Here is a 555,784-nt window from a genome sequence, read left to right on the forward strand (position 1 = left end):
CTACTTGCGAAGAGTCTTAGTTTTTCATAATCTCCTGCTCTCTCGCCCATCTGCTGATGATTGACAGTTCTCTCCTAGACAGAAAGGGAGAAAACTAGGTAGAAGACTGTCAATCATCAGCAGGTAGGCAGGGAGAGCAGGAATTCATGAATAACCATGACTCTTCTCAGGTGGCCGTGACTCTTTTCCAGGCCCAGTCTGCAATGATTGTGATGTTGGCTCTCGGCAACCACTTACTTTTAACTTTTAAACGACAGACTGCCGAAATCAACTCACCTGTCTCTACTTTATATTGCCGTTAGTATGGGCAGCATAAAGTTGATGACAGGTTCCCTTTAAGCAACTTCCCTGCAATCCCCACCCAATCAGTCATTTAAAAGATATATAAATAAAACATTTACTAGCGCTGGACAAGAGGCGACAAATCCTCTCTTAGTGCCCCACACAATAGTTATCTCCCCTCAGTGTCCCTTTCGCAGTGGAATTCCCCCTTTAGTGCCCTCTTCACAGTACTGATGCTCCCCAACGCCCCCACTCAGTAGAATGTCCTCTTGATGTCTCCACACAGTACTTATGCCCCCTAAGTGCCCCCACACAGTAGTTATGCCCCCTAAGTGCCCCCACACAGTAGTTATGCCCCCTTTGTGCGCCCCCAGCAGTAGTGATGTCCCTTAGTGTTCCCTTTACATCAGTGAAGCTCTTGTACTGTAAGTTAAAAAAGTAATACCGAGCACATCATGCTCTTCCCAGCAACAGACAAATATCTGGTGTTCAGTGGTGAGACTTTTTTTTGTATGAGCTCTTAAGACTACATTCACACGTAAAAAAAAGGCCATAAAAAAACAGACACACTCAGTTTTTCATGGCACTTTTTCAACAATTTTTTGCGTCCCTTTCTTGGTCGTCTGGACATTTTGCATTCATTTTTAACGGCCACTATTTGAGTATTATTTAGATGATTTTTTTATTTGCTTTTTATTTAATTATCAACCCCTGTAGTATACAAAATGTCCCCCATAGTGGCCCCAGTTAGTAATAATGTTCCCCAGGGTGGCCCCCATCAGTAATAATTAATCATCCACTTGCACGCGTAGAGAAAAGTCGCTCTTCATTTGGTGCTAAAGGACCTACACTCTCAGTGGGATGATGTCACCATGCGCTCCTAAGCAATAATGCTGGGAGAGCATGGTGATGTCATCACGTTGGTAGCACAGGTCCTTCAGCACCAAGAGAGACTGCCTTATGTGTGCAAGCGGATAAGGCAATTTATTTTTATTTGAAACCCTAAAAGGCCATTTTACAGTAGTGTATCCATTTTAAATGGCCATTACATGGATGCACTCCTGTCTAAATGGCCATTAAAAATAGTCCCATTGATTTACATGGAGTCCATCTGGCAGTGAAAATGGCCACAAATAGGACATGTCCCATTTTTCACAAACACTATTCACTTACCTTAAAAAAAATGGCCACATGAATAGCGCCATTGAGTTAAATTAATTCTAAATACAGCGGTGTGCCATTTTTCACTGTTGTGTGAATGTAGCCTTATCCTGCAGCCTTTCCCGATTACACAAACTACATATAGCGCCAAAGAATAATCTTGTGACCCGAACTTCATCACTGCAGCTAGGGCACTGTGCACACCGAGGTCTCTCTTAATCTCAGTCCTGTCACTCTCAAGTAAACAAACTGCATGGCCCACACCATAACATCTTCCTTTTTTCATGCATTTTATATTAAAGGGGTTGTCTCATCTGAGACAATGGGGGCAATTTGCTAGAATATGCCACTATTGTCTGGTAGGTGCGGATCCCACCGCTGGGACCTGCACCTATCTCCTAAACGGAGCCCCGAAAGTGGTGGAGGGTGCACTGTGCACGCGCAGCACTGGCTTGGCTATTTCCTTCAGGCCCATAGAAATGAATGGAAACAGTGGCTGGTCATGCACAGTGCGCTTGGTGGTGGCCGGACCACCACTTTGGCTCGTTCCGTATTCGATATAGGTGTGGGTCCCATCGATTGGACCCGCACCTATCAGACAATGGGGGCATATCCTAGTGATATGCCCCCATTGTCTCAGCTAATACAACCTCTTTAAGTGCTTGCAACTCATATATACTGTACACACCATCCAAAGATTAAGAAAAGTATATCACTTGAGAGAGACCAATTTCTTGAAATACATTTCAGGTGTAATTCTGAAGAATCAGTCAGAAGAGGGAACAAATAAATTTGACCAGAATCGAATCTGCTCCCATTGGCCTGATAATCTGTGTATGATCTACTCCTTGGCATCAGCTGGAGGTGTGTGACGATGCCACCTGCCACACTGAATACCCTGCACTGGAGGCTGGACAAGACAGTACACATATCAAACTGGGCCAGTTCCAGCCACTGTTCCTATCGCCTTTCCAGAAGTCCATTGAGTCAGGGGACAGGCTATGTGCAGAACAAAGGGCACAGTTCAGGTACGACTGAACTCGGTGGTTCAGGCAATGCGGATATGCGTCAGGTTGGCACAGCACTTAAAAAAACTTCCATCACATTAAGAAAACTAAATTGGTTGCTGCTGTGCCTTCTGAGACTTATTGTAGGGGTAGCACTACCAGAGAGGGGGTGACGTTTGCTTTGATTGCAATGATCTGAAAGTATGGCTATCCAGTAATCATTTTCATTGATGCTAACCACATGCTTGCCAGCATGTAGGCAACCAAGCATGCAGTTTGTCATGCTCAACAGCATGCCTGAGGACCCAGTTCTTCATGCCTGAGGACCCCACTGCAATGGTTGGTCATGGCCAAGGTCATCGTCGTCATCATCAGCATATTTATCATAACGAGCGCCAACCTCCTTCCCTAGCTATGCCTAGAAAAACAAGTCTCCCTGCACCACAAACTTCTCCTCCTCCACTTCCTCTTTTATGCGACTTAGTCCATCCAGGTTCCTATCAGATACAGGGTCTCCAGAAAGCTGTGGAGGTTGTTGTTCTTCCGCTAGTCCTTGTTGCATCAGCGTGAGCATTAGTACAAACATAAATATCAGGGTTGTAACAGAAGCCCTCAGTTTGTCTGTTGGAATATTGTGGATTTTGGGGTACTTTTAAATGTATAAAATGAAAATGTGGTTTTACTGTCTAGAGATGATTCGATTTATCTCCTAGTGTGGGGGGAGACATTGTACGTCCTGTATGTGGGTCTTTATACACAGTGTGGTTTTCCTGTCTGGAGATAATTAGGTTATCTACAGTGTCTAACCTGATTATCTCCCAGGCAGAGGGGAGACATTGTGTGGGACTGCCCCGGATTGTGTGAATATCTCCATTGGTCTGTGTGGTTGTCACGCAGTTCTCAATCAGGTCCACAGGGGAGGGCCCCTTCAATGGAGACTTGTATATAAGGCCAAGGGTGGCACCAATAAATGTTGTTCTTCTTACCCTCAACTCGCAGCCTCTTCTCGTGTGGTAGGGAACAGCTATATCACTACTAGCTCTTGTAAGAGCTGCACAGCTAATGGAAATCGCAACTCAGCTTGGAAGTCTCTGGAGCAGCTCTACAGCGCCACGCTGACCAGGGGAGAAGGACGTTGCCAACAGTTGATACCGTTACAAGAGTGATGCCATGTTAATGCTTGTCCCTACTCTGGTGGTGTATGTGACATATGGCCCTGATGAGCTGCCACTGCCTGCGCTCAAAATAACATATGCTCTGCTGTGGTGGTCTCATGCATCATGTAAATCATTAATCTCTTTACGCTGCTCATAGCAACGCTTCAGCATATGTAAGGTGGAATTCAAACGGTACAAAGGCAGACCATTTTGTGACTTCCCCTTCAGAAGGGCCTTTTTAGCCACATAAGAATGGCTGGACAGTCCCCTGGACATGACCAACGCCATCTTTCAAAACTTCATGCACCACTAAATTTATGATGTGTGCCATTGCAGGGAACATGTGTTATTTTCCCCAAATGAAGTGCAGCCACAATGTTCCTGCCATTGTCACCAACCACGTTGTCCAGCTGTAGATAGAGGAGAGAAATCCAGCAGGAAACTTGCTGCTTCATGCAGATTACCAATTGATCTATGTAGCCTCTCTCGCCCAAGCTCATCAGCTTTAAGACAACATGGCAATGCTTCAGTTTGCACATATAAAAGATGGTAGAAAAAGTGTAAGCAACAATCTGCTCTGTTTTTGTTAGGGACAGGAGGATGTCCATTGAGGAGGACGTGGATAAACCCCTGATGTAGGGTACCAGATAATCAGCAATTGCAAGCTGCAGCATGGTGGCCAAGACCGTACAGCGGTTTAGGAAGACAGGTTCCACTCTCACACTTGCTCACACTCTCTCATTCTGGTCACTGGAAGTTCAACATGGCACCTCATGGCAAAGAAATCTCTGAGGATCTGAAAACAAAGAATTTTTGCTCTACATAAAGATGGCCTAGGCTATAAAAAGATTGCCAACACCCTGAAACTGAGCTGCAGCACGTTGGCGAAGATCATACAGTGGTTTAACAAGACAGGTTCCACTCAGAACAGGCCTCGCCATGGTCAACCAAAGAAGTTGAGTGCACATGCTCAGCTCCATATCCAGAGGTTGTCTTTTCAAAATAGACGCATGTCGTCATGGAGGAGGGTAAGAGGATTCAAGTGGCAATCTGTGAAGCTCTAGTGAACTCCATGCCCAAGAGGGTTTAGGCACTGCAGGAAAATAATGGTGGCCACACAAAATATTGACACTTTGGGAACAATTTGGCCATTCTCACTTAGGGGTGTAATCACTTTTGTTGCCAGTGGTTTAGACATTAGTGGCTGTGTGTTGAGTTATTTTGAGGGCACACCAAATTTACACTGTTATACAAGCTGTACACTGACTACTTTACATTGTATCAAAGTGTCAGATATTCAGGATTGTCCCAAGAAAAGAAAGAATAAAATATTAACAAAACTGTGAGGGGTGGACTGACTTTTGTGAGATACTGTAGGTACCCAGCAGCAGATCTTGACGATTTGCTTGCCCAAATGCATTCAGCATTGCAGAACATTCCTCAGACAATCATTAGTAACCTCATTGGTAGGATGAATAAAGAGAGATGTTTTGCATATTTTTTTTCCGTCTTTTATCATTTGCTAAATTTTCCTCAGCATAGTTCTTCAATATGAGATCAGCAGAGGTCCGGTCCCTGAACCCCCACCAATCAGCTGTCTGAGGAAGCCTCGGTGCTCACCGGAGCTCCAGTTAATACAAAGCCTCCTCACAGCTTACCGGGCACAGCGCCGTCTGTTGAATAGTAGCTGTGCTTGGCATTGCAGCTCAGACCCTTTCACTCGAATGGGACTAATCTGTGCCTAGGCCATATGACCGATGAACGTCACATTGCATGGCCAGGAAGAGGCCTAAGACCGTGCAGAGCACTGTGTCCTCTCCATACATCTGACCTCCGATCTGATATTAATGACCTCTCCTGAGGATGGACTATATATATCATATATATACTGTATATCACCTATAATGCTGTCACATTTCCATCCATATTAAATTAGAATTTTAGCTGAATCTGTGAATATAACGCTGAAAAAACGGACAGAAGACAGAGCCTAAAAATGTAACATAAAATTGTATCATCCAGTGAAGGAGTAGAATCCGTGAGTCTTCTCTGCTTTAGGGTCCATTCACACATTGGTAAGTGTTTAGCGGATCTGCAAATTGCGGATACGCAAAACACGGACACAGGCAATGTGCGCTCCGCAATTTGCGACCGCACATCGCCGGCACTATTATAGAAAATGCCTTTTCTTGTCTGCAATTGCGGACAAGAATAGGACATGTTCTATTTTTTCGGAAACAGAATTGCGAATCCGGAAGTGCGGATCAAGAAATGCAAATAGCACATAGTGTGCTGTCCGCATCCGTTCCGTCCCCATTGAAAATAAATGGGTCCGCACCCATTCCGCAATATTGTGGAACGGATGCGGACCCAACTTAAGGATGTGTGAATGGACCCTTACTTAGTGGTCACTACTCACCTGGGCGGTTATCTGTAGGAATGTCCTCTGTACTCTGCTCATCACCCTTCACATATGTCTCTGTAGGATTAATATTGTTCAGATCTTCACCTGGATTCACAAGCTGTGAAAGAAATATTGTAGAAGTCATCAGACGGTTGGAGAAGTCGTGTGGATGATTTATATGACCTGAAATGATCAGTAATTAGAATGATGACCAAAAACGCCCGGACAGCAGCAGTTATCTGACCCAAATATCTGCAGGTCTCCTGTATAAATCCAATCTGATTGCTTTGTTATTCCAACCAGTTTGCAATGCAGGGAGAGTAGCCCTTATATTCCATCCCTAACATTACATTGTGTGTATATAACATCACATTGTTTGCGCACCTGTTACCCTTGCTGACCGCCCCAGGGCTGTGAAGCCGGTAAGCCAAAGTGTTTTCGGGCCACGGCTTATTTACCTCCTCGGAATGGACATAATCATCTGCTCTGCTGCAGCCAATGACTGGATTCAGGGGTAACATGTCCACAAGAAACACATCACCACTAAAGCCAGTCATTAGCTGCAGTAAAGTAGATGACCATGCCTGTGCCGGCGAAGGAGCAAACAACATTTACTGGAAGATGGACACACAGGAGCTGGCACACATAACCGGAGCTAAGGGTATCAGGTACGTATGACTCTTTCCATAGTAGAGGCTGCGGGCACATGTGACAAGTTATTTATTCCTGAACAAACCCTTTACTGCTGTCTTCCTGTTCTGTCCACTAATTTTGGGAGGACTGCATGCATGAAGATACTGTACCTAGTATAAGGGACAGGAGAGAACACAGGAGAGATGAGAACTGATTATCTATCACCACTAGAACACTCTGCGATCACTGATTATAGTATAAGGACACAGTGGCTTAACTTGAGTTCTAAGGGCCCCAAGGCAAACTGTTGTGCCACTCTTGTGCAACCACATAAGATCTGCAGCAGTTCACAGAGGAGGCCATCTTAAATGTCTATACAGGCAGAAAATAGTGAGAAGAACCAGACAACATGTAACGTGTATGGTCAGCTGTAATCCTGCCATCTCCATCTTTCTCATTATACAAGGATAAAACATATAATACTGGTGGATAAAACAAGACTGAACGCAAGATCTTCACAGTCTTCTACAGATCATAGGGAACATTTCATGAGACCTTATCTCCATCTACCTGATCATCCTGTGGGACATTGTGATGTTCTTCTGAACCATCCTGTGGAAGAAGAGGACTGGGACATCTCTCCGGTGTGCTTCTCTCTTCCTTAACTGTAGGAAACACATCTAGTGACTGAATTCATCCCTTACATACAGATAATGAGAGGACGTGTGTATTTGGTCATGTCTATTACCTGGTGATGTGAGGGGCAGGTGATCCTCCAACATGACGTCCTTGTACAGATCTTTGTGTTCTTCTAAATACTCCCTCTCCTCCATGGAGAAATAGATGGCGACATCCTGACACCTTATAGGAACCTGACAACACAATGATACAGTCATCACCCAGTTCCTTTCATATTGTTCCTGTATAATGTCCCAGCATTCCCAGCATTGTCACCTCTCCAGTCAGCAGCTCAATCATCTTGTTGGTGAGTTCTAGGATTTTCTCTTTATTGATTTCCTTATGTATCAGGGGGTGAGGCTCCATGATTGGGCTCAGGGTTCTTCCCCATCCTTCAGACACAGGGGCCTGACAGCGCTCACTAGAGGTCTTCTTCACTACTGTGTAGTCCTGGTTATGGAGAGACACAGTAATAAATATCACTCCATACATCTCCAGAGTCCCTCACCTCTCCAGTCATGTCCATCTGTTAGTAACATAGATAAGATGATGTAATGTGACATCAGAATCTCTCACCTCTACAGTAAGCCGGAAGAGGATCTCTAGGGCGAGATTTATTATACTCTCCGCCATCTTGTCCCTGTCCATATTTCAAGGGTCAATCAGGAGAAGGATCTTATATAGAAGATATCCACTGAGTGGATCCTATATTGTAGGAACCTGAATGGAGAAAAGATGAGAAGATGTAAAATGAAAATACCATGTACAATACCATTACTGGAGATAATAAGAGGAGACATCGGAGGAGACAATAAAGTGTAGATGTGTTCTCTCTTTTTATAGTCATTGAAACATGTGTGAGGACAAGCAGTTTTATGGTATGTAACACCTTCACATGAACCTATAGCCAATAGAAGACGTCATCAGTGATGCCAGGATGAACAGCACGTGACTACTATAGACCATACTAGGCCTTAATGGTCAGGTGATAAACATGCCGCCATCGGAGCTCCAACTAATACTGTCGCTGTAGTGATGTAAACAGACTGAAGGAGACCACAGGAGCGTCAGTGCTGGAGCAGTGGAGGATTCTACAAGTCCTATGTTATCAGGGTAATTGTAAAATGCTGCGGAACATGTTGGCGACACATAAAGTACAATTTAGACTTACCAGTAAATTGTTTTCCAGGAGTGTGACATGACAGCACACATCTAGGATGTCCATATATACCTCTAAAGGGACAGGAAGAACAGAGAGGTTAAAAACCCCTCCCAGTGTTTTTAAATCATCACACCGCTCAAGCAACATATATACATATATCTACACAAATTCCCAAGTAATAAACCATATATATTTAGGTAAGGATAAGTAGGGTGCTGTCATGTCGGATTCCTGGAAAACTATTTACTGGTAAGTCTAAATTCTACTTTGCAGGAAGTCCTCCATGACAGCACACATGGAGCAATACCAGATAAACTAGGGTGGAACCACAGCCTGTAGGACTTTACGTCCAAAGGCTAGGTCTCCATTAGCAGATAGGTCTAGTCTGTAGAAAGTTTGAAAACTAGACCAGGTAGCTGCCCTGCACATTTGTTCCAGTGAGGCATTAGCTCTTTCTGCCCAAGAAGCCACCACTGCTTAAGTAGAATGGGCTGTGACTTTGAATAGGCAGTCTTTATTCTGGGAAGTATAAGCTTGCTGGATTGTTGATTTAATCCATCTTGCAATAGTGGATTTTGAAGCTTGTTTTCCCTTATTCTTCCCTGTGAATTGTACAAATAAAGCTGAATCTTTCCTGAAGGGGCAAGGGACTTCTAAATATTGTATTACTAAACGACGAACATCTAGAAAACGTTGTTACCGTATTTTACATTCTTCGGATCTGTACAAAAACGACTTTTAGATAAAGGCTGGGTCTAATTTTAAGATTACTCTTTTGATAGAGAGCATTTTTATTTTACAGTTTTCTAAAGCTTCAAAAGGAGGATTGCATAGGTGCTCCAATACTAGTGAAAAGTCCAAAGGAGGGACTGACTTTCTTACCAGATGCCGGATTCTGGAGATGGCACGAGAAAAAGTTTATCCATTTGTGCTCTGCTAGAGGGAAGTAAAGAAACCAACTCAAAGCCGAAATCTGTACTTTTATAGTACTGGGCCTGAGACCCATGTCAAAACCTTTCTGCAGAAATTCCAGAATGTCCTGAATAGAAGGGGAAACAAACCAGGAACAGAATTTCTTTCAAATCTTACCGTAGATGGCAGAAGTAACCATCTTGTGAATTTGTAGCATGGTTGTTATAACTCTTTCTGACAGGGCCCTGGCTCTTAGTATCTGCTCTTCAGAATCCAAGCTGCTAGCTTCAACCTGTGCACTTGTGGATGCCAAAGAGGCCCCTGAGACAATAGGTCGTCGTCTGGGGGAAGGAAAAAGGATTTCTCCAATGCCAAGTTCTTTAGAATTGGGAGCCAGCTTTGTTTCGGTCAATATGGAGCTATTAGGACCAGAGTTACTGACCTCAGCTTTTTAAGGATTGGCCCAATTAGAGGAAAAGGCGGGAAGGCATAGGCCAGATCTAGATCCCAACTCTGAGACAAAGCATCTATTGCCACTGGTCTGTCCCACGGATTTAGTGAGAAGAAAAAAGGAAAATGAGTATTTTTTTCTTGTTGCAAAGAGGTCCAATTGAGGAGTCCCCCATTTCTTGCAAAGTAGATGAAATACTTCTTTTTTGAGACACCACTCCCCTGGACGTCTAGAATGTCTACTTAAGAAATCTGTGGTCACATTTTTCTCTCCTTTCAGGTGGATTGCTGAGACTGACAGTACATTTTTCTCTGCCCAGCTGAATATCCGGTCTGATAAATATTGAAGGGGGGTGGAAATCTTGACCCCCCTTGATGTTTCAGGAATGATACTGTTGCAATGTTGTCTGAGAGAACCAGTACATGTAGGCCCTTTAGAAGATTCTACGCTTTTAGAAAAGTTTCCAAGACTGCTCTTAACTCTGAAGTTTGAGGACCTGTGAAAGAGATTGTGACCCCAGAGAACCCTGAAAGTATAAGTCCTGCACCTGGGCTCCCCAGCCCGACTTGCTGGCATCCGTTGTTACTAGAATCTGGAGGTTCTAAAGTCCATGGAATTCCCAATGATAAGATCTCTGGATCTATCCACCATGAAAGACTCCGTCTTACTGACTTTGGAATGCGGATCTTCGAGATCTAAATTCTTTGGATCAGGTTTAAACAAGTCAGAACTGTTTTCTGCAAAGGTCGTGAATGAAATGGAGTCCAGGGGACTGTGGTGATGCAAGGCATCATTAACCTCAGGATTTTCATGGCTGTTCTTATAGACCTTGGAATAAGGAAATCTCCTGAGGCATCTTTGCCTGTTTCTCTACCGATAGGAATGAACATTGTTTTTCCGAGTCCAATAGGGTGCCTAAGAAAATCTTCCTTGTTTCTGGAATAAGGTTTGATTTTTCTAGGTTTATGATCCATCCAAAGTGGGAGAGACTTGTCAAGGTGAATTCCAGCTGTCTCATTAGAATGGTGGCAGATGGAGCTGTCAATGGGAAGTCGTCCAGATAAGGTATAATTATTGTACCCTCTTCTTTCCTCAACCAGAACACGACTTCTGCTACTATTTTTGAAAAGATTCTTGGTGCTGATAGGCCGAAGAGTAGACACTGGAACTGGAAATTTTGAATGGATGAATCCTTCAGAACCGCAAATCTCAAATATTTTTGATGCTCTGGAAATATTGGGACATGATAATAAGCATCTTTTAAGTCCACTGTGCACATTACCGCTCCTTGACAAAATCAACTGAATCGCAGACTTTATTGAATCCATTTTGAATCTTCGATATTTCACCCACTATTTCAGTATTTCTAGGTTTAGAATGGATCGATATGTCCCATTTGGCTTTTTTACAAAAAAACTCTCGAAGAATGTCCCAGACAGATTTGTTCTGGAGGTACTGGCTCGATGGCTTGTAGACTCAATAGTTTTTCCAAATCTGACATTATTTCCTTGGGGGAGGTTATAAAAATTCTATTCTGTATCCTTCCTCTATTATTTTTAAAATCCAAGTTTCGTGAGTAATTTCTTTCCACTGTGGAAGGAAGGTTTTTAGTCTTCCTCCTACCGGAAGAACGTCATTGATTTTGTTGTGTAGTATTGGGATTAAGGAGGAACTCTATACCCTTACCTCCCTTTGGGTAACTCCACCTTTCTGATTTACCCTTGCCTTTGTAGGACTGAGACGTATATCGGGGTCCTGGGTTCTGAAAGGACTGGGACTTTTTATTTTTGTTCTCTGGAAACCCTTTCTTTTTGCCTGTAGCCTTTTCCAGAATAGAACTGGAACAGGGCCAAAAACATAAGTACCTGAAAATGGGATAGTACAAAGCTTATTTTTTGACGGAATGTCCCCAGACCAACTTTTAAGCCACAACGCTCGTCTGGAGGCATTTGAAAGGGAACTGCCTCTGGCAGCGAATCTAATAGATTCTGCCGAAGTATCAGAGACAAACACAGTTGCCATTTTTAAGAGTGGAATGGACTACAGAATTTCTTCCCTGGAGGTTTTCATCTTTTGATGGTTCTCTAGTTGGGAGAGCCATAAAAATAACGATTGAGACGGTGAAGTAGCGGCAATATTTGTATTGATCAATGTAAAATATACCTCCCAGGATTTTTTTAAAAGACAATCTATTTTTCTATCCATAGCATCCTTAAGTTGCGAGGAATTCTCTAAGGGCAAGGAGGTTTTTTATTTTAATTACTTTTGCAATGAGTATATCAATTTTCGGGGTATCCACCCACAATTTTGTATCTTCTGCATTAAAGGCTAGACGATTCTTAAACTCACGAGATATGTAAAGTCTCTTTTCCGCTTCCTCCCATTCCTCCAATATGAATAATTTTAGATTTTCATTTACCGGAAAGAGTGTTTTCTTTATTGCTTTTAGTCCACCAAACATCTCGTCCTGTATAGAACGAGGTTGGGCGACTTCCTCTAAGTCCATTGTCTGACTGACAGCAGAAATGAGAACATCTAAATCCTCGGATGAAAAAAAATATATTTTTTTCCCTCTTCCGCATTACAAGAAGCCATTTTAATCTTCCTCAATATCATCCATTTCTCCCTCTGATCTAATGTTACTAGTGGATTCATCCTCTGAATCTGAGCCCATATCAGCTCTAGGTCTTCTAGCATGAGACTGCGGAACAGCTTTTGGCATTAATTTGACCACTTAGGAGTGTACTTCCTCCTTTATAATCTTCATAATTTCAGCTGATAAAGATGGCTGTTCTTCTTTTATCAATTTAACAATGCAGGAGCTGCAAAGTTGTTTAAAGTAAGACTCTGCCAGCTTCTTAGCACAAGTAGCGCATCTTTTGACTTTCTTTTTAGGTTCAGAAGGATTTTTATGCACCACATCTTTATCATCCTGAAATTACAAAACAAACTGCTAGCTAGGCAGAAATCCAAAAGTATTATTACAGGTCCTATACAGCACACCTGACTTACATGACCCTGGGCAGGAGTTTCTGAACCCGGCACAGACTGATCAGACACTGGACCTTTCATGGTGGAGTACACAAACATTTGATTTCCCACCATACCTTAATAGTCCTGCCCCCTTCTGCCGACAGTCTGCTCCTCCCTCTTCTGGGACTCCATCCTACAGGAGAATCCCGATATGGATAATGCGAGTCCATTCCTAATCGGGACTTCTGCATTGATAGGCCATCCACACCGCACCAGGCATTCCAGCGTGCCCTCTCGCCGGACATTTCACCAAAGGACGTCACTTGGCTTGCAGAGGTGCGCCAAAGCCGCCTGAAGTGATGCTCCTGGGACTGCGCCCAATATGGCTGCACCCTGCAAGTGGAACGCAGACGGAGAAGGAGGATGCAGTACGAAGCAGAGAGCCTCTCCAAAGAGGGAGCAGACACCGCAACCAGACCCCGCAGCCTCAATGGGTACTGGTAAGGCCAGAGGACCCTGCTAAAAGGGTGCTAGCCGAGCCCTCCAGTTCAGGGATGGAAGTAGAGGCATAATTCCTCCCCATCTCCCCCCCGGTCCTATGCCAAAGCATAAACTTTTCCCATAACAGGGATCCTCTATGTTGGCTGCTGTAAGGGACACGAAGAACACTGGAGTTGAAGGGGAGGGAGGGGCTTTACACCTCTCTGTGCTTCCTGTCCCTTAAGAGATACATAAGGACATCCTCCATGTGTGCTGTCATGGAGGTCCTGGAAATCTGTAATTAGTCTTACCAGTAAATGTTTTTCAAGGAGTCCAACATGACAGCACATGGGAAGTTATCCTTATAGGCCTCTGTAGGGACAGGAAGCAAGAGAGTTTAAAAGGCTCCTCCCCACCTCCCTATCCAGTGTCGTATAAATCACTACACTGGAATTTTCCCCTAAGTTATATACTTAGTGTTTCTAATTTCACAATATTAACAGCACATTGTTATTACAAACCAGATTCCAAAAAAGTTGGGAAACTATACAAATAGTGAATAAAAACTGAATGCAATGATGTGGAGGTGCCAACTTCTAATATTTTATTCAGAATAGAACATAAATCACGGAACAAAAGTTTAAACTGAGAAAATGTACCATTTTAAGGGAAAAATATGTTGAATCTGAATTTTATGGTGTCAACAAATCCCAAAAAAGTTGGGACAAGGCCATTTTCACCACTGTGTGGTATCACCCCTTGGCACACTCAACAGATGTCTGGGGACCGAGGAGAACAGTTTCTCAAGTTTAGAAATAGGAATGCTCTCCCATTCTTGTCTAATACAGGCCTCTAACTGTTCAATCGTCTTGGGCCTTCTTTGTTGCACCTTCCCCTTTATGATGCGCCAAATGTTCTCTATAGGTGAAAGATCTGGACTGCAGACTGGCCATTTCAGTACCCGGATCCTTCTCCTACGCAGCCATGATGTTGTGATTGATGCAGAATGTGGTCTGGCATTATCTTGTTGAAAAATGCAGGGTCTTCCCTGAAAGAGATGACGTCTGGATGGGAGCATATGTTGTTCTAGAACCTGAATATATTTTTCTGCATTGATGGTGCCTTTCCAGACATGCAAGCTGCCCATGCCACACGCACTCATGCAACCCCATACCATCAGAGATGCAGGCTTCTGAACTGAGCGTTGATAACAACTTGGGTTGTCCTTGTCCTCTTTGGTCCGGATGACATGGCGTCCCAGATTTCCAAAAAGAACTTCGAATCGTGACTCGTCTGACCACAGAACAGTCTTCCATTTTGCCACACTCCATTTTAAATGATCCCTGGCCCAGTGAAAACGCCTGAGCTTGTGGATCTTGCTTAGAAATGGCTTCTTCTTTGCACTGTAGAGTTTCAGCTGGCAACGGCGGATGGCACGGTGGATTGTGTTCACTGACAATGGTTTCTGGAAGTATTCCTGAGCCCATTCTGTGATTTCCTTTACAGTAGCATTCCTGTTTGTGGTGCAGTGTCGTTTAAGGGCCCGGAGATCACGGGCATCCAGTATGGTTTTACGGCCTTGACCCTTACGCACAGAGATTGTTCCAGATTCTCTGAATCTTCGGATGATGTTATGCACAGTTGATGATGATAGATGCAAAGTCTTTGCAATTTTTCGCTGGGTAACACCTTTCTGATATTGCTCCACTATCTTTCTGCGCAACATTGTGGGAATTGGTGATCCTCTACCCATCTTGGCTTCTGAGAGACACTGCCACTCTGAGAAGCTCTTTTTATACCCAATCATGTTGCCAATTGACCTAATTAGTGTTAATTGGTCTTCCAGCTCTTCGTTATGCTCAAATTTACTTTTTCCAGCCTCTTATTGCTACTTGTCCCAACTTTTTTGGGATTTGTTGACACCGTGAAAATTAGAATCAACGTATTTTTCCTTTAAAATGATACATTTACTCGGATTAAACGTTTGATCTGTCATCTACGTTCTATTACAAATAAAATATTGACATTTGCCATCTCCACATCATTGGATTCAGTTTTTATTCACAATTTGTTTAGTGTCCCAACTTTTTTGGAATCCGGTTTGTATATAAGTATATGTGAAATTTTATTTTATTTTTTAATATAATTTCTTTTTTTTTGTTGGGGGGGGGGGGGGGGGGGGAGCGCGATATATTGGTGTTGTCATGTTGGACTCCTGGAAAAACAATTACCGGTAAAACTAATTACCGATTTCCAGGACATCCCCCATGATAGCACATGGGAGAAATACCCAATCACTTTAACTTATTTAGAGAGGGACCACTGCTTGAAGGACCTTCCATCCAAACACTAAATTCTGATTAGTGAGGAGGTCCAAATGATAATGTTTGCAAAAAGTATTATAATTTGTCCATGTAGCTGCTCTACATATTTGGTCTATCGTGGCATTAGCTTTCTCTCCCCACAATGTTGCCATAGCCCTGGTTGAATGGGCTTTAACCCCTTAAGGACACAGCCTTATTTCACCTTAAGGACCATGCCATTTTTTGCAAATCTGACCAGTGTCACTTTAAGTGGCGATAACTTTAAAACACTTTGACTTATCCAGGCCATTCTGAGATTGTTTTTTCGTCACATATTGTACTTCATGACAATTGTAAAATGAAGTAAAAAAAAATCATTTTTATTTATAAAAAAAAATACCAAATTTACAAAAAATTTGTAAAAAATTGCTAAATTTCCAAGTTTCAATTTCTCTACTTCTATAATACATAGTAAGTAATACCTACAAAAATAGTTATTACTTTACATTCCCCATATGTCTACTTCATGTTTGGATCAATTTGGGAATGATATTTTATTTTTGGGGGATGTTACAAAGGCTTAGAAGTTTAGAAGCAAATCTTGAAATTTTTCAGAAATTTTCAAAAACCCACTTTTTAGGGACCAGTTCAGGTCTGAAGTCACTTTGTGAGGCTTACATAATAGAAACCACCCCATTCTAGAAACTACACCCCTCAAGGTATTCAAAACAGATTTTATAAACGTTGTTAACCCTTTAGGTGTTCCACAAGAGTTAATGGCAAATGGTGATAAAATTTCTGAATTTTGATTTTTTGGCAAATTTTCTATTTTAATCCATTTTTTCCAGTAACAAAGCAAGGGTTAACAGCCAAACAAAATGCTATATTTATTGCCCCGATTCTGTAGTTTACATAAACACCCCATATGTGGCCGTAAACTACTGTATGGGCACACAGTAGGGCGTAGAGGGAAAGGTGCGCCGTATGGTTTTTGGAAGGCAGATTTTGCTGGACTGTTTTTTTTGACACCATGTCCCATTTGAAGCCCCCCTGATGCACCCCTAGAGTAGAAACTCCATAAAAGTGACCCCATCTAAGAAACTACGCCCCTCAAGGTATTCAAAACTGATTTTACAAACTTCGTTAACCCTTTAGGTGTTGCACAAGATTTAATGGAAAATAGAGATACAATTTCAAAATTTCACTTTTTTGGCAGATTTTCCATTTTAATATTTTTTTTCCAGTTACAAAGCAAGGGTTAACAGCCAAACAAAACTCATTATTTACAGCCCTGATTCTGTAGAAACACCCCATATGTGGTCGTAAACTGCTGTACGGGCACACGGCAGGGCGCAGAAGGAAAGGAATGCCATACGGTTTTTGGAAGGCAGATTTTGCTGGACTGTTTTTTTTTACACAATGTCCTATTTGAAGCCCCCCTGATGCACCCCTAGAGTAGAAACTCCAAAAATGTGACCCCATTTTAGAAACTACTGGATAGGGTGGCAGTTTTGTTTGTACTAGTTTAGGGTACATATTGTGAGGCAAGGTAACAAGAAATAGCTTTTTTGGCACCGTTTTTTTTTTTTTTTACAACATTCATCTGACAGGTTGGTATTTTTATAGAGCAGGTTGTCACGGACGCGGCGATACCTAATATGTATAAAAAAAAATTATTTATGTAAGTTTTACACAATGATTTCATTTTTGAAACAAAAAAAAATCATGTTTTAGTGTCTCCATAGTCTGAGAGCCATAGATTTTCAGTTTTTGGGTGATTATCTTAGGTAGGGTCTCATTTTTTGTGGGATGAGATGACGGTTTGATTGGCACAATTTTGGGGTGCATATGATTTTTTGACCACGGGGATCAGAAACTGCAAAAAGCGCAGCAAACCGCAGGTCTGAATTGACCTGCGGTTTGCTGCGATCGCTGACACAGGGGGGTCATGGGACCCCCCCCCCCCCGCGCATTTAGCTGAGGTGCCGCCCGCCGGTGATCGGAACAACACATGACGTACCGATACGTCATGTATCCTTAAGGACTCGGGAAACATGCTGTACCGGTACGTCATGTGTCCTTAAGGGGTTAATGGAGATTGGACATTCCTTTTTTTGTACAGAGGATGCCTTTCAAATTGTATGTTTTACTAAACAAACCTTGGCAAGATGGATCACTTTCTGGCTTTTATTTTTACCTCCATGCTGAATGAATAAATTTGAATCCAGTCTCCAAGATTTTGTTGACTGGAGATAGTTAACCATCGTTCTCCACACATCCAAGCAATGGAAACGCTCCTCTTTGGCATTTGTAGGAGAATTACAAACGGAAGGAAGAATTATTTCTTGCTCTTTATGGAAGGAGGGGACTACTTTTGGTAAAGAAGCTGGGTCTAATTTTAAGATTACTCCATCATCAAAGAATTTTTAGATAGGGTTCTTTCATAGAGATAGCTTAAATCTCCCCTATCCTACAGCAAGAGGTAATGGATACCAGGAAGGCAGCTTTCATGGTGAAATATTTTGAGATATCATCTAATGGTTCAAACGGAGGTTCACAAAGGGAGTTTAGGACTAAGGTTAAATTCCATGTTTGGATCATTTGTCTTATTGTGGGTCTTAATCTGGAAACAGCTTTGAAAAACCTCTTAACCCATCTATGTTCAACTAATGGGAAATCTAGGAAAGCCGAAATAGCCGATACTTGGACTTTTAAGGCACTCAGTCTCAAACCTAAATCAAAACCTATCTGAAGAAAGTCTAGGATGTGTGAAATGGTAGGCGAGGAACCGTCTGGGTGTTCCGTGGACAACCAGGAACCAAATTTTTTCCAGATTTTCCTGTGTATGGAGAAAGTAACTGGCTTGCGACTATTTTGTAACGTTGCAATCACTTTTTCCAAAAGACCTTGCCTTTTCAGCATTTCCCTTTCAGGATCCAGGCCGCCAAATTCAAGGTTTTCAGATCTGGGTGTTTTAGAGGGCCTTGAACCAGAAGATCCTGTCTCCTTGGGAGCATTAATGGCTCTTCTAGGCACATTGCTCTGAGGAGTGAGAACAAACTCCTTTTGGGTCAGGCCAAAGTAATCAATAGCACCTTTGTCGTGCTCTTGCCGATCTTCCTCAATACTGCAGGAACAAGAGGAATTGGTGGGAAGGCATAGGCGAAATCCATGTTCCAGGTTTGTGACATTGCGTCCACTGCTAGAGGATTGTCCCCTAGATTTAGAGAGTAAAAACAGATTGTTTGTGTGCTCACTCTGGTCGCAAATAGGTCTATCTGAGGCTGACCCCATTTGTGACATAACTCCTGGAATACTACTTTGTTTAGCATCCACTCTCCAGGATCGACTTTTTTCCTGCTCAGAAAATCTGCTGTCGTGCTTTCTCTGCCCCTTAGATGTAAGGCTGAGATTGATAACACGTTTGATTGGGCCCAGTGAAAAATCTGATTTGACACCCTCTGCAGCAAGGTGTTTCTGGTTGCCCCCTGGTGTTTGAGGCGATGTTGTCTGAAAAGATCCTTAGATGCTTCCCTTTTACGATATTTTCGGCCTGTTTCAGAGTCTTCAGAACCGCTGTTAGCTCTTTTAAGTTTGAAGATCCCAGGCTCTCTAGAGGTGACCATTCTCCTTGAAAATATAGATCCGCCACCTAGGCTCCCCAGCCTAACTTGCTGGCATCTGTGGTTACCGTCACCATTGGATCCAGCTTCCAGGGAATTCTTTTCTGTAGGTTGTTTGGAGTTAACCACCCGTTTAGGGAGTTCTTTACCCGTGTGGTAAGGAAAAATCCTTTTGTCTAGAGATTCTTGAATCTTGTCCCACCGAGATAGTATCAGTTTCTGTAATGGTCTTGAATGAAAATGGGCCCGGGGAATCATGGGTATGCAAGATGTCATGATGCCCAGAATCCTCACTGCCTCTCTGATCATGAAACTTTTCTTATTTTTGCAGTGTGAATTTTATTACCATGGTATTTGGTTTGGTTATAGGTAGAAAAAACATTTCTTTCACTGAATCTAGAAGTGTACCCAAGAAAATCTTCCTGGTTTCCAATCGCAGATCTGATTTGATGAAGTTGATAATCCATCCCAATTTTGTCAGCACCTCCAGTGTGAATTGAAGATGATCTTTTAATATCTTCTGAGATTGGGCTGTTAATAAAAAAATCATCCTGGTATGGGATTATAATTATTTTGTAGTGTCTTAGGTGACCCATCACTTCTACCATCAATTTGGTAAAAATCCTCGGAGCTGATGAGATTCCGAATGGCAGACATTGAAATTGGAAATGGCAGAAAAAAAAACTGATTGGCACTCAAAATATATGGAATCACCAGCGTAAATACAAATGAATGATTTATTCCGATATAAAATCCTCACAAATATTCTAGAGACACAATAAAATAATGATAAAAATCCCTAAAAAATTGTTAAAATATAAAGATAGAAAAATAGAAAAAAAGGGAAACCAATATGGTGTAGTAGTTGGTGGTCACCACTAGATGTAGCTACCATAGATAAATGTTCCTTGGTAAGTTTGAATAAACATCTTTAATGATTTATACTCCCCAATAATTTCAGATTTTGTAGACTATTAGAGGTGTTGGAGCGTTATTCGTGTTAGTAGTTCTCACATAATACTGTAGCAGTCTTTACCTGAAGAGACACTTGCACACCGTTGGTCAGGCTACACAGGTATTAGGGGTTAACAGGTTTGTATACAGAGTAATTAGCCGACTATGTCGGTAGTTACTTTACCCCCTCCTGTCTTAGGACTGGATCGAGTCGTTGCCTGCTTGAGTCGGTGCTGGCTTCTCCATAGCTGCTTCCCCGCTATGCGGACCAGCCGCGGCGTATGTTTCCTCTGCGTTGCACGTGACCAGGAAATGGTACTGGCTCCTCACGTGATTTCAGGGCGGAGGACGCTCTGGCTTCTGCTGGGTCCTAAAGTGGGTCAAAAACGAGTCCACAGGCTTCTTAGTATTGGATATATCCTTGATGATTCGAGAACGTCCTTGTCATTTGATACAGTAGCTGCACATTAATATTGCCCAAATGCATTTCGGAGAAACCCTCTCCTTCCTTAGTGGTAACATTATGATGGCAGTTACGTTTTTTATATACTTATGCTCCAGATTGGGTACGCCCTTAATCAGATTGGACTCAAGACATGATATGGAGTCTGCTTGGAAAGGGTTCCCTTTCACATACCCTAATCAAAGGTATCGATACATCTTTTTCCTTTTACAAAATTGTTCATTCAGCTAAAGAATAGTATTATAATAACATTCACTTGATGTTTCTTTCCATTTTTTGCTAAAAAATGCATCTGCGTTTTTGGTGCGGTTTTTTGACCATATACAGTATGCGTTTTTTTTACAAAATTTATGGATTATTTGGTCCAGCCGCTATTTCACTGTGCCCCCGCTCCGTCCCCATTGACTATAATGGGGACGGGGGCGGAACTCTGGCACAGCACGGCAGTTCGCAGTGAGAGGACTAAAAAGTCGGACATGCAGTACTTTTAGTCCGCCAGCCTTTTGCCGTGCACTGCCGTGCTGCGCCGGAGCTCCGCCCCTTCCCCATTATAGTCAATGGGGACGGAGCGGCGGTCCGGTGAAATAGCAGCAGGACATATCAGACAGGGTGAACAGCCTGTCAGATCCGTCCTGCCGCTAGTGTGAAAGTACCCTTACCTAGGGTTATCACGATACCAACATTTTGACTCGATTTTGATACCATAAAAAAAGTATTGCGATACTCGATACCACGTGAAAAAAAATAAAACACCCAAAAAGCCGTGTACATTCCACATTTTATGGAACGTCTGGACTATAATAAAACAGTCCTAACCGAATTTTTGTCGGGACAAGGTGACAAAAAAATGGCAAATTTATTTATTTTTTTTCTGTTACGGCGTTCACCGCATAGGAGATATTTTAAAATATTTTAATAGTTCGCACTTTTTTGGGCGTGGCGATATGTAATTTTTTTTATTGTTTATATATTTTATATGTAAAATTGGGTAAGGGGGTGATTTATACTTAATATTTAGGTGTTTTTTTTTAACCTTTTTTTTTTTTTTACTTTTTATTTAATAACTATTTCCCCCCTTAGGGGCTAGAACCTGGGATCTTTCATCCCTTGTCCTATTCACCCTGATAGAGCTCTATGAGAGTGAATAGGACATCACACTCTCCCTGCTGCTCTGTGCTTTGTGCACACAGCAGCAGGGAGCATACTATGGCAGCCAGGACTTCAATAGCATCCTGGCTGCCATGGTAACCGATCGGAGGGGGGGGTTGGGGGCGCACTGCACCACCAATGATAATACGCCACCAATGATTCCGCTTTATAATACTGGGGTTTGAGTGGGGGGGGGGGGGGTTCGGTGCACTGTGCAGCCAATGAATATAGTTTATGCTTAATACAAACTCAGGCTGCGGGTGCCGGCCATATCCCATACCCGGCACCCAGCCTCTATGACTGCGCGCTGCGATCCGCCACTATTAACCCCTCAGATGCTGCACCTGAGGGGTTAATAGCGGCGGATTGCAGCGTGCAGTCATAGAGGCTGGGTGCCGGGTATGGGATATGGCCGGCACCCACAGCCTGCGTTTGTATTCAGGCATAAACGATATTCATTGGTGGCGCAGTGGCCACAGCCCCTCCCCTCCTCCTCGCTTATATCAGCCCATTGGTGGCAGCGGCGGTACAGGGGGGAGGGACTGCCTCCTCCCCTGTGCTGCTGAGGAGAACATGGCATGGGCTGAGAGCAGCGCGTGCCATGTCAGTAATGTAAAAAGCGGCAGAGCAGCGGAGGGTCTAGGCGCAAATGGCGACAAGACTACAAAGTCTTGTCGCCATTTAGCAATTTTAAGTCGCATTGGCGACCATTTTGGTCGCCAACTGGATGTCACGGCTGAGGATAGGGAAAACCCTCAGCCGTGCGGTATCAGCAGATGGAGTAGCTGCAAGGCCAGGACAGAGAATTAGGGAGCTGGTCACCTCCTACACATCCCTAACTCTGACCCTGTCTCCTATCCGTATGAGCCAACCCTGAAGGTAGGAGGGCTCATACTCCGGAACCTGATATTCCTGCTCGCCCTCAGGGTGGCCCTGGACTAGGAGCAGGGTAAGACGACCCATTCCTCCTAGACACGGAGGAACAGGAGTCTCACTGGCCATAGAAAGGGGGAACATAAACAGACATATGGCAATGACAGGTAAGTGAGACTAGTTCCACACTTTTAACCTCTCTGTCCTAGAGATGCAGGCACTTAGGACACTCGAGAAGGATGATACTATTGTCATTAAGCCATCCGACAAGGGCGGCAATCTGGTCGTTCTTGACTGCAAAATGTATAAAAACATGTGTCTGGACCTCTTGAAGGACAGAGGGTGTTATGAGATTTTATCCACTAACCCAACTAAGGTATACCTGGGGGAACTAGAGAACATCCTGAGCAAGGGTGTATTGAACAAGGTCATTAGTGCAGTTGAGTATGATTTTCTACTGCCGTTGAAACCATTGATAGCCACATTTTATGGCCTTCCGAAAGTTCATAAGGGAACATCTCCCCTTAAAGGTCGCCCGATAGTCTCAGGTGTCAACTGCTTAACCCAGAATTGTGGCATCTACCTGGATCGGATTCTGGGGGAGTTCGTCGTGTCCCTCCCTGCTTACACGAGGGACACGATGGACTTCCTCAATAAAATTAACACCTTGAATCTTGATCCAGACTGCTTACTAGGCAGCATTGATGTCGAGGCGCTGTATAGTTCTATACCACACGATCAGGGTCTCAGGGCTGTTGACCATTATCTCAGAACCAGGGGTATTCATTGCTTCCCGCACAACACTTTCATCTTGGAGCTATTGAGGTTCACCCTTAATCATAATTTTTTTCTTTTTGATGCACGGTTCTACCACCAGCTCAGGGGGACGGCAATGGGTAGCCCTTGTGCCCCATCCTATGCCAATCTCTTCCTGGGCTGGTGGGAGGACACTCACGTGTTTCCGGACCACGTCGTCTGGCGGGCGGATAACATCCAATTTTGGACCCGATATATAGACGACGTGTTCGTTGTCTGGAAGGGTGACCCTCATAGCTTCAAACGGTTTGTTTCTGATCTCAAGCAGAACCATGTGGGCCTCTCATTCACCTATGAGATGGATCCCGAGTCCATTGCCTTCCTTGATGTGATGGTAACCAAGGTAGGGGACTCCTTGTCTACCAATATTTATCGGAAGAGCACTGCCACAAACTCCCTCCTTCATTGGAGCAGTTACCACCCTGTCCCTCTAAAACGGGGCATACCCAGAGGACAATACCTCAGGGTTAAGAGGACCTGCTCCAATAACACATCTTTTTTCAATGAGGCTGGTAGTCTGCAGCAGAGACTCCTAGCAAGGGGGTACCCCAAAAGAGTACTTCGGGAGGCATTTCAATGTGCGGCAACCAAACCTCGAACCGAACTCTTGGTTCCAAGATGTAGAACCACTGATGGTCCCCAACCAGCACGTATCATTGCAAATTATGACACTGCTAATCGTGCAATCAGGGAAGTCCTTAGTAAGTATTGGCCCATACTACATATGGACTCTGACCTATCGGACATTGTGAGCAAATATCCCTCGGTCTCCTATAGACGAGGCAGGAGCCTTAAGGATCGCCTCGTCCGCAGCCACTTTTCACCACCCACAAAAGGTGGCTGCTGGCTTGACCGGAAACCCATTGGAGTCTTTAAATGCGGGAGATGCAAGGCCTGTCAATACATCTCGACTGCTAAGACAATCAATTGCTCAGTCACAGGTCATTCCTATCAGGTTCGCGATTTTATTAACTGCGTGTCTAAGGGCTTGGTGTATCTCTGCCAGTGCCCTTGTCCAATGGACTATGTGGGTAAAACCATACGTGAGTTCAGGAGAAGAATCCTCGAACACATCAACGATATAATTAAGAAGGAACCAACACCCGTGGCCATCCACGTTAATGATTGTCATGGGGGCGATCCTTCGGTTCTCCGCTTCACCGTCCTTGAATTAGTGTCCCCCTCTCCACGAGGAGGAGACCTGGATAGGCAAATTTTACAGAAGGAGAGCGAATGGATACATAGGTTCCGCTCACAATCTCCACGGGGTCTCAACGAGCGTCTTACATTTTCATGCTTTCTATGAATCCCCCCCCCCCCTCGACATTTTAATTAATCATTCATCACTACCATATTTCACATATCCCCATATCACTAAACCTATCCTGTTTTGCTGTAGTTCTGGCCTCGTACAGGGATTATCCCTGTCATGTCCCGTTCGCAATTGTAGCCATTCGTAAAAATATTAGGCATTCCCTGTCACTTAGCCTGGGTACGGGAAGTACCCGAATGTGATATTTATTATGGTGTGGCCTAGATGTATGCACACCAAAAATGGCACCTTGTCATCAGTGAGGTGACCAGTTATACATATGAGTTTCACAATTACTCTATATATTCCACTATGTGCATTGTTACTTCCCCCTCCCCCGCCCCCACCTCGCCAGTCCCACCGTTTTTCGGCACCACCCTTCAACATGCTGATCGCCGTTGCTATTTATTTATTTATTTTTCATAAGGAGCTCTACCCCACAGTGGGTTGAGATTCAACTTCATTTTATTCAATATATCTCGTAACACTTTAATCCCATTAGCTTTGGGTTAATATAGCTGATGATAAGTATAGGGCTAATATAGCTGATGATACCATTTTAATATGTGGGCTATGCGCTCCATATGCCAGTCATCATGTCTGGTTTTTACCTGGTGGCGTTGTTTCCGACATGCGTTCCACGTTGACACGCATTCCTGACGCTGGCCAGATAGTTTCCGGGGGGCTGCGCTTCACACACCGGATATCCGCCCGGCAGCAGCCTATCATGATTCACTCTGGTGTGCGTTCCACTGTGGAACGCACACATCACGGCGGCCTAGTATGACTCACTCTGGGGTGCGTTCCACTGTGGAACGCATGCATCACGGCGGTCATGCAGCAGCGGCTCTTGATTGAGTCCTTACACCTGGGGCTTGCTACTGCCCCCTTCCATATGGTGGCGGGCTCGGCATATATAAAAGGGCGGGGGCTCCCATTATCATGGCTCCATGTGAGTACTCACTCTATTGTTCGTCTTATGACAACCTGCTTACAGGCTCATCATTTCAGCCTTACTATATACATTTTTAGGTACTTTACGGCCGGTAGCTCTGTATCATAGGAGCTTCACCATTTGATAACATTTTCACACCGGGATTGAATATCAGGTATTGCAATCTATCTCTACTTTTATTCCTTGGATTTGAGGGGTGTACAGTATTGTGATCATTTTGTTTTTTTCAGTTACACCTATCATGGGTATTACCTTTGATGCCCATTACTGCGCATTTTCACAATTCATCAGTTTGTGACACTGGCGCCCTCTGATACTTCAGGTACTCATTGAATTACTTATTCGAGTGCCACATATGCATTGACAAGGCTTTTTTCTCTATCTGTTTATATTCTTATCCATGTGTTTTTCCCGTAGAGATTTGAATTTTGCACGAGTTCATCCTACCTCACTTTCCAGTGACCGTATGTACCTCGCCATTTGGCTTCGATCTATCGATTTATTTATTCACTTATATCAGTCTTGGGTCTGGTGTTTTCTACGTAATTTTCTATACGCATATATAAATTACACATTACTATTGGACAGGGCCTGTGTTATCTATTTTGGGCTCCTTTACCTACCTCGTATTACCCCCTGATGATCCCACTTTGTGGGTGAAACGCGTCGGGGTTGGATTTGCATCTTTTTGTGTATCATCAAACCATCATATTAGTGTCTCTTTGTGCGTATGTTTGTCTGCGTATTTTAACCACTAGGTGTACCCTGTACCTCCTGGCAAATTGTCACGAGGGCTTGATACAGTGGACACCTCTTTTTTCTCTACTTTTTCTATACATTTTTTGTGCTAGTCAACCGTGGAGGGGCCACTTGGACATCATTATCTCCTCACCTGTCACCTTATTAGGGTTAGACAGGAGCTTTAGGTTATGCACGAGGACAGGGAGTCCCCACCATCAGGAGACGTCCCTGGGCTGAGGACCAGAGCAGGGTAGTAGTGGTAGGGATATCTTCCCCATCACTTACCCGGTATGTCCTATCAGGCTGTGGTCCACTCGACTGACTATACAGAGGTTTATATTTGTATTTTTTCTCATTAAACTTAGTCATCTATTATTTTAGTAGGGTATAATTGCTGGACTTGTCGTAGTTCCACACTTACCTGCCACAGACACACAACCTGGAACCCACGTGCAAGTGCTGCTATCCACAACCAACACAAAGGACACAGCACACAACAGACATCACACGGGAACCCAGTAAACCATATGCTGCAATAACAGATAAACCATAAACTAACACCAGACATAACGTTTATGAAAACCAGGGTGGCCCTCACTGGCAGATGGTAAATAAGCAGGAGGATGTCTCCAGCAAGCATGGCTGAAGCACCCTCTCTGACTACTGCCTTCCACTGAGGCTTTATAGGGCCAAGTAGTCAGACACACCCAGTGCACACACACACTAGGAAGGAAGTTAACCCTTCCAACACCAGGGAAGGGAAAAAAAGGGGAAGTGCACACAACACGTATAACACCCCGTGCACACCGATAAAAGGCACACCTATAAAGAGAGGTTGCCAGGTGCAACCGCATGCCTACTGCAGCAAGCTGCCTAGCACCGCTCAGGCTGCTCTGCTGCCACATACACAATGTTGCCAGCGGCAACCACAGGTGAGGCAACATACTATAGCCCTCACCTGTGATTGACAACAACACCTAGACCGCAGGCAACTGCATGCGGTTACAGGAGTCACGACCATGACCAAGGGTCGTGACACTGGAGCCCTGAGAAGCCAGAGCGTCCTCCGCCCTGAGATCACGTGAGGAGCCAGTACTATTTCCTGGTCACGTGCAATGCCGAGGAAACATACGCCGCGGCTGGTCCGCATAACGGGGAAGGAGCTATAGAGAAGCCAGCCCCGACTCAATCAGGCAACGACTCGATCCGGTCCTAAGACAGGAGGGGGTAAAGTAACTACCGACATAGTCGGCTAATTACTCTGTATACTAACCTGTTAACCCCTAATACCTGTGTAGCCTGACCAAGTGTCTCTTCAGACTGCTACAGTATTATGTGAGAACTACTAACACGAATAACGCTCCAACACCTCTAATAGTTTACAAAATCTGAAATTATTGGGGAGTATCGATCATTGAGGACGTTTATTCAAACTTACCAAGGAACATTTATCTATGGTACCATACTACTACACCATATTGGTTTCCCTTTTTTTCTATTTTTCTATCTTTATATTCTAACAATTTTTTAGGGATTTTTATCATTATTTTATTGTGTCTCTAGAATATTTGTGAGGATTTTATATTGGAATAAATCATTCATTTGTATTTACGCTGGTGATTCCATATATTTTGAGTGCCAATCAGTTTTTTCTGCCAATTATTAATCTTTAGACAACGAGGGTGCGTCTACTGAAGTGAGCACCATTACTCTGCCTAGTTATAGTAGAGCCACTGGATTATAGTTATTTGAAATTGGAAATGATGTATGTGGCTGTTCACTTTTATTGCAAATTTCAGATATTTTTGATGATGATGAGGATGAATAGGGATATGATAATATGCATCCTTCAGGTCTATTGTGCACATGAATGCTGCTGGGGTAATGGCTGACCGAATAGATTCCATCTTGAACTTCCGATAGGAGATCCACCTGTTCAGGAATTTGAGGTTTATAATTGTCCTGAACGATCAATTTGTTTTTTGTTACCAGGAATAGTTTGGAATAATGACCTTTGAAATGTTGATGCAAAGGTACTGGAACAAAGGCCTTCATCTTGCACAGAGACTGAATATCCTCTAGAAGTTGATTGGTGAGGATTGGTTATCTGAAAACACTGTGGGGGAGGAGACTTGATTTCTAGTTTGTAACCCTCCTGAATAGTTCGGATTACCCAGGGATTTTTTGTAATGGAAATCCATTCCTGGCTGAAAAAAAACAAGTCTTCCTCCCACAGGGATGGCATCACTGTTTACCGGGATTTTGTGTTCTTAGGGTTGAGAAGGAACCCTCTTCCTCTGCCTCCTTTCGGGTAGCTCCATCTACCAGATTTTTCCTTCTCTTTACTCGATGAGTACTGGAACTGTCTGTTCTCCAAAAGGGCTGACTTATCCTGGGCTTCTCTTCTGGAAATCCTTTTTTCTTGTCAGCCGCTTTCCTAAAATGGTGTCCAATACCAGTCCGAATACGTAAGAACCGGAAAACGGTATTGCCCACAACTTATTTTTAGAAGCTATGTCGTCCGTCCAGGTCTTCAGCCACAAGGCCCTTCTAGCCGTATTTGATAGTGTTCCACTTTGTGCTGCAAAACGGATAGATTCCGCAGAAGCGTCACCCATGAAAGCTGTGGCCATTTTTAGCAAAGACAGAGAATCTAGAATTACTTCTCTAGGTGTCTTGAGCTTTAAATGGTTCTCCAGTTGATTGAGCCATAATCCCATAGCTCTGGCTACAGATGTGGCGGCAATATTAGTATTGATTGTTGCCGATGAACATTCCCGACTCTTTTTAGAAGTCCATCAGAATTGTGGTCCATGGGATCTTTCAATTGGGACGAGTCTTCAAATGGGATGGTCGTCTTTTTTGCAACTTTTGCTACCTGGACATCTATTTTGGAACTTCCCATAACTTAGTGTCCTCAGGATTAAAGAGAAGGCGACTTCTGAATTCTCGAGCATAGGAGGGCAACAAAACGGGGAGAGGCCCTCATAGGGTGATATGTATAGTTAGGGAGCAGTTAGTTACGATAATTAGGCTCACTTTGTGTGGTTGTGCAAACATAGGCACAACCCTAGTATGCGTGGGTTTTTGTTATATATCGGAGGTCAGTGTTACCAGTGTCGTCTGGTCCTCACTTGGGGGGTTGCCAACCCCTGGGAGGAAAGTGACGGATTTGAAGCGGATGGGACCCACTTGGAAGTCGACACCCTCAATGGAGACACTTTGTCGGCGCAACTGAACGACCAGGCAGATATGGATAAAAAATGTCTATTAATTTTCAAGATGACAACTTGTTTTGGAGCGAACAGGGCTCCTTTTTCAAGTCTGAGGTGCCGATGACCAGCTGTTGCGGACGCTGGACTGCATCCTACGCTGCTAGGCTCGGGCCACGCAGCGCAGAAAGCAGTCCAGCGTTCGCAAAACAGCTGGCCATCGGCACCTCAGACTGGAAAAAGGAGCCCTTTTCGCTCCGAAACGCGCTGTCATCTTCAAAATAAATAGAAGTTGTTTATCCATATCTGCCTGGTCATTCAGTTGCGCCGACAAAGTGTCTCCATTGAGGGTGTTGACTTCTGAATTCTCGAGGAATGGAAAGTTTATTTTCTGCATCTTCCCATTCCTCCAGTATCATCTCTCTCAGATTGGAATTAACCAGAAACAGTTTCCTTTTCTTTGCCCTTAATCCTCCAAATATCTCGTCCTGAGTTGTTTTTGGTTGTTGAACCTCCTCCACCTCCATAGTTTTCTTTACCGCCGATAGTAACGAATCCAGATCTAAAGAAAAGAGGTATTTTTTCTGATCTTCGGAAAAACCTGAGGGAAAGATCGACTCTTCTTCTTCTAACTCCCCGTCAGAATAATAAGTATTTTTGCCCTGATTGTCTTTTAAACTCTTTTGCTTCCTGTCCCTACAGAGGCCTATAAGGACAACCTCCCATGTGCTGTCATAGAGGACGTCCTGGAAATAAAGATTATTGTTATCTAGACAGACATTGGGTTGGCAGATTTGGTTTTTGGCAGCTCCTCACAACCACACAAATATTGTAGTTTAATAGATTTATTTTTAACAAGCGGCATGACTAAATACAGTGGTCCTTAAAGGGCGTCTCCGGCATGTACTCAGGATAGGTCTCCAATAAAAGATCAATATAGAGGTCTAACTCCCAACACCCCTGAACAATCAGCAGGTGGCACTTATACAGATAATGTATATGTGGTTACACTAAATTTTTAATTACATGCTAATATAAAAGCATTCAGATCCAGGTGCTGGTTTAAAAAATGTAGAATGTTTCCAATAAAGTTTGTATAATCGCTGTGCTTCCTTTTTGGGTTTCCCTAATGTATTTTTGGGACATATCATTCCCTGTTTCAGCTGCACAGCTAGATTCATTTCACTAAGAAGCAGGGAACATATCACTTCTGTGAAATCTGTCATCACTGTATTGCTGTGATGTCCATTTCCTTACTTCACACTATGTTTGTTTTCAGCTCCGGAGCTTACAGAAAAGATAAGGAGGAGTAAATCACACTTACAGAAAGGCAGAGGCATTGCTAGGTTAAAACATTCTGGGCCTGGGCTCCAGGTGTTTTGTCTCAGGCCCTAAATGTACTGCCTGCCAGATATTTACAACTGCATTGCTGTCCTCAGGACGGCAATACAATTGAATCTAATGCATTGGAAGAGCTGAAGGACCTGTGATGACATCACAGTCCATGTGATCAGTGCTGAAGGCAGTGGTTGAGGACCTGCGATGATGTCACCATCATGTGAACAGTGCAGGAGAGGATGGCGTGCTGCAGTGAAGAGAAGTCCTGGGGAAGAAGCAATGGCGAGGTCTGCTACATGAGGAGAGGTAAGTGAAGGGAAGGATTCGGTGTGAGACCCAGAGGAATGCTGGGGGTTGTGGTTATTTAACTGGGACTTTTTGTTAGCACTGAAGGGAGGGATGTTATTTACATAGGACTGCATGTTAAGGGGGTGATGATGTTTACATGGGATTGCATGTTGGAGGAGGTTGGGGAGAGCGGGTGATGTTATTTATATGTGACTGTATATAGAGTTATAATTTATGAGGACACTAAAGGGAGGAATATAACTACTGGGGCACTGAAGGGAGAGCATTATAACACTGGGGAGCAGTATAAATACTGGAGACACTTCAGGGAGAGCATTATAACAAAAAAGGGACAATAGGGACATCCACGGCGCCCCCCCTACGACAGGGACATCCACGGCGCCCCCCTACGACAGGGACATCCACGGCGCCCCCCTACGACAGGGACATCCACGGCGCCCCCCACGACAGGGACATCCACGGCGCCCCCCACGACAGGGACATCCACGGCGCCCCCCACAACAGGGACATCCACGGCGTCCCCCACAACAGGGACATCCACGGCGTCCCCCACAACAGGGACATCCACGGCGTCCCCCACAACAGGGACATCCACGGCGTCCCCCACAACAGGGACATCATGTCCTGCGCGTTTCCTTCCTGGCTCCTGTTCTCGGGAACCTGTTGATTACCGACTGTGGAGCTCCGGATTTCTCCGGCTGTGAAGCCTGAGGCTAGTTTTACAGTAGCATTTCCTGTCTCCGGCTGTTCTCCTGTCAGAGATGTCCAGATCTGACGCTGCCAGAAGCTGCCAGACACCCACCAGCCCCATTCACTATAATGGGGAGCGGCAGAGACCAGGAAACAACCCGGAAAACATGCAGAGTAGCTGCCGGACGAAAACCGCTGATCCCAATGGGATTTGTCCGGCCACTTCTCTGCTCATTTGTCAGGGTGCGGCTGGATCCCACCGGAATGCTTCAAAATCCTGAACCTTGCCGACTCTTTAACACAGGTCTTAAACAGGCCTTAAAGGGGTTGCATCACTTTAGTAAATGTAGAGAAGGTTAATACAAGACACTTACTAATGTATTGTGATTGTCTATATTGCCTTCTTTGCTTTCTGGATTCATCTTTCTATTACATTATACACTGCTTGTTTCCATGGTTACGACCACCCTGCAATCCACCAGCGGCGGCCGTGCTTGCACACTATAGGAAAAAGCACAGCCCTTTCTGGTGGCCAGGACCATGGAAGCGCACATAGGCTGGTACTTTTTTCTATAGTGTGCGAGCACGGCCACCGCTGATGGATTCCAGGGTGGTCATAACCATGGAAACGAGCAGTGTATAATGTGATGGAAAAATGAATCCAGCCAGCAAAGGAGGCAATATGGATAATAACAATACATTAGTAATGCCTTGTATTAACTTTCTCGCCAAGACAAATGCCACTTGCTGAAGTGAGACAACCCCTTTAAGGGTGTGGAGCTGGAAAGTGTTCCACTTACCTGGGCGGGGCGTGTCCTCCTCTTCCTCTGACAATCCTTCACCATGGACGGTCGGGTGTTTTTATTTCTACTACCAAGTGCAGGAGTCAGGCTCCAGGCTGTGCTGCAGGAGGAAGTAAAAGACCTGTGATGATGTCATGACCATGTGATCATGTGTGGGAGGAGTCATACTCCAGTATGTGCTGCAGGAGGAAGTAAAGGACCTGTGATGATGTCATGGCCATGTGACGAAATGTGGGAGGAGTCAGGCTCAAGGCTGTGCAGCAGGAGGAAGTAAAGGACCTGTGATGATGTCATGACCATGTGACCATGTGTGGACGGAGTCATGGAAATTACATGACCAGGTTTATCTGCTCTGTGTATGCAGGGCAGGACTCTTGTGCAGTTTGTAATTCCAGTCTGTATGTAGCAGTGCTGTATTATATGGCTGAGCTGTATCGGTGTAATGTTTATGTAGTTGAGCTGTATGTGTGTAATGACTGTATAGCTGAGCTGTATGTATCTGCAAGCAAGCCATTTATGTGTAATATGCCTTTCTAGGGTTGCCACCTTTTTCTTCAAGCCAAACCCGAACAGAAAGGAGGGAGGGCCCCTTCTAGGCCTCACCCATGTCCTGCCTCCAGCCACGCCCATGTCCCACCTCCAGCCACACCCATGTCCCCCCTCCACCCCTGGTCGCTGTGGCAGCCACGCTCACGCCCCTGATCCCGTCACTACAGAAATACAGCGCCCCATACCTCTTACATCCAGTGACGTCTCTTTGATGTAGATGTTCTCTTTCCTCATCTTCTCCTTTCAGACCACACCACCATTTTGTCGCCATTTCTCGTCTCTGCAGTTTGACAAAAAAAAAAATCTTAGTTTACTACTTTTCCATCATCCTCCCATCTTCTGGACAAATCATCCTACCACCCCCAATACTGTGCCGCTGTGCTCCCCAATACTATACTGCAGAAACAGATAAACCCCCTGATAATACTAGTACAATGCAGAGCCCCCCATATAAAATACCCCTTCTTTGTGGCCTCAGTAGAAGCCCCCAAAAAATGTCCCAGTAAGAAGTGCCCCCCATAGATGCCCCCCATTTGTCAGTAAGAAGTGCCTCTTTTCTCCCCCCAATATGTGCCAGTATAAGGTGCCTCTTTCCACCCCTTCCCCTATATGTGCCAGTATCAAGTGCCTCATTCCCCCCCCCAATATGTGCCAGTATAAAGTGCCTCTTTCCCTCCCTTCCCCCCAATATGTGCCAGTATCAAGTGCCTCATTCCCCCCCCAATATGTGCCAGTATAAGGTGCCTCTCCCCCCTTTCCCCCATATGTGCCAGTTTCAAGTGCCTCATTTCCCCTCCTCCCCAATATGTGCCAGTATAAGGTGCCTCTTTCCACCCCTTTCCCTATATGTGCCAGTATCAAGTGCCTCATTTCTCTCCCCCCCAATATGTGCCAGTATAAGGTGCCTCTCCCCCCCTTCCCCCATATGTGCCAGTTTCAAGTGCCTCATTTCCCCTCCTCCCCAATATGTGCCAGTATAAGGTGCCTCTTTCCACCCCTTCCCCCATATGTGCCAATTTCAGGTGCCTCTCTTCTCTAAAAAAAAAAACAAAAAAACTTTTACTTACCTCCAACGATGCGATGCAGGCCTCTTCCCGGCCTGTGTACCGTGCTGTACGACTCAGACGGCGTGATGACGTCATCGCGCCGCCTGCACCGGCCTCTGATAGGCTGCAAGCCTTGTGCCTGCAGCCTATCAGAAGAACAGGGGAGGGAGAAGCCTCTCCCTCCCCTGCCGCAGCACAGCCATCTGTATCGCTGTCCTGAGGACGGCGATACAGATGACTATGGAGATGAGAGCTTCTACAATGGCCCTGCCGCCGCCATCATTCACAGCTGATCCTGTGCCCGGGTCTGAGAAAGGCTTGTACCCAGTCACAGGATTGCAAACCCGAACTGTCCGGGTCATTCCCGTACGGGTGGCAACCCTATGCCTTTTCCTAGAGTTGTATGGGTGTGTGCAGCAGAGCTGTGTATGTGTAATGTTCAGTTACTACAGCTGAGTCTTTGTCATGTCCATGTAGCAGAGCTGTGTATGTGTAATGTTCAGTTACTACAGCGGAGTCTTTGTCGTGTCCATGTAGCAGAGCTGTGTATGTGTAATGTTCAGTTACTACAGCAGAGTTTTTGTCATGTCCATGTAGCAGAGCTGTGTATGTGTAATGTTGTTACTACAGCTGAGTCTTTGGGGGACACTGTATATTTCACTTAAAGGGGTTCTGCATTTTTTTTTTACTGATGATCTGTCCTCTGAATAGATCATCAGCATCTGATCGGTGGGTGCCCCACAATCAGGACCCCCACCGATCAGCTGTTTGAGAGGGCAGCGGTTGGGGGCATCTACTGGGGGCCCTATATATTGGCATTATATACTGGCATACATTATGGGGGCATCTGCTGGGGGACATTATATAGGGGCTGTGACAGACCGCTTGGCACCCCGACTGGGTGCCTCCGCCAATGGATGCTTCCTAGTGCTCACCGAGTACTTCCGAGCACTCCGCCGGATACCATCAGCACTGTAGTCCCCACTTTCAGCATTACAGCTTGGCTGGGGTCTCGCTGTCCTCCACCCACCCTGGGCCCAAGATCAGGATCCAGCTTCCAGTGGGTAGAAGCGTGCTGTAATCCCAGGGGAGTATAATACCGATAGTAATCCCCAGAGTAAATATAGCTGTTCCCCCCACACATGAGACGAGGCTCTATGTTGAGGGTAAAACAGGAACTGACCTAATTGAAGAGCATCTCAGTATATATACAGTCCAAGAAGTCTAACAACATAAATCAATCAAACATGAACAGCATGCAAACAGACCCCCCCCCCCCCCAGTGTCTTAATGAATGAATAGGGAGAGAGGAGACACATGTGATGGGATTATCTCCTGAGTGTATCATAGGGTGATCTACTCATCTACACCGGAGTCGGCTACTCCTAGAGTCAGCTATCTTAATCCCATCACTAACACAATCAGTGGGAGTCTCAGTGCAGAGTTAACCCTTTTTGTGTTGCTGAATTCACACCCTGCATGTTTAGTGGGCAATAGGAAATATGTGGCTTATAAACTCCACACATAAAGCAGGGTTCATAGTTCCTTGTAACCCCAAAAGGTCTGAGGGGGTCTCCATAGTCCTGGGTCCATAGTCCGCAGGAAGGCTTCTCCAGCATATCCCCGGAAGAAGCCAGGTTTACTGGCGAAACGGCGTTGGGTCAGGAGTCGGCCGAGAGATCTTTGCACCATTCAGGGTATGTTTATATTTTGTCCTTTTCATTTCAACCTCAGTCTCCACAATCGCCTCCTTTGCACTTTGTTTGGGGCGTTGCTGCTATGAGGTTCTGAGGTATGCTCTTTCAGCTAGTATTCTTTTCCCTGTTATTCTGTGCACTGATCTCCCGGCCTCTCCTTGGGTCCTGCTCCTCATCTGTGTGTCCCGCCTTGTGCTGCCTCTTTTATTATACATGTATGTATTGTTTATATGTATTTACAATAAAGTCTTTTGGATTTTCATATATACGAAAGTCAGTTTTATTTTTTGGTGATTATTATGACTCCTTGGGGGTCCGTTTTTTCAATTTATTCGATATTTATTCTGTCCGGTTAATATTGGTTGACCATGGTTATCTTATGCGACTTTTTAAAAGAACATGCGACTTTTTCGTAAAGATGTGCGACTTTTGTAAAGCTGCTTACTGACGGATAAACTGCTACCGTCAAACCACATTTATTACAGTCTTAAAGGGCCGATCGTAAATCTGACTTGGCTAAAATTGACTTTAGCCATATGTGAAAGTGGAGTGTGCGGTCAGAGTCATGATAAGTCTGGCCCCGTGTGTTTAATCATCTTCTGCCTCCGATAAGGGACAATTATTGGAAGCTTTGGAAAATGAAATAGCAGAACACATATACTGGCACGGTGTGATAATAAAGGGCTTCTGCCATAAAACAGATGGGTATGAAGCTGGGTGACATGGGCGATGTGCTGTCAGCTGGACATAACTGTATTAGTGACATCTCCCTGCGTGGCGCCGTTATTGAGAAATAAGTACTTTTATAATATGCAAACGAGCCTCTAGGTGCGGGGGGGGGGGCGTTGCTCCTGCACCTGGAGGCTCCGTTCTCTCCCCTCTTGACACGCCCTGCTAAAGATGATTGACAGGGCCAGGCATCGTTGGTCTCCTCCAGCCCTGTAAATCCCGCGCTTGTGCTGTCCTGTTTAGTATTCGGCAGTGAGTGAAGGACGCTTGCCTGCTGCCGGCAGTCTTCACTTCCGGGGAGCACGGTGACGTATTCGGCGCAGGTGCAGTGAGGAAGCCGGCAGCAGAAGAGCGTCCTTCACTCACTGCGCCTATGCCCAATACTAAACGGGACGCCGCAGGTATGGGATTTACAGGGCTGGAGGAGACCAACGATGCCTGGCCCTGTCAATCATCTTTAGCAGGGTATGTCAACAGGTGAGAGAACGGAGCCTCCAGGTGCAGGAGCAACATTGCCGGCTCTGCTACATGGACATGACAAAGACTCCGCTGTAGTAACTGAACATTACACATACACAGCTCTGCTACATGGACATGACAAAGACTCCGCTGTAGTAACTGAACATTACACATACACAGCTCTGCTACATGGACATGACAAAGACTCAGCTGTAGTAACTGAACATTACACATACACAGCTCTGCTGCACACACTGATAGAACTCTTTAGAGGCATATTACACATAAACAGCTTGGTTGTATGCACATACAGCTCAACTACACAGACATTACACGGATACAGCTCATCTATACAAACATTACAGGCTTACAGCTCTGCTACATACAGACTGGGATTCCACACAGCACAGCAGAGTCTCAAACACAGAGCAGATAAACCTGGTCATGTGATCTCCATGACTCCTCCCACACCTGATCACATGGTCATGACATCACCACAGGTCCTGTACCTTCTCCTGCAGCACAGCCTGACTCCGCCCACACCTGATCACATGGTGATGACATCATCACAGGTCCTGTACTTTCTCCTGCAGCATAACCTGACTCTTCCCACACACGGTCACATGGTTATGACATCATCACAGGTCCTGTACCTTCTGCAGCGCAGCCTGACTCCGCCCACACATGATCATGACATCATCACAGGTCCTGTACCTTCTGCAGCACAGCCTGACTCCTCCCACACCCGATCACATGGTCATGACATCATCACAGGTCCTGTACCTTTTTCCTGCAGTACAGCCTGACTCCGCCCACACCTGATCACATGGTCATGATATCATCACAGGTCCTGTACCTTATGCAGCACAGCCTGACTCCTCCCACACCTGATCACATGGTTATGACGTCATCACAGGTCCTGTACCTTCTCCTGCAGCACAGCCTGGAGCCCGACTACTGCATGGTGGTAGAAATGACAGCCCAGGAGGCTCCATAGTGAAGGGTTGTCAGAGGAGGACACGCCTGCCCCCAGGTAAGTGGAACACTCATCACATCCACACATATTGAGACTAGAGATGAGTGAATTTCATATTTTTTAATTCATTTGCGCTTTGTTTACTGGTAAAAGGTGAAGTGCGTTATGGATTCTGTTACCACGGAGATAACACAATTCTATGACGGAATGACTTTTTGCAGTTATACAGCCCATAGACTTCTATTATGACGGAATGAATACTGGAAAACCTCTAAAGGCATTCCGTCATAGAATTGCGTTATCTCCATGGTAACAGAATCCATAATGCACTTCACCTTTTACCAGTAAACAAAGAGTGAACGAATTTGATAACCTTAAATTCGCTCATCTCTAGTCAGACATCCCAACCTGCAAAAACTCATTTCAGGGAGGTTTTCTTTCACAAACTTTTTATTACATTTTCCAAACATATGCAGTATCTGCACACTTTGCTCTATGGTGTGGAGGACTGGGCTCATTACCCTGCCCCAAATTATCATATTTATGTACAGTCGTGGCCAAAAGTTTTGAGAATTACATAAATATTGGAAATTGGAAAAGTTGCTGCTTAAGTTTTTATAATAGTAATTTGCATATACTCCAGAATGTTATGAAGAGTGATCATATGAATTGCATAGTCCTTCTTTGCCATGAAAATTAACTTAATCCCAAAAAAAACCTTTCCACTGCATTTCATTGCTGTCATTAAAGGACCTGCTGAGATCATTTCAGTAATCGTCTTGTTAACTCAGGTGAGAATGTTGACGAGCACAAGGCTGGAGATCATTATGTCAGGCTGATTGGGTTAAAATGGCAGACTTGACATGTTAAAAGGAGGGTGATGCTTGAAATCATTGTTCTTCCATTGTTAACCATGGTGACCTGCAAAGAAACGCGTGCAGCCATCATTGTGTTGCATAAAAATGGCTTCACAGGCAAGGATATTGTGGCTACTAAGATCGCACCTCAATCAACAATTTATAGGATCATAAAGAACTTCAAGGAAAGAGGTTCAATTCTTGTTAAGAAGGCTTCAGGGCGTCCAAGAAAGTCTAGCAAGCGCCAGGATTGTCTCCTAAAGAGGATTCAGCTGCGGGATCGGAGTGCCACCAGTGCAGAGCTTGCTCAGGAATGGCAGCAGGCAGGTGTGAGCGCATCTGCACGCACAGTGAGGGGAAGACTTTTGGAAGATGGCCTGGTGTCAAGAAGGGCAGCAAAGAAGCCACTTCTCTCCAAAAAAAACATCAGGGACAGATTGATCTTCTGCAGAAAGTAGGGTGAATGGACTGCTGAGGACTGGGGCAAAGTCATATTCTCCGATGAAGTCTCTTTCCGATTGTTTGGGGCATCTGGAAAAGGCTTGTCCAGAGAAGAAAAGGTGAGCGCTACCATCAGTCCTGTGTCATGCCAACAATAAAGCATCCTGAGACCATTCATGTGTGGGGTTGCTTCTCATCCAAGGGAGTGGGCTCACTCACAATTTTGCCCAAAAACACAGCCATGAATAAAGAATGGTACCAAAACACCCTCCAACAGCAACTTCTTCCAACAATCCAACAACAGTTTGGTGAAGAACAATGCATTTTCCAGCACGATGGAGCACCGTGCCATAAGGCAAAAGTGATAACTAAGTGGCTCGGGGACCAAAACGTTGACATTTTAGGTCCATGGCCTGGAAACTCCCCAGATCTTAATCCCATTGAGAACTTGTGGTCAATCCTCAAGAGGCGGGTGGACAAACAAAAACCCACTAATTCTGACAAACTCCAAGAAGTGATTATGAAAGAATGGGTTGCTATCAGTCAGGAATTGGCCCAGAAGTTGATTGAGAGCATGCCCAGTCGAATTGCAGAGGTCCTGAAAAAGAAGGGCCAACACTGCAAAAACTGACTCTTTGCATAAATGTCATGTAATTGTCGATAAAAGCCTTTGAAACGTATGAAGTGCGTGTAATTATATTTCACTACATCACAGAAACAACTGAAACAAAGATCTAAAAGCAGTTTAGCAGCAAACTTTGTGAAAACTAATATTTGTGTCATTCTCAAAACTTTTGGCCACGACTGTATATGATTAAAGGGATTCTGTCACCACCTAGAAGCCCTGTGAGCTAAACATCTGCTCATGTCCAGGGTAGCATTCTGATTTCTAAGGTGGCCTTATAAAAGCTATTTGTGGCTTTATTCTGCGGATAAACAGGTTTTAATAACCTGTCAATCATTGAATTAAGGTGCCCAAGCAGGGGAGGTCTGTGGATGCATGGTGCCCGGCCGCACGCATCGCCGTTCGTGCCCAGCGCCGCCTTCTACTCCTCAGTGCCGCCTCTCCCTCCTCCCGCTTTGAGATCCCACACAGGCTCAGCCTGATGCGTCGTTGCGGACTGCTGGCATCGGCTTCTTCTTGCACTGTGCGCACGCGCCGAGAAGGGGACACTGCTACAGGTTGCCGGAAAGGTTTACTGCGAGTAAACTAGAGATGGGAAGTTCGGATCTTTCACATGAATCGGTTCATTCGCTGAGCTGACAAGAAACAAGTGAACTGAAGCTTAGGTTGCGCAATGCGCATGCGCGGATGCTTCCATTCACTTGTTGACTCGCTGAGTCGGCTCTTGGACTAAGTCAGGAAGTTTATTCTTTAAAACCCTGTGTGTAATTATCTACCCCACTGTAGAAAAAAAACAAGCATCCAGGGGGGGTGAATTTAACACTGGGGTAAATAATATAATTAAAATGGAGGGTTAAATGTGTAAATGTATTTAAAAAAAATACATCTCTCTCAATAGTTCTATAGCTACTGAATGAGACAGAAGAAGGGATGCCTTTAACATATATATCTCCTTGAGGAGCCAATTTGACCCTAAAGGGTTAATTCAACCTGTAATTTAAACTCTGTCCTGTCACTTCTCTTATCTCTCTGCTCTGCTATATTGTTTCACATGTGGGTGTCAGGGAGCCGCTATCTAATAGCGGGAGACTTGAGATCCCTGTCTAGCTAAAGGGGTTGTCCGGGTTCAGAGCTGAACCCGGACATATCTGCATTTTCACCCAGGCAGCCCTCCTGATGTTAGCATCGGAGCAGTTCATCCTCCAATGCCCTCCCTTGCCCTGTGCAGGATCGCGCAGGGCACGGGCTCTTTTATTTACAATAACACACTGCCAGGTGGAGGCTTCCACCCAGCAGTGTGTTTGATAATGTCACCGGCTCTGATGGGCGGGCTTACAGGCTAGGGCAATGCTAAAGCCCGCCCATCAGTGCTGGTGACGTCACCGGGCTTGCTGCTGGGTGGAAGCCTTAACCTGGCAGCCCTATGGAGAGCCCAGTTAGTCACCGGAACTCCACAAAATGCCTTTGCCCTGTGCAATTTAGCAGAGAGCAGAGGGGCTGCCTGGGTGAAAATTAAGATATGTCCGGGTTCGGCTCTGAACCCGGACTACTAATTTAAGACTCCACAGCCAGAAGGATCCGTAGCTCTGTCTGCTGGTAATCAACAGGTTCCCGAGAACATAAATGAGGTTAACACCCAAGCTTCTATAGAAGACATATCCAGGAGATCTCAGAGACGTGGACTGGAGCAAGGGGCGTTATATAGAAGACATATCCAGGAGATCTCAGAGACGTGGACTGGAGCAAGGGGCGTTATATAGAAGACATATCCAGGAGATCTCAGAGACGTGGACTGGAGCAGGGGGCGTTATAAAGAAGACATATCCAGGAGATCTCAGAGACGTGGACTGGAACTGGGGACGTTATATAGAAGACATATCCAGGAGATCTGAGAGACGTCGAATGGAAAAAGGGGGTTTATTCAGAAGACATATCCAGGAGATGTCAGAGACGTGGACTGGAGCGGGACATTACATAGAAAACATATCCAGGAGATCTCGGAGACGTGGACTGGAACAGGGGGCGCTATATGGAAGACATATCCAGGAGATCTCAGAGAAGTGGACTGGAACAGGGGGCGTTATATAGAAGACATATCCAGGAGATCTCAGAGACATGGACTGGAGCAGGGGGTGTTATATAGAAGACATATCCAGGAGATCTCAGAGACATGGACTGGAGCAGGGGGTGTTATATAGAAAACATATCCAGGAGATCTCAGAGACGCGGACTGGAGGAGGGGGCGTTATATAGAAGACATATCCAGGAGATCTCAGAGACGTGGACTGGAGCAGGAAGCGTTATATAGAAGACATATCCAGGAGATCTCAGAGACGTGGACTGGAGCAGTGGGCGTTATATAGAAGATATATCCAGGAGATCTCAGAGACGTGGACTGGAGCAGGGGGCGTTATATAGAAGACATATCCAGGAGATCTCAGAGACAGGGACTAGAGCAGGGGATTGGAACAACCAAAACATAAAAAGACACAAAATGGGCAGAAAAGTGTGATTTAAAGACTGAAATGAATTCGGGCACTGATCTCACACTGGTGACATACAGAGTGTGGTGCCCGCACCATATGCTGGGGAGTTCAGTCCAAACAGGTTCTGGGCACAAGAACTGGCAGCAAAGTGGACAGACGGACACTGATTTCAATATGTAACTGGTGTTTTTAAAGGGTTAAATGAATTTGGGCCGGGCTGAACTAAAATGTATATGATGTGGGACATCCCCCTCTGTGTGTTGGCAGTGTGAGATCAGTGGCCGAATTCATTTAACACCGTGGATATCACTGTTATGGGGGCGCTGTGGATGTCACTGTTATGGGGGCGCTGTGGATGTCACTGTTATGGGGGCGCTGTGGATGTCACTGTTATGGGGGCGCTGTGGATGTCACTGTTATGGGGGCGCTGCGGATGTCACTGTTATGGGGGCGCTGCGGATGTCACTGTTATGGGGGCGCTGCGGATGTCACTGTTATGGGGGCGCTGCGGATGTCACTGTTATGGGGGCGCTGCGGATGTCACTGTTATGGGGGCGCTGCGGATGTCACTGTTATGGGGGCGCTGCGGATGTCACTGTTATGGGGGCGCTGTGGAAGACACTGGGGGGTGCTGCGGATGACACTGTTATGGAGGAGCTGTGGGTGTTTTAACATAGTACATAGCATAGTACATAAGGCCGAAAAAAGACATTTGTCCATCCAGTTCGGCCTGTTATCCTGCAAGTTGATCCAGAGGAAGGCAAAAAAAATAACTATGAGGTAGAATCCAATTTTCCCCACTTTAGGGGAATAAAAAATTCCTTCCCGTCTCCAATTAGGCAATCAGAATAACTCCCTGGATCAACGACCCCTCTCTAGTAGCTATAGCCTGTAATATTATTATACTCCAGAAATACATCCAGGCCCCTCTTGAACTCCTTTATTGTACTCACCATCACCACCTCCTCAGGCAGAGAGTTCCATAGTCTCACTGCTCTTACCAGGGCCAGTGCAAGGATTTTTGCCGCCCTAGGCAAGTTAAAAATTGCCGCCCCCCCCCCCCTTATCAGATGATCTGCCCATATCATGACATCACATATGTTCCACCCCTTTCTAAGCTTTTAAATTAAAAGAACTGCTGTTTCCCTTAGGGTTAATCCAGCTTCTTGTAGCTGTCTCTTTTTGCGGAACGGAATTGCGGACCCATACATTTCTATGGGATCCGCAATTCTGATCCTGAAGAAAATAGAACATGTCCTATTCTTGTCCGCAATAGCGGACAAGAATAGGCATATTCTCTGAGTGCCCGCAAAATGCGGAACGCACATTGCTGCTGTCCGTGTTTTGTGGATCCGCAAAACACACACGGATGTGTGAATGGACCCTAAATGTGAGGTACATTAGTCTCCAATGTAGTATTAATAACTAAACAATTACATAATAAACATATTGCATTGTCTACTTACCACCAGGACAATAAGATGATCTGGTCTCTGGCTGCAGTCTGGCTCTTGGTCTGGCTCTGGGGACTCCCTTGTCACTCTCTTCTCCCCCCCCCCCCCTCCCTCCCTTGTCACTCTCAAGCCAGCCCCCCCCACCCTTGCCACTCTCATTGCAGCCCCCCCTTCCTTGTCACTCTCATTGCAGCCACCCCCCTTCCTTGTCACTCTCATTGCAGCAACCCCCCCTTCCTTGTCACTCTCATTGCAGCCCCCCCCCCCCTTCCTTGTCACTCTCATTGCAGCCCCCCCCCCCCCCCCCCTCTAGTGTAGTGTGGCCGAGCTCTGTTTGGTCTGCGGTACAGGAGCATTTGTTTCCTGTACCCGGCCGGACTGAAAGGAAGTGCACACTAAGTGAGCACTTCCTGTCAGTCCGGCCGGGTACAGGAAACAAAAGCTCCTGTACCGCAGACCGAACAAAGCTCGGCCACGGACAGCACAGAGCAGACACAGAATGACAGCAGGCTGCGCAGCACTGAGCCGGCGACCGGAGATTCTTTAGAGCGGCAAGCGCTCAGCCGCTCAGGAGGCGCAGCATGAGGGGCGGCGCCGGCCGAACTTATATAACCAACTTATTTTTTTATTTTTTATTTCCAGGACGTCCCCCATGACAGCACATGGGAAGATGTCCAATCCAATCTCTGTAGGGACAGGAAGCAAACAGGTTAAAAGCCCCCCCCTTCCCTCCGATCTCCAGTGTCTTCCTGTCCCTACAGGGATGGGCAAGTGAAGCAGGATTTCTCTTAGGAGTCGGGGTGCTTACCTAGGCACCGGGGGCCAGGTCGGGTCGGGGGTCCTGCACTCCCCTCTCAGGCCAGGTCGGGCGGCGTCCCGTACGGCCCCGCTAGCTCCCCCCTCGGGGGTTCTCTAGCTTGTCCCGGCCTGCCTTGAACGGCGGCAGGCGGGACGCTGATGCCGCTTCTCCTCCGGGAGCTCTGGGCTCAGCAGCGCGCTCCTGACGGCGGCGTCGCACATCTCGTGACGCGGCTAGGACGTCACTTCCGGGTCAGCCGGAAACAAGATAGCGGCGCTCAGCACAAGCGCTGGAGACCCGGAAGCCCGGTCTTGCGCTCAGGGGTTGACTCCCTCCCCCTGGGGGGTTGAGCCCCCCTTATAAGATCGGAGCAGCGCGGCAGCAGAGGTGGAGGTAAGCCCCAGTGGGGAAGTTTTGAGCTGTGTGTTTGCTTAGCTACTATGGAGCCCCAAGCGTCAGCCAAATCCGAGATTGGGTCTGACCCCTCTGCTGCAGCCCATGTAAGTGTCCTTAGTCCAGTATACCTTGGTGTACTCTCCCCAGTCATTGAGCGCGTTTTTCTCGCATTTTTTCCTAGGATAAAAAAAGTTCAGGGCAGTCGGCTCTCCAAGATCCCAAAAGGAGACCGAGAAAGTGTGCGACTTGCGGGGAGAAGATGCATATATCTTACAAGAAGCAGTTATGTGCCAAGTGCATTGCCAGGTTAATGAAGGAAGAGCAGCCGTCCTTTCTCACAGAACTTAGGAATATCGTTCGTGAAGAAGTACAGGCTACGGTTTCTTCTCTAAACCCTCCGCCACCTCCTTCTCAACCTGACTCCCCTCCCCCAAAAAGGAGGAGGACTCAGGAGGACTCTGATTCTGATAATCAGGAAGTCTCGGACGGAGAGATTGAGGAAGACACCATCTCTGCTGCTGGTTCTTCTGACCACCCTAAAAGATTTTTGTTTTCTACTGAAGACCTAGACGCCCTCCTCCATGCGGTTAGAGATACCATGCAAGTAGAGGAAGCTAGCCCCCCCATATCCGTTCAGGGCGAGATGTTTGGGGGGTTAGGGGCAAAAAAGACTCGCCTTTTCCCAGTAAATTCCCATCTGAAGGAGATAATTCTGGAGGAATGGAGGGAGGCCGAAAAGAAATTAGTTATGCCTAGGGAATTCAAAAATCGGCTGATTTTTAATCCTGAGGACACTAAACTATGGGATGAAGTTCCCAAGATAGACATTCAGGTGGCTAAGGTCACAAAAAAGACCTCCATCCCCTTTGAGGATTCCTCAAATTTAAAGGACCCTATGGATAGGAAGACGGAGGGTCTACTTAAGAAGGCCTGGGAGTGTTCGTCTGCTCTTATTAATGTCAATATTACTGCCACCTCGGTAGCCAGGTCTATGGGGTTATGGCTAAATCAGCTAGAGAACCACCTTAGACTAAAAACCCCAAGGGAGGACATCTTAGAATCCATTCCCCTTCTTAGGATGGCTACGGCCTATCTGGCAGACGCTTCGGCCGAATCCATCAGAATTTCAGCTAGAAACAGCACCCTGGCGAATACCGCTAGAAGGGCCCTTTGGCTAAGAAGTTGGTCAGGGGATGTAGCTTCAAAGAATAAGCTCTGTTCGATCCCTTTCTCAGGTTCACATGTGTTTGGCCCAGTCCTAGATACAATCCTTGAGAGTGCCGCGGACAAGAAGAAAGGCTTTCCGGAGGAGAGACCTAAGAAGACTCAGTCCTTTCGGAAAGATTCAGGCCAGGGACAGACACAGAATTTTTCAGGTAGAGGGAAAGGCAAGTCGGGCAGGTGGAGCTACCCCAAAGGTGGAAAGGGGAGGGGGTTCCTTCTCAAACCTAACACCTCCTCTTATCAGAGTAAATGACGCCAGACCAGTGGGGGGGAGACTTCGATTCTTCAGTCATCAATGGTCTCTAATAACTCAGAACCCCTGGGTACTTCAGACTGTACGAGAGGGGTACAAAATAGAGTTCTGTCATCCTCCCCCTCAGAGATTCTGTGTTACCACTCCCCAGTCTCTGTCACTAAAGAACCAGATGGTTCAGGACTTGGAGAAACTTTGCGCAATGGAAGCAATAGTTCCTGTTCCAAGACCCCAACAGGGCAGAGGCCACTACTCCAAACTGTTCTGGGTAAAAAAACAGACGGTTCACTAAGAACTATCATAAACCTGAAGTTCCTGAACAGATGGATTCAATATTTCAGGTTCAAGATGGAGTCAATACGTTCTACGGTTCCACTGATTCCAGCAGGGGCATTGATGTGCACCATCGATCTCAAAGATGCCTACTATCATGTCCCCATACATCCAAGCCATCATCAGTTCCTCAGGTTCGCGGTGACGTTAGACGGCATAGTTCATCACTTCCAGTTCCAATGTCTTCCGTTCGGGATTTTCTAGTGCTCCACGCATCTTTACGAAACCAATAGTAGAGATAATGGCTTTCCTGAGACAACAGGGTATAACAATAGTCCCGTACTTAGACGACTTCCTCCTGACAGCATCCTCAGAGGTCCTTCTGCGGAACCATCTGCAGACGACGTTACGGGTTCTACAAGATTTAGGTTGGATAATCAACCTAGAGAAATCAGATCTCTGCATGAGCGAAAGGAAGATCTTTCTAGGCACCCTTCTGGACTCCCAGAGACAGATGTCCTTTCTTCCAGAATCAAAACGCGACGCATTTATAGTAGAAGTATCCTCCTTCCAAAGAAGAAACCTCTGCTCCATCAGAGAGGCTATGCGGATGCTAGGCTTGATGACATCCTGTATACAGATGGTCCAGTGGTCCCAGATCCACTCGAGGCCACTACAGGGTCTAGTTCTCACCAAGTGGGACAGGGACCAAAGGTCTCTAGACAAGAAAATCAGGATTCCAATGTCCATAAAAGAGTCCTTGAACTGGTGGATAACTCCCGCCAACCTGCAGAGAGGGGTTCACTGGTTGAGAAGACCTTGTTTGACGGTGGTAACCAATGCCAGCATGTCCGGTTGGGGTTCACACATAGAAGATCATTTCCTTCAGGGTTCATGGTCCCTGGCAGAGAGTCAGCGTTCCTCAAACGTAAGGGAATTAATGGCGGTACTAAAGTCTCTCCAAGCAGCAGAACTTCTCTTAAGAGGGAATCACGTTCAAGTTCTATCAGACAATATAACTACAGTCTGCTATATAAGGCATCAAGGGGGAACTCAGAACCCAGGTCTTCAGGAGGTCGCAGAAAAGATCTTTCTCTGGGCACAGGGAAATATCCTATCTATCTCAGCCCTCCACATCAGAGGGAAGGACAACTTTACAGCAGACTACCTGAGCAGAAGAAGATTCCATCCGGGAGAATGGATGCTGAACAGGCAAGTCTTTCATCAGATCTGCAGGAAATGGGGGTACCCCCAGGTGGACCTTCTGGCCTCCAAAGAAAACACCCAGGCGTCTCAGTTCTTTTCCCTAGATCCCAGCGGAGATCCTCGGGGGATAGATGCCATGTCAAAACCATGGGACATGGATTTAGCATATGCCTTCCCACCAATCCCGCTTATCCCGGCCACCTTGAGGAAGATCAGCGAGAGCTCGGGGAAGTTCATTTTCATAGGTCCAGCCTGGCCGAAGAGGAGCTGGTATCCCCTGTTAGACAGGCTAAGGGTAGAAGAACCAATATCACTCCCTCTGAGACCAGACCTTCTCACTCAGGGGTCCCTTCTCCATCCGAATCTGGAGAAATTGAATCTGAAAGCCTGGATCCTGAAAGGAGAATGCTGAGCAGGCAGGGCTTGTCACATGCTGTAATCTCCACATTACAAAAAAGTAGGAAACCAGTGACAAATGCTATTTATAGGAAGATCTGGAGCAGATTTAATTCCTGGCTGGCTGATACACATCCGTCCAGATCAACTCCTTCCATCGCGCAGATTCTTGACTTCCTACAGAGGGGCTTTGACCTAGGGCTACGCCCTAGCACGATCAAGGTGCAGATATCAGCCTTGTCATCCTTCCTGGACTACCCGCTGGCAGAGCATCGTTGGATAAAAAGGTTCGTAAAGGCTATATCCAGACTAAAACCCACTCTGAGACAGTCTGTTCCTCCTTGGGACTTATCTATAGTTCTAGATACCCTCTGTAAGGTGCCTTTTGAACCCTTGGACACCATTCCGTTAAAATTACTCTCCTGGAAGACGGCCTTCTTGGTTGCCATCACTTCAGCACGCAGAATTGGTGAACTTCAGGCCTTATCCATAAAGGAACCTTTCTTAAGAGTCTGCCCGGATCGAATAATTCTTCAGCTAGACCCGGGGTTCCTCCCTAAGGTCGTCTCTACTTTCCATAGGGAACAAGAAATATTCTTGCCTTCTTTTTACGCCTCTCCTAGTGATCCGGAAGAGGAGAAATTCCATTGCCTGGACGTCCGTCGGGCAGTCCTTGAATACCTTCGCCGAACAGAACCTGATAGGAAGGACTCAAACCTCTTTGTACAATTTGGTAAAGCAGGAAGAGGGAAGAAAGTGACTAAGAGGACTCTGACGCAGTGGATCAAGTCAACAATTGTGGAAGCATATCGTCTTCAAGATAGTCCCTGTCCTATCTCTATCAGGGCACATTCTACTAGGGCAGTCGCAGCTTCCTGGGCGGAGAAGGCGAACGCCTCTATAGATCAGATTTGTCAGGCAGCCACCTGGACAAGTTATAACACCTTTTGTAAACATTACAGGTTGAACCTGCCGTCCAATCGTCAGCTTTCCTTTGGGCGTAAGGTTCTACAGGCTGTGGTCCCTCCCTGATGGCTAAGTTGGTAACTCTCCCATGTGCTGTCATGGGGGACGTCCTGGAAATCGGTAGTTAGTCTTACCGGTAACGTTCTTTCCAGGAGTCCAACATGACAGCACTCCTAATTCCCTCCCTAATATGTGATTCAGTGTGATGTTAACATTGCTTATCATATTAGTAATAAAATTGTGTTGCATCCATCCGGTGTAGTATTTAGAAGACACTGGAGATCGGAGGGAAGGGGGGGGGGGCTTTTAACCTGTTTGCTTCCTGTCCCTACAGAGATTGGATTGGGCATCCTCCCATGTGCTGTCATGTTGGACTCCTGGAAAGAACGTTACCGGTAAGACTAACTACCGATTTTTTACACTGCAACGGGCGCCCCCTGCTAAATGGCGCCCTAGGCGACTGCTTAAGTCGCCTTACTGGTGGCGCCGGCCCTGGCTCTTACCGTAAAGAATCCTTTTCTATGTTTGTGTACGAACCTTCTTTCCTCCAGACGCAGAGGATGTCCCCTCGTCACAGTCACAGTCCTGGGGATAAATAGATGATGGGATAGATCTCTGTACTGCCCCCTGATATATTTATACATAGTAATTAGATCTCCCCTCAGTCGTCTTTTTTCTAAAGTGAATAACCCTAATGTTGATAATCTTTCAGGGTACTGTAGTTGCTCCATTCCAGTTATTACTTTAGTTGCCCTCCTCTGGACCCTCTCCAGCTCTGCTATGTCTGCCTTGTTTACAGGAGCCCAGAACTGTACACAGTACTCCATGTGTGGTCTGATTAGTGGCTTGTAAAGTGGCCAGACTATGTACTCTTTACGAGCATCTATGCCCCTTTTGATGCAACCCATTATCTTATTGGCCTTGGCAGCAGCTGCCTGACACTGGTTTTTGCAGCTTAGTTTGCTGTTTATTAAAATTCCTAGATCCTTTTCCATGTCAGTGTTACCGAGTGTTTTACCATTTAGTATGTACTGGTGACTTGCATTATTCCTTCCCATGTGCATAACTTTACATTTGTCAGTGTTAAACCTCATCTGCCACTTATCTGCCCAAGCCTCCAGTCTATGCAGATCCCTCTGTAGTAGTATACTGTCCTCATCAGTGTAAATTACTTTACACAGTTTAGTGTCATCTGCAAAAATTGATATTTTACTATGCAAGCCTTCTACAAGATCATTAATAAATATATTGGAGAATAGGGCCCAATACTGACCCCTGAGGTACCCCAGGGGCGCTGTGAATGACAGTTTTCTTTTTTTTTTGGGGGGGGGGGGCGGTGTGAAGCTGGTAATTCTGCTCGTAGATGATAAATATGATATAACGGGCACCAAAAAGATATTAATAAATAGAGAATTACTAATAACGGAGAAGAAGTGCGCAGGTCTCCAGTGTGAGGCGCTGAGGAGACAGAAATCATAGAACGGCGAAAGGAAATTCACAAGTAAAGTGACTGAAATAAACAATAGTAAAATCGCCAACCGATATGACAGACATCTGTAGGGGATGTGTTCTCCCCGATGCGCGTTTCAGCTGCTGCCTTCATCTTGGGGTTGGCGCTGCTGTGTGTGAGAAGCCTTTTATATCCGTGTATAATATACAGTGCCTTGTATAAGTATTCATCCCCTTGACTTTTTTCCTATTTTGTTACATTACAGTTGAATGTTTAGTTAATCTGACTTTTATGTGATGGATCAGAACACAATAGTCTAAGTTGGTGAAGTGAAAGGAGAAAAATATATAAAGAAAACTATTGTTTAGAAATAGAAAACAGAAAATTGTCATGTGCGTATGTATTCACCCCCTTGGTTAGGAAGCCCATAAAAAGCTCTGGTGCAACCAATTGCCTTCAGAAGTCACATATGTAGTGACATGATGTCACCTGTGTGCAATCTAAGTGTCACATGATCTGTCATTACATATACACACAAGAGGCTGCAGCACCTAAGCAAGAGGGAACGCCGACTTCTGCTGTTTCAGTGTCCAGAATGGTATGAAGGATACCTTTATTCCTCTCAATAGGTTGGTGCCGCAATTGCTCTCGATGGATTAATACCGCAGTTACACCAGATGAATTTCGAAACTGTACGTTTTGTTCCTCGGTGGTTGCAATAGTATAAAAATGAGGGACCAATCGCTCCTTATCCGGAGCTGTGCTGATATCAGAACCTGGGCCGGACCGTGTCAGGATGTTTTTGTAGTATTCTAGTCATTCACAATGCACACCCTGCGTTTTTTTCAGTTGTTCTATATACCAACAAATTAAACATACAAATCATGTAGATTATAAAATCCAATATATAGAAAATACTAAACATAATTGATAAAAAAGTCATAAAACTGAGAATAAAAAAAAACATAGAATAAAATGCAGACAGACATGCAGAGTGAACTAACACCCCGGAATGAAGATCACATTAGCCCTTTTACACTACATTTGTCTATTTTATTCTATAATTTTTTTTTATTCCCAGTTTTAGGACTTGTTGATCAACTTACTGTATATTTTGTATTTTCTATATATTGGATTTTATGACATATCATGAAACTGCCTTGACCTCACACATGTTTCGATCCATATAAAAAGAGAGAACACAACATCTACACTTTATTATCTCCTCCGATGTCTCCACTTATCTCCAGTTATTGTATTTTACATGGGATTTTGTAGGATTTTGCATCGTCTCATCTTCTCTCCATTCAGGTTCCTACAATATAGGATCTGCTCAGTGGATATCTTCTATATAAGATCCTTCTCCTGATTGACCCGACAAGGATGGACAGGGACAAGATGGTGGAGAGGATAATAAATCTCACCCTAGAGATCCTCTTCCGGCTTACTGGAGAGGTGAGAGATTCTGATGATGTCACATTACATCATCTTATCTATGTTACTAACAGATGGACATGACTGGAGAGGTGAGTGACTCTGGAGATGTATGGAGTGATATTTATTACTGTGTCTCTCCATAACCAGGACTACACAGTAGTGAAGAAGACCTCTAGTGAGCGCTGTCAGACCTCTGTGTCTGACGAATGGGGAAGAACCCTGAGCCCAATTATGGAGCCTCCACCTCACCCCCTGATACATGAGGTAATCAATAGAGAGAAGATCCTAGAACTCACCAACAAGATGATTGAGCTGCTGACTGGAGAGGTGACACTGCTGGGAATGCTGGGACATTATACAGGAACGCTATGAAGGGATCTGGGTGATGACTGTATCATTGTGTTGTCAGGTTCCTATAAGGTGTCAGGATGTCACCGTCTATTTCTCCATGGAGGAGTGGGAGTATTTAGAAGGACACAAAGATCTGTACAAGGACGTCATGATGGAGGATCACCAGACCCTCACATCACCAGGTAATAGACATGACTAAATACACACGTCCTCTCATTATCTGTATGTAAGGGATGAATTCAGTCACTGGATGTGTTTCCTACAGTTGGAAATTGGCCACAACAACACAAAACTTCTTGAAGCAACTTCTTCTCCAGAAGATTCTTTCATTTAAGCCTCATTCACACATCAATGTTTTGTCAGTGATTTCCATCAGTGATTGTGAGCCAGAACCAGGATTTGAGCCTCCACAGACATAAGGTATAGGGGAAAATCTGTACCTGTTCTGTGTTTAGAGTCTCACCTGGTTTCGGCTTAAAATCTCTGATAGAAATCTGAAGAGCAGCAAGACATCATTGAAGTCAATGTAAAATGTAGGCAGATTATGGCACGAGAGGTAAATGGAAGTAAATTACAGTAAAAGGCAGCGCTCTGTTATAAGTCCTGGACACCGTCCTTTATACCTCAGAGAACAAAGGAGTAATTAATATTTTAATTCCAGTTTTCCGCAGTGTGTCGCTGTACGTAGACTTCAGTGTTTTACACACAGATTCCATCATTATCATACGTAACCATAGATCTACACAAGTTACACCGATAACAACTTCTAATTGGATAAAAGATCCTTATCACGATCTCTTGTTTCATAAATAATTAGTTCCTGGGGCCCCATGGTCCATAAAGCCAAGATAGGCTCTTTCATTTATCACCGGTCCAACACCAAGGATCGATCCTGATCATAAACATGCAAATGGTTAGTTTTAATAGACATATACAGTACAGACCAAAAGTTTGGACACACCTTCTCATTCAAAGAGTTTTCTTTATTTTCATGACTATGAAAATTGTAGATTCACACTGAAGGCATCAAAACTATGAATTAACACATGTGGAATTATATACATAACAAACAAGTGTGAAACAACTGAAAATATGTCATATTCTAGGTTCCTCAAAGTAGCCACCTTTTGCTTGGATTACTGCTTTGCACACTCTTGGCATTCTCTTGATGAGCTTCAAGAGGTAGTCCCCTGAAATGGTTTTCACTTCACAGGTGTGCCCTGTCAGGTTTAATAAGTGGGATTTCTTGCCTTATAAATGGGGTTGGGACCATCAGTTGCGTTGAGGAGAAGTCAGGTGGATACACAGCTGATAGTCCTACTGAATAGACTGTTAGAATTTGTATTATGGCAAGAAAAAAGCAGCTAAGTAAAGAAAAACGTGGCCATCATTACTTTAAGAAATGAAGGTCAGTCAGTCAGCCGAAAAATTGGGAAAACTTTGAAAGTAAGGGCTATTTGACCATGAAGGAGAGTGATGGGGTGCTGCGCCAGATGACCTGGCCTTCACAGTCACTGGACCTGAACCCAATCGAGATGGTTTGGGGTGAGCTGGACCGCAGAGTGAAGACATAAGGGCCAACAAGTGCTAAGCATCTCTGGGAACTCCTTCAAGACTGTTGGAAGACCATTTCAGGGGACTACCTCTTGAAGCTCATCAAGAGAATGCCAAGAGTGTGCAAAGCAGTAATCCAAGCAAAAGGTGGCTACTTTGAAGAACCTAGAATATGACATATTTTCAGTTGTTTCACACTTGTTTGTTATGTATATAATTCCACATGTGTTAATTCATAGTTTTGATGCCTTCATAGTCATGAAAATAAAGAAAACTCTTTGAATGAGAAGGTGTGTCCAAACCTTTGGTCTGTACTGTACATTTATCTTGGCCAAGGCTTTCACTTCTAGTGCAAATATTATCTACTTTCTAAAGGTCACCATTCCATCATAACATCTTTAATCGATTACTTAAAAGCCTATATTATCTCAACTAAAGTAGTTAGTACTAAAAGTACTCAGTATTCACTTCAAAATGGTGATTAACTCTTTAGCTAAGCTCCTATTTCAGGTGTAAACACAAGGGGGTCCTTTACTATTCTGAAATAAACCTAAATTAGACGTATTTCAGGTGCAGATGTCGGTGCAATGGGGGGCGGCAGGTCTACAATTGTCGTTGTGCAGTGGGCAGGGAAGGGAACGGGCCGGCAGGCCTGTCTCATTTACCATTTTCTACAAATGTTTCAGGTGTAGAAAAGGGTCTAAATTTAAGATAACTTGGAAGCTGTCTTGCATATAGAACTGGTGCTGGAAGCCCTGAAGTTATGGAGAGGCCTGCGCCTCTTAATAACTTTGGCGGAACCACCGCCATCTTAGGGCTTTAAGACCTGTGCCTAAAACACAGGTCTTAATAAATGTGCCCCAAGATGTATACCTAAGACAACATGGCTGACCATCCGATCTAATCCTGATTCTGCAACACCTACAGTTAAGGAAGAGAAAACAACACCCGAGAGATGTCCCAGTCCTCTTCTTCCACAGGATAATTCAGAAGAACATCACTATGTCCCACAGGATGATCAGGTAGATGGATATAAGGACATCATGATGGAGGATCACCGGCTCCTCACATCACCAGGTAATAGACATGACTAAATACACACGTCCTCTCATTATCTCTATGTAAGGAATGAATTCAGTCACTGGATGTGTTTCCTACAGTTAAGGAAGAGATAACAACACCGGAGAGATGTCCCAGTCCTCTTCTTCTACAGGATGGGTCAGAAGAATGTTACAATGTCCCACAGGATGATCAGGTAGATGGAGATAAAGTGTCATGAAATGTCCCCTAAGATCTGTAGAAGGCTGTGAAAATCTTGTGTTCAGTCCTGTTTTATCCACCAGTATTATATGATTTATCCTTGTATAATGAGAAAGATGGAGATGGCAGGATTACAGCTGACCATAGACATTACATGTTGTCTGGATCTTCTCACTATTTTCTGCCTGTATAGACTTTTAAGATGGCCTCCTCTGTCAACTGCTGCAGATCTTTTGTGGTTGCACAAGAGTGGCACAACAGTTTTTTCTGAGAGGTCTTAGGCCCGGGACCATGCAATACTACAAATGGTCAATCAAAGTTGTGTTTGGATTGTCAGCTTGAACATGAACATCAGGAGATAAATGCATCATTATCTTCAAATGTTTTGTAGTCTAGGGTGCAGTCTCCTGGTGTCTCCTTACTGTCAGAATGGCAGTACCAAGATCATACCACGGATTCTATTCTAGCACATGTAGATGAAAGTCATCCTTCTTACTTGCATAGAGTATAATATTATATTCAGGGGCGTAGCTAAAGGCTCATGTGCCCTGGTGCAAGAGTTCAGCTTGGACCCCCCTTCCCTCAGTGCTTTGTGGCCAGGGGCAGGGAAGCACATAGCCTTCGTGCTGCCTGAGGCGAAAATTGAAACTGCATCCCGTGCCCCAAGCCAAATTCTTGACCTTACCCCCTCCATCCAGAGATGTAACTTGACTTGCATGAACTTTGTATAGTACGGGTGTCTTCTTATGTGCCACAAGGGTCTTTGGGCCCCCTCAGGCTCCTAGGCCCAGTAGCGACTGCACCCCTTACAGCAGAGGTGGGGAACCTTTTTGCTGCCGAGGGCCATTTGGATATTTGTAACATCGTTGGTGGGCCGTACAAAATTCTTAACTTAAAAATTTGACGGCTATATTTGGTCAAAGATATAAGTCACTTAAGGGTAAGTTACAGAAATTGAGCTTCAATTAAAAAAATCTAGAGCGCTGTATATTTGCAGCACAAATTGGTGCCTATGCTATATATTACAAATAGTACAGGCGCCATTTTGACCACATATAGCAGTCTAATTTTTAAGTTGAGAATGTTATATATATTTAGTTATTTGGCATTATTGGCAGCCAAGCTTAACCCAGAGGGGTCCAGAGAGGGGTTCTCCCAGCTTTCACTCTCCCTGCCACTGTCCCTGCAATCTTCTTCGCAAATGTCCCTACCTACAGTCGTGGCCAAAAGTTTTAAGAATGACACAAATATTCGTTTTCACAAAGTCTGCTGCTAAACTGATTTTAGATCTTTGTTTCAGTTGTTTCTGTGATGTAGTGAAATATAATTAAACGCACTTCATACGTTTCAAAGGCTTTTATCGACAATTACATTACATTTATGCAAAGAGTCAGTTTTTGCAGTGTTGGCCCTTCTTTTTCAGGACCTCTGCAATTCGACTGGGCATGCTCTCAATCAACTTCTGGGTCAATTCCTGACTGATAACAACCCATTCTTTCATAATCACTTCTTGGAGTTTGTCAGAATTAGTGGGTTTTTGTTTGTCCACCCGCCTCTTGAGGATTGACCACAAGTTCTCAATGGGATTAAGATCTGGGGAGTTTCCAGGCCATGGACCCAAAATGTCAACGTTTTGGTCCCCGAGCCACTTAGTTATCACTTTTGCCTTATGGCACGGTGCTCCATCGTGCTGGAAAATGCATTGTTCGTCACCAAACAGTTGTTGGATTGTTGGAAGAAGTTGCTGTTGGAGGGTGTTTTGGTACCATTCTTTATTCATGGCTGTGTTTTTGGGCAAAGTTGTGAGTGAGCCCACTCCCTTGGATGAGAAGCAATCCCACTCATGAATGGTCTCAGGATGCTTTACTGTTGGCATGACACAGGACTGATGGTAGCGCTCACCTTTTCTTCTCCGGACAAGCCTTTTTCCAGATGCCCCAAACAATCGGAAAGAGGCTTCATCGGAGAATATGACTTTGCCCCAGTCCTCAGCAGTCCATTCACCAAACTTTCTGCAGAAGATCAATCTGTCCCTGATGTTTTTTTTGGAGAGAAGTGGCTTCTTTTCTGCCCTTCTTGCACCAGGCCATCTTCCAAATGTCTTCGCCTCACTGTGCGTGCAGATGCGCTCACACCTGCCTGCTGCCATTCCTGAGCAAGCCTTGCACTGGTGGCACTCCGATCCCGCAGCTGAATCCTCTTTAGGTGATGATCCCGGCGCTTGCTGGACTTTCTTGGACGCCCTGAAGCCTTCTTAACAAGAATTGAACCTCTTTCCTTGAAGTTCTTGATGATCCTATAAATTGTTGATTGAGGTGCAATCTTAGAAGCCACAATATCCTTGCCTGTGAAGCCATTTTTATGCAATGCAATGATGGCTGCACGCCTTTCTTTGCAGGTCACCATGGTTAACAATGGAAGAACAATGATTTCAAGCATCACCCTCCTTTTAACATGTCAAGCCTGCCATTTTAACCCAATCACCCTGACATAATGATCTCCAGCCTTGTGCTCGTCAACATTCTCACCTGAGTTAACAAGACGATTACTGAAATGATCTCAGCAGGTCCTTTAATGACAGCAATGAAATGCAGTGGAAAGTTTTTTTGGGGATTAAGTTAATTTTCATGGCAAAGAAGGACTATGCAATTCATCTGATCACTCTTCATAACATTCTGGAGTATATGCAAATTGCTATTATAAAAACTTAAGCAGCAACTTTTTCAATTTCCAATTTTTATGTAATTTTCAAAACTTTTGGCCACGACTGTATATCCCTTCCCAGCCTCAGATCAGACCCCAATCAGACCTCAGATCAGACATTTAAAATAAAAAAATAAACTTGCCTCTCCAGCTCCGGACAGCGCTGCCACTTGGCAGATTCACTTACCCTCCCGGTCTTCTTCCCGGCACGATGTTCTGTGACCTGACAGCGCACAGAGTCAGGTCATAGTGCGCATCTACGTGCTCTATGTCCTGACAATGTATGTGTTAGGGCACAGCGTGGAGCCGGAAGAAGACCAGGGAAGGTGAGTACAGCTAGCAATGCGCTATTCTCGCCTTCTTGTGCCTCCCGCCTGCTAATGACTGCTTCCATAATGGGAGTAGTCATTAGGATTTTCACAGTATGTACTGGTAGGGGGCCACATGAAATGGTCCCGCAGGCCAGAGGTTCCCCACCCCTGCCTTACAGATACGCCCCTGATAATATTGGAAGTTGATTACTGGAAAAGCTATATAGGATTATTTTCATCAGCACATATAATTCTAACTCGCCAACAATTTTCGAGCTGCTCAGATGCATCCATATATTTTGAACCTTTGATTATGGATACCTGGTCATGTGATCTCTAGTCTGACCTCCAGTCTGAGTCTCTCTCCTGTGTGGCTGACATCCTGTGAACTACAAGATTACAGCATCATTTATCAGATCCCTCTTGAGAGCTCCCTCCCCACCAGCTACTCCTTCTTGTCTTCTGTATGTCCCTAAACATATCATGCTGCTGAAGATATCATCTCTACATTATCCATTACACACGAAGAGCAAAGGTTTAGAGTCTAAACCTTGTAGAAGTGGAGAGACATTTAATTGTACCACTTTCTTTAACCCCTTCTACCCCGGGCCAGTTTTCGCTCTTCTGCCCAGGCCATTTTTTGCAAATCTGACATTTGTCACTTTATGTGGTAATAGCTTTAGAACACTTTTACTAATCCAAGCCATTCTGAGATTTTCTCGTGACACATTGTACTTCATGATAGTCATAAATTTGAGTCCAATATATTTTACCTTTTTATTTGTGAAAAAAATCCCAAATTTACCAAACATTTTGAAAAATTCGCTAATTTTTAAATTTCAATGTCTCTACTTTTTATAATAGATAGAGATACCTCATATAATAGTTATTACTTTACATTTCCCATATGTCTACTTTATGTTTGGATCATTTAGAAAATTACATTTTATTTTAGAAGGCTTAGAAGTTTAGAAGCAAATCTTGAAATTTTTCAGAAAATTTCCAAAACCCACTTTTTAAGGACCAGTTCAGGTCTGAAGTCACTTTGTGAGGCTTACATAAGAGAAACCACCCAAAAATTAGCCCATTTTAGAAACTAAGCCCCTCAAGGTATTCAAAACAGATTTTTACAAACTTTGTTAACCCTTTAGGTGTTCCTCAAGAATTAATGAAAAATGTAGACGAGATTTCAGAATTTTACTTTTTGGGAAGATTTTACATTTTAATCAATTTTTTCCAGTAACAAAGCAAGGGTTAACAGCCAAACAAAACTCAATATTTATTACCCTGACTCTGCGGTTTACAGAAACACCCCATATGTGGTCGTAAACTGCTGTACAGGCACACGGCATTGTGCAGAAGGAAAGGAACGCCATATGGTTTTTGGAAGGCAGATTTAGCTGAACTGGTTTTTAGATGCCATGTCCCATTTAAAGCCGGTAGAAACTCCCAAAAAGTGACCCCATTTTGGAAACTAGGGGTTAAGGTGCCAGTTTTATTGGTACTATTTTGGGGTACATATGATTGCTCTATATTAAGTTTTTTTGTGAGGCAAGGTAACCAAAAAATTTATGTTTTGGCACAGTTTTTATTTTTTACAACATTCATCTGTTAGATTATGTGCTATTTTTATGGAGCAGGTTCTTACGGATGCAATGATATCAAATATGTCTACTTTCTGTTTGTTTTAGTTTTACATAATAAATTATTTTTGAAAAAAAGAAATTATGTTTTTGTGTCTCCATTTTCTGAACGCCCTATTTTTTTTAAAATTTTCTGCCGATCGTCTTGTGCAGGGGCTCGTTTTTATCAGGAAGAGTTGACGTTTTTATTGGTACCATTTTTGGGTACATATGATTTTTTTGATCATTTTATTATTATACTTTATGGGGCAAGGTAACCCAAAAATTTGTTGTTTTGGTGCAGTTTTTATTAATTTATTTTTACAGCGTTCATCTGAGGGGTTAGGTCATGTGACATTTTTATAGAGCAGGTCGTTACAGACGTGGCATTACCCAATATGTCTACTTTTTCTTATTTAAGTTTTACACAATAATAGCATTTTTTAAACCAAAATAATGATGTTTTAGTGTCTCCATAGTCTGAGAGCCATCGCTTTTTTATTTTTTGACCGATTCAGGGCTCCAGATGGCGACCAAAATGGTCGCCAATGCGACTTAGAATTTACAAATGGCGACAAGACTTTTTAGTCTTGTCACCATTTGCGACTAGACCCGCGCCGCAGCTCTGCAGTTGAATACAGTGGCGGGGCACAGGAGCTGATAGTTCTCTGCCCCGCCGCCGATGTTCTTCTCAGCAGCGCAGTGGAGAAGGAGTCTCTCCCTCCCCCTGTGCTGCCGCCGCCAATAAGAAGAGAGACGGGAGGAGGAGGAGAGGGGCTGTGGCCACTGCGCCACCAATGAAGATAACTGACCTGTTAATACAAATACAGGAGGCGGGTGCCGGAATCAAATAGCCAGCACCTGAGGGGTAAACTGCCGCTGATCGCAGCTCCCTGTCATAGAGGTCAGGTGCCGCTATTTGATTCCTGCACCCGCCTCCTGTATTTGTATTAACAGGTCAGTTATCTTCATTGGTGGCACAGTGCGCCCCCCCCCCTCCCCAGTATAATAGACATTGGTGGCACAGTGCGCCCCCCCAGTATAATAGACATTGGTGGCGCAGTGCGCCCCACCCCAACACCCCAGTATAATAAGCATTGGTGGCGCAGTGCGCCCCCCCAACACCCCAGTATAATAAACATTGGTGGCACAGTGCGCCCTCCCCCCCCCCCCCCCCCAACACCCCAGTATAATAGACATTGGTGGCGCAGTGCCAATGAGGGTTAAAAAATAAAAATGAAATTAACTCGCCTCCTCCAATTGATCGCGCAGCTGCCGGTCTCCTGTTCTTTCTTCAGGACCTGTGGTGACGTCACTGAGCTCATCACATGGTCTATTACCATGGTGATGGATCATGTAATGAGCACAGTTATGTCACCACAGGTCCTTTGACAGATCCTGAAGAAAGAACAGGAGACCGGCTGCTACGCGATCAATTGGAGGAGGTGAGTTAATTTTTATTTTTTCAACCCTCATTGGCACTGCCCACTGCGCCAGCAATGTTTTTTATACGGGGGAAGGGGGGGGGGGCATACTGCGCCACTAATGTTTATTATATTGACCTTCTAAGCATTTTGTATTAAAGAATGCTATTATTTTCCCTTATAACCATGTTATAAGGGAAAATAATACAGTGAATAGACTTTCATCCTAGCAACCATGCGTGAAAATCGCACCGCATCCGCACTTGCTTGCGGATGCTTGCGATTTTCACGCAGCCCCATTAACTTCTATGGGGCCTGTGTTGCGTGAAAAAACGCACAACATAGAGCATGCTGCGATTTTCACGAAACGCATAAGTGATGCGTGAAAATCACCGCTCATGTGCACAGCCCCATAGAAGTGAATGGGTCCGGGTGCAATGCGTTCACCTCAAGCATTGCACACGCGCAGAAATCTCGCCCATGTGAAAGGGGCCTAAGGGTGAATAGGACAAGGGTTCCAGCCCCTAAGGGGGCTAATAGTAAGTAAAAAAAAAAAGGCTACTTTCACACCTGCGGCAGTGTGATCCGGCAAGCAGTTCCGTAGTCGGAACTGCCTGCCGGATCCGCCGATCTGGATGTGACTGAAAGCATTTGTGAGACGCATCCGGATGCGGATCCATCTCACAAATGCATTGCAAGAACAAATATCCGTCTTGTATCTTTTTACACATTTTTACCGGTCTGCGCATGCGCAGACTGGAAGGACGGATCCTGCATTCCGGTATTCTGAATGCCTGATTTGGCACAAATACATTCCTATGGGGAAAAATGCCGGATCCGGCATTCAGGCAAATCTTCTGTTTTTTTTTGCCGGAGATAAAACCGTAGCATGCTACGGTTTTATCTTTTGCCTGATCAGTCAAAACGACTGAACTGAAGACATCCTGATGCAAACTGAACGGATTACTCTCTATTCAGAATGTATGGGGATATGCCTGATCAGTTCTTTTCTGGTATAGAGCCCCTGTGACGGAACTCTATGCCGGAAATGAAAAATGCTAGTGTGAAAGTACCCTAAATATATTAAGTTTAAATCCCCCCTTTCCCAATTTTACATATAAAATATATAAACAATAAATAAATAAACAGAATTACATAGCGCTGCATCCGAAAAGTCCAAACTATTAAATTATTAAAAAATATCTCCTATGCGGTGATCATTTTGCATTTTTTAGTCACCTTGATCTGATCGGCATAGCGTTGTCACGATACCAAAATTTTTATTCGATTTGGCGACTAAAAATTAAATTTGGCTCCTAAGTTTTTCAGTACAGGAGCCAATGGCTACTAGGTATTTTTTTTTTGTCTGGAGCACTGCGATTGCCTTAGGTAGGGTCTCATTTTTTGCGGGATGAGGTGACTGTTTGAATGGTACTATTTTGGGGGGGGGGGCATACGCCTTTTTTTTATCGCTTAGTGTTGCCATTTTTGTGATGTAAGGTGACAAAAAAGCCTTTTTTTTTTTACACTTTTTTTTTTTTAACGGTGTTCAGCTGACTAGTTAGGTTATGTGAGATTTATATAGAGCTGGGTGTTACGGACGCGGCGATACCTAATATGTATATATTTTTTATTTAACTTTAGCACAATAATAGCATTTTTGAACCAAAAAAAACTTTTACTGTCTCCAGCTATAGTTTTTTTTTTTTTTTTTTGAGCGATTTTCTTATGTAGAGGGCTAATTTTTTGCGGGATGAGGTGACTGTTTTATTGATACCATTTTGTGGGACATACGCCTTTTTGATCGCATGGTGTTGCACGGCGGATGGAATTGTGGACTGGGTGGCTCAGCGTTTAGGAGGAGGAGGAGATTCAGGGGAGGAGGGGCACCCCATGCATAGCTGTGTTTGTGGTGGTAGGAGTAGTGGTACCTGTAGCTGCACTGGTGGTGGTATGGGCAGCGGTAGCAGCAGTGGAACTCAAGGCAAGTATAAAGCAGGTAATCTGGAGGGGGCTAGGAAGCCCATGATGACATATCACAGTTTTCATGGTGGGGAGGTTGAGGACTATTACAATGATTGTGTGTTGGACAGGATCTGGGAGCTAGATCAGGGAGCTGAGAATAAGGTAACATCAGAGGAAGATGATGGTGGCAGTGGCAGCAATACAGAGTGAAGGCAACATACACAAAACCTGCCAGGGCCAGATCTGCTTCTAGTATTGTCAGTTTGGGAACTGGTGATGCTGATGATACTGTGGTCGCAGGCTGAAAACGTGCCAGACCTAAAACAAGCTTAGCTGCAGCTAGCTCTGTGTGGAGTGTGCAAGTATCTCATGTCTGGCAGTTCTTCTCCACGGTGCTGGAAAACAAAAGCAATGCCCTGTGCAAGATCTGCCAGATTACAATAAGACATGGGAGTGACAGAGGTGTCTGCCAGCTACCACAACAAGAGATTCCTCCTGCTCCCGGTCTCCTTTGTGGCAGCCAGGCGGCATCCACGTGTAGTACTGTGTCCAAGTCATCATCAGTTACTGCTCCTCCTGCTCAGACTATGCCTCCTCCTATTCTGTCCCACCATCAGCCATCAATAATGGAATGTGTGGCCAAGAAACAACCCTGCTTGCACAAGTTGCTGGTAGTGCAGTCTCTGTGGTACCACTTTGTGGATTATGTTGCCTTTAGGGGGCTAATGGCATGTGCTCAGCCTCACTAGAATTTATCTAGCTGCCATTTTTTTCAAAAAAAAACATCCCTGCTTTGTACTCTCAAGTGGCGGTGAATGTAGGCCACTCCTTGCAATTCTAGCTGTGCAGCAAGGTGCACACAATGGACACTTGGAGCAACGGTTACAGACTGGAACAGTTCATGCCTTTCACAGCCCATTAGATCAATGTTTTTTGCAGCGAGGCAGCACTGTAGAAAGAAGGCCAGGTCCTATTGACACCTCCATGTTTGTTCCGACACCAGGCACTTATCGGCCTCCTCCATGGATATCCTCCTGTCTCAAACAGAAGCAGGGCAGAACATCACTCCCTCTCCCCCTTCTTCCTATCATGTGAAGCGGTGCCATGCCGTTTTAGAGCTGATCTCCCTGGGTGATAGTAGCCACATAGCCAAATACTTTCTAAAGTGCATCAAGCAGCAAACAACCGCGCTGGCTGTCTCCTCACCTAACTCCAACTGGGCAAGGTGGTCAGAGACAATTGCAGGAACATTGTGGCTGCTTTGTGTTTGGGAGATGTAACACATGCTCCCTGAATGATGCATGCGATAAGTCTAGTCGTGCAGCGTTTGTTAAAAAAAAGTACAGTTGTTTTTTTTAAGGTACTAATAATAGTAATAATAATCATATAATATAATCGTAATCAGTTCTCTCCTCTTCTGTCCTTATACTATAAACAGTGATAGCAGGGTGTTCTAGTGGTGATAGATAATCAGTTCTCACCTCCCCTGTGTTCTCCGCTGTCCCTTATACTAGGTACAGTATCTTCATGCCTGCAGTCATCCCAAAACTGGTAGACAGAACAGGAAGACAGCATTAAAGGGTTTGTTCAGGAATAAGTAACTTTTTACATGTGTCCGCAGCCTCTACTATCGAAAGAGTCATACGTACCTGCTACCCTTAGCTCTGGTTATGTGTGCCAGCTTCTGTGTTTCCATCTTCCAGTAAATGTTGTTTGCTCCCTCGCTGGCACAGGCATGGACATCTGCTTTACTGCAGCCAATAACTGGCTTCAGTGGTGATGTGTATCTTGTGGACATGTTACCCCTGAATCCAGTCATTGGCTGCAGCAGAGCAGATGATTATGTCCATTCCGAGGAGGTAAACAAGCCATGGACCGAAAGAACTTTGGCTTACTGGCTTCACAGCCCTGGGGCGTCCAGCAAGGGCAACACGTGCACAAACAATGTAATGTTATATACACACAATGTAATGTTATATACTCACAATGTAATGTTAGGGATGGAATATAAGGGCTACTCTCCCTGCATTGCAAACTGGTTGGAATAATGAAGCAATCAGATTGGATTTATACAGGAGACCTGCAGATATTTGGGTCAGATAACTCCTGCTGTCCGGTCATTTTTGGTCATCTTTTTAGGTCATATAAAACCTTCCACACGACTTCTCCAACCGTCTGATGACTTCTACAATATTTATTTCACAGCTTGTGAATCCGGGTGAAGATCTGAACAATATTAATCCTACAGAGACATATGTGAGGGGCGATGAGCAGAGTACAGAGGACATTCCTACAGATAACCGCCCAGGTGAGTAGTGACCACTAAGTAAAGCAGAGAGGTCTCTAAGATTCTGCTGATTAAAATTTTTTTTTTATTTATTGTGCAATATGGGAAAAATGATTAGTGTTGATCGAGCATGCTCGGCCGAACACCTTTTCGGCTCGAGCATCTCGATGCTCGGCACATGGCGGTACTCAGCCAAGTACCGTATGTGCTCGAGTCAGCGACTTCCGTGTCCCAGCGCAGTGTCCAAATGTCCTTACCCCAGGACTTTAAACGCATGCGCAAATACCCAGTCACCCACCTATAGGCCATAGCACTAAATGCGCAGCTTTCCAAATTACTGGCCCTGGAAATGCCATTTAGGCTTGTGGACACTGAGGCCTTCCGCAGCCTGGTATCGGCGGCCGTCCCGCGTTACGCAGTCCCCAGCCGCCACTATTTTTCAAGGTGTGCCATGCCCGCCTTACACCAACATGTGTCCCGTAACATCACACGTGCCCTGACCAACGCAGTTACTGGGAAGGACCACTTAACCACGGACATGTGGACAAGTGCATTCGGTCAGGGACGCTACATTCAGAGGCGGCTCTAGACTTTGTGAGGCCTTAGGCGAAACTTGAACATGAGGCCCCCATGAACACAAGATATGCAAGCGATAATAAATTTCAACTACAAACAAAACACTTGGTATAGTATCCTTAGTCTGTCTATTAAATGTGCAATACATTTGTCAGCATTGTTTTAAGGGAAAATAAATACTCTTTTGGGCTTATATTCACTGGTTGGGCACCACTGTCTGTCTGTGGGCGGCAGCCAGACACGGACTGAGGTGAGGGCCCTGGCTGCTTCTTCTTCTCCCCTGCGTGGCTGCACAGCGCTCTGGGGCGGAGCTGGAAATGTTCAGAAGACTTGCCTGTGCGCTCCGAGCCCCAGCAGCCACTGCTCTCTTAAAGAGGCAGAGAGGGGCTCAGAGCAGCCGCGGGTCCCGCTGCGGCTCTTCCATTAGTCCGTTTAGGCCACCCCCGGCCGTGGAAGCCAATAATTGTACTTACGGCGGTGTCGGGTGGGAGCCAGAGCGAGGCCCAGTGGTGTTCCTAGGGCTGGTGTCACCCGGTGAGGTAGAAAATTGTGTCACCCCCCCCCCCCCTTCCCTTCCAAGCCTCCCCCTGAAGCAATAATTTTTTAGCCATATAACAAAAAATATGTTGAAAGAAATCAAAGTTAAAGCAGTGCCGGATGCAGTAAATTCCGGCAGGCTGTTCTCAACTGGAACAGCCTGCCAGAATCACTAACGCATATGTGAAGGCAGCCTAATACAGCGCCACATGCCTCTTACATCCAGTGACGTCTCCTTTGATATAGATGTTCTCTTTCTTCATCTTCTCCATTCAGACCAGACCGCCATGATGATTTCTTTCAGCCATCTCTCATCTCTGCAGAGTTTGACAGACAGACATCTTAATTTCCTACTTTTCCTCCCACCTTCTCAACATCCCAACATGCACCCCCAATACTGAGACGCTGTTCCCCCCAAAACTATACTGTAGAAACAGATAAACCCCCTGAAAATACTAGTTACACACAGATAGCGCCCCCTTCAATAATTATTGGAACACAATTCTCAAAAAATTAACGGCACCCAGCAAATAGCGCCCCTGACACTAATAGTGTAACCATTATGTCCCCCAAAAATAACTGTGCTAAGCTGATACTGTGCCAGGGTGCCCCACAGTAATAGTGCTCCCCAAAATCCCAGCAATAGTAATAATTCTGTGCCAGAGTGCACTTAGTACTAATAGTGCTCCTACAGTGCCCCCAACAGTAATTGTGTCTCAGAAGTAATAATGCAGTTGAGCTAAGGTGCCCATAGTGCCCCTATAATTTGTGCCAGCATAAAATTCTCCTATATAGTGCCCTCAGAAGATGCCCCCATAGTGCTCCTCCGCGTCCTATATTGTGCTCCCAGAAAATGCCCCCCAAGTACTCCTCCCTCGTCCCCATAGTGCCCTTCATAATGTGCCAGTATAAAATGCCCCTATAGACTGCCCCACAGAGATGCCCCCATAATGCTTTTCTCCCCCCTTCCCCATAGTGTCACCAAAATGGGTGCCTCCCCCCCCAATCATGTGCCAGTAACAAGTGCCTCTCCCCCCCAATCATGTGCCAGTAACAAGTGCCTCTCCCCCTTCCAAAATCATGTGCCAGTAACAAGTGCCTCTCCCCCCCCCCAATCATGTGCCAGTAACAAGTGCCTCTCCCCCTTCCAAATCTTGCGCTAGTAACAAGTGCCTCTCCCCCCCCCCCCCCTCCCCCAAATCATGTGCCAGTAACAAGTGCCTCTCCCCCACCTCTCTATACTTACCTCCTTATGGCAGTGATGCGATGCAGGCCTCTTCCGACATGTGTCCCACACTGTAAGGCTCAGGCAGCGCGATGACGTCATCGCGCTGCCTGAACTGGCCTCTGATAGGCTGCAGGCCTTGTGCCAGCAGCCTATCAGAGGAACAGGGAAAGAAGACGCCTCTCCCTCCTCTGCCCCGCCACAACACAGTCATCTGTATTGCTGTTCTGAGGCCCTCACCTACAATCTTTTACAGGGTCAGCTCACCTCCTGATGACGACAGCAAAGTCTTGCCTGTTGGTATTCTGGCACACATGGCTGACTTCATATTAGGCTACCTTTCCTGCGACCCGCGCATTATACGCATTTTAAACAACACGGATTACTGGTTGTTCACCCTTCTCGACCCCCACTACAAAGAGAACTTCTCATCTCCAATTCGTCTGGTGGAGAGGACAAGCAAAACGGTGCAATACTAGAAGGTCCTGGTGGAAAAATTGCTCCAAAGTTGATAGGGCAGACATCCAAATGGATTGTCGACGTCACGGGGATGTGCGATCAGCCAGAAGTTATCTAGAGTCAACAAAGCGGCAGCAGGCCCTTATCCATAATGTTTTCAATCGTCAGCTCACCTGCAGGCCCTCGCATATCTGTGACATACAGTGTACTTTTTGCGTAGACACTGCGAACAGTGACTTTACCTGTGCTAACTCTCCTGTATAACGTTTCCTCATCCTTACCTGTGACATTCCCTGTAATTTTTTATTACTCATTCCAATGACAAGGCCTAGAAAGAGTCTTGAATTGGGTTTTTTTTGTCGCTACTTCCAAGAGTCGGGTGTGGGTAATTGGCGCGCCCCCGGCTGCCTTGCTTGGATGTGGTAGCCGTAGCCGTTTCTCAGGCTCCCTCTCCGGAAACAAACCCTGATTCCCCGTTACCCGTGGTCACCACGGTAGGCGCACAAAATTACATCGAAAGTTAATAGGGCAGACATCCAAATGGATTGTCGACGTCTTGGGGACGTGCGATCAGCCAGAAGTTATCTAGAGTCAACAAAACGGCAGCAGACACTTGCCCACAATCTTTTACAGGGTCAGCTCACCAGCAGGCCCTCACCTACAAGTCCAGTCTCAATATCCAAGAGTCTGGTCAACACAATCCTCACCGCCGGGGGTCACGTAACTAGTTAGCACGAAGGAGTCTCGCTCGTTATTGGAATTAACCAGACAAATCTCTCCACCAACTCAGAACGGCCATGAACCACTACCCACAGAATCAAGAAAGAGCTATTGATCTGTCAATCCTTTCCGTGTCCGGGCCGGGTGAGGTTTCTCGTGTTGAGTCAAATTAAGCCACAGGCTCCACTCCTGGTGGTGCCCTTCCATAAATTAATTTAAGTTTCAGCTTTGCAACCATACTCCCCCCGGAACCCAAATATATGTTTTAGAGGGTCAGCTCACCAGCAGGCCCTTACCTACAATCTTTTAGAGGGTCAGCTCACCTGCAGGCCCTCACCCAATTATACCTAATAGGTAATTTGCGCTCATGCTGCCTTGCTTGGAAGTGGTAGCCATAGCCGTTTCTCAGGCTCCCTCTCCGGAATCGAACCCTGATTCCTCGTTACCCATGGTCACCATGGTAGGCACAGAAAATAACATTGAAAGTTGATAGGGCAGACATCCGACTGGATCGTCGGCGTCACGGGGACGTGCGATCAGCCCCAGGTTATCTAGAGTCACCAAAGCGGCAGCAGGCCCTCGCCCATAATGTTTTAGATGGTCAGATCAGCAGGCCCTTGCTCCAAATGTTTTTGAGGGTCGCCAGCAGGCCATCAATCATAATTTTTCAAGGGTGTGTGTGATGCCCTCCTTTATGTGTAACAAAGGGTGTATTGGAGTGCCGGTTCCTTGTAATTTTTGGCAGCCCTTTCACTTAGTGGATAGGCTTTATGAGTGTAGGAGTCCCACTACATGAACAATTGTACCACAATGTGAATGAGGCCCTCCTTTATGTGATATACAGGTTGTATCGGAGTGCCTCTTGCTTGTAATTTTTGGCAGCACTTGCACTTTATATACAAGTAAATATACAGGAAAGAATGTTTCCTAACAATTTTTCCTCTAAAATCGATTTTATCTTCGGTTTTGTTATTATTGTCAGTCTGTAAAAGTGGCGTACTAATCAGACAACATCGTTCCCAGCAGCGACCATCGTTCCCAGACATCCTCCCAATGCTGTTCCCGAACCATTTTAGTGGGGTTTCCATCTATTTCTGACCTTTTCCTATGAACCAGGCACCCTCCCCTCTTCAGAGCAGGGGTGCCTGGTTTAATGCTCGGGTTCTCCCATTGACTTCAATTATACTCGGGTGCTCGATCAACACTAATAATGATATTACAATTATTATTATTATTGATGAGTATATATGAAAGTATAAAGGAACAAAAATAAATATCACATACGGAGAGACTTGTACACAATAACAATTACTAATAATTACTAATAATAATAAAGTTACTCCCAAGACCATTTGGTTACTAAACCACAAATTCCTATCCCTCTACAGTACAGTCTAGTTACTATACAGAGGTCTTCTCATGTCTCTCCAGTCCCGGTCTTTGCTCTGGCCCCTCCAGGTTTCCTCTTCTGTAGCACTTTTCTTTTCTTCTTCTCTCTTCTGCTTTTTCGCTTCTTCCTTCCTTCCTTCCTTCCTTCCTTCCTTGCTTGCTTAACAGCCAGTCCTAGCATTGTCTAAAATATGGCTTGGACACATCCTTTTGGTTGTTACTTATGGTTTTCTAGCAATTTTCAGGTAACTCTTGAAGACTGATAGAAGCAGCTGGAATGTTGGGATTTTCCAGCATTTTCCTGCCCCACTAGCCATGTACCACCTACTGGACAATTGTCAGCCATTCTTTAGATAATTGACAACTACAGTAGCTTTGGTATGCTACTGGTCCGTTGTCCAGACACACTGGCTTTGAGAGGACAAATATAGGCTCTAATTACCAGGAAGTTGCTGAGAACAGGATACCAATACAATACATGGCTTACATTATTTTCCTAAAAATCAGTATTAGGCTACATGCACACGACCGTATGTGTTTTGCGGTCCGCAAAAAAAACGAATGACGTTACGTATGGCATCCGTTTTTTTTTTGCGGATCCGTTTTTTTTGCGGATCCATTGTAATAATGCCTATCCTTGTCCGCAAACTAGGAAAAAAAATAGGACATGCACAATTTTTTTTGCGGAGCAACGGAACAGACATACTAATGCGGACAGCACACGGTGTGCTGTCCGCGTTTTTTGCAGAACGGACACGGAAACAAAATACGGTCGTGTGCATGAGGCCTAAATCTGTATTTCTTACACGTGCATAAATAAATTCACCTACACGCCTTGACATGCTATCAATGGGGTTATTAACCCCTTAGTGACCACCCATATGCCTTTTTATGGCGGTCACTAAGAGGTCTTTTTTACGGCGCCCCAGTCTAAGCGCTGCACGGATGAGAGCCGTGGCCCTGTTCTAACACCCCGGAGTGGCAAGAGTGCTGATCCAGGCTGTTTAACCGCCTCCGGACCGCCTAACGCAGGATCGCGTTCCGGAGGCGGCAGCCCTGCGCACAGTCACGCATATATGCGTCATCTCGAGAGACGCGAGATTTCCTGTGAACGCGCGCACACGATCGTTCGCTGGCAGGCTGGAGATGCGATTTTTTTTAACCCCTAACAGGTATATTAGACGCTGTTTTGATAACAGCGTCTAATATACCTGCTACCTGGTCCCTTTTGCTTGGGTGGGGGTTGCAGGGAAGTTGCTCAAGGTGGGAGCCAGCGTTTTCTAGTTATGCCCCTCAGTCTACTATTAGATTGTGGTCTGTGTCTTATACTTTCTGTGGATTTTTTATATGGAAAAGTTGTAAAACTTCTATACAATTTTAATATTATTCATCAATAAAAAAATGTGTTTTATTCTTGGCAGATGACTGTACCAGGAATTTAGAGAAACATCTGGTATCTTCAGATTTTGAAGTAGATGATTATGGTATCACACGAGATACATTTGAAGAGCATGCCAATATGCAAAATCCACCGTCATCCAATCACAGCAACAACGCATTTGATTCTTTTAAACAGGTCCGATCTTCTTATTCATCACAGACTGTAACACAGAATAAAAGTCACAGAGGAGGTGCTAAACATAAAACAGCTCACGTAAAAGAGGAACCATTTTCATGTTCAGAATGTGGAAAATGTTTTAACCATATATCAGCTCTTGTTATACATCAGAGAATTCACACAGGAGAGAAGCCATTTTCATGCTCAGAATGTGGAAAATGTTTTAACCAGAAATCAGATCTTGTTATACATCAGAGAATTCACACAGGGGAGAAGCCATTTTCATGTTCAGAATGTGGAAAATGTTTTAACCTAAAATCATATCTTGGTATACATCAGAGAATTCACACAGGAGAAAAGCCATTTTCATGTTTAGAATGTGGGAAATGTTTTAACCGTAAATCACAGGTTGTTATACATCAGAGAATTCACACAGGAGAGAAGCCATTTTCATGTTTAGAATGTGGGAAATGTTTTAACTGTAAATCACAGCTTGTTAGGCATCAGAGAATTCACACAGGAGAGACGCCTTTTTCATGTTTAGAATGTGGGAAATGTTTTAACCGTAAATCACAGCTTGTTAGGCATCAGAGAATTCACACAGGAGAGACGCCATTTTCATGTTTAGAATGTGGGAAATGTTTTAACCGTAAATCACAGCTTGTTAGGCATCAGAGAATTCACACAGGAGAGACGCCATTTTCATGTTCAGAATGTGGAAAATGTTTTAACCAGAAATCAGATCTTGTTATACATCAGAGAATTCACACAGGGGAGAAGCCATTTTCATGTTCAGAATGTGGAAAATGTTTTAAACATAAATCATATCTTGTTATACATCAGAGAATTCACACAGGAGAAAAGCCATTTTTATGTTTAGAATGTGGGAAATGTTTTAACCGTAAATCACAGCTTGTTATACATCAGAGAATTCACACAGGAGAGAAACCATTTTCATGTTCAGAATGTGGGAAATGTTTTAACCATAATTCAGCTTTTGTTAAACATCAAAAAACCCACATATAAAAGAAGTCATCTTCATGGTTAGCCCGTTAGTGACATCCCTTATGTGTTTTTATGGTGGTCACTAACTGGCTTCATTCCTTCAGATACTCCTTTTTACAGGGAGATAAAACAGCACCTTGCTTTCAGTTACCAGAGGAAGCTGAGGGCTTGGAACGATGATTGGGACCGCTGTGAAAGCTCCCCAAACAAATATGGTCTCTTGTATTGATTGAATATTCGTAATCAAAGGACAGATCCAGTTAAAAGTGAAACTAAGTTTTTTTATATATATATATATATATATATATATATATATATATATATAAATATAATCTCCCCTCTAAACACAAATGTTTGGTGAGGGGGGGGGGGGGGGGAGCTGTATTCCACCCTGCCTGTGATCGTTATGGGGATCCTCCATTCCTGTAAAACTGCAAATACAGGGGCCTATATGTGAAAGTCCAAAAAATAGAGCTGGATTCCCACGAGAGCTGGTGTCCAGACATGTGGAAAAAGATGCTTCATTCACACTTGTAAATGGCCAGTTATTTGCAGTCAAGTGGAATGACAGATAGGATGTAACATAGTAACATAGTTTACAAGGCTGAAAAAAGACATCTGTCCATCCTGTTCAGCCTGTTATCCTGCAAGTTGATCCAGAGGAAAGCAAAAAACCCTGTGAGGTAGAAGCCAATTTTCCCCACTTTAGTGAGGAAAAATTGTTCCCGACTCCAATCAGGCAATCAGAATAACTCCCTGGATCAACGACCCATCTCTAGTAACTATAGCCTGTAATATTATTACACTCCAGAAATATGAACTCTCCATCACCACCTCTTCAGGCAGAGAGTTCCATAGTCTCACTGCTCTTACCTCTTCTATGTTTGTGTACAAACCTTCTTTCCTCCAGACGCAGAGGATGTCCCCTCGTCACAGTCACATTCCTGGGAATAAATAGATGATGAGAGAGATCTCTGTACTGACCCCTGACATATTTTTACATAGTAATTAGATCTCCCCTGAGTAGCCTTTTTTTCTAAAGTGAATAACCCTAATTTTGATAATCTTTCAGGGTCCTGTAGTTTCCCCATTCCAGTTATTACTTATCCTCCTCTGAACCCTCTCCAGCTCTGCTATGGCTGCCTTGTTGACAGGAGCCCAGAACTGTACACAGTACTCCATGAGTGGTCTGACTAGTGACTTGTAAAGTGGCAGGACTATGCTCTTATCATGGGCATCTATGCCCCTTTTGATGCAATACATTATCTAATTGCCCCTGGCAGCAGCTGCTTGATACTGGTTTCTACAGCTTAGCTTGCTGTTCACTAAAATTCCTAGGTCCTTTTCCATGTCAGTGTTACCCAGTTTTTTACCATTTAGTATGTACTGGTGACTTGCATTATTCCTTCCCATGTACATAACCTTACATTTGTCAGTGTTAAACCTCATCTGCCACTTATTTTTGAAATTCATATCATTTATTTTATTTTTTATTCGTTTTATTGAATCATTGAGATCGGGTACATTGCATTGTATCCGTATGTAATATTGTAATACATAACAAAAAAACTATAAAAAGTTACAGCACTGTTTCAATGCATTATATCGATGACCATAAAGTTGTTACAAACATGTCATAATGAATTCTTGCTTGTCGTTTTACTCAGTACATTACTTATTCCTAGCAAGCTCTGTGTGTAGAGCATCCATTAACCGCTGAACAGAATATGATATGATAGAAGAGCACCATATACCCCACACTTTTTGGAACTTAGGTGCACATTTTCTGTTTTTATATACTATGTTCTCATATGGTATAATAGTATTTACTAATAATCTCCATTGTGATAAAGAGGGTGGTCTATCTCCCATCCATCTGATGGCTATTGCTTTTTGTGCTAAAAATAATGCTTCTCTTAAGAATACTCCAGTATGATAAGAGAATAGTTCCTCATCAACAATACTAAAAAGGCATACTTTCTGGTGAAGTGGGAGCGTACAGTTTAATGAGCTTGAAGCAAGGCTATCATATCTTTCCAGAATTTCTGTATATAGGAGCATGCCCAAATGAGATGCCAGAAATCAGCGTTGTCCATCGCACATCTATGGCATCTAGAATGAGTCAGCCTGCCCATCTTATATAATCTGGCTGGAGATAGATAGCTCTGATGTATCATGCATAATTGTAAAAATTTGTTGTTTATAGCAGGGGATACTAGTGTTGGAGATTCTAAGATATCTTCAATGTCATCTTCTGACATATCCTGGATCAGAGTCTGCCATCTGGTTATTGCTAAGATCGGGGTTCCTTTCAACCTGGTACTCAAAAGATTAGTATAAAGTGAGGAAATAAAACCTCTTGGGCCCTGTGAGCGAATAACTCCTATCATAGGAAAATTTGAAATAAGAACCGGGGTATTGCGAAAGTGGGTTTGTATAGCATGGAGGAGTTGTAGGAATTTATAAAACGCCGTTCTAGGCAAATCATGTCTGCGGTTCATAGAATCAAAATCATTTAAAATGCTATTACTATATAGATCCCCTAAGTTGATGACCCCATGATTCTTCCAAAATACACTATCTGGCAAAGACAGTAGGGAGGGAAACATAGGGTTATCCCACAAGGGGGTCTCTACAATATTATTTTGCACCTCATGCATATGCTTACATGCTGACCAGATCTGTATAGCTACTCTTTGGATAGGTAGTAATTTCCAGGGGAATAATTTCGGTTGTTCCAGGACCGGCCATAAGGTGCTAAGGTTTAGGTATGAAGCAAGATGTCTCTCTTGTCTGATTAGATGATTGTCAGACGAGATCTATGAGTGTATGTTCCTCAATTGTCCTGCCAGGTAATATAAATACACATCCGGTAAAGACCCCCCCCCCCCCCCCCCCTGCATTTCTAGGCCGATTTAAGGTAGTGACAGATAATTTCGGTCTGTTAGTACCCCATATAAATGGTGACATTAAGGAAGTAAGTTTCTGAAAAAAATTCTTAGGTACCACATAGGGTGCATGTTGTAATACATATAAGCACTTGGGCAAAACAATCAGTTTTATCAAATTGATTCGTCCTGATACCGAGAGTGGTAACCCACTCCATGCTTTATATTTATCCTTGCAGTATTCTAGTAAGGGTTGGGTATTTAGTGCTTAGAAAGATTCAGCATCTTTGGTAATATATATACCCAAGTACTTATAACTAGAGACAATAGGTAATTCTCCATGAGGGAATCCTACATCTGGTGAATACAGGGGGCAAAGTGTTGATTTGGACCAATTGATCCGAAGGCCAGAATAGTGTCCAAATGTCTCAATCAAAGATATGGCTCTGGGAAGTGTGGTCTCTACTTTAGACATAAATAACACCATGTCATCAGCATATAAGCCAATTCTATCTTCTAGTTCTCCTATGTTTATACCCTTAAACTGCTCATCTATCCTAATGCGTATAGCTAAGGACTCTATGGCAAGTGCAAAGAGCAATGGGGACAGTGGACATCCCTGAAGAGTTCCTCTTCCTAAGTCAAAACTTTCAGACACCAGCCCGTTCACCAGTATATTAGCCCTAGGTTGCTTGTACAATATGGAAATCCATTTAATAAATTTGGGACCAAATCCAAAATGTTGGAGTGTCATCAATAGGTACGGCCACTCTACAGAATCAAACGCTTTTGCGGTATCGAGGGATGCCAATGCCCATCTTTCCTCCCTCCTAATCCCTATCTGAGTCACCACCTGTACCCTCCTGATGTTTTTCGTGGTGGATCTGCCAGGCAAGAATCCAGACTGATCGGGGTGGATCAACATACTGACAACTCTTCCTAATCTTACTGCCAGAATTTTTGCTAGAATCATATAGTCAATATTTAACAAGGATATTGGCCTATACGATCCACAGTCAGCTGGATCCTTCCCCGGCTTAAGCAGTACTACAATTGTGGCATCGTACAGGGATAAATGCAAGGACCCCTTATTAAAAGCATCTTCATACATATGGAGTAATAATGGGTTTATATGCTCAGCATATTTAATATATACTTCCAGAGGCAATCTGTTGGGTCCAGGGGATTTCCCTTTGGCTAACTGTGCTATTGCCTCTGTTAGTGCTAAGTTTGATATAGGGGCGTCTAGAAGATCCACTGCTTCTTGTGTCAGTTTGGGGAAGTCTATCTCATCAAGATAATCAATTATTCCATCCTATAATCTATTTTAGTTTCATATAGGTCTTTATAAAATTCCTGAAACCTTCTAGTTATAGTTTCTGGCTCCAACAACACTTGATTAACTGAGTCTTTAATACGCAGGACTGTGGGAGACATCTGATTTTGCCTTACTATATAAGCTAGTAGTTTGCTTGATTGGTTTCCTAATTCAAAGTGAGATTGTTTTGTGAAAAACATCTTACATTGGGCTTTCTCTTTAAGAAGTGTAAGATATTGTCTACCTTTTAACAGCCAATCTTCTCTATTCTGATCATTAGGGTTTGCTATATGAATTCTCTCTAACCTAGAACATTCCATCGCCGATTCCTCTTCTTGTCTAGCTGCAGATCTTTTAATAAAAGAGATGGAGGATCTCAGGCATCCCCTTAGATACGCTTTCATGGTCTCCCAAATTAATGAATATTCTTCATTATCAATATGGTTTGTCATGAATTCCGATAACTGATCAGGAATACGATCCATAGGCTCAAATAATGATAACCAAAAGGGATGAATTCTCATAGAATGTCTGTTCCTACTCCTATCTGCCTGTAAATCCAATTTAAGGGTGAATGGTCTGAGATTCCCCTCGGTCCGAATTCAATACCGTAAGTTACCGAACACATAATTGGGTTCCCAAATGCGTAATCTATACGAGATAGAGTATTATGGCTAGTTGAATGACATGAATACTGTCTAACGTTGGGGTGCTTTAGACGCCATAAATCTACCCATCCCACTTCCTCCATTAATGTCGCTAGTTGCGTCATGGGAGTTATGCGCCTGTCTAGATCTTCGTTAGGCAGAAATCTATCCACATCGGCATCCATCATCATGTTAAAATCCCCCAGACATAGTGTTTTAGCCTGAGGGTAAGATGCAGCGAAACTAATTGCCTTATGAATAATTTGGAGGGATGAGGGTGGTGGTATATATACTCCTAGGATCACATACAGGATGCAGTTTATGTATGCAGCCACGAACACAAATCTCCCAGAGGGGTCCACCTGATATGTTTCTACTTCCCACCTGAGCGATTTGTGTATCAGTAATGACACTCCCCTAGACATATTAGTATAACATGAATGCTGTGCCCATTGGACCCACGGTTTCTGCATCTTTCTCATGGTGTCTGCAGTCAGATGTGTTTCCTGTAAACACAATATGTGGGGATTATATCGTCTGACTGCAGAAAAAAACATGGTACGTTTCTTATTACTCCCACAGCCTCTTATGTTCCAAGACATTATGCGTTATGTTATCAAGACTATTATAATGACTCTCAGCTTTATGCCCAGCAGTTCCCACCAATCTATTAGTTCTGAGTATTGTTTTCGATGTTTCGTTGTAGTTCTGATCTCATGAATACAGTGCATAACATAGAACAGTTGAACCATAAAACATAACAAGTCGTAGTTATTACACAACTTTACGGAGTCGGTAGTGAGACTTCCAATATTACCGCACTGTCTGCGGTGTGAACACATAATGATACATTATGCACTTATAGATACGGGGTGTGCGATTGGTAAATTCACCAGTTGCACTTAGTAGGTTTAACATATATAGGATGAAAAAGGATAACGGGAATAAGGGGAAACAGGGCCCTAGTCCTAACATCCAGAACCTTAATTCTAACATATCAATTCACATAGGTGTACTATTCGCTTTCCTCATCTCATCAGTATAGAATATGAAATTAAAAGGGCTCTCCTATGTCATATCTGAGACAATTACACTATCCCCGTACCAATATCTCTAAATCTTCTGGTTTATATCAACTATACTTATTCCCAAGTTACTTATTAGAACACTACTTAGTACATTATGGGAAATATACGTATTGTAAAGGGAGGGAATAGTTAAAAGGGAAAAAAAATAAGTGAAGTAGACACAGTCGAACAACTGAGAGATGACAACAAATAAGACATATCACACCATTATGATTACTCAGTCAAGGTGAGCAGCGATCTAGGTCTGCGTGTCTTATGGCTGGTTGTTCCTTTACTTTAATCACTTGGATGTCATCAAGGGTTAGCTTCTCTCTGAGGTCTTGCTTACCTTTTCTTGCTGTCCAGCCAGTTGATGGCATCTTCCGGAGTGTTAAAGAAGCTTCTGGTTCCTCCATGTACCACCCTCAGTCTAGCCAGATATGCCATGGAATTCATTTCTCTCCTAATCTTCTTTTCACCATAGTGAAGGTGGCCCTGCATTTCTGTAATTCGGCTGAGAAGTTGGCGTTGTCATATCGCAGCTCTTGTTTGTTGCGCGCCAATTGTAACACATGATCCCTGTCAGTGGAATTCAGCAATCTCACCAGTAATGGCCTAGGAGGTCCCCCTGGTGGGAGAGGCTTAGCTGGAACAGGATGTGCACGTTCAATAATAAAGGCTGATGAGAACGTCACCTCTGTGAATGTGTTTCTGAGCCAGGTAGTGATGAACGCGCAAGGGTTGTTACCTTCAGATCTCTCTGGTAACCCGATAATGTGCAAGTTATTTCTTCTTCTACAATTCTCATAATCATCACACTTCTGTTGCCAAAATGTGACTTTCTTTTCCAGCTCTTGAATCTTTTCTGGAAGAGGTGTTACGCAGTCTTCCACTGCCGAAATTCTGGTTTCGGTTTCTTTGATGCGTTTCCGCATGTTCTGCATGTCATGACGCAGTAAGCCAATGTCGACCTTCACCTCCTCCAGCTTGCCCACCATAGAAGAGCAGCATATGGCAATTGCCTGCAATAGTTGGTCTGTGACCTGTTTTAGCGATGGCTCAGTCTCTGATGTCCCCTCTTCGCTATGATCAGGATCACTCTCAGCGGTCGGGGTTGGAGAGTCGGCGCCATCTTGGTTTTCAGTGCGAGCAAATTCTCGTAGTTTTTCTGCCGCAGTTAGGGACATATTCCTTCCTCTGGGTCTTCCCGATCTTCTGCTCGTCCTGGATGAAATGTTTGCAATCGGTAAGTCTCAGGATTTTTGAGAAGTTAGGGCCCGGGTCCGGAGCTCAGCTAGATGCGTCCGCTCATAACAGCTTCCGGCCATGCCCCCCCCCCCCCCAATTCATATCATTTTAAGGGTCAACAAAGTGAGTTTTATAAAGACTGTTGACTTGGGTAATAAAGCACAACTGCAAAGAACTTCTGGGTCAACAGTTTATAGAACATCCTGCCTCATCATCCTGTCATATTCTATAGAAACATCCTGTTATATGTTCTATGCAAAGTATCGACTATATAACCAAAGTTGAGGCGAGCATACAACACTTGGACCACAATAGTCAGGTAAAATGGATAAAATTTTATTAAATCACAATCAAACTAAACCTGTGTATAGTATAAAATCCACAATAGAAATAACTCCATAAAAAGTCCAAAATAAAATCAATTCAATCAAACAATTCAATATTAAATCGATTGCAATGCTTGAAGCCAAATTCACACAGATAGAAGTAGTCCCTTATACTCACAAGGCACTGGAGTATATAGCTACAGTCATGTGAAAAAATTAGGACACCCTTTGAAAGCATGTGGTTTTTTGTAACATTTTTAATAAATGGTTATTTCATCTCCGTTTCAACAATACAGAGAGATTAAAGTAATCCAACTAAACAAAGAAAACTGAAGAAAAGTCTTTTCAAGATCTTCTGTAAATGTCATTCTACAAAAATGCCTATTCTAACTGAGGAAAAAGATAGGACACCCTCACATGTATTCCCTCTTAAATTGGCTCAGATCTCACACAGGTATATCACACCAGGTGCACATAATTAGTAGATCGTTACTCTGCATGTTGAATGAGGCTTGCCCTATTTAAACCTCAGACATTTAGTTTGGTGTGCTCCTGACTGTTGAAGTGAGAGTGAGCACCATGGTGAGAGCAAAAGAGCTGTCAGAGGACTTCAGAAAAAAGATTGTAGCAGCCTATGAGTCTGGGAAGGGATTTAAAAAGATCTCAAAAGATTTTGAAATCAGCCATTCCACTGTCCGGAAGATAGTCTACAAGTGGAGGGCTTTCAAAACAACTGCCAACATGCCCAGGACTGGTCGCCCCAGCAAGTTCACCCCAAGAGCAGACCGCAAGATGCTAAAAGAGGTATCCAAAAACCCTAAAGTGTCATCTCGAGAACTACAGCAGGCTCTGGCTACTGTTGATGTAGAAGTACATGCCTCTACAATCAGAAAGAGACTGTACAAGTTTAACTTGCATGGGAGGTGTGCAAGGAGGAAACCTTTGCTTTCCAAGAGAAACATCGAGGCCAGACTGACATTTGCCAGCGATAAAGTTGACAAAGACCAGGACTTCTGGAATAATGTTCTTTGGACAGATGAGTCCAAAATTGAATTATTTGGACACAACAGCAGAGGACATGTTTGGCGTAAACCAAACACAGCATTCCAAGAAAAGAACCTCATACCAACTGTGAAGCATGGAGGTGGAAGTGTCATGGTTTGGGGCTGCTTTGCTGCAGCAGGACCTGGTCAGCTCACCATCATAGAATCCACGATGAATTCTACTGTGTATCAGAAGGTGCTTGAAGAACATGTGAGACCATCAGTTAGAAAATTAAAGCTGAAGCGGAACTGGACCATGCAACATGACAATGACCCAAAACATACTAGTAAATCAACCAAAGATTGGCTGAAAAAGAAGAAATGGAGAGTCCTGGAATGGCCAAGTCAAAGTCCAGATTTGAATCCCATTGAGATGCTGTGGGGTGACTTGAAAAGGGCTGTACGTGCAAGAAACCCCTCAAACATCTCACAGCTGAAAAAGTTCTGCATTGAGGAGTGGGGTAAAATTTCCTCAGACCGATGTCGAAGACTGGTAGATGGCTACAAGAACCGTCTCACTGCAGTTATTTCAGCCAAAGGAGGTAACACTCGCTATTAGGGGCAAGGGTGTCCTATCTTTTTCCTCAGTTAGAATAGGCATTTTTGTAGAATGACATTTACAGAAGATCTTGAAAAGACTTTTCTTCAGTTTTCTTTGTTTAGTCGGATTACTTTAATCTCTCTGTATTGTTGAAACGGAGATGAAATAACCATTTATTAAAAATGTTACAAAAAACCACATGCTTTCAAAGGGTGTCCTAATTTTTTCACAAGACTGTATATGGCTGCACCGTACTGCAGAGTTCTACAGCTGGTGGATTCGCATGTGAATTATACGGATGAACACACACAGATTAAAGATAAGGCTCCGGACTCCTGCTCAATGTTCAAGTGCTGTATAATTAGTGGATACCAATGTGGGCAATATGGATGCACCAAACTAGACTCCTGTTGTATATGGTGTCTCACACCGCAGTGTCATTACCCATAGTCTCGTATATAGTACGGTAAGTTTTACACTGATTAAAGTCTCTTGCCCATAACATGTAAAATTCCACAAATTGAGTCTTCTTACCTTCCGGTTGATTTATATCTGGTATGTTCGTCTTTGTGGACGTAGGAGATGGACGAACGGCACTGCCGGCGTCTCGCTACTTGCTCCTGCAGCTCACTTACCCGAAATCTCGCGGGACTTGGAGCGTGGTTTGCATCCAGTCAGCGGAGGGCAATGAACTTTCCCAGTTGTTCAATGAGTCCTAATTATCCGAATATTCTTCTATTTCGATATTTTAGCATGGCCATGCATAAAGGTGCGGAGGTGCTTCTCTTACAGGTATGCGATCCAGTCCAGACGCATTTTGGGAACTCTCCTTCCCTTCATTATTTAATATTAGAGGGTGGGTGTCCCTCTACCTGAGGCACCTATTCCAGAAATCTGCCTGGAGTGAGCCACCGTTTTGAGTTTAATTTAAAGTATCGACTAACCTGTCTAGTTATAGAAATTATTATTATACAGCTTATTTCTTCATTGCTTACATAAGGAACCTTATATAAAGCCTGGACTTCTAGTATAATCAGACAGCTGCTTAGCATAGCTTGAGAACATGGTTTGTGTGTGATTTGGTTGTCTCACTGTCGGCAGGAAATCAAGATTGCCTACCTTTTGATTCAGATGACTTTGTTCCTTAATTGATAGAAATTTTAAATAAAACTAAGCATATGGGAATATATTTCTGATGAAGATTTTGTATATATATACAGTGTATTTAAAAAGTCTACATACCCCTGTTAAAATGTCAGGTTTCTGTGCTGTAACAAAATGAGACAAAGATAAATCATTTCAGAACTTTTTCCACCTTTAATGTGACCTATAAACTGTACCACTCAATTGAAAAACAAACTGAAATCTTTTAGGTGGAGGGAAGAAAACAAAACAAAAAAATAATAATGTGGTTGCATAAGTGTGCACACCCTCTTATAACTGGGGATGTAGCTGTGTTCAGAATTAAGCAATCACATTCAAAATCATGTTAAATAGGAGTCAGCATACACCTGCCATCATTTAACGTGCCTCTGATTAACCCCAAATAAAGTTCAGCTGCTTTAGTTGGTCTTTCCTGTAATTCCCCCTGAGCTTTTTCCCTTGATTAGGTCCGTAATTGGAGCATCTATGGTGGCAAAATCTGGAATGAACCTCTGGTAATACCCTACCATGCCCAGAAACGTCCTCATCTGTTTTTTTGTGCAAGGTTGAGGCCACTCCTTAATTGCCTGTACCTTTTTGAGCCTGAGGCTTGATGAGGCCTTTACCAATAATGTACCCTAGGTATCGTGCCTCTTCAAGGCCCAGGGCACATTTCTTGGGATTGGCCGTCAGACCAGCCTGCTGAATTGAGTTTACCACCGCTTGGACCTTGGGAAGATGACTTTCCCAATCCGAGCTGAATATCACCACGTCGTCAAGGTACGCCGACGCGAAGTGCTGGTGTGGCCTGAGGACTTCATCCATCAACCTCTGAAAGGTGGCAGGGGCCCCATGAAGCCCAAATGGCATTCTCACATACTGGAACAGGCCCTGTGGAGTAGAAAACGCTGTCTTTTCCCTAGCTGTTGAAGTAAGTGGAATCTGCCAATAACCTCTGGTTAGAACCAGGATGGTAATGTACCTGGCTGGACCTAACCTTTCTATCAACTCATCCACCCGTGGCATGGGATAAGCATCAAACTTTGAGATCTTGTTTAATTTGCGAAAGTCATTGCAAAACCGCAAGGACCAATCCGGTTTTGGTACAAACACCACAGGGCTACTCCAATCACTATGGGATGGTTCAATAACACCTAGCTCCAACATTCTCTGGATCTCACCGGCTACTGTCTGTCTGTGGGCTTCAGGAATGCAATATGGCTTCAAGCGAACCCAAGCTTGTGGATCTGTAATAATATCATGCTTAATTACATGAGTGCAACCTGGTCACTCTGAAAACACATCAGCATTCCTAAGGAGGAATTCCTTTACCTATTGGGCTTGTGCCCTTGACAGAGTCTCTTAGACCTTCACCTCAGTAATTCCCCCCTGAAGTGTAGGGCTGAGAGGCTCTGCCGCCATAGAAACTAACAGTTGCTTCCAGGCCTTTATTAAATTGACATGATAAATTTGAAATTTTTTTCAGTTTGTCGGGTTGGTGGACTTTATAATTCACATCTCTTATTTTCTCTACAACCTCATAGGGCCCTTGCCATTTTGCTAGGAATTTACTTTCCGCGGTGGGAACCAGAACCAGGACCCGGTCCCCCGGCTGTAAAACCCTGAGTCTGGCTCCCCAATTGTATATGCGACTTTGGGCCTCTTGAGCCTGTCTCATATACTCTTGTACTATGGGCATTACACCTGTGATGCGGTCCTGCATCTGTAGAACATGTTCCACTACGGAGCGGTGGGGAGAGGGCTCCTCTTCCCACGACTTCTTTGCAATATCCAAAAACCCCCTGGGGTGTCGCCCATACAAAAGCTCAAATAGGAAAACCCAGTAGACGACTGAGGCACCTCACGAACAGCAAACATCAAGTAGGGGAGCAGGCAATCCCAATCTCTCCCGTCTGCCTCAACAACCCTTTTTAACATTCTCTTGAGGGTTTTGTTGAAGCGCTCCACCAACCCATCAGTTTGAGGGTGATAGACAGATGTCCTTAACTGTTTTATACCCAGCAGCTTACACAAACCTTTCATTACGTTGGACATAAAAGGTGTTCCTTGGTCCGTCAGGATCTCTTTGGGAATGCCTGTTCTAGCAAACATATGAAACAATTCCCGGGCAATTGTTTTAGCTGACGTGTTCCGCAGAGGAACCGCCTCGGGATACCTAGTTGCATAGTCTAAAACCACAAGAATGTATTGATGTCCCTTTGCAGATATCACCAGGGGCCCCACCAAATCCATTGCAATCCGGTGAAAAGGTACCTCAATGATGGGTAACGGTACCAAGGGTACCCGGTAATGAGGTGCAGGGGACGTCAACTGACATTCTGGGCAAGACGCACAGAATCATTTGATTTCTGCAAACATACCAGGCCAAAAAAAACTCTGGAGTACCCTCAGCTGCCAGGTGTCATCCCATGGGGTTTATATGAGCCAGGTCAAGTTCCACTTTCCTATGCGATTTGGGAACAACTAGTTGCTCTATGACTTCACCTCTTATATTATCAACACGATAGAGAAGATCATGGTTGACAGCAAAGTGAGGGTACACCTTCTCCAAGCCCGTACTGTGGGCAACCCCATTAACCACAGTAACATTTTCCCAAGCATGAGCTAACTTGGGTCCCTCAGTTGGGATGTGCCAAAGTTATCTTGAGAACAGTTTATTTCTGGCATAGGTAACTCTTCCACAGACTCTTGAGGTCTCTCGGATTCCCCCACTAGCACAGAGAAGGGGAACTTGTCAGGCTCAACTGGGGCCAGTCCACCGGCTGGTACTTCAGAACCGGAATCCTCAAAGTCAGGCAGGCTAGCCGGAGTTTCATCCCCACACTTAGGGAAATTCGAGGTGGAAACTCGACCATCCACAGGTCTCAGAACAAAGCAAAGTCCCGCCCTAGTATGACACTATGCATCAGGGATTTAGATACTTCAACCTCATGGGACGTCACACCAAACTGAGTCTCAATGGGGACCACCGCTGTATCATAACTTTTTGCATCACTATGTATGCACACAACACCCATGCACTGTTTTTTCAGCTGGTCTGGAGCTACCTAATGAGGCTCCCAGAATCCAGCAAGGCCTGGACACTCCTTCCACCCACTTTGACCTGTGCCATGTGAGCCAGCGCAGAGGTCAGACACGCTGGATGAGGGAAGAAGGAAAGACGCTGATCGGCTCCACACTCCATAGGTTCTGGGACATCAGGACATTTAGCAGCCACATGCCCCTGGGCTTTGCACCTCCAGCACTGGACACCGGAGCCTGGTAGGGTCTCTTTCAGCAGCCTAGTATCCATGTTGGTCTTCACCCACGTTTTCAAACCAGCATCAGCATTTAAGGTTGCGGCGCCTCTCCCTGCCACTGCGGGCAGACACCGCTTTACAGGCAAGTTCTTGGGGTCAGACCCTCCTGCCAAAAAACCCTCTGCCGCGAGGTAGCGTTCAACCATCTCAACTAACTCATTGGCGGACTTTGGATCAGCGTGACTGACCCATTTTCTTAACTCATATGGCAGCGCTGTCAGGAAGCGATCCATTGTGACCCTTTCGACAATCTGGGGTGCCGTGAGTATCTCAGTGTCACGGATGGTGTTGCAGAAAGCTGGAGCTTAAAAATAAACATCCATCTGGCCTGATCCCAAACTAAGGAGCATATGGGTGCGCCCTATAAAACCCCTAGAGCTCTCCCTGACTGCTATGCCCATGCAAAGGTCTTAATGGTAGACGATTGCATGCCCTCGTACCTTATACTATGTGACACCTGAAAGCCCTATAATAGTGAGGGGACACGACCACCGGCTCCCTGCACTTAATACGGACGGAGTCAGGGTCACCAACAATCAAGCCAGCAAGGAACCACAGACTTATCTGAGGAATCAGGAGAAGCAGCCTCCAGCAGTGAACACAATCTAGGAAGAAGTATAAACCGCAAAGTGAGGCACTATGAGAGGGAATATAAATGGAGACAATAAGTGCAAATATGTGACAGCTGGGAGAAGGAAAGGAGATGAGAAAGTGAAACCAAAACAAAGAACATCATACAACAGGTAGAGAAGAACGTCTGCCAGATCTTCTCACAGAGCTGGCGGTGACAGTACCCCTCCCTCTACGGGTGGACTTCGGACACTCAGAGCCCACCTTCTCAGGATGAGACCTATGGAAAGCCCTGATGAGACGAGTGGCCTTAATGTCCGCCAGTGGGACCCACATCCTCTCCTCAGGACCATAACTCTCCCAATGAACGAGGTACTGGAGAGAACCACGGATAATGCGAGAATCCACAATCCTAGAGACCTGAAATTCAAGATTACCATCAACAACAATCGGAGGAGGAGGCAAAGAGGAGGGTACAGTGGGTTGGACATAAGGTTTTAATAGGGACCTGTGAAAAACATTATGGATCTTCCAAGTCTGAGGAAGATCAAGACGGAAGGCAATGGGATTGATGACGGACAAGATCTTGTAAGGCCCAATAAACCTAGGACCCAACTTCCAGGAGGGAACCTTCAGTTTGATATTCTTTGTAGACAACCACACCAGATCACCCACATTCAGGTCCGGACCAGGCACACGTCTCTTATCCGCCACACGCTTATATCTCTCACTTATCCTCTTCAGATTACCCAGAATCTTTTGCCAAATAAATGACAAAGACGAGGAAAATCTCTCCTCATCAGGTAAACCAGAAGACCCCTCTCCAGAGAATGTCCCAAACTGCGGATGAAACCCATATGCACCAAAAAATGGTGACTTATCAGAGGACTCCTGGCGACGGTTATTTAAAGCAAACTCAGCAAGGGACAAAAAAGAACACCAATCCTCCTGATTCTCCACCACAAAACAGCGCAGATATGTCTCCAGATTCTGATTGACGCGTTCGGTCTGACCATTCGACTGCGGGTGAAAAGCAGAAGAGAACGACAACCGAACCCCCAAGCAAGAACAGAAGGCCTTCCAGAATCTGGAAACAAATTGCGTGCCCCTATCAGAAACGATGTCTGAAGGAATGCCATGCAATTTACCAATGCGATCAACAAACGCTTGCGCCAGCGTCTTAGCATTGGGTAACCCAGGAAAGGGAATGAAATGCGCCATTTTGCTAAAACGGTCCACTACTACCAGAATCACAGTTTTCCCCGAGGAACGAGGCAGGTCCGTAATGAAGTCCATGGACAGATGCGTCCAAGGACGGGAAGGAATGGGTAACGGGAGGAGAGAACCCGATGGCCGTGAATGAGGGACCTTGGTACGAGCGCAGGTCTCGCACGCTGCCACAAAACCCTCAACCGTCTTACGAAGAGCCGACCACCAGAATCTCCGAGCAATGAGATCCACTGTGGCTCTGCTCCACGGGTGCCCAGCAAGGACAGTATCGTCGTGCTCCTTAAAAACCTTGTGTCATAAAGCGAGAGGCACAAACAACCTCCCAGGGGGACAAAGATCAGGAGCCTCTGCCTGGGCTGCCTGAACCTCTGTCTTCAAATCAGGATAAAGAGCAGAGACGACCACCCCTTCAGCCAAAATGGGACCCAGGTCTTCAAAGTTCCCCCCTCCTGGAAAACAACGTGACAGGGCATCTGCCTTCACATTTTTAACCCCAGGGCGGAACGTAACAACAAAATTAAACCTAGAAAAGAACAAAGACCATCTGGCCTGTCTCGGGTTCAGACGCTTGGCCGATTCCAAGTAGGCCAGATTCTTATGGTCTGTTAACACGGTAATAGGGTGTCTGGCTCCCTCTAACCAATGGCGCCATTCCTCAAAAGCTAATTTGATGGCCAACAACTCCCTATCTCCCACATCGTAATTTCTCTCTGCAGAGGAGAGTTTTCTTGAGAAAAAGGCACACGGTCGCCATTTGGCAGCAGAGGGACCCTGAGATAAGACCACACCCACCTCAGAAGCGTCCAATAGTAGCAAATGGAAAGTTTTTAGAGGGTTTTTTTCTTTTTGTTTTTCTTTTATTACCCTCAGAAAACTCCAAGTATCTCCTAGAGGGGCAAACATTAGCCAAATGATTTATACCCCCACAACAGAAACAAACCCTCCTCTAAGAGCTGAATCCTCTACTATCAGAGGCAAGCAAACCCAGCTGCATGGCCTCCTCAGAGGGGATTGAGAGAGACTGAGACCTCTGCGCACTGAATGAGACAGCCCCACTGTCCTTGGACTGAATATGACAGAAAGGAGTAGTCTCCTCTCTGTCTCTAAGACGCCTGTCAATACGAACAGCTAGAGACATGGCAGATTCTAACGAGGCTGGTCTCTCATGAAAAGAAAATGCATCTTTCAATCTTTCCGAAAGACCATGGCAAAATTGACTTCGGAGTGCAGCATCATTCCAACCAGTATCAGCTGCCCATCTCCGAAATTCTGAACAATATATCTCTGCGGACTGTTTACCCTGGCATAAAAGATGCAGTTTAGATTCAGCCAGAGCAATACGATCCGGGTCATCATATATCTGTCTTAGGGCTACAAAAAAATCAGTGCCCCGACCGGCAGCGAAAAGGACCAAGACTGAGCGTTATCCCTGAGCAGCGAGATGATGATCCCCACCCTCTGCTCCTCATCACCAGAGGAATGGGGAAGTAGGCGAAAATGGAGTTTGCAAGCCTCTCAAAAGCGAACAAAATTCTCACTAACCCCGGAGAACGTATCCGGAAGCAAGATCTTAGCCTCTGAACAAACTCCATGAACGCAAGCAGAACCGGTCACCTGAAACTGAGACACAGTTTTACGGAGATCTGCTACCTCCAGTGAAAGACCATTATCGGGGGGTAATAATTCATTTAAGAATTATTAATTATGGTCATAAAAATAATTAACCATAAAAAAAAAAAAAATTATAAAATTTGTCATAAATTCTTAAAATCATGACCTGGTGAATTGTAGACAACCTAATTGATACAATTCACATCTGAGTCCGACTATTTCCTCAGATAAATAAGTTATTTTTGACGTGAGATGACGTCAATGATAAAATATAGTTCTGCATTATACAATGATACACAGGTATTATAAAAATATGCAGATTTATTGGTTACAAGGTTATATACATATATAAGTAAATAAACACAATGATACATGCAAATGAATATATATAGCGTTAATATAAAGCATTACAAGCTTAACAATATATGTGAGTGGAAATAACTTGTCACATTATAACCAAGCTATTACAAGGTTAGGATATCAAAGTATGAACATAAGTTATATACATTACTTCTGTTCAGAGAAAACCTCATGATATCAAGATGGGCATGTCTAATCCTAGACATCAATATAGAATGCTAAATACATTCTGCCCCCCCTAACCAACTACACATCACATGGCTTCAGGCATGGGCAAATCCATTCAAGGATATAACTTAGAAGAGATAACTGTATCCTTCCGCCCCATCCTGGACTATTTTCACACATATAACTTTGGTAAGACTATTAAGACAAATAACAGGGATCTAGGATCTTAAATGGGAAGGATTTGAAACAAATCTTCCTTGTGGGAATCCATCACTTAGCTTGGCGAAGAATGTTCTATCAATATCAATATATATATAAGCAATCATTTAATGCTTTGCTAGATTATGAGTCTAGATTCTTCTGCAGGTAGAATGAAGCCTCACAATATCCTAAGACTACATCTCAATATGGAGAAGATCAATTTATTTAATTATTTATTTATTCGTCAATCTAGATGGTATAATTTCACCCACACTATCAAATTAGTCTTAATAAAATGAAATATCATTTTCTGTGTCTCTTACCAAGTCCTAGCAGGAATCTCACTTCTGCTCCTAGGAAAGCTGGGTGGTCCATCATAGCGCATCTCATTATGGCTTCCATCTTGATAGACCTCAACTTCTCCTCTACTAGCTAGCTCTCTTTTCTCTTGAACGCCCTCCTCATGCTACTCCGCACACGAATAATTATTTCCCCCCTTATCTAAGAATCATCCCCTTTAGATTATGGATTCCCAATCAGGTAGGGTGGGTGTATTCGCATGCTAATAACCTCATGACGTTATCTCAAACTCCTAATATGGTGTAGTGCAAATAATGAAATAATATAATGTTGTCCATCTGCCTCCAGATGGCACTGCGGTACTGTAGGTGAACATCACAACTTTTAAGCATTAAAATTAAATATCTAATAATACGTTCTCAGGAACTTTGTTGACCTTTCCTTACCATAAATCATTGAGGAAGGTCTTTTCCTCATACTTTTAATTACCTATATCCTGGACTTGTTGGAGTTGACTGTCTTCTCCTATCTTTTTGAAATATAGGTTGACTTGATGAAAATTTTATGTAGCGGCTTTGATGCTTGGCATCGGAACTTGTACATTTCATTTATGTACTCCCATGAATAACTATTGTTTTGAAATCCAATTAACTTAAACTTACTGAGTTGTTTCTGTACCTTCTAAATGGTAAATACATAGTATGACATATATATAAATCGATTCATTGTTACACATAGATAACACATTATATGAATTATTGATTAACATATGTTGTAAACTAAATATACCATGCAGAGATATATATATATATATAATTATGAATATATAAATTGAAGCTCATACAGCAGGTGTGCTCCAAGGACATGAGTCCTTATCAAGTGACAATGTTCCCTCTAGACAGATATGTCTTAGGGAGTTGGCATACTCCTTACCAGATGGTCTCATATCTTTAGTAATAAGTTTTTAAATACAATGTCCATTTATGTTCCCAATTATAATTTTTTTATATAGACTGAACTTGCCATGAACTCATCTTGGCTTTTTCAGCCACATAATATAACTTTGGTTCAAGTTGATCTTATTCTTAAAGGCAATGAGATGAGCATTCATTTTGATTATGATGTCATTAGATAATATTGTATACGTATGAAAATGCCCAACACCATGCGTGCGGTCAATCAAGGCTGAAACCGGATCCATGCTTAAGACGGTTATGGCGGTTTATAATGTCATGGATGGTGTTGCAGAAAGCTGGAACTTGATCCGACTGGCTTGATCCCAAACTAAGGAGCATATGGGTGAGCCCTATAAAACCCCTAGAGCTCTCCCTGACTGCTATGCCCATGCAAAGGTCTTAATGGTAGACGATTGCATGCCCTCGTACTTTATACTATGTGACACCTGAAAACCCTATAATAGTGAGGGGACACGACCACCGGCTCCCTTCACTTAATACGGACGGAGTCAGGGTCACCTACAATCAAGCCAGCAAGGAACCACAAATAAAGGAAACAGACTTATCTGAGGAATCAGGAGAAGCAGCCTCCAACAGTGAACACAATCCAGGAAGAAGTATAAACCGCAAAGTGAGGCAGTATGGGAGGGAAAATCAGTGCAAATAGGTGACAGCTGGGAGAAGGAAAGGAGAAACCAAAACACAACAAAGAACATCATACAACAGGTAGAGAAGAACGTCTGCCAGATCTTCTCACAGAGCTGGCGGTGACACTCAGGTTGCAACCACTTTCGTACCAGATAAATTAAGTGTATCTGTGACCTGGGAGACTTATTAGGTTGGTAATTCCAGCGGTGCACTCGTTGGGCCCGCACAGCATCAGTGACACCCAAATGGCGGTGAATTTTTAGCTTTAGCTTCTTGTAGTCCTGGGCATCCTCGGCAGACAAAACAAAATACACTTTCTGAGAGTCACCCGTTAGAAACGGAGCAACCAACCCCGCCCACTGAGTCTTAGGCCACGCCTCCCAATCTGCTGTACATTTAAACGTATTCAGAAACGCTTCCACGTCATCGTGTGCGGTCATTTTCTGAAGAAAATGGCTTGCTTTGATCAACCCACTATTGCTAGGTCGATCCTGATGCGTATTCACCAGCTGCTGCAGAACCTCTGTAAGAGTTTCTCTGTCTTTCCGAGCAGCTTCAGCTTGCATTTGCCTGTCTCTTTCCGTGGCCTCAGCTAATGCCGTCACCTGAGTACTCAATAGACGTACAATTTCCAGCTGCGCCTCCTGCTTGGCAGCCAAAGCCTTTTCATATCTGGCATTAGTCATATGAGTGACCAATAAATCTATCACCAGCAAAGATTTTTAGGAGTGCTGGTTTTCTTTCCTTCTCCTGTGTTTACATGTCACACTCTGCTCAGACAAGCTGGCAGCTTAGCTCCACTGATGGGGGCTGAGTCGGTCAACAACTATAAAGAAACTCCCCAGACATCATGGAAACGGGAGTTCATAAGAAATTATGAACTGCCCGTATATCTCATAAATACACTGTTGACGTATTTAAGACCCTGGGACCGAGACGGACGTTCTCCCGGTCTTCGTTTGCCTGTGGGGCATAGGGAAGGGGAGATATGGAGAACTCCTTCCGGTGAGGAGCTAGGATCCATAATGGGTTTTTGGATCTCTGGCTGCCAAGCCAAAAGGAGGGAGAGTGGGATCCTCCTGGGGGGGGGTGACCGCCTAAAGTTTAAGAGGTGATTGTCTTTCTCTTAAGGGAGGTCACGGGGTGTCATGTCTGGAGAGACCTAGAAACTCGCTGTCCTCACTGCCTCACATGTGACATCATCCAAGAATTCTACAAGATTACAACTTTAATGGACCACATATGTATCTGGTAACTGACTTATCTGTTAACTCTCACTGTACCATCACCTGTATTTGCATAGCTGACCATTGTATATAATCTGTGTATATAGTGTTATGTCTAGTGCGCCGTTAAAGGGATTATCTCACTTCAGAAATGACATTTATCATGTAGAGAAGGTTAATACAAGGCATTTACTAATATATTGTTATTGTCCATATTGCTTCCTTTGGTAGCTAGACTTATTCTTCCATCACATTACAGGGAGTGCAGAATTATTATGCAAGTTGTATTTTTGAGGATTAATTTTATTATTGAACAACAACCATGTTCTCAATGAACCCAAAAAACTCATTAATATCAAAGCTGAATATTTTTGGAAGTAGTTTTTAGTTTGTTTTTAGTTTTAGCTATTTTAGGGGGATATCTGTGTGTGCAGGTGACTATTACTGTGCATAATTATTAGGTAACTTAACAAAAAACAAATATATACCCATTTCAATTATTTATTTTTACCAGTGAAACCAATATAACATCTCAACATTCACAAATATACATTTCAGACATTCAAAAACAAAACAAAAACAAATCAGTGACCAATATAGCCACCTTTCTTTGCAAGGACACTCAAAAGCCTGCCATCCATGGATTCTGTCAGTGTTTTGATCTGTTCACCATCAACATTGCGTGCAGCAGCAACCACAGCCTCCCAGACACTGTTCAGAGAGGTGTACTGTTTTCCCTCCTTGTAAATCTCACATTTGATGATGGACCACAGGTTCTCAATGGGGTTCAGATCAGGTGAACAAGGAGGCCATGTCATTAGATTTTCTTCTTTTATACCCTTTCTTGCCAGCCACGCTGTGGAGTACTTGGACGCGTGTGATGGAGCATTGTCCTGCATGAAAATCATGTTTTTCTTGAAGGATGCAGACTTCTTCCTGTACCACTGCTTGAAGAAGGTGTCTTCCAGAAACTGGCAGTAGGACTGGGAGTTGAGCTTGACTCCATCCTCAACCCGAAAAGGCCCCACAAGCTCATCTTTGATGATACCAGCCCAAACCAGTACTCCACCTCCACCTTGCTGGCGTCTGAGTCGGACTGGAGCTCTCTGCCCTTTACCAATCCAGCCACGGGCCCATCCATCTGGCCCATCAAGACTCACTCTCATTTCATCAGTCCATAAAACCTTAGAAAAATCAGTCTTGAGATATTTCTTGGCCCAGTCTTGACGTTTCAGCTTGTGTGTCTTGTTCAGTGGTGGTCGTCTTTCAGCCTTTCTTACCTTGGCCATGTCTCTGAGTATTGCACACCTTGTGGTTTTGGGCACTCCAGTGATGTTGCAGCTCTGAAATATGGCCAAACTGGTGGCAAGTAGCATCTTGGCAGCTGCACGCTTGACTTTTCTCAGTTCATGGGCAGTTTTTTTGCGCCTTGGTTTTTCCACACGCTTCTTGCGACCCTGTTGACTATTTTGAATGAAACGCTTGATTGTTCGATGATCACGCTTCAGAAGCTTTGCAATTTTAAGAGTGCTGCATCCCTCTGCAAGATATCTCACTATTTTTGACTTTTCTGAGCCTCTCAAGTCCTTCTTTTGACCCATTTTGCCAAAGGAAAGGAAGTTGCCTAATAATTATGCACACCTGATATAGGGTGTTGATGTCATTAGACCACACCCCTTCTCATTACAGAGATGCACATCACCTAATATGCTTAATTGGTAGTAGGCTTTCGAGCCTATACAGCTTGGAGTAAGACAACATGCATAAAGAGGATGATGTGGTCAAAATACTCATTTGCCTAATAATTCTGCACGTAGTGTATACATGGTTACGACCACCCTTCAATCCAGTTTGCACACTATAGGAAAAAGTGCTGGCCAATGTGCGTTCCTATGGTCCTGGCCACCAGAGAAGCCAGTGTTTTTTTCTTTAGTGTGCAATCACGGCCACCGATGCTGGATTGCAGGGTGGTCATAACCATGGAAACGAGACATGTATAATGTGATGGAAGAATGAGTCTAGCTACCAAAGGAAGCAATATGGACAATAACAATATATTAGTAAATTCTTTGTATTAATTTTCTCTACATGATGAATGTCATTTGCTGAAGTGAGACAACACCTTTAAGGCAATTAAATATATAATTTATTCTTGCGCTGTTCTGTTGTCTCGATCCACGAATCCACACGTCCGTGTCTCAGTATTACGTTACATGCTACCTGGGTTGGTTTCTGACCCGATATAACCCTGTTAATGGACCAGGCTTATATCTAATGAGGAACTGGTGGCAATCTACTGGGCTAGCAGGGCTCTGTCTCACTGGGGCAGTGAAAGTGCTCTCTTAGCCTGTCAGGGTTGTGAGTGAGTGTTGTGCCATGCTGGAGGTAGCATGGGCCACCCTCTCTCACTCCCTGTGCCCTTGTGGACAGGGGCTGTCTGTGTAAAACCGTTCCAAGCTGACCTTCCGTACTGTCAGGGAGGGTGTAATAAGTCTTGATAACCAGTGCTGAAACCGTACCACGTGATCCCGACATACAGTGACGTCAGGCGGGGCTGCGAGGTGCGGTACTACATTTTTTATTTTTTTTTGTAAGGGATTGCTCTTTCACAAACATAAACATCGAAAATAAGCACCTGCCCGTCTGGGCTCTACCTAATACACGTGTTGTCTGTACCTCACATATAGAGCGCCGTTCACACACTGGATTAGATCCGGTTTCCTCAGCCATATACAGTCCAGCAGCCTCCAGGCTGTGACCACACCAGCACCCTTGGGGAAAGATGGTCCAGAAGTCCTCCTGACTCTGACCGTGCGATCCTCTTTCCATAGGCGTCGCTGGGCCCCCCAAACTTCAGGCTTTACAAAGCCTCGTGGCTCCTCAGCCCTTCTAGCTGAGACCAGACAGAGCCTCTCAGGCTTCCTCAGCCTTTCTCCCTCCAAGTCATACACAGAGGGTTGTTTTATCCCTCCTTGATTACATTAGCAGGCCTCACCTGCGATCACTTGTGGGAAAAGACAATACATGTAGTGAAAGGTGGTGGACTGGCAGATCCCTCTACCAAACCTATCCCCCAGTCCACATGAAATTCAGCCCAGAACAACATCTAGACAAAACTATTTCAGCAAACTACACTCTGCTGAAACCACTGCAGCTTTTAGGATTTCAGTTATCTCACCCAGCTGAGGTATCTGGGTGCAGTGGCGTACCACGCCGTTGCTATGGGGCCCGCAGCGCAGGGGGGCCCGGAGCGCACAGAAGGCCCTGCCCCCTCCATTTATTTTAGCCAGCAGTAGACTAGTACAGTACTAGTACAAACACACACTGTGGGCAGCGCAGGCCAGCGGCACTTGACTTTGATCGGCGGCCGTCCATCCCCCCGCCCCCGTGTCTTGTATTATCCTGCTCATGCTGCCTCACTGCTTGAACTTGATTCTCCCGCCCAGCCAGCCTGCAGGTGTGTTCTAGTTTTCACACTGGCCAATCAGCGCAAGTCAGCAGCACAAAGAGGCAGCTGCTGATTTGCCAGTTTTTGCGGGCAGCAGGGGCGGGTGCCGGTCATACTTACACAGTCACATTCATTCTCTGTCTGACCTGAGCGACTGGAGTGAAGTAGGCTGCACACTGCATCGATCCCAGCCCCAGACTGAAGGACTGCCTGCCCGCTCCTGACCGGGCTCCTACAGGCCTGGTGCAGCAGTCTTCCTCACTTTGTGTGTGAGTGACTGTTAGTGTAATAATTAGTCAGTCACACACTGTGCTGCAATGTGTAGGGAGCTGTACACTGTGGTCTCTGGGTGGTATATATATCTATAGTACCTATCATTGGCCTAGTACTGTTAGTACAAGCCACAAAGGCTATTAGTAATGGGACAATGAGAGGCAGAGAATAAAACCCCCTTAAATTACCACATTTCCCCCATAGACATATGCTTTAAGTTCTAAGGGGGGTTCAGTCTCTGACCCTCAGTGCACTATTAAGCTAATAGTCTTTGTGGATTGTGCGATATAATATGACAATGAGAGCTTTTACATATATACACATTGAAGAAATAAGACCACAGTATCGCAGGGGTAAGTCAAAAATATTAAAAGCTTTATTCAATAAGGTACATCCATCACATGAAGCTACGTTTCGACAGCAAAAAAATACCTTTGACCGCTTTACAAAGGTGTTTTTTATGCTGAAGCGTTGCATCATGTGATGGATGGACCTTTTTGAATAAAGCTTTTAATATTTTTGACTTACCCCTGCGATACTGTGGTCTTATTTTCTTGGATGCTTAACCAAGCTGTTGTTCTGGTGGCCACGTGCACAACGGGAGCAGAAACTGACTGCTGACACTCAATATTTTATAATTACAGTAGGTGGGGGAGGGGGGAGCCCACTTTCTTTTTTGCTATGGGGCCCCTTGATTTCTATGTACGCCCCTGTCTGGGTGGGATATACATGCCTCCCAGCACTTATACTGTACACAATCACCAATATATATATATATATATATATATATATATAAAATTTTTAATAAAGTTAAGCAATTTAATTCAGTACAATGAAATACAATATAATTTTTAAATTAAAGTTATTTTTGCTTGGTCACATGACCCTCCATCAGCGGCCATCTTATGAACAGATTTCCTGTGTGGACAGCAAAGAAGGGGACACGACTTATGAAATATAGCAAACGTCACATAAAATCAACAAAGGCTATATTAGTATACTTACATGCATATTGGTCAACAATAACCAGAAAGTGGCCAACCCCTTTAAGTTTCTGCTGATGGAGCTGGTACTCCTCCTGCCCCCCTTCCCCCCAGCAGTCATGGCAGTGGAGCGTGATCTCAGAGGGTTCCCCGGGTCAGAACTTTGTGAGGATAGGCAATGGGGCACATAGGCAGAGACCAACCGAATACATAGGATGTCTCGATTGTAGTTACGTTTATCATTTCTCAGCAGGTGTAAAAAGGCCCCATTTTGGCTTGGTAGTGAGGGTCTAACATGGTGGAGAGCCAGTAGTCATCCCTCTTCTGAATGGTGATAATGTCGGTCTGTCGGGGTCATCTGCCTGGTCTTCCACATTACTCTCCAGCTCCTCATGTTCCTCTCTTGTCACTAGAGGAGATAAACCACCTATTTCTGTATACAATTCCTGTGCGTTAATATCCTCCTCCACCAGTTCAGCCCCCACAGGGCCAGATTTATGAGCATCTGCTTCAGGATGTCAAGGAGTGGAACGGCATCATTCATCCCATAGTCCTGGCGACTGTCAAATAAAGTGGTCTTCTCAAAGGGCCTGAGCAAACGGCAAGTGGCATGAGCTGCCACTGGGTAACGTCGAAGTTACACAGGGGAGTACTCCTGTCTGCTTGAATCATCAAGAAATCATTGACACCCTTTCTCTGCTCGTATAGTTAGTCCAACATGTGGAGGGTGGAGTTCCCACATGTGGAAACGTTGCATATGAGGCGATGTTAGGAAACACTATTCTGCCTTTGCAACTCAAGGAGGGCATGTTTTGTACTGTAAAAGTGTCACGGCTAAGGATGGGGGAAACCCTCAGCCGTGCGATGCCAGAAGATGTTTGGTTGCTGCTCGACCAGGACCACAGGATCAGGGAGCAGGTCACCTCCTATCGCGTCCCTAATACTGACCCTGACTCCTACCTGTATGAGCCGACCCTGATGGTAGGAGGGCTCATACTCTGGAACCTTGGGGTCCCTACTAGCCCTCAGGGTGGCCCTGAACTAGGAGCAGGGTAAGACGACCTGTTCCTCCTAGGCACGGACGAACAGGAGTCTCACTGGCCAAGCTGCAACGAGATGGGGAACATAAACAGACATATGGATATGACAGGCGAACCAAGCAGTTCCACACTAACCTGCCACAGCCTTGCTGACTGGAACCCGTGCTCAAATACGCTGTCCACACAAACACTAGGGAGACAGCACACACATCAAAATACACAGGTAACCAGGACATCCATAGCTGCAAAAAATATCAAGAGCATAAAAACATCAACTTAACATCAGACATTCTTTTTATGAGGGTGGCCCTTACTGGAAAGATGGTATATGAACCAGGAGGATGACTCCAGCAAACCGCATGGCTGAAGTACCCCTCAGCAACTGCCTTCCAGCAGGAAGCTAAATAGCCCTAGCGGCCACACCCACACACACACTAGTAAAGGGGTTAACCCTTCCATCACCAAACAAGGTAAGTGTCACTTAAAGGGGAAGTGAACACACCACAAACTCCCTCATACCAAACATAGAAAGTGCACACTAAAACCACACGTTGCCAGAGGCAACCGCATGCCGTGACAGCGAGCGCCTAGCAACCGCTCAGGCCGCTCCACTGCCAACAACCTTATGTTACCTTATGTTGCCAATGGCAACCGCACGTGATGCTAGATACAGAGCTCACACCTGTGGTTGACAACATAAAACCAACCGCTGACAACTGCATGCGAACCAAGGAGTCACAACCACAACCATGGTCGTGACAAAAAGTGGCTGAAGTGCATGCAGTTTCTTGGCCATTTTCAAGACGTCTTGCAGTTAGGTGGAAGATTTTAGGAGCCATGCTACAACCAGATTAAAGATATGCGCCATGCAGGGCGCATGGGTCAGCCCACCTTGATGCAGGACCAATAGAATGTTCTTCCTGTTATCAGTGACCATGGTTCCAATCTTCATTTGGCAAGGATTTGATTTCTTGGTTGAAGATGCCGAGCAGTTTCTCCCTGATGTGACTCAGTTCGTCAGGCTGGCCAGGTGCAGAACAGCCTGACACCGCCATGCTCTGCATAGGTGGTATGCTGAAGGACCACTCCTAACTGTGCCTACAGTGGAGGCTAAAGACAAAGTGGAGGATGAGGAGGACATTGGTGCTGGAATCACAGGGCTTGTTGTGCATTTTCATAAGTGTACAATGTGTCTGATGATACTATATTCAATATGGATGATCATTGCCTTTAACAGCATGTGATCAGCATGAACCTGAGAAAAACCAAGATGGGTTCATGGCAAGTTCAATGTGTTAAAAGTAAATATATAGAGAGCATTATACTTCGTATTATTGTTTAGAGACATGGATTTATCTACACTGGTTTCTCTAAACTTGTCTGTCTGAGGAACAATGGGTGTTTCATGGCTAAACCATGATCTGATAAGAGACGTCCATAAAACACATCTGGTGTGGAATAGATATCTATTCATATATTCACATATAGATATATATATATATTCCTGTGTGCATCAATTTAGCGTTCAAACTTGTTAATGATTCATATATACTATGCAATATTGATGTATTATAACCAAATATTATTAATGTATCTTTATGTGTGTGTATCTCACTGAGAGGATATATCCTAGGGGATATAGAGAATGTTTAAGTTGGATTTTCTTAAATAGGGTCTATTTTAGAGGAGCTGATGTTATTTCAAACATCATTACTCAATAGCTGAGACAGTTAAGATACACAAACCAGGAGAAAACTTTCTCAAGACTATTATACTCTTATCTGCCCCATAAATTCAGGGATTAGGGAAACTTCTGATACCGCCAGTCAGTCTGAGCAAAGTGTCAGAAAGAATCCCTCCTAATTGATTTAAGGTGGAAGAGATCAAAGTTTAAGTGGTAATAAAGCAATATATATATGTGTTAATTCTTAAAATATTTAAAATTGTTATATGATACAACAGTGCCATCAAGTGGTAGATGGGCAGAAGTTTCTAAGGAATGTCAATTAAATGACATCATCCCCATGTTTAACATACGTCACACCCACCTTATCTAATTGGAAATCCCTAATCCAAGAGGGGAGGGGCATAGATAAGGATTGGAATATCTGATCCAGTTTTGGGAGATCAGGACACTTCACAAAGACTTCACAAAAACTTCACAAAGGGGATCACTTCACAAAGATTCATTCATCAGCATCATTTCACACGTCAGGAACGTACCACAGGACGGGACATATCTAAATCTTGGAAAGCTGGGTCCATTCTAAAAGCTCTTTATCCCATAACCAGGGGTAATGTATAATCTATTTCATTTGCAGTAATTATAAATCGCTCCAATTGGCATATAGTTGAGACCCCATTATTAGTGGGTCAATAGTGTTAAAACAATAATTTTATGGGAAATTTTAATGAACGTGCACATCATTAGAATTCCTGTAATATTGCTATCAGAGTGGGATCTCTGATCGGATTTTATTATCCGTAGTTAGGCCAACGAGCATATTTATAAAGTGTCTCTTACTGCCATATTCTTTGATTGAACATAAGGGATTTTCCACAGATTCATTTCTATTGTTTTGTTGTTATTGTTACATTATAATATTTTGATATCCAGTACACTAATCGGTAATAATTTGATAAAAGAAAAGAGTAGTATTGTATTGTACTTGGGGTAGTAAATTAAGTGAACCTGGCGTAAACGGTGGAGCATCATCTTGTGGTCAATTTTGATATTATCCTTGTATTCATTTGTATGCCATTTTTACAGCATGTATTTATTTGTAATAAATTATATTTTATATAATTAATTGCACCCTGTTTCATTATCTGCACAAATTAACTTTAGATCTCATCAATAAAAGAACTGGCGTTTATATGTCCGCCAATTACATTTTTAATTTTTAATTTTTCATATTTCATAAAAATATGAAATCATAATTTTTATGATTTCATATCTTATATGAAATAAATACCTGACAGGCTGCATTGCGATCACCTGGCCAAGTTATTGGTGTATCTAGGCTGGAACCACATTTACCCAGTAGGCTGTAAAGGATGTATATTGTCCTTGACCATAGTTACAGCATCACACATCGGCCCTGCCATGAACTGTGACAGACACCGACAGGCTCAAGGACTGGCCCACCTTTTGCTGTATCTACGTATGCAAGACTGATATAGCTTTTTTTAGAGAAATAGTGATGGCATGGGATTCTTCACCTTGGCTTGGCACAAGCCGTCAGTTCTTTGAAATGTGCAGAGTCAACCACATGGAAAGGGAGGGACCGTAGCCAGGAGCATGTTCAGCTTTTGTGCTGTTTGATGAGTGCACGCATACTGTTGTCTTTTTGCAATCTCCTCGTGATCAATTGCTGGCAAAACGCGTGACAAGGAGCATCAGGACCAGTAGACGATGGGAAGGATACACTGTTCCCTTCTGCTGAGGTGGTGGAGCCCTGACTGCTGGAGAAGGTGTACAGGCTGCTGGGAGATGCGTCAGGCTGTACCACTACATTAGCACCATGGTTTTCCCAGGCCACTTTATGGTGACACTCCATGTGTCGACGCAGGGCCATGGTGACAACATTGGCACCATGGCCATGCTTCACCTTCTGCCCACAGATTCTACAAATGGCCACGCTGACGTCCTTTGGTGACTTGTTGAAAAATTCCCACACCGGCGAGTTTGGCATTTTACTCCAACCACTGGATGCTGACTGACTGCCTGCTGCTGCCTCTATGAAGACTTGCACCGCTAGTTGTTTCCAGAGAGGTAGGCTCCTGAGTAGCAGATGGTCTACCCTGAGCACGTTTGTCTCCAGATCTCAAACTGCTGGCTCAAGGCCAAGCTTGCAGCCTGCTGGCTCAGCCGCATGCTGCCACTCTGCCGCTGTCTCAAGGACACGCTGGCATTCTCACTCCCTGATGATGAAGCCCCCTCTTCACCTGGCTCCCATGTGGCTACATCATCCACTACTTTCTGCTCATCACTTATGTCCCCCTCACCAGTCTCATGGCCGCATCCTTGACCGCTCTCAACATCTGCTCCTACTCATCTGTCATCGTCACTACTTGCATGCCTACAGAAGGAAACAGCGGACAGCTCCTCCAAATCTGGACTGGGCAGTAGCTGCTGACTGTCCTCAGTAATATCTTCGTTGCTAAAAAGCGGAGCAGAGTCGGTGGCATACATCGCTTGCCTGGCAGAAAAAGAAAGAGTCAGGTTCAGGACAGGTGAGGGCACAGAGCTTGTTCCTGGGCCATGCCACCTAAGTGTGGTGTCAGAAGAACTCACTCCCTTCTGTCTGTGGGTATCTGAGGTGATTTGAGACGATGTTGAAGACTGAGTTAACCATTTTTAGGACAGCGGGAATGATCGTCAAAACGCAACTGCTGGATGACTATGCAGCTCTCACCTGTTGCTGCGGTTGCTGCTACCACCTCCCATCCTTCTTCTGCTGTTAGTTCTGCCGGCTCCAGCAACATTTTTGCCACTGCCCTTCCTTTGGAGGTCCCTGGCACCTCTTTTTTGGACATTCCTAAAAAACGGGAGGTGTGTTCCACAGACAAAACAGCATTACTAGATACTCATAATGTCCGTTACGGGTACTGAAGGCCATTTTCCACTCATCGCCTTCACGGATACGGATTAAATTGTAGGCTCCATGCATATCCAATTTAGAGAATATCCTGGAACCCCAGAATTTACCAAAAAGTTCAGAAATCAAAGGCAAAGTGTGATTTCGTTTAATCCATGATAATCAATGCAAGGACAAAGAAATCCATCTTTCTTTTTTACAAAAAAAAAAGCCAGCCGCAGCCAGATATATGGACTTGCGAATTAACCTTCTTTCCATATTCTCCTTGATGTAATCAGCCATCGCTTGAGATTCGGGTGAGAGGAGATACACCCTACCACGAGGAGGAGTAGATCCCCGCAACATATTAAAGGGGAAATCGTATGGATTATGAGGAGGAAAAGTCTCTGTTCCTTTTTTATTGAAGACATACGCAAACCGATTGGATACGGTAGGTAGTCCTTCTAAATTTTCAGGTGGTTGGGAGTGAACTTTTGGCTGTACAGAGGTCTAATCTGTACATACAGGGAAATCTCCTCAGAATGTAGAACTATAACTTGAAGATCCAGAGGCTCAGTGTCATATAACACAGATTCGGATAGGGCTTTTCAGTTGACCAACTTCACAACCAAGGGATTCTTGAGTAGTCGAACTGGGATTCGATACTGATCCACCACAGACTGGTGCAGAAAGTTTCCTGCTGAACCAAAGTCAATGGAGGCTGTCACAGAGAACTTAGCATTACCAAATGACAGTAAAACAGAGGTTTTCAGAGATGAACTATCTTCAATTAGCCACCTCCACACATAGATATTTTACAAAATTAGTAATTTATTGAAGATGATATCATAACAAATATCTGTAACAGCAGACTGTGGTACATAGGGCAAATATCTAAGCAAAATTTTTATTAAAGAATGATATCATACATATACTGTATATTGGTGGAGTTAAAAAATTTCTTCCAGGATAACAATAACTCCGCTAGTAGATTGATAGTCTGGGATACTGCCAAGGCATATTTAAGAGGATTGCTGTTTAAAAAGGTGAATTATTGGAAGAAAATTACTAAAGAAAAAGGGAATTCACTGGAAAAAAAGTTAGAAGAAGCAAGGTTAGTATGCATAACGAACCCTACTGAAAATAACAAGAAGAAATGGGTGGAGGAACATGAAAAGCGAAAAATATATCAGCTAGAGAGAAGTAGGAAAGAATTGTTCTTCCAAGGGTTTCGGTTAGCCTCAGAGGGAGAAAAGGTTGGGAAAATTTTAGCAGGTATAGTAAAAAATCAGAGAGGGAAATCATGGATAGGGGCGATTAGAGATGATACGGATGGAATAGTCAGTTCACCTGAAGAAATTAAAAAAGTTTTTGTGGATTACTTTCAGGAACTTTATAAGTCTAGGGTACAATATACAAAAAAAAATCTGGACCAATATTTAGATCAGATTGTCCTGAGAGAGATATCTAAGGCCCAAAAGGAATATCTGGAAAAAGAAATATCTATTTTTGAAATAGAGGAGGTCTTGGGTATGGTGAAACCTGTAAAAACACCAGGGTGTGACGGACTCCCCTTCGAAATATATAAGACCTTTGCGCAGGTGTTAATACCAGAACTAAGAGCGACACTGTGTGAGGCCCAAAAAATAGGTGATTTACCAGACTCAATGAAAGAAGCAATTATTACGTTGATTCCAAAAAAGGGTAAAGAACAACTAGACCCCAGTTCATATAGACCAATGTCTCTGTTAAACACGGATGTTAAAATTTTGGCAAAGGTTTTGGCAGGTAGGCTTTCTAAGGTGGTTAAAGGTATAATCCATGAAGATCAGACAGGCTTTATGTAATGACCGACGTCACGCACAGGGAGGAAAACAGGGAAAGCCCTGCCCAAGGGAGAGGGAAAGGTGGTGACCCCTAACTCACCTTGCGGCTGGCACCTGACTGCCCTGACGTCCCTAGACGGGTTCCTCACCCGTGCGGCGATCACGTGCCTAAACCCTGGCTTTCCCTAATATGAGCCCTGGATAGTGAACAGGCCGGTGGGAGCGCTAGTCCACACCACTATCACTAAGAGGGAAACACCAGGGAGAGGACAGACAAAACATACAAACACATACACCCAGCTGGGCGACCACAATAGACCAAAAAGGTCCAACAGGGATCCGGAGGGTAGCGTTCTGGACCAACTACCAGCGAACGCAGCAACACAGCTCCAGAAAGTCAGAATAGATGTCCAGGCAGGAAGCTCTATCTCTGGCAACCAGAGAAGTGTGAGAGAGGAATATAAGGAGGTCTGGGAGTGCTGGACAAGGAACAGCTGAGGAGAAGGAGCTACGGATCCCTGAGTGAGCCAAAAGGGTTTGCTAAGCAAACCCAGAAAGCTACCATAAGGAAAACAGCCCTATCTTAAATAGAACGTGCAGCCAACCGCTGCGACTTCCTGACCCCGGGTATAACGGAGTCAGGCGTGGTCCTCGACACCCTCGTGACACTTTATACCCGGAAGAACGATATACTCAAATATAAGAAGGTTGTACCTCAATATTGAAGCTAATAAAACAGAAATTGGTGAGAAAGCTATACTCTCACTGGATGCCCAAAAGGCATTTGATTGTATCAAGTGGGAGTATCTATGGGCAGTTTTGAAAATGGTTGGTATAGGGGAGGGATTTATAAGATGGATTCAACTTATATATTCCAACCCGAGGTCTAGGGTGATGGTGGATGGGAGCTTGTCCCTGCCTCTTGCCCTCTACAGGGGCACTAGGCAGGGATGCCCTCTCTCACCATTACTATTCGCTATTGCAATAGAACCCTTGGCATGTATAATAAGAAATGATAGGGAGTTTAAAGGTTTTCAATATGCGGAAGGAGATGAAAAATTATTAATGTATGCTGATGATATTTTATTATTTATGCACAACACTGGGGATGAGTTTAATAGAGTAATAGATATAATAGATAAGTTATTTTTTTTCTGGTTTAAATACTAATTGGGGGAAATCCCATATGATGTTAATAGGGAAGGGGCAATTACAGAAGGACTCAAGGGTGCATGTGCTTGAGAAACACGAGAGTTTTAAATATTTAGGTATACAAATCTCCGGAAAAATAGAAGAATATGAAAAGTTAAATATACTCCCCTTAATAAAAGAACTTAGAACTAAAATACACATCTGGAAAAGATTACCGTTGTCAATTCAGGGTTGGGTAAATCTAATAAAAATTATTTTTATGTTTTACAAAATGCCCCAATGAGGTTGCCGAAGAAATTTTTAGGTTATTAGACAGTCTAATAGGGGATTTTATTTGGAAAGGTGCCATTCCTAGGTTAAAGAGAGAAGTGCTTCAGCTCCCAGTAAGAGAGGGTGGATTAGCTGTTCCCAATTGGTCTTTTTATTATTTAATAACACAATATAGTCAGATAAAGGGAAGTTTGAATGGCTTAGTGGGAAGGGAGGAATTAACTAAAATGGGGTGGAGAGGGGAAATTAATCACTTAGAGGTTTTGGAGTCAGGAACATTAGGGAAAAATACCACAGGAAATAGAATATTGAATTCAATGGAGTGTATATGGGTGGAAGTTAAAAAGATATTAGAGATTAAAGGTTATTTGCAGTATACACCTATTTGGAAAAATATTAATTTAAAGGAATTGCAAACGATTAGGTCTTATATAGACTGGGATAAAATATCTAGGTAAAGTATTTGAGGAAGATAAACTGAAGGATTTTCACACCTTGGTTAGGGAGTTTGGGATCCCCCAAAAGGATATCTATAAATATTTTCAGCTCAAAAATGTTATGAAGGCATCAGTGCATTTAGATAAATATAGAAAGGAACAATCAGATAGAATAGACAAATTTATTACTGGAGGAGAAAAAAGAGGAATAACGGCAAAAAGATACAGGATTTTGATGGAAGGAAAAAAAAAACGGATTACAATACTTGCCAGAGGAAAATTGGAAAAAGAGCTTCTGTCTTTTACGGAAGAAAAATGGAAAGATGCTCTTAGAAGTTATACTACGGTGTCGGAAAGGGGCTCACATAAGATCTCTCAGTTTTTTATAGTGCACAGGCTACATCGATCTCCTTTGGTGTTAAAGAGAATGGGTGTGAGAACTTCTGATAAGTGCCCAAAATGTAGGGGAGAGAAGGCGGATCTCATACATTGTTTTTGGAGATGCCCCAAACTTTTTAGGTATTGGAAAGGAAGTGCAGAGATTGTATTAGTATTTCTGGGTGTTCAAGTTTTTGAAGACCCAGTGGTTTGTATATTAGGGGCTACAGAACATCTTAAGCTAAATAAAGAGATACGATTGGTTTTAGGTAAAGTACTATTTCAAGCTAGACTTCTTATACTTAGGAAATGGGTAAATTGGGATTCCCCTACAGTGGGACAGTGGCAAGAAGCAGTTGCTAATTTGATTAAAGTGGAACGGGTGTCTGAGAGATATAGTGAGAGAACAGAAAAAATTTATAAAATATGAAAAAAATTGTTAAACTAGGGCCGGATGTTTGTGTGTGTTTTTTTCTCTCTCTCTCCAAAGGGTGGGGGTGGTTAGTTGGGGTAAAAAGTTATTATATTATTGATTGGTGTAATATGGATCTTCTGATTTTTCTGATTTTGTACATGTTCTTATACACTCACCTAAAGAATTATTAGGAACACCTGTTCTATTTCTCATTAATGCAATTATCTAGTCAACCAATCACATGGCAGTTGCTTCAATGCATTTAGGGGTGTGGTCCTGGTCAAGACAATCTCCTGAACTCCAAACTGAATGTCAGAATGGGAAAGAAAGGTGATTTAAGCAATTTTGAGCGTGGCATGGTTGTTGGTGCCAGACGGACCAGTCTGAGTATTTCACAATCTGCTCAGTTACTGGGATTTTCACGCACAACCATTTCTAGGGTTTACAAAGAATGGTGTGAAAAGGGAAAAACATCCAGTATGCGGCAGTCCTGTGGGCAAAAATGCCTTGTGGATGCTAGAGGTCAGAGGAGAATGGGCCGACTGATTCAAGCTGATAGAAGAGCAACGTTGACTGAAATAACCATTCGTTACAACCGAGGTATGGAGCAAAGCATTTGTGAAGCCACAACACGCACAACCTTGAGGCGGATGGGCTACAACAGCAGAAGACCCCACCGGGTACCACTCATCTCCACTACAAATAGGAAAAAGAGGCTACAATTTGCACGAGCTCACCAAAATTGGACTGTTGAAGACTGGAAAAATGTTGCCTGGTCTGATGAGTCTCGATTTCTGTTGAGACATTCAAATGGTAGAGTCTGAATTTGGCGTAAACAGAATGAGAACATGTACCCATCCTCTGATGGCTACTTCCAGCAGGATAATGCACCATGTCACAAAGCTCGAATCATTTCAAATTGGTTTCTTGAACATGACAATGAGTTCACTGTACTAAAATGGCCCCCACAGTCACCAGATCTCAACCCAATAGAGCATCTTTGGGATGTGGTGGAACGGGAGCTTCGTGCCCTGGATGTGCATCCCTCAAATCTCCATCAACTGCAAGATGCTATCCTATCAATATGGGCCAACATTTCTAAAGAATGCTATCAGCACCTTGTTGAATCAATGCCACGTAGAATTAAGGCAGTTCTGAAGGCAAAAGGGGGTCCAACACCGTATTAGTATGGTGTTCCTAATAATTCTTTAGGTGAGTGTATAATTGAAATAAAAAAGATTTAAACAGAAAAAAAAAAAAAGAAACCCCCAAGGGAGGGCCCTCATGCCTGGCGGAGGATAACACTGTCTGACCAAATAAGGAATAGCCATCTATCCTAGAATCCAGTCTATAGTGTGAGATAAAAGTGAAGTGAGAACTCCAGGAAGCTGATTTACAGATGACATCAAATGGAATCGAGCTTCTTTCTGCAAAAGAAGTAGCCACCGCTCGAGTAGAGTGGGCCTTTACAAACTCAGGTGGCTCATAAATCTGAGACACATTAGACTCCCGAATTGCCTTATCTCGACTGATGGAGGGCTTAGAGGCTTTACTACCCTTGTGGGTACCGGAAAAAAGGATAAGGAGATTTTCATCTTTCCTAAATACCTTGGACCGCTCCAGGTAAATCCTGAGAGATTTCGAGACATCGAGGGTATGGAGTCCTCTATCTTCTGAGGAGGGGAGTGGAGCCAAAACTGGAACAGAAATTACCTGGTTGATGTTGCTGAATGAAGGCACCTTTGGAATGAAGGTAGGCAAGAACTTGAGCAGCACCCGGTCTTGCAGGAACGGCTCAAAAGCAGAAAAAGCTTAAAAGCTTAAAAGTGATAGCCAATAAAAAAGTAATTTTCCAGGTAAGAAATTTGAACTCCACCTCCTTTAAAGGCGGGGGATTATAACCCCCCTGAGCACGACCGCAAAATCCCATACCGGGATAGGTCTGATTATTGTAGGCTTTAACCTTGAAGCTCCCTTCAGGAACCTCTTCCTAGTAGGCCGAATGACCACTGGTGAGGGATTTAAATAGCAACCTTGGCACCGAAAAATAGGCTCTGCCCCAAAAGGGGGCGGAGCTATTGCTAAAATCTAATCATCAATAAAAATGCCTATAAAGAGAGAAAAATAGAAGTACTAGGGTAAGGGGGAGCCACTAATAGCTTAACTCGCCAAAACGGGTGAAAAAAAAATACATTATAAAGGAGGGAAACACTTCCTCCTAAGAAACAGGAAGTGACGTCACAGCCGGAAACGTCACTCTCAAAATGGCGACACCCACAGAAAACATGTCCAGGAGCGTCTAGATAGAGGACAGCGGCGGGCGACAAGCGGGCCGAAAACAGACATCCTCACCGCCCCGAGACACAGCACGGGTGCGGAAGAGATTACCCTGCGGATAGCCGCAGGAATAAGTAACAGCCACCAGAGATAACCAAGTTAACCCCAAAGGTGTAAGTGTCGCGTTCAATAGAACAGGGATCCTGTAACGGGGTTCCGATGGTGCACTCGGTCTCCCATTAGCCGCAGACCTGCTGCTTAGCTTCAGGAGCGAGGATCTGTGTTTGACCTTGTTCCCAGGGCGGCTTTGCTAGCTGGGAGGCCCCCTGCTCCTAAGTCTGCCTTGAGCGCCGAGCTGATCACTTGGTGCTCGACTGGTTGGTCTGTCGGTCATGTGACGCTGGCCACGTCACATGACCCTCACTCCCCACTATAAATACAGGCAGCCTGCTGGCCACAGGTTGCCTGTTAATTTAGGTTCCACCTGTGATGTTGTCTTTCCTGGCGTACTTACCTCCTGCTGAATTCCTGACGATCCTCTGCCTGCTCCTTGTGTACTTTGCTGCTCTCCTGGTATTCTGACCCCGGCCTCCTCCTGACGATCCTCTGCTGACTCCTTTGGTACTTCATGACTCTCCTGGTATTTATGACCCCGGCTTCTCCTGACAATTCTCTGCTTGCTCCATTTGTACTTTGTAGCTTTCCTGGTATTGACTCGGTCCGTTCACGTTCTGTTGTTTGTCTGTCTGTCATCCCTGCACTTATTCCAAGCTAGGGATTGCCGTCCAGTTGTCCCCTGTCATTATGACTCGCGAGGCAAGTAGGCAGGGCCAGGGGTAAGGGTGGAGCGCAGTGGTCACTTCCTTCCCCCTGTGTGTGTGTGTGTGTGTACGTGACCGTTACAGATTAACAGGCCCAATAACCACTGTATAATGAATCCTCTGGTGACCCTGACTGACCATGTCTCTAATCTGACGCAGATGGTACAGGAGTTAGGGGAAAAACTCAGTTCTTTTGAGTTAAGGCAAGGTTCTTCCACTCCTCAGGCCTCCAGTTTGCATTTTGAGCCCCAGATTAAGCTCCCAGAACCCTTTTCTGGAGACCGGAAGAAGTTTCTCTCTTTTAAGGAGAATTGCAAACTTTACTTCTGTTTGCGCCCCGTGTCCTCTGGCCCCGAGAGTCAACGCGTGGGCATTATCATTTCCCGACTACAGGGTAATCCCCAGGACTGGGCGTTCTCTTTACCTGCTGGCGCCAGTTGTTTATCTTCTGTGGAGGGGTTCTTTCAGGCCCTGGGTACCCTCTATGATGAACCAGACAGGGCTCTAGTAGCCGAGACGGCTCTAAAGGCACTGGTTCAGGGCAATCTACCTGCGGAGGATTATTGCACCCAATTCAGAAGGGGGTGTGTCCCCTCAGGATGGAACGAACCAGCCCTGAAGAGTCAGTTCAGGTCAGGTCAGTCTGATAATTTAAAGGATCTTCTGGTCAGTTATCAACTTCCAGAGACCTTAGAGGAGATGATGACCCTTGTTGTCCGACTTGACCGACGGGTTAGAGAGAGACGACAGGAACTACAGTTCTCTTCCCAGATTGTGGTCCAGCCAGAGGCCTATCCCAGAGACAATGCTGAGGTCTCCACCGAGGAACCCATGCAGGTTGGCATGACCCGAGGGAATCTTCGCCGCAGACGTGGAGAATGATTTTACTGTGGAGATCCTGACCATTGGATCAACCAGTGTCCTAACAAGGTCCTCTCTGTCAAGTCTCCTAAGGCAAGGCAACCTAAAGACCAGGTACTCCCTGCTTTTTCTAAATGTAAGCTTTTGGTACCCATTACGATTTCTCTGGGAGTAGATAAATGGCCGGGTAAGGCCTTTATTGATTCTGGCTCAGCGGCCAGCTTTATTGACTCTGAGTATGCTGAAAGATTGGGTATTCCAATGTTTGCTTTACCAACTCCTATCCATGTCATGGCTATTGATGCTACTCCTCTTATTGGTGGCACGGTGAGCTCATGTACCTCTGAGATTTCTCTTACCGTGGGTGTGTGCCACTCAGAGAGATGTTCCCTTTTAGTCCGGGAGAACCTACCGGCTGAGGTGGTACTAGGGTTGCCTTGGCTCCGACTACATAACCCCACTATAGATTGGTCCAATGGGGAGTTGGTGAGATGGGGGCCTAAGTGTGACTCGTGCTTGTCCGTGGTACAGGCTGGGGTCTCAGTAAAGTCTAATACTTTACCCACTGTTGTTAGGGAGTATTCTGATGTGTTCTCATCACCAACCCCAGAGGTTCTACCTCCCCATATACCTTATGATTGTACTATAGAGCTAGTAGAGGGGGCCAAGTTTCCTAAGGGGCGAATTTATAATCTTTCTAAGCCCGAACGCAAGGCCATGGAAGATTATATTAAGGAGAGCCTTGGTAAAGGGCATATTAGACCTTCTGTCTCTCCTATGGGGGCGGGGCTTTTCTTCGTTAAGAAAAAAGATGGTGGTCTTAGGCCATGTATCGATTACCGGAGATTAAATAAAATCACTGTCCAGAATAGATACTCCCTCCCATTGATTTCGGATTTATTTAACCAGGTTCTGGGGGCAACCTGGTTTTCCAAAATTGACCTGAAAGGGGCATACAATCTAATCCGAATCAAGGAGGGAGACGAATGGAAGACGGCGTTCAATACTCCGGTAGGACACTTTGAATATCAGGTGATGCCTTTTGGACTCAGCAATGCCCCAGCTGTGTTCCAAAATTTCATGAATGACATTCTTAGGGAGTTCTTAGGTAAATTTGTTATTGTCTATCTTGATGATATTTTGATATTCTCTCCTGACTTCGAATCCCATGTGTCTCATGTTAAACAAGTATTAGAGGTGTTAAGGGAGAATCAGCTATCCGCTAAGCAAGAGAAATGTATCTTTGGTGTACAGGAGATTCTGTTTCTAGGGCATATTCTGACTCCTCACGCCTTCAAGATGGATCCTGGTAAGGTACTAGCAATTAAGGAATGGGTAAGACCTTCATCCTTAAAGGCCTTACAATGGTTCTTAGGTTTCGCCAATTACTATCGTAAATTTATTATGAATTTTTCCGTAATTGCTAAACCGTAGACCGACCTTACTAAGAAAGGGGTATGGACCTGAAGAGAGATCTTGGGTACCTGCCAGGGAGGTTCATGCTCCTAGACTTGTTCGAAAATTTCATTTAGAACACCCTGAAAGGCCATCGCCTGAAGTCTTGGGTCCGGTGGCCCCGCATAAAAGGGGGGGTACTGTAACGGGGTTCCGAAGGTGCACTCGGTCTCCCATTAGCCGCAGACCTGCTGCTTAGCTTCAGGAGCGAGGATCTGTGTTTGACCTCGTTCCCCTTTGCTAGCTGGGAGGCCCCCTGCTCCTAAGTCTGCCTTGAGCGCCGAGCTGATCACTCGGTGCTCGACTGGTTGGTCTGTCGGTCATGTGACGCTGGCCACGTCACATGACCCTCACTCCCCACTATAAATACAGGCAGCCTGCTGGCCACAGGTTGCCTGTTAATTTAGGTTCCACCTGTGATGTTGTCTTTCCTGGCGTACTTACCTCCTGCTAAATTCCTGACGATCCTCTGCCTGCTCCTTGTGTACTTTGCTGCTCTCCTGATATTCTGCCCCCGGCCTCCTCCTGACGATCCTCTGCTGACTCCTTTGGTACTTCACGTCTCTCCTGGTATTTATGACCCCGGCTTCTCCTGACAATTCTCTGCTTGCTCCATTTGTACTTTGTAGCTTTCCTGGTATTGACTCGGTCCGTTCACATTCTGTTGTTTGTCTGTCTGTCATCCCTGCACTTATTCCAAGCTAGGGATTGCCGTCCAGTTGTCCCCTGTCATTAGGACTCGCGAGGCAAGTAGGCAGGGCCAGGGGTAAGGGTGGAGCGCAGTGGTCACTTCCCTCCCCCCTGTGTGTGTGTGTACGCGACCGTTACAGATCTCCAGAGCGGGATCTCCACCAGTCCAAACCTGTCCGGAGGACAAAAAAAACCACAAGGGGACTGGGGGTGATCCCCCTTTTTATTGAAGGTGGGAGGGTCTAGGTCAGTGATGGCTAACCTTGGCACTCCAGCTGTGGTGAAACTACGACTCCCAGCATGCTCCATTTATTTCTATAGAGTTCTGAGAGCAGCCAAGCAAGGGGGGCATCTTGGGAGTTGTAGTTTTACCACAGCTAGAGTGCCAAGGTTAGCCATCACTGGTCTAGGTAATTATTTAATTATTAAGTGTCAATAAAATTTTCACCTGTCCTACCAGTCCACGGGGGGCGAAATACCCCATCTGTAACACTGGTTAGGACGTACCACAGTACTGTGATCACATGGCCGCTATGTTGCGGTCATGTGATCATCACATGGGAGGTCAGGTGTCTGTGACATCGCTATGATGCTGCGATGCCTGACACATGACCTGATGATGCAGTGCCAATATGCAAGCCCATTGGTCATCAGGGGCGGAGTTGACCATCAGGAAGGTCCTTTCCATCCGGCAGACTAATACCACACACCGGACGCTATTTTAACTTAATGAGGGACCTATTTAAGAGGAGGCTCATGGTCAATGCGGCATCCCTGGAAGAAGCCTTCACAGGCGAAACGGCGTTGGGCAGGGTTTGACCGAGGGCCGACATACAGCATCTAGTAATACACTTTTATTCTCTTTTGTCAGTTTACTTTTGGCTGCCAGCTTGTGGATCCTTGTACTTAGTTTCTTTGAAACAGGTTTACTTAAACTCGGTTTTCTTGCCTCTTGCTGGCAGGCTTGTTTATTACTATTATTATTTTCACTTTATTTTCAGCCAGAATCTTTGCTGCGGCCGCCCCCTCGGCCCTCCCCTGGGTCCATCAGTCCTTTACTGTCTGTTCTTATCTGCTGCTTACTCTAATATTTAATTATGCTGCTCTATATGTATGATATCATTCTTTAATAAACATTTTGCTTAGATATTTGCCCTGTGTACCACAGTCTGCTGTTGCAGATATTTTTTATGATATCATCCTTAATAAATTACTAATTTTGTAAAATATCTATGTGTGGAGGTGTCTAATCTCTGTTTGGTTTAGTGACTATGTATTTTGTCCTCTTGACATTATTACACATGTATATAATTGCCCGGCTTTTCTAATAGGTGTGTTGTTGTATCTTCAATTAGGGTCACCTTTATTAATGACCCAATGCACTGGAGTCCCGACTTCCTAGGACAGTTGTGGACATGATGGACGGAACCACAGTATAGGCAAAGACCAGCAGAGAGACAGCGTCGTCTTTCCTCATCTGACAGACTAATGTGATTCACCTGCATGGGTTTAGGAACAGCAGACACAGAAGACGGAGCCACACAGGGAACCTGTCACCGGGATTTTGTGTATAGAGCCGAGGACATGGGTTGCTAGATGGCCGCTAGCACATCCGCAATACCCAGTCCCCATAGCTCTGTGTGCTTTTATTGTGTAAAAAAACAGATTTGATACATATGCAAATTAACCTGAGATGAGTCATGTATGTGAGATGAGTCAGGGACAGGATTCATCTCAGGTTAATTTGCATATGTATCAAATCGGTTTTTTTACACAATAAAAGCACACCGAGCTATGGGGATTGGGTATTACGGATGTGCTAGCGGCCATCTAGCAACCCATGTCCTCAGCTCTATACCCAAAATCCCAGTGACAGGTTCCCTTTAAGTGTTCTGTCAGAAGACTCTCTGAGGGATTCATGGGATCTTTCAGACAGATGTTGATTCTAGTAGCCAGACTCACTAAGGCTTCCAAAGCAGATGGAATCTCTTTTCCCTCCAAGTTCATCTTTGATTTTGCCATTAAAGCCTCTCCAGAAGGAGCAATGAGAGCATTTTCATTCCAGGACTGATTAGAGGAATTCAATAGCATATTGTCCAACAGAGCGCGCACCTTGACAGATGCACGGGAGAGCTGAGGAAGCAGATAAGAGATGATCTGGTTCAATCACTTTGCAATATTGTTAGTGATGGGACTAGCTCTCTCCCAGATAGGATTTGCCCATGCCAAGGACTTTCCTTCTAGATGGGAAATAATAAATACCACTTTAGCACGTTGAGAAGGAAATTGGTAACATAAAATTTCAAATAGGATGGTGCACAGTTTCAGGAATCCTCTGCATGGCTTTGGATCTCCATTGTAGTGAGGAGACGGAGACAAATGTGGACCAGCAGTAGGATAAGCAGTAATAGTCACAGGAGTAGTGGCAGATAAAACCATAGGAGTCTGTGGAGGTTGAATAGTCGCAGAAGAAGTACTTGAGGAGCGAGATGAATTTGAGAGGCTGAACAGGCAACTCGGAGCAGAGATGGAAGATCTCATGAGCTGAAAAGATGACGTCAAGAAGAACGTCTATGAGTTGGAGAAGTCTAAGCGTGCTCTCAAGCAGCAGGTGGAAAATGAGAAACCTGAAGAGGAGAGTCCTCTGAAGCATGTCAAGAGGTCTAAGCCAAAGCCTGTTAGGAGGCGGTCTGGAGATGATGGCGCTGTAGTACCGCCGGAGGCAGAGAAGATGGAAGGTCTTTCTGCTGAACCCATTTATGGGGCTGATGTGGATGCAGAGGCCAAGAGTCTCATGACAGTGTGTAACCAGGACCAGGTCGCAAAAGACGTCCCCTCCGCCTACAAGGTCTTCCAAGTAGCCAGCAGCCTGCTGGGGAAGAAATATGAGGAGATGGACGACCAGTATGCACATCCTGTCTACTACTGTGGGCTGGCTCTCCTGAATTCCTCCCAAAAGGAGAACAGTGTCCTGGGTGAGCCTCTGGAGAAAGAGGAGAAGGACTTAAAAGGGCAAGTATATGATGCCGGGTCCAAGGAAACAAAGGCTGAAGAAGTTAAGGCCGAGGTGTTGGGGGACGTGAAGTCCTCAGGTGCTGCAGAGACCGAAGGAGTGGCTACTGATGTGGAAAAAGCTACTAAAGAAGCAGAGGTCTCTGAAACTGCTGCCAAAGTGGGGGAAACCACATCTGGGAAGATGGAAGATGTGCACCGGAGGCACTTTAAAAAAGCATGTGGAGACAAGCCTGCTCTGCTTAAGGAGAAAGGGTCAAGACACAACCATGAACTGGAACCGTTCAGTCAAGAGTTGCAGCAGACTTCTGGTTCCGGCGCCCACATGTAAGGCTGCAGGAAAGAACAGCTCCCGCCATCCCCGACTAAAACGATCAGCATAAAGCCATAGCTACCTGCATTTGGAGCGCCAAGATAAGGGCTTCCGCATATAAGTGGCCGCGGGGCTTTGCATGGACCGGTACGTGCTCAATATGGGCAAGAAAATACGGGGAAAGGGCGCGAACGACCCGCAAGCGGAGGGCCCAGGGGCAGCGGACATGATGCCGAGCGGTTTGCCAAGCTTCACGGAGGTTAGCAACGGCTCCGACAACGGCCAGTCCTCACCCTTGCATGATCTAAAGGACTTAGATTATAAGACTTTAGCTGTGGAGGTGGCAGCACACTTAGCCACAGACCTTCAAACCGACGGCCATTAAAGCCTCTATGCAGCAAATACAGGAGGACTTGAAACAGCAGAGCGCGCGAATTGAGGAGACGGAATCCTGAGTACATGCGCTTGAAATCAATACAGACGCGAACCAGTCGCAAACTAGATGGCTAATTACAGAGAACAAGAAGCTATGGGAACGCATAGAAGACCTTGAAAACAGGTCCCGACATAACAGTTTAAGGATTGTAGGGATCCCAAAGGACTTGCTTCATGTTTGTGAGTCGGTGCTTCCCGAGCTATTAGGCATACCAGAGAGATGTATTGTGGAGAGGGCACACAGAGTGGGCCCAGACACCAGAGCAACAACCCTGGACAAACACAGGGACAAAAGGATGGATAATAGACCCAGACAGGTCATTGTTAAATACCTGAACTTTCAAGACAAAGTGACCATTTTACGACACTTCAAAAGAAAATCTGGGAGCCTTGAATGGAAAGGAGCTAGACTCCTTATATTTGGAGATTACTCCGCAGAAGTGGCTAAACGCAGGAGAGCTTTTTCTAAAATATGCACGGAACTATACCAACGTAGCACCAGATTTGCATTAATGTACCCAGCGATCCTGCGGATCTATAAGACTGATGGAAGCACAGAAACATTTGAATCACCAGAGGAGGCGGTGAAAGTATTACAGCTGCAAATAGACAAGTTGGATCCCTCCTGGAACAGACCGGCAGGAAAGAAAAAAGAAACACGGGATCGGCCAGACAGGTCCCCGCAGACGAAACGCCTCAGAGATCATCTGGAGATGTCCGCGTCACACAAGCCAGTTGAGAATCGAGACTGGACGGAGGACTGAATGGACTAAAAAGTGCCCTTAGCACACGTAAGAGACTTCCAAGGTGTGATGGTAGTGTGGCTGAACAGGTAGACACTAAGCCCAGGGGTCACACATGTTCATAGAAATACTAGTTGTGTTTGGGACATTCCGTTATTGTCCGTTATAAGGGGGGTCCCTGGAAAAGGCTTAATATTGGGGTTTATATTGGTCGGGGTGGGGGATTTCTTGCATTGCTGTATGTTGGTTTTTATCTGCACGGGATTAAATAAAGCCTCAAGTATTTTCAGTGAAGCTGGACCGTCTTTCTCTTCATTCAGAGAACAATTGTGTATTCCTTCCTTGAAAGACAAATCAGGACACTTACAGACATCCCCGGAATTAGTACTAGAAGTATTTAGAACATACTACCAAAGCCTGTATTCTAAGGATGGCTCACCACAATCATTGACAGACACCCTCTTAGATAAAGTATCCCTTCCGCGAGTAACGGAGGAACAACTAGCTGACTTAAATAAGTTAATCTCGCAGGAGGCGGTCTCAAGGACAATATGGTCATTAAGGTCTAGGAAGGCACCGGGGCCCGACGGCTACACAGGTGAATTTTACAAGGTGCTGGGAAACTATGTTTTTCAATTATTGATGAAACAGTATAACCGTATACTGAAGGGGGAACAAGCGCAATTAACCGATAATACTGCATACATACATTTAATACCAAAGCAAGGGAAAGATCCAACACTGCCGGCCTCCTACCGGCCCATTTCTCTCATAAATGTGGATCAAAAAATTCTATCAAAGATTATGGCAGATAGACTAGCCAATATTTTAACAAGCTTGATAGGTCCATCCCAGGTTGGGTTTGTCAAGGGCAGATCAGCTGTATTTAATCTAAGAAAGGTGCTGACGATATTAGATCACTCTTATCGCAAAACAACTGACCTGACGAACCCATAACCATAGATGCCGGAAAGGCTTTCGACAACGTAAGATGGGACTGGTTGGCAGCAGTGTTGGAAAAAATGGGAGTCACGGGAGTATTTCGAGTATTCCTGTTAGCATTGTATACAGATCCTAGAGCGCGGATAGCATTGCCAGGATTTTTGTCTCGCCCCTTCCAGTTATTGAAAAGCACACGGCAGGGGTGCCATTTGTCACCGTTATTGTTTAACATTGCAATGGAACCCCTGGCGAGATACCTGGAGTCAAAAGAGATCTTTGAAGGAATCACAATAGGGTCCAAAATGGTCTTTACGTCCCTTTTTGCAGACGATATCATTATATACCTAGCTAATCCCTCAAGAGACTTAACAAAAAATTTTGAACTGTTACATGAGTTTGGATTGCATTCGGGTTTTAAAGTAAATATTGCTAAATGTGAGTTATTTCTAAGAGGACATGTGGGGAAGAAGTCAGACACTCTACAAAAGTCCCCAGTCAAAGTAGCTAAGGAATATATTACATATCTGGGAATAAAAATAGGCAGTTCCTTATACGCTCTCAATTACGCACCATTGATCCGTAAAATTCAACAGGAATTAAATAGATGGAGAAATCTACCACTGTCACTATTAGGGAAATGCCACTTAATAAAGATGATAAGCTTCCCAAAATTGCTGTATCCGATGCAAACAATACCAATTCTTGTAAATTTTTCTTTATTTTAGGAAAATTTAATAGCATATCATAAATTGCTATATTGATATAAATCAAAAAGTTTCCAACATTTTCATTAGGTTTACATAATAGAAGTGTGATTGATCCAAACCATACAATAATACCGAAAAATAAGTCAAGGATACATTCACTTTAAGTCATTGACCATAGCTTGTGGGGAAGATTATAATGATTTGAATATAGAAAAGAAAAATCACTAACATCCACAAATAAAACGGATTGTGATTTAGGGGGGGGGGAGGAGGGGAAAAAGGGAAAGGAAGGAGGGGAGAAAGGAAGAATAAGGGATAACAAATAGGACAGTACCAGTCATCTATGATAACAGTGTGATTAGGTATCATATATTGGAGAATTCTCAATTTTTTATTACATGTCTAAAATCATAAACTTGGATTAGTGAGCAAGTGTAAATATTTTCCTGGAGTCAGATAACTTTCCCACGCTCCCCATATGTCCTTATACTTCGAAAGGTTCTGTGCAAGTGTCCATTTAAGTTTCTCGAAGTCTTGGATCTTTTGGGCTTCAGCTAGCCATTCCTCAATTGACGGCGGGTCTTGTTGAGGCCATTTTTTGGGAACCAATATCTTAGCAGCATTGAGGAGTTGCAAACAAAGTTCTGACCTAATAGTTATCTGACTTACATCAAACAAATAAAACATAACTAGTTTTTCAGAAACCTTAACCTTGGTTTGAAATACCTCATTGATGATACAGTTAAAATTTTTCCAGAATGGTATGATCTTAGGGCATGTGAACCATATATGAGTGTAGTCTCCTACTCCTACTTTACATCTCCAACATAATTTTGATATTTCTGGGTTGATCCTGTGCATTAGTGTGGGAATTTTATACCAACGTGTTATTAACTTATAGTGCATCTCTTGGTATGTGAAGGATTGTGAGAAAGTGAGTGCTTTTTTCAACAGATAGTCTGTTTGTGCATTGTTGAAAACCTTATTACGTTCCTTGTTCCATTTATCAAGGTGGGACGGGGGTTCATCCGCACTATTTAAAATTTTATAGCATTTGGAAATTAAGTGACCTCCAACAGTGTCCTTTTGTAATAGTTGAATCAATGGATCAGTTTCTATTGGGTCAATATGATCCTTAAACCATTTTGTCAGCTGGTTAGACAACAAAATGTGTTGACTGGCTGTGATCACCTCTTTTCCAAAGCTACTATTAAATTCCTCTCTAGGAACCAAGGAGCCGTCTCTAAAAAAAAATGTAACCTGCATTTTTCCAAAATTCTTATTTTTTTAAAGTATTTTGGTGAGTACGTGCCATATATTTGGTATAAAACTAGATAAAGGGGCCTTAGTGTCTTTCTTAGATGAAGTTTTAAGAGATCTAATTATATTATGCCACTTCTTGAGTGTAGCTTTAGTGATCTGGTTATCAACCAAAGCAAGGTTCTTTGCATATTGGGGGGTTCTCCAAAGAAGGGCAAGTAAAGATATCTTCTGAGAGTCCTGCTCCAATTCTACCCATCTCTTCGAAGCCGGGTTAGAGACCAAATCCAATATCCTAGTTAGGATTGACGCTTTATGATAAAGCTCAAAATCCGGTAATCCAATACCTCCATTAGTTTTGAGTCTAGTTAACGTTGAAAATTTGATTCTATTTTGTTTATTCTGCCAAACAAATTTGGTTAACACTAGCTTGAGTTTCCTAAAAAAGGTAGGTGGTATTTCCACTGGGAGTGTTTGAAAATAATATAAAAATCTAGGTAGGATTTCCATCTTAATTAGATTGACTCTGCCAAACCAGGAAATCCAATGTGTGCTCCAATCTTTCAGTATGGTCTCAGTATTACTTAATAAGGGGAAGAAATTTTTGTGGTATGTGTCTGACAGTTCACTATATACTTTAATACCCAAGTATGTAATAAAGGTTGACGTACTTTTTAGGGGGCTCATTGTAATAATTTTATTCCATGTTTTGGCATCTACATTAATATTAAACAGTTCAGATTTGTTTAGGTTGATTTTAAAGTCAGAGACTTCATTAAAGGAATTAAACTTTTTGAGTAGCTCTGGAATCGAGTGAAGTGGGTCTGAGATAGCAAAAAGCGTATCATCAGCAAAAGCCGCTATTTTATGTTCTCTGGAGTGGGCAGGAAAACCTCTAATAAAGGGGTTGGCTCTAATCTTAGCTAAAAAAGGCTCCAGACAAAGGATAAACAATAACGGGGATAGAGGACACCCCTGCCTGGTCCCATTTCTTATTGTAAAAGGAGAAGAGAGTACTCCATTTGCCTTGACACAAGCCGAGGGAGAGACATATAGGGACATCATTTTGTCAATCAGGGTTTGTGGAAGTTTCACCGTATGAAGTACTGCCTGGAGATAGCTCCAATTAAGGTGGTCGAATGCCTTTTCGGCATCAGTAGAAACCAGAACTAATGGCACTTTCTTGGTCTTGGCTTGCTGTATCAAATGAAACACTCTGATTGTGTTGTCCTTGGCCTCTCTACCCGGAACAAAACCCACCTGGTCTGGATCTACTAACAGGTTCATCAGTTTTTTCAGTCTCTCTGCTATCAATTTGGCGTAGATCTTAATGTCCACATTAAGCAAGGAGATAGGTCTGTAATTCAAGCAGAGTGAGTTATCTTTTCCCTCTTTCGGGATGACTGTGATGTGAGCCAACGTCGATTCCGCTCTAAAAGTAGAGGCCAAGGAGACACCATTAAGATATTGCTCTAAATGTGGAGCTAATACATCTTAAATTTTTTTATAGTAGCCGGCTGAAAAGCCATCTGGCCCAGGGCTTTTCCCTACTTTTAATGAATTAATTACCTGTTTTATCTCGTCTAGAGTAAAGGGGTCCTCTAATTTTTCCAATTGGGATTTGGATAGTTCAGGGAATTTCACCTCTTCAAGATATTTGCTAATAGCATTTTTCAGGTTATCAGTGTCTTTGTCAGCTTCGCGTAAATTATATAGCTTGCTATAGTAATTTTTAAAACAATCTACAATCTTTTTGGATTCATAAAATATTTTATCAGAGGAAGGGTCAGGTTTAATTTTGGGAATGATCATGGCCGCTCTGGTCTTACGAACCAGTGTCGCCAGGGCTTTGCCCCATTTATTTGCATGCATATAGTGTTTATATTTAGCTATGAATAAAAATTTCTGCGTTTGGGTATTTAATATTTCCTTCAGTCGGTTTCTTAGTAGTGTGAGTTCGATTTCACCCTCTTTATTTATTATTCTTTTATGTAGTGTTTCTAAATATCTGATTTTGCCCAATATGTCATCAATTTCTTTTTGCTTGGCTCTTTTCTCTCTCTCGCACCGATTTGTATTAAGGCACTTCTTAAAACCGCCTTGTGGGTTTCCCAAATAAGGGCATCACATTTCCTACCCCCCAGGTTTTCTCCAAAGAAATTGTTGAGATGCTTAGTTAGGGAATCTATATGTTCTTTTTTAGATAATAATCTCTCATTTAGTCTCCACATCCCTGGAGTTTTGTGGTTGGGTCCGAATGTAAAGGTTACCCTTAAGGGTGCATGGTCAGAAAGCAAAATTGGATCATATTCAATTTTCCTAATATGACTCAAATCATTCTGGTTGACAAATACATAGTCTATTCTTGTGTAGGTTTGATGGACTTTGGAGAAATATGAATAGTCTTTGACCGAGGGATTCATAGCCCTCCAAGCTTCCACTAACTGTGTTTGGTGAAGGAGTTTTTTAATTGCTTTTAATTTACGAGAAGTAACATGGGATTTACCTTGAGAAGTGTCTAAGCTTGGTTCCAAAGGAAGATTGAAGTCTCCCCCTATAACCAAAGAACCTTCTGCAAACCCATCTAGCTTTCTAAATAGCTGTTTAAAAACCGGGGCTTGGTTAGCATTGGGGGCATAGATGCTAGCAAAGGTAAACATTTTCTCATTTATTTTGCCTTTAATGAATATGAACCTTCCTTCTGAGTCTACTATAGAATCTGATTTGGTGAAATGCACATTCTTATTAAATACTATCGAAACGCGTTTTCTCTTTTGGGCAGGGGAGCACGCATTAATCCACTGCGTGTAGAAGTAATGTTTAGTAATAGGGGTAAATGATTTCTTAAAATGTGTCTCCTGTAATAATAAGACATCTACTTTATTTTTATGAAAAAGTTTTAGGACTTGAGTTCTCTTTGCAGGTATGTTTAAGCCATTGGCATTAAATGAGACACAGGATATTTCTGTCATATCACTATTTTCATTTGTGTTATATTTAGTTGTTTAGTTGACTGGTACAAATACATAGAACTAAAGAACAACATTGTCAGTACACCTCAACGTTGAGTATAGTACTGAGAAACTGGAAACCAAACAGTGTCTGAGCCACTAGGGAACCGCACCGTAAACCTAATGGGTCAGAGTTTAGTACACTAGAAAAACCATCTGGTGGGGGGGATAGAAATAAGTTGAGGGTCACCAAGTGATATTTTAGGTGTAAATAAGTGAAGATTTTTAGTGTCTTTTCACCAGTTATTATTGAGCCGTTTCGGTGTTTCTGAGTTTAAAGAGGGTAACATATAAACTCAGGGAACCAACTCAACCGTTATATAAGTATATAAAGTTTCAGATAAGAGAACAAAGAAAATATTAACATCATAAACACAGTGTTCAAATTATAGCACTATGAAAGGATATATGGCCAGCATCAACCTGGTGTGAACCCCCTTGCGTTTTCCCTAGGAGCTTTAGGGAGAGGTATCTCAAATCCGTCTATCCTTCTTTGTTTGGGCGTGTATTGCCTTTCCCATCTATCAGTTGCTGGGAGGTTTGGGAATGGATCCGTTGAGGTATCTTGAGTCCAGTCCGGAATTTCAAAGCGGCCAATGTTGAGCTTGGGGATTACTGTTGCGAGTTCATCAGGTGTTCTAACTGTAAAAGGCCTGTTGTTGTGTGTTATCAACATCCCAAAGGGATACAGCCACCTGTATTTAATCCGATTATCTCTCATAGCTCTGGTGAAAGTCGACAGTTGCCTGCGTTTATCAAGGGTGTATTTAGAGACATCTTGGAAAATGGTGATTTCCTCACCCTCATAGTTGATGCTTTTGGCCATTCGAGCTTTCCTGAGAATGTCCTCTTTAAGGCGAAAACTTAAGATATAGCATAGTACCTCTCTTGGGGAGTCCTTGGGGGCATTCCGTGGCCGAAACACTCTATGTGCTCTTTCAATCCCAAGATCTTCTTCTCCTTCTTTACCTAACAACTCAAGAAAAATCTGTTGAAGAACACCATGTATATCTTTGTCTTCGACCTGTTCAGAAAGGCCTCTGACACGCAAATTATTTCGTCTTGACCTGTTTTCCAGGTCATCTATATGTAATTTGAGATCATAGAGGTTTTTTTGTTGTTTTTGCGCAGTGTTTTCTAGCTGGGAAGCATGTTGTACAATTTTTTCATTTGTATCTTCAAGAGTGGAAACTCTAGTATATATTTGCTTTATATCAGCTTTTATTTCTGTCAGGTCTGATTTAAGGGTATTTGTAAATTCTTTAAACAAGTCCCTCATGTGATCTGTGGTTGGCAGTGTTTTAATATATTTCCTTAGATCTTCCTGGTCACTCTGATCCTGATCTGGGACTTCATCTTCAGAGTCTGACCCTGATCCTGGCTCTTGAGAGGCAAAAAATGTGCTTTTATTTTTCATTTTGCTGCTACTGTGTTCAGCACCAGCAGGTGTGGCGTGCATATTTTTGAGTGAGTCTGAGGACTTTCTTGGTGTTTTTGAAAGCCTATCTTCCGTTATATGGCTTCTGGATTTTCCCATAATCCCTTTTAATATTCAGTAGTAAAGATCTCCTCTAATTATAAGTAAATAAATAGATAGGTGAAATAGTCCAGCTGTGATTCCAGAAGGAGCTGATTTATGGCCAGCTGAAATTTATTTTTATCTCATTATCTGAAGGGGTTGCTGATATAGTTGGGTCGGAGCCTGAGCATAGCAGTAAAAATGATTCACATCTTATATAAAGGTGATTCAGAGTGTTGTGCCTTTTCATAGGTAAATGCATTGATATCCAATTCATTATTGTCAAAATGGATGTTCATTTCCTTTAAGAGCCATGCTCGACTATAGTTGCAATTTTGTATGTCTTGAGTAGGCCAAATTAAGGTCACACAAAGGTTTATACTCTTCAGTGTTATCCTTCCCATGAATGTACCAGTCTGAGAAGATGCCTCCTTGTTTACTTACTTAAATTTATGACGGGCGATAAAGATAAGCTCTGTGCAGCTGGTGATAATTACTTATACAATTAGGCATTTATTAATGAAGCAAAATATATAATATGTATGTATTCATTTAATGAGCCTTAGTCCTTAGCATAAGACAAGCAATAGGATATATATATATTTGTTTATATTATATTGTTATATGTTACAAAGACAACATGTATCCAGTATATTGTATATATTTCTCATTAGAAGAGTGTCTGTGAAGATGTGTGTTTTGTAACCGTTAATCACATCTTTGGTATGACAGACGAGGTACTGATATCTCTGTGAGAAAACAAGCCATTTACGATCCATAAATTAAGTGTGAGAAACATTCAAAAGAGACGCCTAGAGGTCTGTCTCTAATTGCTACAAGTGTCAGAATTAATCCCTATAGCTTTGAATTAAACCTTCTAAGGTCAAAATGTATATTCAGACTTAAATAAGTTAACCCTTTATACTATGATGCAGATAGCTTATATAGCAGTGCCACCTATGTGTCAGTAGGTGACATTACAACAGTAGCAAAAATGCATTCTGGGTAGGGTTATGATGTCACATTTTTTATCAATGGTCACGCCCATCCGACAATGATTGGAAAGTTCCCAAACTAGGAAGGTGTGTCTAACTGATAAGTTTGGGATCATAAGCCATACACAGGAGCTAGAGAGAGGAGAAAGTGAGGAGAGAAAGGAGAGAGAGAGGAGAGGAGAAGTTGAGGTCTATCAAGATGAAAGCCATGGTGAGATGTGCTATGATGGACCACCCAGCTTTCCTAGGAGCAGAAGTGAGATTCCTACTAGGACTTGGTAAGAGACACAGAAAATGATATTTCATTTTATTAAGACTAATTTGATAATGTGGGTGAAATTATACCATCTAGATTGGCGAATAAATAAATAATTAAATTAATTGATCATCTCCATATTGAGATGTAGTCTTAGGATATTGTGAGGCTTGATTCTACCTGCAGAAGAATCTAGACTCATAATCTAGCAAAGCATTAAATAATTGCTTATATACATATATATATTGATAGAACATTCTTCGCCAAGCTAAGTGATGGATTCCCACCGGAAGGACTTATTTCAAGTCCTTTCCATTTAAGATATGGTCTAGCAAAATCCTAGATCCCTGTTATTTGTCTTAATAGTCTTACCAAAGTTATATATGTGAAAATAGTCCAGGATGGGGCGAAAGGATACAGTTATCTCCTCTAAGTTATATCCTTGGATGGAAGTGCCCATGCCTGAAGTCATGTGATGTGTAGTTGGTTAGGGGGGGGGCAGAATGTATTTAGCATTATATAATGATGTCTAGGAGTAGACATGCCCATCCTGATATCATGAGGTTTTCTCTGAACAGAAGTAATGTGTATAACTTATGTTCATACTTTGATATCCTAACCTATTAATAGCTTGTGCATAATGTGACAAGTTATTTTTAATCACATGTATTGTTAAGCTTGTAATGCTTTATATTAACGCTATATATATTAATTTGCATGTATCATTGTGTTTATTTACTTATATATGTTTATAACCTTGTAACCAATAAATTTGCATATTTTTATAATACCTGTGTATTATTGTATAATGCAGAACTACATTTTATCATTAACGTCATCTCACGTCAAAAAGAACTTATTTATCTGAGGAAATAGTCGGACTCAGATGTGAATTGTATCAATTAGGTTGTCTACAATTCACCAGGTCATGATTTTAAGAATTTATGACCATAAGTAATAATTCTTAATTGAATTATGACCCACCGACAAGAGGTGCTTTGGACTAATGTCCGAGCTGCTATTAATGCCGCAAGCTTGCAGAGAGAAATCGCAGGGAGGAGTGCTAATTTAGTGGCGTTTCAGCCAGAAGTGTCACTGCTGGTAATTGAGCGCGGTCCCTTTAAATAATCACCAGCTTTTTTTCAAGGTAAATATAGTCCCGGTCTTAAACTATCAGCCTCCGGATGTATTTATATCTGATACCGTCCAATTTAAATTGTCCGGACTTGTATATATTCTGGCGTACTAATGTATATAGACCGCGATATGCAGGGTGAAGCAGTTAGTACTTATCTGGTAACTCGAAGGTCGTCCGATCCTTAGTGGTTTCCCAGAGACATAAACTGTTGCTCCACAGTTGTTGCTCGGCCTTGGCTGACTTAGCTTCCTTCTCAGTCCGGTTACGCCAGCACCGGAAGTGCCGCGGCCTGGCTGCACTCCAGTCCACGGCTTCTCTGCTGCTCCTAGGCCACGATTTTTGAACTCTGTTTGTGTTGATAAAAATTATATCACTATTTCCCCTATGTGCTCCGGTTTAGGTATAAGTGATTTTCGCTGGGAAGGGATGTGTATTTTCGAAGATATGACGGTTTTATATCTGAAAGCCTGCAGAGCTCCACGCCATACGTCTGCACCTCTCAGCAGCGTTTGTCTGGTCTTTGTGGATAACCCAGATATGTAGGATGTTACTTCTCAGGAGTTGGCTGTCTGGGGATGTCACAGCCTCCTTCTCTATCCGGCTATATCAGCACCGGAAGTGCCGCTTCCCGGCTGTACTCAGGTCCGCGGCTTCTCTGCTGCTTCTAGGCCGCGATTTTTGAGGTCTGCCAAAGTTAATAAAAATTATATTGCTGGCCTCCTTGTATGTTCCGGTTTAGGAATATAAGGTTTTCGCTGGATAAAGATGTATATTTCCAGAGATATGGCGGTTTTAGATCAGTAAGCCTGCAGAGCTCCACACCACACGTCTGCACCGCTTAGCAGCAGGCTCCGCCCCCCAAACGATACCAATTCTTATACGTCACAAAGACATAATGGCACTTAATAAAGCTTTTACAGACTTTATCTGGTCCGGGAAAAGGGCTCGTATTGGGATGAAAACGTTATGGCGAACACTGAGAGCGGGAGGTGTACAATTTCCAGACATAAGAAGGTACAATCTGGCAGGGATTTTCCTCTATTGTAGAGGCTGGTTAAACCAGACCTCACACTACTCGAATGTGGTACTAGAAAAGGAGTTAGCTAAAGGCTATGACTTGGGAGGACTTTTACACTCTAAACTAGCGCTACTACACTCAGATTTAAAAAATTCTATGGTAATTAGAGACACAGTGGTAACATGGAAAGAAATAAGAAAGATGTATGGCCTTTCCTTTTTAGCGTCCAAACATATGACATTATTTGGACACCCGGAGTTTGAATTGGGCAGAACCAATAAATTGTTCCGGAGCTGGATGCCCAAGGGAATAATTAATCTACAACAGATCGTGCATGACAAAGATTCAAGATATTTGACCTTTAGAGAGATGCAAGAAAAGTATAATCTTTCTGGGGGACAAGCTCTTCCCTATTTGCAGGTCATGCTCTTTTGCAAGAACAGACTGAAAGACTTGAAAAATGAATATGTCTCGAACCAATTTGATAATTTACTGAAAAACAAGAAGCGTAAAATATCCTTGTCTGAGGTGTATAAGGAGATTAGGGACAGGGAGGATAAGAAAATGGAGTCCAAGTTGTTTCAGCAATGGGAATCACTTCTAGGTAAATCTGAGTGGAAGGATAAGATTATGGGTGGATGGATGAGAGTAAGAAAAGCTGTGACGTGTGAAAAATGGAGGGAATCCCAGTTTAAATTGCTCCACAGGGCCATATATACGCCTTTAATCTACCCCAAAATGCTGCTCATCCTAATAGATTAGTGATGTGTCCTAAGTGTAAAGAACCAAAAGATAACCTGGATCATTGTGTTTGGAAGTGTCTAATGACACAGACGTATTGAAAGGAGATACTTACATGGATTAAGCAAACGTGGAATATTGAACTGGCTTGTGAGCCACAAGTGGTCCTTTTTTATGTGTATGAGGACCAAATGAGAGTTCCAAAGCTGGTGGATGGGACACTCTTAGTAGCGCTGAGATGCTTGCTTAGTAAGTGGTTAGAGCCTCAAACCCCGTCTATGACAGAGTTTGTGGGACAGATGAAACATTTCTTGTTAATGGAACAATTGGAAGCAGAATCACACAAGAATAGCACGTCGACACATTTCTTAAAAACATTTATTAGTAAAATCCTGTCAGGAGAGGATATTCAAAGGATCATGAAGAACTTTAGACATACAGAATGGTATCTAACAGGGGATCTAGGAGGAACATTGAGGAACTTGAGAGTGCACTAAATGGGAAAAATTAAAAATTAAAAGAAAGAGAAGGAGTAAAGGTGAAAGGAGGCACATCCAGAGAGGGTTGAGGGTGGGGGGAAGTTTGGGGAGTAAATTAGTGAAAGCATGTTACATATCTATAAAAATGTGTGCTCATCTCGAGAAATAAGCTGTAAATGGGTACTACTGGAACTGTATTTTGATGATGTTCGTTTGCAATTGCAATTGTATCAAAATAATGTTTGTGTAATCATTTATATTACATGCTTTGAAAACGCTAATAAAATGTTATAAAAAAAAAAAAAAGTTTCAACAGTCCAAGAAAGGACATGAGGAGCATGTTACAGAAGCCCGAGAATCAAAAAAGAGAGCTTGCTGATCATATAAAAACATCTTCTGAGAGAAGTTCCAGAGGCCGAAGGCCAAATGTGGAGAGAAAAAGAAAGAAAAGAGAGAGGCCACGGGTGCGAAGGCGTAACATCCTCGCTCGTGAAAGGGAGTACCTGCTCATGAGATGGGGAAGAAAGTCCCATAGATATGATCTACTCCATAATAAACTCGTGTTCGTGACAAACCAAGCACTGTTGTCCTGGGTCTGGCAGAATAAAGGGAAGACTGTAGGTCAGGTAGAAGCCCTCTTACAAGCATCTGGGTTTGGTGCTAGTGTTCACCCCTACGGGCTTGAACAAAGGGGGGGGGGATATGTGAGGCAGTGACAGGCCTCACGGCTGCTAGGGAAAAGCTATGGCAGGAGTTTCCATTTCTTCGCTGTCAATCAGCAGGTCAGAGGCCGCACCAGGTGGAACAATCAGTCTGGGATAAGAGCCCAGTCTGTTAGGCCCTTTTCACACGGGGGTTGCGGGAAAATGTGCGGGTGCGTTACGGGAACACCCGCGATTTTTCCGCACGAGTGCAAAACATTGTAATGCGTTTTGCACTCGTGTGAGAAAAATCGCGCGTGTTTGGTACCCAAACCCGAACTTCTTCACAGAAGTTCGGGCTTGGGATCGGTGTTCTGTAGATAGTATTATTTTCCCTTATAACATGGTTATAAGGGAAAATAATAGCATTCTGAATACAGAATGCATAGTAAAACATCGCTGGAGGGGTTAAAAAAAAATAATAATAATTTAACTCACCTTAGTCCACTTGATCGCGGCCCGGTATCTCCTTCTGGCTTCATCTGATCTCTGTGCAGCAACAGGACCTTTGGTGACGTCACTCCGGTCATCACATGATCCATCACCATGGTAAAAGATCATGTGATGGATCATGTGATGACCGGAATGACGTCACCAAAGGTCCTGTTGCTGCACAGAGATCAGATGAAGCCAGAAGGAGATGCCGGGCCGCGATCAAGTGGACTAAGGTGAGTTAAATTATATATATATTTTTTAACCCCTCCAGCGATGTTTTACTATGCATTCTGTATTCAGAATGCTATTATTTTCCCTTATAACCATGTTATAAGGGAAAATAATAATGATCGGGTCTCCATCCCGGTCGTCTCCTAGCAACCGTGCGTGAAAATCGCACCGCGCGGATGCTTGCGATTTTCACGCAAGCCCATTCATTTCTATGGGGCCTGTGTTACGTGAAAAACGCACAAAGAGGAGCATGCTGCGATTTTCACGCAACACACAAGTTATGCGTGAAAATCACCGCTCATATGAACAGCCCCATAGAAATGAATGGGTCGGTATTCAGTGCGGGTGCAATGCGTTCACCTCCCGCATCGCATCCGCGCGGAATACTCGCTCATGTGAAAGGGGCCTTAGGAGGAGGAAGAGTCTGTGTGCAGCAGAGGCCTGGGAAGGCTCTGTACAGGTGGGCTCAGCCGAGCTGGCTGAGGGGCCACGGGGCTAGGTGTTAGCCTGAACTTTGGGGGACTCCGCGAGGTCTTGGAATCGACGGCCACTAGGCCAGAGTCAGGAGGACTTCTGGGCCACAATCCCCCAAAAGGTACTGGACTTTGTTACAGCCTGGAAGTGCTGGATTGTTAGGCTGGGAAAAGCCGCATGTTCTTCCCGTGTGTGAACGGGGCTTTCAGTGAGGTAGGGAGTCCTCATGTTTAGTTAGAGCCCAGCCGGGCAGGTGTTTTATTTGTATTGTTTGTTTTGGTTTTGCTGAGGTGCCAAATAAAAGCAATGTTTGGCCCCTAACCCTGTGGTCGATGAAGATCTTTGTGAGAATGACCCCCGAATACACACAGTATCTCACAAAAGTCAGTCCACCCCTCACATTTTCGTAAATATTTTTTCATGGGACAACCCTGAAGATCTGACACTTTGATACAATGTCAAGTAGTCAGTGTACAGCTTGTATAACGGTGTAAATTTGGTGTGCCCTCAAAATAACTCAACACACAGCCACTAATGTCTAAACCGCTGGCAACAAACGTGAGTACACCCCTAAAGTGAGAATGGCCAAATTGTGCCCAATAGAAAAAAACATTTCCCGAACTCAGGTTCGTTTCCAAGGTACCACTTGGAACCGAACCCGAGTTCGGGAAATGTTTTTTTACAGTACAAATTAATTTATAAAGTTATTGCGTGAAGTCTCGCAAGAAGTAATAACTTTAACTCATCGGAGCCAATACATTCTAAGGCCCCTTTCACACGGGCGAGTTTTCCGCGCGGGTGAGTTAAACCCATTCATTTCTATGGGGCTGTTCACATGAGCGGTGATTTTCACGCATCACTTGTGCGTTGCGTGAAAATCGCAGCATGCTCTATATTGTGCGTTTTTCACGCAACGCAGGCCCCATAGAAGTGAATAGGGCTGCGGGAAAATCGCAAGCATCCGCAAGCAAGTGCGGATGCGGTGTGATTTTTACGCACGGTTGCTAGGAGACGATCGGAATCGCCACAGCTCTCTGCTCTTTTTTGTGTTAAAAAAACATTTTGATCAATATGCAAATGACCTGATATGAGTCCTGTGTCCGGAGATGAGTCAAGCGGAAAGGAGCCCAGTACCGCCCCGCGTCCTCCGAATCTCCTCCTTGCTGGCTGACGTCACAGAGCTGGAGCGCCGAAATCTCGCGATGCGCGAGCTAGCGCATGCGCAGTGTCAGCATCATGTTCATTCCCTGTGCTGGCATGCGCTAGCTCACGCATCGCGAGATTTCGGCGCTCCAGCTCTGTGACGTCAGCCAGCAAGGAGGAGATTCGGAGGACGCGGGGCGGTGCTGGGCTCCTTTCCGCTTGACTCATCTCCGGACACAGGACTCATATCAGGTCATTTGCATATTGATCAAAAAGGTTTTTTAACACAATAAAAGAGCAGAGAGCTGTGGGGAATGGGTATTGCAGATGTGCTAGCGGCCATCTAGCAGCCCATGTCCCCAGCTCTATGCACAAAATCCTGGTGACAGGTTCCCTTTAAGGACCAGGCCATTTTTTGCAAATCTGACCAGTGTCACTTTAAGCGCTGATAACTTTAAAACGCTTTGACTTATCCAGGCCATTCTGAGATTGTTTTTTCATCACATATTGTACTTCATGACACTGGTAAAATGAAGTAAAAAAAAATATTTTTTTTGCACAAAAAAATACCAAATTTACCAAAGATTTTGAAAAATTTGCAAATTTCAAAGTTTTAGTTTCTCTACTTCTGTAATACATAGTAATACCCCCAAAAATTGTGATGACTTTACATTACCCATATGTCTACTTCATGTTTGAATTATTTTGGGAATGATATTTTATTTTTGGGGGATGTTACAAGGCTTAGAAGTTTAGAAGCAAATCTTGAAATTTTTCAGAAATTTACAAAAACCCAATTTTTAGGGACCAGTTCAGGTCTGAAGTCACTTTGCGAGGCTTACATAATAGAAACCACCCAAAAATTACCCCATCTAAGAAACTACACCCCTTAAGGTATTCAAAACTGATTTTACATACGTTGTTAACCCTTTAGGTGTTGCACAAGAGTTATTGGCAAATGGGGATGAAATTTGAGAATTTCATTTTTTTGTCTAATTTTCCATTTTAACCCATTTTTTCCACTAACAAAGCAAGGGTTAACAGCCAAAAAAGACTGTATCTTTATTGTTCTGACTCTGCCGTTTACAGAAACACCCAATATGTGGCCGTAAACTACTGTACGGCCACACAGCAGGGCGTTACATTTTTGTGAGGCAAGGTTACCAAATATTGAAATTCAGAAATTTCATCTCCATTTGCCATTAACTGTTGAGGAACACCTAAAGGGTTAATAAAGTTTGTATAATAAGTTTTGAATACCTTGAGGGGTGTAGTTTCTTAGATGGGGTCACTTTTAGGGAGTTTTTACTCTAGGGGGGCTTCAAAAGGGACATGGTGTCAATAAAAAAGGTCATCAAAATCGGCCTTCCAGAAACCATGTCGGTCCTTTCCTTTTGCGGCCTCCCTTTTACTGATACAGCAGTTTACGACCACAAATGTGGCATTTCTGTAAATTGTAGTATCAGGGTAATAAATATTAACTTTTGTTTGGTTGTAAACCCTTGTTTTGTTACCGGAAAAAACAAATTGAAATGGAAAAGTGACAAAAATAGCGTTTTTTTTTTGACCGGGCTAATCTGGGGGGTTAGGTCATGGGATATTTTTATAGAGGAGATTCTTACGGATGCGGCGATACCTAATAAGTCTACTTTTTTTTACATTTATTTAGGTTTTAGACTATATTATCCTTTTTGATGCAAAAGATTTTTTTTGTATCTCTAAAGTCTAAGAGTCATTTATTTATTTTTTATCCAATTATGTGGGGGCTCATTTTTGCGGGATGAGACGACGGTTTTATTGGCACTATTTTGGGGGCTATATGACTTTTTGATCGCTTGCTATTAAACTTTTTATTATGTAAAGTGACAAAAAAAAATCTTTTTTTGCACCATTTTTTTTTTCTGGACCGTGTTAATCTGGGGGGTTAGGTCATGGGGTAGTTTTATAGAGGAGATTATTACAGACGCGGCGATACCTAATATGTCTACTTTTAATAAATTATTTCAGTTTTTTTGGGTGTCTCAAGTCTGAGAACCAGTTTTTTTATCCGATGTCAGTGCAAAATTGGGATATAAATTCAGTACTCCATGGAAGTGTGATACTCCCTGAAGCAACCAATAATGCAGAGGCCCGGATGATCGGGGCACGTGTCGCACTGAGTAGTCGTGTCCTTCCGTATCCCCCTCCTGCGACACACACTGCATTTTTTTTTGGGTTCGTCCCTTCTTTCCAGTATGGGGGACCACACCTGGAAAGTGTTGGCCAGGGACGATCCGAGCGCCTACAGTTCCCGAGGTACTCCGGCCTGCTCTTTCCCGGTCCGAAAAGATCAGGACCTTGAGGACTGCCTCATAGAACTGAAGGAATGTCCCTGTGCTGCCAGTACAAAGGAGTTGTACATGGCAACCTGTACCAAGTAGACCGCAGCTTTTTTGTACCATGCCCGGGTTTTGCGCATGGCGTTATATGGCTTGAGGACTTGATCAGAGAGATCAACTCCTCCCATATACCGATTGTAGTCGACGATACAATCGGGCTTGAGGACCGTTGCCGCGGTACCTCGCACAGGGACAGGGGTGATGCCGTTACCATGAATTGTGGACAGTATAAGGACATCCCTCTTGTCCTTATACCTGACCAGCAACAGGTTTCCAGTGGTAAGGGCACGGGTCTCACCCCTGGGGATAGGTACCTGGAGGGGGAGGGCAGGGAGGCCGCGTTGATTTTTCCGCACGGTCCCACAAGCGGACGTGAATCTGGCGGCAAGGGACTGGAACAAGGGGATACTGGTATAAAAGTTATCCACGTACAGGTGGTTACCCTTATCCAGCAGTGGGTGCATAAGGTCCCACACAAGTTTCCTGGTAACACCCAGAGTGGGGGGACATTCTGGGGGTTGAATCTGGAAATCTCGCCCCTCGTATATACGAAATTTGTAAGTGTACCCTGAGGTACTCTCACAAATTTTGTATAGCTTCACGCCATACCTCGCCCGCTTGGAGGGCACATACTGGCGGAAAATGAGTCTCCCCTTGAACGCAATGAGAGACTCATCAACTGCGACCTCCCTTCCAGGTACATAGGCCTCCATGAATTTGGCCCCAAAGTGATCGATGACCGGCCGTATCTTATACAGATGGTCATGGGCAGGATCACCTCAGGGGGGACATGCTGCATTATCGGAATAATGCAGACATTTCCGGATGGCCTCAAACCGGGAGCGTGTCATGGCCGTACTGTAAAGTGGGGTCTGGTATAGGACGTCCCCACTCCAGTAATGCCTGACACTGGGTTTCTTGACCAGGCCCATATGCAGCACGAGGCCCCAAAATGTCCTCATTTCGGCTGCACCGACCGGCGTCCAGCCACCGGGCCTGGCCAAAAAGGAGCCCGGGTGTTGAGCAACGAACTGTTGGGCGTACAGGTTCGTCTGCTCCACCATCAGATTTACCAGTGGGTCACTGAAAAAATGACAAAAAAAGTCATATTCAGTGTAGCCCACTGTGAAAATCTGGATTCCTGATTGACCTACAAAATCAGGAATCACGGGCTCGTATTGCTCTGGGCTACACCAGACTAGTTCACCGGCATGGGGCTCCGGTGGATTTAACTGGTGGGCCGGGAAACCAGTACGAGCCCCAGAGCTGCTCGTACCAGGCTGGGCCACAGGGTTCCTAACATGGCGGTCCCCTTGCTCCGCCTGGCGGCGTCTCCGCCGCCTTGGGGGCTCATCATCATAGCTAGATGATGAGGAGGACGCGGATGACAACAGAAATGTGGGGTCATCCTCGTCCTCAGTGGGACTCTCGGAGTCGGAGGCAAGCTGGGCGTATGCCTCCTCGGCCGAGAACGTCCGACGGGCCATAGGGGAGTGTGTGTCTGCGTGTGTATGTGCGTGTAACTCTTTATTTTGTGTGCGTGTGTGTGGGGGCACGGGTGTTCACAAACTCACCCTAAAACTAACAAAAAAAATAAAAAATAACAAAAAAAAAGGGCAAAAAATGTGAAAAAATAAATTCTAAACCGCTGATCAACCATCCGAAGTTGATCAGCGGTGGGGTGTGCGATTCGCACAAAAAAATAAATTAAAAAAATAAATAAATAAGTTCCTGCACCCCAAAAAAGTAAGGGGGAGGGCAGGGGGGGCAAGCGGCAGCACCCCTGGGGGGTCTAGGGTCACACAACTGTGCTGTGTAGGGTGATGCAATCAAAGTTGAACAAACTAACTTTCCCTTTTTTTTCCCTGCCTAACCCAAACTTTCCCTATGTACCTGCTGGATAGATGGGGGGTGCTGGGGCACAGATCGGGTCCTAGGGGGCACAGATGGGGTGATGCTGGCACCGATGGACGACACGTGCAGGCAGCTCCTCTCTCCTCCGGAACACAAAAGGAGGAGGAGGAGAGGAGCGCCTGCATCTTTTGAATCTGCCGTCGGCCTGCCCACAGACCAATCAGAGGCGATCCTGAGAGGTGATGTCACCATCACCACTTTAGGATCGCTGGATGGTGATTGGTGGGGTGAAATTACACCACCATCACCATCCTGTTCCAGGTTATCGGGTCTTCAGAGATCGGAACCATACATGACGTACCGGTACGTCATGTGTCCTTAAGAGGTTAAAGGAGCGATCAGAGAGAAAGGAAGAGAACCAGGAAAGAGCAGTGTCCTTTAAACCAATTATATGGACCACGGTGGGAAGGAGTTTGTCGTCTACCGTATGAAACGTTGCAGAGAGATAAAGAAAAATCAGTAGAGAATAGTCGCCATTCCTGTTTGCTGTCAGGAGATCATTAGACATATTAGTAAAGGCAGTTTCTATAGAGTGGAGAGAGGGAAAGGCAGAAGAGAGTAAAAGAGATGTTCCAGAGGTTTAGAAATGAAGGGGAGGTTAGAAACAGGTTGGTAGTGAGCGGCACAGGCCGGGTCAAGATGTTTTTTTTAGTAGTGGGGTTATAACAAAATGTTTGAAAGACGATGGGAAGCGAGAGAGAGAGAGGTTATATATTGTAGTAAGGCGGGAAATGACAGCCGGGGAGAGGGACTGGAGAAGGTGTGAGGGGATAGGATCACTGCTACATGTGGGGGTCGAGAAGCAGAGAGAAGCCTAAAGACTTCTTCATCTGTTATAGCGTCAGCAGAGGAGGTCGAGCACATGGAAGTGTGAGAAGGAGGAGGATCGAAACTGGTTGGGGGCTGGGAAATTATTTCCTGCCGGATGTAACCGATCTTGTCTCTGAAGTAGGTGGCCAGATCATCAGTGCAGGTCATATCTTCTCTTCATGATGCAGCCGCTGTCTTCTAGAACACCACAAGCTCTCACCCCTGTGTCTCACACAGAGCAGAACCCAACAAATCCATCCCCAGCCCCGACACAAACCAAACAGAAAAGCTGAGGCTTCCAGAGTCCAGAACGAAGCCGGAAGAAATCCCACCCAAAGAAGACTTCATGGCCTACAGAGGAGCAGCTTCATGTCTGCTCTCACCTCCTCACAGCAGGACTTCTTCACTTCTATTACGTCGTCTCTGTCCCACAACCCCAAATAATTATTTCATACCTTTACCTCCCTCTGCCCCCCCCCCCCGTACCCCGTCTGACACCCCTCATCTCAGCTGAGGACTATGCCTCTTATCTCTAAACCACCGGCAGCGTTAGATGAAGCTCGGAGCCGCCGTCCTCTCAGCCTCTCTACGTTACTACTCGCTGCTCTTCCCACATAACCTGCTTTACCGCTGTCACTGAGGACAACCTTCCCGCCCTTCTCCCCATCCCCCATCACACTAATCACCGCTTTACCTCCCCGAGCCTGTCCTGCCTCCGATCACAATCTGTCCGACATTTCCGCCGTTCTCCAGCGTCGCCGGATGCGTTTTTTCTAATCTCCAAAGACTAAAATCTCATCTTTGAAATTCAGCCAATGATACAAGACTGAAACAAGGGAACTTATCTCCTGTCCACTGATTGTGGGGGTCCATCCGCTGGGGGCCCCTGCCAGTCATGAGAACGGGGCCCATGTTCCCCTATTGGAGCAGCAGACAAGCTCAGATCAACTACAAAGAAAATCCCCAGCGATAAGACACAGAGCGGCCATTTATGTGCTAACACTAGAAATAACAGAAGAGAAGTTTATTCCTCCTTTTCCCCCACAGCGGAAATCCTACATCTGCCTCGACATAAGATATCGCTGACATCATTTCTAATAACTGATATGGAGAAAAGGGACAGAGTTACCCCTAAACATCTACTGAGCACACACAGAGCCCCGATACCAGCAGATTACATCGCCGGCTCTGCTACATGGACATGACAAAGACTCCGCTGTAGTAACTGAACATTACACATACACAGCTCTGCTACATGGACATGACAAAAACTCTGCTGTAGTAACTGAACATCACACATACACAGCTCTGCTACATGGACATGACAAAGACTCCGCTGTAGTAACTGAACATTACACATACACAGCTCTGCTACATGGACATGACAAAGACTCTGCTGTAGTAACTGAACATTACACATACACAGCTCTGCTACATGGACATGACAAAGACTCCGCTGTAGTAACTGAACATTACACATACACAGCTCTGCTACATGGACATGACAAAGACTCAGCTGTAGTAACTGAACATTACACATACACAGCTCTGCTGCACACACAGATAGAATTCTTCAGAGGCATATTACACATAAACAGCTTGGTTGTATGCACATACAGCTCAACTACACAGACATTACACGGATACAGCTCATTATACAAACATTACAGGCTTACAGCTCTGCTACATACAGACTGGAATTCCACACAGCACAGCAGAGTCTCACACACAGAGCAGATAATCCTGGTCACGTGATCTCCATGACTCCTCCCACACCTGATCACATGGTCATGACATCATCACAGGTCCTGTACCTTCTCCTGGAGCACAGCATGACTCCTCCCACACACAGTCACATGGTCATGACATCATCACAGGTCCTGTACCTTCTCCTGCAGCATAACCTGACTCCGCCCACACCTGATCACATGGTCATGACATCATCACAGGTCCTGTACCTTCTCCTGCAGCACAGCCTGACTCCGCCCACACCTGATCACATGGTCATGACATCATCACAGGTCCTGTACCTTCTCCTGCAGCACAGCCTGACTCCGCCCACACCTGATCACATGGTCATGACATCATCACAGGTCCTGTACCTTCTCCTGCAGCACTGACTCCTCCCACACCCGATCACATGGTCATGACATCATCACAGGTCCTGTACCACTACCTTCTCCTGCAGCTCAGCCTGGAGCCCGACTCCTGCATGGTGGTAGAAATTACAGCCCAGGAGGCTCCATAGTGAAGGGTTGTCAGAGGAGGACACGCCTGCCCCCAGGTAAGTGGAACACTCATCACATCCACACATATAAGGCTCCACAGCCACAAAGATACACAGCTCCACCCGCCCTTAAGGCCAAGTTCACACTGCAGTTATTTGGTCAGTTATTTCCTTCAGTTATTGAGCCCAGACCAGTAGTGAAGCTACTCAGAGATAAGGTGTAATGGGAAGATTTGCACTCGTTCTGTGTTTTTCTCCCACACCAGGTTTGGCTCACAATAACTGATCAAATAACTGACGCGTGAACTCAGCCTAATCTACAAATTCCAGAGAACATGAAGCAGGAAGTAAAGACGCAGCTTCTGGGGCAGGACACCAGCTTAAAGCGGTTCTGCAGTTTGTTTAAACTGATGATCTATCCTCAGTGACGTCACTAGTAGTATCAACTGGCCTGGGCGCGGCTAAGCTCTGTTCACTTGAATGGAGCTTAACCCCGCCCAGGCCAGTTGATACTAGTCGTGACGTCACTGGGCCAGCGGTAAACAGTGCGAATGGCCACGGCGCTCCTGGAGCGCCGCTGCCTTCTGAAACAGCTGATCAGCGGGGGCCCGGGTGTCGGACCCCCGCCGATCAGATGCTGATGATCTATCCAGAGGATAGATCATCAGTTTAAACAAAATGCAGTACCCCTTTAAAGATAATAACATAAAATACAAATCACAAGAGGTTGGTTCTAGTATACAATGCATTTCAAGGGCGGCCTTCCTCAGGTGCAACAAAAGCCAGGAGCAGGGGACATTATATAGAAGACATATCCAGGAGATCTCAGAGACATGGACTTGAGCGTTATATAGAAGACATATCCAGGAGATCTCAGAGATGTGGACTGGAGCGTTATATAGAAGACATATCCAGGAGATCTCAGAGACGTGGACTGGAGCAGTGGGTGTTATATAGAAGACATATCCAGGAGATCTCAGAGACGTGGACTGGAGCAGGGGGCGTTATATAGAAGACATATCCAGGAGATCTCAGAGACGTGGACTGGAGCAGGGGGCGTTATATATAAAAGATATATCCAGGAGATCTCAGAGACGTGGACTGGAGCAGGGGACACTATATAGAAGACATATCCAGGAGATGTCAAAGATGTGGACTGGAGCAGGGGGACGCTATATAGAAGATATATCCAGGAGATCTCAGAGACGTGGACTGGCACAGGGGGCATTATATAGAAGATATATCCAGGAGATCTCAGAGACGTGGACTAGAGGAGGGGGCGTTATATAGAAGACATATCCAGGAGATCTCAGAGACGTGGACTAGAGGAGGGGGCGTTATATAGAAGACATATCCAGGAGATCTCAGAGACGTGGACTAGAGGAGGGGGCGTTATATAGAAGACATATCCAAGAGATCTCAGAGACGTGGACTGGAGCATGGGGCGTTATATAGAAGACATATCCAGGAGATCTCAGAGACATGGACTGGAGCAGGGGGCGTTATATAGAAGACATATCCAGGAGATCTCAGCGACGTGGACTGGACCAGGGGGCGTTATATAGAAGACATATCCAGGAGATCTCAGCGACGTGGACTGGACCAGGGGGCGTTATATAGAAGACATATCCAGGAGATCTCAGAGACATGGACTGGAGCAGGGGGTGTTATATAGAAGACATATCCAGGAGATCTCAGAGACGTGGACTGGAGGAGGGGGCGTTATATAGAAGACATATCCAGGAGATCTCAGAGACGTGGACTGGAGCAGGGGGCGTTATATAGAAGACATATCCAGAAGATCTCAGAGATGTGGACTGGAGCAGGGGGTGTTATATAGAAGACATATCCAGGAGATCTCAGAGATGTGGACTGGAGCAGGGGGCGTTATATAGAAGACATATCCAGGAGATCCCAGAGACGTGGACTGGAGCAGGGGGCATTATATAGAAGACATATCCAGGAGATCTCAGAGACGTGGACTAGAACAGGGGGCGTTATATAGAAGATATATCCAGGAGATCTCAGAGACGTGGACTGCAGCAGGGGACGTTATATAGAAGACATATCCAGGAGATCTCAGAGACGTGGACTGCAGCAGGGGACGTTATATAGAAGACATATCCAGGAGATCTCAGAGATGTGGACTGGAACAAGGGGCATTATATAGAAGACATATCCAGGAGATCTCAGAGACGTGGACTGGAGCAGGGGATTGGAACAACCAAAACAGAAAAATTCATACTTTTCAAAAAATCACTAAAAACATGACTGTTTAAAAATGAGTGGCACTACAAGAAGAGGATCACACCCCCAAGGATATATAAATACAGGACAAGAGGCTGAAGTTGGTTTCTTATTCAAAAGTTGCAGTGAGCGTCCTGAGGGGAAATCGGATGAAAACGGCATTAAAATATAAAAGACGAGCACAAAATGGGCAGAAAAGTGTGATTTAAAGACTGAAATGAATTCGGGCACTGATCTCACACTGGTGACATACAGAGGGTGGTGCCCGCACCATATGCTGGGGAGTTCAGCCCAAACAGGTTCTGGGCACAAGAACTGGCAGCAAAGTGGACAGACGGACACTGTCAATGATTTCAGTAAGTAGCTGGTATGGGGGGATGCTGTGGATGTCACTGTTATGGGGGGGGGGATGCTGTGGATGTCACTGTTATGGGGGGGGATGCTGTGGATGTCACTGTTATGGGGGGGGATGCTGTGGATGTCACTGTTATGGGGGGGGGATGCTGTGGATGTCACTGTTATGGGGGGGACGCTGTGGATGTCACTGTTATGGGGGGGACGCTGTGGATGTCACTGTTATGGGGGGGACGCTGTGGATGTCACTGTTATGGGGGGGACGCTGTGGATGTCACTGTTATGGGGGGGACGCTGTGGATGTCACTGTTATGGGGGGGACGCTGTGGATGTCACTGTTATGGGGGGGAAGCTGTGGATGTCACTGTTATGGGGGGGCGGTGTGAAGCCGGTAATTCTGCTTGTAGATGATAAATATGATATGATATAACGGGCACCAAAACGATATTAATAGAGAATTACTAATAATGGAGAAGAAGTGCGCAGGTTTCCAGTGTGAGGCGCTGACGAGACAGAAATTTAATGATTTTCCTAAATTATGACGTAAAGTCATGATTTTATGAAAGACACGGAGGGCGAGTATTGCTTAACCCTTTCTTTACTGAACCACATAGCAGCAAAGAAATTCAATAACATAATCATCCAATAGGCGAATAGCCCCTCCTCCTAGTCACAGTATAAAGGGAACTCCTCTCAAGTCCTTCTTCCTCTTTCTTTGTCCTCACAACATCGCCATCAGAAACAAACTGGAACCAACGAACTCCAACGAAGAGCCAAACTCGTCTTGAGCAACCGAAATGCAGAAACTGACGTCAAACAACATCTGCATAAGTATGGTCAAACTTTCATCCGAATCCTGATGGAATCAACCTTAAAAAGAAACAAAACAGGTAATAGTAACAAACGCAATATGAGCGTATATCCTTTCCATGTCAGACTTGGAACAGACATAGCCATAAACAATAAATAAATTTACAAACAAATAATTAAATAATCATGAAATATCATATAACACAATAAAGGCTCGTCATAATACTTGGGAGGGACAAGGATACATGGGCGGGGCAATACTCGCCTCCGTGTCTTTCATAAAATCATGACTTTACGTCATAATTTAGGAAAATCATTCAATTTTATTTCAAGACATGGAGGCTCCTATTGCTGGTTTAAAGTCGATTTACAATAGAAGCGAAAACATGAGGGTCCGGCCTGAAGTAGAATTCCCTAAAAGTGGAGACTCGCGACCAGTCCGCCAACTTCATGACATCCTCCAGGCGCGCACCAGACATAGCCAAGGAAGTGGCAGAAGCGCCACGAAAGGAATGTGCAGTAAAAATGGAAGTGTCTATACCAGAGAGAGACAGAATCCATTTCACCCAACGCGACAGAGTTACTGCAGCAACCGGAGCATGGGGCCTACGGAAATAGATAAACAACTGTGAGGCCAAAGGAGACCGCAACCACCGAGTTCTGGACTCGTACTCTTTCAGACATGCGACCGGACAGAGCGCCACAGATGAAGGAAAAGTGGCATAAGACACTGAAGTGCCAATCCACCACTCCAACTAGTCTTTCGTCTCCGGATCCAAGCAGATTAGATCCGCATAAGATGCACCGGCATGCAGGTGTGCGATTTTGAGACGCTGAAGGGCCCGATAGTGTAGGGGTGCCGGGAAGATAGCTTGAATGGAAGATGACAAAAGACCTATCACTCTGGCCAGATGTCGTAGGGAAATCTGCGATCGGGTCAGAGTGCGACGCAATTCCTTGCGGATCGACCGCACCTTCGCTGGAGGGAGACTGAGAGTCAAGGACAAAGAGTCCACCATGGACCCAAGAAACTCCATGGTCTGAGAAGGAACCAGAAAGGACTTCTCGCGGTTGACTATGAAGCCCAGGGCGGAAATAAGCTGAACCGACATCTGAAGGTGGGACTGGAGGGAAGCACGGTCCTCTGCCATAATCAGAATATCGTCCAGATAAATTATGAGCCTCACCCCCCGATAGCAGAGCCATGCCACCACTGGACGCATAAGTTTGGTAAAGCACCAGGGGGCAGATGAGAGTACGAAAGGAAGACACGTGAAGCGCCAAACGGTCCCCTGCCAGTGAAATCGGAGCAGATCCCTGGAGGGAGGCGCTATCGGAACCGTCAAGTATGCATCCTTGAGGTCCAACTTGGCCATCCAATCCCCCGGCAGAAGCATGTCCCTTAGCAGGTGGATGCCCTCCATCTTGAAGTGCCGATACCTGATGAAGGCATTGAGAGCCTTGAGGTTGATGACAGGACGGAATTGGCCTCCTTTTTTCTCCACCAGGAAAATGCTGCTGATCACCCCGTCGTGATCGTGAGGGGCTGGCTCTACAGCCCCATTGAGATATAAAGCCCGTAATTCTGCGTCTACGAGGCGTTGTGACTCCTGGGACCGGACTGCGGGAAGAAGCGGGGGCGTGACCAAAGGGGGTGCCACCAGCTCTATGTGAAAACCCTGAATCGTGGATAACACCCAGGGGTCGCTGGTAATGGACGCCCAAACATGAATAAAATGTTGGAGTCTGCCCCCTACATAACTTTCCGAAAAAGGGAGATGAGGTGGGAGACTTACCGAAGGGGCGTCTGAGGTTTGGATTTGCTCTGTATGGTCTCCCCCGTCTGGCAGCACCACGGGATGGGAAAAAGGACGGTTGGTGTCTTTGGTCCTGAGCCGGTGGGCGGTAGGATGAGAAGGTGCCTCGACCCGCACCTCGGGTCTGAAAAGATGAGCGGACGGACAGACGGCCCCTAGCACTGCCAGCCCTGGTGGAAACCCTACCGCTGAAAACCCTGCGCATAGAAGTCTGTGCTTTATCCAGGGGGTTAAGGTCCCTACAAACTTCCCCAGCTCTTTGATGAAGGGATCCCCGAAGAGGAAACCTTGGGCCCCTCTCCCTGACTCCGACAGGGCCATATTGGTCAGCTTCGGCTGGATTTTCATTAAAATGGCCTTGCGAGGCTAGGGATGTGTTTGCATTTCCTGCCATGCAAATGGCTCTCTGGGCCTAACCACGGAGTTCTTCCGGGTCGACCTGCTGACCTTCCGCTTTGGCAGATTCTGCCATATCGAAATTTTTTGCAAGGGGCCCCATAATGTCCAGTAGCTTGTCTTGGCAAGCTCTAAGAGCCGAGTCTAGGCCTCTCCGTGGACTAAACCCCGATTTGGACAGAAATTGGACCATCTTTGGGTCCACAACCGGCGTTTCGCAAACCTTATTAGGTATAGCCGGACGCGGGCACTCGGCCCGGAGTTTGTTCCGCGCCTCCTTACTAAGGGGCTTACGGACCATGGATTCTATGTAGCTGGTCACATGAGGGGCCGGTAGCCATTCAGCGGACCTAGGGTGATGAAGGGAGTCATAACGGGTCACCCGAAGGGTCCATAAGGGAAACGGTCTAACCATGGTTCGTCGCTGATTCTATCTCAGCCGGTCGCAGCGACCCAGGTGTAAAGGACACAGACGGTCCCTGGGTAAGTGACATGTCAATGTCAATTTCCTAGGAATCGTGATGAGATTCCATCAATGCCTCCTCCTCTGACTCTCTTGCAGAGTCAGAATCGGACTCGGGTTGGGACCGGGCCGACTTCCAAAGCCGTGCTCTTTCTGCCTGGCGCGGACAGGCTCGTTTGTGCGGCCTAAGCGCGCCGTCATTGGATGGGGCTAAGCCATCATTCACATCACTTCTGGAGGCAATTGGGGCTGGTATGGGAATTGTGTTAGAGGCCAAACTAGATGAAGGGTTGGCAATTAGGACCTGGGAAATAGAGTGTGTCAACACAGAAGACATGGATCCCATGGCAGAAATAATGGCATTAGAGATCGACTTCTGCAGGGCCAGGGTCTACGTCTCAGAAGATATGGGAGCTATCCCCACTGACAATGGCACGATCCCCAGATTTGGTGATGGGGAGGGGTTGTCCCCTTGACAAGGCGTACCCTGGGCCGAAAGCGGTGTCTTCTGGGACATGATGAATGTTCAGAAGCCTCACTGTTAACAATGTAATAGCTTTGTATGCGCAATCAGCTATGCCCCTGTGACAGATGCACTGAAAGCCTAAGGAGGGGGGTACAAAACATTGTCTAAGCTAATATATCTAAACTAACTACTAAACTAAGCAGGGTTAGTTACCCTGCGTCACCTGTGGAGAGAAACGCCGGCAGTGTTAACTGAACAGAGGCTGCCCACCGAATGAAAGAAGCGGTGCGGCTCTCCAAGATGGCGCCCGAAATCCTGCGAGATTGTTCCCGCCGGCACGCGTAATCTGAATCTGCAGGCAAGATGGCGCCCGAGATCCCGCGATTAACCGCGAGATCTTGGGCGCGACGGAGAAGCGGTGAACAGAGGAGGTAAGAAAGCCAAATCGAATACCGGGTAAAGGAAAAAAGGTTGCAAGCGAACGGGGTGGGAGGGAACAACCGCAATGAGTGCCTACAAGGGGAAGAAACAAAAACCGATCCCCACACAAAACAAATATATATATATATATATATATATATATATATATATATATATATATATATATATATATATATATGTATATGTATCCCCAGCAATGAAACAATGCAATAAAACCGATGGGGAATAAAAGCAAATAAGTATAGCACAATGATAACCCACAAACGATAAGATTAACCCCACCAGCACCTGCAGGCAGGTGAGTGAGGTACTTAACTGAGTGGCAGCAGCAAAGAAAGAGGAAGAAGGACTTGAGAAAGTTCCCTTTATACTGTGGCTAGGAGGAGGGGCTATTCGCCCATTGGATGATTATGTTATTGAATTTCTTTGCTGCTGTGTGGTTCAGTAAAGAAAGGGTTAAGCAATAGGAGCCTCCGTGTCTTGAAATAAAGTCATAGAACGGCGAAAGGAAATTCACAAGTAAAGTGACTGAAATAAACAATAGTAAAATCACCAACCGATATGACAGACATCTGTAGGGGATGTGTCCTCGACGCGCGTTTCAGCTGCTGCCTTCATCTTGGGGTTGGTGCTGCTGTGTGTGGGAAGCCTTTTATTTCAGTGTATAATATACAGTCGTGGCCAAAAGTTTTGAGAATTACATAAATATTGGAAATTGGAAAAATTGCTGCTTAAGTTTTTATAATAGCAATTTGCATATACTCCAGAATGTTATGAAGAGTGATCAGATGAATTGCATAGTCCTTCTTTGCCATGAAAATTAACTTAATACCAAAAAAAACTTTCCACTGCATTTCATTGCTGTCATTAAAGGACCTGCTGAGATCATTTCCGTAGTCGTCTTGTTAACTCAGGTGAGAATGTTGACGAGCACAAGGCTGGAGATCATTATGTCAGGCTGATTGGGTTAAAATGGCAGACTTGACATGTTAAAAGGAGGGTGATGCTTGAAATCATTGTTCTTCCATTGTTAACTATGGTGACCTGCAAAGAAACGCGTGCAGCCATCATTGCGTTGCATAAAAATGGCTTCACAGGCAAGGATATTGTGGCTACTAAGATTGCACCTCAATCAACAATTTATAGGATCATCAAGAACTTCAAGGAAAGAGGTTCAATTCTTGTTAAGAAGGCTTCAGGGCATCCAAGAAAGTCCAGCAAGCGCCAGGATTGTCTCCTAAAGAGGATTCAGCTGCAGGATCGGAGTGCCACCAGTGCAGAGCTTTCTCAGGAATGGCAGCAGGCAGGTGTGAGCGCATCTGCACGCACAGTGAGGCGAAGACTTTTGGAAGATGGCCTGGTGTCAAGAAGGGCAGCAAAGAAACCACTTCTCTAAAAAAAAAAAAAACATCAGGGACAGATTGATCTTCTGCAGAAAGTTTGGTAATTGGACTGCTGAGGACTGGGGAAAAGTCATATTCTCCGATGAAGCCTCTTTCCGATTGTTTGGGGCATCTGGAAAAAGGCTTGTCCGGAGAAGAAAAGGTGAGCGCTACCATCAGTCCTGTGTCATGCCAACAGTAAAGCATCCTGAGACCATTCATGTGTGGGGTTGCTTCTCATCCAAGGGAGTGGGCTCACTCACAATTTTGCCCAAAAACACAGCCATGAATAAAGAATGGTACAAAAACACCCTCCAACAGCAACTTCTTCCAACAATCCAACAACAGTTTGGTGAAGAACAATGCATTTTCCAGCACGATGGAGCACCGTGCCATAAGGCAAAAGTGATAACTAAGTGGCTCGGGGACCAAAACGTTGACATTTAGAGTCCATGGCCTGAAAACTCCCCAGATCTTAATCCCATTGAGAACTTGTGGTCAATCCTCACGAGGGGGGTGGACAAACAAAATCCAACTAATTCTGACAAACTCCAAGAAGTGATTATGAAAGAATGGGTTGCTATCAGTCAGGAATTGGCCCAGAAGTTGATTGAGAGCATGCCCAGTCGAATTGCAGAGGTCCTGAAAAAGAAGGGCCGACACTGCAAATACTGACTCTTTGCATAAATGTCATGTAATTGTCGATAAAAGCCTTTGAAACGTATGAAGTGCGTGTAATTATATTTCACTACATCACAGAAACAACAAACAAAGATCTAAAAGCAGTTTAGCAGCAAACTTTGTGAAAACTAATATTTGTGTCTAATTCTCAAAACTTTTGGCCACGACTGTACAGTGCCTTGTATAAGTATAAACCCCTTGACTTTTTTTGTATTTTGTTACATTACAGCCTTAAGTTCAATGTTTTGTTAATCTGACTTTTATGTGATGGATCAGAACACAATAGTCTAAGTTGGTGAAGTGAAATGAGAAAAATATATAAATAAAACTATTGTTTAGAAATAGAAAACAGAAAATTGTCATGTGCGTATGTATTCACCCCCTTTGTTAGGAAGCCCATAAAAAGCTCTGGTGCAACCAATTACCTTCAGAAGTCACATAATTAGTGACATGATGTCCCCTGTGTGCAGTCTAAGTGTCACATGATCTGTCATTACATATACACACCAGAGGCTGCAACACCTAAGCAAGAGGCATCACTAACCAAACACTGCCATGAAGACCAAGGAACTCTCCAAACAAGTAAGTGACAATGTTGTTGAGAAGTACAAGTCAGGGTTAGGTTTTAAAAAAATATCCAAATCTTTGATGATCCCCCCCCCATCAAATCTATCATAACAAAATGGAAAGAACATGGCACAACAGCAAACCTGCCAAGAGACGGCCGCCCACCAAAACTACTGAGCGGGCAAGGAGGGCATTTATGAGAGAGGCAGCCCAGAGACCTAAGGTAACCCTGGAGGAGCTGCAGAGTTCCACAGCACAGACTGGAGTATCTGTACATAGGACGACATAAGCTGTACGCTCCATAGAGTTGGGCTTTATGGCAGAGTGGCCAGAAGAAAGCCATTACTTTCAGCTAAAAACAAAAAGGCACGTTGTGAGTTTGCGAACAGGCATATGGGAGACTCCCAAAATGTATGGAAGAAGGTGCTCTGGTCTGATGAGTCCATCAAAGAAAACGCTATGTCTGGCGCAAACCCAACACATCACATCACCCAAAGAACACCATCCCCACAGTGAGACCTGGTGGTGGCAGCATCATGTTGGGGGGGCTGGGAAACTGGTCAGAGTGGAGGGAAAGATGGATGGTGCTAAATACAGGGAGATTCTTGAGAAAAACCTGTCCCACTATGTGCGTGATCTGAGGCTAGGACGGAGGTTCACCTTCCAGCAGGACAATGACCCCAAACACACTGCTAAAGCAACACTTGAGTGGTTTAAGGGGAAACATGTAAATGTGTTGGAATGGCCTAGTCACAGCCCAGATCTCAATCCAACAGAAAATCTGTGGTCAGACTTAGATTGCTGTTCACAAGCGCAAACATCCAACCTGAAGGAGCTGGAGCAGTCTTGCAAGGAGAAATGGGCACAAATCCCAGTGGTAAGATGTGGCAAGCTCATAGAGACTTATCCAAAGTGACTTGGAGCTGTGATTGCCGCAAAAGGTGGCTCTACAAAGTACTGACTTTAGGGGGTGAATAGTTATGTACAGGGTGGGCCATTTATATGGATACACCTTAATAAAATGGGAATGGTTGGTGATATTAACTTCCTGTTTGTGGCACATTAGTATATGTGAGGGGGGAAACTTTTCAAGATGGGTGGTGACCATGGTGGCCATTTTGAAGTCGGCCATTTTAAATCCAACTTTTGTTTTTTCAATAGGAAGAGGGTCATGTGACACATCAAACTTATTGGGAATTTCACAAGAAAAACAAGCCTGTGCTAGCATTTCTTCTGTGGTGTTGCTATCAGTGTGTGAAGAGTGGGAGAAGAGGGTTGCATTGACAATCCAACACAATGGGCAGCACATTGAACACATTTTATAAGTGGTCAGAAACTTGTAAATAACTCATGAAAGAATAAAGTTACGTTAAAACTAAGCACACCATTGTTTTTCTTGTGAAATTCCCAATAAGTTTGATGTCACATGACCCTCTTCCTATTGAAAAAACAAAAGTTGGATTCAAAATGACTGACTTCAAAATGGCCGCCATGGTCACCACCCATCTTGAAAAGTTTCCCCCCTCACATATGCTAATGTGCCACAAACAGGAAGTTAATATCACCAACCATTCCCATTTTATTAAGGTGTATCCATATAAATGGCCCACCCTGTACATTGACTTTTTCTGTTATTTTGTGCTATTTGTTGTTTGCTTCACAATAATAAAAAATAAAACATCTTCAAAGCTGTGGGCATGTTCTGTAAATTAAATGATGCAAATCCTCAAACAATCCATGTTAATTCCAGGTTGTGAGGAACCAAAATACGAAAAACGTTAAGGGGGTGAATACTTTTGCAAGGCACTGTAATACTCGCCACTTATTTATGTGGCTCATGCGCGTACACTCAGGAAGGAAACCCTGTCCCCGGCGACAAGAGGACATGCAGGAAGCAAGGAGGCAAGTGGGACAGGAAGCGGTGGTCTCGTGCTACCACGCCAGCACAAGGGAGAAGGGGCCAAGCAGAGTGCAGCGCATGCGCACATGAGGAGGAGTATTGATGCTCCATATTGGAGAAGGGCAGAATGACCCGGGGAAACAGAGAGAGATTCTGGAATTCCTTGGATTTCTTCATTCAATCCCTCCGGTGTCAGAGTCCGCATCCTGACCCTTCAGAAGTCTTCTCCACCGATCAGCCGTGCAGACCCATCTCTACACCATGTAGGTATCAAACCGCCATCTTTATTATGTGTGATGGTGAAATGACGGACAAACTGCGGTTAGATTTTACTGCATTAACCCCTTCAGAAAAAATTGGAAAAATTCACAGTTTTCAAAATGTTAATTTCTCTGCTTTTCCGGCAGATAGTGATACCTCGTAAACTATTTATTACTTTACATCCCCCATATGTCTACTTTATGTTCCTCATTCTGTAAATGTCATTTTATTTTTTTAGAACAGGCTTAGAAGTTTAGAAACAATTCTTATGCAAATTTCCCAAACTGCTTTTTAAAGGGGTTCTCCGGGCTTTTAATATTGATGACCTATCTTTAAGATAGGTCATCAGTATCGGATTGGCAGGGTTTCGACATCCAGCACCCCCACAGGTCAGCTGTATGAGGAGAAGGCGCGCGCCGTCTCCTGTCCTGCTCGCCGCTGCCATGTCTATGGCAAGCAGGAAGAGAGATGGGAGATGGCAGGCGCGCAAAGCTTGTACCTTCTCTTCATACAGCTGATCGAGTGGGGAAGCCAGGTGTCAGACGTCCACCCCCCCCTCTTGATCTGATATTGATGACCTCCGCTCACCTATGATCTCGATGCACTGCTGAATCCTATAGTTCTCTCGTGTGCCGGCACAGTTACTTGCGCGTGTGTAGTAGGGATATGGGAACGCTAACTTCTGCTGTTTCAATGTCCGGAATGGTATGAAGTAGGGGTGGGCGATATAGGCGATATGCGATATAAATTTGTGCCACGATATGGATTTTGTGCATATCGCCTACATCGCCGGACTGCGATATGATCGCGCTCTCGGTGCGCACCATGTTCTCCTGAGCCGGCACAGTGGAGAAGGAGGGTGTCCCTCCCCACTGTGCGCGGCTGCCGCTGGCCACCAGTGAGAACAAAGTAGGAGGAAGAGGGGAGGGACTGTAGCCACTGCGCCACCAATGAATGTGCCGGCCATATCCCGGCCCCAATGACTGCACGCTACGATCCGCTGCAATTAACCCCTCAGTTGAGAGGTTAATCGCGCGGATCACAGCGTCCTGTCAGAGGTCGGGTGCCGGGAATGTTCTTCAGTCTCTGCATTGGTGGCAGTGGGCAGTTCCGATCGGAGTCCTAGCAGTGTAATGCTGGGTCTCCGATCGGTTACCGTGGCATTGAGGAGTCACGCTACTGAAGTCCTGGCTGCCATGGTATGTTAGTGAGCAGCATTATACTCACGTGCGCCGTGGCCGCCGGTCGCTCCTTCTTCTGTCTGTGCGGCGCATTGCTAATGCTTATAGCATTAGCAATGCGCCGCACAGACCTATGAGAAGGAGCGTCCGGCGGCCACGGCGCACGTGAGTATAATGCTGCTGACTAACATACCATGGCAGCCAGGACTTCAGTAGCGTGACTCCTGGCTGCCATGGTAACCGATCAGAGCCCCAGCATTACATTGCAACTGCCCACTGCCACCAATGATGGGGGGGGGGAGGGGGACTCTGTGGCCACTGCCACTAATGATTAATACTGGGGAGGGAGGGGTGGGTTTGAGTTACCAGAGGGGGCTGATAAGAGGGAGAGGCTGATCAGAGGCTGGGGGGCGGATCAGGGGCTGGGGGGCGGATCAGGGGCTGGGGGGCACATGAGAGGCTGGGGGGCACATGAGAGGCTGGCGGGCGGATCAGGGGCTGGGGGGCAGGTCAGAGGCTGGGGGGCACATGAGAGACTGGCTGCCATGGTCAGCTCCCTGCTGTTGTGTGCACAAAGCACAGGGTAGCAGGGAGAGTGTAAAGTCCTATTCACCCTAATAGAGCTCTATTAGGATAATTATGACAAGGGTTCTAGCCCTTAAGGAGGCTAATAGTTATTAAATAAAAAGTAAAAAAAAAAAAAAAAAGTTTAAACACCCCCCTCCCCAAATATAGTGTAAGGGATCGCCTCTTATTTGGGGGTCATTCTCACAGATACGACTTTAGGACACCAGGTTTCAGGTCCAAACCGTGCATTTATTGTGCACACTACAACCAATACAGGTTATCATGAAGTCGCAGCTTCACCTAACACATGTGACATCCACATAAAATAATAAACACTTGCCCGGCTAGGCTCTAACTAACACAGAGTTTCCTGACTCACCTAAGTCCTTGTTCACACCCTGTGAACACAAGCGGCTTTCTCAGCCAATGTCCCACAGCCTCCTGGCTGTACAGAGCACAGTACGCCCACTGCCTCCAGTCCAGTGTCTCAGCACACATGGGGAATAGTGGTCTCTCAGCCCTCCTGGCTTGGACCACACAGAGCCTCCAGGCCTCTGTCCACAGGCAACACACTCCCCCCTTTCTGACACTCTGGGAGGTGCCTTATGCCAGGTTAATTACCTCCAGCTTCTCTTACATGTGGTGGAACAGGGGTGTGGACCGCACTATCCACCCCTTCCTTGCCTCTAACCTGAGTGAGACCTGTCACTGTCTCACAATAGAAAACAATATATTGCGATATATATCGCATATCGCACATGCTTAAAATTATATTGCAATATAGATTTTAGGCCATATCGCCCACCTCTAGTATGAAGGATAAGTTTATTCCTCTCAATAGGTTGGTGCCGCAATTGCACTCTATGGATTAATACCGCAGTTACAGCAGACACATTTTGAAACTGTACGTTTTGTTCCTCAGTGGTTGCAATAGTATAAAAATGAGAGTCCAATCGCTCCTTATCCGGAGCTGTGCTGATATCAGAACCTGGGCCGGACCGTGTCAGGCTGTTTTTGGAGTATTCTAGTCATTCACAATGCACACCCTGCAGTTTCTTCAGTTGTTCTATATACTAACAAATGAAACCTACAAATAATCTAGATTATAAAATCCAATATATAGAAAATACTAAACATCCAAGTTGATCAACAAGTCATAAAACTGGGAATAAAAAAATATCTAGAATAAAATAGACACATGTAGTGTAAAAGGGTTAATGTGGGGGCGTGGCCTAACCGTCGATGTAGAGAGACGCATGACGCTGAGCTCCTGGACAGTATCCTGTATGTGATCGCTCACCCGTTTCCTACCTGACTTCAGAGGGGACCGATCTTGACCTGAAGCCTCCCTGAACGCTGTGGTTTACTCCGGTCTCGGTATGACTCGCCGTGCAAAACACTAAGTTCTCTGATGTGGCGGCGAAGCTGGGGAAGTATGCCCGTACCCCAGCAGCCGCAGTGACTGATTCGGAGCCTGATGCTCAGATGTCCGGTGAGGCTGGAGGAGAGGAGCCCCTGGAATAGGCCTCATATGCATCGGTAACAAAGCTGAAGGTGGGTCCTGAGTTGCCGCCAGAAGCGGCGCCCATTTCTGAACCCACTATTGTGGACGTGTATAAGATGGTGGCACAGTGCAGCACAGCCCTCACGTCTCTGAATACCAATATGGGAGGCCTTAAGGAGGAAGTTTTTCTGATAAGGCAAGATATGCGGCAGTTTAAAGAAAGAGTGGGGGAGTTGGAGGGTCGCGTTAGCGACATGGAGGATCAGCTACCGCCTGTTAAAAGGGACTTACAACGTGTTATACATAACGTATCCCTACTCATATCCAAATCTGACGACTTGGAAAACCGTCTAAGACGGAATAATGTGCGATTTATTGGAATACCGGAGCGCACTGAGGGCTCAGACCCGGTCTCATTTATGGAAAAGTGGCTGGTGGACACTATTGGGAAAGAAAAGTTATCCCCACTCTTTGCAATAGAACGAGCACATCGGGTGCCATTTCGTCCGCCGCCTCCGGGGGCGCCTCCAAGACCTCTCCTGATCAAGGTCCTACATTACAGGGACCGGGACGTCATACTCAAAGCAGCCAGGGATAACCCTGATATTCAAATTGGTCGATAGCCGAATTCTAATGTTCCCGGACTTTTCTGCTGAAATACAGAAGAGGAGAGCGAAATTTTTAGAAGTAAAGAAAAGATTGAGATCACTGCAGTGGCCTTACTCCATGTTGTATCCGGCAAAGCTTCGGGTGGTGGCGAATGGATCCACGCACATGTTTGAAGATCCGACTGAGGCAAGTCAATGGCTGGACACTCATGAAAATGATCGGCGTGGCAACAATACCTGAGGAGACGGTGACATATATAATGGTACTGTTCTTGTTTTTCTAGTGTCTCCTAATTGACATACAGAAATGCCAGAAATAGTATTGTGGGATTATTTAAAGTTTTTCTAAGAAGGGAGGTTCTATATGCTGGCTTTTCACTGGTTCGGTTTCACACTGTATGGGTTAATATATAGTTGGGTGGGAGGTTGGGTGAGCCAACACATTGGCGCATCCAGGGTGTAGCGCATGTACAATCTAAGCACTTGCTTTTTCACCTGTGCCTTTATTGTTAACCCATGACGGTTAGGTTCACTTTAAATGTCTATGATGTACCCCTGTTTATTGGGTTCATGACTAACAGAATGTTTAGGGTAGTTTGGGGACAGTTGGGAGGGGGGAGGGTTAAGGCAGGCTCTATTTTCAGTATAACTACTAGGGGCAGGTTCATTTGGGGTTGTCGGCACCAAACTCTGCATTTGCTTATGAAGTACCATGATGTCTTCCGTTAATATGTCTTTGGCGTCTAAACGATCAGCTATTTTCCATGCTATGAAAGATATACAGCCAGCTATTGTATGCTTATCTGAGACCCACTTGACTGCTGATAAGACACACTTAGCACATAAAGCATGGGTGGGGTGTGAATTTCACTCTACATACTCCACACATGCCAGAGGTGTTAGCATTTTAGTGCATAAAGCTATTCCGTTTCATGCTCAGGAGTCATATATTGATGATGACGGAAGATTTATATGCATAGACTGTTGTATCTTTCAGTTTAGGATTATCTTAGTGGCGGTGTATGTTCCCCCTCCATATTCAGCTGAAATTATGAAGATGATAATTACCTTTACATCTAAATTTCCGCTAGTCCCTATATTAATTGTAGGTGACTTCAATACCTATCTTAATGGTCTTTTGGATAAATTCCACAATGGGTCGGGAACATATACTGCCGCTCCTACCTCTCTGGCGAGGTTGATAGGGGAGATAGATCTGTGTGACATATGGAGGACCAAATACCCTGATCGGCGTCAATATTCATGTTACTCAGCATCGCATAGCTCCTTGTCCAGAATAGATTTAGCAATAGGATCCTTATCATTGGTAGCCCTAACAAAAGAAATCTTATATTTGCCCCGTAGCCTATCTGATCATTCCCCACTATTGATTACACTGGAGGTGGGGAGACACATATGTGCTCCTAGACCCATCTGGCGATTAAACCCATTTTGGTTATCAATAGTGGATACAGGAACTGATATATCTAAAGCTATTACAGATTTTTTATCTATTAATATAGGCTCGACATCAGGGGCTGTGGTGTGGGATACCCTGAAGGCGTATGTGAGAGGGCTGTACATTAAGCGCATTAGTGTTAGGAAATCTAAGAGTCGCCTCCTGGACAGGGAGCTGTCAGATAGGGTTAGGTAACTAGAAACAAGGTATATAGCACAACCTACGTTGCCTAATGAAACAAAGTGGAAGGAAGCCCAGAAGCTGTTGAGGGAACATATACAGATTAGAGCAGATGATAAACGTCTATTCATGGCCCAGAGATATTTTGCTGAAGGGGAAAGTGTGGGACACCTGCTAGCTACAGTGACTAAAGCACAAAATGGTCCCTCCTGCATAGCCTCACTCAGAGGAATAGATGGACAACTAATAACAGGAGACGAGAATATCCTGGGAGAATTTTACGCTCACTTTAGGGAGGTATATAGGTCCAGACTGGTCACCACTACTTCTGATAGAACTGGTTATCTTGAGGGGGATGAATATCCCTGCCTTATCTATGGATAATAGCTCACTTCTTGAAGAAGACATAACTCTGGAAGAACTGGAGATGGCGCTGAATTCCATGCCCAATGAAAAAGCACCTGGTGGGGATGGTCTTCCTGGTGAATTCTATAAAAAGCATGGGGAAATATTACTTCCACATCTATTAACGGTCTTTAAAGATGCATACCGCGAAGGTAAATTGCCCTGTTCTATGAGAGAAGCTATAGTTGTAGTGATACCTAAGCCGGGCAAAGACCCTTCACTTGTGGACTCATATAGGCCCATCTCACTCCTAACTGTAGATGTAAAAATTCTGGCCAAAGTCTTGGCTAATCGTTTGTGTAGGGTCATTCAGTCTATTATTCATGATGATCAGTCTGGGTTCATGCCTGGAAAATCCACGGCGTTGAATCTTAGACGCTTGTTTTTAAACCTGCAATTGGAGGGGAATTAAGGTCAGGATAGTGATGCTGCGGTGATCTCACTCGATGCTGCCAAAGCTTTTGACAGCGTTGAGTGGGAGTATCTGTGGGCGGTCATGACTAGGATGGGCTTTGGAACAGGTTTTCTAAAATTAGTTAAGCTTCTATACTGTGAGCCCAGAGCTAGAATTAGAGTGAATGGTCAACTATCACCCACAGTCGCATTGGAAAGGGGGACGAGACAGGGCTGCCCATTGTCTCCATTGCTATTTGCAATAGCGATTGAACCATTGGCATGCCTTTTACGTTCTACTCCGCTGATGAGAGGGCTAGGGAGGGGCTCTAGTGAGGAACGCGTATCTCTATACGCAGATGATATGCTAATTTATGTAGGTAATCTAGTAGACTCTATAGATTCTATAATCTCTATAATATCGCAGTTTGGTGACCAGTCTGGACTTCGCATAAACTGGGACAAATCTGTAATTCTCCCGGTATCTTCTCAAATGCATACCACTCATGCTACTTTCTCTGAACTCAAGGTGGTGCAATCTTTTAAATATCTTGGAGTAACTGTATCAATGAATCCTGCAGATTATATTCCTAATAATTTACTACCCCTGTTAGGGAAGTTTAGAAGCAAGGTTGCTGTCTGGCACAAATTGCCTCTTTCTATGATCGGAAGAGGCAATTTGCTTAAAATGATATTCATGCCTCAGTTGCTTTATATTTTACACAATTCCCCCATATGGATCCCAGTGCACTACTTCCATAAAATACAACAGTTGTTCCGTTTTTTTATTTGGAAAAGTAATAGAGGAAGAATAAGATCCGAAATCCTACAAAGGAATAAAGAAGCTGGTGGTCTGGCTTTGCCTAATCCTATGCTTTATTTCCTATCGGCCCAACTCCAACACTTTAAAGGGTGGGGGGTATTAGATGACATGGGAGGGAAGAGTGGTCGGTTGATAAGGTGGGCTGCAAATAGGTCTCCCCCGCTGACAGCTATTGAAGGAGAAATAAAAGGAGAAATGGGAAATATTCCGACCTTGCTACTTATGAGGAAGGTATGGAATAAGGCAAAGAGTATTTTAGGGATAACAGGGTTAATGAACATCTCGCCTCTATGGCATAATCCTGCACTTCAGGAATTGGATAACTTGAATGGATTCTCCCAGTGGAATAATAAAGGGGTGTGGAATTTGAGCCATATCTATTCTAATGGTATCTTAAAACAATACCAACAATTGTGCTCTGAATTTGGGCTGCCCTCTTCACAGTTCTATCGATATCTGCAACTTAGGCATGCTTTAGAAGCTCAATCTAAGATAGCCCCGATGGCATTTGTGTCAAACCAGACATTAAATATAGTGATTGCGGCTGGATCAGTGAAGGGAGCAATCTCCATGGTGTATCAGGCCCTATTAGAGGACTTTCTTAGGGGATATCCATTAACAAGTAGGCGTCAGTGGGAGAGAGATCTAGGTGAACTCACGGATGAGCAGTGGATGGAGGTAGTGGAACTTACTCCTACTTTATCCCTTAGTGAGGCAGCACGTCTATCTCATCTGTATTTAATACATAGGGTGTACAAGACCCCAGTGTTTTTGCATAAAATAGGCTACAGAGATAGTCCGGTCTGTCCGAAATGTGGAAGTGCTGAGGCTGACCTATTACACATGCTGTGGTCATGCTCATCACTGACATCTTATTGGAAAGCAATACTACATCTGGTGAACAAGGTATACAGTCCTAATCTTAAATTAGATCCCAAATTGTGCGTACTAGGCTTGTTACCAGATAATAATCTACAATCTGTTATAACTACTGGGATAGGAAGAATGCTATATCAAGCTAGGAAAACACTGGCAGCAAAGTGGATCCAGCCCATACCTCCTGATGTATCAGAGTATATTGCTAGATTAAATATTGTGATCCGCTTAGAAAGAGGAGTATATCAAAAAAGGATGTGTCTGCCCAAATTTGAAGCTATCTGGGGCAGCTGGATTGTTAATTCTGAGTGCTGTAGTTCCTGGTTGGCGCTTACAAGGACTTTTTCTATGACGAGGTGAATGCAGTGAGGATGGAGGATAAATAAGATATTGGACAGTAGCAGGTGTGTGGTGCATATACAGAAGCCTGTTGGTGAATGGTTTACCTGGAATTGGAATATGGCTGTATGGGAAGATGGATGCTGGATTGTGACGTTTTATGGAATATCGGTGGTTGGAATTTGTTGATGGTGGATGGTTTATTGAGGAGTATTGTGGTGCCGACACCCCGGGAGTGCTGATAAAGGAGGGTTGTTATAAATGCGTCCTGCCTTGTAGGGGTTGTGGGATTATTTGTTTATGGAGGGTATTTGTAATCACACTGGAGATGTTTTTGATTCCTGAGTTTTTATGTAGATCCATGCCATGTCCTTTGTAGATATGGGTAGTATAATGTATATATCATATATTATATATGACAGATAATGTATATGTCTGCGGTCTACAAAAAATGTCATGTTAATGTGATAAAATATGACTGAAAATTGTTAATAAAGAAACATCTGACAAAAAAAAAAAAGGCTTAATGTGATCTTCATTCCGGGGTGTTAGTTCGCTCTGCATGTCTATCTTAATTTTATTCAATATTTTTTATTCCCAGTTTTATGACTTGTTGATCAACTTATGTTTTGTATTTTATATATATATTGGATTTTATGACATATCATGAAACTGCCTTGTCCTCACACATGTTTCGATCCATATAAAAAGAGAGAACACAACATCTACACTTTATTATCTCCTACGATGTCTTCTCTTATCTCCAGTTATTGTATTTTACATGAGATTTTGTAGGATTTTACATCGTCTCATCTTCTTTCCATTCAGGTCCCTACAATATAGGATCCGCTCAGTGGAGATCTTCTATATAAGATCCTTCTCCTGATTGGCCCGACAAGGATGGACAGGGACAAGATGGCGGAGAGTATAATAAATCTCACCCTAGAGATCCTCTTCCTGCTTACTGGAGAGGTGAGAGATTCTGATGATGTCAGATTACATCAACTTCTCTATGTTACTAACAGATGGACATGACTGGAGAGGTGAGGGACTCTGGAGATGTATGGCGTGATATTTATGACTGTGTCTCTCCATAACCAGGACTACACAGTAGTGAAGAAGACCTCTAGTGAGCGCTGTCAGGCCCCTGTGTCTAAAGGATGGGGAAGAACCCTGAGCCCAATCATGGGGCCTCCACCTCACCCCCTGATACATGAGGAAATCAATAGAGAGAAGATCCTAGAACTCACCAACAAGATGATTGAGCTGCTGACTGGAGAGGTGACACTGCTGGGACATTATACAGGAACACTATAAAGGGATCTGGGTGATGACTGTATCATTGTGTTGTCAGGTTCCTATAAGGTGTCAGGATGTCACCGTCTATTTCTCCATGGAGGAGTGGGAGTATTTAGAAGGACACAAAGATCTGTACAAGGACATCATGATCGAGGATCACCGGCCTCTCACATCACCAGGTAATAGACATGACTAAATACACACGTCCTCTCATTATCTGTATGTAAGGAATGGATTCAGTCACTGGATGTGTTTCCTACAGATAAGGAAGAGATAACAACACCAGAGAGATGTCCCAGTGCTCTCCTTCTACAGGATGGGTCAGAAGAACATCACAATGTCACACAGGATGATCAGGTAGATGGAGATAACGTCTCATGAAATGTCCACTATGGTCTGTAGAAGGCTGTGAAGATCTTGTCTTCAGTCTTGTTTTATCCATCAGTATTCTATAATTTATCCTTGTATATTGAGTAAGATGGAGTGGCAGAATTACAGCTGACCATCGACATTACATGTTGTCTGGATCGTCTCACTATTTTCTGCCTGTATAGACATTTAAGATGGCCTCCTCTGTCAACTGCTGCAGATCTTTTGTGGTCGCACAAGAGTGGCACAACAGTTTTCTGAGAGGTCTTAGGCCGGGACCATGCAATACTACAAATGGTCAACTAAAGTTGTGCTCAGATTGTCAGCTTGAACATGAACATCAGGAGATAAATGCATCATTATTTTCAAAGGTTTTGTTGTCTAGGGTGCAGTCTCCTGGTGTCTCCTTACTGTCAGAATGGCAATACCAAGATCATACCACGGATTCTACTCTAGCACAAGTAGATGCAAGTCCTCCTTCTTACTTGCATATAGTATAATATAATATTCAGGGGCGTAGCTAAAGGCTCATGTGCCCTGGTGCAAGAGTTCAGCTTGGACCCCCCTTTCCTCAGTGCTTTGTGGCCAGGGGTAGGGAAGCACATAGCCTTCGTGCTGCCGGAGACAAAAATTGAAACTGCATCCCCTGCCCCAAGCCAAATTCTTGACCTTACTCCTTCCCTCCAGCCAGAGATGTAACTTGACCTGTATGAACTTTGTATAGTACCGGTGTCTTCTTATGTGGCACAAGGGTCTTTGGGCCCCCTCAGGCTCCTAGGCCCAGTAGTGACTGCACCCCTTCAGTAGGGTTGTGGAACCTTTTTGCTGCCGAGGGCCATTTGGATATTTGTTATATAGTTCGGGGGCCATACAAAATTCTCAACTTGAAAATTTGACGGCTATATTTGGTCAAACATATAAGTGACTTGGGGTACTTTCACATTTGCGTTGTGAGGATCCGGCAGGCAGTTCCGCCGCCGGAACTGCGCGCCAGATCCGGAAATCCGTCTCACAAATGCATTGCAATACCGGATCCGTCTCTCCGGTTGTCATCCGGAAAAACGGATCCAGTATATATATTTTTTTCACATTTTTGAAGGTCTGCGCAGACCGCAAAACCGGATCCGTTTTTTTTCCAGGAACACTTAATGACGGATCCAGCATTAATGCATTTCAATAGAAAATAATGTCGGTAAGTGTTCTGGAATTTTTGCCGGAGAAAATACTGCAGGATGCTGCGGTATTTTCTCCGTCCAAAAACCATACAGTGACTGAACTGAAGACATCCTGATTCATATTGAACGGATTTCTCTCCATTCAGAATGCATTAGAATAAAACTGAAGCGTTTTTTTCCGGTATTGAGACCTAAGGACGGAACTCAATACCGGAAAACTTTAACGGGGTAGGTTACAGAAATTGAGCTTAATAAAAAAGAGTATTTTTGCAGCACAAAATGGCGCCTGCATTTTAAATAAATAAATAAATAAATAAATTTGCCTCTCCAGCTCTGGACGGCGCAGCCACTTGGCAGATTCTCTTGCCCTCCCTGGTCTACTTCCCGCCACGCTGTACTGTGACCTGACAGCGCACAGCGTCAGGTCATAATGCGCATCTAAATGCTCTACGTCCTGACACTGTACGTGTCAGGACACAGCGTGGGGCCAGAAGACCAGGGAAGGTGAGTACAGCTAGCAATGTGCTGTTCTCACCTTCCTGTGCCTCACCTTCACAATATGTTCCGGCAGGGGGCCATGGACCACATTAAATGGTCCCGCGGGCTGCATACGTCCCGTGGGCCAGAGGTTCCCCACCCGTGCCTTACAGCTACTCCCCTAAAAATATTGAAAGTTGATCATTGGAACAGCTATATAGGATTATTTTCATCAGCACATAAAATTCTAACTCGCCAACAATTTTGTAGCTGCTCAGATGCATCCATACATTTTGAACCTTTGATTATGGATACCTGGTCATGTGATCTCTAGTCTGACCTCCAGCCTGAGGCTTGCTGTCTCTCTCCTGTGTGGCTGACATCCTGTGAACTACAAGATTACAGCATAATTTATCAGATCCCTCTGGAGAGCTCCCTCCCCACCAGCTACTCCTCCTTGTCTCCTGTATGTCCCTACACATATCATGGTGCTGAAGATATCATCTCTACATTATCCATTACACTAGAGTCTAAACCTTTACTCTTCTAGTGTAATGGATAATGTAGAGATGAGATCTTCAGCAGCATGATATGTTTAGGGACATACAGAAAGCAAGAAGAGTAACTGTGAAAGATGAGACAGAGGGGATATGATAGAAACTTTTAAATACATAAAGGGAATCAACAAGGTAAAAGAGGAGAGAATATTTAAAAGAAGAAAAACTGCTACAAGAGGACATAGTTTTAAATTAGAGGGGCAAAGGTTTAAAAGTAATATCAAGAAGTATGACTTTACTGAGAGAGTAGTGGATGCATGGAATAGCCTTCCTGCAGAAGTGGTAGCTGCAAATACAGTGAAGGAGTTTAAGCATGCATGGGATAGGCATACGGCCATCCTTCATATAAGATAGGGCCAAGGGCTATTCATAGTATTCAGTATATTGGGCAGACTAGATGGGCCAAATGGTTCTTATCTGCCGACATATTCTATGTTTCTATGGTGGGGAGGAAAGGGCTTCTACCACCAGAAATACTGTTATGTAGCTGACTGACATTAGCGATGCGCTAATGTCAGCACTACATAACAGTATGTTTCTAACATTAGTCCCTGCAGCCGATTTTGTAAAAAAAGGACTTTTATTATATGCTAATGAGCCTCTAGGTGCTATGTGGGCGTAAAATCAGCACCTAGAGGCTCCGTCTACTCACCCTTTATCCCGCCCAGCTCCTCTTGATTGATGGCATGGTCCACCGCATCGTTGACGAAATCCCGCGCCTGCGCCGTTCACTTCTGTTTCCGGCGCAGGCGCAGTGAGTGAATGATGCGCTCCTGGTGCCGGATTCCTCACTGCGCCTGCGCCGACTACGTCACAGTGAGGAAGCTGGCATCAGGAGAGCGGCTTTCACTCACTGCGCCATCAATCAAGAGGAGCTAGGCGGGCAGAACAGGGGACCTGGGCGGGATAAAGGGTGAGTGGACGAAGCCTCTAGGTGCTGATTTTACGCCCACATAGCACCTAGAGGCTCATTAGCATATAATAAAAGTGCTTTTTTTACAAAAACGGCTCCAGGGACTAATGTTAGAAACATACTGTTATGTAGTGCTGACTTTAGCGCATCGCTAATGTCAGTCAGCTACATAACAGTATTTCTGGTGGTAGAAACCCTTTAAGCTGTTCTTTAAGCAGGTGCGTCTCCTGCAAGCAGCAAATGGACGATCCGTGGGACCTAATGCAATCAAGTACTGCACGTCTCGTAGTCGCATCCTTGATACCTCTTACATTCCAACTAAGAAAATTTATCGCGATAGCTATAGCAGATGTATGTCACCAAGAGACAATTGAGACCCTGAACATAGCGACTAAGGATGCCCACATGATGGACCCCACCTGGACCCCGCCTGGACACTGCAAACCCTGACAGCTCATAATTACAGTCTAGCAACCAATTCCCCCCCCCTGCCCCCCAACGTACCAGGAACATTAACAATGTGCGTACCAACTTCTCCGGCGGGCTCCCGCTTGGACACAATAGCCCGTACCACGGGAGCAGCAAGCACCTGCCCCCTTGATGTCTCCAAACAGTAGTTATGCCCCCTTAGTGGCCCCACGCAGTAGTTATGCCCCCTTAGTTCCCCCACATAGTAGTTATGCCCCCTTAGTGGCAGCACACAGTAGTTATGCTCCCTTAGTGGCCCCACACAGTAGTTATGCCCCTTTGTGTCCCCTTCTACAGTAGTGCTGTCCCTTAGTGCCCCTTACAGTAGTGAAGCTCCTTATACTTTGAATAAAATTAATAAAGTACTACCAAGCACATCATGCTCCTCCCAGCAGCAGACGTGATGACGTCATCTCTCCTGCTGAGCTGAGGAGAGCGCACAGGCCGGGGGATTATCTCAGGTCTGTGAGCTCTCCCTCTCAGCCCAGCAGGTACAATGACATCACTGTATCACACCTGCTGCTGGGGAGAGTGCAGGCCGGGGAATGAGACCTGGGCTATAATGGATGACAGATACAGCAGCTGGACTCGGAGGGAGGAGAGTAGAATGGACAGTAGGAAGCACAGTCCTGTCACTCTCAAGTAAACAAACTGGATGGCACGCTCCATAAAATCTTCCTTTTTTTTGTGGATTAATATTAAGTGCCTGCGATTCATATATAAACACCATCCAATGATAATGAAAATTCTATCATTACAGATGAACTATTTCTTGGAATTAATTTCAGGTGTAATTCTGATAAATCAATCAGAAGAGTCAATTAGGGAATGTTAAATAATATGTGATCCAGTATTACTTGGTATTTAATGTAAAAGATTTATTATACTGCCCACTGACACCATTTATACTGATACAAAAGGGCGATGGAAGGTCCCACCAGATACCAACGGCCATCTGACCCATGATTGCTCATAAAATCTGTCAGATAATCTGTTAGTGTAAATGCACCTTTAGATATAAACAGCAGATCTTGATGATTTGCTTGCCCAAATGCATTCAGCATGGCAGAACATTCCTCCGACAATCATTAACCTCTTAGTGACCAGCCTGTTTGGGCCTTACTGACCAAGCGTTTTTCGTCCTTTTTCCATCGTTGCGTTTCATGAGCTATAACTTTTTTATTTTTCTTTCTATGGAGTTGTTTGAGGGCTTGATTTTTGCGGGACGACGTGTATTTTTTATTGGTATTACTTTGGAGTAAATGTCGCTTTTTGATCGCTTGCGATTACGGTTTTTCGGTGGCAACTAAGAGTAAATTTGCAATTCTGTCTTTTTTTTATTTTTACGGCGTTCACCATAGGGGATAATTTGTGATATTTATGTAGTCCGGGTCGTTACGGACGTGGCAATTCCAAACATATGGTGGAGATTGTTTTTGTTGCAATTTTTTTTTATTGAAAAGCGTATTTTCACGCACAAGGGGACTTTAACAAAACAGCTTTTTGATTGATTTTAAAATGCAATGCATTATCCCTATAATGCATTGCATTTTAATGTCATTGCTATTATGACATTGACCAGCAGGCTGCGCCAAATAGGCGCAGCCTACTGGAAATTACTCAAGGCTGGTCTGGCGCCTACACAAGACCCCAGCAAGCCTTCACACACATCGGCACCCTGCGATTGCATTTACGGGGTGCCGATGGTAGACAGAGGGAGTCCGCTACCTCTGTCAGCACTTTACATGCGGCAGGCGACATTGCCCGCAGCATGTAAAGTGTTAAATAGCCTGGATCGTCACTCCTGCCAGTCCGGGCTGTTAGAGCACGGCCACGGCTCTCATGTGAGAGCCGAGCCGCCGCTCCCTGCTGCTGCACGGGGGACATGTGCAGCGCTTTTTTACGACGGCCCAGCCTAAGGCCCCTTAGTGACCACCGTAAAAAGACGTATGGGTGGTCATTAACCCCTTAAGGACTTAGGACATACCAATACGGCATGTTTGCCGAGTCCTTAAGGACCCATGACGTACCGGTATGTCATAACTTTAAAACTACATTGCGGCGCGGCGGGGGTTAATCGGAACAGGATGTCCGCTGAAATCATTCAGTGGGCATCCTGTCACAACGCCGGAGGGTGGTCATGTGACCCCCCCGCATCGGCGATCGCAGCAAACGGCAGGTCAATTCAGACCTGCGGTTTGCTGCGTTTCCGGTCCATTCGGGTCTCCGGTGACCCGATGAACCGAAAAAGGACGGTGATCGGTGGTGTGATTACACACCACCAATCACAGTCTGAGCATTTGGGAGCGGCGGTGCTGTCCTTGGTGCTGATTGGTGCGGGGAGAGAGGCGGGAGATTCAAACTACCGGTGCTCCTCTCTCCCCTCCTCTTCCTGCTGCTGTACCTGCACCGTCCAGCACCGTTCTGCACCAGTTCCTGCGATCCCCCCGTCGGCACCCATCACCTTCCTGCACCCATCACCCTCCAGGTAGGTTAGGGTCAGTGAGGGAGAGGCACGATTAGGCAGGGATAGAAGGTAGAGTTAGTTAGGGGGGAAAAAAAACAAAATTGATCTGATTTATTGTTGGTTGGGGTCCACAGCACTTTGCTGTGAGACCCTAGACCCACCCAGGAGTACTGCCACTTGCCCCCCTCCCCACCAGCGTCCGGCCACTGTTAGCGTCAGGCACTGTTAGCGCATCGCCCGCCCCACCGCTGATCAGCGTTGTACCGCTGATCAGCAAGTTTGAACTTTTTTTTTTTTATAACACTTGTCCATTATTTTTTTTTACTAAAAAGTACGTGAACACCCGTGCCCCCACACACACGCACATATGTAACGGAACGCCTAGCACCCCGACCGGGTACCTCCGTTGATAGATGCTCCTAGTGCTTCCAGAGGACTCCAAGCACTCCACTTGACACCGTCAGCACTGCAGACCCCACGAACCGCCGAAGCTTGGTGGAGGTCTCGCCGTCACCTACCTACCCTGGACCTACGCCAAGGCTCCAGGCTCCAGTGGGTGAACCTCTCCTAAATGCAGAGACAGGAACCAGGAACAAGCTCTTACAAGAGCTTATACTCAGGGGAGTATTATGATATAGCAATCCCCAAGAGTGTAGTTATCCCATACCCCAAACATGAGCCAAAACTTCATAAAGGGGCAAAGCAGGAACTCTCTTTATTTGAACACACAAGCATTGATTTATATACATCCTCCAACAAGGTTACCACCCACAGGGTTTTGTAAAGACAGCCAATCACATGCATTTACAGTATTCAAACCTTCCCAGCAATTGTGCACAAAATCCTCTTCCCTCTGTCTGTAACGCAATCAACAAAATACAGTGAGCATTGTCTGAGACGCAATTAACTAACACACTCGCATTGTCTGAGACGCAATCAACAAAATACAATTACCAAACGTAATGGGCTAACTTAATCACTCACAGACAGAAAACACACATTTTTCCCCAAAACCCAGAAAACACCCCAAAACCCCACATACCCCCATAATGTTTACATCCATGGATAGCTCTGATCTGGGTGAACAACATATCCAAAAATCACCCAGATCCGAGCAGGGGTTCCCGAATTCCATGGAAGTCACATTTGCCCGGCCGCAAGCATGGCTTTCCTGCCCAAAACAGTTTCACATATTTAAGCTGTGCGGCCGGTCTGTCTTCTCCTTCAAAGTTAGTATGGGCCATAACCCTGGGGCAGGAGGCTGGCAAACAGCCCCCTCCAAAACACCATGGCGAGGTTGGTTTCGCCACACATCTCCCCCACCCAGGGAAGACTAACCAGATACCTGACCTCACGCCGGTCAGTACCTGAGTTAGTCTTGCAGTCCACCCACAACCCAATACTGGACCTGTTGAATTTTGGGGCCTGACTCTGTTCTGTATGTCCCCAGCTGTTGAGTGGGCATCTGCTACTCCTTGCTTCCTTGTGGTTCTCTAGCTTGGAGCTGTAGGTACTTGGTGGGCAGAGGCCGACTGCATTTTGCCCAGATGCCAGCTCTTCCGCTGGGGTAGCCAGTGGGGAGTCAGCCTCTGGACAAGAGGATAGGGGAGGGCAGAGGCCGACTGCGCTCTGCCCAGATGCCAGCTCTTCCGCTGGGGTAGCCTGTGGGAAGTCCGGCTCTGGACAAGAGGATAGGGGAGGGCAGAGGGCGATTGCGCTTTGCCCAGATGCCAGCTCTTCCGCTGGGGTAGCCTGTGGGAAGTCCGGCTCAGGAGAAGAGGATAGGGGAGGGCAGAGGCCGACTGCGCTCTTCCCAGATGCCAGCTCTTCCGCTGGGGTAGCCTGTGGGAAGTCCGGCTCTGGAGAAGAGGATAGGGGAGGGCAGAGGCCGACTGCGCTCTGCCCAGATGCCAGCTCTTCCGCTGGGATGGGGTCAGGGAATCCTGCCCCCAGGACCTTGTTGTAGATCAGCTGTGGAGAGGAGGGATCTTTTACCTCCTCCTACTGGCATTCCTGCAGGGTTGGTGGGGGATCCGTACCGGCCGTCCAGCATCCCGGTAGGCCTGATGCAGAGACTGCGGTCCCATCTGCACCATCGGAGTTAGGGGTGCTGTCCCCCTGTGGTTGGGGAGAGAGACCGGTTGTCTCCTCTCCCTTCAAAGTACAAAGCCGCTGGGGAGTGAAACCGACTGTCTCTACTACCCGTGATGCTGGTTGTTGCAGGGGTGAGGGACCGACCATCTCCTCCCCCTGGACTCCCAGTGGCAGTTGGGGATCTGGGCCGCCTCCCCAGCCACCCTGTTGGGCCGGTGGAGTGACTACGGTCCCATCTCCACCTGCCGACTGGGGTTCCTCCCAGTACCAGTCTATGAAGTCCCCTACCTCCACAGTTGGTGAGGAAGTAGGGGATACCTCAGCTGTGACTTGCCAGTGGTAGGGCTGCAGGTCTGGGCCTGGTATCCAATTGTCTTGTATCTTGCGCTGGGGTTGAATGGAGCGAAACAACTGTTGATAATCTTGCTCCAGCTCCCACTCCCTTTGGACCAGAAAGGTCAGATCTGCCCTCATCCCACTAGTTGTAGGCCAATTGTGCAAGTCCCCCCTGTAGTCAGTAATGTCCCAAAATCTAGATTCTTCTGTGCTCCCAAAGTCAATGTCTTCAAAATACTCCCACAATAACCAAGGGCAATTATATTCCTCACCTTCGGGCTTGGCGTACTCCTCCATCCATGGAGACTGTCGTACTGTGTCCCACCATAGTGCTTGGTAAGCGTCGTCCAGCCAGGTTTCCTGCCATACCAGTGTTTTAAGCTCTGACACCCACTCCGTCAAGGGTTGCTCTCACAGTAGAGGTAGTCGCAGCGCCAATCGCATTCGTAATCTCTGCTCCTCACTGGGAAGACTCTCACCCCTCCGACGCTGCACGTCCTACAGGGCCTGGTGCCATACGCCTTTCCGCTCAGCATCCCTGTAATCCGGGTGATCTTCTTCATGGAATGCTGTGCAGGAACCAACGGCATCCATATTGCTGAAGCCAGGGGCGCTGTACGGATACTAGCGTTGCCCTCAATATACTCCACGAACGGTGTCTCCGAGCTGCTTCTCCTCACACTAGGACGCCATCCCACTGCTTGCCACCAATGTAACGGAACGCCTACCACCCCGACCGGGTACCTCCGTTGATAGATGCTCCTAGTGCTTCCAGAGGACTCCAAGCACTCCACTTGACACCGTCAGCACTGCAGACACCACGAACCGCCGAAGCTTGGTGGAGGTCTCGCCGTCACCTACCCACCCTGGACCTACGACAAGGCTCCAGTGGGTGAACCTCTACTAAATGCAGAGACAGGAACCAGGAACAAGCTCTTACAAGAGCTTATACTCAGGGGAGTATTGTGATATGGCAATCCCCAAGAGTGTAGTTATCCCATTCCCCAAACATGAGCCAAAACTTCATGAAGGTATAAAAACAGGAACTCTCTTTATTTGAACACACAAGCATTGATTTATACACATCCTCCAACAAGGTTACCACCCACAGGGTTTTGTAAAAACAGCCAATCACATGCATTTACAGTATTCAAACCTTCCCAGCAATTGTACACAAAATCCCCTTCCCTCTGTCTGTAACGCAATCAACAAAATACAATGAGCATTGTCTGAGACGCAATTAACTAACACACTCGCATTGTCTGAGACGCAATCAACAAAATACAATTACCAAACGTAATGGGCTAACTTAATCACTCACAGACAGAAAACACACATTTTTCCCCAAAACACAGAAAACACCCCAAAACCACACATACCCCCATAATGTATACATCCATGGATAGCTCTGATCTGGGTGAACAACATATCAAAAAATCACCCAGATCCGAGCAGGGGTTCCCGAATTCCATGGAAGTCACATTTGGCCGGCCGCAAGCATGGCTTTCCTGCCCAAAACAGTTCCACAGATTTAAGCTGTGCGGCCGGTCTGTCTTCTCCTTCAAAGTTAGTATGGGCCATAATCCTGGGGCAGGAGGCTGGCAAACAGCCCCCTCCAAAACACTGTGGCGAGGTTGGTTTCGCCACAACATACAATAAAGTTTTACACGCACACACATACACACGCACACACACATACCCATGGCCCGCCGGACGTTCTCGGCCGAGGAGGCATACGCCCAGCTTGCCTCCGACTCCGAGAGCCCCAGTGAGGATGACCTTACGTTCCTCTTGTCATCCGCATCCTCCTCATTATCATCTGATGACGATGAGCCCCCAAGGCGGCGGAGACGCCGCCAGGCGGAGCCAGGGGCCCCACATGCTAGGGACCCTGTGGCCCACACCAGTACGAGCCATCCTGGGGCTCGTACTGGTTTCCCGGCCCACCAAATAAGCCCACCGGAGCCCCCTACCGGTAAACTTAGCTGGTGTCCCCCAGTGGATTTTGAGCCCGAGATTCCGGATTTTGTTGGCAATCCAGGAATCCAGATTTGCACAGTGGGCTTCACTGAAATGGACTTTTTTTGTTTTTTTTTCAGTGACCCATTTGTGAATCTGATAGTGGAGCAGATGAACCTGTACGCCCAACAGTTCGTTGCTCAGCACCCGGGCTCCTTTTTGGCTAGACCCGGTGGCTGGACGCCGGTCAGTGCAGCCGAGATGAGGACGTTTTGGGGCCTCGTACTGCACATGGGTCTAGTGCAAAAACCCAGTGTCAGGCAATACTGGAGTAGGGACGTCCTCTACCAGACCCCACTCTACAGTATGGCAATGACACGCCCCCGGTTTGAGGCCATCCAGAAATGCCTGCATTATGCAGATAATGCAGCATGTCCCCCCCCGAGGTGATCCTGCCTATGACCGTCTGTATAAGATACGGCCAGTCATCGATCACTTCGGGGCCAAATTTGCGCAGGCCTACGTATCTGGAAGGGAGGTCGCGGTTGAGGAGTCTCTCTTTGCGTTCAAGGGGAGACTCAGTTCCCGCCAATACATTCCCACTAAGCGGGCGAGGTATGGCGTGAAAATGTACAAAATTTGTGAGAGTACCTCAGGGTACACTTACAAATTTCATGTGTACGAGGGGCGAGATTCCCGTATTGAACCCCCAGAATGTCCCCCCACTCTGGGTGTTAGCGGGAAACTCGTGTGGGACCTTATGCACCCACTGCTAGATAAGGGTTACCACTTGTACGTGGATAACTTTTATACTAGCATTCCCTTGTTCAGGTCCCTTGCCGCCAGATCCACGTCCGCTTGTGGGACCGTGCGGAAAAATCAGTGCGGCCTCCCTGCCCACCCCCTCCTGGTACCTATCCCCAGGGGTGAGACCCGTGCCCTTACCTGTTGCTGGTCAGGTATAAGGACATGAGAGATGTCCTTATACTGTCCACAATCCACGGTAACAGCATCACCCCTGTCCCTGTGCGAGGTACCGCGGCAACGGTCCTCAAGCCCGATTGTATCATCGACTACAATCGGTATATGCGAGGAGTTGATCTCTCTGATCAAGTGTCATGCCCTGCTCAGACGATGTGCGGAGGTCTGTCAGATTAGCAGCACGTGTCTAATCATTTGTTTTGTTTTCGAGTCGTGCTAGATCCGCCTCCCTTCAGGTGCTCTGGGTGGGGTCATTGGCTTAAATTACTTTCACTCCCAGGGGGCCGTGCGGGTTATAGCTCAGTCAGTCTGTGGAAGTAAGGAGTGAAGGATTGGCTTTTTCGGCTCAGATAAGATAAGTTGGTTTCTTATTTCTTTGGTTTGCTGTCTTGGCTTTTGTGTGTCGTCTGTCCCCTCCTGGTTCTGAGGGAGCAGGCTGTCCCTTTTTCCCCTTTCCCCATCTCAGGGTTTCTAGGGTATTCTCAGCCCAGGCACAAGGACACATTATTCCTACCTTCAAGGTCTGAATGTGGGCAAAGCAGAATAGGGAGAGCAGTTAGGGATTAGCTAGGAGGTGACCTTATCCCCAGCTTCTCGCCTAGAAAACTTGTTTTGTGATTTATGTATCTTATATCCTGTCCGCCGTGACATCAAGTCCTCAAGCCATATAATGCCATGCCCAAAACCCGGGCATGGTACAAAAAAGTTGCGGTCTACTTGGTATGGGTTGCCTCTTGTACAACGCTTTTGTACTATCCCGAAGCGCTGGCAGCACAGGGACATTCCTCCAATTCTATGAGGCAGTCCTCAAGGACCTGATTTTTTCAGACCGGGAAAGAGCAGTACCTCGGGAATTGGAGGCGCCCGGATCGTCCCTGGCCAACATTTTCCAGGTGTGGTCCCCTATACTGGAAAGAAGGGACAAACCCCAAAAAGATGCAGAGTGTGTCACAGGAGGGGGATACGGAAGGACACCACCACTCAATGTGACACTTGCCCCGATCATCCGGGCCTCTGCGTTATCGATTGCTTCAGGGAGTATCACACTTCCATGGAGTACTACATTTTTATAATCCCCAACAGTCCCCTAGAGAACATAAAAAACTATGGCTCTCAGACTTTGGAGACACGGAAACAATTTTTTTCCCCAAAAAATAAAGTTTTAGTGCAGGCATCCTAAACTGCGGCCCTCCAGATGTTGTAAAACTATAACTCCCAGCATGCCCTGACAACCTACAGCTACAACATCTGGAGGGCCGCAGTTTGAGGATGCCTGCTTAGTGTCTCCAAAGTCTGAGAGCCATACATATTGGGCATCGCCGCGTCCGTAAAAATCTTCTCTATAAATATAACATTTAACCCAACCCCCACCCCCCCCCCCCCCCCCCCCCCGGATGAACAAAAAAAGCAATTTTTTTGTCACCTAACATCACAAAAAGTGTAATAGCGAGCGATCAAAATGTCATATGCACCCCTAATTAGTGCCAATAAAACCGCCATCTCATCCCGCAAAAAATGAGCCCCTACATTAGATAGTCGCCCAACAAAAAAAAAAAAACTGTAGCTCCCAGGCTATAGATATACTAAAATATTTTTTTTTTGTTCCTAAAATGATAATATAGTGTAAAATCTAAATAAATTTTAAAATGTAGACATATTAGGTATCGCCGCGTCCGTAAGAATCTGCCCTATAAAAATAACATTTGACCAAACCCCTCGGATGAACAGCGAGCCAAAACACTAATTTTTTGGCAAAATTTCCATTTGAATCCTTATTTTCCGGTAATAATGCAAGGGTTAACAGCCAAGCAAAACTAAATATTTATTGCCCTGATTCTGTAGTTTGCAGAAACACCCCATATGTGGTCGTAAATGGCTATATAGCCACACGGCAGGGCATAGAACGAAGGGAACGCCATATGGTTTCTGGAAGGCAGATTTTGATGGACTGGTTTATTTACACCATGTTCCATTAGAAGCCCCCCTGATGTAGCCTAGACTAGAAACTCCAATAAAGTGACCCCATCTAAGAAAGTACACCCCTCAAGGTATTCAAAAGTTACTTTACAAACTTTGTTTACTCTTTAGGTGTTCCACAAAACTAAATAGCGAATGTAGAAACGATTTTAGAATTACAATTTTTTGTTACCTTGCCTCAAAAAAGTGTAATATAGAGCAACCAAAAATCATATTTACCCTAAAATAGTCCCAAAACAACAACCACCTTATCCCGTAGTTTCCTAGATGGGGTCACTTTTATGGAGTTTCTACTCTAGGGGTGCATTAACTCTTGTGGAACACCTAAAGGGTTAACAAAGTTTGTAAACCCAGTTTTGAATACCTTGAGGGGTGTACTTTCTTAGATGGAGTCACTTTTTTTGAATTTCTATTCTAGGGGTGCAACGGGGGGCTTGAAATGGGACATGGTATAAATAAAACCAGTCCTGCAAAATCTGCCTTGCAAAAACCATATGGCGTTACCCTCCTTCTATGTCCTCCCGTTTGGCCAAACAGTAGTTAAGGACCACATATGGGGTGTTTCTGCAAACTACAGAATCAGGGCAACCCATATTGAGTTTTGTTTGGCAGTTATCCCTTGCTTTGTTCCTGGAAAATTTTATACTATATTCGAAAATTTTCCAAACAAATCGAAATTCTTAAATTTTATGTCCATTTTTCCATGAAGTCTTGTGGAAGACCTAAGGCCCCTTTCACAAGGGAGAGTATTCCGCGCGGATGCGATGCTTGAGTTGAACGCATTGCACCCGCACTGAATACCGACCCATTCATTTTATATGGGGCTGTTCACATGAGCGGTGATTTTCTAGCATCACATGTGCGTTGCGTTAAAATCGCAGCATGCTCTATATTCTGCATTTTTCACGCAACGCAGGCCCCATAGAAGTGAATGGGGCTGCGTGAAATCGCAAGCATCCGCAAGCAAGTGTGGATGCGGTGCAATTTCACGCACGGTTGCTATGAGACGATCGGGATGGAGACCCGATCATTATTATTTTCCCTTATAACATGGTTATAAGGGGAAAATAATAGCATTCTGAATACAGAATGCATAGTAAAATAGCGCTGGAGGGGTTAAAAATAATAATAATAATAATTTAACTCACCTTAATCCACTTGCTCGCGCAGCCCGGCATCTCCTTCTGTCTCCTTTGCTGAACAGGACCTGTGGTGACGTCACTCCGGTCATCACATGATCCATCACATGATCTTTTACCATGGTGATGGATCATGTGATGGATCATGTGATGACCGGAGTGACGTCACCACAGGTCCTGTTCAGCAAAGGAGACAGAAGGAGATGCCGGGCTGCGCGAGCAAGTGGACTAAGGTGAGTTAAATTATATATTAATTTTTTTTAACCCCTCCAGCACCATTTTACTATGCATTCTGTATTCAGAATGCTATTATTTTCCCTTATAACCATGTTATAAGGGAAAATAATACAATCTACAGAACACCGATCCCAAGCCCGAACTTCTGTGAAAAAGTTCAGGTTTGGGTACCAAACATGCGTGATTTTTCTCACGCGAGTGCAAAACGCATTACAATGTTTTGCACTCGCGCGGAAAAATCGCGGGTGTTCCCGTAACGCACCCGCACATTTTCCCCGCAACGCCCGTCTGAAAGAGGCCTAAAGGGTTAACAAAGTTTGTAAAAATCAGTTTTGAATACGTTGAGGGGTCTAGTTTCTAAAATGGGGTCATTTTTGGGTGGCTTCTATTACGTAAGCCTCACAAAGTGACTTCAGACCTGGACTGGTCAATAAAAAGTGGGATTTGGAAAATTTCAGAAAAATTTAAAAATTTGCTTCTAAACTATGTAACATCCCCAAAAAATAAAATGGCATTCCCAAAATGATACAAACATGAAGTAGACATATGGGGAATGTAAAGTCATCACAATTTTTGGGGGTATTACTATGTATTACAGAAGTAGAGAAACTGAAACTTTGAAATTTGCTAATTTTTCATAATTTTTGGTAAATTTGGTATTTTTTTATGCAAAAAAATTAACTTATTTGACCCAATTTTAGCAGTGTCATGAAATACAATATGTGACGAAAAAACTATCTCAGAACGGCCTGGGTAAGTCAAAGCGTTTTAAAGTTATCAGCACTTAAAGTGACACTGGTCAGATTTGCAAAAAATGGCCAAGTCCTTAAGGTGAAATAGGGCTGAGTCCTTAAGGGGTTAAGGGGTTAATTACCCTATTGATAGCATGTCAAGTAGTGTTGGTGAATTTATTTATGCACATGTGAGAAATACAGATTAATACAGATTTTTAAGAATTTTGAGTAAAATAATGTAAGCCATATATTGTATTGGTATTCGGTTTTCAGCAACTTCCTGGTAAGCCTATACTTGTCCTCTCAAAGCCAGTGTGAGGGAGTACTGTCTATCTGGACAACGGTCCATTAGCATATCAAAGGTACTGTAGTTGACAATTGTCCAGTAGGTGGTACATGGCTAGTGGGGCAGGAAAATGCTGGAAAATCCCAACATTCCAGCTGCTTCTATCAGTCTTCAAGAGTTCACTGAAAATTGCTAGAAAACCATGAGGAACAACCAAAAAGATGTGTCCAAGCCATATTCTAGACAATGCTAGGACTGGCTGTTAATGCGGAAGGAAGGAAGGAAGGAAGGAAGGAAGGAAGAAAGAAGCAGAAGAGAGAAGGAGAAGAGAAAAGTGCTACAGAAGAGGAAACCTGGAGGGGCCAGAGCAAAGATAGGGACTGGAGAGACATGAGAAGACCTCTGTATAGTAACTACACTGTACTGTAGAGGGATAGGAATTTGTGGTTTAGTTACTAAATGGTATTGGGAGTAACTTTATTAATAGTAGTAATTATTTGTAATTGTTATTGTGTACAAGTCTCTCTGTATGTGATATTTATGTTTGTTCCGTTATACTTTCATATATACTCATCAATAATAATAATAATTGCAATATCATTATTCCCATATTGCACAATACAGGGAGTGCAGAATTATTAGGCAAGTTGTATTTTTGAGGATTAATTTTATTATTGAACAACAACCATGTTCTCAATGAACCCAAAAAACTCATTAATATCAAAGCTGAATATTTTTGGAAGTAGTTTTTAGTTTGTTTTTAGTTTTAGCTATTTTAGGGGGATATCTGTGTGTGCAGGTGACTATTACTGTGCATAATTATTAGACAACTTAACAAAAAACAAATATATACCCATTTCAATTATTTATTTTTACCAGTGAAACCAATATAACATCTCAACATTCACAAATATACATTTCTGACATTCAAAAACAAAACAAAAACAAATCAGTGACCAATATAGCCACCTTTCTTTGCAAGGACACTCAAAAGCCTGCCATCCATGGATTCTGTCAGTGTTTTGATCTGTTCACCATCAACATTGCGTGCAGCAGCAACCACAGCCTCCCAGACACTGTTCAGAGAGGTGTACTGTTTTCCCTCCTTGTAAATCTCACATTTGATGATGGACCACAGGTTCTCAATGGGGTTCAGATCAGGTGAACAAGGAGGCCATGTCATTAGATTTTCTTCTTTTATACCCTTTCTTGCCAGCCACGCTGTGGAGTACTTGGACGCGTGTGATGGAGCATTGTCCTGCATGAAAATCATGTTTTTCTTGAAGGATGCAGACTTCTTCCTGTACCACTGCTTGAAGAAGGTGTCTTCCAGAAACTGGCAGTAGGACTGGGAGTTGAGCTTGACTCCATCCTCAACCCGAAAAGGCCCCACAAGCTCATCTTTGATGATACCAGCCCAAACCAGTACTCCACCTCCACCTTGCTGGCGTCTGAGTCGGACTGGAGCTCTCTGCCCTTTACCAATCCAGCCACGGGCCCATCCATCTGGCCCATCAAGACTCACTCTCATTTCATCAGTCCATAAAACCTTAGAAAAATCAGTCTTGAGATATTTCTTGGCCCAGTCTTGACGTTTCAGCTTGTGTGTCTTGTTCAGTGGTGGTCGTCTTTCAGCCTTTCTTACCTTGGCCATGTCTCTGAGTATTGCACACCTTGTGCTTTTGGGCACTCCAGTGATGTTGCAGCTCTGAAATATGGCCAAACTGGTGGCAAGTGGCATCTTGGCAGCTGCACGCTTGACTTTTCTCAGTTCATGGGCAGTTATTTTGCTCCTTGGTTTTTCCACACGCTTCTTGCGACCCTGTTGACTATTTTGAATGAAACGCTTGATTGTTCGATGATCACGCTTCAGAAGCTTTGCAATTTTAAGAGTGCTGCATCCCTCTGCAAGATATCTCACTATTTTTGACTTTTCTGAGCCTGTCAAGTCCTTCTTTTGACCCATTTTGCCAAAGGAAAGGAAGTTGCCTAATAATTATGCACACCTGATATAGGGTGTTGATGTCATTAGACCACACCCCTTCTCATTACAGAGATGCACATCACCTAATATGCTTAATTGGTAGTAGGCTTTCGAGCCTATACAGCTTGGAGTAAGACAACATGCATAAAGAGGATGATGTGGTCAAAATACTCATTTGCCTAATAATTCTGCACTCCATGTATATCTATTTTTTCTTATTTGTATAAGCAGAATCTTAGAGACCTCTCTGCTTTACTTAGTGGTCACTACTCACCTGGGCGGTTATCTGTAGGAATGTCCTCTGTACTCTGCTCATCACCCCTCACATATGTAGGATTAATATTGTTCAGATCTTCCCCCGGATTCAGAAGCTGTGAAAGAAATATTGTAGAAGTCATCAGACGGTTGGAGAAGTCCCCTGATTTTATAATAAAAAATAGAAAAAAAAGAAAAAAGAAAAAACACACATATTAGGTATCGCCGCGTCCGTAACAACCGGCTCTATAAATATATCACATGAGCCAACCAGTCCAGTGAACACCATAAAAAAATTAAAATAAAAACTGTGTCAAAAAAAGCCATTTTTGTCACCTTACATCACAAAAAGTTCAACACCAAGCGATCAAAAATGTGTATGCCGCCCAAAATAGTACATATCTAACCATCACCTCATCCCGCAAAAAATGAGACCCTACATAAGAAAATAGAAAAAAAAAAAAACTATAGCTCTCATAACATGGAGACACTGAAACATCATTTTTTTTTGTTTCAAATATGCTATTATTGTTTTAAAGGGAAATATACACTTACCTAAAGAATTATTAGGAACACCATACTAATACGGTGTTGGACCCCTTTTTGCCTTCAGAACTGCCTTAATTCTACGTGGCATTGATTCTACAAGGTGCTGATAGCATTCTTTAGAAATGTTGGCCCATATTGATAGAATAGCATCTTGCAGTTGATGGAGATTTGAGGGATGCACATCCAGGGCACGAAGCTCCCGTTCCACCACATCCCAAAGATGCTCTATTGGGTTGAGATCTGGTGACTGTGGGGGCCATTTTAGTACAGTGAACTCATTGTCATGTTCAAGAAACCAATTTGAAATGACTCGAGCTTTGTGACATGGTGCATTATCCTGCTGGAAGTAGCCATCAAAGGATGGGTACATGGTGGTCAGGAAGGGATGGACATGGTCAGAAACAATGCTCAGGTAGCCCGTGGCATTTAAACGATGCCCAATTGGCACTAAGGGGCCTAAAGTGTGCCCAGAAAAAATCCCCCACACCATTACACCACCACCACCAGCCTGCACAGTGGTAACAAGGCATGATGGATACATGTTCTCATTCTGTTTACGCCAAATTCGGACTCTACCATTTGAATGTCTCAACAGAAATCGAGACTCATCAGACCAGGCAACATTTTTCCAGTTTTTAACAGTCCAATTTTGGTGAGCTCGTGCAAATTGTAGCCTCTTTTTCCTATTTGTAGTGGAGATGAGTGGTACCCGGTGGGGTCTTCTGCTGTTGTAGCCCATCCGCCTCAAGGTTGTGCGCTTCGTGGCTTCACAAATGCTTTGCTGCATACCTCGGTTGTAACGAGTGGTTATTTCAGTCAATGTTGCTCTTCTATCAGCTTGAATCAGTCGGCCCATTCTCCTCTGACCTCTAGCATCCACAAGGCATTTTCGCCCACAGGACTGCCGCATACTGGATGTTTTTCCCTTTTCACACCATTCTTTGTAAACCCTAGAAATGGTTGTGCGTGAAAATCCCAGTAACTGAGCAGATTGTGAAATACTCAGACCGGCCCGTCTGGCACCAACAACCATGCCACGCTCAAAATTGCTTAAATCACCTTTCTTTCCCATTCTGACATTCAGTTTGGAGTTCAGGAGATTGTCTTGACCAGGACCACACCCCTAAATGCATTGAAGCAACTGCCATGTGATTAGTTGACTAGATAATTGCATTAATGAGAAAGAGAACAGGTGTTCCTAATAATTCTTTAGGTGAGTGTATATAAAGAAAGTATACATATTAGGTATTCCCGCGTCCGTAACAACCAGCTCTATAAAAATATCACATGACCTAAGCCCTCAGGTGTACAGCGTAAAAAATTAAAAACTGTATAAAAAAAAGCCATTTTCTCACCTTACATCACATAAATTGCAACACCAAGCGATCAAAAAGGCGTATTCCCTCCAAAATAAAACCAATCAAACCGTCACCTCATTCTGCAAAAAAATAAGACCCTACCTAAGACAAACGGTCAAAAAAGAAAAAAGCTATGGCTTTCAGACTATAGAGACTAAAAAATCATTTGTTTTGTTTCAAAAATGCTATTATTGTGTAAAACTTAAATAAATAAGAAAAAGTATTCATATTAGTTATTGCCACGTCTGTAACGATCTGTTCTATAAAAATATCACATGACCTAACACCCAGGTGAGCGCTGTAAAAATAAATAAATAAAAACTGCCATAATTACCAATTTTTTGGTCACCTTGTCCCATAAAGTGTAATAATGAATGATCAAAAAATCATATGTACCCAAAAATGGTACCAATAAAAACGTCAACTCTTCATGCAAAAAATGAGCCCCTGCACAAGACGATTGGCAGAAAAAGAAAAAAAAATAAGTCGTTCGGAAAATGGAGACACAAAAAAAAAAAAAGAATTTCAAAAATGCTTTATTATGTAAAACTGAAACAAACAAACAAAGCAAGTAGACATATTTGATATCATTGCGTTTGTAAGAACCTGCTCTATAAAAATAGCACATGATCTAACCTGTCAGATGAATGTTAAGAAAAATAAGAACGGTGCCAAAATAGCCATTTTTTGGTTATTTTGCCTCACAAAAAACATAATATAAAGCAATTAAAATTAATATGTACCCCAAAATAGTACCAATAAAACTGGCACCTCATTCCCTAGTTTCCAAAATGTGGTCACTTTTTGTAAGTTTCTATTGTAAGGGCTGCATCTGGGGGGCTTAAAATGGGACATGGCATTTAAAAACCAGTCCAGCAAAATCTGCCTTCCAAAAACCATATGGCGTTCCTTTCCTTCTGCGCCCTGCCGTGCGCCCTTACATCAGTTTACGACCATATGTGGGGTGTTTCTGTAAACCGCAGAATCAGGGTAATAAATATTAAGTTTTGTTTGGCTGTTAACCCTCGATGCGTTAAAGGCAAAATTGGATTAAAATGGAAAATCTGCCAAAAAAGTGAATTTTTGAAACTTCATCTCCATTTTCCTTTAATTCTTGTGGAACACCTAAAAGGTTAACAAAGTTTGTAAAATCAGTTTTAAGTAGCTTAAGGGGTGTATTTTCTACAATGGGGTAATTTATGGGTGGTTTCCTCTATGTAAGCCCCACAAAGTGACTTCAGAACTGAACTAGTCCTTAAAAAGTGGGTTTTGGAAATTTTCTGAAAAATTTCAAGATTTGCTTCTAAACTTCTAAGCCTTCTAACATTCCCCAAAAAAGTAAAATGGCATTCACAAAATGATCTAAACATGAAGTAGACATATGGGGAATGTAAAGTAATTTTGGAGTTATAAGGCTACTTTCACACTTGCGTTCGGGGTTCCGCTTGTGAGTTCCGTTTGAAGGCTCTCACAAGCGGCCCCGAACGCATCCGTACAGCCCCAATGCATTCTGAGTGGATGAGGATCCCCTCAGAATGCCTCAGTCTGGCTGCGCTTGGCCTCCGTTCTGCTCAGCAGGCGGACACCCGAACGCAGCTTGCAGCGTTCGGGTGTCCGCCTGGCCGTGCAGAGCCAAACGGATCCGTCCAGAGTTACAATGTAAGTCAATGGGGACGGATCAGTTTGAAGTTGACACAATATGGTGCAATTTCAAATGGATCCGTCCCCCATTGACTTTCAATGCAAAGTCTGGACGGATCCGTCTGACTAACTTTCACACTTAGATTTTTTTTTTAAATATAATGCAGACGGATCCGTTCTGAACGTATACCATCGTTTGCATTATAGGAGCGGATCCGTCTGTGCAGACACCAGACGGATCCGCTCCGAACGCAAGTGTGAAAGTAGCCTTACTCTCTATTATAAAAGTAGAGAAATTGAAATTTAGACATTTGAAAATGTTTCCACATTTTTGGTAAATTTGGTATTTAAATAAAAATGAAATTTTTTGACTCACTTTTACCACTGTCATGAAGTACAATATAAGACGAGAAAACAATCTCAGAATGGCTTGGATAAGTAAAAGCATTTTCAGGTTATCACCACATAAAGTAATGCCAGATTTGCAAAAAATGGCCTGATCAGGAATGTGAAAGCTAGCCCTGGGTTGAAAGGATTAAAAGTCTATACAGGCAGAAAATAGTGAGAAGATCCAGAAAACTTGTAACGTCTATGGTCAGCTGTAATCCTGCCATCTCCATCTTTCTCCTTATACAAGGATAAATCATATAATACTGGTGGATAAAACAAGACTGAACACAAGATCTTCACAGCCTTCTACAGATCATAGGGGACATTTAATGAGACCCTATCTCCATCTACCTGATCATCCTGTGGGACATTGTGACATTCTTCTGACCCATCCTGTAAAAGAAGAGGACAGGGACATCTCTCCGGTGTTCTTCCCTCTTCCTTATCTGTAGGAAACACATCAAGTGACTGAATTCATTCCTTACATACAGATAATGAGAGGATATGTGTATTTAGTCATGTCTATTACCTGGTGATGTAAGAGACTGGTGATCCTCCAACATGATGCCCTTATATCCATCTACCTGACCATCCTGTGGGACATAGTAATGTTCTCCTGAACTATCCTGTGGAAGAAGAGGACTGGGACATCTCTTGGGTGTTGTTCTCTCTTCCTTTACTGTAGGTGTTGCAGAATCAGTATTAGATTGGATGGTCAGCCATGTTGTCTTAGGTATACATCTTGGGGCACATTTATTAAGACCTGTGTTTTAAGACCTGCCCTAAGCTGGCGGTGGTTCCGCCGAAGTTATGAAGAGGCGCAGACCTCTCCATAACTTCAGGGCTTCCAGCACCAGTTCTACTGTATATGTAAGACAGCTTCCAAGTTATCTTACATTTAGACCCTTTTCTACACCTGAAACATTTGTAGAGAATGGTAAATGAGACAGGCCTGCCGGCCTGTTCTCTTCCCCGTCCACTCCACGTCGACAATTGTAGACCTGCTGCCCCCCATTACACCGACATCTGTGCCTGAAATACGTCTAATTTAGGCTTATTTCAGAATAGTAAAGGACCCTCTTGTGTTTACACCTCAAAAAGGAGGTTAGCTAAAGAGTTAATTACCATTTTGAAGTGAATACTGAGTACTTTTAGTACTGACTACTTTTGCTAAGAAAATAGAGGCCTTTAAGTAATCGATTAAAGATGTTATGATGGAATGGTGACCTTTAGAAGGTAGATAATATTTGCACTAGAAGTAGAAGCCTTGGCCAAGATAAATGTATTTGTCTATTAAAACTAACCATTTGCATGTTTACGATCAGGATCGATCCTTGGTGTTGGACCGGTGATAAATGGAAGAGCCGATCTTGGCTTTATGGACCATGGGGCTCTTTGGAAAGAAAAATGGAGATTGGTACTTGAATTGGAGAGGATTAATGGAAGGCCCCAGGAACAAATTATTTATGCAACAAGAGATCGTGATAAGGAACTTTTATCCAATTAGCAGTTGTTGTCGGTGTAACTTGTGTAGATCTATGGTTACGTATGAGAATGAGGGAATCTGTGTGTAAAACGCTGAAGTCTACGTACAGCGACACACTGCGGAAAACTTCAATTAAAATATTAATTATTACTTTGTTCTCTGAGGTATAAAGGACTTATAACAGAGCGCTGCCTTTTATCACGGCTGTAATTCACTTCCCTTTACCTCTTATGCCATAATCTGCCTACATTTTACATTGATTTCAAGGATGTCTTGCTGCTCTTCAGATTTCCATCAGTGATTTTAAGCCAAAACCAGGCGAGACTCTAAACACTGAACAGGTACAGATTTTCCCCTATACCTGTGGAGGCTCAAATCCTGGTTTTGGCTCACAATCACTGATGGAAATCACTGACAAAACACTGATGTGTGAATGAGGCTTAAAAAAAAGAACTTCTGAAGAAGTTGCTTCAAGAAGTTTTGTGTTGTTGTGGCCAATTTCCAACAGTAGGAAACACATCCAGTGACTGAATCCATCCTTTACATACAGATAATGAGAGGACGTGTGTATTTAGTCATGTCTATTACCTGGTGATGTGAGGGGCTGGTGATCCTCCATCATGATGTCCTTGTACAGATCTTTGTGTCCTTCTAAATACTCCCACTCCTCCATGGAGAAATAGACGGTGACATCCTGAAACCTTATAGGAACCTGACAACACAATGATACAGTCATCACCCAGATCCCTTCATAGCGTTCTTGTATAATGTCCCAGCATTGTCACCTCTCCAGTCAGCAGCTCAATCATCTTGTTGGTGAGTTCTAGGATCTTCTCTCTATTGATTTCCTTATGTATCAGGGGGTGAGGCTCCATGATTGGGCTCAGGGTTCTTCCCAATCCTTCAGACACAGGGGCCTGACAGCGCTCACTAGAGGTCTTCTTCACTACTGTGTAGTCCTGGTTATGGAGAGACACAGTAATAACTATCACTTCATACATCTCCAGAGTCCCTCACCTCTCCAGTCATGTCCAGCTGTTAGTAACATAGATAAGATGATGTAATGTGACATCATCAGAATCTCTCACCTCTCCAGTAAGCAGGAAGAGGATCTCTAGGGTGAGATTTATTATACTCTCCGCCATCTTGTCCCTGTCCATCCTTGTCGGGTCAATCAGGAGAAGGATCTTATACAGAAGATCTCCACTGAGCGGATCCTATATTGTAGGAACCTGAATGGAAAGAAAATGACACACTATAAAATCCTACAAAATCTCATGTAAAATACAATAACTGGAGATAAGAGGAGACATGGGGGAGATAATAAAGTGTAGATGTTGTGTTCTCTCTTTTTATATGGATCGAAACATGTGTGAGGTCAAGGCAGTTTCATGATATGTCATAAAATCCAATATATATAAAATACAAAACATAAGTTGATCAACAAGTCATAAAACTGGGAATAAAAAAAAAAAATAGAATAAAATGAAGTCAGACATGCAGAGCGAACTAACACCCCGGAATGAAGATCATATTAGCCCTTTTACACTACATGTGTCTATTTTATTCTATATTTTTTTTATTCCCAGTTTTATGACTTGTTGATCAACTTGGATGTTTAGTATTTTCTATATATTGGATTTTATAATCTACATCATTTGTATGTTTAATTTGTTGGTATATAGAACAACAGAAAAAAACGCAGGGTGTGCATTGTGAATGACTAGAATACTACAAAAACATCCTGACACGGTCCGGCCCAGGTTCTGATATCAGCACAGCTCCGGATAAGGAGCGATTGGTCCCTTATTTTTATACTATTGCAACCACTGAGGAACAAAACATACAGTTTCGAAATGCGTCTGGTGTAACTGCGGTATTAATCCATCGAGAGCAACTGCGGCACCAACCTATTGAGAGGAATAAACATCCTTCATACCATTCTGGACACTGAAACAGCAGAAGTCGGCGTTCCCATATCCCTACTACACACGCGCAAGTAAGTGTGTCGGCACACGAAAGAAATATAGGATCCAGCAGTGCATCGAGATCATAGGTGAGCGGAGGTCATCAATATCAAATCTGGAGGGGGGGTTGACACCCCCAGTCGATCAGCTGTATGAAGAGAAGGCACACGCTGTGCTCTCCTGCCGTCTCCCTTCCTGCTTGCCATAGACATGATAGGAAGACGGCGCGCACCCTCTCCTCATACAGCTGAGCTGTGGGGGTGCCGGTTGTCGAATCCCCACCAATCCGATACTGATGACCTATCTTGAGGATAGGTCATCAATATTAAAAGCCCGGAGAACCCCTTTAAAAAGTAGGTTTGAAACTTCTAAGCCTGATCTAAAAAAAATAAAATGACATTTACAGAATGAGGAACATAAAGTAGACATATGGGGGATGTAAAGTAATAACTAGTTTACGAGGTATCACTATCTGCCGGGAAAGCAGAGAAATTAACATTTTGAAAACTGTGAATTTTTCAAAAAAAATTCTGAAGGGGTTAATGCAGGGAAATCTAACCGCAGTTTGTCCGTCAATTCACCATCACACATAATAAATATGGCGGTTTAATACCTACATGGTGTAGAGATTGTTAAGGAAATATCCCTTCACCTATAATTGTTGGAATCCAAATTAAATGTGATTCGAGTGCTCGGAAACTGACACATACATTGGATGCATTTGGATCAGATTTCCCTTTAATTCAAAGACAAGTTCACAATAATATAGGCTTGAAACTTAAAAAAATCATCACATGACAAACTTGACATTTGCGGTTACAAGATATAAATCATAAGACCATACCAGACCATATAAGCACATACGTATGTTTCCATTCCTCTCTCCTCTTCCCCCGCACTTCCTGAGACACAGACAGATAGCTCTGCTAGAGAGGAACCTGTGGGGAGGGAGAAGGGGTGTGTGGGTGCGATCAACACACATAAACTGACTTTTTTACCTTGTTTTTAGCTTTATTATTATCTGTCTATTTAACCCTGTAAGCTCCATTTAGGACCTGACCTAAATCTCCCATATACACAAGATGGAGGACATGTTCATACAAAATGGATTCTCATCCCTCACAAGATGGGTCTGCATAGCTGATCGGTGGAGAAGACTTCTGGAGGTTCAGGACGTGGACTCTGACACCGGAGGGACTGAATGAAGAAATCCAAGGAATTCCAGAATCTCTCAGTTTCTCCGGGTCATTCTGCCCTTCTCCAATATGGAGCATTAATACTCCTCATCATGTGCACATGCGCTGCACTCTGCTTGGCTCCTCCTTCCCTGTGCTGGCGTGGTGAGCACGAGACCATGCTTCCTGTCCCACTTGCCTGCTTGCTTCCTGGGTGTCCTCTTAGTGCCGGGGTTTCCCTCCTGTACCCGCATGCGCCACATAAATAAGTGGTGAGTATTATATTATACACTGATATAAAAGGCTTTTCACACACAGCAGCGCCAACCCCAAGTTGAATGCAGCAGCTGAAACGCGTGTCGGTGAGAACACATCCCCTACAGATGTCTGTCATATCGGTTGGGGAATTTACTATTATTTATTTCAGTCACTTTACTTGTGAATTTCCCTTAGCTGTTCTATGATTTCTGTCTCGTCAGTTCCCTAACACTGGAGACCTGGGCACTTCTTCTCCATTATTATTATTTCTCTATTTATTAATATTTTTTTGGAGCCCGTTATTAGTGTTGAGCGAGCATGCTCGCTGAATATCTGTTCGGCTCGAGCATCGCTATGCTCGGCACATGGCCGTACTCGGCCGAGTACCACATGTGCTTGAACGTCATGCTCGAGTCTCCTTCCCGCACGTTTCGCGACTGCTAAGCAGCCAATAAACGTGCAGGTAAGTACTGCCATCACTGTAATGCCAGTAGCCATCTTGGCTACTGGCATTACAGTGATTGGCTGGCTGAAACGCGTCATCGGGTGCCATATAGCACCCAATGATGTGGGTTTGGCTCTTTGTGAGTCAGGGAGAGCTGCGCTTAGGAAGAGACAGATAGTTTCAGGAGTGTGATTGCAATATATTCGATAGAAAAACGTTTCAAAGACCCAAAAGTCCTTTTAAGGACTATTGTGTGTGGCAACAGGCTGGTTTAGGCAGCTATTATTTTTTCTCGATACTTTACAATACTTTTTCGATAGAGGGTGTCTGCAGTGACTTGTGACATCTGTGCTGTAATACCTTCTGTGTGTCAGGGCCAGATATTGGGAAAAATATTACTGACAACAAATATATATTTTCAACAATTTATTCACACTTTGCCTATAAACGGTGTCTGCAGTGAATTTTCACATCTGCACTGCAAGCGCGTGTGTGTCAGGGCCAGATATTGGGAAAATATTACTGACAACAAATATATATTTTCCATAATTTATCCACACCTTGCCTATAAACGGTGTCTGCAGTGAATTTTCACATCTGTGCTGCAAGTACGTGTGTGTGTGTGTGTCAGGGCCAGATATTGGGAAAAATATTACTGACAACAAATATATACACTGCCTGTCCAAAAAAAAGGCGCCACCTGGATTTAACTAAGCAAATAGCTATGAGCCTCCTATTGTATAATTACTGCATGGACGATTATCTTTCAGCTGGCAACAAGTTATTTAACCCCAACTGGTGCAATGAGTTGCTTCTCATTTCTTAAACAACCATGTCAAAAGACATATCTCGTGGTCGTGGAAATTTTTTTAGTCTGTTTAAGAAGGGTCAAATCATTGACATGAATCAAGCAGAGAAAACATCTAAGGAGATTGCAGAAACTACTAAAATTGGGTTATGAACTGTCCAACGCATTATTAAAAACTGGAAGGATAGTGGGGACCCATCGTATTCGAGGAAGAAATGTGGCGGAAAAAAAATCCTGAATGATCGTGATCGCCATCATTTAAACGTTTGGTGAAATCAAATCAAAGAAAAACAACAGTAGAACTCAGGGCTATGTTTAACAGTGAAATTAAGAGCATTTTCACATGCACAATGCGAAGGGAACTCAAGGGATTGGGACTGAACAGCTGTGTAGCCGTAAGAAAACCACTAATCAGTAAGGCAAACCAGAAAAAAAGGCTGCAACTTGCTAGGGAGCATAAAGATTGGACTCTGGAGCAATAGAAGAAGGTCATGTGGTCTGACGAGTCCAGATTTACTCTGCTCCAGAGTGATGGGCGCATCAGGGTAAGAAGAGAGGCAGATGAAGTGATGCACCCATCATGCCTAGTGCCTACTGTACAAGCCTATGGGGGCAGTGCTATGATCTGGGGTTGCTGCAGCTCATCAGGTCTAGGTTCAGCAACAGTATGTGCTCCAAAAATGAGGTCAGCTGACTACCTGAACATACTGAATGACCAGGTTATTCCATCAATGGATTTTTTCTTCCCTGATGGCACGGGCATATTCCAAGATGACAATGCCAGGATTCATTGGGCTCAAATTGTGAAAGAGCGGTTCAGGGAGAATGAGACATCATTTTCACACATGGATTGGCCACCACAGAGTCCATACCTTAACCCCATTGGGATGTGCTGCAGAAGGCTTTGCGTAGCAGTCAGACTCTACCATCATCAATGCAAGATCTTGGTGAAAAATAATGCAACACTGGATGGAAATAAATCTTGTGACATTGCAGAAGCTTATCGAAACAATGCCACAGCGAATGCATGCCATAATCAAAGCTAAAGGCGGTCCAACTAAATATTAGAGTGTGTGACCTTTTTTTTTGGGACAGTTAGTGAATTTTCCATAATTTATCTACACTTTGCCTATAAACGGTGTCTGCAGTGAATTGTCACATCTGCGCTGCTGGCACATGTGTGTGTGTCAGGCCTAGATATTGGGAAAAATATTACTGACAACAAATATATATTTTCCATAATTTATCCACACTTTGTCTATAAACGGTCCCTTATAACATATAACATTTAATATGAAGAAGGCGAGCATTAAGGGACGGGGAAGTGGCCATGATACTGATGGTGCACGCAGAGGCCGTGGCCCTGGGAGCGGTGAAACTGTGCCTGCTGCTAGAGCACAAGAAAAACAATCATCCAAGATACCTAGCTTCATGTCCCAGTTTGCAGAGCGGCGCAGGACATCACTCTTGAACTCAGCCCAGTGCGAGCAGGTGGTCGGTTGGATTGCAGCAGATAGTGCTTCCAGTCGGTTAAGCACCACCCTGTCTTCCACCAAGTCCAGTCTCAGTAGCCAGGAGTCTGGTCCACACAATCCTCACCCTGATCCTCCTTCCTCCCATCATTTACAGTCTGGCCAAACAAGCACGCTTGAAGAGGGACCTGAAATCTTGTGCCCCGATTTCCAACCTCAAGAGCATCCGGAGTCGAAAGAACATGATGCTGGGGAACGGCAATTAGTGTGTAATGAGGTGGATGATGACGAGACAGTTGCCAATGACTCAACCGCAATTAATGTCTCAAGAGGTTGAGGAAGAGGATGACATACAGTTGTCAGTCACGGAGGTTGTGGTTAGATCAAGAAATCAAAAGGATGATCAGAGTGAGGAAGTGGAAGAGGAGGTGCTGGACGACGAGGTCACTGACCCAACCTGGGAAGGTGGCAACAAGCCAAGCGAGGAGAGCAGTACAGAGGGGGAGGGATCTGCAGCACTGCAACAGGCTGAAAGAGGCAGTGGGGTGGAAAAAGGTAGAAGGCAGGCACCACCGAACAGGCCCGCAACTGTTCAACAGAGCACCCCCTTGCGTAAATCTCCCTTGCCAAGGGGGAGGTGTTCGGCAGTAGGGCGCTTTTTTGAGGAAAGTGCGGACGACAACATTTTTTTAGTTTGCAACCTGTGGTGTGACCCTGTCTGCGGGTCACACCACTGCCTCCTCTTCCCCTGTGTTACGTGCTCGCCAATCCTCTGTCCAAGACGCAGGCCCGGATTCCTCCCGCCCGGCACCTGGACCTTTGCAAGCACCATCAGCGACCACATCCACTTCCCTGTCCCAGTGCAGAATCCAAATGTCATTACCCCAGGCATTTGAACGCAAGCTGGGTGAATGTTGTCGAGGGCGGGAGCGACTCGTACCCTGGGATGGCACAGGTGCTACCGACGCCAAGGATTGCGGGCCCTACTTCCATCAGGGTTTCCGCAAGCACCTACATTAGTGGCTCCAACCCCCACTTCTCCTCCTCCGCCACTTTCACCTCCGAATTATCCGCGTGCAGCACCAGTCAGTCATCAGTCGGTACCTGGAAGCAGTGTAGCACTGCAGTGGGGAAGCGGCAACAGGCTGTGCTGAAGCTGATCTGCCTAGGTGACAAACAGCACACTGCCGCAGAGCTGTGGCAGGGGATTAGAGACCAGACTGAGCTGTGGCTCTTGCCACTAAACCTAGAGCCAGGCTTGGTTGTGTCTGATAATGGCCGTAACTTGGTGGTGGCTTTGGAGCTAGGCAACCATAGACACATCCCACGCCTTGCCCACGTATTCAACCTTGTGGTTCAGCGGTTTCTAAAAACCTACCCCAATTTGCCTGAGCTACTGTTGAAGGTGCGCCGCGTGTGTGCACATTTCCGCAAGTCACTGACAGCTTCAGCTGGTCTGTCAACGCTGCAGCAGCGCTTAAAATTGCCAGCCCATAGACTGTTGTGCAACATGAGCACACGCTGGAACTCCACGTTCCACATGTTGGCCAGGCATTGTGAGCAGCAGAGGGCAGTTGTGGAATACCAGCTGCAACATGGTCGTCGCCTTTCCAGTCAGCTTCCGATATTCACAAGCGAGGAGTGGGCATGGATGTCTGACCTCTGTGAGGTTTTACACAACTTTGAGGAATCAACACAGATGGTGAGCGGCGATAACGCTATTATCAGCGTCACCATCCCACTTCTGTGTCTTCTCAAATGCTCGCTGCTCACAACTAAGGATGACGCTTTGCATGTGGAAGAGGTGGAAATGGGGGAAGACATTACACAGGGTGATAGCCAGACCACCCTCAGTTCATCTTCTGAGTGCGAATTGAACGATGAAGATGAGGAGAAGGAGGAGCAGGAGACTGTTGCCTCAGCTACAGCGGGTATTACCCATGGAAGTTTAATTCCATCTGTTCTGCGTGGGTGGGCAGAAGAGGAGGAAGAGGATGAGGAGATTGGGAGTGATTATCCTGATAACGACAGCGAAGTCTCGCCTGTTGGTACTCTGGCACACATGGCTGACTTCATGTTAGGCTGCCTTTCCCGAGACCCGCGCGTTATACGCATTTTAAACAACACGGATTACTGGTTGTTCAACCTTCTCGACCCCCGCTACAAAGAGAACTTCTCATCTCTCATTCCTCTGGTGGAGAGGACGAGCAAAATGGTGCAATACCAGAAGATCCTTGTTGGAAAATTGCTCCAAAAATTTTCCATCTGACAACGCTGGCGGCAGAGTCCGTACTTCCTTGGCCAACTGAGGAGGGGAGACAAGGGGAACACACAGCGGTTCCAACAGAGGCAGGGCAACACTCTCCAAAGCCGCAATGATCCCTCAGTGCCTTACAACTACTGGGTGTCCAAGCTGGACACGTGGCATGAACTTGCGCTCTACACTTTGGAGGTGCTGACCTGCCCTGCTGCCAGCGTTTTGTCTGAGCGTGTATTTAGTGCTGCTAGTGGCATTATAACAGATAAGCGTATCCGCCTGTCAACTGAAAATGCTGACAGGTTGACTCATATAAAAATAAACAAGGCCTGGATTGACCATGACTTCTCGACTCCATCAGAGGAATGCTGATGAACATAAAGGCACTTTACATGTGTTGTTTTTAATGTAGTTAATAGACTGTATTCCTATGCACCCCTTCCAGCACAAACAAGAGTATATGGCTGAATCTTCCTTTTCTCATCCCACTCCTCCTTTTCTGTCATATCAACATGCATTGCTTATTTGTCACATACAGTCCTGATCAAAAGTTTAAGACCACTTGAAAAATGGCAAAAAATCATATTTAGCATGGCTGGATCTTAACAAGGTTCCAAGTGGAGCTTCAACATGCAACAAGAAGAAATGGGAGTGAGACAAAACATTTTTTGGGCATTCAATTTAATGAAAACAACGAATAAACTGAAACAGGCTGTTTTTCAGCTGATCAAAAATTTAGGACCACATGCCTTTAAAAGGCCAAATCTGTGCAAAGATGTGGATTCATTGTCAATTTCTGTCAGGTAGTCACACGTTGTGATGGCAAAGGCAAAAAAACTCTCCCTTTTTGAACGTGGTCGGGTTGTTGAACAGCATAAGCAGGGTCTCTCACAGCGCGCCATCGCTGCTGAGGTGGGACGCAGTAAGACAGTCATTTGGAATTTCTTAAATGATCCTGAGGGTTATGGAACAAAAAAGTCAAGTGGAAGACCCACAAAAATTTCACCAGGACTAAGCCGGAGGATCCATTTGGCTGTCCGTCAAGACACTGGACGATCCTCGACCCAAATTAAGGCCCTTACTGGTGCTGACTGCAGCCCCATAACCATCAGACGGCATCTGAGACTGATGGGCTTCAAAAACAAAAAACATCTTCAAAGACCTCATCTCCTTGAACGCCACAGAACTGCTCATTTGGACTTTGCAAGAGAGCACCAAACATGGGACATTCAAAGGTGGAAGAAAGTTTTATTCTCTGATGAGAAAAAATTTAACCTTGATGGTCCTGATGGTTTCCAACGTTACTGGCATGACAAGCAGATCCCACCTGAGATGTTTTCTACGTGCCACAGTGGAGGGGGTGCCATAATGGTCTGGGGTGATTTTTCCTTCAGTGGAACAATGAAGCTTCATGTAGTGCAGGGGCGTCAAACGGCTGCTGGCTATGTCCAGATGTTGCAGAGAGCATTCCTCATGACTGAGGGCCCTCGTCTGTGTGGTTGCGACTGGGTTTTTCAACAGGACAACGCTACAGTACACAATGCCCGCAGGACAAGGGACTTCTTCCAGGAGAATAACATCACTCTTTTGTCCCATCCTGCGTGTTCCCCTGATCTAAATCCAATTGAGAACCTTTGGGGATGGATGGCAAGGAAAGTTTACAAAAATGGACAACAGTTCCAGACCGTACATGGCCTTCGTGCGGCCGTCTTCACCACTTGGAGAAATGTTCCCACTCACCTTATGGAAACGCTTGCATCAAGCATGCCGAAACAAATTTTTGAAGTGATCAACAATAACGGCGGAGCTAATCATTACAGTTCATGTTTGGAAGTTGGATTTCTGTTTTGGGGGGTTTAGTTTTTTTTGGAGGTGTGGTCCTAAACTTTTGATCAGCTGAAAAACAGCCTGTCTCAGTTTATTCATTGTTTTCATTAAATTGAATGCTCGAAAAATGTTTTGTCTCACTCCCATTTCTTCTTGTTGCATGTTCAAGCTCTACTTGGAACCTTGTTAGGATCCAGCCATGCTAAATATGATTTTTTGCCATTTTTCAAGTGGTCTTAAACTTTTGATCAGGACTGTATAATGCCCTCGCATATATGGCCTTCAAATATAATTTTTTAGAGGGTCAGCTCACCAGCAGGCCCTCACATATAATTTTTTATAGGGTCTGCTCACCAGCAGGCCCTCACATCTAATTTTTTACAGGGACCGCTCACCAGCAGGCCCTCACATCAAATTTTTTACAGGGTCCGCTCACCAGCAGGCCCTCACATATAATTTTTTACAGGGTCTGCTAACCAGCAGGCCCTCACATCTAATTTTTTACAGGGTCCGCTCACCAGCAGGCCCTCACATCAAATTTGTTTCAGGGTCCGCTCACCTGCAGGCCCGCAACTCAAATCTTTTACAGGGTCAGCTCACCTGCAGGCCCGCAACTCAAATCTTTTACAGGATCAGCTCACCTGCAGGCCGGCAACTCAATGTGAATGAGGCCCTCCTTTATGTGATATACAGGTTGTATCGGAGTGCCTCTTCCTTGTAATTTTTGGCAGCACTTGCACTTTATATACAGGTAAATATACAGGAAAGAATGTTTTCAATAAATTTCTTCTATAAAATCGATTTTTTTACTTTGGATTTGTGCGTAAAACCTTAATTATATTGTGGGCCTGATGATGACTTTAAGGCCTTTTAAGCATCAGCAGCGGCATGGTGATAAAAATGAGTGGCAAGGTGACATACTGTGGAGATGGCAGCATGAGGAGGCCACATAGTGGCACAATGACTGAGTCTGGATAAAAGACTAAGACAACAGATTGTTTAGAAAGATGCAGATGGAAACAAATCTGTTGAGCTGTATGACGGTCCCCTGCAGATTAATGCAGACCAGGGGCTTAGCTATAGGGGAAGCTACATCTTTGGGGCCCTGACCCAGAAGGGTCCCATTCAGGAGGAGGAGGACTAAAGGATTTGGTCAGGGCCCCCTCAACAGTATTACACAATAAAATTATATACAGTGACAGCATAGACAGTGTATAAAACGGATGGAACAGCTTCCGGCCCTGGTCTGAGAGAGCGATGTTTACTAGCCACAGGAATGGGGTGGCATGAAAGGAAGGGGTCGCTAAAAAATTACTGTGGGATGGAGCCCCATTCAAAAATTTGCTGTGGGGTCCAGTCATTTCTAGCTACGCCACTGATGCAGACCACAAAAGCAAGTTGGTTTTATCGATTCCAAAACCTTAATTAAATTGTGGGCCTGGTGATCAGTTTAAGGCCTTTTAAGCAGCAGCAGCAGCAGCATGGTGATAAAAATGAGTGGCAAGGTGACATGGTGTGGAGATGGCAGCATGAGGAGGCCACATAGTGGCACAATGACAGAGTCTGGATAAAAGACAGAGGCCACAGATTGTTGAGAAAGATGCAGGTGGAAACAAATCTGTAGAGCTGTATGACGGTCACCTGCAGATTAGTGCAGCCATCAAAATCAAGTTGAGTTTGTCGGTTCCACCTCAGCTCACCAGCAGGCCCACACCTAATATCTTTTACAGGGTCAGCTAACATGCAGGCCCGCGCATAGAATTTTTTAGAGGGTCAGCTCAGCTGCAGGCCCTCGCATATAATGTTTTACAGGGTCAGCTCACCCGCAGGCACTCGCATATAATGTTTTACAGGGTCAGCTAACCTGCAGGCCCGCAACTCAAATCTTTTACAGGGTCAGCACACCTGCAGGCCCCTAACTTATGCTGCCTTGCAATGAAGTAGTAGCCGTTTATCAGGCTCCCTCTCCGAAATCGAACAATGATTCCCTGTTACCGGTGGTCACCATGTTAGGCGCATAAAAGAACATCGAAGGTTGATAGGGAAGATATCCAAATGGATCGTGGACGTCATGGGGGCGTGCGATCAGGCAGAAGTTATCTAGAGTCAACAAAGCGTCAGCAGGGCCTGTATAACGCTTCCTCATCCAAAATACCGCAGTGACATTCTCTGTAATTTTGTATTACTCATTCCAATAACAGGGCATCTTAAGAGTCCTGTATTGTTATTTATCGTCACTACCGCCACGAGTCAGGAGTGTGGGATATGCGCGACACCTGCTTGCCTTCCTTGGATGTGTTAGCCGTTTCTCAGGCTCCCTCTCCAGAATCAAACACTGATTCCCCGTTACCCGTAGTTTGCAATGGTTTTGAGCTGACAATTACATCAAAAGTAAATAGGCCAGACATCCGAATGGATCGTCGCCATCACGGGGACGTGCCATCGGCCCCAGGTTAACTAGAGTCACCAAAGCGGCAGCAGAACACCGCCCATAATGTTTTAGATGGTCAGATCAGCAGGCCCTTGCTCCTAATATTTTTGAGGGTCACGAGCAGGCCATCAATCATAATTTTTAAAGGGTGTGTATGATGCCCTCCTTTATGTGTAACTAAGGGTGTATCGGAGTGCCTCTTCCTTGTAATTTTTGGCAGCACTTGCACTTTATATACAAGTAAATATTCAGGAAAGAATGTTTTCGATCAATTTTTCCTCTAAAATCGATTTTTTCCCCCCTTGGTTTTGTGCGTATTATTGTCATTATGTAAAAATGCAGTACTATTTGGACAACTTAGTTCCCAGCAGTGACCAGCGAGTCCAAGATGCATCCATACATCCTCCCCATGCTGTTACAGCACCATTTCGGTGGTGTTACCAACAATTTCTTACATTTTCTTATGAAAAAGGCAACCTCCCCTCTTCAAAGCAGGGGATACCTGGTTTAATGCTCAGGTTCTCCCATTGACTTCCATACAGGGTGGATAAAAATCAATGATTTAAAAAAAATATATATATAAAATGCTTTTTGAGGAAAATATATTACCATCCAAAGGTTATTCCATCATGAAATAAAGATTTGTTTTTTAATGTAGAATAAGGCTGTACGTAGACTGTATGAAGGCTTATCAATAAATTGCAGTCTAAATCTGCGTGGACTCCCATATTGTTGAATGGATTAGGCAGTGGCTGAGGGACAGACAACATAGGGTTGTAGTCAAGGGAGTATATTCAGACCAAGGTCTTGTTACCAGTGGGGTACCTCAGGGATCTGTTCTGGGACCCATATTGTTTAATATCTTTATCAGCGAAATTGCAGAAGGCCTCGATGGTAAGGTGTGTCTTTTTGCTGATGACACAAAGATTTGTAACAGGGTTGATGTTCCTGGAGGGATACACCAAATGGAAAAGGACTGACATCCCCAAAACATTGACATCCACAGCGCCCCCAAAACAGTGACATCCACAGCGCCCACAAAACAGTGACATTCACAGCGCCCACAAAACAGTGACATCCACAGCGCCCACAAAACAGTGACATCCACAGCGACCCCAAAACAGCGACATCCACAGCGACCCCAAAACAGCGACATCCACAGCGACCCCAAAACAGCGACATCCACAGCGACCCCAAAACAGCGACATCCACAGCGCCCCCAAAACAGTGTCATCCACAGTGTCCCCAAAACAGTGACATCCACAGTGTCCCCAAAACAGTGACATCCACAGTGTCCCCAAAACAGTGTCATCCACAGTGTCCCCAAAACAGTGACATTCACAGTGCCCCCAAAACAGTGACATCCACAGTGCCACCATAACAGTTACATCCACAGTGCCCCCGTAACAGTGACATCCACAGTGCCCCCATAACAGTGACATCTACAGTGCCCCCATAACAATGTCATCCAGAGCGCCCCCATAAGAGTGACATCCACAGCGTCCCCATAACAGTGACAGCCGTGGCGCCACTATAACAATGTCATCCACAGTGTTAAGTGAATTCAGCCACTAATCTCACACTGCCCACATATAAAAAGTGATACCCCACATAATATATATTTCAGTTCAGCCCAAATTCATTTAACCCTTTAAAAGCACCAATTACTTATTGAAATCAGTGACATTGTCCGTCTGTCCACTTTGCGCCCAGAACCTGTTTGGGCTGAACTCCCCTGCATATGGTGCGGGCACCATCCTCTGTATGTCACCAGTGCCCGAATTCATTTCATTCTGCCCATTTTGTGCCCGTCTTTTGTATTTTATTGCCGCTTTCATCCGATTTCCCCTTGGGACGCTCACTGCAACTTTTGAATAAGAAACCAACTTCAGCCTCGTGTCCTGTATTTATATATCCTTGGGGGGTGTGATCCTCTTCTTGTAGTGCCACTCATTTTTATCCAGTCATGTTTTTAGTGATTTTTAGAAAAGTATGAATTCTTATGTTTTGGGCGTTCCAGTCCCCTCCTCCAGTCCACGTCTCTGAGATCTCCTGGATACAGGGCTGGGACAAGGCCATTTGGTGCCCAGGGCGAAGATGGCAAACTGCGCCCCCCCCCCCCCCCCCCGTTTTTAAGAAAGAATCAATGTTGTTTCAAAACAAGAATATACTTAAAGCAATAGAACAAAGGACTGTGGGACTTTGAAAGTCACAGACACTATAAAGTTCCCCCCCATCATCATGTGCCAGTATAAAGTCCCCCCCATCATCATGTGCCAGTTTTGTAATAAGCCCCCCCAATGTGCCAGTAACACTATTGTAAAAAAAAACAAAAAAAAAACACTTATACTTACCTAAGTGTCAGCGATGCGATGCAGCCTCTTCCTGTGTCCCACGCTGTAATGTAAGGCTCAGGCGGCACGATGACGTCATTGCGCCGGCCTCTGATAGGCTGCCGGCCTAGTGCCTGCAGCCAGGGGCGTACATAAAAATCACTGGGCCCCATAGCAGGAATCTAAATTGGGCCCCCATTCCCCTTTTATAGCCCCTCCTTTTGTTCCATGAACTATTCTTGCTGCTGCGTTTTATAATTTATGCCATCAGGGCCGGAATGGGATTACAAAACAGCCCTGGCACACAAAAGAGGTATAATAGATGCAGATGTATATTATATACAGCAGTGTACAGTTATGTGAGGTACGCGGTATAATAGATGCAGTGTGTACAGGTATATAGTATATTCCCTAGTGTTCTGATATGTGAGGTACAGGGTATAATAGATGCAGTGTGTACAGGTATATAGTATATACAGCAGTGTACTGATATGTGAGGTACGGGGTATAATATATGCAGTGTATACAGTATATACAGTAGTGTAATATGTGAGGTACGAGGTATAATAGATGCAGTGTGTACAGGTATATAGTAAATACAGCAGTGTATTGACACCTCGTACCTCACATATCAGTACACTGCTGTATATACTATATATCTGTACACACTGCATCTATTATACCTCGTACCTCACATATATAGTATATACAGAAGTGTACTGATATCTGTACACACAGCATCTATTATACCTCATACCTCACATATCAGTGCACTGCGGTATATACTATATATCTGTACATATTGCATGTATAATACTGTGTAATATATGCAGTGTGTGTGCATGTATGTGTGTATATATATATATATATATATATATATATATACAGAGCAGTGTATTGATGTGACACATAGAAGGTATAATACTGTAGATGCAGTGTTTATAGAAATATGTGGTCAGTTATGCATTATAGTCACTGTGAGGTACATGAGGTAGTGGTAACTGTCTGAAGTAGTATACATGAGTGAGCAATGAGTAAAAACAGGGCATGGAGGGGGGGGGGGTAAATGATGAAAAGTGGAGGACCTCCTCTTACCTCTCCATTCCAGTCTGTATGGATCAATACAGAGCTGCTTGTGAACTTTTAATACTTGCTGTTAGGGGTTGAAGGACCTGTGATGATGTCATCACAGGTCCTGGCAGATGTACCTTTGAAACCTAGGAACTACACCATTTTTGGTGCAGTTCCTTTGCTAGATTCTGCAGGACCTGTGATGTTGAAGATGATGTCATCACAGGTCCTGGCAGATGCACTGTTCTAACCTGGGAACTACACTTTACACTGTGCAGTTCCCTTACAGGACCTGTGATGACATCATCAAAGGTCCTTTAGCTTTAGAAAGGTAAACAGGAGTAATTAGGGGGCGGGGCCTCTCCTCCACTTCAGTGCCTGCCTGCAGCCTATCAGAGGAAAGGGAAGGGACACGCCTCTCCCTCCCCTGCACCTCCGCTGGCACAGACAGTTTACAATGGAGATGAGCGCAATGGAAGCGCTCATCTCCCTGTGCCCGGCGGCGGCTGCTCACTTGGGGGGGGGGTCATTTTAGTTGGGGGGGCACATGGGGGGGCACAGCATGATGTAGGGGGGGCCGTGGCTGGCACTTCACCTGCGCCCCCCTCCTGTCCGCAAATGGTAGCGCCCAGGGCACCCGCTCCTTCGGCCCCTGCCTTGTACCGGCCCTGCCTGGATATGTCTTCTATATAACCTCCCCTGTTCCAGTCCATGTCTCTGAGATCTCCTGGATATGTCTTCTATATAATGCCCCCTGTTCCAGTCCACGTCTCTGAGATCTCCTGGATATGTCTTCTATATAAAGCACCCTGTTCCAGTCCACGTCTCTGAGATCTCCTGGATATGTCTTCTATATAACGCCCGCTCCTCCAGTCCACGTCTCTGAGATCTCCTGGATATGTTTTCTATATAACGCCCCCTGCTCCAGTCCACGTCTCTGAGATCTCCTGGATATGTTTTCTATATAATGCCCCCTGTTCTAGTCCACGTCTCTGAGATCTCTGGGATATGTCTTCTATATAAAGCACCCTGTTCCAGTCCACGTCTCTGAGATCTTCTGGATATGTCTTCTATATAATGCCCCCTGCTCCAGTCCACGTCTCTGAGATCTCCTGGATATGTTTTCTATATGTCAGTCCAGGGACAGCACTGCTGCAGCCGGACACTTCCTCTGCCAGTCAGGGGAATGTCAGCTCCAGTAAGCAGGGGACCAGGAGAGCAGGGCAGGCCAGACAGGTGATGGTAGTGGGAGACTCCATTATTAGGGGAACAGATAGGGAAATCTGTCACAAAGACCGTGATCGCCGAACAGTGTGCTGTCTTCCTGGTGCTAGAGTTCGACACATAGCGGATCGGGTTGACAGATTACTGGGAGGGGCTTGAGAAGATCCAGCGGTCATGGTCCATATCGGAACCAATGACAAAGTTAGAGGTAGGTGGAGAGTCCTTAAAAATGATTTCAGGGATTTAGGTCAAAAACTTAGGGCAAGGACCTCAAAGGTAGTATTTTCCGAAATACTGCCTGTACCACGGGTCACACAAGAAAGGCAGTGGGAGATTAGGGAGATTAACAAGTGGCTCAAGAATTGGTGTAGGAAGGAGGGGTTTGGGTTCCTGGAGAACTGGGCCGACTTCTCTATCAGCTAAAGGCTCTATCGTAGGGACGGGCTGCACCTCAATGGGGAAGGGGCAGCTGTGTTGGGGAAGAAGATGGCTAGAAGATTGGAGAAGTGTTTAAACTAGGGACTGGGGGAGGGTAATTACACTATAGGAGGGGAAGATAGTGCAGATAGAGACCGGGGGCAAGGTAGTGGGACTGGGGGAGGAATGGAAGGAGGGAGTAGAATAGTTCAGAAGGAAAGGTGTAGGGTAAAAAATATACATAAACCTCTCAAATGTATGTATACTAATGCCAGAAGCCTGACTAATAAAACTGGTGAACTGGAATTAGTGATGTGTGAGGAGGACTATTGTAGTGTACGGGAACTGTAATACCCGTCACTACCAAAGTGTCACTTGGTGTGCTTTCGTCCCTCCTTAGTTATGGAGAAGTTAGTATATGTCAGTTTTATAAAATGTCATGTAATGCAATGCTATGTATTTCCCTGTTACTGTGAAACTTGCATGTACAGGCCTGCAGGGGTGTCATTCCAGCTTCTAGTCGCTAGAGGGAGCTAGAGAGCCCTAGTTTATATAAGGCCAGACAGGGAAGCAAAAGGCAGTCTAGTGGAGAGCTCAGAAGTTTCTAGAGCCTCAGGAAGCTGAGAGGGACAGAGGCAAAGATCAGGAAAGCAAGAGGTACTAAGAATAACAGAGGAGGTACTTTTATAAAGCTACAACCAAGGATATAAAGCCAGAGCTAGGTTATTGGGCCTTGGTGAAGAATTGCTATATTCCAGGATCAGACAGAAATAGAGTGCAAGCTCCTGTACTGCAAGTCCTGTGTTCAACACTCTGTAATCACCTTGCTAAAATTGTAATTGCCTGCATCAACCGTATTGCAAGATCGACTGTATGCAAAGGAACTGTGATTCCATTAATGTCCCTGTATTGATGATGACTACTAAAGTTGGAGTTTGGTTTTAATACCACGTGTTCCTCAATTTATTCCTGCTATCCGCAAACGGCGTGCCACCGTCTAATTGGCACTGGCGTCACGAACAGTTATATACCATCACCTGCCCTTGCAGAGAGTCAGCCGTACCAGGTTAGTGTATATTGCACTACATCACCCAGAAACACCTATTACACACAACTTGAGTACGCTGCACCTCTCTTTTGGCGTCACGAACAGGATACGCACGCTTTCCAGTGCAAGAAGCGTGAACTTTGTGCCTTATACAGTTGCCCTGTGACCAAAGTGACAATTTGCCTGTTTATTGCAAGTGGACTTTGTGGACTGAAAATCATACCCAAAGTGTACCCAAAACTTCTAAAAAGCGCTGTGCAGTATTGCGCTATCCAGAGGAAGAAAATCGCCGCATTGGAGTGTGGTTTTGTGGACTTTTAACAATCCTGCTTGCTGTCAGTGAATAGACAGCGTTTATACCCAAAGATGGCTGCTGGGCTTGCTGAATTTACTGCTGCGTCACCTTCATCCCGAAAAGGCGGGAAAAATTGGCGCCATTCTGAGGAAAAAGCGGGAAGAAGGTCAAGGTCAGGCGCCACGGCTTATCTGGATATTTGCATGTCTGCCAGCATGGACACCGCCTTCCATATACTGGAATACCTGGGGGGCGGCCTCCCAGTGCAGTGGGAGGAGCTGGCTACTCTAATTGACGCGACCCTATCGCTCTCCTCAGAAGGATCGAGCATGTTGGATAGTGAGCAGAGTGTTACTGCAGCGTCCGCACCTGAAATTGCAAAGATGACTGATATCGGTGTAGAGCCAGAAGAGGCTCCACCGGCCTACTCTCCGGGACCGGAGCAACCCGCCTGCCGCCCAAGGGAGAAAGAACCCGAGCCCTGCTATGGCTCGTGGAGGGACTTTTTCCAACCATCTTTCAAATGGTCCTCCCTGATGGCGGAGATCCGAGAGGCCGCTATAAAGCGGAATACAAAGACCAAAATCATCTATGAGGAACTAACTAAGACAATACATGAGAAGCATACGCACACCCAACCCCGCCTGGAAAGGAGAAAGGGAGTGGTGCTGTCATTTGACAAATCCCGTGGCTACGGGTTTATCCAGGACTATCTAACTGGCAGAGACCTCTATGTGAATCGAAGGTCTGTCAAAAGAGACTACCTCCCTTCGTACCAGCACAGCCTCCGCGAGGGAGAGGAAGTGGAGTACACCCCTGCCGAGAGCCTGCGAGGCCCTTATGCGACTGCTGTGACCCGTCCCAAGCGAGCACCTGAGGACTGGGAGGCAGAAGAAGGAGAAGACTACTCTGGCTGCGAGCGGGAACCTGAACGCTCTCCAGAGCCGGCCCATCACGCCTTCCAGGAGCGGAGCTCCTTCATTGGGCCTAATGTCTTCTGGCAGCCAACCGTGTTGGAGAAATGGGTGAGCCCCTATCCTTCCCCCGAGCTGCCTCGTCGGGAGAGGACCATATCAGAGCTGGAACAGTTAAAAGGACTTAGTGCTACCTTTAAGAACATCCGGATGGGTCGGAGACCAGACGCATCGCCTGAACCTGCAGAGGCCGAGTCCGCGCCATCGGTGACTGTACCTGCGCCGGCGGCGCCAGCAGAGGACAGCGACTCCGACACAGAGAGCATCGGTGAGCAGATCGTCCGGCTGGAGGAGAAGTTGCAGGAGTTACGCAAGATACACACCGCCAGGATCCGGACACCGCCAAGGAAGGATGAGGTAAGGGTGCCTGTCACCACCCGTAGACCACCTTCTGTTGCCACCGCTCCGTCAGTGCCCCAGACCGGACCCGCGATTGCCGTAAACTGCTGCACCCAGAGCACCGGACCGCTTGCTGCGGCGGTGCCAAGCACGTTACACCCTGCAGTGATCATGTCAGGACCGGCAAGGTCCACCAGAGGGTTCACCCCTAGGCCTATGGGGCCAATACCTATTAGGGGTCCCTTTACCCTACAGCTGCCCCCTGACACTGTTATGTGGGCACACCCTCCTGTAGAAGAATACTACAGACGATACTTGCCAGCGGAGCCGAGTGGTTATGATATGCCACTGTAAATCAGCCTGCTAGGCCTTTGATTTATTGCACCAAAGAAATATGGTGTTTATCCTTCCAGGACAGGAGTCCTACGTTTCTGGTCCTTTGTTGCGGCTGCCAGTTTGTCCACGGCTCAGTGGTAGGTGTTGACCACTGAAATCACAAAGTCAGCAAGGCCACGTTTGTTTCCAGGATCTCCTGCCTGCTTTTGTACCCCACACCAAGTTGTGCCTGTTCCTTTAGTTGCACCTTTTACCCTTCACCCCCTTTTCAGGTTGATCAGGGGTATTACAGCACTTGTCTTTGCTGTCCTTTTATTGTGCAACTTCATACTAAGGAACCGTGCCCGGAGACAGACTCAAAAGGACCTGAGCCTCTGAGATTCTTACTCTTTTAGAAGTATTGTGCCCAGAGATGGACTCCACCGCATGAGAGCCTCTGTGATTTAATAAGAAATAACCTGGGTACGGACTCATGTTTGTTCTTTGAGCCTCCAAGAACTTTTATACTGTTTTATCCATTTTGCTGTTCTATCATGGACTTATTCATTGTCATGGACTATCCTGGTTATAATGTTACGCTGTGCCAGGTCAGCGCCCCGTTCCATTCACTATCCTGAGAGAAGAGAACGACGCCCCTTGTCACTACCCTTCACCTTTGCCAATTGGACCTGATGTAAATGTAAATGCAGATGAATTACATGTATGTATGCCTGCATGTCTCTATTTTCTATTTCAGGTAGAGATTCCAGTTGGGCGACCCATGATGGAGTACGAGGTCGTACTCAGCTTAAAGCAGTGGGGTATGTAGTGTACGGGAACTGTAATACCCGTCACTACCAAAGTGTCACTTGGTGTGCTGTCGTCCCTCCTTAGTTATGGAGAAGTTAGTATATGTCAGTTTTATAAAATGTCATGTAATGCAATGCTATGTATTTCCCTGTTACTGTGAAACTTGCATGTACAGGCCTGCAGGGGTGTCATTCCAGCTTCTAGTCGCTAGAGGGAGCTAGAGAGCCCTAGTTTATATAAGGCCAGACAGGGAAGCAAAAGGCAGTCTAGTGGAGAGCTCAGAAGTTTCTAGAGCCTCAGGAAGCTGAGAGGGACAGAGGCAAAGATCAAGAAAGCAAGAGGTACTAAGAATAACAGAGGAGGTACTTTTATAAAGCTACAACCAAGGATATAAAGCCAGAGCTAGGTTATTGGGCCTTGGTGAAGAATTGCTATATTCCAGGATCAGACAGAAATAGAGTGCAAGCTCCTGTACTGCAAGTCCTGTGTTCAACACTCTGTAATCACCTTGCTAAAATTGTAATTGCCTGCATCAACCGTATTGCAAGATCGACTGTATGCAAAGGAACTGTGATTCCATTAATGTCCCTGTATTGATGATGACTACTAAAGTTGGAGTTTGGTTTTAATACCACGTGTTCCTCAATTTATTCCTGCTATCCGCAAACGGCGTGCCACCGTCTAATTGGCACTGGCGTCACGAACAGTTATATACCATCACCTGCCCTTGCAGAGAGTCAGTCGTACCAGGTTAGTGTATATTGCACTACATCACCCAGAAACACCTATTACACACAACTTGAGTACGCTGCACTATGACATAGTGGGAATAACTGAGACATGGCTGGATGATAGCTATGACTGGGCGGTTAATGTACAAGGTTACAGTCTGTTTAGAAAGGATCGTCAAAACCGGAGAGGGGGAGGGGTTTGCCTTTATGTAAAGTCCTGTCTAAAGCCCACACTCCGTGAAGATATAAGTGAGGGACATGAACATGTGGAGTCACTGTGGGTAGAGATACATGGAGCTAAAAACAACAATAAATTACTAATAGGAGTTTATTATAAACCACCTAATATACCAGAGTCCACAGAAAATCTACTACTAAACGAGATAGACAAGGCGGCAAATCATAATGAGGTTGTTATTATGGGGGACTTCAACTACCCAGATATAGACTGGGAAACTGAATCTTGTATACCTCATAAGGGAAACAGGTTCTTGACAATAACCAAAGACAATTACCTCTCCCAACTGGTTCAGGACCCGACTAGAGGGACGGCCATACTGGACTTAGTATTAACCAATAGGCCTGACAGAACAACAGACGTGCAGGTTGGTGGACACCTGGGAAATAGTGACCATAAAGTAATAACCTTCCAATTATCATTCAAAAGAGCGTTTCTACAGGGAGGAACAAAAATACCAAACTTCAAAAAAGCTAAATTTAGCCAATTAAGAGAGGCCATAGGCCTAACTAACTGGGACAAAGTCCTCAAAAATAAAAATACAGCCACAAAATGGGATATCTTTAAAGGCATCCTAAAAGCTCATTGTGAGAGGTACATACCATATGGGAATAAAAGGTTAAGGAACAAAAAGAAACCAATGTAGATAAATAGAACTGTAAAGAAAGCAATAAATGACAAAAAGAAATCAAATAAATCACTAAAACAGGAGGGTAGCACGGAAGCACTGTAAAATTCTAAGGAAAAAAATAGAACATGTAAAAAACAAATAAAAGCGGCCAAACTAGAGATCGAGAGATTAATTGCCAAAGAGAGTAAAACTAACCCTAAAATGTTCTTCAATTATATAAATGTTAAGTATAAATAAAGTATAAATCTGAAGGTGTCGGCCCTTTAAAGAGTAATGAGGGGGGAGTCGCAGAGAGCGACGAGGAGAAAGCAAAACTGTTAAATATTTTTTTCTCCAGTGTATTCACTGAGGAAAATAAACTGTCAGATGACATGCAGAATGTAAAAATAAATTCCCCATTAAAAGTGTCCTGTCTGACCCAGGAAGAAGTACATCAGCGACTTAAAAAGATTAAAATAGACAAATCGCCAGGACCGGATGGCATACACCCCCGTATCTTAAGGGAATTAAGTAATGTCATAGCCAGACCCTTATTTCTGATATTTGCGGACTCTATATTGACAGGGAATGTCCCACAGGATTGGCGCATGGCAAATGTGGTGCCAATATTCAAAAAGGGTCCAAAAGCAGAGCCTGGAAACTATAGGCCGGTAAGTTTAACATCTGTTGTGGGTAAACTGTTTGAAGGTTTCTGAGAGATGCTATCTTAGAGCATCTCAACGGAAATAAGCAAATAACGCCATATCAGCATGGCTTCGTGAGGGATCGGTCATGTCAAACTAATTTAATCAGTTTCTATGAGGAGGTAAGTTCTAGACTTGACAGCGGCGAATCAATGGATGTCGTATATCTGGACTTCTCCAAAGCATTTGACACTGTACCACATAAAAGGTTAGTATATAAAATGAGAATGCTTGGACTGGGAGAAAACGTCTGTATGTTGGTAAGTAACCGGCTGAGGGATAGAAAACAGAGGGTGGTTATTAACGGTACACACTCAGATTGGGTCACTGTCACTAGTGGAGTACCACAGGGGTCATTATTGGGCCCTATTCTCTTCAATATATTTATTAATGATCTTGTAGAAGGCTTGCATAGTAAAATATCAATTTTCGCAGATGACACTAAACTGTGTAAAGTAATTAACACTGAAGAGTACAGTATACTACTACAGAGGGATCTGGATAGATTGGAGGCTTGGGCAGATAAGTGGCAGATGAGGTTTAACACTGACAAATGTAAAGTTATGCACATGGGAAGGAATAATGCAAGTCACCCGTACATACTAAATGGTAAAACACTGGGTAACACTGACATGGAAAAGGATCTAGGAATTTTAATAAACAGCAAACTAAGCTGCAAAAACCAGTGTCAGGCAGCTGCTGCCAGGGCCAATAAGATAATGGGTTGCATTAGAAGGGGCATAGATGCCCGCCCCGTGATAAGAACATAGTCCTACCACTTTACAAATCGCTAGTCAGACCACACATGGAGTACTGTGTACAGTTCTGGGCTCCTGTAAACAAGGCAGACATAGCAGAGCTAGAGAGGGTTCAGAGAAGGGCAACTAAAGTAATAACTGGAATGGGGCAACTACAGTACCCTGAAAGATTATCAAAATTAGGGTTATTCACTTTAGAAAAAAGACGACTGAGGGGAGATCTAATAACTATGTATAAATATATCAGGGGTCAGTACAGAGATCTCTCCCATCATCTATTAATCCCCAGGACTGTGACTGTGACGAGGGGACATCCTCTGCGTCTGGAGGAAAGAAGGTTTGTACACAAACATAGAAGAGGATTCTTTACGGTAAGAGCAGTGAGACTATGGAGCTCTCTGCCTGAGGAGGTGGTGATGGTGAGTACAATAAAGGAATTCAAGAGGGGCCTGGATGTATTTCTGGAGTGTAATAATATTACAGGCTATAGCTACTAGAGAGGGGTCGTTGATCCAGGGAGTTATTCTGATTGCCTGATTGGAGTTGGGAAGGAATTTTTTATTCCCCTAATATGAGGAAAATTGGATTCTACCTCACAGGGTTTTTTTTTTGCCTTCCTCTGGATCAACTTGCAGGATGACAGGCTGAACTGGATGGAGAAATGTATTTTTTCGGCCTTATGTACTATGTTACTATGTATATAACGCCCCCTGCTCCAGTCCACGTCTCTGATCTCCTGGATATGTCTTCTATATAACGCCCCCTGCTCCAGTCTCCGTCTCTGATGTCTCCTGGATATGTCTTCTATATAACGCCCCCTGCTCCAGTCCACGTCTCTGATCTCCTGGATATGTCTTCTATATAACGCCCACTGCTCCAGTCCACATCTCTGAGATCTTCTGGATATGTCTTCTATATAACGCCCCCTGCTCCAGTCCACGTCTCTGAGATCTCCTGGATATGTCTTCTATATAACGCCCCCTGCTCCAGTCCACGTCTCTGAGATCTTCTGGATATGTCTTCTATATAACGCCCCCTGCTCCAGTCCACGTCTCTGAGATCTCCTGGATATGTCTTCTATATAACGTCCCCTGGTCCAGTCCACGTCGCTGAGATCTCCTGGATATGTCTTCTATATAACGCCCCCTGCTCCAGTCCATGTCTCTGAGATCTCCTGGATATGTCTTCTATATAACGCCCCCTGCTCCAGTCCACATCTCTGAGATCTTCTGGATATGTCTTCTATATAACGCCCCCTGCTCCAGTCCACGTCTCTGAGATCTCCTGGATATGTCTTCTATATAACGTCCCCTGGTCCAGTCCACGTCGCTGAGATCTCCTGGATATGTCTTCTATATAACGCCCCCTGCTCCAGTCCATGTCTCTGAGATCTCCTGGATATGTCTTCTATATAACGCCCCCTGCTCCAGTCCACATCTCTGAGATCTCCTGGATATGTCTTCTATATACCGCCCCCTGCTCCAGTCCACGTCTCTGATCTCCTGGATATGTCTTCTATATAACGCCCCCTCCTCCAGTCCACATCTCTGAGATCTCCTGGATATGTCTTCTATATAACGCCCCCTCTTCTAGTCCACGTCTCTGAGATCTCCTGGATATGTTTTCTATATAACACCCCCTGTTCCAGTCCACATCTCTGAGATCTCCTGGATATGTCTTCTATATAACGTCCCCTGCTCCAGTCCACGTCTCTGAGATCTCCTGGATATGACTTCTATATAACGCCCCCTCCTCCAGTCCACGTCTCTGAGATCTCCTGGATATGTCTTCTATATAACGCCCCCTGCTCCAGTCCACGTCTGAGATCTTCTGGATATGTCTTCTATAGAATCCTGGGTATTTACTTCCTCATTTATGTTCTCGGGAATCTGTTGATTACCACCAGACAGAGCTACAGATTTTTCTGGCTTTGGAGTCTTAACCTGTGTGGATCTGGTGAGTTTTCCACTTACTTGGATAGGGCGTGTCCTCCTCCTCTGACAATCCTTCACCATGGAGCGTCCGGCACTTTTATTTCTTCCAGCATCTACCGGAGGAGTCAGACTCCAGGCTGTGCTGCCAGAAGAAATAAACATCCTGTGATGATGTCATGATCATGTGACCAAATGTGGGAGGAGTCATGCTCCAGGCTGTGCTGCAGGAGAAGGTACAGGACCTGTGATGATGTCATGACCATGTGATCATGTGTGGGAGGAGTCATAGGAATCACATGACCAGGTCTATCTGCGCTGTGTATGCAGGACTCTGCTGTGCTGTTTGTGATTCCAGTCTGTATGTAGCAGAGCTGAGGCTGTAGAGTTGAAATGTTTGTATGGATGAGCTGTATCCATGTAATGTCTGTGTAGTTGAGCTGTATATATTTGCAACCAAGTACTTTATGTGTAATATGCCTCATGTGGCGGAATGCCATGCGAGTGACCCTGGGGTTGATTAATTCCAGGGCATTGAATTAATTCGACCCTCACCTAGAGGGGGTGATTATGATAGGTGCGTACTACAAAAAGAGGCGAGATGGACCTTTCAGCTTAACACTGTACGACCAAAAGGTCTCAATGACCATATATCCTATACATGTTTTCTAACGGTCATTTTGGGGTACCCATGTGTCTTCAGCCCTGGTCTGGTGTTAATTGATACACTGACGGACTTTATGAAGGAACATAATAGGGCATACCCAATTGTATTCTTGCTCCAATTAGTACGGTATCTTCTCTGTTGCTGATTTTACCATTGCACCCACGGTTATTGCCGCCCCCTCATTTGAATACATTATTTGGGGTTGATACTGCTGATATGGAACATGTATTTATTATATTCCATACTTGTTGCATTATTGTTCATATACAATATATCATTACCATCTATTAGTGGGGGTGTATTCGTATATACATTTTTCTCTTTTTTTAATGTAGATTTGTCCTTTTTGATCGTGTGCATTCTATTACAGATTTATGAATTTTCCTCTGTAGCCGTTTTTCTGCGAGCCGTATAATGAGCATTGAATCCCTCTCCCACAATGTATTTTGTTCCTGCCATTAGATATATCCGCCTTATGATCCCTGCTTTACCTAAAGGGGACATTTGGTCCCTCTGCATCTCTCCCTCCTCCTTGCAGTACGGGGTTCGTAGCGCGGTGCTTGATATCTTCAGCGCTGATTCCGGCACGTACCTGAGTGACTGGGAGGACAGACTCGCGTCTGACATAAGGGTGGGTGGAACCATGACATTTAAATAGCCGGCTTTTTGGCGGCCGCTTCACGGCCATCATAGCCCCGGAACGCTGCCCCTATGTGAGAGGGGTTGTGTGCCCTTACTGCTACTATATTCTAAACCACTGCTCATAGCACTCTTCTGTTTGTTGGGCTCCTGAGGAGAATCTAATGATAGCAGTGACTGTGTGGGATTAGCCCGTGCCCTCTCCATTAATTAGAGAAGAGTAGACATTTGCTTATTTAGTAACTACGGTTCATTCAAGATTTATTTTTATTCTGCAAGTGACTTTGGACCGTGGATTGATCTTTTATTGTCACCTGTCCATTGCCACTTGCGTCTATTATTGCACCAGTGTTCCAATGTTGGAATAGGGATTGGTTCAGAGCGGGGAAGCTGCTCTCAACCCCTGAATCATTGAGTGTAGATCCCTATATCCATTGATTTCAAAGAGTTATACCTGGTGCGACTTGCACTATTTCCATGTACCCCTAATTTCTTAGATTAATTGATGTTTAATAATAATAAAAAAGTTTTTTTTTTTTCTCTTTTAAACAACCCCCTTCTTGTTATTTGATGGTGTAATATTAGGGATTGTAAAACTAAAATGATGGGCGAGCACACTTCATTTGGATCATAAAGTACATAAAATTTAATTAAATCACAATAATGAATAAACACGTGGGAATGTATTAAAATATAGTCAATCAATGATTATAAAATAATAAAAAATGCACTTCAAACAATCCACAAAATCCACAGATTGGTAATGTAAAATATCAGGATAGTTCTTGTTCACACAGCGTATATTGCAATCTGATTGGTGGTGTGATATCAGAGTGCTGTATCTCGATTGCAGTCCTGTAGGGATAAAAGTCCGCTTATGGAATAGAAATAATCTGCTTAAAGAGGACCTTTCACCTGTATAAACTATGTGAACTGAGTATGCTGCCATATAGAGCGGCGCCCGGGGATCTCACTGCACTTACTATTATCCCCGGGCGCCGCTCCGTTCTCCCGTTATAGGCTCCGGTACCTTTGCTCCTTAAGTTATAGTAGGCGGGTTTTCCCTTGTCCTGTGGGCGTCTCCTTCTCCTAGGTTGTAGCGCCGGCCAATCGCAGCGCAGAGCTCACAGCCTGGGAGGTTTTATTCTCCCAGGCTGTGAGCTCTGCGCTGCGATTGGCCAGCGCTACAGCCTAGGAGAAGAAGACGCCCACAGGACAAGGGAAAACCCGCCTACTATAACTTAAGGAGCAAAGGTACCGGAGCCTATAACGGGAGAACGGAGCGGCGCCCGGGGATAATAGTAAGTGCAGTGAGATCCCCGGGCGCCGCTCTATATGGCAGCATACTCAGTTCACATAGTTTATACAGGTGAAAGGTCCTCTTTAAGTCCTACTTTCTAGGAGATCTCCAATCACAGTACTATTTCACAGGTATTTCCCAAGTATTATACGCTAATATTGTAGCGTCAATATGGTCAGATCATTATAATACTCTATTCAGTCTCAGATCGACTATAATCGCTGGAATATTTCGCATGTGCTTCCCAGGTGTTGGGTACCGATCATATGCGCCAATATAGTCAGCTAGCTAAGTTGTATTGTTCAGTCCCGTATTAGCTGTAGCTGTTATGCTTATATATGGAAGCTTCTTACCTTCCTCGTTGTTGGCGATTTGTTGCAGGCAAGGATCGGGCGGCGCGGGACACTGCCGGCGTCTCGCTCCGTCCTGCTCCAGCTGGCTTACCCGAGATCTCACGAGAATTCAAATGGGTTTTCGTTTTGGCTTGATCCTCGTACTCTCGTCCGGCACAGTAGAAAGAATTCCGATTACTTCTGCAATCCTTCAATCCGGTTTTACAGCATGGCCATGCTTTTAGCTGCGGAGGTGCTTTTCTTACAGGTGTGCGATCCAGCCCCTACGCGTTTCGGGAACTCTCTTTCCCTTCATCAGTGGTGTCGCATCACCTGTTAGCCTCCACCTTTTATATCATAGGTAGCACCAAAGTGTGGATCACTGGATTTCCTTCCTAGAATGTGATTCATGCGTTTTTTTATATGCGTTTTTTGTGCGTCTTTTTTTGTACACATGCGTTTTTTATGCTATGTGTTCCTTCCATCGTTATGAACATCCTCTATGAACAGAATTTGTATTTCAAATTGCATATGTGAATTATTCGATTTTAAAGTTGTATATGGGTGTATAATAGCTTCAATTTCATTTCACAGTAAAGTGCATTGTTTACTGTGAAATGAAATTGAAGATATTATACACCCATATACAACTTTAAAATCGAATAATTCACATATGCAATTTGAAATACAAATTCTGTTCATAGAGGATGTTCATAACGATGGAAGGAACACATAGCATAAAAAACGCATGTGTACAAAAAAAGACGCACAAAAAACGCATATAAAAAAACGCATGAATCACATTCTAGGAAGGAAATCCAGTGATCCACACTTTGGTGCTACCTATGATATAAAAGGCGGAGGTGATGCGACACCACTGATGAAGGGAAAGAGAGTTCCCGAAACGCGTATGGACTGGATCGCACACCTGTAAGAAAAGCACCTCCGCAGCTAAAAGCATGGCCATGCTGTAAAACCGGATTGAAGGATTGCAGAAGTAATCTGAATTACACCGAAGATAAATTGCTTTCTTTCTACTGTGCCGGACGAGAGTACGAGGATCAAGCCAAAACGAAATCCCTTTTGAATTCTCGTGAGATCTCGGGTAAGCCAGCTGGAGCAGGACGGAGCGAGACGCCGGCAGTGTCCCGCGCCGCCCGATCCTTGCCTGCAGCAAATCTCCAACAACGAGGAAGGTAAGAAGCTTCCATATATAAGCATAACAGCTACAGCTAATACGGGACTGAACAATACAACTTAGCTAGCTGACTATATTGGCGCATATGATCGGTACCCAACACCTGGGAAGCACATGCGAAATATTCCAGCGATTATAGTCGATCTGGGACTGAATAGAGTATTATAATCATCTGACCATATTGACGCTACAATATTAGCGTATAATACTTGGGAAATACCTGTGAAATAGTACTGTGATTGGAGATCTCCTAGAAAGTAGGACTTAAGCAGATTATTTCTATTCCATAAGCGGACTTTTATCCCTACAGGACTGCAATCGATATACAGCACTCTGATATCACACCACCAATCAGATTGCAATATACGCTGTGTGAACAAGAACTATCCTGATATTTTACATTACCAATCTGTGGATTTTGTGGATTGTTTGAAGTGCATTTTTTATTATTTTTATTGTTTTATAATCATTGACTATATTTTAATACATTCCCACGTGTTTATTCATTATTGTGATTTAATTAAATTTTATGTACTTTATGATCCAAATGAAGTGTGCTCGCCCATCATTTTAGTTTTACAATTATCTACCACTAAGAGGGTGGGTGTCCCTCTAATCTGGGTTAGCAGCACCTGCTCCACAATTCCGTCCAGAGTGAGCCACCGCCCTATTGTCTGAATATTAGGGATTGTTAACCTGCATACTTTCTATTATATATGTCAGCCTTGAAAACCCTTTTGTGCCAGAACTGCACAGCTCTGATCACTATGTAGGGGACGGTTACTGCACCGCTTTCTTCTGTTGAACTGAAGTGTGTTAGGGAAATATCCCTTTATCCTATAATTGTTGGAATCCAAATTAAAGGGATACGAGCGCTCGGGGAAACTGACACAGACATTAGATGTAGCTTGATCACATTTCTCTCTCCCCCTTTTATTTGAAAGACAAGCTTACAATATATCTAGGCTTCAAACAGAGGAAAAAAAATGTAAAAGAAACAATCATATAAGGAACATGTCATTTGCGGTTACAAGATAAAGATCATAAGACTATACGTATGTTTCCATTCCTCTTCCTCTCTCCTCTCCCCCGCACTTCCTGAGACTCAGACTGATACCTCTGCTAAAAAGGAAACTGGGGAGCGGGGGTGCTATCACACACATAAAGGGACTTCTTATCTGCATATATCCATTTTCTATTTAACCCTGTAAGCTCCATTCAATACACTGACCTCCATCTTCCACAAATCCCCCATTTTAAAGGGAACCTGTCACCAGTTTTATGGTGTCCTAACTAAGGGCAACATAAATAAGTGATTGATTCTCTTAGCACAATGCTGGGTCACTTTCTTTAATTGACCCAGTCAATCTGCCAACATCTTGTATTGAAAAGCTCCAGCTGATAATGATGAGTCCTGAATATTCATGAGCTCCTGACACTCCCCGCCTACCTGCTGCTGATTGACAGTTTTTTTTCCATATGAATCAGCAGCAGGTGGGCAGGGGAGTGGCTATAGCTCTGAATTAAATAAACGCTGGACTCAATGACATCACGCTGGACTCAAATCAGCTCATTAGCATGCGGCATGCGGCATCTTTGTGTGTATATTATGAGATAACCATCTGTCACACCAGTAAGTGAATACATCTAAAGTACTTTTTAGTAGTTAATGATTGTATATAATTAGCTAGATTATAATCAAATATCCACATGACAGGTTCCCTTTAACCGCTTTACGTCCGCCCATAGGATATAAACGTCCTATGGGTGGACGTCTATTTCTGAAAGCACGTTTTAGAACGTCCTTTCAGAAATAGCAGCTGCACGCTAATTGTGCAGCTGCTGATCGGGTTGCCCGCTGTCAGTGACAGCAGGGCAACCCAGAGAGAAGGCAGGGACAGTGCCCAGGTGTCCCTGCCTTCTAGATCGCTGCAGACACAGCGCTCACCGAGCGCTGTGTGTACAGAGCAGGAAGCGCTATGCGCTTCCTGTTTCGGCCCGACGGTCGTGTGACCGCCGGGACCGGAGAGTGCAGGAGCTGTGTGAGGTCTCTCAGAGACCTCGATCAGCCCTGCTCTGAGGCTGTACAGCGCTGGATTGCTGCTGTACAGCCTCTCTGGGGGTGTATTTGTCCTGTAACTGGGGCTACTATGTCAGCCCCAGTTACAGGAGAAATCAACAGTGAAAAAAAAAAGAAAAAGTGAAGCAAATGTCCCCCAGAGGTCTTGTATGACCTTATGGGGGACGAAAAGTGTAAAATAAAATAAAAAAATAAAGGGTTGAAAAAATTAAATAAAATAAAGTTTCACATGTAAAAAAAAAAAAAGTTCCCAAGTAAGGAATAAAAAAAAAAATTTAAAAATAGAAAAAATAAAATAAAATAGACATATTTGGTATTGCCGCGTCCGTAAAAACCAGCTCTATAAAAATATCACATGACCTAACCCCTCGGGTGAACACCGTAAAAAAAAAAAAAAAAAAAAAAAACAACTGTGTCAAAACAAGCAATTTTTGTCACCTTGCATCACAAAAGGTGCAACACCAAGTGATCAAAAACGCGTATGTCCCACAAAATAGTACCAATAAAACCGTCACCTCATCCCGCAAAAAATGAGCCCCTACATAAGAAAATCTCTCAAAAAATAAAAAAACTATAGCTCTCAGAACATGGACACATTAAAACATAATTTTTTTGTTTCAAAAATGCTATTATTGTGTAAAACTTTAATAAATGAGAGAAAGTATACATATTAGGTATCGCCACGTCCGTAACAATCACTTGACTGAACCCCTCAGGTGAACGCTGTAAAAATAAATAAATAGAAACTGTGCTAAAACAACAAATTTTTTGGTCACCTTGCCCCATAAAGTGTTATAATGAATGATCAAAAAATCATATGTACCCAAAAATAGTACTAATAAAACTGGCACCTTATCCCCTAGTTTCCAAAATGGGGTCACTTCTTGGGAGTTTCTACTGTAAGGGTGCATCAGGGGGCTTCAAATGGGACATGGCATCTAAAAACCATGTGGAGTTCCTTTTCTTCTCCACCCTGCCGTGTGCCCATACAGCAGTTTATGACCACATGTGGGGTGTTTCTGTAAACCGCAGAATCTGGGTAATAAATATTGAGTTTTGCTTGGCTGTTAACCATCGATGTGTTAAAGAAAAAAATTGATTAAAATGGAAAATCTGCCAAAAAAGTGAAATTTAAAAATTTGATCTCCATTTTCCTTTAATTCTTGTGGAACGCCTAAAGGGTTAACAAAGTTTGTAAAATCGGTTTTGAATACTTTGAGGGGTGTAGTTTCTACAATGGGGTCATTTATGGGGGTATCCACTATGTAGGCCCCACAAAGTGACTTCAGACCTGAACTGGTCCTTAAAAAGTGGGTTTTGGCAATTTTCTTAAAAATTTGAAGAATTGCTTCTAAACTTCTAAGCCTTCTAATGTCCTAAAAAAATAAAATGACATTTCCAAAATGATGCCAACATAAAGTAGACATATGGGGAATGTTAAATAATAAATATTTTATGAGGTATCACTTTCTGTTTTAAAAGCAGAGAAATTTAAATTTAGAAAATTGCGAATTTTTCAAATTTTTGGGTAAATTTGGGATTTTTTCATAAATAAAGGTTAAATATTTTGACTCAAATTTATGACTATCATGAAGTACAATGTGTCACGAGAAAACAGTCTCTGAATGACTTGGATAAATAAAGGCGTTCCAAAGTTATTACCACATAAAGTGAGATATGTCAGTTTTGCAAAATTTGGCCTGGTCAGGAAGGGGGCAAATGGCCCAGATGGCAAGTGGTTAAGATATCTTCAGTTCTGCAGCTGGCACAGGACAGAAGATTTTCTCAATAGTCTCTATAATCTCTTCTCTTGGTACATACTTTTGTTTGTGCACATAAACAGTAGCCTAAGCAATACATATGCTATGATGATAACTATGGCGATTTGGACGATCGTTTGAAGAATTCCCATGAACTACCCTCCCAAAGTTTTGAACCAGTTGGCAGGGTTGAAGAAGGAAAAGGTGTCTCCTCACCATGAGTCTTTATCTACACTATTTTCCTGCAACCATTTGTCTCTCATGGCTTTCACCTTTTCTATTCCAGCTTTTACCTGTAGGTTACCTTGGGGATCTATCTAATGGCAACAAGCAGGTCCTACAACCTGACACATACCTCCTTCCTTTGCTGTCAGGTAGTCTAAAACCAAGGTGTGTTGATTGGTGACAATGATTATCTGGTTCTGGACAATGTTAGAGGTGTTCATGAGTCTTAACACCTCCCATATCTGATCATCCAAATAATCAGCTACCACCACTAGCTTGTCCCACATCTGCATTACGATGGGGTACAAGAACAAGGTACTGAAGAACTTATTGGAGATGCTCATCTCTACTACGTGATGTTTACCATTTGGTCTGGGTGTATTGTCCTTGGCCCTTCGATACAGAGTATGTTTAGGTACAGCATTTTTATCTATGTCGGAATAGAATATTATAAAGGTTGCAGGAGTAAGCCGGGCAATTGTACATAAATCAGTGACATTTCTGGGCAACCACTTGTATGCCTTATGCCCACAGACCAGGAATAAATCTTCTGGGACTGCAACCACCGTACTGTCAAACAACTGAGTTATCGATTTGGCCAGCTGGACACCTTCTTCCAATTAGGGTCCCTTTTCCTGACCCTCTGAGGAGTTAGAGGTTATTCCAGCAATTAATTCAACTAAGGTACGGTTGTTGCAGGCCAGATTCTTACCTTTTACAGGATTTATACCAACACACTGCACCAGGCTGTTTGGGTTAGAGTCATTGCAGCCGAATTTGTCATAAGGACTAAAAGACATACCTTTTGACTGTATTTGCAAACAATAACAGTGTGTCTGTCACGCCTTGCCCTGTGAATGTGCAGAGATCTGCCAGGCTGGCTGCACATGTCTGATTCTTCTGTTTGTTTTGGTTTGGGTCTGAGCTGGATCCACCTTCCCTCAGGTGTACTGGGCTGATTGTTAGCGAGGCTATTTATTCCTCCTTCTCCCAGTGGCCTGTGCAGGTTATAGTTCATTCCTGTGGGCTTTGGATGTGTTGTGGATCGTCTGCTCCAGCTCAGCTCAAGATAAGTCCTCTCTGTTTCTTCCCTTGGTGTCTTTTATCTAGGCCTCTAGGGAGACGCTTGCTTCCTCCTGTTTGTAGAAGCAGGTCGCCTCTTCCCCTCTCCCTACTGCTCAGGGTTTTCCAAGGGTATATAGACTTAGGCACGAGGGCATGTGATAATGCACCATAAGAGTTTGCACATGTGCACAGCAGTATAGGGCAAGCCCTAGGGATCGCTAGGAGGTGACCCTTTTCTCCCTAGCTTTTGGGCCTAGTCTATTGTTCTGTTTGTTTTCCCTGTGTTTGGTTATTTCCCTGCTTACCTACCTTCCGTGACAGTGTCCAACTTGGAAAGCATGACACATTGCACCACATGTTCTCCTTCCAGGGGGTAGAACTATAATCAACTGGTGGCCCTGATCTGTTTACCATGAGCCAGGGGAGCTCAGCCCATCCTGCAACGGGTAAGGGTGCTTCCCTGTCTTTAGTTTTAGACTTAACCTGCTTCATGCCTGACAAAAATATAGTAGAGTTGGCCAGTACAGTCAATTCAGAAAAATTGAGGGGCATCGCGAAATAGGGCATACTGGCTGAACTGATAGAACTGTGAGTACAGATCCAACAGTCACTTAATTTTTCAATGTCGTTCAGTCCTTCAAACAGCACCTTATGGCGCCGTATCGAAGCATTGTCCCATTCATCATTCAGTGGACGAAACACTGCTAACACGCTTAGGGTCAGAGCCACTGTTAGCAGGAGGATCTTCATCCTGTGGTTCCAAGACTTTCTTGCAGTGAGAAGCGTGTATCCAGTTGGGTTTTTCTTCAACCTTTACAGCAGTGTGGGTGGTCAACAGTACTTGAAATGGACTATCAAATCTTGGATCTAGTCCTTTTCTCACATGCCTCTTTATCACCACCCAGTCTCCGGGCTGCAAGCTGTGAGTTCCTTCTACTGAGTCAGGATCTGGAAGTGAATCAAACACTTGTTTGTTCAAGCCGTTTTGTGAGGGCCTGGACATACCCAGCGAGATTGTCATTGTTCATCTGTAACTGTTGGGGGAAGTTCAACTCAAGTCTCAAAAGGAGACAGTCCTGTTTTTCGGTTGGGAGTGGTCCTAACAGAATATAGGGCGGGGGGCAGGCATTCTGGCCAAGGTCTTTGGGTTTCCTGCATGGCTTTCTGGATCTTTAACTTCAATGTGCAGTTGTGGCGTTCAACTCGGCCGCTGCTTTGGGGATGATAGGCCGTGTGAAACGCTTGAGTGACCTCTAGCGCCTGCATGACCTCCCTCATTACTTCTCCTGTAAAATGGGACCCCCCATATGACTCAATGACTTCAGGAACACCGTACCTGCATATCAGTTCACTGACCAATTTCTTGGCAGTATTCTTTGCATTTGCCTTTGCTACTGGGAAGGCTTACGGCCATCCTGAAAAGAGATCAACACACACAAGCTCATACACACCTACCTTAGGTAGTTGTATATAATCTATCTGCAATCTCTGAAATGGGTAAAATGGCCTCGGGGTGTGCTTGCTTGGAGTCTTCACCACTTGACCGGGATTATTCAATGCACAAATCATGCACCCTTGTACAAACCGAGCTGCTACTGTGGAAAACCCTGGTGCAATCCAACCAGCATTTACAACACTTACCATAGCACCTTTAGACAGATGGGTAGGCCCATTGGCCTCCTGTGCCATAGCAGGATACATTGTACGAGGTAAGCAAGTCCTTTCTTTGTTTCTCCAGATTCCTTGTCCATCAACCTTGGCCCCATGCTTTGCCCAAAGTTCTTTTTCCTCATGAGGGGCTTGATAAGTCATTTTCTGGAGCATACTTACAGACACGGCTTCAGGATTTTTACCGGGGTGGGGACAGTCTTTACGGGCTATAGTGCGGCTTGTTTGGCCGCTTTGTCAGCTCGATCATTACCTTTTGCCTCCACCGTGGTGTGCCTTGACCTTGATGATGGCAACTTCCTCTGGTAACAGAACACCAATACTCGAATCAACCAATAGCCCCATACAAATACACATGAGACATAATCTATAAAATATAGTACAAAAGTTTATTATACATATATAAATCCATATTAAGGTGAAAACAAACAATAGGGGAAGATGACAACCCCACCCAAACCACTGTCTAAAAAGACGGGCCGGAAGCTCCCAGAAAACAAGTACCCACCAGATATAAATCACAGTATAATTGTGTACACCAAAGGCTAAAATCAATCCTGTCAGGATTGAAAGACAAAATGGTGTCTAACTGCTAGCCACTTGTGAGCATCAAAACCTTGAGCGCTTCAAGGAAAAATAAGTAAATGCAAAACTGGCAAAATAATAGAAATCCAATTGCCAAGGCAGAGCCCTGATAACAAATGACACAAAAATGGGTAGCAGTAGTAAAGAACAAATAGTAATAATCAATTTCCCATGGTGGATAAAAAGACAGAGGCCCCGCCACTGCTGCTACCTCGACCCGTGTTTCGCCAACCCACTGGCTTTGTCAGGAGGCTACGGTATGCTCGTGCTTGTTGGGGTATAAATATCTAAATCGCACCTGAGGTTAATAAGGTCGCTTACCCGCATCATGAAAGCGCACCGCTCGTCAACCAACGCAGAGAGCTTCCACGCACCACCACACGTACAGCCAGGAAGTGGATGACGTGTGGTGTGGGGAAACGCCCACGCCCGTCACCAAGTGAACGAGCCGCATGGAGTGCCACACAATGCGACCGCCCAGCGCATGAGCAGGAAGCGTCCAACCTTAGGTAAAAAGCCAAAAATTCTGCGGAGACTACACCAATATTGGAGCTTGGATCTTGCCCCCTATTGTGCACTATAAACAAATTGTGTACATAATAATATACTCTGTGTACATTTAACAGCCATAATTATACCAAAACCCTAAAAATTGTGAATCATGATTTTATAATGATACCAATTAAATCCAGCACTGTGACATTACTAGAATTAAATACGATTATAATTAATTAGGAATATAAAGTGCTAATAATAATAAAGAGACGTGTGAAATAAATTCATGCAAAAAGCACTATCTTATCAATCATAATAAGTGACATGTGAAGAATACATATAAAAAACACACTGTCTATTAAAATAGGGATATTACAAATTTCAATTTATAAATACTTGACCATGTTAATACATAAGGGGAACCCAATAAAAAGTGTTATATAATCTAAAGTGTCTTATGCACAACATAGAGGATATCCTCCCCATTTAAAGTCTCTCTTCCATAAAGATAATACAGCGTGGCTTTAAAGATTATACCAGCCTCACAGGTGCTATTCAAAAAAAGAAAAGAAGAACATAAAATTAGATAATTTACAATCAAAGTTATTTAAATAAAACCAACAAGGGGCGTGGCCGGAAAGCCGAGGAGTATGGCCGCTTGATCTCAGAGCTCCTGCTCCTGCATAGTGTCTCAATCCAGCATAACCCTCATACAGTGCTTCACAGAGTACCTTTTGGTGCCAAACGGTACCGGAACCAGCCCTGATGATGACCAGAGGAAAAAGGAGCATGAAAAAGCAAGGAAAGCTTGAATTTTTCTTCGGTCAAGACCGAGACAAAGATGGCACCGGCACAAGAGCACATGCGGAGTCCTCCCCCAGCCCGCTATCTACAACAAGTTCTGCATCCCCTCGAGCATCAGAGGATGGAAGCTCGCACAATCCGAGCCCTCGGGGGTCATCACTACATACCGAATCGGGTGAGTGCAGAACACCTGGCAGCATGGGGGACAAGACGGGTCAAGATGTAACGGCTATATACAGTCGGGCGGTGACTCGATCGCCGTCCACGAGCCCGGCGAAACAAAGACCCAGAATCCAGGGCCCAGAAGCTACAGATCTTGAGGCAGGCGATCCTCGTGTTAAAAACACTGACAATTTAATCGAGGTGCTGAGCAGCTTTCCAACGGACGATAAGCCTGCGTCCAGCATGTTGCTTAAAGACATGTTTTTGGCATTTAATCACTCGGTGACCTCGCATATTTCACAGCTACTTATGCCCATCCACTCATCTGTTAGTGATTTAGGAAACAGAGTGCAGCATATTGAGCACAAGATGGGGGAATTCGCAGAATCACATAATAGCCTGATAGATCTGCACGATACTCAGTCAGGTGAAATCGCATTCCTCAAAGCGAAGGTTGCGGATTTAGACCGATTTTATTTTTATGTTCCCGCCAACACCCAGCAGGAGTAGGAACTTGTTCCATCTATAAGTGTCTCCTGCTGGTAGGCAGGACTGTTTTTTCCCCACACTGTTTACAAGGGGTTTTTGAGAGCTAACCCTTGTACTACTTTACTTCTGCCCCAATGTATGGGCAGTCAATTTATATTGTTACTGTTCTTATCTTCTTTTCTCTATTATGTTCTGTCATGTCATGTCAATTTTTATTGTACACCGATTATGCTGTGGAAAATGTTATACGATTCCCTCCATGTCACCAGAGCGACTTCTCTATAGCTAACCTAAGTTATCCAGATGGTGCTTAAAGTAGTTTCACTTAATGTTCGGGGCCTAAACAGCCCATATAAGAGAAGGATGATGTGGAGAGAAGCGCTTTTATCCAAATGTGATATATTTTGTGCGCAAGAGACGCATATCATAGGTGCAGATGCTGAAAGGCTGAAAAACCCAGCTTTCCCGACATTGGTTCATTCCCATGGTCCAGGAAAGAGGAGAGGAGTGCTTTTGGCAATTAGGAACTCAGTGGCACACACAGAGAAAAAAACTGTAGTAGATGTGGGTGGTCGATATATTATACATATTTGCTCTATAAATAATATCACCTACACAATAGTGGGAGTGTACGCCTCAAATGTTAGACCTATTAGGTTCTTGAATAGAGTTTTCAAGAAGGTTCAGTCCTTGAAAGAAGGTCGATTGATCATCTGCGGGGATTTTAACATTGTGCCGGATCCGCATCAGCACTCCACTGCTACTGCGAGAACCGGATCAGCTGCACTTGCTCGAACCCTGATGGAAAATTCCCTGTTTGATATTTGGCGCATTCACCATGCATCAGAAAGGGATTTTTCGTATTTTTCGCCAGCACATAAATCTTACTCCCGTATTGATCTGATCCTGACAGACAAAGTTTCCTTAGAGGCGTCCAAAAGCTCCTCTATTGGGTCAATTACGTGGTCAGATCACGCCCCAGTTTCAATAGAACTAGCTGAAGAGTACACCTCTCCCCCGAATGCACTATGGAGAGCTAATGAGTTCATATTAGCTAACAACAAATTCCAATCAGAGGTAGCAACAGCTTTAGCAGAATATTTAAATTTAATGCTAATTCTGGACCTAGCCCTGCCACTGTCTGGGTAGCCCACAAGGCTTATATTAGGGGTATCTTATTAAAATTAGGGCACCGATATAAAAAGCTAAAAGAAAAACATCGAGATGACCTGATAGCACAGGTCCAAACTGTGCAAACTCAAAATAAACTTTCTCCCTCGATAGAGCTCTCTGATAAACTCAGACTACTTAAATTGCAATTACGAGAATGCTTTCTTCACTCATATGAACTTTCCCTTAAAAAAACCAAAACCAGATGTTACTCCCAAGCCAATAAGGCAGGGAAACTATTAGCAAATAGGGTTAAAGCTAGGGCTCTAAAGTCAAAAATCCCATACCTATGGGACGCTTCCAAATCATATAAATTATACGATCCTAAATCCATAGCAAACAGATTCATGTCTTACTATTCACAACTGTATAACCTGAAAGAGGAACCGGGTTTCACCCCTGTTACTCCAGATGCTATAGACAGCTTTTTAAATTCATTGACTATTCCCTCCCTGGATAAGACTCAAAAGGAATCCCTTTGTAGCCCCATGTCTCAGGAGGAAATATTCAGAATAATAAAAGGCCTGCCAAACCAAAAAAGCCCTGGCCCAGATGGGCTCCCGAATTCTTACTTCTTGTCAAAGTAAAAGAGCTGGATAGAAAAACCTTTTTTGGGCCAACACAAAAATGCAGACAAGAAAAAGACTCTGATTTTAGAATCATCCTACCTTACAATACCCAGGCAAAACAAGTAGAATCCATCATAAAGTCCCACTGGCACCATCTGCATAGAGACAAAACTATAGGGATGCTCCTACCTCCGATCCCCAAAATCACATATTCGAGAGCCCCCAATTTGGGAATTCAAATAGCCCCGTCAATAAAAGAGAAAAATAAGAAAGGTCAAAAAACCAATTGGCTTCAACCGAAAGGCTTTTATAGGTGTGGGAGTTGTTTGGGCTGTAGGAAGACTAAATTTCCTAGGAAAACAACTACAGCTACCTCCACACAAAATTCACACACTATGACCATCAAGCACTTTCTCACATGCAACTCCACCAATGTGATCTACCTAATCCAGTGTCCATGTCTGAGACAATACATTGGGCGAACTAAACGTACCTTGAAAGTGAGGATAGCGGAACACCTTAATAATATCACTAAGGGTTATGAAAAGCATTCGCTGTCCAAGCATTTCAAGGACGTACACCAGCAAGACCCTAAGGGTCTCTCTTTCATGGCACTGGAGAGGGTGGAGAAACACTGGCGAGGAGGTAACCAGATAGAGAGGCTATCAAGGGCAGAATCTAGAAAAATGTATGAATTTGGTAGCCTCCTACCTAGAGGTTTAAATGCGGAGCTAGAAATATTCGGGTTCATCTAGATCTGGGTGGCCCGTGTGGGTGTCGATGTAGAGTCGCCGTCAGGCTGTTTTACCCAGCACTGCGACCCTCCCTCTACCCCACACGTGCCACCCTTCTCTCATCTATCGCATATAGATACCTAGAAATAATAAAATATGCATACATATACCATGCAAGAGAGGATTCCACATATAAACCATCTCTGATCAACCCCACTCTTGATGTAAAGCAAATGAGAGAAAAAACGCATCAGGTTACTGAAAAAACGCAATAAAACCGCATCTGCGTTTTTTGCGGTAAAATATGCGTTTTAAGTCAAAAGATACTTTCATAAAAGTTTGAGTGAAGGGGCGAATAGTCCTCCCAAAGAAAGCTTGGAAAATAGCTTTGAGTATGCCTAGATGAAGAAATTAATAAAATATGCATACATATACCATACAAGAGAGGATTCCATATATAAACTATCTCCGATTAACCCCACTCCTGATGTAAAGCAAAAGAGAGAAAAAACGCATCAGTTTACTGAAAAACCGCAATAAAACCGCATCTGCGTTTTTTGCGGTAAAATATGCGTTTTTAGATAAAGGACACTTTCATAAAGTTTAAGTGAAGGGGCGAATAGTCCCCCCAAAGAAAGCTTAGAAAACAGCCTTGAGTATGCTTAATTTTATGTATTTATGTTTTTAAAATATAAGTTTGCGGATTGAGCTCTTTTGTGTAAACGTAAATCCGATACAAAACGATATTTGGAGAAAAAACTCAGTGAAATTATGAGTGCAAACAATATGTAAAACTGTTAGCCTGATCCCAAAAGAAATTTTCCAGGATCCAATCCGGATTTTGCTAATGATTGGTACTAGTATAAATTCTACCGATTCACAAAATGGGGTATGCCACTGAGGAAGGGGAAAGCGTCTCCCCGAAACGCGGCTGGCGTCATACCCTTGGACAAATACCCCGTTTTTTTATGAAGTGCACTATAAAGAAAAGAAACCCTCTGGATTCAGTGTTAAACTGCTACGAATACGTCATTGACCAGCGCCAATGGAGAGAAGCCAGTGACTCTTACATTCAATTCAAAGCATCTGCAGAAGAACACGTGGGACGCGAGCGGCTCCACAGCCGGGACGCCGGCTGCCGCATCGGAGCAATAGCTCGAATTCAAGTCCTGACTCATCCGACGGCGCGAACAAAGGTAAGCCCACAAATAAGTGGGTATTACAACCAGAACTACCTTGTTTAAAAATAACAACTGAATGAACTGCTTCCTCCACTGAAGTATCAGTTTGTACTACGGCTACAATTACAGCAGCTGGATACAATTTAAAATCCATTTGTGGCGGCCAAAGTGTTTCTTTCAAGATTGCTTGTTTGGGATACAAAAAACACTGCATCGGTTACCTCGGCTATACGCTAAGCTGCCGGGAAAAACAATAGTGAAGTCCATATACCCAATCATTTACTATAAAACTTGAAAGTTTCCTGTGTTAAAAACAGATTATGGACAGACTTACAAGAGATTTAGAAGACGTCTTGACCCACCATATGTGTGTTTTATATTATAAATATCGGATGTTATGTTATCAAAGCAATATATGCTGTGTTGAGTCTATCAGATGAATACTGTCTGTGCTAATGTCTCTCGCTAATCTAATCTGCCCACAGCACATTTAAGGCTGATTGGTCCGTGTGGAAATACAGGGAGTGCAGAATTATTAGGCAAGTTGTATTTTTGAGGATTAATTTTATTATTGAACAACAACCATGTTCTCAATGAACCCAAAAAACTCATTAATATCAAAGCTGAATATTTTTCGAAGTAGTTTTTAGTTTGTTTTTAGTTTTAGCTATTTTAGGGGGATATCTGTGTGTGCAGGTGACTATTACTGTGCATAATTATTAGGCAACTTAACAAAAAACAAATATATACCCATTTCAATTATTTATTTTTACCAGTGAAACTAATATAACATCTCAACATTCACAAATATACATTTCTGACATTCAAAAACAAATCAGTGACCAATATAGCCACCTTTCTTTGCAAGGACACTCAAAAGCCTGCCATCCATGGATTCTGTCAGTGTTTTGATCTGTTCACCATCAACATTGCGTGCAGCAGCAACCACAGCCTCCCAGACATTGTTCAGAGAGGTGTACTGTTTTCCCTCCTTGTAAATCTCACATTTGATGATGGACCACAGGTTCTCAATGGGGTTCAGATCAGGTGAACAAGGAGGCCATGTCATTAGATTTTCTTCTTTTATACCCTTTCTTGCCAGCCACGCTGTGGAGTACTTGGATGCGTGTGATGGAGCATTGTCCTGCATGAAAATCATGTTTTTCTTGAAGGATGCAGACTTCTTCCTGTACCACTGCTTGAAGAAGGTGTCTTCCAGAAACTGGCAGTAGGACTGGGAGTTGAGCTTGACTCCATCCTCAACCCGAAAAGGCCCCACAAGCTCATCTTTGATGATACCAGCCCAAACCAGTACTCCACCTCCACCTTGCTGGCGTCTGAGTCGGACTGGAGCTCTCTGCCCTTTACCAATCCAGCCACGGGCCCATCCATCTGGCCCATCAAGACTCACTCTCATTTCATCAGTCCATAAAACCTTAGAAAAATCAGTCTTGAGATATTTCTTGGCCCAGTCTTGACGTTTCAGCTTGTGTGTCTTGTTCAGTGGTGGTCGTCTTTCAGCCTTTCTTACCTTGGCCATGTCTCTGAGTATTGAACACCTTGTGCTTTTGGGCACTCCAGTGATGTTGCAGCTCTGAAATATGGCCAAACTGGTGGCAAGTGGCATCTTGGCAGCTGCACGCTTGACTTTTCTCAGTTCATGGGCAGTTATTTTGCGCCTTGGTTTTTCCACACGCTTCTTGCGACCCTGTTGACTATTTTGAATGAAACGCTTGATTGTTCGATGATCACGCTTCAGAAGCTTTGCAATTTTAAGAGTGCTGCATCCCTCTGCAAGATATCTCACTATTTTTGACTTTTCTGAGCCTGTCAAGTCCTTCTTTTGACCCATTTTGCCAAAGGAAAGGAAGTTGCCTAATAATTATGCACACCTGATATAGGGTGTTGATGTCATTAGACCACACCCCTTCTCATTACAGAGATGCACATCACCTAACATGCTTAATTGGTAGTAGGCTTTCGAGCCTATACAGCTTGGAGTAAGACAACATGCATAAAGAGGATGATGTGGTCAAAATACTCATTTGCCTAATAATTCTGCACTCCCTGTAGAGAGAGATCCTTTGACACTGTTGGTACTTATTCTGGAGCTATTTTTTTAGTGATAAATTGATAGCCAGGCAAAGAGTAGATACAGGACAGTGTATTGAACATATGCACAACAGTCTTTCATGTAGACATTATATTTATGTAAAAAATATTATATGTATTTTATCTATTCATTTTTTATTCCTTTTTAAACTGTATAATGAATAAAACATCCTATATTTCCATATAAGAGTGACCAATCCATTTACTTTAATATTTATAAAAATATATGTATATTATTTATTTATTTTGGTAACTGATGTGACCTGAAATGTAGCGACCAAAAGCATTGACCTTTATAAATGTAGGCCTGAAAAATGTACCAGGCAATGGCTATTAATGAATTAAAATGTAAACCTGAATAAATGTGACAGGCAGCATACATTAAATAATTAAAAATGTAAGCCTGAATAACGTACCAGGCAACAGACATTAATGAATAAAAACGTGAGCCTGAATAAACATGACAGGCAACATACATTATAGAATTAAAAACGTAAGCCTGAATAACGTACCAGGCAACAGAAATTAATGAATTAAAAACGTAAGCCTGAATAACGTACCAGGCAACGGACATTAATTAAAAATGTAAGCCTGAATAACGTACCAGGCAACGGACATTAATTAATTAAAAACGTAAGCCTGAATAACGTACCAGGCAACATACATTAACTCCTTAAGGACACAGCCTTATTTCACCTTAAAGGGGTTCTGCACTTTCATTTAACTGATGATCTATCCTCTGGATAGATCATAAGCTTCTGATCGGCGGGGGTCCGACACCCGGGACCCCCGCTGATCAGCTGTTTGAGAAGGCAGCGGCGCTCCAGCAGCGCCGCGGCCTTCTCACTGTTTACCGCCGGCCCACTGACGTCACGACTAGTATCAACTAGCGTGGGCGCGGCTAAGCTCTGTTCACTTAAATGGAGCTTAGCCGCACCCACGCTTGTTGATACTAGTCGTGACGTCAGTGGGCCGGCGGCCCGGCGGTAAACAGTGAGAAGGCCGCGGCGCTGCTGGAGCGCCGCTGCATTCTCAAACAGCTGATCGGCAGGGGTCTCGGGTGTCGGACCTCCGCCGATCAGAAGCTGATGATCTATCCAGAGGATAGATCATCAGTTAAATGAAAGTGCAGAACCCCTTTAAGGACCAGGCCATTTTTTGCAAATCTGACCAGTGTCACTTTAAGTGGTGATAACTTTAAAACGCTTTGACTTATCCACGCCATTCTGAGATTGTTTTTTCGGCACATATTGTACTTCATGACACTGGTAAAATGGAGTAAAAAAAAAATCATTTTTATTTATAAAAAAAATACCAAATTTGCAAATTTCCAAGTTTCAATTTCTCTACTTCTATAATACATAGAAAACCCATTGAATCTCACACATATAGTATAACTCAATCTTTATTAATTAAAAGAGGATAATGCATACATGATACAAAAAATTTGATTTCATATAGTAGTAGTAGTGCAGGAGGATACTGTGACAAGTACAAAAAACCACCATCCATCCTCATAATGTAAATACCTATGGTAAAGTTAGGCTAGGTCACAGAATGACATCACATCACATGGTCATGACATCATCACAGGTCCTGTCCCTTCTCCTGCAGCACAGCCTGGAGCCCGACTACTGCATGGTGGTAGAAATTACAGCCCAGGAGGCTCCATAGTGAAGGGTTGTCAGAGGAGGACACGCCTGCCCCCAGGTAAGTGGAACACTCATCACATCCACACCTATAAGGGTTGGGACTAAATCCCATGACTCGGAGGGACTTGGTCCTCCCCAGACATGGTGTATAGCCGGCTCTGCAGCAGCTGTCTATTTCCCATAACAGGTAGGACCTTCTTGCCCCCTAGTGGTGAGGTCCTGCATAGATGTCACGGTGAGTGGGGTATTTCCCATGACTCAGAAGGACCTGCTCCTCACTAATAATGGAGAATGGCCAGCTCTATAGCAGCGTCTATTTCCTATAATCTGCAGGACCAGTTATTCCCCCATTCTCCTGGACCTGATCTATCATAGTATTTAGCTTCACAGTGAATTAGCTAAATCCCATTCTCTCCACAAGAACCATTCTGGTAAAGCTTCGGGGACATTATTATTATTATTATTTGTATTTGTTTCACTTTGTAGCATTGACTAAAGTAAGACAGGTGAACGGTGGATAATAAAGTCCTTATAGTTATTTCCTATTTCCCGGACTCCAGAAGGACGTTCTCCGTCTATTACATACTGAGAAGGTGTCATGTAGGAGAGGTCCTTCTGAGTGATGGGATTTAGCCGGCTCATATAGAAATGACTATTTCCTGGACTCCAGAAGGACCTTTTCTATCTATTACATACTGAGAAGGTGTCATGTAGGAGAGGTCCCTCTGAGTGATGGGATTTAGCCGGCTCATATACAAGGGCGCGGCAAGGGTCTCTATACGAATGCCGACCGGCCGTGTGTTGGACTGATGGGAGGTCTGGTTCACCATGTCAGTCCTGGAACCACCATCGCCCAGAGAGCTCAATGCTCCTACTCAGCATCCTGTAAGTTCGCAGCAGGGAATCATTTTGTTTAAGCACTGTGTGGGATTCACTACATAGGGGCCAGCTATTGTGCACTGTGGTGTCCTCCCTCGCAGTTATATTTACCCTTCTACATTTTTTGGTCTGTTCTTGCCTCATAGGTTTCCAAAGAGGCTCAGAAGAAACCAAAAAAACGGCCAAAATGCATTTCGTGTTTTAAAAAGTTACCGGATGGGTACTCCAAAAATATCTGCAAGCAGTGCATTTCCAATATTGTCCAGGAAGAATGGGTTTCTCTAATGGATGAGGTCCGCTTTATGATTAAGGAGGAAGTTAGAGCTTCTCTATCCCAGAGGTCGAAGTCTGACCTGGGACTCTTGCCTCCAAAAAGACCAAAAATATCCCCTGGGTGATGGGGCTTCCTCTTCCAGGCTCTGGGAGGAAGAAGACCTCCTTTCTGACGCTGAAACCTTGGAGGGCAATAAAAAAAATCTATTTTTCCTCTATGTTAAAGCAGTAAGAACCAGCATCACAATCTGTCCGACATTTCCACCGTTCTCCAGCGTCGACGGACGCGTTTTTTCTAATCTCCAAAGACTAAAATCTCAGCTTTGAAATTCAGCCAATGATACAAGACTGAAACAAGGGAACTTATCTCCTGTCCACTGATTGTGGGGGTCCATCCGCTGGGGGCCCCTGCCAGTCATGAGAACGGGGCCCATGTTCCCTCATTGGAATGGAGCAGCAGACAAGCTCAAATCAACTACAAAGAAAATCCCCAGCGATAAGACACAGCGCGGCCATTTATGTGCTAACACTAGGAATAACAGAAGAGAAGTTTATTCCTCCTTTTCCCCCACAGCGGAAATCCTACATCTGCCCCGACATAAGGTATCGCTGACATCATTTCTAATAACTGATATGGAGAAAAGGGACAGAGTTACCCCTAAACATCTCCTGAGCACACACAGAGCCCCGATACCAGCAGATTACATCGCCGGCTCTGCTACATGGACATGACAAAGACTCCGCTGTAGTAACTGAACATTACACATACACAGCTTTGCTACATGGACATGGCAAAGACTCTGCTGTAGTAACTGAACATTACACATACACAGCTCTGCTACATGGACATGACAAAGACTCAGCTGTAGTCACTGAACATTACACATACACAGCTCTGCTACATGGACATGACAAAGACTCAGCTGTAGTAACTGAACATTACACATACACAGCTCTGCTACATGGACATGACAAAGACTCAGCTGTAGTCACTGAACATGACACATACACAGCTCTGCTACATCACACATACACAGCTCTGCTACATGGACATGACAAAGACTCAGCTGTAGTCACTGAACATTACACATACACAGCTCTGCTACATGGACATGACAAAGACTCAGCTGTAGTAACTGAACATTACACATACACAGCTCTGCTACATGGACATGACAAAGACTCAGCTGTAGTCACTGAACATTACACATACACAGCTCTGCTACATGGACATGACAAAGACTCAGCTGTAGTAACTGAACATTACACATACACAGCTCTGCTACATGGACATGACAAAGACTCAGCTGTAGTCACTGAACATCACACATACACAGCTCTGCTACATGGACATGACAAAGACTCAGCTGTAGTCACTGAACATCACACATACACAGCTCTGCTACATGGACATGACAAAGACTCAGCTGTAGTCACTGAACATGACACATACACAGCTCTGCTACATGGACATGACAAAGACTCAGCTGTAGTAACTGAACATCACACATACACAGCTCTGCTACATGGACATGACAAGACTCAGCTGTAGTAACTGAACATTACACATACACAGCTCTGCTACACGGACATGACAAAGACTCCGCTGTAGTAACTGAACATTACACATACACAGCTCTGCTACATGGACATGGCAAAGACTCAGCTGTAGTAACTGAACATGACACATTCACAGCTCTGCTGCACACACTGATAGAACTCTTCAGAGGCATATTACACATAAACAGCTTGGTTACACACATACAGCTCATCTATATAAACATCACACACATACAGCTCTGCTACATACAGACTGGAATTACAAACTGCACAGCAGAGCCCTGCATACACAGAGAAGATAATCCTGGTCATGTGATTTTTATGACTCCTCCCAACACATAATCACATGGTCATGACATCACCCCAGGTCCTTTACTTCCTCCTGCAGCACAGCCTGTAGCCTGACTCCTCCCACACATGATCACATGGTCATGACATCACCCCAGGTCCTTTACTTCCTCCTGCAGCATAGCCTGGAGCCTGACTCCGCCCACACATGATCACATGGTCATGACATCATCACAGGTCCTTTACTTCCTCCTGCAGCACAGCCTGGAGTCTGACTCCGCCCACACATGATCACGTGGTCATGACATCATCACAGGTCCTTTACTTCCTCCTGCAGCACAGCCTAGAGCCTGACTCCGCCCACACATGATCACATGATCATGACATCATCACAGGTCCTTTACTTCCTCCTGCAGCACAGCCTGGAGCCTGACTCCGCCCACACATGATCACGTGGTCATGACATCATCACAGGTCCTTTACTTCCTCCTGCAGCACAGCCTGGAGCCTTACTCCTCCCACACATGATCACGTGGTCATGACATCATCACAGGGTTTTACCTACTCCTGCAGCACAGCCTGGGAGAAATGAGAACACACAGGACGGTCCGTGGTGAAGGATTATCGGAGGAGGAGGACACGCCCCCCGGTAAGTGGAGCACTCACCAGATCCGCACATCTGGGGCTGATGTTGGCTTCTTATTAGCACTGACAGAAGTTGTAGTCAGCTGTCCAGTTGGAAGCGGCAATAAATGACACCAGATGGGCACAAAGTGGGAGGAGGGACTGGTGTATTTAAGGGGTTAAATGAATTTGGGCCGGTGATCTGGCACTGCCAGCATACAGAGGGCGATGCCCGGCATCAGAGACAGTGGAGGTCAGGTTCTGGGCACAAGACCTGGCACCACAGTGGGCAGAGGGGCACTTCTCATTGGATAAGTAACCCATTAGATCCTGTTAACCCTGTAACTGCTGGTGTCAGCACTAAGTGTTTAGGAAGTAAAGCAGCAGAGAAGAACCTTCCAGAAGGGGCCGGTTATGGGGGATGAAGGCAGACGCCTCTGTCCTATCTAACGGCCTTTTACACAGTCCAATATCCGACGCCACAACCGCCGCCTGAGATCCGCGCTATGGCGCACGTTCAGCCCAGAATTCTTTCTGCCTAGCAGTGTTCGCGGTGACGTCACTGGCACTAATGGGCGTAGTCTGGAATACCGCCTAGAGCAGCGCTAAGGCCCACCCATAGTGATCATTGGGATCCACTGGGTCTGATACAAATCCTCTCGCCTCTGGATGAAGTGAAGGCTGTTCGGCAATGTTTGTACTTGAAGAGTTAAACTGCGTCCTTGTTATTTGTCTGTTTATTTCAGATCTTGTCCATTTCTTTATAGTTTTTTTGTACATAGAAATGACAGCAAAAAGAATTTGCAATAGTCCAGATATAGGAGTCATAGCGAGTATGGTATACAGAGATTAAAGTAAAGTCTCTGAGTGCGCCGGAGAGTGGGAGGTATGAAAGATACACGGGATCTATTCCAGAGGACCATGCTATAATGGAGTGAGAGCAGAAGAGCAAACCTTCCTGGACCACGTGAGAGAAACAATCCGTAGGTGAGGGGATGGGGTGGGCTTCTCTGAGGTGAAGACTGAAGTGGCGGGGTTGGCGAAGTTCAGAATGAAAAGTGTAGTCGCGCGATATGCTACCCAGTCGGCCCAGGTCTTCTGAGGTCTGTGATCCGGTCTCCCAGTGGGCCCAGGTCTTCTGAGGTCTGTGATCCGGTCTCCCAGTCGGCCCAGGTCTTCTGAGGTCTGTGATCTGGTCTCCCAGTCGGCCCAGGTCTTCTGAGGTCTGTGATCCGGTCTCCCAGTCGGCCCAGGTCTTCTGAGGTCTGTGATCCGGTCTCCCAGTCGGCCCAGGTCTTCTGAGGTCTGTGATCCGGTCTCCCAGTCGGCCCAGGTCTTCTGAGGTCTGTGATCCGGTCTCCCAGTCGGCCCAGGTCTTCTGAGGTCTGTGATCTGGTCTCCCAGTCGGCCCAGGTCTTCTGAGGTCTGTGATCCGGTCTCCCAGTCGGCCCAGGTCTTCTGAGGTCTGTGATCCGGTCTCCCAGTCGGCCCAGGTCTTCTGAGGTCTGTGATCCGGTCTCCCAGTCGGCCCAGGTCTTCTGAGGTCTGTGATCCGGTCTCCCAGTCGGCCCAGGTCTTCTGAGGTCTGTGATCCGGTCTCCCAGTCGGCCCAGGTCTTCTGAGGTCTGTGATCCGGTCTCCCAGTCGGCCCAGGTCTTCTGAGGTCTGTGATCCGGTCTCCCAGTCGGCCCAGGTCTTCTGAGGTCTGTGATCTGGTCTCCCAGTCGGCCCAGGTCTTCTGAGGTCTGTGATCCGGTATCCCAGGCGGACAGCTCTTCCATGTGGGATATGTGGTTTACTTTGTGTAGCCATTGTGTAAGTGTGGGTGAAGACTGCTGATTCCAATGCTGTGGAATTAGAGATTGTGCGGCAGAGGTCAGCCATTGGAAGAGGTTCCTTCTGGTGTGGGGGACGTCCTGCAGCCTGATGTTCAGTAGGACTGAGGCTGGAGTGGGGATTGCGGGCGGGGAGCATAGATTCATTATTATAGTCCATAAAGGCTGGATGATAATAGGACATGCCCACCACATATGTAAGTAAGAGCCCTGCGACCGAGAACATTTCCAGCAATTGTCATCACTAAGACCCTTCCTTTGTCTCAGTCTGACTGGGGTGAGATACCACCTGGTGAGTAGTTTGACGCGTTCTCTTGGAGTCTTGTGCATCTGGAGATACCACGGGAGAGGCGGTATAATTGTGCTATCTCGGATTTTGTCCAGGTCGTGTGGACATCTCTACTCCGTTCTTTAATAGATTCCCTGTCCAAAGGGTGTTTTATCTGTTGGAGACTTTGGAGATCTGTGATAGTAGATGGTTTGGGGGTATCTTAGCAGCTATCAATTCTACAAATTGGGTAAGTTCTCTATTGGGGTTAGTGTTTGTGAGATCTGATGTGAGCGCTCTGTATTGAGTGGAATGACGTTCAGGCTGAGGGGTCTAATGACTCTACCGTGTCCAAGAAATCCAGGACGTGTATGGAGAGACCTTGTCCATTTCTATAGGATGGAATGAGACCGGTCTGGAAATGTCTGTGGAAGGCTTTGTTCATTTTATCTGATAGACTGAGCAAAGACCGGTCTGAAATCTGTACCAGGTGTTGTCTCATTTATTAGAGGACAAGGACTTGGTTGTAAATGTGTGTACGGGAGGGTTAGCATTGTCTGTATAGTTTGTCTTCGGATTCAGATTTATTGCTGATCTGAGAATTGGCCGATCCAAGGCCCAGAATAATACCAGATAAACAAGGTATACACAGTGACCATCATGGATTACATAATCTAGGTCCATTCCATTAGGGCAGGGGCGGAGAACCTTTTTGCTGCTGAGGGCCATTTGGATATTTGTAACATTTTTCTGGGGCCATCCAAAATTCTCAACTTAAAAATGTGACTGCTATATTTGGTCTAAAATAGAATTGACTTAGGGTACTTTCACACTAGCGTTAAAGTTTTCCGGTATTGAGTTCCGTCCTAGGGGATCAATACTGGAAAAAAACACTTCAGTTTGGTCTGAATGCATTCTGAATGGAAAGCAATCCGTTCAGTATGCACCAAGATGTCTTCAGTTCAGTCAATTTTACGGTATTTGGTTGGAGCAAAAATTCCGGAACTCTTTACATTGAAATGTATTAATGCCGGATCCGGTACCAAGTGTTCAGGTAAAACGCATGCGCAGACCTATAAAAATGTGCATCAAATAAAATACCTGATCTGTTTTTCCTGATGACACCTGAGAGACGGATCAGGTATTTCAATGCATTTGTCAGACTACTCAGAATCCTGATCAGGCAGGCAGTTCAGGCAACGGAACTGCCTGCCAGGATCCAACAACGCAAGTGTGACAGTAGCCTTGGTAAGTTACATAAATTGCGGTTCAATAAAAAAGATCTAGAGCGCTGTATTTTTGCAGAACAAAATGGTATCACATATAGTACAGGCGCCATTTTGACCAAACATAAGTCTAATCTTTAAAGAGTAACTAAACTTTTATACTAACTTTTAATATGTTGTCCCTAAGCCCCTAAAAAAAAAAATCTTTTTTTAATATACTTTATTTATTCATTTTCTAGTTTTACCATACATTTCTTTTCTTTAATTATCTTTATTAATATATCAGAACAAGTTACAATAAACAAAAAAATTAAGTAGATACTCCACATATTCAATATATTTTCCCCTTATCCCTATTCCCCGAACCAACCCCCCTCCCCCCACCCCGAACCTGTGATGCGTCTGCCCTCCTCTGCCCCCCCCCCAAAAAAAAGGGGGCAGAGACAGGGGGGAGGGGAGAGAAATAAAAATACAATAAAATAGTAATAAATAAAGTTTTATAAATTATTACAACCAGTCAAGTCTTCCAACCGCCCCATATCTTAATCCACTTCTCATCCCCATCTCTCTGTCTGTACAGAATTTGCTCGTAGTTTTTTACCTTATTAACTAGGTTTATCCATGTATTTAATTCTGGAGTGTGCCGAGCAAACCAGGTCCGACTAACCAAAATTCTAGCTAGCAGCAGTATCCTGCCTAGGAGGATCTTTTGATACTTCTGGCTACTTATTGTAGAAAGCTCATTAAGCAAGAACACTTGGGGTTCAAAAGGTATTTGTATTTTAAGCTTATAAATAAGGAAGTTGTTAATGCTATTCCAGTATTTTATAAGTTCTGAGCAGGTCCAGATCATATGGAGATAGTCCGCGCCTGAGGTGTCACATCTAGGGCACTTGGATGTACAGTCAGGTCCATAAATATTGGGACATCAACACAATTGTAACATTTTTGGCTCTATACACAACCACAATGGAGTTAATTAAATGAAGTGGCTCACTGCTGTTAGTGGGTGGTACGGTGCTACAGGCTCAAAATTGAGGACACCTCACCTCAATGTAACAAGTGAAAATAGAAATAAGGAAGCGAGCACTCACTCTATGGCAAATACTCAGATTTAATGATAAAATGTCAAAATATTATAATTCAATAAAATATTTGATAAAATACAATAAAATATTAATACGATATATATGAAAAATGGTCGACCATATATAAACCACTATTTGGGATATCGCAATACAATTATAGATAAAGCATAAATGGTTCTCCAACGGTATCCTTGTGAATAAAGTGATAAATAAGTGACAAAGCAATATCAAATGATGAAAAATATAACAAGTGATATAAAGAATATATATATATAATAAATTAGTGTGACCAAAATCACAATGGTGACTAAAAATAATGTCCTTAGTGTACAAAAATGTGCTTGAAGGCGGGTGTGCCAAAAATAATTCAAAAATAGAGGGGACACCTGATGGAGCCCTGCACAATCGTGCACGCTGGTACGCTTACAATCCTTCCTATAGAGATTGAATCAAGAAGTTTGCAATCAACCGCATCAAACACTCCAGCCGTTATCTGTACTCAGCCTGTTAAATTGTACGTTCATATGAACAGTCTATGATATCGGCTTGACTTTCACCTCTATGTAGAGGATAATCTTTCCTAAGGAGTGAGGAGTCTTACCTCCTATAATGCCGTGTTACAGGATCTCTTCCTTGGTCCGTTGTAAGAAGTAAGCTGGAGACGCCGCTCCGTCCTCACAGCTTGCAGGCTCTGACAATCCGGCCCGATCTCGCGATGCTACGAGTGGGACTTCCGTCCGGTCTCTGTACTCACTCAGATGTTCAGGGCAGTTCAATTGTCACAAGGTTGCAATCTTTAATACTTTCTCTTTATAGCATGGCCATGCAAAAAGTCCTTTCTATGGAGGTTTCAGCGGAGTGTCTGATAGTCCAGACGCGTTTCGGGATGATTCCAATCCCTTCACCACTGAGGAAGGGATTGGAATCATCCCGAAACGCGCCTGGGCCATCAGACACTCCGCTGAAACCTCCATAGAAAGGACTTTTCACAGTTGTGGAACAACATCCTATGGACAGATGAGACCAAGATCAACTTGTAGAAGAGTGATGGGAAGAGAAGAGTATGGAGAAGGAAAGGAACTGCTCATGATCCTAAGCATACCACCTCATCAGTGAAGCATGGTGGTAGTAGTGTCATGGCGTGGGCATGTATGGCTGCCAATGGAACTGGTTCTCTTGTATTTATTGATGATGTGACTGCTGACAAAAGCAGCAGGATGAATTCTGAAGTGTTTCCGGCAATATTATCTGCTCATATTCAGCCAAATTTTTCAGAACCCATTGTACAGTGCTTCACAGTGCAGATGGACAATGACCCAAAGCATACTGCAAAAGCAACCAAAGAGTTTTTTAAGGGAAAGAAGTGGAATGTTATGTAATGGCCGAGTCAATCACCGGACCTGAATCCGATTTGAGCTGCATTTCACTTGCTGAAGACAAAACTGAAGGGAAAATGCCCCAAGAACAAGCAGGAACTGAAGACAGTTGCAGTAGAGGCCTGGCAGAGCATCACCAGGGATGAAACCCAGCGTCTGGTGATGTCTATGCGTTCCAGACTTCAGGCTGTAATTGACTGCAAAGGATTTGCAACCAAGTATTAAAAAGTGAAAGTTTGATTTATGATTATTATTCTGTCCCATTACTTTTGGTCACTTAACAAGGGGGAGGCACATATGCAAACTGTTGTAATTCCTGCACCGTTCACCTGATTTGGATGTAATACCCTCAAATTAAAGCTGACAGTCTGCAGTTAAAGCACATCTTGTTTGTTTCATTTTAAATCCATTGTGGTGGTGTATAGAGCCAAAAATGGTAGAATTGTGTCAATGTCCCAATATTTATGGACCTGACTGTATCTCTTAGCCCACATTTATTTAGCCATGTAGGGGTAACATATAGTCTATGGCAGATATTAAAATGTATTAGAACATGATTAAAGTTCTGGGATAGTGAACCTAAATTCGCAAAGATATTCCCCCATCCTTCTAATTGTATATTCGGACAATCCAACTCCCAGGCTCTTTGTCCTGGTGACTGTATGTCACAAAACCGTGTATGAGGAAATAGTTTATATACACTGCTCAAAAAAATAAAGGGAACACTTAAACAACACAATGTAACTCCAAGTCAATCACACTTCTGTGAAATCAAACTGTCCACTTAGGAAGCAACACTGAGTGACAATCAATTTCACATGCTGTTGTGCAAATGGGATAGACAACAGGTGGAAATTATAGGCAATTAGCAAGACACCCCCAATAAAGGAGTGGTTCTGCAGGTGGTGACAACAGACCACTTCTCAGTTCCTATGCTTCCTGGCTGATGTTTTGGTCACTTTTGAATGCTGGCGGTGCTTTCACTCTAGTGGTAGCATGAGACGGAGTCTACAACCCACACAAGTGGCTCAGGTAGTGCAGCTTATCCAGGATGGCACATCAATGCGAGCTGTGGCAAGAAGGTTTGCTGTGTCTGTCAGCGTAGTGTCCAGAGCATAGAGGCGCAACCAGGAGACAGGCCAGTACATCAGGAGACATGGAGGAGGCCATAGGGGGGGGAACTACCCAGCAGCAGGACCGCTACCTCCGCCTTTGTGCAAGGAGGAACAGGAGGAGCACTGCCAGAGCCCTGCAAAATTACCTCCAGCAGGCCACAAATGTGCATGTGTCTGCTCAAACGGTCAGAAACAGACTCCATGAGGGTGATATGAGGGCCCGACGTCCACAGGTGGGGGTTGTGCTTACAGCCCTACACCGCGCAGGACGTTTGGCATTTGCCAGAGAACACCAAGATTGGCAAATTCGCCACTGGCGCCCTGTGCTCTTCACAGATGAAAGCAGGTTCACACTGAGCACATGTGACAGAGTCTTGAGACGCCGTGGAGAACGTTCTGCTGCCTTCAACATCCTCCAGCATGACCGGTTTGGCATTGGGTCAGTAATAGTGTGTGGTGGCATTTCTTTGGAGGGCCGCACAGCCCTCCATGTGCTCGCCAGAGGTAGCCTGACTGCCATTAGGCACCGAGATGAGATCCTCAGACCCCTTGTGAGACCATATGCTGGTGCGGTTGGCCCTGGGTTCCTCCTAATGCAAGACAATGCTAGACCTCATGTGGCTGGAGTGTGTCAGCAGTTCCTGCAAGACGAAGGCATTGATGCTTTGGACTGGCCCGCCCGTTCCCCAGACCTGAATCCAATTGAGCACATCTGGGACATCATGTCTCGCTCTATCCACCAACGTCACGTTGCACCACAGACTGTCCAGGAGTTGGCAGATGCTTTAGTCCAGGTCTGGGAGGAGATCCCTCAGGAGACCGTCCGCCACCTCATCAGGAGCATGCACAGGCGTTGTAGGGAGGTCATACAGGCACGTGGAGGCCACACACACTACTGAGCCTCATTTTGACTTGTTTTAAGGACATTACATCAAAGTTGGATCAGCCTGTAGTGTGTTTTTCCACTTTAATTTTGAGTGTGACTCCAAATCCAGACCTCCATGGGTTAAAAATTTGATTTCCATTTTTTTATTTTTGTGTGATTTTGTTGTCAGCACATTCAACTATGTAAAGAACAAAGTATTTCAGAAGAATATTTAATTAATTCAGATCTAGGATGTGTTATTTTTGTGTTCCCTTTATTTTTTTGAGCAGTGTATATATATATATATATATATATATATATAAAGACGGAAGAAGTCGGACTGCACTCCAAAATGATAGTGAAATAAACAATTTATTCACCCATAATATGGCAAACTTGCGACGTTTCGGCTCACAAGAGCCTTCCTCAAGCATAGAGACAGTGAAAGTGAGAGGATATAAAAGACATTTCATAAGTGTAGGACCAATCAGATTGAAGTTACAATTAGGATCCAATTACATACATCTGTTACAAAAAACACAAAGTGCATGTGCATAAAGTGACATGTGCCATGTAATCTATATTCTCGGGAGTAAATCCCTTTATGTGAAAATAATGCCAATAAAGATCATAATAAAAACAGTGATATAATAATGAATACGGATCGTAGAAATAGAACCTTAGGAAGTTATAGCGCCCACATAGACCATCGCGTTCGTTGAGCGTCTCTGTCTCTTCAATGCGCATGTCCAGACAAGCGTCATCCTATGAGTCATGGTGCAGAGAATGTGGCGCATGCGTTCTATAATATCAAACAAACATCGCCATCTTGTTTAAGGGCAGATTGCCCTATACGTTTGTACAATACACCGATGTGAGCTGTACCAAATATCACCAGAATAAGGTAAATAGCCGTAGTAGGGGTCTCCTACATGTGTCAGCAGATGGATCGGGATCCCACCCTGCCGAGAGGGACACCGAACCAAAGGGCCGTAGGTGTCGGAGGGGAACATTTCCATGGACCATATCGACACCAATAGCCTGTCCGCTAACAATAATGCGGCCGCAGGGAGATCATCCCTGAATGAAATGGAGCAGCATCACACCAAAGGAATAATCAAAGATCTAAGTCTGCAAATAAAGAGGATTACAAATCTGGGTTTGCGCACAGAAGAGAGAACGATGATATCCGCTCTGGTCTCCGTTGCTTCCAAAAGGATATAGTTCACGGATCCGTATCCAATATTATGTGTATTAAAATGTTCTAAAAGGCAAAGAGAAAGTATATGTCAGTATTTATATATATTGTATTACAATTCCATATTAATCTTTCACAATTCTCCTGCACTATTATACTTTTGAGAGAGATGTATACCGCACAAGGGGAAAGGGGGAGCGAACCACAGATCTCAAGACTCTCACCTAAACTCAACGTTAAGGCCCCTAGGGTACAAGCTATCCAGGTCATAGATCCATCGCAGTTCTCTTTTCTTAAGGATTGCTGAACGATCACCTCCTCTCCTAGGAAGTGCAATCTGATCAACAATCCAGCATCTTAGATCCCGTTCAGTGTGTTGTACGGATCCAAAGTGCCTGGCAACTGGTAGATCGGTACGTTTTTTCCTAATGGAATTTCTATGGTTATTTAACCTCAACTTTAATTCTGTTGATGTTTCTCCAACATAAATTAGATTGCAAGGGCAAGCCAGCACATAAATTACGTGTGATGAAGAGCAGGTCAGATGGAATTTAATAGGATATTCTTTATTTGTAGATGGATGTATGAAAGATCTGGATTTACAGATATAGCGGCAATTGACGCAGCTGAGGCACGGATAACATCCAAGCCCCAACGGCGCCAATGTCCGCTGTATACGGACCTTCTAAGGGCCGACATCTGCCCTCACTAAATGATCTTTAATGTTTCTATTTTTGCGATAAGATAGAAGTGGAGGAAGTCTAAGTTCGGGTACATCCTGAATGCATTTACTTAGAATGCTCCAATTGTCTCTCAAAATACGCCCTATTGCCACACTGATCAGAAAATGTGGACATAAAAGGTACCCTTCGTGTCTTTTGAAATCTTCATTTTAAAAGGTGTCCTCCCTATCCAATCATTCAAAAAGGGGATGCTATATACAGGGAGTGCAGAATTATTAGGCAAGTTGTATTTTTGAGGATTAATTTTATTATTGAACAACAACCATGTTCTCAATGAACCCAAAAAACTAATTAAAATCAAAGCTGAATATTTTTGGAAGTAGTTTTTAGTTTGTTTTTAGTTTTAGCTATTTTAGGGGGATATCTGTGTGTGCAGGTGACTATTACTGTGCATAATTATAAGGCAACTTAACAAAAAACAAATATATACCCATTTCAATTATTTATTTTTACCAGTGAAACCAATATAACATCTCAACATTCACAAATATACATTTCTGACATTCAAAAACAAAACAAAAACAAATCAGTGACCAATATAGCCACCTTTCTTTGCAAGGACACTCAAAAGCCTGCCATCCATGGATTCTGTCAGTGTTTTGATCTGTTCACCATCAACATTGCGTGCAGCAGCAACCACAGCCTCCCAGACACTGTTCAGAGAGGTGTACTGTTTTCCCTCCTTGTAAATCTCACATTTGATGATGGACCACAGGTTCTCAATGGGGTTCAGATCAGGTGAACAAGGAGGCCATGTCATTAGATTTTCTTCTTTTATACCCTTTCTTGCCAGCCACGCTGTGGAGTACTTGGACGCGTGTGATGGAGCATTGTCCTGCATGAAAATCATGTTTTTCTTGAAGGATGCAGAAGGTGTCTTCCAGAAACTGGCAGTAGGACTGGGAGTTGAGCTTGACTCCATCCTCAACCCGAAAAGGCCCCACAAGCTCATCTTTGATGATACCAGCCCAAACCAGTACTCCACCTCCACCTTGCTGGCGTCTGAGTCGGACTGGAGCTCTCTGCCCTTTACCAATCCAGCCACGGGCCCATCCATCTGGCCCATCAAGACTCACTCTCATTTCATCAGTCCATAAAACCTTAGAAAAATCAGTCTTGAGATATTTCTTGGCCCAGTCTTGACGTTTCAGCTTGTGTGTCTTGTTCAGTGGTGGTCGTCTTTCAGCCTTTCTTACCTTGGCCATGTCTCTGAGTATTGCACACCTTGTGCTTTTGGGCACTCCAGTGATGTTGCAGCTCTGAAATATGGCCAAACTGGTGGCAAGTGGCATCTTGGCAGCTGCACGCTTGACTTTTCTCAGTTCATGGGCAGTTATTTTGCGCCTTGGTTTTTCCACACGCTTCTTGCAACCCTGTTGACTATTTTGAATGAAACGCTTGATTGTTCGATGATCACGCTTCAGAAGCTTTGCAATTTTAAGAGTGCTGCATCCCTCTGCAAGATATCTCACTATTTTTGACTTTTCTGAGCCTGTCAAGTCCTTCTTTTGACCCATTTTGGCAAAGGAAAGGAAGTTGCCTAATAATTATGCACACCTGATATAGGGTGTTGATGTCATTAGACCACACCCCTTCTCATTACAGAGATGCACATCACCTAATATGCTTAATTGGTAGTAGGCTTTCGAGCCTATACAGCTTGGAGTAAGACAACATGCATAAAGAGGATGATGTGGTCAAAATACTCATTTGCCTAATAATTCTGTACAGGGTGTAGAAGACATATCCAGGAGATCTCAGAGACGTGGACTGGAACAGGGGGCGTTATATAGAAGACATATCCAGGAGATCTTAGAGACATGGACTGGAGCAGGGGGCGTTATATAGAAGACATATCCAGGAGATCTCAGAGATGGGGACTGGAGCAGGGGGCGTTATATAGAAGACATATCCAGGAGATCTCAGAGACGGGGACTGGAGCAGGGGGCGTTATATAGAAGACATATCCAGGAGATCTCAGAGACGTGGACTGGAGCAGGGGGCGTTATATAGAAGACATATCCAGGAGATCTCAGAGACGTGGACTGGAGCATGGGGTGTTATATAGAAGACATATCCAGGAGATCTCAGAGACGCGGACTGGAGGAGGGGGCGTTATATAGAAGATATATCCAGGAGATCTCAGAGACATGGACTGGAGCAGGGGGCGTTATATAGAAGACATATCCAGGAGATCTCAGAGACGTGGACTGGAGCAGGGGGCATTATATAGAAGACATATCCAGGAGATCTCAGAGACGTGGACTGGAGCAGGGGATTGGAACAACCAAAACAGAAAAATTCATACTTTTCTAAAAATCACAAAAAACATGACTGTTTAAAAATGAGTGGCACTACAAGAAGAGGATCACACCCCCAAGGATATATAAATACAGGACACGAGGCTGAAGTTGGTTTCTTATTCAAAAGTTGCAGTGAGCGTCCTGAGGGGAAATCAGATGAAAGCGGTATTGAAATATAAAAGACGGGCACAAAATGGGCAGAAAAGTGTGATTTTAAAGACTGAAATGGATTCGGGCACTGATCTCACACTGGTGACATACAGAGGGTGGTGCCCGCACCATATACAGGGGAGTTCAGCCCAAACAGGTTCTGGGCACAAGAACTGGCAGCAAAGTGGACAGACGGACACTGACACTGATTTCAGTAAGTAACTGGTGTTTTTAAAGGGTTAAATGAATATGGGCCGGGCTGAGCTGAAATGTATATGATGTGGGGCATCACCCTCTGTATGTTGTCAGTGTGAGATCAGTGGCCGAATTCATTTACCACTGTGGATGACATTGTTATGGGGGGGCACTGTGGATGTCACTGTTATGGGGGGATGCTGTGGATGTCACTGTTATGGGGGGATGCTGTGGATGTCACTGTTATGGGGGGACGCTGTGGGTGTCACTGTTATGGGGGGACGCTGTGGATGTCACTGTTATGGGGGGACGCTGTGGATGTCACTGTTATGGGGGGGCGCCGTGGATATCACTGTTATGGGGGGGCGCCGTGAAGCTGGTAATTCTGCTCGTAGATGATAAATATGATATAACGGGCTCCAAAAAGATATGAATAAATAGAGAATAATAATAACGGAGAAGAAGTGCGCAGGTCTCCAGTGTGAGGCGCTGACGAGGCAGAAATCATAGAACGGCGAAAGGAAATATACAAATAAAGTGACTGAAATAAATAATAGTAAAATCACCACCGATATGACAGACATCTGTAGGGGATGTGTCCTCGACTCGCGTTTCAGCTGCTGCCTTCATCTTGGGGTTGGCGCTGCTGTGTGTGAGAAGCCTTTTATATCCGTGTATAATATACAGTGCCTTGTATAAGTATAAATCCCCTTGACTTTTTTCGTATTTTGTTACATTACAGTTGAATGTTTAGTTAATCTGAATTTTATGTGATGGATCAGAACACAATAGTCTAAGTTGGTGAAGTGAAAGGAGAAAAATATATAAATAAAACTATTGTTTAGAAATAGAAAACAGAAAATTGTCATGTGCGTATGTATTCACCCCCTTGGTTAGGAAGCCCATAAAAAGCTCTGATGCAACCAATTACTTTCAGAAGTCACATAATTAGTGACATGATGTCACCTGTGTGCAATCTAAGTGTCACATGATCTGTCATTATATATACACACCAGAGGCTGCAACACCTAAGCAAGAGGCATCACTAACCAAACACTGTCATGAATACCAAGGAACTCTCCAAACAAGTAAGGGACAATGTTGTTGAAAAGTACAAGTCAGGGTTAGGTTTTAAAAAAAATATCCAAATCTTTGATGATCCCCAGGAGCACCATCAAATCTATCATAACCAAATGGAAAGAACATGGCACAACAGCAAACCTGCCAAGAGACGGCCACCCATCAAAACTCACGGACCGGGCGAGGAGGGCATTAATCAGAGAGGCAGCACAGAGACCTAAGGTAATCCTGGAGGAGCTGCAGAGTTCCACAGCAGAGACTGGAGTATCTGTACATAGGACGACATAAGCCGTACGCTCCATAGAGTTGGGTTTTATGGCAGAGTGGCCAGAAGAAAGCCATTACTTTCAGCTAAAAACAAAAAGGCATGTTGTGAGTTTGTGAAAGGGCATGTGAAAGACTCCCAAAATGTATGGAGGAAGGTGCTCTGGTCTGATGAGACCAAAGAAAACGCTATGTCTGGAGCAAACCCAACACATCACTTCACCCAAAGAACACCATCCCCACAGTGAGACCTGGTGGTGGCAGCATCATGCTGGGGGGACTGGGAAACTGGTCAGAGTGGAGGGAAAGATAAATACAGGGATATTCTTGAGCAGAACCTGTCCCACTCTGTGCGTGGTCGGAGGCTAGGACGGAGGTTCACCTTCCAGCAGGACAAGGACCCCAAACACACGGCTAAAGCAACACTTGAGTGGTTTAAGGGGAAACATGTAAATGTATTGGAATGGCCTAGTCACAGTCCAGATCTCAATCCAACAGAAAATCTGTGGTCAGACTTAAAGGGGTTATCCAAGTTATATTTATTGATGACCTATCCTCAGGATAGGTCATCAATATCAGATCGGCGGGGGTCCGACACCCGGCACCCCCTCCGATCAGCTGTTTGAAGAGAAGGCATGTGCGGTGTCAGCGCTGCCTCCTCTTCACTGTTTACCTTCTAGCCGTTGCATCTGCAGTGGTGAGCAGGTGTAATTACATTACACCCAAGCCGTCCCATTCATTTCAATAGGAAGGCTTGGGTGTAATTACACCTGCTCACTACTGCAGATGCAACGGCTAGAAGTTAAACAGTGAAGAGGAGGCAGCGCTGACACCGCACATGCCTTCTCTTCAAACAGCTGATCGGAGGGGGTGCCGGGTGTCGGACTCCCGCCGATCTGATATTGATAACCTATCCTGAGGATAGGTCATCAATAAATATAACTTGGATAACCCCTTTAAAGATTGCTGTTCACAAGTGCAAACATCCAACGTGAAGGAGCTGGAGCAGTTTTGCAAGGAGGAATGGGCAAAAATCCCAGTGGTAAGATGTGGCAACTGCTCATAGAGACTTATCCAAAGAGACTTGGAGCTGTGATTGACGCACAAGGTGGCTCTACAAAGTACTGACTTTAGGGGGTGAATAGTTCTGCACATTGACCTTTTCTGTTATTTTGTCCTATTTGTTGTTTGCTTCACAATAAAAAAAATATAACCTCTTCAAAGCTGTGGGCATGTTCTGTAAATTACATGATGCAAATCCTCAAACAGAAAGGAAAAAAAGGACACCAGCAGCTCAACCTCTCACCTTAAATGGATGAGGTGCTCACCTACACAGGCCCACCCTTAGGCCCAAAAAAGTGCACAGTATGTGTGTGTGTGTGTGTGTGTGTGTGTGTATATATATATATATATTATAGGGGCATACTGCAAATGGGAAGACTAAATCCACAGAGTGGATGTAATTTATTAAAACATACACGTTTAAAATACTAATACATATAAAATGTCAAGCATAGCAACATAATATACACCATAACCCACAAGGATAGAAGCAATCCTATATTGGCTGTGTCAGCCCTCTTTAATCGAATATACACATGCTCCTAGGATCGTCCAGCTTAGGCGAATGTAAATTAACTAATGCGTTCAACCTGCTAGTGTGGTATAAGCAGGTGACTATACCAGTGTAGAGGACTATATCCTCATAGTATTCCAAATCAAAGCAAAGTCCAGTACGTACTCTGTTAGAAACATTAGGCAGTCACTGATAACTTCAAGACAACCACAGCAGCTGTGCCTACAGGTATATAAACAGCAGGTATACTCCTGAATAGGAGCTGGGTCTTACCCTTCTTCACTGCATTGTAACAGCGCTGGTTCCAGGCGGCCGCACACCAGCGGCGTCCCACGTGACCTGGTTGCTCTGGAGATCGAGTAAATCCTGAAGTGACGTCACTGATAAGCGACGATTTTCCCGGGTTCGAATGTCTCCAGATTATTTGGTTTTCTCGATTTTTCTCCAGTTCTTTCGTTTTTTTTTTTTTCTTTCTTTCTTTAGATGGTGATATTGTCTCTCCTTGGTTGATGAGACATACGCTCACTCTTTCCGCCAGACGCTTTTCGAGGTGCTATACCTCCTCCTCAGTGGCCAACTGAGTGAGCGCTTCTACATTCTTTTAAAGGGGGTGGTGTTCCCATAATGCTCCACTTTACTAAGCAATGTTAAAACTCCGAAATGGAGTTAAAATGCCTAAATTGGTGTATATGTTCTCTACCTTTTAAGACGAAGTAGGTACCCATGTCTTTCACATATAATACCGGATAAAATCTTTACATAATAAAATTATAAATATATATTAGGAATCGGTGAAGACAGCGCCAATCAGGCAACAACCTTATACTCCAGGTCATACCGTGTAGGAAACACATGCGATACCACCATTCATATATTCCAACACAAAACATCTTATAGGATAAAGGGAGGTTTATCGCATAGTCATCTCATAAAATACCCTCGATTTATAACAATCATACACCCTCGTTCCTCAGAGACTCATACAGATGGATTGTTCTCGATAGCTAGAATATCGAGAAAATCTCGAAAGATAATCGACGGAATAAATCGAGAAATTATATCGAAGGAATGAATCGAGGAATGTATACGATGAAGGAGCTGTCTGGTGGGGAGGGGAGATCGGAATATCGACATTTAAACGTGTATGTTTTAATAAATTATATATATATACATATACTGTGCAAATCCTCAAACAATCTATGTTAATTCCAGGTTGTGAGGCATCAAAATACGACAAAAGTCAGGGGGGGAGGGATACTTTTGCCAGGCACTGTAATACTCACTACTTATTTATGTGGATCATGCGCGTACACTCAGGAAGGAAACCCTGTCCCTGGCGACGAGAGGACATGCAGAAAGCAAGGAGGCAAATGGGACAGGAAGTGGTGGTCTCGTGCTCACTACGCCAGCACAGGGGAGGAAGAGCCAAGCAGAGTGCAGCGCATGCGCACATGCGGAGGAGTATTGATGCTCCATATTGGAGAAGGGCAGAATGACCCGGGGAAACAGGGAGAGATTCTGGAATTCCTTGGATTTCTTCATTCAATCCCTCCGATGTCAGAGTCCGCATCCTGACCCTCCAGAAGTCTTCTCCACCGATCAGCCGTGCAGACCCATCTCTAAACCATGTTGGTATCAAACCGCCATCTTTATTATGTGTGATGGTGAAATGACGGACAAACCGCGGTTAGATTTCCCTGCATTAACCCATTCAGAAAAAATTTGAAAAATTCACAGTTTTCAAAATGTTAATTTCTCTGCTTTTCCGGCAGATAGTGATACCTCGTAAACTAGTTATTACTTTACATCCCCCATATGTCTACTTTATGTTCCTCATTCTGTAAATGTCATTATTTTTTTTTTTTAGAACAAGCTTAGAAGTTTAGAAACAATTCTTAACATTTTTATGCAAATTTCCCAAACTGCTTTTTAAAGGGGTTCTCCGGGCTTTTAATATTGATGACCTATCCTTAAGATAGGTCATCAGTATCGGATTGGCAGGGTTTCGACATCCAGCACCCCCACAGGTCAGCTGTATGAGGAGAAGGCGCGCGCCGTCTCCTGTCCTGCTCGCCGCTGTCATGTTTATGGCAAGCGGGAAGAGAGACGGGAGACGGCAGGCGCGCACATCGTGTACCTTCTCTTCATACAGCTGATCGAGTGGGGGAGCCAGTTGTCGGACGTTCACCCCCCCCCCTCTTGATCTGATATTGATGACCTCCGCTCACCTATGATCTCAATGCACTGCTGGATCCTATAGTTCTCTCGTGTGCCGACACACTTACTTGCGCGTGTGTAGTAGGGATATGGGAACGCCAACTTCTGCTGTTTCAATGTCCGGAATGGTATGAAGGATAAGTTTATTCCTCTCAATAGGTTGGTGCCGCAATTACACTCGATGGATTAATACCGCAGTTACACCAGACACATTTCGAAACTGTACGTTTTGTTCCTCGGTGGTTGCAATAGTATAAAAATGAGGGACCAATCGCTCCTTATCCGGAGCTGTGCTGATATCAGAACCTGGGCCGGACCGTGTCAGACTGTTTTTGTAGTATTCTAGTCATTCACAATGCACACCCTGCGGTTTTTTCAGTTGTTCTATATACTAACAAATGAAACATTCAATTGATGTAGATTATAAAATCCAATATATAGAAAATACTAATCATCCAAGTTGATCAACAAGTCCTAAAACTGGGAATAAAAAAAAGATCTAGAATAAAATAGACAAATGTAGTGTAAAAGGGTTAATGTGATCTTCATTCCGGGGTGTTAGTTCACTCTGCAGGTCTGTCTTCATTTTATTCTATATTTTTTATTCCCAGTTTTATGATTTGTTGATCAACTTATGTTTTGTATTTTATATATATTGGATTTTATGACATATCATGAAACTGCCTTGACCTCACACATGTATCGATCCATATAAAAAGAGAGAACACAACATCTACACTTTATTATCTCCTACGATGTCTCCAGTTATTATATTTTACATGAGATTTTGTAGGATTTTCCATCGTCTCATCTTCTTTCCATTCAGGTCCCTAAAATATAGGATCCGCTCAGTGGATATCTTCTATATAAGATCCTTCTCCTGATTGACCCGACAAGGATGGACAGGGACAAGATGGCGGAGAGTATAATAAATCTCACCCTGGAGATCCTCTTCCGGCTTACTGGAGAGGTGAGAGATTCTGATGATGTCACATTACATCATCTTCTCTATGTTACAAACAGATGGACATGACTGGAGAGGTTAGGGACTCTGGAGATGTATGGCGTAATATTTATTACTGTGTCTCTCCGTAACCAGGACTACACAGTAGTGAAGAAGACCTCTAGTGAGCGCTGTCAGACCCCTGTGTCTGAAGGATGGGGAAGAACCCTGAGCCCAATCATGTGGCCTCCACCTCACCCCCTGATACATGAAGAGAAGATCCTAGAACTCACCAACAAGATGATTGAGCTGCTGACTGGAGAGGTGACACTGCTGGGAATGCTGGGACATTATACAGGAACGCTGTGAAGGGATCTGGGTGATGACTGTATCATTGTGTTGTCAGGTTCCTATAAGGTGTCAGGATGTCACCATCTATTTCTCCATGGAGGAGTGGGAGTATTTAGAAGGGCACAAAGATCTGTACAAGGACGTCATGATGGAGGATCACCGGCCTCTCACATCACCAGGTAATAGACATGACTAAATACACACGTCCTCTCATTATATGTATGTAAGGAATGGATTCAGTCACTGGATGTGTTTCCTACAGTTAAGGAAGAGAGAACAACACCGGAGAGATGTCCCAGTGCTCTTCTTCCACAGGATAATTCAGAAGAACATCACTATGTCCCACAGGATGATCAGGTAGATGGATATAAGGGCATCATGATGGAAGATCACCGGCCCCTCACATCACCAGGTAATAGACATGACTAATACACATGTCTTCTCATTATCTGTATGTAAGGAATGAATTCAGTCACTGGATGTGTTTCCTACAGATAAGGAAGAGACAACAACACCAGAGAGATGTCCCAGTGCTCTACTTCTACAGGATGGGTCAGAAGAACATTACAATGTCACACAGGATGATCAGGTAGATGGAGATAAGGTCCCATGAAATGTCCACTATGATCTGTAGAAGGCTGTGAAGATCTTGTCTTCAGTCTTGTTTTATCCATCAGTATTATATAATTTATCCTTGTATATTGAGTAAGATGGAGATGGCAGGATTACAGCTGACCATAGACATTACATGTTGTCTGGATCTTCTCACTATTTTCTGCCTGTATAGACTTTTATGATGGCCTCCTCTGTCAACTGCTGCAGATCTTTTGTGGTTGCACAAGAGTGGAACAACAGTTTTCTGAGAGGTCTTAGGCCGTGACCATGCAATACTACAAATGGTCAACTAAAGTTGTGCTTGGATTGTCAGCTTCAACATGAACATCAGGAGATAAATGCATCATTATCTTTAAAGGCTTTGTATTCTAGGGTGCAGTCTCCTGGTGTCTCCTTAATGTCAGAATGGCAGTACCAAGATCATACCACGGATTCTACTCTAGCACAAGTAGATGCAAGTCCTCCTTCTTACTTGCATATAGTATAATATAATATTCAGGGGTGTAGCTAAAGGTTTATGTGCCCTGGTGCAAGAGTTCAGCTTGGGCCCCCTTCCCTCAGTGCTTTGTAGCCAGGGACAGGGAAGCACATAGCCTTCGTGCTGCCGGAGACAAAAATTGAAACTGCATCCCCTGCCCCAAGCCAAATTCTTGACCTTACTCCTTCCCTCCAGCCAGAGATGTAACTTGACCTGCATGAACTTTGTATAGTACCGGTGTCTTCTTATGTGGCACAAGGGTATTTGGGCCCCCTCAGGCTCCTAGGCCCAGTAGTATTTGGTCAAACATATAAGTGACTTGGGGTACTTTCACACTTGCGTTGTGAGGATCCGACATGGCAGTTCCGCCGCCGGAACTGCGCGCCGAATCCGGAAATCCGTCTCACAAATGCATTGCAATACTGGATCCATCTCTCCGGTTGTCATCCGGAAAAACGGATCCAGTATATATATTTTTTTCACATTTTTAAAGGTCTGCGCAGACCACAAAACCGGATCCGTTTTTTCCGGAACACTTGATGACGGATCCAGCATTAATGCATTTCAATGGAAAATAATGCCGGTAAGTGTTCTGGAATTTTGGCCAGAGAAAATACTGCAGCATGCTGCGGTATTTTCTCCGTCTAAAAACCATACAGTGACTGAACTGAAGACATCCTGATTCATATTGAACGGATTTCTCTCCATTCAGAATGCATTAGAATAAAACTGAAGCGTTTTTTTTGGTATTGAGCCCCAAGGACGGAACTCAATACCAGAAAACTTTAACGGCGTAGGTTAAAGAAATTGAGCTTAATAAAAGAGTGCTGTATTTTTGCAGCACAAAATGGCGCCTGCGATATATATTACAAATAGTACAGGCGCCATTTTGACCACATATAGCAGTCTAATTTTTAAGTTGAGAATGTTTATATATTTAGTTCTTTATTTGGCATTAATGGCCGCCAAGCTAAACCCAGAGGGGTCCAGAGAGGGGTTCACCCAGCTTTCCCTCTCCCTGCCACTGTCCCCTCCTCTTTCTTCGCAAATGTCCCTGCCTTTGTCCCTTTTTCAGCCTCAGATCTGCCCCCACCTCCATCAGCCTCAAATCACCGTCCTATTAGACCCCCCAGCCTACATCAGCCTCAGATCAGACCCTCCCCAGCCTTAGATCAGACCCCCCATCAGACCGTCCCTAGCCTCAGATCAGACCCCCAATAGGCCCCCCAGCCTCAGATCAGACCTCAGATGAGACATTTTAAATAAATAAATAAATTTGCCTCTCCAGCTCTGGACGGCGCAGCCACTTGGCAGATTCTCTTGCCCTCCCTGGTCTACTTCCCACCACGATGTACTGTGACCTGACAGCACACAACGTCAGTTCATAATGCGCATCTACATGCAGTACGTTCTGACACTGTACGTGTCAGGACACAGCGTGGGGCCGGAAGAAGATGAGGGAAGGTGAGTACAGCTAGCAATGCGCTGTTCTCACCTTCCTGTGCCTCACCTTCACAATATGTTCTGGCAGGGGGCCATGGACCACATTAAATGGTCCCGCGGGCTGCATACGTCCCGTGGGCCAGAGGTTCCCCACCCCTGCCTTACAGCTACGCCCCTGATAATATTGAAAGTTGATTACTAGAAAAGCTATATAGGATTATTTTCATCAGCACATATAATTCTAACTCGCCAACAATTTTGTAGCTGCTCAGATGCATTTATACATTCTGAACCTTTGATTATGGATACCTGGTCATGTGATCTCTAGTCTGACCTCCAGTCTGAGGCTTGCTGTCTCTCTCCTGTGTGGCTGACATCCTGTGAACTACAAGATTACAGCATCATTTATCAGATCCCTCTGGAGAGCTCCCTCCCCACCAGATACTCCTCCTTGTATTCTGTATGTCCCTACACATATCATGGTGCTGAAGATATCATCTCTACATTATCCATTACACTAGAGTCTAAACCTTTGCTCTTCTAGTGTAATGGATAATGTAGAGATGAGATCTTCAGCAGCATGATATGTTTAGGGACATACAGAAAGCAAGAAGAGTAACTGTGAAAGACGAGACACAGGGGATATGATAGAAACTTTTAAATACATAAAGGGAATCAACAAGGTAAAAGAGGAGAGAATATTTAAAGGAAGAAAAACTGCTACAAGAGGACATAGTTTTAAATTAGAGGGGCAAAGGTTTAAAAGTAATATCGTAATATCAGGAAGTATTACTTTACTGAGAGAGTAGTGGATGCATGGAATAGCCTTCCTGCAGAAGTGGCAGCTGCAAATATAGTGGAGGAGTTTAAGCGTGCATGGGATAGGCATACGGCCATCCTTCATATAAGATAGGGCCAGGGGCTATTCATAGTATTCAGTATATTGGGCAGACTCGATGGGCCGAATGGTTCTTATCTGCCGACACATTCTATGTTTCTATGGGGAGGGATCTTTGTTTTTGTATGGCAGACCAATATTGCAAAATTCTTATTAAATCCAATTAGTTTAGAATCAATTTGCTCATCTTTACTCTGAAGGTATTAATTTCAGGGACTCATTGTATAAACTTTAGACAACAAGTCCCTGAAATTAATATGTAATTGGTCTGCCATACAAAAACAAAGCTTTATGCGATTAGTTTCAGATGAATCACTTGAAAACCGTGCCCAGTGCGTTTAATGTCAGTATTAGCAGGGAAAACCATGAAGAAGGTAGAGGACTGTGGATAACATGACACTGGGAGGACGTGGTGAGGGGGCAGAGTCTGACAAAGAACGATTATAGACACAAGTCACTAACGTAGTGTGATAGGAACACTAAAGAGAGGGAATTCCTCTAGGGAAAGTATTAAGGGAGTGAGGGGATGCTCAAACTGTGCGTAAAGTGGCTGTCCCACCTCACTTGTTCAGCTTGTCTGGCAGCCTGCTCTGCGCTTTATTTTCTGATTTCCTGCCTCCAAGGCTGGGCCCCCACCCTGGCTTTTCGTGACATCACATCTGCTCCTCAGCCATGTATGCTCACTTCCTATGCTTGTCTGATTAGGAGGGTGGGGGGGGGGGGGGGGGGGCTGGCTATCATTCAGACAGCCTGAGCCCACCCAGCCTTAGAGTCAGTAAACCAGGTTTATTTGGTCTCCTTGATAAGAAAGTGTGGTGGCTCAGTTGGTAGAGTGCATGGGTTTATCTATTGGATTCTACACTGCAGCCAGGCTTTTTTCAAGTTTCTGCCCATTTGGATTATTTTTCCAGCTCCCCACTACATTGTGTGCAATTTTAAATGGTGGTATTGGAAAGCGCAACTGTCACCGCCAGCTCTCTGAGAAGCTCTGGCAGACATTCTTCTGTACCTCTTTGATGATCTTTGTTTTGGTTTCACTTTGTCATCTCCTTTCCTTCTCCCAGCTGTCACCTATTCACACTAATTGCCTCCCTTTATATTCCCTCCCATACTGCCTCACTTTGCGGTTTATACTACTTCCTGGATTGAAGTGTTCACTGCTGGAAGACTCCTGTTTCTGTTTGTTCAGATAAGTCCTTTCTTGTATTATGTTTCCTTGCTGGCTTGATTCTAGGTGACCCTGACTCCGTCCGTATTAAGTGCAGGGAGCCGGTGGTCGTGTCCCCTCACTATTATAGGGTTTTCAGGTGTCATACAGTCTAGGTATGAGGGCATGCAATTGTCTACCTCTGAGACCCTTGTATGTGCTTAGCAGTCAGGGTGAGCTCTTAGGGTTATATAGGGGTCACCTTTTATGCTCCTTAGTTTGGGTTCAAGCCAGTCGGATGTTTATCCATAACTTCCAGCTATCTGCATAATCATCCGTGACATTATAAACCACCAATACCGTTTTAAGCATGGATCCGGTTTCAGCCTTGATTGACCGCATGCAGGGTCTTTCACTGGAGGTAGCGGATCTCCGTAAAACTGTGTCTCAGTTTCAGGTGACCGGTTCTGCTTGCGTTCATGGAGTTTGTTATGAGCCTAAGATCTCGCTTCCGGTTACGTTCTCCGGGGGTAGTGAGAATTTTGTTTGTTTTAGAGAGGCTTGCAAACTCCATTTTCGCCTACTTCCCCATTCCTCTGGTGTTGAGGAGCAGAGGGTGGGGATCATCATCTCGCTGCTCAGGGATAACGCTCAGTCTTGGGCCTTTTCTCTGCCGGTGGGGGCACGGCCCCTTCGATCGGTGGATGAATTTTTTGTAGCCCTGGGGCAGATATATGATGATCCGGATCGTATTGCTCTGGCTAATTCTAAACTGCGTCTTTTATGCCAGGGTAAACACTCCGCAGAGATATATTGTTCAGAATTTCGGAGATGGGCAGCTGATACTGGTTGTAATGATGCTGCACTCCGAAGTCAATTTTGCCATAGTCTTTCGGAGGGATTGAAAGATGCATTTGCCTTTCATGAGAGGCTTGCCTCCTTGGAGTCTGCCGTGTCTCTAGCTGTTCGTATTGACAGGCGTCTTAGAGAGAGAGGAGAGATCACTCCTTCCTGTCATATTCAGTCCAAGGACAGTGGGGCGCTCTCATTCAGTGCGCAGGGGCCTCAGTCTCTCTCAATTCCCTCTGAGCAGGAGGCCATGCAGCTGGGTTTGCTTGCCTCTGATAGTAGAAGATTCAGCTCTCAGAGGAGGGTTTGTTTCTGTTGTGGGGGTATAAATCATTTGGCAAAGGTTTGCCCCTCTAGGAGATTCAGAGAGTTTTCTGAGCTGCCCCCTCACCGGGAGTACGATTGCCCTATTAATCTCATCCCAGGTGCCAAGCTGCCAAAATCACATTTATACAATCTCTCCCAACCTGAAAGAGTCGCTATGCGTTCTTATATCTCTGAGAGCCTGAGAAAGGGACACATTCGAACCTCGAAGTCACCTGTTGCCGCTGGTTTCTTTTTTGTTAAGAAAAAAGATGGTTCTTTAAGACCTTGTCTGGATTTCAGGGAGCTGAACTGTATCACAATTCGTGACCCATATCCGCTTCCTCTGATAACCAGATTGTTGGGGCTAAGGTTTTTTTCTAAGTTGGATTTAAGAGGGGCATACAATCTAGTCAGGGTCAGGGAAGGGGACGAATGGAAGACGGCCTTCAATACCCCTGAGGGCCATTTCGAGAATTTGGTTATGCCCTTTGGTTTGATGAATGCTCCGGCTGTCTTCCAACATTTTGTGAACAGCATTTTTTTTTCATTTAATGGGGAAATTTGTACTGGTGTATCTAGATGACATTTTGATTTTTTCTCCTGATTTCAAAACTCATAGGGACCACCTACGTCAGGTCTTGCTCATTCTGCGGGAGAATAAATTGTACACTAAACTGGAAAAATGAGTGTTTGCGGTTCCGGAGATTCAATTTCTGGGTTTTCTTCTCTCCGCTTCTGGTTTTCGCATGGACCCTGAGAAGGTCCGTGCTGTGCTTGATTGGGACCTTCCTGATAATCAGAAGGCGCTGATGCGGTTTTTGGGTTTTGCCAATTATTACAGAAAGTTCATTTTTAATTATTCCTCTTAGCTTTTGAGGAATGGCGCCATTGGCTAGAGGGAGCCAGACACCCTATTACCGTGTTTACCGACCATAAGAATCTGGCCTACTTGGAATCAGCCAAGCGTCTGAACCCGAGACAGGCCAGATGGTCTTTATTCTTTTCTAGGTTCAATTTTGTTGTCACGTTCCGCCCCGTGCTTAAAAATGTGAAGGCTGATGCCCTGTCACGTTGTTTTCCGGGAGGGGGGAACTTTGAAGACCCGGGTCCCATTTTGGCTGAAGGGGTAGTCGTCTCTGCTCTTTATCCGGATTTGGAGGCAGAGGTTCAGGCAGCCCAGGCAGAGGCTCCTGATCTTTGTTCTCTTGGGAGGTTGTTTGTGCCTCTCGCTTTATGACACAAGGTTTTTAAGGATCATCACGATACTGTCCTTGCTGGGCACCCGGGGAGTAAAGCCACAGTAGATCTCATTGCTCGGAGATTCTGGTGGCCGGCTCTTCGTAAGACGGTTGAGGGTTTTGTGGCAGCCTGCGAGACCTGCGCTCGCGCCAAGGTCCCTCATTCACGGCCATCGGGTTCTCTCCTCCCGTTACCCATTCCTTCCCGTCCTTGGACGCATCTGTCCATGGACTTCATTACAGACCTGCCTCGTTCCTCGGGGAAGACTGTGATTCTGGTAGTAGTGGACTGTTTTAGTAAAATGGCGCATTTTATTCCCTTTCCTGGGTTACCCAAGGCTAAGATACTGGCGCAAGCCTTTATTGATCACATTGTCAAATTGCATGGCATTCTTTCAGACATCATTTCTGATAGGGGCACGCAATTTGTTTCCAGATTCTGGAAGGCCTTCTCTTCTCGCTTGGGGGTTCGGTTGTTGTTCTCTTCTGCTTTTCACCCGCAGTCGAATGGTCAGTCCGAACGTGTCAATCAGAATCTGGAGACATATCTGCGCTGTTTTGTGGCAGAGAATCAGGAAGATTGGTGTTCTTTTTTGTTCCTTGCTGAGTTTGCTTTAACCTCTTCAGGACACAGGGCGTACATGTACGCCCTGTGTATTTCTGATCACCGCCGCGCAGCGGGCAGTGATTGGAAGCCGGTGCCCCCTCAAATCATTGAGCAGGCACTTCGGCTAAATGCCCGTGACCCCCCCCATGTCGGCGATCGCCGCAAACCGCAGGTCATTTCAGACCTGCGGTTTGCGGCTTTTACCTATTGCGTTGGTGGCGTGTGGCGGTGCCATCGGGTCCCCATGCGGCTGTAGGGGGGACCCGATGGCATGGAAGGCAGCGCGGTGTCTAAGGAAGGCATCGCGCTGCCTTCCGGCGACGAGCCTGTGAGATCCAGCCCCCTGGATCTCACAGGCCCGGGAAGCTGTATGAGTAATACACACAGTATTACTCATACAGCCAATGTATTCCAATACAGAAGTATTGGAATGCATTGTAAAGGGATTAGACCCCCAAAAGTTGAAGTCCCGAAGTGGGACAAAAAATTAAGTGAAAAAAAAAGTTTAAAAAATAAAGTTTTCCCCCCAAAAAATTAAAAGTTTCAAGTAAAAATAAACAAAAACGTCATTTTCCCCAAATAAAGTAAAAAAAAATTGGTAAAAAATAGGGGGGGAAAAAAGTATACATATTAGGTATCGCCGCGTCCGAATCGACCGGCTCTATAAACACATGACCTAACCCCTCAGATGAACACCGTAAAAAATTTAAAATAAAAACTGTGCTAAATAAACCATTTTTTTGTCACCTTACATCACAAAAAGTACAACAGCAAGCGATCAAAAAGGCGTTTGCCCACCAAAATAGTACCAATCTAACCGTCACCTCATCCCGCAAAAAATGAGCCCCTACCTGAGACAGTCTCCCAAAAAATATAAAAAACTATGGCTCAGAATATGGAGACACTAAAACATCATTTTTTGGTTTAAAAAATGATATTATTGTGTTAAACTTACATTAAAAAAAGTATACATATTCGGTATCGCCGCGTCCGTATCGACCGCCTCGTTAAAAATATCACATGACCTAACCCCTCAGATGGACACCGTAAAAAATAAAAAATAAAAACTGTGCTAAATAAACTATTTTTTGTCACCTTACATCACAAAATGTGTAATAGCAAGCGATCAAAAAGTCACACGCACCCCAAAATAGTGCCAATAAAACAGTCATCTCATCCCGCAAAAATCATACCCTACCAAAGGTAATCGCCTCGAAAACTGAAAAAATTATGGCTCTCAGACTATGGAAACACTAAAACATGATTTTTTTTGCTTCAAAAATGAAATCATTGTGTAAAACTTACATAAATAAAAAGTATACATATTAGGTATCGCCGCGTCCGTGACAAATTGGTCTATAAAAATACCACATGACCTAACCTGTCAGATGAATGTTGTAAATAACAAAAAATAAAAACGGTGCCAAAACAGCTATTTCTTGTTATCTTGCCTCACAAAAAGTGTAATATAGAGCAACCAAAAATCATATGTACCCTAAACTAGTACCAACAAAACTTCCACCCTATCCCGAATTTTTCTAAAATGGGGTCACTTTTTGAAGTTTCTACTCTAGGGGTGCATCAGGGGGGCTTCAAATGGGACATGGTGTCAAAAAAAACTGTCCAGCAAAATCTGCCTTCCAAAAACCATATGGCATTCCTTTCCTTCTGCGCCCTGCCGTGTGCCGGTACAGTAGTTTACGACCACATATGGGGTGTTTCATAAATATTAAGTTTTGTTTGGCTGTTAACCCTTGCTTTGTAAAAGTAAAAAAAATATTAAAATGGAAAATCTGCCAAAAAAGTGAAATTTTGAAATTGTATCTCTATTTTCCCCCCTTGCCTATGACCGCACCCATGGATAGCATCCGCCCCTTTCCTCAGGACAGGAAACATGAAGCACGGCAAGTTCAAATCCAGCCAGCTTTCACTGCAGGCTGGTGTTTTGGCCTGCAGTAATCTCCATAGAGGAAAGCCTGTGGCAGAAAATGGAGCCCACACAGCGCGCAGAACCCACTGAAACCACCAACGAATCCTTGGTACCGGTGGGGGTAAGAGGGGTGAATGCCCTGCCTTTTTTCATTTATTACATTATCCTGATGGGAGTCTTTTTCATTCTGTGTTTCTAGACTTCCAAAGAGAGAAGAGGGTCAAGGTCCAAGGAGCGGGGTTGCGCTATTTGTAAAAGAAAGCTACCGTCCGGTTGGGGTAAACCTGCCTGCCAGACCTGCGTGGGCAAATTATTGGAGGATGAGGCCCCTTCTCTCTTATTAAGCCTAAAACAGATTATCAAGGATGAGGTTAAAGAATCTGTGAAGGAGTCCTTGAGTAATCTGCTTGAAGATCGCCCTAGCACTTCTGCTGCTGTCTCTATTCCCGCTTCAAGTGATCAGGAGTTGTTATCGGGGTTAGAGGAGGAGGGAGATCTACCGTCCTCAGATCACTCCCAGGATGAGCAATTGGCAGGGAGACCTTTGTTCCTTCCAGAGAACATTAATTCCCTAGTCGGGATCGTCAGGGCAACTATGGGACTCTATGATCAGTCAGAACCCCAGTCTATGAGGGATTCTATGTTTGAGGGCCTAGGTCCTAGGAGGTTGAAGTGTTTTGACGTGCATAAGAACATAACTTCTGTGATTAAAAATGAATGGAGTAGGCCGAATAGAAAGTTTTTTGTGCCTTCTGCCCTAAAGCGGAAGTATCCCTTCGAAGATAAGGCTTCAGCTGATTGGGATAGAGCTCCGAAACTAGATGCTCCAGTAGCGAAGATCTCTAAAAAGGCAGCCCTCCCGTTTGAGGACTCAGGAACTCTTAAAGATCCAATGGACAGGAGAGCCGAGGTCTATTTGAACAAGAACTGGGAAGCGACGGCTGGCTCGTTCAGGCCCGCTATAGCCGCTACTTCTGTGGCCAGATCTTTAAAAGTCTGGTTGAAAGAAATGGAAGAGCAAATAAAGAAGGGAGCACCTGTAGAAGAGTTGCTTGCCTCATTTCCAACTCTTTATAGTGCCATTGATTTTCTAGCAGATGCCTCAGTAGATTCCCTGAAGCTGTCAGCAAGAGCCGCCGCTCTTTCAAATTCCGCCCGGAGGGCCATTTGGCTTAAGGATTGGAAAGGAGATGCGGGTTCAAAGGCGAAATTGTGTGCTATTCCCTGTCAGGGAGAATTCCTCTTTGGGCCTATGTTAGACGATTTGCTGGAAAAAGCTTCTGACGTATAGAGGAACCCCTTTTTTCTATCAGCAACCTCCTAAGAAACCTTTTCGCTCTCAGACATCCAGATTCAACTTCAAGAGAAGAGAAACTCCCAGACAGTCCGGTAATGCGGCCAGAAGAAACAAGGGATTTCTTTTTTCAGGTGGAGAGGCCTCTAAAAAGCCTCAGCAATGACGCCAGATCCCCGGTTGGAGGTCGTCTGGATTCTTTCAATCATTTCAGAGGGCTATTGCCTGAACTTCCTAAGAACTCCTCCAGAAAGGTTCGTTTTGACAGACTATCGCTCCAGCCCAGAGAAGCTTGAGGCATTACGTCTGGAGATTTCGGATTTGCTGAAGAAAAAGGTCCTGCAGGAGGTTCCAGCTCAAGAGAGGGAGATGGGCTATTATTCATGGCACCTTCCGCACTATAATAAATCTGAAACTGCTCAACAAATACCTGGTGTACGAGAGATTTCGTATGGAGACTATCAGTTCTATAATTCCAAATCTATTCCCAGGCTGCTACATGGCGACCCTGGATCTCAGGGACGCTTATTACCATGTACCAATCCATCCCAGTCACCAGAGATACCTAAGAGTAGCAGTTCAGTTACCGGACAGACTCCTACATGTACAATTTCGGGCCCTGCCGTTTGGGTTGTCTCAGGCACCCAGGCTTTTCACAAAGATTGTAGCAGAGATGATGGCTCATCTGAGGGAGAGGAATCTGATTGCCATTCCCTATCTAGACGATTTCCTCCTTCTCTCTCGGGAACCAGACCAGTTAATCGATCGGATTTCCTGGTTCAGGGAGGTGCTGGTGAAGTTGGGTTGGGAATTAAATCTCCAAAAATCCAATCTTGTGCCAAGCAAGATATGCACCTTTCTGGGGCTACTCCTGGACTCCCAAAAACAAATGTGTTTTCTTCCAACACAAAAAATATCTCTGCTAGTCTCCAGGGTTCAAGACATTGTAGCTCGCCACTCCATATCTCTAAGAGAAGCTATGTCAGTTCTAGGCCTAATGACGGCCGCAATCCCGGGGGTAGAATGGGCCCACTTCCACTCAAGGTCACTTCAGTTGCAGATCCTGGGGGTTTGGGACAAAGATCCCCAATCCTTGGATTCTCTCTTTTCTCTTTCAACTCAAACGTTGAAAGATCTAGAATGGTGGACGGTGCCTTCCAACCTTCAAAAAGGAGTCCCTTGGTCAAGGAAGGATCCCCTTACTCTGACTACAGATGCAAGTCCTTGGGGTTGGGGAGCTCACACAGATTCTCTACTTCTGCAGGGACAGTGGAATCAGGAGATACAGGGAGTGCAGAATTATTAGGCAAGTTGTATTTTTGAGGATTAATTTTATTATTGAACAACAACCATGTTCTCAATGAACCCAAAAAACTCATTAATATCAAAGCTGAATATTTTTGGAAGTAGTTTTTAGTTTGTTTTTAGTTTTAGCTATTTTAGGGGGATATCTGTGTGTGCAGGTGACTATTACTGTGCATAATTATTAGGCAACTTAACAAAAAACAAATATATACCCATTTCAATTATTTATTTTTACCAATGAAACCAATATAACATCTCAACATTCACAAATATACATTTCTGACATTCAAAAACAAAACAAAAACAAATCAGTGACCAATATAGCTACCTTTCTTTGCAAGGACACTCAAAAGCCTGCCATCCATGGATTCTGTCAGTGTTTTGATCTGTTCACCATCAACATTGCGTGCAGCAGCAACCACAGCCTCCCAGACACTGTTCAGAGAGGTGTACTGTTTTCCCTCCTTGTAAATCTCACATTTGATGATGGACCACAGGTTCTCAATGGGGTTCAGATCAGGTGAACAAGGAGGCCATGTCATTAGATTTTCTTCTTTTATACCCTTTCTTGCCAGCCACGCTGTGGAGTACTTGGACGCGTGTGATGGAGCATTGTCCTGCATGAAAATCATGTTTTTCTTGAAGGATGCAGACTTCTTCCTGTACCACTGCTTGAAGAAGGTGTCTTCCAGAAACTGGCAGTAGGACTGGGAGTTGAGCTTGACTCCATTCTCAACCCGAAAAGGCCCCACAAGCTCATCTTTGATGATACCAGCCCAAACCAGTACTCCACCTCCACCTTGCTGGCGTCTGAGTCGGACTGGAGCTCTCTGCCCTTTACCAATCCAGCCACGGGCCCATCCATCTGGCCCATCAAGACTCACTCTCATTTCATCAGTCCATAAAACCTTAGAAAAATCAGTCTTGAGATATTTCTTGGCCCAGTCTTGACGTTTCAGCTTGTGTGTCTTGTTCAGTGCTGGTCGTCTTTCAGCCTTTCTTACCTTGGCCATGTCTCTGAGTATTGCACACCTTGTGCTTTTGGGCACTCCAGTGATGTTGCAGCTCTGAAATATGGCCAAACTGGTGGCAAGTGGCATCTTGGCAGCTGCACGCTTGACTTTTCTCAGTTCATGGGCAGTTATTTTGCACCTTGGTTTTTCCACACGCTTCTTGCGACCCTGTTGACTATTTTGAATGAAACGCTTGATTGTTCGATGATAACGCTTCAGAAGCTTTGCAATTTTAAGAGTGCTGCATCCCTCTGCAAGATATCTCACTATTTTTGACTTTTCTGAGCCTGTCAAGTCCTTATTTTGACCCATTTTGCCAAAGGAAAGGAAGTTGCCTAATAATTATGCACACCTATTATAGGGTGTTGATGTCATTAGACCACACCCCTTCTCATTACAGAGATGCACATCACCTAATATGCTTAATTGGTAGTAGGCTTTCGAGCCTATACAGCTTGGAGTAAGACAACATGCATAAAGAGGATGATGTGGTCAAAATACTCATTTGCCTAATAATTCTGCACGCAGTGTAGTTCCCAGGTCTCACAACTTCAAGGAACTTCTAGCGATCCTCATGGCCTTGAAGAGGAGCCTCCACCTCTTAAAAGGCAGAAATATTTTGATATACTCAGACAACATGACGGCAGTAGCTCACATCAATCGTCAGGGGGGGACCAGATCTCCAGACCTAATGTCTCTCACCAAAGAAATTTTCGAGCTAGCAGAAGGTTTCCTCCCATCGATCAGAGCAGTACACTTAAAGGGAAAGGAGAATGTAACGGCAGATTTTCTGAGCAGACATTGTGTGCAGCAGGGGGAATGGTCCCTGGATCAACAGATCTTCAACGACATTGTGGCTCTTTGGGGTCTCCCGGTGGTAGATCTCTTTGCCACAAGGGAAAACAGAAAAGTGAAAAAATTCTTCTCCCTATCCCCATTAGAGCAGCCCACGGCGGTGGACGCATTGGCCCAATCATGGAGAGTAGGCCTCCTGTACGCCTTCCCTCCTATAAAGCTACTCCCGAGAGTCCTGAATAAAATTCGGGAGGAGAAGGCCCTAGTAATTACTATAGCCCCCTTTTGGCCCAGGAGGGTCTGGTTTTCCTGGTAAGGAGGATGTCAGTAGCAGATCCCTGGGTACTTCCTGTCTTCCCGGGGCTACTAGTGCAGGGGCCGATACTTCATCCACAGTTAGAGAGCCTGCACTTGACAGCTTGGCTGTTGAGAGGCAGATCCTAGAAATGAAGGGTCTTTCTGGGGAAGTGATAAACACCCTTTTGTCCAGTAGGAAGGCTGTTACTTCTAAGATCTATTTGAGGGTTTGGAGGGCCTTCCTTAGGTTTGCAAATAAGCCAGTTAATGTTTTGGAACCCCCGGAGTTGCCTCTAGTCCTTAGCTTCCTCCAGGAGGGCTGGAATAAAAAACTTAGACCTAATACCTTAAAGGTCCATATCTCTGCCTTAAGTGCTCTCTTTGAGTATAAGTTAGCAGACCACCCCTGGATTAAAAGATTCGTCATTGCAATTTCTAAACTTGCTCCCGTCCAGAGTTCCTCCCTGGGATTTAAATCTAGTTTTATCTGCCTTAACTGGGGATCCCTTTGAGCCCATTGAGGATATCCCTATAAAGATCTTAACCTATAAATTAGTTTTTTTGCTAGCCATTACTTCAGCTAGAAGAGTGAGCGAGATATCGGCCTTCTCAATCGAGAGACCGTATCTTAATATTTTAGAAGATGGGGTTATTTTATCTCCTGACCCTGCCTTCCTTCCAAAGGTTTCATCATCCTTTCACTGGTCTCAGGATGTAGTTTTACCTTCCTTCTGTCCCTCAACCAAGAATCAGAAGGAAAGGGAATTCCATTGCCTCGATGTTAGAAGGTGTCTAATTCAATACCTTTCTGCCACTCAGGACTGGAGGCTGTCCTCTAAGCTTGTGGTTTCCTTTCAGGGACAGAAGAAGGGCTCCCCTGCTTCCTCACAGTCCATTGCCAGATATATTAAACAGGGCATTTATCTTGCATATTCCTCTAAAGGGGTTCCTCCTCCTGCCGGGTTTGGGGCACACTCAACTAGAGCGGTGTCTACATCCTGGGCAGAAAGAGCTTCCGCTTCTATTGACCAGATTTGCAGAGCTGCTACGTGGAGTTCTTCTCATACCTTCTTTAGACACTATAAACTGCAGCTTCCTTCACAGGAGGGTTTAGGGTTTGGGCGTAAAGTCCTCCAAGCAGTTGTCCCACCCTAGATAATCTCGCCTAGATATCCATGGGTGCTGTCATAGGCGAGGGGGGAAATATGGGATTACACTTACCGGTAATCGTTTTTCCTTGAGCCTATGACAGCACCCGCCTAGTACCCCCCCCAAAATAATTTAAAAAAAGTACAAAATTTATTTAAAAAAAAAATAAAAATATGAAGAGAGATATACGTGTGTATTTGTATGTGTATGTATATCTATATACACACGGATATAAGCGTTTGTTCTGGTGTAGTCTTGTTTTTGTCTCCTTAGTTCTTGAAATAGGACTGGCATGATGGGGGTTGTACTTCCCTTTTAAAGAGGCTGTGCTTCCTGTTTCCTGTCCTGAGGAAAGGGGCGGATGCTATCCATGGGTGCTGTCATAGGCTCAAGGAAAAACGATTACCGGTAAGTGTAATCCCATATTTCCAATAACTCTTGTGGAACACCTAAAGGGTTAACGACGTTTGTAAAATCTGTTTTGAATACCTTGAGGGGTGTAGTTTCTAGAATGGGGTCATTTTTGGGTGGTTTCTATTATGTAAGCCTCGCAAAGTGACTTCAGACCTGAACTGGTCCCTAAAAATTGGGTTTTTGAAATTTTCTGAAAAATTTCAAGATTTGCTTCTAAACTTCTAAGCCTTGTAACATCCCCAAAATGATCCAAAATAAAATATCATTCCCAAAATGATCCAAACATGAAGTAGACATATGGGGAATGTAAAGTAATAACAATTTTTGGAGGTATTACTCTGTATTATAGAAGTACAGAAATTGAAACTTGGAAATTTGCAATTTTTTACAAATTTTTGCTAAATTTGGTATTTTTTTATAAATAAAAATGAATTTTTTTTACTTCATTTTACCAGTGTCATGTAGTACAATATGTGACGAAAAAACAATCTCCAAATGGCCTGGATAAGTCAAAGCGTTTTAAAGTTATCAGCACTTAAAGTGACACTGGTCAGATTTGGAAAAAATGGCCTGGTCCTTAAGGTGAAATAAGGCTGTGTCCTTAAGGGGTTAAATAACCGTCGCCAGGAGTCCTCTGATAAGTCACAATTTTTTGGTGCATATGGGTTTCATCCGCAGTTTGGGACATTCTCTGGAGAGGGGTCTTCTGGTTTACCTGATGAGGAGACATTTTCCTCTTCTTTGTCAGCTATTTGGCAAAAAATTCAGGGTAATCTGAAGAGGATGAGTGAGAGCAGGGCCGGTGCGAGGATTTTTGCCGCCCCCCCCCCTTAACAGACATCACATATGTTCCACCCCTTTCTCAGCTTTTAAATTTAAATAACTGCTATGCTTCCCTTACGGTTAATCCAGCTTCTTGTAGCTGTCTTTTTGCAGAATGGAATTGCGGACTCATACATTTCTATGGGGCCGCAATTCCGATCCTGAAAAAAATAGAACATGTCCTATTCTTGTCCACAATAGTGGACAAGAATAGGCATATTCTCTTAGTGCCGGCAATGTGCGGTCCGCAAAATGCGGAACGCACATTGCCGCTGTCCGTGTTTTGTGGATCCGCAAAACACATACGGACGTGTGAATGGGCCCTAAATGTGAGGTAAATTAGTTTCCAATGTAGTATTAATAACTAAACAATTACATAATAAACATATTGCATTGTCTACAATAAGATGATCTGGTCTCTGGCTGCAGTCTGGCTGTTGGTCTGGCTCTGGGGACTCCCTTGTCACTCTCTTCCCCCCCCCCCCCTCCCTTGTCACTCTCTTCTCCCCCCTCCCTTGTCACTCTCATTTCCTCCCCCTCTCCCTTGTCACTCCCATTCCCCCCCCTTGTCACTCTCATTTCCATCCCCACCCCTGTCACTCTCATTTCCATCCCCCCCTTGTCACTCTCATTTCCACCCCCCCTTGTCACTCATTTCCACCCCCCCCCTTTTTACTCATTTCCATTCCCCCCCTTGTCACTCATTTCCATTCCCCCCCCCTTGTCACTCATTTCCATTCCCCCCCCCCCTTGTCACTCATTTCCATTCCCCCCCCCCCTTGTCACTCATTTCCATCTCCCCCTTGTCACTCATTTCTATCCCCCCCCTTGTCACTCATTTCCATCCCCCCCCCTTGTCGCTCATTTCCATCCCCCCCTTTTCACTCATTTCCACCCCCCCCTTTTCACTCATTTCCACCCCCCCCCTTTCACTCATTTCCACCCCCCCCCTTTTCACTCATTTCCACCCCCCCCCCTTTTCACTCATTTCCACCCCCCCCCTTTCACTCATTTCCACCCTCCCCTTTTCACTCATTTCCACCCCCCCTTTTCACTCATTTCCACACACCCCCCTTTTCACTAATTTCCACCCATTTCCACCCCCCCCTTTTCACTCATTTCCACCCCCCCCCCTTTTCACTCATTTCCACCCCCCCCTTTTCACTCATTTCCATTCCATTGTCACCTCTAGTGTAGCGTGGCCGAGCTCTGTTCGGTCCGCGGTACAGGAGCATTTGTTTCCTGTACCCGGCCGGACTGAAAGGAAGTGCACACTAAGTGAGCATTTCCTGTCAGTCCGGCCGGGTACAGGAAACAAAAGCTCCTGTACCGCGGACCGAACAGAGCTCGGCCACGTTACATTAACATGAGCACAGAGACAGCAGGCGCAGGCAGGAGATTCTTTAGAGGAGCGGCAAGCGCTCAGCCACTCAGGGGGCGCAGCATGAGGGGCGCCGCCGGCCGGCAATTATATATAACCAATTTTTTATTTATTTTTTACACCACACAGCAACGGGCGCCCCCTGCTAAATGGCGCCCTAGGCGACTGCCTAAGTCGCCTTACTGGTGGCGCCGGCCCTGAGTGAGAGATATAAGCGTGTGGCGGATAAGAGACGTGTGCCTGGTCCGGACCTGAATGTGGGTGATCTGGTGTGGTTGTCTACAAAGAATATCAAACTGAAGGTTCCCTCCTGGAAGTTGGGTCCTAAGTTTATTGGGCCTTACAAGATCTTGTCCGTCATCAATCCCGTTGCCTTCCGTCTTGATCTTCCTCAGACTTGGAAGATCCATAATGTCTTTCACAGGTCTCTATTAAAACCGTATGTTCAACCCACTGTACCCTCCTCTTTGCCTCCTCCCCCGATTGTTGTTGATGGTAATCTTGAATTTCCAGGACGTCCCTCCATGACAGCACCCATGGAGGTTGTCCTATTGGTCTCTGTAGGGACAGGAAGCGAGAGAGATGAAAAGGCCCCCACCCCTCCCACTCTCCAGTGTTCTTCCTGTCCCTACAGGGATCGGAGCAGAGAGAATCTTTCCCTGCCCTGGGAATCTATTTGGGGCCGAGCCTGGTCGGGGGGTCTCCCTCTCCTCTTCAGGCTCTGGAGGGCCCTAACGGCTAGCACCTCTCTGGGTAGGGGTCCCCTAGCTTCCCCCGATACCTTTTTCTTATCCCACATCGGCGAGAGCTCTGTGGGGTGGCCGCGGTATCAGGCAGCCGAGGCCGCTTCTTCCGGGTTCGGGAGCTCTGGGATTGGCTGCGGCTCCTGCGCTCGGCGCTCCTCCCGGGGGGTTTCCTGGAACACGATACCGCTCAAAACGTTAACCACGGACGCAAGCAGCCAGGGTTGGGGGGCTCACGTAGAGGATCAGTTCTTTCAGGGCAGTTGGTCCGACACAGACGCCCTATGATCATCAAACTACAGGGAATTAAAAGCGGTCTGGGAGTCCCTGAGAGCGGCAGAACATCTCCTCATAGGCCATCATGTCCGAGTACTATCAGACAACGTAACAACAGTTTGCTACATAAAGAGGCAAGGTGGGACGAAGAATCCTCATCTCCAGGAACTAGCGGATCTCATCTTCAGCTGGTCAGAGGAAAAGATCTTATCCATTTCAGCCATACACCTAAAAGGATCTCTCAATCACACAGCGGACTTTCTCAGCCGACAGTTAGTCAGGCCAGGGGAATGGAAATTGAACCAGGAGGTATTCCAGATGATTTGCCAACAGTGGGGGAGACCTCAGGTGGATTTATTCACGTCCAGCAGAAATACTCAGCTGGACTATTTCTTCTCGCTAGACCCAGGAGGAGGACCACTGGCGGTGGATGCTCTTTCCCAACCTTGGGACATGAGTCTAGCCTACGCCTTTCCCCCACTTCTCCTCATACCGCTAATCCTGAAGAAATTGAGAGGGTGCTCATCCACGCTGATTTTGATAGCTCCAGCTTGGCCCAAGAGAGCCTGGTTTTCGGTTCTAAAGACCATGTCCATCAGGGAACCAATATCCCTTCCAAAAAGACAGGACCTACTATCACAAGGTCCTCTGTTTCACCCCAACCTGGACAAACTGAACCTTACAGCGTGGATCCTGAGAGGCAGACCTTAAGGAGCAAAGGGCTCTCGGACAAGGTCATTTCAACTTTACAGAGCTGCCGCAAACCTATCACAAGAGCAATATACAACAAAATTTGGAAGAAGTTCTCATCCTGGTTGTCACAGAACCATACAGATTCCAGATCCCCCACGGTGGGTTGTATTTTAGAGTTCCTTCAGGAGGGGTTCGATGCAGGTCTGAAACCCAGCACACTCAAAGTACAGATCTCGGCACTCAGCTGTTGTCTCGATACTCCCCTTGCAGATCATAGGTGGATTAAAAGCTTTCTAAGAGCAGCTTCTAGATTGAGACCCACCTTGAGACAGTCGGTTCCCCCCTGGAGTCTAAACATAGTTTTAGAAGGGTTATGCGATCCTCCGTTTGAGCCGATTGGGCAGATATCCGAAAAATTTCTGTCTCTAAAAGCGGTGTTTCTTCTGGCTATAACCACAGCCCGCAGGATAGGGGAAATCCAGGCCTTATCAATTAAACAACCTTATCTAAGGATTCTGGATGACCGCAAATTCTTGAGGCCAGATCCAGCTTTTCTTCCCAAGGTGGTCTCTACTTTCCATAGAGAACAGGAGCTAACACTCCCTTCATTTTGTTCCTTTCCCAAAAATATACAGGAGGAAAGATTCCAGAGGCTGGACGTTAGAAGAGCAATTCTAGCCTATCTGGACAGAACCAGTTCCTGGAGGAGATCAAGTAATATGTTCATCCAGTTCGGTGGGAAGAATAGAGGCTTGAAAGCCTCAAAACAGACGCTGGCACGGTGGATTAAGGACACCATCAGAGAAGCATACAGGCTGCAGGAAATGGCCTGCCCCTTAAATCTGAAGGCACATTCCACAAGAGCGATGGCAACTTCCTGGGCCGAAAGGGCCGACGCTACAATTGACCAGATTTGCAAGGCTGCAACCTGGTCTAACTTCCTGACTTTTGCTAAACATTACAGGCTAGATGTATTGGCCGGACAGGACTTGGCCTTTGGGCAAAAAGTCCTTCAGGCAGTAGTCCCCCCCTAGGAGATTCAGTTGTTAGTTCTCCATGGGTGCTGTCATGGAGGGACGTCCTGGAAATACTGGTTTAGTTTACCGGTAAATCCTTTTCCAGGAGTCCGACATGACAGCACCCTGTACTACCCTCCCCGTTATGCTGGTTCCAGCCTTGTAAGCAGTGTGAATATAACATTGTATTAATAAAGGTGTTGGATCCTATCCGGTGTAGTAATTTGGAAAAACACTGGAGAGTGGGAGGGGTGGGGGCCTTTTCATCTCTCTCGCTTCCTGTCCCTACAGAGACCAATAGGACAACCTCCATGGGTGCTGTCATGTCGGACTCCTGGAAAAGGATTTACCGGTAAACTAAACCAGTATTTCAGGTCTCTAGGATTGTGGATTCTCGCATTATCCGTGGTTCTCTCCAGTACCTCGTTCATTGGGAGGGTTAGGGTCCTGAGGAGAGGATGTGGGTCCCAGTGGCGGACATTAAGGCTACTCGTCTCATCAGGGCTTTCCATAAGTCACATCCTGAGAAGGTGGGCTCTGAGTGTCCGGAGTCCACTCGTAGAGGGAGGGGTACTGTCACCGCCAGCTCTCTGAGAAGGTCTGGCAGACGTTCTTCTGTACCTCTTGCATGATGTTCTTTGTTTTGGTTTCACTTTGTCATCTCCTTTCCTTCTCCCAGCTGTCACCTATTCACACTAATTGCCTCCCTTTATATTCCCTCCCATACTGCCTCACTTTGCGGTTTATACTACTTCCTGGATTGAAGTGTTCACTGCTGGAAGACTCCTGTTTCTGTTTGTTCAGATAAGTCCTTTCTTGTATTGTGTTTCCTTGCTGGCTTGATTCTAGGTGACCCTGACTCCCTCCGTATTAAGTGCAGGGAGCCGGTGGTCGTGTCCCCTCACTATTATAGGTTTTTCAGGTGTCATACAGTCTAGGTACGAGGACATGCAATTGTCTACCTCTGAGACCCTTGTATGTGCTTAGCAGTCAGGGTGAGCTCTTAGGGTTGTATAGGGGTCACCTTTTATGCACCTTAGTTTGGGTTCAAGCCAGTCGGATGTTTATCCATAACTTCCAGCTATCTGCATAATCATCCGTGACAGCAACTTTTCCTACAAAAAACAAGCCCTCTTAAGGCTGTATGAACGGAAAAATAAACCCTCAAAGAGTTAAACACGTTGCATTATAGCACAAACATGGTACAGTAACAACACCAATTTTATATCCATATTATTAAACACATAGTTCAAATACATTTTACAACAAACACTGCATTGTTATATTGTGTTAGTGAACATATAAGTACATCAGACTGTGTTTCAAAGACATTTTAGTACACAGTTTTCATTTATTTCCCACTGATATTAAACTCATAGTTCTAAGACATTTCACTGCATTCTTTATAACGTAAATTGTCAATACCAGTGTGGAGTGTGTTTGTAGAACTGGAGAGACATTTAATTGTGACACTGTCTTTAAATTACAAAAAACACACTGCCATTTTGCTTTTACTGTTAAATAATCTGTCTGTACCAAACCCCTGACTTTTCATATATAGGCCTCATAATAAAATGTCTGATAAATGGAAGAGTTCAAAACGAAAGACCCACGCCTCGTCCTCCCAGAGTCAGAATGTATGTAATTCCAGCAGTATCAGTACCTGCCAGGAGTAGTAGTAGTTGTCCACAGTTCTCCCTGGCTCCTAATATTATTGAAGACACAGAGGATAGAATTGTGGACTGGATGGTTCAGCATCTAGACTACCATAAGGAGAAGATTCCGGGGAGAAGGGGCACCCCATGCATAGCTGTGCTTGTGGTGGTAGGAGTAGTTGCACCTGTAGCTGCACTGGTGGTGGTAGGGGCAGTGGTAGCAGCAGTGGAACTCAGGGCAAGTATAAAGCAGGCAATCTGGAGGGGGCTACGAAGCCCATGATGACATATCACAGTTTTCATGGCGGGAGGTTGAGGACTATTACAATGATTGTGTGTTGGACATTATCTGGGAGCTAGATCAGGGAGCTGAGAAGAAGGTAACATCAGAGGAAGAGGATGGTGGCAGTGACAGCAATACAGAGTAAAGGCAACATACAGTTAGAACCTCCCAAAATCTGCCAGGGCCAGATGCTGATGATACTGTGGTCGCAGGCTGAAAACATGCCAGACCTAAAACAAGCTTGGCTGCAGCTAGCTCTGTGTGGAATGTGCAAGTATCTCATGTCTGGCAGTTCTTCTCCACGGTGCTGGAAAACAAAAGCAATGCCCTGTGCAAGATCTGCCAGATTACAATAAAACATGGGAGTGACAGACGTGTCTGCCAGCTACCACAAAAAGAGATTCCTCCTTCTCCCGGTCTCCTTTGTGGCAACCAGGCGGCATCCACGTGCAGTACTGTGTCCAAGTCACCATCAGTTACTGCTTCTCCTGCTCAGACTATGCCTCCTCCTATTCTGTCCCACCATCAGCCATCGATAATGGAATGTGTGGCCAAGAAACAACTCTGCTTGCACAAGTTGCTGGTGGTGCAGTCTCTGTGGTACCACTTTGTGGATTCTGTTGCCTTTAGGGGGCTAATGGCATGTGCTCAGCCTCACTAGAAGTTATCTAGCTGGCATTTAAAAAAAACAGCCATCCATGCTTTGTACTCCCAAGTGGCGGTGAATGTAGGCCACTCCTTGCAATTCTAACTGTGCAGCAAGGTGCACACAATGGACACCTGGAGCAACAGTTACGGACTGGAACAGTTCATGCCTTTCACAGCCCATTAGATCAATGTTTTTTGCAGTGAGGCAGCACTGTAGCAAGAAGGCCAGGTCCTATTGACACCTCCATGTTTTTTCCGACACCAGGCACTTATCGGCCTCCTCCATGGATATCCTCCTGTCCCAAAAAGAAGGAGGGCAGAACATCCCTCCCACTCCCCCTTCTTCCTATCATGTGAAGCGGTGCCATGCCATTTTAGAGCTGATCTCCCTGGGTGATAGTAACCACATAGCCAAATACTTTCTAAAGTGCATCAAGCAGCAAACAACCGCGCTGGCTGTCTCCTCACCTAACTCCAACTGGGCAAGGTGGTCAGAGACAATTGCAGGAACATTGTGGCTGCTTTGTGTTTGGGAGATGTAACACATGCTCCCTGAATGATGCATGCGATAAATCTAGTCGTGCAGCGTTTGTTAAAAAAAAGTACGGTGGCTTTTATAAACTACTATTAATAATAATAATCATAAAATCGTAATCAGTTCTCTCCTCTCCTGTGCTTATACTATATACAGTGATAAGCAGGGTGTTCTAGTGGTGATAGATACTCAGTTCTCACCTCCCCTGTGTTCTCCGCTGTCCCTTATACTAGGTACAGTATCTTCATGCCTGCAGTAATCCCAAAACTGGTAGACAGAACAGGAAGACAGCATTAAAGGGTTTGTTCAGGAATAAGTTACATTTCACATGTGCCCGCAGCCTCTACTATGGAAAGATTCATACGTACCTGCTACTCTTAGCTCTGGTTATGTGTGCCGACTCCTGTGTGTCCATCTTCCAGTAAATGTTGTTTGCTCCCTCGCCGGCACAGGCATGGTCACCTGCTTTACTGCAGCCAATGACTGGCTTTAGTGGTGATGTGTTTCTTGTGGACGTTTCACCCCTGAATCCAGTCATTGGCTGCAGCAGAGCAGATGATTATGCCCATTCCAAGGAGGTAAATAAGCCACGGACCAAAAGAACTTTGACTTGCCGTCTTCACAGTCCTGGGGCGGCCAGCAAGGGCAACAGGTGCACAAACAATGTAATGTTATATACACACAATGTAATGTTAGGGAGGAAATATAAGGGCTACTCTCCCTGCATTGCGTTGCAATAACGAAGTAATCAGATTGGATTTATACAGGAGACCTGCAGATATTTGGGTTAGATAACTCCTGCTGTCCGTTCATTTTTGGTCGTCTTTTTAGGTCATATAAAACCTTCCACGCGACTTCTCCAACCGTCTGATGACTTCTACCATATTTCTTTCACAGCTTGTGAATCCGGGTGAAGATCTGAACAATATTAATCCTACAGAGACATATGTGAGGAGTGATGAGCAGAGTACAGAGGACATTCCTACAGATAACAGCCCAGGTGAGTAGTGACCACTAAGTAATGCAGAGAGGTCTCTAAGATTCTGCTTATACAAATAAAATAAAAATAGATATATTGTGCAATGTGGGAATAATGATATTACAATTATTATTATTATTATTATTATTATTATTATTATAATTATTGATGAGTATATATGAAAGTATAAAGGAACAAAAATAAATATCACATACGGAGAGACTTGTACACAATAATAATTACTACTAATAATAATAAAGTTACTCCCAAAACCATTTGGTAACTAAACCACAAATTCCAATCCCTCTACAGTACAGTGTAGTTACTATACAGAGGTCTTCTCATGTCTCTCCAGTCCCTGTCTTTGCTCTGGCCCCTCCAGGTTTCCTCTTCTGTAGCACTTTTCTCTTCTCCTTCTCTCTTCTGCTTCTTCCTTTCTTCCTCGTTAACAGCCAGTCCTAGCATTGTCTAGAATATGGCTTGGACACATCTTTTTGGTTGTTCCTCATGGTTTTCTAGCAATTTTCAGTGAACTCTTGAAGACTGATAGAAGCAGCTGGAATGTTGGGATTTTCCAGTATTTTCCTGCCCCACTAGCCATGTACCACCTACTGGACAATTGTCAGCCATTCTTTAGATAATTGACAACTACAGAACCTTTGATATGCTCATGGACCGTTGTCCACATGAGAGCCGCGGCCCGGCTCTAACAGCTCGGAATGGCAGGAGTGTTGATCCGGGCTGTTTAATACTTTAAATGCTGCGGGCAATGGCGCCTGCCGCATGTAACGTGCTGACAGAGGTAGCGGACTCCCTCTGTCTCCCATTGGCACCCCGTAAATGCGTGTCACCGCCAGCTCTCTGAGAAGGTCTGGCAGACGTTCTTCTCTACCTCTTGCATGAGGTAATTTGTTTTGGTTTTACTTTCTCATCTCCTTTCCTTCTCCCAGCTGTCACCTATTTACACTAATTGCCTCCCTTTATTTTCCCTCCCATACTGCCTCACTTTGCGGTTTAAACTACTTTCTGGATTGTGTTCACTGCTGGAGGCTGCTACTGCTGATTCCTTCAGATAAATCTTTTTTCCTTTATTTGTGTTTCCTTGCTGGCTTGATTCTAGGTGACCTTGACTCCGTCCATATTAAGTGCAGGGAGCCGGTGGTCGTGTCACACAGTCTTGGTACGAGGGCATGCAATCGTCTACCATAAAGACCTTTGCATGGGCATAGCAGTCAGGTAGAGCACTCTGGGTCTCATGTAGGCCCCAGACCAGCCTTAAGTAGTTTCCAGCAGGCTGCGCCTCTCTGGCACAGCTTGCTGGTCAATGTGGTGCCAATATTCAAAAAGGGTCCAAAAACAGAGCCTGGAAACTATAGGCCGGTAAGTTTAACATCTGTTGTGGGTAAACTGTTTGAAGGTTTCTGAGAGATGGTATCTTAGAGCATCTCAACGGAAATAAGCAAATAACGCCATATCAGCATGGCTTCGTGAGGGATCGGTCATGCCAAACTAATTTAATCAGTTTCTATGAGGAGGTAAGTTCTAGACTTGACAGCGGCGAATCAATGGATGTCGTATATCTGGACTTTCTCCAAAGCATTTGACACTGTACCACATAAAAGGTTAGTATATAAAAGGAGAATGCTCGTACTGGGAGAAAACATCTGTATGTGGGTAAGTAACTGGCTCAATGATAGAAAACAGAGGGTGGTTATTAACGGTACACACTCAGATTGGGTCACTGTCACTAGTGGGGTACCTCAGGGGTCAGTATTGAGCCCTATTCTCTTCAATATATTTATTAATGATCTTGTAGAAGGCTTGCATAGTAAAACATCAATTTTTGCAGATGACACTAAACTTTGTAAAGTAATTAACACTGAAGAGGACAGTATACTACTACAGAGGGATCTGGATAGATTGGAGGCTTGGGCAGATAATTGGCAGATGAGGTTTAACACTGACAAATGTAAAGTTATGCACATAAGAAGGAATAATGCAAGTCACCCGTACATACTAAATGGTAAAACACTCGGTAACACTGACATGGAAAAGGATCTAGGAATTTTAATAAACTGCAAACCAGTGTCAGGCAGCTGCTGCCAAGGCCAATAAGATAATGGGTTGCATCAGAAGGGGCAGGGCCGTTTCTAGGGGCGGGCGGGCCGGTCGGCCGCCCGGGGCGCTGTCATAAGGGGGGGGCCGGCAGGGGCGCCCTCTTGTCGTTTCTCTGCCTTGCGCCCTGGCTCCCCCCCTCTGCGATCTCGCCTGCCCTGCGCCCGAGTGCCGAGTCCTCTCACTCTTCAGACAGTGCCCGTACGTACTACCGAGTCCAGTCACTCAGCTCCGGTACGTGCGGGCGGCACTTACTGACATCACACGCCTGTTCCTCCCACTAGGCGTGTGATGTCATACAGTGAGTGAGTGAGCGCCACACTGCCTGCCTGTTACCGCCCGCCCTGAGCCCCTGAGCAGAGCTGATGCTGAAAAGAAGCCTGCTGTGAGCGAGTGATGGTCTGTGGGGGGGAGCATTAATTACAATGGGGGCTGGGGGCCACTGTGGGAGACATGAAAATGGGGGCCACTGTCACTGTGTTAAGTTTAATAAGGATCACTATGGATATTATTTAGAATGGAGGCTGCTGTGGGTGTCATTACTCATTATAACTGTATAATGTCTGATAGGCCTAGTCCTGAGCTGAGTTATATTACCCTGCCCATGCCCTGTATAATAATGTACCCATCCCTGATCCCCAGCGGGGTAATATAACTAAGGGGTATCAGGGTACATTATTATACAGGGCAGGGTAATATAACTCAGGACTAGGCCTATCAGACATTATACAGTTATAATGACACCCACAGCAGCCACCATTCTAAATAATGTCCATAGTGATCCTTATTAAAAATAATGTCCCCCCACAGGCAGGCTCTGCGGGCGGCGGCGCTCACTCACTGTACGTCACGCGCCGCGTGACGTACAGTGAGTGAGGTGAGCACTGCCGCCCGCAGAGCCTGCCTGTTACCGCCCGCCCGGAGCAGTGCTGAGAAAGAAGCCTGCTGTGAGTGACAGTGGATCACTGGGTGCGTCACTGAGACCGTCCATGCAATGTGGTGACACATTTTTTACAATGGGGAGACACTTATTTCATCTAGCAGTTTTGAGGGGGAGGGGGGGAGTTTTTTTTTTACCCTCGCCCTGAGAGAAATTTTACCTAGAAACTGCACTGAGAAGGGGCATAGATGCCCGTGATAAGAACCTAGTCCTACCACTTTACAAATCGCTAGTCAGACCACACATGGAGTACTGTGTACAGTTCTGGGCTCCTGTGAACAAGGCAGACATAGCAGAGCTGGAGAGGGTCCAGAGGAGGGCAACTAAAGTAATAACTGGAATGGGGCAACTACAGTACCCTGAAAGATTATCAAAATTAGGGTTATTCACTTTACAAAAAAGACGACTGAGGGGAGATCTAATTACTATGTATAAATATATCAGGGGTCAGTACAGAGATCTATCCCATCATCTATTTATCCCCAGGACTGTAACTGTGACCAGGGGACATCCTCTGCGTCTGGAGGAAAGAAGGTTTGTACACAAACATAGAAGAGGATTCTTTACGGTAAGAGCAGTGAGACTATGGAACTCTCTGCCTGAGGAGGTGGTGATGGTGAGTACAATAAAGGAATTCAAGAGGGGCCTGGATGTATTTCTGGAGCGTAATAATATTACAGGCTATAGCTACTAGAGAGGGGTCGTTGATCCAGGGAGTTATTCTGATTGCCTGATTGGAGTCGGGAAGGAATTTTTTATTCCCCTAAAGTGAGGAAAATTGGATTCTACCTCACAGTTTTTTTTTTTTTTTTACTTTCCTCTGGATCAACTTGCAGGATAACAGGCCGAACTGGATGGACAAATGTCTTTTTTCGGTCTTATGTACAGTCGTGGCCAAAAGTTTTGAGAATGACACAAATATTAAATTCCAGCAATATCAATATACATGGATATATAATGGGGTAAATAGTTGTAAACAATTCCAGCATATAGAGTAACCCCTAAAACAATAATTTTATTAGTATACCTTAAAAAGGATCCCACTTGGGTCCACTTATTATAAAGCAAATAATATGAAAACAGAATAGTGTATCCTATAATTGCATCCAGTATACTTGTTAACCTGGGGTATGGGGATATTTGTCCCTATAGCTACCCCTGTCCTATAACCTCAGCCCAGGGAGAGCTCCTAATGGTGGAGGCCCCCTGTCCATGTACCTAGACTTCTACCCCTCACAGGTCCCTATGGGGGTACAGCAGGGATATTCCTAGTTTACCAAGAAATAAGGCGAGGATGTAAAACACTAATGGATATACATATATATATATCGACTGGATGCAAAAAGAAAGAAAAGAAAAAAACAATAATAACGTGGTACAGACATATACAGAAATACACTCAGTCAGGGTTGACTATATAGTCATACACCTAAACTACCTCGACGCGTTTCCCCCATAGACAGTGCCATGGGATCATCAGGAGGTATAATATAACATTGGTCTATACAAAGTAGATGCAACCATATAGATACTGGCATATAGCCAGGTCACATAGAAAAGTGCTACACGATGTACACCAGCATAAAGCCAGGTCGCACATATGAAAAAAGAGATAGTCGCTCTACAAAAATTGATTGAGGGGGAACGTAATCAGGCCAGTAGATATGTTTGATAGCATCATATCCGGCTAGTTACGTGCACATTTTGATGATCGTGCCTGCAGCGGACTCCTTCAGAGGTAGACAGTATATTCCGCATCCTATAGGGCAGAAAATAATCATATACCTAAGTCAGTTTGACGTTTATCATCCAGATATATATAGGTGCAGAGATCAGTGTGGACTCACGGTTTAGATGGTAGGGAAGATCCCAGTAAGAGATTATTCCTGTTGTCCCCCTATCATAAAGTCCTAGTGAGACCCACACTAGAATCCAAAAATCATAGTCACAAATAATGCTCATGTTGAATAAGAGCTAGATAATCCAAAGCCTTGGAGTCCTAGTGACAAGATGTATAAAACTTACATGCTGGAGTCCTTCCCTGTGTTCATGTTCCCCCTGGTAGGCAGTTTGTTACTGATGCTGCAGCTGTGTTTAACCACCTCAGCCCCCAGTGCTTAAACACCCTGAAAGACCAGGCCACTTTTTACACTTCTGACCTACACTACTTTCACCGTTTATTGCTCGGTCATGCAACTTACCACCCAAATGAATTTTACCTCCTTTTCTTCTCACTAATAGAGCTTTCATTTGGTGGTATTTCATTGCTGCTGACATTTTAACTTTTTTTGTTATTAATCGAAATTTAACGATTTTTTTGCAAAAAAATGACATTTTTCACTTTCAGTTGTAAAATTTTGCAAAAAAAACGACATCCATATAGAAATTTTGCTCTAAATTTATAGTTCTACATGTCTTTGATAAAAAAAAAATGTTTGGGTAAAAAAAAAATGGTTTGGGTAAAAGTTATAGCGTTTACAAACTATGGTACAAAAATGTGAATTTCCGCTTTTTGAAGCAGCTCTGACTTTCTGAGCACCTGTCATGTTTCCTGAGGTTCTACAATGCCCAGACAGTACAAACACCCCACAAATGACCCCATTTCTGAAAGTACACACCCTAAGGTATTCGCTGATGGGCATAGTGAGTTCATAGAACTTTTTATTTTTTGTCACAAGTTAGCGGAAAATGATGATTTTTTTTTTTTTTTTTCTTACAAAGTCTCATATTCCACTAACTTGTGACAAAAAATAAAAAGTTCTATGAACTCACTATGCCCATCAGCGAATACCTTGGGGTCTCTTCTTTCCAAAATGGGGTCACTTGTGGGGTAGTTATACTGCCCTGGCATTCTAGGGGCCCAAATGTGTGGTAAGGAGTTTGAAATCAAATTCTGTAAAAAATGACCTGTGAAATCCGAAAGGTGCTCTTTGGAATATGGGCCCCTTTGCCCACCTAGGCTGCAAAAAAGTGTCACACATCTGGTATCTCCGTACTCAGGAGAAGGTGGGGAATGTGTTTTGGGGTGTCATTTTATATATACCCATGCTGGGTGAGAGAAATATCTTGGCAAAAGACAACTTTTCCCATTTTTTTATACAAAGTTGTCATTTGACCAAGATATTTATCTCACCCAGCATGGGTATATGTAAAAAGACACCCTAAAACACATTCCTCAACTTCTCCTGAGTACGGGGATACCAGATGTGTGACACTTTTTTGCAGCCTAGGTGGGCAAAGGGGCCCATATTCCAAAGAGCACCTTTCGGATTTCACTCCTCATTTTTTCCTGAATTTGATTTCAAACTCCTTACCACACATTTGGGCCCCTAGAATACCAGGGCAGTATAACTACCCCACAAGTGATCCCATTTTGGAAAGAAGACACCCCAAGGTATTCCGTGAGGGGCATGGCGAGTTCCTAGAATTTTTTATTTTTTGTCACAAGTTAGTGGAAAATGATGATTTTTTTTTTTTTTTTTTTTTTTTTCATACAAAGTCTCATATTCCACAAACTTGTGACAAAAAATAAAAACTTCCATGAACTCACTATGCCCATCAGCGAATACCTTGGGGTCTCTTCTTTCCAAAATGGGGTCACTTGTGGGGTAGTTATACTGCCCTGGCATTCTAGGGGCCCAAATGTGTGGTAAGTAGGTAAATGACCTGTGAAATCCGAAAGGTGCTCTTTGGAATGTGGGCCCCTTTGCCCACCTAGGCTGCAAAAAAGTGTCACACATCTGGTATCTCTGTATTCAGGAGAAGTTGAGGAATGTGTTTTGGGGTGTCTTTTTACATATACCCATGCTGGGTGAGATAAATATCTTGGTCAAATGCCAACTTTGTATAAAAAAATGGGAAAAGTTGTCTTTTGCCAAGATATTTCTCTCACCCAGCATGGGTATATGTAAAATGACACCCCAAAACACATTCCCCAACTTCTCCCGATTACGGAGATACCAGATGTGTGACACTTTTTTGCAGCCGAGGTGGGCAAAGGGGCCCATATTCAAAAGAGCACCTTTCGGATTTCACAGGTCATTTTTTACAGAATTTGATTTCAAACTCCTTACCACACATTTGGGCCCCTAGAATGCCAGGGCAGTATAACTACCCCACAAGTGACCCCATTTTGGAAAGAAGAGACCCCAAGGTATTCGCTGATGGGCATAGTGAGTTCATGGAAGTTTTTATTTTTTGTCACAAGTTAGTGGAATATGAGACTTTGTATGAAAAAAAAATAAAAAATAAAAATAAGCATTTTCCACTAACTTGTGACAAAAAATAAAAAATTCTAGGAACTCGCCATGCCCCTCACGGAATACCTTGGGGTGTCTTCTTTCCAAAATGGGGTCACTTGTGGGGTAGTTATACTGCCCTGGCATTTTCCAGGGGCCCTAATGTGTGGTAAGTAGGTAAATGACCTGTGAAATCCTAAAGGTGCTCTTTGGAATATGGGCCCCTTTGCCCACCTAGGCTGCAAAAAAGTGTCACACATGTGGTATCGCCGTATTCAGGAGAAGTTGGGGAATGTGTTTTGGGGTGTCATTTTACATATACCCATGCTGGGTGAGAGAAATATCTTGGCAAAAGACAACTTTTCCCATTTTTTTTATACAAAGTTGGCATTTGACCAAGATATTTCTCTCACCCAGCATGGGTATATGTAAAATGACACCCCAAAACACATTCCCCAACTTCTCCTGAGTACGGCGATACCAGATGTGTGACACTTTTTTGCAGCCTAGATGCGCAAAGGTGCCCAAATTCCTTTTAGGAGGGCATTTTTAGACATTTGGATACCAGACTTCTTCTCACGCTTTGGGGCCCCTAGAATGCCAGGGCAGTATAAATACCCCACATGTGACCCCATTTTGGAAAGAAGACACCCCAAGGTATTCAATGAGGGGCATGGCGAGTTCATAGAAATTTTTTTTTTTTGGCACAAGTTAGCGGAAATTGATATTTTTAATTTTTTTCTCACAAAGTCTCCCGTTCCGCTAACTTGGGACAAAAATTTCAATCTTTCATGGACTCAATATGCCCCTCACGGAATACCTGGGGGTGTCTTCTTTCCGAAATGGGGTCACATGTGGGGTATTTATACTGCCCTGGCATTCTAGGGGCCCTAAAGCGTGAGAAGAAGTCTGGAATATAAATGTCTAAAAAATTTTACGCATTTGGATTCCGTGAGGGGTATGGTGAGTTCATGTGAGATTTTATTTTTTGACACAAGTTAGTGGAATATGAGACTTTGTAAGAAAAAAAAAAAAAAATTCCGCTAACTTGGGCCAAAAAAATATCTGAATGGAGCCTTACAGAGGGGTGATCAATGACAGGGGGGTGATCAATGACAGGGGGGGTGATCAATGACAGGGGGGTGATCAGGGAGTCTATATGGGGTGATAACCACAGTCATTGATCACGCCCGTGTAAGGCTTCATTCAGACGTCCGGATGCGTTTTGCGGATCCGATCCATCTATCAGTGCATCCGTAAAAATCATGCGGACATCTGAATGGAGCTTTACAGGGGGGTAATCAATGACAGGGGGGTAATCAGGGAGTCTATATGGGGTGATCACCACAGTCATTGATCACGCCCCTGTAAGGCTTCATTCAGACGTCCGGATGCGTTTTGCGGATCCGATCCATCTATCAGTGCATCCGTAAAAATCATGCGGACATCTGAATGGAGCTTTACAGGGGGGTAATCAATGACAGGGGGGTAATCAATGACAGGGGGGTAATCAATGACAGGGGGGTGATCAGGGAGTCTATATGGGGTGATCACCACAGTCATTGATCATGCCCCTGTAAGGCTTCATTCAGACGTCCGAATGCGTTTTGCGGATCCGATCCATCTATCAGTGCATCCGTAAAAATCATGCGGACATCTGAATGGAGCTTTACAGGGGGGTAATCAATGACAGGGGGGTGATCACCACAGTCATTGATCATGCCCCTGTAAGGCTTCATTCAGACGACCGGATGCGTTTTGCGGATCCGATCCATGTATCAGTGCATCCGTAAAAATCATGCGGACATCTGAATGGAGCTTTACAGGGGGGTGATCAGGGAGTCTATATGGGGTGATCACCACAGTCATTGATCATGCCCCTGTAAGGCTTCATTCAGACGTCCGGATGCGTTTTGCGGATCCGATCCATCTATCAGTGCATCCGTAAAAATCATGCGGACATCTGAATGGAGCTTTACAGGGGGGTAATCAATGACAGGGGGGTAATCAATGACAGGGGGGTGATCAGGGAGTCTATATGGGGTGATCACTACAGTCATTGATCATGCCCCTGTAAGGCTTCATTCAGACGTCCGGATGCGTTTTGCGGATCCGATCCATCTATCAGTGCATCCGTAAAAATCATGCGGACATCTGAATGGAGCTTTACAGGGGGGTAATCAATGACAGGGGGGTGATCACCACAGTCATTGATCATGCCCCTGTAAGGCTTCATTCAGACGACCGGATGCGTTTTGCGGATCCGATCCATGTATCAGTGCATCCGTAAAAATCATGCGGACATCTGAATGGAGCTTTACAGGGGGGTAATCAATGACAGGGGGGTAATCAATGACAGGGGGGTGATCAGGGAGTCTATATGGGGTGATCACCACAGTCATTGATCACGCCCCTGTAAGGCTTCATTCAGACGTCCGGATGCGTTTTGCGGATCCGATCCATCTATCAGTGGATCCGTAAAAATCATGCGGACGTCTGAATGGAGCTTTACAGGGGGTTGATCAATGACAGGGGGGTAATCAATGACAGGGGGGTGATCAGGGAGTCTATATGGGGTGATCAGGGGTGATTAGGGGTGATCAGGGGCTAATAAGGGGTTAATAAGTGACGGGGGGGGGGTGTAGTGTAGTGTAGTGGTGCTTGGTGCTACTTTACTGAGCTACCTGTGTCCTCTGGTGGTCGATCCAAACAAAGGGGACCACCAGAGGACCAGGTAGCAGGTATATTAGACGCTGTTATCAAAACAGCGTCTAATATACCTGTTAGGGGTTAAAAAAAACACATCTCCAGCCTGCCAGCGAACGATCGCCACTGGCAGGCTGGAGATCAACTCTCTTACCTTCCGTTCCTGTGAGCGCGCGCGCCTGTGTGCGCGCGTTCACAGGAAGTCTCGCGTCTCGCGAGATGACGCGTATATGCGTGACTGTGCGCAGCGCTGCCACCTCCGGAACGCGATCCTGCGTTAGGCGGTCCGGAGGTGGTTAAAGTGCTGCCACTTGGCGCCCTATAGCCCTATTGGTAGTCTGCATGACTTCCTGGTTAATGTCACTTCCTGTTGCTGGAACGCATATGTGTTCCACAGGACGGATGTTCAGGATATTCACAGAGCTGCATTGCTTCCTGATTAATGTCACTTCCTGTTGCTGGAACTCATATGCGTTCCACAGGGCGGATGTTCAGGTTATTCACAGGGCTGGACAGCACAGTTAATGCTGCGCTGTCCTTCCGGTCTATGGAACGCATATGCGCCCCACAGGGCGGATGTTCCGGTTATTGACACAGCAGACTCACACTCTCAGTACTGCGCTGTCCTTCCGGTCACTGGAGCGCAAAAGCGTTCCAAATCGCGGCCTCCCATCTCTAAATCACTTCCCGGTTCCTGTATGTATCGTCATGTGATATATTATTACATTCCACACGATTCAGGGCATACCCATCACAGGTGTATATTTAAATGCCTCATAAATCATACCCGGGAAGAGATTTATAAAGGGATAGGATATAGAAAAAGATATATATATATAAATTCTATTGATGGAACAGACGCCAACACAGTAGTTATGGAACATAATTAGTCTACCATATAGGTGGTTATATAGATGCCAAGGTGGTGCACCACAATAAAAGAAAACATTGCAGCATAGTTACACTCAATCCTGATGCATATTACTTTCACGAAGAAATAACCGCAGTACGTGGTCAATCTCAGGACAGTGACTTGATAATATAATATAGGTCTTCGATTTACATCAGAGATCGATCCAGGTACGATTGCCTTCCTGGATGTGCGTGTCACGATTTGCGGTGATAGATTATCGGCCAATATGTTTAGAAAGACGACCGCTACCAATTCCCTCCTGCACTGGGATAGTCACCATCCGGTCCCCCTCAAACGAGGAATACCGAGGGGACAATATCTCCGTGCACGAAGGAATTGTTCGGATAATCAAGCTTTCTTTAAGGAAGCAAAGAAATTACAAACAAGATTTAGAGAAAGGGGCTACCCGCAGGAATATCTAAATCGAGCTTTTAAACACGCAGTTATCCAGGATCGCACTAGTTTACTTGTTCTGAAACAAAGAGACCTAGTTAAGATACCATTACCCCGTATTATTTCTACCTATGACTCAGCTAACCAAGATGTTATGAGGGTGCTTAAGAGATATTGGCCCATACTACGAATGGACCAGGATCTGTCTGACATTCTCACGGAGAAACCATGCGTCAGTTATAGGCGGGGAAAAAGTCTTAAGGACCGTCTTGTCCATAGCCACTATGCCCCTGTCACCAGAGAGGGCACTTGGCTGGACCGCAAGCCGATAGGCATGTTTAGATGCGGAGCATGCAAGGCATGCAAATATATATCTACCGCTAAAACAATAACATGCACAGCCACTAGACAGTCTTTTGACATTAGGGATTTCTGTAACTGTCGCAGTAAAGGGGCTATTTACATCTGTCAATGTCCTTGTCCAAAGGACTACATAGGGAAAACGATAAGAGAGCTACGTAGGAGAATATGTGAGCATGTTAATGATGTCATTAATAAAAAGGCCACACCAGTAGCTTCCCATATTAATGATGTACATGGGGGGAACCCTCTATGCCTCAAATTCTCGGTATTAGAATTGGTACCACCTTCTCCCAGAGGCGGGAACTGGGACAATAAGATACTGCAAAAGGAATGTGTGTGGATCCACAGATTCAAATCCCAGGCGCCACTGGGTATCAATGAAAGGTTGACGTTTACCTGTTTCCTTTGAGCTGTGGCCAGGCTCGGGACATCCCTGTCTTTCTTTAAAAAGCCGAGCCGTTAGTGATTGTTTACGGTGTACGAAAATTAGACCACATGCGTAAAAGCATGAAATATTATGTTATATGATTGTTGGACCTTGGTGACTCAATATCAAGTCACTGTCCTGAGATTGACCACGTACTGCGGTTATTTCTTCGTGAAAGTAATATGCATCAGGATTGAGTGTAACTATGCTGCAATGTTTTCTTTTATTGTGGTGCACCACCTTGGCATCTATATAACCACCTATATGGTAGACTAATTATGTTCCATAACTACTGTGTTGGCGTCTGTTCCATCAATAGAATTTATATATATATATCTTTTTCTATATCCTATCCCTTTATAAATCTCTTCCCGGGTATGATTTATGAGGCATTTAAATATACACCTGTGATGGGTATGCCCTGAATCGTGTGGAATGTAATAATATATCACATGACGATACATACAGGAACCGGGAAGTGATTTAGAGATGGGAGGCCGCGATTTGGAACGCTTTTGCGCTCCAGTGACCGGAAGGACAGCGCAGTACTGAGAGTGTGAGTCTGCTGTGTCAATAACCGGAACATCCGCCCTGTGGGGCGCATATGCGTTCCATAGACCGGAAGGACAGCGCAGCATTAACTGTGCTGTCCAGCCCTGTGAATAACCTGAACATCCGCCCTGTGGAACGCATATGAGTTCCAGCAACAGGAAGTGACATTAATCAGGAAGCAATGCAGCTCTGTGAATATCCTTAACATCCGTCCTGTGGAACACATATGCGTTCCAGCAACAGGAAGTGACATTAACCAGGAAGTCATGCAGACTACCAATAGGGCTATAGGGCGCCAAGTGGCAGCACTTTAAACACAGCTGCAGCATCAGTAACAAACTGCCTACCAGGGGGAACATGAACACAGGGAAGGACTCCAGCATGTAAGTTTTATACATCTTGTCACTAGGACTCCAAGGCTTTGGATTATCTAGCTCTTATTCAACATGAGCATTATTTGTGACTATGATTTTTGGATTCTAGTGTGGGTCTCACTAGGACTTTATGATAGGGGGACAACAGGAATAATCTCTTACTGGGATCTTCCCTACCATCTAAACCGTGAGTCCACACTGATCTCTGCACCTATATATATCTGGATGATAAACGTCAAACTGACTTAGGTATATGATTATTTTCTGCCCTATAGGATGCGGAATATACTGTCTACCTCTGAAGGAGTCCGCTGCAGGCACGATCATCAAAATGTGCACGTAACTAGCCGGATATGATGCTATCAAACATATCTACTGGCCTGATTACGTTCCCCCTCAATCAATTTTTGTAGAGCGACTATCTCTTTTTTCATATGTGCGACCTGGCTTTATGCTGGTGTACATTGTGTAGCACTTTTCTATGTGACCTGGCTATATGCCAGTATCTATATGGTTGCATCTACTTTGTATAGACCAATGTTATATTATACCTCCTGATGATCCCATGGCACTGTCTATGGGGGAAACGCGTCGAGGTAGTTTAGGTGTATGACTATATAGTCAACCCTGACTGAGTGTATTTCTGTATATGTCTGTACCACGTTATTATTGTTTTTTTTCTTTTCTTTCTTTTTGCATCCAGTCGATATATATATATGTATATCCATTAGTGTTTTACATCCTCGCCTTATTTCTTGGTAAACTAGGAATATCCCTGCTGTACCCCCATAGGGACCTGTGAGGGGTAGAAGTCTAGGTACGTGGACAGGGGGCCTCCACCATTAGGAGCTCTCCCTGGGCTGAGGTTATAGGACAGGGGTAGCTATAGGGACAAATATCCCCATACCCCAGGTTAACAAGTATACTGGATGCAATTATAGGATACACTATTCTGTTTTCATATTATTTGCTTTATAATAAGTGGACCCAAGTGGGATCCTTTTTAAGGTATACTAATAAAATTATTGTTTTAGGGGTTACTCTATATGCTGGAATTGTTGACACAAATATTAGTTTTCACAAAGTTTGCTGCTAAACTGCTTTTAGATCTTTGTTTCAGTTGTTTCTGTGATGTAGTGAAATATAATTACACGCACTTCATACGTTTCAAAGGCTTTTATCGACAATTACATTACATTTTTTGCAAAGAGTCAGTATTTGCAGTGTTGGCCCTTCTTTTTCACGACCTCTGCAATTCGACTGGCATGCTCTCAATCAACTTCTGGGCCAATTCCTGACTGATAGCAACCCATTCTTTCATAATCACTTCTTGGAGTTTGTCAGAATTAGTGGGTTTTTATTTGTCCACCCACCTCTTGAGGATTGACCACAAGTTCTCAACGGGATTAAGATCTGGGGAGTTTCCAGGCCATGGACCCAAAATGTCAACGTTTTGGTCCCCGAACCACTTAGTTATCACTTTTGCCTTATGGCACGGTGCTCCATTGTGCTGGAAAATGCATTGTTCTTCACCAAACTGTTGTTGGATTGTTGGAAGAAGTTGCTGCTGGAGGGTGTTTTGGTACCATTCTTTATTCATGGCTGTGTTTTTGGGCAAAATTGTGAGTGAGCCCACTCCCTTGGATGAGAAGCAACCCCACACATGAATGGTCTCAGGATGCTTTACTGTTGGCATGACACAGGACTGATGGTAGCGCTCACCTTTTCTTCTCCGGACAAGCCTTTTTCCAGATGCCCCAAACAATCGGAAAGAGGCTTCATCGGAGAATATGACTTTGCCCCAGTCCTCAGCAGTCCAATTACCAAACTTTCTGCAGAAGATCAATCTGTCCCTGATGTTTTTTTTTTTTTAGAGAAGTGGTTTCTTTGCTGCCCTTCTTGACACCAGGCCATCTTCCAAAAGTCTTCGCCTCACTGTGCGTGCAGATGCGCTCACACCTGCCTGCTGCCATTCCTGAGAAAGCTCTGCACTGGTGGCACTCCGATCCCGCAGCTGAATCCTCTTTAGGAGACGATCCTGGCGCTTGCTGGACTTTCTTGGACGCCCTGAAGCCTTCTTAACAAGAATTGAACCTCTTTCCTTGAAGTTCTTGATGATCCTATAAATTGTTGATTGAGGTGCAATCTTAGTAGCCACAATATCCTTGCCTGTGAAGCCATTTTTATGCAACGCAATGATGGCTGCACGCGTTTCTTTGCAGGTCAGCATGGTTAACAATGGAAGAACAATGATTTCAAACATCACCCTCCTTTTAACATGTCAAGTCTGCCATTTTAACCCAATCAGCCTGACATAATGATCTCCAGCCTTGTGCTCGTCAACATTCTCACCTGAGTTAACAAGGCGAGTACTGAAATGATCTCAGCAGGTCCTTTAATGACAGCAATGAAATGCAGTGGAAAGGTTTTTTTGGGATTAAGTTAATTTTCATGGCAAAGAAGGACTATGCAATTCATCTGATCACTCTTCATAACATTCTGGAGTATATGCAAATTGCTATTATAAAAACTTAAGCAGCAACTTTTCCAATATTTATCTAATTCTCAAAACTTTTGGCCACGACTGTACTATGTTACTAATGTCAGAATAGCATTGACATTAAATGCAATGCACTATAGGGATAATGCATTGCATTTTAAAATCAATCAAAAAGCTGTCTGTTATAGTCCCCTTGTGGGATTATTAAGTGGGGGGAAAAAAGTAAAAAAAAAATATGTTTTTTTCAATTAAAAAATCCTATTTAAAAAATTTACACTTTTTTTCTATTGAAAATAATCTTTTAAATGAAAAAATTGCAAAAAAAACAACCTTCCCAATATGTTTGGTATTGCCGCATCTGTAACGACCCGGACTACATACATATCACATAAATTATCCCCTACAGTGAATGCCGTAAAAAATAAGTTAATAAAAAAGACGGAATTGCTAATTTATCCTTAGTTGCCACCGAAAAAATGTGATAACAAGCGATCAAAAAGCGCCATTTGCTCCAAAAGAATATAATTCCAATAAAAAATCCAAGTCCTCCCGCAAAAATCAAGCCCTCACACAACTCCATAGAAATAAAAAAAAAATTTTATAGCTCTTGGAACGCGACGATGAAAAAAGGAAGAAAAACCCTTGGTCAGTAAGGCCCAAAACTGGTCACTAAGGGGTTAATGATTGTCGGAGGAATGTTCTGTCATGCTGAATGAATTTGGGCAAGCAAATCATCAATATCTGCTGTTTATATCTAAAGGTGCATTTACACCAACAGATTATCTGACAGATTTTATGACCAATCATTGGTCAGATGGCCGTTGGTATCTGGTGGGACCTTCCATCGCCCTTTTGTATCAGTATAAATGGTGTCAGTGTGCAGTATAATAAATCTTTTACATTAAATACCAAGTAATACTGGATCACATATTATTTAACATTCCCTAATTGACTCTTTTGATTGATTGATCAGAATTACACCTGAAATTAATTTCAAGAAATAGTTCATCTGTAGTGATAGAATTTTCATTATCATTGGATGGTGTTTATATATGAATCGCAGGCACTTAATATTAATCCACAAAACAAAGGAAGATTTTATGGAGCGTGCCATCCAGTTTGTTTACTTGAGTGACAGGACTGTGCTTCCTACTGTTCATTCTACTCTCCTCCCTCCGAGTCCAGCTGCTGTATCTGTCATCCATTATAGCCCAGGTCTCATTCCCCAGCAGCAGGTGTGATACAGTGATGTCATTGTACCTGCTGGGCTGAGAGGGAGAGCGCACAGACCTGAGATAATCCCCCGGCCTGTGCGCTCTCCTCAGCTCAGCAGGAGAGAGGACGTCATCACATTACGTATGCTGCTGGGAAGAGCATGATGTGCTCGGTATTACTTTATTAATTTTATTCAAAGTATAAGCAGTATAAGGAGCTTCACTACTGTAAGGGGCACTAAGGGACAGCAAAAAGGGGGCATAACTACTGTGTGGTGTCACTAAGGGGAAGCATTATTGTAAGGGGAATAACTACTGTGTGGGGACACTAAGGGGGCATAACTACTGTTTGGAGAGATCAAAGGGGCATTCTCCTGAGGGCACTAAACAGGAATTCTACTGTGAAAAGGACTCTTAGGGGAGATAACTATGGTGTAAGAGCACTAAGAGTCCTTTTCACAGTAGAATTCCTGTTTAGTGCCCTCAGGAGAATGCCCCTTTGATCTCTCCAAACAGTAGTTATGCCCTCTTAGTGTCCCCACACAGTAGTTATTCCCCTTACAATAATGCTTCTCCTTCGTGCCCTAGTTATGCCCATCGGTCTACTATTCGATCGTGATCTTTTTGGACACCAGTGTTTTAGTCAGTTAATTCTTGTATTTTGTGCCATACCTTTCTGTGGATTTTTTTTATATTGACATGTAATACAATTTCAATAGACTATTTTGGTATATTATTCATCAATGTCTTTTATTCTTGGCAGATGACTGTACCAGGAACTTAGAGAAACATCTGGTATCTTCAGATTTTGAAGTAGATGATCGTGGTATCATACAAGATATATATGAAGAGCATGCCAATATCCAAGATATACCCTTATCCAATCACAGCAACAATGCATCATTTGAGTCTTTTAAACAGGTCCGATCTTCTGATTCATCACAAACTGTAAAACAGAATAAAAGTCACAGAAAAGGTGTAAAACATCCAACAGCTCATGAAAGAGAGAAGACATTTTCATGTTCAGAATGTGGAAAATGTTTTAAGCAAAAATCATCTCTTGTTACACATCAGAGAATTCACACAGGGGAGAAGCCATTTTCATGTTCAGAATGTGGGAAATGTTTTAACCGGAAATCAAATCTTGAAAAACATCAGAGAATTCACACAGGGGAGAAGCCATTTTCATGCTCAGAATGTGGGAAATGTTTCAGGCATAAATCAGCTCTTATTAAACATCAGAGAATTCACACAGGGGAGAAGCCATTTTCATGCTCAGAATGTGGGAAATGTTTTAAGCAGAAATCAGTTCTTGTTACACATCAGAGAATTCACACAGGAGAGAAGCCATTTTCATGTTCAGAATGTGGGAAATGTTTTTATAAAAAATCGGCTCTTGTTGTACATCTGAGAAATCACACAGGAGACAAGCCATTTTCATGCTCAGAATGTGGGAAATGTTTTAAGCGAAAATCATCTCTTGTTACACATCAGAGAATTCACACAGGAGACAAGCCATTTTCATGCTCAGAATGTGGGAAATGTTTTAAGCAGGAAACACATCTTGTTGTACATCAGAGAATTCACACAGGAGAGAAGCCATTTTCATGCTCAGAATGTGGGAAATGTTTTAAGCATAAATCAGCTCTTATTATACATCTGAAAAATCACACAGGAGAGAAGCCATTTTCATGTTCAGAATGTGGGAAATGTTTTAAGCGAAAATCATCTCTTGTTATACATCAGAGAATTCACACAGGAGACAAGCCATTTTCATGCTCAGAATGTGGGAAATGTTTTAAGCATAAATCATCTCTTGTTACACATCAGAGAGTTCACACAGGAGAGAAGCCATTTTCATGTTCAGAATGTGGGAAATGTTTTTATCAGAAATGGGCTTTTGTTAAACATCATAAAACTCACAAAGAGAAGCCATCTTCATGCTTAGCCCTTTCGTGACCTCCCTTATGTGTTTTTATGGTAGTTAGTGTTGCTATCTGGCTCTATTCCGTCGGACACTCCTTTTTACAGGGAGATAAAACAGCGCCTTGCTTTGAGTTACCAGAGGTAGCCGAGGGCTCGGAGTGATGATTGGGACCACTGTGAGAGCTCCCCAAACACGTATTGTCTCCTGTATTGAACGAATACCAGTCATCAAAGGACAAATCCAGTTAAAAGTGAAAGTTTATACTGTATATATATATATATATATACACACACACTGCTCAAAAAAATAAAGGGAACACTAAAATAACACATCCTAGATCTAAATTAATCAAATATTCTTCTGAAATCTATTCTTCTTTACATAGTTGAATGTGCTGACAACAAAATCACACAAAAATAAAAAAATGGAAATCAAATTTTTTTACCCATGGAGGTCTGGATTTGGAGTCACACTCAAAATTAAATTGGAAAAACACACTACAGGCTGATCCAACTTTGATGTAATGTCCTTAAAACAAGTCAAAATGAGGCTCAGTAGTGTGTGTGGCCTCCACCTGCCTGTATGACCTCCCTACAATGCCTGTGCATGCTCCTGATGAGGTGGCGGACGGTCTCCTGAGGGATCTCCTCCTAGACCTGGACTAAAGCATCTGCCAACTCCTGGACAGTCTGTGGTGCAATGTGATGTTGGTGGATAGAGCGAGACATGATGTCCCAGATGTATATCATATGTTTATAGTAGGTGTCTATAGGATAGACCCACTATAAAGTATTCTCAGTGGTCTCAAATATCTGTTTATTATTAACTGAGTATGCCTTATTATACTTATTATAAGATTTAACTATTATTCTTATCATTTAAAATAATGATGAGACGGCTGAGTTTAGTGAAACTGCTGCGCTATTTAGATTAGAGAGAGAGAAGAGGGACCAATTAAATAGTACTGGTTTAGAGTGATGTACCTATCTACAAGGCCTATTGCATATATGCAATAGGCCTTGTAGACAGGAACATCACTCTAAACCAGTACTATTTAATTGGTCCCTCTTCTCTCTCTCTAATCTAAATAGCACAGCAGTTTCACTAAACTCAGCCGTCTCATCATTATTTTAAATGATAAGAATAAAAGTTAAATCTTATAATAAGTATAATAAGGCATACTCAGTTAATAATAAACAGATGATGTCCCAGATGTGCTCAATTGGATTCAGGTCTGGGGAACTGGCGGGCCAGTCCATAGCATCAATGCCTTTGTCTTGCAGGACCTGCTGACACACTCCAGCCACATAAGGTCTAGCATTGTCTTGCATTAGGAGGAACCCAGGGCCAACCGCACCAGCATATGGTCTCACAAGGGGTCTGAGGATCTCATCTCGGTACCTAATGGCAGTCAGGCTACCTCTGGCGAGCACATGGAGGGCTGTGCGACCCTCCAAAGAAATGCCACCCCACACCATTACTGACCCAATGCCAAACCGGTCATGCTGGAGGATGTTGCAGGCAGCAGAACGTTCTCCACGGCGTCTCCAGACTCTGTCACGTCTGTCACATGTGCTCAGTGTGAACCTGCTTTCATCTGTACAGGGCGCCAGTGGCGAATTTGCCAATCTTGGTGTTCTCTGGCAAATGCCAAACTTCCTGCACGGTGTTGGGCTGTAAGCCCAACCCCCACCTGTGGACGTCGGGCCCTCATATCACCCTCACGGAGTCTGTTTCTGACCGTTTGAGCAGACACATGCACATTTGTGGCCTGCTGGAGGTCATTTTGCAGGGCCCTGGCAGTGCTCCTCCTGTTCCTCCTTGCACAAAGGCGGAGGTAGCGGTCCTGCTGCTGGGTTGTTGCCCTCCTACGGCCTCCTCCACGTCTCCTGATGTACTGGCCTGTCTCCTGGTAGCGCCTCCATGCTCTGAACACTACGCTGACAGACACAGCAAACCTTCTTGCCACAGCTCGCATTGATGTGCCATCCTGGATAAGCTGCACTACCTGAGCCACTTGTGTGGGTTGTAGACTCCGTCTCATGCTACCACTAGAGTGAAAGCACCGCCAGCATTCAAAAGTGACCAAAACATCAGCCAGGAAGCATAGGAACAGAGAAGTGGTCACCACCTGCAGAACCACTCCTGTTGTCTATCCCATTTGCACAACAGCATGTGAAATTGATTGTCACTCAGTGTTGCTTCCTAAGTGGACGGTTTGATTTCACAGAAGTGTGATTGACTTGGAGTTACATTGTGTTGTTTAAGTGTTCCCTTTATTTTTTTGAGCAGTGTGTGTATATATATATATATATATATATACCCTCTAAACAAAAATGTTTAGTGAAATAAAAAAAACCTATAGGATCTGATATAAAAAGATAACTATCTATCTATTCCAGCCCCGGTCTGTTCTACCTTTTATAAGTATTTGTAACATTAAAAATTTGAAATATGAGCTTGTCAAGAAACCGTACGCTCTTACTGGGTTTCATCTGTAATGTGCAAGTTCTTCCAACAAGTGACCCAGGTGAGGATTGTCTCATTACATAGAAGCAATTACTTGTCCTCCTAAAAAAAAATATCATCTTAATCTGCACACCCTGACCAAAATGTACCGGTAGATAAATCCAACAAGTGGGGTCCCCGCCACCCCTGTATTTGTAGAAGTCATGTGGTTCACTCATCTCACATGAATTAACCAAGGATTCACCCACTGGTAATTTTCTTCTTTGTATGTCCCACCAGCTCTGGATTTTTTAAGTTTTATAATTGAAGACTTGATATTGTCCCAATTCCAAAACAGGCAGGGGTGAAGACCTTAAACTCTTGGGGACACAGGGCGTACAGGTACGCCCTGATGTCCCGGTACTTAAGGACACAGATGTCAGCCGTTTAACCCCTTCCATGCCGCGGTCCGTAGGGACCGCTGTATGGAAGGGGTTAACAGGGAGGGAGCTCCCTCCCTCTCCCATCGGGGGCTGCTGTGCCGTCTCAGCCCATGATTCTTGACGGGATCACAGAGGGAGGGGGCCCCCTCCCTCCCCATCACCCGCTGCTCTGTTGTGGCAGCGGGCGATGGTTACCATGGTAACCGGACGCCTTCACAGGCTTCCGGCTTGCCATGGTAAGGCTAAGTCTGATCAGACTTCTGCTAAAGGCAGAAGTCTGATCAGACTAAGTGTAAAGTGAAAATACAGTACAGTACGCTATATAGTGTACTGTATTGTATTATACAGACATCAGACCCATTGGATCTTCAAGAACAAAGTGGGTCTGGGTAAAAAAAGAAAAGTGAAAAAACAAAAACACTTTTATCACTGATAAAAAGAAAATGCACTACACATGTTTTATATCATTGCGTCCGTAATGACCTGATCTATGAAACAGCCATGTTACTTTCCCCGCATGGTGAACTCCAAAAAAATAAAAACTATGATGAAATTTAAATTTTGCCCACCTTACTTCCCAAAAAAGGTAATAAAAGTGATCAAAAAAGTCGTATGTACGCCAAAATGGTACCAATCAAACCGGCACCTCATCACGCAAAAAATGAGCCCCTACATGAGACAATCGCCTAAAATGTAAAAAAAATATGGCTCTCAGACTATGGAGACACTAAAACATGATTTTTTTTTTCTCTAAAATGCTGTTATTGTGTTAAAGTAAAATAAATTAGAAAAAACTATACATATTAGGTATCGCCGTGTCCGTAAGAACCTGCTCTATAAAATATCACATGACCTAACCCCTCAGGTAAATACTGTACAAAAATAATAATAAGTGTCAAAAAAGCCATTTTTGTCACCTCACATCATAAAAAGTGTAATAGCAAACGATCAAACAGTTATATGCCTTCCAAAATAGTACTAATCAAACCGCCATCTCATCCTGCAACAAATGAGCCCCTACATAGGACAATCGCCTAAAAAAAAATATGGCTCTCAGACTATGGAGACATTAAAACATTATTTTTTTTTTGTTTCAAAAAGGATATTGTGTAAAACTTAAATAAATAAAAAAGTAACATATTAGGTATCACCATGTCTGTAAAAAACTGCTCTATAAAAATAACACATGACCTAACCCCTCAGGTGAACACAGCAAAAAAATATATATAAATACGGTGTCAAAAGCCATTTTTGTCACCTTACATCACAGAAAGTGTAATAGCAAGCAACTAAAATGTTATATGCACCCCAAGATAGTGCCAATCAAACCAACATCTCATCCCGCAAAAAATGAGCCCCTACAAAACAGTCGCCCAAAAACTAAAAAATAAAATATTGCTTTCAGTATGTGAAGACAATAAAGCATTTTAGAAAAAAAAAAATTTTAGTATGTAAAACTGAAACGAAACCCCCCAAAAAGTAGTCATAGTTGGTATTGTCACATCCATAACAACCTACTCTATAGAAATAGCACACGATCTAACCTGTCAGATCAACTATGTAAATAACAAAAAATAAAAACGGTCCCAAAACAGCAATTTTTATTTTTTTTCCCTAATTTTCAATTTTACTCCATTTTTCCAGTAACAAAGCAAGGGTTAACAGCCAAACAAATCTCAATATTTATTGCCCTGATTCTGTAGTTTGCAGAAACACCCTATATGTGGTCGTAAACTGCTGTATGGCCAAACGGTAGGGCACAGAAGGAAGGGAACACCATATGGTTTTTGGAAGGCAGATTTTTTGACACCATGTCCCATTTGAAGCCCCCCTGATGTACCACTAGAGTATAAACTCCAAAAAAGTGACTCCATCTAAGAAACTACACCCCTCAAGGTATTCAAAACTGATTTTACAAACTTTGTTAACCTTTTAGGTGTTCCACAAGAGTTATTGGCAAATGGAGATGAAATTTCAGAATTTCAATTTTTTGTTTCCTTGCCTCAAAAAAAGTGTGATATAGAGCAACCAAAAATCATATTTACCCTAAAATAGTACTAAGAAAACTGCCACCTTATCCTGTAGTTTCCAAAATGGTGTAACTTTTTTGGAGTTTCTACTGTAGGGGTGCATCAGGGGGGCTTCAAATGGGACATGGTGTAAATAAACCATAAAGTCCAGCAAAATCTGCCTTCCAAAAACCATATGGCGTTCCCTTCCTTCTGGGCCCTGCTGTGTGCCCGTACAGCAGTTTATGACCACATATGGGGTGTTAATGCAAACTACAGAATCGGGGCAATAAATATTGATTTTTGTTTGGTTGTTAACCCTTTCTTTGTTACTGGAAAAAATGGATTAAAATTGAAAATTTGCCGAAAAATTGAAATTCAGAAATTTTATCTCCATTTCCCATTAACTCTTGTGGAACACCTAAAGGGTTAACAAAGTTTTTAAAATCAGTTTTGAATACCTTAAGGGGTGTAGTTTCTAAAATGGGGCCATTTATGGGTGGCTATTATGCAAGCCTCACAAAGTGACTTTAGACCTGAACTGGTCCTTTAAAAAGTGGGTTTTCGAAAAATTGTGAAAAATTTCAAGATTTGCTTCTAAACTTCTAATCTTTGTAACGTCCTGAATATATTAAATGGCATTCCCAAAATGATCCAAACATGAAGTAGACATATGGGGAATGTAAATTAATAACTATTTTTGGAGGTATTACTATGTATTATAGAAGTAGAGAAATTGTAAAGAAGTAGAGACGCTTGGAAATTTTTTGTAAATTTTGTATTTTTTATAAATAAAAATGTTTTTTTTTTTTACTCAATTTTACCAGTGTCATGAAGTACAATATGTGACAAAAAACAATCTCAGAATGGCCTGGATAAGTAAAAGCATTTTAAAGTTTTTCACACATAAAGAGACATTGGTCAGATCTGCAAAAAATGGCCTGGTCCTTAAGGTGAAAATGAGCCCGGTCCTTAAGGGGTTAAGTGATTATCGCCCGGTGGCTCTCACTCCTATTGGTATTAAGTGCTTTGAACAACTTGTCCTCAGGCCTATGAAGAGCAAGATCTGCACCTCCATGGACCAATACCAGTTTGCTCACAGAGCACATAGGTCAACTGAGGATGCTGTTTCACTTGCCCTTCACACCGCACTCACACCTGGAGCAGAGAGACAGCTATGTGCGGATGCTGTTCATTGATTTCAGCTCTGCCTTTAACACCATCCCTCCCAACAAGTTGGCAACGAAACTGAACAACTTGGGTCTCAGCTCACACCTGTGCAATTGGATACTGGATTTTCTTACAAAAAGACCACAAATCGTAAGCATAGGCAAGCACTTCTCTTCATCCTTAACACTAAACACTGGGGTACCGCAAGGCTGTGTGTTGAGCCCTCTCCTTTACTCCCTCTTCACAAATCACTGCAAACCTATTCACAATACCATTATAAAATTTGCAGATGACACGACCGTGATAGGCCTAATCTCCAACAATGATGAAACAGCCTATAGGAAAGAGGTTGAGAACCTAGAGAGATGGAGTAAGAACAACAACCTCATACTCAATACCAAGAAAACAAAGGAGCTGATTCAGAATTTTAGAAAAAAGAAACGGAAGGAACACAATTCCATTAGCATAAATGGTGGAAACGTAGAGATAGTTCAAAGTTTTAGATTATTAGGATTTCATATTAGTCAGGACTAGGGTTGAGCGAACCCAAACTGTAAAGTTCGGGTTCGTACCGAACTTTAGGATTTTTGGACCCCGAACGTTTCAGTAAAAGTTCGGGTTCGTTGTTCGACGATTTCTCTGCGCTTTTTAAAAGGCTGCAGAGCAACCAATCAACAAGTGTTTAACTGTGTGCCCTTAGAAGCCATCAAAGCCATGCCTTCTAATGGCATGGCTGTGATTGGCCAATGCAGCATGTGACCCAGCCTCTATATAAGCTGGAGTCACGTAGCACTGCACGTCACTCTGCTGTTACTAGTGTAGGGAGAGGATGCTGCTGGTGATTTCAGGGAGAGAATAGCACAGAATCTGTGATCAGAACTCGAAAATAACTCAGCGATCTACATACATTTAGTTGTGTGGGTGCAGTGCACAATCTTTTTACCCTGCCTCGAGCCCAGTGACATTTTATGCAAGCTCCGTGCACCAGCACTGCATCTGAGCTTTTGTGACATTCAACTCCAAGCTTAAAATACTGCACTAATAATCTGGTTTTAAAAAAACACCCTTTTTTGGCAATATACAACATCTGGTGCATTTGCAGGATTAGTCAGTGTGCAATTTAAACTAGAAATACAGCCATAATTTTCTGGGTTTTTACAAACACCCTTTTTTTTTGCAAAATACACTATTTTACAGATCTGCTTGTGTGAAATTCAAGCGTTATATACAGCTTTCATATTCTGTTACTAAAAAAACTCACTTTTTTGGCAATATCCAACATCTGGATTAGTCAGTGTGCAATTTAAGCTAGAAATACAGCCATAATTTTCAATGTTTTTAAAAACACCGTTTTTGTGCAAAACACACTATTTTACAGCCCTAGCTGCATCTGCACGTGTGACATTCAATCGTTTTATACAGCTTTCATATTCTGTTATAAAAAAAAACTTTTTTTTCAAAATACTTAATATTGCAGCCCTTGCTGCATCTGTGACTGTTAAAACAAGTTTTAAAAATAAAAATAATTTTCTGGCTTTGAAAAAACAAAATTTTTGGGCATTATCCAACATCTGGATTATTCAGTGTGGAATTTAAGCTAGAAATACAGCCATAATTTTCTGGGTTTTTAAAAAACACACTTTTTTGGCAAAATACACAATTTTGCAGCATCAGCACGTGTGAAATTCAAGGGTTATATACTGCTGTCATATTCAGCAATTTAAAAAAAAACTGTTTTGGTTAAAAAGGTTAATTTTGCAGCCTTTGCTGCATATGTCATTGTGAGATACACACTTTACATACTGTAGTTCTTTTCAGTTATTTGAAAAACACCCATTTTGGGCAAAAAACTTTAATTGCGGACTATCCTGCATCTGTACGTGTGAGATCCAACCTTTATATACTGTTGTTCTATTCTGCTATTAGTTAAACACCCATTTAGGGCAAGATCCTAAATTTGAGAAATATGAGGAGAGCATCAAATAAGGGACGTGGCCCAGGTCGTGGTGCTGCTGGTGGAGCTTCTGTTGCAGGGAGAGGACGTGGTCGATCTGTGCCAGCTACACGCACAAGTGAAACCCCTTCCTCAGGTGCGAGTAGGTGACAGAACCTGCAGCAGTATTTGGTCGGGCCTAATGTGGCTCTACGAATGGTGAGGCCAGAACAAGTACAGGCGATAGTAGATTGGGCTGCTGACAGTGCCTCCAGTTCCTTCACATTGTCTCCCACCCAGTCTCCTGCTGAAAGATCAGAGTTGGCACCTGCAGCCGATGTCCATCAGTCTTTCACCTCACCCCCTTGCAAATCAGCCAAGCAGTCTGAGCCCCAAGTCATGCAGCAATCTCTTTTGCTTTTTGATGACTCTGTTAGCAGGGTTTCCCAGGGCCATCCACCTATCCCTGCCCCAGAAGTGGAAGAGATTGAGTGCACCGATGCCCAACCACTTATGTTTCAAGATGAGTACATGGGAGGACCAGCGCAGCACGTCTCGGATGATGACGAAACACAGGTGTCAACTGCTGAAGCTTTTGAAAGTGTGCAGACCGACAAGGAGGGCAGTGGTGAAGACTGGGTGGAAGATGATGTGGAGGACGATGAGGTCCTCGACCCCACATGGAATCAAGGTCATGCGAGGAAGAGGCGGTGGTCGCACAGAGTCACCAGCACAGCAGAAGAGGGAGCAGGGTGCAAAAGCGGAGTGGCTGTCCCCTAGACAGTACGCCTGCTACTGCCCATCGCAGGAAGGGACCGAGCACACCAAAGCCGGCTCCAAGGAGTTCCCTGGCGTGGCAGTTCTTCAGACAATGTACTGACGACAAGACACAAGTGGTTTGCACGCTGTGCAATCAGAGCCTGAAGCGAGGCATAAACGTTCTCAACCTGAGCACAACCTGCATGACCAGGCATTTAAGTGCAAAGCACGAGCTGCAGTGGAGTAGACCTCAAAATCCAAGAAAGGTCTCTGGCTCCTCCTGCTTCCTCTTCTGCTGCAGTCTAGGCCTCTTCATCCACCTCTGGCGTGACAGTGCCACCTGCCACCCCGCAAACAGAGTATCTGCCAGCAACACCACCACATGGGTCACCAAGCATCTCCACAATGTTCCACGGAAGCGTTCAGCTCTCCATCTCCCAAATGCTGGAGAGGAAGAGGAAGTACCCCCCTACCCACCAACGATCACTAGCCCTGAATGCCAGCATTTCTAAATTACTGGCCTTTGAAATGCTGTCCTTCCGTCTGGTGGAGACGGAGAGTTTTAAAGGCCTTATGGCGGTGGCTGTCCCACAGTACGTTGTGCCCAGCCGCCACTACTTTTTCCAGGCGAGCCATCCCTTCCCTGCACAACCAAGTAGGGGAAAAAATCAGGTGTGCACTGCGCAACGCCATCTGTGGCAAGCTGCACCTCACTACGGATATGTGGACCAGTAAGCACGGTCAGGGATGTTATATCTCAATAACAGCACACTGGGTAAATGCAGTGGCGGCTGGGCCTGAGGCGGATAGCAGTTTTGCACATGTCCTTCCACCACCAAGGATTGAAGGGCGCTTCAGTTTGCCTCCTGTTGCTTCCTCCTCCTACTCTACCAGCTCCTCATCCGATCAGCGTAACACCTTCACCACCAACTTCAGCACAGCCAGGGGTAAACGACAGTTTTAAAACTTATCTGTTTGGGGGACCCCACACCGCGCAGGAGCTGTGGATGAGCCTTGAACAACAGACTGATGAGTGGTTGGTGCCAGTGAGCCTCAAGCCCGGCCTGGTAGTGTGCAATAATGGGTGAAATCTCGTAGCAGCTCTGGGACTAGCCGGTTTGACGCACATCCCTTGCCTGGCGCATGTGCTGAATTTGGTGGTGCAGAGATTCCTTAAAAATTACCCCGATATGTCAGAGCTGCTGCATAAAGTACGAGCCGTCTGTGCGCACCTTCTGCGTTCTCACCCTGCTGCTACTCACCTGTCGGCGCTGCAGGGTAACTTCGGCCTTCCCGCTTACCGCCTCATATGCGACGTGCCCACAAGTTGGAACTCCACCTTGCACATGCTGGCCAGACTGTGCGAGCAGCAGCAGGCGATAGTGGAGTTTCAGCTGCAGCACACACGGGTGATTCGCTCGGCGGAACAGCACCTCTTCGCCACCAATGACTGGGCCTCCATGCGAGACCAGTGTTCCTTGTTGCGCTGTTTCGAGTACTCCACCAACATGGCCAGTGCTGATAACGCCGTTCTCAGCGTAACTATCCCACTTCTATGCCTCCTTGAAAAAACGCTGCTGGCGATGATGGAAGAGGATGTGGCACAGGAGGAGGAGGAGGAAGAGGGATCATTTCGTAGGGTTTCAAGCCAGTCATTCCCAAGTGGCTCCGAGAGTGGGTTCCTGCACCCACAAACGCCAGGTACACAATTGTCCAGCCAGGGCACAGTTCTGGAGGATGACGAGGTGGAGGATGAGGAGATGGAGGAGGAGGAACCATGTTCACAGCAGGTTGGCACCCAGACCAGCTCATGGCCATCACTGGTTCATGGCTGGGGGGATACAGAGGACACAGACGATACACCTCCCACAGAAGACAGCTTTTCGTTGCCTCTGGGCAGCCTGGCACACATGAGCGATTACATGCTGCAGTGTCTCAGCAACGACCGCCGAGTTGCCCACATTCTAACTTGTGCTGATTACTGGGTGGCCACGCTACTGGATCCCTATTACAAGGACAACGTACCGTGCTTAATTCCGTCACTGGAGCATGATCGTAAGATGCGCGAGTACAAGCGCACGCTGGTAGATGCATTCCCACCTGACAGCGGGGGCACAGTGGAAGCACAAGGCGAAGGCAGAGGACGAGGAAGAGGTCGCCAACGCAGCTGGGGCACTGCCAGCACCTCAAAAAGCAGGGTTAGCATGGCCGAAATGTGGAAAATCTTTGTCAGCACGCCACAACAACCAGCACCACCAGCTAATATGGAACGTCTTAGCAGGAGGCAGTATTTCACCAACATGGTGGAGCAGTATGTGTGCACACGCCTACACGTACTGAATGACGGGTCTGCCCCCTTCAACTTCTGGGTCTCCAAATTGGGCACATGGCCTGAGCTTGCCCTTTACGCCTTGGAGGTGCTGGCCTGCCCTGCAGCCAGTGTATTATCTGAACATGTGTTTAGCACGGCAGGAGGCGTCATCACAGACAAGCGCAGCCGCCTGTCCACAGCCAATGTGGACAAGCTCACGTTCATTAAAATGAACCAGGCATGGATCCCACAGGACTTGTCCATACCTTGTGCAGAATAGACATGTATATCGGCCTTAACCAGCCATTGTTATACTGCAGCGCAATTGCTCATTCTTGTATTTTGGATATTTCACACTCTTTTGGAGTGTACCCTAATTTAAAAAAATTAAAACCAAAAACCAGTGTTGGCTACCTCGTCCTCCTTCACCGCCGCTTCCACCTACACCGCTACGTCCACCGCCTCCTCAATCTCCTACTTCATATGGAACTCCACCTCATAAATCCAATTTTTTTTTTTATTTGTACGTATTTTATTTTATGTCATTTCACTACTTTGTCAGTTACATTTTCCGGTGAAATTCACCAATATTTGGGTGTGATGTACCACTGCTATACCTAGTAGACTGGTTAAAAAAAAAATTGTCAGTTACATTTTCAGTTGAAATTCACAAATTTTTGGGTCTGATGTACCACTTGCTATACCGAGTAGACAAATAAATAAAATAAAAAATTTGTCTGTTATATTTTTTGGTGAAATTCACAAATTTTTGGGTGTAATATACCCCTCCTCTACCTAGTTGACAGCTTAATAAATTTCAATAATTTTTCTTTAACATTTTCAGGTGACAAAAAACAATTTTTTTCTGTCATAGACCCCTGCTCTACTAAGTAGACAGGTTAATAAATTTCACAAATTTTTCTGTTACATTCTTGGGTTGACATTATAAAATTTTAGACGTGAATAAACTCCTGCTCTGCATAGGTGACAGGGAATAATATTTCTGAAATTCTTCTTTAATTGATGCGCGCCTCCTCCTTTGATTCAATGCTTAAACTTTACCAAGTTGTACCACATTTGCGCTTCAATAATTTGTCCCACATTTCCACTTTACTCTTTTGGCCAACATTTGGGCTTCTGTAATTTGTACCACATTTGTGCTTTAACAGCTTTTCCCACATTTCCGCTTTACTCTTTTGGCCCACATTTGGGCTTCTGTAATTTGTCAAAAATTTTCGCCTCAATAATTTTTCCCATAATTCCGCTTTACTCTTCTGGCCCACATTTGGGCTTCTGTAATTTGTCCAAAAATTTTCGCCTCAATAATTTTTCCCATAATTCCGCTTTACTCTTCTAGCCCACATTTAGGCTTCTGTAATTTGTCCCACATTTGCACCTCAATAGCTTTTCCCACATTCCCGCTCGATCCCCAATTTTTTTCTTACATTTATCTCCCTTAAATTTGGTCTCTTTTTCTCACGCTCCCTCTCCGGCGTAGAACCCTGATTCGCCGATAACCGTGATCAACATGGTAGGCTCAGAAGAGAACATCGAAAGTTGATAGAGAAGATATCCAAATGGATGGTGGATGTCACTGGGGCACCTCTACATATGTGACAGGAACATAAATTTAAAAAAATCGTCAATTACATTGTCAGGTGACATTTTTCAGATTTTGCCGGATAGAAACCTCTGCTCTGCATAGTTGACAGAGAATAAAATTTTATAAATTCTTCAGTAATTAATGCGCGTCACATCCTTTCATTCAATGCTTAAACTTTAAAAAGTTGACACACTATTATGCTTTAATAATTTGTCCAATAATTCAACTCTATAATTTTAAATTTTAAAAAATGAATCCTCCCTTGGATGTAGTCTCTCTTTCTCACGCTACCTCTCCGGCGTGGAACCCTGATTCCCCGCCATCCGTGATCACCATGGTAGGCGCAGAAAAGAACATCAAAAGTTGATAGAGCAGATATTAAATTGGATCGTGAACATCACGGGGACATGCGACATGGTGGGGCAGTAAGTTTGCACATGCCTACACAAACTGACTAACAGGGGTCAGCCCCTGCAACTTCTGGGTCTCCAAATTGGGCACATGGCCTGAGCTTGCCCTTTACCCCTTGGAGGTTCTGGCCTGCCCTGCAGCCAGTGTATTGTCTGAACGTGTGTTTAGCACGACTGCAGGGGGTTATCACAGGTTATATTTCCCAATGTTTTAGGGTGTACCCTAATTTAAAAAAATAAACATAAATTTAAAACCAAAAAGCAGTGTAGGCTACCTCCTCCACCGCCGCTTCCACCTACTCATCCACCGCCTCCTCAACCTTCTACTCCATATGGACCTCGTCCTCCTAGATCAGTGATAGGCAAACTGCGGCTCTCCAGCTGTTGCAAAACTACAACTTTCAGCATGCAAAGACTGCCTACAGCTTTCAGCCTACAGCAGGGCATGGTGGGAGTTGTAGTTTTGCAACAGCTGGAGAGCCGCAGTTTGCCTATCACTGCCCTAGATCAAGATTATTATTATTTTTTTAATGTATTTTATGTTATTTAAAGTCATTTCCCTATCCACATTTGTTTGCAGAGCACTTGCCATGCTCTCAACCACATTTTGATGCAATTTGCAGCCCTCTAGCCCTTTCCATGACTTTTTTACAGCCATTTTAGTGCTCAAAAGTTCGGGTCCCCATTGACTTCAATGGGGTTCGGGTTCAGGGTCAAGTTCGGGTTCCTAACTCAAACTTTTTTCCAAGGTTCGGCCGAACCCGTTGAACCCCAACATCCAGGTGTCCGCTCAATTCTATTTTTAACTTAATTTTTTCAATCTCAGTCGGCTGCTGAGTGAGAGGGGGGGGCGTGGATCGGGGGAGTGTCCTTTTGAACAGCTCACTCTAAGACAGCAGCACTGTGCTGTCTGAGTGTAAGATGCAGGGAGAAAGTCACCCTCCCTCTCACCCCTGCAGCTGACAGAAGTTGATTTTTTAACTTCAATTTTTCAATCCCCGTCTGCTCAGGAGTGGGAGGGGGTGTGGCTTAGTGGGACCTGGGGGGCGTGGTTTTAATTCTTTTGAGGGTGGATGCATTGTGGCTGGGGGCCTGTGTCGGCTCCTTCCTGCAAGAGTGACGCTCCTCTGGTCACCTTACTGGATCATTTGCATACAAAATAAACACATCTATTGCTAGAACAAAGGCACGTCTTGAAATAAGGTACTAAGTGCTATTAGGCCCTGGCTTTACTTCAATAGCGATTATCCTGGTGACAGATTTCCTTTAAAGCTCTCCTACAGCAGTGAAGATAAATAGCTGGGTTTTTATGGAAACCTGGAGTAAAATTGTGTATGTGGAGGCTGGAGGACGGGCGAGCTTCTATTGGCTGATCAGGGTCATGTGACCAAGCTTCTGTTTGCTAATGCATTTTTTGGGAATATCTCAGGAACGGTACATCCTAGAGAGCTGAGACCTGGTCTAAAACCTTCCCGGACACCATTCGTGTTTGTAAATGCGACGGTACAGATTTCTTTAGCGGACATACACACACACACACACATACACTCAGCTTTATATATTAGATAAGGAACTTCGATAGTGAGGAATTTAGCCGTTAGATTACAAGATATTATTACATTTAGAAAGGAGCTTCTAGCGATACTCTGGATCATGTGCTTGTACGTAATGTCTAGATTACAGATAAGCACCCCACATTCGTTTCAGGTCCAGTTTGCTGAATTTTGGGAAAATTTGAGTTCGGACCCAAATCGATTTGGGCCGAACTGAAGCTGCTCCAATTATTGCCCTAAATGTTGGTGTATAACCCCCTCTATCCTCCTCGAACTTTAGGAAAACTTTCCATCTCTTTTAGTTTATTGCAATGATGGCAATAGTAAGTGATTCCTGAGTGACACTGACATGCATCGCTGTGAGTGATCATATATCTGACTGTGTCATCATACAGCGTGTCTCATGCTTTTTCATATTCCAAAGCTGGTGGAATATGGTATTTAACCCCTTAGGCCCCTTTCACACGAGTGTGACGGATTGGCTTCGGATGTGTTCTTGGTGTCTTCAGTGAAACTCGCACCATTTTGCAAGCAAGTTCAGTCAGTTTCATCTGCGATTGCGTTCAGTTTTTTCCACGCGGGTGCAATGCGTTTTGATGAAGGTTTACAAACAACATTTCCTAGCAACCATCAGTGAAAAACGCATTGCATCCACAATTGCTTCCGGATGCAATGCGTTTTTCACTAAAGCCCCATTCACTTATGCTTATAGCTAAACATTCTGAATGATGGGTCCTGTTATGACATTCTCCCCAGGAATCCATCATTTATGGATCGTAAGGAACTCAGTGGGATTCTATCTGAAGCCCTCCAACTCAAACTTATCAACAACTCTGAGCTGGGGTTTCTTTTACCACCATTCCCACAATTGGCCTGTTTCTATGGCCTCCCTAAGGTTCACAAGGGCTTAGAACCCTTAAAGGGAAGACCAATTGTATCAGGGACAAACAGTCTAACGCACCCTATCAGCACCTACATTGACCAAATTTTAAGACCATTTGTTACCTCTCACCCATCTTATATCCAGGACTCCATGGAGGTCATCAAGAAGGTGGGTGGCCTCCATGTGGATCAGGACGTGATTCTGGCAAGTTCAGATGTGGTAGCACTATATAATTCGATACCGCACAACAAAGGATGTGAAGTAGTGTCCACCTTCTTGCAGGAGAGGGGTACTCATTTATGGCCTCACAATGATTTGGTGCTGAAACTCTTACAATTTAGTCTTGAACATAATACCTTCCTTTTCAATAATAAGTTCTACCACCAGGTAAAGGGCGTTGCGATGGAGAGCCCCTGTGCCCCCACATATGCAAACCTTTACCTGGGTGGATGGGAAAGGGAAGTAGTGTTCAGTGAAGAGATGAGTGACTTCACATCGTCAATTATGTTATGGCTAAGATATATCGATGCTATATTAATTTTTTTGGCAGGGTGATGAGAACACCTTTTGCGAACTTTGTCCAGTGGCTCAATGTTAACGACTGGGGGCTTTTCTTCACATCGGAAATCCATCCTTCCAGTGTTACATTTTTGGACCTCACTGTCTTTAAAGACATTGTTAGCAATATAGGCACACTCCTATTTAGAAAATAGACGGTCACTAATAGCTTATTGGAATGGCGGAGTTGTCACCCTGGGGCCCTTAAACGAGGTATCCCGAAGGGTCAATATCTACGTCTCCGCCGTAATTGTTCCACCATGAGACATTTCCAAATGGCTGCAAATGATCTGAAACTGGTACCAAAGCCGGGAATACCCGACACCGGTTTTGAAAATAAGCGTATCATCAGCCTCAGAGTAGCAATAGGTAATCATAGCTAAACCCTCGCATGCGGATTAAAAAATCTGAGCAGATTCGGATCATTGGAAACTATGATGAAGCCCATGGCCCTGTGAGACAAATCTTGTCACAATATTGGGGCATTCTACAAGCGGACCGCGACATAGGGCATTTGGTGGGCAGTACGTATCGAAGGGGTAGAAATATTAACATGTTCAGGACCTTGGATAAGAATGCTCGTCCTAACTTGCAGGTACTTCAGGCACTAGGAGGAGCATTCTCGTCCTGCAGTTAAACTGTCACTGTGAGTAATCACACAGTAACAGGACAGTGACAATGGCTGTCACAGACTGATTGGTCACAGCACCTATGAAAGAGACAGTCACAGCTGTCCCCGTCTGACGATCGCTGTGATTGGTCAGTCAATCCAGACTGACCAATCACAGCTAAAGGCGCCTATTTCCACTCCGATCTCCTCAGTTTTGTCATTACTGTGACAGTGCTGAGGAGATTGAGAGTATGTGCTATAAATCCTCAGCAGTCCACTCCTAATTGCTGAGGAGATCACAGCTGCAGCCTGACATTCTCCTCAACCCCCATTTGCAGTGCTGAGAAGATCGGAGCTGCTTGTAATTCTGTCTCCAGTGCTGAGGAGATCGGAGCTGTGGATTAGTCTGCCCTTCCCCCACATCTGCAGAGTTAACCCTATCAGCTGCACTTAGCCCCCCTCAGACACCTATACCCTTTCCCTAGTGCTGTGTGACCTGTGGATAAAAGGCAGGAAGCTGTAAGTGTATTACAGTGAGTAATACACTTACAGCCAATGCATTCCAATACAGAAGTATTGTAAAGGGGATCAGACCCCCAAAAGTTGAAGTCCCAGAGTGAAAAAAATAAATAAAGTGAAAAAAGAAGTTAAAACATATTAGGTATCGCCATATTAAGTTAGACATATTAGGTATCGCCACGTCCATATTGACCGGCTCTATAAAAATATGACCTAACCCCTCAGGTGAATACTGTAAAAAACATAAAATAAAAACGGTGTCAAAAAAGCAATTTTTTGTCACCTTAAACCACAAAAAGTAAAATACCAAGCGATCAAAAAGTCATATGTTCCCTAAAATAGTACCAACAAAACTGCCACCTTATCCCATAGTTTTCAAAAAATGGGGTCTTTTTTTTTGAGTTTCTACTCTAGGGGTGCATCAGGGGGTCTTCAAATGTGACATGGCAGCTTAAAATGATCCCAGTGAAATCTGCCTTACAAAAACCATATGGTGTTCCTTTCCTTCTGGGCCCTGCCATGTGCCCGTACAGCAGTTTACGACCACATATGGGGTGTTTCTGTAAACTACAGAATCAGGGCAATAAATATTGTGAAAATTCGGAAATTTAATCTACATTTTACTCTAATTTGTGCGGAACATCTAATGGGTTGACAAAGTTTGTGAAATCAGTTTTGAATACCATAAGGGGTGTAGTTTCTAAAATGGGGCCATTCTATTATGTAAGCCTCACAAAGTGACTTCAGACCTGAACTGGTCCTTAAAAAGTGTTTATTTTCTAAAAAATTTCTACTAAGCCTTTTAATGTCCCAAAAAAAGAAAATGTCATTTATAAAAGGATCCAAACATGAAGTACACATATGGGAAATGTAAAGAAATAACTATTTTAGGGGGTATTTCTATCGTTTTAAAAAAAGCAGAGAAATAAAAATTTTGAAAAAAAGCTAATTTTTCCACATTTTTGGTAAATTTGGTATTATTTTTATATATAAATATCGCGATTGTGGCGAAAAAAGATAGGAAGGCGCTCATAGGGTAATAGGTTCAATAATCAATATATGAAATCAAAACATCGAGAGTTATGCTCACCTTCTGGTGTTGTGCATACGTAGGCACAACACTCGTGAGGACAAAGGGGTCGGTGCAGCCGGTATCTTCTCAGTCCTCGTAGGTGGAGTAGCCAAGTCTCCAGAGGAATGATATGTATTGCAATAGGAAAAAGGTTAATGGTGCACTGATGTAGTACACCAATTGATACCTTATGGCGCAAAGACACGACCTCAGTGGATAGATAAAAGGGTCTTTAATTGATGATTGACAACGCGTTTCGGAGTCGGTACACTCCTTTTTGGCGGTAGGGCTGTGTGCTGTTGGGGAAGGGGGGAGGGGAATGAACCTATGCAAAGGGTATGTCGACCAGGAATGTAGGCATAATGGGTGGATGGCAAGTGGCAGCTGGGGTATTGATAACAGGGAAGTATAATGTGGTGATGGCAAGGGCCATGGATGATGTGGAGTGCATAGAGAAATGGCTAATATGGGAGTAGGCTGGTGAGGAAAAGGGCATGACCCAGGGCCAGTAGTTAGGAGAGGACTGGTCAAAAACAGTTGCTCTCCAATGATTCGTTTAGACCATAAGGTTCTTTGGTTTGCATTTTAAAAATCCAAAACATTTCTTTCCGTCTCAATTTCTCAAATCTGTTCGAGTGGGTAACCGGAATTTGTTCGATCGGAGTTATGGAAAGGTTTGTTGGGTCTTTGTTATGGACCTGGAGGAAATGCCTGGACACACCATGTTTGGTGAAACCATTTGTTATGTTCCAGCGGTGATTATTGATCCTTTCCCTCAATGTTTGGGTGGTGCGGCCTATGTATTGTAGTCCGCATGTACATTCTAATAGATAAATGACGTAGTTTGAGGAGCAATTTAAAAAAGACTTTATCTCAAATTGCTCTCCTGTAGAATTGCTTGAGAATTTTGAGATCCGAGAGGAAATATTCAAGCAACATTTGCAACGGCAGTGTCCACATTTATAGCTCCCAAGTAGTTGGGGAAAGAAAGTGATAGGGTTTGTTGTATTCTTTTTGCAGTCACGTAGTCGGCTTGGAGCAATGATATTTTTAAGCGTTTGGGTGCTCCTGAATATTAATTGGGGTTTTTGTTCAATGTGTTTTTTTTTAAATGGATCCGCCTGTAGGATGTGCCAGTGTTTATTAAGGGTATTCCGCAAAGTATTGTAATTCATATTGTATGTCGTAATGAGGGCGGATTTAAACTTTTCTGTGGCTTTTGAGTCACCTGGTTTGGTTGTACATGAAGTGAGACACTCTGTTTGGGTGTACTCCTCGGCTCGCTGATATGCTGCATCTATAATTTCCCTAGGGTACCCTTTCTTTTGAAATCTTTTTTTGATGACTTGGCTCATTACCACTAGAGTACTTAAATACGAAAAAGAAACCATAGAAACTAAGTCCTTTAAACTAAATAGAGATAGAACAGATTTCCGCAATAATAATATAAAGTTCTGGTCAAACAGACATAATAACCAACAAATACCTCATCCCAATTCTACCACAGTACCACTCCTTAACTGTGTCCGGTTTATGCCTAACCCGGCACAAACGGCCACCCAATCCCCTAGAGTCCGATATCGGGCTACCCACCCACTGAATACACCACCAAGGCCCCCACGTCCATTCGACCAGAACGTCAGGCACACCAGAGCACATCACCAAAGGAACACCTTTATCAATAGCAATAGAATGAAACGTACAAATGAACCCCCCCTTCCTTTTCAATGGGGATCCTAGCCCCGCCCTTGGAGCACATGCCCCAGTTGAGCCTGTTGCCATTCCCCTTCCGCTCTCCTCAACAAATCATCACAAATTTGGTAAGGATCCGCCTCCTAAAACTCCGAATAAATCAATACCCCAGAAGTCTGCGCTAAACCAACACACTTTGCCATCCCATATGGAGCCTAGTGATCCTTCCATTGATCACTTGAGCCTTCCTCCCACCATATTTGGTCCTTCCACCGATGCTGGGCCCCAACCTCCCTATTTGCCTACCTCTTCCTGCTTGCCTGTTGTCCCTTTGCCTCCAACTCCAGGTACTGTGCACAATTCAGCAGCTGATCACAACTGCTCTGCTATATTTGAAGATTCACTCATCACTGTCCACAACACAAGCACTGAGGATAACCCGGACCCTATTGATCAGCAGTCTTTTTTACCCCTACCCGGGGCCCTGACCCCGGAAGCAGTATATGTCCTGCGACAACCTTCAGGGACCACAGTGATCACGGATTTCTTCCGACCGGCTCCAAACAGAGGATTGAAAAGAAGAATAAGCTCAGAAGAGGAAGGCGAGGAGGAAAAGCGAAATCAAGCGAACCCACAAAATATCAACAACAAAACAACACAAAAAAACTGTGACCAGCAACATAAGTCCCAAGAGAAACAGGAAGAAACACTAGTCCGTATTTTTAACTTATCTTCACATCCACTGAATGAGGCTGAAACGAGCCTGCTACAGAAAGGTTTATCTTTCTGCCCTACGGGCAAATTCAATGAATTCGAACTATTCGTGGATCTAAACACCTTCATCCGCAAATTAACGCTACATCGGCATTTCGAGATCCAAGCATCAAAACCCAAAATTGTACCGCAAATAATGTCAGAAAATACCGCAATGGACCCAGACACAACATCAAAAGTTGTCAACACAGGGCTAAAACCCAAATCAACATTTAACCCTATATATCATAGGGGAAACCATATAGAAACCTTTTCTGCCCTTGTGACTAAAGAACTTAGGACCATCAATAAAGGTCTAAACATTCCTGATAACCTTAACAAGAGGGAGAAGATAGCCCTAACGGATCTCACGAACAACGAGTCCATTGTGATCAGAAGCGCAGACAAGGGAGGAGGTATTGTGGTTCAGGATAGAAGTGACTATTTGAATGAAGCATTCAAAATCCTGGGAGACGAAGATTACTATCAGGTCCTGGCGGAAAATCCGCTAAAAGAGGACACCAAACTACTAATCCATCTATTGGAAACTGCTGAGAAACATCGAGTCATATCAAAAAAAGAAAAAGAATACATCCTAGTGGACCATCCAAACCTGGCTCTCTTTTATCACCTACCAAAGGTGCACAAATCTATCAATAACCCGCAGGGGAGACTCATCATCTCCGGCATCTCTTCCTTAACCTGCAATCTGTCACACTACATTGACATTTTGTTACAAAAATACGTAATGAAATTACCATCGCATCTGAAGGATTCAGCGAGTCTTATCTCCCTCCTTAAAGATATCGAATGGAAAGAGTCCTACATGTGGATAACACTCGATGTTTCAGCATTATATTCCAACATTCCACATGCAGCTGGCATAAGTGCAATACAGCTTTTTCTCCAACAGGATGAAACTTTACCAGACCTACAAAGCCAGTTCATTCTGGATGCGATAGATTTCACTCTGAACCACAACATTTTCACCTTTGAAAATAAAATATTCAAGCAAACAAAAGGGACCGCGATGGGTACGCGTTTCGCGCCGAGCTATGCAAATTTGTATATGGGTCTATTCGAGACCCAATATATCTATAACAAACACCCTTGGCACAAGCAACTGATTTTCTATAGGAGGTACATCGACGATCTGTTACTAATTTGGGATGGAAATATGGAAGACGCTGCCAGCTTCACGTCTCACCTAAACAATAACACATTCAACCTCACCTTTACCGCAAACTACTCAGAGGTGGCCATAGAATATTTAGATTTGGTCATATCTTCAAAAGGAAACACTATTGAGACCAAAACATTTTTAAAAAAAGTTGACGCTAACAGTTATTTGGATTACAAGAGTTCCCATCACAAAAAATGGGAAAACAACATTCCATTCAGTCAGTTTAAGCGCATACGCAGAAATTGCACTAAGGACGAAGATTTCAGAAACCAAAGCCAAGTCATCAAAAAAAGATTTCAAAAGAAAGAGTACCCTAGGGAAATTATAGATGCAGCATATCAGCGAGCCGAGGAGTACACCCAGAGTGTCTCACTTCATGTACAACCAAACCAGGTGACTCAAAAGCCACAGAAAAGTTTAAATCCGCCCTCATTACGACATACAATACGAATCACAATACTTTGCGGAATACCCTTAATAAACACTGGCACATCCTACAGGCGGATCCATTTTTTTAAAAACACATCCAACAAAAACCCCAATTAATATTCAGGAGGGCCCAAACGCTTAAAAATATCATTGCTCCAAGCCGACTACGTGACTGCAAAAAGAATACAACAAACCCTATCACTTTCTTTCCCCAACTACTTGGGAGCTATAAATGTGGACACTGCCGTTGCAAATGTTGCTTGAATATTTCCTCTCGGATCTCAAAATTAACAAGCAATTCTACAGAAGAGCAATTTGAGATAAAGTCTTTTTTAAATTGCTCCTCAAGCTACGTCATTTATCTATTAGAATGTACATGCGGACTACAATACATAGGCCGCACCATCCAAACATTGAGGGAAAGGATCAATAATCACCGCTGGAACATAACAAATGGTTTCACCAAACATGGTGTGTCCAGGCATTTCCTCCAGGTCCATAACAAAGACCCAACAAACCTTTCCGTAACTCCGATCGAACAAATTCCGGTTACCCACTCGAACAGATTTGAGAAATTGAGACGGAAAGAAATGTTTTGGATTTTTAAAATGCAAACCATAGAACCATATGGTCTAAACGAATCATTGGAGAGCAACTGTTTTTGACCAGTCCTCTCCTAACTACTGGCCCTGGGTCATGCCCTTTTCCTCACCAGCCCACTCCCATATTAGCCATTTCTCTATGCACTCCACATCATCCATGGCCCTTGCCATCACCACATTATACTTCCCTGTTATCAATACCCCAGCTGCCACTTGCCATCCACCCATTATGCCTACATTCCTGGTCGACATACCCTTTGCATAGGTTCATTCCCCTCCCCCCTTCCCCAACAGCACACAGCCCTACCGCCACCAGTTCCCCCCCCCCATCACCCATATTGGCCTTTAAACCCACACACACGCTCCATCTCACTGGCCCATCTCCTACCGTTCCCCTTTCCCCTTCAATTCTATCCCCCCTCCACCAGTTACCAATTCATCAGGCTCACATTAACGCTCTCCCATGTCATTTGTGCTCACACATCAGTAATTGAGCATATAAATTCATTAAATCATCACTTTCCCCTATCATCCAGTCCACATCTGCCCAATTATCTAGCCATACAACCTAACCAGCCTCTAGTCTACAATACACTCCACACCACTCTCCCCCATTCATTTCCCCCATCTAGCTATCACCACACATGACATTCTCCCTGTGAGCGATCCCTGCTCAGGGAGCTAGCATCTCACACAGCGCTCGGCGCATGCGCTGTTCACAATGACAGCTCCGGTCCGACGGACCGAGCAGCTGTCAATCCCAGACTCCGCCCCCCTCCCTCCTGCTCTTCTGAGCGCGCCTTCCAGCAGGCGTGCAAGGCCGCGCTCCAAGCCCCAGCACGGACCCCACAGGTAAGACCGGCAGCCATAATTCTCTATAACTCCGATCTCTTCATGTCCAGCTTATTATTTTAGCCATGTCACAATATTAACAATCAGCTTAGACCCACTTCCCAGTTATACCACTCCTATATCATATAATTCTCCACTCCGCTATATTTTCATCCCATAGTGGTCCATACCATTTATATACGTCTTCTCTCAATTCAAGGAATTACATAATGATTCATTTATCTATTTATTTATTTATTGATCTACTCTTCTAACACTTGAGTCAGTATGGGACCAGTAATTCCTGACTTATCCAACTGTTCCGATCATGCTACCCACATATGGTTTTAACATGCATCCATCTCTCTTTTTCACACATAGGTATATACACATGTGTATATATATTCCCTATATTTCTTTTATTGTGCTTATGCAGGTGTGGGCGCATTTGTATGTAGGTGTATGTGTGTATATATTTATATATGCTTATTATACACATGTGGATTTCAAGCTCCATAGTAAACTAAAATGCAATTTTTCCTACATGACCAGTATCAAGAGTTAGCAATCCAGAGCAGCTCATGGTTATATATGTGTGTATATATGTGAAGGTAAAGTAAAGGATTTTAGCAGCTCTCACCTCTGGTCACCTGCCTGAAGCACGGAAAAGGAAGTGGCTTGAACCTAGCCACTCTTGATAATTCCAAGAGCAAAGAGAAGAGTTGATTCCAGCTTCAGCATATAAAAAGTTTTCTTTATTCGGCTTGTAATAAAATCCAACAAAAATGTCACATGGAGAGACACAAGATTGTGACGCGTTTCGGGCTGTGGTATTGAGCCCTTCTTCAAGACAATACAAAAGTGTACTAAAAACAAATACTTTATATACCACACAAATAGGTAACTCCTCCTTCTTAGTTAATTGGAGACTGTGTCCCAGACCCAGGTGCTCCTGGATTAGGAGATCCTCCCTGGAGCATGTGGGTGGGGACGCAGTATTTCACAGAATTAACCGCTCAGAGACCACATATAAACATATTGATGCACTACATATATTGCAGGGTTAAATCATGTTTTTTGTTCAGACCCTTTGGTATACAAGTGTCTAAAATGAACATCCAATATGTTTCCCTACTTAGAAGCTTCTGTTTGCGATCGCCCCCCCTAGCAGGTGTGGACACCACTTCCACTCCCTGTACAGAAAACGCAGAAACATCACCTTTGTGAACAGTGGCAAAATGTCTGGTAGCCGCTGAGACATTACGGGACATATAATGGGGGACATCGCTCAGGTGTTTTCTTATGCGCACCTTCAGTTCATTGGTGGTACAGCCCACATATTGGAGGTTACATGTTTTACATGTTATGACATAAACTACATGATCTGTTTTACAATTAATATATTGCTTAAGCATGTGTTGTTTGCTGTTAGCCACAGATGTGACCTCTTGCGAGATAAGCATATGTCGACAGCAAATGCATTTATTGCTGCCGCATTTGTAATTTCCATTTATCTTGGGCCAGCTATTCGTTTTGGGGAAATTCTCCCTATATAGACTGGGGCTAATTTTTTGCCCTACTGTGGGGGCTTTTTTTGCTACACATCTAATCCCTGTTGAAACTACATTTTTCCATTCTTCATTGTAGTTCAGAATATGGAGGTGTCTACGTATAATTTTGCAAACCTTAAAATAATCTCTACTATAGTTAGTAATAAAGGTGATGGGTTCTTCTTTTTTATCCTTAGTCATAATATTTTTATTACTATTCTTATTTTTATTTTTATTTTCATGTCCCTTATCATTAATAACCCCCTCAGCATTTTTATTCTCATTGTCCGTGTTCTTACTTTTATAATTTTTTGGGAAAATTAGGGTTTCTCTATCTTTTGATCTGGCAAAATTAATTCCTCTCTCAATATTAGTTTGGGTGTAGCCCCTCACTTTAAGTCTGGCTGCAATATTTCTTGCTTCTCTTTCAAAGAGTTCTGGGGTGGAGCAATTTCTCTTTGCCCTAATCATTTCTCCCTTGGGAATGTTTTTTATAACGTGTGGTGGATGGCAGGAGGAGGCAGAGAGAATGGTATTACCAGCTGTAGACTTTCTATGGGTGTATGTAGCCACCCTGCTGGTATCTTTAACACCTTCCGGTGTTAAAGGTTTGCGGCTAAGAAAGCAACCAACCACGACTTACTCTGATTCTTTTACCACACAATGGTACAATACTCTATCAGAATGTTCTATCAAATTAATGGAGCTAATTATCTCACATGAAGAAACTGCTCTAAGAGAAACCCATGATGAGATCAAAACATTACAAGAGGAATTAAAACACCATGAATTGGACGAGAGCTTCCAGAATATGGATGCCAAACTAAATGAGAACCTCAACAAACTGGAGGACATGCTTATTGAGCTTAAGCAAAATAAATTCAATCGGGATCTCCTGGATTATAGTACCAATTCAGTATACACATGGTCTAATACCAAATCAGGAACACCTCGATCTATTCTCAAGAAAATGAATCGTTTCAGATCCAGAGCAAAACGCAACACAGGTGTGTCTTTCAGTTCCACGGACATGGACTCTTTGGACTCTAATTCAGATAATGCGGAAAGCTCCAATACCCATGTGGAGGGATCTGCCACAGGAGGCTCCAGTCATCGTAACCAAGCAAAAAACGCAGGGCGGGGAGAAAACACCGAAAAAGGCAGGCGATATCCGAGCCGCAAGAAACAGCCAATGACATACAGGTGATTAACCTTTCCTCAAAGCCCGTCTCCCCCTTCCAGGAGAGGGTTCTGAGAAAGGGTTTCTCTTTCTCCCCATCCCGCAGTTTTGATTTATATCACACAATAATAGATGTCAACAAACTTGCCAGAAAAATGACACTTAAGAAACATTTCTCAGTTATTAATGACGATAGTAATGCTATAACAGAGGATGTATCTAGTGTTAATGATATACCATGTAATGCCACATTTGAGAACTTGTATCCATGTTTTACTTTTGCAGACCTAGTGCAGATTGCCTCGCTCCAGGAAATGTGTTGGGGCCCGAAGGGGGACTGTATGTGTAATAGATCCACCACATACAAAATCTCTAATAAGAGCTTTTACCCCATACAGTCCCGATCTGAGGCCCTGGACAGATTTCAGGATTTGATCCAGAGGGATCTATGTGCCTTAAAAGCTACTTCAGATGATAAAGTAATGAAAAATAATCTGACAAAAAATGAACATAGAGCTATTCTGGAATTGCATGATGTTGTGATACGGAAAGCTGACAAGGGAGGAGCGGTCGTAATCCTTGATAGTGAGCTTTATAAGAATCAGATACTGGATATGCTAAAAGACTCCAACACCTATCTTTCATTGGATTGCAATCCTCTCCTCCCTTGTCAGAAAACCCTGAAAACTATTTTGGATAAGGGTTATTCCTTGGGCATATTGTCCAAAAGAGAAGTTGAGTTCATGTATGTAGAACATGCCATTACACCTATTTTCCATGCGCTCCCCAAAATCCATAAACCAGGTTCCCCCCCCCCACTACGTCCAATTGTGGCAGGCATAGGCTCATACTCCGAAAATTTATCGGAATGGGCCGATTCCCTGTTACAATCTCTTGTGCCATTAATACCAGGATATTTGAGAGACACCAGCACAGTTTTGGTTAATTTTCTCTCCTTTGAATGGCATGAGAATTATACATGGGTGACAGCAGACATCTCCTCATTATATACCAACATCCCGCATGAATCCGCTATTGTTGCTTTGAAATGGTTTCTGGAATGTTATAGTAATTACACTGTAGAACTGCAGGAATTTTTATGTTTGGTCCTGGATTTTTTGATGAGACATAATTATTTTATGTTCAATAGAAAATATTACCTACAGCAATCAGGAATCCCTATGGGAGCTAAATACTCACCGTCAATAGCAAACATATATATGGCGTGGTGGGAGAGTAATTTTCTCTTTTCTGACAACAATCCCTACAAAGAAGATTTTAAATGGTATGGTCGTTATATCGACGATATGTTGTGGGTGTGGCAGGGGGACACAGAGAGGATAGCTGATTGTATAGAATATCTTAATAACTGCACTGCATCAATAAAACTCACTTTTTCCAGCGATCCAGAGAGAATTGTTTTTCTGGATTTATGTCTGGAAGGTGTTAAAGATACCAGCAGGGTGGCTACATACACCCATAGAAAGTCTACAGCTGGTAATACCATTCTCTCTGCCTCCTCCTGCCATCCACCACACGTTATAAAAAACATTCCCAAGGGAGAAATGATTAGGGCAAAGAGAAATTGCTCCACCCCAGAACTCTTTGAAAGAGAAGCAAGAAATATTGCAGCCAGACTTAAAGTGAGGGGCTACACCCAAACTAATATTGAGAGAGGAATTAATTTTGCCAGATCAAAAGATAGAGAAACCCTAATTTTCCCAAAAAATTATAAAAGTAAGAACACGGACAATGAGAATAAAAATGCTGAGGGGGTTATTAATGATAAGGGACATGAAAATAAAAATAAAAATAAGAATAGTAATAAAAATATTATGACTAAGGATAAAAAAGAAGAACCCATCACCTTTATTACTAACTATAGTAGAGATTATTTTATAGTTTGCAAAATTATACGTAGACACCTCCATATTCTGAACTACAATGAAGAATGGAAAAATGTAGTTTCAACAGGGATTAGATGTGTAGCAAAAAAAGCCCCCACAGTAGGGCAAAAAATTAGCCCCAGTCTATATAGGGAGAATTTCCCCAAAACGAATAGCTGGCCCAAGATAAATGGAAATTACAAATGCGGCAGCAATAAATGCATTTGCTGTCGACATATGCTTATCTCGCAAGAGGTCACATCTGTGGCTAACAGCAAACAACACATGCTTAAGCAATATATTAATTGTAAAACAGATCATGTAGTTTATGTCATAACATGTAAAACATGTAACCTCCAATATGTGGGCTGTACCACCAATGAACTGAAGGTGCGCATAAGAAAACACCTGAGCGATGTCCCCCATTATACAGTATGTCCCGTAATGTCTCAGCGGCTACCAGACATTTTGCCACTGTTCACAAAGGTGATGTTTCTGCGTTTTCTGTACAGGGAGTGGAAGTGGTGTCCACACCTGCTAGGGGGGGCGATCGCAAACAGAAGCTTCTAAGTAGGGAAACATATTGGATGTTCATTTTAGACACTTGTATACCAAAGGGTCTGAACAGAAAACATGATTTAACCCTGCAATATATGTAGTGCATCAATATGTTTATATGTGGTCTCTGAGCGGTTAATTCTGTGAAATACTGCGTCCCCACCCACATGCTCCAGGGAGGATCTCCTAATCCAGGAGCACCTGGGTCTGGGACACAGTCTCCAATTAACTAAGAAGGAGGAGTTACCTATTTGTGTGGTATATAAAGTATTTGTTTTTAGTACACTTTTGTATTGTCTTGAAGAAGGGCTCAATACCACAGCCCGAAACGCGTCACAATCTTGTGTCTCTCCATGTGACATTTTTGTTGGATTTTATTACAAGCCGAATAAAGAAAACTTTTTATATGCTGAAGCTGGAATCAACTCTTCTCTTTGCTCTTGGATATATGTGAAGGTGTATGCATATGACTATCGATATCTGCATGTGGTATATATCAACACATCTATGGCACTCCAGCCTATATATTCATATAATTATTTATTTCCAACAGCGGCTCCAGCTGTGTATGTGATTATACATGCGGCCACGTATGCATGTATGCACCTCATGCATGCGTGCGTGTTTGCATGTGTCACCCTATATACAGATATATTTCCAAGCATTTTATATCATTAATTCTTTACCCGTCCTCATTTGTGATATTCTCAATATGCGTGGACAATTTTAAACTTCCAAACCACTAATTTTAGTGCTTTTGCTTTTTGTTTTATTTTGACTTTTATACGTGCACAGATTTTTTAATTTGCACATTTATTCCTAATTCATCTTAATATAATGATTATGTGTATATATTTTATTTTATTTATATATTTTTTATTTATAATTTTTTCCTCTGTACCTAAAACCCCCCCCCTCTAAATCTGTGATTTCTTAGACTTGAAAAAGGAGTGTACGGACTCCGAAACGCGTTGTAAATTATCAATTAAAGACCCTTTTATCTATTCACTGAGGTCGTGTCTTTGCTCCATAAGGTATCAATTTGTATACTACATCAGTGCACCATTAACATTTTTCCTATTGCTATATATATATATAAATATGAAATATTTGAACTCAGATTTACCACTGTCATGAAGTGCAATATGTGACGAGCAAACAATCTCAGAATGGCTTAGACAAGTAAAAGCGTTTTAAAGTTATCACCACAGATTTGCAAAAAATGGCCTGGTCCTTAAAAGGGTTCTCCGGGAATTAAAAAAAAAAAAAAAAGAAAGTTAAATATTGCTTTATTAAAAATATATTCCCAAATATCTTTCATTAGTTATGATGGCTTATTTTGTCTAGGGAGCAATCATCAGGAGAAATAAAATGGCAGCTGTCCTATTAGTACACACAAAACCTGTCCTAATCACACAGCAGGACAAGTTACTTCAGAACACTGAGCGAAAGAGCTGCCTCATCCTCCTCTCAGGGATTATGATCCAGAATACTACTTATAAGATTTTCAGCTGAATCTCTGTAAGAATGGAGCTCATGAGGAGACATGAAATACAGACGGACAGAACAGACTGTGGTAATGAAGATTTCATACAAGTGCTACTTCTCATTACCACACTTCTCTGTGGAGGTGATGTCACCGGTACTAATGAGCAGGCTTTAGCGCTGCCCTAGCCTGGAAAACAACTGAGAAGCCTCTGTCTAGCAGTGTAAAAATGTAAGCAAAAAGGCAAAAAACAAAACATGAAATGCTCTGATGCTCATCTCAGAAGGGCTGCCTGGGTGAAAAAGGCCTGCTCTGACCCGAACAACCCCTTTAATTTTTATTTATTGTGCTGCCTACCTAATTTTTGCAGCTTTTTTTTACATGACGCATGGGGATTTTTATTAGTATGTTTTTCAGAGATTTATTTTCTTTTTAATTCAAACTCAAGCTCCTTATTCTATAAATATGCAGATTGACACCAAAATAAATGGTTAAAATTGGTCATATTGATAGTCCTTTTTTTTGTGTCACGTGAAAAGAGAAACTATGCAGACTTTTTTTTCTATTTTATTCTCACTTGTATTTTATTATATATTTTGATACTTTTCAAATATATTTTGGCCTCACGGTAACTGGGGCATCCAGATGTGACGAGTGATGCTTCTGCACCATAACGCCCCTGCCTGGCAAGGTAGAAACCACTATGTGCAAAAAACAAGCAATCACCGACAGAATATATTAAGGGGCAGCGTCCAAAACCATCCATAAGAACAATAAAGGATCGCTGCCCCCCTCTCTCCATCTGAGGTATCGTCATTACTTGTATAAGTATTGTCAGGTATAAGACATCCAATTATAAACCCAAACAAAACTGTAACTGCACCCATGGAGCTCATGGAATGAATATTGGGGATCCTCCAAATAAGACATATCATCTCCGTATCACCATACAATAATACAGAAAATAGTCATAAGAAACGAAATGATCAAAAATTCAATATATCCAATAAAAATATTTTAAAACCAAGTATTCCCCCACTGGTAAATTCATGTGAGATGAGTCAACCACATGACTTTTACAAATACAGGGGTGGCGGGGTCCCCACTTGTTGGATTTATCTACAGATACATATTGTATTCATTCAATACAGGAGACTATGTTTGTTTGAGGAGATCTCACAGTGGTCCCAATTATCACTCCAAGCCCTCAGCCACCTCTGGTAGCCCAAAGCAAGATTCTGTTTTTTTTTTGTAATAAAATTTTTTATTTCAATCAGGCACTTGATAAAATTGTACAGAAAGTATTACAGTACATTCAATGGTATACTCCATACAAGGAAATATGACAGTTGCAAGCTAAAAAATGTAAATTTAACAATAGTCAGAGCATACCACAGAAAAGTCAGCCTAGATCTCATTTTTTATTTTTTAACCCCCCCAACCCTCCCTCTCCTCCCCCACACAAAAAGTCAATCAAGACCCAAAGTATCATTTTGATATTAGATTTTCATTAAATGATGTTCTGACATGTTTCAGTTATAACTAGAAGTAGAATTAGGTTTAATGGTCTCGACCTCCTCATTCCCTTCTCTCTATACAATCCTCAACAGCGTAGAATAGCACCACAGACAATCTAAAACATCCTGAACTATATCAAGAGGTCTCCCAAACTACCTGCCAGCTTCGCTTTCATGTACCATGTAGTATCAACAAATGGTTTAATAACTTCTTTTTTTTCATACATTGTAAGCAAATTTTCAATGAACGGTCTCCATTTATGAATAAAAGATCGTATGGATAGTTCCTTGTTGCGCTCCGCATCTAGTCTGTCCATATACATGAGCACTTTCACCGTGCCGATGACCTCATCCAGAGTGGGCAGCTGGGGTTGAAGCCATTTCCTCAATATGCATTTTTTTGCCGCAAGTAATATCACATGAGGTCCCCTGGTGCTCACTATGGATGCATCAGCGTCTTCCTGGTCCCTGGGAATAAATTGGAATACACATTGTTGGGGTACATCGTTAACTTCAACTTTCCAGGTGTCATTGACATATCCACAAATTTGCTAGCAATACGGTCTAAGTGAACTACATCCCCAAATTCCATGTAGAAGGTCAGCTTTATGCAAATCACACTTGGGGCAGTGTCTCAAGTAATGCGCTGGTGCATTATCGTAAGACAAGTTATAGGCATATGTTGCCCTGTGGATTATCCTGAATTGGGTTTCTCTCCAGTGTTCACTACTGATAGCACATCTTATTTTATCCATCCCTTCTCTTATCTTAAAGGTAAGTTTATCATCAGCTACCTGTTTCTCCCATTCCTTGAAGACTGTCTGCGCAACCCCTTCGAGTTTGATATTCATCAGTTTCTTATATATTATGGAAATAGAGTCCATATTGTTCCCTTGATTCATTAAACTGGCGAACCTAATAATGGTTGTCTCAGTACCTAACGTTTTCGATTGGGCTGCGCAGAATGTCTTTATCTGTAAATATTGTAAATATTGATTTGGGAGTATCGAGTGTTTGGATTGCACTTCTTCCCATGAAAGCATCTTTAGACCGTTTACCGTCAGAAGATCTCCCAGGTTCCTCACATTTTTCCTGCGCCACTCTTGGAACAATCTATTGGAACCCCCCTGCGGAAATGCTGGAAGGGACCACAGCGGCATGTAAGATGAGACATAAATTGGCAATTTATATAATTTTCTGATATGCTTCCACGCCGTTATTGTATCTCTAAGTATCAGAGCCTGTTTGGCTCCCTCTGGAAGTAATGGAGTTTTTGTGTGCAACAGAGCATGTAGTTCATGTGGCATTACAAGTTCCTGTTCTAAAGCCCTATCAGTGTAATGTGAGGTTCCTCCCACCCAATCTCGTATATACCGCCAAAGTGCTGCCAAGTTATAGCCCCAAATATCAGGTAATTGCAAACCCCCCTCCCATTTTAGAAGGCAAAGTTTCTTATATGCAATACGGGGTCTTTTTCCTTTCCATAGGAAAGCTATAAACGCGGATTGTAGTTTATTAACATCTGTGTGTTTCAATAAAAGCGGTATCGTCTGTAACGGATATAAGAGCCTGGCAAAACTTGTCATTTTAATAAGGCTCGCTCTTCCCAATAATGTCAGTGGGAGTTCCTGACATTTCTGTAGCTCTCGAATAATTTTAGCTATCAAGGGGTCATAATTTAATTTGTTCATATTAGTTGGGGACTTGCCTATTTTAATACCCAGATATTTTATATGGTCTCGGGCCACAGTAATCAGACCATCATCATACCTCACTCCTATTCCTTTCCCTATATGTAGCAGCTGACACTTAGCCACATTGATCTTGTATCCCATAAAAGTTTGCACTTTATTTAAGGCCTCTAGGACTTTTGGCAGATCTTTAGTGGGATCATGTAAGAATAATAGCATGTCATCCGCAAAGCATGTCAGTTTAATCTCTCTATTCCCCACTTTTATTCCTTCATAAACCCCCGAACTCAGCAAGTATTTAGCAAGTGGCTCAAGAGCAATGTTGAACAAAAGTGGGGAAAGTGGGCATCCCTGTCTCGTTCCTTTCCAGAGATGAAACCGATCCGACAACCAACCGGGAAGACAAATCCTTGCCTGCGGTGCGGTATAAATTGCATGGATAAAATCCCGGAAAGGGCCCTGAATTCCTATTTTATCTAAAACTAGATCCAACCATTGCCAATTTACATTGTCGAAGGCTTTTTCGGCATCTAAAGCCAAGAGAGCCTCTCTTCCCATCTCGTCCGTCTGCCGCCTCCTGAGGAGCCAGTCGTGCACTACCAGAACAGTACGTATGTTAATTGTGGCTGACCGGCCTTTTACAAATCCGACTTGGTGTGAACCAATGAGCTTGGGCATAATGTTAGCTAGTCTGTTAGCCATTATTTTTGCTAGGATCTTCAAATCCTGATTTATCAAGGAGATGGGTCTATATGACCCCGGAAGAGTTGGGTCTTTATCTTGTTTGGGTATCAATTTAATATGTGCCAAGTTTCCTGATGGCATCACCTTGTGAGTTTGAATAATAGACTCAAATAATCTTAACAGGTTAGGAACTATTTCTGGGCCCATGGATTTATAAAATTCCGCTGGGAAACCGTCAGGTCCCGGGGCCTTCCCATTGTGTAATGATTTTATCACCAAGCTGATTTCTTGTTCCGTGATGGGACCATTCAACATTAATAGATCCGGCTCCTCAACAGACGGCAAAGAGACAGAGTCTAGGAAGGCACAACCTTCCTCAATATCACATGGATCTTGGGCATATAACTTCTCATAATAGTTTTTAAAAATTTCCAGGGTGATTTTTGGGTCACTAGATATATCTCCCTTCTCTGTTTGAAGTTTGGGAGGTGGCATCTGTGCTCTTCTCCCTTGTGCAAGCCTGGCCAGTAATCTACCTGACTTGTTACCAAACTTGAAAAAATAAGCCGAAGAATGGTCAGCATGGATCCTTTCTACCCTTTCTGCGTAATGGTCGTAATTATGTTTAGCCGTAACCCATTTAGTTTTGTTTGCTTCTGTGGGATTTTGTTGAAAATCTGTATAGAGAGTTCTTAAATTATTTGTGGCCTCTAATAATTTAGAGCGTATATCCCTCTTTTGGGCTGTAGTGTAAGAAATGATCTTTCCTCTTAATACAGCCTTAGCCGTATCCCAAAAAAGGGGGGGATTATCCTGGTGTTGTCCATTCGTGTCTTTATATTCCCACCACCATCCTAATAGTTTGGACTTGAAAGTTTCGTCTATGGCTAAGTACCCCGATAACCTCCATAAAATATCCTGACCTTTTGGAATGACTTCTCTCAGTCTCAATGATACTGGTGAGTGGTCAGAAATCACCATCTCCTCAATCTTCACCTCACTCACTTTGGAGGTCAATAAACTGGATCCTAAGAAATAGTCTATCCGGGACCAAGCAGATTGAGAGTGAGAGAAGTGGGTATACTCCCGTTCCATAGGGTTAGAGTTCCGCCAGATATCCGTTAATTTAGTGACTTTCAACATATTTGGAAGTATGCTCTGTTTATCTTTTATGCCTATCTTTGTTCGCTTCCTATCTTCCAGGGTCGAATGTACCATGTTGAGATCCCCTCCTATTAATACCAAGTTATTGGGGTCTTGTAGGATCCTCCTTTCTAAGTTCCCAATAAAAGGGCCTGCTTGCGCATTAGGGGCATAAACATTATAAATTGATAATGTCCCTGCAGGGGTTTCAAGTGTTAAGGTGGCCAATCTCCCACTGTCATCTGCCTCCGTTGTCAGTATTTTATAGTGTAGTTTTTTATGCAGCAGTATAAGTACTCCTGCCTTCTTCCCATCAGATGGGGATCCTATCACTTCTCCCACCCATAGTTTCTGCATTCTCTTAAAATCTGCTGCCTCTAGATGCGTCTCTTGCAATAAAGCGATATCCGCGTGTAATTTTTTCAAATGGCGTAGAACCATCATTCTCTTATGTGGAGAGCGTAGACCCTTGATATTCCAGGTAACTAAGTTGACCATTTTGATACCTCACTCGTTCCTCTTACAAGGTGAGGATAGATTGTCTGCAGTGCTATAAGTACCTAACTCCTTCCCTTCCCAACTGAAAAACAAAATAACCTCTTTATCACCAAAGGTGATTACGAACTTATAAATTTCTGACTTCGCTTTTTTCTCGCCTTTTTAGAGATTTCGCTATCTCTCCACCTCCTGTATTCCAATCCAACAGATTATATATTAACTCAATCCGTTAACCTGTAGAACCTTTGCATAGTAAAAATAAAGAAGCCCTTCACACATAACTTAGGCAGACATTCTGGTTAAAGTTCCAAGTCAGTCATTTAAGGGGATTCAGCTTTATAGCTTACTAGTTTACGCCCATGAGAGACATGGAAGTTTAAGATGACATAGTCAATCTGTTAAACATCACATAGACCCGTTGCATCATACATTATAACTTTTTAACATATCTACCACATCATGTAGAATCAGAAAGTTCCTCATAACCGGTATTTATCATTTTAGTCCCTTCTGGAACGTCGGTCCTCATAATTTCGGCTCCCATTTCCTCGCCGGCGTGGTGAACGCGGCCTTTGTGAGGTTGGCCTGTCTCTCTGTGACGATGGAGTAATCCTTTCTGGGGACCGCTCTGTTGTGCCTTCTAAGGTCGACATATTTATATTTTTCTCTGCCTCCTCTGGTGTTTCAAAAGTCTCCGTTGAGCCATCATCTTTAAATACTTTCAGTACCGCCGGATATATTAGGGCAAACTTTCGTTTCTTTTTCACAAGATTTGAACATATTATTGAGAAAGCCCTTCTCCTTCTCGAGACTTCAGCGCTATAGTCTCCAAATAGCAGAACCTTATAGCCTCTAACATCAATTGGTTTCCCTCTTTTCTTGAAGTGTCCTAAGATATCTGCTTTTTCAGCGTAATTTAGGTATTTAACAATGGTGGGACAGGGCCTTGCAAGTTGATCATTACCGCTGTGTTCACCATTTTGATCTGGTCTCACTGGGCCCACCCGATGTGCCCGCTCCACAACACAGGGGCTGCGTATCCCTAAGGCTTTAGGTATGTCCACCGAGCAGATCGAAGCCAGCTGGCTAGCAGGTACTGATTCTGGTAGTCCTATAATCCTAACGTTACTACGCCGGGATCGGTTTTCCAGGTCTTCTAGCTTGTCTCGGATACCTGCAGTAGATCTCAGCACTGCCTGTAGTTGCATCTGTGCCTGGTTTAGGTCACTTTCTAGTGAGCTGACTTTGTCTTCCAGTTCAGAAATCTGGGACGAATGCTTGGAGACATCAGCCTGTAGCTGCGTTAGCGTGGATTCAACCGCGGCCTCAAGCGAGGCTTTAATATCTGGGGCCAAAAGTTTAGCGACTTCCACTGCTAGGGCTTTACATCCAACCCCTAACCCTTGTAGTACCTCAGGCTCCTGGTCGAGCATTTCCAGATCGGTTACCGATTCGGTGACCCTCAGGGTGGCGGGAGGGGGCTGGGATGAGGATCTAGCTGAGCGCATGAGGCGATCTGCAGCGCCCGCCATCTTGTCTCCCTCAGCTGCAGTCTTTGCGTGTCTGCGAAGTGCCGGACTTCCCACACTTGTGCCACTCCTGGTCAAATACTTCTCCATCCACTCCGGAGGAGATACCCGGTAGGTGAGCGGGGATTACACCCCTTTGCAAAGCCTTGCGGTCTTGTGATCGGTTCACTGGCACGGAGCTCTCTTCTCCTGCTGCCTCACATGCGAGCGCCGGAACCGGAAGTCTCCCAAGATTCTGTTTTATCTCCCTGTAACAAGGAGTGTCTGACAGAATAAAGCCAGTTAGCGACACTGACTATCATAAAAACACATAAGAGAGGTCTCTAAAGGGCTAAGCATGGAGATGGCTTCTCTCTGTGAGTTTTTTTTAATGTGAAATAAGAGCTGATTTCTGTTTAAAACATTTTCCAAATTCTGAACATGAAAATGGCTTTTCCCCGGTGTGATTTCTTTGATGTACAACAAGAGCTTGTTTATACTTAAAGCATTTACTACATTTTGAGCATGAAAATGGCTTCTCTTCTCTGTGAGTTTTTTGATGTGTAACAAGAGCTGATTTCTGCTTAAAACATTTCCCACATTCTGAGCATGAAAATGGCCTCTCTTCTCTGTAAGTTTCTTGATGTTTAACAAGAGCTGATTTCTGCTTAAAACATTTCCCACATTCTGAACATGGATATGGCTTCTCTCCTGTGTGAATTCTCTGATGTATAACAAGAGCTGAATTATTGTTAAAACATTTCCCACATTCTGAACATGAAAATGGCTTCTCTCCTGTGTGAATTATCTGATGTCTATCAAGAACTGATTTCTGATTAAAACATTTCCCACATTCCAAGCATGAAAAAGACTTCTCCCCTGTGTGAATTCTCTGATGTCTATTAAGAACTGATTTCTGATTAAAACATTTCCCACATTCCGAACATGAAAATTGCTTCTCTCCTTTGTGAATAGTCTTATGGTAATCAAGAGCTGATTTGTAGTGAAAACATTTCCCACATTCTGAACATGAAAATGGCTTCTCTCCTGTGTGTTTTCTGTGATGTACAACAAGAATTGATTTTTGGTAAAAACATTTCCCACATTCTGAACATGAAAATGGCTTCTCCCCTGTGTGAATTCTTTGATGTACAACAAGAACTGATTTCTGATTAAAACATTCACCGCATTCTGAACATGAAAATGGCTTCTCTCCTGTGTGAATTCTCTGATGTCTAACAATCTGAGATCTAAATCTAAAACATTTTCCACATTCTGAACATGAAAATTGATTCCCTCTTACGTGAGCTGTTTGATGTTTACCACCTTTTCTGTGATATTTATTCTGTGTTACAGTCTGTGATGAATCAGAAGATTGGTCCTGTTTAAAAGCATCCAATAATACATTCTTGCTATGATTGGATGAAGATATATCTTGTATATTGTCTTGCTCTTCAAATGTATCTCGTGTGGTACCACAATCATCTACTTCAAAATCTGAAGATACCAGATGTTTCTCTAAGTTGCTGGTACCGTCATCTGCCAAGAAAAAAGACATTTTATTATTTATGATTAATATACCAAAATATTCTATTGAAATGTTATTACATTTCAGTATTAAAAAAATCCGCAAAAACATGTATGGCACAAAATACAAGAATTAACTGACAAACAGTGATGGCCAAAAAGATCACGATCTAATAGTAGACCGAGGGGCATAACTAGGCCAGGTTGGCCCCCACCTTTTTTTAAATTCAGATAATTTTTTATTAGAACTTTTCAAAAAAGTTACAGAGGCAAACAACCCCCATTTCACCCCCCAACCCCTCCCACCCCACAATCCCCCCCATAACCCCCCTATAGACTGTGATATGAATAAAGTCCATTCTTCATGTTTCTCGGGTGTCCATTTGGCGTATAGTGCACTGCATCACATCCGAGGGCCAACCCGACCAGGCCTGGTTATATATCCAAAACATACAGTCTCTTAGGGTCTCAGAGATGTAAGCATTATCCTGCAGCATATGATTTCAGTTTGAAAGGAGCGTTCCGCTAGTAAAGTCTTTTCCACAGATAGGAGAAAAAAATCTGACTGGAATCGTTCAGTAAAAGAGGAAGTAGTACAGAAAAATGGTGCATCATGCCGAATACAGACACATCTTAGCTTAATACAATACAGCACCATACCCTGTCAGACCCAATTGCCAAGTCTATCTACTCCCATTATTCTGTAATCTAACAGCAAGGCAGCCCTATAATACTAGAGTATAGTAATGAGCCGAGAGGTACCAGATCTTATCAAATTTCTTATTGTTGCCCCTTTTCTGATATACAAAAAAAAACTTTCTAATTTCACCAAGTTGTGTACACGGTCCACCAATTCCGCCACTTTCGGAGGATGCGGAGCAGTCCAATAATATGCAATCAGTTTCCTAGCGGTGTACAAAATTCGCCTAACTGCAACTTTCAGTTCTGCCACTATTGGGAGTGTCTTAACTATACCGAGTATACACACTAGAGCAGACGGCTCCAGGTGGACCTCAAATATATTCACAATAAGTGCTATTACATCTAGCCAATATCGTCTTAGTTGTGGGCAGTTCCACATGAGATGGATAAGATCTGCATTAGGTGTCCCACAGCGAGCACATAGATCGTCTACCCTATTTTCCATTCTCTTTAGCAACCTCGGGGTCCTATAGACCCGATGCAAAATAAATAGTTGGGATACTCTGTGGGCTTCACTGAGCGCTACTTTCGGGAATTTCTCTAATACCGCTGCCCAGTCCTCCGTCAAATCTGGGATGTCTCTTCGCCATTTACTATAAAGAGTCAGTGGGGCTTGCTTCCACTTTGAGTCCATAAGACTCCAGTAGTGAAGCGAATTTGCACCACCGCGCGTTGTACTAAGATCTATAATGGCGTGTTTTGCAGCTGGTACTATCTTCTCCTGTAGTTCCTGAGAGTTAATGGCATGTCTAAGTTGTAAATACACATAGAAAAAAATAAATAAATCGGGATTGCAAACTCTCGTTGCAATTGACTAAATTCTTTAAGCGTACCATCTTGGAACAGTTGGTCCACACTATTAAGACCGTACTGCCTCTGTAACGGTCGCGTACACACACACACACAGGGGGAGGGAAGTGACCACTGCGCTCCACCCTTACCCCTGCCTACTCGCGAGTCCTAATGACAGGGGACAACTGGACGGCAATCCCTAACTTGGAATAAGTGCAGGGATGACAGACAGACAAACAACAGGACGTGAACGGACCGAGTCAATACCAGGAAAGCTACAAAGTACAAATGGAGCAAGCAGAGAATTGTCAGGAGAAGCCGGGGTCATAAATACCAGGAGAGACGTGAAGTACCAAAGGAGTCAGCAGAGGAACGTCAGGAGGAGGCCGGGGTCAGAATACCAGGATAGCAGCAAAGTACACAAGGAGCAGGCAGAGGTTCGTCAGGAATTCAGCAGGAGGTAAGTACGCCAGGAAAGACCAAATCACAGGTGGAACCTAAATTAACAGGCAACCTGTGGCCAGCAGGCTGCCTGTATTTATAGTGGGGAGTGAGGGTCATGTGACGTGGCCAGCGTCACATGACCGACAGACCAACCAGTCGAGCACCGAGTGATCAGCTCGGCGCTCAAGGCAGACTAGGAGCAGGGAGCCACCAAGCTAGTAAAGCCGCCCTGGGAATGAGGTCAAACACAGATCCTCATTCCCAAAGCTAAGCAACAGGTCTGCGGGTAATGGGGGACCGAGTGCACCTTCAGAACCCCGTTACAGTACCCCCCCTTTTACGAGGGGCCACCGGACCCAAGACTTTAGGCGATGGCTTTTCAGGGTGTTCTAAATGAAATTTTCGAACAAGTCTAGGAGCATGAACCTCCCTGACAGGTACCCAAGATCTCTCTTCAGGTCCATACCCCTTCCAGTAAATCAGGTACTGCAAGGAATTACGCACCTTCCTGACATCCACTATTTTAGACACCACATACTCGACAGCATCATTAACAAGAACCGGCGGAGGCGAAGCGTTTGATGGTACTACCGGTTCAAAATATTTTTTAAGTAGAGACTTATGGAACACATTATGAATGTGGAATGACTCGGGCAGCTCCAACCTAAAAGATACCGGGTTAATCACCTCCGTGATCTTATATGGTCCAATAAAACGAGGAGCAAACTTTTTAGAATCTACCTTAAGAGAGAGATTCTAGAAGGACAACCATACCTTATCCCCAACCTGAAAATTTACCCCCCTTGAACGTCTCCTATCGGCCTTGAGTTTCTGAGAACTTTGAGCCTTTTCTAAGTTCGATTGAACCCGGGCCCAAACTGTGCACAGTTCAGAGGAGAGCCTATCCGCTTCAGGGTTAGAGGAGGAGACGGATGACCCAGAATGAAAACGGGGATGGAAACCATGGTTACAAAAGAAAGGTGAAACCCCAGCAGAAGAATTGACACGGTTATTCAAAGCAAATTCAGCCAATGGAAGAAATTTCACCCATAATTGCTGGTCATCAGCAACATACGACCTCAAGAATTGTTCGACAGACTGATTAAGGCGTTCAGTCTGCCCATTACTCTCAGGGTGGTAGGCAGAGGAAAAAGACAATGAAATTTTACATTTTTGACAGAAGGCCCTCCAGAATTTGGACACAAACTGCACACCCCTGTCAGAAACAATATTTTCCGGGATACCATGCAATCGAACAATTTCTTTCACAAAAATAGACGCCAGGGTTTTGGCATTCGGGAGTTTAGACAGGGGAATGAAATGGACCATCTTGCTAAACCTATCGACCACTACCCAAACTACAGTCTTACCCTCCGCCGGCGGTAGGTCAGTTATAAAGTCCATCGAGATATGGGACCAGGGTCTACTGGGAATGGGTAGGGGTCGTAGGTTACCAGCAGGGCGAGTCCTAGGTTTCTTGGACCTGGCACAAACCTCACAGGCTGACACGTAGGACTTGACATCCCTAGTTAGTGTGGGCCACCAATAAGATCTAGAAACCAGATCCTTAGTGCCCTCAACACCCGGATGTCCACAAAAGGCAGAATCGTGACACTCACCCAACAGCTGGAGACAAAATTGTACGGGAACAAACAACTTATCTGTTGGGGTGGATACCGGTGCCAGATGTTGTTCAGACCTAATGCGAGCCGAGATATCCTGGGTAAGAGCTGCTAAGAAGATTTTTGCTGGTAGGATGGATTCAGGTGGTACCTCAGTAGGTTGAAAAGCCTGGAAGCTCCGAGATAATGCGTCCGCCTTCACATTTTTCACATGCGTCCGCCTTCACATGCGTCCGCCTTCACAAAAAACAGAGCCCATCTGGCTTGACGGGGATTCAACCTCTTAGCAGACTCGAGAAACATAAGGTTTTTATGGTCAGTGACAACAGTTACACAATGCCTTGCCCCCTCCAGAAAATGCCTCCACTCCTCAAATGCCCATTTAATGGCCAGCAGCTCCCTATTCCCTATGTCGTAGTTTCTCTCCGTGGGAGAGAATTTCCTGGAGAAGAAGGCACATGGTCTCAGATTAGTGAGGCTAGCAGGACCTTGTGAAAGGACTGCTCCTGCGCCGTCCTCGGACGCATCCACCTCCACAATAAAAGTTTTCTCCTGATCAGGCTGGATCAGAATGGGAGCGCTACTGAATGCCTTTTTTAATTTTTCAAATGAAGAAATGGCCCCAGTAGACCAATTCTCCAAATCCGCCCCTTTCTTAGTAAGGTTGGTCAACGGTTTAGCAATTACGGAAAAATTCATAATAAATTTACAATAGTAATTGGCGAAACCTAAGAACCGTTGTAAGGCCTTTAAGGATGAAGGTCTTACCCATTCCTTAATTGCTAGTACCTTACCAGGATCCATCTTGAAGGCGTGAGGAGTCAGAACATGCCCTAGAAACAGAATCTCCTGTACACCAAAGACACATTTCTCTTGTTTAGCGGATAGCTGATTCTCCCTCAACACCTCTAATACTTGTTTAACATGAGACACATGGGATTTCGAAGTCAGGAGAGAATATCAAAATGTCGTCAAGATAGACAATAACAAATTTACCTAAGAACTCCCTAAGAATGTCATTCATGAAGTTTTGGAACACAGCTGAGGCATTGCTGAGTCCAAAAGGCATCACCTGATATTCAAAGTGTCCTACCGGAGTATTGAACGCCGTCTTCCATTCGTCTCCCTCCTTGAGTCGGATTAGATTGTATGCCCCTTTCAGGTCAATTTTGGAAAACCAGGTTGCCCCCAGACCCTGGTTAAATAAATCCGGAATCAATGGGAGGGAGTATCTATTCTGGACAGTGATTTTATTTAATCTCCGGTAATCGATACATGGCCTAAGACCACCATCTTTTTTCTTAACGAAGAAAAACCCTGCCCCCCATAGGAGAGACAGAAGGTCTAATATGCCCTTTACCAAGGCTCTCCTTAATATAATCTTCCATGGCCTTGCGTTCGGGCATAGAAAGATTATAAATTCGTCCTTTAGGAAACTTGGCCCCCTCTACTAGCTCTATGGTACAATCATAAGGTCTATGGGGGGGTAGAACCTCCGGGGTTGGTGATGAGAATACATCAGAATATTCCATAACAACAGTGGGTAAAGTATCAGACTTTACTGAGACCCCAGCCTGTACCACGGACAAGCACGAGTCACACTTAGGCCCCCATCTCACCAACTCCCCATTGGACCAATCTATAGTGGGGTTATGTAGTCGGAGCCAAGGCAACCCTAGTACCACCTCAGCCGGTAGGTTCTCCAGGACTAGAAGCGAACATCTCTCTGAGTGGCACACACCCACGGTTAGAGAAATCTCCGAGGTACATAAGCTCACAGTACCACCAATAAGAGGAGTAGCATCAATAGCCATGACATGGATAGGAGTTGGTAAGGCAAACATAGGAATACCCAATCTTACAGCATACTCAGAGTCAATAAAGCTAGCCGCTGAGCCAGAATCAATAAAGGCCTTACCCGGCCATTTATCTACTCCCAGAGAAATCGTAATGGGTACCGAAAGCTTACATTTAGAAAATTCAGGGTGTACCTGGTCTTTAGGTTGCCTTGCCTTAGGAGACTTGACAGAGAGGACCTTCTTAGGACACTGGTTGATCCAATGGTCAGGATCTCCACAGTAAAAGCATTCTCCACGTCTGCGGCGAAGATTCCCTCGGGTCATGCCAACCTGCATGGGTTCCTCGGTGGAGACCTCAGCATTGTCTCTGGGATAGGCCTCTGGCTGGACCACCATCTGGGAAGAGAACTGTTGTTCCTGTCGTCTCTCTCTAACCCGTCGGTCAAGTCGGACAACAAGGGTCATCATCTCCTCTAAGGTCTCTGGAAGTTGATAACTGACCAGAAGATCCTTTAATTTATCAGACAGACCTGACCTGAACTGACTCTTCAGGGCTGGTTCGTTCCATCCTGAGGGGACACACCACTTTCTGAATTGGGTGCAATAACCGCTGATAAATTGCCCTGAACCAGTGCCTTTAGAGCCGTCTCGGCTACTAGAGCCCTGTCTGGTTCATCATAGAGGGTACCCAGGGCCTGAAAGAACCCATCCACAGAATATAATATACAGAATATAAACAACTGGCGCCAGCAGGTAAAGAGAACGCCCAGTCCTAGGGATCACCCTGTAATCGGGAAATGATAATGCCAACGCGTTGACTCTCGGGGCCAGAGGACACGGGGCGCAAACGGAAGTAAAGTTTGCAACTCTCCTTAAAAGAGAGAAACTTCTTCCGGTCTCCAGAAAAGGGTTCTGGGAGCTTAATCAGGGGCTCAAAATGCGGACTGGAGGCCTGAGGAGTGGAAGAACCTTGCCCTAACTCAAAAGAATTGAGTTTTTCCCCTAACTCCTGCACCCTCTGCGTCAGATTAGAGACATGGTCAGTCAGGGTCACCAGAGGATTCATAATACAGTGGTTATTGGGCCTGTTAATCTGTAACGGTCGCGTACACACACAAACAGGGGGGAGGGAAGTGACCACTGCGCTCCACCCTTACCCCTGGCCCTGCCTACTTGCCTCGCGAGTCCTAATGACAGGGGACAACTGGACGGCAATCCCTAACTTGGAATAAGTGCAGGGATGACAAACAGACAAACAACAGGAAGTGAACGGACCGAGTCAATACCAGGAAAGCTACAAAGTACAAATGGAGCAAGCAGAGAATTGTCAGGAGAAGCCGGGGTCATAAATACCAGGAGAGACGTGAAGTACCAAAGGAGTCAGCAGAGGAACGTCAGGAGGAGGCCGGGGTCAGAATACCAGGATAGCAGCAAAGTACATAAGGAGCAGGCAGAGGTTCGTCAGGAATTCAGCAGGAGGTAAGTACGCCAGGAAAGACCAAATCAGAGGTGGAACCTAAATTAACAGGCAACCTGTGGCCAGCAGGCTGCCTGTATTCATAGTGGGGAGTGAGGGTCATGTGACGTGGCCAGCGTCACATGACCGACAGACCAACCAGTCGAGCACCGAGTGATCAGCTCGGCACTCAAGGCAGACTATGAGCAGGGAGCCACCCAGCTAGTAAAGCCGCCCTGGGAATGAGGTCAAACACAGATCCTCATTCCCAAAGCTAAGCAACAGGTCTGCGGGAAATGGGGGACCGAGTGCACCTTCGGAACCCCGTTACAGCCTCCATGCCCGTACTGCAGACACCTTATTCAATTCTCCATGTATTAGATTTGGCCAAATTGGAGTGAACTGAGTAAAACCACTAACTCCCGCAGCCCCTCTAGCTTTCCACCACACTTCATGGATTGTACGCAGCATTGGGTAAGTGACTCCTAATCTCAGGAAGGTACCATCCTCCAACATCGATAGCAATCCTTTCCCTTTCAGTAGATGTTTCACCAACCGGCCTGCAGTATTCAGCTTACTCTCATCTCCCCACCCTCGAATATGTTGCATCTGAGCTGCCAAATAATAAATCTCAGGATCCGGGACTTTAAGTCCTCCCTGAGTCTTTGGCCTAGTTAGTGTAGAAAGTTTAATGTGAGGAATTCCCTTTTTCCAAATGAGATCTCTGAAGATCGCATTTACAGTGTGGAAAAAAGTTTGCGGTATCCAGGACGGGGCATTGTGAAGCAAATACAGGAGTTGCGGCATAAGCGTCATCTTAATCAAATTAGTGCGCCCTACTTATGTAAGAGGAAGGTGGATCCCAGCATGGACCTTATTCCGAAACCTATCCAGCAGCGGGGTCAAGTTCAGGTCCTGAAATTCTCTACTATCAGCCGTAACCTGAATCCCTAAGTATTTGAAGGAGGTAACTATTTGCAAATCCGTCAAAGCAGATTCGTCCACCCCTCCTGACCGAGATAAAGGCATTACTACCGACTTTGTCCAATTTATGGTTAGGCCAGACATCCTGCCGAAACTATTAATAATCGCCATTGCTGCTAGAAGAGAAGCACGCCATTGATCTAAAAACAATAGTAAGTCGTCCGCATATAGAGCAACCTTCTCGTCGTCTGCATATAGAGCAACCTTCTCCACCAGGGCCCCGTATCGTAATCCCTGCACACATGCCGCTTTTCGTAGTGCCTCTGCAAGAGCAGGGGCGACAGTGGTCACCCCTGTCTGGTTCCCCTATGCAAGTCAAAGGGTTCCGACAGACACCCATTCACCCTGACTCTGGCCTTGGGCCCAGTATACAGTATTCGCACCCATTTGATGAAATCAGGACCGAACCCCATCACTTGCAAAACCTTCCACAGATAGCGCCATTCCACGCTGTCGAATGCTTTGGCCTCATCCAAGGACGTGACCGCCGCATCCAAGGCGTGGACCTGGGCCGCCTGAATATTCAGGTAAAGTCTCCTAATATTGACTGCAGTGGACATGTTAGGCACGAAGCCCACTTGATCAGTGTGAAGGAGGTCCGTGATCACTGTATTTAGACGGTTCGCTAGGACTTTCGCTAGTATCTTGACATCTACCTGCAACAGTGAAATGGGTCTATAGGATTCAGGTTCCAAAGCGTCTTTTCCCGGTTTCGGGATCACTACTATGGCCGCTTCAGTCATAGAGGTGGGAAACCTACCTTCTACATGAGCCTCCTTAAGCACCTCTAATAACTCTGGCAACAGTATTGGGCCAAACTGTGTATATATTTCTACCGGCAGGCCATCCCTTCCAGGGGCTTTATTACTGGGTATATCCCTTAGCGCCAGTTCTAATTCTTTAACTGTAATCGGGGCATCCATGAGATCTCTTTGCTCGACGGGTAGGGAGCCCCAGCCCATTCAGGAACCCACCTAACTCACTATCCGACGCATCCATTTTAGATTCATATAGAGAAGAATAAAAAGGTATGCATAACCTCTAGGACTTGTTCTGTCTTATGACACAGCTCCCCCTTAGTATTACGCAAAGAAGCTATATAAGAGGATGGTTGCTGGGCCCTAGCTACCATGGCTAACATCCTGCCTGCCTTCTCCCCCTCCTCATAGTAGGATTGTTTTTGGAAAAACCGTTTATTTTGGCCGTTCAACAGTAACCTCTCATTCCTCCCATTTTTGCCGGCACTCAGCTGTGGCTCGTTCTATGTAATTCATGTCATAAATGTCAGCTCAACCTCTAAATGTAGTTGCTGCGTCCGAGCTTTTGTTTCGTTTTTCATCTTATTAACCGCCGCTATCAGAATGCCTTCCTTGAGGAAGGTCTTCATGGCATCCCAGACAACTAGGTATGTGTGTAAGTTATGTACAAAGAATTCCTTCAGCTGTTCACCTATGTCCGCCACATCTGCTAGGACATGCAACCAGTACGGGTTGAAGTGCCATAACCGGCCCCCACAAGAGTGGGGCGGTAAAAAGTCAACTATGGCTAACATTGGGGTGTGATCTGAGAGTTTCCTCGGCAGGTATTTTATGTCATGGATAAAGTGACCCATCCTGTCATTTCCTAGGATTAAATCGATCCGGGATAAAGTACCGTGTGTCTTGGAGTAACAGGAGTATTTTCGGACTGTGGGGTTTGGTAGTCTCCAAAAGTCTACTAAGGCCGCTTCCCTTAGAAGGCGCCCGAATGGGGTGACTGCATCCGCAACCGCGGCAGCCGTCCTATCTACCCTATCCAAGGCTGGTGTGATCACATTATTAAAATCGCCTAACATTATCACAGGCACATCAGGCAAGTCTACATAGAAGGAGAGAACCTTCCGGATCGTGCACGGCGAATAAGGAGGAGGGATATACACTCCAATTATGACACAGGGGTGGTGGTAAAGTTTACCATACAGACAGACAAAACGTCCATCCTCATCTAATTTTTGTCGGAGGCATTCAAACGCCACATTTTTATGGATAAGAATACTGACACCTCTCGCATAAGAGGAGTAAGTTGCATGGAAGCAGTATCTAGCCCAATTAGGTGTGAGTAGATTAAACTGTTCTTTAAGCAGGTGCGTCTCCTGCAAGCAGCAAATGGACGATCCGTGGGACATAATGCAATCAAGTACTGCACGTCTCTTAGTCGCATCCTTGATACCTCTTACATTCCAACTAAGAAAATTTATCGCAATAGCCATAGCAGTTGCATGATATTAGTCACCAAGAGACAATTGAGACCCTGAACATAGCGACTAAGGATGCCCACATGATGGACCCCACCTGGACCCCGTCTGGACACCGCAAACCCTGACAGCTCATAATTACAGTCTAGCAACCAATTCCCCCCCGCCCCCCAACGAACAAGGAACATTAACAATGTGCGTACCATCTTCTCCGGCGGGTTCCCGCTTGGACACAATAGCCCGTACCACGGGAGCAGCAAGCACCTGCCAGCGGGGTCGGCAAGGAGCGGCGAGTTAAATCGCAGACAAAGTGAAAAGTAACTCAGTAATTACCGCATTTTTCGCTTTATAAGACGCACCTGTTTATAAGACGCACCTAGGTTTTTGAGGAGGAAAATGAGAAAATAAATATTTTTAACCAAAAGGTGTGCTTTTGGTGGGTTTTGAACTAATGGTGGTCTGTGGATGACACTATTATGGGTGATCTGTGGATGACACTTCTATGGAGGGGATCTGTGGATGACGCACTGTTATGAGGGATCTATGGATGACACTTATGTGATTATATTCCCATCATCCTAGAGAATACACTGATGTACTGTAGGTACTGTACATTGGTGAATTCTCAAGGATGAGGGGAGTTATAGTCAGATTAAATAGAAACACTATCCAGGGACTGTTCTGTAATTGGCATGTGTTTATATTAAATATGTCTATAACCCCCCTCATCCATAGAAATCCACTCATATACTGCAGCACATGCGTGGATTCCTATGGATGAGGGGGGTTATAGTCATATTTAATATAAACACATGACAATTACAGAACAGTCCCTGGACAGTGCTTATATTAAATATGACTATAACCCCCCTCATCCATAGGAATCCACTCATAAACTGCAGTATCTGGGTGGATACCTATGGATGAGGGGGGAAGGGGGGGGGGTTCTAGTCACATATGACACATTTGCAGTAATTTTTATATTGCCCTGAGCTCCACTCACCCGGGGACTGGGTACACAAAACCGCTCTACACAGCAGGAGCAGAGCTGGTACAGCAGGAAATTGGAAGGAAGCTGATGGAGGTGAGGGCAGCACCACTGCGCTCACCACTAATCAGCAGGACTAAAGAAGTGCGGGCTGACGGCAGCAGAGCACATTCATTAAAGCTGCCAGCCCGCCCAATGGTTTACTGTAATATCTCTTCAACTTCATTCACCTTCTCCTGGTACGGAGATTTCAGAGACTTCCACTTCTGTTTTACCTCTTGAATCAGTAACTCTGGGCTTGTCTCCTCCGTTTTGACAATGTCCGCTTCTTGTACGAATTCAGGAAGGAAGCTCAGGACTTGCAGCTGGCTGCACAGCATCTTCTGCTTTCTGCGTCGCTCCATGGAATAATCCACCAGGACTTTGGCTGGGATCTCGCCATCACCTTCTTCTTTACACCGCACGTCCAGACAAGTAGTTCGGGAGCAGGAAGCAGTGACAGGATGGCGGAGGGCTTTTGGATTCCCTCTCGAACCGCCCTTGTCTGGACGTGCGGCGTAAAGAAGAAGGTGATGGCGAGATCCCAGCCAGTCCTGGTGGATGATTCCATGGAGCGACGCAGAAAGCAGAAGATGCTGTGCAGCCAGCTGCAAGTCCTGCACTTCTTTCCTTAATTCATACAAGAAGCGGACATTGTCAAAAGGGAGGAGACAAGCCCAGAGTTACTGATTCAAGAGGTAAAACAGAAGTGGAAGTCTCTGAAATCTCCGTACCTGGAGAAAATTCTGTTCAGTTTACTATAATAGCGGGCGGGCTGGCAGCAGCGGAGCACAATAAGTGAAGCCGCCAGCCCGACAATCCCTGGTGCAGTCTTGTTAAGGAAGCGCGGGCTAGTGGCAGAAGCCTTTAGTGAAGCCGCCAGCCCGCCCAACAGTTTAATGGCAGGCTCAGGAGTTGTTAGTGAGAGCTCCTGAGCCACCTAATTTTAGTTCTATTTGTTTTATAAGACGCAGTGACTTTTCCCGTCCACTTTGGAGGGGGGAAAAGTGCGTCTTATAAAACAAAAAATACAGTAACAACTATAGAACTCTTAATAAAGGTAGATTCCTACCCTCAGAGATAACAGTATAGGAGGCTCACTTACAGACAATTTAAGCTCTCCTGCAACTCTCGGCTATAGATAATGAAAGCACATCACTAGATCCCTATTGACTACTGCTGCCCGAATAAAAAGGAAATATATAGGCAGCTCACAAAGTAACATAGCAGGATCCATAGACTGAATGTAACAGCAAGTAAATACAGATTCAAAAAGAGATTAACACACAGGCATTAGAGAAGTGAACCCCCTGCACTTTAAATAACTACATTACGTGCGCACTACTGCAGGCGACAGTCACGAATTATCCCGTCTTCTATCTTCTCGCAGCTGCTGTTCGTACCTGTCCAACCATTTCATGGCTTCTTTAGAATCCTCAAAAAACATAGTGGATGCCATCGCTGCCACACAAAGTTTTGCAGGGAAGATCATTGAATAGCTGACGTTGAGGGTCCTCAGTCGCCTTTTTACATCAAGGAACTTCGCTCTCTGTTTCTGGACTTCAATGTAATAATCAGGGAACAGTGACACTCTGTGGCCATTAATAGATATGTCAGGCAGCTCTCTGGCCCTCCGGAGAATAATGTCCCTGTCTCTGTAATAGAGGATCTTCATAATCACCAGTCTAGGGGGTGCATCCGGTGGCAATGGGCGAGTAGGCACCCTGTGGGCGCGTTGCACAGCAAACAGGTGTCAGAGTGGTTGACCTGAACAAATTTTTCAGCTAGGATTCAAAGAACTCTGTGGGGTTAGTACCTACTACTTTTTCCGGGACGCCCACTAGACGAACATTGTCTCGGCGTGACAGATTCTCTAAATCGCCCAGTTTAGCTGCTAGCATGTCTATTCGGATAGACTCCTCCACAACGCCCATAAGATTTTCCAGTCGGTTGTGCGGTCCGCTAGTTTTCGCAGGTCCTGGCGGACGATAGTTACGTCTTCTTTAATGGCTCTCACTTTAACAGTAAGACCATGTAGTGATTTACCACATTTAGTGATAGCATGCAGGGCATCTTTAAGTGTTGGTTCAGCCACTGTGTTATCTGTGTCAGTGAGCTATGTTGAGGGATCGCTGGCTTGTGCAGCTTCAGGGACAGCAGAGCCTCCTTCTGGCCGTGCAGCAGATTCCCCTTCCCCCTCCTTGTCACGGCTGTATGTGAGCAACAAGAGCATACACAGTGAATTTAGCTACTGACCGGACCCAAACTAGGGAGGATAAAGGGTGACCCCTATCAGACCCTAAAAGCTCTCCCTATGCTGCTAAGCACATGTCCGGATCCAAATGGTGGATCGAGACATGCCCGCGTACCTAAGGCTGATGACCACTGTAACCCCTACAATAGTGGAAGGGGCACGGCCACCGGTGCCCTGCACAGTATATGGACGGAACCGGGGTCGCCTCGGATCCAGTAAGCAAACAAACAGATACACACAATGTCTACACACTTAACTGAAGGAGCTGCAGCAGCAGTGAAAACAGGTCCAAAGTCAGCTGACAATATCCGAGGTACTGGCTTCAGCAGAACACAGGTCCAGTGAAATGATATCACACAAGTGAAGATACTCAAGCGAGAGATACAACTCAAATCAAAAATATAATCCGCACCCTACAAAGGAGGAGGGGTGATTTAAAGGCAGAGAAATCAAACACAGGAGGGACAGTTGGGAGGAAGGAAACAGAAAGTAAAGACCTCATCACAGGGTGGAGAAACAGAGCAGAGAGAACTCCTCCAAGCTCTAGTAGTGACATCATCACAGGGGTGGAGAAACAGAGCTGTGAGAACGTCTCAAAGCTCTGGTAGTGACAGTACCCCCCCCCCCCCTCTACGGGTGGACTCCGGACACCCAGGACCCACCTTCTCAGGATGAGCCCTATGAAATGCCCTGATGAGGCGAGTGGCTTTAATGTCCGACACCGGAACCCACATCCTCTCCTCAGGACCATAACCCTTCCAATGAACGAGGTACTGAAGAGAACCGCGGACAATGCGAGAGTCCACAATTCTGGAAACCTCAAACTCCAGATTGCCATCAACCATAATCGGAGGAGGAGGCAAAGAGGGGGGTACCGTGGGCTGGACATATGGTTTTAAGAGAGATCTGTGAAATACATTATGTATCTTCCAAACCCGTGGAAGATCAAGACGGAAGGCAACAGGATTGACGACTGACAAGATTTTATAAGGCCCAATAAACTTGGGACCCAATTTCCAGGAGGGAACCTTCAGTTTAATATTTCTTGTAGACAACCACACCAGATCACCCACATTTAGGTCCGGACCAGGCACACGTCTCTTATCAGCCACACGCTTATATTTCTTACTCATCTTTCTAAGATTACTCTGAATCTTTTGCCAAATGGTAGACAAAGACGAGGAAAATCTCTCCTCCTCAGGCAAACCAGAAGGAGTCCCAAACTGCGGATGGAACCCATATGCACCAAAGAATGGTGACTTATCAGAAGATTCCTGACGACGGTTGTTCAGAGCAAACTCATCAAGAGGGAGAAATGAACACCAATCCTCCTGGTTCTCTGCCACAAAACAGCGCAAATATGTCTCCAGATTCTGATTGACGTGTTCAGTCTGACCATTCGACTGCGGGTGAAAAGCAGAAGAGAAGGACAGCCGAACCCCCAGGCGAGAACAGAAAGCCTTCCAGAATCTGGACACAAACTGCGTGCCTCTATTGGAAACAATATCAGAGGGAATGCCATGCAATTTAACATTATGGTCGACAAAAGCTTGCGCCAACGTTTTAGCATTGGGTAAACCAGGGAAAGGTACGAAATGAGCCATCTTGCTAAAACGGTCCACCACCACCAGGATCACCGACTTCCCTGAGGAACGAGGAAGATCCGTGATAAAGTCCATGGACAGGTGTGTCCAAGGACGGGAAGGTATGGGTAACGGGAGAAGGGGACCTGAAGGCCGTGAACGAGGGACCTTAGCGCGAGCGCACGTCTCACAAGCAGCCACAAAACCCTCCACCGACTTACGAAGAGCCGGCCACCAAAATCTCAGAGCAATAAGATCTACCGTGGCTCTACTCCCGGGGTGACCAGCAAGAACAGTATCATGATGCTCCTTGAAGAGTTTGTAACGTAACTCAGGAGGCACAAACAACTTCCCAGAAGGACAACGGGCAGGTGCCTCAGTCTGGGCAGCCTGGACCTCGGCCTCCAAATCAGAATACAGAGCAGAAACAACTACCCCCTCCGCCAAAATGGGACCCGGGTCCTCGGAGTTTCCTCCTCCCGGAAAACAGCGAGAGAGAGCATCAGCCTTCACATTTTTGATCCCAGGGCGGAATGTAACGACAAAATTGAATCTGGAGAAGAATAGAGACCATCTGACCTGTCTCGGATTCATACGCCTGACCGACTCCAAGTACGCCAGATTCTTATGGTCGGTAAAAACGGTGATAGGGTGCCTGGCCCAACCAATGGCGTTATTCCTCGAAAGCCAACTTGATGGCCAACAACTCCCTATCTCCCACATCATAGTTTTTCTCTGCCGGGGAGAGTTTTTTAGAGAAAAAGGCACAGGGTCGCCATTTGACAGGAGAAGGGCCCTGGGACAAAACCGCACCCACACCCACCTCGGAAGCATCCACCTCAACAATAAAAGGTAAGGAAACATCGGGATGCACCAAGACGGGAGCAGACGCAAAACTCTCTTTAATCTTAGAAAAAGCTGCAAGCGCCTCCTCCGACCAAGAGGAAAAATCCGTCCCCTTTTTTGTCATGTCAGTGAGGGGTTTGACAACAGAGGAATAATTCAAAATGAACTTTCTGTAATAGTTCGCAAAACCCAGAAAGCGCATCAATGCCTTCTGATTCTCAGGAAGCTCCCACTCAAGTACAGCACGGACCTTCTCCGGATCCATGCGAAAACCAGAAGCAGAGAGGAGAAAACCCAGAAATTGAATCTCCGATACCATAAAAACACATTTCTCCAGCTTGGCGTACAATTTATTTTCCCGCAGAATCCGCAGAACCTGAAAAAGATGATCCTGATGGGTCTGAACATCAGGGGAAAAAATCTAAATATCATCAAGATACACCAATACAAATTTCCCCATTAAATGGTAGAAAATACTGTTAACAAAATGCTGAAAGACGGCCGGAGCATTCATCAGGCCGAAAGGCATAACGAGATTCTCGAAATGCCCATTAGGGGTATTAAAGGCCGTTTTCCATTCATCCCCCTCTCTGACCCTGACCAGGTTGTACGCGCCTCTCAAATCCAATTTGGAAAAAACCTTGGCCCCAACTATTTGGTTGAAGAGGTCCGGGATCAGAGGAAGGGGATAGGGATCGCGAATCGTGATACGGTTCAGCTCCCTAAAATCTAGGCAAGGTCCCAGAGAGCCATCTTTTTTTTTAACAAAAAAAAAAACAGCGGCAACAGGTGATTTTGAGGGACGAATATGCCCCTTATCGAGACTCTCGGAGATATAGGTTCGCATTGCGATTCTTTCCGGTTGTGAGAGATTGTAGAGGCGTGCTTTTGGCAGCTTGGCACCGGGAATGAGGTTAATGGGACAGTCAAACTCCCGGTGAGGAGGTAGCTTCTGAACACCGCTCTCGGAAAACACGTCAGAGAAATCAGAGAGAAATGATGGCACAGTTTTAGTAGACACCTCTGCAAAAGTCGCTGTGAGACAATTCTCTCTACAAAAGTCACTCCACTCATTTATTTGCCTTCCTTGCCAATCAATAGTGGGGTTATGTCTAGTGAGCCAGGGTAACCCCAAAACTAGAGGAGAAGGCAATCTGTTAAGGACAAAACAAGATATATCCTCCACATGAGTGTCACCTACAGCTAACCGGATATTGTGAACAATGCCCTTCAGGGATCTCTGTGAGAGTGGAGCAGAGTCAATAGCAAAAACAGGTATATCCTTTTCTAATGTGCAAACCTGAAAACCATGCATGGCTACAAATTGAGTGTCAATAAGATTGACGGCCGCTCCACTATCGTCAAAAATCTCACAAGAAATGACTTTGCTCTCTAGCGCCACCCTGGCAGAAAGGAGAAAACGGGAACTGCAGGTCAGAGGAAAAGCATCAATTCCTACATCAACTTTGCCCAAAGTAGCAGATGAAGCAGAGTTTGATGATTTACCTTTTGAGGTTTTTCTCTTATTATCACTCTTAGTACAGTTCAAGAATCTCCTAGACGGACAAACATTTGCCAAATGACCTATGCCCCCACAACAAAAACACACCATACTCTGAGGACTAAATCCTCTTTTATCAGGGGCAAGTCGACCTAGCTGCATGGGCTCCTCCTCAGAGGGGACCGAGACAGGATGAGGCCCCTGCACACTGAATGAGTCCGCACCACTGCCCCTAGACTGACAATGGCTGGACAGAGAGGTCTCGTTTCTTTCTCTTAGACGCCTGTCAAGGCGTACCGCCAATGGCATGGCAGACTCTAAGGACGTTGGTCTCTCATGGAAAGCAAACGCATCTTTCAATCTCTCTGAGAGACCATGACAGAACTGACTCCGGAGTGCAGCATCGTTCCAACCTGAATCAGCTGCCCATATCCGAAATTCAGAACAATAAAGCTCCGCAGACAGTTTGTTCTGGCATAAAAAACGTAAGTTAGATTCGGCCAGAGCAACACGATCCGGGTCATCATATATCTGCCCCAGGGCCACAAAAAATCTTTCCACGGATTGAAGGGAGGGATCCCCCGATGGCAGCGAAAAAGCCCAAGTCTGAGCATTACCCCTGAGCAGGGAGATGACAATCCTCACTCTCTGCTCCTCATTCCCAGAGGAATGGGGACACAAGCAAAAATTGAGTTTGCATGCCTCTCTGAAGCGAACAAAATTCTCACTGCCCCCGGAGAACGTTTCCGGAAGTGAGACCTTTGGCTCGCAACAGACTCCATGGGCCGGAGCAGAGCCCAATGCTTGAAGCTGAGTCATAGATTGACGGAGATCCGCTACCTCCAAAGAAAGACCCTGCATGCGGTCAACCAGGCCAGAAAGCGGATCCATGTCAAAAAGGACGGTTTTGGCGGATTATAATGTCACGGCTGTATGTGAGCAACAAGAGCATACACAGTGAATTTAGCTACTGACCGGACCCAAACTAGGGAGGATAAATGGGGACCCCTGTCAGACCCTAAAAGCTCTCCCTATGCTGCTAAGCACATGTCCGGATCCAAATGGTGGATCGAGACATGCCCGCGTACCTAAGGCTGATGACCACTGTAACCCCTACAATAGTGGAAGGGGCACGGCCACCGGTGCCCTGCACAGTATATGGACGGAACCGGGGTCGCCTCGGATCCAGTCAGCAAACAAACAGATACACACAATGTCTACACACTTAACTGAAGGAGCTGCAGCAGCAGTGAAAACAGGTCCAAAGTCAGCTGACAATATCCGAGGTACTGGCTTCAGCAGAACACAGGTCCAGTGAAATGATATCACACAAGTGAAGATACTCAAGCGAGAGATACAACTCAAATGAAAAATATAATCCGCACCCTACAAAGGAGGAGAGGTGATTTAAAGGCAGAGAAATCAAACACAGGAGGGACAGCTGGGAGGAAGGAAACAGAAAGTAAAGACCTCATCACAGGGGCGGAGAAACCAAGCAGAGAGAACTCCTCCAAGCTCTAGTAGTGACATCATCACAGGGGTGGAGAAACAGAGCTGTGGGAACGTCTCAAAGCTCTGGTAGTGACACTCCTCCTCAGCAACATGATCGGCAGCAGCTTCCTGGGAGGACAGATGTCTTTCTCTTGCCCCTTTAGAGGTGAGTTGGGTAGCAGGTCGGGCAAACTTTCCCAGCTTGGCTTGACTCCCTATGCAGTTCAGCCGAGCGGTCTGCGCGGCATGGGGTTGCGCTGCCGGCGCCATCTTCGAGCTCGCGGTCGGCCGCTCTCCCCTCTCTCTTCTTAGTAATTTTTGCCGCTTTCACGCCACTATCGAGTCACGGGCGGCACCGGAGGGAGGTAGGTCGGCACTGGACACACTTTGGGCACTTTTTGAGGAATGTCAGCGGGATCAGCCAGGATAATATGCTGAGTGCAGGCCGGAGCCGAGCAGACACACGTCCTGTTACATGCCCGGTTACGCCACGCCCCCGGCCCCCACCTTTAGCAACTTCCCTGCAACCTCCACCCAATCAGTCATTTTAAATACATATAAATAAAACATTTCCTAGCGCTGGACAAGAGGCGTTGAATGTCCCCTTAGTTCCCCACACCATAGTTATCTCCCCCTAAGAGTCCCTTTCAAAGTAGAATTCCCGTTTTGTGCCATCAGGAGAATGCCCCCTTGATGTCTCCAAACAGTAGTTATGCCCCCTTAGTGGCCCCACACAGTAGTTATGCCCCCTTAGTGCCCCCACACAATAGTTATGCACCTTACAATAATGCTTCCCCTTGGGTGGCTCCACACAGTAGTTATGCCCCCTTAGTGGCCCCACACAGTAGTTATGCTCCCTTAGTGGCCCCACACAGTAGTTATGCCCCCTTAGTGCTCCCACACAGTAGTTATGCCCCCTTAGTGGCCCCACACAGTAGTTATGCCCCCTTAGTGCTCCCACACAGTAGTTATGCCCCCTTAGTGCTCCCACACAGTAGTTATGCTCCCTTAGTGGCCCCACACAGAAGTTATGCCCCCTTTGTGTCCCCTTCTACAGTAGTAATGTCCCTTAGTGCCCCTTACAGTAGTGAAGCTCCTTATACTGCTTATACTTTGAATAAAATTTATAAAGTAATACCGAGCACATCATGCTCCTCCCAGCAGCAGACGTGATGTGATGACGTCATCTCTCCTGCTGAGCTGAGGAGAGCGCACAGGCCGGGGGATTATCTCTGGTCTGTGCGCTCTCTCCCTCTCAGCCCAGCAGGTACAATGACATCACTGTATCACACCTGCTGCTGGGGAGAGTGCAGGCCGGGGAATGAGACCTGGGCTATAATGGATGACAGATACAGCAGCTGGACTCGGAGGGAGGAGAGTAGAATGGACAGTAGGAAGCACAGTTCTGTCACTCTCACAAACTGGATGGCACGCTCCATAAAATCTTCCTTTTTTTCCTGGATTAATATTAAGTGCCTGCGATTCATATATAAACACCATCCAATGATAATGAAAATTCTATCATTACAGATGAACTATTTCTTGAAATTAATTTCAGGTGTAATTCTGATGAATCAATCAGAAGAGTCAATTAGGGAATGTTAAATAATATGTGATCCAGTATTACTTGGTATTTAATGTAGAAGATTTATTATACTGCACACTGACACCATTTATACTGATACAAAAGGGCGATGGAAGGTCCCACCAGATACCAACGGCCATCTGACCAATGATTGCTCATAAAATCTGTCAGATAATCTGTTGGTGTAAATGCACCTTTAGATATAAACAGCAGATCTTGATGATTTATCTGCCCAAATGCATTCAGCCAAACACTCAGACAATCATTAACCCCTCAGTGACCAGCCTGTTTGGACCTTACTGACCAAGCGTTTTTCGTCCTTTTTCCATCGTCGCGTTCCAAGAGCTATAACTTTTTTATTTTTCTTTCTATGGAGTTGTTTGAGGGCTTAATTTTTGCGGGACGACTTGTATTTTTTATTGGTATTATTTTGGAGTAAATGTCGCTATTTGATCGCTTGCTATTATGTTTTTTTGGGGGCAACTAAATTAAGAGTAAATTTGCAATTCTGTCTTTTTTTCTTTTTTTACGGCGTTCACCATAGGGGATAATTTGTGATATTTATGTAGTCTGGGTCGTTACGGACGTGGCAATTCCAAACATATGGTGGAGATTGTTTTTTTTGCAATTTTTTTTATTGAAAAGTGTATTTTAAGTGTTAGGGTTAGGGGACTATAACAAACAGCTTTTTGATTGATTTTAACCTCTTAAGGACATAGGGCGAACAGGTACGCCCTTGTGCCCTGGTACTTAAGGACACAGGGCGTACATGTACGCCCTGTGTATTTTCGATCACCGCCGCGCGGCGGGCGGTGATCGGAACCCCGTGCCTGCTCAAATCATTGAGCAGGCACTTGGGGCAAATGCGCCGGGGGGTCCGGTGACCCCCCCATGTATGCGATCGCAGAAAACCGCAGGTCAATTCAGACCTGCGGTTTTCTGCGTTTCCGGGTTATTCGGGTCTCTGAAGACTCGATAACCCGAAACAGGATGGTGATGGTGGTGTGATTTCACCCCACCAATCACCATCCAGCGATCCTGAGTGGTGATGGTGATATCACCACTCAGGATCGCTTTCTGATTGGTCTGTGGGCGGTCCGGCGGCAGATTCAAAAGAGGCAGGCGCTCCTCTCTTCCTCCTTTTGTGTTCCGGAGCCGGAGGAGAGAGGAGCTGCCTGCACGTGTGTCCACCATCGCTGCCAGCACCCCCAGGACCCGATCTGTGCCCCCAGGACCCGATCTGTGCCCCAGCACCCCCCATCAGATACATAGGGACAGCATAGGGAAAGTTTGGTTTAGGCAGGGGAAAAAAAAAGGGAAAGTTAGTTTCTGAACTTTTCTGAACTTTGATTGCATCACCCTAAGTTAGGGTGTCTGGAGTCCACAGCACAGCTGTGTGACCCTAGACCCCCCAGGGGTGCTGCCACTTGCAACACCCGGGCTCCTTTTTGGCCAGGCTTGGTGGCTGGACGCCGGTCAGTACAGCCGAAATGAGGACATTTTGGGGCCTCGTGCTGCATATGGACCTGGTCAAAAAACCCAGTGTCAGGCTGTACTGGAGTGGGGACGTCCTATACCAGGCCCCACTTTACAGTACGGCCATGACACGCTCCCGGTTTGAGGCCATCCGGAAATGTCTGCATTATTCCGATAATGCAGCATGTCCCCCCTGAGGTGATCCTGCCCATGACCATCTGTATAAGATACAGCCGGTCATCGATCACTTTGGGGCCAAATTCATGGAGGCCTATGTACCTGGAAGGGAGGTCGCGGTTGATGAGTCTCTCATTGCGTTCAAGGGGAGACTAATTTTCCGCCAGTATGTGCCCTCCAAGCAGGCGAGGTATGGCGTGAAGCTATACAAAATTTGTGAGAGTACCTCAGGGTACACTTACAAATTTTGTGTATACGAGGGGCGAGATTCCCGGATTCAACCTCCAAAATGTCCCCCCACTCTGGGTGTTACCGGGAAACTTGTGTGGGACCTTATGCACCCACTGCTGGATAAGGGTTACCACCTTTACGTGGATAACTTTTATACCAGTATCCCCTTGTTCCAGTCCCTTGCCGCCAGATCCACGTCCGCTTGTGGGACCGTGCGGAAAAATCAACACGGCCTCCCTGCCCACCCCCTCCAGGTACCTATCCCCAGGGGTGAGACCCGTGCCCTTACCACTGGAAACCTGTTGCTGGTCAGGTATAAGGACAAGAGGGATGTCCTTATGCTGTCCACAATTCATGGTAACGGCATCACCCCTGTCCCTGTGCGAGGTACCGCGGCAACGGTCCTCAAGCCCGATTGTATCGTCGCCTACAATCGGTATATGGGAGGAGTTGATCTCTCTGATCAAGTCCTCAAGCCATATAATGCCATGCGCAAAACCCGGGCATGGTACAAAAAAGTTGTGGTCTACTTGGCGCAGGTTGCCATGTACAACTCTTTTGTACTATCCCGAAGCGCTGGCAGCACAGGGACATTCCTCCAGTTCTATGAGGCAGTCCTCAAGGCCCTGATCTTTTCGGACCGGGAAAGAGCAGGCCGGAGTACCTCGGGAACTGTAGGTGCCCAGGTCGTCCCTGGCCAACACTTTCCAGGTGTGGTCCCCCATACTGGAAAGAAGGGACGAACCCAAAAAAAGTGCAGAGTGTGTCGCAGGAGGGGGATACGGAAGGACACGACTACTCAGTGCGACACGTGCCCCGATCATCCGGGCCTCTGCATTGACGGTTGCTTCAGGGAGTATCACACTTCCATGGAGTACTAAATTTATATCCCAATTTAGCACTGACATCGGATAAAAAAAACTGGTTCTCAGACTTGAGACACCCAAAAAAACTAAAATAATTTATTAAAAGTAGACATATTAGGTATCGCCGCGTCGGTAATAATCTCCTCTATAAAACTACCCCATGACCTAACCCCCCAGATTAACACGGTCAAGGAAAAGAAAAAAAAAGTGCTGTTTTTTTTTTGTCACCTTACATAATAGAAAGTTTAATAGCAAGCGATCAAAAAGTCATATAGCCCCCAAAATAGTGCCAATAAAACCGTCGTCTCATCCCGCAAAAAATGAGCCCCCACATGAGATAATTGGATAAAAATCTTTTTAAAAAAATGACCCTTAGACTTTAGAGATACCCAAAAAAAAATTGTATCAAAAAAGATAATATAGTCTAAAACCTAAATAATTGTTAAAAAAAGTAGACTTATTAGGTATTGCCGCGTCCGTAAGAATCTACTCTATAAAAATATCCCATTACCTAACCCCCCAGATTAACACAGTTAAAAAAAAAAAAAAAAAACTGTGCCAAAACCGCTATTTTTGGCACTTTTCCATTTCAATCAGTTTTTTCCGGTAACAAAACAAGGGTTAACAACCAAACAAAACTTAATATTTATTACCCTGATACTGCAGTTTACAGAAACACCACATTTGTGGTCGTAAACTGCTGTATCAGTAAAAGGGAGGCCGCAAAAGGAAAGGACCGACATGGTTTCTGGAAGGCCGATTTTGATGGCCTTTTTTATTGACACCATGTCCCTTTTGAAGCCCCCCTGATGCACCCTAGAGTAAAAACTCCCCAAAACTGACCCCATCTAAGAAACTACACCCCTCAAGGTATTCAAAACTGATTATACAAACTTTATTAACCCTTTAGGTGTTCCTCAACAGTTAATGGCAAATGGAGATTAAATTTCAGAATTAAAATTTTTGGTAACCTTGCCTCAAAAAAATGTAATATAGAGCAACCAAAAATCATATTTACCCTAAAAATAGTCCCCAAAAAATGCCACCTTATCCCGTAGTTTCCAAAATGGGGTCACTTTTAGGGAGTTTCTACTCCAGGGGTGCATCAGAGGGGATGAAACAGGACGCGGTGTAAATAAACCGGTCCATAAAAATCAGCCCTCCAAAAACCAAACGGCGCACCTTTCACTCTCCGCCCCGCTGTGTGGCCGTACAGTAGTTTACGGCCACATATTGGGTGTTTCTGTAAACGGCAGAGTCAGGGCAAAAAAGATACAGTCTTGTTTGGCTGTTAACCCTTGCTTTGTTAGTGGAAAAAATGGGTTAAAATGAAAAATTAGACAAAAAAATGAAATTCTCAAATTTTATCCCCATTTGCCAATAACTCTTGTGCAACACCTAAAGGGTTAACGACGCATGTAAAATCAGTTTTGAATACCTTGAGGGGTGTAGTTTCTTAAATGGGGTCACTTTTAGGGAGTTTCTACTCCAGGGGTGCATCAGGGGGGTTGAAACAGAACAGTTTCTTAGATGGGGTCATTTTTCGGTGGTTTCTATTATGTAAGCCTCGCAAAGTGACTTCAGACCGGAACTGGTCGCTAAAAATTTAGTTTTTGTAAATTGCTGAAAAATTTCAAGATTTGCTTCTAAACTTCTAAGCCTTATAACATCCCCAAAAAATAAAATATCATTCCCCAAATAATTCAAACATAAAGTAGACATATGGGGAATGTAAAGTCATCACAATTTTTGGGGGTATTACTATGTATTACAGAAGTAGAGAAACTGAAATTTTGAAATTTGCAAATTTTTCCAAATTTTTGTTAAATTAGGTATTTTTTGGTGCAAAAAAATTTTTTTTATTGACTTCATTTTACCACTGTCATGAAGTACAATATGTGACGAAAAAAACAATCTCAGAACGGCCTGGATAAGTCAAAGCGTTTTAAAGTTATCAGCACTTAAAGTGACTGGTCAGATTTGAAAAAAATTGCCTGGTCCTAAGGTGTAAAAAGGCTGTGTCCTTAAGGGGTTAAAATGCAATGCATTATCCCTATAGTGCATTGCATTTTAATGTCAATGCTATTCTGACATTGACCAGCAGGCTGCGCCAGAGAGGCGCAGCCTACTGGAAATTACTCAAGGCTGGTCTGGCGCCTACACGAGACCCCAGCAAGCCTTCACACACATCGGCACCCTGCAATCGCATTTACGGGGTGTCGATGGTAGACAGAGGGAGTCCGCTACCTCTGTCAGCACTTTACATGCGGCAGGCGACATTGCCCGCAGCATGTAAAGTGTTAAACAGCCCGGATCGGCACTCCTGCCAGTTCGGGCTGTTAGAGCACGCGCCACGGCTCTCATGTGAGAGACGAGCCGCCGCTCCCTGCTGCACGGGGGACATGTGCAGCGCTTTTTTACGACGGCCCAGCCTAAGGCCCCTTTCCAAGTTTCAATTTCTCTACTTCTATAATACATAGAAAACCCATTGAATCTCACACATATAGTATAACTCAATCTTTATTAATTAAAAGAGGATAATGCATACATGATACAAAAAATGTGATTTCATATAGTAGTAGTAGTGCAGGAGGATACTGTGACAAGTACAAAAAAACACCATCCATCCTCACAATGTAAATACCTATGGTAAAGTTAGGCTAGGTCACAGAATGACATCACATGACATGGTCATGACATCATCACAGGTCCTGTACCTTCTCCTGCAGCACAGCCTGGAGCCCGACTACTGCATGGTGGTAGAAATTACAGCCCATGAGGCTCCATAGTGAAGGGTTGTCAGAGGAGGACACGCCTGCCCCCAGGTAAGTGGAACACTCATCACATCCACACCTATAAGGCTGGGTTCACACTTGAGCGTTTTACAGCGCGTTCAAACGCGCTGTAAAACACTCAACACATGAAAACCAATGCTTCCCTATGGCCCTGGTTCTCACTTGAGCGTTTTAGAGCGCTGAAAAACGCGCTGTAAAACGCCCTACGCTCAAACAAGTACTTGAGCTTCTTTGGGGCGTTTTACAGCGCGTTTGTGGCCATAGGACATTGCAGTCAATCACACAAACGCGCGTCAAACGCGCGTTTACTATTGCAAAAAACGCGCATAAAAAACGCGCGTCAAAAACGCGCGTTAAACGCGCATATCAAAGACGCTCAGGTCTGAACCCAGCCTAAGGGTTGGGACTAAATCCCATGACTCGGAGGGACTTGGTCCTCCCCAGACATGGTGTATAGCCGGCTCTGCAGCAGCTGTCTATTTCCCATAACAGGTAGGACCTTTTTACCCCCTAGTGGTGAGGTCCTGCATAGATGCAGTATTTAGCCATGTCACAGTGAATCGGGTATTTCCCATGACTCAGAAGGACCTGCTCCTCACTAATAATGGAGAATGGCCAGCTCTATAGCAGCGTCTATTTCCTATAATCTGCAGGACCATTCATTCCCCCATTCTCCTGGACCTGATCTATCATAGTATTTAGCTTCACAGTGAATTAGCTAAATCCCATTCTCTCCACAAGAACCATTCTGGTAAAGGTTCGGTGACATTATTATTATTATTTGTATTTGTTTCACTTTGTACCATTGACTAAAGTAAGACAGGTGAACGGTGGATAATAAAGTCCTTATAGTTATTTCCTATTTCCCAGATTCCAGAAGGACCTTCTCCATCTATTATATACTGAGAAGGTGTCATGTAGGAGAGGTCCCTCTGAGTGATGGGATTTAGCTGGGTCATATGGAAATGACTATTTCCCGGACTCCAGAAGGACCTTTTCTATCTATTACATACTGAGAAGGTGTCATGTAGGAGAGGTCCTTCTGAGTGATGGGATTTAGCCGGGTCATATAGAAATGACTATTTCCCAGACTCCAGGAGGACCTTTTCTATCTATTATATACTGAGAAGGTGTCACGTAGGAGAGGTCCCTCTGAGTGATGGCATTTAGCCGGCTCATATACAAATGAATATTTCCCGGACTCCAGAAGGACCTTCTCCATCTATTACATACTGAGAAGGTGACATGTAGGAGAGGTACCTCTGAGTGATGGGATTTAGACGGCTCATATAGAAATGACTATTTCCCGGACTCCAGAAGGTCATTTTCTATCTATAATATACTGAGAAGGTGTCATGTAGGAGAGGTCCCTCTGAGTGATGGGATTTAGCCGGCTCATATAGAAATGACTATTTCCCGGACTCCAGAAGGTCATTTTCTATCTATTATATACTGAGAAGGTCTCATGTAGGAGAGGTCCCTCTGAGTGATGGGATTTAGACGGCTCATATAGAAATGACTATTTCCCGGATTCCAGAAGGACCTTTTCTATCTATTATATACTGAGAAGGTGTCATGTAGGAAAGGTCCTTCTGAGTGATGGGATTTAGCCGGCTCATATAGAAATGACTATTTCCCGGATTCCAGAAGGACCTTTTCTATCTATTATATACTGAGAAGGTGTCATGTAGGAGAGGTCCCTCTGAGTGATGGGATTTAGACGGCTCATATAGAAATGACTATTTCCCGGACTCCAGAAGGACCTTTTCTATCTATTATATACTGAGAAGGTGTCATGTAGGAGAGGTCCTTCTGAGTGATGGGATTTAGCCGGCTCATATAGAAATGACTATTTCCCGGATTCCAGAAGGACCTTCTCCATCTATTACATACTGAGAAGGTGACATGTAGGTTACATACTGAGAAGGTGACATGTAGGAGAGGTACCTCTGAGTGATGGGATTTAGACGGCTCATATAGAAATGACTATTTCCCGGACTCCAGAAGGTCATTTTCTATCTATTATATACAGAGAAGGTGTCATGTAGGCGAGGTCCCTCTGAGTGATGGGATTTAGCCGGGTCATATGGAAATGACTATTTCCTGGACTCCAGAAGGACCTTTTCTATCTATTATATACTGAGAAGGTGACATGTAGGAGAGGTCCTTCTGAGTGATGGGATTTAGCCGGGTCATATAGAAATGACTATTTCCCGGATTCCAGAAGAACCTTCTCCGTCTATTATATACTGAGAAGGTGTCATGTAGGAGAGGTCCTTCTGAGTGATGGGATTTAGCCAGGTCATATAGAAATGACTATTTCCCAGACTCCAGGAGGACCTTTTCTATCTATTATATACTGAGAAGGTGTCATGTAGGAGAGGTCCCTCTGAGTGATGGCATTTAGCCGGCTCATATACAAATGACTATTTCCCGGACTCCAGAAGGACCTTCTACATCTATTACATACTGAGAAGGTGACATGTAGGAGAGGTACCTCTGAGTGATGGGATTTAGACGGCTCATATAGAAATGACTATTTCCCGGACTCCAGAAGGTCATTTTCTATCTATAATATACTGAGAAGGTGTCATGTAGGAGAGGTCCCTCTGAGTGATGGGATTTAGCCGGCTCATATAGAAATGACTATTTCCCGGACTCCAAAAGGTCATTTTCTATCTATTATATACTGAGAAGGTCTCATGTAGGAGAGGTCCCTCTGAGTGATGGGATTTAGACGGCTCATATAGAAATGACTATTTCCCGGACTCCAGAAGGACCTTTTCTATCTATTATATACTGAGAAGGTGTCATGTAGGAGAGGTCCTTCTGAGTGATGGGATTTAGCCGGCTCATATAGAAATGACTATTTCCCGGATTCCAGAAGGACCTTCTCCATCTATTACATACTGAGAAGGTGACATGTAGGAGAGGTCCCTCTGAGTGATGGGATTTAGCCGGTTCATATAGAAATGACTATTTCCCGGACTCCAGAAGGTCATTTTCTATCTATTATATACTGAGAAGGTGTCATGTAGGAGATGTCCTTCTGAGTGATGGGATTTAGCCAGCTTATATACAAATGACTATTTCCCGGACTCCAGAAGGACCTTCTCCATCTATTACATACTGAGAAGGTGACATGTAGGAGAGGTACCTCTGAGTGATGGGATTTAGCCGGCTCATATAGAAATGACTATTTCCCAGACTCCAGAAGGTCATTTTCTATCTATTATATACTGAGAAGGTCTCATGTAGGAGAAGTCCCTCTGAGTGATGGGATTTAGACGGCTCATATAAAAATGACTATTTCCCGGATTCCAGAAGGACCTTTTCTATCTATTATATACTGAGAAGGTGTCATGTAGGAGAGGTCCTTCTGAGTGATGGGATTTAGCCGGCTCATATAGAAATGACTATTTCCCAGACTCCAGGAGGACCTTTTCTATCTATTATATACTGAGAAGGTGTCATGTAGGAGAGGTCCCTCTGAGTGATGGGATTTAGACGGCTCATATAGAAATGACTATTTCCCGGATTCCAGAAGGACCTTCTCCATCTTTTACATACTGAGAAGGTGACATGTAGGAGAGGTCCCTCTGAGTGATGGGATTTAGCCGGCTCATATAGAAATGACTATTTCCCGGACTCCAGAAGGTCATTTTCTATCTATTATATACTGAGAAGGTGTCATGTAGGAGAGGTCCTTCTGAGTGATGGGATTTAGCCGGCTCATATACAAATGACTATTTCCCGGACTCCAGAGGAACCTTTTCTATCTATTATATACTGAGAAGGTGAAATGTAGGAGAGGTACCTCTGAGTGATGAGATTTAGCCGGCTCATATAGAAATGACTATTTCCCGGACTCCAGAAGGTCATTTTCTATCTATTATATACAGAGAAGGTGTCATGTAGGCGAGGTCCCTCTGAGTGATGGGATTTAGCCGGGTCATATGGAAATGACTATTTCCTGGACTCCAGAAGGACCTTTTCTATCTATTATATACTGAGAAGGTGACATGTAGGAGAGGTCCTTCTGAGTGATGGGATTTAGCCGGGTCATATAGAAATGACTATTTCCCGGATTCCAGAAGAACCTTCTCCGTCTATTATATACTGAGAAGGTGTCATGTAGGAGAGGTCCTTCTGAGTGATGGGATTTAGCCAGGTCATATAGAAATGACTATTTCCCAGACTCCAGGAGGACCTTTTCTATCTATTATATACTGAGAAGGTGTCATGTAGGAGAGGTCCCTCTGAGTGATGGCATTTAGCCGGCTCATATACAAATGACTATTTCCCGGACTCCAGAAGGACCTTCTACATCTATTACATACTGAGAAGGTGACATGTAGGAGAGGTACCTCTGAGTGATGGGATTTAGACGGCTCATATAGAAATGACTATTTCCCGGACTCCAGAAGGTCATTTTCTATCTATAATATACTGAGAAGGTGTCATGTAGGAGAGGTCCCTCTGAGTGATGGGATTTAGCCGGCTCATATAGAAATGACTATTTCCCGGACTCCAAAAGGTCATTTTCTATCTATTATATACTGAGAAGGTCTCATGTAGGAGAGGTCCCTCTGAGTGATGGGATTTAGACGGCTCATATAGAAATGACTATTTCCCAGACTCCAGAAGGACCTTTTCTATCTATTATATACTGAGAAGGTGTCATGTAGGAGAGGTCCTTCTGAGTGATGGGATTTAGCCGGCTCATATAGAAATGACTATTTCCCGGATTCCAGAAGGACCTTCTCCATCTATTACATACTGAGAAGGTGACATGTAGGAGAGGTCCCTCTGAGTGATGGGATTTAGCCGGTTCATAGAAATGACTATTTCCCGGACTCCAGAAGGTCATTTTCTATCTATTATATACTGAGAAGGTGTCATGTAGGAGAGGTCCTTCTGAGTGATGGGATTTAGCCAGCTTATATACAAATGACTATTTCCCGGACTCCAGAAGGACCTTCTCCATCTATTACATACTGAGAAGGTGACATGTAGGAGAGGTACCTCTGAGTGATGGGATTTAGACGGCTCATATAGAAATGACTATTTCCCGGACTCCAGAAGGTCATTTTCTATCTATTATATACTGAGAAGGTGTCATGTAGAAGAGGTCCCTCTGAGTGATGGGATTTAGCCGGCTCATATAGAAATGACTATTTCCCAGACTCCAGAAGGTCATTTTCTATCTATTATATACTGAGAAGGTCTCATGTAGGAGAAGTCCCTCTGAGTGATGGGATTTAGACGGCTCATATAAAAATGACTATTTCCCGGATTCCAGAAGGACCTTTTCTATCTATTATATACTGAGAAGGTGTCATGTAGGAGAGGTCCTTCTGAGTGATGGGATTTAGCCGGCTCATATAGAAATGACTATTTCCCAGACTCCAGGAGGACCTTTTCTATCTATTATATACTGAGAAGGTGTCATGTAGGAGAGGTCCCTCTGAGTGATGGGATTTAGACGGCTCATATAGAAATGACTATTTCCCGGATTCCAGAAGGACCTTCTCCATCTTTTACATACTGAGAAGGTGACATGTAGGAGAGGTCCCTCTGAGTGATGGGATTTAGCCGGCTCATATAGAAATGACTATTTCCCGGACTCCAGAAGGTCATTTTCTATCTATTATATACTGAGAAGGTGTCATGTAGGAGAGGTCCTTCTGAGTGATGGGATTTAGCCGGCTCATATACAAATGACTATTTCCCGGACTCCAGAGGAACCTTTTCTATCTATTATATACTGAGAAGGTGAAATGTAGGAGAGGTACCTCTGAGTGATGAGATTTAGCCGGCTCATATAGAAATGACTATTTCCCGGACTCCAGAAGGTCATTTTCTATCTATTATATACAGAGAAGGTGTCATGTAGGCGAGGTCCCTCTGAGTGATGGGATTTAGCCGGGTCATATGGAAATGACTATTTCCTGGACTCCAGAAGGACCTTTTCTATCTATTATATACTGAGAAGGTGACATGTAGGAGAGGTCCTTCTGAGTGATGGGATTTAGCCGGGTCATATAGAAATGACTATTTCCCGGATTCCAGAAGAACCTTCTCCGTCTATTATATACTGAGAAGGTGTCATGTAGGAGAGGTCCTTCTGAGTGATGGGATTTAGCCAGGTCATATAGAAATGACTATTTCCCAGACTCCAGGAGGACCTTTTCTATCTATTATATACTGAGAAGGTGTCATGTAGGAGAGGTCCCTCTGAGTGATGGCATTTAGCCGGCTCATATACAAATGACTATTTCCCGGACTCCAGAAGGACCTTCTACATCTATTACATACTGAGAAGGTGACATGTAGGAGAGGTACCTCTGAGTGATGGGATTTAGACGGCTCATATAGAAATGACTATTTCCCGGACTCCAGAAGGTCATTTTCTATCTATAATATACTGAGAAGGTGTCATGTAGGAGAGGTCCCTCTGAGTGATGGCATTTAGCCGGCTCATATACAAATGACTATTTCCCGGACTCCAGAAGGACCTTCTACATCTATTACATACTGAGAAGGTGACATGTAGGAGAGGTACCTCTGAGTGATGGGATTTAGACGGCTCATATAGAAATGACTATTTCCCGGACTCCAGAAGGTCATTTTCTATCTATAATATACTGAGAAGGTGTCATGTAGGAGAGGTCCCTCTGAGTGATGGGATTTAGCCGGCTCATATAGAAATGACTATTTCCCGGACTCCAAAAGGTCATTTTCTATCTATTATATACTGAGAAGGTCTCATGTAGGAGAGGTCCCTCTGAGTGATGGGATTTAGACGGCTCATATAGAAATGACTATTTCCCAGACTCCAGAAGGACCTTTTCTATCTATTATATACTGAGAAGGTGTCATGTAGGAGAGGTCCTTCTGAGTGATGGGATTTAGCCGGCTCATATAGAAATGACTATTTCCCGGATTCCAGAAGGACCTTTTCCATCTATTACATACTGAGAAGGTGACATGTAGGAGAGGTCCCTCTGAGTGATGGGATTTAGCCGGTTCATAGAAATGACTATTTCCCGGACTCCAGAAGGTCATTTTCTATCTATTATATACTGAGAAGGTGTCATGTAGGAGAGGTCCTTCTGAGTGATGGGATTTAGCCAGCTTATATACAAATGACTATTTCCCGGACTCCAGAAGGACCTTCTCCATCTATTACATACTGAGAAGGTGACATGTAGGAGAGGTACCTCTGAGTGATGGGATTTAGACGGCTCATATAGAAATGACTATTTCCCGGACTCCAGAAGGTCATTTTCTATCTATTATATACTGAGAAGGTGTCATGTAGAAGAGGTCCCTCTGAGTGATGGGATTTAGCCGGCTCATATAGAAATGACTATTTCCCAGACTCCAGAAGGTCATTTTCTATCTATTATATACTGAGAAGGTCTCATGTAGGAGAAGTCCCTCTGAGTGATGGGATTTAGACGGCTCATATAAAAATGACTATTTCCCGGATTCCAGAAGGACCTTTTCTATCTATTATATACTGAGAAGGTGTCATGTAGGAGAGGTCCTTCTGAGTGATGGGATTTAGCCGGCTCATATAGAAATGACTATTTCCCAGACTCCAGGAGGACCTTTTCTATCTATTATATACTGAGAAGGTGTCATGTAGGAGAGGTCCCTCTGAGTGATGGGATTTAGACGGCTCATATAGAAATGACTATTTCCCGGATTCCAGAAGGACCTTCTCCATCTTTTACATACTGAGAAGGTTACATGTAGGAGAGGTCCCTCTGAGTGATGGGATTTAGCCGGCTCATATAGAAATGACTATTTCCCGGACTCCAGAAGGTCATTTTCTATCTATTATATACTGAGAAGGTGTCATGTAGGAGAGGTCCTTCTGAGTGATGGGATTTAGCCGGCTCATATACAAATGACTATTTCCCGGACTCCAGAGGAACCTTTTCTATCTATTATATACTGAGAAGGTGAAATGTAGGAGAGGTACCTCTGAGTGATGAGATTTAGCCGGCTCATATAGAAATGACTATTTCCCGGACTCCAGAAGGTCATTTTCTATCTATTATATACAGAGAAGGTGTCATGTAGGCGAGGTCCCTCTGAGTGATGGGATTTAGCCGGGTCATATGGAAATGACTATTTCCTGGACTCCAGAAGGACCTTTTCTATCTATTATATACTGAGAAGGTGACATGTAGGAGAGGTCCTTCTGAGTGATGGGATTTAGCCGGGTCATATAGAAATGACTATTTCCCGGATTCCAGAAGAACCTTCTCCGTCTATTATATACTGAGAAGGTGTCATGTAGGAGAGGTCCTTCTGAGTGATGGGATTTAGCCAGGTCATATAGAAATGACTATTTTCCAGACTCCAGGAGGACCTTTTCTATCTATTATATACTGAGAAGGTGTCATGTAGGAGAGGTCCCTCTGAGTGATGGCATTTAGCCGGCTCATATACAAATGACTATTTCCCGGACTCCAGAAGGACCTTCTACATCTATTACATACTGAGAAGGTGACATGTAGGAGAGGTACCTCTGAGTGATGGGATTTAGACGGCTCATATAGAAATGACTATTTCCCGGACTCCAGAAGGTCATTTTCTATCTATAATATACTGAGAAGGTGTCATGTAGGAGAGGTCCCTCTGAGTGATGGGATTTAGCCGGCTCATATAGAAATGACTATTTCCCGGACTCCAAAAGGTCATTTTCTATCTATTATATACTGAGAAGGTCTCATGTAGGAGAGGTCCCTCTGAGTGATGGGATTTAGACGGCTCATATAGAAATGACTATTTCCCAGACTCCAGAAGGACCTTTTCTATCTATTATATACTGAGAAGGTGTCATGTAGGAGAGGTCCTTCTGAGTGATGGGATTTAGCCGGCTCATATAGAAATGACTATTTCCCGGATTCCAGAAGGACCTTCTCCATCTATTACATACTGAGAAGGTGACATGTAGGAGAGGTCCCTCTGAGTGATGGGATTTAGCCGGTTCATAGAAATGACTATTTCCCGGACTCCAGAAGGTCATTTTCTATCTATTATATACTGAGAAGGTGTCATGTAGGAGAGGTCCTTCTGAGTGATGGGATTTAGCCAGCTTATATACAAATGACTATTTCCCGGACTCCAGAAGGACCTTCTCCATCTATTACATACTGAGAAGGTGACATGTAGGAGAGGTACCTCTGAGTGATGGGATTTAGACGGCTCATATAGAAATGACTATTTCCCGGACTCCAGAAGGTCATTTTCTATCTATTATATACTGAGAAGGTGTCATGTAGAAGAGGTCCCTCTGAGTGATGGGATTTAGCCGGCTCATATAGAAATGACTATTTTCCAGACTCCAGAAGGTCATTTTCTATCTATTATATACTGAGAAGGTCTCATGTAGGAGAAGTCCCTCTGAGTGATGGGATTTAGACGGCTCATATAAAAATGACTATTTCCCGGATTCCAGAAGGACCTTTTCTATCTATTATATACTGAGAAGGTGTCATGTAGGAGAGGTCCTTCTGAGTGATGGGATTTAGCCGGCTCATATAGAAATGACTATTTCCCAGACTCCAGGAGGACCTTTTCTATCTATTATATACTGAGAAGGTGTCATGTAGGAGAGGTCCCTCTGAGTGATGGGATTTAGACGGCTCATATAGAAATGACTATTTCCCGGATTCCAGAAGGACCTTCTCCATCTTTTACATACTGAGAAGGTGACATGTAGGAGAGGTCCCTCTGAGTGATGGGATTTAGCCGGCTCATATAGAAATGACTATTTCCCGGACTCCAGAAGGTCATTTTCTATCTATTATATACTGAGAAGGTGTCATGTAGGAGAGGTCCTTCTGAGTGATGGGATTTAGCCGGCTCATATACAAATGACTATTTCCCGGACTCCAGAGGAACCTTTTCTATCTATTATATACTGAGAAGGTGAAATGTAGGAGAGGTACCTCTGAGTGATGAGATTTAGACGGCTCATATAGAAATGACTATTTCCCGGACTCCAGAAGGTCATTTTCTATCTATTATATACTGAGAAGGTGTCATGTAGGAGAGGTCCCTCTGAGTGATGGAATTTAGCCGGCTCATATAGAAATGACTATTTCCCGGACTCCAGAAGGTAATTTTCTATCTATTATATACTGAGAAGGTCTCATGTAGGAGAGGTCCCTCTGAGTGATGGGATTTAGACGGCTTATATAGAAATGACTATTTCCCGGATTCCAGAAGGACCTTTTCTATCTATTATATACTGAGAAGGTGTCATGTAGGAGAGGTCCTTCTGAGTGATGGGATTTAGCCGGCTCATATAGAAATGACAATTTCCCGGATTCCAGAAGGACCTTCTCCATCTATTACATACTGAGAAGGTGACATGTAGGAGAGGTCCCTCTGAGTGATGGGATTTAGCCGGCTCATATGGAAATGACTATTTCCCGGACTCCAGAAGGACCTTCTCCATCTATTATATACTGAGAAGGTGTCATGTAGGAGAGGTCCCTCTGGGTGATGGGATTTAGCCGGCTCATATAGAAATGACAATTTCCCGGACTCCAGAAGGACCTTCTCCATCTATTACATACTGAGAAGGTGTCATGTAGGAGAGGTCCCTCTGAGTGATGGGATTTAGCCGGCTCATATAGAAATGACAATTTCACGGACTCCAGAAGGACCTTCTCCATCTATTACATACTGAGAAGGTGTCATTTAGGAGAGGTCCCTCTGAGTGATGGGATTTAGCCGGCTCATATAGAAATGACTATTTCCCGGACTCCAGAAGGATGTTCTCCATCTATTACATAATGAGAAGGTGTCATGTAGGAGAGGTCCTTCTGAGTGATGGGATTTAGCCGGCTCATATAGAAATGACTATTTCCCAGATTCCAGAAGGACCTTTTCTATCTATTATATACTGAGAAGGTGTCATGTAGGAGAGGTCCCTCTGGGTGATGGGATTTAGCCGGCTCATATAGAAATGACAATTTCCCGGACTCCAGAAGGACCTTCTCCATCTATTACATACTCAGAAGGTGTCATGTAGGAGAGGTCCCTCTCAGTGATGGGATTTAGCCGGCTCATATAGAAATCACAATTTCCCGGACTTCAGAAGGACCTTCTCCATCTATTACATACTGAGAAGGTGTCATTTAGGAGAGGTCCCTCTGAGTGATGGGATTTAGCCGGGTCATATAGAAATGACTATTTCCCGGACTCCAGAAGGTAATTTTCTATCTATTATATACTGAGAAGGTCTCATGTAGGAGAGGTCCCTCTGAGTGATGGGATTTAGACGGCTTATATAGAAATGACTATTTCCCGGATTCCAGAAGGACCTTTTCTATCTATTATATACTGAGAAGGTGTCATGTAGGAGAGGTCCTTCTGAGTGATGGGATTTAGCCGGCTCATATAGAAATTACTATTTCCCGGATTCCAGAAGGACCTTTTCTATCTATTATATACTGAGAAGGTGTCATGTAGGAGAGGTCCTTCTGAGTGATGGGATTTAGCCGGCTCATATAGAAATGACAATTTCCCGGATTCCAGAAGGACCTTCTCCATCTATTACATACTGAGAAGGTGACATGTAGGAGAGGTCCCTCTGAGTGATGGGATTTAGCCGGCTCATATGGAAATGACTATTTCCCGGACTCCAGAAGGACCTTCTCCATCTATTATATACTGAGAAGGTGTCATGTAGGAGAGGTCCCTCTGGGTGATGGGATTTAGCCGGCTCATATAGAAATGACAATTTCCCGGACTCCAGAAGGACCTTCTCCATCTATTACATACTGAGAAGGTGTCATGTAGGAGAGGTCCCTCTGAGTGATGGGATTTAGCCGGCTCATATAGAAATGACAATTTCACGGACTCCAGAAGGACCTTCTCCATCTATTACATACTGAGAAGGTGTCATTTAGGAGAGGTCCCTCTGAGTGATGGGATTTAGCCGGCTCATATAGAAATGACTATTTCCCGGACTCCAGAAGGATGTTCTCCATCTATTACATAATGAGAAGGTGTCATGTAGGAGAGGTCCTTCTGAGTGATGGGATTTAGCCGGCTCATATAGAAATGACTATTTCCCAGATTCCAGAAGGACCTTTTCTATCTATTATATACTGAGAAGGTGTCATGTAGGAGAGGTCCCTCTGGGTGATGGGATTTAGCCGGCTCATATAGAAATGACAATTTCCCGGACTCCAGAAGGACCTTCTCCATCTATTACATACTCAGAAGGTGTCATGTAGGAGAGGTCCCTCTCAGTGATGGGATTTAGCCGGCTCATATAGAAATCACAATTTCCCGGACTTCAGAAGGACCTTCTCCATCTATTACATACTGAGAAGGTGTCATTTAGGAGAGGTCCCTCTGAGTGATGGGATTTAGCCGGGTCATATAGAAATGACTATTTCCCGGACTCCAGAAGGACCTTTTCTATCTATTATATACTGAGAAGGTGTCATGTAGGAGAGGTCCCTCTGGGTGATGGGATTTAGCCGGCTCATATAGAAATGACAATTTCCCGGACTCCAGAAGGACCTTCTCCATCTATTACATACTGAGAAGGTATCATGTAGGAGAGGTCCCTCTGAGTGATGGGATTTAGCCGGGTCATATAGAAATGACTATTTCCCGGACTCCAGAAGGACGTTCTCCATCTATTACATAATGAGAAGGTGTCATGTAGGAGAGGTCCTTCTGAGTGATGGGATTTAGCCGGCTCATATAGAAATGACTATTTCCCAGATTCCAGAAGGACCTTTTCTATCTATTATATACTGAGAAGGTGTCATGTAGGAGAGGTCCCTCTGGGTGATGGGATTTAGCCGGCTCATATAGAAATGACAATTTCCCGGACTCCAGAAGGACCTTCTCCATCTATTACATACTGAGAAGGTGTCATGTAGGAGAGGTCCCTCTGAGTGATGGGATTTAGCCGGGTCATATAGAAATGACTATTTCCCGGACTCCAGAAGGACGTTCTCCATCTATTACATAATGAGAAGGTGTCATGTAGGAGAGGTCCTTCTGAGTGATGGGATTTAGCCGGCTCATATAGAAATGACTATTTCCCAGATTCCAGAAGGACCTTTTCTATCTATTATATACTGAGAAGGTGTCATGTAGGAGAGGTCCCTCTGGGTGATGGGATTTAGCCGGCTCATATAGAAATGACAATTTCCCGGACTCCAGAAGGACCTTCTCCATCTATTACATACTGAGAAGGTGTCATGTAGGAGAGGTCCCTCTGAGTGATGGGATTTAGCCGGCTCATATAGAAATCACAATTTCCCGGACTCCAGAAGGACCTTCTCCATCTATTACATACTGAGAAGGTGTCATTTAGGAGAGGTCCCTCTGAGTGATGGGATTTAGCCGGCTCATATAGAAATGACTATTTCCATATCATCACCATGACGGCCTCAAGGAGATTGACCCCTGACCTCTGTAGGGGCAGGAACAGAGAAAGGTTAAAAGGCCCCTACATAGGCCAGGGCAGAGAAAGGTCTCCCTGTGGTCGCAGGGAGATGAAGAGGAACGTGGAACGTTTATGCATGTGTGGATCTCCCGGTGAGGAGAATGGTGCATCGGCACTTATGTTGGAACCGCTGGGATATGCGGTCCTCTTGCGGTCTCGTACTAGCGCTGGGCAGGGGAGAAGCGGGAGGGCTTGCTCAGGTTAATCAGGTGCCTGCTCCCGAGGTGGCGTCCTCCTCCTGGCCCATCGTGGCTCAAGCAGGTTGCGCACCCAGCGCATTAGCGCTTGTGTATTTCTTCACTTCCAGTGCGTCCAGGAAGTGGCGTGGAAGGCGGTCGACGCGCGGCAAGGGTCTCTATACGAATGCCGACCGGCAGAGTGAGGAGCCGTGTGTTGGACTGATGGGAGGTCTGGTTCACCATGTCAGTCCTGGAACCACCATCGCCCAGAGAGCGCAATGCTCCTACTCAGCATCCTGTAAGTTCGCAGCAGGGAATCATTTTGTTTAAGCACTGTGTGGGATTCACTACACAGGGGCCAGCTATTGTGCACTGTGGTGTCCTCCCTCGCAGTTATATTTACCCTTCTACATTTTTTGGTCTGTTCTTGCCTCATAGGTTTCCAAAGAGGCTCAGAAGAAACCAAAAAAACGGCCAAAATGCATTTCGTGTTTTAAAAAGTTGCCGGATGGGTACTCCAAAAATATCTGCAAACAGTGCATTTCCAATATTGTCCAGGAAGAATGGGTTTCTCTAATGGATGAGGTCCGCTTTATGATTAAGGAGGAAGTTAGAGCTTCTCTATCCCAGAGGTCGAAGTCTGACCTGGGACTCTTGCCTCCAAAAAGACCAAAAATATCCCCTGGGTGATGGGGCTTCCTCTTCCAGGCTCTGGGAGGAAGAAGACCTCCTTTCTGACGCTGAAACCTTGGAGGGCAATAAAAAAAATCTATTTTTCCTCTATGTTAAAGCAGTAAGAACCAGCATCACAATCTGTCCGACATTTCCGCCGTTCTCCAGCGTCGCCGGACGCGTTTTTTCTAATCTCCAAAGGCTAAAATCTCAGCTTTGAAATTCAGCCAATGATACAAGACTGAAACAAGGGAACTTATCGCCTGTCCACTGATTGTGGGGGTCCATCCGCTGGGGGCCCCTGCCAGTCATGAGAACGGGGCCCATGTTCCCTCATTGGAATGGAGCAGCAGACAAGCTCAGATCAACCACAAAGAAAATCCCCAGCGATAAGACACAGCGCGGCCATTTATGTGCTAACACTAGGAGTAACAGAAGAGAAGTTTATTCCTCCTTTTCCTCCACAGCGGAAATCCTACATCTGCCCCGACATAAGATATCGCTGACATCATTTCTAATAACTGATATGGAGAAAAGGGACAGAGTTACCTAAACATCTCCTGAGCACACACAGAGCCCCGATACCAGCAGATTACATCGCCGGCTCTGCTACATGGACATGACAAAGACTCAGCTGTAGTAACTGAACATTACACATACACAGCTCTGCTACATGGACATGACAAAGACTCTGCTGTAGTAAATCAACATTACACATACACAGCTCTGCTACATGGACATGACAAAGACTCAGCTGTAGTAACTGAACATTACACATACACAGCTCTGCTGCACACACTGATAGAACTCTTCAGAGGCATATTACACATAAACAGCTTGGTTACACGGATACAGCTCATCCATATAAACATCACACACATACAGCTCTGCTACATACAGACTGGAATTACAAACTGCACAGCAGAGCCCTGTATACACAGAGAAAATAATCCTGGTCATGTGATTTTTATGACTCCTCCCAACACATAATCACATTGTCATGACATCACCCCAGGTCCTTTACTTCCTCCTGCAGCACAGTCTGGAGCCTGACTCCGCCCACACATGATCACATGGTCATGACATCATAGGGTTTTTACCTACTGCAACACAGCCTGGAGCCTGACTCCGCCCACACATGATCACGTGGTCATCACAGGGTTTTACCTACTCCTGCAGCACAGCCTGGAGCCTGACTCCTCCCACACATGATCACGTGGTCATGACATCATCACAGGGTTTTACCTACTCCTGCAGCACAGCCTGGGAGAAATAAGAACACAGGACGGTCCGTGGTGAAGGATTATCGGAGGAGGAGGACACGCCCCCCGGTAAGTGGAGCACTCACCAGATCCGCACATCTGGGGCTGATGTTGGCTTCTTATTAGCACTGACAGAAGTTGTAGTCAGCTGTCCAGTTGGAAGCGGCGATAAATGACACCAGATGGTTGTGTCTAAACTCCAGACACGGTACGGACCTTTTAGCCCCCTAGTGGACGGGTCCGGAACAGCGCTAGTGTTTAGCCAGGTCACAGTGATTTGGCTAAACTCCAGACAGGGCACGGACCTGGTCCTCACTTAGGGCTCTTTCACATCTGCGTTATTGTCTTCCGGCATAGAGTTCCGTCGTCGGGGCTCTATGCCGGAAGAATCCTGATCAGGATTATCCTAATGCATTCTGAATGGAGATAAATCCGTTCAGGATGCATCAGGATGTCTTCAGTTCCGGAACGGAACGTTTTTTGGCCGGAGAAAATACCGCAGCATGCTGCGCTTTTTGCTCCGGCCAAAAATCCGGAACACTTGCCGCAAGGCCGGATCCGGAATTAATGCCCATTGGAAGGCATTGATCCGGATCCGGCCTTAAGCTAAACGTCGTTTCGGCGCATTGCCGGAGCCGACATTTAGCTTTTTCAGAGTGGTTACCATGGCTGCCGGGACGCTAAAGTCCTGACAGCCATGGTAAGTGTAGCGGGGAGCAGGGGAGCAGTGTACTTACCGTCCGTGCGGCTCCCCGGGCGCTCCAGAGTGACGTCAGGGCGCCCCAAGCGCATGGATGACGTGATCGCATGGACACGTCATCCATGCGCATGGGGCGCTCTGACGTCATTCTGGAGCGCCCGGGGAGCCGCACGGACTGTAAGTATACCGCTCCCCCACTCCCCGCTCCTACTATGGCAACCAGGACTTTAATAGCGTCCTGGGTGCCATAGTAACACTGAATGCATTTGGAAGACGGTTCCGTCTTCAAATGCTTTCAGTACACTTGCGTTTTTCCGGATCCGGCGGGCACCTCCGGCAACGGAAGTGCATGCCGGATCCCAACAACGCAAGTGTGAAAGAGGCCTAAGTATGGGGAATAGCCGACTCTATGGAGCTGTCTATTCCCCATGCCTGGTACGGACCTCTCAGCCCCCTGGTGGTCAGGTCCGGAACTATGATAGGATTTAGCAGATTCACAGTGAATTGGCTAAACTCCATACTCCGTAAGGACCTTCTTAACCCTTTGTGGTATGTGATCCATTACAATTAATTTTGCCAAATAAAGTTGAACAGATGAGTGGTAGAAAATCTCTTTTTTTATTTTTAATCCTTATAAGGCCTCCTGCAGAAGACCGGATGGTTTTGCGGTCCGTTTTAAAAGATCAGTTTTTACATTTTTTTTGTTTCAGTACTGTCTCAGTTTCCGTTCCGTTTTTCCGTTTGGTTTGCGTTTTTTGAGGAACTTTAAACAAGGCATATACAGTAATTACATTCTAAAATTCGGCTGGGCATAACATTTTCAATAGACGGTTCTGCAAAAAATTGAACAAATACGGAAAACATTCAGATGCATTCTGTATCCGTTCATTTTACAGCCCCATTGACTTGAATGGAGCCACGGGACATGATTTGCGGGCAATAATATGACCTGTTCTATCTTTGAACTGAAAAACGGAAACTGAATGCATACGGAGTACATTCCGTTTTTTTGCGGACCCATTGAAATTAATGTTTCCATATATGGGATTGAAAAAGCGTTCTGCCAAACGGAAACAAAAAACTTTTGTGTGCAGAAGGCCTAACTGTTTAATATCGCCATAAAACATGAATCCGTATAATGGACGCACTTCACCCCGAGTCCTGTGAGAACAGGGTCTGAGCTCAAATGATGCTGCAGAGGAGCCTCTAATCACGGAGAAATGTCCGCCTTTCAGTGCCTGAGAAAACTAAAGTATCGGCTCAAATTTTCTACTCATCAAGAGTTATCTGTGAAATGTTCCCATCAAAGTATACATTCAGATCGCAATACTCTGGTGGTAACCAGTGATTTCACCGTCATCATGGTCAAAGGAAAGCTCAGCATGTGGCCCCATCAGTTTTCCTGCTGGTGAGGTCCTCTTCAGACATGGAGTTTAGCCTGCTCACAGTGAACTGTCTATTTCCCATACACCAGACGGACCTTTTCTACGTGTTATATACAGAGAGGTTCTCCTGCTGGTGAGGTCCTCTTCAGGTATGGAGTTTAGCCTGCTCACAGTGAACTGTCTATTTCCCATACACCAGACGGACCTTTTCTATGTGTTATATACAGAGAGGTTCTCCTGCTGGTGAGGTCCTCTTCAGACATGGAGTTTAGCCTGCTCACAGTGAACTGTCTATTTCCCATACACCAGACGGACCTTTTCTACGTGTTATATACAGAGAGGTTCTCCTGCTGGTGAGGTCCTCTTCAGACATGGAGTTTAGCCTGCTCACAGTGAACTGTCTATTTCCCATACACCAGACGGACCTTTTCTATGTGTTTATAGAGAGAGGTTCTCCTGCTGGTGAGGTCCTCTTCAGGTATGGAGTTTAGCCTGCTCACAGTGAACTGTCTATTTCCCATACACCAGACAGACCTTTTCTATGTGTTATATACAGAGAGGTTCTCCTGCTGGTGAGGTCCTCTTCAGACATGGAGTTTAGCCTGCTCACAGTGAACTGTCTATTTCCCATACACCAGACGGCAATACAGGTGCAGAAGATGTCTGGCCTTGCAGTTGTAGTAGCAGTGACAGTGTGGAACATGACGGACAAGGTGCAGGAGATGATGTCTGGCTGTGGTGGGTTTGCAGTGGCGGCAGGAGCGGACATGTTACTAGTGGACGAACCTAGAAATGATTTTCTTTTGCCAAACATTTGCTAACCAAATCTACCTCTGTCTACCACACACAATTTTTTCCAGAAACAGTTGCTTTACACCCACATTTTTCACTTTCACAAGGGGTAACAGGACAAAATGCACCCCACATGATGTATGGCCGCACGGCAGGCTTCAGAGTGGAAGGAGCACCATATGGCGGTTAGGAGAGAGGATTTAGCTGGAATGGTAATTGGGAGCTATGTCACATATGAAGACACCCAGAGGTGGCCCTAGAGTGGAAACCCCCAAAAGTGACCCCATTCCATAATATACATCCCCATACAAACATTTTAAGTGGTGGAAAGGGTACTTTTTCCCAAACAGGTGTCTCACAGAAGGCAGAAATACTAGAGAGAGGATTTCAAAGCACACATTTGTAAAAATGAAAAATTACTAGCAGACCCCAATTTTTCACTTACACAAGGGGTTAAAGGAGAAAATGCACCTCAGTATATGTTCCCCATTTATCGAACACCCCATATGTGCTTGTAGCCTGCTGTATTGGCGCACAGCATGCCTCTACAGACAAAGTGCAAAATATGGTTTTTGTAGGCCTGAATTGGCAGACATGGATTTTAGCTGCCATTCAAACCGCTTCCGGTTCATGGTCTGACTGTAAATTGGAGTCTGGTAGAAAATGTCAGAACTCCAATATTGTCTGACGTTTGGCTTCTTTACTACGCCCATAGGCAGCACGAGTCCCCAAAACATCATCATCTCAGCTGCATCTACTGGGGTCCAACCTAGGGGTCTAGCGTATGGCGAACTAGGGTTCTGAGCAATGAATTGTTGGGCGTATAAGTTGGTTTGGGCCACCATTAGATTTACTAAATCTTCAGAGAAGATTTTGAAAAAATCTAGTTCAGTGAAGTCCGCACAATCTATCAGAAATCCTGAGTGGCCCACGAACTCCGGAATTTGGGGCTGATAATAGTCAGGGGGTGGGGTCCATGTGGGCTCACTCTGGGGGGCTGCCTCCGCTGCTACCCTGTGGCACCTTCTAAAGCAGGCATGCTCAACCTGCGGCCCTCCAGCTGTTGCAAAACTACAACTCCCAGCAAGCCCGAACAGCCTACAGCAGGGCATTGTGGGAGTTGTAGTTTTACAACAGCTGAAGGGCCACAGGTTGAGCATGCCTGTTCTAAAGGGTCCCTCATCAGCGGATGATGATGAGGGAGTAGAGGAAAGTGGCATCCTCTTCTTCCCCTCTGGCAGACTCTGTATATCTAACTACCACTAACTGCAGTTATTTTTTCACACACAAATGTGAAAAAAAACCCTCAAATGTGCAGATGCTACTGAGCACACTACTGATTGTGCGTGCTGCAGAGCACCACAGATCGTATAAAACATTACTACATTGGCAAAAATTTTTACATATACACTGCGTGCAGAATTATTAGGCAAATGAGTATTTTGACCACATCATCCTCTTTATGCATGCTGTCTTACTCCAAGCTGTATAGGCTCGAAAGCCTACTACCAATTAAGCATATTAGGTGATGTGCATCTCTGTAATGAGAAGGGGTGTGGTCTAATGACATCAACACCCTATAATAGGTGTGCATAATTATTAGGCAACTTCCTTTACTTTGGCAAAATGGGTCAAAAGAAGGACTTGACAGGCTCAGAAAAGTCAAAAATAGTGAGATATCTTGCAGAGGGATGCAGCACTCCTAAAATTGCAAAGCTTCTGAAGCGTGATCATCGAACAATCAAGCGTTTCATTCAAAATAGTCGACAGGGTCGCAAGAAGCGTGTGGAAAAGCCAAGGCGCAGAATAACTGCCCATGAACTGAGAAAAGTCAAGCGTGCAGCTGCCAAGATGCCACTTGCCACCAGTTTGGCCATATTTCAGAGCTGCAACATCACTGGAGTGCCCAAAAGCACAAGGTGTGCAATACTCAGAGACATGGCCAAGGTAAGAAAGGCTGAAAGACGACCACCACTGAACAAGACACACAAGCTGAAACGTCAAGACTGGGCCAAGAAATATCTCAAGACTGATTTTTCTATGGTTTTATGGACTGATGAAATGAGAGTGAGTCTTGATGGGCCAGATGGATGGGCCCGTGGCTGGATTGGTAAAGGGCAGAGAGCTCCAGTCCGACTCAGACGCCAGCAAGGTGGAGGTGGAGTACTGGTTTGGGCTGGTATCATCAAAGATGAGCTTGTGGGGCCTTTTCGGGTTGAGGATGGAGTCAAGCTCAACTCCCAGTCCTACTGCCAGTTTCTGGAAGACACCTTCTTCAAGCAGTGGTACAGGAAGAAGTCTGCATCCTTCAAGAAAAACATGATTTTCATGCAGGACAATGCTCCATCACACGCGTCCAAGTACTCCACAGCGTGGCTGGCAAGAAAGGGTATAAAAGAAGAAAATCTAATGACATGGCCTCCTTGTTCACCTGATCTGAACCCCATTGAGAACCTGTGGTCCATCATCAAATGTGAGATATACAAGGAGGGAAAACAGTACACCTCTCTGAACAGTGTCTGGGAGGCTGTGGTTGCTGCTGCACGCAATGTTGATGGTGAACAGATCAAAACACTGACAGAATCCATGGATAGCAGGCTTTTGAGTGTCCTTGCAAAGAAAGGTGGCTATATTGGTCACTGATTTGTTTTTGTTTTGTTTTTGAATGTCAGAAATGTATATTTGTGAATGTTGAGATGTTATATTGGTTTCACTGGTAAAAATAAATAATTGAAATGGGTATATATTTGTTTTTTGTTAAGTTGCCTAATAATTATGCACAGTAATAGTCACCTGCACACACAGATATCCCCCTAAAATAGCTAAAACTAAAAACAAACTAAAAACTACTTCCAAAAATATTCAGCTTTGATATTAATGAGTTTTTTGGGTTCATTGAGAACATGGTTGTTGTTCAATAATAAAATTAATCCTCAAAAATACAACTTGCCTAATAATTCTGCACTCCCTGTATATATATATATATATATATATATATATATATATATAATATTTATATATAAAGCCCTAACTACCAGTTCTTTTTTAACCCAAAAAAATAAAATATGAAAAAAATTTACAAAAAAATCTGCACAAATAATCTGCATGTGCTGATCAGGGAGGTATGCACTGAAAAGCACTTGGCGGTCACAGCTCGCACACAGAAAAAGTGATGCAGAGCTGGAAAATGGTTAAAAAATTAAATAAAATACCAAAAAAAGTGCACGGACCAAATGGTGTCCGTAAAAAAAAAAAGGATGGGGGGGGGGGGGCAGGAACAGAGGGATCTGGAACAGCTGCAAATGAAAAAAAAATTAAATTGTGCAGCTATTCCAGATGTTGTTGTTCGTTCTTCTTTTCAGCATGCAAAGGGGTTAAATTCGTAGTGGTGGTGGTACAGCACAAGTCCCAGCAAGCCACAGCAGCACAGAACCTCTCTGCACGCAGTCACTAGCTAGAATGGCTGCATGCAGGGACGTTCTGCCTCTTCCTGTGCAGCTATAGCGCTGCCATTGGCTGGAGCGTTGTTTCAGATAATCGCAGCGCTGGCAGGGGACCTAAAACACTGGTGTCCCCTGCCTCACCTCGGATGAGACCGGTGCTGACCAGTTCAGCAACATCCACCGTCCCCTGACCTCCTCCCGACCCTCCCCGCAGCTTCCTGTGCTGCGATGTGACCGACACATTGATCATCCAATCGCAGCGCTGGCAGGGGACCTAAAACACTGGTGTCCCCTGCCTCACCTTGGATGTGACCGGCCACAGTCCCCTGACCTCCTCCCGACCCTCCCCGCAGCTGCTGACAGCTTCCTGTGCTGCGATGTGACCGACACATTGATCATCCAATCGCAGCGCTTGGAGCTGCAGGGGGTGGATCGGCACCATGCTGCTCTTTCCCGGCATAGCTGCCTGCCGGTAAGAGCTGCCATGGTGCAGCGATTCCACCCCGATCTTCCCCCAGACCTCATGAAGTACATGTACGTCATGGGTCTTTAAGTCCCATCAAGATATGACATACATGTACGTCATGGGTCCTTAAGGGGTTAAAACAGCACCCAGCAGCTATGGTGCTTGAGAGCGGCTGCCATATTTAAATACCCACCCACCGAGGTACAGTCCTGATCAAAAATTTAAGACCACTTGAAAAATGGCAAAAAATCATATTTAGCATGGCTGGATCTTAACAAGGTTCCAAGTAGAGCTTCAACATGCAACAAGAAGAAATGAGAGTGAGACAAAACATTTTTTGAGCATTCAATTAATAAAGAATAACGATTAAACTGAAACAGGCTGTTTTTCAGCTGATCCAAAATTTAGGACCACATGCCTTTTAAAAAGGCCAAATCTGTGCAAAGATGTGGATTCATTGTCACTTTCTGTCAGGTAGTCACACGTTGTGATGGCGAAGGCCAAAAAACTCTCCCTTTTTGAATGTGGTCGGGTTGTTGAACTGCATAAGCAGGGTCTCTCACAGCGCGCCATCGCTGCTGAGGTGGGACGCAGTAAGACAGTCATTTGGAATTTCTTAAAGGTCTTCTACCACCAGAAATACTGTTATGTAGCTGACTGATATAGCGATGCGCTAATGTCAGCACTACATAACAGTATGTTTCTAACATTAGTCCCTGCAGCCGTTTTTGTAAAAAAAAAAAGCACTTTTATTATATGCTAATGAGCCTCTAGGTGCTATGTGGGCGTAAAATCAGCACCTAGAGGCTCTGTCCACTCACGCTTTATCCCGCCCAGGTCCAGTGTTCTGCCCGCCCAGCTCCTCTTGATTGATGGCACAGTCCACCGCATCGTTGACGAAATCCCGCGCCGTTCACTTCTGTCTTCGGCGCAGTGAGTGAATGATGCGATCCTGGTGCCGGATTCCTCACTGCACCGGATACGTCACAGTGAGGAAGCCGGCATCAGGAGAGCGGCCTTCACTCACTGCGCCGAAGTGAACGGCGCAGGCGCGGGATTTCGCCAACGATGCAGAGAACAGTGGCATCAATCAAGAGGAGCTGGGCGGGCAGAACACTGGACCTGGGTGGGATAAAGCGTGAGTGGACGGAGCCTCTAGGTGCTGATTTTACGCCCACATAGCACCTAGAGGCTCATTAGCATATTATAAAAGTGCTTTTTTTTTTACAAAAACGGCTGCAGGGACTAATGTTAGAAACATACTGTTATGTAGTGCTGACATTAGCGCATCGCTATATCAGTCAGCTACATAACAGTATTTCTGGTGGTAGAAACCCTTTAAATGATCCTGAGGGTTATGGAACAAAAAAGTCAAGTGGAAGACCCAAAAAAAATTCATCAGCACTGAGCCGGAGGATCCAATTGGCTGTCCGTCAAGACACTGGACGATCCTCGACCCAAATTAAGGCCCTTACTAGTGCTGACTGCAGCCCCATAACCATCAGACGGCATCTGAGACTGAAGGGCTTCAAAAACTAAAAACATCTTCAAAGACCTCGTCTCCTTGACATTCAAAGGTGGAAGAAAGTTTTATTCTCTGATGAGAAAAAATGTAACCTTGATGGTTTCCGACGTTACTGGCATGACAAGCCGATCCCACCTGAGATGTTTTCTACGTGCCACAGTGGAGGGGGCGCCATAATGGTCTGGGGTGCTTTTTCCTTCAGTGGAACAATGGAGCTTCAGGAAGTGCAGGGGCGTCAAACGGCCGCTGGCTATGTCCAGATGTTGCAGAGAGCATTCCTCATGACTGAGGGCCCTCGTCTGTGTGGTAACGACTGGGTTTTTAAACAGGACAACGCTACAGTACACAATGCCCGCAGGACAAGGGACTTCTTCCAGGAGAATAACATCACTCTTTTGGCCCATCCTGCGTGTTCCCCTGATCTAAATCCAATTGAGAACCTTTGGGGATGGATGGCAAGGGAAGTTTACAAAAATGGACAACAGTTCCAGACAGTAGATGGCCTTCGTGTGGCCGTCTTCACCACTTGGAGAAATGTTCCCACTCATCTCATGGAAACGCTTGCATCAAGCATGCCGAAACTAATTTTTTAAGTGATAAACAATAACGGCGGAGCTACTCATTACTGAGTTCATGTTTGGAAGTTGGATTTCTGTTTTTTTGGGGGGGGGGATGGTATTTTTTTTTTTGGAGGTGTGGTCCTAAACTTTTGAACAGCTGAAAAACAGCCTGTTTCAGTTTATTTGTTGTTTTTATTAATTGAATGCTCAAAAAATGTTTTGTCTCACTCCCATTTCTTCTTGTTGCATGTTGAAGCTCTACTTGGAACCTTGTTAAGATCCAGCCATGCTACATAGGATTTTTTTGCCATTTTTCAAGTGGTCTTTTGATCAGGACTGTATATTTACGTTGGGTGGTCAGAAAGGGGTTAAAGCATTGTACAGGGAGTCCACTTGTAGCGGTAAATGCTGCTCCTCACAGATCCGCGGGGCGGTGTAATGTGTGCTTCTGTTAGGCCATTGTTGGTGTCAAGGGCAGTGAGCGTTGGAGGCTTCATCCGAAGTCGCTTCGTTTAAAACTTCGGATTAATACTGTACAGTGATTAATCTACTTACAGTCTTAGAATGTATGGGCTCCGAGGAGCCGAAGTTAGTTATTCATGAAGTTGCGAGAGACACCACTTTAATGACTCAGGTAGTTGATTTTTTAAGTCGAAAAACACTTTAAAACTTGAAACCGAACTCTGCTTCGGTCCAGTCTAGAACCTCTGAACCGAAGCAGAGTTCCGATTAAAGTTTTAAAGTGTTTTTCCACTTTAAAAATCAACTACCTGAGTTATTCAATGGAGTCTCGCGCAACTTCGTGAATAACTTACTTCGGCTCCGAGGAGCCCATACATTGTAAGGCTACATTCACACGTCAGTATTTTTCTATAATCCGATTTTCTGTCCGTTTTTTGCGGATCCGTTGTTCCTGAAAATGTTTCCGTATGTCATCCGTATGTCATCCGTTTTTTGCGGATCCGCAAAAAACGGAAACATGTATAAATTTCAATAAGCAAATAAAGTTGTTTGGATTTCTTTAAAAAAATAATAAAAAAAAAATTAAAATGTCATTTCCAGGAACGGATTCCGTATAAAACGGATGACATACGGAATGACATCCGTATGTCATCCGTTTTTTGCGGATCCATTGACTTTGTATTGTACCAGGATCCGATTTTTCAGGAAAAGAATAGGACATGTTTTATATTTAAACGGACATGCGGAACGGAACAACGGAAACGGACAGCACACATTGTGCTGTCCGTTTTTTTCCAGGACCCATTGAAAATAAATGGGTCCAGATCTGGTCCAGATCTGTTCCAGAAAAAACGGAACAGATCAGGAAAGAAAAAAACGGACGTGTGAATGGACCCTTAAGACTGTACAGAGACGAATCACTGTACAGTATTATTCCCAAGTTTTGAATGAAGCATCTGAAGCTGACCATTATAGATGACTGCGCCCGTCTCTATGCACAGCTACAAACGCAGAGAATACAGAAGAACTGCAATAAAAAATAATTAATTAAAAAAATAGAGAAATTAACATAAAAATATAGAATACATTTTTTTGGGTTCAACAATAAGTTTTTATTAAAAACAGTAAAATCAGCAGCTTTCACTTCGACTTGTACAGTAGAAAATATATAAGAATAAATATCGGGTGCGGAGAAGATGAAAACCTGTTCTATTTAGTAAAACATGTGACATACAATGTGGCCTCCCAGATAGCAGCCCGCAAACAAAATCACACTGCGCCCCCCCCCCCCCCCACATACCAAATCACACAGCACCCCCCCTGCATCCAATATTACTCGGCCCCCTCTCTGCACAATATTACAATGCCCGCCCCCTGCATACAATATTATACGGGCCCCCCCCCTGCATACAATATTATACGGGCCCCTCCCCTGCATACAATATTATACGGCCCCCCCCCCCCCCTGCATACAATATTATACGGGGCCCCCCCCTGCATACAATATTATACGGGGCCCCCCCTGCATACAATATTATACGGGGCCACCCCCCTGCATACAATATTATATGGGGCCCCCCCTGCATACAATATTATATGGGGCCCCCCCTGCATACAATATTATATGGGGGGCCCCCCTGCATACAATATTATACGGGGGCCCCCGCATACAATATTACACAACCCCCCCAAGAATACAATCTCACACCGTAGTTCTTCCCCATCCCACACCGTAGTCCCCCCCCATCCCACATGGCAGCCCCCCCATCATACAATCTCACACTGCAGCCCCCCATCATACAATCTCACACTGCAGCCCCCCCTATCATACAATCTCACACGGAAGCCTCCCCATCATACAATCTCACACGGCAGCCCCTCCCCCCATCATACAATCTCACACGGCAGCCCCTCCCCCCCATCATACAATCTCACACGGCAGCCCCTCCCCCCCATCATACAATCTCACACGGCAGCCCCTCCCCCCCATCATACAATCTCACACGGCAGCCCCCCCCATCATACAATCTCACACGGCAGCCCCCCATCATACAATCTCACACGGCAGCCCCCCCATCATACAATCTCACACGGCAGCCCCCCCATCATACAATCTCACACCGTAGTCCCCCATTCCACATGGCAGCCCCATCATACAATCCCACACCATAGTCGTCCCCCATGGCAGCCCCCCCCATCATACAATCCCACACAGCAGCCCCCCCATCATACAATCTCACACGGCAGCCCCCCCCCCCATCCAATCCCACACCATAGTCCCCCCCATCACACATGGCAGCTTCCCCTCTCACACCGTAGTCCCCCCCCCCCATCATACAATCTCACATCGTAATCCCCCCCATCCCACATGGCAGCCCCCCCATCATACAATCTCACATCGTAGTCCCCCCCCATCCCACATGTCAGCCCCATCATACAATCTCAAACGGCAGTCCCCCCCATCATACAATCCCACACCATAGTCCCCCCCCCATGGCAGCCCCCCATTATACAATCCCACACAGCAGCCCCATCATACAATCTCACACGGCAGTCCCCCCCCATCCAATCCCACACCATAGTCCCCCACCCCATCCCACATGGCAGCCCCCCTCTCACACCGTAGTCCCCCCCTCATCATACAATCTCACACCGTAGTCCCCCCCATCCCACATGGCAGCCCCCCATCATACAATCTCACACGGAAGTCCCCCCCATCATACAATCCCACACCATAGTCCCCCCTTCCCCATGGCAGCCCCCCCATCATACAATCCCACATGGCAGCCCCCCATCATACAATCCCACACCATAGTCCCCCCCCATGGCAGCCCCCCATTATACAATCCCACACAGCAGCCCCATCATACAATCTCACACGGCAGTCCCCCCCATCCAATCCCACACCATAGTCCCCCCCATCCCACATGGCAGCCCTCCCTCTCACACCATAGTCCCCCCCATCCCACATGGCAGCCCCCCTCTCACACCATAGTCCCCCCCCATCCCACATGGAAGTCCCCCCCATCATACAATCTCACATCGTAGTCCCCTCCATCCCACATCGCAGCCGCCATCATACAATCTCACACCGTAGTCCCCCCCATCCCATATGGCAGCCTCCCATCATACAATCCCACACCATAGTCCCCCCCATCCCACATGTCAGCCCCACCATACAATCCCACACCATAGTCCCCCCCACCATACAATCCCACACAGCAGCCCCCCATCATACAATCCCACACAGCAGCCCCCCCCATCATACAATCTCACACGGCAGTCCCACCCCATCCAATCCCACACCATAGTCCCCCCCATCCCACATGGCAGCCCCCCCATCATACAATCTCACATCGTAGTCCCCTCCATCCCACATGGCAGCCCCCATCATACAATCTCACACCGTAGTCCCCCCCATCCCACATGGCAGCCCCCCATCATACAATCCCACACAGCAGCCCCCCCCCCATCATACAATCTCACACGGCAGCCCCCCATCATACAATCCCACACCATAGTCGTCCCCCATTCCACATGGCAGCCCCCCATCATACAATCCCACACCATAGTCCCCCCCATGATACAATCCCACACAGCAGCCCCCCATCATACAATCTCACACGGCAGTCCCCTCCCATCCAATCCCACACCATAGCCCCCCCCCCCCATCCCACATGGCAGCCCCCCCATCATACAATCTCACATCGTAGTCCCCTCCATCCCACATGGCAGCCCCCATCATACAATCTCACACCGTAGTCCCCCCCATCCCACATGGCAGCCCCCCATCATACAATCTCACACGGCAGTCCCCCCCCATCCCACACGGCAGCCCCCCCATCATACAATCCCACACCATAGTCCCCCCTCCCCCATGGCATCCCCCATCATACAATCCCACACCATAGTCCCCCCCATGGCAGCCCCCCCATCATACAATCCCATCCCACACAGCAGCCCCCCCATCATACAATCTCACACAGCAGTCCCCCCCCATCCCACATGGCAGCCCCCCCATCATACAATCTCACATCGTAGTCCCCTCCATCCCATATGGCAGCCCCCCATCATACAATCCCACACCATAGTCCCCCCCATGGCAGCCCCCCATCATACAATCCCACACAGCAGCCCCCCCATCATACAATCTCACACAGCAGTCCCCCCCAATCCAATCCCACATGGCAGCCCCCCTCTCACACCGTAGTCCCCCCCATCCCACACGGCAGCCCCCCATCATACAATCCCACACCATAGTCCCCCCCATGGCAGCCCCCATCATACAATCCCACACACCAGCCCCCCATCATACAATCTCACACGGCAGTCCCCCCCATCCAATCCCGCACCATAGTCCCCCCCATCCCACATGGCAGCCCCCTTCTCACACCGTAGTCCCCCATCATACAATCTCACACCGTAGTCCCCCCATCCTACATGGCAGCCCCCATCATACAATCCCACACCATAGTCCCCCCCCATCATACAATCCCACACAGCAGCCTCCCCCATCATACAATCTCACACCATAGTCCCCCCTCCCCCATGGCAGCCCCCCATTATACAATCCCACATCATAGTCCCCCCCCCATTCCATATGGCAGCCCCCATCATACAATCCCACACCATAGTCCCCCCATCCCACATGGCAGCCCCCCATCATACAATCCCACACCATAGTCCCCCCCATGGCAGCCCCCCATCATACAATCCCACACAGCAGCCCCCATCATACAATCTCACACGGCAGTCCCCCCCCATACAATCCCACATGGCAGCCCCCCTCTCACACCGTAGTCCCCCCCATCCCACATGGCAGCCCCCCATCATACAATCTCACATCGTCGTCGTCCCCATCCCACACGGCAGCCCCCATCATACAATCCCACACCATAGTCGTCCCCCCCATCCCACACGGCAGCCCCCCCATCATACAATCCCACACCATAGTCCCCCCTCCCCCACGGCAGCCCCCCCATCAAACAATGCCACACCATAGTCCCCCCCTCCCCCATGGCAGCCCCCCATCATACAATCCCACACCATAGTCCCCCCCATCATACAATCCCACACCATAGTCCCCCCCCATCCCCCATGTCAGCCCCCCATCATACAATCCCACACCATAGTCCCCCCATCATACAATCCCACACCATAGTCCCCCCCATCATACAATCCCACACAGCAGCCCCCCCCATCATACAATCTCACACGGCAGTCCCCCCATCCAATCCCACACCATAGCCCCCCCTCTCACACCGTAGTCCCCCCCCATCCCACATAGCAGCCCCCCCATCATACAATCTCACACGGCAGTCCCCCATCATACAATCCCACACCATAGTCTCCCCTCCCCCATGGCAGCCCCCCCATCATACAATCCCACACCATAGTCCCCCCCCCATTCCATATGGCAGCCCCCATAATACAATCCCACACCATAGTCCCCCCATGGCAGCCCCCCATTATACAATCCCACACAGCAGCCCCCATAATACAATCTCACACAGCAGTCCCCCCATCCCACATGGCAGCCCCCCATCATACAATCCCACACCATAGTCCCCCCCATGGCAGCCCCCATCATACAATCCCACACAGCAGCCCCCCCATCATACAATCACACACAGCAGGCCCCCCTCCATCACACAATCCCACACAGCAGGCTCCCCCCCATCATACAATCCCACACAGCAGCCCCCCCATCATACAATTCCACACAGCAGCCCCCCCATCATACAATCCCACACAGCAGCCCCCCCATCATACAATCCCACACAGCAGCCCCCCCATTATACAATCCCACACAGCAGCCCCCCATCATACAATCCCACACAGCAGCCCCCCCATCATACAATCCCACACAGCAGCCCCCCCATCATACAATTCCACAAAGCAGCCCCCCCCATCATACAATCCCACACAGCAGCCCCCCCATCATACAATCCCACACAGCAGCCCCCCCATCATACAATTCCACAAAGCAGCCCCCCCCATCATACAATCCCACACAGCAGCCCCCCCCATCATACAATTCCACACAGCAGCCCCCCCATCATACAATTCCACACAGCAGCCCCCCCCCCCATCATACAATCTCACACAGCAGCCCCCCCATCATACAATTCCACACAGCAGCCCCCCATCATACAATTCCACACAGCAGCCCCCCCATCATACAATCCCACACAGCAGCCCCCCCATCATACAATCCCACACGACAGTCTCCCCCCATCCAATCCCACACCATAGTCCCCCCCCCCATCCCACATGGCAGCCCCCTTTTCACACCGTAGTCCCCCCCCATCCCACATGGTAGCCCCCCATCATACAATCTCACACCGTAGTCCCCCATCCCACATGTCAGCCCCCCATCATACAATCCCACACCATAGTCCCCCCCCCCCCATCATACAATCCCACACAGCAGCCCCCACATCATACAATCTCACACGGCAGTCCCCCCCAATCCAATCCCACATGGCAGCCCCCCTCTCACACCGTAGTCCCCCCCATCCCACATGGCAGCCTCCCCATCATACAATCCCACACCATAGTCCCCCTCCCCCATGGCAGCCCCCCCATCATACAATCCCACACCATAGTCCCCCCTCCCCCATGGCAGCCCCCCCATCATACAATCCCACACCATAGTCCCCCATGGCAGCCCGCCATCATTCAGTCCCACACCATAGTCCCCCCATCCCCCATGGCAGCCCTCCATCATACAATCCCACACCATAGTCCCCCCATCATACAATCCCACACCATAGTCCCCCCCATCCCACATGGCAGACCCCCATCATACAATCCCACACCATAGTCCCCCCCATCCCACATGGCAGCCCCCCCATCATACAATCCCACACCATAGTCCCCCCCCCCATCCCACATGGCAGCCCCCCATCATACAATCCCACACCATAGTCCCACCATCCCACATGACAGCCCCCCTCTCACACCGTAGTCCCCCCCCCATCATACAATCCCACACAGCAGCCTCCCCCCATCCCACACGGCAGCCCCCCATCATACAATCCCACACCATAGTCCCCCATCATACAATCCCACACCATAGCCCCCCCCCCCCATCATACAATCCCACACCATAGTCCCCCCCCATCCCCCATGGCAGCTCCCCATCATACAATCCCACACCGTAGTTCCCCCCCATCCCACATGGCAGCCCCCCATCATACAATCCCACACCATAGTCCCCCCCCATCATACAATCTCACACGGCAGTCCCCCCCATCCAATCCCACACCGTAGTCCCCCCCCATCCCACATAGCAGCCCATCATACAATCCCACACCATAGTCCCCTCCTCCCCCATGGCAGCCCCCCATCATACAATCCCACACCATAGTCCCCCCTCCCCCATGGCAGCCCTCCATCATACAATCCCACACCATAGTCCCCCCTCCCCCATGGCAGCCCCCCCATCATACAATCCCACACCATAGTCCCCCCCCATTCCATATGGCAGCCCCCATCATACAATCCCACACCATAGTCCCCCCCCCCATGGCAGCCCCCCCATCATACAATCCCACACAGCAGCCCCCCCATCATACAATCTCACACAGCAGTCCCCCCCATCCCACATGGCAGCCCCCCCTCTCACACCGTAGTCCCCCCCCATCCCACATGGCAGCCCCCCATCATACAATCCCACACCATAGTCCCCCCCCATGGCAGCCCCCCATCATACAATCCCACACAGCAGCGCCCCCCATCATACAATCCCACACAGCAGGCCCCCCCATCATACAATCTCACACAGCAGTCCCCCCATCCCACATGGCAGCCCCCCTCTCACACCGTAGTCCCCCCATCCCACATGGCAGCCCCCCCATCATACAATCCCACACAGCAGGCCCCCCCATCATACAATCCCACACAGCAGGCCCCCCCCATCATACAATCCCACACAGCAGGCCCCCCCATCATACAATCCCACACAGCAGGCCCCCCCATCATACAATCCCACACAGCAGGCCCCCCCATCATACAATTCCACACAGCAGCCCCCCGCATCATACAATCTCACACGGCAGTCTCCCCCCATCTAATTCCACACCATAGTTCCCCCCCATCCCACATGGCAGCCCCCCTCTCACACCGTAGTCCCCCCTCATCATACAATCCTACACAGCAGCCTCCCCCCATCCCACACGGCAGCCCCCCATCATACAATCCCACACCATAGTCCCCCCTCCCCCATGGCAGCCCCCTATCATACAATCCCACATCATAGTCCCCCCATCCCACATGGCAGCCCCCCATCATACAATCCCACACCATAGTCCCCCCATGGCAGCCCCCCATCATACAATCCCACACAGCAGCCCCCCCATCATACAATCTCACACGGCAGTCCCCCCCCAATCCAATCCCACATGGCAGCCCCCCTCTCACACCGTAGTCCCCCCCATCCCCCATGGCAGCCCCCCCCATCATACAATCCCACACCATAGTCGTCGTCCCCATCCCCCATGGCAGCCCCCCCATCATACAATCCCACACCATAGTCCCCCCCCATCCCCCATGGCAGCCCCCCCATCATACAATCCCACACCCTAGTCCCCCCCCCAATCATACAATCCCACACCATAGTCCCCCATCATACAATCCCACACCATAGTCCCCCCATCATACAATCCCACACCATAGTCCCCCCCATCCCACATGGCAGCCCCCCCATCATACAATCCCACACCATAGTCCCCCCTATCATACAATCCCACACCATAGTCCCCCCATCCCACATGGCAGCCCCCCATCATACAATCCCACACCATAGTCCCCCCCCATGGCAGCCCCCCATCATACAATCCCACACCATAGTCCCCCCCCATGGCAGCTCCCCATCATACAATCCCACACAGCAGCCCCCATCATACAATCTCACACGGCAGTCCCCCCCAATCCAATCCCACATGGCAGCCCCCCCATCATACAATCCCACACCATAGTCCCCCCTCCCCCATGGCAGCCCCCCATCATACAATCCCACACCATAGGCCCCCCCCATCGTACAATCCCACACCATAGTCCCCCCCCATCCCACATGGCAGTCCCCCCATCATACAATCCCACACCATAGTCCCCCCCCATCCCACATGGCAGCCCCCCCATCATACAATCCCACAGGACAGCCCCCCCCCTCTCACACCGTAGTCCCCCCATCCCACATGGCAGCCCCCCCATCATACAATCCCACACCATAGTTCCCCCATCCCCCATGGCAGCCCCCCCCCCCATCATACAATCCCACAGGACAGTCCCCCCTCACAGAATTGTCAGCCCCCAGGCTTCACATGTACCTCTCAGGCAGACACTCTCCCCTGTCAGTGCTAAAGACGCTGGTGCGCAGAGCAGCCATGTCTAACCTTCCTACTGTAATGGTAGCAGCACTGTAATAGAAGCGCGCGCTGGCTGCCGACCCACGTGACCTAGAAAGGTCACGTGATAGTGTGTAATGTCAGAAGGTCCGTTTCGTGTCTGGAGTTTAGTCGCTACCGATACCAGATGGGCACAAAGTGGGAGGAGGGGCACCTTTCACTGATTTGGATAAGTAACTGGTGTATTTAAGGGGTTCAATGAATTTGGGCCAGGGATCTGGCACTGCCAGCATACAGAGGGCGATGCCCGGCATCAGAGACAGTGGAGGTCAGCCTGGCCTGAGCCGGTTCTGGGCACAAGACCTGGCATCACAGTGGGCAGAGGGGCACTTCTCACTGGATAAGTAACCCATTAGACCGTGTTAACCCTGTAACTGCTGGTGTCAGCACTAAGTGTTTGGGAAGTAAAGCAGCAGAGAAGAACCTTCCAGAAGAGGCCGGTTATGGGGGATGAAGGCAGACGCCTCTGTCCTATCTAACAGCCTTTTACACAGTCCAATATCCGACGCCACAACCGCCGCCTGAGATCCGCGCTATGGCGCACGTTCAGCCGAGAATTCTTTTTGCCTAGCAGTGTTCGCGGTGATGTCACTGGCACTAATGGGGCGTAGTCTGGAGTACCGCCTAGAGCAGCGCTAAGGCCCGCCCATAGTGATCATTGGGATCCACTGGGTCTGATACAAATCCTCTCACCTCTGGATGAAGTGAAGGCTGTTCGGCAATGTTTGTACTTGAAGAGTTAAACTGCGTCCTTGTTATTTGTCTGTTTATTTCAGATCTTGTCCATTTCTTTTTATAGTTTTTTTTGTACATAGAAATGACATCAGAAAGAATAAGCAATAGTCCAGATATAGGAGTCATAGCGAGTATGGTATACAGAGATTAAAGTAAAGTCTCTGAGTGCGCCGGAGAGTGGGAGGTATGAAAGATACACGGGATCTATTCCAGAGGACCATGCTATAATGGAGTGAGAGCAGAAGAGCAAACCTTCCTGGACCACGTGAGAGAAACAATCCGTAGGTGAGGGGATGGGGTGGGCTTCTCTGAGGTGAAGACTGAAGTGGCGGGGTTGGCGAAGTTCAGAATGAAAGGTGTAGTCGCGCGATATGCTACCCAGTCGGCCCAGGTCTTCTGAGGTCTGTGATCCGGTCTCCCAGTCGGCCCAGGTCTTCTGAGGTCTGTGATCCGGTCTCCCAGTCGGCCCAGGTCTTCTGAGGTCTGTGATCCGGTCTCCCAGTCGGCCCAGGTCTTCTGAGGTCTGTGATCCGGTCTCCCAGTCGGCCCAGGTCTTCTGAGGTCTGTGATCCGGTCTCCCAGTCGGCCCAGGTCTTCTGAGGTCTGTGATCCGGTCTCCCAGTCGGCCCAGGTCTTCTGAGGTCTGTGATCCGGTCTCCCAGTCGGCCCAGGTCTTCTGAGGTCTGTGATCCGGTCTCCCAGTCGGCCCAGGTCTTCTGAGGTCTGTGATCCGGTCTCCCAGTCGGCCCAGGTCTTCTGAGGTCTGTGATCCGGTCTCCCAGTCGGCCCAGGTCTTCTGAGGTCTGTGATCCGGTCTCCCAGTCGGCCCAGGTCTTCTGAGGTCTGTGATCCGGTCTCCCAGTCGGCCCAGGTCTTCTGAGGTCTGTGATCCGGTCTCCCAGTCGGCCCAGGTCTTCTGAGGTCTGTGATCCGGTCTCCCAGTCGGCCCAGGTCTTCTGAGGTCTGTGATCCGGTCTCCCAGTCGGCCCAGGTCTTCTGAGGTCTGTGATCCGGTCTCCCAGTCGGCCCAGGTCTTCTGAGGTCTGTGATCCGGTCTCCCAGTCGGCCCAGGTCTTCTGAGGTCTGTGATCCGGTCTCCCAGTCGGCCCAGGTCTTCTGAGGTCTGTGATCCGGTCTCCCAGTCGGCCCAGGTCTTCTGAGGTCTGTGATCCGGTCTCCCAGTCGGCCCAGGTCTTCTGAGGTCTGTGATCCGGTCTCCCAGTCGGCCCAGGTCTTCTGAGGTCTGTGATCCGGTCTCCCAGTCGGCCCAGGTCTTCTGAGGTCTGTGATCCGGTCTCCCAGTCGGCCCAGGTCTTCTGAGGTCTGTGATCCGGTCTCCCAGTCGGCCCAGGTCTTCTGAGGTCTGTGATCCGGTCTCCCCAGTCGGCCCAGGTCTTCTGAGGTCTGTGATCCGGTCTCCCAGTCGGCCCAGGTCTTCTGAGGTCTGTGATCCGGTCTCCCAGTCGGCCCAGGTCTTCTGAGGTCTGTGATCCGGTCTCCCAGTCGGCCCAGGTCTTCTGAGGTCTGTGATCCGGTCTCCCAGTCGGCCCAGGTCTTCTGAGGTCTGTGATCCGGTCTCCCAGTCGGCCCAGGTCTTCTGAGGTCTGTGATCCGGTCTCCCAGTCGGCCCAGGTCTTCTGAGGTCTGTGATCCGGTCTCCCAGTCGGCCCAGGTCTTTTGAGGTCTGTGATCTGGTCTCCCAGTCGGCCCAGGTCTTCTGAGGTCTGTGATCCGGTCTCCCAGTCGGCCCAGGTCTTCCATGTGGGATATGTGGTTTACTTTGTGTAGCCATTGTGTAAGTGTGGGTGAAGACTGCTGATTCCAATTCTGTGGAATTAGAGATTGTGCGGCAGAGGTCAGGCATTGGAAGAGGTTCTTTCTGGTGTGGGGGACGTCCTGCAGCCTGATGTTCAGTAGGACTGAGGCTGGAATGGGGATTGCGGGCGGGGAGCATAGATTCATTATTATAGTCCAAAAAGGTTGGATAATAGGTCATGACCACCACATACAGTTGCAAGAAAATGTATGTGAACCCTTTGGAATGATATGGATTTCTGCACAAATTGGTCATAAAATGTGATCTGATCTTCATCTAAGTCACAACAATAGACAATCACAGTCTGCTTAAACTAATAACACACAAAGAATTAAATGTTACCATGTTTTTATTGAACACACCATGTAAACATTCACAGTGAAAGGTGGAAAAAGTATGTGAACCCCTAGACTAATGACATCTCCAAGAGCTAATTGGAGTGAGGTGTCATCCAACTGGAGTCCAATCAATGAGATGAGATTGGAGGTGTTGGTTACAGCTGCCATGCCCTATAAAAAACACACACCAGTTCTGGGTTTGCTTTTCACAAGAAGCATTGCCTGATGTGAATGATGCCTCGCATAAAAGAGCTCTCAGAAGACCTACGATTAAGAATTGTTGACTTGCATAAAGCTGGAAAGGGTTATAAAAGTATCTCCAAAAGCCTTGCTGTTCATCAGTCCACGGTAAGACAAATTGTCTATAAATGGAGAAAGTTCAGCACTGCTGCTACTCTCCCTAGGAGTGGCCGTCCTGTAAAGATGACTGCAAGAGCACAGCGCAGACTGCTCAATGAGGTGAAGAATAATCCTAGAGTGTCAGCTAAAGACTTACAAAAGTCTCTGGCATATGCTGACATCGCTGTTAGCGAATCTACGATAGGTAAAACACTAGACAAGAATGGATTTCATGGGAGGATACCACAGAGGATGCCTTTGCTATCCAAAAAAACATTGCTGCACGTTTACAGTTTGCACAAGAGCACCTGGATGTTCCACAGCAGTACTGGTAAAATATTCTGTGGACAGATGAAACCAAAGTCGAGTTGTTTGGAAGAAACACACAACACTATGTGTGGAGAAAAAGAGGCACAGCACACCAACATCAAAACCTCATCCCAACTGTGAGGTATGGTGGTGGGGGCATCATGGTTTGGGGCTGCTTTGCTGCGTCAGGGCCTGGACGGATTGCTATCACCGAAGGAAAAATGAATTCCCAAGTTTATCAAGACATTTTGCAGGAGAACTTAAGGCCATCTGTCCACCAGCTGAAGCTCAACAGAAGATGGGTGTTGTAACAGGACAACACCCAAAGCATAGAAGTAAATTAACAACAGAATGGCTTAAACAGAAGAAAATACGCCTTCTGGATTGGCCCAGTCAGAGTCCTGATCTAAACCCGATTGAGATGCTGTGGCATGACCTCAAGAATGCGATTCACACCAGACATCCCAAGAATATTGCTGAACTGAAACAGTTCTGTAAAGAGGAATGGTTAATAATTACTCCTGACCGTTGTGCACGTCTTATCTGCAACTACAGGAAACGTTTGGTTGAAGTTATTGCTGCCAAAGGAGGTTCAACCAGTTATTAGATCCAAGGGTTCACATACTTTTTCCACCTGCACTGTGAATGTTTACATGGTGTGTTCAATATAAACATGGTAACATTTAATTCTTTGTGTGTTATTAGTTTGTGCAGACTGATTGTCTATTGTTGTTACTTAGATGAAGATCAGATCACATTTTATGACCAATTTGTGCAGAAATCCAGATCATTCCAAAGGGTTCACATACTTCCTTTGCCTTCCTTTGTCTCAGTCTGACTGGGGTGAGATACCACCTGGTAAGTAGTTTGACGCGTTTTCTTTGAGTCTTGTGCATCTGGAGATTCCACGGGAGAGGCGGTATAATTGTGCTATCTCAGATTTTGTCCAGGTCGTGTGGACATCTCTACTCCGTTCTTTAATATATTCCCTGTCTAAAGGGTGTTTTATCTGTTGGAGACTTTGGAGATCTGTGATAGTAGATGGTTTGGGGGTATCTTAGCAGCTATCAATTCTACAAATTGGGTAAGTTCTCTATTGGGGTTAGTGTTTGTGAGATCTGATGTGAGCGCTCTGTATTGAGTGGAATGACGTTCAGGCTGAGGGGTCTAATGACTCTACTGCGTCCAAGAAATCCAGGATGTGTATGGAGACCTTGTCCATTTCTATAGGATGGAATGAAACCGGTCTGGAAATGTCTGTGGAAGGTTTTGTTCATTTTATCTGATAGACTGAGCAAAGACCGGTCTGAAATCTGTACCAGGTATTGTCTCATTTATTAGAGGACTTCTAAATGAACAAGGACTTGTTTGTAAATGTGTGTACAGGAGGGTTAGCATTGTCTGTATAGTTTGTCTTCGGATTCAGATTTATTGCTGATCTGAGAATTGCCCGCTCCAAGGTCCAAAATAATACCAGATAAACAAGGTATACACAGTGACCATCATGGATTACATAATCTAGGTACATTCCATTAGGGCAGGGGCGGAGAACCTTTTTGCTGCTGAGGGCCATTTGGATATTTGTAACATTTTTCTGGGGCCATCCAAAATTCTCAACTTAAAAATGTGACTGCTATATTTGGTCTAAAATAGAATTGACTTAGGGTACTTTCACACTAGCGTTAAAGTTTTCCGGTATTGAGTTCCGTCCTAGGGGCTCAATACTGGAAAAAAAACACTTCAGTTTGGTCTCAATGCATTCTGAATGGAAAGCAATCCGTTCAGTATGCACCAAGATGTCTTCAGTTCAGTCAATTTTACGGTATTTGGCTTGAGCCAAAATTCCGGAACTCTTTACATTGAAATGTATTAATGCCGGATCCGGTACCAAGTGTTCAGGTAAAACGCATGCGCAGACCTATAAAAATGTGCATAAAATAAAATACCTGATCTGTTTTTCCTGATGACACCTGAGAGACGGATCAGGTATTTCAATGCATTTGTCAGACTATTTAGAATCCTGATCAGGCAGGCAGTTCAGGCAACGCAAGTGTGAAAGTAGCCTTAGGCTACTTTCACACTTGCGTTGTTCTTTTCCGGCATAGAGTTCCGTCACAGGGGCTCTATACCGGAAAAGAACTGATCAGGTATGTCCCCATGCATTCTGAATGGAGAGTAATCCGTTCAGTTTGCATCAGGATGTCTTCAGTTCAGTCGTTTTGACTGATCAGGCAAAAGAGAAAACCGCAGCATGCTACGGTTTTATCTCTGGCTAAAAAAACTGAAGACATGCCTGAATGCCGGATCAGGCATTTTTTCCCATAGGAATGTATTAGTGCCGGATCCGGCATTCAGAATACCGGAATGCCGGATCCGTCCTTCCGGTATGCGCATGCGCAGACTGAAAAAAAGGTGAAAAAATAAATGCCGGATCCGTTTTTTGCCGGATGACACCGGAAAGACGGATCCGGCATTTCAATGCATTTTTTCGACTGATCAGGCATTTTTTCGACTGATCAGGATCCTGATCAGTCTTACTAATGCCATCAGTTAGCATACATTTTGCCTGATCCGGCAGGCAGTTCCGGCGACGGAACTGCTTGCCGGATCTCTCTGCCGCAAGTGTGAAAGTAGCCTTAGTAAGTTACATAAATTGCGGTTCAATAAAAAAAATCTAGAGCGCTGTATTTTTGCAGAACAAAATGTTATATCACATATAGTACAGGCGCCATTTTGACCAAACATAACAGTCTAATCTTTAAAGAATAACTAAACTTTTATACAAACTTTTAATATGTTGTCCCTAAGCCCCTAAAAAAATATATATTTTTTTAATATACTTTATTTATTCATTTTCTAGTTTTACCATACTTTATTTTTTATTATTTATTTTTATCTTTATTAATATATCAGAACAAGTTAGAATAAACAAGAAAATTAAGTAGATACTCCACATATTCAATATATTTTCCCCTTATCCCTATTCCCCGAACCAACACTCCTGCCCCCCCACCCCGTGATGCGTCCGCCCTCCTCTCCCCCCCTGGCCCCCCCACCCCCCAAAAAAGGGGGCAGAGACAGGGGGGAGGGGAGAGAAATAAAAAATAAAAATTAATAAAAAAATAAAAATACAATAAAATAGTAATAAATAAAGTTTTATAAATTATTACAACCAGTCAAGTCTTCCAACCGCCCCATATCTTAATCCACTTCTCATCCCCATCTCTCTGTCTGTACAGAATTTGCTCATAGTTTTTTACCTTATTAACTAGGTTTATCCATGTATTTAATTCTGGAGTGTGCCGAGCAAACCAGGTCCGACTAACCAAAATTCTAGCTAGCAGCAGTATCCTGCCTAGGAGGATCTTTTGATACTTCTGGCTACTTATTGTAGAAAGCTCATTAAAGGGGTTGTCCGGGATTGGGGACATTGCTCTAATAGTACAAGTGTGGCATACACATTACATACAAGCAGGTAGTACCTTTGTCACAGATTTCTGCAGCCCCGTTTTCATCTTTGAAATTCATGGCCGGAAGTTACTGTTTTCTTCTCCTCAGTGACGTACCGGGTCCCTTGCAGGCAAGCAAAGCTTCCTCTTCCGCTGCTCAGGGAGCCCGGTGACGTCACTGGCAGCAAATGAATCAAGGTGAATATTGATGAGGGGCGGAGTTACAGCGGCTGGCCGACATCCCGCTAAGCCCCGCCCCTCCAGTCCGGTGAGCTTCTGAATGAATTGAGGTGAATATTGATGAGGGGGCGGAGTTACAGCGGAGCAGAGAGACAGCTGTAACCACCTGATGCTGCGCTGCCCCAGGACCCACAGGGCAGTGCAGCCGGAAGTCAGGTAAAGATAAACAGATATATGAACAATGAGTGGGGGACCGTTGGAGCCACATAGAAGTGGCAAAAATAGCTGAAAATGTATTGTTGTGCATTTTCATAAGTGAAATACAATGTGTCTGATGATACTATATTCAATATGGATGATCATTGCCTTTTAACAGCATGTGATCAGCATGAACCTGGAAAAAACCAAGATGGGTTCAAGGCAAGTTCAATGTGTTAAAAGTAAATATATAGGGAGCACTTTACTTTTATTATTGTTTAGAGACATGGATTTATCTACACAGGTTTCTCTAAACTTGTCTGTCTGAGGAACAATGGGTGTTTCATGGCTAAACCATGATCTGATAAGAGACGTCCGTAAAACACATCTGTGTGGAACAGATATCTATTCATACACTGCGTGCAGAATTATTAGGCAAATGAGTATTTTGACCACATCATCCTCTTTATGCATGTTGTCTTACTCCAAGCTGTATAGGCTCGAAAGCCTACTACCAATTAAGCATATTAGGTGATGTGCATCTCTGTAATGAGAAGGGGTGTGGTCTAATGACATCAACACCCTATATTAGGTGTGCATAATTATTAGGCAACTTCCTTTCCTTTGGCAAAATGGGTCAAAAGAAGGACTTGACAGGCTTAGAAAAGTCAAAAATAGTGAGATATCTTGCAGAGGGATGCAGCACTCTTAAAATTGCAAAGCTTCTGAAGCGTGATCATCGAACAATCAAGCGTTTCATTCAAAATAGTCACAGGGTCGCAAGAAGCGTGTGGAAAAACCAAGGCGCAAAATAACTGCCCATGAACTGAGAAAAGTCAAGCGTGCAGCTGCCAAGATGCCACTTGCCACCAGTTTGGCCATATTTCAGAGCTGCAACATCACTGGAGTGCCCAAAAGCACAAGGTGTGCAATACTCAGAGACATGGCCAAGGTAAGAAAGGCTGAAAGACGACCACCACTGAACAAGACACACAAGCTGAAACGTCAAGACTGGGCCAAGAAATATCTCAAGACTGATTTTTCTAAGGTTTAATGGACTGATGAAATGAGAGTGAGTCTTGATGGGCCAGATGGATGGGCCCGTGGCTGGATTGGTAAAGGGCAGAGAGCTCCAGTCCGACTCAGACGCCAGCAAGGTGGAGGTGGAGTACTGGTTTGGGCTGGTATCATCAAAGATGAGCTTGTGGGGCCTTTTCGGGTTGAGGATGGAGTCAAGCTCAACTCCCAGTCCTACTGCCAGTTTCTGGAAGACACCTTCTTCAAGCAGTGGTACAGGAAGAAGTCTGCATCCTTCAAGAAAAACATGATTTTCATGCAGGACAATGCTCCATCACACGCGTCCAAGTACTCCACAGCGTGGCTGGCAAGAAAGGGTATAAAAGAAGAAAATCTAATGACATGGCCTCCTTGTTCACCTGATCTGAACCCCATTGAGAACCTGTGGTCCATCATCAAATGTGAGATTTAAAAGGAGGGAAAACAGTACACCTCTCTGAACAGTGTCTGGGAGGCTGTGGTTGCTGCTGCACGCAATGTTGATGGTGAACAGATCAAAACACTGACAGAATCCATGGATGGCAGGCTTTTGAGTGTCCTTGCAAAGAAAGGTGGCTATATTGGTCACTGATTTGTTTTTGTTTTGTTTTTAAATGTCAGAAATGTATATTTGTGAATGTTGAGATGTTATATTGGTTTCACTGGTAAAAATAAATAATTGAAATGGGTATATATTTGTTTTTTGTTAAGTTGCCTAATAATTATGCACAGTAATAGTCACCTGCACACACAGATATCCCCCTAAAATAGCTAAAACTAAAAACAAACTAAAAACTACTTCCAAAAATATTCAGCTTTGATATTAATGAGTTTTTTGGGTTCATTGAGAACATGGTTGTTGTTCAATAATAAAATTAATCCTCAAAAATACAACTTGCCTAATAATTCTGCACTCCCTGTATATTCACATACATATAGATATATATATTCCTGTGTGCATTTATTTAGCGTTTGAACTTGTTAATGATTCATATATACTATGCAATATTGCTGTATTATAACCAAATATTATTAATGTATATTTATATATCTGTATCTCACTGAGAGGATATACTCTAGGGGATATAGAGAGTGTTTTAAGTTGAAATTTCTTAACCTCTTAAGGACACATGACGTACCGGTACGTCATGATGTCCTGGTACTTAAGGACACATGACGTACCGGTACGTCATGTGTTGTTCCGATCACTGCCGCCCGGCCGGCAGTGATCGGAACCCGGTGCCTGCTCAAATCATTGAGCAGGCACCTAGGCTAAATGCGCGGGGGGGTCCCGTGACCCCCCCATGTCGGCGATCGCGGCAAACCGCAGGTCAATTCAGACCTGCGATTTCTGCAGTTTCTGGTCCCCGCGGTCCCTGACCGCGGGGATCAGAAACTTTATATGCCTAAAATAACGTTTTATTAACCCCCCCCTGCACCCCCGAATGATTTTATGGTGGCGGGAGGTGCAGGGGGAGGGGTACGGGAGGCGGGCGGTGTGGCAGGCGGGATCGCGATCCCCCGCCCGCCTCCCCTTGTATAATCGTTGGTTTCTAGTGGGTATACCAGGGTGCCAGCACATTGCTGGCACCCTGGTATAAACGGCTGACATCTGCGATGCGATGTCAGCCGTTTAACCCTTTCCATACAGCGGTCCGTACGGACCGCTGTATGGAAAAGGTTAACAGCGCAGGGAGCTCCCTCCCTCTCCCATCGGGGGGCTGCTGTGCCTTTGCAGCCCCCCGATGGCAGAGGGAGAGAGCTCCCAGAGAGCCCCCCTCAGCCCTGTGCTTACCCTTCCCCGTCTGCGCAGTTCTGACCAGTACTGAGCAGACGGGGAAGGTTCCCATGGCAACAGGACGCTGTCTCAGTCGTCCTGTTGTCCATGGTGCTGAACAGATCTGTGCTAAAAGGCATAGATCTGTTCAGACAAGTGTAAAATACAGTGCAGTACAATATATATTGTACTGTACTGTATTATACAGACATAAGACCCACTGGATCTTCAAGAACCAAGTGGGTCTGGGTCAAAAAAAAAGTGAATAAAAGTGAAAAAAAAGTAAAAATCAGAAAACACATTTATCACTGATTAAAAATGAAAAAAAAAAAATTCCCTACACATGTTTGGTATCGCCGCGTCCGTAACGACCTGATCTATAAAACGGTCATGTTACTTTACCCGAACGGTGAACGCCATAAAAATAAAAAATAAAAAACTATGATGAAATTGAAATTTTGCCCACCTTACTTTCCAAAAAAAGTAATAAAAGTGATCAAAAAAGTCGCATGTACGCCAAAATTGTAACAATCAAATCGTCATCTCATCCCGCAAAAATCATACCCTACCCAAGATAATCGCCCAAAAACTGAAAAAACTATGGCTCTTAGACTATGGAAACACTAAAACATGATTTTTTTTTGTTTCAAAAATGAAATCATTGTGTAAAACTTACATAAATAAAAAAAAAAAGTATACATATTAGGTATCGCCGCGTCCGTATCGACCGGCTCTATAAAAATATCACATGATCTAACCCCTCAGATGACCACCGTAAAAAAAAAAAAAAAAACGGTGTAAAAAAAGCAATTTTTTGTCATCTTACGTCACAAAGTGTAATAGCAAGCGATCAAAAAGTCATATGCACCCCAAAATAGATGCCAATCAAACCGTCATCTCATCCCGCAAAAAATTAGACCCTACTTAACATCGCCCAAAAACTGAAAAAACTATGGCTCTTAGACTATGGAGACACTAAAACATTTTTTTTGTTTTAAAAATGAAATCATTGTGTAAAACTTACATAAATAAAAAAAAATTTATACATATTAGGTATCGCCGCGTCCGTGACAACCTGCTCTATGAAATTACCACATGATCTAACCTGTCAGATGAAAGTTGTAAATAACAAAAAAAAAAACGGTGCCAAAAAAGCTATTTCTTGTTACCTTGCCTCACAAAAAGTGTAATATAGAGCAACAAAAAATCATATGTACCCTAAACTAGTACCAACAATACTGCCACCCTATCCCGTAGTTTCTAAAATAGGGTCACTTTTTTGGAGTTTCTACTCTAGGGGTGCATCAGGGGGGCTTCAAATGGGACATGGTGTAAAAAAAAACTGTCCAGCAAAACCTGCCTTCCAAAAACCGTATGGCATTCCTTTCCTTCTGCGCCCTGCCGTGTGCCCGTACAGCGGTTTACGACCACATATGGGGTGTTTCTGTAAACTACAGAATCAGGGCCATAAATAATGAGTTTTGTTTGGCTGTTAACCCTTGCTTTGTAACTGGAAAAAAAATATTAAAATGGAAAATCTGCCAAAAAAGTGAAATTTTGAAATTGTATCTCTATTTTCCATTAAATCTTGTGCAACACCTAAAGGGTTAACAAAGTTTGTAAAATCAGTTTTGAATACCTTGAGGGGTGTAGTTTCTTAGATGGGGTCACTTTTATGGAGTTTCTACTCTAGGGGTGCATCAGGGGGGCTTCAAATGGGACATGGTGCCAAAAAAACAGTCCAGCAAAATCAGCCCACCAAAAACCAAACGGCATTCCTTTCCCTCTACGCTCTACTGTGTGGCCGTACAGTAGTTTACGGCCACATATGGGTGTTTCTGTAAACAGCAGAGTCAGGGCAATAAAGATACAGTCTTGTTTGGCTGTTAACCCTTGCTTTGTTAGTGGAAAAAATGGGTTAAAATGGAAAATTAGGCAAAAAAATGAAATTCTCAAATTTCATCGCCATTTGCCAATAACTCTTGTGCAACACCTAAAGGGTTAACGACGTATGTAAAATCAGTTTTGAATACCTTGAGGGGTGTAGTTTCTTAGATGGGGTCACTTTTAGGGAGTTTCTCCTCTAGGGGTGCATCAGGGGGGCTTCAAATGGGACATGGTGTAAATAAACCAGTCCATAAAAATCAGCCTTCCACAAACCAAACGGCATTCCTTTCCCTCTACGCCCCGCTGTGTGGCCGTACAGTAGTTTACGGCCACATATTGGGTGTTTCTGTAAACAGCAGAGTCAGGGCAATAAAGATACAGTCTTGTTTGGCTGTTAACCCTTGGTTTGTTAGTGGAAAAAATGGGTTAAAATGAAAAATTTGACAAAAAAATGAAATTCTCAAATTTCCTCCCCATTTGCCAATAACTCTTGTGCAACACCTAAAGGGTTAACAACATATGCAAAATCAGTTTTGAATACCTTGAGGGGTGTAGTTTCTTAGATGGGGTCATTTTTGGGTGGTTTTTATTATGTAAGCCTCGCAAAGTGACTTGAGACCTAAACTGGTCCCTAAAAATTGAGTTTTTGTAAATTTCTGAAAAATTTCAAGATTTGCTTCTAAACTTCTAAGCCTTATAACATCCCCAAAAAATAAAATATCATTCCCAAAACAATTCAAACATGAAGTAGACATATGGGGAATGTAAAGTCATCACAATTTTTGGGGGTATTACTATGTATTACAGAAGTAGAGAAACTGAAACTTTGAAATTTGCAAATTTTTCCAAATTTTTGTTAAATTTGGTATTTTTTGGTGCAAAAAAAATAATTTTTTTTACTTCATTTTACCAGTGTCATGAAGTACAATATGTGACGAAAAAACAATCTCAGAACGGCCTGGATAAGTCAAAGCGTTTTAAAGTTATCAGCACTTAAAGGGACTCTGGTCAGATTTGCAAAAAATGGCCTAGTCCTAAGGTGTAAAAAGGCTGTGTCCTTAAGGGGTTAAATAGGGTTTATTTTGGAGGAGCTGATGTTATTTCAAACATCATCACTCAATCGCTGAGACAGTTAAGATACACAATCCAGGAAAACGTTATACTCCTATCTGCCCCATAAATTCAGGGATTAGGGAAACTTCTGATACCGCCAGTCAGTCTGAGCAAAGTGTCAGAAAGAGTCCCTCCTAATTGATTTAAGGTGGGAAAGGTCAAAGTTTAAGTAGTAATAAAACAATCTATATATGTGTTAGTTCTTAAAATATTCAAAATTGTTATATGATACAACAGTGCCATCAAGTGGTAGATGGGCAGAAGTTTCTAAGGAATGTCAATTAAATGACATCATCCCCATGTTTAACATACGTCACACCCACCTTATCTAATTGGTAATCCCTAATCCAAGAGGGGATGGGCATAGATAAGGATTGGAATATCTGATCCAGTTTTGGGAGAAAAGGGCACTTCTTTACAAACACCACTTCACAAACTTCACAAAAATAAAAACTTCACAAGGACTTCTTCACAAGGAACACTTCACAAAGATTCATTCATCAGCATCACTTCACACGTCAGGAACGTACCACAGGACGGGACATATCTAAATCTTGGAAAGCTCGGTCCATTCTAAAAGTTCTTTATCCCATAGCCAGGGGTAATGTATAATCTATTTCATTTGCAGTAATTATAAATCGCTCCAATTGGCATATAGTTGAGACCCCATTATTAGTGGGTCAATAGTGTTAAAACAATAATTTTATGGGAAATTCTAATGAACGTGCACATCATTAGAATTCCTGTAATATTGCTATCAGAGTGGAATCTCTGATCGGATTTTATTATCCGTAGTTAGGCCAACGGGCGTATTTATAAGGTGTCTCTTACTGCCATATTCTTTGATTGAGCATAAGGGATTTTCCACAGATTCATTTCTATTGTTTTTGTTGTTACATTATAATATTTTAATAATCGGTATACTAATCGGTAATAATTTGATAATAATTTGAATAACATTATATTATACTTGGTGTACTAAATTAAGTGAGCCCGGCGTAAACGGCGGAGCATCATCTTGTGGTCAATTTTGATATTATCCTTGTATTCATTTGTATGCCATTTTTACTGCATGTATTTATTTGTAATAAATTATATTTTATATAATTAATTGCACCCTGTTTCATTATCTGCACAAATTAACTTTAGATCTCGTCAATAAAAGAACTGGCGTTTATATGTCCGCCAATTAAATTTTTAATTTTTCATATTTCATAAAAATATGAAATCATAATTTTTATGATTTCATATCTTATATGAAATAAATACCCGACAGTATGGAGGCCTTTACTTAGATGTACATTGTGAGTAAACGTGTTTTTTTTTTTTAAAAACATTTGGTCCCGGACAACCCCTTTAAGCAAGAACACTTGTGGTTCAAAAGGTATTTGTATTTTAAGCTTATAAATAAGGAAGTTGTTAATGCTATTCCAGTATTTTATAAGTTCTGAGCAGGTCCAGATCATATGGAGATAGTCCGCGCCTTAGGTGTCACTTCTAGGGCACTTGGATGTAAAGTCAGGTCCATAAATATTGGGACATCAACACAATTCTGACATTTTTGCCCTATACACCACCACAATGGATTTGAAATGAAACGAAGGAGATGTGCTTTAACTGCAGACTGTCCGCTTTAATTTGAGGGTATTTACATCCAAATCAGGTGAACGGTGTAGGAAATACAACAGTTTGCATATGTGCCTCCCACTTATTAAGGGACCAAAAGTAATGGGACAATTGTCTTCTCATCTGTTCCATGGCCAGGTCTGTGTTATTCCCTCATTATCCCAATTACAGTGAGCAGATAAAAGGTCCAGAGTTCATTTCAAGTGTGCTATTTGCATTTGGAATCTGTTGCTGTTAACTCTCAAGATGAGATCCAAAGAGCTGTCACTATCAGTGAAGCAAGCCATCATTAGGCTGAAAAAACAAAACAAACCCATCAGAGAGATAGCAAAAACATTAGGCGTGGCCAAAACAACTGTTTGGAACATTCTTAGGCCTCCTGCACACGGACGTTTTTTTTTTCCCGTTTACTGGCCGTTTTTTGCGTTCCGTATACGGTCCGTATACGGAACCATTCATTTCAATGGTTCCGCAAAAAAAAACGGAATGTACTCCGTATGCATTCCGTTTCCGTATTTCCGTTTTTCCGTTCCGTTTTAACATAGAACATGTCCTATTATTGCCCGCAAATCACAGTCCGTTGCTCCATTCAAGTCAATGGGTCCGCAAAAAAACGGAACACATACGGAAATGCATCCGTATGTCTTCCGTTTCCGTTCCGTTTTTTGCTGAACCATCTATTGAAAATGTTATGCCCAGCCCAATTTTATCTATGTAATTACTGTACACTGTATATTCCATATGGAAAAACGGAACGGAAAAACGGAACAGAAACGGAAACACAACGGAAACAAAAAACGGAACAACGGATCCGTGAAAAACGGATCGCAAAACACTGAAAAAGCCATACGGTCGTGTGCAATAGGCCTTAAAAAGAAGGAACGCATCGGTGAGCTCAGCAACACCAATAGCCCTGGAAGTCCACGGAAAACAACTGTGGTGGATGACCGAAGAATTCTTTCCCTGGTAAAGAAAACACCCTTCACAACCATTGGCTAGGTCAAGAACACTCTCCAGGAGGTAGGTGTTTGTGTGTCAAAGTCAACAATCAAGAGAAGACTTCATCAGAGTGAATACAGAGGGTTCACCACAAGATGTAAACCATTGGTGAGCCTCAAAAACAGGAAGGCCAGATTAGAGTTTGCCAAACAACATCTAAAAAAGCCTTCACAGTTGTGGAACAACATCCTATGGACAGATGAGACCAAGATCAACTTGTAGAAGAGTGATGGGAAGAGAAGAGTATGGAGAAGGAAAGGAACTGCTCATGATCCGAAGCATGCCACCTCATCGGTGAAGCATGGTGGTGGTAGTGTCATGGCGTGGGCATGTATGGCTGCCAATGGAACTAGTTCTCTTGTATTTTTATTGATGATGTGACTGCTGACAAAAGCAGTAGGATGAATTCTGAAGTGTTTCGGGCAAAATTATCTGCTCATATTCAGCCAAATGCTTCAGAACTCACTGGACGGCGCTTCACAGTGCAGATGGACAATGACCCAAAGCATACTGCAAAAGCAACCAAAGAGTTTTTTAAGGGAAAGAAGTGGAATGTTATGCAATGGCCAAGTCAATCACCTGACCTGAATCCGATTGAGCATGCATTTCACTTGCTGAAGACAAAACTGAAGGAAAAATGCCCGAAGAACAAGCAGGAACTGAAGACAGTTGCAGTAGAGGCCTGGCAGAGCATCACCAGGGATAAAACCCAGCGTCTGGTGATGTCTATGCATTCCAGACCTCATGCTGTAATTGACTGCAAAGGATTTGCAACCAAGTATTAAAAAGTGAAAGTTTGATTTATGATTATTATTCTGTCCCATTACTTTTGGTCCCTTAACCACCTCCGGACCGCCTAACGCAGATTCGCGTTCCGGAGGTGGCAGCGCTGCGCACAGTCACGCATATACGCGTCATCTCGCGAGACGCGAGATTTCGCTCCAAGCCGGCCCGCGCATGCGCATCGCGGGCCGGCAAAAGTTAAAGAACAAGTTAGTCACCAGCCTGCCAGCAACGATCATTGGCTGGCAGGCTGGCGATTTTTAAAAAATCCAATCACAAGCCATATAACAGATCATATTAGTAAATATGATCTGTTATATGGCTTCTCTGCTCCTGTGCTGGTCCTTTTCGTCGGTTGGATCCAGCACAGGAGCAGACTGAACTGTGAGTAGCACCAACACTTCACTGTAGCCCCTGATCACCCCCCTGCACCCCAATTAACCCTTTGATCACCCCTTTGATCGCCCCTGTCAATCACCAGTGAAAGGAAAAAAAGTGATCAGTGTAAACTGTCACTTTTTTTTTTTCACTAGTATTGGCTGTTAGGTTTTAGGGATAGTTTAGGCCCCTTGGTTAGGTAGTTAGCGTCAGTTAGCGCCCACCCCACCGCACCGCAGTCACTTTTATTCGCTGAATAGCGTATCGCTAATCAGCATTTGTACTTTTATAGTATCTGTAAGTGATCAAAACTGATCACGGTCAGATCTATAATAGTATTAGTGTCACTTTAGTTCGCCCTCCACCCAAAACGCAGTGTTTGCCCGATCAGGCCTGATCGGTCGCCCACACGTGCGTTCACCCACGCCCGCCCCACCGCAGTGACAAAAAATATATATTTTTTGATCACTGCACATTCATTTTACACGCACTGCGGCGATAAAAAAATCAGTTTTGATATTTTTTATCAACCGCAGCGGCCTCCGGTACTTCGCTAGCCTCCCCTTTGTAAGACAGGTTTGCTTTTTTTCTTGGGTAGTCTCAGGGAATACCCCTAAATTTAGTAGTCCAAAATGTCAAACAGGGGGTATTCTTCTGAAGAGGCCTACAGGATTCTGACCCAGTCGGATGAGGAGTGGGAACCCTCATCTGATGAATCTAGCGGGTCAGAATATGAACCTGTGGAAAGCAGTGGCTCTCTGACCCAAAGTTCGGACGAGGAGGTGGAGGTCCCTGGCAGCACCAGGCGTACCCGGCCCCATGTCGCTAGACCACAGGTTATGCAGGATCCGCTTCAAGAGCAGCAGAGTGGGGCTGTCGCTGCCGGATCACGTGGTGAGGCATACACCAGCAGCGCAGCCCTCCCTGGACCTAGTACCAGCACTGCCGTACAACATGGTGACGTGGCGAGCACCAGAAGGGCAGTTGAAGCTGGTACGGTGGCACGTGCACTAGTTACCCCGTCGCAGCCACCGCAAAGACAGGCCCGTAGAGCCCCTAGAATCCCTGAGGTGCTGGCAAACCCTGATTGGCAGTCACCAACTTCAGCCGCACCTGTAGTTCCCCCTTTCACTGCCCAGTCTGGAGTTCGGGTTGAGACGGCTCAAATCGGTTCGGCCCTGGGATTTTTTGAGCTGTTCTTGACTGCGGAGCTCTTGGACTTAGTCGTGGCAGAGACCAACCAGTATGCCACACAATTTATATCCGCCAACCCGGGAAGCTTTTATGCCCAGCCTTTCCGGTGGAAACCAGTCCAAGTTTCCGAAATTAAAATTTTTTTGGGCCTTCTCCTCAACATGGGCCTGACAAAAAAGCATGAATTGCGGTCATATTGGTCAACGCACCCGATTCATCACATGCCCATGTTCTCTGCTGCTATGTCCAGGGCACGATTTGAGGCCATCCTCCGTTTCCTGCATTTTAGCGACAACACCACCTCCCGTCCCAGAGGCCACCCAGCTTTTGACCGGCTCCACAAAATTCGGCCCCTCATAGACCATTTCAACCAGAAATTTGCAGATTTGTATACCCCCGAGCAAAACATCTGCGTAGACGAGTCCCTAATACATTTTACCGGGCGCCTTGGCTTCAAACAGTACATCCCAAGCAAGCGTGCCCGGTATGGGGTCAAATTGTATAAGCTCTGTGAAAGGGCCACAGGCTATACCCACAAATTTCGTGTCTATGAGGGAAAAGATCAGACCCTGGAGCCGGTCGGTTGCCCTGACTACCTGGGGAGCAGTGGGAAGACAGTCTGGGACTTGGTGTCACCCTTATTCGGCAAGGGGTACCATCTTTATGTGGACAATTTTTACACAAGTGTGGCCCTCTTTAGGCATTTGTTTCTAGAACGGATTTGCGCCTGTGGCACCGCGCGAACTAGTCGCGTGGGCTTCCCCCAACGGCTTGTAACCACCCGTCTTGCAAGGGGGCAGAGGGCTGCCTTGTGTAACGAAGAACTGCTCGCGGTGAAATGGAGAGACAAGCGTGACGTTTACATGCTCTCCTCCATTCACGCAGACACGACAATCCAAATTGAGCGAGCAACCCGTGTCATTGAAAAGCCCCTCTGTGTCCATGACTATAATGCGCTCATGGGAGGGGTGGACTTCAATGACCAGATGTTGTCTCCGTATTTAGTTTCCCGCAGAACCAGACGCTGGTATAAGAAGGTGTCTGTATATTTAATTCAATTGGCGCTGTACAATAGTTTTGTTCTCTACAGTAAGGCTGGGAGAACACGATCTTTCCTCAAATTCCAGGAAGAGATCATCGAGAACCTCCTTTACCCAGGAGGTTCCGTGGCCCCATCCCCCAGTGTAGTTAGCCGTCTACACGAGCGACATTTCCCCAGTGTCGTTCCTGGTACCTCAACCCAACCGTCACCCCGAAAAAGATGTTGTGTCTGTAGCAGGAGTGGAATAAGGCGTGACACCCGCTATTTCTGTCCTGACTGTGCTGACCACCCTGCCCTATGCTATGGAGAGTGTTTCCGGAAGTACCACACACAGGTACACCTAGCATAGGGATTGCATCTCACAGGACAGGCACACAGGGCTATTAGGGCCCTTTTACTCTCAGCTGCTGCAAACCTCTCCTTTCACCTGGGATAAAGTGCATAACGTACTTCGCCACATCTTTGGGCGATTTGCGCTTTGCACATTGTCCCATGGGGAAGGAGAGGTTTGTTCTATAAAGGTAAAAAAAACTAAACAAAAAAAAAATTACCGGTAAGTAAAAAAGTTAAAAAAGTTTAAAAAAGTTAATATGTTCTGTTCTAAAGTTAATAAAGTTATTGCTTTGCGGCCTGGTTTTTTCTTTTTTGTTTTGTTTTTTTTACCTTCCAGGTGGACCAACCGATCGACCAGCTGCAGCACTGATGTGCATTCGGACAGAAGCATTGTGCTGCTGTCAGATTACACGCAAGTCGGTGTATGCGGCGCTGCAAGACGAGATTTCTCCTCTGCAGTAAAAGATATGTTTGCCGAGGCATATGAGCTGAGGAGGTGGCGGTGTTCATATACTTTGGCAAACACTTTGTATATATAAAAAAAAAAATCCCGGCAATGATTTATTCATCCACATCGATTGATGTGAATGGAGAAATCTGGTTTGCCAGGGCATACGAGCTGAAGTGGGTATGGATGTTGGGCGGAGCTCCTATGTCCTGGCAGACGCCTTTCCCCTCCTTTTTCTTTTTTTGGCAGAGATTTTTTCATCCACATTGATCGATGCGAATGAAGAAATCTGTGCCGTTCATTTTTTTCTTTCAGCCCAGAGGCTGAACGGAAAAAAAAAATCTCATTACCCGTATGCTCAATATAAGGAGAATAGCAGAAACTCCTAATGCTGGGCATACATGTAATGATTGCGGAGACCCTCAAATGCCAGGGCAGTACAAACACCCCACAAATAACACCATTTTGGAAAGAAGACACCCCAAGGTATTTGCTGAGGGGCATATTGAGTCCATGAAAGATTGAAATTTTTGTCCCAAGTTAGCGGAAAGGGAGACTTTGTGAGAACAAAATCCAAAAAATCAATTTCCGCTAACTTGTGCCAAAATTTTTTTTTTTTCAATGAACTCGCCATGCCCCTCATTGAATACCTTGGGGTGTCTTCTTCCCAAAATGGGGTCACATGTGGGGTATTTATACTGCCCTGGCATTTTAGGGGCCCCAAAGCGTGAGAAGAAGTCTGGTATCCAAATGTCTAAAAATGCCCTCCTAAAAGGAATTTGGGCCCCTTTGCCCACCTAGGCTGCAAAAAAGTGTCACACATGTGGTATCTCCGTATTCAGCAGAAGTTGGGGAATATGTTTTGGGGTGTCATTTTACATATACCCATGCTGGGTGAGATAAATATCTTGGTCAAATGCCAACTTTGTATAAAAAAAATGGGAAAAGTTGTCTTTTGCCAAGATATTTCTCTCACCCAGCATGGGTATATGTAAAATGACACCCCAAAACACATTCCTTACCTTCTCCTGAGTACGGAGATACCAGATGTGTGACACTTTTTTGCAGCCTAGCTGGGCAAAGGGGCCCACATTCCAAAGAGCACCTTTCAGATTTCACAGGTCATTTACCTACTTACCAGACATTAGGGCCCCTGGAAAATGCCAGGGCAGTATAACTGCCCCACAAGTGACCCCATTTTGGAAAGAAGACACCCCAAGGTATTCCGTGAGGGGCATGGCAAGTTCCTAGAATTTTTTATTTTTTGTCACAAGTTAGTGGAAAATGATGATTTTTTTTTTTTTTTTTTTTCATACAAAGTCTCCTATTCCACTAACTTGTGACAAAAAAAAAAAATTTCCATGAACTCACTATGCCCATCAGCGAATACCTTGGGGTCTCTTCTTTCCAAAATGGGGTCACTTGTGGGGTAGTTATACTGCCCTGGCATTCTAGGGGCCCAAATGTGTGGTAAGGAGTTTGAAATCAAATTCAGTAAAAAATGACCTGTGAAATCCAAAAGGTGCTCTTTGGAATATGGGCCCCTTTGCCCACCTAGGCTGCAAAAAAGTGTCACACATCTGGTATCTCCGTACTCAGGAGAAGGTGGGGAATGTGTTTTGGGGTGTCATTTTATATATACCCATGCTGGGTGAGAGAAATATCTTGGCAAAAGACAACTTTTCCCATTTTTTTATACAAAGTTGTCATTTGACCAAGATATTTATCTCACCCAGCATGGGTATATGTAAAAAGACACCCCAAAACACATTCCTCAACTTCTCCTGAGTACGGCAATACCACATGTGTGACACTTTTTTGCAGCCTAGGTGGGCAAAGGGGCCCATATTCCAAAGAGCACCTTTCGGATTTCACTCGTCATTTTTTACTGAATTTGATTTCAAACTCCTTACCACACATTTGGGCCCCTAGAATGCCAGGGCAGTATAACTACCCCACAAGTGACCCCATTTTGGAAAGAAGAGACCCCAAGGTATTCGCTGATGGGCATAGTGAGTTCATGGAAGTTTTTATTTTTTGTCACAAGTTAGTGGAATATGAGACTTTGTATGAAAAAAAAAAAAAAAAAAAAAAATCATCATTTTCCACTAACTTGTGACAAAAAATAAAAAATTCTAGGAACTCGCCATGCCCCTCACGGAATAGCTTGGGGTGTCTTCTTTCCAAAATGGGGTCACTTGTGGGGTAGTTATACTGCCCTGGCATTCTAGGGGCCCAAATGTGTGGTAAGGAGTTAGAAATCAAATTCTGTAAAAAATGATGAGTGAAATCCGAAAGGTGCTCTTTGGAATATGGGCCCCTTTGCCCACCTAGGCTGCAAAAAAGTGTCACACATCTGGTATCTCCGTACTCAGGAGAAGGTGGGGAATGTGTTTTGGGGTGTCATTTTATATATACCCATGCTGGGTGAGAGAAATATCTTGGCAAAAGACAACTTTTCCCATTTTTTTATACAAAGTTGTCATTTGACCAAGATATTTATCTCACCCAGCATGGGTATATGTAAAAAGACACCCCAAAACACATTCCTCAACTTCTCCTGAGTACGGGGATACCAGATGTGTGACACTTTTTTGCAGCCTAGGTGGGCAAAGGGGCCCATATTCCAAAGAGCACCTTTCGGATTTCACTCGTCATTTTTTACTGAATTTGATTTCAAACTCTTTACCACACATTTGGGCCCCTAGAATGCCAGGGCAGTATAACTACCCCACAAGTGACCCCATTTTGGAAAGAAGAGACCCCAAGGTATTCGCTGATGGGCATAGTGAGTTCATAGAACTTTTTATTTTTTGTCACAAGTTAGTGGAATATGAGACTTTGTAAGAAAAAAAAAAAAAAAAAATCATCATTTTCCGCTAACTTGTGACAAAAAATAAAAAGTTCTATGAACTCACTATGCCCATCAGCGAATACCTTAGGGTGTGTACTTTCAGAAATGGGGTCATTTGTGGGGTGTTTGTACTGTCTGGGCATTGTAGAACCTCAGGAAACATGACAGGTGCTCAGAAAGTCAGAGCTGCTTCAAAAAGCGGAAATTCACATTTTTGTACCATAGTTTGTAAACGCTATAACTTTTACCCAAACCATTTTTTTTTTACCCAAACATTTTTTTTTTATCAAAGACATGTAGAACTATAAATTTAGAGCAAAATTTCTATATGGATGTCGTTTTTTTTGCAAAATTTTACAACTGAAAGTGAAAAATGTCATTTTTTTGCAAAAAAAATCGTTAAATTTCGATTAATAACAAAAAAAGTAAAAATGTCAGCAGCAATGAAATACCACCAAATGAAAGCTCTATCAGTGAGAAGAAAAGGAGGTAAAATTCATTTGGGTGGTAAGTTGCATGACCGAGCAATAAATGGTGAAAGTAGTGTAGGTCAGAAGTGTAAAAAGTGGCCTGGTCTTTCAGGGTGTTTAAGCACTGGGGGCTGAGGTGGTTAATAAGTGGGAGGCACATATGCAAACTGTTGTAATTCCTACACCGTTCACCTGATTTGGATGTAATACCCTCAAATTAAAGCTGACAGTCTGCAGTTAAAGCACATCTTGTTCGTTTCATTTCAAATCTATTGTGGTTGTGTATAGAGGCAAAAATGGTAGAATTGTGTCAATGTCCCAATATTTATGGACCTGACTGTATCTCTTAGCCCACATTTATTTAGCCATGTAGGGGTAACATATAGTCTATGGCAGATATTAAAATGTATTAGAAAATGATTAAAGTTCTGGGATAGTGAACCTAAATTCGCAAATTGTATATTCGGACAATCCAACTCCCAGGCTCTTTGTCCTGGTGACTGTGTATCACAAAACCGTGTCTTAAGTAATAGTTTATATATATATATATATATATATATATATATATACACTCACCTAAAGAATTATTAGGAACACCTGTTCTATTTCTCATTAATGCAATTATCTAGTCAACCAATCACATGGCAGTTGCTTCAATGCATTTAGGGGGGTGGTCCTGGTCAAGACAATCTCCTGAACTCCAAACTGAATGTCAGAATGGGAAAGAAAGGTGATTTAAGCAATTTTGAGCGTGGCATGGTTGTTGGTGCCAGACGGGCCGGTCTGAGTATTTCACAATCTGCTCAGTTACTGGGATTTTCACGCACAACCATTTCTAGGGTTTACAAAGAATGGTGTGAAAAGGGAAAAACATCTAGTATGCGGCAGTCCTGTGGGCAAAAATGCCTTGTGGGTGCTAGAGGTCAGAGGAGAATGGGCCGACTGATTCAAGCTGATAGAAGAGCAACGTTGACTGAAATAACCACTCGTTACAACCGAGGTATGCAGCAAAGCATTTGTGAAGCCACAACACGCACAACCTTGAGGCGGATGGGCTACAACAGCAGAAGACCCCACCGGGTACTACTCATCTCCACTACAAATAGGAAAAAGAGGCTACAATTTGCACAAGCTCACCAAAATTGGACTGTTGAAGACTGGAAAAATGTTGCCTGGTCTGATGAGTCTCGATTTCTGTTGAGACATTCAAATGGTAGAGTCCGAATTTGGCGTAAACAGAATGAGAACATGTAGCCATCCTCTGATGGCTACTTCCAGCAGGAAAATGCACCATGTCACAAAGCTCGAATCATTTCAAATTGGTTTCTTGAACATGACAATGAGTTCACTGTACTAAAATGGACCCCACAGTCACCAGATCTCAACCCAATAGAGCATCTTTGGGATGTGGTGGAACGGGAGCTTCGTGCCCTGGATGTGCATCCCTCAAATCTCCATCAACTGCAAGATGCTATCCTATCAATATGGGCCAACATTTCTAAAGAATGCTATCAGCACCTTGTTGAATCAATGCCACGTAGAAATAAGGCAGTTCTGAAGGCAAAAGGGGGTCCAACACCGTATTAGTATGGTGTTCCTAATAATTCTTTAGGTGAGTGTATGTGTGTGTGTGTATATATATATATATATATATATATATATATATATATTTTAAATCTTCATTTTAAAAGGTGTCCTCCCTATCCAATCATTCAAAAAGGGGATGCTATATAGAAGACATATCCAGGAGATCTCAAAGATGTGGACTGGAACAGGGGGCGTTATATAGAAGACATATCCAGGAGATCTCAGAGACGTGGACTGGAGCAGGGGGCGTTATATATAGGAGACATATCCAGGAGACCTCAGAGACGTGGACTGGAACAACCAAAACAGAAAAATTCATACTTTTCTAAAAACAGTGGCACTACAAGAAGAGCATCACCCCCCCCCCCCACCAAGGATATATAAATACAGGACACGAGGCTGAAGTTGGTTTCTTATTCAAAAGTTGCAGTGAGCCTCCTGAGGGGAAATCAGATGAAAGCGGTATTGAAATATAAAAGACGGTCACAAAATGGGCAGAAAAGTGTGATTTTAAAGACTGAAATGGATTCGGGCACTGATCTCACACTGGTGACATACAGGCACACACCATATACAGGGGAGTTCAGCCCAAACAGGTTCTGGGCACAAGAACTGGCAACAAAGTGGACAGACGGACACTGTTAACGATTTCAATAAGTAACTGGTGTTTTTAAAGGGTTAAATGAATATGGGCCGGGCTGAGCTGAAATGTATATAATGTGGGGCATCACCCTCTGTATGTGTGAGATCAGTGGCCGAATTCATTTAACACTGTGGATGTCACTGTTATGGGGGGTCGCTGTGGATGTCACTGTTATGGGGGGCGCTGTGGATGTCACTGTTATGGGGGGCGCTGTGGATGTCACTGTTATGGGGGGGCGCTGTGGATGTCACTGTTATGGGGGGGCGCTGTGGATGTCACTGTTATGGGGGGGCGCTGTGGATGTCACTGTTATGGGGGGCGCTGTGGATGTCACTGTTATGGGGGGGCGCTGTGGATGTCACTGTTATGGGGGGGCGCTGTGGATGTCACTGTTATGGGGGGGCGCTGTTGATGTCACTGTTATGGGGGGCGCTGTTGATGTCACTGTTATGGGGGGGCGCTGTTGATGTCACTGTTATGGGGGGGCGCTGTGGATGTCACAGTTTTTGTGGGCGCGGTGTGAAGCTGGTAATTCTGCTCGTAGATGATAAATATGATATAACGGGCTCCAAAAAGATATGAATAAATAGAGAATTACGAATAACGGAGAAGAAGTTCGCAGGTCTCCAGTGTGAGGCGCTGACGAGACAGAAATCATAGAACAGCGAAAGGAAATTCACAAATAAAGTGACTGAAATAAATAATAGTAAAATCACCACCGATATGACAGACATCTGTAGGGGATGTGTCCTCGACGCGCGTTTCAGCTGCTGCCTTCATCTTGGGGTTGGCGCTGCTGTGTGAGAAGCCTTTTATATCAGTGTATAATATACAGTGCCTTGTATAAGTATAAACCCCCTTGACTTTTTTCGTATTTTGTTACATTACAGTTGAATGTTTTGTTAATCTGACTTTTATGTGATGGATCAGAACAGAATAGTCTAAGTTGGTGAAGTGAAAGGAGAAAAATATATAAATAAAACTATTGTTTAGAAATAGAAAACAGAAAATTGTCATGTGCGTATGTATTCACCCCCTTGGTTAGGAAGCCCATAAAAAGCTCTGATGCAACCAATTACATTCAGAAGTCACATAATTAGTGAGATGATGTCACCTTTGTGCAATCTAAGTGTCACATGATCTGTCATTACATATACACACCAGAGGCTGCAACACCTAAGCAAGAGGCATCGCTAACCAAGCACTGCCATGAAGACCAAGGAACTCTCCAAACAAGTAAGGGACAATGTTGTTGAGAAGTACAAGTCAGGGTTAGGTTTTAAAAAAATATCCAAATCCTTGATGATCCCCCCTCCCCCATCATATCTATCATAACCAAATGGAAAGAACATGGCACAACAGCAAACCTGCCAAGAGACGGCCGCCCACCAAAACTCACGGACCGGGCAAGGAGGGCATTCATCAGAGAGGCAGCACAGAGACCTAAGGTAACCCTGGATGAGCTGCAGAGTTCCACAGCAGAGACTGAAGTATCTGTACATAGGACGACATAAGCCGTACGCTCCATAGAGTTGGGCTTTATGGCAGAGTGGCCAGAAGAAAGCCATTACTTTCAACTAAAAACAAAAAGGCATGTTGTGAGTAGGGGTGGGCGGTATAGGCGATATGCGATATAAATTTGGGCCACGATATGGATTTTCGCCATATCGCCTATATCGCTGGACCGTGATATGATCGCGCGCTCTGTGCGCACCATTTTCTCCTGATGAGCCGGCCGGCACAGTGGAGGGAGAAGGAGGGAGTCCCTCCCTCCCTACTGTGCGCGGCTGCCGCTGAACACCAATGAGGACAGAGTAGGAGGAGGAGGGGAGGGACTGTGGCCACTGCACCACCAATGAATGTGCCGGCCATATCCCACAGGGTCCCCCTCCCCCCCCCATCATTGGTGGCAGTGGGCAGTTCCGATCGGAGTCCCAGCAGTGTAATGCTGGGGCTCCGATCGGTTACCATGGCAGCCAGGAGTCACGCTACTGAAGTCCTGGCTGCGATGGTATGTCAGTGAGCAGCATTATACTCACGTACGCCGTGGCCGCCGGGCGCTCCTTCTTCTGTCTGTGCGGCGCTTTGCTAATGCTTATAGCATTAGCAATGCACCGCACAGACCTATGAGAAGAAGGAGCGCCTGGCGGCCACGGCGCACGTGAGTATAATGCTGCTCACTAACATACCATCGCAGCCAGGACTTCAGTAGCGTCCTGGCTGCCATGGTAACTGATCGGAGCCCCAGCATTACACTGCTGGGACTCCGATCGGAACTGCACACTGCCACCAATGATGGGGGGTTAGGGGGACCCTGTGGCCACTGCCACCAATGATGGGGGGGGACCCTGTGGCCACTGCCACCAATGATTAATACTGGGGAGGGAGGGAGGGGGGTGGGTTTGAGTTACCAGAGGGGGCGGATCAGAGGCTGGGGGAGGCACATCAGAGGCTGGGGGGGGGGGCACATCAGAGGCTGGGGGGCACATCAGAGGCTTGGGGGGGCACATCAGAGGCTGGCTGCCATGGGCCATGCACAGGGCAGCAGGGAGAGTGTAAAGTCCTATTCACCCTAATAGAGCTCTATTAGGGTAAATATGACAAGGGTTCTAGCCCTTAAGGAGGCTAATAGTTATTAAATAAAAAGTAAAAAAAAAAAAAGTTTAAACCCCCCCCCCCCAATATAAAAAACAATATATCGCAATAAATATCGCATATCGCACATGCTTAAAATTATATCGCAATATAGATTTTAGGCCATATCGCCCACCCCTAGTTGTGAGTTTGTGAAAGGGCATGTGGGAGACTCCAAAATGTATGGAAGAAGGTGCTCTGGTCTGATGAGTCCATCAAAGAAAACGCTATGTCTGGCGCAAACCCAACACATCACATCACCCAAAGAACACCATCCCCACAGTGAGACCTGGTGGTGGCAGCATCATGCTGGGGGGACTGGGAAACTGGTCAGAGTGGAGGGAAAGATGGATGGGGCTAAATACAGGGATATTCTTGAGCAGAACCTGTCCCACTCTGTGCGTGATCTGAGGCTAGGACGGAGGTTCACCTTCCAGCAGGACAAGGACCCCAAACACACGGCTAAAGCAACACTTGAGTGGTTTAAGGGGAAACATGTAAATGTGTTGGAATGGCCGAGTCACAGCCCAGATCTCCATCCAATAGAAAATCTGTGGTCAGACTTAGATTGCTGTTCACAAGCGCAAACATCCAACCTGAAGGAGCTGGAGCAGTTTTACAAGGAGGAATGGGCAAAAATCCCAGTGGTAAGATGTGGCAACTGCTCATAGAGACTTATCCAAAGTGACTTGGAGCTGTGATTGACCCAAAAGGTGGCTCTTCAAAGTACTGACTTTAGGGGGGTGAATAGTTATGCACATTGACCTTTTCTGTTATTTTGTCCTATTTGTTGTTTGCTTCACAATAAAAAAATATAACCTCTTCAAAGCTGTGGGCATGTTCTGTAAATTACATGATGCAAACCTCTCACCTTAAATGGATGAGGTGCTCACCTATACAGGCCCACCCTTAGGCCCAAAAAAGTGCACAGTATATGTGTGTGTGTGTGTGTGTGTATATATATATATATATTAGGGGCACACTGCAAATGGGAAGACTAAATCCACAGAGTGGATGTAATTTATTAAAACATACACGTTTAAAATACTAACACATATAAAATGTCAAGCATAGCAACATAATATACACCATAAACCACAAGGATAGAAGCAATCCTATATTGGCTGTGTCAGCCCTCTCTCTTTAATCGAATATACACATGCTCCTAGGATCGTCCAGCTTAGGCGAATGTAAATCAACTAATGCGTTCAACCTGCTAGTGTGGTATAAGCAGGTGACTATACCAGTGTAGAGGACTATATCCTCATAGTATTCCAAATCAAAGCAAAGTCCAGTACGTACTCTGTTAGAAACATTAGGCAGTCACTGCAGTCACAGCAGCTGTGCCTACAGGTATACTCCTGAATAGGAGCTGGGTCTTACCCTTCTTCACTGCATTGTAACAGCGCTGGTTCCAGGCGCCCACACATTTTTATTGAAAATATAAAATCTGAGTGAGATAAAGTGTAGTGGCACGATTACGCACAGTGGCAGACCTAGGAGCAGAAAAAAATGTTTGTAGTTAGTATTGTTAATAGTATTTGAAAGTGCTCACTTTAATGTATGATATAAAAAACCTCTCCCTTCGGCCACCCCTTGTGCTGACCAGATTTCAGTGTGTACACAGTCCTATCATATCTCACTGTCATAAAGCTAAACTAACAGGAATGTGCTCCACACCCGGTGAAATGTACCACAATGTGGTGTCTGAAGAATTTTTTCACTGCACATTTATCAAATTTATTTTGCTCTGATTTTAATTGCTAATATATTTACAAATGAAATTCAGGGCGAAATTTGATAGATGTGAAAAATTCTTCAGACAGCACATGGTGTGCAATAATGCTGGACTGACCCATCAACCGGCTATATACGGACGGACTGGTAATATCGTATATAGCCGATGTATGGGTCAGTCCAGCATTATTGCACACAAGGCTCACAGTCACTGCCTACCCCAGGGCCAGTGCCCGTGCCTGGCGCAGGCGCACACACTGCCTGCCTTTGGCCTGCCCCCTGGCACACACACACGGTCATTAATTTAAGTGCCCAGCGCCAGTCAGCAAAAGACAGTGGGCATCACGCTGGGGGCCTGGGCCGCTGCCTGCAGCCTGCCCCTGGCAGGCTGGCACAGTGGCATGCACCCACACTTGCTTGCAGTGCACTGCTTCTCCTGGCTCACAGTAACAGCAGTCACTGCATGGCCTGCCCAGGCCAGGGGCCAGTGCCCCTGCCTGGTGCCTGCCCACACACCGCCTGCCTGCGGCCTGAGTCTGACCCTTGGGCCTGGCACACACACACAGTAAGTAGTGTGTGTGCCCAGTAACCACTTCAGCCACAGAGACAGATTCCCACAGAATTCATAGTCCCAGACTCCCACTGTCCCACTCACTCCATGATCCCATCCCATCATCAAGCTGGGCCCTGGGCTGGGCTCTGCTCTGCGCTGCCGCCGCCTGCCACTCAGAGTAGAGACTAGTCACTAGTCAAAACTCACCTCGCCGCCAGCCACCGCACGTCCGCACTGCCGCCTGCTTCTGAGTGTCTGACTGGGAGCCGGAGATGCGCGGAAACCACGCCTCCGGCTCCTCCTCACTCAGTCAGACCTCACTCAATGTTGCGGCCGGCCCCTCTGACACGTGAGCTGCCAACAGCCTGCGCTGCGCCGTGCGCACTGCCCCCGGGGCCGGGCCCTATTAGATCACAACTTAGTGGCCTGGATTTTGAATAGGAGGCGGTGGGGGGGCCGTGGGCCCCCCTGGCTCAGGGGCCCGGTCGCAATTGCGACCGCTGCAACCCCTGTAGCTACGCCACTGCATACGCTCACTCTTTCCGCCAGACGGTGTTTCGAGGTGCTATACCTCTTCCTCAGTGGCCAACTGAGTGAGCGCTTCTACATTCTTTTAAAGGGGCTGGTGTTCCCATAATGCTCCACTTTACTAAGCAATGTTAAAACTCCGAAATGGAGTTAAAATGCCTAAATTGGTGTATATGTTCTCTACCTTTAAGACGAAGTAGGTACATATAAAATGCTTAACATAACTAAAAACCCATGTCTTTCACATATAATACCGGATAAAATCTTTACATAATAAAATTATAAATATATATTAGGAATCGGTGAAGACAGTCAGACCAATCAGGCAACAACCTTATACTCCAGGTCATACCGTGTAGGAAACACATGCGATACCACCATTCATATATTCCAACACAAAACATCTTATAGGATAAAGGGAGGTTTATCGCATAGTCATCTCATAAAATACCCTCGATTTATAACAATCATACACCCTCGTTCCTCAGAGACTCATACAGATGGATTGTTCTCGATAGCTAGAATATCGAGAAAATCTCGAAAGATAATCGACGGAATAAATCGAGGAATTATATCGAAGGAATGAATCGAGGATTTGTATACGATGAAGGAGCTGTCTGGTGGGGAGGGGAGATCGGAATATCGACATTTAAACGTGTATGTTTTAATAAATTACATATATATATATACTGTGCAAATCCTCAAACAATCCATGTTAATTCCAGGTTGTGAGGCATCAAAATACGACAAAAGTCAGGGGGGGTGGGGAGGGATACTTTTGCAAGGCACTGTAATACTCACCACTTATTTATGTGGAGCAAGCGCGTACACTCAGGAAGGAAACCCTGTCAGCAGGGCATCAATACTCCTCACCACGTCAGCACAGGGGAGGAAGAGCCAAGCAGAGTGCAGCGCATGCGCACATGATGAGGAGTATTGATGCTCCATATTGGAGAAGGGCAGAATGACCCGGGGAAACAGGGAGAGATTCTGGAATTCCTTGGATTTCTTCATTCAATTCCTCCGATGTCAGAGTCCGCATCCTGACCCTCCAGAAGTCTTCTCCCCCGATCAGCCGTGCAGACCCATCTCTAAACCATGTAGGTATCAAACCGCCATCTTTATTATGTGTGATGGTGAAATGACGGACAAACCGCGGTTAGATTTCCCTGCATTAACCCCTTCAGAAAAAATTTGAAAAATTCACAGTTTTCAAAATGTTAATTTCTCTGCTTTTCCGGCAGATAGTGATACCTCGTAAACTAGTTATTACTTTACATCCCCCATATGTCTACTTTATGTTCCTCATTCTGTAAATGTCATTTTATTTTTTCTAGAACAAGCTTAGAAGTTTAGAAACAATTCTTAAAATTTTTATGCAAATTTCCAAAACTGCTTTTTAAAGGGGTTCTCCGGGCAGTTAATATTGATTATCTATCCTTAAGATAGGTCATCAGTATCGGATTGGCAGGGTTTCGACATACAGCACCCCCACAGGTCAGCTGTATGAGGAGAAGGCGCGCGCCGTCTCCTGTCCTGCTCGCCGCTGCTATGTTTATGGCAAGCAGGAAGAGAAACGGGAGACGGCAGGCGCGCACATCGTGTACCTTCTCTTCATACAGCTGATCGAGTGGGGGAGCCAGTTGTCGGACGTTCACCCCCCCCCCCCTCTTGATCTGATATTGATGACCTCCGCTCACCTATGATCTCGATGCGCTGCTGGATCCTATAGTTCTCTCGTGTGCCGGCACACTTACTTGCGCGTGTGTAGTAGGGATATGGGAACGCCAACTTCTGCTGTTTCAATGTCCGGAATGGTATGAAGGATAAGTTTATTCCTCTCAATAGGTTGGTGCCGCAATTGCTCTCGATGGATTAATACCGCAGTTACAGCAGACGCATTTCGAAACTGTACGTTTTGTTCCTCGGTGGTTGCAATAGTATAAAAATGAGGGACCAATCGCTCCTTATCCGGAGCTGTGCTGATATCAGAACCTGGGCCGGACCGTGTCAGGCTGTTTTTGTAGTATGCTAGTCATTCACAATGCACACCCTGCGGTATTTTCAGTAGTTCTATATACTAACAAATGAAACATACAAATGATGTAGATTATAAAATCCAATATATAGAAAATACTAAACATCCAAGTTGATCAACAAGTCATAAAACTTGGAATAAAAAAAATATCTACTGTAGAATAAAATAGACACATGTAGTGTAAAAGGGTTATGTGATCTTCATTCCAGGGTGTTAGTTCACTCTGCATGTCTGTCTTCATTTTATTCTATGTTTTTTATTCCCAGTTTTATGACTTGTTGATCAACTTATGTTTTGTATTTTATATATATTGGATTTTATGACATATCATGAAACTGCCTTGACCTCACACATGTATCGATCCATATAAAAAGAGAGAACACAACATCTACACTTTATTATCTCCTACGATGTCTCCAGTTATTATATTTTACATGAGATTTTGTAGGATTTTCCATCGTCTCATCTTCTTTCCATTCAGGTCCCTAAAATATAGGATCCGCTCAGTGGAGATCTTCTATATAAGATCCTTCTCCTGATTTACCCGACAAGGATGGACAGGGACAAGATGGCGGAGAGGATAATAAATCTCACCCTAGAGATCCTCTTCCTGCTTACTGGAGAGGTGAGAGATTCTGATGATGTCACATTACATCATCTTATCTATGTTACAAACAGATGGACATGACTGGAGAGGTGAGGGACTCTGGAGATGTATGGAGTGATATTTATTACTGTGTCTCTCCATAACCAGGACTACACAGTAGTGAAGAAGACCTCTAGTGAGCGCTGTCAGGCCCCTGTGTCTGAAGGATGGGGAAGAACCCTGAGCCCAATCATGGGGCCTCCACCTCACCCCCCGATACATGAGGAAATCAATAGAGAGAAGATCCTAGAACTCACCAACAAGATGATTGAGCTGCTGACTGGAGAGGTGACAATGCTGGGAATGCTGGGACATTATACAGGAACGCTGTGAAGGGATCTGGGTGATGACTGTATCATTGTGTTGTCAGGTTCCTATAAGGTGTCAGGATGTCACCGTCTATTTCTCCATGGAGGAGTGGGAGTATTTAGAAGGACACAAAGATCTGTACAAGGACGTCATGATGGAGGATCACCGGCCCCTCACATCACCAGGTAATAGACATGACTAAATACACACGTCCTCTCATTATATGTATGTAAGGAATGGATTCAGTCACTAGATGTGTTTCCTACAGTTAAGGAAGAGAGAACAACACCGGAGAGATGTCCCAGTGCTCTTCTTCCACAGGATAATTCAGAAGAACATCACTATGTCCCACAGGATGATCAGGTAGATGGATATAAGGGCATCATGATGGAAGATCACCGGCCCGTCACATCACCAGGTAATAGACATGACTAATACACATGTCTTCTCATTATCTGTATGTAAGGAATGAATTCAGTCACTGGATGTGTTTCCTACAGATAAGGAAGAGATAACAACACCAGAGAGATGTCCCAGTGCTCGCCTTCTACAGGATGGGTCAGAAGAACATCACAATGTCACACAGGATGATCAGGTAGATGGAGATAAGGTCTCATGAAATGTCCACTATGGTCTGTAGAAGGCTGTGAAGATCTTGTCTTCAGTCTTGTTTTATCCATCAGTATTATATCATTTATCCTTGTATATTGAGTAAGATGGAGATGGCAGGATTACAGCTGACCATCGACATTACATGTTGTCTGGATCTTCTCACTATTTTCTGCCTGTATAGACTTTTATGATGGCCTCCTCTGTCAACTGCTGCAGATCTTTTGTGGTTGCACAAGAGTGGCACAACAGTTTTCTGAGAGGTCTTAGGCCGGGAGGGACCATGCAATACTACAAATGGTCAACTAAAGTTGTGCTTGGATTGTCAGCTTCAACATGAACATCAGGAGATAAATGCATCATTATCTTTAAAGGTTTTGTAGTCTAGGGTGCAGTCTCCTGGTGTCTCCTTAAAGGGGTTATTATCCCACTTCGCCTTTTCATACTTACCTGCTGCCACCGCGCCGTTCACTTCCTGGATTCTGGCTGGGGGCGGGCTTCATCTTGATTGAAGTCTTCTCCTGGCCGGGCCGCGCGCTGGACTGAACGCGCACGCTGCCGCGCATGCGCCATGTGACTTATTTCTGGCCAGTATAGTACAGAGCCGGCGTGCGCGTTCGCAGCTCTGTACTATTCTGGCCGGGAAGAAGTCACCGTCGCGTATGCGCGGCAGCGTGCGCGTTCAGGACAGCGAGCAGCCCGGCCGGGAGAAAAGAAGGAGTCTTCTGAGCAAGCGCGACCATCGGGATTCTGGAGAAGAGCGGTGGCCGTAACCAGGGGAGACCGAGTCACAACAATTAGATAAGTGGGAATGAATTTTATCCTAAACGGTGGGAATTTGTTAATCAAGTATATTTACTAAAATGATCACTGTCAAATCATTAACTGATTTAACAGTGATCATTATGATGGGATAACCCCTTTAATGTCAGAATGGCAGTACCAAGATCATACCACGGATTCTACTCTAGCACAAGTAGATGCAAGTCCTCCTTCTTACTTGCATATAGTATAATATAATATTCAGGGGTGTAGCTAAAGGTTTATGTGCCCTGGTGCAAGAGTTCAGCTTGGGCCCCCTTCCCTCAGTGCTTTGTGGCCAGGGACAGGGAAGCACATAGCCTTCGTGCTGCCGGAGACAAAAATTGAAACTGCATCCCCTGCCCCAAGCCAAATTCTTGACCTTACTCCTTCCCTCCAGCCAGAGATGTAACTTGACCTGCATGAACTTTGTATAGTACCAGGGTCTTCTTATGTGGCACAAGGGTCTTTGGGCCCCCTCAGGCTCCTAGGCCCAGTAGTGACTGCACCCCTTACAGCAGGGGTGGGGAACCTTTTTGCTGCCGAGGGCCATTTGGATATTTGTTACATAGTTCGGGGGCCATACAAAATTCTCAACTTGAAAATTTGACGGCTATATTTGGTCAAACATATAAGTGACTTGGGGTACTTTCACACTTGCGTTGTGAGGATCCGACATGGCAGTTCCGCCGCCGGAACTGCGCGCCGAATCCGGAAATCCATCTCACAAATGCATTGCAATACCGGATCCGTCTCTCCGGTTGTCATCTGGAAAAACGGATCCAGTATATATATTTTTTTCACATTTTTAAAGGTCTGCGCAGACCATAAAACTGGATCCGTTTTTCCGGAACACTTGATGACTGATCCAGCATTAATGCATTTCAATGGAAAATAATGCCGGTAAGTGTTCTGGAATTTTGGCCAGAGAAAATACTGCAGCATGCTGCGGTATTTTCTCAGTCTAAAAACCATACAGTGACTGAACTGAAGACATCCTGATTCATATTGAACGGATTTCTCTCCATTCAGAATGCATTAGAATAAAACTGAAGCGTTTTTTTCCGGTATTGAGCCCCAAGGACGGAACTCAATACCGGAAAACTTTAACGGCGTAGGTTAAAGAAATTGAGCTTAATAAAAGAGTGCTGTATTTTTGCAGCACAAAATGGCGCCTGCGATATATATTACAAATAGTACAGGCGCCATTTTGACCACATATAGCAGTCTAATTTTTAAGTTGAGAATGTTTATATATTTAGTTCTTTATTTGGCATTAATGGCCGCCAAGCTAAACCCAGAGGGGTCCAGAGAGGGGTTCACCCAGCTTTCCCTCTCCCTGCCACTGTCCCCTCCTCTTTCTTCGCAAATGTCCCTGCCTTTGTCCCTTTCTCAGCCTCAGATCTGCCCCCACCTCCATCAGCCTCAAATCACCGTCCTATTAGACCCCCCAGCCTACATCAGCCTCAGATCAGACCCTCCCCAGCCTTAGATCAGGCCCCCAGCCTCAGATTAGACCCCCATCAGACCGTCCCTAGCCTCAGATCAGACCCCCAGCCTCAGATCAGACCCCCAATAGACCCCCAGCCTCAGATCAGACCTCAGATGAGACATTTAAAATAAATAAATAAATTTGCCTCTCCAGCTCTGGACGGTGCTGCCACTTGGCAGATTCTCTTGCCCTCCCTGGTCTACTTCCCGCCACGCTGTACTGTGACCTGACAGCACACAACGTCAGTTCATAATGCGCATCTACATGCTCTACGTTCTGACACTGTACGTGTCAGGACACAGCGTGGGGCCGGAAGAAGATGAGGGAAGGTGAGTACAGCTAGCAATGCGCTGTTCTCACCTTCCTGTGCCTCACCTTCACAATATGTTCTGGCAGGGGCCATGGACCACATTAAATGGTCCCGCGGGCTGCATACGTCCCGTGGGCCAGAGGTTCCCCACCCCTGCCTTACATCTACGCCCCTGATAATATTGAAAGTTGATTACTAGAAAAGCTATATAGGATTATTTTCATCAGCACATATAATTTGAACTCCCCAACAATTTTCTAGCTGCTCAGATACATCCATACATTCTGAACCTTTGATTATGGATACCTGGTCATGTGATCTCTAGTCTGACCTCCAGTCTGAGGCTTGCTGTCTCTCTCCTGTGTGGCTGACATCCTGTGAACTACAAGATTACAGCATCATTTATCAGATCCCTCTGGAGAGCTCCCTCCCCACCAGCTACCCCTCCTTGTCTTCTGTATGTCCCTAAACATATCATGGTGCTGAAGATATCATCTCTACATTATCCATTACACTAGAGTCTAAACCTTTGCTCTTCTAGTGTAATGGATAATATAGAGATGATATCTTCAGCAGCATGATATGTTTAGGGACATACAGAAAGCAAGAAGAGTAACTGTGAAAGATGAGACAGAGGGGATATGATAGAAACTTTTAAATACATAAAGGGAATCAACAAGGTAAAAGAGGAGAGAATATTTAAAAGAAGAAAAACTGCTACAAGAGGACATAGTTTTAAATTAGAGGGGCAAAGGTTTAAAAGTAATATCAGGAAGTATTACTTTACTGAGAGAGTAGTGGATGCATGGAATAGCCTTCCTGCAGAAGTGGTAGCTGCAAATACAGTGAAGGAGTTCAAGCATGCATGGGATAGGCATAAGGCCATCCTTCATATAAGATAGGGCCAGGGGCTATCCATAGTATTCAGTATATTGGGCAGACTAGATGGGCCAAATGGTTCTTATCTGCCGACACATTCTATGTTTCTATGGTGGGGAGGGATCTTTGTTTTTGTATGGCAGACCAATTTTGCTAAATTCTTATTAAATCCAATTAGTTTAGAATCAGTTTGCTCATCTTTACGCTGAAGGTATTAATTTCAGGGACTCATTGTCTAAACTTTAGACAACAAGTTCCTGAAATTAATACATAATTGGTCTGCCATACAAAAACAAAGCTTTATGCGATTAGTTTCAGGTGAATCACTTGAAAACCGTGCCCAGTGCGTTTAATGTCAGTATTAGCAGGGAAAACCATGAAGAAGGTAGAGGACTGTGGATAACATGACACTGGGAGGAACTGGGGAGGGGGCAGAGTCTGACAAAGAACGATTATAGACACAAGTCACTAATGTAATGTGATAGGAACACTAAAGAGGGGGAATTCCTTTAGGGAAAGTATTAAGGGAGTGAGGGGATGCTCAAACTGTGCGTAAAGTGGTTGTCCCACCTCACTTGTTCAGCTTGTCTGGCAGCCTGCTCTGCTCTTTATTTTCTGATTTCCTGCCTCCAAGGCTGGGCCCCCACCTCGGCTTTTCGTGACATCACATCTGCTCTTCAGCCATGTATACTCACTTCCGATGCTTGTCTGATTAGGGGGGCGGGGCGGGCTATCATTCAGGCAGCCTGAGCCCACCCAGCCTTAGAGTCAGTAAACCAGGTTTATTTGGTCTCCTTGATAAGAAAGTGTGGTGGCTCAGTTGGTAGAGTGCATGGGTTTATCTATTGGATTCTACACTGCAGCCAGGCTTTTTTCAAATTTCTGCCCATTTGGATTATTTTTCCAGCTCCCCACTACATTGTGTGCAATTTTAAATGGTGGTATTGGAAAGCGCAACTGTCACCGCCAGCTCTCTGAGAAGGTCTGGCAGACGTTCTTCTGTACCTCTTGCATGATGTTCTTTGTTTTGGTTTCACTTTGTCATCTCCTTTCCTTCTCCCAGCTGTCACCTATTCACACTAATTGCCTCCCTTTATATTCCCTCCCATACTGCCTCACTTTGCGGTTTATACTACTTCCTGGATTGAAGTGTTCACTGCTGGAAGACTCCTGTTTCTGTTTGTTCAGATAAGTCCTTTCTTGTATTGTGTTTCCTTGCTGGCTTGATTCTAGGTGACCCTGACTCCGTCCGTATTAAGTGCAGGGAGCCGGTGGTCGTGTCCCCTCACTATTATAGGGTTTTCAGGTGTCATACAGTCTAGGTATGAGGGCATGCAATTGTCTACCTCTGAGACCCTTGTATGTGCTTAGCAGTCAGGGTGAGCTCTTAGGGTTGTATAGGGGTCACCTTTTATGCACCTTAGTTTGGGTTCAAACCAGTCGGATGTTTATCCATAACTTCCAGCTATCTGCATAATCATCCGTGATAGCAACTTTTCCTACAAAAAACAAGCCCTCTTAAGGCTATATGAACGGGAAAATAAACCCTCAAAGGGTTAAACACGTTGCATTATAGCACAAACATGGTACAGTAACAACACCAATTTTATATCCATATTATTAAACACATAGTTCAAATACATTTTACAACAAACACTGCATTGTTATATTGTGTTAGTGGACATATTAGTACATCAGACTGTGTGTTTCAAAGACATTTTAGTACACAGTTTTAAAGGGAACCTGTCACCTGGATTTTGGGTATAGAGATGAGGACATGGGCTGCTAGATGGCCGCCAGCACATCCGCAATACCCAGTCCCCATAGCTCTGTGTGCTTTTATTGTGGAAAAAAACCGATTTGATACATATGCAAATTACCTTGAGATAAGTCCTGTCCCTGACTCATCTCACATACAGGATTCATCTCAGCTTAATTTGCATATGTATCAAATCGGGTTTTTTCCACAATAAAAGCACACTGAGCTATGGGGACTGGGTATTGCGGATGTGCTAGCGGCGATCTAGCAACCCCTGTCCTCAGCTCTATACCCAAAATCCCGGTGACAGGTTCCCTTTAATTTATTTCCCACTGATATTAAATGCATAGTTCTAAGACATTTCACTGCATTCTTTATAAAGTAAATTGTCAATACCAGTGTGGAGTGTGTTTGTAGAACTGGAGAGACATTTAATTGTGACACTGTCTTTAAATTACAAAAAACACAGTTGCCATTTTGCTTTTACTGTTAAATAATCTGTCTGTACCAAACCCCTGACTTTTTTCATATACACTCACCTAAAGAATTATTAGGAACACCATACTAACACGGTGTTGGACCCCCTTTTGCCTTCAGAACTGCCTTAATTCTATGTGGCATTGATTCAACAAGGTGCTGATAGCATTCTTTAGAAATGTTGGCCCATATTGATAGGATAGCATCTTGCAGTTGATGGAGATTTGAGGGATGCACATCCAGGGCACGAAGCTCCCGTTCCACCACATCCCAAAGATGCTCTATTGGGTTGAGATCTGGTGACTGTGGGGGCTATTTTAGTACAGTGAACTTATTGTCATGTTCAAGAAACCAATTTGAAATGATTCGAGCTTTGTGACATGGTGCATTATCCTGCTGGAAGTAGCCATCAGAGGTTGGATACATGTTCTCATTCTGTTTACGCCAAATTCGGACTCTACCATTTGAATGTCTCAACAGAAATCGAGACTCATCAGACCAGGCAACATTTTTCCAGTCTTCAACAGTCCAATTTCGGTGAGCTCGTGCAAATTGTAGCCTCTTTTTCCTATTTGTAGTGGAGATGAGTGGTACCCGGTGGGGTCTTCTGCTGTTGTAAAATCGCTATATTTCCCTTATGGTGTTAGGATGTGGTGTTTTTATTCAATAAATCAAACAGATGTCCTTTGGGACTAACTTACACCTATTATCCTACACCTCCTAAATCCTAAAACTTAGCCTTTAATAGTTCATCTTAAATATCACCTATAAGAGTTTATTAAAATGATCAGTGGTCACTTAGTCCTATATTATACTAGTACTAGCCTCCTGCCTGTAATATCTATCTGGAGTGAGACTTATTGGCTTGACTGGCTGCGCGCTGCCAGTATTGATACAAGCACAATGTAATATGTATTCCTATATATATTAGCTAAGTGACTTCACTGCATTAAAACTAAATGTCCACGCTGCCCCCCGACATGTTTCGCCGTGCTTCGGCGTCTTCAGGGGTTTGAGCAGAAGACGCCCAAACCCCTGAAGACGCCGGAGCACGGCGAAACATGTCGGGGGGCAGCGTGGACATTTAGTTTTAATGCAGTGAAGTCACTTAGCCAATATATATAGGAATACATATTACATTGTGCTTGTATAAATACTGGCAGCGCGCAGCCAGTCAAGCCAATAAGTCTCACTCCAGATAGATATTACAGGCAGGGGGCTAGTACTAGTTTGTAAGGCTGATTAGTCAGCCTGCATTTGTGGGAGGGGCGGAGGCTCTTCATATACGAGCCACAGCCTCACTCACAGGCGTGTGTTCTCAGGTGCACAGGCCGCATGTTACCTTGTCCGTCCAGGTTCAGAAACGGCTGATACTATATGTTTTTTTCTTGTTACCTGGATCGCCCAGGCCGAGTTAAATGTTGTATGTCACCTGGATCGCCCAGGCCGAGTTAAATGTTGTATGTCACCTGGATCGTCCAGGTTCAGCCACGGCAGATCACGGCTATGTCATTTGTCTTGTTACCTAGATCGCCCAGGCCGAGTTACATGTTGTATGTCACTTGGATCGCCCAGGCCACGTTAAATGTCGTATGTCACCTGGATCGCCCAGGCCACGTTAAATGTTGTATGTCACCTGGATCGCCCAGGCCACGTTAAATGTTGTATGTCACCTGGATCGCCCAGGCCACGTTAAATGTTGTATGTCACCTGGATCGTCCAGGCCACGTTAAATGTTGTATGTCACCTGGATCGCCCAGGTTCAGCTACTGCAGATACCATGCTATGTCATTTGTCTTGTTACCTGGATCGCCCAGGACAAGCTAAATGTTGGGTGACAACTGGACTGTCAGGTTCAGCCGCTGCTGATACTACGCTATATGTCATGTTTTGTTGTTAGAATAAGTCTCTGCCATACCCCACTCTATCGGTATATCGGGTTTACTCTACTCGCACCCAGAGCTGCGTTCACACGTCCTATACTACTACAGGTTCTTTCCAGGCCCATTTCTAGAACTGCATTCATGTCGCTGTTACATCTATGTTATGCTCCGTTCACAACCAGAGCTGCTGTTATACCAAATTTCATGCTGTGCTTATACCCAGAGTTGTGTTCACACTTATACTGCTACACCAGGTCGTATACCCCACTCACCAAAGCCGCTTTCCATGTCTGCTGTCACATCAAGTTAATATTTCGTGCACATCCAAAGCTGCGTCCGCATGTCTGCTTTTACATCTTGTCCTATACTCCATTCACTACTAGAGCTGCGTTCACGTGTCTGCTTTCGCATCACGTCAATACTCTGCTCACTTTCAAATTGCATTCATACGTCTGCTTATACCATGCTTTTCATGCGCTACCCATACTCGGAGCTGCGCCCATACCATGTTTTTTAGGTACCACTCACATCCAAAGCTCCATTCACCCATTTGTTGTTACATCATGTGTTGTATTCTGCTTCCACTCAAAGCTGCGTTCTCCTGTTCATTGCTACGTCATGGTTTTACTCAATAGTCTCACCGGGGCAGTCTGCACCCACCGCTCTGGTTCTTTAAATCCTGGTTCATATTCACTCAGACTGGTCTCCTTTTACTTCTGGTTCGTATTTATTTAGATTGGTCTCCTGCCCCAGTTCACCAAACAGCTCCTCAGCGGAGGTCAGTGGGCCAATAGGAGTAAGTTTCCTGCTATGTTTTCACAAGCTGTTCATTTGTTTGTCACGATAAGAGACTTCTCTTAGCGAACTTGCAATGACTCAGGCTCTTGTTTTTCTCCCATCTCTGTTTCAATTTCATGTTTACGTTTATGGTTCGCGGTGGTTAGTGTTATGTATGCACGTGCTTCGGATTTCTAATGTCTATATTTTCAACGCTTGTTGGCAGTTATGTTCCTTAGGCCACCTCTGCATATCCTATCAGGTCCGGCTTAAGTTTTAATTACTTATCGTCACCGCAACGTCATCCCTCTGGCTTCGGGGGCCCTATGATTGATCCGGCTTCATGGCTCAGTTTTTCATGTTTTGTTTTGTTTGTTAGGGGTACGACATGGTTATGGCTGGTTAGTGTCCCAGGTTCGCTGTTGGAGGGGGTCATGGCTATGCGAGTCCCCAAGGCATTCTGGTGCTGCATAAGTGGTTTAAAAAAAAAAAAAAACATAAGAGGCTCGCCCGAGTGGCTGTTCGCTTATAGGACCTCACGATTGGCACTGACACTTGTAGTTCGCACGGCCATCTGATACTTTTTTCCGCCATAAGGGACTCGCACGCACGGCTCCCGCCATAAGGGACTCGCACGCACGGCTCCCGCCATAAGGGACTCGCACGCATGGCTCCCGCCATAAGGGACTCGCACGCATGGCTCCCGCCATAAGGGACTCGCACGCATGGCTCCCGCCATAAGGGACTCGCACGCATGGCTCCCGCCATAAGGGACTCGCACGCATGGCTCCCGCCATAAGGGACTCGCACGCATGGCTCCCGCCATAAGGGACTCGCACGCATGGCTCCCGCCATAAGGGACTCGCTGGAGTGGCTCTTGGCTTGGAGGATTTCACAATTGTCATCGACATTGGTAGGTCATACGGCCATCTGATACTATTTTCCATGGCACACCTTTCAGAATTTTTCTTTTGTTCATTTATATTTTACAGATTAGTACTTGCGGTTCATTTCAGCCTCATTTCATTAAGAAGCTTTACCCCATGTCTTTGTCTTTCTAGGTTATCGAGGCCCGGTTGATTACTAAACCCGTCGGATTAAGCCCCAATCTTTTCCCCAGCCGTCCTCAATTATAAGGTTCGCAGGCGGCTGCCCGGCCCCATGGCTTCAGGGGTCCGACCAATGGTTGTCTGTCCACCTGTGCAGCTATGCTTTTGGTTTTGAATGACTCACATCTTTATCTGCTTGCCAATTTATGTTATTTAGGTTTCATTTTAGTTAATGTCTGTTATTATCTCCATTTTCTGTCACGTTTTCCTTCGTCTTTTCAGGTCATGCAGTTGAATTCATGTTGGGGGTCACCTTCCACGTCGGTCAGGTCTCGTTCCTAACGATATGTCGCCTTGCATGTTATTCAGGCCACGTAGTTTATCTTAGGTATCGCCTGCCACATCGGTCAGGCTCATGGTTTAATTTCACCTGCACCTTATTCAGGTCACTGTCTTATAGTCATAATTTCTTGATTTAAAAAAAACTCTGCCCCATAGCTTCGGGGGCCCGATGATTGCTTCGGCCCCATGGCTTCGGGGGCCCGATGACTGTTTTCAGTCCTGCTGGGCTGATTGCCTGGTTGGTTGTCCATCTGGGCTGATTTGGCCCGTATGTATCACATACATACCTGCTTCCCTAATTTCCTAATAATCCATGTTGATCGCTCACTTTATGTTTTGACCGCAAACTGGTCCGGTTCGCCCTACAGCATCATTGTCATGTCTTACGCAGATATTTCGTATTGCTTTTAATTGTTCATGCTTTCGTTCAGGTCCTCCAGAGGAGGAACAAGTAGGGTAATTCCCTCTAGCATTTCAGTCTCCGATCGTAGTCGACCATATCTTGTCAACCAGGTCCCCACGCAAAGTCTTTGCCTTTTTACCACGACTAGGAATTCATTTTCGCCGGTAGCTTTGTTGCAATTGCATTCCCTAACTCATGGGAGGTCATAGACAGAATCTTGTATATTATGGCTTCGTAGCTTCTTGCCGCACTAACCTCAGACTTTCTATAACCACATTAAATCGTGTTTTGGACAAGGTTCAGCATTTTCTCACAGTAGAAGATTCAGATAGGTCGGTCTTCACGTCTCAAGCGTTAAAACAATTCTCAGGGGCACACAGTAGAACAACGCGTGGACCACGGCTAGCAGATAGCTGTTGTCTGGGGAACTATTCAAGGATTCTCTTCCTAGCTACATAGTTCTTTTTGGCCCTCATTCCTGCATAGTCTAGGCAGTTAGGTTTCGGTCCCAGGATCTCCTGAGGCTAGGGCATTGCCAGTACTCCCTAGAACCAAAACTTTCCACTTCACCACCATGACGGCCCAGAGAGATTGACCCCTGACCTCTGTAGGGGCAGAAGTTGCTGGTTTGTGTGCGAATGCACACAGTAGGGTATTTGCTTGGCGCACAAAAGGACGACCTCAGTCAGCGGACTTTGGTGAAATAGCTGTTTTTATTGTTCAGTAGACAACGCGTTTCGGAGTTTATAACTCCTTTATCAAGTCTAAAACAAGGGTAAAAAAGAAAAAAATGCCGGAGGCAAAAGGTATATCCCCACCTGGTTAGATGGGTGTGGACATGCATTAAACAGTAGAATATTTAGAGAGTTTGTGCGCGTGCCTTTAAGCGTTAAAAATGTGCATAATTATATACAAAAAAAAAAAATATATATAATAATGATGATAAAAACAATAATAGGATCTGTAGTTTGCAGAGAGAAATAAATATGCAAATGTCAGTAACAACAGCAGTTGATTAAAAACGAAGGAAGTCGTAAGTATTCAGTGGTCCACGTATAGGGTCACTTGTGGGCCCAGGTGTGTCTACTATTTCTGCTGGCATAAAGGATTGTGTGCTCAAGTGTGTTTCAGGAGGACTGTAGTTATGGGATGAGTGAATGTATATAGCGTGTGAAAGCTGGTGTCCCTAGTGCGGTATTGGGAAGGTGGTGTGTGTGTTATGACGGTATTTGGTGGAATGTAGTGGGGGGGGGGGGGTTTACCTTAATCGGGCGTCAGCAGAGAGACTGGCCAGATGGCTGTGGGAATAAAAATACAACAAATGAGAAGACTGACACTGAGCAAAGGGGCATGATAATGTCTGTGTGTGTGGTGATAGAACTGAGGGGGGGCAGGGGAATATGGCAGGTTGGGGGGGGGGGAACAAGACAAATATAGTGCAGTGGAAATATATTGAATATATTGTATTGGAATATGGCTGTGGGGGTAATGTAATGAAGGTGGTGGTAATATAATGAATGTAATGGAATCTGGCTGTGGGGGTAATATAATGAAGGTGGTGGTGATATAATGAAGGTGGGGGGGTGGGGGGCAGGTGGCCGGTGGTGATGAGAAGGGTGGGTGCAGCGTGTGGTGGTATTTTGATGGTGCTGGAGGGAGGAGGATGGATAACCTATATATTGGTGGGGGTTGTGAACTGTGCTGGTAGAATGAGGCCCCACATAGTGGTTGGATAGGCTGACCAAGTTTTTGGGGTGCAGTGGGGGATGTGGACAATACGAATGCTGTTGCCGTCTGCCTCTTACCTGGAGCGTCTGCTTTTGCTGGAAGCGCCGCTCTCCATGTGCCTGAGCGCGCGCTATTTTGAGTTCGGGTGGCGGGGGCGGGGTTGTGACGTCAGAAGGGGGCGTGGTGGTGACGTCAGGCGGGAAGGTTGCTACTGTTGCTGCGCCGATCAGCTGGTGTGCTAGGGGGGGGGGGGGGGGGGGGGGGGGGGGGGTGCGGCGTCCTTGGTTGTTGTGCCGATCAGCTGATGTGCTGGGGGCGGGGTTGTGACGGCAGGCGCTGGGCAGTGAGGGATTGTGTAATGTGATGAGTGGTGGAAAGTGTAATGTGTATTGTAGGCAGCACGGGGGGGAGAGGGGAAATGAGGGGGCTGGTGCTGTGTAATGTTATGTGTTAATCGGGTGGCTGTGATGGGGTGTTTTAATGGGATGTGATGTGATGAGGGGGCTGGTGTGTTGTGGCTGGTTTGATTCATATGAAATAGGGTGGGGAGTATACTAAGGTGGCTGGTTTGCATGTATATGACCTAGATTGGCGCGGTGGTTGGCAGGTGGGCAGACGGGATGTGGTGGTAGAGAGAAGGGGGGGGCAAATATTTGGGATGGATGATGGTAAGGTGGGTGGGAAAGGAGAGGTGGGAACGTGAGTGCTGTGGGTGCTGGAGGCGGTGGGGGGGGGTTAGGGACATGGTGGGGTAAGATGAAGATGGGGGAATGGGGAGTGGATGGGGGTGGAGGGGGGGGGCAGTGAAGGAAAGGGCAGTGGTGTGTGTGAAACAATATGGAGTGGTGCGTGGCAGAGTGCGTGGTGTGATTTGAAGGGCAGGGTCAGGGATCAGGGTTTATTTAGATGCAGTTGGTTTCTAACAGTTCGTTTAGGCAATCTGGGTTTTAGAAGCAGTTGGTTTCTAGCGATTCGTTTAGGCCGTATGGTTCTATGGTTTGTAGTTTGAATATCCAGTACATTTCTTTTCTCCTCAATTTCTGGTAGCGGTTACCATGGGTGGCTGGGATTTCTTCAATGGGTAGTAGGGAGAGGTCTCCTGCATCTTTGTTGTGTGCCTGCAGGAAATGTCGGGATACTCCATGTTTGAGGAAGCCGTTCGTGATGTTCCAACGGTGTTTGTTCATCCTCTCTCTCAGAGTGAGGGTGGTCCGGCCAACGTATTGTAATCCACAGCTGCATTCCAATAAATAAATTATGTATGTTGATGAACAGTTTAGGAAGTGCTTTATTTCAAAGTTTTCTCCTGTTACATTACTGGAGAACTTGGTGGTCCGATTTGAGATGTTCAGGCAACACTTACATCTTTGGTGTCCGCATTTATAACTTCCCAGCATTTTGGGAAAAAGGCTCAAAATGGCTGGGGGATGTTTTTTCTGAGTGCGCAGGCGACTAGGGGCGATGAGATTTTTGATTGTTTGGGCTCTTCTGAACGTTATGTGTGGTTCTGGTCGTATATGTTTCGTTAGGAAGGGATCCGCTTGTAGTATCTGCCAGTGTTTCTTCAGTATATTTCTCAGGGTCGTGTGGTTGGTATTGAATGTGGTTATGAAGGATGTCTTGTATTTTTTGGTGGTATCTGGATCACTTAGTTTGGCGATTGGTGGTTTTGTTTCTGATGGTAGGCAGTCCTCCTGGGTGTATTTCTGTGCCTGCCGTAGTGCTGCTTTGACGACGCCGCATGGGTATCCTTTGTTGCGGAATCTTTTTTCAATTACCTGGCTTTGTAGTTTGAAGTCTTCATCCTTTGTGCAGTTCTTGGAGTCTTCATCCTCTGTAGGGGCAGGAACAGAGATAGGTTTAAAGGACCCCTCCCACCACCATTCACCAGTGTGTTCCTGCCCCTATAGTGGCCAGGACAGAGAAAAGTCCTCTCTGGCTTTAGGGAGGTGAAGTGGACCTCGTTTTTTTATTTTCTAAGTTACCTGGGTGACCGCATCGGCGGTCCTTGTGGCCTCCCTTACGGGTCTATCATCCTGGAAAGCGTCCCCTGCTCTCCGGCGGACTAGTTCCAAAGCTGGCAGGGTGACGCCGGGGTCACGCTCCCTACGGAGGGAAGCCTGCCCTGAGCTGCCGCAGGTCGCCTACCTCCCTGTGGGGGAGCCGACCGAAAGGACGTTCTGCGCAGTCGCGCGCGTCTGACGTCACTTCCGGGTTGCCGGTGAAACCCGGAAGTAGACGGGGCCTCTACAAAAATGCTCCCAGCACTCTTCCCCGCTGCGCTCTCTGCATCGCTCGCCCACCGGACATGTCGGACCAGGAGAGGGAGAAAGAGCCGCAGCAAAAGGAGCCGCAGCTGAAGGAGCAGACCGCTTCAGAGCGCCCCTGCGTGAGTAGCCCACCTGGGCAGCCGGCAGCTTCACGGATACCAGGGGGAGGGGGGGTGGTGTATGTAGGTGTGCACACCCTAGTATATTCACTGTTCCCTCCCCCTGGGGGGTCTGCGGGTATACTGCATCTATATTATGCTCCTATACCTGAGGGGCATAATTTAATGGACTGCCTCTCTCACTTTAGGCCAAATTACCTTTAAAAAAGTCAAAGAAGACCGCCAGATGCATCCAGTGCTCCGTCCGGCTTCCTGATGACTATACAAAAAAACTTTGCAGGGATTGCATCGCTAAATTAGTGAGAGAGGAACAGCCCTCAATTATGCAGGAGTTTAGATCCATGATTCAGGAAGAGGTTAAATCTTCCCTGGCCTCCCTCCGTGAGGATATCGGGGGGTCTCGCCCACCTAAACGGCCCAGGATGGCGGATATTTCTGACTCCGAGGATTTAGAGGACGATGCCTCATCCTCTAAAAAGGAGGACGACGACCCCCTATCTGAGGGCGAGATCGTCGAGGACGCTAGGAAATATTTCTTTAGCTCCAGTGAGATGAGTGACCTTTTAAAGGCTGTCAGGGATACCATGGGGGTGGAGGATATCCAGCGACCCCATACGGTTCAGGAGGAGATGTTTGGTGGATTGAAGATCAAACGCTCCAGGGTCTTCCCCATAAATGAAAACATTAAGGAGATGGTGATGGATGAATGGGCCCATCCTGAAAAGAAACTGGGAATTTCCAAAGAGTTCAGGAACCGCCTTGTGTTTGACCCGTCAGATTCTAAGATTTATGACGAGGTTCCTAGAATTGACGTCCAGGTGGCCAAGGTCAATAAAAAAACCTCACTTCCATTTGAGGATTCCTGTCGGTTAAGGGACACTATGGAAAGGAAGGCTGACAGTTTATTAAAAAAGTCTTGGGAGGCTGCCATGTTTAGCGTCAAGACAAACATAGCTGCTACTTCAGTCGCCAGGTCTATGTACCTATGGCTGAATGAATTAGAAGGTCATCTAGTTAACAAGACATCTAGGGACCAGATACTCGATACTATTCCCCTACTAAAATCCGCCACAGGTTTTCTAGCGGACGCCTCTGCAGAGACTATTAGGTTCTCAGCCAAGGACGCCGCTTTGTCCAATGCTGCCCGACGGGCACTTTGGATGAAATCTTGGTCGGGTGACATCTCTTCCAAGATGAAGTTATGTTCTATAGCCTTCTCAGGGAAATATGTGTTTGGTCCTGTACTGGACAGGATCCTTGAGAAGGCAACAGATAAGAAGAAAGGTTTCCCTGAAGAGAAGACCGTTAAAAGGAAATCTTCCTTTCGTAGCCAATTTTCCCAAAATAGCTCCATTCGTGGTAGGGGTAAATCCGGACGTTGGAGTTACCCAAAAGGGGGGAGGGGTAGAGGTTTCCTCCTTAATCCCCAAAACAAGGGAGGTGACAAACAGTGACGCCAGGATGGGTGGAAGACTATCCCAGTTTTTTGCTCAGTGGCAACAGACTTCTCCCAGCCTCTGGGCTCAAAATCTTGTCAGATACGTTTACAGGATAGAGTTATCTTCCCCCCCTCCAAATGTGTTTCTGGTTTCTCACCACCCATCTCCTTGTCAGCACAGCCAGATCTGGAGGGAGGTTCAGAACCTCTGGGACTTGGGAGTGGTAATTCCTGTTCCCGAACTTCAACGGGGGCAGGGTTTCTACTCCAGCCTTTTCTTAGTAAAGAAACCGGAGGGTTCCTTCCGGATGATCATAAATCTCAAAAGGCTAAACAAATTTGTTACCTACAAAAAATTCAAGATGGAATCTCTAAATTCCACCATTCCTTTAATTCAAAAGGATGCGTCCCTCTGTACAATCGACCTAAAGGACGCATACTATCATGTTCCTATTCACTTCCAGTCTCAAAGGTTCCTGCGGTTTGCAATAAGAGATCACAGAGGGTCTGTTCACCACTTCCAGTTCGTGGCCCCAAGGATTTTCACGAAGCTGGTGGTTGAGATGGTCGCCTCCCTGAGGTCTCGGGGTGTGACGGTCGTTCCTTACCTAGACTACTTTCTACTAATTTCCAACTCAGTAGATCAGTCTATAGCAGACCGAGACATCTTCTGCTCTCTTCTGACATCTCTGGGGTGGGTGATAAACCTAAAAAAATCATCCCTAGTTCCAAACACCAGGGTAAAATTCCTGGGGGTTCTGTTAGATTCAGAAAAACTAACAACCTTTCTTCCAGCAGAAAGAATTCAGAACCTGCAGTCAGCTATCAGGACCTTCCTGGGACGTCGAGCCTTCTCGTGCAGAGAAGCGATGAGTCTCTTAGGTCAGATGACAGCCTGCATAGTAGCAGTCCCTTGGTGCCAGGCCCATTACAGAGCCCTTCAGTCCTGGCTTTTAAGGAAGTGGGACAAAAATCTATCCTCTTTGGACAGGAAAATCCTGATCCCAGGCCACATAAAATCCTCAGTACGGTGGTGGCTTCAAACAAAAAACTTAACGAAGGGCATGGTCTGGTTCAAATCCCCAGCAGTGCTTATTCATACCGACGCCAGCGTAAAGGGGTGGGGCGCAAAAATTTCTTCCGATCTCTACCAGGGAGACTGGCCTCAAAGTATTGCAGCTCAGTCTTCAAACTACAGGGAGCTCAGGGCAGTTTGGGAGACAATACAGGTAGCCGCTCCAAAATTAAGAAATCAACATATAAAGGTCTATTCAGACAATCTAACGACCGTGTCCTACCTCAAACATCAGGGGGGCACACGGTCTCAGAAACTAGAGGGTCTGTCCAAAAAGATCTTCCTCTGGGGGGAAAAGAACGTAAGGTCGATATCTGCGATTCATTTAAAAGGAAGCCTAAACTGTGCAGCGGACTTCCTCAGCAGGACTACCATAGACCAGGGGGAATGGTCTTTAAACAGGGACGTCTTCAATCTGATCGTCCAGAGGATGGGCCTCCCTCTGGTAGATCTATTTGCTACAAGAATAAACGCAAAGGTATCAACCTTTTGCTCCCTAAATCCAAGGGACAGGCCCCTAGCGATCGACGCCTTCTCCCTACACTGGAACTGGGACATTGCATATGCCTTCCCTCCGTTCCCATTAATCCCAAGGGTTCTCCAGAAAATCATCAGGGACAGAGCCAGAGTAATCTTGGTCACTCCGTACTGGCCCAAGAGGAGCTGGTTCTCGGTTCTAACCAAACTCTCCTCTCAGGAAGCCTTTATTCTCCCCAAGACGAAGGATATCCTGATCCAGGGGCCGGTTCTCCATCCCCATCCGGAAATCTTCAGTCTCTCGGCTTGGATCCTGAGTCCAACCTTCTAAGACGTAGAGGTCTCTCTGAGGGGGTTATTTCCACCTTGAAGGCCAGCAGAAAGAAGGTGACAAACGCCATTTATTTTAAGATCTGGAAAAAGTTCTGTACCTGGTCGGGCGACGAAGCCCCAGACCAAACCAGACCGAATATACTGAAGATTTTGGATTTCCTGCAGAAGGGCCTAGAGTCTGGGTTAAGTCCTTCTACCCTTAGAGTCCAGGTCTCAGCACTTAGTGCATATTTCGATTCCGAATTAGCCAGCCATAGATGGATCCAAAGATTCCTGAGATCGGCAGCCAGACTAAGACCTTCTCTCAAATCTAAGGTACCTACCTGGGACTTAAACACTGTCCTTAACGGACTCACAGGTCCGCCTTACGAACCCTTGGACTCAAGTTCTCTGAAGCATCTTTCCCAGAAGGCGGCTTTTCTTATTGCTATAACATCAGCAAAAAGATTGAGCGAGATCCAAGCATTGTCAATAAGACAACCATACCTCACAATACAGGACGACCGTGTCACCTTGAGGCTAGATCCGACGTTTCTACCAAAAGTAGTAACTGACTTCCATAGGAACCAGGAGATCATCCTTCCCTCCTTCTGTGAAAACCCTAAGAATTCTGGAGAAGAACGTTTCCATACCCTGGACGTTAAACGAACAGTGCTAAAATACCTAGAGGTCACTAGAGACCTGAGGAAAGTGGACAACTTACTAGTGCTCTTTTGTGGTAAAAATAAGGGGAAGGCAGCTTCCAGATCTACCATTGCCCGATGGGTAAAACAGGCTATTACAGACTGCTACAGGATCGAAGGCATCAGTTGTCCAGAGGTCATTCGGGCTCACTCTACGAGAGCCATGTCGGCCTCTTTTGCTGAAAGAGCAGGAGCTTCCCTAGATCAAATATGCCGGGCTGCAACCTGGTCTAGTGTAAATACCTTCACTAAACATTACAGACTTGACTTATCCAGGTCCTCTGACCTGGCTTTTGGTCGCAAGGTCCTACAGGCCATTGCCCCACCCTAAGACGTATATAATTTGTTATGTCTCTCTGGGCCGTCATGGTGGTGAAGTGGAAAGCCGGAATTAGACTTACCGGTAATTCATTTTCCACGAATCCACCATGACGCCATTATATCCCACCCGAAAATACATTTTACTCCAAAATTTGGTATGACTTAATACCAAAAAAAAAAAAAACACTTTGTGGTTTCACTTGTTAACTGGTGATTGTGGCACTATAATCTGGAACTCACTGGTGAATGGTGGTGGGAGGGGTCCTTTAAACCTATCTCTGTTCCTGCCCCTACAGAGGTCAGGGGTCAATCTCTCTGGGCCGTCATGGTGGATTCGTGGAAAATGAATTACCGGTAAGTCTAATTCCGGCTTTACAAGGTTCAGTTGGTTTTCATGATCCATTTCACAATGTATTCCCGGTCCTCCATTCCGCTTTGGGGCACTATCCGCAATATTGAGCATCATGTCTCTGGCCTTGTCATCCACAAAATGGGTTGTAGGTCTCCTTCTGGCCTTGCCTCATACACCCCGAATTTTTCACTCTAGATCCCTGACGCCTTGCAGTTGGCTTGGGAATTAGTTTGCACATGCCATTAGAGTTTCTTTTCTACCCTACTTGGTTTGGTTTTTGCCCACTTACAGGCCTACCCACGGTCATGGCTTAGGGCACACAACAAGCCATTTAGTCAGGTCAGCTAAGACACGCCTTAGCTTGGTTAGGTTGTTCCCGTTGTTTCTCTCCCTAGGGTTCTTTGGATATCTCTTGGCCGTAGCCATGATCACAAGTTGGTAAGGCTGATTAGTCAGCCTGCATTTGTGGGAGGGGCGGAGGCTCTTCATATACGAGCCACAGCCTCACTCACAGGCGTGTGTTCTCAGGTGCCCCACCCTCCCTCCCTTATCTTCTCATTTCCACAGGGTATGCCCACTTACACGCCTTAGCTCGGTTAGGTTGTTCCCGTTGTTTCTCTCCCTAGGGTTCTTCGGATATCTCTTGGCCTTAGCCATGACCACAAGTATAATATAGGACTAAGTGACCACTGATCATTTTAATAAACTCTTATAGGTGATATTTAAGATGAACTATTAAAGGCTAAGTTTTAGGATTTAGGAGGTGTAGGATAATAGGTGTAAGTTAGTCCCAAAGGACATCTGTTTGATTTTTTTCTGCTGTTGTAGCCCATCCGCCTCAAGGTTGTGCGTGTTGTGGCTTGACAAATGCTTTGCTGCATACCTCGGTTGTAACGAGTGGTTATTTCAGTCAACGTTGCTCTTCTATCAGCTTGAATCAGTCGGCCCATTCTCCTCTGACCTCTAGCATCCACAAGGCATTTTTGCCCACAGGACTGCCGCATACTGGATGTTTTTCCCTTTTCACACCATTCTTTGTAAACCCTAGAAATGGTTGTGCGTGGTGGTAGGAGTAGTTGCACCTGTAGCTGCACTGGTGGTGGTAGGGGCAGTGGTAGCAGCAGTGGAACTCAGGGCAAGTATAAAGCAGGCAATCTGGAGGGGGCTAGGAAGCCCATGATGACATATCACAGTTTTCATGGCGATAGGTTGAGGACTATTACAATGATTGTGTGTTGGACATTATCTGGGAGCTAGATCAGGGAGCTGAGAAGAAGGTAACATCAGAGGAAGAGGATGGTGGCAGTGACAGCAATACAGAGTAAAGGCAACATACAGTGTTAGAACCTCCCAAAATCTGCCAGGGCCAGATGCTGATGATACTGTGGTCGCAGGCTGAAAACATGCCAGACCTAAAACAAGCTTGGCTGCAGCTAGCTCTGTGTGGAGTGTGCAAGTATCTCATGTCTGGCAGTTCTTCTCCACGGTGCTGGAAAACAAAAGCAATGCCCTGTGCAAGATCTGCCAGATTACAATAAGACATGGGAGTGACAGACGTGTCTGCCAGCTACCACAAAAAGAGATTCCTCCTGCTCCCGGTCTCCTTTGTGGCAGCCAGGCGGCATCCACGTGCAGTGCTGTGTCCAAGTCACCATCAGTTACTGCTTCTCCTGCTCAGGCTATGCCTCCTCCTATTCTGTCCCACCATCAGCCATCGATAATGGAATGTGTGGCCAAGAAACAACTCTGCTTGCACAAGTTGCTGGTGGTGCAGTCTCTGTGGTACCACTTTGTGGATTCTGTTGCCTTTAGGGGGCTAATGGCATGTGCTCAGCCTCACTAGAAGTTATCTAGCTGGCATTTAAAAAAAAAAAGCCATCCATGCTTTGTACTCCCAAGTGTCGGTGAATGTAGGCCACTCCTTGCAATTCTAGCTGTGCAGCAAGGTGCACACAATGGACACCTGGAGCAACGGTTACGGACTGGAACAGTTCATGCCTTTCACAGCCCATTAGATCAATGTTTTTTGCAGCGAGGCAGCACTGTAGCAAGAAGGCCAGGTCCTATTGACGCCTCCATGTTTGTTCCGACACCAGGCACTTATCGGCCTCCTCCATGGATATCCTCCTGTCCCAAACAGAAGCAGGGCAGAACATCTCTCCCATTCTCCTTTCTTCCTATCATGTGAAGCGTTGCAATGCCGTTTTAGAGCTGATCTCTCTAGGTGATAGTAGCCACATCGCCAAATACTTTCTAAAGTGCATCAAGCAGCAAACAACCGCGCTGGCTGTCTCCTCACCTAACTCCAACTGGGCAAGGTGGTCAGAGACAATTGCAGGAACATTGTGGCTGCTTTGTGTTTGGGAGATGTAACACATGCTCTCTGAATGATGCATGCGATAAATCTAGTCATGCAGCGTTTGTTAAAAAAAAGTACAGTGGTTTTTATAAACTACTATTAATAATAATCATATAATCGTAATCAGTTCTCACCTCTCCTGTGCTTATACTATATACAGTGATAAGCAGGGTGTTCTAGTGATGATAGATAATCAGTTCTCACCTCTCCTGTGTTCTCCGCTGTCCCTTATACTAGGTACAGTATCTTCATGCCTGCAGTAATCCCAAATCTGGTAGACTGAACAGGAAGACAGCATTAAAGTTCAGGAATAAGTTACATTTCACATGTGCCCGCAGCCTCTACTATGGAAAGATTCATACGTACCTGCTACCCTTAGCTTTGGTTATGTGTGCCGGCTCCTGTGTGTCCATCTTCCAGTAAATGTTTGCTCCCTCGCCGGCACAGGCATGGTCACCTGCTTTACTGCAGCCAATGACTGGCTTTAGTGGTGATGTGTTTCTTGTGGACATTTCACCCCTGAATACAGTCATTGGCTGCAGCAGAGCAGATGATTATGCCCATTCCAAGGAGGTAAATAAGCCACGGACCGAAAGAACTTTGACTTGCCGTCTTCACAGTCCTGGGGCGGCCAGCAAGGGCAACAGGTGCACAATGTAATGTTATATACACACACAATATAATGTTAGGGAGGGAATATAAGGGCTACTCTCCCTGCATTGCGTTGGAATAACGAAGCAATCAGATTGGATTTATACAGGAGACCTGCAGATATTTGGGTCAGATAACTCCTGCTGTCCGGTCATTTTTGGTCATCTTTTTAGGTCATCTTTTTTGGTCATCTTTTTAGGTCACGCGACTTCTCCAACCGTCTGATGACTTCTACCATATTTCTTTCACAGCTTGTGAATCCGGGTGAAGATCTGAACAATATTAATCCTACAGAGACATATGTGAGGGGTGATGAGCAGAGTATAGAGGACATTCCTACAGATAACCGCCCAGGTGAGTATTGACCACTAAGTAAAGCAGAGAGGTCTCTAAGATTCTGCTTATACAAATAAAATAAAAATATATATATTGTGCAATGTGGGAATAATGATATTACAATTATTATTATTATTATTATTGATGAGTATATATGAAAGTATAAAGGAACAAAAATAAATATCACATACGGAGAGACTTGTACACAATAATAATTACTAATAATAATAAAGTTACTCCCAAAACCATTTGGTAACTAAACCACAAATTCCAATCCCTCTACAGTACAGTGTAGTTACTATACAGAGGTCTTCTCATGTCTCTCCAGTCCCTGTCTTTGCTCTGGCCCCTCCAGGTTTCCTCTTCTGTAGCACTTTTCTCTTCTCCTTCTCTCTTCTGCTTCTTCCTTCCTTCCTCGTTAACAGCCAGTCCTAGCATTGTCTAGAATATGGCTTTGACACATCTTTTTGGTTGTTCCTCATGGTTTTCTAGCAATTTTCAGTGAACTCTTGAAGACTGATAGAAGCAGCTGGAATGTTGGGATTTTCCAGTATTTTCCTGCCCCACTAGCCATGTACCACCTACTGGACAATTGTCAGCCATTCTATAGATAATTGACAACTACAGAACCTTTGATATGCTCATGGACCGTTGTCCACATGAGAGCCGCGGCCCGGCTCTAACAGCTCGGAATGGCAGGAGGGTTGATCCGGGCTGTTTAATACTTTAAATGCTGCTGGCAATGGCGCCTGCCGCATGTAAAGTGCTGACAGAGGTAGCGGACTCCCTCTGTCTCCCATTGGCACCCCGTAAATGCGTGTCACCGCCAGCTCTCTGAGAAGGTCTGGCAGACGTTCTTCTGTACCTCTTGCATGAGGTTCTTTGTTTTGGTTTCACTTTCTCATCTCCTTTCCTTCTCCCAGCTGTCACCTATTTACACAAATTGCCTCCCTTTATTTTCCCTCCCATACTGCCTCACTTTGCAGTTTAAACTACTTTCTGGATTGTGTTCACTGCTGGAGGCTGCTACTGCTGATTCCTCAGATAAGTCTTTTTTCCTTTATTTGTGTTTCCTTGCTGGCTTGATTCTAGGTGACCCTGACTCCGTCCATATTAAGTGCAGGGAGCCGGTGGTCGTGTCCCCTCACTATTATAGGGTTTTCAGGTGTCGCACAGTCTAGGCACGAGGGCATGCAATAGTCTACCATAAAGACCTTTGCATGGGCATAGCAGTCAGGGAGAGCACTAGGGGTTTTATAGGGCTCACCCATATGCTCCTTAGTTTGGGATCAAGCCAGTCGGATGTTTATTTAGAACTTCCAGTTTTCTGCAACACCATCCATGACTATGCGATTGCGGAGTGCCGATGTGTGTGAAGGCTGGCTGGGGTCCCATGTAGGCCGGTAAGTTTAACATCTGTTGTGGGTAAACTGTTTGAAGGTTTTCTGAGAGATGCTATCTTAGAGCATCTCAATGGAAATAAGCAAATAACGCCATATCAGCATGGCTTCGTGAGGGATCGGTCATGCCAAACTAATTTAATCAGTTTCTATGAGGAGGTAAGTTCTAAACTTGACAGCGGCAAATCAATGGATGTCGTATATCTGGACTTTCTCCAAAGCATTTGACACTGTACCACATAAAAGGTTAGTATATAAAATGAGAATGCTCGGACTGGGAGAAAACATCTGTATGTGGGTGAGTAACTGGCTCAATGATAGAAAACAGAGGGTGGTTATTAATGGTACACACTCAGATTGGGTCACTGTCACTAGTGGGGTACCTCAGGGGTCAGTATTGAGCCCTATTCTCTTCAATATATTTATTAATGATCTTGTAGAAGGCTTGCATAGTAAAACATCAATTTTCGCAGATGACACTAAACTGTGTAAAGTAATTAACACTGAAGAGGACAGTATACTACTACAGAGGGATCTGGATAGATTGGAGGCTTGGGCAGATAAGTGGCAGATGAGGTTTAACACTGACAAATGTAAAGTTTATGCACATGGGAAGGAATAATGCAAGTCACCCGTACATACTAAATGGTAAAACACTCGGTAACACTGACATGGAAAAGGATCTAGAAATTTTAATAAACAGCAAACTAAGCAGCAAAAACCAGTGTCAGGCAGCTGCTCCCAAGGCCAATAAGATAATGGGTTGCATCAGAAGGGGCATAGATGCCCGTGATAAGAACATAGTCCTACCACTTTACAAATCGCTAGTCAGACCACACATGGAGTACTGTGTACAGTTCTGGGCTCCTGTGAACAAGGCAGACATAGCAGAGCTGGAGAGGGTCCAGAGGAGGGCAACTAAAGTGATAACTGGAATGGGGCAACTACAGTACCCTGAAAGATTATCAAAATTAGGGTTATTCACTTTACAAAAAAGACGACTGAGGGGAGATCTAATTACCATGTATAAATATATCAGGGGTCAGTACAGAGATCTATCCCATCATCTATTTATCCCCAGGACTGTAACTGTGACGAGGGGACATCCTCTGTGTCTGGAGGAAAGAAGGTTTGTACACAAACATAGAAGAGGATTCTTTACGGTAAGAGCAGTGAGACTATGGAACTCTCTGCCTGAGGAGGTGGTGATGGTGAGTACAATAAAGGAATTCAAGAGGGGCCTGGATGTATTTCTGGAGCGTAATAATATTACAGGCTATAGCTACTAGAGAGGGGTCGCTGATCCAGGGAGTTATTCTGATTGCCTGATTGGAGTCGGGAAGGAATTTTTTATTCCCCTAAAAATCAACTTGCAGGATAACAGGCCGAACTGGATGAACAAATGTCTTTTTTCGGTCTTATGTACTATGTTATTAATGTCAGAATAGCACTGACATTAAATGCAATGCACTATAGGGATAATGCATTGCATTTTAAAATCAATCAAAAAGCTGTTCCGGAGGTGGCAGCGCTGCGCACAGTCACGCATATACGCGTCATCTCGCGAGACGCGAGATTTCGCTCCAAGCCGGCCCGCGCATGCGCATCGCGGGCCGGCAAAAGTTAAAGAACAAGTTCGTCACCAGCCTGCCAGCAATGATCATTGGCTGGCAGGCTGGCGATTTTTAAAAAATCCAATCACAAGCCATATAACAGATCATATTAGTAAATATGATCTGTTATATGGCTTCTCTGCTCCTCTGCTGGTCCTTTTCGTCGGTTGGATCCAGCAGAGAAGCAGACATCACTGTGAGTACACCAAACACTTCACTGTAGCCCCTGATCACCCCCCTGCACCCCAATTAACCCTTTGATCACCCCTTTGATCACCCCTGTCAATCACCAGTGAAAGGAAAAAAAGTGATCAGTGTAAACTGTCACTTTTTTTTTTTCACTAGTATTGGCTGTTAGGTTTTAGGGATAGTTTAGGCCCCTTGGTTAGGTAGTTAGCGTCAGTTAGCGCCCACCCCACCGCACCGCAGTCACTTTTATTCGCTGAATAGCGTATCGCTAATCAGCATTTGTACTTTTATAGTATCTGTAAGTGATCAAAACTGATCACGGTCAGATCTATAATAGTATTAGTGTCACTTTAGTTCACCCTCCACCCAAAACGCAGTGTTTGCCCGATCAGGCCTGATCGGTCGCCCACACGTGCGTTCACCCACGCCCGCCCCACCGCAGTGACAAAAAATATATATTTTTTGATCACTGCACATTCATTTTACACGCACTGCGGCGATAAAAAAATCAGTTTTGATATTTTTTATCAACCGCAGCCGCCTCCGGTACTTCGCTAGCCTCCCCTTTGTAAGACAGGCTTGCTTTTTTTCTTGGGTAGTCTCAGGGAATACCCCTAAATTTAGTAGTCCAAAATGTCAAACAGGGGGTATTCTTCTGAAGAGGCCTACAGGATTCTGACCCAGTCGGATGAGGAGTGGGAACCCTCATCTGATGAATCTAGCGGGTCAGAATATGAACCTGTGGAAAGCAGTGGCTCTCTGACCCAAAGTTCGGACGAGGAGGTGGAGGTCCCTGATAGCACCAGGCGTACCAGGCCCCGTGTCGCTAGACCACAGGTTATGCAGGATCCGCTTCAAGAGCAGCAGAGTGGGGCTGTCGCTGCCGGATCACGTGGTGAGGCATACACCAGCAGCGCAGCCCTCCCTGGACCTAGTACCAGCACTGCCGTACAACATGGTGACGTGGCGAGCACCAGAAGGGCAGTTGAAGCTGGTACGGTGGCACGTGCACTAGTTACCCCGTCGCAGCCACCGCACAGACAGGCCCGTAGAGCCCCTAGAATCCCTGAGGTGCTGGCAAACCCTGATTGGCAGTCACCAACTTCAGCCGCACCTGTAGTTCCCCCTTTCACCGCCCAGTCTGGAGTTCGGGTTGAGACGGCTCAAATCGGTTCGGCCCTGGGATTTTTTGAGCTGTTCTTGACTGCGGAGCTCTTGGACTTAGTCGTGGCAGAGACCAACCAGTATGCCACACAATTTATATCCGCCAACCCGGGAAGCTTTTATGCCCAGCCTTTCCGGTGGAAACCAGTCCAAGTTTCTGAAATTAAAATTTTTTTGGGCCTTCTCCTCAACATGGGCCTGACAAAAAAGCATGAATTGCGGTCATATTGGTCAACGCACCCGATTCATCACATGCCCATGTTCTCTGCTGCTATGTCCAGGGCATGATTTGAGGCCATCCTCCGTTTCCTGCATTTTAGCGACAACACCACCTCCCGTCCCAGAGGCCACCCAGCTTTTGACCGGCTCCACAAAATTCGGCCCCTCATAGACCATTTCAACCAGAAATTTGCAGATTTGTATACCCCCGAGCAAAACATCTGCGTAGACGAGTCCCTAATACATTTTACCGGGCGCCTTGGCTTCAAACAGTACATCCCAAGCAAGCGTGCCCGGTATGGGGTCAAATTGTATAAGCTCTGTGAAAGGGCCACAGGCTATACCCACAAATTTCGGATCTATGAGGGAAAAGATCAGACCCTGGAGCCGGTCGGTTGCCCTGACTACCTGGGGAGCAGTGGGAAGACAGTCTGGGACTTGGTGTCACCCTTATTCGGCAAGGGGTACCATCTTTATGTGGACAATTTTTACACAAGTGTGGCCCTCTTTAGGCATTTGTTTCTAGAACGGATTTGCGCCTGTGGCACCGCGCGAACTAGTCGCGTGGGCTTCCCCTAACGGCTTGTAACCACCCGTCTTGCAAGGGGGGAGAGGGCTGCCTTGTGTAACGGAAAACTGCTCGCGGTGAAATGGAGAGACAAGCGTGACGTTTACATGCTCTCCTCCATTCACGCAGACACGACAATCCAAATTGAGCGAGCAACCCGTGTCATTGAAAAGCCCCTCTGTGTCCACGACTATAATGCGCTCATGGGAGGGGTGGACTTCAATGACCAGATGTTGTCTCCGTATTTAGTTTCCCGCAGAACCAGACGCTGGTATAAGAAGGTGTCTGTATATTTAATTCAATTGGCGCTGTACAATAGTTTTGTTCTCTACAGTAAGGCTGGGAGAACACGATCTTTCCTCAAATTCCAGGAAGAGATCATCGAGAACCTCCTTTACCCAGGAGGTTCCGTGGCCCCATCCCCCAGTGTAGTTAGCCGTCTACACGAGCGACATTTCCCCAGTGTCGTTCCTGGTACCTCAACCCAACCGTCACCCCGAAAAAGATGTCGTGTCTGTAGCAGGAGTGGAATAAGGCGTGACACCCGCTATTTCTGTCCTGACTGTCCGGACCACCCTGCCCTATGCTATGGAGAGTGTTTCCGGAAGTACCACACACAGGTACACCTAGCATAGGGATTGCATCTCACAGGACAGGCACACAGGGCTATTAGGGCCCTTTTACTCTCAGCTGCTGCAAACCTCTCCTTTCACCTGGGATAAAGTGCATAACGTACTTCGCCACATCTTTGGGCGATTTTCGCTTTGCACATTGTCCCATGGGGAAGGAGAGGTTTGTTCTATAAAGGTAAAAAAAAACTAAACAAAAAAAAAATTACCGGTAAGTAAAAAAGTTTAAAAAAGTTAATATGTTCTGTTCTAAAGTTAATAAAGTTATTGCTTTGCGGCCTGGTTTTTTCTTTTTTGTTTTGTTTTTTTTACCTTCCAGGTGGACCAACCGATCGACTAGCTGCAGCACTGATGTGCATTCGGACAGAAGCATTGCGCTGCTGTCAGATTACACGCAAGTCGGTGTATGCGGCGCTGCAAGACGAGATTTCTCCTCTGCAGTAAAAGATATGTTTGCCGAGGCATATGAGCTGAGGAGGTGGCGGTGTTCATATACTTTGGCAAACACTTTGTATATATAAAAAAATAAATCCCGGCAATGATTTATTCATCCACATCGATTGATGTGAATGGAGAAATCTGGTTTGCCAGGGCATATGAGCTGAAGTGGGTATGGATGTTGGGCGGAGCTCCTATGTCCTGGCAGACGCCTTTCCCGTCCTTTTTCTTTTTTTGGCAGAGATTTTTTCATCCACATTGATCGATGCGAATGAAGAAATCTGTGCCGTTCATTTTTTTCTTTCAGCCCAGAGGCTGAACGGAAAAAAAAAATCTCATTACCCGTATGCTCAATATAAGGAGAATAGCAGAAACTCCTAATGCTGGGCATACATGTAATGATTGCGGAGACCCTCAAATGCCAGGGCAGTACAAACACCCCACAAATAACACCATTTTGGAAAGAAGACACCCCAAGGTATTCGCTGAGGGGCATATTGAGTCCATGAAAGATTGAAATTTTTGTCCCAAGTTAGCGGAAAGGGAGACTTTGTGAGAACAAAATCCAAAAAATCAATTTCCGCTAACTTGTGCCCAAATTTTTTTTTTTCAATGAACTCGCCATGCCCCTCATTGAATACCTTGGGGTGTCTTCTTTCCAAAATGGGGTCACATGTGGGGTATTTATACTGCCCTGGCATTTTAGGGGCCCCAAAGCGTGAGAAGAAGTCTGGTATCCAAATGTCTAAAAATGCCCTCCTAAAAGGAATTTGGGCACCTTTGCCCACCTAGGCTGCAAAAAAGTGTCACACATGTGGTATCTCCGTATTCAGCAGAAGTTGGGGAATATGTTTTGGGGTGTCATTTTACATATACCCATGCTGGGTGAGATAAATATCTTGGTCAAATGCCAACTTTGTATAAAAAAAATGGGAAAAGTTGTCTTTTGCCAAGATATTTCTCTCACCCAGCATGGGTATATGTAAAATGACACCCCAAAACACATTTCCCACCTTCTCCTGAGTACGGACATACCAGATGTGTGACACTTTTTTGCAGCCTAGGTGGGCAAAGGGGCCCACATTCCAAAGAGCACCTTTCGGATTTCACAGGTCATTTACCTACTTACCAGACATTAGGGCCCCTGGAAAATGCCAGGGCAGTATAACTATCCCACAAGTGACCCCATTTTGGAAAGAAGACACCCCAAGGTATTCCGTGAGGGGCATGGCAAGTTCCTAGAATTTTTTATTTTTTGTCACAAGTTAGTGGAAAATGATGATTTTTTTTTTTTTTCATACAAAGTCTCCTATTCCACTAACTTGTGACAAAATTTTTTTTTTTCCATGAACTCACTATGCCCATCAGCGAATACCTTGGGGTCTCTTCTTTCCAAAATGGGGTCACTTGTGGGGTAGTTATACTGCCCTGGCATTCTAGGGGCCCAAATGTGTGGTAAGGAGTTTGAAATCAAATTCTGTAAAAAATGACCTGTGAAATCCGAAAGGTGCTCTTTGGAATATGGGCCCCTTTGCCCACCAAGGCTGCAAAAAAGTGTCACACATCTGGTATCTCCGTACTCAGGAGAAGGTAGGGAATGTGTTTTGGGGTGTCATTTTATATATACCCATGCTGGGTGAGAGAAATATCTTGGCAAAAGACAACTTTTCCCATTTTTTTATACAAAGTTGGCATTTGACCAAGATATTTATCTCACCCAGCATGGGTATATGTAAAAAGACACCCCAAAACACATTCCTCAACTTCTCCTGAGTATGGGGATACCAGATGTGTGACACTTTTTTGCAGCCTAGGTGGGCAAAGGGGCCCACATTCCAAAGAGCACCTTTCGGATTTCACAGGTCATTTACCTACTTACCAGACATTAGGGCCCCTGGAAAATGCCAGGGCAGTATAACTATCCCACAAGTGACCCCATTTTGGAAAGAAGACACCCCAAGGTATTCCGTGAGGGGCATGGCGAGTTCCTAGAATTTTTTATTTTTTGTCACAAGTTAGTGGAAAATGATGATTTTTTTTTTTTTTTTTTTTCATACAAAGTCTCATATTCCACAAACTTGTGACAAAAAATAAAAACTTCCATGAACTCACTATGCCCATCAGCGAATACCTTGGGGTCTCTTCTTTCCAAAATGGGGTCACTTGTGGGGTAGTTATACTGCCCTGGCATTCTAGGGGCCCAAATGTGTGGTAAGGAGTTTGAAATCAAATTCTGTAAAAAATGACCTGTGAAATCCGAAAGGTGCTCTTTGGAATATGGGCCCCTTTGCCCACCTAGGCTGCAAAAAAGTGTCACACATCTGGTATCCCCGTACTCAGGAGAAGGTGGGGAATGTGTTTTGGGGTGTCTTTTTACATATACCCATGCTGGGTGAGATAAATATCTTGGTCAAATGACAACTTTGTATAAAAAAATGGGAAAAGTTGTCTTTTGCCAAGATATTTCTCTCACCCAGCATGGGTATATATAAAATGACACCCCAAAACACATTCCCCACCTTCTCCTGAGTACGGAGATACCAGATGTGTGACACTTTTTTGCAGCCTAGGTGGGCAAAGGGGCCCATATTCCAAAGAGCACCTTTCGGATTTCACTGGTCATTTTTTACAGAATTTGATTTCAAACTCCTTACCACACATTTGGGCCCCTAGAATGCCAGGGCAGTATAACTACCCCACAAGTGACCCCATTTTGGAAAGAAGAGACCCCAAGGTATTCGCTGATGGGCATAGTGAGTTCATAGAACTTTTTATTTTTTGTCACAAGTTAGTGAAATATGAGACTTTGTAAGAAAAAAAAAAAAAATCATCATTTTCCGCTAACTTGTGACAAAAAATAAAAAGTTCTATGAACTCACTATGCCCATCAGTGAATACCTTAGGGTGTCTACTTTCAGAAATGGGGTCATTTGTGGGGTGTTTGTACTGTCTGGGCATTGTAGAACCTCAGGAAACATGACAGGTGCTCAGAAAGTCAGAGCTGCTTCAAAAAGCGGAAATTCACATTTTTGTACAATAGTTTGTAAACGCTATAACTTTTACCCAAACCATTTTTTTTTTACCCAAACATTTTTTTTTTATCAAAGACATGTAGAACTATAAATTTAGAGCAAAATTTCTATATGGATCTCGTTTTTTTTTGCAAAATTTTACAACTGAAAGTGAAAAATGTCATTTTTTTGCAAAAAAATCGTTAAATTTCGATTAATAACAAAAAAAGTAAAAATGTCAGCAGCAATGAAATACCACCAAATGAAAGCTCTATTAGTGAGAAGAAAAGGAGGTAAAATTCATTTGGGTGGTAAGTTGCATGACCGAGCAATAAACGGTGAAAGTAGTGTAGGTCAGAAGTGTAAAAAGTGGCCTGGTCTTTCAGGGTGTTTAAGCACTGGGGGCTGAGGTGGTTAAAAATGTACGCTTTTTTTCTATTGAAAATAATCTTTTAAATGAAAAAATTGCAAAAAAAAAAAACCTTCCCCATATGTTTGGTATTGCCGCATCTGTAACGACCCGGACTACATACATATCACATAAATTATCCCCTACAGTGGATGCCGTAAAAAATAAATAAATAAAAAAGACAGAATTGCTAATTTATCCTTAGTTGCCACCGAAATAACGTGATAACAAGCGATCAAAAAGCGCCATTTGCTCCAAAAGAAAATAATTCCAATAAAAAATCCAAGTGATCCCACAAAAATCTAGCCCTCACACAACTCCATAGAAAGAAAAAAAATAAATGTATAGCTCTTGGAACGCGATGATGAAAAAAGGAAGAAAAACCCTTGGTCAGCTCGCCCAAAACTGGTCACTAAGGGGTTAATGATTGTCCGAGGAATGTTCTGCCATGCTGAATTCATTTGGGCAAGCAAATCATCAAGATCTGGTGTTTATATCTAAAGGTGCATTTACACCTACAGATTATCTGACAGATTTTATGAGCCATCATTGATCAGATGGCCGTTGGTATCTGGTGGGACCTTCCATCGCCCTTTTGTATCAGTATAAATGGTGTCAGTGTGCAGTATAATAAATCTTTTACATTAAATACCAAGTAATACTGGATCACATATTATTTAACATTCCCTAATTGACTCTTCTGATTGATCAGAATTACACCTGAAATTAATTTCAAGAAATAGTTCATCTGTAGTGATAGAATTTTCATTATCATTGGATGGTGTTTATATATGAATCGCAGGCACTTAATATTAATCCACAAAACAAAGGAAGATTTTATGGAGCGTGCGATCCAGTTTGTTTACTTGAGAGTGACAGGACTGTGCTTCCTACTGTCCATTCTACTCTCCTCCCTCCGAGTCCAGCTGCTGTATCTGTCATCCATTATAGCCCAGGTCTCATTCCCCGGCCTGCACTCTCCCCAGCAGCAGGTGTGATACAGTGATGTCATTGTACCTGCTGGGCTGAGAGGGAGAGCGCACAGACCTGAGATAATCCCCCGGCCTGTGCGCTCTCCTCAGCTCAGCAGGAGAGAGGACGTCATCACATTACGTCTGCTACTGGGAGGAGCATGATGTGCTCTGTATTACTTTATTCATTTTATTCAAAGTATAAGGAGCTGTACTACTGTAAGGGGCACTAAGGGACAGCACAAAGGGGGCATAACTACTGTGTGGTGTCACTAAGGGGGAAACATTATTGTAAGGAGAATAACTATTGTGTGGGGGCACTAAGGGGGCATAACTACTGTGTGGGGGCACTAAGGAGAAGCATTATTGTAAGGGCAATAACTACTGTGTGTGTACACTAAGGGGGCATAACTACTGTTTGGATAGATCAAAGGGGCATTCTCCTGAGGGCACTAAACAGGAATTCTACTGTGAAATGGACTCTTAGGGGAGATAACTATGGTGTAAGGGCACTAAGAGTCCATTTCACAGTATAATTCCTGTTTAGTGCCCTCAGGAGAATGCCCCTTTGATCTCTCCAAACAGTAGTTATGCCCTCTTAGTGTCCCCACACAGTAGTTATTCCCCTTACAATAATGCTTCTCCTTCGTGCCCCCACACAGTAGTTATGTCCCCTAAGGGGACATTCAACGCCTCTTGTCCAGCGCTAGGAAATGTTTTATTCATATGTATTTAAAATGATCGATTGGAGGTTGCAGGGAAGTTGCTCAAGGTGGGGGCCAACCTAGCCTAGTTATGCCCATCGGTCTACTATTAGATCGTGATCTTTTTGGACACCAGTGTTTTAGTCAGTTAATTCTTGTATTTTGTGCCATACCTTTCTGTGGATTTTTTTTATATTAAAATGTAATACAATTTCAATAGAATATTTTGGTATATTATTCATCAATGTCTTTTATTCTTGGCAGATGATCGTGGTATCATACAAGATATATATGAAGAGCATGCCAATATCCAAGATATACCCTTATCCAATCAAAGCAACATTGCATCATTTGAGTCTTTTAAACAGGTCCGATCTTCTGATTCATCACAAACTGTAAAACAGAATAAAAGTCACAGAAAAGGTGTAAAACATCCAACAGCTCATGAAAGAGAGAACACATTTTCATGTTTAGAATGTGGAAAATGTTTTAAGCAAAAATCATCTCTTGTTACACATCAGAGAGTTCACACAGGGGAGAAGCCATTTTCATGCTCAGAATGTGGGAAATGTTTTAAGCATAAATCATCTCTTATTATACATCTGAGAAATCACACAGGGGACAAGCCATTTTCATGCTCAGAATGTGGGAAATGTTTTAAGCAGGAATCACATCTTGTTGTACATCAGAGAATTCACACAGGAGCGAAGCCATTTTCATGCTCAGAATGTGGGAAATGTTTTAAGCATAAATCAGCTCTTATTATACATCTGAGAAATCACACAGGAGAGAAGCCATTTTCATGTTCAGAATGTGGGAAATGTTTCAAGCATAAATCAGCTCTTGTTATACATCAGAGAGTTCACACAGGAGAGAAGCCATTTTCATGTTCAGAATGTGGGAAATGTTTTAAGCAAAAATCATCTCTTGTTACACATCAGAGAAATCACACAGGAGACAAGCCATTTTCATGCTCAGAATGTGGGAAATGTTTTAAGCAGTTACCACATCTTGTTGTACATCACAGAACTCACACAGGAGAGAAACCATTTTCATGTTCAGAATGTGGTGAATGCTTTAAGCAGGAATCATATCTTGTTGTACATCAGAGAATTCACACAGGAGAGAAGCCATTTTCATGCTCAGAATGTGGGAAATGTTTCAGGCATAAATCAGTTCTTATTACACATCAGACAGTTCACACAGGGGAGAAGCCATTTTCATGCTCAGAATGTGGGAAATGTTTCAAGAATAAATCAGCTCTTGTTATACATCAGAGAGTTCACACAGGAGAGAAGCCATTTTCATGTTCAGAATGTGGGAAATGTTTTAAGCAAAAATCAGCTCTTGTTAATCATCATAAAACTCACAGAGAGAAGCCATCTCCATGATTAGCCCTTTCGTGACCTCCCTTATGTGTTTTTATGGTAGTTAGTGTTGCTATCTGACTCTATTCCGTCGGACACTCCTTTTTACAGGGAGATAAAACAGCGCCTTGCTTTGAGTTACCAGAGGTAGCCGAGGGCTCGGAGTGATGATTGGGACCACTGTGAGAGCTCCCCAAACACGTATTGTCTCCTGTATTGAATGAATACCAGTCATCAAAGGACAAATCCAGTTAAAAGTGAAAGTTTATACTGTGTGTGTATATATATATATATATATATATATACACACACAGTATAAACTTTCACTTTTAACTGGATTTGTCCTTTGATGACTGGTATTCATTCAATACAGGAGACAGTATATATATATATACTGCTCAAAAAAATAAAGGGAACACAAAAATAACACATCCTAGATCTGAATTAATTAAATATTCTTCTGAAATCTATTCTTCTTTATATAGTTGAATGTGCTGACAACAAAATCACACAAAAATAAAAAAATGGAAATCTAATTTTTTAACCCATGGAGGTCTGTATTTGGAGTCACACTCAAAATTAAAGTGGAAAAACACACTACAGGCTGATCCAACTTTGATGTAATGTCCTTAAGTCAAAATGAGGCTCAGTAGTGTGTGTGGCCTCCACGTGCCTGTATGACCTCCCTACAACGCCTGTGCATGCTCCTGATGAGGTGGCGGACGGTCTCCTGAGGAATTTCCTCCCAGACCTGGACTAAAGCATCTGCCAACTCCTGGACAGTCTGTGGTGCAACGTGACGTTGGTGGATAGAGTGAGACATGATGTCCCAGATGTGCTCAATTGGATTCAGGTCTGGGGAACGGGCGGGCCAGTCCATAGCATCAATGCCTTCGTCTTGCAGGATCTGCTGACACACTCCAGCCACATGAGGTCTAGCCCTGTCTTGCATTAGGAGGAACCCAGGGCCAACCGCACCAGCATATGGTCTCACAAGGGGTCTAAGGATCTCATCTTGGTACCTAATGGCAGTCAGGCTACCTCTGGCGAGCACATGGAGGGCTGTGCGGCCCTCCAAAGAAATGCCACCCCACACCATTACTGACCCAACGCCAAACCGGTCATGCTGGAGGATGTTACAGACAGCAGAACATTCTTCACGGCGTCTCCAGACTCTGTCACGTCTGTCACATGTGCTCAGTGTGAACCTGCTTTCATCTGTGCAGAGCACAGGGCGCCAGTGGCGAATTTGCCAATCTTGGTGTTCTCTGGCAAATGCCAAACGTCCTGCACGGTGTTGGGCTGCAAGCACAACCCCCACCTGTGGACGTCGGGCCCTCATATCACCCTCACGGAGTCTGTTTCTGACCGTTTGAGCAGACACATGCACATTTGTGGCCTGCTGGAGGTCATTTTGCAGGGCCCTGGCAGCGCTCCTCCTGTTCCTCCTTGCACAAAGGCGGAGGTAGCGGTCCTGCTGCTGGGTTGTTGCCCTCCTACGGCCTCCTCCATGTCTCCTGATGTACTGGCCTGTCTCCGGGTAGCGCCTCCATGCTCTGGACACTACGCTGACAGACACAGCAAACCTTGCCACAGCTCGCATTGATGTGCCATCCTGGATGAGCTGCACTACCTGAGCCACTTGTGTGGGTTGTAGACTCTGTCTCATGCTACCACTAGAGTGAAAGCACCGCCAGCATTCAAAAGTGACCAAAACATCAGCCAGGAAGCATAGGAACTGAGAAGTGGTCTGTGGTCACCACCTGCAGAACCACTCCTTTATTGGCGGTGTCTTGCTAATTGCCTATAATTTCCACCTGTTGTCTATCCCATTTGCACAACAGCATGTGAAATTGATTGTCACTCAGTGTTGCTTCCTAAGTGGACAGTTTGAATTCACAGAAGTGTGATTGACTTGGAGTTACATTGTGTTGTTTAAGTGTTCCCTTTATTTTTTTGAGCAGTGTGTGTATATATATATATATATATATATATATATCCCCTCTAAACAAAAATGTTCTGATATAAAAAGATAACTATCTACCTATTCCAGCCCCGGTCTTTTCTACCTTTTATAAGTATTTGTAACATTAAAAATTTGAAATATGAGCTTGTCAAGAAACCGTCAGCTTTTACTGGGTTTCAGGCGCGGCTCGCGAGGTCTGGCCTTAGGGGGACGAAGGGGCGGGTGTGGGGTGCGCGGAGTAGAGGGGGAACCGCTTTCCCTGCTCTCCCCGCTCTTCCAACAGGTGACCCAGGTGAGGATTGCCTCATTACATAGAAGCAATTACTTGTCCTCCTAAAAAAAAATATCATCTTAATCTGCACACCCTGACTAAAATGTAACGGTAGATAAATCCAACAAGTGGGGTCCCCGCCACCCCTGTATTTGTAGAAGTCATGTGGTTCACTTATCTCACATGAATTAACCAAGGATTCACCCACTGGTAATTTTCTTCTTTGTATGTCCCACCAGCTCTGGATTTTTTAAGTTTTATAATTGAAGACTTAATATTGTCCCAATTCCAAAACAGGCAGGGGTGAAGACCTTAACCTCTTAAGGACACAGGGCGTACAGTTACGCCCTGATGTCCCGATACTTAAGGACACAGATGTCAGCCGTTTAACCCCTTCCATGCCGCGGTCCATAGGGACCGCTGTATGGAAGGGGTTAACAGGGAGGGAGCTCCCTCCCTCTCCCATCGGGGGCTGCTGTGCCGTTTCAGCCCATGATTCTTGACGGGATCACAGAGGGAGGGGGCCCCCTCCCTCCCCATCACCCGCTGCTCTGTTGTGGCAGCGGGCGATCGTTACCATGGTAACCGGACACCTTCACAGGCTTCCGGCTTGCCATGGTAAGGCTAAGTCTGATCAGACTTCTGCTAAAGGCAGAAGTCTGATCAGACTAAGTGTAAAGTGAAAATACAGTACAGTACACTATATAGTGTACTGTATTGAATTATACAGACATCAGACCCACTGGATCTTCAAGAACAAAGTGGGTCTGGGTAAAAAAAAAGAAAAGTGAAAAAACAAAAACACTTTTATCACTGATAAAAAGAAAATGCACTACATATGTTTGATATCACCGCGTCCGTAATGACCTGATCTATGAAACAGCCATGTTACTTTCACCGCATGGTGAACTCCAAAAAAATAAAAACTGATGAAATTTTAATTTTGCCCACCTTACTTCCCAAAAAAGGTAATAAAAGTGATCAAAAAAGTCGTATGTACGCCAAAATGGTACCAATCAAACCGGCACCTCATCCCGCAAAAAATGAGCCCCTACATGAGACAATCGTCCAAAATGTAAAAAAATATGGCTCTCAGACTATGGAGACACTTAAACATGATTTTTTTTTTCTCTAAAATGCTGTTATTGTGTTAAAGTAAAATTAATTAGAAAAAACTATACATATTAGGTATCGCCGTGTCCGTAAGAACCTGCTCTATAAAAATATCACATGACCTAACCCCTCAGGTAAATACTGTACAAAAATAATAATAAGTGTCAAAAAAGCAATTTTTGTCACCTCACCTCATAAAAAGTGTAATAGCAAACGATCAAACAGTTATATGCCTCCCAAAATAGTACCAATCAAACCGCCATCTCATCCTGCAACAAATGAGCCCCTACATAGGACAATCGGCCAAAAAAATTAAAATAAATATGGCTCTCAGACTATGGAGACATTAAAACATTTTTTTTTGTTTCAAAAAGGATATTATTGTGTAAAACATAAATAAATAAAAAAAAGTAACATATTAGGTATCACCTTTTCTGTAAAAAACTGCTCTATAAAAATAACACGTGACCTAACCCCTCAGGTGAACACAGCAAAAAAATATATATAAATACGGTGTCAAAAGCCATTTTTGTCACCTTACATCACAAAAAGTGTAATAGCAAGCAACTAAAATGTTATATGCACCCCAAGATAGTGCCAATCAAACCAACATCTCATCCCGCAAAAAATGAGCCCCTACAAAACAGTCGCCCAAAAACTAAAAAATAAAATATTGCTTTCAGAATGTGGAGACAATAAAGCATTTTTGAAAAAAAAAAATTTTTAGTATGTAAAACTGAAACAAAACCCCCCAAAAAGTAGTCATATTTGGTATTGTCACATCCATAACAACCTACTCTATAGAAATAGCACACGATCTAACCTGTCAGATCAACTATGTAAATAACAAAAAATAAAAACGGTCCCAAAACAGCAATTTTTATTTTTTTTCCCTAATTTTCAATTTTACTCCATTTTTCCAGTAACAAAGCAAGGGTTAACAGCCAAACAAATCTTAATATTTATTGCCCTGATTCTGTAGTTTGCAGAAACACCCTATATGTGGTCGTAAACTGCTATATGGCCAAACGGTAGGGCTCAGAAGGAAGGGAACACCATATGGTTTTTGGAAGGCAGATTTTTTGACACCATGTCCCATTTGAAGCCCCCCTGATGTACCACTAGAGTAGAAACTCCAAAGAAGTGACTCCATCTAAGAAACTACACCCCTCAAGGTATTCAAAACTGATTTTACAAACTTTGTTAACCCTTTAGGTGTTCCACAAGAGTTATTGGCAAATGGAGATGAAATTTCAGAATTAGTACTAAGAAAACTGCCACCTTATCCTGTAGTTTCCAAAATGGTGTAACATAAAGAGACATTGGTCAGATCTGCAAAAAATGGCCTGGTCTTTAAGGTGAAAATTAGCCCGGTCCTTAAGGGGTTAAGTGATTATCGCCCGGTGGCTCTCACTCCTAATGGTATTAAGTGCTTTGAACAACTTGTCCTCAGGCCTATGAAGAGCAAGATCTGCACCTCCATGGACCAATACCAGTTTGCTCACAGAGCACATAGGTCAACTGAGGATGCTGTTTCACTTGCCCTTCACACCGCACTCACACCTGGAGCAGAGAGACAGCTATGTGCGGATGCTGTTTATTGATTTCAGCTCTGCCTTTAACACCATCCCTCCCAACAAGTTGGCAACGAAACTGAACAACTTCGGTCTCAGCTCACACCTGTGCAACTGGATACTGGATTTTCTTACAAAAAGACCACAAATCGTAAGCATGGGCAAGCACTTCTCTTCATCCTTAACACTAAACACTGGGGTACCGCAAGGCTGTGTGTTGAGCCCTCTCCTTTACTCCCTCTTCACAAATCACTGCAAACCTATTCACAATACCATTATAAAATTTGCAGATGACACAACCGTGATAGGCCTAATCTCCAACAATGATGAAACAGCCTATAGGAAAGAGGTTGAGAACCTAGAGAGATGGAGTAAGATCAACAACCTCATACTCAATACCAAGAAAACAAAGGAGCTGATTCTGAATTTTAGGAAAAAGAAACGGAAGTGACAAAATTACATTAGCATAAATGGTGGAAACGTAGAGATAGTTCAAAGTTTTAGATTCTTAGGATTTCATATTAGTCAGGACTAGGGTTGAGCGAACCCAAACTGTAAAGTGTTTAACTGTGTGCCCTTAGAAGCCATCAAAGCCATGCCTTCTAATGGCATGGCTGTGATTGGCCAGTGCAGCATGTGACCCAGCCTCTATATAAGCTGGAGTCACGTAGCGCTGCACGTCACTCTGCTGTTACTAGTGTAGGGAGAGGATGCTGCTGGTGATTTCAGGGAGAGAATAGGACAGAATCTGTGATCAGAACTCGAAAATAACTCAGCGATCTACATACATTTAGTTGTGTGGGTGCAGTGCACAATCTTTTTACCCTGCCTCGAGCCCAGTGACATTTTATGCAAGCTTATTTTATGCAAGCTCAGTGCACCAGCACTGCATCTGAGCTTTTGTGACATTCAACTCCAAGCTTGAAATACTGCACTAATAATCTGGTTTTAAAAAAACACCCTTTTTTGGCAATATACAACATCTGGTGCATTTGCAGGATTAGTCAGTGTGCAATTTAAACTAGAAATACAGCCATAATTTTCAGGGTTTTTACAAACACCCTTTTTTTTTGCAAAATACACTATTTTACAGATCTGCTTGTGTGAAATTCAAGCGTTATATACAGCTTTCATATTCTGTTACAAAAAAAACTTTTTTGGCAATATCCAACATCTGGATTAGTCAGTGTGCAATTTAAGCTAGAAATACAGCCATAATTTTCAGGGTTTTTAAAAACACCCTTTTTGTGCAAAACACACTATTTTACAGCCCTAGCTGCACATGTGACATTCAATCGTTTTATACAGCTTTCATATTCTGTTATAAAAAAAACCTTTTTTTTTTCAAAATACTTAATATTGCAGCCCTTGCTGCATCTGTGACTGTTAAAACAAGTTTTAAAAATAAAAATAATTTTCTGGCTTTGAAAAAACTATTTTTTTGGCATTATCTAACATCTGGATTATTCAGTGTGCAATTTAAGCTAGAAATACAGCCATAATTTTCTGGGTTTTTAAAAAACACACTTTTTTGGCAAAATACACAATTTTGCAGCATCAGCACGTGTGAAATTCAAGGGTTATATACTGCTGTCATATTCAGCAGTTAAGCAAAAACCCGTTTTGGGAAAAAAAGTTAATTTTGCAGCCTTTTCTGCATATGTCATTGTGAGATACACACTTTACATACTGTAGTTCTATTCAGTTATTTGAAAAACACCCATTTTGGGCAAAAAACTTTAATTGCGGACTAGTCTGCATCTGTACGTGTGAGATCCAACCTTTATATACTGTTGTTCTATTCTGCTATTAGTTAAACACCCATTTAGGGCAAGATCCTAAATTTGAGAAATATGAGGAGAGCATCAAATAAGGGACGTGGCCCAGGTCGTGGTGCTGCTGGTGGAGCTTCTGTTGCAGGGAGAGGACGTGGTCGATCTGTGCCAGCTACACGCACAAGTGAAACCTCTTCCTCAGGTGCGAGTAGGCGACAGAACCTGCAGCGGTATTTGTTCGGGCCTAATGTGGCTCTACGAATGGTGAGGCCAGAACAAGTACAGGCGATAGTAGATTGGGTTGCTGACAGTGCCTCTAGTTCCTTCACATTGTCTCCCACCCAGTCTCCTGCTGAAAGATCAGAGTTGGCACCTGCAGCCGATGTCCATCAGTCTTTCACCTCACCCCATTGCAAATCAGCCAAGCAGTCTGAGCCCCAAGTCATGCAGCAGTCTCTTTTGCTTTTTGATGACTCTGTTAGCAGGGTTTCCCAGGGCCATCCACCTATCCCTGCCCCAGAAGTGGAAGAGATTGAGTGCACCGATGCCCAACCACTTATGTTTCAAGATGAGTACATGGGTGAAAGGGATTTTCATAATCTTACTTTTGATACATCCTAGATTAGACATATATTATACAAGCCTCATCTCTTGTGGCATGCAGCACATCGAATTAGCACATATCACACCCTGCCAGTGCTGGACACAATAGCAGCATCCTTGAACAAAGGAGCTATGTAACATCTCACCTCACATACAATGAAACAAACTGAGATAACCTACTCAACTTATTAGCATGTAGAGAAAAACCTGTTCAATGTAAAATAAGCTTTTGTCATGTATTGTATACAGCAGATACTAGCATTGTTTAACAAAGTTTCAACTGTATCTTCACAAACATGTCTCCCAAGGCCTGGTGAGAACTACCAGGATTGTTCCAATTGGATCTTGAGAGACAATATGCGCCCACCCCCAAAAAGCCCTATAAGTATGTGCTGAAAAATAAAGATGTCAGATATTTAACAACCTAAGTTCGGTCTGGGCTGGTTATTTATCTCTCTGATCAGAAGCAAATGGGATATTCGTTGCACAGGGAAATATTCACGGGTTGGAGGTCTGATGCCTCATCTTATACCAGCATAAACCTGCCGGAAGAAAACCGCTAACAGTTTGGTGTCAGAAGGTGGGATCCACCAAAAAAACTGTATCGGGTAAGTGATTCTATATTTTAAGATATATATTATTACTGCCCTATACTGTAAGAGTGGATTATTTGAACCCGGTAAGCGCTTCTGATAAGCGTCTCCCAGGAATCTGATATTCCTAAAGAAATAGAGGGATCTGAAGTCTCCCAGGAATCTGATATTCCTGAAGAAAAAATAGGGTCTGTAGTCCCCTAATCTGAAAAACAGTATTGTGTGCAACGAATATCCTTTGCTAAAACCTGTATATTGCTGTATAGTTGCTTAAGCATATTTAGTCGTTATATATAGATAAGGTTGAATTTTACTGTATAGACTGTGTATAGATTATGTATAGATTGTATGTGAGTTCATGCTGAAATTGAAGGTATAAAATTGGCCATCAATAGTTTAAAATCTGCCATAAATTCAGGAGTAGTATGAGCCTGAATTAGAAGTAATACCATCCAGAATAGTTTAAAAATCTGCCATAAATTCAGGAGTAGTTATGAACCTGAATTAGAAGAAATAGGATAAAAAACCCACATAAACTGATAAGCATAAGGTTTATCAGTAAGTATTTTTGCACTGAACACAAACATCCTTTGATAAACCTCCAAATTCAGCTGATCTCACTGTATATTTTAGCTAAGTAAAAATGGGCAATTCTTATGGTAAGGAGGATCCCAAAAAGAAACTGAATTTTTAATTTAGAACTGAAAATCATGTTCCGAAAATCTGCTGTGAATACTTCTATGGTGAAACTGTCTCATTAAAATGAATTGGGGGAAAGTCCAAAAAATGTTTGTCCAGAGGTGTTTAGGTCCATTTTGTACTGATCCTTGGGTTGATAATATGTGTAAATGGACAGAAGGAATAAAATGTACTGACCCGTTCCCAAAAGAAGGGTCTTTTTCAGACTTTTCATATGGCCATGATCAAGGGCCTATGTCTGAATGACATAGACACTTTTCCATGGTACAAAGGAGACCCTCATTGGAATAAAATGTATATGAAAACTTGTGGCCAGGCATGGCTATCTGTGCAAAAGTTTTGGACTGACTTGTGCAGTTCAAACACAAGACAACAGAGTAAAACCCCCATTGTGACTCCAACTCCTGTCCCACCCCCATATCTGCCATTGTACAATCAGATGATGGGATATGCGCACACTTGACTCTACCACAGGTTCCTGGCTTTACAGAACCTGTGGAACAAGTTTTGTCTGAGCATGCTAATCAGCCTATTGTACAGTCTGCACAGCCCAGTAGAACAATATATGCAAGGCCATTAAAGATTCAAGGGCTGACCAAAGACTCTAGCGGTCTATGGTCAAAGGGAGGAGTAGTATTGGATGGGAAGACCCTTTCCCAACCCCATGGACAATGAGTCCATTAATTCTGATGCCTAGAGACTTGCAGCAGATACAAGAGGAATATGTGGCAAAACTGATTAAGAAATTAAACATTGATTATGATGATATTTCGCTCTTGTTTCCCTTGCCAAACTGTGCACCAATCCAACCCTCGTCTTACAGGAATAGATGGCGCTGGATTTTCTTTTAGCTTCTTAGGGGGGTTTCTGTAAGTTTATAGAAGAGGACTGCAGATACCAGGGATAGAGTCCAGGCCCATATGGATAAGGTCACTGTAATTCAGGACAGAGATAGGGCTATTACTGAGGGATAGAATCCTTTCGCAGCTTTGGGTGGTTTTGGAGATTTTCTGTTTTCCATAGGGAACTGGTTGAAGGAAATAGGAATATATATACAGTATACTCATGTTGTTGTTTTTCTCTTTATCATATATATCCTGGTGAGATGCTCCTGCTGTTTGATCGATCGGATCTCCCAGTCACGTGCAGATAATCACATCCTCATCGCAGCTCCCAGATACACCACGGATCAACCTATGTCTTTGATGGAAAGGATGTCCAACTAAACATCCATCACCACGCCACACCTTACCACATCAGGACCTGCCTCAGAGTCAACTCCCCAAAGAATCGAACCGAAGGATGGAGCATCATCATGGAGGCAAAGACACCCAAGGAGCACCACAATCGACGAGGGCAAGCTGAGGAAACCGAAGATTCAGCAAGAGACTCAAAGAACACAGGGGACATATTACAGAGAGGAGGGAACTGTCGTGGAATGTTTTATTAAGCATAGGATGACTATAGTAGACTTTCTTTTTGGCTTAGGAATGGTATGTAGGTTTATTTTCTATATGCCTCCCTGTGTAAGGTCTGACCTGATTACGGTTATGAGAGCGTGATCGGGTCAGGTTATTGCAAGGGAAATTCTATAAATCAGCACTCTGGTCCCTACTTCCCATGTGAAAGCCGCCACCGTTGGTTTGAGAGGGATCCAATGGCTGCTTGCTCTGAGAGCAATGTTCTTAGTGAAGGCTACCAGCGGGTCCTCATCAGCAACAGTGGGGTATGGCACACTGATGCCGGTCTCACTGAACCATGGGCACCCCAACATGGAACATTGGTTGGTGGGACTGGTGTCCATGTGAATGCCATATCACCTTTATTGGTCGACTCTGTTTTAAAAGACCTTCCTCAGGGACTGATCCCCCCTTTCGGAACCATGTCTAACAGAGATTCACTGTGGGTCAGTAGCATATTTGTACCAGATTAAATAGATGTCCGATTAGGGCCACATTTGTTTAAAAGAAGGCTGATTCATTTGGGAGCATTTGCGCATGTTCTGGGTGTGGTAGTGGATGGTGAGTGTTTGAGCGCCACCCACCGCCACTCTCGGGAAATGTGCGAATGTGTACCTTCCAGGTCTAAAAAGTATTTCTATTGGTCAAGGCATGAGGTGGAATGTACCTGCCTATCTGTAACATTACTGGGCAGCCATGTGCCATGGAGGGCGGGGTTAGCCCAGTAAACGATCTAACCCGAATATCCTATCTATGTGTAGAGCTTGCATGCCTTATCTTTTTTCTTTCTTCTCTCTTTTCACTATGCAGGAGATTTTTTCCTACTGTGCGCCAAATAACACAGAAGTTTTTTTTATCTCCTTCATAGTCTTTAGTGTCTTCATGTGTCACACACACACGTTATATATATATATATATATAAATTCAGAAAAATGAGCGGCACTCCAAAGGATAAAAGCAGTGAACCCTTTATTCACACCGGTGGTGCAACGTTTCGGCTCTAGTCACGAGCCTTCCTCAAGCAAAGATACAACTCAAATAACAGTGATTATATAGGGAATACAGATCATGTGATCACAAACCAATGGGTGTGTTCAACAAATCATAACAATACATAAAAATAGTTTGCAGTGAATACACATAATACCTTATAGTGTAGATAATTATGCTGGTCATCATTAATAAACAGTGATGTGTACTAAGCAAAAAGCATGTATACAGATCGGGTACATAGACACGATCAAATAATGTGACAACATATGATATATTCATTATACATAAGTGTATGCAGGGGGAGGAGCAACGAGGTAATACCGCAGGACATACCCATCCAGCAAGGAGGCTCATTCAGCGCCGTGGAGTCGGCGTTGTGGATATCATTCTGCGCAGGCGTGGCAGCGCACCAATAGCGAGTACTCAGCAGACCAGGAGTGTCACACGTCATCACAGTGGGCCGACCTCCCTGCGTCACTGCAGACATCCTCCCGGAAGGGCACAGTGTATAATCCTATGCGCATGCTCGGTGGTGAATCGAGCTGGACGCGCCATCTTTGTTACTGGAGAGCTGCCCTTAAGGGGCCACTATGCAAATCGCACCCAACCAAAAACAAAAACGGGCATAGGAGGTTGGAAAAGGGCAAAAGGAAACCCATTTAACAGGGTGCCTATATGCCCCACCATGGCAGAAAATCCACCGCAGTCACGGGGACCGCAGTACCTGCAGGGATAACGCCAGGGATACCAACCTCCCATCCTGCCCGAGAGGGATCTCCTCTAGCTGGCCAACAGATGCTGCAAAAGCGTATAAAGTTCAGCTCCCAATAACAAACGAAAAAAATGTATAAGACAAAAAAAAGGATTTAATAGAATGTCAATGAAAATACATGTGTGTCATTTCACGGTGCCTGCCATGCCTGTCAACAACAGAACTAAACCAAATGTAATTGTAAATACAATAGAATGAACCCCTTCCGTGGTATGCTGCGAATACTCCAGCCGTATGTTCCATACCCCAAAGTGCAGGATATAAGTGATCTAAAGAAAGAAAAAGAGAAAAACATTAGGATAGGAATAATGTGAGTTGTATAACTCTCTGAGTATGTACACAATAAGACGAGACAGTATCCAGAAATGCAAAGGGGGCAAACCAACCCTCACAAAACATCCCCAAAATTGTAATCAGCGTTCAAGCCCTTCGGCTTCAAGCTGTCCAGCTTGTGGATCCAGCTCAACTCTCTGCGTTTAAGTATCCTGGACCTATCCCCACCTCGACGAGGCTGGGGTATATGATCCAGGATCCGGCACCTCAAATCACTTTCTTTGTGTGTGGCCTCAGTAAAATGTTTTGCTACTGGCAAATCCAGCCGTTTTTTACGTATACTGAGGCGGTGATTATTGAGGCGGGTCTTCAATTCAGTTGTTGTCTCACCCACATAAAGCAAATTACATGGGCAAGACAACACATAGATGACATGGTTAGAATCACAAGTCAGATGGAATAAAATGCTGTAGGACACACCGGTATTGGGGTGTACAAAATACCTTCCCTTGCGGATATATCTGCAGTTAACGCAGTTTAGGCAGGGAAAACAACCTAAGCCAGACTGAGTCAATTTGGTTTGCTTCAAGGATCCCCTGGAGCCAATATCTGCCTTGACCAACTGGTCACGCAGGTTCCGGGATCGGCGATATGATGACAATGGTGGGCATGAGAACTCAGGGATATCTTTGAAGCATGTACCCAACAGACCCCAATGCTTGTTCAGTATCCTATTTATTGAAGGACTGAGTTCAGTGTATACTGAAACAAACGGAATCCTGGCCTTTTTCTGGACAGTGCCCCGTTTCGTCAGTAACTCAGTCCTATCAAGCGCGCGCACTCTGTCCATGTGTTCGTTCAGTAGTGGTTTAGGATAACCCCTATCTTGGAACTTGACAGCCATGGAATTCAGAGTCGCATCAAGTTTGTTCTCATCCGACACAACACGTTTGACGCGGAGAAATTGGGAGAAGGGCAGCGACCGGATCATTCTCCGAGGGTGTGAGCTGTTGTAACACAAAAACGTGTTGGTATCAGTAGGTTTTGTGTACAACTCAGTTTGCAACACACCCTCGTTGAACACTACTCGTGTATCCAAGAACTGGATCTCAGTTCGAGAATGGATGAGGGTGAACTGTAGATCGGGATCATGGCTATTGAGAAAGCCATGAAAGTCGGCCAAGTCAGTCTCAGAGCCTGTCCATATGTGTCCTACAGCATTTTATTCCATCTGACTTGTGATTCTAACCATGTCATCTATGTGTTGTCTTGCCCATGTAATTTGCTTTATGTGGGTGAGACAACAACTGAATTGAAGACCCGCCTCAATAATCACCGCCTCAGTATACGTAAAAAACGGCTGGATTTGCCAGTAGCAAAACATTTTACTGAGGCCACACACAAAGAAAGTGATTTGAGGTGCTGGATCCTGGATCATATACCCCAGCCTCGTCGAGGTGGGGATAGGTCCAGGATACTTAAACGCAGAGAGTTGAGCTGGATCCACAAGCTGGACAGCTTGAAGCCGAAGGGCTTGAACGCTGATTACAATTTTGGGGATGTTTTGTGAGGGTTGGTTTGCCCCCTTTGCATTTCTGGATACTGTCTCGTCTTATTGTGTACATACTCAGAGAGTTATACAACTCACATTATTCCTATCCTAATGTTTTTCTCTTTTTCTTTCTTTAGATCACTTATATCCTGCACTTTGGGGTATGGAACATACGGCTGGAGTATTCGCAGCATACCACGGAAGGGGTTCATTCTATTGTATTTACAATTACATTTGGTTTAGTTCTGTTGTTGACAGGCATGGCAGGCACCGTGAAATGACACACATGTATTTTCATTGACATTCTATTAAATCCTTTTTTTTGTCTTATACATTTTTTTCGTTTGTTATTGGGAGCTGAACTTTATACGCTTTTGCAGCATCTGTTGGCCAGCTAGAGGAGATCCCTCTCGGGCAGGATGGGAGGTTGGTATCCCTGGCGTTATCCCTGCAGGTACTGCGGTCCCCGTGACTGCGGTGGATTTTCTGCCATGGTGGGGCATATAGGCACCCTGTTAAATGGGTTTCCTTTTGCCCTTTTCCAACCTCCTATGCCCGTTTTTGTTTTTGGTTGGGTGCGATTTGCATAGTGGCCCCTTAAGGGCAGCTCTCCAGTAACAAAGATGGCGCGTCCAGCTCGATTCACCACCGAGCATGCGCATAGGATTATACACTGTGCCCTTCCGGGAGGATGTCTGCAGTGACGCAGGGAGGTCGGCCCACTGTGATGACGTGTGACACTCCTGGTCTGCTGAGTACTCGCTATTGGTGCGCTGCCACGCCTGCGCAGAATGATATCCACAACGCCGACTCCACGGCGCTGAATGAGCCTCCTTGCTGGATGGGTATGTCCTGCGGTATTACCTCGTTGCTCCTCCCCCTGCATACACTTATGTATAATGAATATATCATATGTTGTCACATTATTTGATCGTGTCTATGTACCCGATCTGTATACATGCTTTTTGCTTAGTACACATCACTGTTTATTAATGATGACCAGCATAATTATCTACACTATAAGGTATTATGTGTATTCACTGCAAACTATTTTTATGTATTGTTATGATTTGTTGAACACACCCATTGGTTTGTGATCACATGATCTGTATTCCCTATATAATCACTGTTATTTGAGTTGTATCTTTGCTTGAGGAAGGCTCGTGACTAGAGCCGAAACGTTGCACCACCGGTGTGAATAAAGGGTTCACTGCTTTTATCCTTTGGAGTGCCGCTCATTTTTCTGAATTTATCTATCAGGGAAACTAATCCATTCCCTTTGGGTCGTGCACCCGCCTTTCCCTTTGGAGCCAGTGCCGCCATTTTTCTCTCTATATATATATATATATATATACATACATACATACATACACACACACACACGGCCTTAGATGGAGGAAAACATACAGTGATCCCGTTTTTTTATATATATATATATATATATATATATATATATATAAAAGTTGGGATCAATGGTTGGATTGAAAGGGATTTTCATAATCTTACTTTTGATACATCCCAGATTAGACATATTATTATACAAGCCTCATCTCTTGTGGCATGCAGCACATCGAATTAGCACATATCACACCCTGCCAGTGCTGGACACAATAGCAGCATCCTTGAACAAAGGAGCTATGTAATATCTCACCTCACATACAATGAAACGAACTGAGATAACCTACTCAACTTATTAGCATGTAGAGAAAAACCTGTTCAATGTAAAATAAGCTTTTGTCATGTATTGTATACAGCAGATACTAGCATTGTTTAACAAAGTTTCAACTGTATCTTCACAAACATGTCTCCCAAGGCCTGGTGAGAACTACCAGGATTGTTCCAATTGGATCTTGAGAGACAATATGCGCCCACCCCCAAAAAGCCCTATAAGTATGTGCTGAAAAATAAAGATGTCAGATATTTAACAACCTAAGTTCGGTCTGGGCTGGTTATTTATCTCTCTGATCAGAAGCAAATGGGATATTCGTTGCACAGGGAAATATTCACGGGTTGGAGGTCTGATGCCTCATCTTATACCAGCATAAACCTGCCGGAAGAAAACCGCTAACAATGGGAGGACCATCGCAGCACGTGTCGGATGATGACGAAACACAGGTGTCAACTGCTGAGGCTTTTGAAAGTGTGCAGACCGACAAGGAGGGCAGTGGTGAAGATTGGGTGGAAGATGATGTGGAGGACGATGAGGATCCTTGACCCAACATGGAATCAAGGTCATGCGAGGTGACCTATGTAGTTCGGAGGAAGAGGCGGTGGTCGCACAGAGTCACCAGCACAGCAGAAAAGGGAGCAGGGTGCAAAAGCGGAGTGGCTGTCCCCTAGACAGTACGCCTGCTACTGCCCACCGCAGGAAGGGACCGAGCACACCAAAGCCGGCTCCAAGGAGTTCCCTGGCGTGGCAGTTCTTCAGACAATGTGCTGACGACAAGACACAAGTGGTTTTCACGCTGTGCAATCAGAGCCTGAAGCGAGGCATAAACGTTCTCAACCTGAGCACAACCTGCATGACCAGGCATTTAAGTGCAAAGCACGAGCTGCAGTGGAGTAGACCTCAAAAACCAAGAAAGGTCTCTGGCTCCTCCTGCTTCCTCTTCTGCTGCAGTCTAGGCCTCTTCATCCACCTCTGGCGTGACAGTGCCACCTGCCACCCCGCAAACAGAGAATCTGCCAGCAACACCACCACATGGGTCACCAAGCATCTCCACAATGTTCCACTGAAGCGTTCAGCTCTCCATCTCCCAAATGCTGGAGAGGAAGAGGAAGTACCCCCGTACCCACCCACGATCACTAGCCCTGAATGCCAGCATTTCTAAATTACTGGCCTTTGAAATGCTGTCATTCCGTCTGGTGGAGACGGAGAGTTTTAAAGGCCTTATGGCAGTGGCTGTCCCACAGTACGTCGTGCCCAGCCGCCACTACTTTTTCCAGGCGAGCCATCCCTTCCCTGCACAACCAAGTAGGGGACAAAATCAGGTGTGCACTGCGCAACGCCATCTGTGGCAAGCTTCACCTCACTACGGATACGTGGACCAGTAAGCACGGTCAGGGACGTTATATCTCAATAACAGCACACTGGGTAAATGCAGTGGCGGCTGGGCCTGAGGCGGATAGCAGTTTTGCACATGTCCTTCCACCACCAAGGATTGCAGGGCGCTTCAGTTTGCCTCCTGTTGCTTCCTCCTCCTACTCTACCAGCTCCTCATCCAATCAGTGTAACACCTTCACCACCAACTTCAGCACAGCCAGGGGTAAACGACAGCAGGCAGTTTTAAAACTTATCTGTTTGGGGAACCCCACACCGCGCAGGAGCTGTGGACGAGCCTTGAACAACAGACTGATGAGTGGTTGGTGCCAGTGAGCCTCAAGCCCGGCCTGGGAGTGTGCAATAATGGGTGAAATCTCGTAGCAGCTCTGGGACTAGTCGGTTTGACGCATATCCCTTGCCTGGCTCATGTGCTGAATTTGGTGGTGCAGAGATTCCTTAAAAATTACCCCGATATGTCAGAGCTGCTGCATAAAGTGCGAGCGTCTGTGCGCACCTTCGGCGTTCTCACCCTGCTGCTGCTCACTTGTCAGCGCCACAGCGTAACTTCGGCCTTCCCGCTCACCGCCTCATATGCGACGTGCCCACAAGGTAGAACTCCACCTTGCACATGCTGGCCAGACAGTGCGAGCAGCAGCAGGCGATAGTGGAGTTTCAGCTGCAGCACACACGGGTGAGTCGCTCGGCGGAACAGCACCACTTCACTACCAATGACTGGGCCTCCATGCGAGACCAGTTTTCCTTGTTGCGCTGTTTCGAGTACTCCACCAACATAGCCAGTGCTGATAACGCCGTTCTCAGCGTAACTATACCACTTCTATGCCTCCTTGAAAAAACGCTGCTGGCGATGATGGAAGAGGATGTGGCACAGGAGGAGGAGGAAGAGGGATCATTTTGTAGGGTTTCCAGCCAGTCATTCCCAAGTGGCTCAGAGAGTGGGTTCCTGCACCCACAAACGCCAGGTACACAATTGTCCAGCCAAGGCACAGTTCTGGAGGATGACGAGGTGGAGGATGAGGAGATGGAGGAGGAGGAACCATGTTCACAGCAGGTTGGCACCCAGACCAGCTCATGGCCATCACTGGTGCGTGGCTGGGGGGATACAGAGGACACAGGCGATACACCTCTAACAGCCTGGCACACATGAGCCTCTGGGCAGCCTGGCACACATGAGCGATTACATGCTGCAGTGTCTCCGCAACGACCGCCGAGTTGCCCACATTCTAACTTGTGCTGATTACTAGGTTGCCACGCTACTGGATCCCCATTACAAGGACAACGTACCGTCCTTAATTCCGTCACTGGAGCATGATCGTAAGATGCGCGAGTACAAGCGCACGCTGGTAGATGCATTTCCACCTGACCGGTGGCATAGTGGAAGCACAAGGCGAAGGCAGAGGATGAGGAAGAGGTCGCCAACGCAGCTGGGCACCGCCAGCACCTCAAAAGGCAGGGTTAGCATGGCCGAATTGTGGAAAATCTTTGTCAGCATGCCACAACAACCAGCACCACCAGCTGATATGGAACGTCTTAGCAGGAGGCAGCATTTCACCAACATGGTGGAGCAGTATGTGTGCACACGCCTACACGTACTGAATGACGGGTCTGCCCCCTTCAACTTCTGGGTCTCCAAATTGGGCACATGGCCTGAGCTTGCCTTTTACGCCTTGGAGGTGCTGGCCTGCCCTGCAGCCAGTGTATTATCTGAACTTGTGTTTAGCACGGCAGGGGGCGTCATCACAGACAAGCGCAGCCGCCTGTCCACAGCCAATGTGGACAAGCTCACATTCATTAAAATGAACCAGGCATGGATCCCACAGGACTTGTCCATACCTTGTGCAGAATAGACATGTATATCGGCCTTAACCAGCCATTGTTATACTGCAGCGCAATTGCTCATTCTTGTATTTTGGATATTTCACACTCTTTTGGAGTGTACCCTAATTTAAAAAAATTAAAACCAAAAACCAGTGTTGGCTACCTCGTCCTCCTCCACCGCCGCTTCCACCTACACCGCTACGTCCACCGCCTCCTCAAACTCCTACTTCATATGGAACTCCACCTCATAAATCCATATTTTTTTTTTATTTGTACGTATTTTATTTTATGTCATTTCACTACTTTTACATTTTCCGGTGAAATTCACCAATTTTTGGGTGTGATGTACCACTGCTATACCTAGTAGACTGGTTAAAAAAAAAATTGTCAGTTACATTTTCAGTTGAAATACACAAATTTTTGGGTCTGATGTACCACTTGCTATACCGAGTAGACAAATAAATAAAATAAAAAATCTGTCTGATTTAACACATTTTTGGTGAAATTCACAAATTTTTGGGTGTAATATACCCCTCCTCTACCTAGTTGACAGCTTAATAAATTTCAATAATTTTTCTTTAACATTTTCAGGTGACAATAAACAATTTTTTTCTGTCATAGACCCCTGCTCTACTAAGTAGACAAGTTAATAAATTTCACTAATTTTTCTGTTACATTCTTGGGTTGACATTATAAAATTTTAGACGTGAATAAACCCCTGCTCTGCATAGGTGACAGGGAATAATATTTCTGAAATTCTTCTTTAATTGATGCGCGCCTCCTCCTTTCATTCAATGCTTAAACTTTACCAAGTTGTACCACATTTGCGCTTCAATAATTTGTCCCACATTTCCACTTTACTCTTTTGGCCAACATTTGGGCTTCTGTAATCTGTACCACATTTGTGCTTTAACAGCTTTTCCCGCATTTCCGCTTTACTCTTTTGGCCCACATTTGGGCTTCTGTAATTTATCCAAAAATTTTCACCTCAATAATTTTTCACATAATTCCGCTTTACTCTTCTAGCCCACATTTGGGCTTCTGTAATTTGTCCCACATTTGCACCTCAATAGCTTTTCCCACATTTCCGCTCGATCCCCAATTTTTTTTTTACATTTATCTCCCTTAAATTTGGTCTCTTTTTCTCACGCTCCCTCTCCGGCGTGGAACCCTGATTCGCCGATAACCGTGATCAACATGGTAGGCTCAGAAGAGAACATCGAAAGTTGATAGAGAAGATATCCAAATGGATGGTGGATGTCACTGGGGCACCTCTACATAGGTGACTGGAACATAAATTTAAAAAAATCGTCAATTACATTGTCAGGTGACATTTTTCAGATTTTGCCGGATAGAAACCTCTGCTCTGCATAGTTGACAGGGAATAAAATTTTATAAATTCTTTAGTAATTAATGCGCGTCACATCCTTTCATTCAATGCTTAAACTTTAAAAAGTTGTCACACTATTATGCTTTAATAATTTGTCCAATAATTCAACTCTATAATTTTAAATTTTAAAAAATGAATCCTCCCTTGGATGTAGTCTCTCTTTCTCACGCTACCTCTCCGGCGTGGAACCCTGATTCCCCGCCATCCGTGATCACCATGGTAGGCGCAGAAAAGAGCATCAAAAGTTGATAGAGCAGATATTAAATTGGATCGTGAACATCACGGGGACATGCGACATGGTGGGGCAGTAAGTTTTCACACGCCTACACGAACTGACTAACAGGGGTCAGCCCCTGCAACTTCTGGGTCTCCAAATTGGGCACATGGCCTGAGCTTGCCCTTTACCCCTTGGAGGTGCTGGCCTGCCCTGCAGTCAGTGTATTGTCTGAACGTGTGTTTAGCACGACTGCAGGGGGTTATCACAGGTTATATTTCCCAATGTTTTGGGGTGTACCCTAATTTAAAAAAATAAACATAAATTTAAAACCAAAAAGCAGTGCAGGCTACCTCCTCCTCCTTCACCGCCGCTTCCACCTACACCGCTACGTCCACAGCCTCCTCAACCTTCTACTCCATCGTCCTCCTAGATCAGTGATAGCCAAACTGCAGCTCTCCAGCTGTTGCAAAACTACAACTTCCAGCATGCAAAGACTGCCTACAGCAGGGCATGGTGGGAGTTGTAGTTTTGCAACAGCTGGAGAGCCGCTGTTTGCCTATCACTGCCCTAGATCAAGATTATTATTTTTTTTTTTACGTATTTTATGTTATTTAAAGTCATTTCCCTATCCACATTTGTTTGCAGAGCACTTGCCATGCTCTTAACCACATTTTGATGCAATTTGCAGCTCTCTAGCCCTTTCCATTACATTTTTACAGCCATTTTAGTGCTCAAAAGTTCGGGTCCCCATTGACTTCAATGGGGTTCGGGGTCAAGTTCGGGTTCCAAACTCGAACTTTTTTCCGTTGAACCCCAACATCCAGGTGTCAACTCTATTTTTAACTTAATTTTTTCAATCTCAGTCGGCTGAGGAGTGGGGGGGGGCGTGGATCGGGGGAGTGTCCTTTTGAACAGCTCACTCTAAGACAGCAGCACTGTGCTGTCTGAGTGTAAGATGCAGGGAGAAAGTCACCCTCCCTCTCACCCCTGCAGGTGACAGAAGTTGATTTTTACCTTCAATTTTTTAATCCCCGTCCGCTCAGGAGTAGGAGGGGGTGTGGCTTAGTGGGACCTGGGGGGCGTGGTTTTAAGTCTTTTGAGGGTGGATGCATTGTGGCTGGGGGCCTGTGTGGGCTCCTTCCTGCAAGAGTGACGCTCCTCTGGTCACCTTACTGGATCATTTGCATACAAAATAAACTGGATTTTCAGAGGATAAAAACATCTATTGCTGGAACAAAGGCACGTCTTGAAATAAGGTACTAAGTGCTATTAGGCCCTGGCTTTACTTCAATAGCGATTATCCTGGTGACAGATTTCCTTTAAAGCTCTCCTACAGCAGTGAAGATAAATAGCTGGGTTTTTATGGAAACCTGGAGTAAAATTGTGTATGTGGAGGCTGGAGGACCTGCGAGCTTCTATTGGCTGATCAGGGTCATGTGACCAAGCTTCTGTTTGCTAATGCATTTTTTGGGAATATCTCAGGAACGGTACATCCTAGAGAGCTGAGACCTTGTCTAAAACCTTCCCGGACACCATTCGTGTTTGTAAATGCGACGGTATAGATTTCTTTAGCGGACATACACACACACATACACTCAGCTTTATATATTAGATAAGGAACTTCGATAGTGAGGAATTTAGCCGTTAGATTACAAGATATTATTACATTTAGAAAGGGGCTTCTAGCGATACTCTGGATCATGTGCTTGTACGTAATGTCTAGATTACAGATAAGCACTCCACATTCGTTTCAGGTCCAGTTTGCTGAATTTTGGGAAAATTTGAGTTCGGGCCCGAATCGATTTGGGCCGAACTGAAGCTGCTCCAATTATTGCCCTAAATGTTGGTGTATAACCCCCTCTATCCTCCTCGAACTTTAGGAAAACTTTCCATCTCTTTTAGTTTATTGCAATGATGGCAATAGTAAGTGATCCCTGAGTGACACTGACATGCATCGCTGTGAGTGATCATATATCTGACTGTGTCATCATACAGCGTGTCTCATGCTTTTTCATATTCCAAAGCTGGTGGAATATGGTATTTAACCCCTTAGGCCCCTTTCACACGGGTGTGACGGATTGGCTCCGGATGTGTTCTTGGTGTGTTCAGTGAAACTCGCACCATTTTGCAAGCAAGTTCAGTCAGTTTCATCTGCGATTGCGTTCAGTTTTTTCCACGCGCGTGCAATGCGTTTTGATGAAGGTTTACAAACAACATTTCCTAGCAACCATCAGTGAAAAACGCATTGCATCCGCAATTGCTTCCGGATGCAATGCGTTTTCACTAAAGCCCCATTCACTTATACTTATAGCTAAACATTCTGAATGATGGGTCCTGTTATGACATTCTCCCCAGGAATCCATCATTGATGGATCGTAAGGAACTCAGTGGGATTCTATCTGAAGCCCTCTAACTCAGACTTATCAACAACTCTGAGCTGGGGTTTCTTTTACCACCATTTCCACAATTGGCCTGTTTCTATGGCCTCCCTAAGGTTCACAAGGGCTTAGAACCCTTAAAGGGAAGACCAATTGTATCAGGGACAAACAGCCTAACGCACCCTATCAGCACCTACATTGACCAAATTTTAAGACCATTTGTTACCTTTCACCCATCTTATGTCCAGGACTCCATGGAGGTTATCAAGAAGGTGGGTGGCCTCCATGTGGAGCAGGACGTGATTCTGGCAAGTTCAGATATGGTAGCACTATATAATTCGATACCGCACAACAAAGGATGCGAAGTAGTGTCCACCTTCTTGCAGGAGAGGGGTACTCATTTATGGCCTCACAATGATTTGGTGCTGAAACTCTTACAATTTAGTCTTGAACATAATACCTTCCTTTTCAATAATAAGTTCTACCACCAGGTAAAGGGCTTTGCGATGGGGAGCCCCTGTGCCCCCACATATGCAAACCTTTACCTGGGTGGATGGGAAAGGGAAGTAGTGTTCAGTGAAGAGATGAGTGACTTCACATCGTCAATTATGTTATGGCTAAGATATATCGATGATATATAGATTTTTTTGGCAGGGTGATGAGAACACCTTTTGCGAACTTTGTCCAGTGGCTCAATGTTAACGACTGGGGGCTTTTCTTCACGTCGGAAATCCATCCTTCCAGTGTTACATTTTTGGACCTCACTGTCTTTAAAGACATTGTTAGCAATATAGGCACACTCCTATTTAGAAAATAGACGGTCACTAATAGCTTATTGAAATGGCGGAGTTGTCACCCTGGGGCCCTTAAACGAGGTATCCCGAAGGGTCAGTATCTACGTCTCCGCCGTAATTGTTCCACCATGAGACATTTCCAAATGGCTGCAAATGATCTGAAACTGAGGCACCAAAGCCGGGGATACCCGACACCGGTTTTGAATCAAGCGTATCATCAGCCTCTGAGTAGCAATAGGGAATCGTAGCTAAACCCTTGCATGCGGATTGAAAAATCTGACCAGATTCGGATCATTGGAAACTATGATGAAGCCCACGGCCCTGTGAGACAAATCTTGTCACAATATTGGGGCATTCTACAAGCGGACCGCGACATAGGGCATTTGGTGGGCAGTACGTATCGAAGGGGTAGAAATATTAACATGTTCAGGACCTTGGATAAGAATGCTCGTCCTAACTTGCAGGTACTTCAGGCACCAGGAGGAGCATTCTCGTCCTGCAGTTAAACTGTCACTGTGAGTAATCACACAGTAACAGGACAGTGACAACGGCTGTCACAGACTGATTGGTCACAGCACCTATGAAAGAGACAGTTACAGCTGTCCCTGTCTGACGTTCGCTGTGATTGGTCAATCCAGACTGACCAATCACAGCTAAAGGCGCCTATTTCCACTCCGATCTCCTCAGTTTTGTCATTACTGTGACAGTGCGGAGGAGATTGAGAGTATGTGCTATAAATCCTCAGCAGTCCACTCCTAATTGCTGAGGAGATCACAGCTGCAGCCTGACATTCCCCTCAACCCCCATTTGCAGTGCTGAGAAGATCGGAGCTGTGGATTAGTCTGCCCTTCCCCCATAGCTGCAGAGTTAACCCCATCAGCTGCACTTAGCCCCCCCTCAGACACCTATACCCCTTACCTAGTGCTGTGTGACCTGTGGATAAAAGGCAGGAAGCTGTAAGTGTATTACAGTGAGTAATACACTTACAGCCAATGCATTCCAATACAGAAGTATTGTAAAGGGGATCAGACCCCCAAAAGTTGAAGTCCCCAAGTGAAAAAAATAAATAAAGTGAAAAAAGAAGTTAAAAAAATAGGGGGAAAAAAGTAGACATATTAGGTATCGCCACGTCCATATTGACCTGCTCTATAAAAATATGACCTAACCCCTCAGGGTGAATACTGTAAAAAACATAAAATAAAAACGGTGTCAAAAAAGCCATTTTTTGTCACCTTAAACCACAAAAAGTGAAATACCAAGCGATCAAAAAGTCATATGCACCCTAAAATAGTACCAACAAAACTGCCACCTTATCCCATAGTTTTCAAAAAATTGGGTCTTTTTTTTTGAGTTTCTACTCTAGGGGAGCATCAGGGGGTCTTCAAATGTGACATGGCAGCTTAAAATGATCCCAGTGAAATCTGCCTTCCAAAAACCATATGGTGTTCCTTTCCTTCTGGGCCCTGCCATGTGCCCGTACAGCAGTTTACAACCACATATGGGGTGTTTCTGTAAACTACAGAATCAGGGCAATAAATATTGTGAAAATTCAGAAATTTAATCTACATTTTACTTTAATTTGTGCGGAACATCTAATGGGTTGACAAAGTTTGTGAAATCAGTTTTGAATACCATAAGGGGTGTAGTTTCTAAAATGGGGCCATTCTATTATGTAAGCCTCACAAAGTGACTTCAGACCTGAACTGGTCCTTAACCCCTTCCCGACCGCAATCTGTATATATACGTGATAGCTGCACATACCCCTTGCAGCTACCACGTGTATAAACGTCAAACCAGCTCTTTAATCAAAGCGCTTGGATTAAAGCTTCTGCCCGAGCCCTGCTGCTGTCACGGGCAGCATACAGTCTATTAATGCCGGCAAGGGACCAATCAGAGTGGCCCCTTGCCGACAATCGATCCGATTGGTTAGTCTGTGCAGACTAACCAATCGGATCGCGGCAGTGAAAAAAATGCCGGTTTCATGCTCTGATCTGCGCTCTGCAGATCAGAGCCTGAAATCAGGTAGGGTCCTCATAATACCCCCCCATCTGTGCCCCTGATCTGTGGCTGTGCACCCCATCTGTGCCTCTCCAAGCCCCCCCTTGTGTCCGCCTGCAGCTCATCTAGAGGCAGCTGCCCTGATGCGGTCCGCCCCCTCCCTGCCCCATGCATTCATTCTCACCCGCCCCTCCTGCCCCAGCCTCCCTCAATATTGGCGGCCATAACCCCCTCGATCCCCCCACCCCCTTTCCAGTGCTTCCCCCGAACCCCCCCCCCGATCCCCCTGCTGTGTGTGATGGCGGCAGCTCCATTACTGAGCCGCCGCCATCAGCAGAGAGTGTCAGCTCTATGCTGACACTCTCCTGTAACCCCATAGATGCCGCGGTCGCGGCATTTATGGGGTTAATAGAGGGAGGGAGCTCCCTCTCTCAACCATCGTGGCTGCAGCGCTGTGATTGCAGCACCCGATGGTTGCCATGGCAACCGGACGCTTTGCAAAAGCGTCCGCTGTTGCAACCTACAGGGCATCTAATAGTATTATACTTTGCAATGCAAGAGCATTGCAAAGTATAGTACAGCCATCAGCCCCACTGGATCTTCATGATCCAAGAGGGACTTGATAAAAAAAGAAAGTGAAAATAATAAAAATTAAAAATAAAAAAATAAATAAAAATGTAAATTAAAAAAAGAAATTGCCTTTTCCTATAAAAAAAATGAAAATGAAATAAACTACACATATTAGGTGTCACCGCGTCCGTAACAACCGTCTCTATAAATATATCACATGATAGACCCCGTCCGATAAACACCATAAAAATGAAATAAAAAAAACGGTGTCAAAAAAGCTATTTTTGTCACCTTACATCACAAAAAGTGCAACAGCAAGCGATCAAAAAAGTTTATGACCCCCAAAATAGTACCAATCAAACCGTCACCTCGTTCCGCAAAAAATGATACCCTATTTAAGACAATCGCCCAAAAAATAAAAAAGCTATGGCTCTCAGACTATAGAGACACTAAAACATCATTTTTTGGGTTTCAGAAATGCTATTATTGTGTAAAACTTAAATAAATAAGAAAAGGTATACATATTAGGTATTGCCACGTCCGTAACGATCTTTTATATAAAACTATCACATGACCTAACTCCTCAGATGAACGCTGTAAAAATAAATAAATAAAAACCGTTCCAAAACAGCCAATTTTTGGGTCACCTTGCCCCATAAAGTTTAATAATGAATGATCAAAAAATCCTATGTACCAATAAAAACCTCAACACTTTCTGCAAAAAACTAGCCCCTGCGCAAGACGATCGGCAGAAAAATAAAAAACATATGGCGTTCAGAAAACCAATCCAGCACAATCTGCCTTCCAAAAACCGTATGGCATTCCTTTCCTTCTGCGCCCTGCCGTGTGCCCGTACAGCAGTTTACGACCACATGTGGGGTGTTTATGTAAACTGCGGAATCAGGGTAATAAATATTGAGTTTTGTTTGGCTGTTAACCCTCAATGTGTTAAAGAAAAAAAATAATAAAATGGAAAATCTGCCAAAAAAGTGAAATTTAGAAATTTCATCTCCATTTTCCTTAAATTTTTGTGGAACGCCTAAAGGGTTAAGAAAGTTTGTAAAATCAGTTTTGAGTAACTTGAGGGGTGTAGTTTCTACAATGGGGTCATTTATGGGGGTTTCCACTATGTAAGCCCCACAAAGTGACTTCAGACCTGAACTGGTTCTTAAAAAGTGGGTTTTGGAAATTTTCTTAAAAATTGTAAGAATTGCTTCTAAACTTCTAAGCCTTCTAACGTCCTAAAAAAATAAAATGACATTTCCAAAATGATGCCAACATAAAGTAGACATATGGGGAATGTTAAGTAATAAATTTTATTAGGTATCACTTTTTGTTTTAGAAGCAGAGAAATTGAAATTTGGAAAATTGTGAATTTTTCTAAATTTTTGGTAAATTTGGGATTTTTTCATAAATAAAGGTGAAATATATTGACTCAAATATATGACTATCATGAAGTACAATGTGTCACGAGAAAACAATCTCAGAATGGCGTGGATAAGTAAAAGTGTTCCAAAGCTATTACCACATAAAGTAACGCATGTCAGGTTTGTAAATTTTGACCTGGACACTGGGGCATCAATGACCCTTGGTCATGAAATGGTTAAAAAGTGTTTTTTTTTCTGAAAAATTTCTTCTAAGCCTTTTAATGTCCCAAAAAAAGAAAATGTCATTTATAAAAGGATCCAAGCATGAAGTACACATATGGGAAATGTAAAGAAATAACTATTTTAGGGGGTATTTATATCGTTTTTAAAAAAGCAGAGAAATAGAAATTTAGAAAATTGCTAATTTTTCCACATTTTTGGTAAATTTGGTATTATTTTTATATATAAATATGAAATATTTGAACTCAGATTTACCACTGTCATGAAGTACAATATGTGATGAGAAAACAATCTCAGAATGGCTTAGATAAGTAAAAGCGTTTTAAAGTTATCACCACAGATTTGCAAAAAATGGCCTGGTCATTAAAAGGGTTCTCCGGGAATAATAAAAAAAAAAAAATAGTTAAATATTGCTTTATTATAAATATATTCCCAAATACCTTTCATTAGTTATGATGGCTTATTTTGTCTAGGGAGCAATCATCAGGAGAAATAAAATGGCAGCTGTCCTATTAGTACACACAAAACCTGTCCTAATCACACAGCAGGACAAGTTACTTCAGAACACTGAGCGAAAGAGCTGCCTCACCCTCCTCTCAGGGATTATGATCCTTAATACTACTTATAAGATTTTCAGCTGAATCTCTGTAAGAATGGAGCTCATGAGGAGACATGAAATACAGACGGACAGAACAGACTGTGGTAATGAAGATTTCATACAAGTGCTACTGCTCATTACCACACTTCTCTGTGGAGGTGACGTCACCGGTACTAATGGGCAGGCTTTAGCGCTGCCCTAGCCTGGAAAACAACTGAGAAGCCTCTGTCTAGCAGTGTAAAAATGTAAGCAAAAAGGCAAAAAACAAAACATGAAATGCTCTGATGCTCATCTCAGAAGGGCTGCCTGGGTGAAAAAGGGGATATGCCCGGATTTAGCTCTGACCCGAACAACCCCTTTAATTTTTATTTATTGTGCTGCCTACCTAATTTTTGCAGCTTTTTTTTACATGACGCATGGGGATTTTTATTAGTATGTTTTTCAGAGATTTATTTTCTTTTTAATTCAAACTCAAGCTCCTTATTCTATAAATATGCAGATTGACACCAAAATAAATGGTTAAAATTGGTCATATTGATAGTCCTTTTTTTTTGTGTCACGTGAAAAGAGAAACTATGCAGACTTTCTTTTCTATTTTATTCTCACTTGTATTTTATTATATATTTTGATACTTTTCAAATATATTTTGGCCTCACGGTAACTGGGGCATCCAGATGTGACGAGTGATGCTTCTGCACCATAACGCCCCTGCCTGGCAAGGTAGAAACCACTATGTGCAAAAAACAAGCAATCACCGACAGAATATATTAAGGAGCAGCGTCCAAAACCATCCATAAGAACAATAAAGGATCACTGCCCCCCTCTCTCCATCTGAGGTATCGTCATTACTTGTAGAAGTATTGTCAGGTATAAGACATCCAATTATAAACCCAATCAAAACTGTAACTGCACCCATGGAGCTCATGGAATGAATATTGGGGATCCTCCAAATAAGACATATCAACTCCGTAGCACTATACAATAATACAGAAAATAGTCATAAGAAACAAAATGATCAAAAATTAAATATATCCAATAAAAATATTTTATAACCAAGTATTCCCCCACTGGTAAATTCATGTGAGATGAGTCCACCACATGACTTTTACAAATACAGGGGTGGCGGGGTCCCCACTTGTTGGATTTATCTACAGATACATATTGTATTCATTCAATACAGGAGACTATGTTTGTTTGAGGAGATCTCACAGTGGTCCCAATTATCACTCCAAGCCCTCAGCCACCTTGGTAGCCCAAAGCAAGATTCTGTTTTATCTCCCTGTAACAAGGAGTGTCTGACGGAATAAAGCCAGTTAGCGACACTGACTACCATAAAAACACATAAGAGAGGTCACTAAAGGGCTAAGCATGGAGATGGCTTCTCTCTGTGAGTTTTTTTTATGTGAAATAAGAGCTGATTTCTGCTTAAAACATTTCCCACATTCTGAACATGAAAATGGCTTCTCCCCAGTGTGATTTCTTTGATGTACAACAAGAGCTTGTTTATACTTAAAGCATTTACTTCATTTTGAGCATGAAAATGGCTTCTCTTCTCTGTGAGTTTTTTGATGTGTAACAAGAGCTGATTTCTGCTTAAAACATTTCCCACATTCCGAACATGGATATGGCATCTCTCCTGTGTGACTTATCTGATGTACAACAAGAGCTGAATTATTGTTAAAACATTTCCCACATTCTGAACATGATAATGGCTTCTCTCCTGTGTGAATTATCTGATGTCTATCAAGAACTGATTTCTGATTAAAACATTTCCCACATTCCAAGCATGAAAAGGACTTCTCCCCTGTGTGAATTCTCTGATGTCTATCAAGAACTGATTTCTGATTAAAACATTTCCCACATTCCGAACATGAAAATCGCTTCTCTCCTTTGTGAATAGTCTTATGGTGTCACGGCCACGGTTTTGGCCGTGACTCCTTAGGAGCCGCATACAGTTGCCCGCGGTTTGGGTTGTTGTTTCAACCGCAGCTTGAGGCTTGATGTTGTTTGCCTGAAGTGCGGTTGCCGCGGACAACAGGTATGTGTGCGGTCCCTTTGGAGTTTGTGTGCGTGTATGTATGCACTGTCGTTTGTCTGTGTGCACTCTGTGTAGTGTGTGGTGTGCACGGACACCTTTCCTGCACTGTGGTTGCCCGTGGCAATGTTTGTCGTTGTGTACATGTGGTGGCAGTGTCCCGGCCTTGGGGCTGACTCCCAGGACACGGTTGCCACCCATGTCGTTGCCTGCGGCAACAACCACAGTGTGTTTGTTGTGTTGGACACTTTCCCTTTAAGTTGGTGTTTTCCCTTTCCTGTGGTGCTGGAAGGGTTAACTCCCTTCCCAGTGTGTGTGATGTCGCTGGGTGTGGCCTCTTAGGCCTATAAAGCCTCTCACTTTGTAATGGCTCAGTAGGTTGCTTCAGTCATGCTTTGCTGCAGCAGCCTCCTGTGATTTCCATCTTCTTGTAAGGGCCACCCTTCCGGTCATAAGTTATAATTCCGTGATGTGTTGTTGATGTCTTGTGTCTTTGGTTTTTGTGCAGCTATGGATGTCCTGGTCCCTGTGTGTCTTCATGTGTGTGCTGTTTACCTTTGTCTGTGTGGACAGCCTTTCCTAAGCACGGGTTCCAGTCAGCAAGGCTGAGACAGGTTTGGTTGGAACTGTTTGGTTCACCTGTCTTATCCATATGTACCCCCTTCTTCATGCTGCTTGGCCAGTGAGACTCCTGCTCCTCCGTGCCTAGGAGGAGTGGGTTGTCTTACCCTGCTCCTTAGCCCAGGGACCGGACGGAGGGTAAGTCAGGGATCCGAGGTTCCGGCGCATGGGTCCTCCTACCATCAAGGTCGGCCCATGCAGGTAGGAGACAGGGTCAGCGTTAGGGACGCAACAGGAGGTGACCTGCTCTCTGATTCTGTGTTCCTGGCGAGTAGCGACTGGACATCGTCCGACACCGCACGGCTGAGGATTTCCCCCATCCTCAGCCGTGACATATGGTAATCAAGAGCTGATTTGTAGTGAAAACATTTCCCACATTCTGAACATGAAAATGGCTTCTCTCCTGTGTGAATTCTCTGATGTACAACCAGAGCTGAATTATTATTAAAACATTCACCGCATTCTGAACATGAAAATGGCTTCTCCCCTGTGTGAATTCTTTGATGTACAACAAGAACTGATTTCTGATTAAAACATTCACCGCATTCTGAACATGAAAATGGCTTCTCTCCTGTGTGAATTCACCGATGTCTAACAATCTGAGATCTAAATCTAAAACTTTTTCCACATTCTGAACATGAAAATTGCTTCCCTCTTACGTGAGCTGTTTGATGTTTACCACCTTTTCTGTGATATTTATTCTGTGTTACAGTCTGTGATGAATCAGAAGATCGGTCCTGTTTAACCACCTCCGGACCGCCTAACGCAGGATCGCGTTCCGGAGGTGGCAGCCCTGCGCAGAGTCACGCATATATGAGTCATCTCGCGAGACGCAAGATTTCCTGTTAACGCGCGCACACAGGTGCGCGCGTTCACAAGAACGGAAGGTAAGCGAGTGGATCTCCAGCCTGCCAGCGGCGATCGTTCGCTGGCAGGCTGGAGATGTGATTTTTTTTAACCCCTAACAGGTATATTAGATGCTGTTTTGATAACAGCGTCTAATATACCTGCTACCTGGTCCTCTGGTGGTCCCCTTTGTTTGGATCGACCACCAGAGGACACAGGTAGCTCAGTAATATGTAGCACCAAGCACCACACTACACTACACCCCCCCCATCACTTATTAACCCCTTATTCACCCCTGATCACCCCATATAGACTCCCTGATCACCCCCCTGTCATTGATCACCCCCCTGATACATAGATCGGATCCGCAAAACACATACGGACGTCTGAATGGAGCCTTACAAGGGGGTGATCAATGACAGGGGTTGATCACCCCATATAGACTCCCTGATCACCCCCCTGTCATTGATCACCCCCCTGTAAGGCTGCATTCAGATGTCCATATGTTTTTTACGGATCCACGGATACATGGATCGGATCCGCAAAACACATACAGACGTCTGAATGGAACCTTACAGGGGGGTGATCACCCCATATAGACTCCCTGATCACCCCCCTGTCATTGATCACCCCCTTGTATGGCTCCATTCAGACGTCCGTATGATTTTTACGGATCCACTGATACATGGATCGGATCCGCAAAACACATACAGACGTCTGAATGGAGCCTTACAGGGGGGTGATCACCCCATATAGACTCCCTGATCACCCCCCTGTCATTGATCACCCCCCTGTAAGGCTGCATTCAGATGTCTGTATGTTTTTTACGGATCCACGGATACATGGATCGGATCCGCAAAACACATACAGACGTCTGAATGGAGCCTTACAGGGGGGTGATCACCCCATATAGACTCCCTGATCACCCCCTGTCATTGATCACCCCCCTGTCATTGATCACCCCCTTGTAAGGCTCCATTCAGACGTCCGTATGATTTTTACGGATCCACTGATACATGGATCGGATCCGCAAAACACATACAGACGTCTGAATGGAGCCTTACAGGGGGGTGATCACCCTATATAGACTCCCTGATCACCCCCCTGTCATTGATCACCCCCCTGTCATTGATCACCCCCCTGTAAGGCTGCATTCAGATGTCCGTATGTTTTTTACGGATCCACGGATACATGGATCAGATCCGCAAAACACATACGGACATCTGAATGGAGCCTTATAGGGGTCCCAAAAAAATGGTTTGGGTAAAAGTTATAGCGTTTACAAACTATGGTGAATTTCCGCTTTTTGAAGCAGCTCTGACTTTCTGAGCACCTGTCATGTTTCCTGAGGTTCTACAATGGCCGGACAGTACAAACACCCCACAAATGACCCCATTTCGGAAAGTAGACACCCTAAGGTATTCGCTTATGGGCATAGTGAGTTCATAGAACTTTTTATTTTTTGTCACAAGTTAGCGGAAAATGATGATTTTTTTTTTTTTTCTTACAAAGTCTCATATTTCACTAACTTGTGTAAAAAAATAAAATCTCACATGAACTCACCATACCCCTCACGGAATCCAAATGCGTAAAAAATTTTAGACATTTATATTCCAGACTTCTTCTCACGCTTTAGGGCCCCTAGAATGCCAGGGCAGTATAAATACCCCACATGTGACCCCATTTCGGAAAGAAGACACCCCAAGGTATTCGCTGAGGGGCATATTGAGTCCATGAAAGATTGAAATTTTTGTCCCAAGTTAGCGGAAAGGGAGACTTTGTGAGAAAAAAAATAAATAAATCAATTTCTGCTAACTTGGGTATATGTAAAATGACACCCCAAAACACATTGCCCAACTTCTCCTGAGTACGGCAATACCAGATGTGTGACACTTTTTTGCAGCCTAGGTGGGCAAAGGGGCCCACATTCCAAAGAGCACCTTTCGGATTTCACCGGCCATTTTTTACAGATTTTGATTTCAAACTACTTTGCACGCATTTGGGCCCCTAAAATGCCAGGGCAGTATAACTACCCCACAAGTGACCCCATTTTGGAAAGAAGACACCCCAAGGTATTTCGTGATGGGCATAGTGAGTTCATGGAAGTTTTTAGTTTTTGTCACAAGTTAGTGGAATAAGAGACGATGTAAGAAAAAAATAAAAATCATCATTTTCCGCTAACTTGTGACAAAAAATAAAAAGTTCTATGAACTCACTATGCCCATCAGCGAATACCTTAGGGTGTCTACTTTCCGAAATGGGGTCATTTGTGGGGTGTTTGTACTGTCTGGCCATTGTAGAACCTCAGGAAACATGACAGGTGTTCAGAAAGTCAGAGCTGCTTCAAAAAGCGGAAATTCACCATAGTTTGTGAATGCTAAAACTTTTACTCAAACCATTTTTTTTTTTTTACCCAAACATTTTTTTTTTTATCAAAGACATGTAGAACAATAAATTTAGAGAAAAATTTATATATGGATGTGGTTTTTTATGCCCCCCTATAGACTGTGATATGAATAAAGTCCATTCTTCATGTTTCTCGGGTGTCCATTTGGCGTATAGTGCACTGCATCGCATCCGAGGGCCAACCCGTCCAGGCCTGGTTATATATCCAAAACATACAGTCTCTTAGGGTCTCAGAGATGTAAGCATTATCCTGCAGCATACGATTTCAGTTTCAAAGGAGCGTTCCGCTAGTAAAGTCTTTTCCACAGATAGGAGAAAAAAATCTGACTGGAATCGTTCAGTAAAAGAGGATGTAGTACAGAAAAAAGGTGCATCATGCCGAATATAGACACATCTTAGCTTAATACAATACAGCACTATACCCTATCAGACCCAATTGCCAAGTCTATCTACTCCCATAATTCTGTAATCTAACAGCAAGGCAGCCCTATAATACTAGAGTATAGTAATGAGCCGAGAGGTACCAGATCTTATCAAATTTCTTATTGTTGCCCCTTTTCTGATATACAAAAAACTTTCTAATTTCACCAAGTTGTGTACACGGTCCACCAATTCCGCCACTTTCGGAGGATGCAAAGCAGTCCAATAATATGCAATCAGTTTCCTAGCGGTGTACAAAATTCGCCTAACTGCAATTTTCAGTTCTGCCACTATTGGGAGTGTTTTAACTATACCGAGTATAAACACTAGAGCAGATGGCTCCAGGTGGACCACAAATATATTCACAATAAGTGCTATTACATCTAGGCAATATCGTCTTAGTCATGGGCAGTTCCACATGAGATGGATAAGATCTGCATTAGGTGTCCCACAGCAAGCACATAGATCGTCTACCCTATTTCCCATTCTCTTTAGCAACCTCGGGGTCCTATAGACCCGATGCAAAATAAATAGTTGGGATACTCTGTGGGCTTCACTGAGCGCTACTTTCGAGAATTTCTCTAATACCGCTGCCCAGTCCTCCGTCAAATCTGGGATGTCTCTTCGCCATTTACTATAAAGAGTCAGTGGGGCTTGCTTCCACTTTGAGTCCATAAGACTCCAGTAGTGAAGCGAATTTACACCTCCGTGCGTTGTACTAAGATCTATAATGGCGTGTTTTGCAGCTGGTACTATCTTCTCCTGTAGTTCCTGAGAGTTAATGGCATGTCTAAGTTGTAAATACACATAGAAAAAAAAAAAAAAAAAAAATCGGTATTGCAAACTCTCGTTGCAATTGACTAAATTCTTTAAGCGTACCATCTTGAAACAGTTGGTGCACACTATTAAGACCGTACTGCAGACACCTTATTCAATTCTCCATATTTAAAAGATTTGGCCAAATTGGAGTGAACTGAGTAAAACCACTAACTCCCGCAACCCCTCTAGCTTTCCACCACACTTCATGGATTGTAAGCAGCATTGGGTAAGTGGCTCCTAATCTCAGGAAGGTACCATCCTCCAACATCGATAGCAATCCTTTCCCTTTCAGTAGATGTTTCACCAACCGGCCTGCAGTATTCAGCTTACTCTCATCTCCCCACCCTCGAATATGTTGCATCTGAGCTGCCAAATAATAAATCTCAGGATCCGGGACTTTAAGTCCTCCCTGAGTCTTTGGCCTAGTTAGTGTAGAAAGTTTAATGCGAGGAATTCCCTTTTTCCAAATGAGATCTCTGAAGATCGCATTTACAGTGCGGAAAAAAGTTTGCGGTATCCAGGACGGGGCATTGTGAAGCAAATACAGGAGTTGCGGCATAAGCGTCATCTTAATCAAATTAGTGCACCCTACTAATGTAAGAGGAAGGCGGATCCAAGCATGGACCTTCTTCCGAAACCTATCCAGCAGCGGGGTCAAGTTCAGGTCCTGAAATTCTCTACTATCAGCCGTAACCTGAATCCCTAAGTATTTGAAGGAGGTAACTATTTGCAAATCCGTCACAGCAGATTCGTCCACCCCTCCTGACCGAGATAAAGGCATTACTACCGACTTTGTCCAATTTATGGTTAGGCCAGACATCCTGCCGAAACTATTAATAATCGCCATTGCTGCTGGAAGAGAAGCACGCCATTGATCTAAAAACAATAGTAGGTCGTCCGCATATAGAGCAACCTTCTAGTCGTCCGCATATAGAGCAACCTTCTCCACCAGGGCCCCGTATCGTAATCCCTGCACACATGCCGCTTTTCGTAGAGCCTCTGCAAGAGCAGGGGCGACAGTGGGCACCCCTGTCTGGTTCCCCTATGCAAGTCAAAGGGTTCCGACAGACACCCATTCACCCTGACTCTGGCCTTGGGCCCAGTATACAGTATTCGCACCCATTTGATGAAATCAGGACCGAACCCCATCACTTGCAAAACCTTCCACAGATAGCGCCATTCCACGCTGTCGAATGCTTTGGCCTCGTCCAAGGACGTGACCGCCGCATCCAAGGCGTGGACCTGGGCCGCCTGAATATTCAGGTAAAGTCTCCTAATATTGACTGCAGTGGACATGTTAGGCACGAAGCCCGCTTGATCAGTGTGAAGGAGGTCCGTGATCACTGTATTTAGACGGTTCGCTAGGACTTTCGCTAGTATCTTGACATCTACCTGCAACAGTGAAATGGGTCTATAGGATTCAGGTTCCAAAGCGTCTTTTCCCGGTTTCGGGATCACTACTATGGCCGCTTCAGTCATAGAGGTGGGCAACCTACCTTCTACATGAGCCTCCTTAAGCACCTCTAATAACTCTGGCAACAGTATTGGGCCAAACTGTTTATATATTTCTACCGGCAGGCCATCCCTTCCAGGGGCTTTATTATTGGGTATATCCCTTAGCGCCAGTTCTAATTCTTTAACTGTAATCGGGGCATCCATGAGATCTCTTTGCTCGACTTGTAGGGTAGGGAACCCCAGCTCATTCAGGAACCCGCCTAACTCACTATCCGACGCATCCATTTTAGATTCATATAGAGAAGAATAAAAAGGTATGCATAACCTCTAGGACTTGTTCTGTCTTATGACACAGCTCCACCTTAGTATTACGCAAAGAAGCTATATAAGAGGATGGTTGCTGGGCCCTAGCTACCATGGCTAACATCCTGCCTGCCTTCTCCCCCTCCTCATAGTAGGATTGTTCTTGGAAAAACCGTTTATTTTGGCCGTTCAACAGTAACCTCTCATTCCTCCCATTTTTGCCGGCACTCAGCTGTGGCTCGTTCTATGTAATTCATGTCATAAATGTCAGCTCAACCTCTAAATGTAGTTGCTGCGTCCGAGCTTTTGTTTAGTTTTTCATCTTATTAACCGCCGCTATCAGAATGCCTTCCTTGAGGAAGGTCTTCATGGCATCCCAGACAACTAGTCTGGATACCGTGTGTAAGATATGTGCAAAGAATTCCTTCAGCTGTTCACCTATGTCCGCCACATCTGCTAGGACATGCAACCAGTACGGGTTTAAGTGCCATAACCGGCCCCCACAAGAGTGGGGCGGTAAAAAGTCAACTATGGCTAACATTGGGGTGTGATCTGAGAGTTTCCTCGGCAGGTATTTTATGTCACGGATAAAGTGACCCATCCTGTAATTTCCTAGGATTAAATCGATCCGGGATAAAGTACCGTGTGTCTTGGAGTAACAGGAGTATTTTTGGACTGTGGGGTTTGGTAGTCTCCAAAAGTGTACTAAGGCCGCTTCCCTTAGAAGGCGCCCGAATGGGGTGACTGCACCCGCAACCGCGGCAGCCTATCTACCCTATCCAAGGCTGGTGTGATCACATTATTAAAATCGCCCAACATTATCACAGGCACATCAGGCAAGTCTACATAGAAGGAGAGAACCTTCCAGATCGTGCACGGCGAATAAGGAGGAGGGATATACACTCCAATGCACTCTATGACACAGGGGTGGTGGTAAAGTTTACCATACAGACAGACAAAACGTCCATCCTCATCTAATTTTTGTCGGAGGCATTCAAACGCCACATTTTTATGGATAAGAATACTGACACCTCTCGCATAAGAGGAGTAAGTCGCATGGAAGCAGTATCTAGCCCAATTAGGTGTGAGTAGATTAAACTGTTCTTTAAGCAGGTGTGTCTCCTGAAAGCAGCAAATGGACGATCCGTGGGACCTAATGCAATCAAGTACTGCACGTCTCTTAGTCGCATCCTTGATACCTCTTACATTCCAACTATGAAAATTTATCGCAATAGCCATAGCAGTTGCATGATATTAGTCACCAAGAGACAATTGAGACCCTGGACATAGCGACTAAGGATGCCCACATGATGGACCCCACCTGGACCCCGCAAATCCTGACAGCTCATAATTACAGTCTAGCAACCAATTCCCCCCCCCCCCGCCCCCCAACGAGCCAGGAACATTAACAATGTGCGTACCAACTACTCCGGCGGGTTCCCGCTTGGACACAATAGCCCGTACCATGGGAGCAGCAAGCACCTGCCAGCGGGGTCGGCAAGGAGCGGCGAGTTTAATCGCCGACAAAGTGAAAAGTAACTCAGTAATTACCGTATTTTTCGCTTTATAAGACGCACCTGTTTATAAGACGCACCTAGGTTTTTGAGGAGGAAAATGAGAAAATAAATATTTTTAACCAAAAGGTGTGCTTTTGGTGGGTTTTGAACTAATGGTGGTCTGTGGATGACACTATTATGGGTGATCTGTGGATGACACTTCTATGGAGGGGATCTGTGGATGACGCACTGTTATGAGGGATCTATGGATGACACTTATTTGATTATACCCCCATCATCCTAGAGAATACACTGATGTACTGTAGGTACTGTACATTGGTGTATTCTCAAGGATGAGGGGAGTTATAGTCAGATTAAATAGAAACACTATCCAGGGACTGTTCTGTAATTGGCATGTGTTTATATTAAATATGACTATAACCCCCCTCATCCATAGAAATCCACTCATATACTGCAGCACATAAATACAGAGTAATGTCTCACTCGAATGAGGTGGAGATCCAACAGAGGTGCTCCCACTAACACACAACACCCAGTCTGATAAAGGTAAGTGTAATAAAGAAATAGAAGTGGGGCACTCTCTAAAAGTAAAGGGATCTTTAATATACGTAAAATACAATCAATTAACAATATACAATGAAATTCAATAATATTTAAAATAGCGGAGAATAAATTATTGATGTTAGTAGTGCGAATTCAGCAATAAATAAAACCTAAAATAATAAAACATAAGATAAAAAATATATAGATCCCAATAAATATATAAGACAATAAATTCGAATATATAAAAATCAAAAATATTCGGATAAATAATCTTAAGAATATTATTTTCCACTGATAGTGAATAGATGCGTTTTCCACATATGCTGTATAAATAATCTTAAGAATATTATTTAAGAATATTATTTTCCACTGATGGTGGATAGATGCGTTTTCCACATATGCTGTATAGATGGATAAATAGTCATTTATATCTTGGTAATAATGAGCTTTTGACCAGTCTCTTATACACATAGGCAAATGAATAGTCAATACGAGATTTTCATCATGTAAAAAGTCGCTGACTGCCGAATATTGTATTCGATTTGCGGCCAGTCTTAGTAGTGGCCAGAGCTCCAAGCAATTGTGGCTTTCAATGATTTAGGCAAACAATGTTACAGCTGCTTGCTAGCACAGCGGCGTCCCGCTGTATTTGATTAGGAAGCGATCGCTTATATCGGATATGCGTTATCTTACCAGAAGGTCTTTTCACTGGACGAATAAGCCCTCGACTCGGTGTATTTTCTTTAGGATTCCGGTCTCAAGGGCTGTATGTTCAAATTTGAATTTTCCCGCCAATTGAATTGTTTGCTGCACATGGTTTTGTCTCTTCCATATAATAGTGCTTTCTTTGGCGATTCGTTATTGTTATAATAAAGTCCAGGCCTCCTGAATGTCGCAGTATCCTTGCTTTCCTTAGTGGGGGGATTAACACCAGACGCGTTTCGGGATTTGAGACAATGACCCCTTCCTCAGTGGTTGACATCCCCCTGCTAAATGGTCCACTTTTATAGTGAATAAGGAGTGTAAAAAAGACTGGTCTGGAATGCAAACTTTTTAAGGATTGGGATCCATACATGTTATTTCTATCTAAAAACGTTAAAAAAGCATGATAGCAATGAGTTACAAAGGAAATCTTTCATACAGTGGTTCACCATCTCCTTTGGGATCACATAGTATAAAAAACGCATCAGTATCGCATGCGGTTTCAATGCGTTTCCGGTGCGTTTTTTCTGGAAATTTAATATTTCCAAAGGATTTATCAGAGGGATTAATTTTCAAGCCTCTTACAATGATTAAGAGAGATGAAAGCATTGAGAGCATTATCAAAATGTTTTTTTGGGCGTTTCTCCAGATGCAAATAAATTACATAAAATAACATAAAAAATCTTTCATATAATTATTCAACATCCCCTTTGAAATCACATAATGTACAAAATGTAAAAAACGCACCAGTATCGCATGCGTCTTTAAAGTGTTTCTGGTGTGTTTTTTCTAGAGATTTAATATTTCAAACAGAGGAATCATTGTCCAGATTTTTACAATGATTTATACCATAGAAGCATTCTGTGGGTGTTTCTTATGTAGAGAAGTTGGAAGTGGACCACTTAGCAGGGGGATGTCAACCACTGAGGAAGGGGTCATTGTCTCAAATCCCCGAAACGCGTCTGGTGTTAATCCCCCCACTAAGGAAAGCAAGGATACTGCGACATTCAGGAGGCCTGGACTTTATTATAACAATAACGAATTGCCAAAGAAAGCACTATTATATGGAAGAGACAAAACCATGTGCAGCAAACAATTCAATTGGCGGGAAAATTCAAATTTGAACATACAGCCCTTGAGACCGGAATCCTAAAGAAAATACACAGAGTCGAGGGCTTATTCGTCCAGTGAAAAGACCTTCTGGTAAGATAACGCATATCCGATATAAGCGATCGCTTCTTAATCAAATACAGCGAGACGCCGCTGTGCTAGCAAGCAGCTGTAACATTGTTTGCTTAAATCATTGAAAGCCACAATTGCTTGGAGCTCTGGCCACTACTAAGACTGGCCGCAAATCGAATACAATATTCGGTAGTCAGCGACTTTTTACATGATGAAAATCTCGTATTGACTATTGACAACCAGGGATGACTGGTAACCATTTTTCCAAAAGAGAGGTGCAGTCATATCCGAGGAGGTGACTCTTTATATGATACCGGGCGCTGGGACACAGCGCGAGTTATAGTCATGTATAAGGGACTCAAAAGTTAACAGGGAGAGTTACCCTTTAAGTACCGCAGATAATGTGGGGTGAAGAGGGTCAGGGTGATGGAAGCTAATAGTTCATGAATATGTTCAGTTGCTATAGTTAATGTTTTGATCCTAGATATAGGAGGCTTTAGGCTCATAAGGCCATTGGTTAGGAAGGTGGGTGGGTGTCGCAACCCAGAAAAAAGGAAGTCTAAGCAGAATTAATATAGTTAGAGGCTGCTCTAACAGTTAGGGAAAGGGTACGGGTGGTGTGGGAGGGAATTTTTTCTTAAAGAAGTATTGTAATCTATTTGTTCTGTTATTTTTTGTCTACTCTGAACATATTTCTTTAACCGGTTGCAAAGATAACATATTGTAAAGCAATAGGATGAAAGTAATTTCGTGGAATATAAAGGGTCTTAGGTCACCCCACAAAAGATGGATGATCCTTAGACACTTAAATAAACTCAAACCGGATATTGTTCTCCTTCAGGAAACTCACCTGGAGGAGAAGGATTTCGAGAGGATGAAAAAGTTGTGGGTGGGCTCAGTTTATGGAGCCCCGGCGCATAACAGGAAAGCGGGGGTTATAACTATGATAAACAAACAACTTAACTGTACTGTTGTAAGTCATACTGCAGATACAATAGGCAGGTGGGTACAAGTACTTATTCAGGTTCAGGGCACTCAATATAGCATTTATAATGTCTATGGCCCTAATTCAAAAAATGGTGCATTCTTTAAAGAGCTAGAGACCAAAATGTTGGGAGATGCAAATCAATACAAGATTGTTGGGGGGGATTTCAATTCTGTGGTTAGAGGTGTTGAGGACAGAAGACGTGTAGGAGACAGGACTGGGATTGACGGACCCCAAGATAATAGAATGCAACCTCTCATGAGAGGGGCTGGTCTGGTGGATCCATGGCGCCAATTACACCCGGATGATCGGGGTTTTACTTTTTACTCAAATTCGCAGTCCTCATGGTCAAGGATTGATTATATACTCCTTTCCCACTCCCTGACACAGAGGGTGGAGGGGGCTGAGATTGGTGCTATGGTTATATCGGATCATGCTCCTATATCGCTAGAACTTGCGGAGACATTCCCAAGAGGAGTAGATTATATTTGGCGCTTCCCCTCGTATTTATGTACTAGAGAGGAATTTGTGGAGAAGTTGTCCATATGGTGGGAGGAGTTCAAGACTGACAATGAGGAGCATATGGGAGATCCGCAGCTGTTTTGGAACACGGCAAAGGTGGTGATAAGAGGGAGGATTATGGGCTATGTGAGCAGTCTTAAGAAAAAGGCACATCTTTCTTTTAAGGAAGCGAGTCAGAAAGTTAGGGAGGCCTATTCAAAATTTTTGAACAACCCGTCAGAGGCTAACAAGCAAAAATGGGTTACTGAACGCCAAATCTTTGAGAACTGTATGAAGGAACGAGAGTCCCTAAGACAGTCAGAAATGGAAGCAAAACTGTATAAATTTGGTAATAAGTCAGGGAGGTTACTGGCTAACCTAGCCAAAGGGATGAGAGGCCCCCAGTATATAACATGCTTGAAGGACGGGGAGGGTAAATTGAGTCACGACCCAGCTACAATTAGTAATATAGTGGGCTCATATTATGAAGCCTTATATAAGGAAGAAGGAGAGGGCGACTTGACAGATACTATACTGAACAGAGTAAAGTTACAGAAATTGTCTGAGGAGCAACTCCTTACTCTAAATGCGGACATAACATTACAAGAACTGCAGGATACTATGACACACTTGGGTAATTCCAAAGCACCGGGACCGGATGGATTTACCGGGGAGTTCTACAAAGCTATGATACCTCAGATATCTCCGGTTTTATTGGAATTATTCAATGGAGTATTCCAGGGTCGTATGAGACTAGATAATGAAAACATGTCATATATCAAATTGCTACCAAAACCAGGGAAAGATCCTGTGGCCCCGGGTTCTTATAGACCCATCTCATTAATAAATGTGGATGCGAAATTAATGGCGAAAATTGTTGCGGACCGCTTGGCTACATTCCTCCCCCAGTTAGTAGGGAGGGAACAGGTGGGATTTGTGAAAGGCAGGTCAGCAGTAACAAACATAAGGACTGTCTTGACGGTTTTGGATAGGGTCCAGAACCTTCCTGTTGAGAGGGAGTCTCCAGCCATGCTCACCTTGGACGCGGAAAAGGCATTTGACAACGTAAGGTGGGCATGGCTGGGAGCAGTACTAGATAAGATGGGGTTCCATGGGGCTTTCAGGACATATATATCCCAAATGTACCATAACCCGAGAGTGAGAGTATATACCCAAGGTTTCTTGTCTAAGCCCTTTCAGCTTCAAAAAGGCACACGTCAGGGGTGCCCATTATCCCCACTCCTATTTAATTTAGCGCTTGAGCCACTAGCCAGAGAATTGTGTGATTCTAATGTATTTGAAGGTATCAAAGTGGGGGGATGTCAGGCAAAAGCGGCCCTGTTTGCTGATGACATAATTTTATTCCTGGCCCGCCCAGAACAACACATAGGGAGGGTGATGGATCTACTCAGTGAATTTGGGAAATATTCGGGGTACTCAGTAAATAGGACTAAATGCGAAGTGCTTCCTTTGGCGCGAGGAGATGATGGGAGAAATATAGATACAGGGAAATTTGGTATAGCCAAACCATCGACCCAAATTACCTATCTAGGGATCAAAATAGGGAAGCTACCACACTCCTTATATAGGTTGAACTACCCACCCTTGTTTGTCAAAATTAAAAAAGATCTAGACAGGTGGAAGAATTTGCCCTTGTCTTTAATGGGCAGATGCCAATTGATAAAGATGATGGGAACATCAAAGCTGATGTATCCTCTACAAACGATTCCTGTCCTTTTACGTCATGCGGATGTAATTGATCTGGAAAAGAGGTTTACACAATTCTTGTGGAGAGGTAGGAGGGCAAGAATTGCACTTAAAAAGCTAAAACTTAAGAAGGAACAGGGAGGCCTTAACTTTCCAGACCTGCGAGGTTATAATCTGGCGTGCCTTAGTAGACACATACTAGACTGGGTCAATAAGACTACATTTTATTCAAACATACGAGTTGAGAGTCAGTTAGCATCACCGTGGAACCTGACAGCACTACTCCACACCAAAGTATCGAAACTCCCGAGTATAGCAAAGAAGGCTCTCATTCTTAGAGACACAATTATTACGTGGAAAAACTTGAGAAAACTGTTTGGCCTACCATATTTATTTTCTAAGCATCTACCTTTACAGGGTAACCCCAACTTCCCTCCTGGGCATAGTGAGAAAACCTTTCAAGAGTGGGCTCAAAAAGGGGTGACCAAGGCAGGAGATTTGTTCCATGAGAAGGAAACCAGATGGGCATCGTTAGATGAGCTGAAAGAGAGGTGGAATTTTCAGAAACCAACACAGTTCCAATATATGCAGGTCCTTAGTTATGTAAAGAGCATAATCAGTGATCTATCCAAAGAGGGGCAGAAAAACAAATTTGATTCCTTTTTAGGTCATAAGTGTAGAATGTCTATTTCAGAAATTTACATGATATTGAGGACAACTTGGGAGGACAAGGTAGCAGCCAGCTTGTTCAAAAAATGGGAGAATCAGCTAGGAGTTGAGGAACTGGAATCAATTGCTCGAGCAGGTATCCAGGCGCTTTACAAAGCAGTACCAAATGAACAGATGAGAGAAACTCACTTCAAGATCTTGCATAGGGCAATATATGGATTTAATTTACCACATTCTCCAATTAAACCAGATAGAATCACTGCATGCCCAAAGTGCAATACGCCAGGGACAGATCTGTTCCATGGGATGTGGTCTTGCCCTAGTTTGGCGAGCTTTTGGTCTCAGGTGCTCACAACTATGAGAAAGCTGGGCAGTAAACGCTCTGAACTATCACCTCTTCTGGTTATATTTCAGGCAGAGGACAAGCAGCCAGCTGATGATGGAAGGGGCAGTGAGAGGAAGGGCCTGAATACTTTTGAGCATAAGATGATGCTGGAGGCAAAGAGGTGCATATTAACGCAGTGGCTTTCGGCTGACATCCCTAGTGTGGAAATGTGGTTGAATAGAGTTAGACGTCTATTTCATCTGGAGTGGTGCGAGGCTGTTACCAGGAAAGAAGTGTTGGGGAAGAAACTGTACAAAGTGTGGAGGGGGTTCATGATACAGTTTATTCCCAAGTCAGAGTATCCTGTACTGATGGAACCCTTTAAACTCGCAACGTGGTATCTACAGGAGGACCTAAAGGACCAATTAGGAGACCTGAAAGTGTGAAAACTGAAATAAGAAGGTTTTAGATGGTGGGACGTTCATAGTAACCGAGGTGTTCAGACAAGACAAAAAAAAAAAAAGGGGGGGGGGGGATAAGGAGGGAGGTTAAGAAGGGAGATGCAAGGGAGGGTGTAGGAGTCGGAGGGTGAAGGAAAAAAGGCACAATTAAAGTAAGTTCGAGTGCCTTAGAAATATAGAGACAAAGATTTATTGCCAGACGGAATGTATATTTACAAAGTTAAAGTACTGAATGTTAAATATCAGATTTATATATGCAGAATGTATTGGCCAATATGGGAGGGGGGGGGTAAGGGGGAAAGAATTAAAGGGGGAAAAAAAGGGGAAGAAAGAAAATAGTTATTTTGTCATAAATAGATTGTCAGAGCGCTATAATGTTTTTATAAATGTCATGTATATATAGTATGCATGTATTGTATATTTTCTTTTCCCTGAAATAAAAGTTTATTTAAAAAAAAAAAAAAAACGCTGTACCCAGCAGGAGCAGAGCTGGTACAGCAGGAAATTGGAAGGAAGCTGATGGAGGTGAGGGCAGCACCACTGCGCTCACCACTAATCAGCAGGACTAAAGAAGTGCGGGCTGACGGCAGCAGAGCACATTCATTGAAGCCCAACGGTTTACTGTAATATCTCTTCAACTTCATTCCCCTTCTCCTGGTACGGAGATTTCAGAGACTTCCACTTCTGTTCTACCTCTTGAATCAGTAACTCTGGGCTTGTCTCCTCCCTTTTGACAATGTCCGCTTCTTGTATGAATTCAGGAAGGAAGCTCAGGACTTGCAGCTGGCTGCACAGCATCTTCTGCTTTCTGCGTCGCTCCATGGAATAATCCACCAGGACTTTGGCTGGGATCTCGCCATCACCTTCTTCTTTACACCGCACGTCCAGACAAGTAGTTCGGGAGCAGGAAGCAGTGACAGGATGGCGGAGGGCTTTTGGATTCCCTCTCGAACCGCCCTTGTATGGACGTGCGGCGTAAAGAAGAAGGTGATGGCGAGATCCCAGCCAGTCCTGGTGGATAATTCCATGGAGCGACGCAGAAAGCAGAAGATGCTGTGCAGCCAGCTGCAAGTCCTGCACTTTTTTCCTGAATCCATACAAGAAGCGAACATTGTCAAAAGGGAGGAGACAAGCCCAGAGTTACTGATTCAAGAGGTAAAACAGAAGTGGAAGTCTCTGAAATCTCCGTACCAGGAGAAAATTCTGTTCAGTTTACTATAATAGCGGGCGGGCTGGCAGCAGCGGAGCACAATAAGTGAAGCCGCCAGCCCGACAATCCCTGGTGCAGTCTTGTTAAGGAAGCGCGGGCTAGCGGCAGAAGCCTTTAGTGAAGCCGCCAGCCCGCTCAACAGTTTAATGGCAGGCTCAGGAGTTGTTAGTGAGAGCTCCTGAGTCACCTAATTTTAGTTCTATTCGTTTTATAAGACGCAGTGACTTTTCCCCTCCACTTTGTAGGGGAAAAAAGTGCGTCTTATAAAACGAAAAATACAGTAACAAATATAGAACTCTTAATAAAATTGAATTAGTCTTACCGGTAATTCCTTTTTCGCGAATCCTCCATGACGGCACCTTACTTGGAGATTATCCTCCTCCTCCAGCCAGGCAGGGACAGGAAGGTTCAAAAGGGCCCGCCTCCTCACTTATCTTCAGTGTCTTCTGGACTTGACAGGCCCTAAACTTACACACTCATTCGTGACCTTCACCAGTTACTTATCTATTCTCTGTTATACATATTAAATCTCATACATATAACTCTAGACTAATTATTTAATTTTATAACTAGTCTTTTTTTTGGGGGGGGGGGGGAATATAAGCGGTGCCGTCATGGAGGATTCGCGAAAAAGGAATTACCGGTAAGACTAATTAAATTTTTCCCCTCCCCTCCATGACGGCACCTTACTTGGAGAACTAACAGATTAGTCAATTAGGGAGGGACAACTGCTTGTAAAACTTTCCTACCGTAGGATAGGTCTCTTTTAGAATCAATATCTATCCTATAGTGTTTTACAAAGGTATGAGGATTCGACCAGGTTGCTGCCCTACAGATCTGATCCAAGGAAGCGGATGCTTCTTCCGCCCATGAAGTCGATACTGCCCTTGTAGAATGAGCCTTGATATTTACCGGGGGTCGTTCTCCTATTGCTATGTAGGCTTCTGAGATGGCCGATTTTAACCAGCGTGTAATAGAAGGTTTGGACGCTTTTAATCCTTTCCTACCCCCTAAGAATTGGACAAATAGGTTATTAGATTTTCTCCAGTCTTTAGTTTCTGATATATACTTCAGAACACACCTTCTGACATCCAAAGTGTGAAAAACCTCTTCTTTTTTAGATCTGGGATTTTCACAGAACGAAGGGAGAACCACCCCCTCCATCCTATGGAACTCCGAGACAACCTTAGGTAGAAAGGAATTGTCGAATCTTAGAATTATTCTGTCGTCCGTGATCGTCATGAAGGGTTTTTAACCGAGAAGGCCTGTATCTCATTAACCCTACGTGCAGAAGTAATGGCCACTAGAAATACTGTTTTAAGGGTCAGATATCTGATATTTGCTGACTCTAAGGGTTCAAAGGGGGGTTTAGTGAGACCGGAGAGGACAGAGTTTAAATCCCACGGAGCGACCAGAGGTCTACTCCGGGGTCTGAGTCTGACGGTTCCCTTCATGAAGCGAATGATCCACGGATTAAGAGCTATTTTTTCATCTAAATAGGCACTGAATGCTAAAATCTGAACTCTAAGAGTGCTAGGTTTTAACCCTTTATTAAAACCTTCTTGAAGAAAATCTAAAAATAGACAGAATACTCCCCACGGAGTTAGAAGTATTTTCTGAACACCAGGAAACATATCTATTCCAGATTTTGCGGTAAATTCTATTAGTGACTTATTTTTTGCTGGCTAGCATGGTATTAATTACTCTGTCCGATAAACCCTTAGATTTTAAGACTGCCCTTTCAGGATCCAAGCAGAGAGGTGCAGACTTTGCGTCTTTGGGTGGAGAACTGGCCCTTGACAGAGGAGGTCTTCCGACCAGGGTAGAATCCATGGATCCTCCTTGGACATCTTTGCCAGGAGAGGAAACCAGGATCTCCTCGGCCAGTTGGGAACAATTAGGATTACCTCGGCCCTCTCTTCTTTTATTTTCCTGAGAACCCTTGGAATCAGAGGCAGAGGTGGGAAACAGTATGCCAGTTGGAAATTCCAAGGAAGAGCTAGCGCATCTGTTCTTGCACTTCTCGGATCCCATGGATCTAGGGAAAAATAAGTTGGTAATTTTGCATTTATTTTGTTTGCAAAAAGGTCTATTTGGGGAAGACCCCACCTTTGTGTTAAGGTCTGAAAAATTTCCTCTTTTAAACTCCACTCCCTTGGATCTAATTTCTTGCGGCTGAGGAAATCCGCTTGGATGTTTTGCGTCCCTTTTAGAAAAACCGCTGATAGGGAGAGGAGATTCTCCTCCGCCCACAAGAAAATCTTGTTGGCTAGGGCTTGTAGTTGTTTGCTTTTTGTTCCTCCCTGGTGGTTTATATATGCTACCACCGTCTTGTTGTCGGATCTTATTTGTACGTTGGACCTCTTTAACTCCTCTGAGAAGTAACTCAGAGCCTCCCACACCCCCAGAAGTTCCCGGTGATTTGAGGAGTACCTCTTCTGGGATTGTGACCACTCCCCTTTGGCTGACACTGTTTGGAGATGTGCCCCCCAGCCCCATAGGCTGGCATCCGTGGTGAGGATCAACTGATCTCTCACTATCCATGGAACTCCCCTCTGTAAATTTAAATTTAATTCCCACCATTTTAGTGAGGACTGAATGTGATCCGGAATTGTTATTAGACTGTCCAGGGAATCTTGTTTCCGGTTCCATATTTTTAACATAAACGTCTGAAGAGGACGGGAATGTATTTGCGCCCACTTCACTGCCGGGATACAAGCTGTAAAGGATCCTATCAGGGCCATCGTTTGTCTTATGGTGTGGGATCTTTGTTGCCAGAATGGTTTTACTTGGGATTGGATTTTTGTGATCTTTTCTGCTGGTAAAAAGCATTTTTGGCTCACCGAGTCTATGAGAATTCCCAGAAAAACAATTTTTTGCGTGGGAACTAAGTGGGACTTCTCCCGATTTAAAATCCAACCCAGACTTCCAGTTCCGGCGCCGCCATGTGAAGTCGCTTGGAAAGTGAGCTCCCCATAAACCTGCCACAAACCGAGACAAATTGCCCATACACCCTCAATATCGGTGTGATAAGAGAGAACACACGGTCCGCTCACGTTGTATGGATCGATATCTTATTAATATGGGCAAGAAACTAAAAACCAGAGTGCTGTCATCACCGCTACAAGGAGACGCAGTTCCCGCCAGTATGGCGCCGAGCTCAGAGAAGGCGGACAATGTCGAGGCTCAGGCTCTGCTGCAACAGCCCGGTGAAGGAAACGAGGTACGGAATCTTATGCCGGACTCCTTAATCAGGCACATTGATTATAAAGTGCTTGCAATCGCAGTGGCTGCTCACTTAGCTCCTGACCTAAAAGAGACTCTGGCCTCATCCGTCACTCATGTGATGCAACAATTGCAGGAAGCTGTCCAGGAGCATGACACCAGGCTAAATGCCGCAGAATCCAGGATACAAGTGATGGAGGATACCACAGAATCTGTCCTTCACAAATTACAGAAAGTCCTTACAGAAAATAAGAGACTTTGTGAAAAGATGGAGGACTTGGAAAATAGATCCAGGCGCAATAATTTGAGAGTGGTGGGGCTGAGAGAGGCAATCCCGGCAGGCGAACTGGTCGCCATCTGCGAAACTGAGCTACCTAAAGCCCTGGGAATCCAGCGACTCTGTAAAGTAGAAAGAGCACACCGAGTGGGCCCAAACAACCGGGGCGATGACCGCCAATCTTCCAGACCAAGACAGGTCATAATGCGTTACCTGGACTACTCCGACAAGGAGGCCATTCTTAGAGCTTTTAAAGCGCGCAAAAGCCCTATAATGCTGAGAGGGGCGAAAATTCTGCTATTTGGAGATTACTCTGCTGAGGTGGCAAGGAGACGTAAGGCATTTTCTCCGATTTGCACGCAACTGCACAATAAGAATGTAAGATTTGCTTTGATCTACCCTGCCTCGCTCCGGATCTTTCGCTCGGATGGTTCGTCTACATTATACCATTCGCCAAGTGAAGCGCTGGCAGCCATGGAAGGATACTCACCAACTATCCGAGGGGCACAGACTTCACCACGGCATCGAGAGTGGGGATCTCAAGGCTTCGCCGAGGACCCGTCGGGATCGGACTTCCAGGAGCGACCCCTGGTGGATCGAATCAGTCCGAGCCAACACCGTGGAGCAAGATGATTCTGATTCTCCTCTTCCGAAGGCTTCACCATGAGGACTTGGGAGAGTCTGGGACGGTCTGTGACGCGGGAGCTGGTATGTTTTTGGGACAGATCCTCTAGACGGGGGAGGCCGGGGGCGACTTCGCTCCCCTGGAGATGCTTGACCCGGGGGCCCCGGTCTTCCGGATCTGGGGGTTTGACCCATTGACATGTCCCGCCGTGTTATTGAGGGGGATACTCTCCATTCGATTTACAGGTTCACCTGGGGCGGCTTCCCGGGCCGGCGAGACTGTGGGCGGTTTGCTCCTTCAGGGTCCTAAGTCGTAGCCACCGTCCCTGGGGCCATGGTCTCTCGGGTCCAAGAAGCGGACCAGTTTGCTGAGGCAATATATGCTTAGTTTTCTAAAGTATTACATGTTTTGCTAGGTGGCATTTAGGATGATGTTTTAAAGGGCAGGGGATTTGGGGAGTAGAGCGATCAAAACACCATTGTCGCTCACTTTCACATGGGGAAAAAAGTGAAGGTCCTAAGTAAACAAATGTGGACTTTAGGGTTACTTTTAGGGCTTATCGCCCTAAGGTTTTTTGCTTATCTTTGTTTTTTTTTTTTATTGTTGTTTAGAGGGATTATGGGAAGGGTATTGCTCATACTTACTGCTAGGATGTCTGCCTACAATTGCTCTCTAATCAGTTCTGACGTCCAGTGGAACCCTCCATGAGAGTAGTTTCCTGGAACGTAAAAGGATTGCGCTCACCTCAAAAGCGCAACAAGATACTTAGGCATTTGAAAAATCTTCGTGCTGATATAGCCCTCCTACAGGAGACTCACTTGATAGAGGAGGACTATTCTAGGATGAAAAAGATGTGGGTAGGTAGGGTGCTGGGTTCTCCAGCGGTTAACCGCAAAGCAGGAGTGATGATTTTGTTCCACAAAAATTTGTCATGCACCATCATGGATCAGTCAAGTGATGGCGAGGGTAGACGGTGCACAGCGAGAATCGCTCTGGGAACAGATGAGCTTCAGATATATAATGTATATGGTCCAAATGGGGACTGTAGACCTTTTTTGAATGACCTGGCTGGGACTATTGATAGGGATACGTCAGTCAATAAATTGGTGGGGGGAGACCTCAATGCCGTGGCCTCTTTAAGGGAGGATAGGAAACCAATACGGAATTCCAGGGAGCGCCCTCCTGCTACTGAGGGGGCCCTGGCAAGGTTCATGGAGGATACGGCATTGATTGACTCCTGGCGAATGTTAAACCCTGATAGTAGGGAATACTCATTTTATTCAAATCCCCATGACTCATGGTCGAGAATTGACTATCTTCTGGTTTCTGGTAGCCTGACAAACAGGATCTGAGATACCAGAATTCACGATCTAATTATATCTGACCATGCCCCCATCTCTATAAATATAGCAGAGTTGCAGCCTAAAGGCTCTGACATTTTATGGCACTTCCCGTCATTCCTGTATCAGGATGAGAATTTCTCTGATCTCCTTAGGGGCTGGTATTGGGAATACAAGGGAGATAATAATGCATGTCAGGATTCACCGTCTCTCTATTGGGATGCAGCGAAAGCGGTGTTGAGAGGACGCATAATGGCTTATACGTGGGGGTTAAAGAAAGAAGTAGCATCAGCATTGCGGAACTACAGTGAGCTCTTACGCTCAGCCTATACCGAATACATGAATGCGCCAACTGAGCAATCTAGACTAAGATGGAAAGAGGCCAGAATTAATTATGAGTTATGGTACGAGAGAAAGGCAAAGATGGATATGTCAAGTAGCACTGCTAAATTCTTCAGGGAAGGAAACAAGGCAGGTAGACTATTAGCATCATTAGTAAGGAACTCCAGAAAACAGAACCACATAACATCCATTGCTGATTCCAAGGGTGGGATACATACGAACCGTGAGAAAATTGTTTCTATCCTGAGAGATTTCTATGCACAGCTTTATGAGAGCCCTGGCCCAGCCGACCCCATGTCTGAGTTCTTTTTGAAATGCACCGGTCTACCCTCGCCATCACAGGCTCAGCTAAATACTTTGAACTCGCCGTTCACTGAGCCAGAGGTGTTAGGGATTATAAAAAAATCGAAACTACATAAAGCTCCAGGCCCAGATGGGTATTCAATAGAATTCTATAAGATGCTAGGTGGGGAGATAGCAGAACCCCTCACGAAAGTCTTTAATAGTGTCCTTTCGGGATCTTCCTTATCATCCTCTGATAATGTAGCCTATGTTAAACTAATTCCCAAGCCAGGGAGAGACGCCACACTTCCTTCTTCGTACCGTCCCATCTCACTTATCAATGTCGACCTAAAGATAGCAGCTAAAATAATGTCTGATAGACTGTCACTGATGATGCTGGAATTAGTATCCCCATCTCAGTCGGGCTTCATCAGGAACAGAGCTGCAGTTACTAATATACGCAAAGTCCTTACGGTGTTGAACGCAGTACGGTGGGAATCGGATAGAACTATAATGCCTTCATTAGTGGCATTTGATGCGGAAAAGGTATTCGATAACGTGAGATGGGATTGGTTGAATAGGGTATTAGATAGGATGCGGATTATAGGCCCCTTTAGGGTTTTCATATCAGCATTATATCGAGACCCCAAGGCTAGAATCTCGCTGCCAGGATTCTTGTCAGCGCCCTTCCAGTTAGCAAGGGGAACGCGTCAGGGATGTCCCTTATCGCCATTATTATTTAATTTAGCATTAGAGCCCTTAATTAGGTTATTGGAGGAGGGGGATATTTTCCAGGGCATTAAAGTGGGGAATCAGGAGGTGAGGATGTCACTTTTTGCTGATGATTTGCTTATCTTCTTAGCTGATCCAATGACGGACTTGGAGAAGGTGATACAGCTCCTGTCCTCTTTTGGACCAGTCTCGGGGTTTAAGATAAATGTAGACAAGTGCATGTTACTCACATTGCGTACATCTAGGTCTAAACTTGAACTGCCGGAATCATGTAGCCAGATTGTAGTAGCTGAGAGATACATCAAATATCTAGGAATCAAAATAGGGAGAACCCCTGAGTCTCTTTACTCCCTGAATTATGTCCCACTGTTCAAAAAAATTAGAAATGATCTGGAGAGATGGAAAAACCTACCGTTGTCTCTAACGGGCAGAGGTAACCTCATCAAAATGATATGCTTCCCAAGGCTATTGTACCCCATGCAAACAATGCCGCTGCTTTTAAAGCACTCGGATGTTAGGAGTATCCAGTCCATGTTCTCAACTTTCTTGTGGTCAGGGAAAAAATCTAGAGTGTCATTATCTAAGTTAATGCTGCCCAGACACCAAGGAGGCATAAATATCCCAAATATGAGAATTTATAATCTAGCATGTCTATTTAGGCATTGTCTGGACTGGATACACAAAACACACTACTGTTCGGATCCTATATTGGAGCAACAACTCTCTGCAAATTGGCCATTGGTAAACCTATTGCATACCAAGAGGCGATCGCTCCCACCCCATTTGAAACACTCACTGATTTTAAGGGACACTATAGTCGCATGGAAAGAAGTGCGCAAATTAGCTAAAAGACCTTTTCTAGCATCCAGAAATTTGGAACTCTGGAAACATCCGGAGTTCCCTTTAGGGGCTCAAAACAAAATGTTTGGGGTCTGGAGGGCCAAAGGAATTCATACATTTCTAGATATGCTCCATATTACCGAGAGATACCTGACATTTCCGGAACTATGTGAGAAGTTTGGTCTAGACAATTCCCAGTTCTTAGCTTACCAACAGGTTATCTATTTTTGTAAACAGAGGCTACTAGATGTCTCCAGCGAATGCACGAGCCAATACTTGGCATTTTCACTGGGTCACGGGGCAACGAGATACTCTATTTCCCAACTATATCATGTCATGAGAGAATCAATTGACAAAAAAGTGGAAGCCAGACTCTTCAAGAAATGGGGAAGGAAGTTACAGGTCCCGTTGTCGGTAGAGGAGGTTCTGATGGGGTGTGAGAGAGTATGCAAAGCGGTACCCTGCGAAAAGTGGAGGGAGTCACATTTCCGTCTCATACACTCGGCAATATATGCATTCAATGTTTCGGGGCTTTCACCTAAAATTGGGTATTTGACGGCTTGCCCGAAATGTGGGGCTGAGCGAGCAGATTTACAACACTGTGTGTGGGAGTGTGATTTCGTTCAAACATTTTGGAAGGCGGTGGTTGTTTGGATTAGGGAGACTTGGGGGGGGTAGCGCTGGTACACAGCCCTACTGTTTTGCTTTTTCATGTTTTTGATGTTACATCTAAACCTCGAATGATAATTGATGTGGCCCTATTGGTATCTCTCCGTGGTCTTCTAAATAACTGGTTGAAGCCCAACACACCTCAAGTTAAAGAGCTAATTTCTCAAATGTCTCAATTTATGTACATAGATAAATTAGACACGGAACACGAAAAAGAGAAGAAGACCAAAAATTTCTTTCACAAATAGCAAACATTTATTGAAAAACATATTCCGCGGGGAGATATTAATGAGCTGATGACTTCCTTCAGATATACAGAATGGTACTAGAATGCAGTGCTAACTGGAAGATTGTCAACTTTGAGGGTAGATAATTGAAGGTTATAGCCTAAAAATAAAAATAATGCTTGAAATTATGATATGGGAGGGGACTGTAGGAATAGACATCCTGGAGAGTGGGGAGGGGGGGATAGGGAGGGAGGGGGGAGTTGGGTCATTTGATATTATTTTATTCATTTGTCTTCTGATATACTCATAAAAACAAAAAGTGATGTATCATATGCATTCATATGTGACATGCTGAGATAATGACATGTAAAGATGATACTTTTTGAATAAAAATATGTTTAAAAAAAAAAAAATCCAACCCAGTTCCTCCAGTCTGTCTATCGTTTTGGATAGATTGGTCTCTAGGTCTTTCTGGGAGTCCCCCACTATCAAAAGGTCGTCCAGGTATGGAACTATCATTATTTTTTCCTTTCTCAGAGGGGTTATTGCCTCTAGCATAATTTTTGTAAAAAGCCTGGGGGCAGTCGTTATCCCAAAGGGTAGAGCTTGAAACTGGAAATGTTTTAGATGCCCTTGGACCCATACCTCTATTCTCAAGAAAGGTTGTGACCCTGGATGAATGGGTACGTGAAAATACGCATCTTTTAAATCTATGGATGCTAGAAACACCCCTTCTTGTAGAACTTTGACCGTGGTTCTTATAGATTCCATCCTGAATTTCTCGTACTTTATGGACCTGTTCAAGGCTTTCATTTTTATAATGAGACGCATTTTCCCGTTTGGTTTTTTTACCAAGAAAACCCTGGAATAACAGCCCAGACCGACTTGATCCGTTGGTACCGGAACTAAGACGTTCATCTGAACTAGCAGTTCGATTTCTTGCTCCATGCAAAGCTGGAGATGTTCCGAGCTCTGAACTGGAGTCTGAACAAATAGAGAGGGGGGACTCTTGACAAAGGGAATACTGCACCCCTTGTGGAGGGTATTTAGTAACCAGTGGCTGCATGAGTATTTTTCCCAGCAATCCACAAATTTTCCCAGTCTTCCCCCCACTGGGGCTCTGGCGTCATTTTTTGGAAGATTTCTCGGAACGGGGAGAGAACATAAAACCCTTCCCTTTCTGTCTCCCTGATCTCCAGTTTTCCGTTTTACTCCTTTTATTTTGAAAACTAACCTTTTTTTTGGGGACGAAAAAAAGGGAGCTTTCCTCTTCTTTTTATCCTCTGGGAAGTTCTTTTTGGAATCAGAAGCTTTCTCTAGAATTTTATCTAAGTCCTGACCAAAGTGCCCTTCTAGAGTTATTGGCTAGAGCCGAAGCTCTTGCGGCCAGCCTGACAGAATCCGCTGTTGTGTCTGACAAAAAATCTACGGCTTTTAATAAGAGAGGGAAGGAGTCTGCAAAGTTTTCGTATGGGGTATTGGATTTTTTTTTTTCAAATTTAAGTTTTATTGAGATTTTTCCGGTACAACCAAAATAGAGACAAATGCACATTCAAAAAATGTTATCAATTTAAACATAGTGTCCACAGAATTGTGTTGGGTATACACCCGTTATCACATAGCATAGCTCATGGAAGAATATGAATGAGACATATCTAAATGGACATGTAAGATTTCAGTAACATATAAACAGACAAGACATTGGACAAGGGATTAGGGGGGAGGAAAGGAGGGGAAAGGGTATAATTTCTGCTAAAGCGGTTAAACTTGCGCATCACGAAATGCGGCCGAGGAGCGAAAGACTTCCCAGGGGCCTCAAGTCTGCACATAGCGTGTGGTGTCTGAGGGCGTAATACAAATGAGATCTTCCAACCTCTGATACAAGGCAATTTCGTCAAACCACTCCTCAGGTGAGGGGGGGGAAGAAGATTTCCAATGTCTGGGAATCACTGCCTTTGCTGCCTGAACCATATATTTTAGAAGGGATTTTTTATATGCCGGGACGTTCAGGACACTGTCGAATAACAGAAGGGCTTCTGGAGAGTTTTGGATAGGGACACCTGTGATCTCTTTAATCATTCTATGAACGAAGTTCCAAAAGGGCCTTAAGCCGCTACAGTTCCACCATATATGGATCATCGTGCCTTCCTCATTCAGACATCTCCAACAACGATCCGACACCGTCGGGAACCATTTATGGAGTAGTGCTGGTACTCGGTACCATCTGGATATAATTTTGTAGCTCGTTTCCTGAGCTTTGGCCGAAACCGTTGATTTGTGTGCTAGAAGGAAGCATCTGTTCCACTGGGCTGGAGTATAATGATTCCCCAAATCTCGCTCCCAGGCTTGACAATATGGGGGAAGGCATGAGGATCGCTGGTTTATCAGAAGTTTGTATACTGAGGATATGGGGTGTGAGGTCACTGAGGAGGAGATACACATCCGCTCAAACTCAGTGAGTTTTCTGTTCAGAGTATGGGTTCTACTTAGAGAGGCGTAGAAGTGTTGAAGCTGCATGTGTTCAAAGGAGTTGCGGGTTAGTGGAGCCTCTAAAATCTGGGATAGGGGTTTTAGTGTGGGGCCAGAGAGAACTTGGTAAAACCTGATCGGTCGGGACCTTGAGCTTTGAAGAAAATGTTTAGAAGAGTGTCCTGGGGGGAATCTAGGGTGATCCGTGACTGGCACCAGAGGGCTTTTAGGGTCAATCAATGAGGATGGGCGACCAATGGATGCTAAAGTTGCAAGGGTATGGTGAGCAGAGAAGGACAAATGTGACAATGCTTGGCGTGGAGAGCCCGCTAGCCATGGGAGGGTTGATACCGCACACGTAGAAGTATCTTTTGTAATTTGCACCCACGCCTTGGGGGAATCGGTACATGTCAAGTCCAACAGTCGGGCATATGCTGCAGAGTGATAGTATAGTCTACAATCTGGAAGACCTACTCCTCCCGTTTCCCTTGGTGCGGGTCATTATTTCCCATTTTATCCGCGGTCGACCAGGGGCCCATACGAATTGTGTGAAGCACCTACGGAGCTGGGACCAGAAAGTGGACGGTATGTGAGGGGGAATAGTTTGTAAAAGGTACAATAGTTTTGGTAAAAGGGTCATCTTTATTATACTAATCCTTCCAAACCAGGAAAATTCTCGTTTACGCCAACCATCTAAATCTTTTTGAAACTGTACGAGGAGGGGCGCAAAGTTCAATTTATGAAGATGTGAGAGGTCTGCTGTTATTTTAATCCCCAGATACGTTATGCCTTTAGATGGCCAGGCAAAGGGAAAAGAAGCCTTAAGAGCAGGGGTCAGTTCGCTCGGTAAAGTGACGTCTAGGGCCTCTGACTTGGACATATTAATCTTGAAATTGGACCAGGTACCAAATTGAGCTACTTCCCGAAGTAAGGACGGTAAGGAGATACAAGGGTTGGTTATGTAGAGAAGGAGATCGTCAGCAAATGCTGCACATTTATATTCTCGCGATCCGATCTTTATTCCTGTTATATCTGGATTGGCACGAATAGAAGCCAGCAGGTGTTCCATAACCAGAATGTATAATAAGGGGGATAATGGGCATCCCTGCCGTGTCCCATTATGGATTGGGAAGGGGGGGGAAAGGGTACCATTTACTTTGACTCTAGCGGTGGGATGTTGGTATAATGTCAGGATCTTTGACAGGAATGTTGGGCCTAGACCTATATGTGAAAGGGTCTCATGGATGGCATTCCAAGATATCCGGTCAAAGGCCTTTTCTGCGTCTAGGGAAAGCACCATAAGGGGGGTCTTTTTGGATTTAGCATAATGGATAATGTCCAGGGTTTTAAGAGTGTTGTCCCGGGCCTCCCTCCCCGGCACAAACCCAACCTGATCAGCAGAAACCAGGGAAGGCAAATAAGCATTCAATCTGTTCGCCATTAATTTGGCGAATATCTTGAGATCCACTTTTAAAAGGGAGATAGGACGATAACTGGCACATAGGTGCGGGTCCTTTCCTGGTTTCGGAATGACCGTAATATGCGCCTCCGTGGTCTGCGCCGGGAAGGGGACCCCAGGAGACACTCCATTGAAAACCTGGAGCATAATAGGGGAAAGATTAGAGGAAAAGGCCTTGTAAAACCTAGCCGGGAACCTGTCAGGGCCTGGGCTCTTGCCACCCGGGAGTGACTTAAGTACCGTATGAAGTTCGGTGTCTGTGAATGGGGCCTCCATAGTGGCAGAATCAAGCGCAGAAAGTTTGGGGAGCAAGAGAGGTCGGTCGGGGTGTTTGCCCACCATTTGAGGGGAAGGCTGGGGCAGGTTGTAGAGCTTCGAGTAAAAAGAGTGGAAAGTAGTCGCAATATCAGCGGATGTGTGGATCATACGATCTTGGGCATTTTTGATAGCGGGAATATGGGAGGCTGCTAATCTTCCCTTTAGAGCCCTTGCCAGCATACGACCACTTTTATTCCCGTATTCGTAGAATTTACTCCTGCAAACTTGTACCATACGTTTGTAGGATACATCTAGGAGACGTTTAGCTTCCATACGTGCATTTTGGAGATCATGTAGGGTTTGCAGGGTAAGTGCTCGTTTGTGGGCAAGTTCCAGGGAGGTGACTCTTTGCAGAGCAAGTTTAAGTGAATGAGCTTTGTCCTTCTTGAGACGGGAGCCATGCTTAATGAGTACACCTCGAAGAACACACTTCAAGGCCTCCCATCGGTTCGGAATTGAGGTGGAATCTTCCTTATGATCTGATAAGAAGTTTGTTATACTGCTAGCAAGGTCAGCAGCGCACCCCGCGTCAAGAAGGAGACTCTCATTTAATCGCCATGTCCATTCCTGCCTAGAGAGAAAGGGCAAATTCAAGGAGCAGTATATGGGAGCGTGGTCCGACCAGAGGATATTTCCTATTTGTGTGGAGTCAAGCCAGGATAGGGCCGGTTGCTGGATAAGGATATGATCAATACGACTATATGAGCCATGGGGGGCAGAATAAAAGGTGTAATCCTTGTCAACTGGGTGCTGGATCCTCTCGCAATTGTAGTTGGAGCAGTGCCCGTTTTACCTTTTTAATGGTGGGATATGTAAGAGAGGCACGTCCAGTCGAATTGTCAAGTGTCGGGTCAAGTGTCAAGTTAAGGTCACCACATAAGATAGTTGTCCCCCTAAGTATCGGTATGACGTTATCAATAAGGTTTACAATGAAGGAGGCTTGATTTTGATTAGGGGCATATACATTAAGGAAGGTTAATTCCTGGCCTCCAATAAGTAATGTGAGGGCCAAATATCTTGCATCTGGGTCGGCAGTACAACCCAGCACTTGGTGGGGTAAAGACTTATGGATCGCTATGGCAACTCCTTTGGTCTTATTCACCGCATTGTTTGCAAAGTGCCAGGTGGTGTAGTGTCGATGTCGTATGTTCGGGGCGCTACCCTCCTTAAAATGCGTTTCTTGGAAACAGACAATATGTACCTTTTGACGATGGAAGTGATGAAGTACCTGGGCCCTTTTTTCGGGAGTGTTGAGGCCTTTCGCGTTGAATGATGCGATCTTCAGAGACCCCATTGCTGTGGGAGGTGGGGGGAAGGAAAAAAACACAAGGGAGGCACGGGGAGACAATCAACAAAAAGAAAAAACAAAAATAGAAGAACAACAGTTAGAAGTAGTCAAACAGGTGAGTAACCCTGAGAAAGGGGAGAATAGAGTGGTTTTATATGACCCGAAGGTCCAAAGAGGCTGTCGCTTGGGGAGAAGGGACCTCAAGGGAAAGTCTCTGCTTATTTGGGGGAAAAAGTGTCAGCCGGACAGGAGCTGACCCCCCACAACACCAGTGAATGTAGATGGGAACTTAAAAGCACCAGCAAGTTTAAAGCATAAAAACAGATAAAGAGAATGGGCAAACAGCTAAAAGCCAATAAAAAACATTCGGCATATTAGAGCTTTAGTAGACCCAGGCAGGTACAACAGGGAGTCCCTCAGGTGGTAAGGCGAGGTGAGGATCTGCGACCAGAGTTTTCTGATCCTTTCTGGCGCCGTCTTCTTGAGGCCTGAGCCGAAGAATTGGGAGGTTTTTCAGCATGCAGTGGACGTTGTCGCCCTCTCGCCTCAGAGGCAGGCTGGAGGAGGGAAGGCCAGGGTCCCAATTCAACCGGTGGCAAGTCCAGCTGCTGTAGAAAGTGGGGAAGATCTGTAGGGTCCCGCAAAGTGACAACTTGCTCTTTAGGGCCTGCAAGCAGGGCAAAAGGAAAGCCCCAACGGTAGGGGATGCTGCGCTCTTTGAGGAGGTGTAACACTGGGCGTAAGGCAGCACGTTGGGCCAGGGTGTGGCGGGATAAGTCCTGCAACAAGATGAAGGGGACACCGTCGTAAGACAGAGACGACATCTGTCGGGCCTTGAGTAGGATCTGATCTTTGATGGCGTAAAAGTGGACTCTGCAGATGACGTCCCTTGGTTTTGAGGGGTCAGGATTGGGAGGCCTCAATGCCCTATGAGCTCGGTCAATCTCGATGCTGGAGCTTGGCGGACGTCCCAGAAGATCATTGAAGATTTTTACAATGGTAGATAAAAGAGCCGCCTGTGTTATTGCCTCAGGCAGGCCTCTAATCCGAATATTATTGCGACGGCTCCTGTTTTCGACATCATCCAGATGGTATTGCAAGGCGTGTATCTGTGCATCGTGGGATTGTAGTTTGTCTTTCAATACCTGCACATCTGCAGACAAGGAATCATGTTCCTGCTGAACAGTGTCCACCTTTGTATCAATCAAGGCCATCTCAGAGCGTACTTGTGTGAATTCCTTTTTACATTCTTGTAAAATATTAGCTGCAAAACTAGAAAGATCTGCCTTGGTGGGAAGTGAGCACATCAGATTGCGCAAGTCCGCCATGGTAGGAGGCCGAGAGTCCTCGTCAGGTGGAGGAGCACGAGACATAGAACCCTGGGGCAAAGGTAAAGAGTCTTCTGAGACTGATGCTGCAGGGGCAGCCAGGATCTGTGTGCCTGAGGAGGCGCCGCCATCATGGCGTGGGTGGGATCCGTCCCATGATGAGCCCGTGTACCAGTGTGGGGAGTTTGCTGGGGACTGCTCAGGAGAGTGAATAGAAGAAAGCTCCCGCAGCCCGTACGGGGAGGAGGCCGCAGCCTGTGGTAGATTTGAGGCCTTCTCATTAACCTCTTCAGGTTGCCCCCGGTGAGAATTATCCCTCTGTGGCTGGGGGTGTCCCATAAAGCTGGCTGGGGCATCTGACCAGGGGGATCTAGCGGGAGATCCCACCCCTGGGCTCAGTGAAGCTGCGGGCGAGGTGGGGGTTCTAGGGCCCCAGACAACAGGGTGAGGGGTCAGCTGAGGAGTCCTCTGCAGTGGGGGGAACTCCTCCTCACTAACCTGTATCGCCGGGTCACATGGAGACATCGTGGCAGCTGCCAGGTCTCTCCCCTGGGCTGAGGATGTTGGCTCAGCGTGCGCTCCAGGGTCCTCTTCCTCCTGGGCATGCGGCGCCTGGGTTCGGTCAGGGCTGCTGCTTAGGGACGGCACCGACGCAGACCGGGCTCTCCGTCGATCCGGTGGGTGCGACCGCTGGTTCAAATTTTCAGCTTCCCGCTCGGCTGCCTCTGTGAGCGGAGTTTCCTCAGGGCCGGCGGCGCCATCTTGGAAGCGCTTGGCGCGCTCATTCATACCGGGTCCCGGCGTCGCAGGTTGCCTGGCAAAGAGCCTGGGAATGTCTCCCTGTGAGGATGCCAGGGGGGCTAAAGAGCGGGTCTTGCCTTTCTTAGGGACTTTGCCCATCTTTAAAAGGTCGCTGGCGGTGGATTAACTCCGGTTCTGTGGAGGAGCTCGCGGCACACACGTCCTCACTCCTGCATGGCTGGCCACGCCCCCCCGGGGTATTGGATTTTAATAGTATATCTAGTTGTTCCAACCAACTTTTTAGGGACCTAGCAACGGACGTGGCCGCGATATTAGGTTTAAACAAAGCCGCGACCGCATCCCTGGTTCTTTTAAGGTTAGCATCCACTTTTTTGTCCATAGGATCACGCAATGATCCTGTATCTTCGAATGGTAAAGAAGAACCTTTAGCTAGTTTGGAGAGTGAAACATCAATTTTAGGACAACTCAAGAACAGGGACAATTCTTCTTCGTCGAAAGGAAGCCTTTTCCTAATTGTTCGGGGTAGGAAAACCTTCCTGTCAGGATTTTTCCACTCCCTCAAGATAAGAGACTGCAGATTTTTGTGTACCGGAAATACCCTTTTCTTTTTGGTTTCTAATACTGAAAACATTCTATCCTGGGCGGACCTATGTACTTTTTCTTCTTTAATTTCCATGGTATCCCTGACCGCTTTCAATAGATCGTTTATATCGTCAGATGAAAATAGATAATTTTTTAAATCTCCATCAGAGTCAGAATTATTACTATCCTCATCGCTATCTGAAGAAACATCAGAGGAAGATGAAGAGGTTTTTAAGGGGGATTTTTTCCTGGGCCCCTGTTTTGATGTTGATGGAACGCTAGCGGCTGCAGAAAAATCTGAGAAAGCGTTTTTTATTTCTTGCTTAATCAGGCACTGCAATTCCTGTTTTAAAGACGGGACTTCTTCCCTGACAATGCTATCAATGCATTTTCCACAAAGTTTTTTAGCATAATTATCGGGGAGTTTAGCCGAACATACGCGACATCTAGGAATTTTAGATTTCGGCGATATTTTAGGCCTTACAGAACTATCTTTGTCACTCTTCCATACAAAAAAAGGGGAAAGATGAGAAAGACTTAGTAACAGTGCAAGCAGCATTCCATACTCACAACCTGGATGTCACTCACAGCTACAGGTTGGTCCATAGCTTCCTCCTGATCCATATGTGCGGATATCTGAGGCTGCAGGAAAGATTGCAGACTCTCTGGTCAGAGGCCGACATCCGACTTGACCAGGGCGCCAGTTTTTAAATCTACGTATAGCCGGAAGTCTCCCCAGGACCTCCGACGTCATCCGGGCCGGCAACTCTCCGGCTACCACAATTAGGCCCCCAGATGACGTCACCCGCCGGAGCCGAGAATCTCGGGCAGCGGGCGGCCTAGAAACTGGAAGTACTCCTTTGAGTGTCCGGTTGCCGCGGCCTGCCACTACGCGCTGGCGCGCGCGAGTTTTGAATAAGGAGAGGACCGCGGCAGGCATCCATGGAACGGACTTACTTGCCCAAGGTAAGACCGTGGCTGGCGCAATGCACCCGCCATCCGCGATAGCTCCCGACCGGAGCACGAACGTAGTCCTATCTTCCTGTCCCTGCCTGGCTGGAGGAGGAGGATAATCTCCAAGTAAGGTGCCGTCATGGAGGGGAGGGGAAAAGGTAGATTCCTACCCTCAGAGATAACAGTATAGGAGGCTCACTTACAGACAATTTAAGCTCTCCTGCAACTCTCGGCTATAGATAATGAAAGCACATCACTAGATCCCTATTGACTACTGCTGCCCGAATAAAAAGGAAATATATAGGCAGCTCACAAAGTAACATAGCAGGATCCATAGACTGAATGTAACAGCAAGTAAATACAGAATCATAAAAAGATTAACACACAGGCATTAGAGAAGTGAACCCCCTGCACTTTAAATAACTACGTTACGTGCGCACTACTGCAGGCGACAGTCACGAATCATCCCGTCTTCCATCTTCCCGCAGCTGCTGTTCGTGCCTGTCCAACCATTTCATGGCTTCTTTAGAATCCTCAAAAAACATAGTGGATGCCATCGCTGCCACACAAAGTTTTGCAGGGAAGATCATTGAATAGCTGACGTTGTGGGTCCTCAGTCGCCTTTTTACATCAAGGAACTTCGCTCTCCGTTTCTGGACTTCAATGGAATAATCAGGGAACAGTGACACTCTGTGGCCATTAATAGATATGTCAGGCAGCTCTCTGGCCCTCCGGAGAATAATGTCCCTGTCTCTGTAATGGAGGATCTTCATAATCACCAGTCTAGGGGGTGCACCCGGTGGCAATGGGCGAGTAGGCACCCTGTGGGCGCGTTGCACAGCAAACAGGTGTCAGAGTGGTTGACCCGAACAAATTTTTCAGCCAGGATTCAAAGAACTCTGTGGGGTGAGTACCTTCTACTTTTTCCGGGACGCCCACTAGACGAACATTGTTTCGGCGTGACAGATTCTCTAAATCGTCCTGTTTAGCTGCTAGCATGTCCATTCGTCTGGTGCAATCAGCAACATCACGTTTAAGAGGATGGACAGACTCCTCCACAACGACCATAAGATTTTCCAGTCGGTCGTGCGGTCCGCTAGTTTTCGCAGGTCCTGGCGGACGATAGCTACGTCTTCTTTAATGGCTCCCACTTGAACAGTAAGACCATGTAGTGATTTACCACATTTAGTGATAGCATGCAGGACATCTTTAAGTGTTGGTTCAGCCACTGTATTATCTGTGTCAGTGAGCTGTGCTGAGGGATCGTTGGCTTGTGCAGCTTCAGGGACAGCAGAGCCTCCTTCTGGCCGTGCAGCAGATTCCCCTTCCCCCTCCTCCTCAGCAACATGATCGGCAGCAGCTCCCTGGGAGGACAGATGTCTTTCTCTTGCCCCTTTAGAGGTGAGTTGGGCAGCAGGTCGGGCAAACTTTCCCAGCTTGGCTTGTCTCCCTATGCAGTTCAGCCGAGCGGTCTGCGCGGCATGGGGTTGCGCTGCTGGCGCCATCTTGGAGCTCGTGGTCGGCCGCTCTCCCCTCTCTCGTCTTAGTAATTTTTGCCGCTTTCACGCCACTATCGAGTCACGGGCGGCACCGGAGGGAGGTCGGCACTGGACACACTTTGGGCACCTTTTGAGGAATGTCAGCTGGAACAGCCAGGATAATATGCCGAGTGCAGGCCGGAGCCGAGCAGACACACGTCCTGTTACATGCCCGGTTACGCCATGCCCCCGGCCCCCACCTTTAGCAACTTCCCTGCAACCTCCACCCAATCAGTCATTTTAAATACATATAAATAAAACATTTCCTAGCGCTGGACAAGAGGCGTTGAATGTCCCCTTAGTTCCCCACACCATAGTTATCTCCCCTAAGAGTCCCTTTCAATGTAGAATTCCCGTTTTGTGCCATCAGGAGAATGCCCCCTTGATGTCTCCAAACAGTAGTTATGCCCCCTTAGTGGCCCCACACAGTAGTTATGCCCCCACATAGTAGTTATGCCCCCTTAGTGCTCCCACACTGTAGTTAGGCCCCCTTAGTGCTCCCACACAGTAGTTAGGCCCCCTTAGTGGCCCCACACAGAAGTTATGCCCCCTTTGTGTCCCCTTCTACAGTAGTAATGTCCCTTAGTGCCCCTTACAGTAGTGAAGCTCCTTATACTGCTTATACTTTGAATAAAATTAATAAAGTACTACCAAGCACATCATGCTCCTCCCAGTAGCAGACGTGATGACGTCATCTCTCCTGCTGAGCTGAGGAGAGCGCACAGGCCGGGGGATTATCTCAGGTCTGTGCGCTCTCCCTCTCAGCCCAGCAGGTACAATGACATCACTGTATCACACCTGCTGCTGGGGAGAGTGCAGGCCGGGGTATGAGACCTGGGCTATAATGGATGACAGATACAGCAGCTGGACTCGGAGGGAGGAGAGTAGAATGGACAGTAGGAAGCACAGTCCTGTCACTCTCAAGTAAACAAACTGGATGGCACGCTCCATAAAATCTTCCTTTGTTTTGTGGATTAATATTAAGTGCCTGCGATTCATATATAAACACCATCCAATGATAATAAAAATTCTATCATTACAGATGAACTATTTCTTGGAATTAATTTCAGGTGTAATTCTGATCAATCAATCAGAAGAGTCAATTAGGGAATGTTAAATAATAGGTGACCCAGTATTACTTGGTATTTAATGTAAAAGATTTATTATACTGCACACTGACACCATTTATACTGATACAAAAGGGCGATGGAAGGTCCCACCAGATACCAACGGCCATCTGACCAATGATTGCTCATAAAATCTGTCAGATAATCTGTTGGTGTAAATGCACCTTTAGATATAAACACCAGAACTTGATGATTTGCTTGCCCAAATGAATTCAGCATGGCAGAACATTCCTCGGACAATCATTAACCCCTCAGTGACCAGCCTGTTTGGGCCTTACTGACCAAGTGTTTTTCGTCCTTTTTCCATCGTCGCGTTCCAAGATCTATAACTTTTTTATATTTCTTTCTATGGAATTGTTTGAGGGCTTAATTTTTGCGGGGCGACTTGTATTTTTTATTGGTATTACTTTGGAGTAATTGTCGCTATTTGATCGCTTACTATTACGTTTTTTCGGGGGCAACTAAATTAAGAGTAAATTTTCAATTCTGTCTTTTTTTCTATTTTTACGGCGTTCACCATAAGGGATAATTTGTGATATTTATGTAGTCCGGGTCGTTACGGACGTGGCAATTCCAAACATATGGTGGAGATTGTTTTTTTTTTGCAATTTTTTTTATTGAAAAGTGTATTTTAAGTGTTAGGGTTAGGGGACTATAACAAACAGCTTTTTGATTGATTTTAAAATGCAATGCATTATCCCTATAGTGCATTGCATTTTATTGTCAATGCTATTCTGACATTGACCAGCAGGCTGCGCCAGAGAGGCGCAGCCTACTGGAAATTACTCAAGGCTGGTCTGGCGCCTACACGAGACCCCAGCAAGCCTTCACACACATTGTCACCCTGCAATCGCATTTACGGGGTGTCGATGGTAGACAGAGGGAGTCCGCTACCTCTGTCAGCACTTTACATGCGGCAGACGACATTGCCCGCAGGATGTAAAGTGTTAAACAGCCTGGATCGGCACTCCTGCCAGTTCGGGCTGTTAGAGCACGGCCACGGCTCTCATGTGAGAGACGAGCCGCCGCTCCCTGCTGCACGGGGGACATGTGCAGCACTTTATTACGACGGCCCAGCCTAAGGCCCCTTTCCAAGTTTCAATTTCTCTACTTCTATAATACATAGAAAACCCATTGAATCTCACACATATAGTATAACTCAATCTTTATTAATTAAAAGAGGATAATGCATACATGATACAAAAAATGTGATTTCATATAGTAGTAGTAGTGCAGGAGGATACTGTGACAAGTACAAAAAACCACCATCCATCCTCACAATGTAAATACCTATGGTAAAGTTAGGCTAGGTCACAGAATGACATCACATCACATGGTCATGACATCATCACAGGTCCTGTACCTTCTCCTGCAGCACAGCCTGGAGCCCGACTCCTGCATGGTGGTAGAAATGACAGCCCAGGAGGCTCCATAGTGAAGGGTTGTCAGAGGAGGACACGCCTGCCCCCAGGTAAGTGGAACACTCATCACATCCACACATATAAGGGTTGGGACTAAATCCCATGACTCGGAGGGACTTGGTCCTCCCCAGACATGGAGTATAGCCGGCTCTGCAGCAGCTGTCTATTTCCCATAACAGGTAGGACCTTCTTGCCTGGTGAGGTCCTGCATAGATGTCACGGTGAGTGGGGTATTTCCCATGACTCAGAAGGACCTGCTCCTCACTAATAATGGAGAACGGCCAGCTCTATAGCAGCGTCTATTTCCTATAATCTGCAGGACCAGTTATTCCCCCATTCTCCTGGACCTGATCTATCATAGTATTTAGCTTCACAGTGAATTAGCTAAATCCCATTCTCTCCACAAGAACCATTCTGGTAAAGCTTCGGGGACATTATTATTATTATTTGTATTTGTTTCCCATTTGTAGCATTGACTAAAGTAAGACAGGTGAACGGTGGATAATAAAGTCCTTATAGTTATTTCCTATTTCCCAGATTCCAGAAGGACCTTCTCCATCTATTACATACTGAGAAGGTGACATGTAGGAGAGGTACCTCTGAGTGATGGGATTTAGCCGGGTCATATGGAAATGACTATTTCCCGGATTCCAGAAGGACCTTTTCTATCTATTATATACTGAGAAGGTGTCATGTAGGAGAGGTCCTTCTGAGTGATGGGATTTAGCCGGCTCATATACAAATGACTATTTCCATATCATCACCATGACGGCCTCAAGGAGATTGACCCCTGACCTCTGTAGGGGCAGGAACAGAGAAAGGTTAAAAGGCCCCTACATAGGCCAGGGCAGAGAAAGGTCTCCCTGTGGTCGCAGGGAGATGAAGAGGAACGTGGAACGTTTATGCATGTGTGGATCTCCCGGTGAGGAGAATGGTGCATCGGCACTTATCATGGAACCGCTGGGATATGCGGTCCTCCTGCGGTCTCGTACTAACGCTGGGCAGCGGAGAAGCGGGAGGGCTTGCTCTGGTTAATCAGGTGCCTGCTCCCGAGGTGGCGTCCTCCTCCTGGCCCATCGTGGCTCAAGCAGGTTGCGCACCCAGCGCTTGTGTATTTCTTCACTTCCAGTGCGTCCAGGAAGTGGCGTGGAAGGCGGTCGACGCGCGGCAAGGGTCTCTATACGAATGCCGACCGGCCGTGTGTTGGACTGATGGGAGGTCTGGTTCACCATGTCAGTCCTGGAACCACCATCGCCCAGCGAGCGCAATGCTCCTACTCAGCCTCCTGTAAGTTCGCAGCAGGGAATCATTTTGTTTAAGCACTGTGTGGGATTCACTACATAGGGGCCAGCTATTGTGCACTGTGGTGTCCTCCCTCGCAGTTATATTTACCCTTCTACATTTTTTGGTCTGTTCTTGCCTCATAGGTTTCCAAAGAGGCTCAGAAGAAACCAAAAAACTGCCAAAATGCATTTCGTGTTTTAAAAAGTTACCGGATGGGTACTCCAAAAATATCTGCAAGCAGTGCATTTCCAATATTGTCCAGGAAGAATGGGTTTCTCTAATGGATGAGGTCCGCTTTATGATTAAGGAGGAAGTTAGAGCTTCTCTATCCCAGAGGTCGAAGTCTGACCTGGGACTCTTGCCTCCAAAAAGACCAAAAATATCCCCTGGGTGATGGGGCTTCCTCTTCCAGGCTCTGGGAGGAAGAAGACCTCCTTTCTGACGCTGAAACCTCGGAGGGCAATAAAAAAAATCTATTTTTCCTCTATGTTAAAGCAGTAAGAACCAGCATCACAATCTGTCCGACATTTCCGCCGTTCTCCAGCGTCGCCGGACGCGTTTTTTTCTAATCTCCAAAGACTAAAATCTCAGCTTTGAAATTCAGCCAATGATACAAGACTGAAACAAGGGAACTTATCTCCTGTCCACTGATTGTGGGGTCCATCCGCTGGGGGCCCCTGCCAGTCCTGAGAACGGGGCCCATGTTCCCCCATTGGAATGGAGCAGCAGACAAACTCAGATCAACTACAAAGAAAATCCCCAGCGATAAGACACAGCGCGGCCATTTATGAGCTAACACTAGGAATAACAGAAGAGAAGTTTATTCCTCCTTTTCCCCCACAGCGGAAATCCTACATCTGCCCCGACATAAGGTATCGCTGACATCATTTCTAATAACTGATATGGAGAAAAGGGACAGAGTTGACACAGGCGCGCGCGTTCACAGGATCGGAAGATATTAGTTGGATCAAGCATGGGAGGGTGGCTTATGCTTGTTGCTACTATTGCTCGGCCAGAGAAGATTGCAGCTCTTGTTGGCGTTGCCCCTGCTGCAGACCATTTTGTTACAGGATTTAACCAGCTTCCACTAGAGGAAAAGAAAGCAGCTGAGGAGAAAGGTGAATGGAAACTTACCTCAAAATACAGTGAAGAAGGCTTTTATACTTTACCGTATTCTTTTATCAAAGAAGCTGAAAACCACTGCTTGTTAAATAGCCCAATACCCATAACTTCTCCTATCCGACTCATTCACGGTATGAAAGATGAAGAGGTGCCATGGCATGTGTCCATGCAGATTGCAGACCGGGTACTCAGCACTGATGTAGATGTCATTCTCCGCAAACATGGCCTGCATCGGATGAGTGAAAAAGATGACATGAAACTCCTCGTGTACACGATTGATGATTTAATTGATAAACTCACCACTTTAGGGTAACCGCCAATAATCCGCAGATTACCAGACAGCTTTCCCTACATGCGGGGCTCCGTTTGAGCACAGCATAGTAGATGACTGCACATAGACCTCTATTACTATCCACTTCAGTATTTCCTAAATATATCCTTTTCTACTTCCCACAGCAAATGTGAATAACTTTCTCACTGTACAGGACTGGATTCACTAGTGAAAACACTATGGCATGTAATATATGCAGAGCAATAAAGTATATGTATAAACCTCAAAAAAAAATAATAAAAGGGACGGAGTTACCCCTGAACATCTCCTGAGCACAGACAGAGCCCGATACCAGCAGATTACATCGCCGGCTCTGCTACATGGACATGACAAAGACTCAGCTGTAGTAACTGAACATTACACATACACAGCTCTGCTACATGGACATGACAAAGACTCAGCTGTAGTAACTGAACATCACACATACACAGCTCTGCTACATGGACATGACAAAGACTCCGCTGTAGTAACTGAACATTACACATACACAGCTCTGCTACATGGACATGACAAAGACTCAGCTGTAGTCACTGAACATTACACATACACAGCTCTGCTACATGGACATGACAAAGACTCAGCTGTAGTAACTGAACATTACACATACACAGCTCTGCTACATGGACATGACAAAGACTCCGCTGTAGTAACTGAACATTACACATACACAGCTCTGCTACATGGACATGACAAAGACTCCGCTGTAGTAACTGAACATTACACATACACAGCTCTGCTACATGGACATGACAAAGACTCTGCTGTAGTAACTGAGCATTACACATACACAGCTCTGCTACATGGACATGACAAAGACTCCGCTGTAGTAACTGAACATTACACATACACAGCTCTGCTACATGGACATGACAAAGACTCCGCTGTAGTAACTGAACATTACACATACACAGCTCTGCTACATGGACATGACAAAGACTCTGCTGTAGTAACTGAACATTACACATACACAGCTCTGCTGCACACACTGATAGAATTCTTTAGAGGCATATTACACATAAACAGCTTGGTTACACACATACAGCTCATCCATATAAACATCACACACATACAGCTCTGCTACATACAGACTGGAATTACAAACTGCACAGCAGAGCCCTGCATACACAGAGAAGATAATCCTGGTCATGTGATTTTTATGACTCCTCCCAACACATGATCACATGGTCATGACATCATCACAGGTCCTTTACTTCCTCCTGCAGCACAGCCTGGAGCCTGACTCCTCCCACAGATGATTACGTGGTCATGACATCATCACAGGGTTTTACCTACTCCTGCAGCACAACCTGGAGCCTGACTCCTCCCACACATGATCACGTGGTCATGACATCATCACAGGTCCTTTACTTCCTCCTGCAGCACAGCCTGGAGCCTGACTCCTCCCACATATGATCACGTGGTCATGATATCATCACAGGGTTTTACCTACTCCTGCAGCACAACCTGGAGCCTGACTCCGCCCACACATGATCACGTGGTCATGACATCATCACAGGTCCTTTACTTCCTCCTGCAGCACAGCCTGAAGCCTGGCTCCTCCCACATATGAACACGTGATCATGACATCATCACAGGGTTTTACCTACTCCTGCAGCACAGCCTGGGAGAAATAAGAACACAGGACGGTCCGTGGTGAAGGATTATCGGAGGAGGAGGACACGCCCCCCGGTAAGTGGAGCACTCACCAGATCCGCACATCTGGGGCTGATGTTGGCTTCTTATTAGCACTGACAGAAGTTGTAGTCAGCTGTCCAGTTGGAAGCGGCGATAAATGACACCAGATGGGCACAAAGTGGGAGGAGGGGCACCTTTCACTGATTTGGATAAGTAACTGGTGTATTTAAGGTCTGTGATCCGGTCTCCCAGTCGGCCCAGGTCTTCTGAGGTCTGTGATCCGGTCTCCCAGTCGGCCCAGGTCTTCTGAGGTCTGGGATCCGGTCTCCCAGTGGGCCCAGGTCTTCTGAGGTCTGTGATCCGGTCTCCCAGTCGGCCCAGGTCTTCTGAGGTCTGTGATCCGGTCTCCCAGTCGGCCCAGGTCTTCTGAGGTCTGGGATCCGGTCTCCCAGGCGGCCCAGCTCTTCTGAGGTCTGTGATCCGGTCTCCCAGTCGGCCCAGGTCTTCTGAGGTCTGTGATCCGGTCTCCCAATGGGCCCAGGTCTTCTGAGGTCTGGGATCCGGTCTCCCAGTCGGCCCAGGTCTTCTGAGGTCTGGGATCCGGTCTCCCAGGCGGCCCAGCTCTTCTGAGGTCTGTGATCCGGTCTCCCAATGGGCCCAGGTCTTCTGAGGTCTGTAATCCGGTCTCCCAGTCGGCCCAGGTCTTCTGAGGTCTGTGATCCGGTCTCCCAATGGGCCCAGGTCTTCTGAGGTCTGGGATCCGGTCTCCCAGTCGGCCCAGGTCTTCTGAGGTCTGTGATCCGGTCTCCCAGTCGGCCCAGGTCTTCTGAGGTCTGTGATCCGGTCTCCCAGGTGGCCCAGGTCTTCTGAGGTCTGTGATCCGGTCTCCCAGGCGGCCCAGCTCTTCTGAGGTCTGTGATCCAGTCTCCCAGGCGGACAGCTCTTCCATGTGGGATATGTGGTTTACTTTGTGTAGCCATTGTGTAAGTGTGGGTGAAGACTGCTGATTCCAATGCTGTGGAATTAGAGATTGTGCGGCAGAGGTCAGGCATTGGAAGAGGTTCCTTCTGGTGTGGGGGACGTCCTGCAGCCTGATGTTCAGTAGGACTGAGGCTGGAGTGGGGATTGCGGGCGGGGAGCATAGATTCATTATTATAGTCCAAAAAGGTTGGATAATAGGACATGACCACCACATATGTAAGTAAGAGCCCTGCGACCGAGAACATTTCCAGCAATTGTCATCACTAAGACCCTTCCTTTGTCTCAGTCTGACTGGGGTGAGATACCACCTGGTGAGTAGTTTGACGCGTTCTCTTGGAGTCTTGTGCATCTGGAGATACCACGGGAGAGGCGGTATAATTGTGCTATCTCGGATTTTGTCCAGGTCGTGTGGACATCTCTACTCCGTTCTTTAATATATTCCCTGTCTAAAGGGTGTTTTATCTGTTGGAGACTTTGGAGATCTGTGATAGTAGATGGTTTGGGGGTATCTTAGCAGCTATCAATTCTACAAATTGGGTAAGTTCTCTATTGGGGTTAGTGTTTGTGAGATCTGATGTGAGCGCTCTGTATTGAGTGGAATGACGTTCAGGCTGAGGGGTCTAATGACTCTACCGTGTCCAAGAAATCCAGGACGTGTATGGAGACCTTGTCCATTTCTATAGGATGGAATGAGACCGGTCTGGAAATGTCTGTGGAAGGCTTTGTTCATTTTATCTGATAGACTGAGCAAAGACCGGTCTGAAATCTGTACCAGGTATTGTCTCATTTATTAGAGGACAAGGACTTGGTTGTAAATGTGTGTACGGGAGGGTTAGCATTGTCTGCATAGTTTGTCTTCGGATTCAGATTTATTGCTGATCTGAGAATTGGCCGATCCAAGGCCCAGAATAATACCAGATAAATAAGGTATGCACAGTGACCATCATGGATTACATAATCTAGGTCCATTCCATTAGGGCAGGGGCGGAGAACCTTTTTGCTGCTGAGGGCCATTTGGATATTTGTAACATTTTTCTGGGGCCATCCAAAATTCTCAACTTAAAAATGTGACTGCTATATTTGGTCTAAAATAGAATTGACTTAGGGTACATTCACACTGGCGTTAAAGTTTTCCGATATTGAGTTCGGTCCTAGGGGCTCAATACTGGAAAAAAACACTTCAGTTTGGTCTCAATGCATTCTGAATGGAAAGCAATCCGTTCAGTATGCACCAAGATGTCTTCAGTTCAGTCAATTTTACGGTATTTGGCTGGAGCCAAAATTCCGGAACTCTTTACATTGAAATGTATTAATGCCGGATCCGGTACCAAGTGTTCAGGTAAAACGCATGCGCAGACCTATAAAAATGTGCAGCAAATAAAATACCTGATCTGTTTTTCCTGATGACACCTGAGAGACGGATCAGGTATTTCAATGCATTTGTCAGACTACTCAGAATCCTGATCAGGCAGGCAGTTCAGGCAACGGAACTGCCTGCCAGGATCCAACAACGCAAGTGTGAAAGTAGCCTTAGTAAGTTACATAAATTGCGGTTCAATAAAAAAAATCTAGAGCGCTGTATTTTTGCAGAACAAAATGGTATCACATATAGTACAGGCGCCATTTTGACCAAACATAAGTCTAATCTTTAAAGAGTAACTAAACTTTTATACTAACTTTTAATATGTTGTCCCTAAGCCCCTAAAAAAAAAATCTTTTTTTAAAATACTTTATTTATTCATTTTCTAGTTTTACCATACATTTTTTATTTTTTTTAATTATCTTTATTAATATATCAGAACAGGTTACAATAAACAAAAAAATTAAGTAGATACTCCACATATTCAATATATTTTCCCCGAACCAATATATTTAACTGCAGACTGTCAGCTTTCATTTGAGGGTATTTACATCCAAATCAGGTAAACGGTGCAGGAAATACAACAGTTTGCATGTGTGCCTCCCACTTATTAAGGAACCAAAAGTAATAGTACAATTGGCTTCTCAGCTGTTCCATGGCCAGGTGTGTGTTATTCCCTCATTATCCCAATTACAATGAGCAGATAAAAGGTCCAGAGTTCATTTCAAGTGTGCTATTTACATTTGGAATCTGTTGCCGTCAGCTCTCAAGATGAGATCCAAAGAGCTGTCACTATCAGTGAAGCTAGCCATCATTAGGCTGAAAAAACAAAACAAACCCATCAGAGAGATAGCAAAAACATTAGGCGTGGCCAAAACAACGGTTTGGAATATTCTTAAAAAGAAGGAAACATCGGTTAGCTCAGCAACACCAATAGACCCGGAAGACCACGGAAAACAACTGTGGTGGATGACCGAAGAATTCTTTCCCTGGTAAAGAAAACACCCTTCACAACCGTTGGCTAGGTTAAGAACACTCTCCAGGAGGTAGGTGTTTGTGTGTCAAAGTCAACAATCAAGAGAAGACTTCACCAGAGCGAATACAGAGGGTTCACCACAAGATGTAAACCATTGGTGAGCCTCAAAAACAGGAAGGCCAGATTAGAGTTTGTCAAATGACATCTAAAAAAGCCTTCACAGTTCTGGAACAACATCCTATGGACAGATGAGACCAAGATCAACTTGTACCAGAGTGATGGGAAGAGAAGAGTATGGAGAAGGAAAGGAACTGCTCATGATCCTAAGCATACCACCTCATCAGTGAAGCATGGTGGTGGTAGTGTCATGGCGTGGGCATGTATGGCTGCCAATGGAACTGGTTCTCTTGTATTTATTGATGATGTGACTGCTGACAAAAGTAGCAGGATGAATTCTGAAGTGTTTCGGGTAATATTATCTGCTCATATTCAGCCAAATTCTTCAGAACCCATTGTACAGTGCTTCACAGTGCAGATGGACAATGACCCAAAGCATACTGCAAAAGCAACCAAAGAGTTTTTTAAGGGAAAGAAGTGGAATGTTATGCAATGGCCAAGTCAATCACCTGACCTGAATCCGATTGAGCATGCATTTCACTTGCTGAAGACAAAACTGAAGGGAAAATGCTGCAAGAACAAGCAGGAACTGAAGACAGTTGCAGTAGAGGCCTGGCAGAGCATCACCAGGGATGAAACCCAGCGTCTAGTGATGTCTATGCGTTCCAGACTTCAGGCTGTAATTGACTGCAAAGGATTTCCAACCAAGTATTAAAAAGTGAAAGTTTGATTTATGATTATTATTCTGTCCCATTTACTTTTGGTCCCTTAACAAGTGGGAGGCACATATGCAAACTGCTGTAATTCCCACACCGTTCACCTGATTTGGATGTAAATACCGTCAAATTAAAGCTGACCGTCTGCAGGTAAAGCACATCTTGTTCGATTCATTTCAAATCCATTGTGGTGGTGTATAGAGCCAAAAATGGTAGAATTGTGTCAATGTCCCAATATTTATGGACCTGACTGTATCTCTTAGCCCACATTTATTTAGCCATGTAGGGGTAACATATAGTCTATGGCAGATATTAAAATGTATTAGAACATGATTAAAGTTCTGGGATAGTGAACCTAAATTCGCAAAGATATTCCCCCATCCTTCTAATTGTATATTCGGACAATCCAACTCCCAGGCTCTTTGTCCTGGTGACTGTATGTCACAAAACCGTGCCTTAGGTAATAGTTTATATATATTTGAAATCTTCATTTTAAAAGGTGTCCTCCCTATCCAATCATTCAAAAAGGGGATGCTATATAGAAGACATATCCAGGAGATCCGAGACGTGGACTGGAGCAGGGGGCGTTATATAGAAGACATATCCAGGAGATCCGAGACGTGGACTGGAACAGGGGGTGTTATATAGAAGACATATCCAGGAGATCTCAGAGACGTGGACTGGAGGAGGGGACTGGAACAACCAAAACCAAAAAATTCATACTTTTCTAAAAATCACTAAAAACATGACTGGATAAAAATGAGTGGCACTACAAGAAGAGGATCACACCCCCCAATGATATATAAATACAGGACACGAGGCTGAAGTTGGTTTCTTATTCAAAAGTTGCACTGAGCGTCCTGAGGGGAAATCAGATGAAAGCGGCATTGAAATATAAAAGACGGTCACAAAATGGGCAGAAAAGTGTGATTTTAAAGACTGAAATGGATTCGGGCACTGATCTCACACTGGTGACATACAGAGGGTGGGGGCGCTGTGGATGTCACTGTTATGGGGGGGGCGCTGTGGATGTCACTGTTATGCGGGGGGGGCGCTGTGGATGTCACTGTTATGGGGGGGGGGGGCGCTGTGGATGTCACTGTTATGCGGGGGGGCGCTGTGGATGTCACTGTTATGGGGGGGGGGGGGGCGCTGTGGATGTCACTGTTATGGGGGGGGGCGCTGTGGATGTCACTGTTATGGGGGGGGGCGCTGTGGATGTCACTGTTATGGGGGGGGGGGCGCTGTGGATGTCACTGTTATGGGTAGGGGTGCACCGAAATTCCGGCCGCCGAAAATATCCCTAATCCATTTCGGCCGATATTGTTACATTTCGGCCGAAAATATGGGGTGTGGGATTTGTCACCCACCAAGTAGCTCACCATCTGCGGGCGGGCGCCGGGCGGGCGGTTTACTTTAAGTCACTGCATCTTTATTTTACCTTACAATTGTGACGCTCCAGTAACAACTCTGCAGGCAGAGCGGAGGGCGGCGTAACGTCACTTACTCACGTGATTCGCCTGCTCCGCCTCCTTAATTCATAAAGTGGGCGGAGCAGGTGCGTCACGTGAGTAAGTGACGTTACGCCGCCCTCCGCTCTGCCTGCAGAGTTGTTACTGGAGCGTCACGATTGTAAGGTAAAATAAAGATGCAGTGAGTGATTAGTCTGCTGTGAGCAGCAGGGTCGGGGCTGTTATGGGTAGGGGGATCGGTCTATGGCACTGCTATGGGGAGGGGGGATCTGTGCACTGTTATGCCCTTAACAGTGCACATATCCCCCCCCCTCCATAACAGCGCCACCCACAGATCCCCCTCTCCATAACAGAGCCACCCACAGATCCCCCTCTCCATAACAGCGCCACCCACAGATCCCCCTCTCCATAACAGAGCCACCCACAGATCCCCCTCTCCATAACAACGCCACCCACAGATCCCCCTCTCCATAACAGCGCCACCCACAGATCCCCCTCTCCATAACAGCGCCACCCACAGATCCCCCTCTCCATAACAGAGCCACCCACAGATCCCCCTCTCCATAACAGCGCCACCCACAGATCCCTCTCTCCATAACAGCGCCACCCACAGATCCCTCTCTCCATAACAGCGCCACCCACAGATCCCTCTCTCCATAACAGCGCCACCCACAGATCCCTCTCTCCATAACAGCGCCACCCACAGATCCCCCTCTCCATAACAGAGCCACCCACAGATCCCTCTCTCCATAACAGAGCCACCCACAGATCCCTCTCTCCATAACAGCGCCACCCACAGATCCCCCTCTCCATAACAGCGCCACCCACAGATCCCCCTCTCCATAACAGCGCCACCCACAGATCCCCCTCTCCATAACAGCGCCACCCACAGATCCCCCTCTCCATAACAGCGCCACCCACAGATCCCCCTCTCCATAACAGCGCCACCCACAGATCCCTCTCTCCATAACAGCGCCACCCACAGATCCCTCTCTCCATAACAGCGCCACCCACAGATCCCTCTCTCCATAACAGCGCCACCCACAGATCCCCCTCTCCATAACAGAGCCACCCACAGATCCCTCTCTCCATAACAGCGCCACCCACAGATCCCCCTCTCCATAACAGCGCCACCCACAGATCCCCCTCTCCATAACAGCGCCACCCACAGATCCCCCTCTCCATAACAGCGCCACCCACAGATCCCCCTCTCCATAACAGCGCCACCCACAGATCCCCCTCTCCATAACAGCGCCACCCACAGATCCCCCTCTCCATAACAGCGCCACCCACAGATCCCCCTCTCCATAACAGCGCCACCCACAGATCCCCCTCTCCATAACAGCGCCACCCACAGATCCCTCTCTCCATAACAGCGCCACCCACAGATCCCTCTCTCCATAACAGCGCCACCCACAGATCCCCCTCTCCATAACAGAGCCACCCACAGATCCCTCTCTCCATAACAGCGCCACCCACAGATCCCCCTCTCCATAACAGCGCCACCCACAGATCCCCCTCTCCATAACAGCGCCACCCACAGATCCCCCTCTCCATAACAGCGCCACCCACAGATCCCTCTCTCCATAACAGAGCCAATCATTAAAAAAAAAGTATTTTAAAAGTATTTTGGCAAAAAGGCAGTTTCGGTCAAGGGCATCCTGAATTTTCGGTTTCGGACCAGAATTTTCATTTCAGTGCACCCCTAGTTATGGGGGGTGGCACTGTGGATGTCACTGTTATGGGGGGGGCGCTGTGGATGTCACTGTTATGGGGGGCGCTGTGGATGTCACAGTTTTTGTGGGCGCGGTGTGAAGCTGGTAATTCTGCTCGTAGATGATAAATATGATATAACGGGCTCCAAAAAGATATGAATAAATAGAGAATTAATAATAACGGAGAAGAAGTGCGCAGGTCTCCAGTGTGAGGAGCTGACGAGACAGAAATCGTAGAACGGCGAAAGGAAATTCACAAGTAAAGTGACTGAAATAAATAATAGTAAAATCACCACCGATATGACAGACATCTGTAGGGGATGTGTCCTCCTCGTTGCGCGTTTCAGCTGCTGCCTTCATCTTGGGGTTGGTGCTGCTGTGTGAGAAGCCTTTTATATCCGTGTGTAATATACAGTGCCTTGTATAAGTATAAACCCCCTTGACTTTTTTCGTATTTTGTTACATTACAGTTGAATGTTTAGTTAATCTGAATTTTATGTGATGGATCAGAACAGAATAGTCTAAGTTGGTGAAGTGAAAGGAGAAAAATATATAAATAAAACTATTGTTTAGAAATAGAAAACAGAGAATTGTCATGTGCGTATGTATTCACCCCCTTGGTTAGGAAGCCCATAAAAAGCTCTGGTGCAACCAATTACCTTCAGAAGTCACATAATTAGTGACATGATGTCACCTGTGTGCAATCTAAGTGTCACATGATCTGTCATTACATATACACACCAGAGGCTGCAACACCTAAACAAGAGGCATCACTAACCAAACACTGCCATGAAGACCAAGGAACTCTCCAAACAAGTAAGGGACAATGTTGTTGAGAAGTACAAGTCAGAGTTAGGTTTTAAAAAAATATCCAAATCTTTGATGACCTGCCAAGAGACGGTCGCCCACCAAAACTCACGGACCGGGCAAGGAGGGCATTAATCAGAGAGGCAGCAGAGAGACGTAAGGTAACCTTGGAGGAGCTGCAGAGTTCCACAGCAGAGACTGGAGTATCTGTGCATAGGACGACATAAGCCGTACGCTCCATAGAGTTGGGCTTTATGGCAGACTGGCGAGAAGAAAGACATTACTTTCAGCTAAAAACAAAAAGGCACGTTGTGAGTTTGTGAAAGGGCATGTGGGAGACTCCCAAAATGTATGGAGGAAGGTGCTCTGGTCTGATGAGAACAAAGAAAACGCTATGTCTGACGCAAACCCAACACATCACATCACCCAAAGAACACCATCCCCACAGTGAGACCTGGTGGTGGCAGCATCAAGCTGGGGGGACTGGGAAACTGGTCAGAGTGGAGGGAAAGATGGATGGGGCTAAATACAGGGAGATTCTTGAGCAGAACCTGTCCCACTCTGTGCGTGATCTGAGGCTAGGACGGAGGTTCACCTTCCAGCAGGACAATGACCCCAAGCACACTGCTGTAAATGTGTTGGAATGGCCGAGTCACAGCCCAGATCTCAATCCAATAGAAAATCTGTGGTCAGACTTAGATTGCTGTTCACAAGCGCAAACATCCAACGTGAAGGAGCTGGAGCAGTTTTACAAGGAGGAATGGGCAAAAATCCCAGTGGAAGATGTGGCAACTGCTCATAGAGACTTATCCAAAGAGACTTGGAGCTGTGATTGACGCAAAAGGTGGCTCTTCAAAGTACTGACTTTAGGGGGTGAATAGTTCTGCACATTGACCTTTTCTGTTATTTTTGTCCTATTTGTTGTTTGCTTCACAATAAAAAAAATATAACCTCTTCAAAGCTGTGGGCATGTTCTGTAAATTACAGGATGCAAATCCTCAAACAGAAAGGGAAAAAAAACAGACACCAGCAGCTCAACCTCTCACCTTAAATGGATGAGGTGCTCACCTATACAGGCCCACCCTTAGGCCCAAAAAAGTGCACAGTATATGTGTGTGTGTGTGTGTGTGTATATATATATATATAGGGGCACACTGCAAATGGGAAGACTAAATCCACAGAGTGGATGTAATTTATTAAAACATACACGCTTAAAATACTAACACATATAAAATGTCAAGCATAGCAACATAATATACATCACAACCCACAAGGATAGAAGCAATCCTATATTGGCTGTGTCAGCCCTCTCTCTTTAATCGAATATACACATGCTCCTAGGATCGTCCAGCTTAGGCGAATGTAAATCAACTAATGCGTTCAACCTGCTAGTGTGGTATAAGCAGGTGACTATACCAGTGTAGAGGACTATATCCAAAGCAAAGTCCAGTACGTACTCTGTTAGAAACATTAGGCAGTCACAGCAGCTGTGCCTACAGGTATATAAACAGCAGGTATACTCCTGAATAGGAGCTGGGTCTTACCCTTCTTCACTGCATTGTAACAGCGCTGGTTCCAGGCGGCGTCCCACGTGACCTGGTTGCTCTGGAGACCGAGTAAACCTGAAGTGACGTCACTGATAAGCGACGATTTTCCCGGGTTCGAATGTCTCCAGATTATTTGGTTTTCTCGATTTTTCTCCAGTTCTTTCGATTTTTAGATTTTTTTTCTTTCTTTCTTTAGATGGTGATATTGTCTCTCCTTGGTTGATGAGACATACGCTCACTCTTTCCGCCAGACGCGTTTTGAGGTGCTATACCTCTTCCTCAGTGGCCAACTGAGTAAGCGCTTCTACATTCTTTTAAAGGGGCTGGTGTTCCCATAATGCTCCACTTTACTAAGCAATGTTGAAACTCCAAAATGGAGTTAAAATGCCTAAATTGGTGTATATGTTCTCTACCTTTAAGACGAAGTAGGTACCCATGTCTTTCACATATAATACCGGATAAAATCTTTACATAATAAAATTATAAATATATATTAGGAATCGGTGAAGACAGCGCCAATCAGGCAACAACCTTATACTCCAGGTCATACCGTTTAGGAAACACATGCGATACCACCATTCATATGTTCCAACACAAAACATCTTATAGGATAAAGGGAGGTTTATCGCATAGTCATCTCATAAAATATAAAATAGAAGTGGGGCACTCTCTTAAGTAAAGGGATCTTTATTGTACAGTGGTAATATATAAATACAATAACATTTATTACAACAGCAGAAAAAAGCAAAGTAAAAGCAAAGTTTCAGTCCTACAATAATATTAAAAATGGATTAAATAGTACTCGATATAAATATGGATCCCAAGTGAATAAAAAATGAATGTATAAAAATTATTTCATTGTTATTCCACTCTCCAAAAAATAGAGATTCATAGAGATGCTTTCATAAATATTATTAATTCAGTAATGAGCCTGCAGGCAAGTGAAAAAATAATTCATTAGTGTAACCAGTCTCTTGTAAACTTCAGTCTGTAACTAAACAGAAAGTTCTCTTATTGGGAGTAGTAACAAGCTGCAATTCAGTGTATCTGCAACTTTGTATCAACACATGTGCGTAATTGTCCACAGTTCAAAGCAATGTAGCTATTCAATAGTTGCGGTGGATGTTTAGAAAAGCTACTAATGCTTACAGCGGCGTCCCGCTGTATTTGATAAAGCGATCGCTATAGGATCAATGTAATCTTACCCGGCGGTCTTTTTGGCTGGACGATGAGCCCTCGACTCGGCACACTTAGCTTGTGAGATCCCGGTCTCAAGGGCTGCTATTGTGGATTTGAATTATGGCGCCAATTGGATCTGTATAATCCACGTGTTCTCGGCGTCTCCAGTATCGCAGTTAGATATAACAAATCCTTTTCATGCAGCAATGTCCAGGTCACCGGAGTTACACGGTCCTTTCCTTCTTTAGGGGGGGATTCGCACCAGACGCGTTTCGGGGATTTAAAATATTGACCCCTTCCTCAGTGGTGCACCACTGAGGAAGGGGTCAATATTTTAAATCCCCGAAACGCGTCTGGTGCGAATTCCCCCCCTAAAGAAGGAAAGGACCGTGTAACTCCGGTGACCTGGACATTGCTGCATGAAAAGGATTTGTTATATCTAACTGCGATACTGGAGACGCCGAGAACACGTGGATTATACAGATCCAATTGGCGCCATAATTCAAATCCACAATAGCAGCCCTTGAGACCGGGATCTCACAAGCTAAGTGTGCCGAGTCGAGGGCTCATCGTCCAGCCAAAAAGACCGCCGGGTAAGATTACATTGATCCTATAGCGATCGCTTTATCAAATACAGCGGGACGCCGCTGTAAGCATTAGTAGCTTTTCTAAACATCCACCGCAACTATTGAATAGCTACATTGCTTTGAACTGTGGACAATTACGCACATGTGTTGATACAAAGTTGCAGATACACTGAATTGCAGCTTGTTACTACTCCCAATAAGAGAACTTTCTGTTTAGTTACAGACTGAAGTTTACAAGAGACTGGTTACACTAATGAATTATTTTTTCACTTGCCTGCAGGCTCATTACTGAATTAATAATATTTATGAAAGCATCTCTATGAATCTCTATTTTTTGGAGAGTGGAATAACAATGAAATAATTTTTATACATTCATTTTTTATTCACTTGGGATCTATATTTATATCGAGTACTATTTAATCCATTTTAAATATTATTGTAGGACTGAAACTTTTGCTTTTACTTTGCTTTTATCTGCTGTTGTAATAAATGTTATTGTATTTATATATTACCACTGTACAATAAAGATCCCTTTACTTAAGAGAGTGCCCCACTTCTATTTTATATTTGTTCCACTTTTTCAGACTGGGTGTTGTCTGTCAGTGGGAGCACCTCTGTTGGATCTCCACCTCACTCTAGTGCGACATTTCTTCATATTCATCTCATAAAATACCCTCGATTTATAACAATCATACACCCTCGTTCCTCAGAGACTCATACAGATGGATTGTTCTCGATAGCTCGAATATCGAGAAAATATCAAGAAAATCTCGAAAGATAATCGACGGAATAAATCGAGGAATTATATAGAAGGAATGAATCGAGGATTTGTATACGATGAAGGAGCTGTCTGGTGGGGAGGGGAGATCGGAATATCGACATTTAAACGTGTATGTTTTAATAAATTACATATATATATTATACTGTGCAAATCCTCAAACAATCTATGTTAATTCCAGGTTGTGAGGCATCAAAATACGACAAAAGTCAGGGGGGGGGGGGGGGAGGGATACTTTTGCCAGGCACTGTAATGCTCTCCACTTATTTATGTGGAGCATGCGCGTACACTCAGGAAGGAAACCCTGTCCCTGGCGACGAGAGGACATGCAGGAAGCAAGGAGGCAAATGGGACAGGAAACGGTGGTCTCGTGCTCACCACGCCAGCACAGGGGAGAAGGAGCCAAGCAGAGTGCAGCGCATGCGCACATGAGGAGGAGTATTAATGCTCCATATTGGAGAAGGGCAGAATGACCCGGGGAAACGGGGAGAGATTCTGGAATTCCTTGGATTTCTTCATTCAATCCCTCCGGTGTCAGAGTCCGCATCCTGACCCTCCAGAAGTCTTCTCCACCGATCAGCCGTGCAGACCCATCTCTACACCATGTAGGTATCAAACCGCCATCTTTATTATGTGTGATGGTGAAATGACGGACAAACCGCGGTTAGATTTCCCTGCATTAACCCCTTCAGAAAAAATTGGAAAAATTCAGTTTTCAAAATGTTAATTTCTCTGCTTTTCCGGTAGATAGTGATACCTCGTAAACTAGTTATTACTTTACATCCCCCATATGTCTACTTTATGTTCCTTATTCTGTAAATGTCATTTTATTTTTTTTCAGAACAAGCTTAGAAGTTTAGAAACAATTCTTAAAAGTTTTATGCAAATTTCCCAAACTGCTTTTTAAAGGGGTTCTCCGGGCTGTTAATATTGATGACCTATCCTTAAGATAGGTCATCAGTATCGGATTGGCAGGGTTTCGACATCCAGCACCCCCACAGGTCAGCTGTATGAGGAGAAGGCGCGCGCCGTCTCCTGTCCTGCTCGCCGCTGTCATGTTTATGGCAAGCGGGAAGAGAAACGGGAGACGGCAGGCGCGCACATCGTGTACCTTCTCTTCATACAGCTGATCGACTGGGGGAGCCAGGTGTCGGACGTCCACCCCCCCCCCCCTCTTGATCTGATATCAATGAC

The 555,784-nt window shown here is 44.7% G+C and overlaps 1 protein-coding gene, 3 long non-coding RNA genes and 1 pseudogene across 5 annotated transcripts; 4 read left to right on the forward strand and 1 right to left on the reverse strand.

The window, feature by feature from the left end:
- Nucleotides 1-7,991: 7,991 nt before the first annotated feature.
- LOC121003601 lies at nucleotides 7,992-32,982 on the reverse strand. 2 transcript variants are annotated; one of them, XR_005779543.1, is made up of 3 exons: nucleotides 12,955-13,379; nucleotides 8,494-8,555; nucleotides 7,992-8,042 (listed from the first exon to the last, which is right to left on the reverse strand). It is a non-coding gene; the product is annotated as an uncharacterized LOC121003601 (long non-coding RNA). The 2 variants fall into 2 exon arrangements; XR_005779544.1 differs by lacking the exon at nucleotides 12,955-13,379 and adding an exon at nucleotides 32,839-32,982 and having other exon boundaries at nucleotides 8,005-8,042.
- Nucleotides 32,983-55,118: 22,136 nt separating this feature from the next.
- LOC121005741 lies at nucleotides 55,119-469,420 on the forward strand (annotated as a pseudogene).
- On the forward strand, nucleotides 257,249-257,672 carry LOC121003598. Its single transcript, XR_005779540.1, has 3 exons — nucleotides 257,249-257,277; nucleotides 257,361-257,510; nucleotides 257,593-257,672. It is a non-coding gene; the product is annotated as an uncharacterized LOC121003598 (long non-coding RNA).
- On the forward strand, nucleotides 433,948-434,360 carry LOC121003607. The gene is made up of 3 exons (XR_005779549.1): nucleotides 433,948-433,976; nucleotides 434,060-434,209; nucleotides 434,292-434,360. It is a non-coding gene; the product is annotated as an uncharacterized LOC121003607 (long non-coding RNA).
- Nucleotides 469,421-539,213: 69,793 nt separating the features above from the next.
- On the forward strand, nucleotides 539,214-540,779 carry LOC121005742 (palmitoyl-protein thioesterase ABHD10, mitochondrial-like). The gene is made up of 2 exons (XM_040438511.1): nucleotides 539,214-539,270; nucleotides 540,214-540,779. The coding sequence occupies exons 1-2, from the start codon at nucleotides 539,214-539,216 to the stop codon at nucleotides 540,700-540,702; spliced, it is 546 nt and encodes a 181-aa protein (XP_040294445.1). The 3' UTR covers nucleotides 540,703-540,779.
- Nucleotides 540,780-555,784: the final 15,005 nt, after the last annotated feature.

The sequence above is a fragment of the Bufo bufo genome, chromosome 6 (genome assembly GCF_905171765.1).
Source record: "Bufo bufo chromosome 6, aBufBuf1.1, whole genome shotgun sequence".
Taxonomy (NCBI): Eukaryota; Metazoa; Chordata; class Amphibia; order Anura; family Bufonidae; genus Bufo; species Bufo bufo.

What these genes read in the sequence shown, in the direction of transcription:
- LOC121005742 (XM_040438511.1), top strand. Translation starts at nt 539,214, where the DNA reads ATGTCAGTCCTGGAACCACCATCGCCCAGCGAGCGCAATGCTCCTACT. An exon ending in ATGCTCCTACTCAGCCTCCT is followed by an intron (nt 539,271 to 540,213) that starts GTAAGTTCGCAG and finishes GCGCGTTCACAG; the next exon opens with GATCGGAAGATATTAGTTGG.